We start from the raw sequence: 477,079 nt of genomic DNA, 5'->3' as shown, positions 1-477,079 counted from the left end.
CAATTAACACGATATTTCGTAAAACACATAAGGCAACTTAATGACCCTGACATAAACCGTATGTTTCGAATTACGGATTACTCGATGCTCAACGATAATTAATTAACGACAAGGACTATGATATTGCTTATATCATGGTTCAATCAATCCATTTGTAAGCAATAAATGATCTCTGGAAAATGTGTTATATATTTACCTTGAACTGCAATGTGCTAAAACGTGTGTGATTTTTAATAGTTTTTTTGTTGTTGTTGTTTTGTTTGTTTTTGTTTTTTTCTGAATTAAACATTTAGTTTTCTTTAAATGTACGTTGGTGTATATTCAGCACGAGTATAATCCTAGAATCATTATTGGGGCGAATATCATACTACTATAAGCAGCGGATCCTGGCCTGGTTAAGGGACGCAACTTTGCACACCGATTTAAGACGCTAGAAACAAATGTGCCCAAAATTGTCAACAACAACAAAACTGTGATAATGAAACAGTATTGATAAGTTTTATTCCACAAAAAACATGCTGACAATAGGTGCAACAGGTTTCAAATAAATACAGGAAAATCAACATAACAGATAAAACGGACACTGCGCGTCTAAATTTGAACGCATTGTGTAAACATATTTTTAATACTAATAATAATTATTAATAATATTGAGTGAAGGAATAATATAATGACAGTGAATTTGGTATAACGCCATTTTTAACAGCATTCCAGTGTCAGCTTAATGTGGGAGGAAAGCCCAGTGTTGCAGGTCTCAGACGTTTACCACTTCGGTGAAACCCACGCGCACGGGTATGATGCTGACAAACCTAGGAACATAATCGGGGCGAACCGGGATTCGAACACACAATCAAAGGTTTCTGGTTTGTCAAGGGAACACTACTCAGGAAAGCGAAAAAAGATGAAATAAATAAATAGACAATTAGGTATTATAATGGCGCATATGTGGTATGCTATGTTCGCTTCTTGATGAAATTGTCCTAGATCATGTGTTCTTGAATTGAAATGGTCTTGATTTGTGAATTAAAAGCTGACATTGATGGTGAGGAATATTCATTCAACTATGAAAACAAAACAACATAACTAAAACAGTCATAGCAAAAATAAATAACCAAATATACACACGAGATGTTGTTAAACCACACAATTAAGTATATAACATCTTTAGCACAATCATGGCAAATCGTTCACCACTTGCATCAAGTTTTGAACCCACGATATCTCGACTTGACACGTGTTACTGTCTGTTAGATTTCGACACAGTAGGTCTAGTTGGTTGTTTGCGCGCTGGCTTCTCAGCGTTGAATTATTTATGTCAAAGAAAGACAAAAAAAAGCTGTTATTCGTGAAAAATAATACACTCGGGTGTTCCTTGTCCTCGTGCATTAATTATAGATGATTAAATGGTAGTTTTCATAACATACCCCATATCAGCCTGAGACCCCCATGTCAACCTGAGACCCCCAGGTCAACCTGATACCCCCATGTCAACCTGAGACCCCATGTCAACATGAGACCCCCATATCAACCTGAGACCTCCATGTCAACCTGAGACCCCCATATCAGCCTGAGATCCCCATATCAACCTAAGGCCCCATATCAACCTGAGACCCCCATATCAACCTGAGACCCCCATATCAACCTGAGACCCCCATATCAACCTGAGACTTCATGTCAACCTGAGACACCCATGTCAACCTGAGACACCCATATCAACCTGAGACCCCAAAGTCAACCTGAGACCTCATGTCAACCTGAGACCCCATGTCAACCTGAAACTCCCATGTCAACCTGAGACCCCCATGTCAACCTGAGACCCCCATATCAACCTGAGACCCCCATATCAACCTGAGACCCCCATATCAACCTGAGACCCCCATATCAACCTGAGACTCCATGTCAACCTGAGACACCCATGTCAACCTGAGACCCCCATATCAACCTGAGACCCCAAAGTCAACCTGAGACCTCATGTCAACCTCAGACCCCATGTCAACCTGAGACCCCATATCAATCTGAGACCCCCATGTCAGCCTGAGACCCCCATGTCAACCTGAGACCCCCATGTCAACCTGAGACCCCATGTCAACCTGAGACCCCATATCAATCTGAGACCCCATATCAACCTGAGACCCCATGTCAGCCTGAGACCCCCATGTCAACCTGAGACCCCCATGTCAACCTGAGACCCCCATGTCAACATGAGACCCAATGTCAACCTGAGACCCCGTTATCAACCTGAGACCCCCATGTCAACCTGAGACCCCCATAACAACCTGAGACCCCATGTCAACCTGAGACCCCCATATCAACCTGAAACCCCCATTTCAGCCCCAGACCCCCATGTCAGCCCGAGGGTCGAACCTTTTAACCATATACCATAAAATCATTGGGTTGTTTCTATTTGCAAGTAAATGCAATACCTTTTCATCTTGTTTGGTAGACATTGTCACGGGACAGTTAGGCGAGCAGGCGACGCACTACAGGACGTAACTCTAATTTCTTACCACCGGGGCTGATATGATAGCCCTGTGAAAATGCATTGACAAGCCATATCAGACCTACAGGGGGTGTAATAAGGGTCTGGTTACACCCTCTGTGTGATATGGCCGTCTCCATGTTGAATAGGCGATCGATACTACCCCGGTGGTAAGAAATTGGAGTTATGACCATTTCTACTCATTTGTTGGTAATAATTGACTATCTTCAACTGTGAAACCTCATCTATTCGAATTTCTTTTAATAAAAGATAATGGTAATATACGATCCCGGTCAATTCGTTTTTCGTAACTGCGGTCTGTGAGTACTCTTTCTGTCTCGGACCGCCTCCGCGGTTTAGTGAGTAGAGCGCCTGACCGGAAAGTTGAAGGTCGGCGGTTCGATCCCAGGCCGCGTCATACCAAACAACGATAAAAGGACGCAAATGTTGTTTCCCTGATGGCGCTCGGCCTCAAGGGGATAAAATAAGATCTGGTCGATTTGGAGTTATACTGTGTACTGTGTGTATAGGGTATTAATTTTAAACTGCGGCATGGTGTATGAATGGGTTAGCACTATAAAAACAGGCATTAGTCCGGACTAGTACAAGCACACACACACACACACACACACACACACACACACACACACACACAAACACACCACACACACACCACACACACACACCACACACCACACCACACACACACCACACACGTCGCTATACATAGCAATAACCCTTTTTCATCTCACCTCACCTCCTCCTGTCTCATTACACGACATATTTTCAATAGTTCTCAGGGTATGTCATCGAGCTTCCACTGTTGATTTGTCTCTCCGGTATTACCTTGTATGTCAGCATCTGGATAAACCTTGACGACACACCTCAACATTTTCATTACTGCTTGCCTATAGTCTGTCATTCTATAGGTGTAGATTAACAAATTGAAGCAGGTTCCTACAAAAGGGGACAAAAATGTTGCCTGTCGCCAGTAACGGGAGTCAATAATAAAAATATCTATAAATCGAACCCCTATGACTGGCACCCAAGACAGAGCATTCACTATTGCAATATAGACAACTGTCTTTGATTTACTTTCCTGTTTTATTCCGAAATTTCTATCTTTCATTAAGTGGCGTCTACTGACAACATATACATACGAGTATACGACGACAGTAAATGTGAGCAAGACGGCTATAATAACCATCTCTGTGGCCACTGCTGGTGTCAGGTTCACGAAATAAGTCCCGGCTAAGAACATCGCCCTGGCTGCCGCAAACACCCAACTACAGACCGCGATGAGGTAACACCTGTTGACGGTCATATTTGCTCCGTAGAAGAATGGATACCGAATACCAAGAAATCTCTCCAGTGCAATCAGTGCAATATTGTTAATTGACACCATAATCACGATGGCAAGAACAAAGATCCTGAAGTAATAAAATGCAGGATTGCACCACCAGTCGTGTACAAAGTCCGTGATGAAGTACACCGGGAAACCGATCAGGGCGTACAAACAGTCACCTAATGCAAGGTTTGTCAGAAAGACATTGCAAGGCTTTCTCAAAGACTTTGTTTTCAGGAAGGCTAAAATTATAATGCCGTTACCGACAACGCCGATAAAACTAACAACGCTTCCAACACTGACGACGACTACAAGCCAGACCCCGGATATACGATCTGGATAGACACAACTTACGGTAGCGTTATTCATGCTTGTAAACACCAACAGCTGTCGGGAATTTGTGTTGGGTGATTATTGCATTAAATCACTGCAGGAACGTACATATGTCAAATTAACTAATTCTTTACATGTTACATATGTTCTTTTGAATATTGGACATCATTAATATGTCTGTATACACGTGATGCCAGCTCTGGTTGATGAATATTCAAAGAACCACTGTTATGTACCCGTGTGTGCAACCAATTAATGCTAAATACAATCTTTTGTACATACTAATATAGTCTTGTGTTGCCTTGAGCCAATTACTGTATGTCATCATAGTCGCGCAGTGTTTGTCATGGCGTTTAGGCTGGATACTTATGTTTAAATCTCTATATTTAATGTCGTTCGTTGATTTTGCTCAACAATTTCAAATGGGCAGTGTCATGTTGGTTTTCAACTTGTAGGGGAGGACTATAAGTAATACTGTTAAGTGTTCACATCTATTCCAAGTAAAAGACGTCAATCTCTCGTACAAATAAAACACGTCTAATCCCGTACAATTAAAAAACGTCTATCTCTCGTACAAATAAAAAACGTCTATCTCTCGTACAAATAAAACACGTCTATCTCTCGCGCAAATGGAACACGTCTACCTCTGGCGCAAGTAGGAAAAGTCTATCTCTGGTGCAAATAGAACACATCTATCTCTGGTGCAAATAGAACACGTCTACCTCTGGCGCAAGTAGGAAAAGTCTATCTCTGGTGCAAATGAAACAAGTCCATCATCTATTTCTTCTTTTCCAGTCTGAAAATACACACTCTTATATTCTATTGTGTAAACATTTGGATGGATGGTCGTTCCTTGCCATCAACGTCGCCGTCGTCGACTTCATATGCCCCAGACACGTCTTCTGTTTCAAATATTACGAATTCACTTCCAGTGAACGTAGTATGACTTGAGTTTAGAAACAAATTCAAAGCAACGTTGCCATGTATAACTTTATATGTTTCATGTTCTCACACCTCAAGATGTAGCCTCCTTGCATGTTCTTGTGCTGAACACTAGATTGATATTCCCTTGAAAAAAGAGTAAAATCTGATTAAGTAGAAAATCAAGGTTTCATAATTTTTGCTGGCCACTTAGCTCTGCTTTCGTTATCTTTTGAGGGAGATGAAATGGGGTTTAACGTCGCGTCCTTGCACTTATATAGCGACGTGCATGTGCGTGTGGCTGCTTGTACTAGTCCCGACTGATGCCGATTTTATAGTACTAGCCCACTGAGATACCATGCCGCAATTTAACATGAATACCCCCCTCAGACACAGTATACTGACCCCTTGTTTTATCCCCTTAATACCGAGCGCCAGGCAGGGTAACAACAAGTAACCTGTTTTAACATCGTTGGTATGACGCGGTCGGGGATCAAGCTCCGTACCTTCCGCTCTTTGTTCGGACGCTCTCCCACTAGACCACGGTGGCCCGTTTTCCATGCTATTTCATTTGGTAGCACTCAGGGCCCACTTGCACAAAGCGATCTTAGCGCTAAGATGGATATAACCCCCATACTTTAACATAGGCTTAAGATAATCTAAACGCTAAGATGGTTTTGTGCAAGTGGGCCCAGGTACAGATAAGCAAATTTACATAAAAATAGCAAAATAATACGCTTTTTTTGCTGTGTAACAAAATGTATGCAAAGTACATAATTATTAAATTCCACAGCAACATACAGGCTCGGGCTGTTATATAACAGGTCAAATATAATTATGGAAAACAAAAAAATATTTTTCAACATCATCAAAGTCAAGGAAACTATCATTACAACAGAATAATCTTATTGATCTTGGACCCCTTATATTAATTATTTTGATTATTTTAAATTTCAGGGACCAGTAATGCAAAACCATCTGCATCATAGAGTGCAAATATGCAAGATACATAAAAACAAAATTATGATAAAGCCAAATGTGTATTTTAGGATAAATAAATAACTAAATAAATACTCACTTTACATTGTCACGTTTCCACAATGACAAAACGTGTTAGTTGGTTCAATACACACATATGTTTCTGGAATCAGTTGCCAAGTACTTCCGCCTGTTTGGTGCTGCAGACACGATCTGATGCTCTCATCACTGGCAAACCAGCCCATGGGGACACACGGAGCATCTGCTAAGGATGAAATCCCACCTTTATGAAATATAAAAGGAAACCACATGACGTCATGAATTAGGCACGCGTGGGCAGAATGAGAAAATTATCACTTCATGATCACATCCTGATTTCAATTGTGTTGATGGATAAAGACAAGCTGAGAGCAATATATGTCGTTGACGTACATTAGACCGGCCATTGACCGGTCATTGTTTCTGTGTGTGCGTGCGTTTGTGTGTACTTCATGTGTATGTATTAAATGTATTATATAGTCATGTTATTCCAAAATAAAACCTATAAATGACTCGCTTCTGGCTTACTAGTGTAAGATATCGTTTTCAATCTATGCGTACATTGCCTGACAACAAGGAGATGAACATACTCTGTTTTGAGTGAGTGAACGCCGCTTTGAACAGCATTCCAGTTATGTCGCTACCTATCACGATTAAACATGAACTCTTTGGTTTGTTTGTTTGTTTGTTTGTTGTTTAACGCCACACTCAGCAATATTCCAGATATATGACGACGGTCTGTGACTATTCGAGTCTGGACCAGACAATCCAGTGATTGATATCATGAGCATTGTTCCACGCAATTGGGATCGATGACATGCATCCACCAAGTCAGCGGGGCTGACCACCCGATCCCGTTAGTCGCCTCTTACGACAAGCATAGTCGCCTATTACGGCAAGCATGGGTTGCTGAACACCTATTCTACCCCCCGATCTATATGATATCATGAGCATCGATCCACGTAAATGGGATCGATGACATGCATCCACCAAGGCAGCGAGCCTGACCACCCGATCCCTTTAGTCACCTCTTACGACAAGCATCTACCTATTCTACCTTTGACCTATTCTACCCCGGATCTTCATGGTTCCGAACTCTTTGGTGTTACCGAAGAAAGTCAGTGAAACTGCATGGTTTGGGTGCAATGTTTTGTGTGGGTTTACGATCAGAATTAAGGAGACATCAATAATAGCCTTTGAACACATTATGGCGCTATCTATGCTCAAACATGGTTTTCTCACATCATTATTCTTTTCTTGCATACATGTCTATGACAGGCAATGAAAACTGCATCAAAAGCCAACATGAAATTGGCACCCCTGAAGAAAATGAAGCAAGCCTCACAAGTTTAGTTCTGCAATACAGAATAGCACCAATTCTTAAAAGTTTTGTACCTAAAACTTGACAAACACTCCCTTAGTCTATTTCTATCATTTTTACCATTGGTAAAGAAAGCGATTTTTAATGTCTATTTTATAAGAAAATAAATACATGTAATAATTTATGTTTTTTCAAGTTGTATATGTGACGTGTTCATAATTCGTCTAAATATAAAATTAATGTTATTGGACCAGGTAGATTCATTTTACTATTTCTAGAGATCTAATGAGAACTGAGGAAGGTCCACAGTGGCCTATGGGAAAGTGTGTGACGGGAACAACAGCAAGGAAACGAAACTAGAAGTAGTTCCTAGTAGACTCAGTAACTTAGGGCTCAGTCACACATTTAGGATTTTTACTGTCGTCCTTGATAGGACCATTCCCGAGTAAAATTTGTCAAAAGTCTGATCAAGATCCTGTGATTCGTGGCGGGAAATTCACAAACATTCATTCATTCACCAGTTTCCAGCCGAATTCGTCCTGATTCTTCCGTTCTCAATCCGAATCTGATCCCATTTGTATCTTCCGCATGGTAAAAAACGACCGAATCTGTCCCGACAGAGTCTCGAATCTCCCGAATGCGATCCGAGAGAGATCCGAGAGTGACCGGACAGTGAACCGACAAAGACGGTTCGCATTCGGCGAGATCTGTACGCAATCTGGACTAAATCGACAACAAACGGCAATGAACAATTCATCTCAGTTCATCACGACAGCGTCCCGATCCACAGGACACCGTCCAGACAACACAGGTCATTGTTACGGTACAGCAGAATCTGTCACGGCATAGTCACGATTGACTAGACAAAATCGGCTGAGTTTCCCGAATGTTACGGGACGCACCTAACTGTCGGCAGTTCTTGACCGACCTCTCTGGACCATTCCCGATCCGTAGATCTCTGTTACGAAAGTACACGACTGCGTTCAGACAATGATAGGACATTCCAGATCATTGAGTATAGTAATCCGACTGTTACACTTTTCGTGTCTAGCGCTGTCTGATCTCAAACGGGAGCTATAATCGGCATGGTGAACCTAGCCTTACAGGCGACGAAATGAATCGGGTGGTCAGGCTTAGTTTGACGGACTGTGTGACTTGGGCCTTGCGTTCAGTCACGGGGGTGTCTGTGTCAGACTCCACCATATACAAGCCCTTGTAATAAATCTTGTGTCTCTCATGAGTTATTATAGTTTATAGAGAAGGTTTGTAGTCCAGCCTATCTACTGGACTTTGAGGATGAACTACAACCCTGTCAGGAATCTCCGATCCATGCATAATCCGTATTGGCGTGGTTGGAAGGCCAATCTGCGGACTTCTATAAAAGTAGTATTAAAAGCCTGAAGGACAAACGCAATAAGTGTATTGAGGTGAATGGAGATTATATTGAAAAATAAAAGTGCAAAAGATATTCTGCGACTTGGACTTATATTGAAGTTGCAAAACTTATTGATAGCCCCTCGTCCCAACCTTCATGCACGTACGTGTGTGGCTGCTGGCTTATAGTAGTCTGGAGTGATGCCGATTTATCGTTCCAACCCACTGAGATGCCATGCTGCAGTTGAACATGAATGCCCCACTCAGACACAGTGAACGGACTACGAGCCGACCAGTCCTTGTTTTTAATACCTTAATGCCGCCAGATAGGGTAACAACAAGTGCCATGTTTTAACGTATTTTGGTGTGACGCGACCGGGGATCGAACTCCGTACCTCCCGTTCTCCGGGCGGACGCTGTACCACTAGACTACGGAGGAATGGAATTTCTGAGTTATATTTTGTTTGGCTGGACTAACGAGTGTGTGCATAGTCCAATCAATAACGCATAACGAAGTCGACATCCTATTCGTAAACAACATGGCGACTGCCGTACACATTTCGGTCGACTGCAGGATTTGCAAAGCGTGTGTACCCTCCACAGAGCAAAAACCAGATATTTTCCAAATCTTTCCTGTTCTTGATAAATGTGCTCAAGTGCGTGTCTGAGACAATCTTCCCAAGGCAGAGGCGATTACTGACTATAAAAGTCCAGTTTCCACCCTTGCCGAACTAAACTGGAATTTCCAGGCTTGATGGAAGGGCCTACGATGGCTATTATGAGTTATGTCCCTTCTATGTCCATCCTATTGACCAGTCAGATTCCACCATTCATATCACTTTGCACTTGCTTCAAACCAGTGAAGACGATCTGGTGGAACTGGACTTTTATAGTCAGATATATTAGTGAAATATTAACTAGAACTCAATTAACACGATGTTTTGTAAAACACATTAGGCAACTTTATGACCCTGACATAAACCGTATGTTTTGAAGTTTGGATTCCTCGATGCAAATATATATTACAATACTTTAAAAGCTAGATGCTCAACGACAATTGATTTAAGACAAAGACTATTGTATTGCTTATATCATGGTTCAGTCAATCCATTTGTAAGCAAGTAATGATCTCTGGAAAATGTGTTAAACATGTATATTTACATTTACCATATTCGACATAATAAGCCCCCAGTGAGCTCTCAAAATTAGAAATAGGGGGCTCTTATTAGAATATATATTTTTGAGTTCAAAGAGGGTAAATTTCGCTGTTTATGCTGAAATGTTTATAAACGACAGATATATTTTTCCAAAATTTAATTGCCCATAATTAAGTGTGCATATGACAAACGTATTATAAATATCCTTGTGTACATTTATCAATCAGAAGGGGTGCTAATTGGGATTGTTCACAAGCCTTCGCAAGGTTCGCAAATCCTTGAATCAAACATTTAGTTTTCTTTAAATTTACATTCAGCACGAGTATAAACCTAGAATCATTATTGGGGCGAATATCATACTACTATGAGCAGCGGATCCTGACCTGGTTAAGGGACGCAACTTTGCACAGCGATTTGAGACGCTAGAAACAAATGTGCCCAAAATTGTCAACAACAACAAAACTGTGATAATGAAACAGTATTGATAAGTTTTATTCCACAAAAAACATGCTGACAATAGGTGCAATAGATTTCAAATAAAAACAGGAAAATCAACATAACATCAGATGAAACAGACACTGCGCGTCTAAATTTGAACGCATTGTGTCAACATATTTTTAATAATAATAATAATAATAATAATAATAATAATAATGAGTGAGGGAATAATAATAATGCCAGGGAGTTCGGTATATCGCAATTTTTAACAGCATTTCAGTGTCAGCTTAATGTGGGAGGAAAGCCCAAAGTGATGCAGATCTCAGACGTTTACCACTTCGGTGAAACCCACGAGCACGGGTATGGTGCTGACAAACCTAGAAACGTAATCGTGGCGAACCGGGATTCGAACCCACGATCATAGGATTCTGGTTTGTCTAGGGAACACTACTCAGGAAAGCGAAAGAAGAAGAAATAAATAAATAGACAATTAGGTATTATTATAGCGCATTAGACCCCATATCAACCCGAGACCCCCACATCAATCTGAAACTCCCATGTCAACCCGAGACCCCCACATCAATCTGAAACTCCCATGTCAACCCGAGACCCCCACATCAATCTGAAACTCCCATGTCAACCTGAGACTCCCATATCAACCTGAGACCCTATGCCAACCTGAAACGCCCAAGTCAACCTGAGACCACCATATCAACCTGAGACCCCCTGTCAACCTGAGACCCCCATATCAACCTGAGATCCCATGTCAACCTGAGACCCCCACATCAATCTGAAACTCCCATGTCAACCTGAGACTCCCATATCAACCTGAGACCCTATGCCAACCTGACACGCCCAAGTCAACCTGAGACCACCATATCAACCTGAGACCCCATGTCAACCTGAGACCCCCATATCAACCTGAGATTCCTTGTCAACCTGAGACCCCCACATCAATCTGAAACTCCCATGTCAACCTGAGACTCCCATATCAACCTGAGACCCTATGCCAACCTGACACGCTCAAGTCAACCTGAGACCCCCATATCAACCTGAGACCCCATGTCAACCTGAGACCCCCATATCAACCTGAGATCCCATGTCAACCTGAGACCCCCACATCAATCTGAAACTCCCATGTCAACCTGAGACTCCCATATCAACCTGAGACCCTATGCCAACCTGACACGCCCAAGTCAACCTGAGACCACCATATCAACCTGAGATCCCATGTCAACCTGAGACCCCCATATCAACCTGAGACCCCCATATCAACCTGAGACCCCCATGTCAGCCCGAGGGTCGAACCTCTTAATCGTATACCATAACATCATTAGGTTGTTTCTATTTGCAAGTGAATGCAATACATATTCACCTTGTTTGGTAGACATTTCACGGGTCATTTCGACGAGCAAGCGGCGCACCACAGGACGTAACTCTATTTTTCTACCACCGGGGCTGTTATGATAGCCTTGTGAAAATGCATTGACAAGCCATATCAGACCTACAGGGGGTGTAATAAGGGTCTGGTTACACCCTCTGTGTGATAGGGCCGTCTCCGTGTTGAATAGGCGATCGATACTACTCCGGTGGTAAGAAATTGGAGTTATGACCATTTCTATGTTTCTACTCATTTGTTGGTAATAATTGACTATCTTCAACTGTGAAACCTCATCTATTCGAATTTCTTTTATTAAAAGTTTTAGATAATGGTAATGTACGATCCCGGTCAAATCGTTTTCGTAACTGCGGTCTGTGAGTACTCTTTCTGTCTCGGACCGCCTCCGCGGTCTAGTGGGAAGAGCTCCTGACCGGAAAGTTGAAGGTCAGCAGTTCGATCCCAGGCCGCGTCATACCAAACGATAAAAGGACGAAAATGTTGTTTCCCTGATGGCGCTCTGCCTCAAGGGTATAAAATAAGATCTGATCGATTTGGAGTTAGTATACTGTGTGTATAGGGTATTAATGCATCATGGTGTATGAATGGGTTAGCACTGTAAAAACAGGAATTAGTCCGGACTAGTACAAGCACCCACACACACACACACACACACACACACACACACACACACACACACACACACACACACACACACACACACACACACACACACACACACACACACACACACGCACGCACGCACGCGCGCACGCGCGCACGCGCGCACGCACACGTCGCTATACACAACAATAACCCTTTTTTTTATTTTTCATCTCTCCTCCTCCTGTCTCGAACAAAAATTTACACGACATATTTTCAATAGGTCTCAGGGTATGTCATTGAGCTTCCACTGTTGATTTGTCTTTCGGGTATTACTTTGTGTGTCAGCATCTGGATAAACCTTGACGACACACCTCAACATTTTCATTACTGCTTGCCTATAGTCTTTCATTCTATAGGTGTAGATTAACAAATTGAAGCAGGTTCCTACAAAAGGGGTCAAAAATGTTGCCTGTAGCCAGGAACGGGTGTCAATAATAACCGTATCAATAAATCGAACCCCTATGACTGGCACCCAAGACAGAGCATTCACTATTGCAATATACACAACTGTCTTTGATTTACTTTCCTGTATTATTCCGAAATTTCTATCTTTCATTAAGTGGCGTCTACTGACAACATATACATACGAGTATATGACGACAGTAAATGTGAGCAAGACGGCTATAATAACCATCTCTGTGGCCACTGCTGGTGTCAGGTTCACGAAATAAGTCCCGGCTAAGAACATCGCCCTGGCTGCCGCAAACACCCAACTACAGACCGCGATGAGGTAACACCTGTTGACGGTCATATTTGCTCCGTAGAAGAATGGAAACCGAATACCAAGAAATCTCTCCAGTGCAATCAATGCAATATTGTTAATTGACACCATAATCACGATGGCAAGAACAAAGATCCTGAAGTAATAAAATGCAGGATTGCACCACCAGTCGTGTACAAAGTCCGTGATGAAGTACACCGGGAAACCGATCATGGCGTACAGACAGTCACCTAATGCAAGGTTTGTCAGAAAGACATTGCAAGGCTTTCTCAAAGACTTTGTTTTCAGGAAGGCTAAAAGTATGATGCCGTTACCGACAACGCCGATAAAACAAACAACGCTTCCAACACTGACGACGACCACAAGCCAGACCCCGGATATACGTTCTGGATAGACACAACTTACAGTAGAGTTATTCATGCTTGTAAGCACCAACAGCTGTCGGGAATTTGTGTTGGGTGATTATTGCATTAAATCACTGCAGGAACGTACATATGTCAAATTAACTAATTCTTTACATGTTACATACGTTCTTTTGAATATTGGACATCATTAATATGTCTGTATACACGTGATGCCAGCTCTGGTTGATGAATATTCAAAGAACCACTGTTATGTACCCGTGTGTGCAACCAATTAATGCCAAATACAATCTTTTGTACATGCTAACGAGTCTTGTGTTGCCTTGAGCCAATTACTGTATGTCTTCATTGTCGTGCAGTGTTGTCATGGCGTTTAGGCTGGATACTTATGTTTAAATCTCTATATTTCATGTCGTTCGTTGATTTTGCTCAACAATTTCAAATGGGCAGTGTCACGTTGGTTTTCAATTAATAGGAGATGACGAGAAGTAAAACTGTTAAGTGTTCACGTCTGTTGCAAACAAAAGACGTCAATCTCTCGTACAAATAAAACACGTCTATCTCTCGTACAATAAAAGACGTCTTTCTCTCATACAAATAAAACACGTCTCTCTCTCGTACAAATAAAACACGTCTATCTCTCGCGCAAATGGAACACGTCTACCTCTGGCGCAAGTAGGAAAAGTCTATCTCTGGTGCAAATAGAACACATCTATCTCTGGTGCAAATAGAACACGTCTACCTCTGGCGCAAGTAGGAAAAGTCTATCTCTGGTGCAAATAGAACACATCTATCTCTGGTGCAAATGGAACACGTCTACCTCTGGCGCAAGTAGGAAAAGTCTATCTCTGGTGCAAATAGAACACATCTATCTCTGGTGCAAATTGAACACGTCTACCTCTGGCGCAAGTAGGAAAAGTCTATCTCTGGTGCAAATAGAACACATCTATCTCTGGTGCAAATGGAACACGTCTACCTCTGGCGCAAGTAGGAAAAGTCTATCTCTGGTGCAAATAGAACACATCTATCTCTGGTGCAAATTGAACACGTCTACCTCTGGCGCAAGTAGGAAAAGTCTATCTCTGGTGCAAATGAAACAAGTCCATCATCTATTTCTTCTTTTCCAGTCTGAAAGTACACACTCTTATATTCTATTGTGTAAACATTTGGATGGATGGTCGTTCCTTGCAATCAACGTCGCCGTCTTCGACTTCATATGCCCCAGACACGTCTTCTGTTTCAAATATTACGAATTCACTTCCAGTGAACGTAGTATGACTTGAGTTTAGAAACAAATTCAACGTAACGTCGCCATGTATAACTTTAAATGTTTCATGTTCTCACACCTCAAGATGTAGCCTCCTTGCATGTTCTTGTGCTGAACACTAGATTGATATTGCCTTGAAAAAAAAAGTAAAATCTGATTAAGTAGAAAATCAAGGTTACATATTTTTTTAACATGAGTATTGTTTTAAGGTTGTTTAGTGTTTGTTTGTTGTTTGACGCCGCACTCAACAATGTCCCGCCTAAATGACGTCGGTCTATAAGTGATCAAGAGATGACTGAAATCATGGGCATCGATCCACGCAATTGGGACCGATGACATGCCGCTTTCCTTTAACCGCAAGGCTACCCCACCGCCAGTAGAGTGAGGGTATGTTGTTTTACGACGCTGGTTTGGGTTCGTATTTGTTTCTCAGCAATGTTGCAGCTATATGACGGCGGTTTGTAAGTAATCTAGTCTGGACCAGACAATCCAGTGATTAATATCATGAGAATCGATCCACGCAATTGGGTTTAACGTAGCGTCCAAGATGATTGCAATTAAATAGCGACGTGCATGCACGTGTATGTGTGTGTGTGGCTGCTTGTACTAGTCCGGACTGATGCCGATTTATAGTGCTAGCTCACTGAGATACCATGCCGCAGTTTAACATGAATACCCCACTCAGACACAGTATACTGACTCCGAGCCGACCAGTCCTTGTTTTAGCCCCTTAATGCCGAGCGCCAGACAGGGTAACAACAAGTACAATCTTTTAACGTCTTTTTGTATGACGCGGCCCGGGATCGAACCCTGGACCTTCCGCTCTCCGGGCGGACGCTCTACCACTAGACCACGGAGGCGGTCCCACGCAATTGGGATCGATGACATGCATCAACCAAGTCAGGGAGCCTGACCACCCGATCCAGCTAGTCGCCTCTTAGGACAACCTTAGCACAAGCTAGGGACAATAACATCTTACCCGGAATCTCCACGGGTCAGAGGCTGTTAAGGAAAAGGTGGGATGGGAGGGTGGGGGATTTGCTGGCCACTTAGCTAAGATGGTTTTGATGGTTTTGTGTAAGTGGGCCCAGGTACAGATTAGCAAATTTTGTATTAAAAAAATAGCAAAATAATACGCATTTTTTTATCTGTAACAAAATGTACGCAAAGTACATATTTATTAAATTCCACAGCGACATACCGGCTCGGGCTGTTATATAACAGGTCAAATATAATTATGGAAAACAAAAAATATTTTTCAACATCATCAAAGTTAAGAAAATTATCATTACAACAGAATAATCATGTTTATCTTGGACCCCTTTATATTAATTATTTTGATTATTTTAAATTTCAGGGACCAGTAATGCAAAACCATCTGCATCATAGAGTGCAAATATGCAAGATACATAAAAACAACATTGTGATAAAGCAAAGGGTGTAAATAACTAAATAACTAAATAATTAACTAAATAAATAAATAAATGAATACTCACTTTACATTGTCACATTTCGTCAATGACGACAAAACGTGTTAGTATGTTCAATCCACACATTATTCTGGAATCAGCTGCCAAGTACTTCCGCCTGTTTGGTGCTGCAAAGACGATCTGATGCTCTCATCACAGGCAAACCAGCCCATGGGGACACACGGAGCATCTGCTAAGGATGAAATCCCACCTTAATGAAATATAAAAGGAAACCACGTGACGTCATGAATTAGGCACGCGTGGGCAGAATGAGAAAATTATCACTTCATGATCACATCCTGATTTCAATTGTGTTGATGGATAAAGACAAGCTGAGAGCAATGTATGTCGTGGACGTACATTAGACCGGCCATTGACCGGTCATTGTCTCTGTGTGTGCGTGCGTGTGTGTGTACTTTATGTGTATGTATTAAATGTGTTATATAGTCATGTTATTCCAAAATAAAACCTATGAATGACTCGCTTCTGGCTTACTAGTGTAAGATATTTTTTTCAATCTATGCGTACATTGCCTAACAACAAGGAGATGAACATACTCTGTTTTGAGTGAGTGAACGCCGCTTTGAACAGTATTCCAGTTATGTCACTACCTATCATGATTAAACATGAACTCTTTGGTTTGTTTGTTTGTTTGTGTGTTTGTTTGTTGTTTAACGCCACACTCAGCAATATTCCAGATATATGACGACGGTCTGTGACTAATCGAGTCTGGACCAGACAATCCAGTGATTGATATCATGAGCATCGATCAACGCAATTGGGATCGATGACATGCATCAACCAAGTCAGGGAGCCTGACAACACGATCCATTTCGTCGCCTCCTAGGACAACCTTAGCACAAGCTAGGGACAATAACATCTTACCCGGAATCTCCACGGGTCTGAGGCTGTTAAGGAAAAGGTGGGATGGGAGGGAGGGGGATTTGCTGGCCACTTAGCTCTGCTTTCGTTATTTTTTAACGTCAGACACAGTATACTGACTCCTTGTTTTAGCCCCTTAATACCGAGCGCCAGGCAGGGTAACAACAAGTAACCTGTTTTAACGTCTTTTCGTATGACGCGGCCGGGGATCGAACTCCGGGCCTTCCGCTCCGGACCACGTTGGCGCGTCTCCCCTGCTATTTCATTTGGTAGCACTCAGGGCCCATACTTTAACATAGGCTTAAGATAATCTAAATGCTAAGATGGTTTTGTGTAAGTGGGCCCAGGTACAGATAAGCAAATTTTGTATTAAAAAAATAGCAAAATAATACGCATTTTTTTATCTGTAACAAAATGTACGCAAAGTACATATTTATTAAATTCCACAGCGACATACCGGCTCGGGCTGTTATATAACAGGTCAAATATAATTATGGAAAACAAAAAATATTTTTCAACATCATCAAAGTTAAGAAAATTATCATTACAACAGAATAATCATGTTTATCTTGGACCCCTTTATATTAATTATTTTGATTATTTTAAATTTCAGGGACCAGTAATGCAAAACCATCTGCATCATAGAGCGCAAATATGCAAGACACATGAAAACAACATTGTGATAAAGCAAAGGGTGTGTTTCAGGATAAATAAATAAATAAATAAATAAATAAATAAATAAATAAATAAATAAATAAATAAATAAATAAATAAATAAATAAATAAATAAATAAATAAATAAATAAATAAATAAATAAATAAATAAATAAATAAATAAATAAATAAATAAATAAATAAATAAATAAATCACTTTACATTGTCACATTTCCACAATGACGACAAAGCGTGTCAGTATGTTCAATCCACACATTATTCTGGAATCAGTTGCCAAGTTCTTCTGCCTGCTGTGTGCTGCAAACACGATCTGATGCTCTCATCACTGGCAAACCAGCCCATGGGGACACACGGAGCACCTGCTAATGATGAAAACACACCTTTATGAAATATAGAAGGAAACCACATGACGTCATGAATGAGGCACGCGTGGACAGATAGAGAAAATTATCACTTCATGATCACATCCTGATTTCAATTGTGTTGATGGATAAAGACAAGCTGAGAGCAATATATGTCGTGGACGTACATAAGACCGGCCATGTGTATGTATTAAATTTATTATATAGTCATGTTATTCCAAAATAAAACATGACTCGCTTGTGGCTTACTATATTTCTTTCAATCTATTGGGGGCGGTCGGGTAGCCTAGTGATTAAAGCGTCACGCCGAAGACCCGGGTTCGATTCATGATATGGGTACAATGTGTGAAGCCCATTTCTGGTGTCCCCCGCCGTAATATTGCTGGAATATTGCTAAAAGCGGCGTAAAACCATACTCACTCACTCACTCACTTCAATCTATGCGTACATTGCCTGACAACTATAGGAGATGAACATACTCTGTTTTGACTGAGTGAACGCCTCTTTGAACAATATTCCAGTTATGCCACTACGTACCACGATTAAACATGAACTCTTTGGTTTGTTTGTTTGTTTGTTTGTTTGTTTGTTGTTTAGCGCCACACTCAGCAATATTCCAGATATATGACGGCGGTCTGTAAATCATCCAGTCTGGACCAGACAATCCAGTGATTGATATCATGAGCATCGGTCCACCCAATTGGGATCGATGACATGCACCCACCAAGTCAGCGAGCCTGACCACCCGATCCCGTCAGTCGCCTCTTACAACAAACATTGTCGCCTTTAACAGCAAGCTTAGGTTGCTGAAGACCTATTCTACCCTGGATCTCCATGGGTCCGAACTCTTTGGTGTTACCGAAGATAGTCAGTACAACTGCATGGGTTGGGTGCAATGTTTTGTGTCGGTTTAATGTCAGAATTAAGGAGACATCAATAATAGCCTTTGAACACATTATGGCGCTATCTATGCTCAAACATGGTTTTTTCGCATCATTATTCTTTTCTAGCATACATGTCTATGACAGGAATGAAAACTGCATCAAAAGCCAACATGAAGTTGGCACCCCTGAAGAAAATGAAGCAAGCCTCACAAGTTCTTCAATACTGAATAGCACCAATTCTTAAAAGTTTCGTACCTAAAACTTGACAAACACTCCCCTAGTCTATTTCTATCATTTTTCTCATTGGTACAGGAAGCTATTTTTAATGTCTATTTTATAAGAAAATAAATACATGTAATAATTTATGCTTTTTCAAATTGTATTTGTGACGTGTTCATAATTGGTCTAAATATAAAATTAATGTTATTGGACCAGGTAGATTCATTTTACTATTTCTAGAGATCTCATGAGAACTGAGAAAGGTCCACAGTGGCTTATGGGAAAGTGTGTGAAGGGAACAACTGCAAGGAAACGAAACTAGAAGTAGTTCCTAGTAGACTCAGCAACTTAGGGCTCGGTCACACATTTAGGATTTTTACTGTCGTCCTTCATAGGACCATTCCCGATTTAAATTTGTCAAAAGTCTGATCAAGATCCTGTGATTCGTGGCGGGAAATTCACAAACATTCAGATATTGTTCAGGAAGCGATTCATCCGTTTCCAGCCGAATTCGTCCTGATTCTTCCGTTCTCAATCCGAATCTGATCCCATTTGTATCTTCCGCATGGTCAAAAACGACCGAATCTGTCCCGACAGAGTCTCGAATCCCCCGAATTCGATCCGACAGAGATCAGAGAGTGACCGGACAGTGAACCGACAAAGACGGTTCGCATTCGGCGAGATCTGTACGCAATCTGGACTAAATCGACAACAAACGGCAATGAACAATTCATCTCAGTTCATCACGACAGCGTCCCGATCAACAAGACACCGTCCAGACAACACAGGACATTGTTACGATACAGCAGAATCTGTCACGGCATAGTCACGATTGACTAGACAAAATCGGCTGAGTTTCCCGAATGTTACGGGACGCACCATACTGTCGGGAGTGCTTGGCCGACCTCTGTGGACCTTTCCCGATCCGTAGATCTCTGTAACGAAAGTATACGACTGCGTTCAGACAATGATAGACATTCCAGATCATTGAGCATAGTGATCAGACTGTTACACGTTTCGTGTCTAGCGCTGTCTGATCTCAAACGGGAGGCATAATCGGCGCTGTGTGAACCTGGCCTTACAGGTTCTACTACACCCAATCAGAACCAATTGGGACAGTGCGGTTTTCGTAGGAGCCTTCGGTGCAGATCGAGAGATATCTGCAGGCTGTGATTGGAGGATATTGTGTAAGATTTTTATGTCTATAATATGTACATCCATCCAGTTATTAAAACTGACCATGTTTTTCTATAGTTAGTACTGTCTTTTTCAACATGATGACTTATGCTGAATGTGACCACAGCTATTTTCAAGTAGGTGACATTTGGTGCGAAACTGGGGGTGGTGTGTTTAGCTTCCTGTACTCGGAAAAGGAGCTGGCTAAGCTAGTCACGTTTTTATTGCTGCTCTAGGTGCGGTCGGGTAGCCTAGTGGTTAAAGCATTTGCTCGTCACGCCGAAGACCCGGGTTCGATTCCCGACATGGGTACAATGTGTGAAGCCCATTTCTGGTGTCCCCCGCCATACTATTGCTGGAATATTGCTAAAAGCGGCGTAAAACCAAACTCACTCACTCACTATTGCTGTTCCATGGCCTAACTGTGCACACACGTACAGGTAATAGCTGTTGAATGCTATAATAATACTTAAATAAAATATATATAACGTTACTATAGAAGTCTATGGGAATACATTTGGTTGTGTGTAACCTACAGGCGACGAAATGACTCCGGTAGTCAGGCTTAGTTTGACGGACTGTGTGACTTGGGCCTTGTCAGTCACGGGGGTGTCTGTGTCAGACTCCATTATGTACAAGCCGTTGTAATAGAGCTTGTGTCTCTCATCAGTTATTATAGTTTATAGGGGAGGTTTGTAGTCCAGGCTATTTACTGGACTTTGGGGAGGAAGTACAACCCTGTCTGGAATCTCCGAGCCATATATAACCCGTATTGGTTTTCTGTGTTTACCATCTCCCGCCCGCACTGGAATAGCAAAGGATCTCAATTTTCCCCGCCCTGATGCGAGAAAAGAAAATACAGTAACCTACGTTTATAACGAACACGCTTATAACGAACTTACCGATATAGGGAACTTATTTTAGCCCAGATTTGTTGCATGTATGTTGTATATATGCTTATAACGAACTACGGTTATTACGAACTAAAATTAGTGCTCCTTTTGAGTTCGTTATCACTGTATTCCAACTATTGCACATTCACAACTTCACAACAGGTCAGCTTAATCTTTCTTCAGCTATTATTTATTAACAGTTCGATTCTAAAGAAAAGAGACTCAATATATTTCATAAATTAAGTAAAAAGACAAATTCTCTAACATTCAAATGTCATAATATAAGTTACATTATTAGTGAAAAATATTGTTTGTTTAATTTATTTAAAGTTGGAAATGAAATCCACATAAACAATGAGAATGCCTAAACTTGAGCTCTCTGTTCCAATTGTCAGAGACAAAGAACTTTCACATAATGTGTCCCTTCACTATGGATATCTCTCCCATCTCAAGAATTCACTTTCTATTAATTCTCTGGGGGGGTCGGGTAGCCTAATGGTTAAAGCGTTCGTTCGTCACGCCGAAGACCCGGGTTCGATTCCCGACATGGGTACAATGTGTGAAGCCCATTTCTGGTGTCCCCCGCCGTGATATTTCTGGAATATTGCTAAAAGCGGCGTAAAACCATACTCACTCACTCACTCTATTAATTCTCTGTGTTCAAATCTTAGCTTCAAACTCATCGCTTTCACAAATATTACTCCTGACTTTATAACAGCCAAACTGTGCGGTTTGAGATGCCTAACACAATACACTTATTAATATCAATATTTACAGATCAAAATATTTTTTTAAATGCAGCAGCGGGGATTCGGGTGCCCCTGGCACAGACAGGCTAGTTAGTCGCACTATCAGCGCTGGGGGGCCCTTGCCCCTTTTGACAGGTCGTACACGATCAACCAAGTCTGACCAAACGACCCTCATAACTCGACTGTACCTCAAGTGTGGGGGGCATGGGTGATCCAGTCGTCTAAGGCGCCGCGATTTGCTGTGCAGAGTTTCGTCCCTTGGGCACGACAGAAACCTATGATTTTGGGTTCGAATCCCGGTTCGCCCCGATTATGTTTCTAGGTTTGTCAGCACCATACCCGTGCTCGTGGGTTTCACCGAAGTGGTAAACGTCTGTGACCTGCATCACTTCGGGCTTTCCTCCCACATTAAGCTGACCCGCCGGGATATACTGGAATACTGTTAAAAGCGGCGTTAATCCCAACTCACTCACTACCTCAAGTGTAATATACTGAAAACCGAATCTGCCCAGCTATCCGCAGAAATAACGTATGCGGCAAATTAGGAGATAAACATACTGTGTTTTTAACGTAGAGCTAAGTTACCGCGCTAAACGAACTTGGAACCGAATGCGCAGCGTGAGGTTTCAAATGTTAAATTTATTTAAATTAATTTATTTTATTATGATTAAAAAAAACCGCGAACTCTTTGGTGTCAGCAAATATATTGAGTGAAGCGGCATGTGTTGAGTCCAGCGTTTATACTTCACTTGAACATAAGGCAGGCATTGAAAGCATATAAGCACGACAACTTGGCAAACTAACATGGGGTAGGCTCCCCTAAAGAAAACTAAGCAAGCTTTGCCAAGCTGTCGTTACACACCGCGAGTAACCATTATGACGTCATATCGCTTATTGTGACGCAAAAGATATGACATAGTCGTATGTAGAAAAGCGCCAAATTCCAAGCTCTCTGTTGTCCCTAAAACTTAAAATACCTACTGTTTGTAGATTTCTATCGTGTTTTCTGCACGAAATGTATTGCCACACATCCTTTGAATATTGTAGTAACCACAACTTTGCATTTTGTAACCTGTAATTGAAGACATAATTATATAAATATGCCTACCGACAATGACTAAAACAGTACTATTCTAAGAATATATGTTTCCGCGGTGATGCGGCCGTCAAATCGGCTGTTTCAATCAGAGGGGTGTATTGTGGTTTGACAACCTCTGATTGACCAATCAGAATCGAGTAATTTCCAAATTCATGGTATAAAGAATATTCACATAATCGCAAAACCCATCGTTTTGATGCAGTTAACAGCTAAGAAACACTTAAACTTTCGTTATAGTGCTACTTTCGTAAACAATTTTAAAAAGTAACCTACTCAGTTTCCCGAACCAGTAAACAACGCAGGGTACTAAACATTCATCAACATTCTGGATTCATGGCTCCTGATGTAGACAGCAATTAGATGCAGACAAAGAGGCTAATCATGCATTGATCTCGACGTGAAACATGATGACGTCACTTCCGAAGCAACACTAAGCCAGTGAATGGGTCAATTTACCGATATATATTGAAAAGTAACAGATCGTCAGTGAGTACCTTTTATACATCACACATGTTTAGCAAATACGTGTGTGTGACTTTGTGGCCTCGTTACCACCACTTATTACCCGCCAATAGCGTTAATGATATGAAACCACCTGTAAATACAGCGACACTTCGTCCATTAGACATACTGTTATAACTGTGAACACACCTTCGCGTTCATTAACAAGGGATATTACTTCGTACTGATTATTCGTTACTGTAGACGTTGCTTGACCTGTATGATTTACAAGGAGCTATCGTTCGGATTAACGGGTGCCTCTGTACAGTAAACTACGGATATAACGAACTCAAAGGCACCACTAATTTTAATTCGTTATAACCGTACTTAGTTATAAGCATATATACAGCAAACGGAGAGGACCCCAAAACAGTTCGTTATATCCGTCCGTCCGTTATAAGGGCGTTCGTTATCAACGTAGTTTACGGTATATTCTCCATCGAGCACAGATGTTATGGAGTTTTACGTATGCAAACGAACTCAAATATGAAACATTAACTTGCCGCTTTTATTCACTTATACTGTCAATCCGTTTTGTTGCAATATGTTTTTACACATTTATTGATAATAATTTACTAGCTCCATGTTGAATAATTTCGAAAATGCGGCCTATCTTGGCTATTATTGACTTAGCTAAGTTGGCCTGACTTTAATTATAAACAACACATATTCTACGATTAGAAACGGGATGGTTCCAAATTCATGTTGAACTTGTGTAACCTCTCGGTGTGTGTGTGTGTGTGTGGGGGGGGGGGGGGGGACAATAATTTTACAGTACCTTAAACCACTTCGAATATACAGCCACTAACAATCGCCTCGAATCTCGAACCCCGGACCTTCCCCTCCGGGCGGACGCTCTACCACAAGACAAGACCACGGAGGCGGTCTGTAACTGGATTTGAGGAAGAAGGAGTTCGGGCGACAGATGAAACTATTTTTGGCTTCTAGGTATATTATTTGTATGTTTTATTTTCAAGATGTTTTACTCCAATTCAAAAGTTGGTCAGGATTTGGAGGAAGCTCTCCGCGGCCGCTGCACAGGGAACACTTCGCGTCACTCGTAGACTCTGAACTGTCATGATCTCCACTGCAACGGCAGCACACGACCGCCTTACCACGACAGAACTTGGCTCCATCACCGAACGTTTGACATTTGAAACATCGTAATGGATGCGGTACAAAACCTCAACTGCGATGTTGAAGTGACCAGCTTTTATCGAATTTGGATTCTTGGTAGACAGAAAGTGAAAAGGCATGTTTGAGTATGAACAATATTGCCTCCTTGTGTTTTCCTTGAAAACCTTTTCACATTTGTTGACCCCTTGGTTTTTTGTTCAACAGCAATTCGTCCTCACGCATGAGTGAGTGACATTCGTCACCACTCGCCCCTTTCCGTAACCCGCAAGAAGACTCGTCCCCCTATCGATGAATGTTATGTGCGAAAATACGACAAACCAATCAGAATGCGCGTATGATTTCAAGTTCTTCGTCAAAGAATCCCTCAGAAATAATTATTGATTTTACATATGTCTTGCCTCTAAAATATACCAAAGACACAATTAAATGTGTTTAATCATACTGACTGTATAATTCCGCACGTCCTGGTGTGCTTTAAATTGCATCTGACATATGTATATAATATATGGGGAAAATGTGTGAACCATAACACAACGAGTTGACAATTGTTTTAGGTATGCCCGTTTGCGCTAAGACGGAACCCGGTCGAAAAATGGCCAAATCGTGAAATCCTCACTCATGTCGGACAAGCAACGAGTTTTGTCTCTGACGATGCCTCTGCTCGAGTTTAGTGTCTTGTGCAGGGAGACAATAACCTGAGTATTAACAAACTGATGTAAACCCAGCAGACTGATTGCTGTCTCCGAGCACACTCCACTTGGATGGAACCAGTCCGAAGGCGCGTTACAAACGGGTTGTCAATTTTGTCACCTTTTACGACAAGCAATGGGGTGCTGGGGATACATTCTTCCCTGGGTCCCCACGGGGGCCTGTGCAAATATAACACGTCCGTCTTTAGTGCATCTACCATGTCAGCGACCCTGACCGCCCGATCGATTTAATCGATTTTTAGGATAAGCATAGTCGCCTTTTACGGCAAGCACGGGTTGCTGAAGATCTTTTTCTAACCCGGATCTTCACGGGTCTAACATATGTGAATTAAGTGATTGTACGGCAACTGTAATAAGGTTAGTTATGTTTATATATCTTTCCATGAAACTAATAAAGTGTATGAATTTGAAACTTCTCAGACTGCATGTTATATTGTTTTTCGGCAAAATATGTTAATGAGTAAATCTAAACCCCAACGGGAATATCAAAACTCAATCCCCCTCAACACGGGGGTGCTCAATGATTCCAATTGCCATATTCAAAATATGCATATTCATATTCCATTGCACGATTCCGACTATATCAGGAGCATGTGTTTATGAGTTACTATCAAACCAAGATGATACCAGGTGTCCATAATACGTTTGATAGAGTTCATACATAAAACGACCCGAGAGGCACGAAACCTTTCAGGATATCTGTTTAGTTGATTACAGTAAAACTATTCACTCATTGTATATTCCGAGCAGATGTGACACGTGTGTTTTTTTATGTAGTTGAAAATTGAAAATCTTGTTAAGTCTGATTTGTCAATTTAACCAACATACATTTCTGAAGCAGTTTGTTAACAAGGGTCACCAGAAAGATGACATATCTCCCCGGCAGTTGTCTGTAAAGTAACCACAAGTAAATGTGCAATTCTGTATGTAATGAGTCAAGAGTTGAATGTTCTTGAAGACGCATACATTGTTTACCCACAAAAGATCCACCATGGTCGCATCCATATGAAACGGAAAGTAAACCAAGTGTGTTTCTGTGTTTTATTATGCAAACAAAGGACAATTTCAAGAAACAATAACTAAACAAGCGTATAGTCAACGAAGTCATCTATATCCACTGCCCATTTTAACACATTATGGTCCAAAAACAGATAACTGACCCAACATTTCTCTTAGCCCATGTCAGAATAGCTGCAATGGAAATGCTAAAATAAACATTTCTAAAACTCCTTAATATCAAATGTGCTTTATATATAGACATGCAATATTTAACAGTTTATTTGTTATACTCCATAGGTGAACCCACCCTATATTAAAACTTAAATCCAACTTGTTGTCATGGAAATGTAAAAAAAATAAACATGTCTAAAATTCCTAAATAACAAAATGCACCAGTTCAGTATGTGCCAGGTAGACATGCAACGTTTTGTAAGAAAGTATTTAACAGTTTTTGAGTTATACTCCGGAAACGAACACCACCTTTATAGAACCAAAGTCCAACTTGTTGCAATGGAAACGTAAAAAATAAAAAGTTCTAAAATTCGTTAATAGCAAAAGGCATCAGTTGAGCATGAATCTGTCGTCGCCTTCGTCGTCGTCGTCGTCGTCGTCGTAGTAGTAGTAGTAGTAGTAGTAGTAGTAGTAGTAGTAGTAGTAGTAGAAGGTGTAGTCGTAGTCAAAGTCGTAGTCAAAGTCGTAGTCGTCGTAGTAGAAGTAGTTGTTCAGATAGATGGTACACCATCATCCAAGGCACTGTATGGTATTAGTAAAAACCGAGATCGCCTCCGTGGTCTAGAGGTAGAGTGTCCACACTCTCTAACAATCTCCAAATCTTCCTATTGGATGTGATCGCCTCCGTTGTCTAGTGGGAGAGCGGAAGGCCGCGTCATACCAAAAGACGTTAAAAGATGGTACTTGTTGTCACCCTGTCTTGCGGTCGGCATTCAGGGACTTAAACAAGGACTGGTCGGCTTGGAGTCAGTATACTGTGGCTGTGTGGGTTATTAATGTTAAACTGCGACAAGGTATCTCAGTGTGCTAGCACTATAAATCGGCATCAGTCCGGACTAGTATACACGTGCATGCAAGTCGCTATATAAGTGCAATAATCTTGGACGCGACGTTAAAACCCCGTTTCACCTCATCACCCAAAAACCCATTCTGCCAAGCTATCTGAAATACTGAAATATAGTATGCAGCAAATAAATATTCGCATAATCACAAAACCCATCGTTTTCATTCTGTTGACACATAATCTTTCGTATATGTGCTAATTTCGTAAACAAGTTTTTAAATGTGCAATCTGCTGACGTTCCTATCTCAATGATCAACGCACGGCACAAAGACTATTCGGTAACATAGTGAATCCTTGACGCCTGTACTATGCAACAATTAGATGCAGATAAAAAGGCGGGGGGAACCATACTTCTCGATGAAAGACATGTTTAAATACACAGCAACACAAACGATACCGCCTCCACCCCAACCACCACCAGGTGAGGTGACATCACTTCCGGAACAAACCTATGGCGGTGAATAGATCAAGATATTTGATAGGTAAATGATAGAATGTGAATATGAAATATTTGGGGATGGGCCAATTACCAGTGCAGATCAACACGTTGTGATCAACGGATTGTGTGAAACGGATTCATTATCGAGTTGATAATGCTATTTACACCGTGATGCAGCTAGCATGACGCCGGTCTTCATATATGTGTACGTCGTATTGATTTGCGGCTTTCTGAAACATGGTTACGCCTACGATCTCGGACAATTTCGGGGTTTTTTTCTCGCATCTCAAGTTGACACGCCATTTGATACCGATGGCGTTTACCAGAGGTTTCAAATGCTAAAAGTTACGGACATCGAATACTCAAATATTTATGAACCATACTTCTCGATGAAAGATGATGTTTAAATACACAGTTACACAGTTCAAGGTCCAGCGATTCGCTGTGCAGAGTTGCGTCCCTTGGACACACCAGAAACCTATGATTGTGGGTTCGAATCCCTGATCGCGACGATTATGTTTCTAGGTTTGTCAGCACCATACCCGTGCTCGTGGGTTTCACCGAAGTGGTAAACGTCTGTGACCTGCATCACTTCGGGCTTTCCTCACACATCAAGCTTACATAGTCCGGACAAATGCCGATTTAATAGTGCTAGCTATTTTTTCATGAATACCCAACTCAACAACAAGTACCAACTTTTAACGGTTTTTTTGTATGACGAGGTCTGGGATCGAACCCCGGTCTTGCCGCTCTCCGGGCTGCCGCTCTACCACTGGACCACGGTGACGTTCTCAGTCAACCAGATTGCGACACACACGCCCAATCGTTAAACAATGTTACATACGGATGCACAAACGTTGTGTGATGGTCATATACTATTAAAACGTTTGTTAACACACACCAAACACATGGACCGTGTGGATTCCGGGTAGGAAAATAGGTCCCCAGCAACCTATGAATGTCGTTAAAGGCGACCAGATGGCTCGGTGACGTGTTTCATTACATGTCACCATAATCCGTTTGCCTGGTCCGATGCTCATGATGTCAATCACTGGTTTGCATGGTCCAAACTCGATTATTTTCAGACCGAAGTCAGAATAATGTGATGTGCAGATTGACAAGAAATATATTTTACGTGCGCTTAAGACATAGGTTCCATAGTATGGGATAGTGAGTGAGTGAGTATGGTTTTACGCCGCTTTTAGCAATATTCCAGCAATATCACGACAGGGGACACCAGAAATGGGTTCACACATTGTACCCATGTCGGGAATCGAACCCGGGGCTTCGACGTTACGAGCCAACGCTTTAACCACTAGGCTACCCGACCGCCCCTATTATGGGATAATACAATCATTCATGTTGTCAACGTTTACCAGAAGAAACATCACCCTTTACACATCCTATGATGCTCAGATGAACAAATGAATATTTTAATATTACCAAGGCGTATTTTACTTTTTTCTTTCTTCAAACAGTTTTGACTAGTGTAATACAAAACCCCACTTTTTTTGTTCATATCATATTACAACCGAAGAGTTGTATTCTCCCTGTACAAATGCAAGTGTTTTGCAATTGTATTTAGACTTTTCATTATATACTTCTTTTTAGAAGAAATAATTCTAAAACAGTCACTAAATCATTTTAATATCGGGGGCACGGGTGTCCCAGGAGTCGAAGGCGCCGCAATTCCCTGTGCAGAGTTGCGTCCCTTTGGCACACCCGAATTCTATGATTGCTGGTTCGAAACGCGGTTCGCCCCAGTTATGTTTCTAGGTTTGTCACACCATACCCGTGTTGTGGGTTTCACCAAAGTAGTAAACATCAGAGACCCGCATCACTTCGGGCTTTCTTCCCACATAAAGCTGACACGCCGTGATATAACTGGAATACTGTTCAAAATAGCGCCATCCCAACTCACCCACTCAGTTAAACCCTCATCCCAATCCCGCGTACACCAATATACGCTCCGTCATGTACTGGTATATAATGAACAAAAAACGTTTTGCCATGTTGAGTATTGTTTGAGATATTTTTTAAATGAGTGTGAGTGAGTGAGTTTGATTTTACGCCGCTTTTAGCAATATTCAAGCAATATCAAGGCGGGGGACACCAGAAATGGGCTTCACAAATTGAACCCATGTCGGGAATCGAACCCGGGTCTTCGGCGTGACGAGCGAACGCTTTAACCACTGGGCTACCCGACCGCCCTTTTTTTAAATGAAGACTGCACGCACAAGTTTATGAAAAATATCCCCAAAAATATTCACTATCCCTAACTTTTTGTGTTCAGTATACAACTGAAATATCGTTCAACTCACATTCCCCCAGACTGAAGATAATTAGTATTATGAAATAGGTAACGTACCCAGCAATTATCATATTACAATCCTAAGTGAAAACAAAATAAGGGTAATATATATGCATCTACGGTAACAATATATTTTTTTAAACAAACATTGCTCTATGTCGTTCCACACCTGCTTACGGAGTAATACATATGACCCTAGCATAACGACGGCATGTGTGATAAGCCATGTGACAGCGTCCTCCCCCGAAGTCAAATATGTTGAAGACATGACTCAGTCCCTCCCAGAGCGTCCCGAGTCTCCAACAAGTCCTGATGTTCGCGGCTGTAACGTTCCTCCTCCTTGTGGGCCAAGCCTGGAGCCAGGTTCCAGACCAAGTCCTGGTACCAGGCGGAACTGGTGCTAATGCCGTGGAGTTTGTATCTAACCTCATCCGAGACTCATGCCTCTTCAAGGATGACCTGTTGTTCCTCAGACGCCTGGCCTATGTGGCGTCCCATGATGGGACAGACGCCAATACCTACAGAGCTGGCTACGATGGCGGAATCTGGCAGGTGGGTACTTATATCGGCTCCAGACACACGAACTCGACGATAGCGTGTATAGCATAATATATTCGTATAGAAGAAATTCACAACCCGCTGTGTACATATAGTCTACAGTAAACTACGGTTATAACGAACACGCTTATAACGAACTTACAGATATAACGAACTTACTGTTTTGGCCCCGACTAGTTGCTGTAGTTATGCTGTATATATGCTTATAACGAACTTCGGTTATAACGAACTAAAATTAGTAGTCCCTTTGAGTTCGTTATACCCGTACTTTACTGTATATGTATATAGAGGGGTGTGATTGTTTTTCTATACGAATATATTATGCTATAAACGCTATCATCGAGTTCCTGTGGCTCCTGACTAAGGCTCCATGGTTCTTGAGCACTTTCAAGAATAGGTCTAGACTTTATAAGAGGACGTATTTAATAGGAACAATTGGACTATTTGAATAGTGTAACGGACGAATAGGAGAGTTTATGTATCGCCCGAGTATTGCGACAGTTAAAAGAGACTGAGCTTGCTGTTTTAGTGCCTGTTAACAGTTTAATTTTAGTTAAAGTTAAAATTAACGCACTGGGTTTAACAAAGACGTCTCTGTGTATGGTCATCTTACTGCTAATGGATATAAATCCTAAAAAGAGTCGGTCGATTGCAAACGATTTCATTTACAGACTTGAACAACGCTTGCTTGTACTGTAAAATGGGCCTTGGTCAAGTTTCCATGTAACACCACTATACCACTGACTGATTAATAGCTGTGCTTTTTTCAGTATTCTCTTAGTATGCATGCAAGTTTCATGGCCTCACACGGCGACGTGTGTGTGTGTGTGTGTGTGTGTGTGTGTGTGTGTGTGTGTGCGTGTGTGTGCGTGTGTGTGCGTGTGTGTGTGTGTGTGTGTGTGTGTGTGTGTGTGTGTGTGTGTGTGTGTGTGTGTGTGTGTCTGTGTGTCTGTGTGTGTGTGTGTCTGTGTGTGTCTGTGTGTCTGTGTGTGTGTGTGTGTGTGGCTGCTTGTACTAGCCCGGACTGATGCCGATTTATAGTGCTAGCTCACTGAGATACCATGCTGCAGTTTAACATGAATAACCCACTCAGCCCTTTAATGCCGAGCGACACACATCTTTTAACGTCTTTTGTATGATTCCCGGACCCCGGACCTTCCGCTCTCCGGGCGGACGCTCTACTACTGGACCACGCAGGCGGTCTCATTCAATAGGAAGATTGTGAGGATGTTAGAGAGTTAAACATTGCAGCTCTCCTAGCTCATAAATATGTAACTATATATGTAAAGTTATCAATATTGTTTGTAGAAAACCGAATAGTGAAGTATTCATAGTGGTGTCAACCTGTTCGTTTTTATTTCATCAAGTTTATGGAAACTATCGATAATCCAGTGTGGGATTGATAGCAACTATCCATACTGAACCAAAAAAGGATCACGAAACAAGTGTATATACTGTATATACTCAAAGAAACAACTCTTCACAACAACAACAAAAATATATATATATAATATTCATTTCCCCTAACCGTTTTTGTTCAGTATGCAATTTACTACGGTTATAACGAACTCAAAGGGACTGGTTATTCTAGTTCGTTATAACCGAAGTTCGTTATAAGCATATATACAGCATATATACATAGCAAATGGCAGGGACACACCAAAAAGGTTCGATAAAAGCGTGTTCGTTATAAACATAGTTTTACTGTATATTACGTTGTCATTGATGCAGGGCCATTGCTGGATAGTTGTGATATGTCGATCGTTCGATCTTGCGTCCAAAGTTATGATGGTAATTGACAGATCAATAGAAATTAGATAATACCGAACTGGTAGCCAGGTAAGTAAACTACGGTTATAACGAACTCGAAGGGACCACTAATTTTAGTTAGTAATAACCGTTGTTCGTTATAAGCATATATACAACATTTATACAACAAACGGTCGGGACTAAAAGATAAGTTCGTTATAAGCGTGTTCGTTATAAACGTAGTTTACTGTACATAACTGGAATTGAATTCCTCCTTAACATTTGTTGACATTTAAATCTGAATTCGAATTTTTGTATCACTTATGTCAAAATGACATGTTATCGTACCTTGTATAATAGTGTTTGGTTTTTTTTGCTTAATAAATAAAAAACATGTTTATCTTAAAACTACGTTTTGAAATCATAAAAACGTTGTGCATATAGTGATATGGCTCCATCTTGGGGTCGTGAGGTCACGTTGGCAATGAGGTACGGTTCTCATGTACACAGAAACAGTAGCATTCGTTGTAGTGATAATTGGGTAAAAGTATGCGTTGTCAGGAAGGGCACTTGAGAGAGGCGTCTCGTGATCGCTGCGCCCTAAATGGGGCTCATCAGGACATGGTGACCTAGTCGTCTAAGGAGTTGCATCCCTTTGCTGTGCCAGAAGCCTATGATCATGGGGTCGATTCCGCCCTCATGTTTCTAGGTTTGTCTGCACCATACCCGTGCTCGTTGGTTTCACGGAAAACATTTTGAAACCTAAATCACTTCACGATTCCCTCACACATGAGGTGAGGTGAAATGGGGTTTAACATCGCGTCCAAGATTATTGCACTATAGCGACGTGCATGTACGTGTGTGTTTGTGTGGCTTCTTGTACTAGTCCGGACTGATGCCGATTTTTAGTGCTAGCTCACTGAGATACCATGCTGCAGTTTAACATGAATGCCTCACTCAGACACAGTATACTGACTCCGAGTCGACCAGTCCTTGCTTTAGCCCCTTAATGCCGAGCGTCAGACAGGGTAACAACCAGTACCATCTTTTAACGTCTTTTGGTATGACGCGGTCGGGGATCGAACCCCGGACATTCCGGTCTCCGGGCGAACGCTGTACCACTAGACCACGGAGGCGGTCCTCACACATGAAGTGGCACGACGCGATATGTCTGTACAATACTAACAAACCAAACTCACTGACTCACCTTGTCATCTTAATGGACGAGAGTACGTTCAGGAATATAAGATTTGTTTCTTAAATGTTATCAATTTCATGAATATGTTATATAGCACAAAAGAATACAATATCGTCCTTTCAGAAAGTGAGTGAGTTGTGTTTAACACCGCGTGACAGTTTAATGTGGTAAAACGCGGATCCTGCAGGCTGACTGGCAACCTTCGTGTCACAGGTGAGTGACTGAGTGAGTATGGTTTTACGCCGCTTTTAGAAATATTCCAGCGGGGTACACCAGACATGGGCTTCACACATTGTACCCATTATAAAGACCAACTCAGATGACATTTGCACCTGCGAGAATGCACGGGCCGGTGTGAGGTCATCACAGAGGGTCAGGGGTTAGGTAATTACCTAATTACCACATTTGCATGACAACCGACGAATATAATCACAGTGTCAGTTAGGATACGTCAGATTAGGTAGATTTTCATATCTGCTATTTTCATAACCCTATAATTTGTATTTATTAAATGAAGCCGGAAGCGCATTTTTCTAGCATTTCCGATAGTATATTTCCTGCCTATAGCCTCATCAATATCAATGACGGAGTAAAATGACCCTGTATATGTCCCTCAGATTGACCAGGACAAATTCAACCAGATCAAGAGCTCGGCCTCAAGCACTGACCTGATCGGTAAAGTCCGGTCTCTGTTCAACATCGACTGGAGCACGGTTCAGTGGTCAGATCTCAGAAAGCCTCTGTACTCCGGGCTCGCTGCTGCTCTCTACCTGTCTACCATTACCGAGTCCCTCCCTCAGGGTGTGGAGAATCAAGGCTCTTTCTACAAGAAATACTTCCGCGATGACCCCCATTCTCCACACAATTTCTACACCGCTTCTAAACAACTTGATTCCAGTAAGTAAAAGAAGCAATGTTATTCAAATAAGCCCTGTTACTCCGCGAAGATCCGGGGTAGAACAGTAGAACAGCCGTAAAAGGCGACTGTGCTTGTCGTAAGAGGCGACTAACGGGATTGGGTGGTCAGGCTCGCTGACTTGGTTGATGCATGTCATCGATCCCAATTGTGATGATCGATGTTCATGATGTCAATCACTCGATTGTCTGGCCCAGACTCGATTATGTACAGACCGCCGTCATATAGCTGGAATATTGCTGAGTGCGGGGTTAAGCAACAAACAAACAAACAACAAAACTCCGATACCATACTCCTCTGCATGACGATACGATGACACCTCCAAAGAAGGTTGCCTCAGGTCATTCTTCTAATCAGCCAGTTACTTTCGAGGCGTCGACATTATAGGCACGAATGAACGGAACATTCAGACCTGAATACCTTATTTCTGTATCTTGAAAACGAAGTCAATAGGCGTGTTCCGAATGTAAACAATAAAAGCAGCGCCATTATACTGTCGTTTCTGAGCGCCATGGCTTATACAAAGGGAGTGCCATCGAAGGAATATTTGTGTTCTGTGCCAGCTGTTTTTGTTAAAACAACATTTCCGAAGCCAGGTGGCAACGAAATGAGTCGGTTTAAAAGCTTTTTGTAGATAGGCCTCCCCAGTATTAGCAGTATTAGCCTATCAATGTGAATTTCCGGTCTAGCGAAGTCCTGATTAACGGAGGCATCCACAACATGAAAGTACGACAATTGGTAGTCTAGATCACGTACTTTGTGTACCCCTCTGACAAGTGTAAAATGGCACGGCTCCAAAAGGCGAAAAAACCCACTCAACCACTACCAGTGGACTTTCATTTTTTGTGGAAACCTCGGTGGCTGAGTGTGTTAGATCGCTGACTTTGTGTGCTGGCGAGTAGATGCCTCACTCTGGCAGTGTGTGTTCGAATCCGGGACGGGACTCAACCCAAAAAAGTACGAGATTCTTTACTTTACTAGGAAAGTGTTATCCCAAATATAACATTTGTTACATTTGACCACTTTCTAAATGACATTGAGTGTTTAAGTCTAACTCACATTATGCTCATCGTTGTTTCTTTCAAGGAACCCGGTCTGCGAGCAGTGCAGCCCCAGTGTCATGTCTCGACGCCCTGTCGGGGAGAACGGCGTACTTAGTGTTAAATCCATGTAAGTACTTTAACATAGCTCACATTGCCTGTGGCTTTCTTTGTACTCAAAACTGATCAATTGACAGGAGTAATGATGTTAAAGATTGGTGTATCGAATCTAACGAAATATAAAACCAAATTATTATCAATATACGATTTGTGCCAAAATATAGGACAGGATAAAATGTCCCAAAAATATTAGCTCCAATTTATGGCACAATACATCGTCGTTTTACAGACACCCTGACGGTCAGCTGCCCAGCCGGTTCCGTCGCATACATGCCAGACACCACCGACCAGACAAAATTTGTGTTGTGCAGAGCCAGTCTCCCAACGCTCTTCTTCCAGTGTCTCCCCCATTACATCTACAGCCGCGACCCCAACGTCAACTCCTGCGTCCGCGGGGAAGTAATCCCACCCACAACTGCACGGCCCCTGGTCACCGAAAAGCCTGTCCCCCACCCGACCATGCCCGACCATTCTTTTAACCCCTGCGGGAATTCTGACCGTGATAGAATTTTCTACCGTGCCCATCCCACAGATGTGCATAAGTATTACCATTGTGATGAGGTCGGCAATGCTTTCTTGAAGGTATGCCCCGATGGTAAGCTGTGGCATCAGGAGTACCTGCAGTGCCTTCCCCAGGGACTGTTGATTGGTTGATTGTTCACACAGTGACTGAGCCAGGGACTGTTGATTTGTTGATTGTTCACACAGTGCCTGAGTCAGGGACTGTTGATTGGTTGATTGTTCACACAGTGCCTGAGCCAGGGACTGTTGATTGGTTGATTGTTCACACAGTGCCTGAGTCAGGGACTGTTGATTGGTTGATTGTTCACACAGTGCCTGAGTCAGGGACTGTTGATGTGTTGATTGTTCACACAGTGCTTGACTCAGGCAGTGTCTGATTAATCAGTGCCTGATTCAGGGACTGTTGGTTGGTTGATTGTTAACACAGTGCTTGAGTCAGGGATTGCTGATTTTTTTTATTGTTCACACAGTGCCTGATTCAGGCAGTGTCTGATTGTTCACACATTGCCTGATCATTTAGGGACTGTTGATTTGTTGATTGTTCACACAGTGCCTGACTCAGGGACTGTCAATTGGTTGATTGTTCACACAGTGCCTGATCGGTTAGGGACTGTTGATTTGTTGATTGTTCAAACAGTGCCTGATCAGTCAGGGACTGTTGATTGGTTGATTGTTCACACAGTGCCCGAGTCAGGGACTGTTGATTGGGTGATTGTTTGCACAGTGCCAGACTCAGGCAGTGTACATGTCTGATTGTTCACGCAGTGCCTGACTAAGGGACTGTTGATTGTTCACACAGTGCCTGCCTCACTGACTGACTGGGTGATTGTTCACGATGAGCTTCTCCCTGGGGGGTTATATCTGCAAGTTTCCTGGTAGGAATTTTTTTATAAATTAAATTGAAAACAAATGGAAAATATGGTTTTTACTGAAATACAATTAAATTCGATATCTCTATAAGCTATGGACCTGACAAACCCTTGTCACGTGTACCAAATTGGAACTTGACCACCAAATCAAACAGATTGTGTGGTGTTTTGGGCCAATCAGTGGCGTTTATTTCTTAAATGATTAGGCAGTATTGTCAATATGGACGCCTTAGCCAGCCCAGTTTTATCTATGCTTGGTGTATGAGAAATTATTACTCATTGATTGAAGACCCGACTGAGATGACAATGTCTAATACAGCTTTAAAAAACAATCGCTCAATTATTCTTCAACATTTGGATCTGCCTGGTTTTACTTTTCGTTTTCGAGATATTGAAGTCAGTAATTATGTTCCGAATGTGACGCGCGCTGTTCCGAGATCTTAGAACTCACCACTCTGAAGGCTCACCTGGCTTGAACTATAAGAGAGAGATATCTTATCAGAATCAAACGGCCTTTCAAAAAGTAGTTAGCTTATGGATGTTTCCCTACACAATAAGGTCACCTTTTAAAATATATTTAATTATACATTTATTTTTAAAGTAATAGTCAGGTCATAATAAAAAAACAAAAGCAAAGACATGTGTTGTTGTTGTCTTTAGGTCCCAGTGTGAAATGTCTGATGGTATGTGTACGTTCATTTGCCTGACACAAATATTGGCTTCAAATTCTAACATGGTTGCAGGTCGCCTTTTCAGTGGCCTAGTGGATAGAGCGTCTTCCAGGAGAGCAGGAGGTAAGTGGTTCTATCCCCTGGCCGCGTCATACCGATGTACTTGTTATTACCCTGCCTGGCGCTCGTCATTAAGGGGATAAAACAAGGACATGTCGGCTCGGAGTAAGTGGGCTAGCACTATATTAGTCAGGGCAAGTACAAGCAGCCACACAAACATGCATGCACGTGGCTATATAACTGCAATAATCTTGAATCCGATGTTAAACCTCATTTCACCTCACCACCTCTTCCGGGTCTAATTTCTTTACCTTGGACCAGACTCATTGTGAAAGAAGAAATATTGTTCTCTAGATATTCTTTCTATTCCACCATTTTTGATGTGAATCAAATAATATTTTAAAAGAAAACACGATTACTTATTGTTAGAAGCTGAGGTGAAATGGGGTTTAACGCCACGTTCAAGATTATTGCACTTACATAGCGATGTGTGTGTGTGTGTGTTTGTGTGTGTGTGTGTGTGTGCGCGCGGCTGCTTGTACTAGTCCGGACTGATGCCGATTTAAAGTGCTAGGCCACTGAGATACCTTATCGCAGTTTAACATGAATACCCCACTCAGACACAGTATACTGACTCCCAGCTGACTTGTTTAAGCCCCATAATGCCGAGCGCCAGACAGGGTAACAACAAGTACCATCTTTTAATGTCTTTTTGTATGACGCGGCCGGGGATCGAACCCCGAACCTTCCGCTCTCCGGGCGGACGCTCTACCACTAGACCACGGAGACGGTCACTTACGGTTACAACTATTTAAACATGAAATCATGACAAGTATTTATAAAATGTACACACAAAATTCTAATACACAGTAAAGTCGGTAGAGATTGATTGTTCTAGATGCTTGGTTCTAGAGACCTGATGGCCAACAAAACAGCCTACACCAACCCCAAAGAAACAACAAAAACGCAAACACACTTAAAAACAATATAAAAAAAGGTATAATGAAAGTTATATTTGACAGTAAAAGACGACATACGAGGGCCCTTTTTGCCCAGTCTCAGGACATGACAGTAAAAGACGAGATACGAGGGCCCTTTTTGCCCAGTCTCAGGACATGATTAAAACTTTCGTAAAGACATTCGTTTTAATGTAAACATTTATTTTTGCCTAGTGTGCCAGTCAAAAGGATTTTGTTTTCCTTTTTTGAGAAGGGTTGGTATATTTAGGGTGGACGGCACGTAACAGAGCCTGGAATTAGAGCCTGAGCAAGTCTTGCACCGAAGCTGGTCGCCTCCAAAGATGTAGACAGACAGACAGACATATATTTTATTAAAGTCTCACCTAATGTACAAAAAATTAGTTATCCACTTTGAAACACAGATAAAAGTATACAAGCCGTTCCCAGTGGAACTAAGCGGGACAAATATTTACATGAATAGGCATTAGGAATATAACAATGTAGTTAGAAACAGTATAAACACTTGGATAAATATTCATGATGTCAAGGACGTGATATCGGCGCTTTAACACATCTTAGCAGTGTTTCCCTATATGATCATACCAGCAGTTGCACTGATAGATGACAATATGCATGCTGAAAGTCATCTGTAACAATATGTCCAGAAAACAATCATGACAATCATAGAGGATATTATATGAGTGTACGCCTCATACTAAGTTTACGACAATGAATTTGGGCACGAGTGTCGTAAACATAGTATGACATGAAGACGAATATAATGTTCTATTTATTACCGAAGAAGATATCTACACACCGAAACGAATTTTAGTGTGTATCTATAAGGACAGAAAGTCGCAACAGCAGCGGGACCACAATTTATCATCTTCAAATATGACGTCGTTTCTAGTGTGGCGTCTTTCAGATCTCACGTCACAAAAAGAATCGAATGACGTCAACAATGCCTTCCGGATGACGGAAACAATACACTGTTGTCTCGTGACGTGATATGATCATAGGGCACATATGATTTTTATGAACCCCTATATGTTTGCCCTCGTACATGTAGGTAATAATTTTTCATTTTTAATCTTTAAATTTAAATTTTCCATCAAAGATGACTGTTCAGTTTCCAAAAGAAGCTGAAAGAATCTATCAGATAATGTTGGTGCTAGAATTATCTCCAAAAACAGTAAATTCGATTCGTCTCTTGGGCGCAAAAGCAACATAGTGATAAAAAGATATGAATAGATTACTGAAAACTAGCGGAAAAGGAAAGCATGACCTGCTACACAGGTAGCACCCGCCACTCACACAATTTGCATTAAAAAGGAAGTATTTGGATATGGTCTAATGCAGGTCTGTCATAGCACACACAAGCGTAAAAGATTGAAGGAAAGCACTGAAGCCAACTATCTACAGGTCTGTCATGATACACACAAACATAAAAGATTCAAGGAAAGCACTGAAGCCAACTATCTACAGGTCTGTCATGGCACAAACAAACATAAAAGATTGAAGGAAAGCACTGAAGCCAACTATCTACAGGTCTGTCATGATACACACAAACATAAAAGATTGAAGGAAAGCACTGAAGCCAACTATCTACAGGTCTGTCATGATACACACAAACATAAAAGATTGAAGGAAAGCACTGAAGCCAACTATCTACAAGTCCGTCATGATACACACAAACATAAATGATTGAAGGAATGAACTGAAGCCAACTATCTACAGGTCTGTCATGATACACACAAACATAAAAGATTGAAGGAAAGCATTGAAGCCAACTTTCTACAGTTCTGTCATGGCACAAACAAACATAAACGATTGAAGGAACGCACTGAAGCCAACTATCAACAGTTCTGTCATGGTACACACAAACATCAAAGATTGAAAGAAAGCAGTGAAGCCAACTATCTACAGGTCTGTCATGGTACACACACACATGAAAGATTGAAGGAAAACATTGAAGCCGACTATCTACAGGTCTGTCATGGTACACACAAACATAAAAGATTGAAGGAAAGCAGTGAAGCCAACTATCTACAGTTCTGTCATGGTACACACAAACATGAAAAATTGAAGGAACACATTGAAGCCAACTATCTACAGGTCTGTCATGGTACACACAAACATAAAAGATTGAAGGAAAGCAGTGAAGCCAACTATCTACAGTTCTGTCATGGTACACACAAACATAAAAGATTGAAGGAACACATTGAAGCCAACTACCTGCAGTTCTGTCACGGCACAAACAAACATCAAAGATTGAAGGAACGCATTGAAGCCAACTATCTACAGTTCTGTCACGGCACAAACAAACATCAAAGATTGAAGGAACGCACTGAAGCCAACTATCTACAGTTCTGTCACGGCACAAACAAACATCAAAGATTGAAGGAACGCACTGAAGCCAACTATCTACAGTTCTGTCATGGCATATTCAAACATAAAAGATTGAAGGAACACATTGAAGCCAACTATTTACAGGTCTGTCATGGCACACACAAACATAAAAGATTGAAGGAACACATTGAAGCCAACTATCTACAGTTCTGTCACGGCACAAACAAACATTAAAGATTGAAGGAACGCATTGAAGCCAACTATCTACAGGTCTGTCATGGTACACACAAACATAAAAGATTGAAGGAACACATTGAAGCCAACTATCTGCAGTTCTGTCACGGCACAAACAAACATCAAAGATTGAAGGAACGCACTGAAGCCAACTATCTACAGGTCTGTCACGGCACAAACAAACATCAAAGATTGAAGGAACGCACTGAAGCCAACTATCTACAGTTCTGTCATGGCATATACAAACATAAAAGATTGAAGGAACACATTGAAGCCAACTATTTACAGGTCTGTCATGGCACACACAAACATAAAAGATTGAAGGAACACATTGAAGGCAACTGTCTACAGTTCTGTCACGGCACAAACAAACATCAAAGATTGAAGGAACGCACTGAAGCCAACTATCTACAGGTCTGTCATGGTACACACAAACATCAAGGATTGAAGGAAAGCAGTGAAGCCAACTATCTACAGTTCTGTCATGGTACACACAAACATAAAAGATTGAAGGAACACATTGAAGCCAACTATCTACAGTTCTGTCACGGCACAAACAAGCATTAAAGATTGAAGGAAAGCATTGAAGCCAACTATCTACAGTTCTGTCATGGCACACAATAACATTTAAGATTATAGGAACACATTGAAGCCAACTATCTACAGTTCTGTCACGGCACAAACAAACATCAAAGATTGAAGGAACGCATTGAAGCCAACTATCTACATTTCTGTCATGGCATATACAAACATAAAAGATTGAAGAAACACATTGAAGCCAGCTATCTACAGGTCTGTCACGGCATATACAAACATAAAAGATTGAAGGAACACATTGAAGCCAACTATCTACAGTTCTGTCACGGCACAAACAAACGTCAAAGATTGAAGGAAAGCAGTGAAGCCAACTATCTAGAGGTCTGTCATGGCACACAATAACATTAAAGATTGAAGGAACACATTGAAGCCAACTATCTACAGTTCTGTCACCCTATCTCACCCTCAGAGTACTTCTCCTCAATGTAAAGACAATCACACAACATCCAGTAGGTGTATCCCACCGTCAGAGTACTTCTCCTCAATGTACAGACAATCAAACAACCTCCAGTGGGGGTATCCCTCCCTCAGAGTACTTCTCCGCAATGTACTGGCAGAGACAGGCAGCATTACGAACGTGTCTGGGTCCATGCACCTTCAACTTGCCTTCCTGGTAGGCGGTGGTGTAGCCCACGCTATGGTGGTGAATCAGCTGCGATGCATACGCCTGTGTACAGAAAACACGGAATTCATTAGGTTGAACAAAGAAAATGTTCCTCGGGGACTCTCGTATCAGTTTAAATCTAGAGCATCATTTATTATTGTTGCCAACAACAAAAACATTTTGCAAATTTCCCGCGTCAAATGAAGCAGACGCTGTTTTTCCATGCATTACAACTGACATTGTATTACAGAGTTCAGTGTGTGCCCATTTGTGTGTGTTGTTATGCTTGGTGGGCGAAATGGTTTCTCAATCTTCACTTTTGAGACACACTCAGGATGTCCTATGGTCTGTATTTAGAGTATTGAACGTTTTCTAAGATATGTTTTTTTCTAAACCCTTCATTTAATTATGTACATGCATGTACAAGCATGTAGGACAATCTACGTTTTTTTGCTCGTGCAACAATCCACTGATCAGTTCATACAGTGATTGCACTGACGTCACGAAACAATGACACAGTGCACTACTCCCAGTCTCCTTTTCCGTAAGCGACAAGTCGTAAATTGTGAACTCATTCAGTTCTGTTTTATTTTGCTCGACTCGACTTATAGTCTATGATACTCGGCTTCATGTTATAAATTAACTTACATTGTGTCTTTAAAGAACAAACAAACAGGTCGAGTAGCACCTGATCAGGAGACGTCTCGCGAATCAAAGCAAACATTGGAGCAGTGATCATTACAGGGCCTTGATCACTGAAAGCATATCAGGTGAAGAACTGACCTGTGAGGCGTCTGCATTAATTCCGTCGTGTTTGCCTTGGAGAAACTCTGCCAAGAAATTCTGAAAACACACCCGCTCTACGTTAAAATTTACTTAATAAGGTATATTTGAGTATATGAGATAGTTTTCAAGCTGAGATTGCATATCATCAACTGAGTCAACACGTCTTCGAGGATTCAAGCTCTTTACAGTGAAATAGCCTCGCGTAATGTATATTAACATGTACGTAATGCACAGAGCCTTAACATTGACAAATTGCCTCCAGGGTTTCCTTTGGCAATATGACAATAAACAAACGCATCGCATCACTGGGTTTCTAAAATGTGGTCAATGATAAACATGACGGTGAGATAACATTGAAGGCTTGATGTAACCTCTGTTGCCGTGTCGACTCTGGGTTCACGGACACACAGAGGGTACATCAAGCCATATTCCTCTCGTGATAAGCTACAACTGTAAAATAGGACTTAAAGCAATACCATAGAGAGGTAGTCATCGAGCGCACATTCAAAGCGCTGCTTATTTCCAAACAAGACTGGCCTTGTTGTGCTATTTTTGCATCACATGTGTTTTCCACACATGAGTGGACGTTGTTCTCTGGTGTACAAAGGGAATTACATTGTTACATGTCAGACTACGTGTTATTTTGGGTCCTCCAGCCTTTGAATATCGCTCGGTGGCTTCCTTTAAGTGAACGGCGGTTTGTACCTACTTTGCATTCCGTGGGGTTGAAGAACCAGAACTCGAGCTGTAAAAGCACATCATTGATCATCAGACAAGGATAAATCACAATGGATGCTAAGTGTAGTTCAGTAGAAAAATTCTCAAAGGCAATCTGAAATACCCAAATCTGTGTACACTACACTACACCTCTCTCTCTCTCTCTCTCTCTCTCTCTCTCTCTCTCTCTCTCTCTCTCTCTCTCTCTTGCTCTCTCTCTCGCTTTCGCTCTCTCTCTCAATCTCTCACTCTCTCTCTCGTCTCCATCTCTCTCTTTCGCTTTCGCTCTCTCTCAATCTCTCTCTCTCGCTCTCTCTCTCTCACTCTCGTCTCTCTATCTCTCTCGCTTTCGCTTGCTCTCTCTCCATCTCTCTCTCTCTCTTGCTCTCTCTCTCTCTCGCTTTCGCTCTCTCTCAATCTCTCACTCTCTCTCTCGTCTCTATCTCTCTCTTTCGCTTTCGCTCTCTCTCAATCTCTCGTCTCTCTATCTCTCTCGCTTTCGCTTTCTCTCTCTCCATCTCTCTCTCTCTTTTGCTCTCTCTCTCGCTTTCGCTCTCTCTCAATCTCTCTCACACTCTCTCTCTCTCTCTCTCGTCTCTCTCTCTCTTTCGCTTTCGCTCTCTCTCTCTCTCTGTTTCTCTCTCTCTCTTTCTCTCTCTCTCTCTCTCTCTTTGACATGCATGGTTTACTCACAAACGTCCTTGATGTCACACATCCAGACATCGTCATACTGCATCCCACGATGAGGTTGTATTTCAGAAATATTTTGTTAGCTTCAGTGACAGCTTTTCGAAGTCTTCTTTTCCTCTGTGGTCAGTTTAAAACAAACAAACGAACATCTTTATATCTATGTCGTTATAAGCATGTCCACAAACGTATCTTCAAGGGAACCATCTAACGACAGCAAATATGTCATAGTGAAATTTCCAGAAATCCCCAAGATACATGTATTGCATTGTATTACATTGTATTGTTTTGTATTTGAATTTATTGCATCAAATGTTGTGTTGTATTTATTGTATTATATTACAATATATTATATTGTAATTATTGTTTGATATTGTATTATATGTTTTTTCAAGGTATTTATTGTATTGTAACTTATTGCATTAAATTGCATTATATTCCAATTTATTGCATTGGATTGTATTGAATTATTTTGCCTTGCATTATATTGTAATTTAATGCATTGTATGATATTTATTGCATGAATTATTTCATTGCATGGTATTTTTTGTATCGTAATCTATAGCATTATAATTTATTTTATTGCATTGTATTCTATTCCATTCCATTGCATTGTAATGCATTGCATTGTATTGTCTTGTATTGTATTTGATTTATAGTATTGAGCAAGGACCATAACAAGGCCAAAAAATGTGATTAGGGGCCGTACGGCGTATGCGAAACAGTCCGAATAAACGGCTCACACCTAACAGCGAGTCATGTTTTCCTGGCGGGTTTTAGCTGTTACACGTCTACCAGATTTGGCAGTGTCAGATTTTCACCTCTTCCCAAACTTAATACAAACTACTCTGGCAAGCATTAAGCAAATTATGGTGACGTCATTTCTGCTGTGGAGACGCCATCAGGAGGACGCCTTCTACACCAATGGGATCAAGCACAGGAGTCCGTATCTAAAAATAGACACCCTCATGCATATTCATGACCATCTCCACACATATTCACGTGAAAGTGTAAATGTGTCATTTGTGCCAAATTCATTTGTTTTTACGCAATAGAATGTATTAAACGTAAATTCTACTCACCATCGATCGCTGAAGGAAAAAGACCAAAACAAACACCAACCAGGGAAGCGTCATAGTGATAATAAAGATAACACGTAGATGATTATTAAAATCAGAATAACGTGCAGTTGCAATTATGGCTGTAAGAGTTGGCATGCCAACGAAGCCTACACAGAGCAGCACTACAAGAATTGGTACACAACAAGGTCCGTAGTCATAGAGATGTTTGCAGAAGCAGGTTGCAGAGCGGATGATGTCCACTGACTTGTCAAACTCTTCCGGGGGTATCTGATAGAAAGTTTGACAATTTGACAGATACATATGTCCATAGATGGAAACACATTGAAGACATAAAAATGAGGTTACGTCTAGAGAAAGTTGTTGGTGGCGGTGATCCTAAACGCCGCAGACATAATTGATATTATAAGAAACGATTGACGCCGTCGGGGTACGATGACACACAAGTCAACCAGCCTAACTGCCCGAGCCATTTTGTCGCCTTTTAGGACCAGCATAGGTTGCAGGGGACCAATTACAACTCGGATATGCCACGGGTTCCTGGAGATGTTTAAGAATTAGACTTAAAATCATATGGGTTGTCGTGCACCCCATTTCATTTTTAGGGTCAAGTGATATATACACTCTTCTTCCTTATATATAAATACCTGTATGCCTGGTCTGAGCAACACCTCGGGAACATAAGGTATTCTTATAGCTTCTCCCGATGGACACTTATAGTTGGACTGTATTTCAGTCAGTTTTTCCATATTACCTGAAAAGGGACATAATGTAAATGGGTTTTCGTGAGCTAGGGTGTATCCGGTCTCACGTTTAGCTATTTGCGCCAGCGCCCTTTGTTGACAGGTTGGGGTCTTCTAATTAGATTGCAACCCATTATTTCAAGACATCGTTATGTGAGATGAACACCTCTTGGTTCCTTTTGTAAAACCAAGAGCAAATATATTTCATAAAATTGGTTTCGGTCCCTATTGACTGTACAGTAAAGTACGGTTATAACGAACTCAAAGGGACTACTAATTTTAGTTCGTTATAACCGTAGTTCGTTATAAGCATATATACAACATAATACAGCTAATTATCGGGACCAAAAAAGGAGTTCGTTATATCCGTCAGTTCGTTATAAGCGTGTTCGTTATAACCGCAGTTTACTGTATATGATTTCCTAATGACTGGTGATGAGTGATATCATAGCAGCGACACAACGGATGTCGTCTCACCAAATCGAGGCCGGACTGTCACGTCTCTTGTGCCACTGTAGTTGCTGAGGAGGTCGTCTAGAAAAATAATAAATTACAATATCTCATGATCAATAATACCTTTTTCATAACGGTGTATTTCTATCAAAACGGAATGTTTTTCCTAAGTTATATTATATGTGTTTCTATTACACTTTGGCCTGTTTCATTATATAGATGTACACAGAAGTACAAACCATATGCACATGACTTATTGGGCAATTCACGCTCACAATGTCTGTGACAAGCCAGCACTAGGTTAATACCTACATGCCTAAATAGGTTTAACATATGTATAGCAATTGTTCCTCTAGTTCCAGTAAAACATAATGCTATTATAGGAATCCAGGCGTTTTATTATATTTTAGAAATTGGTTTACGGATCCAGCCACAATTCAAGAATGAGAAAAAATATAATTTCAGTTTAAAGCTCCAGCTCTCTTATTATCACCAAGCCCACTGGGCTTACTTCCAAACACGAATTCTAAATGTTTACCCAACCTACACGCTCATTGTGGTACACGGTAAATGACCCGAACTGTAGGCTCAAAGCAAAAGATGAAGCCACGACGAGTACTGCTCACAGCATCACAGGTACAAGCTCACGAAATCATTAGGTGAGGTGAAATGGGGTTTAACGTCGCGTCCAAGATTATTGCACTTATATAGCGACGTGCATGTACGTGTGTGTTTGTGTGGCTGCTTGTACTAGTCCGGACTGATGCCGATTTATAGTGCTAGCTCACTGAGATACCATGCCGCAGTTTAACATGAATACCCCACTCAGACACAGTATACTGACTCCGAGCAGACCAGTTCTTGTTTTAGCCCCTTAATGCCGAGCGCCAGACAGGGTAACAACAAGTACCATCTTTTTAAGTCTTTTGGTATGACGCGGTCGGGGATCGAACCACTAGACCATGGAGGCAGTCCTACGAAATCATTAACATGCGAACTGAAAATCTCATCGCACAGACCCTATGGTTTAGCCAAATAATGACAAAAATTAAAAGGGTTTACTTTGATTTTGATTTTGTTTTCGACCGACTAAAGATTTTATAGGAAATCAATCTGTAAGCCAACTCAAAAAAAGGTGTTAGTACCTATTCTAAACATTATGCCAACCGGGTCGATGGCCTAGTGGAAGAGCGTCCGCCCGAAGAGCGGATGGCCCGGGTTCGATACCCGGCCGCGTTAAAATGGTACTTGTTGTTACCCTGCCTCGTGTTGGGGCTAAAACAAGGACTTGTCGGCTAGGAGTCAGTATACTGTGTCTATCTGGCATATTCATCTTAAACTGCTGCATGGTATCTCAGGTGGCTAGCACTATAAAATCGGCATTAGTCCGGGCTAGCACAAGCAGCCACACACAAGTCGCCATGGATTTAGAATACCTCTAGAAACTATGGCATCAATGAACCGCGGCCACCAGTCATCGCCGGAAGTTGCGTCGATGTAGGTGAGGGTCTTGATGGTGTCAGGAACACGGCACTGCTTCACCATAACTGGCACCACTAGCAGCTGGCTCTCCTCCATGCTCAGGATCATCCCCATCTGTGTCTCAAACATGCACCAGTGGCTCTGGATGAAGTCTGGAGACAGCACTAACACCGTCTTCTCCGACAGCTGGATGTGCTCAGTGATATTTTCAATGATACGCTTGCCTCCATGAAAGTCTCTCTCGTGGACGCTGCATTTGAAGCCAAGATTTGGAGACTCCAGTTTGCGGGTAATCTGTTCCACCCATTGTCGATCAGTAGACTCATAAGAAAAGAAGGCGTGGTATTTCTTTCCTTCTGGGAGGGGAGGAGCGACACCCATACGGCTCTTGCATTGTAGTGGAAGAGGTTCTACCTTCATCGCAGCAGAGTGTATCGATGCGCCTGAATCGCCCGATGCTTCATTGCTTGAAACTGGCCCAGGATCCCCGTGCACGGCTCTTATGGGCGTTGAAACGGATTCTGTTTCGGAATCCTGGGACAGTTCATCCCCCGAAAGCGGCTGCAACATCTTTGATGCTGGAATGTGATATTTATAAACTAGATCACAGGGCGACCATTTAATATTTAGAGAAATTTGTTAAAATTACAGTTCGCCAGCTGTATCTTTATCACAGAACTCTGTCCTGGTTATATTCAGTGTGTCAATGAAATTTGTACGTTTGTCTCTTTGACTATTGTATGATTCGAGGAGTATCATTAACAATCGAAAACGACATACAATCCATGACAGTTATGCAACACAAACGACACACAATATAGGTAATGCAACACAAACGACATACGATCCATGACAGTAATGCAAAACTAACGACATACAATCCATTATTGTAATGCAACACAAACGACACACAATCTAGTAAATGCAACACAAACGACATACGATCCATGACAGTAATGCAACACAAACGACATACAACCCATGACAGTAATGCAACACAAACGACATACAATCCATGACAGTAATGGAACACAAACGACATACAATCTAAGTAATGCAACACAAACGACATACAATCCATGACAGTAATGCAACACAAACGACATACAATCCATGACAGTAATGCAACACAAACGACACACATTCCATTACAGTAATGCAACACAACGACATACAATCCATGGCAGTAATGCAACACAAACGACACACAATCCATGACAGTAATGCAACACAAATGACATACAATCCATTATTGTAATGCAACAAAAACCACACACAATCCATTTTTGTAATGCAACAAAAACGACATACAATCTAAGTAATGCAAAACAAACGACACACAATCTAGGTAATGGAACACAAACGACATACAATCCATGACAGTAATGCAACAGAAACGACATACAATCCATGACAGTAATGCAACACAAACGACACACAATCTAAGTAATGCAACACAAACGACATACATGGATTGTATGTCGTTTGTGATGCATAACTGGCATGGATTGTATGCCGTTTGTGTTGCATTACTTAGATTGTATGTCGTTCGTGTTGCATTACTGTCATGGATTGTATGTCGTTTGTGTTGCATTACTGTGATGGATTGTATGTCGCTTATTCTGCATTAATGTCATGGATTGTATGTCGTTTGTTTTGCATTACTTAGATTGTATGTCGTTTTTGTTGCATTACAATAATGGATTGTATGTCGTTTGTGTTGCAATACTTAGATTGTGTGTCGTTTGTGTTGCATTACTGTCATGGATTGTATGTCGTTTGTTTTACATTACTTAGATTGTATATCGTTTTTGTTGCATTACAATAATGGATTGTATGTCGTTTGTGTTGCATTGCTGTCATTGATTGTATGTCGTTTGTGTTGCATTACAATAATGGATTGTATGTCGTTTGTGTTGCATTACTGTCATGGATTATATGTCGTTTGTGTTCCATTACCTAGATTGTGTGTCGTTTGTTTTGCATTACTTTCATGGATTGTACGTCGTTACTTTTGCATTTCTTAGATTGTATATCGTTTTTGTTCCATTACAATAATAATGGATTGTATGTCGTTTGTGTTGCAATACTTAGATTGTTTGTCGTTTGTGTTGCAAAACTGTCATGGATTGAGTGTCGTTTCTGTTGCATTACTGTCATGGATTGTATGTCGTTTGTTTTGCATTACTTAGATTGTATGTCGTTTTTGATGCATTACAATAATGGATTGTATGTCGTTTGTGTTGCAATACTGTCATGGACTGTATGTCGTTTGTGTTCCATTACCTAGATTGTGTGTCGTTTGTTTTGCATAACTTTCATGGATTGTATGTCGTTTGTGTTGCATTACTGTCATGGATTCTATGGGGTTTGTGTTGCATTACTGTTATGGATTGTGTGTCCTTTGTGTTCCATTACCTAGATTGTGTGTCGTTTGTTTTGCAAAACTGTCATGGATTGAATGTCGTTTCTGTTGCATTACTGTCATGGATTGTATGTCGTTTGTTTTGCATTACTAAAAATTGTATGTCGTTTTTGATGCATTACAATAATGGATTGTATATCGTTTGTGTTGCAATACTGTCATGGACTGTATGTCGTTTGTGTTCCATTACCTAGATTGTGTGTCGTTTGTGTTGCATTACTGTCATGGATTGTATGTCGTTTGTGTTGCATTACTGTCATGGATTGTATGTCGTTTGTGTTGCATTACTGTCATGGATTGTATGTGGTTTGTGTTGCATTACTGTCATGGACTGTATGTCGTTTGTGTTGCATTACTGTCATGGATTGTATGTCGTTTGTTTTGCATAACTTAGATTGTATGTCGTTTTTGTTGCATTTCAATAATGGATTTTATGTCGTTTCTGTTGCAATACTTAGATTGTGTGTCGTTTGTGTTGCATTACTGTCATGGATTGTGTGTCATTTGTTTTGCAGTACTTAGATTGTATATCGTTTTTGTTGCATTACAATAATGGATTGTGTGTCGTTTGTGTTGCATTGCTGTCATAGATTGTATGTCGTTTCCGTTGCATTACTGTCATGGATTGTATGTCGTTTGTTTTGCATTACTTAGATTGTGTGTCGTTTGTGTTGCATTACTGTCATGGATTGTATGTCGTTTGTGTTCCATTACTGTCATGGATTATATGTCGTTTGTGTTCCATTACCTAGATTGTGTGTCGTTTGTTTTGCATTACTCTCATGGATTGTACGTCGTTACTTTTCCATTTCTTAGATTGTATATCGTTTTTGTTGCATTACAATAATAATGGATTGTATGTCGTTTGTGTTGCAATACTTAGATTGTTTGTCGTTTGTGTTGCATAACTGTCATGGATTGAATGTCGTTTGTGTTGCATTAGTGTCATGGATTGTATGTCGTTTGTGTTGCATTAATGTCATGGATTGTATGTCGTTTGTGTTGCATTACTGTCATGGATTGTATGTCGTTTGTTTTGCATTACTTAGATTGTATGTCGTTTTTGTTGCATTACTGTCATGGATTGTATGTCGTTTGTGTTGCATTACTGTTATGGATTGTGTGTCCTTTGTGTTCCATTACCTAGATTGTGTGTCGTTTGTTTTGCATTACTGTCATGGATTGTATGTCGTTTGTTTTGCATTACTGTCATGGATTGTATGTCGTTTGTTTTGCATTACTTAGATTGTATGTCGTTTTTATTGCATTGCAATAATGGATTGTATGTCGTTTGTGTTTCAATACTTAGATTGTGTGTCGTTTGTGTTGCATTTCTGTCAAGGATTGTATGTCATTTGTTTTACATTACTGTCATGGATTGTATGTCGTTTCTGTTGCATTACTATCATGAATTGTATGTCATTTGTGTTGCATTACTTAGATTGTATGTCGTTTGTGTTGCATTACTGTCATGGATTGTATGTCGTTTGTGTTGCATTACTGTCATGGATTGTATGTCTTTTGTGTTGCATTACTGTCATGGATTGTATGTCGTTTGTGTTGCATTACTGTCATGGATTGTATGTCGTTTCTTTTCCATTACTTAGATTGTATGTCGTTTGTGTTGCATTACTGTCATGGATTGTATGTCGTTTGTGTTGCATTACCTAGATTGTGTGTCGTTTGTTTTGCATTACTGTCACGCATTGTATGTCGTTTCTGTTGCATTCCTGTCATGAATTGTATGTCGTTTGTGTTTCATTACTGGCACGGATTGTATGCCGTTTGTGTTTCATTACTTAGATTGTATGTCGTTCGTGTTGCATTACTGTCATGGATTGTATGTCGTTTGTGTTGCATTACTGTGATGGATTGTATGTCGCTTATTCTGCATTAATGTCATGGATCGTATGTCGTTTGTTTTGCATTGCTTAGATTGTATGTCGTTTTTGTTGCATTACAATAATGGATTGTATGTCGTTTGTGTTGCAATACTTAGATTGTGTGTCGTTTGTGTTGCATTACTGTCATGGATTGTATGTCGTTTGTGTGGCATTACTGTCATGGATTGTATGTCGTTTGTTTTGCATTACTTAGATTGTATATCGTTTTTGTTGCATTACAATAATGGATTGTATGTCGTTTGTGTTGCATTGCTGTCATTGATTGTATGTCGTTTGTGTTGCATTACAATAATGGATTGTATGTCGTTTGTGTTGCATTACTGTCATGGATTAGATGTCGTTTGTGTTCCATTACCTAGATTGTGTGTCGTTTGTTTTGCATTACTTTCATGGATTGTACGTCGTTACTTTTGCATTTCTTAGATTGTATATCGTTTTTGTTGCATTACAATAATAATGGATTGTATGTCGTTTGTGTTGCAGCACTTAGATTGTTTGTCGTTTGTGTTGCAAAACTTTCATTGATTGAATGTCGTTTCTGTTGCATTACTGTCATGGATTGTATGTCGTTTGTTTTGCATTACTGTCATGGATTGTATGTCGTTTGTTTTGCATTACTTAGATTGTATGTCGTTTTTTTGATGCATTACAATAATGGATTGTATGTCGTTTGTGTTGCAATACTGTCATGGACTGTATGTCGTTTGTGTTCCATTACCTAGATTGTGTGTCGTTTGTTTTGCATAACTTTCATGGATTGTATGTCGTTTGTGTTGCATTACTGTCATGGATTGTATGTCGTTTGTGTTGCATTACTGTTATGGATTGTGTGTCCTTTGTGTTCCATTACCTAGATTGTGTGTCGTTTGTTTTGCAATACTGTCATGGATTGTATGTGGTTTGTGTTCCATTACTGTCATGGATTGTATGTCGTTTGTTTTACATTACTGTCATGGATTGTATGTCGTTTGTTTTGCATTACTTAGATTGTATGTCGTTTTTGTTGCATTTCAATAATGGATTGTATGTCGTTTCTGTTGCAATACTTAGATTGTGTGTCGTTTGTGTTGCATTACTGTCATGGATTGTGTGTCATTTGTTTTGCATTACTTAGATTGTATATCGTTTTTGTTGCATTACAATAATGGATTGTATGTCGTTTGTGTTCCATTACTGTCATGGATTGTATGTCGTTTGTGATGCATTACTGTCATGGATTGTATGTCGTTTGTTTTGCATTACTTAGATTGTGTGTCGTTTGTGTTGCATTACTGTCATGGATTGTATGTCGTTTGTGTTCCATTACTGTCATGGATTATATGCCGTTTGTGTTCCATTGCCTAGATTGTGTGTCGTTTGTTTTGCATTACTTTCATGTATTGTATCTCGTTACTTTTCCATTTCTTAGATTGTATATCGTTTTTGTTGCATTACAATAATAATGGATTGTATGTCGTTTGTGTTGCAATACTTAGATTGTTTGTCGTTTGTGTTGCATTACTGTCATGGATTGTATGTCGTTTGTGTTGCATTAATGTCATGGATTGTATGTCGTTTGTGTTGCATTACTGTCATGGATTGTATGTCGTTTGTGTTGCATTGCCTAGATTGTGTGTCCTTTGTTTTGCATTACTGTCATGGATTGCGTGTCGTTTTTTTTGCATTACAATAATGGATTGTATGTCGTTTGTGTTCCAGCACTTAGATTGTGTGTCGTTTATGTTCCATTACCGTCATGGATTGTATGTCGTTTGTTTTGCATTTCTTAGATTGTATGTCGTTTTTGTTGCATTAATGTCATGGATTGTATGTCGTTTGTGTTGCATTACTGTTATGGATTGTGTGTCCTTTGTGTTCCATTACCTAGATTGTGTGTCGTTTGTTTTGCATTACTGTCATGGATTGTATGTCGTTTGTGTTGCATTATTGTCATGGATTGTATGTCGTTTGTTTTGCATTACTGTCATGGATTGTATGTCGTTTGTTTTGCATTACTTAGATTGTATGTCGTTTTTATTGCATTACAATAATGGATTGTATTTCGTTTGTGTTTCAATATTTAGATTGTGTGTCGTTTGTGTTGCATAACTGTCATGGATTCTAATGCAACAAAAAGACATACAATCTAAGTAATGCAAAACAAACGACATACAATCCATGACAGTAATGCAACACAAACGACAGACAATCCATGACAGTAATGCAACACAAACGACACACAATCTAAGTGTTGCAACACAAACGACATACAATCAATTATTTTAATGCAACAAAAACGACATACAATCTAAGTAATGCAACACAAACGACATACAATCCATGACAGTAATGCAACACAAACGACAATACAATCTAAATAATGCAACACAAACGACATGCATTCCATGACAGTAATGCAACACAAACGACATACAAACCATTATTGTAATGCAACACAAACGACATACAATCTAAGTAATGCAACACAAACGACATACAATCTAAGTAATGCAACACAAACGACACACAATCCATTAGTGTAATGCATCACAAACGACATACAATCTAAGTAATGCAACACAAACGACATATAATACATGACAGTAATGGAACACAAATGGCATACAATCCATTATTGTAATGCAACAATAAACGACATACAATCTAAGTAAGGAAACACAAACGACACACAATCCATTATTGTAATGCATCACAAACGACATACAATCTAAGTAATGCATCAGAAACGACATACAATCCATGACAGTAATGCAACACAAACGACATACAATCCATGACAGTAATGCAACACAAACGACACACAATCCATTATTGTAATGCAACACAAACCACATACAACCCATGACAGTAACGGAACACAAACGGCATACAATCCATTATTTTAATGCAACACAAATGACATACAATCTAAGTAATGCAACAAAAACGACACACAATCCATTATTGTAATGCATCACAAACGACATACATTCCATGACAGTAATGCAACACAAATGACATAAAATCTAAGTAATGCAACACAAATGACATACAATCTAAGTAATGCAACACAAACGACACACAATCCATTATTGTAATGCATCACAAACGACATACAATCTAAGTAATGCAACACAAACGACATACAATCCATGACAGTAATGGAACACAAACGGCATACAATCCATTATTGTAATGCAACAAAAACGACATACAATCTAAGCAATGCAACACAAATGACACACAATCTAGGTAATGGAACACAAACGACATACAATCCATGACAGTAATGCAACACAAACGACAAACAATCTAAGTAATGCAACACAAACGACATACAATCCATTATTGTAAAGGAACACAAGCGACATACAATCTAGGCAATGCAACACAAACGACATACAATCCATTATTGTAATGCAACACAGACGACATACAATCCATGACAGTAATGGAACACAAACGACATACAATCCATTATTGTAATGCAACACAAACGATATACAATCTAAGTAATGCAACACAAACGACACACAATCCATTATTGTAATGCAACACAAACGACAAACAATCCATGGCAGTAATGCGACACAAACGACACACAATCTATGTAATGCAACACAAACGACATACAATCCATGACAGTAATGCAACATAAATGACATACGATCCATGGAAATAATGCAACACAAAATACATACAATCGATTATTGTAATGCAACACAAACGACAAACAATCCATTATTGTAATTCAACCCAAACGAGAAACAATCCATGACAGTAATGCAACACAAACGAGAAACAATCCATTATTGAAATGCAACACAAACGACAAACAATCCATTATTGTAATTCAACCCAAACGACAAACAATCCATGACAGTAATGCAACACAAACGACAAACAATCCATTATTGTAATGCAACACAAACGACATACAATCCATTATTGTAATGCAACACAAACGACATACAATCTAAGTTATGCAACACAAACGACATACAATCTAAGTAATGGAAAAGAAACGACATACAATCCATGACAGTAATGCAACACAAACGACATACAATCCATGACAGTAATGCAACACAAAAGACATACAATCCATGACAGTAATGCAACACAAACGACATACAATCCATTATTGTAAGGGAACACAAACGACATACAATCTAAGTAATGCAACACAAACGACATACAATCTAAGTAATGCCACACAAACGAGAAACAATCCATTACAGTAATGCAACACAAACGACATACAATCCATGACAGTCATGCAACACAAACTACATACAATCCATGAAAGTAATGCAACACAAACGACATACAATCCATGAGAGTAATGCAACACAAACGACACACAATCCATTATTGTAATGGAACACAAACGATATACAATCTATGTCATGCAACACAAACGACATACAATCCATGACAGTAATACAACACAAACGACATACAATCCATTATTGTAAAGGAACACAAACGACATACAATCTAAGTAATGCAACACAAACGACACACAATCCATTATTGTAATGCAACACAAACGACATACAATCCATGAGAGTAATGGAACACAAACGACATACAATCCATTATTGTAATGCAACACAAACGACATTCAATCTAAGTAATGCAACACAATTGACACACAATCCATTATTGTAATGCAACACAAACGACATACAATCCATGACAGTAATGGAACACAAACGGCATACAATCCATTATTGTAATGCAACAAAAACGACATACAATCTAAGTAATGAAACACAAACGACACACAATCTATTATTGTAATGCATCACAAACGACATACAATCCATGACAGTCATGCAACACAAACTACATACAATCCATGAAAGTAATGCAACACAAACGACATACAATCCATGAGAGTAATGCAACACAAACGACACACAATCCATTATTGTAATGGAACACAAACGATATACAATCTATGTCATGCAACACAAACGACATACAATCCATGACAGTAATACAACACAAACGACATACAATCCATTATTGTAAAGGAACACAAACGACATACAATCTAAGTAATGCAACACAAACGACACACAATCCATTATTGTAATGGAACACAAACGACATACAATCCATTATTGTAATGCAACACAAACGACATTCAATCTCAGTAATGCAACACAATTGACACACAATCCATTATTGTAATGCAACACAAACGACATACAATCCATAACAGTAATGGAACACAAACGGCATACAATCCATTATTGTAATGCAACACAAACGACATACAATCTAAGTAATGCAACACAAACGACACACAATCCATTATTGTAATGCATCACAAACGACATACAATCTAAGTAATGAAACACAAACGACATACAATCCATGACAGTAATGCAACACAAACGACATAGAATCTAAGTAATGCAACACAAACGACATACAATCCATTATTGTAAAGGAACACAAACGACAAACAATCCATTAGAGTGATGCAACACAAACGACATACAATCTATATAATGCAACACAAACGACATACAATCCATGACAGTAATACAACACAAATGACATACAATCCATGACAATAATGCAACACAAACGACATACAATCCATGACAGTAATGCAACATAAATGACATACAATCCATAGAAATAATGCAACACAAACTACATACAATCCATTATTGTAATGCAACACAAACGACAAACAATGAATTATTGTAATTCAACCCAAACGACAAACAATCCATTAGAGTAATGCAACACAAACGACATACAATCCATTATTGTAATGCAACACAAACGACATTCAATCTAAGTAATGCAACACAATTGACACACAATCCATTATTGTAAAGGAACACATACGACATACAATCTAAGTAATGCAACACAAACGACACACAATCCATTATTGTAATGCAACACAAACGACATACAATCCATGAGAGTAATGGAACACAAACGACATACAATCCATTATTGTAATGCAACACAAACGACATTCAATCTAAGTAATGCAACACAATTGACACACAATCCATTATTGTAATGCAACACAAACGACATACAATCCATGACAGTAATGGAACACAAACGGCATACAATCCATTATTGTAATGCAACACAAACGACATACAATCTAAGTAATGAAACACAAACGACACACAATCCATTATTGTAATGCATCACAAACGACATACAATCTAAGTAATGCAACACAAACGACATACAATCCATGACAGTAATGCAACACAAACGACATAGAATCTAAGTAATGCAACACAAACGACATACAATCCATTATTGTAAAGGAACACAAACGACAAACAATCCATTAGAGTGATGCAACACAAACGACATACAATCTATATAATGCAACACAAACGACATACAATCCATGACAGTAATGCAACACAAATGACATACAATCCATGACAATAATGCAACACAAACGACATACAATCCATGACAGTAATGCAACATAAATGACATACAATCCATAGAAATAATGCAACACAAACTACATACAATCGATTATTGTAATGCAACACAAACGACAAACAATCAATTATTGTAATTCAACCCAAACGACAAACAATCCATTAGAGTAATGCAACACAAACGACATACAATCTATGTAATGCAACACAAACGACATACAATCCATGACAGTAATGCAACACAAATGACATACAATCCATGACAATAATGCAACACAAACGACATACAATCCATGACAGTAATGCAACATAAATGACAAACAATCCATGGAAATAATACAGCACAAACTACATACAATCGATTATTGTAATGCAACACAAATGATAAAAAATCCATTACTGTAATTCAACCCAAACGACAAACAATCCATGACAGTAATGCAACACAAACGACAAACAATCAATTATTGTAATGCAACACAAACGACAAACAATCCATTATTGTAATGCAACACAAACGACATACAATCCATTATTGTAATGCAACACAAACGACATACAATCTAAGTAATGCAACACAAACGACATACAATCTAAGTAATGCAACAGAAACGACAAACAAGCCATGACAGTAATGCAACATAAACGACATACAATCCCTGACATTAATGCAACACAAACGACATACAATCCATGACAATAATGCAACACAAACGACATACAATCCATGACAGTAATGCAACATAAATGACATACAATCCATGGAAATGATGCAACATAAATGAGATACAATCCATGGAAATGATGCAACACAAACTACATACAATCCATTATTGTAATGCAACACAAACGACAAAAAATCCATTATTGTAATTCAACCCAAACGACAAACAATCCATGACAGTAATGCAACACAAACGACAAACAATCCATTATTGTAATGCAACACAAACGACAAACAATCCATTATTGTAATTCAACCCAAACGACAAACAATCCATTATTGTAATGCAACACAAACGACATACAATCCATGACAGTCATGCAACACAAACTACATACAATCTAAGTAATGCAACACAAACGACATACAATCTATGTAATGCAACAGAAACGACAAACAAGCCATGACAGTAATGCAACATAAACGACATACAATCCATGACATTAATGCAACACAAACGACATACAATCCATTATTGTAATGCAACACAAACGACATACAATTCATGACAGTAATGCAAGAAAAACGACATACAATCTAAGTAATGCAACACAAACGACAAACAATCCATGACAGTAATGCAACACAAACGACATACAATCCCTGACATTAATGCAACACAAACGACATACAATCTAAGTAATGCAACACAAACGACATACAATTCATGACAGTAATGCAACACAAACGACATACAATCCATTATTGTAATGCAACACAAACGACATACAATCCATTATTGTAAAGGAACACAAACGACATACAATCTAAGTAATGCAACACACACGACATACAATCTAAGTAATGAAACACAAACGACATACAATCCATGACAGTAATCATTATGCAACACAAACGACATACAATCTAAGTAATGCAACACAAACGACATACAATCTAAGTAATGCAACACAAACGACATACAATCTAAGTAATGCAACACAAACGACATACAATCCATGACAGTAATCATTATGCAACACAAAAGACATAAAATCGTTGTGTGTCGGGGCAGTCTAACCCCCCAGTATCCTATGCTTGTTGTATTACAATCACTAAATTGTCTGGTCCAGTCTTGATTATTTACAGACGGCCGTCAAAACCTGTAATAAGGCTGCCTGTGGCATCAAACAACAAACCTGAAAACAAATTAACTGTTTACAGAAAAGAACAACAGTTTTAAAACGAAGGATAACATTTAAATTGTAACTTATACTTACTGATAAACTGGCGTCAACACAAGAGTCGAGGGGTGTTTCAACGATGACTTCCGGACTTCCGGACGCTGGATGAGGCATAGCACGACCGAGGTTGCAAGACTGTGTCACGGGCCACATTCAACTATTGTAAAGGCCGAGTTACTTCAAGATACAATACAGCATTGCCTGTTGTTTCAGATTTCAGATTGGTTTGGTTTGGTTTGGTTTGGTTTGGTTTGGTTTGGTTGTTGTTTTACGCCGCACTCAGCAATATTCCAGATATATGACGTGGGTCTGTAAATAATCGAGTCTGGCCCAGACAATCCAGTGATTTACATCATGAACATCGATCCACACAATTGGGATCGATGGCATGCTTCAACCAAGTCAGCGAGCCTGACCACCGATCCCGTTAGTCGCCTTTTACGACAAGCATAGTCGCCTTTTACGGCAAGCATGGGTTGCTGAAGACCTATTCTAGCCCGGATCTTCACGGGACTTCAGATTTCAGAATACTCACACATATTAGCATCACTCGAACCATTTGATATTTTGGCCGGAGATTGTATCAAGAAAATTGTCACAGAAACTGTTTGAAAAAAAATAATTATGCAGAATGTTGAAATAGAATTGCCGACCACCCCTATCCCCAAAGAATATCAAACTGAACCAACGGGTGTTTTTTAAATGCACGCAGAATCGTCAAAACGTAAATTATATGTTTTGTTTGTTGTTGAACGCGGCACTCAGCAATATTCCAGCTATATGACGTCGGTTCGTAATTAAGCGAGTCAGGACTAGACAATCCACTGATTGACATCATGAGCAGCGATCCACGCAGTTGGGATACGATGACATGCGTCAACTAAGTCAGCGAGCCTGTCTTCCCGATCCTGTTAGTCGCCTCTTCCGACAGGCATAGTCGCTTTTGCTCTCCAATCCTCGTTTTCCATCCAAGATGGCGAAAGTTCGAAAAAGGTCAATAGGCCTACTGTATATATAACGTATGCATCGCCTACTGACCACTGACAGTTATCGCCATTTCTTTCGTGTTATTTCTGAAATCATTGCTATTTAAAGTTTACTGTACATGAACTAATCTACTGACTTTGATTTTTGTGAAACAATTTCGCTCATTTCAGTCCGTAAGAATGGTTGTGTAGATTTCTGTTATACAGCCAAGACAGGAAAGCGAAACAAAGGAAGTATTTTCAGGTCGACGAACTGTAGGCTGCTAGTTATCGCCCTAGTCTTATCGCGCTTACAATGTATAATTCTAATATTTCCCATAAAGAATCAATTCATCATTTTCCGATAAATATGTCAGACTTCCTTCTTATGAAAACGAGCAACAGTAAAACGAGTCTCTCGTCGCGCTATAACGGGGTGTTTGCGGTAGTTGGTCCTCGGTGGTGTGGTGATAAGCTTGTCGATTATCAAAAGTTATTACAATATGCATGCATTGTCAGTGAGTTGGTCATCGTTTGTTGATTATTAGGGTGAGATAGGTGTACCCAATGTGCACCAATGAAAAATACAATGAAATTGATAGCCACCATATTCGTTCGGTTTTCGATCTCCATAGTTTGCCATGTACTATACAGAATTATATTTAACGATGTTGAACTATATTGTTCAATAAATGTAGTACCAAATAAATTTCATGTGATCCTTGCTTCTCTGAAGTCCCCTGCCGTGATATTGCTGGAATATTGCGCAAAATCATACTCACTCACTGGTTCTCTGAAACTTTTTCACAATGAGAGAAAGAAAGTTGCGATCGAAATCTGAACGAGTCTGATGACAATGCTTGCTACGAAATCGTACTGTAGTTATTAACTGCGCAGCGATGAAGATGTGAGTCGTAATTAGTTACAAAGCCTGTTTAATATACAGTAAACTACGGTTATAACGAACTCAAAGGGACTACTAATTTTAGTTCGTTATAACCGTAATTCGTTATAAGCATATATACAGCTTAACTACAGCATATAGTCGGGCCTTTAAAAGTTAGTTCGTTATATCCGTTAGTTCGTTATAAGCGTGTTCGTTATAACCGTAGTTTACTGTAATATCTATTCCCGTTTGAATTCCGGTTTAGAATAGGTCCCCAATAAACCATGTTTGTACTAACAGCTGCCTAAGGGGAACAACATTAAGGTTGTGCCATTGTACTCAGACCGAGGTTGTGGGATGTTGCTCATAGTATCAATCACTGGACTGTCTGACCAAGAATCCAATCAGTTATTTTCAGAACGGAGTATGATATTGAAACCAAATTACGTTTGGTGTTTCTTATTATGGTACTCACTTAATAATTTTGTTACTTGATATCTGGAGGCTGAGATATTTCCGATCCGACGTTATACTGGATAGAATAGGTCTTCAGCAACCCATGCTTGTCGTAAAAGGCGACTATGCTTGTCGTAAGAGGCGACTAACTTGATCGGGTGGTCAGTCTTGCTGACTTGGTTCATGCATGTCATCGATCCCAATTGCGTGGATCGATGCTCATGATGTCAATCACTGGATTGTCTGGTCCAGACTCGATTATTTACAGACCCACGTCATATTGCCCGAATATTGCTGAGTGCGGCGTTAAACAACAAACAAACATGATGATATTAAATTTACAGTTTTTCCTAAATTTTAGGCAATTATACAATATATGTTATCTTTTTGGATAAACTATAATTATATGCTTATTGAATATAGTTCTAGTTTTGACTTTGTTATAATGTGGAACATTGTTGCTTTCGCTGCAGCAAGGATGAACATGAGAATTCCAGGAGATAATAACAGGAATGTTGGATCATTGAGAAATGCAGCAAATGAACCAGGGGCTGTGAAATATGTTAACGTAGGTACAGTTGTTTAATTCCATGGTCTATATACATGTTGGTGGTTTTGTGACTTTAAATGAATGCTAAGAATGTATTTGTATAAATGTATGGGGTTCTATGCTCGTGCCACGATTTGTATTCAACATGATTCTTGAAAATTTAGTTACCACATCAAGTATTCAGTTATGTCTCAGAATGAATGTTAAGATATGTTTCCATCAAACACCTGCATATTATACATTATTGTTTGAAAATTGATAAAACTGTGTCGAGATTTATCAAGGGTTTTTTGTTTTGTATTTCAGGGAAGTGGATAAAGACAAAACCAAGGAAAGAAGATTCTGGCAAACAATAATCTCGAAAAGAGTATAGGTTTTTAATTATCTAAAAATATTAAAATGTTAACACAACTGTGTTTTGAAGTTCTTTGTTGAATGGTGACGTCGCATGAATGAAAGTGAAGTTGAAGATAGACAATATAGAGTTGATTAGGGGTTGACCATTGAATGTTGCTAAAAGCGGCGTAAAACCACACTCACTTTAAGTCAGAAAGGAAATAAAATGTCCCCAAAATATTAGCTCCAAATTATGGCACAATACATCGTCGTTTTGCAGACACCCTGACAGTCAGCTGCCCATCGCATACGAGGGGATATCAAAAAGTTTTGAGCCTCACGCAGTATTCCTGGTCGAATGGTACAATGCGCTACACCTGATGTACATGAATGTCTTAGCTACTGATGCTATGTAGAAACATATTGCTGGCTGCAATTATTTTGTCACAACACTTCGTGGAAGAGATCTACCCTAGTGAATTGGCTAAATGGACAAATCTGAGTACAGAGCGGTGATAAAGTTCCTTGTCCTGGAGGGTCAATCTGCCAAACAGGTGGGAGAGCGATTGACTGCAGTTTATGGAGAGTCTTCCCCATCGTCTGCAACTATCAAACGGTGGGTGATGGAATTTCAGCGTGGCAGAGAGAGCTTAGAAGATGATGCCCGGTCCGGACGGCCATCAACCAGTACCAGCCCTGAAAACATTGACACTGTACACAAACTAGTGATGGAAAACCGCCGTATTACTCTCCATGAGCTAGAAGAAACAACAGGCCTATCATATGGATGGATCCATACATAATATAATTCATGGCAAACTCCACATGTCCAAAGTGTGTGCCAGATGGGTCCCGAGAATGCTTACAGATGACATGAAGCTATCAAGGGTCACCATCAGTGGAGCCTTGCTAACTCGGTACAACGCCAACCCAGATGATTTTCATTTTAGGATTGTAACCAGTGATGAAACCTGGGTTTATCATTATGATCCGGAGAGCAAACAGGAGTCGATGGAATGGAAACACGCCACTTCTCCAAAGACAAAGAAGTTCAAAGCCACCAGATCCACCAAGAAGGTTATGATGACCATCTTCTGGGACAGCAAAGGTGTGATTCACATCGACTACCTGCCCCATGGCACCACAATGAATGGGGAGTATTACGCCAAGTTATTGAATCCATCAAGGTGAAACGCCGTGGAAAAATCCGTCGTGGGATTCCACACGAGCCGTGTTGCAATGACAGCTGTGCAAGAATGTGGCTACGAACTCCTCCCTCACCCACCCTATTCTCCAGACCTAGCCCCCAGTGACTTCCACCTCTTTCCCAGGCTGAAAAAAACACCTCCGGGGTCGGATATTTGAAGATGACGATGAGCTAACTGCTGCTGTGGAGGGTTGGTTAGGGGACCAGAATGTTGACTTCTACCGATCGGGCATCAGTGACTGGCAAACTAGGGGGAACAAGTGTGTGGAGTTGGGAGGGGACTATGATGAAAAATAAAGTAGTAACAATCCAATTCTTTTACTTTTTCTGTGTGAGACTCAAAACTTGTTGATATCCCCTCGTACATGCCGGACACCACCGACCAGACAAAATTCGTGAGTCAGTGACTGATGATTGAGCGATTGTTCAGTGCCTGACTCGTTGACTGATCGGATGACTGGTCACACAGTGCCTGCCTCACTGACTGACTTGGTGATTGTTCACGCAGAGCTTCTCCCTGGGTGATTATACCTGCAAGTTCCCCCCTTATGGCACTGAATATGTGATGAGCGACCGGCCATGTCTCACACTGGGAATTTTTTTAAAAATTGAAAAGAAAATGAAAAATATCGTTTTTACCAAAATCAAATTAGTTTTGATATCTCTATAAGCTATGTCCACCAGGACCTGACAAACCCTTGTCACGTGTGTCAGGATCGACCCTCGTCATGTTTTAGAACAATCAGTTGTGTTTATTTCTTACATGATTAGGCAGTATTGTCAAAATGGACGCCTTCGCCATCCTAATTTTATCTATGCTTGGTGTAGGAGAAATTATTACTCATTGATTGAAGACCCGACTGAGAAGACAATGTCTAATACAGCTTTAAAAAAACAAGCGCTCAATTATTATTCAACATTCTGATCTGCCTGGTTTTATTTTTCGTTTTCGAGATATTGAAGTCAGTAATTATGTTCCGAATGTGACGCGCGCTGTTCCGAGATAGATCATAGAACTCACCAATCTGAGGGCTCACCTGGCTTGAACTATGAGAGAGAGATATCTTATCAGAATCAAACGGCCTTTTAAAAAGTAGCTTGTGGATGTTTCCCTACACAATAAGGTCAACTGTTAAAATATAATTAATAATAATAAAAAAATCAAAGAATTGTATTGTTGTTGTTGTGGTTGTTATTGTTGTTGTCGTCTTTAGGTCCCAGTGTGAAATGTCTGATGGTATGTGAACGTTCATTTGCCTGACACAAATATTGGCTTCAAATTCTAACATGGTTGTAGGCCGCCTTCTCAGTGGTCTAGTGGATAGAGCGTCTTCCTGGATAGCAGTAGGTTGGTTGTTCGATCCCCTAGCCCCGTCACATCGATGTATATGTCGTTACCCTTCCTGGCGCTCTTCCTTAAGGGGATAAAACAAGGACATGTCGGCTCGGAGTAAGTGGGCTAGCGCTATATTAGTCAGGGCAAGTACAAGCAGCCACACAAACGCGGCTATATCACTGCAATAATCTTGAATCCGATGTTAAACCTAATTTCACCTCGCCACCTCTTCCAGGTCTAATTGCTTTACCTTGGACTCATTGAGAAAGAAGAAATGCTGTTTTATATATTTTAAAAGAAAACACGATTACTTATTGATACAAGCTGAGGTGAAATAGGGTTTAACGTCGCGTTTAAGATTATTGCACTTACATAGCGACGTGTATGCACGTGTGTGTGTGGCTGCTTGTACCAGTCCGGGCTGATGCAGAATTATAGTGCTAGCTCACTGAGATACCATGCCGCAGTTTAACATGAATACCCAACTCAGACACAGTATACAGACTCCGAGCCGACCAGTCCTTGCTTTAGCCCTTTAATGCCGAGCGCCAGACAGGGTAAGAAAAAGTACTATCTTTTAACGTCTTTTGGTATGACGCGGCCGTTGATCGAACCCCGAACCTTCCGCTCTCCGGGCGGACGCTCTACCACTAGACCACGGAGGCGGTCACTTACGGTTACAACTAGTTAAACATGAAATCATGACAAGTATTTATAAAATGTACACAAAAAATTCCAATACACAGTAAAGTCAGTAGAGATTGATTGTTCTAGATGCTTGGTTCTAGAGACCTGATGGCCAACAAAATAGCCTACACCAACCCCAAAGAAACAATAAAAACACAAACACACTTAAAACAATAAAAAAGGTATTATGAGAGTTATATTTGACCGTAAAAGACGAGACACAAGGGCCCATTTTGCCCCTTTTTAGGACATGATTCAACTTTTTTTCAAGAGAATAGACATACGTTTTCTTGTAAACCTTTTTTTTTTTTTTAGAATGGTTGGAACGGCACGTAATAGAGTCAGGTTTGGACCCAATTTTATTGCCTGCAAAGTTGTTTGTTTCTTTCTTTCTTTCTTTCTTTGTTGTTTAACGCCACACTCAGCAATATTCCAGCTATATGACAGCGGTCTGTAAAATATTCGAGTATGGACAAGACAATTCAGTGATTGGCACCATGAGCATCGATCCACGCAATTGGGATACGATGACATGCATCAACCAAGTCAGAGCGCCTGACCACCCGTTAGTCGTCTCTACGCCTCTACGCATTGGTTTGCTGAAGACCAATTATAACCCCGATGTCTATCCGTATTGACCACAATTAAAAGCATAACAACCACAACAAAATTAACAACTAAATACAGTCTCAGTTTCCTCTACCATCCCAATATCTGCGTCCTGCTTCCAGTTAACCCTGTGACAACGACTTCAATACATGTACATGTATGAGCTGATAGGGGCGGTCGGGTAGCCTAGTGGTTAAAGCGTTTGCTCGTCACGCCAAAGACCCGGGTTCCAATCCCGACATGGGTACAATGTGTGAAGCCCATCTCTGGTGTCCCCCGCCTTGCTATCGCTGGAATATTGCTCACTCACTCACTCACTCACTATGAGCTGATATGATAAACGAACGATGTCAGTGTCAACAGTAACATCATGCAGGACCTGCGGGTAAATACCATGTAGTAACTGGTGACGCCATTGATATCGTGATTCGTGTCATCCGCTTATTTGTGGTGCTGTCTACACATTTCACACACACACACACACACACACACACACACACACACACACACACACTGTAGAGCAAAGGCATCTGTGGGTTTTTTTTCAATGTTTATTGCGTGCACGGAGGCACGATCATTAATAAATATTGAAGTCAATCATAATTGAAAACATGTTGGTCAACAATAAGAACATCAGATACTGTATATTTAATTATTAATACACAAATACAGTTGACAACAACACGAAAGCAGGGACATCGTGCAGCTCAATAATGCAACACAAGCTCCGCCCATCCAACTATGAGCCAATCAGGAAAAAATAAGTCCGTTAGTGTGCCTACAATTGTGCCTTTATAAGGCAAACACAGGAAATGTTTCTTGGGAATCGGCGCCTCACTTTAAATCCTGCCCTTTGTACTGGCAATAAATACTACCGTAATCGACGTAATTAGCGCCCCGCTCTGATAAGCGCCCACAGCGATATTTGCTAATATATTGGCTAGTGAACAATCCCAATCAGCACCCTTTCCGATTGATCCATCTACACAAGACTTATTTATTCGTGAATAATACACACTCGTGTGTTATATCACCCTTAATTATGGGCAATTAAATTCTTGAAAAATATATCTGTCGTATGTTAACATTTCAGGCTGTTAGCATAAACCACGAAATTTACGATCTTTCAACTCAAAATAATATTCTAATAAGCGCCCCCTATTTCTAATTTTGAGAGCGCCCTGGGCGCTTATTACGTTGAATACGGTATGTTTTAAATGTCCTGCATCATATGAAGCAGACCCATGCTTGACAACTGACTTTGTCTTGAAATTCGAGTCTTGTTTGTGGTATTCTTTGTGGGGAAAAATATTATATATTCCTCCCTCATCATTTTTTAAATAAAAACAAGGTTTACCTCCATCCTCGCTTTTGAGAAACGTTATTTATTTATGCAGCTTACAACAATTTGAAATACTGGGAAATTGTAAACGGGGTCATAAAACAATATCATCTTTTAGATGGAACAACAACGTTATGTCACATCCAAGAATTCCTTTGTCCGCATCTTCTAAATGAGGGTTTGACTGCTCCGTTTTCATTAAAGATAGTCCTCTGGTAGTCCGAGTACAGCTGCATGTTCTTCCAGGAATAAAAGTTCATATCAACGTACCCCAAATTGGGATAAAGTTTCACAGTTTTACGTTTCGTCGAGATTGTCGGACGCCGGAGTCTGTTGACAATGTCTGCAACCTCCCCTTCATACACAACAGACGTCAGCAGGTCGGGCTTTCTTCTGTCGGCAGGCGTCAGCAAATTGGGAGATGCGCCATCGATGGAGAACTTGAAGGCCGATTTTGATCGGAGGAATCGAGGTGGCGAGCTGAAACAAGGGAGGTAAACGCTGCCTGCTCCTCCGACACTGATGTCAACCACTCGGTCGGGAGCTCCCGTACTCTGTCGCACATACACCTGGGACTGACTGGCGCTTCTGGACGTCATGGCCTTAATCCGAGGACTGGCGCTTCTGGACGTCATGGTCTTTATCCGAGGACTGGCGCTTCTGGACGTCATGGTCTTTATCCAAGGACTGGCGCTTCTGGACGTCATGGCTTTAATCCGGGGACTAGCGCTTCTGGACGTCATGGCCTTAATCCGAGGACTCTCAGTTGGCCTCGGTCCTTTTTATTAGTTCTCGGTGATTTGAAAGGGGTAGACCAAAAAATAAAAGCTTGGCGACGGATTTACTTTATTTCCATAAACAGTTAAACTGTATATATACCGTTTACGATTGATTTGTCCGTTCGTCTTCGCCAATGGCCTCCTCCGGTAAGACTTGCAGATTTTCACTTCAGATTTAATTGCTAATTCCTCTGACAGGTGTTTCCTTCCTCAATATAATACACACCAAAGTCTAGACCTCTATTAGATATAGACACTCGACGATGGAGAAGGAACGAAGACGACCTCAAGTGACATAAGACTATACGCTTAATGTGCTGTACTTGTATCTCCTTCAATCTACATGTCTTGATACAAACAGGTCTCCAACGCTTCTACGCTCACCCTCTACTCTCTAGTCTTCCGGGAGAATGAATCACGTCTCCTCGGCAAACGCTGTCTTGTCGTCCTGGGGAGTGGTTTACGCCTGTTATACCAAAACTCTCCTGTCTGCCTTCAGCGTAAATCACGTATTCTCGAGAAACACTGTCTAGTCTTCTGAATCGCGTCTTTTCAACACTATCTACCCTTCCTTGAGAGTGAATTACTCCTTTACAACGAAGGTCTACACTTCCTTGAGAGTGAATCACGTCTACTAAAGCAACACTGTTTGGTCCTCACGTAGAAAACCTAGCGCACATTCCAGAATAATGTCTCGTCTTCATTGACCGTGAATCACGACTTAACTACCAACACTGTCACTTCTTTCTTGAGAGTGAATCACGTCTACTAAAGCAACACTGTCTTGTCCTGACGGAGAATACCTAGCGCACTTTCAACAATAATGTCTCGTCTTCATTGAGCGTGAATCACACCTTAACGACCAACACTGTCACGTCTTCCTTGAGAGTGAATCACGTGCACCAATAATGTCTCGTCTTCATTGAGCGTGAATCACGCCTTAACGACCAACACTGTCACGTCTTCCTTGAGAGTGAATCACGTCTACTAAAGCTACACTGTCTAGTCCTCACGGAGAATACCTAGCGCACTTTCAGCAATAATGTCTCGTCTTCATTGAGCGTGAATCACGCCTTAACTACCAACACTGTCTCGTCTTCTAAACCAACACGTCTAGTATTCCAGGAAACCGAATCACCGAATCACTTCTCTCAACAAACGCTGTCTGTGGTTCCTGGGGTTATTTCGATGTACCGTTTCCCGTATCAATGTCCCAGACGCTGAATCACGTCTTCCCCGCTCACACAACACTGGCTATGGTTCCTTGAGGCGGACGCACTGTCCCCCGTGTATTGAGAGCATGGAGAAACTACACATCCATGCTGGCCAATCTTGCAGTGCACTTACACGAAATAGTGAAGTCCCGTGAAACCGCGCACCAACAAGATAGTTTCACCGCTGGATCATGTCACAACTGTCAACACCATGTTTAAATCGATAAGAAATAAATTCTCAAAAAAATCGATAATCAAGTTAGTCAACTTAAGTCTCGTTTCTTAGGTCCTCCCTCAACACCCGGCAATGTGAACGGCTCACTGGGTAGATTACGTGTACCTGGGGTAGAAGCGTCCTTAAAGTCCTATAACAACCTACCATGACTACAAAGCCCTCTTTCCTCGGCACTACACACGGATTGGGATTAGCCGTGTCTTTGTTGAGGCACTGGGATTAAGTAACAAGGCTTCGTTTCAGGGTCTAAGCCGTTAATGTCATTAGCGGAGTGACAGATTTTCGATACATGCATAATAGGGCATATAAATGGCAGTTGAAGATATAATGACTGACTGCTTGGTAGGAATATGCTGTGCGCCTCGGCATAACATAATACCATGGATGACTTATATAGTTATATCGCGGGAAGAACAATTAGCAACGGCCCTCTACGTAGGAATCAGCTTTGAATTCACTCGATATGTTTTATTCTTCAGTGAGTGAGTTTAACGCCGCTTTTAACAGTATTCCAGTTATATCACGGCGTGTCGGCTTAATGTGGGAGGAAAGCCCGAAGTGATGCAGGCCTCAGACGTTTACCTCTTCGGTGAGACCCACGAGCACGGATATGGTAGCCCAGTCGTCAAAGGCGCCGCGATTCGCTGTGCAGAGTTGCGTCCCTTGGGCACGCCAGAAACCTATGATTGTGGGTTCGAATCCCGGTTCGCCCCGATTATGTTTCTAGGTTTGTCAGCACCATACCCGTGCGCGTGGGTTTCACCGAAGTGGTAAACGTCTGAGACCTGCATCACTTCGGGCTTTCCTCCCACATTAAACTGACACGCCGCGATATAACTGGAATATTGTTAAAAGCGGCGTAAAACCCAACTCACTCACTCACTCATAGGATTTCTTGCCCACACAATAACTGTTACTTTCCCTGGCTGACCAATCAACGCTCTACTTTACAGTGGGTCCTGGCACGGAAAATTGGCAGTCCCTGCAAACTGACTGAAATGCTATGATATAAATCAGTAAATGATTACCATTTATGGTTACAAGAAAACAATGTCTCAGTTTAACAAAGAGTAGTGTGTGAGTGAGTATGGGTTTACGCCGTTTTTAGCAACATAGTCTAGTTTTTTCTTCACGACGGGGAACACCAGAAATGGGCTTCACACACTGAACCCATTTGGGGAATCGAACTCGGTCCTTCTGCGTGACAAGTCAACGCTTTAACCACTAGGTTACCCCACAGCCCCACAAAGGGTAGTAGCTATATCCACTTGACCTAAACTGAAAACGATAAGCAGACAGTGGTCCAGTCGTCTACGGCGCCGCGATTCGCTGTGCAGAGTTGCGTCCCTTAGCACGCCAGATACCTATGACTGTGGGTTGGAATCCCGGTTCGCCCCGATTATGTTTCTAGGTTTGTCAGCACCATATCCGTGTCCGTGCTCTTTTACAAAAAAATCCCTCGCCCCTCCAAATACAAATCAAATCCATGCTCCCTTATGAGTTCACAACGCTTAATGGTGTTGATGCCGATTATCGTGTTGCTGATTATCTTGATGCCAATCAACTTGATGCCGATTATCTTGATGCAATTTTATTTATGCCAATTATCCCCATGCCGATTATCTTCATGACGATGATCTTGATGCAAATTTTCTTGATGCCGATTACCTTGAAGCTGATTATCTTGATACCGATTATCTCCATGCCGAATTATCCCCATGCCAATAATCTTGATGCCGATGATCTTGATGCCAATAATCTTGATGCCGATGATCTTGATGACGATGATCTTGATGCCAATAATCTTGATGCCGATGATCTTGATGCCAATGATCTTGATGCCGATGATCTTGATGCCAATAATCTTGATGCCAATAATCTTGATGCCGATGATCTTGATGCCAATAATCTTGATGCCGATAATCTTGATGCCGATGATCTTGATGCCGATTGTCTTGATGCCGAATATATTGGAGCTGATTATCTTTATGCCGATTATCTCCATGCGGATTATCTCCATGCTGATTGGATGCTGATTATCGATTATCTCCATGCCAATAATCTTGATGCCGATTATCTTGATGCGAACTTTTTTTATGCTGATTATCTTGAAGCTGATTATCCCCATGCCGATTATCTTCATGCTGATTATCGATTATCTCCATGCCAATAATCTTGATGCTGATTGTCTTGATGCCGATTATCTTGAAGCTGATTATCTTTATGCCGATTATATTGATGCTGATTATCAATTATCTCCATGCCAATAATCTTGATGCCGATTATCTTGATGCCGATGATCTTGCTGCCGATTATCTTGACGCCGATTATCTTGATGCCGATGATCTTGATGCCGATTATCTTGATGCCGATTATCTTTATGCCGATTATCTCCATGCCGATTATATTGATGCTGATTATCAATTATCTCCATGCCAATAATCTTGATGCCGATTATCTTGATGCCGATGATCTTGCTGCCGATTATCTTGACGCCGATTATCTTGATGCCGATGATCTTGATGCCGATTATCTTGATGCCGATTATCTTGATGCCGATGATCTTAATCCCGATTGTCTTGATGCCGATTATCTTGATGCCGATGATCTTAATGCCGATTGTCTTGATGCCGATGATCTTTATGCCGATTATCTCCATGCCGATTATATTGATGCTGATTATCGATTATCTCCATGCCAATAATCTTGATGCCGATTATCTTGATGCCAATTTTCTTGATGCTGATTATCTTGATGCTTATTATCTCCATGCCGATTATCTCCATGCTGATTATCGATTATCTCCATGCTAATAATCTTGATCCCCATGATCTTGATGCGATGATCTAGATGCCGATTGTCTTGATGCTGATTATCTTGATGCCGATGATCTAGATACCGATTGTCTTGGTGCTGATTATCTCCATGCCGATTATCCCCATGCCAATAATCTTGATGCCGATGATCTTGATGCCAATGATCTTGATGCCGATTGTCTTGATGCTGATTATCTTGATGCTAATTATGTGGATGCTGATTATCTTGATGCTGGTTATTTACTGGCAGTTGTGATACAACTCTTGCTGACTGTCACGTAATGACCGAGTCATCACAGCAACACACGTGTTCAAGCTCTTGGGGAAGTTAGAGGGGGATAGAGTTGGGACTTTATCGAAAAAAATAAAATGTCACAGAAAATTCTTGAAAACAATAATCATCTACACTCTGTTTAAAAATACAAAACATGGCTGCTTGCCGTAGACCTAATAATAAATTATTTTCATGAATGCTGTGCAATTCCCATGGGTATTGCAATCATAACTCATTTATTCCCTTTGTTTAATAATCAAATCCATCTTGTTGTTTGCACACAAACATGTTTTGAAACTTTTAAAACAAAATAATTTCTTTTGTGCAAGCAAATGCCATGTAATGTATTATTGCCATTACATAGAGGATTTATCACGAGTGTTTTTAATATGGGAAATATCAACCGAGTCTTAGTTAATAGGTATTTGCCGAGCCTTTTTCACTGGTGGTGAATTCTATTTATCATTTTCACATTTTGCTTCCCTTTTAAGGAATAATTGAAATAACATTAACATCAGCAACTTGTCGAAATCTTACGTATAGATCGTGCGTTGTGATACATGTTTTCCATTGCCATGTGAAGTTACTGTCATGGTTAAATGCTTAAGTTAAATGATAAAATGTATTAATCATATTAATTTATATATTAGATGATAGTTGTGCTTACTGTATTAGTGTGTAATAATTATATTGTTATGATGTAATATTTTGCTATTATTAACAATCTTCAGAACTTTAGTTTAACTTAATCAAGTCAAATGGTGTGATAGTTTTGATAATTTTGATAATTCAATCGAGACGAGAAATATATAAAAAATTATAAATACAAAGAGGAAATGTGTTTTCCTTGTCAAATAATGATGATAGCAAAGTTAATGTTTTCATGAGTGGCACAGACAGAAGTCAAAATATCAAGTTTATTAAACCACAAGATGAAATAAACATTTCATTTGGCCAAATAAATACAAGTCTTATTCATATTATATTTTCTTGGTGATCTTAATGACCTTACAGCTAGACCCGTGAGATCGGGGGTAGAATAGGTCTTCAGCAAACCACGCTTGCCGTAAAAGGCGACTATGCTTGTTGAAAGAGGCGACTAACGGGATCGGGTGGTCAGGCTCGCTGACTTGGTTGATGCATGTCATCGAACCCGATTGTGTGGATCGATGCTCATGATATTATTCGTAAGATGCGACTAACGGGATCGGGTGGTCAGGCTCGCTGACTTAGTTGATGCATGTTGTCGATCCCATTTGTGTGGATCGATGCACATGATATCAATTACTGAATTGTCTGGTCCAGACCCGATTATTTACAGAGCGCCATCAAATAGCTGGAATATTGCTGAGTGTGGCATTAAACAACAAACAAACAAACAAACAAACAAACAAACATATTAATAAAATATCAAGTTTAGCAGCTGTAGCTGAAAAGAATATCTTGTCTTAAAAAAAATCCCAGCCTCCATGTCGAAGTCAAAAAGATTATAAGAAAAGAAAATGTGTAGTACTAACCGTGTCCGATGTCACTTGGAGCTGGAATAACCTTCCCTGTCGTGTATGCTTGTATTTAAAAACACATATGTGACGTCATTCTATTGTTTCAACGCGCCATTATTTTTCAGGAATGGAGAGTTTTCTTATTGCCTTTAAACTTCCTTAATGCAAGTCAACACAGTAAACATATAAACTGTGTGTTGTTTTTAGGAAAACAGAAGTGCTTTACCATCATCATCATCATCCTCATTATTTATTTCTAAAAAGAGAAGCACCCACGCCGGTACAGGAGAAAAAGTTTCTTAACACGATAATAATTAATATTTAACAAGATGTCGGTTATACTGTACAAATACATACATAAACAAACACACATATACACAACTACACTCAAAGGTACTTATCTATTATGCATATGAATTTTGCAAGATTCTTGATTTATTTTACATTGCACTCAGTGCTAATACGCGGTGCTATTTGCGTTTGATTGGTTTGAGGTAAGGATATGTATCATTCCATTGGGGAGGGGGTGGGGTTAGGGGGGGGGGGGGGGGGAGTCGCATTGATATTGAGTCGCATTTTTGGCTGGGGGTCAGCAGTCGTATTAATTTGGAGGCTCATTAATTTCCAGATTTACAGTATGTGTCGTGACAGAATTCGGCCGTTAAAGCTTTCTACTGGGTGGTAATATGGTATGTAGAAGATATCGGTAATGATATATGTGCAATATTCCATATATGATACGTGTAAGTGTCATGCTGAAGCCGGAGATCCTCCACGGTGATATGGATGTTACTATACAGTTACTGCATTTTAGCTTAACCCTTATCAATCTCCCTATCTATTCGCCCACCAATACATCCATCAAACATCAATCCACTCATCTATCCAAGCATCGAACATGCGTCCACCAATTCATAGGAACAGGGGAGCACATTGTGACATACACACGTGCAGTATGCTCACAGTGTGAGTGAGTGTGTTGGGTTTAACGTCGCTTTTAACAGTATTACAGTTATATCGCGGCGTGTCAGCTTAATGTGGGAGGAAAGCCCGAAGTGATGCAGGTTTCAGACGTTTACCACTTCGGTGAAACCCACGAGCACGGGTATGGTGCTGACAAACCTAGAAACATAATCGGGGCGAACTGGGATTCGAACCCACAATCATAGGTTTCTGGCGTGCCCAAGGGACGCAACTCTGCACAGCGAATCGCGGCGCCTTAGACGACTGGGCCACCCGTGCCCCCCAGCATGCTCACAGAAGGGTACGGGAGAGCGTGTTCTGACATTGAAGATTCAAGGGAAGGGTGCAGGGGAGCGTATTGTGTCATAGTTTGGTTCAAGGAAAAGGTATTCTGACATTGTAGTCACAAGGGAAGGGTATTGACCTTTTTCACACTTTCGCCATCTTGGATCGAAAACGAGGCTTGGAGAGCATAGCTCCATGCAGTGAGAGTCGCATCAGCGCATAGGGAATAGACAGCATGTTGTGCATTTCACTGATGGACATTTCAAACAAACAGAAAATGGTATCCTCTGTATATAATAATAATAATTTCACATTAAATCATGAGGTCCAACTAAAATATGCTTGTTATACACTGGAATTAGCATTTTGCTGTCAGGATCCCGGAAGTGAATCGAAAGGTGCATTTCGAGATGCGTATTTCAGAAATAGATTGTTTTATCATAACCTCGTCGGCATATAGGTACAATGTGACAGTACATTCAATGACAGAAGTTTTCTATCGTAAATAAACCGCATAACATGAAACACGTCAGTGTACTTTTGCAAAATTGCTCAGTCAATGCGTGGCTTGGCGAACTCTAGATCAAGATTGAGATCATGTTTATTTCACGTTTCATAGTGGTGTTTGCTGCACAACGCACTATCGTTTTGCCATGAGTCCAGTTGACAAAAGACACTTTTTCTGCTATGATTTTCATTTTAACATATTACAATGTTAATTATGAAAATAATTCGTGTGTCAAAATAAATATTCAGAAGGGCGATAACCCTATTCAGTGTGTACAATGACAGATGATACTTTACTTATTCTTCAAACATCACTTACTTAACTGATTATTGCCGATTGAGATTGCACCGTGCACTACAAAAGTAATAATGTGTGAACTGTTTAAAATAAGTTAAAAGGAAACTAAAAATTGATAAATATAAATAATGCATGAAATTGAAGAAATATAAGAATTGAGACAACTACCAACTTCTTGAACACCCTCACCTAATCCTGTATGATGATAGGTAATTGTATATCAAAAGGAAGCTACTAATACATTTATCCTGAATAGTTTGAAAATGTCTTGATCAGATATGAGTACAGATAAAATAACAAAAGATAAAAAGGAATCAACTTCAATTGGTAATCAAGCCAAGATAAAATATATGTATCGGTACAAATTATGTTGATGGAACAATCTGGACTTCTCATATTTGACAAAGAAAAACAAACCAAAATTTTCATATCTTTATTTCTCACAATATAAGTTTTCAAAACTTAACATGGACTGGGTGTCTTTGTCAGTCAAAAGCACCTAATTAAATTCCAGGAGAAAATAATTTTCTTGCTTGTAAACAAATGGTACAATGTGCTTTTTCAGTGTCCGATAAATATTGGCCATGTTGATTTGTGAGTGAATAAGGCTTTTCAGTTCCTCGTCCTATTTAAGAGAAATGTGACAGGAACCACATTTGTTGATTGAATGAATATGGCTTTTCACTTCCTCGTCCTTTGACAGGATGCACATTGTAACCATTGTGTTACTGTCAGCAGAAAGCTCCTCCAGACATCCGTCACGGGATACTAGTACTTCATTGTGTTGACTCGCTGGCCTGAAATGAATAATTCTATTATATTGTAATAATATTCCTACTTCAATGACATTTTTTATAAACAATGCATATTCACCTTCTCTCAAAATATTGCTTATTTAGAAAACAACATTCTTCTGAAATAGAGAAGTTTAAGGAAAATTAATCACAGTGTGTAACATTACATGCTACATGTACTATAGAACAATCTTGAAGGCATCAATTCATCTGATATGTCGAAAACTCAAACAGTATATTCAGAGTAAAGGGTAAACTCAACAGATGCATCAATTTAATGACAGTGTACTACAGCTCTTTATATCAATGTCACACAGAAATTCACTCTTGTTTTAATGAAACACGTTTTGATATTTGTATTACCGATATGTATTTAATCATGACCATGCTGAAAACATACTTTCGCTAGAGTGAAAAAAATAAGATTTTTATTAAAATCAGGTGAAATATCACGTTTTGTCACACCTACAGTCAGTCTGCCTCATTGACACTATGGTTTTCTGAGTAAGGTCATGAAGATCACAAAGAAAATATAAGACTTGAATTTATTTTGTCAAATGCAATATTTATCTCTTCATGTGGTTTACTAAAGTTGATATTTTGACTTAAAAATATTAACTTTGTCAGATCACAAGATGAAATATTATTAAACATATTTTATTGTCCAAAAAGACAAAGGGCAGCACTTATTACCGCCTTCTCCCTATATACAGTTATACATAATATTGCATAATGAAAATGAACAATTTACAGGTGAAGCTTCACATTGTGGAAACATAGTGCGCAATATATATACAGTGCTCATATGAAGGATATGTACAATGTGCTGGAAAGTGAAGACAGTGTGCATCTCATACATATCCTAATATTATACATTTTAGTGTTGAATATAGATTTAATAATATTAATTATTAACAGTTTGGAAACAATAATATGCTAGCTACTGAATCTGTTAGTCGTTTCTATAAATTTGTGTACAGACAAGAATATTTTTGTATTCAGGAAAACATCTAAGTTTGAATCACCAAAAAGAATACTATGTAGAGTATTTTGTCCTCCAAGATTATCGATAGCTGTCAGTAATGTCTCCCTAAAATCATCATATAAGGTACATTCGAAGAAGAAATGGAATGAATTTTCACAAGGAGCATGCTATACAAGGAGCATGAGATAAATTCATGCTATCATCGTAATTTGACAAGGAAAACAAATTTCTTCTATGTATTTATATTTTTTTATTTTTCTCGTTTTGATTGAATTATAAAAAAATATCAAAATGATCACACCACTTGACGTGATTGAAATAAACTAAAGTTCTAAAGATTGTTAACAATAGTAAAATATTACATCATAACAATATAATTATTGCAAAATGACACAGTAAGCACAACTATATTCTTATATATAAATTGATATGATTAACAATCAATAATACATGGCAATTGCTTGCACCCAAAAATATCTTTTTGTTTTAAAAGTTTCAAAACATGTTTGTGGACATAAAACCAGATGGGTTTCACAATTAAACCAAGGGAATAAATGAGTTATGATTGCAATACGCATGGGAATTAAAAATAATTCTTTTTATACTTTAAGTTTTTAGTAATGTCAATATCATTTTATGCATTTGAAATATTTGAATACAAACTGTTAAAGAGTTATCTGTTTCTGTAAATTATATAAAGATCACATGTAGATTGAACATTTACTGGACATTATTAGTTGGGTTTTTGTTCATTTCATGACATGATTAAATTGGTACAGTAAAGTAAATATCATTTTGGTAGAAATATTAATTGTTACCAAAATTGCAGATCAAACTGTACTTTGATATTTACACACCCTTTATGTAATAATTCAGTTGAAATATTACACCTCACGCTATCTAATCTGTCAACATTGACAATCAAAATAACAACTGTTCACAATCCCAACAGCACAAGTAGATCTAGAGGTCTAATATTTTATTGGAATGCATTTGAGTCCATTACAATTTACATCAAATACACAACTGATGCAAACTTCTGATTTGTTACGATTGTAAATTCTCAGTAGGTTACAATTTGATACATTATATCAACATATCAATTTAGTTAGTTTCTGACATATATCTAGATATGGTCAAAAGGTCAATAGTTCGACTTCAAATACAACCCGCAAAGTTATTTAAACTCACAATAAATAGTTTGGCTTAATGGTGTGTAAACAATGAATTATGTTTTACAAGATTTCAGTAGAATTTGTATTAAGTCTGTTCAGCTACCATAAACTGCACTGGGAGTTACCAGGTGGTCATGGATATTTTAAATTGAAATCACAACAGAACGGCCAGACTCAAATTTATATCGGTAAGGAGACCAGATAACAGTAGAATAGTTTGTCAATAAGAATAATGTTCAATACTTACGATAAATGTACCGGGATGGTTAAATTGTCACAGTTTGTCCCGATTGCATGCCTTGTTGACATCTCCATGTGTTTCATGTGCTATCCAGCCTTCACCTTCTGCTCTCCAAGCCTCGCTTTCAAACCAGAAGTAGCGAAGTGTGAAAAAGGTCAATACAGGTGGTATAGCAATATTCCAGCAATATCACGGCGGGGGACACCAGAAATGGACTTCACACATTGTACCCATGTCGGGAATCGAACCCGGGTCTTCGGCGTGACGAGCGAACGCTTTAACCACTAGGCTACCCGACCGCCCCATAGAAGGGTACAAAGGAGCGTTTTGTGACATTGTAGATTTATAGTATAGGTACATGGTAGCGTATTGTGACAAAGTTGGTTCAACCTTGTTGATTCAAGGGATTGGTACAGGGGAGCGTATTGTGTCATTGTAACTTGTTTGATAGGCATTACTTAGAAGTTGGCGGATGACAAGATAGACACAATTTTATGGATAACAACTTCTTTAATACTGTATTAAAGAAGTTGTTATCCATAAAATTGTGTCTATCTTGTGTCATTGTAGATTCAAGGGACGGGTACAGGGGAGCGTATTGTGTCATTGTAGATTCAAGGGACGGGTACAGGGGAGCGTATTGTGACCTTGTTGATTCAAGGGAGGGTACAGGAGTGCGTATTGTGACATTGTTGATTCAAGGGACGAGTACAGGGGAGCGTATTGTGTGATTGTAGATTCAAGGGACGGGTACAGGGAGCGTATTGTGTGATTGTAGATTCAAGAGACGGGTACAGGGGGCGTATTGTGTTATTGTAGATTCAAGGGACGGGTACAGTGGAGCGTATTGTGTCATTGTAAATTCAAGGGAATGGTACAGGGGAACGTATTGTGTGATTGTAGATTCAGGGGAGTTTGATGGTGATGTTGTGGGGACGAGTATCATACCTCAGACTGTGTTATTAACCTGAAGTTTGCAGTGTTTCCGCGACTGTTTTCATCCTGGTACGTTTTAATAAAATTCGTAATTTTTGGGTCGAATCTAATTTTCTGGAACATACACAAAACACACCAAGTGCAGAACTCATCTAATTTTCATCACGATACGACGAACGGGATAGGATGGCTAGGCTCGCTGACTTAGTTGATGCATGTCATCGTATCGTGGATCGATGCTCATGATGTCAATCACTGGACGGGTTACAATAGGTCTTCATCAACCCATGCTTGCCGTTAAAAGCGACTATGCTTGTCGTAAGAGGCGAGTGACTTAAAAAATTGGTTGATGAATGTCATCGTGTCCTATTTTTTGCGTGGATCGATGCTCATGATTGTGTGGTCCAGACTATTATTACAGACCGCCGTCATATAGCTGGAATATTGCTGAGTGTGGCGTTAAACAACAAACTCATACCAAACTGGCAAACATTAGCGAGCCGAATCAAGTCTAGTTCGTAGAAACCGAAACATACCGGAACATCCCGAATGTTAAAATATAATTCAAGGGAGATAACTCTCCGAATTCCGGTAGCAGAAAGAAAGCGAAATGGCGACCAGCCCAGGACAAGGGCTTTCGTTGGCAATAAAGCCACTTTTGTCGGCTTCATACTCATCATTCAACAAAAATGACCTCCCAGATTTGACTAAAGGCATACTTAAAAGGTACACCAAGAAATACGTTTAGTTACAACTTAGCTTTTAGTCATGATCAATTGCGGCAGATGATGAGGCAGATTTGGTGTCAACTTGTTTACACCAACACTTTCAATACACAAGGAAATCAGATGCATTGTCGTTATGCTTCGTTCAATATGTACGCAGTAGGCCTACTAAATTGTAGGACAGCCAATGCTTGCATGTCCAGATTGGAGGCTTATCTGTCTTGTTTAGTCTGTTCGCCGTGTGACGTTGTAAAGTACAAAACGCAGTAGACCAAGTTGCTGTGGAAATAGAGTTATCGGACTAGTTCCAACAGGTAGACGGAATTAATGCTTATGGCGTGCCTAATGACACTGATAAGTATCACGTAGACTGATGTGAACAGCAGGTGAATATTTATTGGAAAATTGAACCATAAAGCATGTGCAAGGAAAGAAATTAGCACTTGTCTGAAGCAATCTGCTCTTGTTCGTGGTGTAAACATGTTCCTGAACATGCTGAAGGTACTGGTCGGGGAATTACTTTTTTTTAGCAGTTTGCTTACCTCCACTATGCACACATGTTATCATTATTGCTACATTATTGTGCTTGTAGAGAACATTTGTTGTTTTCCCTGCTATGTATTGGAAACTAGAGCCTAAGACATTGAACATGTTGAAAGGAATTTAAATGTCAACGTTTTGGAGTATGTGCTTTTATGGATGTCAACTTCTTTATTATGAGGAACACAATGTTTCAGAATTTATGCGTACTGCTTCATCTGGTGAATGAGTAAGGAGTGATGGAGTAAGCATAATAAAGAAGTTGACATCCATAAAAGCATATACTCCGAAACGTTGTGTTCCTCATAATAAAGAAGTTAACATCCATAAAAGCACATTCTCTGAAACGTTGTGTTCCTCGTAATAAAGAAGTTGACATCATAAATTCTCTTCCTTAGAGGCAAAGGCTGAGAAAAAGAATGCCAGTTTGGTAATTTCTCAGTGTCCATAACCCAGGTTCTTTTTGTTGACCGAAGTTCAATTCCATGAATATTCCGATTGTGAGTGCAGTATTCAAAATTAAGTGGGGTCATTGAGGTTTGCTCCTATAATATTTGATTCCTAAATCTTTAACTATTTATAAGATCATAAGCTATGGGTAGCCATTTGTTAAAAAAATATATCAGTTTAAATAAATAAAGGACAAAAATTGCCCTTTAAGTCAATTGTTATTGGCAAAATATTAAATGTTACCAATAAAGATGAAAAAACCCAATATGTACTGAACAACAAAAGCGCGCACAAAGGACACCTAGTACACTAAAGGACAACATTGATAATAAAGATCATTAAACGCTTTAAACACAAACTATATGAACGAAAGTCAATTCTCAAATAAACAAAAAAAAAATATCAAAATGTCCTTCTTTTCCCAGTGACGATGACTAAACACTTGATAGAATTGCAACATGTATATGACGTCACACATTGGGTGCACAAGAAAAGACAAAATACAAATGTGTTGTGCACGTCGCTGTCGTGTTGCTCATTGCCAACATTTATCATATACACAGAGGACCAGGCCGATTAAAATCGGAATGTGGTATAAATTGCAGCACCATCTTGCGTTCTATATTATTAACATTGTCCTTTAACATACTTGGCGTCCTTTGTGCGCCCTGACGTTCTTTAGTATACATTGTTCTTTCTTATGACCTTTATTAGTAACATTTAATGATTTATTAATACCATTTGACTGTGATTGCGTACATTTGTCCTTTATTTCACCTGATATTTTTTTTACCAAGTAGACGCCCTTAATAAACATGATGAGGGCGATAACAAGCTCACACCCCAGACTTTCATTCTGATTTTCGAACATTTCTGTTTTTATTTTATTATATTTTTCATTTATATTCAGTTTTATTATATATTTTCCAAAAGATCATGGTTATCAATATGTGTTTTTGTTTTCAGTGAAAAGGATATCCTGGAACATGATGATGAGTTCGAGCCATTCTACTCCTCCTTTGTGGCCCTGTCCTCTCATTTCATCAGTGCAAGTTCCAGTAACTGTACGTTGACCTCTCTCTCTTCACCCTGCAGGAGACCGCCTCCGTGGTCTAGTGGTAGAGCGTCCGCCCGGAGAGCGGAAGGTCCAGGGTTCGATCCCGGCCGCGTCATACAAAAAGACGTTAAAAGATTGTACTTGTTGTTACCCTGTCTGGCGCTCGGCATTAAGGGGCTAAAACAAGGACTGGTTGGCTCGGAGTCAGTATACTGTGTCTGAGTGGGGTATTCATGTTAAACTGCGGCATGGTATCTCAGTGAGCTAGCACTATAAATCGGCATCAGTCCTGACTAGTACAAGCAGCCACACACACACATACACGTGCATGTACGTCGCTATATAAGTGCAATAATCTTGGACGCGACTTTAAACCTCATTTCACCTCACCTCACCCTGCAGGATGACAGGCCACAGTAGACCTTGTAACATGGCAGTTAAAATAGGGGATTGGTTTCTTACAATGTAATAGGGGTTTGGCTGGTTACAATGCAATGGGGGATTGGTTGGTTACAATGCAATAGGGGATTGGTTGGTTACAATGTAATAGGGAATCAGTTCATTACAATATAATAGGTTGGTTGGTTTGTTGTTTTACGCCACACTCAGCAATATTTCAGCTATATGACGGAGGTCTGTAAATAGTCGAGTCTGGCCCAGACAATCCAGTGATTGATATCATGAGCTTTGATCCACGCAATTAGGATCTATGACATGCATCATGGGTTGCTGAAGATCTATTCTACCCCGAATCTTCACGGGTCCAATATAATAGGGGATTGGTTAGTTACAATATAACAGGGAATTGGTTTGTTACAATAAAATAAGTGAGTTAAAATTTAATAGGGAATCAGTTGGTTAAAGTGTGATATTGGATGGGGTCGTTACAATGTGATAGGGGATTGGTTGGTAAGGGAATTGGTTGGTTACAATATCATAGGGGATTGGTTGGTCACAATACAAAAACTAATAGGTTACAATAAATACTAGTGTTATGCTGACACATTTATGAGTTTGTCCATTAATTCTGTTAGCATTTTTCATTTTATCATGTTATGAGTACAATAATTGAATGAATAGGAAACTAAAGTGCCAACTTTATAAATCTGCATAGTCAGCATAATTGTATAACTGTCATATCTAATGCATTAGCATGATTAGCAACATTAATGTGACGTGTGCAAGGGAAATTATCGTACCTCCGTGTCAGAATGATGAGATCTGATTGGTCCATGTGATCTTGATAAAATACTAAGTATGCTGCCTTGGAGGGAAATAAATTGGGGAATCAATATCTTATACCCACCACGAGCAATTCAGGCTGCCCATGGATTTCTGAGAAGCAGAATAAGTCCCCTATAGCCCGCTTCAAAGCACTCTCCCCCCCCCCCCCCCCCCCGAGTCAATGGAAGTTACGTGACATAGCACAAGTTAACCTCAGCTCAATCGCAAAGCTGTTTTCTATCAATTCTAAATTTGCCGGATGAGTGGGAAAACTGGTGTGCAAGCATGTTGAGTAGAGGAATATTTGTTTAGGTATTGTAGGGATATATCTAGACCTGCTGAGGCCGATATTTGGTCCTAAATCTGCCGGAAATGACAGAAAAGTCCCTTTTTAAAAAATATAAATTTCCCAATTTAGCAGAATAGATAAAAATATGAACATTAAAACAAATCAAATCTTGAACAAAAACATGATTTTCCCCCAATTTTGCATTCGGTGTTTAATCCATGCTATTGGCATGCCGTGAAGTTCCGGGTTAGCATTGGTCTTCAGCACCACCCGTGCTTGTCGTAAGAAGTGACCATCGGGATCCGGTGGTCAGGCTCACTGACTTGGTTGATGAATGTCATCGGATTCCAGTTGCATGGATTGATGTTCATGATGTCAATCACTGGATTGTAAGATCAGCGGATCCTAGACCATAAACTAAGGGTAACTGTACTGAAAATAATGGCACAATACAAGTCTGGCTTTGTAAACTCCAATTATTTTGGCACTGTGACTTCCTCACTTGTGACACAGTTAAGTTTTTCTGGCATTGATAAGAGTTACACTAAGAGTTACACTGAGGTATTCTAGTCTTTGGTGGCAAGTAAATCACTGGAAGTTGGAAGTGTTGGGAGACAAGTATTCATGACTGGGAGGATATATATGTATTGGAAGCATTCTCGCGATTATACTGGGGCGGTCAGGTAGCCTAGTGGTTAAAGCGTTCGCTTGTCAAGCCGAAGACCCGGGTTCAAATCCCGACATGGGTACAATGTGTGAAGCCCATTTCTGTTGTCCCCCGCTGTGATATTGCTGGAATATTGCTAAAAGTGGCGTAAAACCAAACTCACTCACAATTATACTACTCAACTTTTGATAGGGATCATCAGATATTTGAGATTTAAATATACACTTGACAAATGAGAATCATGTTTGTGTATCATGGAAAGATAATGTCCCTTTAAAAGGTGGAGTAGTATAGTCATTTTTAAATCTACACATGGTAAACACATCACTTCACTTATATTTCAGTGACAAAGTCGACCCTTATCCAAATAAAAAAATAACGTATATGACATCATCAACATGATCAAGTTACGAGCGCATTTTCAAATCTCCAGAAATGCTGTCATGATAGAACAATGTTTTATTGTGAAATAAACCACTTCACTTTAATTTCAGTGACCAAGTCGACACTAATCCAGGCCAGCAATGCATGTCGAGTGCTGCTGCGCTTCATGCTGCTGCGTCTACAGAACCACAATGAGAGCTGCACGATATCACAGGTGGGTCTGACTCTCACACTGGATGAGACACAGAAGAGGCAATCAGTCTTGCACCATGACCTGACATTAAAAACTGAGTTTGCGTTTACGGCGTCCCACATACAAAGATACGCACTGAAACCTACATGCATCCCCTTACATGTTTCATTTTGTAAAAAGTTTAATTCACACATAACTTATTGTTATGTTTCGAGGTTCTCTCGCCTCCCAAAATCCATGTGATACACACATAAAAACAGACACTGAAAGATTTCAACCAGACACTCTATTTATGCTCAGAATGGCTTACAATATACCTTTTCAGGCCCACATTTGAACATTTTTCTTGATGGCCAAGCGCCAGGGATGCTTGCAGCTAACTCTTCAAAGGGGACCCCCCTTATTGTGAAGACCAATGCAAACACTTAAAATACATACACAGATCTGACTAAAACAATGACATTTGGACAAAATATTATCTTTTTAATTCTGCCCAACCTTCATGTTCACCAAAACATTTGTGAATACAATATGTTAAAAGCTAAGACTAATCAGACCAACTTGACCGTTATGAATTCAGACTATATTTGAGACCCGTTGAGACGCTGTAAAATGCGACTATGCTTGTCGTAAGGCGACAATTTTTTTATTTCTTGGTTTACGGATGCGCCGCTCTTTCAAAGTCCAAATGTTAAAAAAATATAAAAATGAAAATTACCATTTTTTTTATTACCGCCGATCTTTTCGACAAAAAGTTCAAACAAAAAAAAAGATTTCATTTCCTCTTCGAGCGTAAAGCAAAGGGAAGTCACTCTGATATTTCTTGCTGGGATCCTTCTCTAATACCATCAAAGCTTGTCAACGCAAAGCGCAGTGGTGACCAGTTTAACTAATTCAACACTGTTGGCCGTTCAAAGCCACAAGTCACACCGCACGGTAGACCGTCCAAGCCACGTCAAAATAGTTTATAATTTTATTAACCTACTTGTCATATCATTCATTTATTAAATCTATCACATTTCACAATGTCTGAAATACGTATTCCATTTGATTTTATCATTTTTTTTATCTATAGATTAAAAATATATTCACTTGACACTATTTCCCGCAATGTTATTGAAAATAAAATTCTCGGACACACTTCGACAACGGGTCCTCATCGAACATGTCAAATATCAAAATAAAGACGTTTCACGCGCTGAAACGTCTTTATTTAGAAAGTAATAAAATCATCAAAAATATATCTATAAAAGTTGCCAAACTGACATCTTAGTTATTATTTCCAACTTTTCATGCGATCGCATATCGTAAGTCAAATGACATCTCGGCTTTCGTCGCCTCGATTTCTCGGCTCGGACACGATCTTAATGCCAAAATATATGCATAAGAAATCTTTGTCACAGCTCGAAACCTAGTTCTATGCATCCATAAAGTTCCATATTTTTAATATAGATCGCGATTTCATGCTAAAACGTTCAGAATAACATGATTTAACCCAAACCTTTCGCCAAAATCTGAAAATTATCGTTGCTGTAATTTGATTAGCTGCCTTAGGTCACGTGCTTAAATTTGACCAATCACGGACCTTGTAGCAGATTTTGTCGGTGAAACAATATAAGTTTTTTTAATGTACATACTGACATGGCAGGACGTATGTGTTATTCATACAAAGCTTTGAAAACCGAGGTATTTCCTCATGTTAGTGAGCGGACAGCCACTATCATCGGGAAATGGGTGATGACAGATATTATTTGTAATTCTTTTTAAAATAATGTTCCAACAACGTAAACAAATGAAAATTAAAAAGAAATGGGTAAGTGGATTTTATGAATTCTTATATTTGCCGAAAAAATCGTTAGATTTGCGCTTAATTTGGACGTTATGAATGTTTTAGCTTACATTATTATTTATTTAAAACGAACTTTATTTAGTTGTTCATGAATTATTTGTATAATGAAATACACATAACTTTCATATTTATAAACAATAGGATTAATTAGACCTTTCAAATAGTGTATGGCCAAACATGTAGTAGCAAAGATGTTAATTTCAGCAGATAATTCCTTGATAAATGTTGGTTTCATCTATCACACAACAGTCTCTGGGAACTTGGTGTCACAGCAGTAATCTTCTGGTTGGCTGGTGTTAGAAGAGTTAAACGTTGCCCATGCTGCCAAAATAGCAGTGTCTTTCATGCATTTCCACCCATGACATGAATATCTTTATGTTGCCATTTTTGCACAAGCTGAGTGCCAGGGATATAATAAAATGTTCTTGAAAAATTGAGTTATTTTACTTTTATTACGCCAGGATATTTTTTTTCATACCTACCTAACTTTTTAGGACAAAATTCAGGTAAAAAAAATGTGAGAGGCTTTTTTTTTCTTTTTTTTTTAATTGGCCTGCCTCACTTTTGAAATGAGTTTGAAATCCGTAAACCAAGAAATAAAAAAAGTGTCGCCTAAGAGGCGACTAACAGGATCAGGTGTTGATGTATGTCATCGTATTCCAATTGCGTGGATCGATGTTCATGATATCAATCACTGGATTGTCTAGTCCAGACTCGATTGTTTCTAGACCGCCATCATATAGCTGGAATATTGCTGAATGCAGCGTTAAACAACAAAACAAAACAAAAAATATATTTTATGACCTGACAAAACACACTTCATTGTATATGCTTGAGAAAAGTTTTATTACTTCCATCATATCATCCATTTGCAGAAGTACTTGATGATCTTGATCAAGGGGCTGTGCAATGGAGGAGGATGTCTACCTAAGGCTGATGTGGTGACGTTTGCTTCAATGTTGAAGTCGGCCACTCGACCTCCCCACATCACAGATGGGGAGGACACAGGTTCGTAATGACGAGGGGGTGTAATGAGGGACAGTGAAGTCTGAATGTGAAGCGTCTCTTGACATGACTCACTCGATATATGTTAAAAGATTAATCCCAAGTTTCAAATACTGTAGGAGCAAAGCTCAAGGACACTGAAACTGCCCTTGACATTGAACACTAATGGCTGAAACCACTGATACATCACTATTGTCCGTAAACCCAAAGACCTGTGAAGATTCCGGGGTAGAATAGGTCTTCAGCAACCCACACTTGCCGTAAAAGGCGACCCTGCTTGTCATAAAAGGCGACTGACGGGATCAGGTGGTCAGGCTCGCTGACTTGGTTGATACATGTCATCGATCCCAATTGCGTAGATCGATGCTCATGATGTCAATAACTGGATTGTCTGGTCCAGACTCGATTATTTTACAGACCGCCGACATATAGCTGGAATATTGCTGAGTGCGGCGTTAAACAACAAACCACCCAACCAACCGTAACCCCAAAAGTCTGCTATTCCAAGACTAGTAAGATTCAGGAAGGGCTGGCATCGCTGTAGCAGAATATTTTTGCTGACAGTTACAAATACTTTTTATTTATTCCTAGATTTATTGGATCATGTTAGAGAGGAGATTGCTTAACGTGATTATTGTCCTTTTTATGATTATGTACAATAACTGAATGGATACCTTCCTATGTCTAAAAGAAAAGTGAAATTAGGATTAAAATATACAGCAAAGTTAATGATAAACAGTTTTTGTCCCTGTATCACTGTGTATGACATCAATACTATCAATAGTGCTATATGGTATCAATGTGTGACTATTGATATATAATTTGATATATCTTGAAATGTTTTCCAGAACAAGAAGAGATAAAACCAAAAGAAGTGAAAAGACCACGCCTGGACACGGGAAACAACTTGTTTGACCAGTTGACCTCGGTCTTTGACGAAATGGGCGCCGGCGGTGTACCGAAGACTGGCACCCCAACAGAAACTATGAGCAATGATGGCAACAGCACTGTGATCCATGTTGCCGATTCCACAGAGGAGATGACAGTCCTGTTTGCCAAGAAGAACACAGCTCACTTGCTTCAGCTGAATGGCGCCAATGTCCTGGTGGACTGTTGCTTCCAACTGACCTTTCTTGGAAAATACATCCAGCGATACAAGGATGCTGTTGCCGGGAAAACATTCCTGATGCCGGGGACTTTGTCGGAGGCTCTCACAACAAGAAATAGGTAGGTTGTAGCATCTTTGCTGTCCATATCAACAAGGTTATCGTGTGTTCCTCATAATAAAGAAGTTGACATCCATAAATTCTCTTCCTTATGTGTATCCTAAATGCCTTTCAAAGACCTGTGATCATAATGGTGAATAAATGCTCCCTTCAGCGATAGTTACTGAATGCTCACACGTGGCAAGGTGTGTTTAGATTGGTGCAAATTGATGCACATGTGGTCCCGTAAATTTAGTAAATAAAACCGCCTGTTATTCAAATTTGAAATGATTTTGTACTTGTTGATCAGTATATGACAGGAGCAGATGCTTGTCTCCCAGTGGGGTACCGTATTTTCTTGAGTATAGTGCACACTTTTTTTTCCCAAAAACACAGCTGTATAGAAGGGAGTGCGCATTATACACAAATTATGAGTTTGGAAGTTTTTTCCCCCATGTACATGATGGAAAGACATTACCATGAGCACGAAACACCGGAAATACCATGTCAACAAATCCATACTGAAGTACACAAATTAATCATGTCATTACACTGTCTGGCTATAAAAAGTGTTCTTTGTATATCTGGACTTATGTTTGTAATTTATTTCATTAATTTTATTCAAAATTCCTTTGAATATTGTTTTTATTAATTTCGGCGAAATCGTGTGTGAAGCAATCGGAAGATCGCACAACTCACAGTTATTAACAGCAACCACGGTCGGATTACCGCTATTGACGCCTGAACTTTAGTTGACAGAGAATGGATACATTTATCATAAATGCCATACTTTGACTCTTTTAAAGTCATATTTGTTTTTGTTTGACGATTCTACGTCAACATGTAATTCTCGCAAACACGGTGCATGAGCCTTGACGGTGACTGGTCAGACTGGTTCCATGTAAAAAAAAATATACCCGGCAATAGCGATCAGCTGCTTCGCTTAGGGTTATTATTATTTTAAATATGTTTAGTAAAAGCTGCATCTCAATTAACAATATATTGGAATATATTATTCCTGATAAAAAAAATAGTTTCAGATACAATTTTTGCCGATCCTTGCATAAAAAATTCTGTAAAGTTATATCATTGGGTGTGTCTTGACCGAATCACCGGTCTATTCCAAGAAAACGTGTGTACAGCTGATTGCTTAGTGTACGAGAAAATACACAAGGTAATCTTAATCCCTGGATATAAAACAATGCCCAGCAGAACAATAAATACTATTTCAACGGTAAATAAACATGTCTGGTGATTTTTTTTATCTCAAATTCAGCCGTTTGTTTGCCGGACTTCGCTGAAGGGGTACGGTTAATTTTTTTCTGCGCTTGGAATTTGAATGGGTTTTTTCCAAAATACTAAACCCGCTAGAGGGTACGCACTATACTCAAGAAAATACCGTATTTTGGGACAGAATAGGTCCCTTGTACACCATGCTTGTCTCCCAGTGGGGTATTTTGGGAGAGAATAGGTCCCCTGTACTCCATGCTTGTCTCCCAGTGGGATATTTTGGGACAGAATAGGTCCTAGGACACCATGCTTGTCTCCAAGTGGAGTATTTTGAAACAGAATAGATCCCTTGTACTCCATGCTTGTCTCCCAGTGGGGTATTTTGGGACAGAATAGATCCCCTGTACACCATGCTTGTCTCCCAGTGGGGTATTTTGGGACAGAATAGATCCCCTGTACTCCATGCTTGTCTCCCAGTGGGGTATTTTGGGACTGAATAGATCCCCTGTACTCCATGCTTGTCTCCCAGTGGGGTATTTTGGGACAGAATAGATCTCCTGTACTCCATGCTTGTCTCCCAGTAGGGTATTTTGGGACAGAATAGATCTCCTGTACTCCATGCTTGTCTCCCAGTGGGGTATTTTGGGACAGAATAGATCTCCTGTACTCCATGCTTGTCTTCCAGTAGGGTATTTTGGGACAGAATAGATCTCCTGTACTCCATGCTTGTCTCCCAGTGGAGTATTTTGGGACAGAATAGGTCCCCTGTACTCCATGCTTGTCTTCCAGTGGGGTATTTTGGGACAGAATAGATCTCCTGTACTCCATGCTTGTCTCCCAGTGGAGTATTTTGGGACAGAATAGGTCCCCTGTACTCCATGCTTGTCTTCCAGTGGGGTATTTTGGGACAGAATAGGTCCCTTGTACACAATGCTTGTCTCCCAGTGGGAAGTTCTGGTCTGAAAATGCCCGATACATACTCAGGATATTCACGCAAAGTAGGTCCCAGTAATACATTATTGACCTGGGCTCTACTTGGAAGAATGCATAATCCAAAGTACCACCTGATTGTCTCCCCTTGGCAGAATGGTTAAGATGGTCAATAGTCTTTGAACTTAAGAAGGGCATTCAAGATGTCCTTATCGTCCTCGTGTTATAAAATGAAATATTTAAGGTGACATTTATCAATATTAACCTACCATTACAACTCCTGATTATTTGCTGGTTAAGAGATCACCCCAAAATTCTTTTCTAATTTTTGCAGCTATCAGGCGCTGCTGAGTGATATTTCCATCGTGTGGCGTGCCTTCTCCCTCCCAGCCCTGGAGCCTCTGACCCCAAAACGGCTGGAGAAAATTGTCACAGCAACCCTGAGCTGCCTGTATGCATCAGTGACGGTTGCCATGGCGAACACTATAGTGAACATGGTGAAGCCGACTGCTGCAAACCAGCCATCAGCATCCAAGGATGAGGAAATCGAAGGATATGGAACAAGTATTGTACAGAAAACAGTGAGTCAGGCTTTATTAACAAAGTGCGTCCTTGTCAGAATGGGGTGGGCTAGTGGTTAAAGCATTCGCTTGTCATGCTGAAGACCCGGGTTCGATTCCCGACATGGGTACAATAAGTGAAGCCCATTTCTGGTGTCCCCCGCCGTGAAATTGCTGGAATATCCATACTCACTCCCTTGTCAGAATATCGAGGCAGAGTAGGGCTTCTGGCTCTTGTTAAATCATAAGAACTTTGTAATGAGGATACTATGGTTACACCTTGTAACCATGGCAACCTGACTAAATGATTCTCAGAGTATTCCAATCACTATGTAACCATGGCAACCTGACTGGATGTTTGTCAGTGTATCCCAATGGGGTGAACTGTTGCTTAGGTTTATTTACATTGGGCGAGTGAGTCACAATTTCAGCATCCCATGTTTGCCATAAAAGGCGACTATGCTTGTAAGAGGCGACTAATGGGATCGGGGGGTCAGGCTCGGTGACATGGTTGATGCATGTCATCGAATCCCAATCACTGTATTGTCTGTTCCAGACTCGATTATTTTCAGACCGCCGTCATATAGTCTGAATATTGCTGAGTGTAGCGTTAAACAACAAACCAAACCAAACCAAAATTTCCAGTCACATCTTGACTATCTTACTTACCATCCTTTGAGGCAGCTGTGATATTGCTGACTGCGGCAGTAACAACTTTCACTCAGACTGGATGAAGGTGCTTGTTTTTATGTGCACAGTTGCCTCCCTTGACAGCCAGGATCTGCTGATTCTGATGCTTGGTTTGTCAGCACCATATCCATGCTGATCTGCATCACTTCAGGGTTTCTTCCCACATTGACCACTTCTGTGATCTAGTGGATGGAGCACACATTAAGGTCACACAATCACCTGATCTTATTTGTCAGCTCTTACGACAAGCATTGGGTTTAAGGACCTATTGATCACCTCCGTGGCATCATGGATAGAGCATCTGCCCGGAGCAAAATGTCTGTGGCCTGATCCCAAGGCCACATCATGCCACGACGACATTAAAAGATTGTACTTATTGTTACCCTGCCTGGTGCTTGGCATTAAGGGGAGAAAACAAGGGCTCTTTGGTTCGTGGTCAGTGTGCTGTGTCTCAGTGGGATATCAGTGTGGACTAGTACTGGCATGATGAAATCGGCATATGTCTGGACTAGTACAAACTGCCTCATACAAGCATGCATATGTGTCGCTAGATAAGTGCAATAATCTTGAATGCGACGTTAAACCCCATTTACTCTCACTTGACTTTCTTCCCACATTAATATACCGTATTCGACGTAATAAGTGCCTCGCTCTAATAAGCGCCCACAGTGATATTTTCTAATATATTGGCTAGTGAACAATCCCAATTAGCAACCCTTCTGATTGATCAATGTACACAAGACTTATTTATTCGTGTATAATACACACTTGTGTGTTATATGCACCCTTAATTATGGTCAATTAAATTCTGGAAAAATATATCTGTGGTATATTAACATTTCAGGCTGTCAGCATAAACCACGAAATTTACGATTTTTCCACCAAAATAATTTCTAATTTTGAGAGCGCCCCGGGTACTTATTATGTAGAATGCGGTAACAGGTAAATGGACTAAATGGACAAGGTGGTGATTCTCAGTGACTTGGTAGGGGCCTTGTGGTTACCATGGTTACAGCGTTCGCTCGTAACGCTTAATTCACGGGTTCAATTCCTGACATGGGTACAATGTGTGAAGCCCATTTCTTGTGTCCCCCACCATGATATTGCTGGAATATTGCTAAAAGCAGCATAAAACCAAACTCACTCACTCACTCAGTGACTTGGTAGATTGTGTGTCAGTGTGTCCCATTGTTTGGGACATTGCTCACAATATGGATCGCAGGTTTCTTTGATCCACTCCTGATGACTCACAGATGTAGATTGTAGATTGAATATTCCTGACTCTCTGTTTCTTGTGTGCCACCATACATATGTTTAATGTTTTGAATTTGTTATTTCAGCTTGAAATATTCAACACAGTGTCCACAGCTGTGAGGAACTCGACCAGAGCAGGCGGAAGTGTATGTATATTGTCACTGATCTTTTCTTCAACAGGATCATTAAGAAGATCTTTATAAGAATCTTTTCTTGATTGAGTAGTCAAAACAATTTACCAAATTGCACTTGGATGCCGAGGCAAAACTCTTTATTAATTTGCTTAGAGATTCTGTTAAATGTAACATAATAAAAAGTGGGAATAAAATTAAATTTGATTCAAATTTCAATTGAAATACCTAGGTTTTACAATTGACGTTTTATAAACTGGCCTCTTGATATGAACACAATATGCATTTTTGATTGGTTAAAGGTCACAATTTTTTGGCATGAAAATGCCATGATCTGAATCGAACCTGCAACCTCACATATCGTGTTAAGTTTTGTAACCCACTGTTTTCCCAATGAGCCACCAGGAAAGGTGATGAAAACTTATTCAGTTTTCCATGTCATGACTCCAGCTGGTCCATGCTGCATGTGTTTTTTCTCTCGCACACTTTGATTGAATTCCTTTTATACCACGACACGCTGTATTATTTCACTATAAGGTATCTTGATGTTTTCTTATTTTTTCTGGTATTTCTTGCATTTAGACGGTACATAAGTTGGATAAGACAAGCATCTGAAGTTTTGGTTGAAAATGTAAAACTGCGAGCGAGAGAATTGCCCGAGTGCCATAGACCAGAGGGATTTTACGGAGGCGTGTTTTTTCTATGCATATAGCTGGAATATTAAACAACAAGCAAAATAAAGTGTTAAACTCACTTATTCACTCCAGGTTGCCCAGAATCTGAACCTGCTGGCTGCCTGGGTGCTGCTGAAGGGCCTTCAGGGCATCCTGGGGCTGACTCCTGCCATGATCCTGGAGAGGAAGGATGCAGGGAAGAACAAGTCCGGGGAGACAGGACAGAAGGGAAAGGAATCGAGCTCTCCCTCAAGCAGGCCCAGCTCTGGGAGAAGGTATGTCTTGACTGTGAGGCCTTATTGTAATGAGGACAGATTGGGTCCACAGAACCCCTTGCTCTACTATTGAGAATTGTAACCTCAGTGTGTAACCTTGTAACATCAGTTTGTAACCTGAATGATTGTAACATCAGTTTGTAACCTGAATGATTGTCATTTCGCCTGTAGAACAGGGGGTGCAATGGGGTAGCCTAGTGGTTAAAGTGTTCGCTCTTCACACCAAAGGCCCAGGTTTGATTCCCAACATGGGTACGATATGTAGCCAATTTCTGGTGTCCCCCGCCATGACATCTCTGGAATATTGCTAAATGCAGCATGAAACCCCTCTTCCCGAGGCAAGAGAGTTAACTAGTCCAGGTTCTTGTCTCGGGAAGATGCATGAAACCATTCTCATGGTACAACTAGGTAGATGCATGCCACTGTTGGAAACTATACACAACACTCATCATGCTCATGAGGCCTTGTCATAACCCTGATGTTTAATGTGTAGGATGTAAGGATTCTTACATTCAAATGCCAATGCATTGATCATAAAGATTCCAATGAGGCTCCTGAATGTAATAAGACTTGCTCATGCAATCCAACATTGCCGTGATTGTTCAGACGCATTGTCGACTGCCTCCGTGGTCTAGTGGTAGAGTGTCCGCTCGTTCGATCCCCGGCCGCGTCATACCAAAAGGCGTTAAAAGATGGTACTTGTTGTTACCCTGTCTGGCGCTCGGCATTAATGGGCTAAAACAAGGACTGGTCGGCTAGGAGTCAGTATACTGTGTCTGAGTGGGGTATTCATGTTAAAATGTGGCATGGTATCTCAGTGGGCTAGCACTATACATCAGCATCTGTCCTCACTAGTACAAGCAGCCACACACACACGTGCATGCACGTCGCTATAGAAGTGCAATAATCTTGGACGCGACGTTAAACCCCATTTCACCTCACCTTTCACCTCACCTCACAAAAATTATCAAACTTTGCTCACTGATTCAGTGTTACAGCCCTTGTTTCAGCTCTTTCCAAGGATTTGGAGCACTGTCGGTGGCTCTGGGCTCTAATGCTGTCCAGCTGCTTACAACTCTGTTTGAAGACCTGCAGATAGAAGGATCTCTTGGTGACCTGAAGGTAGGTTCAGTGTAATCTTAACAATTGACTTCAATATTTTTTTAGGTATAAATATAAAATTAATTTAAAACACAAATATAATATTGTCAAATTCTTATAAATATATGAGTTCACAATAATAACTTCACAGATCGGTTGTTTACATTAACAGAAAGAACTAAAGACAATAAGTGATATCACAATAATGCAGTGAACACAAGGGCTGCCTAATATATTATCATCAAAGGCCGGTCGGGTAGCCTAGTGGTTAAAGCGTTCGCTCGAGTTTAAAATCCTTTTTTTTCAAAATGGCTGCCAAAATGGATTTGGTACATGTGTATATAGTAGTAGGGTTTAAGACAAGTGTACTGTCTTTTGTGATAATTAATATTTTGACCTTTCCACTTTGACCATGCTACTAAATTCTTTCAAAATGGCTTTCCTCAACATAAAAACTGTCAGCATCATCATCTCAGAAACCAAGGAACTGATGAAGCAGAAATACGATCTCATGATAAACCTTATATATGATGAGACTTTTGTCATTTCAGTTTAGGCATTTTTGCTAATATTTAATGTAAGTTTTGAGTCGAAATATCAGATACCTATGTGAATCCCTGGCAATGCACCGAGCCACTCATGACTGTCTCTCTGTCCCCAGACTGTTCCTTCTGAAGTGAAGCCTGGTATGGATGTGACCATCCTGACATCAGCGTCCGCCTGGAAGAGGGTCAAGAAACTGGTTGCCCGGGTCAACCTGACCGACCTCCTGCTTAGCCTCGTCCTTGTCACTTTCAAGAAGGTAAAACTGAAAGGTCTTCCCACTCCTGACTGTCAGGTTGGTCCACCAAACTCCCTCCCTCCCAACCCATGGGTGTGACAATGCACCCTCAAACCCCCTCCCAGGTCAGTCATCTGGGATGCTGGTCTTTAAAGGGGACTCTCCCCTTCCCATGGATGTGACAATGAACCCTCAAACTCCCTCCCAGGTCAGTCATCTGGGATGTTGGTCTTTAAAGGGGACTCTCCCCTTCCCATGGATGTGACAATGAACCCTCAAACTCCCTCCCAGGTCAGTCATCTGGGATGTTGGTCTTTAAAGGGGACTCTCCCCTTCCCATGGATGTGACAATGAACCCTCAAACTCCCTCCCAGGTCAGTCAGCTGGGGCGCTGGTCTTTAAAGGGGACTCTCCCCTCCCCATGGGTGTGTCAATGAACTCTCAACCCCTTTCCGAAGCAAGTCGGTCAGCTTGGATGCTGGTCTGTAAGGAGGACTCTTCCCTTCCCATGGGTGTGACAATGCACCCTCAAACCCCATCCCAGGTCAGTCAGCTGGGGCGCTGGTCTGTAATGGGGACTCTCCCCTTCCCATGGGTGTGACAATGAACCCTCAAACTCCCTCCCAGGTCAGTCATCTGGGATGCTGGTCTTTAAAGGGGACTCTCCGCTTCCCATGGATGTGACAATGCACCCTCAAACTCCCTCCCAGGTCAGTCATCTGGGATGTTGGTCTTTAAAGGGGACTCTCCCCTTCCCATGGATGTGACAATGAACCCTCAAACTCCCTCCCAGGTCAGTCAGCTGGGGCGCTGGTCTTTAAAGGGGACTCTCCCCTCCCCATGGGTGTGACAATGAACTCTCAACCCCTTTCCGAAGCAAGTCGGTCAGCTTGGATGCTGGTCTGTAAGGAGGACTCTTCCCTTCCCATGGGTGTGACAATGCACCCTCAAACCCCATCCCAGGTCAGTCAGCTGGGGCGCTGGTCTGTAATGGGGACTCTCCCCTTCCCATGGGTGTGACAATGAACCCTCAAACTCCCTCCCAGGTCAGTCATCTGGGATGCTGGTCTTTAAAGGGGACTCTCCGCTTCCCATGGATGTGACAATGCACCCTCAAACTCCCTCCCAGGTCAGTCATCTGGGATGCTGGTCTGTGAGGGGGACTCTCCCCTTCCCATGGGTGTGGCAATAAACCCTCAAACCCCCTCCCAGATCAGTCAGGTGGGGTGCTGGTCTGTCAGGGGGACTCTCCCCTCCCCATGGGTGTGTCAATGAATTCTCAACCCCCTTCCGAAGCAAGTCGGTCAGCTTGGATGCTGGTCTGTAAGGAGGACTCTTCCCTTCCCATGGGTGTGACAATGCACCCTCAAACCCCCTCCCATGTCAGTCAGCTGGGGCGCTGGTCTGTAATGGGGACTCTCCCCTTCCCATGAATGTGACAATGAACCCTCAAACTCCCTCCCAGGTCAGTCATCTGGGATGCTGGTCTTTAAAGGGGACTCTCCGCTTCCCATGGATGTGACAATGCACCCTCAAACCCCCTCCCAGGTCAGTCAGCTGGGGCGCTGGTCTGTAATGGGGACTCTCCCCTTCCCATGGATGTGACAATGCACCCTCAAACTCCCTCCCAGGTCAGTCATCTGGGATGCTGGTGTGTAAGGGGGACTCTCCCCTTCCCATGGGTGTGGCAATAAACCCTCAAACCCCCTCCCAGATCAGTCAGGTGGGGTGCTGGTCTGTCAGGGGGACTCTCCCCTTCCCTCAAACCCCTCCCCTACATGTCATCTAGGGTGCCGTCTTTCTCTTAGGTGTTACCTGTCTTTGATTGCAGCCACCCCATGAAGCTGGTGAATTTCACCACTTGATACACTTGCATGGAGCTTCAGTGTAAGAATTGGCTCCCAGCAACCCATGCTTATTCTATGGGGTCAAGCGTTCAGGCGCCATTGAATCCATGTCCTTGTGTTGATTGGTTGGCATGGTTAGAGTTTGCTCATAATAACAATCACTAACTGGATTATTTACTTTCAAGGATTGGTTATTTGCAGAATGCAACATGGATGATTGTCATTTTACCTTTACAACCGAATAATTGCCAAATGTCCAAACTTATGCTTGGAAGTCCATGGTCTTGTCATAACCCCAATGTTTAATGTTTCAAATTAGGCATTCCTTCTAAATACTATGGTAGCAAACATAAGGAATCTGATGAGGCCTTATAATTAAATAACACTTGTGGCACATGTGTGACATTAAATAACAGACAAACAACTCCCATGTGTCCTGTAACTGCTTGCTGTAGGCTGCCATGCTGAAGAGACTCAAGCAGGGATCGGAGAGCTCGGAGACCAGCAGCAGCAGCACCTCCGACTCCAACACCTTCTACGAGGACGACTTCAGCAGCTCCGAGGACAGCAGCGAGGAGGAAGGTAGGCTGTGACAACTCAAACCATTTGTCTGCATCCCGCTTCATGGAGTGGTTTTTAAGGCGCCGCGATTCGCTGTGCAGAGTTGCGTCCCTTGGGCATGCCAGAAACCTATGATTGTGGGTTCGAAGCAACGTTAAACCCAACTCACTCACACTCAGATTTCTTTATAGCACACAATCTAACAAGTATTGAATGAACAAGAATATTTATCTAGGATTTTAAACTAACTTGACATGGCAGGCAAATTAAAAAAGAATATGTGGATTTTTTTGCAAAGTTCATGGATATTTTAACATTGGAATCAGTTCAACGTTGTAAGCATTACAATCTAAGCATTAAAGCCCCTTCCTCTTATTGGTCAGAGAAATACTAATCATGTCCACCATGTCTCAAAAGCCATAATATTAAAACTATATAACATGAATTTTTTGAATTTTTTGAATTTGAGAATATTTACTGACATTTGAAAATTAGACTCTGAGCAGGTCTAGATAGAACCATGTATAACCATTCCTGATAGATTTGATGTTTGCTACTGTTATCAGAATACCTGTATAACGAGATAGAAATGTCACTCACTACTTTTGTTTGTCTGATCCGTTATTTAGGGGCCACCATATTAAGTTTGCTGACCTCAGCCTTACACAACGCAACTGACTTTATCAAATTCTTGACAATATTGATTGGAATCAATTTTCAGATGAGGATTCGGAGCCCATTCTTGGCCACTGGTTTGAAGAGACCCTGTCCCCAGAGGAGCCCTCTGATGCCACGCCCCCTCCACCCCTCCCACCACGAGTTGACGGTGGGGGTGAAAACAAGAGGAGCAGGCATCCCAGCAATGGCGACAAACCGAACTTTGTACCAGACAAACGAGAACCAGATGGGGTGGGTACATCCGACTTTGAAGAAAATTAATGTTGTCAATGTAATTAACGCTAGATATGCGTTCACCCTCCTACAATCTTATTCTTGCCTCCATGCTTATCTGGATAACTTTGAGTCCAGTGCTGAATCCTACATTTAACTTGTACTTGAGAGATATCAGTCCTCACAAACTTGTTAAAGGGATATTGTGAAATACTTAATAACCAGTCTGATGTTCAATGATGAAGGAGACCCGTGAAGATCCGGGGTAGAATAGGTCTTCAGCAACCCATACTTGTAGTAAAAGTCGACTATGCTTGTCATAAGAGGCGACTAACGGGATAGGGTGGTCAGGCTCGCTGACTTGGTTGAAACATGTCATCAATACCATTTGCGTGGATCGATACTCATGATATCAATCACTGGACTGTCTGGTTCAGACTCGATTATTTACAGACCGCCACCATATATCTTGAATATTGCTGACTGCATCTTAAAACAACAAACCAACCAACCAACCCTATGAAGGATGTTCTTATTAATATTAACTCATGTATTATTAGTGTTCCATTAACAGATCCCTTTAGCTTTTGATACTTCTTTGGTCCCCAGCAAACTGTGCTTGTTATAAGAGGTGACCAGATAGATCAGGTAGTCAGGTTCAGCGACTTGGTTACGTATCTTTGTACCCAGATGGCATGGATCGTTGCTCATTATATCTATTGGTAGATTGTCTGGTCGAACAGTACGAACTCATGGTGTATTTATATTACCATTTCTTTGCAGTTTGTGTCCATGGCAACAAGTGTCCTGAGCTTTCTGAATGTGTTCATGGTGAACTCTCCTGATGCTGAGATCAAGAAGCTCATCAGGTAGGCAGCCTGTGCACGGGACCAACTCTTTTCGCCATAACCATAAGTGTCAGATTCTTCATAGATAGATAAGGAAATGAACATGCATGATTAATACCTGTGAGAAACAACCTCTGTGGTGTAGGGGTTAGACCGTCAATGGTTCAATCCCCTGGCTGTTTCATACCAAAATAGGAGGGCACGGGTGGCCCAGTCATCTAAGGGTCCCGTTTCACAAAGTGATCGGGGGCATGGGTCACTGTGCAGAGTTGTGTCCCTGAGGCACGCCAGAAACCTATGATTGTGAGTTCGAATACCGATTCGCCCCGATTATGTTTCTATGTTTGTCAGCACCATACCCATGCTCGTGGTTCGAGCTTTCCTTCCACATTAAGCTGACACACCGCGATATAACTGGAATACTGTTAAAAGCGGCCTTAATCCCAACTCACTCACTCACTCACTCATACCAAACTATGTTAAAATATAGTTACCTGCCTGATTTTCAGCATAAAAGGGTTAAAACAAGGACTGATGGGAGTCAATAGACTGCATCTGAGTGAGGTGTCCATGTTAAGCCTGAAACACTGGTCAAATAAACTCACTAGCTTAATCACTGGTGATGTTGACATCAGCATTGATTATTTCATTCAATCATTGGTAGAGAACATACAACTGATTGGCAATGAGCATAACCGATGTAAAGTTAACATTTGATCAGACTCAGTATCAGAAACTTTCATGCTAGACACATACACTTGAAGACAATATATGAGGAATAAGTGACACCAGGTAGCACATATATGTAAAGGATATTCTTTCTTGCTCAAAGAGGGGCACTGGGTAGCCTAGTGGTTAAAGCGTTCGCTCATCATGCTGAAGACCCGGGTTCGATTCCCGACATGGGTACAATGTGTGAAGCCCATTTCTGGCGACCCCTGCCATGATATTGCTGGAATATTGTTAAAAGTGGCGTAAAACCATTCACACTCACTCACTCACTCACTCAATCACTCAATCACTCACTCACTCACTCACTCGATCATTCACTCACTCGATCACTCACTCACTCGATCACTCACTCACTCGATCACTCACTGGATCACTCACTCTTGCTAAAAGATTTCAAAAACTGTAAAGAAAATGAACAATGCCTAGAAGGCATTTAACTCCTGCTACATTCAGTATGTAAATGTTATGTATTGTGTTGTACACCAGAACGTCCCTGAATGAGGAGCATGTGAGCAACCTGGCTACTCTCATCAGGGAGATGGACAAGGAATGCTACAAGGTTGGCAATGGTAAGTTCATTCTGGGCTTTAATCACATCTAGATTTTCCCAATAGTAACCTAAACTTGTAAAATGCACCTTTTGTTTGTGTGTTTGTCCATTGTTAATCGCCATACGAAACATTAATCTAACAACTAACGAAACAAAACGATAGTGGCCGTGATTGACATGATTTTATTTCTCTTCTTGTTTCAGATAAGGTGTATGAAGATATATCTGTCGCCCTGGCCAAACTAAATCACAGCCTCATTGCAACTGGCTGTCTGTCTGACAACTTGCAGGTATGTTGTGCATCTGGTATTTCTACCATGCTTATAAATACATCCCTGTGCTACTTTATAACTGACCTCGCCCATGGTTTAGAGGTAGAGCGACCGCCCGGAGAGCGGAAGGTCTGGGGTTCCATCCCCATCCTCGTCATACCCAAAGACATTAAAAGATGGTACTTGTTGTTACCCTGTTTTGCGCTTGGCATTTATGGGCTAAAACAAGGACTGGTCGGCTCAGAGTCAGTATGCTGTGTCTCAGTGGGGTATTTATGTTCAACTGTGGTAGGTATCACAGTGGGCTAGCACTTTGAAATCGGCAATAGTTCGGACTAGTACAAGCAGCCACACGCGAGGACGCGATGTTAAACCCCATTTCACCTCACCTACTTTATGTACCCCACCAACCTATGTTGGTCATAATAGGTGATAGCACAACAGTTAGAACCAAAGGAGACCTTGCATGCTGGAATAAGGAATATCAAATATGCGAAATACAAACAGTGTGTTTCAATGTGTCTAGTATGTATCGTGTCATGTGAATCATGACGGGCTAGAACAGGAAGAGTTCTCGCAGAGAGGGATAAGGACTATAAGCATGATAAGATATGCAAAATACAATAATAGTGTGACGACCTTGTAGGAGTGAAACAATACAAGGTCACGATACGATACGTATCATGATACAAATTCAATATTATGATAAGATACGATATGGTCGTGATACACATATTTACGTCAAATCATGTGGAAACTTCTTGACTATAAACACTTCAAAGCAAGATCACATGGAAAAGCTGGCTGTAGATGCATGTTCATAGTGGCTGTTTGTAGTAGTGAACTTGGAATGCTAACTGCAACATATTTTGCAATATTTGACTAAAATTGCAGGGGGTGGAGGGTGTCATTAAACAAGTAAGTAATATGATGACGGAAGTGTCTTGTATAGATTCAGAAGAAAATGTATCATGTATCATCGTAGCTTGGCAGACCTGTGAAGATTCGGGGTAGAATAGGTCTTCAGCAACCCATGCTTGCCGTAAAAGGCGACTATGCTTGTTGTATGAGGCGACTAACGGGATCTGGTGGTCTTCAGCAACCCATGCATTCCGTAAAAGGCAACTATGCTTGTCATATGAGGCGACTAACGGGATCTGGTGGTCAGGCTCCCTGACTTGGTTGAAGCATGTAAAGTGTGGATCGATGCTCATGATATCAATCGCTGGATTATCTGTTCCAGACCTGATTATTTACAGACCGTCGTCATATAGCTGGAATATTGCTGAGTGCGGCGTAAAACAACAAACAAACCAAGCAATCGTATCTTCGTATGCAAACTTACGCTGCACTGGTGTAACGATGTATTGTTCCACTGTTACCTTCTTGTGTCAGGACGTGCTACTGGTCCAGCTGGGAGTGTCACCCAACTCCGTGGACCCCTGGCCACTGACCGTGTACCCTCGGACGCTGGCTGTGCTGGCCGAGGTGCTGCTGCTGAAACAGCAGAAGGAGAGAGAGGCCAAGACCATCAAGAGTCACAGTGACAACGCTGTCATAAACATCTGGGTCAGGTTCATCGTCACTCTCAAGACAGCCATCCTCAACTTTGACAACAAGACAGAACAGTTTGAAGGTAGTAACATTTCGTTACCTTGTCTACAGTGAAACCTTTTTGATCCATATTGTATTGTCATTTATTTGTGTTAACAAATATCCAGATAAATGAGTCATTGGGGCAGAGTAGGCAAGTGGTCTTAAGCGCCAGGTGCTGAGATCATATCCTTCTAGTGTAACGTCTTCAGTACTCCTAGCCCAACATGACCTCATTGACCTCCATGACATCTGTGTCGGAGGACACGCCCCTATATGTCATCATTCTCTTCTTCTCTACCAACGAAGGACGTGACTGACGATCACTTACCTATTTTCCACAGAATCTATCCTTTGATGCCCGTGTTTCAAACTGTTTTGTGTTCGTATTGTGTTTTAACCGTCCTTTTTATCACAGCAGACTAGAGTACATAAAATAGACATAATACTCTGATGAGCGGCAGTCGAGTACCTAGTGGTTAAAGCGTTCGCTCGTCACGCCGAAGCCCGGGTTCGATTCCCGACATGGGTCCAATGTGTGAAGCCCATTCCTGGTGTCCCCCGCCGTGATATTGCTGGAATATTGCTCAAAGCGGCGTAAAGCCACACTCACTCACTCACTCACTCACTCTGGGGGCACGGGTGGCCCAGTCGTCTAAGGCGCCGCGATTCGCTGTGCAGAGTTGCGTCCCTTGGGCACGCCAGAAACCTATGATTGTGGGTTCAAATCCCGGTTCGCCCCGACTATGTTTCTAGGTTTGTCAGCACCATACCCGTGCTCGTGGGTTTCATCGAAGTGGTAAACGTCTGAGACCTGCATCACTTCGGGCTTTCCTCCCACATTAAGCTGACACGCCGCGATATAACTGGAATATTGTTAAAAGCGGCGTTAAACCCAACTCACTCACTCACTCACTCACTCACTCACTCACAAATACTCTGATGATGTAATGTTTCTGTGTGCAGACATCAACGTGGAGCACATGCAGCTGTTGCTGTTCCTGTTCCACAGTCTGCAGCTGATGCAGAAGAAGTCACTGCTGCTGCGCATAGCTGAATGCATCATCACACTGGCTAACATGGAGCCTGAGTAAGTGTGAGCTCACTCCACCTAGCCACCGAAGTCGAGATTTAACAGTGTATTTCCATAGTGAGAGAAACATAACATGGCATAAAGTCATCTATTTTCGTGATGTCTCTTTTTTTGGCATTTTCTGACAGTGATGTGCCACTTGTTATTATTTTCTATGATGCTTTATATATGTGGATTGCATGAGAAACTAAAATAATTTAAAACATACAGGAATTATTGCCTTTGCCAGTAGTATTTATTGGCATGAAATTCAATTTCAGAGCAATCCCATTAAAATGAGATCTTTGTTCTTACTACCACTAAACTAAGATCTGAGGACAGCCCAATACAGGTCATGAACGATCTTTCATCCGAACCAATTAGTGCATCGCTCACCAGATCATGAAAGTGACAGTCGGAATGTTTTATTCTAATCATGCAACCTTTATTACTAAAACACTACTGAACGACAGTTACAAGCTTCACCTACCGGTAATCAATACAAGCTAAACCACCTATTAGCCATTCCAGAAAGTTCTGACTTGTGAAGATTCCGGGGTAGAATAGGTCTTCAGCAACCCATGCTTGCCGTAAAAGGTGACTAAGCTTGTCGTAAAAGGCGACTAACGGGATCGGGTGGTCAGGCTCGCTGACTTGGTTGATACATGTCATTGATTCCAATTGCGTGGATCGATGCTGATGATATTAATCACTGGATTGTCTGGCCCAGACTCGATTATTTACAGACCGCCATCATATATCTTGAACATTGCTGAGTGCGGCGTTAAACCACAAACCAACAAACCAAAATCCAGAAAGTTCTTTTGTTCAGTTTTCAAATTTTTAGTCGAGAATTTGTCAAAATATGTTTGAAAACGTAGTCGCCAGTTTGCTGTACAGCATGAGAAAGCTGCCTTCTGTTTGGCTAATGTCGACTTCTTGCCAATCATTTCATGGGTCGGTCAAAGTTCAGCAGTATTTAGATCTGATTTTAATGATATTGATTTCAGAGCTCTATTCCACATAGTGTTCACAGCACTAGGATCAGACCCAGGGCATTTAGATTTATTTAGCATGTCTGAAGTATTCTGTAAAGCCCAATTAAAAATTCATTGGTAAGTCAGGTGCACTAAATGCAGATGTAGAGATTGTTAAACGTATGCTGTATGTATTTTAGTCGCTGGTCACACCGAAGACCAGGGTTTGATTCTCCACATGGGGACAATTTGTGAAGCCCATTTCTGGTGTCCCCCGTCGTGATATTGCTGGAATATTGCTAAAAGTGGCGTAAACGCTCACTCACTCCTATATTTTACATGTCCCAAGTACTGCCAATACTGCAGCATCACACTACAAAAAAGGGTCCTACCGGGTCCTACATGTAACCTAACCTGAAGTACATACACAGAGGCAGTTGTTGTTGTGTTGTGTAGGAAGCTGGAGACAACGGTGCCACTGCCGCTGAGCCGAGTGATGTTAGTGCTGGACTACCTGCTTCACTACTTCTATGACCCTCCGGCAACCTTCATTGATCAGGTAGGAACATCCACAGGTATCTGTTGTTGAATTCTGTCCCTTGGCCATACCTGGATCTGCAGATCCTATTCTGAATTCCAGGTTATTATCCTTGGACTGTCTGTACCATCCCTGTTCTTACACTCCAGGACCATGAATTTAATTGATCTCGAAAAAAATTTTTATGATGATCATCTCTTTTTGTGATACCCTTGATTTTGTATAAGCGTATACCCTTCCCTATCACTGAAATTATCTGTTTACAGTGTAGAGTGAATTCAAGGCAAAAAAGTTTCCAAGGGTCCCGTTTCACAAAGTGATCGGGGGCATGGGTCACTGTGCAGAGTTGCGTCCCTTGGGCACGCCAGAAACCTATGATTGTGGGTTCAAATCCCGGTTCATCCCGAATATGTTTCTAGGTTTGTCAGCACCATACCTGTGCTCGTTGGTTTCACCGAAGTGGTAAACGTCTTGAGACCTGCATCACTTCGGGCTTTCCTCCCACATTAAGCTGACACGCTGTGATATAACTGGAATAATGTTAAAAGCGGCGTTAAACCCAACTCACTCACAAAGAGATCACAGGGCTCCGACTACCGTAACTCATATCGTAACAGCAATTAAACATACTCTCAAAATAGTTGTAGCACTGCAATCACTTAGTGAAAGTGTCACCCGGCTGAAAGTGTGTCTTATTTGATTGTATCCCAATGGTACGGCTCAGAGGCGTCGTCGTTGCGTGTCAGTGTACCCTGACAGCATGGATCATTGCCCATTATACAAATCACTGGATTATCTGGTCCAATCTGAATTATGTATAGGCCATTGACATGTAGCTGGAATTTTGATGAATGTGGTGTTAAACAACAGACAACACAAATCATTGCCTGTGAAAAGTTATTGTCACTCTTGTCAGCGGTATGATTATTATGATGATTATGATGATTGTTCCCCTGCAGGTCCAGTGGAATCTGTTCACTGTCCACACACTGACCCAGACGGGGGATCGCGAGACAGGGGTCATCACTAAAGCAAGTCAGTTCTTTGTGTGTCGGGAGGTGGAAGAGAACTTTCGCAAAAATCTCACAACGCAGGAATTGTCTGAAGGTATTAATATTGCAGGGAAAATGATACTTATTTCATGGCTTATGTTTCTTACAGTTTATATCAAAACGTAAATTAATTTCATGTCATCAACTTTACTGTATAGCGTTACCATGGTTACATAGATCTCTTGTTATTTTTTTTCAGTTACCATCATCAATAAAACTGCTTGACACCAGAGATTCATACCTTAAAGTGAACTTAAGCAGAATTTAGTGTTATTATATGGACTGAGCTTACTGAAAAAAACTGAAGTTTACTAGACTTGGACTTGGGACTGGCGTCTAAAGTCGGAGACTAACAGATTGTGCAATTCTTCTTATTTATGTTTGTAATATTTTTCATGGGTACAATGGTGTTTGTTACATTGTTGCCATGGTAATACTACATTTTCACCTCTATAGTGGGACACATGAAGCCGAGATTCTACAGCCTTGGACCAGGGGAGATAAACAATCAAGATTCCCCGAAGATAGATGGACTGGTGGGTATTACTTATAACTGCATCTGGCATTTCATTAGCATCATTTCCTTTAGCAACCCAGGCTTGCCGTCACAGGCGACTATGCTTGTCGTAAGAGGTGCCATTACATCTCAATTGCGTAGGGGAGCTGACCCGTGAAGATCCGGGGTAGACTAGGTCTTCAGCAACCCATGCTTACCGTTAAAGGTGACTATGCTTGTCTTAAGAGGCGACTAATGGGATCGGGTGGTCAGGCTCGCTCACTTGTTTGATGCATGTCATCGATCCCGTGGATTGATGCGCATGACGTCAGTCACTGGATTGTCTTGTCCAGAGTCGATTATTTACAGACCGTCGTCATATATCTGGAATAATGCTGAGTGCAGCGTTAAACAACAAACAAACCAAACTAAATCTTATTTTCAATGTTACAGGCATCCAACTTCCTACTGTCCAATGCAGAGACATTGAACTACAACCAGCTGTATGATGCATGCATCAGTCTGCTCATGGCCGGATCACGATGTGACAAAACCAAGGACAAACTCACTCTATTGGTAAGACTTGCTAGATGTCCTCATCTCTCTACACTCTCTCTACTCTCTGTCTACACTCTCTCTACACTCTTTCTACACTCTCTCTACGCTCTCTCTACACTCTCTCTACACTCTGTCTACACTTTGTCTACCCTCTCTCTACACTCTGTCTACTCTCTCTCTACACTGTCTACACTCTGTCTACACTCTGTCTACGCTCTCTCTACACTGTCTACACTCTGTCTACACTCTGTCTACGCATGCATCAGTCTGCTCATGGCCGGATCACGATGTGACAAGACCAAGGACAAACTCACTCTATTGGTAAGACTTGCTAGATGTCCTTCACTCTCTCTACACTCTGTCTACGCTCTCTTTACACTCTCTCTACACTCTATCTACACTATCTTCGGGATGAACAACAGGTCCTTATTTTTTAACAGTGTTCTAATTTAGAGGGAGTTCCGGTGTCAGGGATGTTTTCCTCTGTTTGTTTTTTTAATCTAGAGACCTCCTAACTTATTTATCTTTTAGTATTTTGGGTATAACAAAGACCCATGCTGTTTGTGCATAACACTGCTTCTTGCTCATTGTAAGACCTGACTAAAATGAGGATTGAATGGTGACCGACTTGGTTTTCCCTGAGAAAAAGTGCCACCAATGCAAAATACTCTAGCTGTTAACCCTTAATTTCAGGGAATTGAAATTTAGTATTGATAATTTAACATGTGTAATATTATTCAAACAAGGTATTGGAAAATAAATGACTTTCAATGCATTTTTTATTTTCCCAGGATGCCTCAGCCATGCACTACCACTTCCTGATCGTGTGGCGCCTGCTGGCGTGTCTGCCCCCGTCCATCCAGTACATCAAGCTTCTGGAGGGCAGCCAGCTGTCTATGGGGAAGGGGCACATCCTTCACACCCTCCGCTGGGCACCCAGACTTGGCCACAAGGCATTTGTCAGCTGGGTGAAGGTGGGCACACTGTCTATTGCATTTATGACTTATTCTCACAGTCGTTTAGAATGAGCACCCAACGCTGTATTGCTTGTTGAAAGAGGCGACTAAATGGGTCGGGTGGTCAGGCTCGGATGCTTGGTGACTTGGTTGATTGTGAATAGAGGGATTGGTGCTTATGCGGTTACTGTTGTGCCTTTCCAGACTCAACTATATTGTTGACTGAGGTGACTAAACTGGTCCGGGTTGTCAGACTCTGTGACGTGACTTGGTTGATTGTGTATCATCCTTTAATAGAGGGACTGGTGCTTTATAGTCAGTGTTGTGCCTTGTCCAGACTCAACTATATTGTTGACTGAAGTGACTAAACTAGTCCAGGTGGTCAGAGTCACTTGGTTGATTGTGTATCATCCTTTACTAGAGGGATTGGTGCTTTATAGTCAGTGCTGTGCCTATATTGTTGTACTATACTGTTGACTAAGGTGTTAACCATTGTCCACAGCCTAGTTTGTTGATCCTTCAACTCAGAGGTTCCATTCCATCTGCTAGTTGTGAACTTTCTATTCCTAATCATGTTTTGGGGGCACAGGTGGCCCAGTCGTCTAAGGCGCCATGATTCACTGTGCAGAGTTGCATCCCTTGGGCACGCCAGAAACCTATGATTGTGGGTTCGAATCTAGGTTTGTCAGCACCATAACAATGCTCGTGGGTTTCACTGAAGTGGTAAACGTCTGAGACTTCGGGCTTTCCTCCCACATTAAGCTGACACACGGTGATATAACTGGAATAATGTTAAAGCGGCGTTAAAACCCAACTCACTCACTAATCATGTTCATGTCTCATCATCATCATCATCATCATCATCATCATCAAGGAGTTGCTTCATGTGTTACAGGACTGGCTTGTGAAGCAAGGTTCCACCACACAACAGGCAGAGACACTGGTTTCTTCAGCCAACTCAACAGCAAACAGCATCAACTATGATGTCCGACTCTCTATGAAATTCATACAGGACCAGGTTAGAATATTTGTTCAAAAGAGAAATGCATAACAAAGACAACCAGTTCCAGTTTTCGTATGACAATATCATGTGACATTTACTGAACTAATATTCCACAGAACCTAGTTGATGGGTAAGTCTCTGAGTCAATACTCAGGGTTTCCCAGGTGTCACTGTACGCATGTGTATTTCAGATTAAGAACCTGCCAATAGTGGACCAGAAGGAGATCCTCCAGATGAAGGACCTGCCCGGTCTGTCTGCCATCTTGATGCTGGACGCTGTAGTGGCCAAAGTGGAGGTGGGACTGGACGACGCTTTCTCCAAGCCCGTTGTAAGTAGAGATGTATACTGTTTGGCAGTAGATGACTTCATTGTACCAAAAGGTGTTAAATGATGCTACTTGCTGTTACCCTGTCTGGGATCCGGCATTGAGAGGATAAAATAAGGCTGGGTCAGCTCAAAGTCAGTGTACGGTGTCTGAATGGGGTGTCAATGTTAAACTGCAGCATGGTATCTCAGTGGGCCAGCTTTATAAAACTGGTGCTTGTCTGGACTAGTGCAAGCACACACACGTGCATACACATTGCTATGCAAAAGCAATAATCTTGAACACGCCATTAAGCCCCATTACACTTAGCCTACTCCATTGCATTATATCCGAATGTGGATTCTGGGATGCCGTATTACCATATGCTTGTTGTAAGTGCTGGTTGATGGTGGTCTAGTGGTTAAAATCCTTGATGTGGATGATGGTGTGTCCAGGATTTGATAGTCAAGATCAACCCCTGGTTGACCTGGCTTACACTCAGTTATTGACATATTTAAATGTCCAGGCACCAAATATTCAATAACAGCTGCAACTCTGAAAACACCCCAGAATCCTATGATTGTAGGTTTGAATCCCGGTTCGCCCCATTATGTTTCCAGGTTTGTCAGCACCATACGCGTGCTCATTGGTTTCACCGAAGTGGTAAACGTCTGAGACCTGCATCACTTCGGGCTTTCCTCCCACATTAAGCTGACATGCCGTGATATAACTGGAATACAGTACTGTTAAAAGCGGCGTTTAACCCAACTCACTCAGTCACTCATGGTAATGGGTCAAACGTTAAACAACAAACAAACTGAAAACTTAAATGGCAGACTGCTCATGGTCATCCGAGAAATGTCTCATGGCCTCACTATGTTTGAAAATCTGTACTAACAAGTTAAGGTTATGCTATCTGATTTCGAACTGGGCCCCGTTCCACAAAGTGATCGTAACTACAATCAATCTTAGAGACTTACGTCGATTCTAAAATTGTCTTAGCTAAAGTTTACAACCGTTCCACAAAGCGATCTTAGGGCGGTTGTAACTTTACAAGTTCTTAAGTAGCCTATCTTAACAAAGATCGGAATCTTCAGCCATAAAGATACGAAATTTTCCCTTGGAGTGGCCTCCCTTGGTCATGTTTAGCAGACGACGCATTTCCTTGCACACCATAATCAAAGTCGCCATCTTTGTTGTTATGGTACAATATTTAAGATCGATTTTAGCAATCCTAAGTTGGTCCGGGGCAACTTAGCATTTTGATCTTAACTTACAACTCTCTTAGTTAAGATTGCTTTGTGGAACGGGCGGCTGATCGTAACAAAAATTTAAGATCACATACTTAGTGAGTTACAATCAACTTAGCCCTAAGATCGCTTTGTGGAACGGGGCCTTGGTCCCCACCAGCCTATGCTGGTTGTAAGACAGCTGTAGAAACTAACATTTATAGTCCACTAGTCCTTATAATGATAACATGTAGCAAAACCCTTAAAAATGGCAAATTTCTACTTGTCCTTATGACACCTTAACTATTGGGCAGTTTGGCAAGGACTGCAGGACTTGTGTCAATTTCTAACCCTGTAAGGGGGGACTAATTGGATAGGGGGTCCCCATCACAGTGGATCGTTGCTCACAATACCAATCACAGGATTGTCTGATACAGACTAGATTATAATTTTAGGCTGCCGTCATAGAGACGGAAAATGGTTGAGTGTGGTGTCGAACAACAAACAAACATACAAAACCAAAGTCTGTCCTAACATGTATTTTTATTCCAGGCTGATCCCCATCAGACGATGGACATTGCCCTAGATTTGATACCTGCCATTCTTATTCTTGTTGAAGCTTACAGTGTATATGTCAGGTGAGTTCAAGTTTACCTATCTTTCAGGGGTGTGCATGTGAATAGTATTTCAGTTACTGTAATTTATTATGTTAATGTAAGCATGACATTAGTGTGACAACTGTGAGTGTACCTTGCTCGGAAACAGTGACGTACATGACAAAGCTCCTAATAAGCAATGTAATTGAGCACTAGATTTGGTGCCATTTATCGTGTCAAGCATAGTCAGTTTGTTTACACAAGTTGTGACTCATGAAGATCCGGGGTAGAATAGGTCTTCAGCAACCCATGCTTGCTGTAAAAGACGACTACCTTTGTCGTAAGAGGCGACTAACGGGATCGGGTGGTCAGACTCGCTGACTTGGTTGATACATGTCATTGTATCCCAATTGCAAGGATCTATGCTGGATTGTCTGCTCCAGACTTTATTATCTACAGACCGCAGTCATATAGCTGGAATATTGCTGAGTGTGGCATTGGGTCACATATAACATTATGATCAAGTTATCTGTAGTTGAAAAGAGGGTTGTGATTTGAACATGTGGAAACAAGGATCGTGGTAGGACCAGAGTTACATCATCTTAGGCTGGGTTTCGCAATAATTTAAATAATATGTCATCTCCCACATGGTATGAAACATTCCGAATACTTTCTTTTCCAGATCATGTGTCCTTGGCGAGGTAGCTGACACGGACGACTCTACTTTGACCCCTCACAGACTACAGGCATTTGGCATGGTGATGAGCATCGGGTCAAGCCGCGCCTCCAAGGTGTCCGTGTTGGGGTCCGAGGTGATGGCGATACTTCCGAGCCCAGTGAGGAATGCTGTGGAAAAGTGGAACGGCAGCAGCGGAAACGAGTTCCCCAGTATTGGAGCATGGGTAGGCATGGTTACAGACCAGAACACTCCCTTTAACAAACAGGGAACAAGTTCCCCAGTATTGGAGCATGAGTAGGCATGGTTACGTTACCAGAACAGTCCTTTAATCCAACACAACAGGGAACGAGTTCCCAAGTACTGGAGCATGAGTAGGCATGGTTACGTTACCAGAACAGTCCTTTAATCCAACACAACAGGGAACGAGTTCCCAAGTATTGGAGCATGAGTAGGCATGGTTACGTTACCAGAACAGTCCTTTAATCCAACACAACAGGGAACGAGTTCCCAGTATTGGAGCATGGGTAGGCATGGTTACATTCCAGAACAATCCTTTAATCTAGCACAACAGGGAATGAGTTCCCCAGTATTGGAGCATAGGTAGGCATGGTTGCATTCCAGAACAGTCCCTTTAACAAACAAGGATCAACTTCCCCAGTATTGGAGCATGGGTAGGCATGGTTACATACCAGAACAGTCCCTTTAACAAACAAGGAACAAGTTCCCCAGTATTGGAGCATGGGTAGGCATGGTTACATACCAGAACAGTCCCTTTAACAAACAAGGAACAAGTTCCCCAGTATTGGAGCATGGGTAGGCATGGTTATGTTACCAGAAAGTCCTTTGCTCCAGCAATCTGTTTGTGGTTCAGAATCACAACATGCAAAAGATTTATATCATGTGTGATTGCAGTATTTATCAAGACATGTATTGAAAAAATGCATACTGTACTGAAGATCATACATTAATTTTGGTCAGTGTGATAGCAAATCGAATAAATTATCCGAGACCTAAGCATTTTCACATTGTTTTCTCATGTTTACATCATGTTGTTCTATATGCACATGCGACTTGCCTTCAAATTCATTCACCAAAAATAAAGTGTGATGAGCATTTGACAGAATTATCTCTACGTTTCTGCCCATGTGGAACAACTCAGTCCCTCACTCACTGTATGTGAGGGTAACACTGAAGCACATGTAGCACATGTGATTTTTCCTTTAATCAAGTGAATTGATTCAAATCAGTTTGCCTCTGTTCACTCAGCAGTGAATGGGTACCCGGTAGGTTTAGATGGCAATGTGTCTGTTAACCCTGTGGTATCACCCTGGGCAAGTGACTTAGTTCAAATGTGCCTATGTTTCCCCAGCAGTGAATGGGTACCCGGTAGGTTTAGATGGCAATGTGTCTGTTAACTGTGTTGTTTCATGCTGGGCAAGTGACTTAGTTCAAATGTGCCGCTGTTCACCCAGCAGTGAATGGGTACCCGGTAGGTTTAGATGGCAATGTGTCTGTTAACCCTGTGGTATCACCCTGGGCAAGTGACTTAGTTCAAATGTGCCTATGTTTCCCTAACAGTGACTGGGTACCCGGTAGGATTAGAGGGTAATGTGTCTGTTAACCCTGTGGTATCACCCTGGGCAAGTGACTTAGTTCAAATGTGCCTATGTTTCCCCAGCAGTGACTGGGTACCCGGTAGGATTAGAGGGTAATGTGTCTGTTAGCTGTGTGGTGTCACCCTGGGCAAGTGACTTAGTTCAAATGTGCCTCTGTTCACCCAGCAGTGAATGGGTACCCGGTAGGATTAGAGGGTAATGTGTCTGTTATTAGTGTTAACCGTGTGGTGTCATCCTTCAAATTTGCCTATGTTCACCCAGCTGGGATTGGGTACCCTACATGTGAGGTGGATGTGGAAAAACCTTCAAGCACCAAACGGGCAGCTTGGGTTGTATGCTCCCTGAGAAATTGAAGGTGCACACTGATCCATTGACTGAGATGATAATGTGTAGCATGCCTGTGTGTAGTGCGGAATTGAAGTGCAACATAAATGGCCCCTTATTATTGTTTACAGAGAAATGCCTTCGCCAATGACATCCTGCCCTGTGAGAGCTACATGGACACTGTCCACAGCGCCCACATGGTCACCCTGTCTGGTCAGCCCAGCTTCTGTATCAACGCCTCCATGAGACATGTTCTCAACTCACTCGTCCGCTTCGCCAGTGACCTGGTGGTGTAAGTATTACCTCTGTTGTAGACAGCATCGGGATGTGAAATTAAGATACGGTTGAACCTTGATTTGTCCAACTTGGATGGGTCCAATTCCCAGTTGTTGCTATCTGACATTTTGGTCCCTGTGATTTATTCATACTCGGATCTGTCGAACTAGATATGTTGAATTCCTGTTTGTCTCAAAAACAGAGATGCAAAATACAAAATGGCTCTATTCAGCTTGCCTGAGTTTTATTTACAGACCATATATCACTCATGCTTCAGCAACCCATGCTTGCCGTAAAAAAACGGGATCGGGTGGTCAGGCTCACTGACTTGGTTGATGCATGTCATTGTGTCCCAATTGCGTGGATCGATGCTCATGATATCAATCACTGGGTTGTCTTGTCCAGACTCAATTATTTACAGACCGCCGTCATATAGCTGGAATATAGCCAAACAACAAACAAACCAATCCTACATCACACCTATATCACTGTTTCAGGTGGTGTCCTGATGCAGAAAGCAGCAAGGAGTTTGTACGGGTGATGTTCCCCCTGATGTACGACATCACCACAGAATACCTAGCTGACTCCGTGAGTTCTCAGTCACAGACATTGCATTACCTTGTGACCAACATTTATTCATGTGATCCTCAACCCTTATGTCTTGGCTAATGAGGGAATAATATTGGATGAATTAATCATTTTCAGACTTTAAACAAATAAATGGATATCTTGCAGGGTCACATTCAGGATCTACAGTCTGTTCGAACAGATTTTAAACCTACTTGGCAAAGGGTTACGTTTTCCCTAAGCATCATTATCGGTCGATTTTAGTTTTGTAATATGGACTAAGCTTTGAATAGGTCTTGACTAGACTGCTTGCCGTAAAGGCAACTATGCTTGTCATAAGAGGCGACTAACGGGATCGGGTGGTCAGGCCTGCTGACTTCGCATGTCATCGTATTCCAATTGCGTGGATCGATGCGCATGATGTCAATCACTAGACTGTCTTGTCCAGACATGATTATTTACAGACAGCTGTCATATAGCTGGAATATTGCTGAGTGCAGCATTAAACAACAAACCAAACCAAACCAAACCAAAGACTAGACTCAGCTCCTGACTGGAGGCTGAAGCTGCCTACTGTACAAATGGGATATAAAATTCAGGGCATGTTAGGAGACTGGAGCACCATTGTTACAGGTTTTTTCTATCATGTCTGCTGTTACCAGACTTTGGGGTTACTAGCCTTGAAAACAGTGCTAGGGTTCCCCCAGGAAAGTCCTTACAAAGCTGTTAATTCATGTTAATTCTGTCACAGGTGTCCAGCTCGCTGGAAAAGTTCCTGGGTCAGGCTGATGGAGAAGAGTTTGCTCTCAAGATGTATGGCCATGTGATCTCCGTCTGTCATGAACTCATTATCGACTATTCTGATGCTGAGAGGTGAGATGCAACAAGATCAGTGAACACAGGAACAACACTGTCTCTCTGCTGAATGTCACATATAATGTCATACTATGTTTACCACATGAGTGGGGGGGCGCGGGTGGCCCAGTCGTCTGAGGCGGTGGATTCGTTGTGCAGAGTTGCGTCCCTTGGGCATTCCAGAAACCTATGATTGTGGGTTCGAATTCCTGTTCACCCCGATTATGTTTCCAGGTTTGTCAGCACCATACCTGTGCTCGTGGGTTTCACCAAAGTGGTAAACGTCTGAGACCTGCATCTTTTCGGACTTTCCTCCAACATTAAGCTGACACGCCGCGATATAGCTGGAATACTGTTAAAAGCGGCGTTAAACCCAACTCACTCACTCACTCACTATGACATGAGTGTCTATATTCCAGTCTTTCCCGATCGAGAGCATTTCATGAACACGAATGTAATGTTCTATTTATTACCAAAGAAGATGTCTTCATACAAAGACAAATTTTAGTGTTTACCTATAAGGACAGCAAGTCGCAACAGCAGCGGAACCACAATTTGTCGAATGACGTCAACAATCTTCAGCTATGATGTTGTTTCTAGTGTGACGTCATTGCAACCTCACTTCACATTAAAATTCGAATGACGTCAACAATGACATCCGTATGACAGAGACAATACACTGTTGTCTTGTGACGTGATATGACCCAAGAGCACATTTGATTTTTATGAACCCCGATATGTTGCCCTCGTAGGTAATAAAGTTGGAATATTGCTGAGAACAGCATAAAGCATCTACTGATTGGTCAGATGTTGCTTAGTAGTATTGCCTAAGTTGAAATTCTGTAAAATACTGTGAATGGTCTCATAATCCCATGCTTGATGTAAGAACTGACTGTAATGATCCTATATGGCAGTTCTCAACAGTTTAACAGGGGTGCGGGGTTCTTCATTTGATGCCATGGTATGGTATTTGAATTTTGGACCCTGAAGCCTTGAACTTTAGCATTAAGACAAGGGCCCTTTGACATTCATTCTTAGTTTCGAACAATGTTTGTAATATGATAAATATCCCAGAGCCCATAAGATGGCACCGTGTTATGTTGTAGTGGCCTGGATGAGAAGATCCTGCAGGACTGTCTCAAGTTCATGGAGAACCACCTGGAGAAGACTGCTGGGAAGAAAGCCTTTGAACAGTTCTACACTGAGCGCGCTGGTAACTACAGGCATATATACCATATTAAAAATAATAAGCACCCCACTCTGATAAGCGCCCATGGCGATATTTGCTAATATATTGGCTAGTGAACAATCCCAATTATCCCTTCCGATTGATCACACAAGATGTACACAAGACTTATTTATTCGTGTATAATACGCACTCGTGTGTTATATGCACCCCTAATTATGGACAATTAAATTCTGGAAAAAATATGTCTGTCGTATATAAATATTTCAGGCTGTCAGCATAAACCACTCTGTTTCTTTCACCAAAATAATATTCTAATAAGAGCTCCCTATTTCTAATTTTGAGAGTGCCATGGGCACTTATTACGTTGAATACGGTAATCCCCTTTCAGGACAGTCGGCAGTTTCAGGGTGTGAGTTGTAGCCTAGTGGTTTATGTGTTGGCTCATGAATTATGATGAAAAGCCAGGTTTGATTCACGATGTGTCATGTCCATTTCTGGTGCCTCCAGCTGTAATATTGATAAAAGCAAGAAACTAATATACTATTGATAGGCTGTTTATATTCCTCGTATTTCCACACCACTCACTGGCATGCTCAAAGCGCTATAATTACCCCGGTCACTGGATCAGTGTACACTCAAGAATCATTCTCAGCTCCCTGGGGAGTATACAACCCAAGCTGCCTTTTAGGTGCTAGAAGGTTAACAACCATCTCATCCTACTGGGTATCCACTACTGGGTGAACAGAGGCACATGTCAAACAAAGTCACTTGCCGATGGAGACGCCAGTAAGGAGTAGGACCGAAGCCCTAGAAACTCTCTGGAGCCATGCTGTCGAAACACCGTCAGCCATGCACGGACTCTCTGCGACCAGTGTTTCTTAACTTCACCTGATTTGTGACCTGTGCACTTTTCACAGGACCACGTGCCACCACACCTCAGTCAGTCAAATATCATTCACTGAATTGCCTGTTCGGATTATTTAAAGACTGACATCGTATAGCTTGCCTATTGCTGAGTGGAACATTATACAAAGAAACATTCCAACAGACCACATGATGTGAAGGAGGACGTTTTGGGTTTAAGAGGTCGAAATATTATTTTCGGATGTTGTTTTCAGATCTGACCAGCCTGTTGCTGTCAGTGGTCCGTGACAACCTGTCTCCTCAGTTTGCAACCAAAGTCCTCAAGTTCTTCAACAAGCTGTTCCACCTGGCGGAGAAGTGTCCAGGAGACAAGAGCTACGAGGCTCTCTGTGCCACCCTGTCCAAACTGGCCACTGTGGACAAAGTCATCCTACAGAGCCTGCTGTCTAAGATTGTGACCAAGCCAGAGGAGGTGGGTACAGCTGGGGTGACCAGATGCGGGGTCATAGTTAGAGTTGAGGGTTGGTGGTCAGACAGGGGTGTTGGTCAGAGTTGAGGGTTGGCCGGCTTAGGGGCTGTGGTGCAGAGTTGAGGGTTGATGGGCAGAGACAGGGGTGTTGGTCAGAGTTTAGGGTTGGCCGGCTTGAGGGGCTGTGGTGCAGAGTTGAGGGTTGGTGGGCAGAGTTAGGGTCTTGGTCAGAGTTGAGGGTTGGTGGGCAGAGTTAGGGTCTTGGTCAGAGTTGAGGGTTGGTGGGCAGAGATAGGGTCTTGGTCAGAGTTGAGGGTTGGTAGGCAGAGGCAGGGGTCTTGGTCAGAGTTGAGGGTTGGTAGGCAGAGTTAGGGTCTTGGTCAGAGTTGAGGGTTGGTAGGCAGAGGCAGGGGTCTTGGTCAGAGTTGAGGGTTGGTAGGCAGAGGCAGGGGTCTTGGTCAGAGTTGAGGGTTGGTAGGCAGAGACAGGGTCTTGGTCAGAGTTGAGGGTTGGTAGGCAGAGGCAGTCCCCAGTGCTCCATGCCTGTTGTGTGGAAGGATAAGGATCAGTATATTTACTGCTGATGTTACCTGTGGTTACCATGATTAAATATTACTTCTACACGAAAATATGTCTTTATTGTTTAGTTAATGAGGTAGCACATCTAGTGCTGTGAAGAGTTGTGTCCCTCATACACACCAGGGTCCTGTGATAGATATGTGTTTATGTACCAGATTTGCCCTGATAATGACCCTTGTTTGGTCAATAACATTCCTGTGTTCGTAGGCTTCAACAAAGTTGTAAAAATCTGCTAGCTTTCTTCCTAGACTAAAGTTGACACTGTGATCAAACTGAAACACTGTACAAATCAGTATAAACCCACAAACAACACCAGTGTTAGTTTCTACTAGCTGTCGGCTCTCATGGGAATTCCGGGTTAGTCAATTGGTTCTCAAACACCTAGGCTTGTTGTGAGATAAGACCAAAACAGATCACTGTATCGTGACTGAGGTCGAATCTTTGTATCCTCAACAGTGTGGATGTTGGTTATGTTTTTAGTCTATGGTTTGTCTTGTCCAAACTCAATTGTTTAAGGGTGCCATGATATTGCTTGAATATTGAGACTGCAGCATTAGACAACATGCACCTGCATTACTTGTGGACCCCTGAAGATCCAGGTTAGAATATATGTTCAGCAACCCATGCTTGCCGTTAAAGGCGACTTGCTTTTCGTCAGAGGCCACTAGCGGGATAAGGTGGTCAGGCTCGCTGACTTGGTTGATGCATGTCATCGTATCCCAATTGCATGGATCGATGGTCATGATGTCAATCACTGGATTGTCTTGTCCAGACTCGATTATTTACAGACCACAACTATATAGCTGAAATATTGCTGAGTGCGGCATTAAACAACACACAAACAAACAAGAAAAAGCATTACTTGTGGAGGAAACGATGTAAGTTATGGATGTGATTTCAGGGAGAGGAGAACGAGAGCAATGTTCGAGAGAATCGGGTTCTGCTACAGAATCTTACCATGTTTATTGTCAAGGAAAAAAGGTAAGTAGTTTTCTTTTAAACTATCCAATGTTGAGTGTTCACATTTGTATGTGGGGGTCACAAACATCTAAGTGAGTATTACAGCTTAATGTGTCAGGGTCTCTACCTGTGTGTGGTAACAGCTAGCATGTGTTTCAGCCCTGTGTGTCAGGGGTTGTATCTGTGTGTGGTAACAGCTAGCATGTGTTTCAGCCCTGTGTGTCAGGGGTTGTATCTGTGTGTGGTAACAGTAAGCATATGTTTCAGCCCTGTGTGTCTAGGGTTGTATCTGTGTGTGGTAACAGCCAGCATATGTTTCAGCCCTGTGTGTCAAGGTTTATATCTGTGTGTGGTAACAGCTAGCATATGTTTCAGCCCTGTGTGTCAGGGGTTGTATCTGTGTATGGTAACAGCCAGCATGTGTTTCAGCCCTGTGTCAGGGGTTGTATCTGTGTGTGGTAACAGCCAGCATATGTTTCAGCCCTGTGTGTCAGGGGTTGTATCTGTGTGTGGTAACAGCTAGCATATGTTTCAGCCCTGTGTGTCAAGGGTTGTATCTGTGTATGGTAACAGCCAGCATGTGTTTCAGCCATGTGTATCAGGGGTTGTATCTGTGTGTGGTAACAGCCAGCATATGTTTCAACCCTGTGTATCAGGGGTTGTATCTGTGTGTGGTAACAGCTAGCATGTGTTTCAACCCTGTGTATCAGGGGTTGTATCTGTGTGTGGTAACAGCCAGCATGTGTTTCAACCCGTGTGTAAAGGGTTGTATCTGTGTGTGGTAACAGCCAGCATATGTTTCAGCCCTGTGGGTCAAGAGGTGGCCCAGGCTGTTCTGGCGGCCCTCATCCCCATGGGAAGTCCGCTGCTGACGGAGCAGGATGGGGACATGTCTGGCTTCCCTGAACTGATGGTCATCATGAACATGCTGGCAGGGGCAGGGCAGGGGGCAGGCCATGTCACCCTCTTCCAGGCAGCCACAGGATGGCTCAATCTCTGGTAACAAATTTCAATTTATTAGAGACACTGATTAGCATGATTAGTGCACCTCCTATCATACACCTCGTCAGATATTGCCATGGATTCTGTCCACCCATCACTATGATTCCTGTCATGCTAGAAAGGCTTCATTTTGCATATATATATTCAGACTAAGAAGAAAAGAAGTAAAGGCAATGCATTTTGATTTGTTCAAATCCTTGTACTTGAAACAGCATGAACATAAATTGTTTGATAGGTATTTTTTAGAAGTTGACGGATGACGAAGTAGGCACAATTTATGGATAACAGCTTCTTTATTTTATGACTCGTGAAGATGCAGAGTAGAATATGTCTTAAGCAACCCATGTTTGCCGTAAAAGGCGACTGATTTTCGTAAGAGCTGATGAACGGGATCGGGTGGTCAGGCTTACTGACTTGGTTGATGCATGTCATCGTATCCCAATTGCGTGGATTGATGGTCATGTCAGTCACAGGATTGTCTGGCCCAGATTTGATTATTTACAGACTGCCTTCATATAGCTGGAATATTGCTGAGTGCTACGTTAAGCAACAAACAAACGGTCTTTATTTTACTGTAATAGTGACATTTTGATATAGATCCTCATGCTGTTGCCAAGCAACATGACACTGCACAATCATCTTCTCTGCCTCAACCATATATGATGGTTAATGTTAGTATGGTACCACAGCATAAGAAACTGATGCCCCATGTATTTCATAATCAGGATTTTTCTCCACAACAAGGTTAGAGTTCAGTGTCTTTTTTTTCATTCTATGAAATATTTTCAAAATTAATTTTAAAGTCTCATTTGAGAGGATGCACATTTGATGTCATCTCTTGCAGCAAATCCTACTTGGAGCAGAAGGATGTTCTAGAGAAGATTCTTAAGAATGGATCTGCTGGAAAGGTAAGGTTTTGAGAATAATTTACAATCATGTATAAGCTTTAAGAAACAATTCAGTTTGTGGAAAAGCTTGCCTAGAGCAGCTCTTTGCAAACAGCTTAAGGTGAAGAAGAAATGATTGATTGAGCGACATTTCTTTGATTGTTTTAACCAAGAGTTTAGAAGCTTACATTCGTATCTGCTGATGTTATAATTCACTGGTTGTGACATCCTATTCTAGGTTTGTCTGATCTTGAGTGAGAGTGGTGTTGAATCGATGTAGCAGAGCTGATTTTGTAGATGGTGTAGATGATGACAAAACCCAACTGTTTGTAGTATACCAATAGCGTTCCATTTTTCTGTTTTAGGGGGTGCTCCAGACAATGTGCTGTCTTCTCACCTATGTTGGCGACATCCTCTGTGCTCTGAAGAGGACCTCAGAAAGGTAGGATGGCGTGTAATCTATTTGGCACAGACTGTTATGATGACACAAAAAAATCATGACAATGATGCTCAGTAGCTTGTAGGCTGAAAGGTTTTTGGAACAGACTCCTAAAATGACAAAAAGATCTGACAATAATGCTCAAACCAAAGTTAGAGCTTGTAAGCTGAAAGGTTTTTGGAACAGACTCTTATAATGACACAAATATCTCATGACAATGATGCTCAGACCCAAGTTGGAGCTTGTAGGCTGAAAGGTTTTTGGCACAGACTCTTATAATGACACAAAGATCTCATGATAATCATGCTAGGAGTAAAGTTCGGCTTGTAGGCTCAACAGTTTGACCAGACTGTAACAGCACAGGGAGTCACAGCATCATGTGTTTCTGTTGTCAACTGTAAAACAGAATCGACAGCCTCCTCATACAAGTTATAATCAAGTTATTTCCAAATTTAGAATATGGTTTGTTTCCTCTGCTAGGGAAATAATGTTGACAGGACCTGCCTTATACTGAACCCATTGTTTGCTTTCGACACAATAGATTCCAGGCACCTGTGCCTGTGTAAGTGCCTACTAAAGTAATGATTCGGTTGTTTCAGTATTTGACATGGCCAAGAGTGTGCCATTCTACAAAGATGCTCATGCTATCAACCCCTGGTCTAAACTCAATTGCTGATAGTAGCATAAACCAATTATGACTCAGTCACTGTACTCAATGACCTACATGAAGCTCCCATTTATGGAACTAGTACAGAAAATACCTTGTTACGTAACTACTCCTTGTCACTCCACTGGTATCATCGGGAATACCTGGAACACAAAGAGTATATAAGGAGCTTCCCTACCCACTTACCAACAGTCTGATGAGAGCCCCTTTGCTCAAAACTCCTACTTGAGATTACTCTTGGGTCTCAGCCCAAAACCTGTACTTATCAAGACCGCCTCCGTGGTCTAGAGGTAGAGCGTCCGCCCGGAGAGCGGAAGGTCCGGGGTTTCATCCCCGACCGTGTCATACCAAAAGACGTTAAAAGATGGTACTTGTTGTTACCCTGTCTGGCGCTCGGCATTAAGGGGCTAAAACAAGGACTGGTCGGCTCGGAGTCAGTGTACTTTGTCTGAGTGGGGTGTTAAATGGCAGCATGGTATCTCAGTGGGCTAGCACTATAAATCGGCATCAGTCCGGACTAGTACAAGCAGACACACACACACACACACACACATACACGTGCATGCACGTCGCTATATAAGTGCAATAATCTTGGACGCGACGTTAAACCCCATTTCATCTCACCTCACCTGTACTTATCTACTCCACCTGATTGTTTATCAGGTGTGGGACAGCCACTCCTCCCCTGGACACAGAGGTGGTGACCATGCAGGATGCCGACAGTGACTGGACAGAGGAACTCACCCAGGATGATGAGGACTCCGGAGCTGAAGACTCGGTAAGACTTGGCTATACCACACAGATGCAAGCTTGTGTAATACCGAAACGTGTGGTAATGTACATTCGGAACAAGTTTCACGAACAAATATTGAAAGCTCTCAACATCCCTCGGCTTATTCAGCAACGTTGCGTAGGGAGCACACTCCATGACCCCAGCAACCTTGTTGTTAGGCTGACCTCACATGGCATTGTTTCGCCAATGGATCTTGAAACAAAATTCCACAAATTACATCATCGGGTATTGTGACATGATAGTTAACTTTGCAGGGCCCTGTTCCACAAGGCGATCGTACTGTAGTGTAACAACAGCTTGTTTATTATTCTATATACAGCTACCTATACTTGTCATAAGAGGGGAGAGAACACTACCAGGTGATGAGGCTTGCGGGCTCGTTATTGTAGATCAATGCTCATGATGTCAATCAGTGGATTGTGTGGTTCACACTCAACTATTTACAGACCTCTGTCATATAGCTGGATTATTGCTGAGTGCAGTGTTAAATGACAAACAAAATACAAAAATCATCCTGATTGCATAATTTCTTTCCATGGGGTGGAGCTACTATGATCCCGAGTAGCCAATGATCGCCTTAATAGGTAACTAAACTGGATCGGTTTTCGATGTCCATATATGTAGATTGTGTGTCATCATACTCTGATGCATAGGGCATTCGTCATTATATAAACCACTGGTTTGTCTTGTCCAGGCGGTGCGGTCGGGTAGCCTAGTGGTTAAAGCGTTCGCTCGTCACGCCGAAGACCCGGGTTCGATTCCCGACATGGGTACAATGTGTGAAGCCCATTTTCCGGTGTCCCCCGGCGTGATATTGCTGGAATATTGCTTAAAGTGAAGTAAAACCTCACTCACTTACTCACTCTGGTCCAGGCTTATGTCATGATCATGATGACATAATTTAAGAATTTTTTGGGAGAGAAAAGTCGCTGGTACGTTTATGTTTGCCCTTAGAGTTGGCAGGTGAGAACTGAGAGGACATGCATGGATGATTTGTCATTTTATAAGCCATTGTTTGCTGGCCTATGCTCATTTTTTGTGTTTGTATAGGCTGCCATGATAATACTAGAATATCACTGCGGCATAAAAAAAACCCATTTTCTTCATTCTTCTTTTTTTAAGCTACCAAGCAGAATTTGATTATTTATTGCAGCAGAACAGTGATTCATGAATTGCATTGTTTTGTCAGTTACATAGGAATGATTGCTGTCCGTCAGTCCATCTCGCTGTCCAGCCGTTGCGTTGTTTCCGGAGCAGCACTAAAAACAATGAGTACCAAATTTGGCGCAAAGATAGGCCTAGTGGTGAACTGGTGGCTATTGATAGTTTGGGATTTTTAAAAACATTTTCAGGGCAACGACTTTGAGTTAGATTGAAAATGGCTGTAGTGATCCTTTCCACGGCAAATCTTGAAAAACGGACAAAATTTCTTGCATTGCACACAACCGGACATGTCACTGGCAGGGGATATGAGTATATCATGCTTGTTAAAGGTAGTACTACGCTGACTAGTTGATCGTCTGTTTTTCAGGATGAGGAGTCGCTGAACAACAAGCTGTGTACCTTCACCATCACCCAGAAGGAGTTCATGAACCAACACTGGTCAGTGGGATGCAGTATGATAGTGCTGATGCAGCATTAAAAACAATTGCGCATGTAGTGGATATATTATTGCTCATCCAGTATTAAATAACATTGATGCAATATTAAACAAGTGTTGCAGCATTAAATAACATTGCTGATGTGACATTAAAACAATGCTGCTGATGTGGCATTAAAACAACATTGGTGATGCTGCATTAAAACAACGTTCCTCATGCAGCATGAAACATTGCTGATGTGGCATTAAATGCCCTTGGTGATGCAGTATTAAAAAAACATTGCACATGCAGCATTAAAGAACTGCTCATGCAGCATTAAATAACATTGCTGGTGCAGCATTGACATGATTATACAACACTGACATGTTGCCATTAAGCAACGTTTACTGATGCAGCATTTTACAACATTGCCATTGCAGCTTTAAGAAATATTTCGGATGCAGCAAAAAAATATATTACTGATTACATTAAACAACCTTGATGATAACGTTAAAAAACCTTTCACAGTAGCATTAAACAACGCTGATGATAGAATTAAACAATTTGAAAAGCAGCTTCCACAAACCACTAACTTGTTTTCTCTATGACCTGATAAGCTGTAGGACACTATTTTCAGTAAGATAGACACACAAAAAAAATTTAAATTATTTTTTTTATGGATAACAACTTCTTTAATACTGTGAAAAGCGACGTTTCGGTATAGATCCTTATACCGTTGTCAAGCAAGACTGAATGAGGGACAAAGTGCAGAATATATATAGTAGGTGGAGGATTAACAGTAGAGGATTAACAGTAACAACAAAAGCATACATGAGTTTTGTTATCCATAAAAAAAAAAAAAAATGAAAAAAAAAATGGTGTCTATCTTGTCATTCGTCAACTTCTAAGTAATGCCTTTCAAACAAGTTATTTTCAGTAATGTTGTGTTGGGTTACAGGTACCACTGTCACACTTGTAAGATGGTCGATGGAGTTGGCGTGTGCACGATCTGTGCCAAGGTCTGCCACAAAGACCATGATCTGACATATGCCAAGTTTGGGTCTTTCTTCTGTGACTGTGGCGCCAAGGAGGATGGTAGCTGCAAGGTAGGTTTCCGCAACCGTAACTTTCAAATGATTTGAGTTCTTTATTCGGGTTAACATTGATCATGGTGGATTTGTAATATACTGCTCAAAAGAAGTTGAAGAACACCCGATTATTCCATATTCCTATAGACCTGTGAAGATCTGGGGAAGAATAGGTCTTCAGCAACCCATGCTTGCCGTAAAAGGCGACTATGCTTGTCGTAAGAGGCGACTAACGGGATCGGGGGGTCAGACTTGCTGAGTTGGTTGATGCATGGCATCGTATCCCAATTGCATTGATCGATGCTCATGATGTCAATCACTGGATTGTCTGGTCCAGACTTGATTACCGTATTCGACGTAATAAGCGCCCAGGGTGCTCTCAAAATTAGAAATAGGGGCCTCTTATTAGAATAATATTTTGGTGGAAAAAAACAGAGTTAAAAGATCAATTTCGTGGTTTATGCTGACAGCCTGAAATGTTTATATACGACAGATATATTTTTCCAGAATTTATTTGCCCATTATTAAGGGTGCATATAACACACGAGTGCGTATTATACGCGAATAAATAAGTCTTGTGTACATTGATCAACCGGAAGGGGTGCTAATTGGGTTTGTTCACTAGCCAATATATTAGCAAATATCGCTGTGGGCGGTTATTAGAGCGGGGCGCTTATTACACCGAATACAGTATTTACAGACTGTCGTCATATAGCTGGAATATTACTGAGTGCGGTGTTAAACAAACAAACAAACAAACAAGATGGTAAAAGATGGTACTTTACCTGGCACTCGGCATTAAGTGGCTAAAACAAGGACTGTGTCTGAGTGGGATATAGTCTGGACTAGGACATATGTGATGTTTAATATTCAACTCCTATCTGTATGCTGTGGTAATATGAGTGTTGGTTGTTCTAAGGGGAGAAAACTTGGAGCTGCAGATTATCAAAGTACTATGTACTTTTGTGACTCAGTACTTCATATGTATTCATGGCAGATTTGAGTTTTGGAAATGCAATGATTATTGTTCTTCTTCCTGCCAGGCATTGGTCAAGAGGACAGCTCAGAGTGGGCTGGACTCTAGTGGCAGTGGACAGGCCCAGTCACCATTCTCAATGGACACTGTCCAGCCTAGCTCCCTACGGCGCCGACTATCTTCCCCATCAATAGACGACAAGGCCAGCGAGATGATGAAGACCACCGAGATGAGCAACAAGGCTCGCGAGGCACTGTGTAGACAGATTGAGAGCTGCAGAGACAGTCTCCTAGCACAGATGGTGAGGGAGGAGAGGATCTTGTTAGCTGGCTACTTACAAGTTCACTACTGTGGAGATCAGGGGTAGAATAGGTCTTCAGTAACATATGCTTGCCCTAAAAGGTGACTAACAGGATCAGATGGTCAAGCTCGCTGACTTGTTTGATGCATGTCATCGTATCTCAATAGCATGGATCCATTCTTTTAATATCAATCACTGGATTGTCTGGTCCAGACTCGATTATTTACAGACTGTCGTCATATAGCTGGAATATTGCTGAGTGCGGCGTTAAACAACAAACAAGCAGCTAACTTCACTGATGGTCAAGTGGGTTTAGAGAGCCTTGGGGTATCCTAGTGTGTTTGGCTTGTCATACGAAAGGGTTTTGATTCCCACCTGGTTGCTGTGTACTGAGCCCATTTTGTGGTGTCCCTCTGCTGTGATCTGACTGGATTTCTGATAAAAATGGCATAAAAACCTACCAGTTCATTTACTCTAGTGTCATTTGGCCTGCTAATTTGCTGTTGGATTTGTCAGTGACTGTTTAACGCCCTCAGAAACAAGTGGCCAATGAAGCCAAAACATTTCAAGTGGTTTCCTGTTAATGATGAGGTTATTCAACATTCCCTATTGATAAAGAGGCTCCCGGGTGACTCCATTGTTATTATGTTAAGAAACCAACCATTGGTCGCTGTTGGGAAGCCAGACTTGTTGATTTGGTATCTTTCTTTTTTTTCTTACTGAAGCTTTGAGACTTTACTTAAATCATTTTGGTTAATAGTGTCAGAGGCATGACTTTTCATTCTGCCTATCAATTTTCTTTTACATTTTTTTATTTAATATTGACTTTGTTTATTTTTGTTATTATTAAGGCGTTAGATTGGGGTGTTTCTACTTCAGAATAATTAAAAACAATCCATTTGTCCTAAACAAATTTGTGGGGCGGTTGGGTAGCCTAGTGGTTAAAGCGTTCGCACGTCACGCCGAAGACCTGGGTTCAATTCCCGACATGGGTACAATGTGTGAAGCCCATTTCTGGTGTTCCCCGCCGTGATATTGCTGGAATATTGCTGTAATATTGCTGAAAGCGGCGTAAAACCATACTCACTCATTACGCACTCACTAAACAAATTTGTAAAGAATACAATTTCATTTCTAGAACTCTGTTCTGTACTGCAAGCACCTTTTGTATGTTTCAGGAGAGTGCCAACACAGTGACCACGGTGCTGGAGATGTTGGAGAAGATCCTGCCGCCCCTGATAGAGAACTACCAGGACATGTCCCCCATGGGGTCTACTGCACGCGCTCAGAGGGCCCTGCAGGAACTACACTCCCTTTCGAAGAAAATAGAACCTGCTTCTGAACAGCTCATGGTGGGTTATTCTGACATGGCCATTGATGATAATATATGAAGGGTTGGTTGGTTGGTTTGTTGTTTAACGCCGCATTCAACAATATCCCAGCTAAATGACGGTGGTCTGTATATCATCCAGTCTGGACCAGACAACCCAGTGATTAATATCATGAGTATAGATCCACACAATTGGGATCGATGACATGCATCAACCAAGTCAGCAAGCCTGACCACCCGATCCCATTAGTCGCCTCTTACGACAAGCATAGTCGCCTTTTACAGCAAGCCTGGATTGCTGAAGACCTATTCTTCCCCGAATCTTCACATGAAAGGCGGCATAACATGTGACAGTTCCTTTATCCAGGTATCCATGGGGATTCCGGGTTAGAATTGGTCCCTAGCAACCTACTCTGGTCGTGGGTTTCACCAAAGTGGTAAATCTAGACCTGCATCACTTCGGGCTTTCTTCCCCCATAAATTGTATCACTGACTACTGTTTAAAGCGGCATTCAAACAGAACTCACTCACTAATTATTTGTGGGGCGGCCGGGTAGTCTAGTGGTTAAAGCGTTCGCTCGTCACGCCGAAGACCCAGGTTTGATTCCCGACATGTGTACAATGCGTGAAGCCCATTTCTGGTGTCCCCTGCCGTGATATTGCTGGAATATTGCTAAAAGCGACGTAAAACCATACTCACTCACTCACTTATTATTTGCAAGCAACCATGATTCAGATGGAATATTACTGATTGTGGTGTAAAATATCATTGAGTCTCATGAGTAATTAAATTGATCTGCATGACCCCTTTTCCAGACTGTGACGTTGGGATCGCAGGAAGGAGCATTTGAAAACGTAAGGATGAATTACAGTGGGGAACAAGGGCAGACAATCCGCCAGCTGATCACCGCCCACATGCTGCGCCGTGTGGCCATGTGTGTGTTGTCCTCTCCCCATGGTAAGAGACAGCACCTGGCCATCAGCCATGAGAAGGGCAAGATCACCATCCTCCAGCTATCCGCCCTCCTCAAACAGGCCGACTCAAGCAAGAAGAAACTCACTCTCACTGTAAGTACTAAAGAAAATACTGTAGGCAACAGTACAATCTCATTAAAACCAGATCATAGTTCTCGTTACCTCTAAACAAAGATCTGAGTTCACCCCACCACAGGTCACGTCATACCCACCTTGTGCAAACTTTGACCGACCAATGGAATGACTGACAAGAAATTGACACTGGCCAATCAGAAGGCAGCTTTCTCGTGCTTTAAATTGGCGACTACACTCCGAAACATATTTTGACAAATTCTCGATTAAAAATTTGAAACCTGAACAAAAGAAAATTCTGGAATGGCTAATAGATGGTCTAGATTGTATGGATTCAGTCGTTAAGCCTGTAACTATCATTTGGAATACCCCGTGTTAACATTTTGAGGTTGCATGATTAGAAATCACATTCCGACTGTCACTTTCATGATCTGGTAGGCGACGCTCTGATTGGTCGGATGAAAGGTGGTTCCTTCATGACCCGTAATGGGATGTATTCAGATCTTTTTTTAGCGGTAGCGAGAACTAAGATCTGATTTTAATGAGATTGCCTACAGTACGAAATCAGTGACATTCAGCCCAGTAATGATGGTAATGCAACTCAAGCTCTGCCAAATCTCTTATCAGCCAAGCCATGAAACAATAGTCTGTTAGTGGGTGTGGTCTAAATTGTTTTTGATTTTGGACTCATAAACGCAAGAACAACTGCTTGGTTAGTCAATCAAATGCCACAGAATAACTTGCAATATTTTAATATGATTTAAGATGTAAGACTATTCTTGGTAGAATAGGTCCTCAGAAACAATGCTTGTCATTTTGTTTGTTTCCTGTTTAACACATCACACAGCAATATTCAAGCTATGTGACAGAAACCTGTAAATAATTTAGTCCACTACGACACGCAATCAACCAAGTCACCAAGTCTGAGCACCTGATCCATTTTGTCACCTTTTACGCCGCGATTCGCTGTGCAGAGTTGCGTCCCTTGGGCACGCCAGAAACCTATGATTGTGGGTTCGAATCCCGGTTCGCCCCAATTATGTTTCTAGGTTTGTCAGCACCATACCCGTGCTCGTGGGTTTCACCGAAGTGGTAAACGTCTGAGACCTGCATCACTTCGGGCTTTCCTCCCACATTAAGCTGACACGCCGTGATATAACTGGAATAATGTTAAAAGCGGCGTTAAACCCAACTCACTCACTCACTCACTCACTCTCGTCACCTCTTACGACCAACATAGGTTGGTATGGATATATTCTAACCAGGAATCTCAGGCCATAAGAGATGACAAAATGGATCATGTGGTCATGCTTGCTGACTTAGTTGATTGCATGTCATATCCCAATTGCGGGGATCGATGCCATGAAGTCAATCACTGGATTGTCTGGTACACACCATTATCAAACAGCTTGAATGTTGCAGCATCAAACAAGAGCAGGGTATGAAAGTAAGATGGGCATTAATGTTGTGAACACCCCCGAAGATCAGGAGTAGAATAGGTCTTCAGCAACCCATGCATTCCGTAAAAGGCGACTATGCTTGTTGTAAGAGGCGACTAACAGGATCGGGTGGTCAGGCTCGCTGACTTGGTTGATGCATGTCATCGAATCCCAATTGTGTGGATCGATGCTCATGATGCCAATCACTTGATTGTCTGGTCCAGACTCGATTATTTACAGACTGTCGTCATATAGCTGGAATATTGCTGAGTGCGGCACAAATATGTTGTGAACAAAGTGTGCACATACAACAGGTGCCTTGTAGCGACTGAGGGCTGCTGTGTCCAGACTGATGTGCTGATGACTGGGTTTCATATTTTTTCAGGGGGCACGGGTGGCCCAGTCGTATAAGGTGCCGCAATTCGCTGTGCAGAGTTGCGTCCCTTGGGCACGCCAGAAACCTTTGTTTGTGGGTTCGAATCCCGGTTCACTCCGATTATGTTTCTAGGTTTGTCAGCACCATACCCATGCTCATGGGTTTCACCAAAGTGGTAAACGTCTGAGACCTGCATCACTTCGGGCTTTCCTCCCACATTCAGCTGACACAGCGCGATATAACTGGAATACTGTTAAAAGCGGCGTTAGACCCAACTCACTCACTCACTCACTCACTCACTCACTCACTCACTCACTCACTCACTCACTCACTCACTCACTCACTCACTCACTCACTCACTCACTCATATTTTTTCAGAGACTCTCCTCAGCGCCCATCCCCTTCACAGTTTTGTCCATCACAGGCAACCCATGTAATGAAGACTTCCTTGCTGTGTGTGGACTCAAGGTGAGATGAAGCTGCATGTCAAATATGACTTTTAGCTAGTCATGGTACGGCGTTTATGATATGTGTATCCATTCTCTTGCAACCAAAGTTTGTTTTAAGGCATCAGTGGCAGTAATCTGACCGTGGTTGCCTTGTGTAACGGTGAGTTGTGCAAGCTACCAATCACTTTGCATATGATTTCGCCGAAATTATTGTAAACATTATTATAATTATTGATTGAAATTTTTAATATAATTTATAAAATATTTTGCAAACATTAGTCCAGATAAACAATAAACAATATATTATAACCAGATATTACAATAATAGGATTAAATTGCGTACTTCAGTTAGGATTTGTTAACTGGTATTTTCAGTGTTACCATGGTTACGTGATCACGATGAGATGGGGGAAAACATGGTGTCATTGGAAAACTTGAGTTTATTAAAAATGTTAGTCAATTTTTGGAGCCATGCTTTCCTGTGCACTATAACCGAGTTAGCGCCATATTGAAGAGTGCAATAGCGATGGAACACTGTAGCTTTGTAGACTGACTGTACAAGCAACAATGCATGCATGTTGCTACGTAAGTAAAATAATTTAAAAATGACGTTAAACCCCATTTAACATTACTTCAGCCAAGGGCGGATCCAGCATTTTTTAAAACGGAGGGGTCCAAAATATCAGAATCCTTTCTGCCTGCAGCATACTTCTGCCTACAACATAAATTTGGTTTTCATCAGGGATGGGGGGAATGGTCTGGATCCCCCTCTGGATCCCCCTCTGGACCCTCCTATGTCTTAACTCCCACATGAAGAGGATATGACAGAAATACTTTTCTAACATCCTCCTCTCTGTGTTGATGAAAATTTTTGGTTTTTATGGTTTGTTTTTATTTCCAAGGACTGCCATGTTCTGACCTTCACCAGCTCAGGCTCCGTGGCTGACCATCTTGTTCTTCACCCATCTCTGGCTACAGGAAACTTCATCATCAAGGTAATGGATGTTCAAAGCTAAGAAGATAACACATCACTGTGGTCTTCCTTCATGTGATGCGGGGGGCACGGGTGGCCCAGTCGTCTAAGGCGCTGCGATTCGCTGTGCAGAGTTGCATCCCTTGGGCATGCCAGAAACCTATGATTGTGGGTTCGAATCCCGTTTCGCCCCAATTATATTTCTAGGTTTGTCAGCACCATACCCGTGCTCGTGGGTTTCACCGAAGTGGTAAACGTCTGAGACCTGCATCACTTCGGGCTTTCCTCCCACATTAAGCTGACATGCCGCGATATAACTGGAATAATGTTAAAAGCGGCGTTAAACCCAACTCACTCACTCACCTTTTACGCCCAGTGGAATTTGTTTCGGCAGATAATCGAGACTGATTATTCTCCGGTGTTAACCTTTTATATTATGTTATTACAGATAATATACATTACATCACTGCCCAAAAAGGAAATACAGGATATATTTGATTGTGTTTTCCAGGCAATATGGCTGCCAGGCTCCCAGACTGAACTTGCTGTGGTCACTGCTGACTTTGTTAAGGTAGGATCCTGAATGTACAAACACTTTAATGACTATTTGAAAGTAAGTGTTGCACCACTTTGAACATTCATGTTTGCCTTTTGGGCAAGTAAAGATGTTGTTGAGTAAAGATGAGGAAGATACCAACAAAGTGTCATTCCATTATATTTTATATGTTATCTATTATTTTATATTTGTCATGTTGTGGCCGGTCGGGTAGCCTTGTGGTTAAAGCATTTGCTCGTCACGCTGACACAGTAACATTGAGACAACGTATAAAACTTAATGCAACACTTGCAGATCTACGACCTTGGCCTTGACGCTATCAGCCCTCAATACTACTTCCTGCTACCGAGTGGTAAGATCCGTGACGCCACATTCGTGTATACCGAAGACGGATGCTACATAGTGCTGATGGCATCCACCGGCTACATCTACACCCAGCTGATGGAGGACTGTAGCAGTGCAGTACATGGCCCCTTCTACATCACCAACGTCCTCGAGGTCAAACATGCAGATCTCAAGGTAAGTCCTACATAGGAATGCATGTCTGCATATATAAGATAGCTACGCAATATATCGCTAAGAAAAATGAAGAACAAAGCATGGTATTTTTCACGATAAAATACTGTTCTATTGTGACATCATTTCTGGAGATTCAAATATGCGCTCGCAACTTGATGACGTCAAATATTGGACAACAGTATTTTTGAGAGGTAGTGTCTAGTAAGTTGTTCCCCATAGATGTAGCTGGGCTAAATGTAGTGGCCGAACGAAAGCATTCAAAACTTGACGAGATATGACAATGGGTATTGGGAGAAAAGGTACAGATAAATCAACGTGAGGATTGTGAGAATATGCGAGAAATACCAAACATAACTTACCTGTTCGAAAAATGGACTTGTTCAACTTTTCCAAGGTCATATTCTATTCAGGGAGTCATCGTTATTAAAATTTGGGTAAATATATTTAAAGCATGTACATTTTATCATCATCCTTAAAGAGGCTAGAGATAAGGTTGATATCTCATATAAGAAATAAACGATGTGTGGTTGTTGTTTATAGTACAATAGAACAATGGAGGGAGAATAAACCACTGGTGGCTGCGATAAACAACTCCCAGTCATCGTTTGTTTCTTAATTACACCCAGGTGATGGAATACTTTAGTGGTACTCTATTTGGCCCTTGCCACATTAGTGATAACCAACATCTTGTAGCAAAGGAGGGCACGGATGGCCCAGTCATCTAAGGCGCCGTGATTCGCTGTGCAGAGTTGCGTCCCTTTGGCTCGCCAGAAACCTATGATTGTGGGTTCGAGTCCCGGTTCGCCCCGATTATGTTTCTAGGTTTGTCAGCATCATACCCGTGCTCATGGGTTTCACTGAAGTGGTAAACGTCTGAGACCTGCATCACTTCGGGCTTTCCTCCCACATTAAGCTGACACGCCGCGATATAACTGGAATACTGTAAAAAGCGGCGTTAAACCAAACTCATTCACTCACTCTTGTAGCAAAGATGGGACATACTTAGTTTATCTCTGTAACAGATACACAAGCATGCAAAATGTCTTTCAGAATATTAGAAATGCTCCTCCAAAGTCTGTTGGAATTGGAGAGTAAATTGTGGATATCTCCGTGTTTCAGGACAACAATGGCCAGGTGGCAGGTGGAGGCGTGTCTGTGTTCTACTCCCATGCCCTGCAGCTGTTGTTCTTCAGCTACACACAAGGTACAGGCATCAGCTCATCATTGTTCTCCTCATCTCCCCAGACAAGGATCACTGTCTGTACTTCATGGTTAACAGGGGGACATGCTATAATCCTGCAGCAGTATTGCAGAATGTGTAGTATACTGCCCAGGGAGCTGACCCGTGAAGATCCAGGGTAGACTAGGTCTTAAGCAACCCATGCTTGCCGTAGAAGCCGACTATGCTTGATGTAAGAGGCGACTAACGGGCTCGGGAGGTCAGGCTCGCTGATTTGGTTGATGCATGTCATCGTATCCCAATTGCGTTCATCGATGCTCATGATATCAATCACTGGATTGTCTGATCCAGACTCGATTATTTACTGACCGCCGTCATATAGCTGGAATATTGCTGAGTGCGGCGTTAAACAACAAACCAAACAACCAACCCCAGGGAGCTGAGAATGATTCTTGAGTGCACACTAATATTTATTGTTGTAAATGTATTTACTTCTGATAAGGGTTTGGTATCTTTATAATAAGATATAATAGGTTTGCAAGTAGCTGAATATTTGTTTGATCTGAAAACCGACTGTAATTGATATTTGCAGGCAAGAGCTTTGTTGCCCCAGTGTCCAAAGACTTGACACAAGTGACGAACCTGTTCCCCATCAGCTTCAAGAGGTGAGCGTTATGTCCTTTTCCTGTTGGCGTAAAACAACACTCACTCATTGGGATACTGGTGCATGATGCTGCCAGGAGTGATATACACCCTGGTTCAGTCCTCAGTAGAACCGACCGCCTCCGCGGTCTAGTGGTAGAGCGTCCGCCCGGAGAGCGCAAGGTCCGTGGTTCGATCCCCGGCCACGTCATACCAAAAGACGTTAAAAGATGGTACTTGTTGTTACCCTGTCTGGCACTCGGCGTTAAGGGGCTAAAACAAGGACTGGTCGGCTCGGAGCCAGTATACTGTGTCTGAGTGGGGTATTCATGTTAAACTGCGGCATGGTATCTCAGTGAGCTAGCACTTTAAATCGGCATCAGTCCGGACTAGTACAAGCAGCCACACAAAAACACACACACACACACACACACACACACACACACACATGCATGCACGTCGCTATATAAGTGCAATAATCTTGGACGCGACGTTAAACCCCATTTCACCTCAGCTCACCTCAGCTCACCTCAGTAGAACCCTAGAGCAATACAGCTGTCTGGTGGTCACTCCTTGATGAGAACATGTGTGGTTGTTTCAGTTCCAATGGTGGCGGCAAGGGAGGTAACAACTACCAGCCCCTGGTGCAGTGGTCTGAGGTCGCAGGTCACACTGGCCTCCTTTACTGCATGGCGCAGACCTCCAACAACCCCGTAGTTCTCATGGTCAAGCCCGACGGCATCCAAATGCAGGAGATCAAAGTTGTACCTGCTAAAACAAAGGTTGGTGATGCTCTTGTACACTGTGCCTTTTGTCTTGCAGTTTCATGTTTCAAATTCTCGCTATTCTTGATTTACCAAATTCTAGATATTCTCGATGTAGTTCAAATTCTCGATATTCTCGATTTAGTCCAAATTCTCAATAGTCTCAATTTAGTTCAAATACTTGATATTCTCGATTTAGTTCCAACTCTCCATATTCTCAATTTAATTCAAATTCACAATATTCCCGATTTAGTTCGTTTTCTCAATAGTCTCAATTTAGTTCAAATCTTCGATATAGTTTTAGTTCCTGGCCCAAGGAAATGAGTTTCGCGCTTCGACTGTCATAAGCGTTAGGGAGTTATGGTCATCTTAGCAGTGCGATTGATTTGTGGAACGTTGCCCTGGGTGCTGTTGAACAAAACAACCTATTCCTTAGGATACTTTAACTATTGGGCAGTTTGGCAAGGACTACAGGACTGGTGCCAATTTATAACGCTGCTGTTGTCACTTACATGTCTAGGCATGAAGCACCCAAATAATTGATATATGTATCCTTTATAACATTTCTGATAGTCATAATAATGTAACACCCATACTTTGACATCCACTCAAGATAGCTGGATCTGTCACATAACTCAGAGATGTTGATATAATACTCATAGTTGAAGAGCTACAAATGTATATGTATTGTTTCAGATACAAGATGTAGTGGCCATGAGACACGTTGCTTCCAACACAGACCAGGTGAGACATGAGATTCCTGATCTGCTGAGTAGGGTGGCCTAGTGGTCTATGGCACGGAGTTGTCTCCCTTAGACATGCAAGGATATGCTATTTGTAGGTTCCGACCCAGATTTGTGTTCAAAAGTCTCCATGGTCTGTCACCAGAAATTCTGACCTGGATCACTTTGGGTTTTCCACGGACATTAACGTGTGATTAAACTGAAATGCTGTTACTTATGAAAAGCAAGTGACAAGTGACTCACAGAGGAGTTGGAGGTTGATATTGATTAGTACAGTATTCGACGTAATAAGCGCCCCACTCTAATGAGCGCCCACGGCGATATTTGCTAAAATATATTGACAAGTGAACAATCCCAATTAGCACCCCTTCCGATTGATCAATGTACACAAGACTTATTTATTCGTGTATAATACGTGTGTTATATGCATTCTTAATTATGGGAAAATATATTGACAAGTGAACAATCCCAATTAGCACCCCTTCCGATTGATCAATGTACACAAGACTTATTTATTCGTGTATAATACGTGTGTTATATGCATTCTTAATTATGGGAAATTATATATTCTAGAAAAAATATATCTGTCATATATAAACATTTCAGGCTGTCAGCACAACCCACGAAATTTACGATCTTTCAATTCTGTTGCTTTTCATCAAAATAATATTCTAATAAGAGCCCCCTATTTCTAACTTTGAGAGTGCCCTGGGCGCTTATTATGTCGAATACGGTATTATTGATATGGAATGGCTATGCTTGATATGCCTTATTTAACTTGTGTTCCATCCAGGTATTACGTTTCACATGTTCATAATCTGCTGGAATACTTAAAGAAAAACAATTATGAAGTAACTTGCAACATTTTCTGTAGTGGAAATATCTTAATGTCTCTCGATAGGAAGGTGATAAGTTCTTTTCATGGGGTATTTGGGATGACATGTATCCTTCAATGATCAAGTACATGAAGACTTTAGCATGATTTGGGATATGTGTATCACATAAAAATGTATTGGTGAATCTGCCCCACCCCACCTCACAAGCTTCTGCCCTGCCCTGCCCTGCCCTGCCCTGCCCTGTAAGAGTAAAGGTAATTTCAAGGTCAATCAAGTAAACATTATGAGGTTGTGACTAATATTATATCAGGTGTGTTACACAATATCAAAGGCACTACACAATCCTACATATGCAGATGTAAGTATATGAGCGTTGCGCATGTTCCAGCAACGCACGACCATGATCCTCCTGTGCGAGGACGGCAGCCTCCGCATCTACATGGCCCACGTGGACAACACCAACTACTGGCTGTCCCCCTACCTCCAGCCTCAGAGTCCCATTGCAGTGCTCAAACCAGCCAAGAAGAAGAAGTCCAGCAAATCAGGTCATTTTCTGTGATTAAAGCCTTTGCTCTCTGTCCATCCACTGTTTGGACGACTTTACATTTTCAACATCATCTCTGAAACATCAAGGCTGAAATTTTGCATGGAATATTTTAGAATTATCACTGAAAAGTTTAGCTGGCTGCGGCCATTTTTTTAACAAAGAGTGTGCACTTCTACCTCCTGGCTGGTGATATTTATTGCCATGTTCAAATAGAGCTGTTATGTTCGATCTCTTAAATGATTGGGGGCGGTCAGGTAGCCTAGTGGTTAAAGCATCGCTCGTCACGCCGAAGACCCGGGTTCGATTCCCGACATGGGTACAATGAAGCCCATTTCTGGTGTCCCCCGCCGTGATATTGCTGGAATATTGCTAAAAGCAGCGTAAAACCATACTCACTCACTCACTCTTAAATGATTGTTAGGTTATGTATTGTTTTAGATCTCTTTGTCTGATATGTCATTTCATGTATACAATCTGCTAGATCTTTCATATGTACAAAGAATTCCTTTACAGGTCATAAAATATTGTCATTGTTATTTGACCACAGAATTCAGATATGATTTCATTTTTACCCCTACTTTATGAAATTATTCTTTGGGGCATGTTATATGTATAGTGTCACATGTTAGATATTCTAACATTACTTTTGATGTTCATGTTCATGAAAGAACAACTCGAATACTTTGAGGGTTTCTTATAATACATTCATTGATTGGTTCCAGGGCGTCCAGCGGGAGTGGTGACGTTCCCTATTGACTTCTTTGAACACTGCCAGCAAACCAATGACATCGAAGTAAGTGTACACTTTTCCCAGTTTGTCTAACCTCACCCCGGGGAGATGTTCCACAAATCAATCTCCGCACTACGGCTGTCATACGTCTATGTTAAAGTGTGTGAGTTAAGACCTTTTAAGCACTATGATTACCTTGTGTTGTGGAACATGGCCTGGATGGTAGTGCTACAAGTCTCTTACTCTCTTACTCTCTTACTCTCTTACTCTCTTACTCCAAAGAATCTTTACCGAAATGTCGCCTTTACAGTATAAATAGAATTTGCTCTCTAAAATAAACTTTTCAGGTAGTGGCCATCTTGATCTGTTATTATGTTAATTATCCCATGCCATGGAGTGGAAGGGCGATGTAGGAAAGGGTGCTCTCCATCCCTCCTTCTGTCACGTTTCGTTTCCAGTTAGAACTAAAAACCCACGAGAGATATCTGAACTAAACTTGGAACATAGATAGGTCTAGTGATGAACTGGTGCCTTTTGATAGTTTGGGATTTAAAAAAAAAAAGAATTTTCGAGTTTTGACTTAGACTGAAAATGGTGGTAGTACTCGCTTCCGGAGCAGTTCTAGAAAGCCACACAATGTTTCTTCACCAATCTTGGAACATACGTAGGTCTTGTGGTGAACTGGTGCCTTTTGATAGTTTGGTATTTTTTTAGAATTTATTTATCGAGTTTCCATACCAACAACATTGACTTCGACTGAAAATGGTGGTAGTGCTTGTTTCCAGAGCAGATCTTGTTCCAGAGCAAACTGTACAATATTTCTTGTCTTGCACACAACTGTACATGTCATATTGGGGGGGGATACGAGTAGTTCATGCTTGTTGGATTGGTTTTGTACATCGATAACACTATTGGTTTCATGATAAATAACAGTAACACTTGTTTCCAGTTCGGCGGCAATGATGTGCTGCAGGTGTACAATGTCCAGCAGGTGAAACACAGACTCAACACCACGGGGATGTACATCGCCAGCACCAAGGTAACACAACACTAGGGGGACACTGCCATTGGGCAGGGATTTTGAAAGTGTTTGCAGTGGCGTGATTCACACTTATTTATTTAATTTTTTTTTTTTTTTTTTTTTTTAAAAAGAGGTACCTGTTATATAAAATGTGCTTACGCCCAGGGTAGCAGAAAGTCCTTGACATATAGCACAACTTATCAATACATCTTTTACAGAAAATAACATACTTCTAACTCACGCATTCACTCTAGTAATACAAACATACTGCATATATATCAAGTATGCATTAAGTATTAAAGTTATATATATCATATTGCAGTGCAGGAAAGTACATGGGCTCAAACATTAAAGTCTTAAGTACAAAACTAAAATTAAAATGAAAGCTGCGAAAAGTTGATGATACAGCATCCAAGCACCATAGAATTTCTGTTGATAACCTGTCTTGAAAGCAATATCTTTTTCAATGTTGTATCGTCAAAAGCTTCTTTTTTATAAACAGATTCACACTTATTTAATTATCATCACACATTTTTAAATGAGTTGTGAGTGAAAAATCACTCAGAAAAACAATTTAAGTAACATTTGAAATTTCACAGTGGGTGAAAAAATTTTTTAATGGAACCATAATTACTTGTAAATAAATCACAAAGTAGTGTGTCATTAGTAAAGAAATTTGCAAGGTCAATCTTGATATAAACGAAGTGTCATACTTATGACTATTATGCTTACAATGAAAACAAATTTGAATGAATTCCAGGAAATCTCTGTGATATATTTAGAAACATCGATCTGCGCATGACTGGAATCAGTGTCTTTCAATTTGAGATTTCATGCAGACACTGTATTTAAAAACACAGCTTTGATCTTAGCTGTGACTTTCAAACACTCCCTTTGTTTAAATTAAAATTGAGCTGAGCTATACCAACAATATCAGTGTGATAGTGCGTGTGCTATGTAGGAACTAAAATGACCCCCCCCCCCCCCTTAATGAGCAATACCAACAATACCATTGTGATAGTGCGTGTGCTATGTAGAAACTAAAATGACCACCCCCCAATTGTGTTTGTCTTCAGCCTGCCGGTTTCACAGTTGAACTGAGCAGTACCAACAATATCAGTGTGATAGTGCGTGTGCTATGTAGGAACTAAAATGACACACACACACACCCCCAACCCCCCCACCTCCCCAACCCCCCAACCCCCCCACCTCCCCAACCCCCCAACCCCCACCCCCAACCCCTTAATGAGCAATACCAACAATACCATTGTGATAGTGGGTGTGCTATGTAGGAACTAAAATGACACACACCCCAACCCCACCCCCACACCCAACCCCCCCACCCCCACCACCCCCCTTAATGAGCAATACCAACAATACCATTGTGATAGTGGGTGTGCTATGTAGAAAGTAAATTGACCACCCCCCCAATCATGTTTGTCTTCAGCCTGCCGGTTTCACAGTTGAGCTGAGCAATACCAACAATACCACTGTGATAGTGGGTGTGCTATGTAGAAAGTAAATTAATCACCCCCAATCATGTTTGTCTTCAGCCTGCCGGTTTCACAGTTGAGCTGAGCAATACCAACAATACCACTGTGATGGTGGGTGTGCGGGTGATGGTGGGGAGCCAGAGCTTAGAGAGAGCTCCCTCCTATCTGGAAGTGTTCGGCCGCACCACCCAGGTCAACGTCAACCGGGCCCGATGGATCGACATGGCCTTCACACGCGAAGAGTCTCTCACTGCTGACAAGAAGTTCAGCCTGTTTGGTGAGTGGTTTGATGTTTGGTTGTGTGATTATTTGGAATTGTGAGCAGGTCAGTACATTGAGACCCTATAGGGAAGAATAGGCAACTAGCAACCACTGTTGACTTTTTTGTAAGAGGGGACTAAAATGTTGATTGGGTGGTCACAATGTGTGACCTGGGTGATTGGATGTCATCATGCCTTACAAGGTGGAACTTTGCTCATGTTATGTACCATTGCTTTGCCTTGTTCGGAGCCGAGTATTAACAGGATGGCAACAGTGTTAGTAATTGGCACTAGTCCTGTACTCCTTGCCAAATTGACCAATAGTTAAGGCCTTAATTTGCCATATTTAAGGGTATTGCTATATGTTTTGGACTAAAAGTGTTAATTTCTGTCGCTGTGGCAATATTGGCTAATCTTTGGGTTTCATTGATGTTTAAATTGCATCCACAAGTTGTTGAATCAAAATACTTGTCAACCAAGTAAGTGAAGAAAGACAAGTTCTATGGATGAACATCTACAAAGTTGGCGGGGGATATAGAAACGGGCTCTGTCCGTCCGTACGTCCGTCTGTCACGTTACGTTCCGGAGCATAACTCATAAACCGTTCAATATTTTTTCATGAAACTTTGCAGGTCTGTCAGGTACAGGCTGAACTGGTGCCTTTTGCTGTTAAGAAATTTTAGAAATTTTTATTTTTTACGTTTTCATGGAAACAAGATGGACTTAGGTTCTGTGAGGGTAGGGTTCGTTTCCAGAGCATAACTCATAAACCGTTCAATATTTTTTCATGAAACTTCGCAGGTTTGTCATGTACATGCTGAACTGGTGCCTTTTGCTATTAAGAAATTTGAGAGAAATTTTTTTTTTACGTTTCCATGGCAACAAGATGGACTTAGGTTCTGTGAGGGTAGGGTTTGTTTCCGGAGCATAACTCATAAACTGTTCAATATTTTTTCATCAAACTTGGGAGACAAGGTGATATTTGGTCAGCTGACAGCATGATAACTAAACAGCTACGATCAATGCTCTTGGTTGACGTGGTTCATTTCTTATAGTGGACACTGGTCCGTCAGTTTCTAAACCACTTAGAAAACAGCAATATTATTGCTGTGATATTACTGGGGTAAAGACTTCACTCTCTTGCGTCCTTCTCTTCAGTTGGTGCCAGTGTGGACCCTGCAGGGGTGACCATGGTGGACTCCATCAAGGTCTATGTCAAAACCAAGGAGGCATTTGGGTGGCCGGAGGAAACAGACGAGTTCCCTGAATCCACTGCTCCGAAGGTCATGGCCGCTGTGGCAGCTGCAGCTTCATCGACTGAGACTGACACAGTGCAGAGTGCACCTCTGCCTATGACTACAGCAGACAAGTAAGTGGATATCTGTCTGACGCAACATTTTGGTTTCAGCGATTATTCTTGTGGCACCCAGATGACATCAGCACAAAAAGTAACTGGCAGCAACTTTCATTTACTGGTCCCACATGCACAAAGCAATTTTAGTGCTAAGACTATTGTAAGTTTATGTTAATGTATGGAAGTTGCAATCGTCTTAGCGCTATGACTGTTGTGAGTCGATGTTAAAATATACGAGTTACGATTGGCTTAGGGCTACGACTGTCATAAGCCTATGTTATAGTGTGGGAGTTGTGATGGTGTTAGTGCTAAGGATGGCCCAGTCATCTGAGACGCCGCAATGCACTGTGCAGAGTTGTGTTCCCTGGGCACGCCAGGAACCTATGTTCATGTGACATATTACAAAACTTGCAGGCTAAGACTGAGTGCCTATATGCATGATCATTACCACCATTTGAGTGAGTGAGTGAGTGATTTGGATTTAACGCTGCTTTTAACAGTATTCCAGTTATATCGCGGCTTGTTAGCTTAATGTGGGAGGAAAGCCCAAAGTGATGCAGGTCTCAGATATTTACCACTTCGGTGAAACCCACGAGCACGGGTATGGTGCTGACAAACCTAGAAACATAATCGGGGCGAACCGGGATTCGAACCCACAATCATAGGTTTCTGGTGTGCCCAAGGGACGCAACTCTGCACAGGGAATCATGGCGCTTTAGACGACTGGGCCACCCGTGTCCCCACCACCATTTGAATACTTAATAGTGTGAAATGTCCTACAGTGAATATTGTGAGCTATTCTTGCTTTGATTATCTTTTGGTACCGGTATTTATTCAGTATGTCATTTTTTACCGTGTTGGTACATCAAGCTGACACACCATCATGAACATGAAATAGAGGCATTAAACAAACTCTCTCAATATGTAATTGCTGTTATTTCAGGCTTCTGAGCAGTGCACTGGAAGTGTTGGAGGGAGCATTTGCCGCTGGCAAACTTGAAGAAAAGGTGAGAAACTTGTCATATTTATTTTGACAATGTTTTACGTCATTCTTACATATAAAATAACTAGTACACAATAACATATGCTTCAGCATTATATTTTCAACATTGTTGCTAGTTTATATAAACAATTTTGGTGTGGAATTACTCAACAGGTTTTCATTATGACATTCAAAACTAGCAGCATTTTGTGAATGTATATACACTCAGACATCAAACCCAGACATCAGGGAAACAACACCTTCAGAGGATTTTTGTACATGTGGAATCGGACACATGATCATGATCAGCAGATCCTGTGATGATCAAAGGGATGTAACTCTTACCACTGGCTCACTTTGATTAATGAAGTGATCAGGATACAAATGCACAACATGAAGTTGATGAATTTAAAATGTGTTCAAGAGTATTTGTATTTAAATTTCATTGAATCTATTAGATAAATTACGGAGAAGAAAACATAATACTTAGTTTAACATTTAGGTGTTGTCCCCAAAAAAGTAGCTGTTTTGAGGATGAAACTATGTACATCATAACAATTAAGTTTACAGACAACAATGTATGTTTTGAATGACTTGACTCAAACTTGCTGGCACTGCCAATTGACCTGAACTAGTCCCCTTGCAATATGCACTGAGTGTCTGTGTTTGTGTTCAGGATCCATTGCGAGACAAAGCCCTGGATCTGTCCACCAGCCTGCTGACCCTCCCCACCCCACCCACAGTACAGCAGCACACCAAGTCCCTCCTGGCCTCGCTGTTTGCTAACAAGGCCACCTACCACAACCACAAGGTAAGGCATCCCTCCTGGCCTCGCTGTTTGCTAACAAGGCCACCTACCACAACCACAAGGTAAGGCATCCCTCCTGGCCTCGCTGTTTGCTAACAAGGCCACCTACCACAACCACAAGGTAAGGCATCCCTCCTGGTCTCGCTGTTTGCTAACAAGGCCACCTACCACAACCACAAGGTAAGGCATCCCTCGTGGCCTCGCTGTTTGCTAACAAGGCCACCTACCACAACCACAAGGTAAGGTCCCTCCTGGCCTCGCTGTTTGCTAACAAGGCCACCTACCACAACCACAAGGTAAGGCATCCCTCCTGGCCTCGCTGTTTGCTAACAAGGCCACCTACCACAACCACAAGGTAAGGCATCCCTCGTGGCCTCGCTGTTTGCTAACAAGGCTACCTATCACAACCACAAGGTAAGGTCCCTCCTGGCCTCGCTGTTTGCTAACAAGGCCACCTACCACAACCACAAGGTAAGGCATCCCTCCTGGCCTCGCTGTTTGCTAACAAGGCTACCTATCACAACCACAAGGTAAGGTGTCCCTCCTGGCCTCGCTGTTTGCTAACAAGGCCACCTACCACAACCACAACCACAAGGTAAGATGTCCCTCCTGGCCTCGCTGTTTGCTAACAAGGCCACCTACCACAACCACAACCACAAGGTAAGGTGTCCCTCCTGGCCTCGCTGTTTGCTAACAAGACCACCTACAACAACCACAAGGTAAGGTGTCCCTCCTGGCCTCGCTGTTTGCTAACAAGGCCACCTACCACAACCACAACCACAAGGTAAGGTGTCCCTCCTGGCCTCGCTGTTTGCTAACATGGCCACCTACCACAACCACAACCACAAGGTAAGATGTCCCTCCTGGCCTCGCTGTTTGCTAACAAGACCACCTACAACAACCACAAGGTAAGGTGTCCCTCCTGGCCTCGCTGTTTGCTAACAAGGCCACCTGCCACAACCACAAGGTAAGGTCCCTCCTGTCCCCGCTGTTTGCTAACAAGGCCACCTACCACAACCACAAGGTAAGATGTCCCTCCTGGCCACACTGTTTGCTAACAAGGCCACCTACAACAACCACAAGGTAAGGTGTCCTTGGTAGGTAGGTTGCATTAAACCTGATCCACTCACTCCATTATTGTGTTCCAGGACCAAGCGCAGCTGGTCCACGTGATGAAGAGTCTGTCGAAGGAGAGCTCTGAAATGGATGTGGAGGCCTTCCAGAGACTGGTGGTGACGGCACGCTCAGTCGCCGTCTCACGGCCCGCCAACCTGCTCAAGTTCGCGGAGAAGGGAGGAGACATAAAGGAAGAGAGTGAGACATTCACTGATGATCTAACATTCCACGTTGGGCACCTCGTTGTGTTCCTTAATAGATATCTTTCATTAATATTTACTTGCTTCAGAGACCCGTGAAGATTCCGGGGTAGAATAGCTCTTCAGCAACCCATGCTTGCCGTAAAAGGCGACTATGCTTGTTGTAAAAGGTGACTAACGGGATCGGGTGGTCAGGCTCGCTGACTTGGTTGATGCATGTCATCGATCCCAATTGCGTGATCTATGCTCATGATATCAATCACTGGATTGTCTTGTCCAGACTCGATTATTTACAGACCGCCGTCATATAGCTGGAATATTGCTGAGTGCGGCGTAAAACAACAAACCAACCAACCAAGTCAAGACATTATCTTGATAAGCTACAAGGATTTAGGGGCTTGAGGGTAGCTGAGTGGTTCAAATTTCAGTGCTTACAACACAGCTGGGTTCTATTCCACAATTGCCCATTTTTGGTGTTTGACATGGCTAAGATTTTGTTATAAGTATCTGAAATCTGAAATCACAGGGGTCTAATTTAGGTCAGGTGACTTTCGAGTACCCTGGAAGTAAATTTTGATTGTGCAATAATGAAATGAATAAAAATCCATTGGCATAGATGTTTCTAAGTAGTTTCATTACCTCCTATTGCTTAAGGGAAGTTAGAAGTGTCGTGCTCATCCTCTGCCTAATTCTACTTCTATATTTTGTAATAAATACCTAGCTGAATCTGTTTTTGGGGGTGTAACGTCATACTCAGCACTGTGATGGCGCCCTGTGAAGAAGTGGGTTTGGACCAGACAATCCAATGATTGCAGTGGTAGAAACATTTTTGTCCACTTCTCCTTATAATGATAACATTAGCAAAACCCTTAAAATGGCAAATTTCTACTATTCCTCATGATACCTTAACTGTTGGTCAGTTTGGCAAGAACTACAGGACGAGTGCCAATTTCTAATGCAGGATTGACAAAAAGAGCATAGATCTACATAAGTGGGATACATAGTTTGTGTGTTATTTCGGTAATCTTGAGTTACTAAGTTGATATGCACATTAAAAATGAACTAGCATACCCACACCGTTGACTTGGTTGATGGCATCAACATACCCCAATGAAGTGGATTTTTGTTCACAATATCAATCCCAGGATTGTCTGGTCCGGACTCGAATATTTACAGGCCGCCATCATATAGCTGGAATATTGCTGAATGTAGTGTTAAACAACAAGCAAACAAAGATTAATGACAACCCCATCAGGACTCCAATAATAGTCAGGGCAGTAATGTTGCAATGTCTGGTGCAGCTATGGAGGTGCAGGACTTGGAGGAGGAGAAGGAGGAGGAGAAGACTGAGCCCAGTCCCCCCACATCCCTCAAATGCCACGAGCTGGAGCCAAAGGACTACTGCCACTTCACTACACAGCTGGTGGAGACGTTCTGGAAGCTGCACACGGCCAAACCCACAAACTCCATGCTGGCTCCAGTCTGTTTGCCAGGTGACTCACTGTTGATACAGTTCACATTATGCTGTGAAAGTTAAAAAAGGAACAGCATCATCACTTATCACAAAAGGGTTTATTTATTACATGCCAATTTTGTTTCAGGGGGATGTGGTTTTGAAATAAGGCCTTTGAATGTCAAGATTGTCCAGATTTCATAAGAACTAGCTGACTTTGTCGATGTGAAATTAAATTAGTTTTTTGCTTATTTTGGAATTAAGCTTCTGATGTTTTTATTGAAAGGTCTTAATCTATCATTATGTATAGCCAAAAAATTAAATGGGATTGTATTGATCATGTGACCATTTTTAGATTAAATATTTGGGTAAGTGATGCTTCTCATTAGAAGGTGGGAATAGAATCGCTCCTTGCTTAGTCAATCTGGGGCGGTCGGGTAGCCTAGTGGTTAAAGCGTTCGCTCGTCATTCCCGACATGGGTACAATGTGTGAAGCCCATTTCTGGTGTCCCCCGCCGTGATATTGCTGGAATATTGCTAAAAGCGGCGTAAAACCAAACTCACTCACTCACTCACTTAGTCAATCTTGCATAATCATCTTAACAAAAAAACTGTCTAGTGTTGACTAACAATATTGTGTGTGTGTATCAGGATTGGCCCATGTCGACACGACTGTGGGTGCCGTAGTGGAGATCATCCATGCCTTCACTGTCTGTGACCAGGAGGCTGTGAACCTCGCCACCAAACACTACGTCCGACTGCTGCTGTCCGCTGTAAGTACTCATGGAGGGCCTTGAGGGCAGAATGTTGGTTGTTCAATCCCAGGATTCATCAAACCAAAAGAATTGAAAAATGGTACTTGTTGTTTCCATGCCTGGCACTTGGCATTAAGGGGCTAAAACAAGGACTTGCCAGTTCAGAGTGAGTTTCCTGTGTCTGAGAGGGCTAGTGCTATAAAGCCGGCTTTAGTGTGGACTGGTACCAACAGCCCCATACACGTGTATGCACTTCAGTATGCAGTTGAAATAAGGATTGACGGTGTATTTTTTTCAGTTCATTGAGGTATGAATCGAAATAAATACAAAGTCAATGCTTATGATTAAATTCAACAATGAAAATATGTTTTATCTACAGTAGTTTAACCAAAAACAGTTGTATATATCAAAGCAGAGAAAAATGACAAGATTGATAAACGTTCCGGGTGTGGGAATACATACTGTGGCTTGACATGAATCAGGTGATTGTTTAATTTATGCACATAACTTGACACGCCTACAAAGTCAGTAGCCAATCAATGGAGAGAATGATAAAAAATATCTTCAGGAGAAGGCGGCTGTTTCAAATGACATTGTCAGTTACCGCCAGATTCCAACATTAGTTTCCTGAGAACGGGAAGACACAATTGGAAAAATGCTTGTTAGAAATGAAACCCGAAGACATGAAAGTTGTGGAACCGAGACGAGCTGTTTCATTCCTTCTCGGCCTTCGGTCTCAAAGAGTTGATTGGACAATGAATATGCATAAATTTTGCTTAATATCCTGTGCATGACGATACATGTGAGCAGAAAGAGAATTCCCTCGACTGTAATATGGGGATTTCCCGACATTCCATAGTAAGAAAAGTAGTTCGCCACAGTGGGAAATGAATGCAATAACATGTGATCAATTCAGCTAATCGGAATGCAGGAATTTCAATGAACACAACGAAAATTTAATTATGTAATATTGAACGAGATATTAAAGCCCATTCACCTCACTCACTCCCTCTAATGAGATATAAGTTATGTAGTCAATGTTTCTGAAGAGTTTTCAATGTGACGGCCATTGGAACCAACAGCACCAGAAAATACAAAACATGAATAAATTCAGTTTGTGTTCCTGTCTTCCCCCTTCAGGACCCCGTGGTGAGCTTCGCATGTCGCCAGGCCCTAATCCGAGCTCTGAGGCCGCCACACAGGAGGAGACGGGTGTTCATCCCGTCACCACCACGCTGCAGCTCCCCGGGTGAGTACACACAGCCACAGCACTCACTTAGGACATCTAGTGTCACAGAAGGAAATTTTGTAGTTTCAATTGGTATCTTTGTCTGCAGGTATGGTCTAGAGCTTATGCATTAAAAATAGACCTTGCCATTGTCTGACATGGGGTGATAGGCACTCACTGCTGTTGCTAGTCAGTTACCAGCTTGTGTTGTTGCCAATCAGCTGGTTGATTTGTTTTTCACCCCTATATTTCACCAATAAATGTCTACAAATATATAAGCACAACATCCGTATTTATTGGACAAGAAATCTGCTAGAAACATTAAGGTGGCTAGAATCAATCTTTACTGGCTTTTGTCTCGGTAAGTTCAGTGGTTCCTTAGTAAACAGAAAAGAAAATTGTGCAACATTATGTTTGTTTTTTGTTTAACGCCACACTATTTGATGGCAGTCTGTAAATAATCGAGTCTGAAAGTGACAGTCCAGTGATTGACATCATGAGCATCGATCCACGCAATTAGGATACGCTGATATGCATCAACAAAGTCAGCAAGCCTCTTAGTCGCCTCTTACGACAAGCATAGTTGCCTCTTACAGCAAGCATGGGTTACTGGAGACCAATTCTGACCCGGATCTTCACGGGTAGTGTGACATAATGCCTGAGATGTGATGTACGAATGATACATATATGTGTGAATAGAGTCCCAACACATTGTTGAAATGTTGAATTAGAGTGATGTGTTTTGGATGATGTCGCAGGTGGCCCTGGTGGTGATGATGACGATGATGATGACCCCAAGCCGGACAAGCCAGACACCCCTCCCCCGTCGGGCCCCCAGATCTCCAACCATGTGGAACACCAAGACCAGGACCCCGAGGGAGATGACCAGTTCGATGTTGTGGTCAGTGATTACATGATACTGTTTGATTAGGGTCACACCCCCACCCAAAAGCTCCCAGATCTCAAACCATTGGTGACTGCCTCTATGGTCTAGAGGTAGAGGGTCCGCCCGGAGAGCAGAATGTCCAGGGTTCGATCACTGGCTGCATCATGCCCAAAGACGTTAAAAGATGGTACTTGTTGTTACCCTGTCTGGCGCTCGACATTAAGGGGCTAAACATGGACTGGTCAGCTCGGAGTCAGTGTAGGGTGTCTGAGTAGGGTATTCATGTTAAACTGCGACATGGTATCTCAATGGGATAGCACTATGAATCGGCATCAGTCCGCACTAGTACAAGCAGCCACACACACACACTCACGTACATACACGTTTCTATAATTGCAATAATCTTGGACTTAAAACCCCATTACACCTCACCTCCAACCATTGGTTGTAGAAACTTCATCAAACTAATAAAGATGTGTTATTTACAGGAAAACAACGAGCCGATGGTGTTGGAGCCAGGTGAGGGCAACGCCCAGGGCAATCATCTCTCAGGTCTGGAGGCCCTGTACGGGTTTGACCGAAACTTTGAGCTGCCCGCTGATGCTGATGATGAGGCAATGGTGGAATTGGCAATAGCCCTCAGTCTGCAAGAACAGGTGACATAATTACTTCTGTTACGTTTTGTTTGGGCCATAATGAATTGAAATTGTTTGACTTTCTCTTGCCTCACTAACAAAGACCCCTCATTGTCATAGTACCTATGCAGATGAGAAAACTCTGTTCCCTTCTTTCTTCAATGGATGATTTTTCGTATATGTTGTATAGAGTTCTTCAAAACACTCTGGATGCACGGGTGGCCCAGTCGTCTAAGGCGCCGCGATTCGCTGTGCAGAGTTACACCAGAAACCTATGATTGTGGGTTCGATATAACTGGAATACCGTTAAAAGCGGCGTTAAACCCAACTCACTCGCTCACTCGAAACATTCATGTCGACAGTTGATGTGAACACTTGTCTTGAAACAGTTTAAAAATTAAATTAGAACAAATATTAAAAATATAATGCCTACTGCTTCACATTTCTTTTAAATTTGGATAAAAATCTAATAATTAATGTGTTTGACCTTATCATCCTATTGTTATGGTAAGGTTCAAGGAGTGAGTGAGTTGGGTTTAACGCCGCTTTTAACAGTATTCCAGTTATATCGCGCCGTGTCAGCTTAATGTGGGAGGAAGGCCCGAAGTGATGCAGGTCTCAGACGTTTACCACTTCGGTGAAACCCACGAGCACGGGAATGGTGCTGACAAACCTAGAAACATAATCGGGGCGAACCGGGATTCAAACCCACAATCACAGGTTTCTTGCGTGCCCAAGGGATGCAACTCTGCACAGCGAATCGCGACGCATTCAACAACTGGGCCACATGTGCCCCAAAGATTCAAGGATGGTACATTATGCCTCTTTAGACATGAATGGACAAAAAAATTGGTTTGTTAACTATAGCAGCAAACTTGAAAGAACCCTGGAACAGCCAATAGTCATCGAGTCATCTCAAACGGCTTGCAGACCTAAAGTAACACTGACACATGAAAGCGGAATTCCCTTTCTACGATTATCGCGGGTAGAACATCTTGATTGGATGAACCTCACAAAACAACCAATTTAATCGAGTTCTGTCATGAAAGCCTCAATGTCTTCAGGTAGTGTAGTTTGAGTGTTGTTCTGTTTCCAGGAAGGGGGAGCTGGTGGCCTGAGTCTACAGAGTCTTGGTCTGGCCAGGCAGGGACAGGTAAGAAGCAGAACTAGTTGGTTATCTCCCCTGTCACAAAGTCGACGGGAGATGTAGGAATGGGTGCTGTCCGTCCGTCCGTAGGTCCATCCATCACGTTTAGTTTCCTGAGCAGAAGTAAAAAACATGAGACATATCTTTACCAAACTTGGCTTTACCATGGCAACAACTTTGATTTAGACCGGACATGTCATATTGGCGGGGATATGAGTATTTCATGCTTGTTTCCTTGATGTCACCTTAAGACTTAGTGAACAGAACCTTGGGGGAAACATTTTCTTTTGGAACGAGTCCTTTGTAATTGTTATTTATTCAGTGTTTTAGTTTTAGTTAGTCATTGTGAAAGTGATGAATTCTCACATAGTCATGTCCAATGCATAATAATATGCTGAGTTGCATACCTTGTTTGAGCCAGGATCTGATTCCAAATTTGCCACGATCCCCTAATATATCCGTGTGAAGCCCATGCTTATGGGTTTCACCAACATGTGGTAATATTGTTCACTGCAACTTAAAGTTGTACTCACTAATGAAGAAAAAGTGTTTCAGAAGAGACCTGGATGTTTCAAGTTTACCCATTTATTGGTCATTTCCTGTCCCCAGAGTGCTTCATCAATCGAGGAAGGTCCACTGTCGGACACAACAGCCTCAGCTCCTGGAAGTGATGACGAGGTCGGGAGTAACGCAGCCACAGAGGGGTCGACTCTTCGCACATCACCAGCAGAACAGCCTGGCAGTGCAGGGTCAGAGAGTGGCGGGAGTGCCGTGGACTCGATATCAGGTTAGAAGTTAATCTTGCAGTAGTGAGAGGTCAAAATTTTGCCTATCAGTAGCAGTTCTTGGTCAGAGTATTGAAAGCATTGCAGACTTGCTTGTGATTGTTGCAATAATGAGGTCCAAAAAAGGGTCAAAACACTTTATCAGGTTAGGCATGAATGTTGCAATATTGAGGGGGCTTGGTTGGGAAAAGTGCAGTCACAGAGGGGTCGACAGTTTCTGCTAGGGCAGCTGGTATTAATGTTGTTCCTCCAATGTTGCAGTGAGTGGGCGGAGCAGTGCGTATGGCTACTAGTATTAATGTTGTTCCTCCAATGTTGCAGTGAGTGGGCGGAGCAGTGCGTATGGCTACTAGTATTAATGTTGTTCTTCTGTTGTTGCAGTGAGTGGGCGGCGCAGTGCGTGTGGCTACTAGTATTAATGTTGTCCTTCCGTTGTTGCAGTGAGTGGGCGGAGCAGTGCGTATGGCTACTAGTATTAATGTTGTTCCTCCGTTGTTGCAGTGAGTGGGTGGAGCAGTGCGTATGGCTACTAGTATCAATGTTGTTCCTCCGTTGTTGCAGTGAATGGGCGGAGCAGTGCGTATGGCTACTAGTATTAATGTTGTTCCTCCGTTGTTGCAGTGAGTGGGCGGAGCAGTGCGTATGGCTACTAGTATTAATGTTGTTCCTCCGTTGTTGCAGTGAGTGGGCGGAGCAGTGCGTATGGCTACTAGTATTAATGTTGTTCCTCCGTTGTTGCAGTGAGTGGGCGAAGCAGTGCGTATGGCTACTAGTATTAATGTTGTTCCTCCGTTGTTGCAGTGAGTGGGCGGAGCACTGCGTATGGCTACTAGTATTAATGTTGTTCTTCTGTTGTTGCAGTGAGTGGGCGGCGCAGTGCGTGTGGCTACTAGTATTAATGTTGTTCTTCCGTTGTTGCAGTGAGTGGGCGGAGCAGTGCGTATGGCTACTAGTATTAATGTTGTTCTTCCGTTGTTGCAGTGAGTGGGTGGAGCAGTGCGTATGGCTACTAGTATCAATGTTGTTCCTCCGTTGTTGCAGTGAATGGGCGAAGCAGTGCGTATGGCTACTAGTATTAATGTTGTTCCTCAGTTGTTGCAGTGAGTGGGCGGAGCAGTGCGTATGGCTACTAGTATTAATGTTGTTCCTCCGTTGTTGCAGTGAGTGGGCGGAGCAGTGCGTATGGCTACTAGTATTAATGTTGTTCCTCCGTTGTTGCAGTGAGTGGGCGGAGCAGTGCGTATGGCTACTAGTATTAATGTTGTTCCTCCGTTGTTGCAGTGAGTGGGCGGAGCAGTGCGTATGGCTACTAGTATTAATGTTGTTCCTCCGTTGTTGCAGTGAGTGGGCGGAGCAGTGTATATGGCTGCTAGTATTAATGTTGTTCCTCCGTTGTTGCAGTGAGTGGGCGGAGCAGTGCGTATGGCTACTCAGTTCCTGAAGGAGGGGCCACAGCCCGCAGTGAGACCAGCAGTGTTGGAGGAGGGCCCTCAGGATCCATGCACCACGAAGTGGACGTCATGGAGACGGATGCGGAATATGATGCAAGCTGCAGGTCAGCAGGAGTGCTCGCTGTGCTGCACGTTTTTTCACACTCGCTTGTAGACTGTGTTTTTCAAAAACAAGCCATTGATTAATAGCTGCAGTACATATGGGGAATATGTGCTTTAACAAACAAATTCCAAACTGTGACATCTTTTGTTCTTCACTGTGCAGACACTGTGCAGACACTGTGCAGACACTGTGCAGACACAGGCCACTTTGTCACTCTCATAGTGTGTCCCTAGACTGTAGAGAGTCCTATAGGAGAAACTCCTACAGTATCTCTTATTACCTAGGACCCGTGAAGATCCGGGGTAGAATAGGTCTTCAGCAACCCATGACCGACTATGCTTCTTGTAAGAGGCGACTAACAGGATCGGGTGGTCAGGCTCGCTGACTTGCTTGATGCGTATCCTCGTATCCCAATGCGTGGATCAACGTTCATGATGTCTATCACTGGATTGTCTGGTCCTGAGTCAGTTATTAACAGGCAGCCGTCTCATCGCTGGAATATTGCTGAGTGAGGCATTAAACAACAAACAAACAAACAAACAAAATCTTGTTACCTAGGGGGTGAGACAGGTGGTGAGATACTAAATCCGTAAGATAGATGTCCACTTTTTTAAAAAAACATTGTATCTAGTTGGAATGAGTAGTCACCTTCTATGTATCTCCTCCATTTGTTTGTGTGTGTGTGACCCGTGAAGATCCGGGGTAGAATAGGTCTTCAGCAACCCATGCTTGCCGTAAAAGGCGACTATGCTTGTCGTAAAAGGCGACTAATGGGATCGGGTGGTCAGGCTCGTGGATCGATGTTCATGATGTAAATCACTGGATTGTCTGGTCCAGACTCGATTATTTACAGACTGCTGTCATATATCTGGAATATTGCTGAGTGGGGCGTAAAACAACAAACCAAAAAAAATGTTTGTGTGTGTTGTCAGGCTCCACAGCCTGAGACTGCAGTTGTTGGAGAGACTCCTGCAGTATTTGCCCGAGATCAGAGACGTGGGAGGAGTTCGGGCCATCCCTTTCATGCAGGTACGTAAAGCCTTGGAATGAAAGTCATGCTTGGTAATGTGAACACATGTGAATATTTTTTTTCAGCCAAGTCTGTAAATAAATAGATCAAGAAGCATTAATACGATTGCACAAAATCAAGCATGTTTGATAGTCTAAATTACAACCACTTCCGCTGATGATAATCCGTTAGAAGTACGGATTAGAATTAGTCCCAAGCAAACAAGGTAGATTCGATGTTCAGACTTGGTGACTTGTCATAATTCACCGAGGATGTTGATCATAATATAGTCACCTATTTGTCTTGTCTAGACACATTTAGTTAGTTTTTTAGTTTTTAGTTAAAGACTATTGCCATAGGGCTTGAATATTGGAGAATGAGGAGTTCAACAACAAACTGAAAAAGCCTAACCGTGACTCGTCGGTATACAATGTGACATATTGTGTTGTCAGGTTTTGCTGATGCTGACCTCTGACTTGGACAATGAGGAGGATAAGGACAGAGCAGCCCTGGACAACCTGCTGACCATCATCCTGAAGGAACTGGACCTCTCTGGACAGGCAAGTCAAAATGGACTGTGATTCTGTTTACTGTCTGTCATTTGCATGGCACTGTTTGAAGTTAAAGCTTGTGGTCTTGGGCATTACAATTCAGTGCTGGGGCAGGGGTGGCCCAGTCGTCTAAGGCGCCGCGATTCGCTGTGCAGAGTTGCGTCCCTTGGGCCGCCAGAACCCTATGATTGTGGGTTCGAATCCCGGTTCGCCCCAATTATGTTTCTAGGTTTGTCAGCACCATACCCGTGCTCGTGGGTTTCACCGAAGTGGTAAACGTCTGAGACCTGCATCACTTCGGGCTTTACTCCCACATTAAGCTGACACGCCGTGATATAACTGGAATAATGTTAAAAGCGGCGTTAAACCCAACTCACTCACTCACTCACTACAATTCAGTGCAGAGTTGCATCCCTTGAGCAGTTCCAGGATTTGCTGATCATTGATTTGAATCCAAGATTCGCACTGATGATGATCCTTGCTCATGCAGTGACTGAAATATTATTCAAAGCAACATTAAGCCTAACTCAGTCAGTCATATACTGATCACACCTGTTAAATCTACACATGGAGACATCATTCTTTATACTTTATGACTTCAGGGCCTGGAGAACATCGAGACACGGACTCGGCAGTTTGAGGTGAAGCTGATTCTGCTGAGGCTACTCAGTGTCCTGCTGTCTAGAACCAGAGCAGGCACTAAACCATCCAGCGAGGTGAGTCAGGTGTTAGACATCGGGTGAGTCAGGTGTTAGACATCGGGTGAGTTCAGTGCACAGCATCTTGCTGTCTAGAACCAGAGCAGGCACTAAACCATCCAGCGAGGTGAGTCAGGTGTTAGACATTAGATGAGTCAGGTGTGAGACATCAGGGTGCCGTTGTAAAAAGCAGTCTTAGCACAAGGTTATCATAACACTTAACGTAGACTTACAACATTTGTAGCGCTAAAGTTATTTTGTACAATGACACCCTGGTGAGTTTAGGTGAAGTGAAGTTTAGGCTGCTCAGCGTCCTGCTGTCTAGAACCAGAGCAGGCACTAAACCATCCAGCGAGGTGAGTCAGGTGTTAGACATCGGGTACATCCGGTGTTAGACATCGGGTGAGTTCAGTGCACAGCGTCCTGCTGTCTCGAACCAGAAGAGGCCTTCAACCATCCAGCGTTGAGAGTCAGGTGTCAGACATCGGGCATAATGTAATGACATTTGATTTAGCTAGTTTTGTTTGATTTGTTTTTTACCATTATCTTAAGTTATCTGAAAATTGTCACATCACATTTTGTTTAGTTATTTTGATCTCAGTGTTAGTTTTTCTAGTATTTAAGCACAAAATATTTTATTATCAGTGCCGACAATAAGTTTTGTTCAATGGCTGTCAGTGTTTTAAACTGTTGGCTACATATCCAAGTGGGGTTGAATAGGTCTTCAGCAATCTATGCTTGCTGTAAACGGCAACTATGCTTGTCGTAAGAGGCGATGATCAGGCTCGCTGACTTGGTAGATGCATGTCATCGTATTCCAATAGTGTGGATTGATGCTCATGATGTCAATCACTGGATTGTCTTGTCCAGACTCCATTATTTTCCAACCACCGTCATATAGCTGGAATATGTCTGAGTGTGGTGTTAAGCAAAAAACAAACAACAAATCCTGGTGAGTGTTGTGGCACTATTTTAATATCATTTGATAGCTACTCTGTACTTGTCTACAGCTTCTATAGTGTTGACACCTTTCTGTGACAGTGCCTGTCCTTTGTGAGCAACAGCACAGCGACGTCCCTGCTGTCCAGTGATGCCATAGAGTACTGTATGCAGGTTCTGCGCAACCTCCTGCCCTACTGGAAGAACTACTCCACGCCAGAGGTACACTGACACACCCTGTAGGGATTCTTGGGTAGAGTGTAGGTCCCCAAACCCAATTCATGTAATTGACTGGGGCAATGCAATGTCCGACCCTGGCTAGTTGTGACATTATACCCAAATGATTGTTCATACTATCGACCACTAGTTCGTGTGTCCAGGATGTAATTATTTAGCTGTAATATTGATGACTACAGCCTCAAACAAAATTATTCACTCAGTCACTGTTTTTCATACCTTAACTGCCCCAAACCTTTGTGAAATACCTGTCTGGTAAATGATTTCAGGAGAGTAGCATTCTATTCCCGAGTGTTTATTTTAAAAAAAAGGCTGCTAGAAAGTAGTGACAATGAAACTTAGCTGCATGGACCATCTTCTGGTTCGACCATCATGTTATGATCTGACCTTCACCTTATTATCCGACCTTCACCTTATTATCCGACCTTCTCCTTATTATCTGACCTTCACCTTATGATCCGACCTTCACCTTATGATCATATGTTACTGTTTGTTGCAGGAGGAGGGTAACTCTACCCCCGGTCAGCTGTTGAAGCCACACCCCAACTGCCCACCCCCCGACATGTCCCCCTTCTTTCTCCGCCAGTATGTTAAGGGTCATGCTAATGACGTGTTTGAGGACTACCCCCAGTTGCTGACAGAGATGGTGCTCCGGCTGCCCTACCAGGTGAGAGAAGACACAGTCACAATCTTCATCTTCCTTCAATCACAACTTCCATACATTAACACACTTACAACAATTGTGGTGCTAAGATCGTTTTGTGGAGCAGAGCTCTCATGTTTTTTAACTCTTTATTGACAGGCAGATAAACTGGTTGTGATATTGCTCCGTAAAACAATATTCACTCACTCACTTCAAATTTGCCGACATAATGTTTTTGCTAATGTTTATGTGCATGTTCTTACTTTTACAAGCTCATCTTGAAGCTGCAGTAAACTAACTACTTGAGCTGCAATCTCAAGTTCTCTTTCCTCATGTAAGACCAATGACATCTGACGTTACATTCATGCTGATGTATACACCCCTCCTACTTGCAGCTGAAGAAAGTTGCAGATGCTGTACATAATGTGCCCAGTGCCTCCTTCGAGCCCCACTGGCACTCAGTGCTGTCAGAGGTGAGTACAACGTCACCTAGGTCTTAGATCTTCAGATGTCATTAGTCCTATGTTAAGCAGGTACAAACAGGTTTGGGAAAATTTTGAATTCTTTCTTGAAGAGTCTTTGCATTTAGATTCTGCCCTGAAAAGCCATGAAAATTGATAAAGGGCCTTGAAAAGAGCATGAATTGTCCAAACCTATTAATATCTGAATTAAATTACATGAAAATAGATAAACTGCATGAAGAAAAACTGTTGAGATCAAACACTTTCATTATAAAACTCATATCAAAAGCTTTTTGTTTCTTTTCTCCTTGTTTTTCTTATTTTAAACTGAAAGTTTTTAAACAAATAGCCATGACATACAAAACAAATTTAGTCGAATCAAAATTTGATGTATCAGTGAATCGTCAAACGTCTGATTATAAGTCTGATAGCATTATGCCATGGACTGTTTCAGTATCTGATGACACAACAGACGCCATTTGTGAAGAGACAAGTGAGGAAGGTAAGCTGACATATTAATAACATGCAGAGGTATTTGTAGCATAAAGGTTTTGTATTTATTTAGAATATAGATCATCTAGGGCCCCTACTTTTCCAGACAAGGGAAACAGGAGGCTTTGGGTACTGACAATGTCAGGTCATACTTTGTGTTCATTTCTTAGTTTACAAGGGTTTTTTTCTAGGTAGGAACAAAAATTATTTTGAAAGTCCTCAAAAAGTTATCTGAACATGCAGCTTTAGAAATTGGCACTAGTCCTGTAGTCCTTATCAAACTGCCCAATAGTAAAGGTATCCTAAGGACTAGTAGAAATTGGCCCATTTTAAGGGTTTTGCTATATGTTATCATTATAAGGACTAGTGGACAAAAACTGTTAGTTTCTAACCCTGACATGTTGCCATGTTTGTTCAGGCTGTTCATCAGCCTTGCATTTTATCATACTACAGTAAACTACATTGATACCGAACACGCTTATAATGAACTGATGGATATAATGTACTGTTGTTTTTTGTCGTGGACATTTGCTGTTTATATCCTGTGTATATGCTTATAATGAACTATGGTGGTCCCTTTGAGTTTGTTATAACCATAGTTTTCTGTATATGTACAGGTGAAGCATAACTTAGTCTAAGGCCCTGGTCAAATTAATATATTTCTGTGTGCTAGCTAAGCTTAAAAAAAAGTGACTTATATCTGAGAAACAGGCCGTTCAGACTCATAGACTGAAACAATTTGGAAATTGGAGACTGAAGTGACTGAACAAGACAGGTGGATATGTATATCTAGGTATATTTGCACATTTCCTCAATGGAGGAATTGTGGCCAGTCATCTACAGTGCAACGATGTTCTTGATAATATTCTTTGTTATGACTTGTAGGCTCAGTTATGCTCTATGAAACAGACTTGCAGTGAGTCCTGATGGCCCCCTGTTCTTGTATGCTCGGTGGAAACCTGACTGAATCTCCCTCTTTCTAGCTGCTGCTGTTCATTTGTGGATCAAAGGAGAAATACCGACAGCTGCGTGACATGCACGCCATCGAGAGCAACCTCCAGTCTGTGGTCGACATCTGTGAGAAGGGTGGACTGGACGTCGGAGCCGACATCATCCCCCATGGCGTCATCCTCCCCTACGATACACTGCTTACCATGGTAGAGTCTCCCCTACATAACACTGCTTACCATGGTAGAGTCTCCCCTACGATACACTGCTTACCATGGTAGAGTCTCCCCTACATAACACTGCTTACCATGGTAGAGTCTACCCTACATAACACTGCTTACCATGGTAGAATCTCCCCTACATAACACTGCTTACCATGGTAGAGTCTCCCCTACATAACACTGCTTACCATGGTAGAGTCTACCCTACATAACACTGCTTACCATGGTAGAATCTCCCCTACATAACACTGCTTACCATGGTAGAGTCTCCCCTACATAACACTGCTTACCATGGTAGAGTCTCCCCTACATAACACTGCTTACCATGGTAGAGTCTCCTCTACATAACACTGCTTACCATGGTAGAGTCTCCCCCGACATAACACTGCTTACCATGGTAGAGTCTCCCCTACATAACACTTCTTACCATGGTAGAGTCTACCCTACATAACACTGCTTACCATGGTAGAGTTCCCCCTACATTACACTGCTTACCATGGTAGAGTCTCCCCAACATTACGCTGCTTAGCATGGGTTTGAATCATTTTTTGCCATGCGACATACACTTCCATTTGTTCAATATCACTCAATAACTTGTTTTATTTCAGATTGAACATCTGAAAGTGGTGTACGAAATCGCCTCATCTCGTCCCTGCAACTGGCAGACTTATTGTGAGCAGGCACAAGGTGAGGGCATGCATGAAGGTCTCTGTGCTGTGAAACTGTAGGGACATAGGCTAGAGGTGACTCTGATAATGTATTGGTCCGGCTCAGTGACTGGGTTGATTCAAAGCATTGTCTTGTTGTAAGAGGTGACTCAGATAATCTATTGGTCCGGCTCAGTGACTGGGTTTATTCAAAGCATTGTCTTGTTGTAAGAGGTGACTCAGATAATCTATTGGTCCGGCTCAGTGACTGAGTTGATTCAAAGCATTGTCTTGTTGTAAGAGGTGACTCAGATAATCTATTGGTCCGGCTCAGTGACTGAGTTGATTCAAAGCATTGTCTTGTTGTAAGAGGTGACTCTGATAATGTATTGGTCCGGCTCAGTGACTGGGTTGATTCAAAGCATTGTCTTGTTGTAAGAGGTGACTCAGATAATCTATTGGTCCGGCTCAGTGACTGGGTTTATTCAAAGCATTGTCTTGTTGTAAGAGGTGACTCAGATAATCTATTGGTCCGGCTCAGTGACTGAGTTGATTCAAAGCATTGTCTTGTTGTAAGAGGTGACTCAGATAATCTATTGGTCCGGCTCAGTGACTGAGTTGATTCAAAGCATTGTCTTGTTGTAAGAGGTGACTTAGATAATCTATTGGTCCGGCTCAGTGACTGGGTTGATTCAAAGCATTGTCTTGTTGTAAGAGGTGACTCAGATAATCTATTGGTCCGGCTCAGTGACTGAGTTGATTCAAAGCATTGTCTTGTTGTAAGAGGTGACTCAGATAATCTATTGGTCCGGCTCAGTGACTGGGTTGATTCAAAGCATTGTCTTGTTGTAAGAGGTGACTCAGATAATCTATTGGTCCGGCTCAGTGACTGGGTTGATTCAAAGCATTGTCTTGTTGTAAGAGGTGACTCAGATAATCTATTGGTCCGGCTCAGTGACTGAGTTGATTCAAAGCATTGTCTTGTTGTAAGAGGTGACTCAGATAATCTATTGGTCCGGCTCAGTGACTGAGTTGATTCAAAGCATTGTCTTGTTGTAAGAGGTGACTCAGATAATCTATTGGTCCGGCTCAGTGACTGGGTTTATTCAAAGCATTGTCTTGTTGTAAGAGGTGACTCAGATAATCTATTGGTCCGGCTCAGTGACTGGGTTGATTCAAAGCATTGTCTTGTTGTAAGAGGTGACTCAGATAATCTATTGGTCCGGCTCAGTGACTGGGTTGATTCAAAGCATTGTCTTGTTGTAAGAGGTGACTCAGATAATCTATTGGTCCGGCTCAGTGACTGAGTTGATTCAAAGCATTGTCTTGTTGTAAGAGGTGACTCAGATAATCTATTGGTCCGGCTCAGTGACTGGGTTTATTCAAAGCATTGTCTTGTTGTAAGAGGTGACTCAGATAATCTATTGGTCCGGCTCAGTGACTGGGTTGATTCAAAGCATTGTCTTGTTGTAAGAGGTGACTCAAATAATCTATTGGTCCGGCTCAGTGACTTGGTTGATTCAAAGCATTGTCTTGTTGTAAGAGGTGACTCAGATAATCTATTGGTCTGGCTCAGTGACTTGGTTGATTCAAAGCATTGTCTTGTTGTAAGAGGTGACTCAGATAATCTATTGGTCCGGCTCAGTGACTGGGTTGATTCAAAGCATTGTCTTGTTGTAAGAGGTGACTCAGATAATCTATTGGTCCGGCTCAGTGACTGGGTTGATTCAAAGCATTGTCTTGTTGTAAGAGGTGACTCAGATAATCTAAGAGGTGACTTAGATAAATCTATTGGTCAGGCTCAGGGACTGGGTTGATTCAAAGCATTGTCTTGTTGTAAGAGGTGACTTAGATAAATCTATTGGTCTGGCTCAGTGACTGGGTTGATTCAAAGCATTGTCTTGTTGTAAGAGGTGACTTAGATAATCTATTGGTCCGGCTCAGGGACTGGGTTGATTCAAAGCATTGTCTTGTTGTAAGAGGTGACTTAGATAATCTATTGGTCCGGCTCAGTGACTGGATTAATTCAAAGCATTGTCTTGTTGTAAGAGGTGACTTAGATAATCTATTGGTCCGGCTCAGTGACTGGGTTGATTCAAAGCATTGTCTTGTTGTAAGAGGTGACTCAGATAATCTATTGGTCCGGCTCAGTGACTGGGTTGATTCAAAGCATTGTCTTGTAAGAGGTGACTCAGATAATCTATTGGTCCGGCTCAGTGACTGGGTTGATTCAAAGCATTGTCTTGTTGTAAGAGGTGACTCAGATAATCTATTGGTCCGGCTCAGTGACTGGGTTGCTTGCTTGTCGTTGCACCCTGATCTGATGTTGCTCATAGTATCCACCACTGGTTTTTTTGGTCTGATGATATTCAGGCGACATGATACAACTAGTCTGCTTTGATATATAACGAGACCTGTGAAGATTCGGGTAGAATAGGTCTTCAGCAACCCATGCTTGTCGTAAAAGGCTACTATCCTTGTCGTAAGAGGCGACTCACCGGATCGGGTGGTCTGCCGTCATATAGCTGGAATATTGCTGAGTGCGGTGTTAAACAACAACAACAACAACAACTAGTCTGCAGCATTTAACAACATTCTCTCGCTGTTAATCTGAACATAGTAATAAACTACTTTGATGACATATTATCATGGGAACTTTGCATCATAAGAAATTAAATCAACTTAACGGCTTACATTGGAACCTGTGAAAAGCCGGGTTTGAATAGGTCTTCAGCAATAGGTCTTTGCTGGGTTCTCCGGTAACCTATGCTTGTCATAAAATGCAACTATGTGGAATAGAGGCTTATTGCATTGGTAGATTGTGTTCACTCAATCACTCCCGTGAAGATCTGGGGAGAATAGATCTCCAGCTACCCATGCTTGCCGTAAAAGGCAACCATGCTTGTCGTAAGAGGTGACTAACAGGATCAGGTGGTCAGACTCGCTGACTTGGTTGATGCATGTCATCGTATCCCAATAGTGTAGATCGATGCTCATGATGTCAATCACTGGATTGTCAGGCCTAATTATTTACATACCGCCGTCATATAGCTGGAATATTGCTGAGTGAGATGTTAAACAACAAACAAACAAAGAGCATATATAGGTCTCCAGCTACAAAAAAGAAAAAAGTATAAAGCATATTTTTTGTAGTGGAGACACACACTTTCATAAAAATGCCCCCCAAAATATGCATGATCCTGAACATTTTTTGTTCTGTATAGTTCCTAATGACCATCTCTGAGAATATGTTTGACACTTGTATTGTTCTTCAGACACCCTCCCCTTCTTGGTAAAGGCAAGCATCTCCCTGGATGAGGGTGTGGCTCCCACCTTGCTGCAGCTGCTGCAGTCTGCGCTGTGTGGTGTGAAGCCCTCCCCGGCCCAGAACGCCGCCAGCTCCTCCAGTAGTTCCACAACGTCACCCGTCAAACAGAAGAAGGACAAGAACAAAAACAAGACTGAAGAAGGTGACAGTAATGTGACATTTCTTTAACCCTTAGAAAGTTTTGGAATTTCCGGGCACATAGGTCGCCAGTATCCCATATTGGGAATGAGAGCAAAATGAGGATGGGGTATTTGCCATGGTTGATAATGTCAATGACCCAGATGAAATGAGTTCAGATTGACCCTATAATTGATGAGCTGTTGTCATATGGCAGGAATATAAACATTCACTTACGAGACACATTTGTGTCATTCTCTTTCAATATTTCAATTAGATACATAAGTTACAGAAGCTATGTATATACAGATACTTACAACCTGTGTCACTTTAGGCTTCCCACATGAAGCTTAAATATTTAGTGAAACTCTACCCACTTGCTCACTCGCTCGCTCGCTCACTCAAACACTCTCACTCACTCACTCACTTACTCACTCACTCACTCACTCACTCACTCACTCACCCACCCTCTCACTCACTCACTCACTCACTCACTCACTCACTCACTCACCCACCCTCTCACTCACTCACCCACCCACCCTCTCACTCACTCACTCACTCACTCACTCACTCACTCACTCACTCACTCACTCACCCACTCACTCACTCTGACACTGTTTTTGCTCTCCCTGCAGACTGTGAGGAGAGTCAGAAGTTTGATGAGACTCTGTGCATCACCCTTGTGAAGCTGCTGAACCGGGTGCTTGACAAAGGGCTCTTCATCAAATTCATCAGGACATTCCTCCTGGAGTCGAACTCCAGTGGCAACAGATGGTTGGCCCACAGTCTCGTGCTACAGATTTACAGGTAATTAAAGAAATACTTACAGGTAACAATAAATTATAGGTTATCAGTTCCGAGGGAATTAATGTTGTAAGTTCCGAGCATGGTCTGTGATCTGCGTGTCATCCTACCTTGACGGCGTGGATTCTTGCATGAAAACAAAATTGACAGAAGGTAGTGTCCATGTCATATCCATCTTGTGGGGATTCTGGGTTCTCCAGTAACCTATGCTTGTCATAAAATGCAACTATGTGGAATAGAGGTTTATTGCATTGGTAGATTGTGTTCACTCATTCACTCCCGTGAAGATCCGGGTAGAATAGATCTCCAGCAACTCATGCTTGCCGTGAGAGGCGGCTATGCTTGTCGTAAGAGGCAACTAACGGGATCGGGTGGTCAGGCTCTCTGACTTGGTTGATGCATGTCATCATATCCCAATTGCGTGGATCGATGCTCATGATGTAAATCACTGGATTGTCTGGTCCAGACTCAATTATTTACAGACCACCGTCATTTAGCTGGAATATTGCTGAGTGCAGCGTTAAACAGCAAATAAACAAAAAATACAAACAAACAAACACTCATTCACTCACTCACTCACTTTTCAGGAATACGACGTCCGAGGAACAGGAGACGATCCTGAACATCATGTGGGAACTGTGGACAAAGCTGCCCATCTACGGCAGGAAGGCTGCTCAGTTTGTCGACCTCCTCGGCTACTTTGTGCTCAAGACGCCGGACATCCCCGACAAGAGGGTAAGAAGACTGCAGTACTTCATCTATGTGATTTTCAGGCTTTCCCTAAATGAATTTGGTTGGAGGTTGGAGGTCTTGTGGTCTAAGTGCCACATTTGCTCTGCAGAGTTGTGTTCCTTAGCTGTGCTTGATCAGGGGTGGGTTTTAAAATCCCAGATTTGTCCGAATTAAACACTGTCACTACCATATCTGTGCTTTTTGGTCTCTTAGACGTGCGTCATATTTGGCTTTCCACTCAAGCTGACATCATATAGCTAAAGACCCATGAAGATCCGGGGTAGAATATGTCTTCAGCAACCCATGCCTGCCGTAAAAGGTGACTATGCTTGTCGTAAGAGGTGACGAACTTGATCGGGTGGTCAGGCTTGCTGACTTGGTTGATGCATGTCATCATATCCCAACTGCGTAGATCGATGCTCATGATTTCAATAACTGGATTGTCTGGTCCAGACTTGATTAATTACGGACAGCCGTCATACATCTGGAATATTGCTGAGTGCGGCATTAAACAACAAACAAACAAATATAACTAGAACAATCCTGGATATAATTCCAAGTTAGACTAGGTCCATGGTAGTCTGCACGTGAGAGATCACTTATGCATGAGGATATGTCACTTGATTCATTGCATATCATTGTAATCCGAGAGCAGGGGCATTGCTCATTACATCAATCACTGGCTTGTCTGGTCAAGACACAATTATTTACAGGCCATCATAGTTTAGCTCGAATATTACTGTCTGCAGCATTGCCATCAAACATCTACTGCTGACAGTTGTTTTAGCCCAACTCACTCAATCATTCCTGATGTATGTGAGGTGTAACAGGATGACTGTGTTCCAGGTTGGGGAGTACCTGGAGAAGGCTGTGTCCGTGCTTCGGGAACAGAACCAGGTGTTGGCCAACCACCCCAACGCAACCATCTACAAGTAAGTTCAGGGCTGTCAGACAAGTCCAGCAGTAGCAGTGTGTCTGTTAATGCACTTTCAAATACTCACTTAGGAAGATGAATGATATTTACCATTTTGCATGATTTGGTGAAGTGGACAAACATAGCCTTAACTTCAATGTTACTAAATTTTATGATAGATTTTTATTATAATTACTACCCTGTACATCTTTTTCTTTTTTCAAAATGGTTAGAAAGTGACTGGTTGATCTGTAGAGCCCAGGGATCCGGAAATATATTTCGGCCAATCGGACATTTGCATTTGGCAACGCCCACCTCATGTCTGAGGTGCTGGATGTTCATGCATGAATAAAAGAATAAACTCAAGTGTCATTTTCATAACATATATACATGATATATAGATATATATATACAATTTATCAGCAATTCAACGACACATTGATCTACTGGTAATACAATTTCAACCTATCGGGATGTTGGTTTTACTAACTTGGCTATTTAACAGTTTCCACTGTAAAGCTGTCAGTTGAGTCTAGCCTACCATCATCGCATCGTCAGTGTTTGGTCGAAATCCGTCAATTTTGGTCCACAAAGCGATATACGCATAAGTCAGAAATTAAACTGGTCACTTGACATTATTTGCTATTATGTGTGTCTCTAAGGCTTGTAAACAGCTTGTTGTTGTGTGTGCAGCATGCTGCAGGGGCTGGTGGACTTCGATGGCTACTACCTGGAGAGTGACCCGTGCCTAGTCTGCAACAACCCAGAGGTCCCCTATGCTGTGAGTAGCTGCCTGTAGAAGTGGAGGAAATAGTCTTCCTCACTGTGTTATTATAGAACCAGATGGGTGCTGTTAGTATGGAAGAATTCTATATCATAACCGGAATGGATGTGTGTGCTGCAGTCTGACTGGTTCACAACACATTATCACGTGGAATTCGGATGTGTAGTCTATACTGCCCAATAATTTTGTTGTCAATACGTTGTATTTCTTGTCCCAAATTTGAATGTCCCCAGTATCCCATGCTTGTCGCCCTGTGGGGATGCCAAGGTAGAATAGGTCCTCAGTATCCCATGCTTGTCACCCTGCGGGGATGCCAGGGTAGAATAGGTCCTCAGTATCCCATGCTTGTCACCCTCTGGGGATGCCAGGGTAGAATAGGTCCTCAGTATCCCATGCTTGTCACCCTGCGGGGATGCCAGGGTAGAATAGGTCCTCTGTATCCCATGCTTTTCACCCTTCGGGGATACCAGGGCAGAATAGGTCCTCAGTATCCCTTGCTTGTCGCCCTGTGGGGATGCCAGGGTAGAATAGGTCCTCTGTATCCCATGCTTGTCACCCTGCGGGGATACCAGGGTAGAATAGGTCCTCTGTATCCCATGCTTGTCGCCCTTTGGGGATACCAGGGCAGAATAGGTCCCCAGGGTATGTGGGCATGCCATGGCATAATAGGTAATAATCTCATGATTGTCACTCAAATACCAAAGTTATACTTTAATCAAAGTCAAATTGGTCTTGCAGAGTCTGAAGCTGTCTGCTATCAAAGTGGATTCCAAGTTCACGACAACCACGCAGATTGTGAAACTGGTTGGCAGTCACAACATCTCCAAGATATCGCTCCGCATCAGTGACCTGAAGCGGACGAAGATGGTGAGTGGTGTTTGTGTTGCTGGTGTTACTGGGACTTCTGGATAACTTCAACATATATTGACCGAATTTCCCATGTACTGAACCAAATTTGATAGTTTCATCGTCACTCATAAACATTTGGAACTAATTGATCAATATTTCAACTCCACCAAATATGGATAAATTTAGAATAGTTTCCACTCGTCTATTTGGTTTTGTGCAGGTTAGAAGTCTGAACATCTACTACAACAACCGCTCAGTCCAGGCTGTGGTGGAGCTCAAGAACAGGTAATATACTATAGCTTCCCCAGGGATTTATCTGGACCCGTGAAGATTCCGGGGTAGAATAGGTCTTCAGCAACCCATGCTTGCCGTAAAAGGTGACTATGCTTGTCGTAAAAGGCGACTAACGGGATCGGGTGGTCAGGCTCGCTGACTTGGTTGATGCATGTCATCGATCCCAATTGCGTGGATCGATGCTCATGATATTAATCACTGGATTGTCTGGTCCAGACTCGATTATTTACAGACCGCTGTCATGTAGCTGGAATATTGCTGAGTGCGGCGTTAAACAACAAAACCAACCAACCAAAACCAGTTTCCGACTACTTACGGGGACTGGGGCGGTCGGGTAGCCTAGTGGTAAAAGTGTTCGCTAATCATGCCAAAGACCCGGGTTCGGTTCCCGACATGGGTTAATGTGTGAAGCCCATTTCTGGTGTTCCCCGAATATTGCTAAAAGCGGCATAAAAACCATGCTCTCTCACTGACGGGGACCAAAGGCTTGCATAAGACATTTTTGCTCCTTATACAATTAAGATCTGAAAACACAAATATGGCTGATAATACTGTGTGTTTAATATTTTCGGGAAGTTTGAGAGTGGTCAGTTTTCTGGAGGTCAGTACTTTGTCCCCTACATTTGTTGTTGGACAACATGTTCTTGTATCACACTTTGACTGATGCTACGTTTCAGACCTGGTCTGTGGCACAAGGCGAGGAAGGTGACCTTGACAGCTGGACAGACTGATGTCAAGGTGAGGGTCACAGCTAGTGTTGGCTGGAAAGAACAATCCAAGTTTGCCGTAACAGACTTTGTCTATACCTTCTGAGTCTGCTTGCCAATACGTTTTTATACCCTGACCGAATAGGGTGGGGTTATATAGTTACACCAAGGAATACTGTTCATCCATCATTCCAAGGATATTTTATTTGTTCAATCTCTAACTTTGTTTCAAAATTGGTGAACACTTTTTATACCTATCAGAGACATTTGTGCCACCTTTAATGTCAGAACTTCTTCATTTATTCTTATTGGGCGTATAATTGATTTCGATAAGTGGATTTTCTGAGAAAATATTTCTTTTTTTCCTGTTTTGAACTTAGAAATATGTTGGAGTCAAAGTTGAAGGTGTTAGTGAGCCCTGCTCACTATTTGTCTAGTTTATTACATTAAGTAATACGTTACCACTGTTATACCGAGGCTGTTGTCTCCCACAACTGCTGCTATAGCGAAATCTACCACAGAGATCTCAATTACCTCATGCAGCACGTGCGTAGCCACCTAGCTGCCATGTGACACCCTTCACTCTTGTCTCCTTCGTCTGCTTAGCAAGACGTGTTTTCTCCTGCTGAAGCGTTCCTTGAAGATTTGGTGATATTTATTATAGTTTATTCTCTAATAAACTGTGCTTTTATGGGTCGTTGTGGTAGCTACGCTTGGTTATAATTTTCCTGCCAAACGGAAAATTTTTCCCGCCCTTTTTTCTATATACTTGCGGGGTTCGCGTATGCACGTTGTGTTTTACGTTTTCCCTGTTCTTGTATGTTTTGGGGGTTAACATAACTTATTTCTTTAATAAAAGTTATATGTGTATGTTATATGTTCACATTGCTCGTTTATTTTCTTGTGAAAATGTTCGTTTGTGAATCATTGTGGTGCGTGCGTTGAAACCATGTTTTGTTCTTTGTTTATAGCAAACAATCAATGTCTGACATGGATATGTCCCCAGTATCCACCCCCTCTACCCCTGCTCCTCGGAGTTGTGGGGTGTGCAGAAAGTTTTTGTCGTCCCGGGATCCCCACGATCGTTGCCCGCGGTGCAGGGTTCCTTGCGGGGACACCCGGTGCATCCTGTGCGAAGGTCTGGGGCCTGCGGAGTTTGAGCGGTACCGGCTGTACGTACAGTCCGTCTCCACCCCTGTGGTGGCCGGTTCGTCCGGTCGGGGTCCCCGTGCGGGTACCACCTCCTCGGCTGCGGCGGATCCCCTTGCGGCCCTCGGGCTGTCTGGGGATTCCGTCGCCGCATTGTTGTCGAAACTTGTGGACTCCAAGCTGGCGGCCTTATCGCAAGATAGGCCGCTGGCTGTTCCGTCCCCGGCCTCTTCGGTGGCCGCGGGGTCGGACACGGGGTCCACCGGTAAAGCGGCGGATCTCTTGGCGGCCCGTGTGCTGTCCGGGGATTCCGTCGCTGCATTACTTGCATAACTTGTGGACTCCAAGCTGGCGGCCTTATCTCAGGATAGGCCGCTGGCTGTTCCGTCCCCGGCCACTTCGGTGGCCGCGGGGTCGGACGCGGGGTCCACCGGTACGGCGGCGGCTCCCGTGGTCACCGGTCCTTCCCCCGAACCGTTGCTCCCGCTATCGGTTTAGGACCGCGTGGCCATGGTTTATGACTTCTTTGAGGACATGCCCCGGCCGGTACCGCGGGGAATCCACGACTGTGGGTTCCGCCGAGGTACACGATGAGTCTTCCGACACGGCTTTCCCCGCATCGACCCTGCTGCGCGGTTTCAAGCCTTCCTTGGAGAACGCCTTCGCGGCGGCCTCCGGTCGGGGTCTCCCGTTGCCTCCGACGTCGTGGAGAAAGGGTTTATTCCCGGTACATGACCTTGCCTTTCCCGAGGCTGGTCCTACCGCGGAGGCCCATGTTGAGCGGTTGGGTGTCCGTGCCCCACCGGCTGCTACGGTAACGCAAGCTACTTTGCACCAGCTGGACGCCCTCGCTCGGCATTCCATGTCTCACGGAGACACTTACTTGGCTGCAGCGGCCCGTCTGGTCGAAGGTTCTCCCACGGACCGTGACCAGCGCATTTACAACTGCCTGCTCAGTTTAAATGCTTCCCTGGAGTACGTTGCCGAGGACTCTCGGCACACATTTGCTCTTGTTGGGTCCCTGCATAGGCGCCTGGGTGCCGCTCCTAACCGGAGCGCGCCCCAGGCTGCTGCGGCATGTAGGTCTAAGGGGTCGGGTTCTTCTTCCTCTGGGAAGTAGCCCCGCCCTGAGGGCTCCGGTATGGGCAATCAGCTGCCCTTTCGCGGGAAGACGGGGAACTGGGGAAGCCCAAGTCGTCGACAGACGGCAAGGGCCCCTCCAGGTGACTCTCATTGGAGGGGTTCGTATGCCGACAGCGCCAACTTCGGTTGGCCCTTAGGCGAACCCGAGTCACTTGGCCCTGGACAGTTGCGCCTGCCGCAACCTGTCAGGGCCCCCTCTCCTTCCCCAGTGGGAGCCAGACTCCAGACTTACTGGGAGAATTGGGAACAAGTGTTCGACGACCCGTGGGTGGTCAACACGATTCGGTACGGCTATCGGCTTGATCTCAAAGCGAATCCGCCGCTCACCGTTGCCCCGTTGGCAGGTTTCGATTCGGAAACCGATCTTCCCATCCTCGCCGATGCCATCGGCAGGTTGGTGGAGAAGGGGCAGTACGGGAGTTAGCTCTACCAGAAATAACACCGGGGTTTTACTCCAGGATATTTCTCGTTCCCAAGTAGGACAGTGCCGAACTCAGAATGATTCACACGTCCGCTCCCTGGCTGTTCACCCGGTTAACCACCCCCATAGTGGGGTTCCTCCACAGGAGGGGTGTCCGGTACTTCGCGTACCTGGACGACTCGCTAGTAGCAAATCGAATGACGGACACCCTGTCACGCCATCTCGATTTCGCACGTCGGCTCTTGGAGCAATTTGGGTGGATTATCAATCTCCCCAAGAGCGAGTTAACCCCTTCTCAGAACTTGCTGTTCATCGGAGGTCGGTTCAACACGGTGTCCCATCGCCTCTTTGTCCCCCCAGACCGGTGGCACAAAATTCAGGCGATGATTGCCAAAGTCTTAGCGGTGCAACAGACTGTTCACTTTTGGTCACAGCTGTTAGGGCTACTTGTATCAGCCCAGGACTGCACCGCACGGGGTCGTCTCCAACTCCGCCCGCTGCAACGGTTTTTAATCCAGTTGTTAGCAACGGAGGTGAACAGTGCGACCGTCGCCCTCCCGGATCGGCTCCGACCGCATCTGGAGTGGTGGACGGTCCCTTACATTGTCTTATCAGGAGTCTCTATGCGGCCCTACCGGGCCACGTTGACCCTGTATACAGACGCCTCCCTAGTGGGCTGGGGCGCCCATCTAAAGGGGGAGGTGAGCTCGGGGCTGTGGTGCGTAGACGAACTAGGTCTTCACATCACTTGTCTCGAGTTCAAGGCAGTGATCAACGCAGTCAATCACTGGAAGCATCGTCTCGTCGACGCCCGGCTCATGCTGGCGACCGACAACACGACGGTAGTGTCCTATGTGAACAAACTGGGGGGAACCCACAGTCACTCGCTACTCGATCTCACGTTCGAGTTTTACGCTCTGGTGGACAGTGTCCCGTGCCAGATACGCGCCCGTCACATCCCAGGTGTGCGGAACGTACTGGCCGATGCTCTATCGAGGCCTCAGGATCCGAGCCCCACAGAGTGGATGCTGAACCCAGTAGTGTTTCAGTGGCTGTGCGAACGTTTGGGTCGTCCGATGGTCGACCTGTTCGCAACGCGGTTCAACAATCAACTCCCGTTGTTTGTATCACCAGTCCCGGACCCGAGGGCCATCGATCACGATGCTCTCGCGTTAGACTGGACGGGCTTGGTCGCTTATGCTTACCCGCCGACAGCGTTGATACCACACATTCTAAGCCGGCTCCGAGGAGTTCGCTGTCGAATGTTACTGATCGCGCCCATGTGGCCGAACAGATCGTGGTACCCCGACTTGCTGACCCAGGTCACGCAGTCGCCACTTCCACTGCCTGTGAGACCGGATCTCTTGATCCACCCTCACACCCGTCAGCTTCATCCAAACGCAGGGCAGTTCAATCTGCACGCGTGGATGTTGTCACCGAGCGTCTGAGGAGTAAAGTTTTTTCTCGCCGGGCGTCTCGGGCATACGTTAGTATGCATCGTGATTCTACCCAGAAGGTGTATAATGCACGTTGGGTTATTTTCACGAAGTGGTGTTGTAAACATCACATTCATTCGCCAGATAAGGTATCTGTGCAGGATATTGCTCGTTTCATGTCTCACTTGCGAGAGACCCGGAAACTCTCCGGGGGTTCCATTGCCAACTATGTCTCGTCCGTTGCTACGGTACGGGACGTTGCTATGGGTACCAGTCTCTCCAAAGAGCCGGTGATACGGGGTATTATCAAGGGTTTCAAACAGCACGATCTTAAGAAGGGCCGCCTTCGGGCACCGGCCTGGGATCTTTCCCTAGTGTTGCAATCACTTACGGAAGCTCCGTATGAACCCTTGCATAGTGCTTCGTTCCGGCATGTGACTTGGAAAACAGCATTTCTCCTCTCCTTTGCCACGGCGGCACGTGTATCCGAAATTCATGCACTCGATGTCGCCAAGGTACGATTCGATAGGGGTGACGAAGGAGCGGTCCGCCTGGGCCTGCTCATGGGCTTCGTCGCCAAGAATCAGAGAGTCGGGCAAACGGAGAGAGATTTCACTGTAAGATCACTCAAAGAAATCTTACATCCTGCTGATACTGAGGACAGAGCGCTGTGTCCGGTTAGGGCCCTTAAGTATTATCTTAAGGCTTCGAATGAACGTAGACAAGGGCGTGACCGTCTGTTCATATCGTGTAACCCTAATCGCACGGTTGACATAACTCGCAACTAGATTGCGTTGTGGCTTCGTTCTGTCATCAATCTGGCGTACCGGTCTCGGGGGTTACCGGTAGCGGGGTCAAACCCGCACGAGATCAGGGCGCTAGCGGCAACATTTGCCCTACACTCGAATATCTCTGTTCACAGAATATTACGAGGTTGTTACTGGCGTTCTGACTCGGTTTTTGCCAATCATTACCTCAAACAGGTCGCTGATGCCGTCGTGGAGAGTGTGCACCGTCTTGGCCCGCGGATCGCGGCGCAAGCAGGCACCTAAGGGGTGTGCCCAGCGCAATTCCGAACTCCTCAGGCGTCTGACCTTGCACGGTGGTCAATCTGGGTCGACTCAAATGTTCCCACTGCCGTGGGTACAGGAGTTGGGGTCCCGCAAACCAGCGCACTCACACCACAGGTGAGGGCGGCTTTTTGTGTGCTTTGTCCTTATTTGTATTTTGACAATTATGTCTTTAATTGTCTGTCGTGTATCCCAACCTTGTGATGCATGCTTACAAATACTGGAATTAGGTCACGCGCCTAATGCATACTTTAAGTAGGCTTGCTCTGGGGTATACGGTCTGAATGAAATTAATTTCCCTCTTTTCGACTGTTTAACCTGATCTAAGATTTAGCTCACACGGATACTGTGTTCTCATCCGCTGCGGCGATGAAATACCTATCCAGTGGGGCCGTTTGGAGTCACCAATCGTTTTGGCAATGACGATTGAGCCTTACGGTATGCGCTTGACAGTGCTTTGGTATTCCTATAGGGTAACGCCTAGCTAGGTGCATGCGCATCGAGTGCTTCCGCCTTGGTGTTTACTTCCGCTGGTCGGAAGGAACGCTAGCAGTCAGGATTCGGGTTGTAGGTGCTCCCCACCGCCTACTGTGGTAGTCAGCCTCGGTATAACAGTGGTAACGTATTACTTAATGTAATTTGTAGAATTTTCCTATTCGGAATATTCTATAAGTAATACGTTACCACTGGGCTGCTGCCCGCCCGTCCGTCCCCCGAGCACTTGCTCTCGCAAGAGACAAGAGTGAAGGGTGTCACATGGCAGCTAGGTGGCTACGCACGTGCTGCATGAGGTAATTGAGATCTCTGTGGTAGATTTCGCTATAGCAGCAGTTGTGGGAGACAACAGCCTCGGTATAACAGTGGTAACGTATTACTTATAGAATATTCCGAATAGGAAAATTCTACAAGTTTTTTATTTTTTATCTACTTTTTGGACTAGGACCATGACATGGACAACACATAGCATGCATTGTCCAAGTAGCTACAGCGTGCTGGAATTGTAGCTTCATTAGTGATGGCATGTATTTTACTCAGCTGTCAGCCTAAGCTGGACCTTCAGCATCCATCCAGCATAGTAGATTTACTCTTGACATTTGGGTTGTCATAAGCTATGAAAACTAGACCGAAACAATTTTACTTGTGGCTACTGTTGCTGACTAGTATAGCCATTATAGTCCTAAAGGTTGGGGAGAACAGAACTGTCAAGCTCTGGTTGTTTTTGTTGGACTGTACACAATGTTTTCTTGTTCAGGTGGAGTTCCCAATTCCTATCGTGGCCTGCAACCTGATGATTGAGTATGCTGACTTCTTTGACAACCTACAAGCAACAGCAGAGACTCTTCAGTGCCCTCGCTGTAGCGCGTCTGTCCCAGCGAACCCCGGGGTGTGCGGGAACTGTGGGGAGAATGTGTTTCAGTGTCACAAGTGCAGGTACGTCTCGTGAGGAGTCCGTTCAATACGACCATCTGTCCCAGGCAACCCCGGGAGTGTGTATATATCTAGAAGTATCCTCTTTCGTAGGGGGCCGCGATTCGCCGTGGGGAGTTGTGTCAGCACCATGCCTGTGCTTGTGGGTTTCACCGATGTGGTAAACGTCTGAGACCTGCATCACTTCGGGCTTTCCTCCCACATTAAGCTGACACGCCCAATATAACTGGAATACTGTTAAAAGCGGTGTTAAACCCAACTCACTGTGTTCGTAGATGTGAATCCCACATTCACCCTAGTTATCATCCTTGATTTGTCAGCACCAGAATCGTTGCTTTCACTCAAGTAGTTGACCACTCTCCTACCCAGAGTTCCCAGGGGCCAGCCTAGTGCTTCTGCCACAGGCCAGGGCCATGTGACAACGTCTTGTCTTGTCCAGATTCAATTATTTATAGGCCGCTGTCTGGAATATTGCGGCGTTAAACAACAAACAAACAAAACCAATCTTTCCCCTGACTGCCTGTAGGGTGGGAGTGAGGGTTCTTGCCCAGAGAGCGGAAGGTATCTGGTTTGATGCCCCGACCACTTCAAACAAGAAGATGTTAAAAGACAGGACTTGTTGTTTCCTTGCCTGGCACTCGCCATTAAGGGGACAATACAAAGGACTGGTCACCTTAGAGTCCAAGTGGGGTATCCATGTTAAACCGGCATGGTATCTCACTGATCTCACAATAAAGCCAGGAGAAGTTCATAATAGTAAAAGCAGCCCCACACACCTGCATGCACATCATTACATAAGGGGGGCAAGGGTGGCCCAGTCGCCTAAGGCGCCGCGATTCGCTGTGCAGAGTTGCCTCCCCTGGGCACGCCAGAAACCTATGATTGTGGGTTCGAATCCCGGTTTGCCCCAATTATGTTTTTAGGTTTGTCAGCACTATACCCGTGCTCGTGGGTTTCACCGAAGTGGTAAACGTCTGAGACCTGCATCACTTCCAGCTTTCCTCCCACATTAAACTGACACGCCGTGATATGACTTGAATACTGTTAAAAGCGGCGTTAAACCCAACTCACTCATTACATAAGTTGAACCTGGTATCTTGATACCTCCTTTCACCTCGCCTTACCTCGCCTCGCCTCACCTCGCCCTCTCTTTCTGTTCAGAGCTATTAACTATGATGAAAAGGATCCCTTCCTGTGCAATGCCTGTGGTTTCTGCAAGTATGCAAAGTTCGAGTTTACTCTCACTGCCAAACCTTGCTGTGCGGTGGACCCCATCGAGAGTGAAGACGACCGCAAGAAGGTGAGTTTGTTTGTGTACACAATTGAATAAAGACACCATCCTTCTATGTAAGGACAAATAACCATGCGTTTATTCCAGTTTGACAGATCATTTGAAGATAGATAATGGGTTTCAATAATCTCTATCCTCGGGGCATGGGAGTATTTACCTGGATTTATCTATTTTAAGTCCAAGGGAATATAACCAACCACTGACACTCTGAACTTTTGAGTGTATTACTTCATAAGTTTTCAAAGTTTTTTGAGTCTTCAGGTAGCCTAGTGGTTAAAGCGTTCGCTCGTCACGCCGTAGACCCGGGTTCGATTCCCGACATAGGTACAATGTGTGAAGCCCATTTCTGGTGTCCCCCGCCGTGATATTGCTTGAATATTGCTAAAAGCGGCGTAAAACCATACTCACTCACTCAAAGTTCAAGACCTTGGCATGAGTTGTTGCTCATGCTATCAACCACTGGTTTGCCTGGCCATAACTCAATTATTTACGAAATTTGGTGAACTACATCTTACACTCATTATTATGTGATGATGGTTAAATTGAAAGCTATAAAGATGCATATAGAATACATATATGGAGTTACTAGGTCAAAACATCTGACACGAAGATAGATGTAAATTGTTGTGAACTCTGTAGACATCAGTCTTTCTTATTTGTTCCCAGGCTATCAGCACCATCAACAGCTTGTTGGAGAAAGCTGACAAGATCTACAAGAACCTACAGTCTCATCGGCCTCTGCTGGAGAACCTCCTCATCCAGGTGACGGAACACAACACTGACAGGATCGGGGTAAGGCCACAACACCATGTCCAGTATTATCTGTCAGGGTAGAAAGACCCAAGTGTAATAACTTTCCTATGTTTGCAGTTTGACTTTAGTGCATTAGTGATTCTCAGTTGATATTGTTTAGATGAAGCTATAGGATCTTATTGCTTCATTGTTGAGAACAAAACAATATGCTGTCATCCATTGTTCACATATTGTTCCCATATTGTTCACAAATTGATAGCAACTATGTCGTAAGAGGTGACTAACAGGATCGAGTGGTCAGGCTCGCTGACTTGGTTGATGCATGTTATCGTATCTCTATTGCGTAGATCGATGCTCATGATGTCAATCACTGGATTGTCTGGTCCAGACTCAATTATTTACAGATCTCAGTCATAAAGCTGGAATATTGATGAGTCTGGCGTGAAACAACAAACTTACAAACAAAGAAACAAACAAATTGATACGTTATGTCATCTGAACAATGGGATGACTTTATTGAAGTTTCTCTGTATGGTTGACTTTTCAAACATTATTCTTCAAATCAGATATCAGTAATAAGTAGAATAAAGTAGTAGAAAGTTAAAATTGGGGAGTACCCTCACGAATAAATGTTGTAAGTGTCCTTGTTTGTTATTCTCCAATTGATGCACAGGTTCATTGTAATAGACTTTGCCCAGTTCATATTCTTGCTGGGGCGGTCGGGTAGCCTAGTGGTTAAAGCGTTCGCTCGTCACGCCGAAGACCCGGGTTCGATTCCCGACATGGGTACAATGTGTGAAGCCCATTTCTGGTGTCCCCCGCCATGATATTGCTGCAATATTGCTAAAAGTGGCGTAAAACCATACTCGCTCACTCACTCACTCATATTTTGTATCCATGTTACCAATGATGCTGTTCAAGTTGAAGACATATTTCTGATTGTGATGGGCCTGGTTTAGCCTCATGGTTAGACCATTGGCTCATCACACTGAAGACACAGGTACCATTTCCCATGTGGGCCACCCGAGTGTTCCCCCACCTTGATACTGATGAAATATTGCTGCAGGCTGCGTAAAATATCACTCACTCTGATTGTGACAGGAGGTTCCCACCGCGGGCAGTGGAGGTGGAGTTCCGGCCAGCAGTGTCAACAAGGCCATCCAGATGCTGGCTCAGAAGTACTGTGTGGAGTGCAAGACCTCCTTTGATGAACTAAGCAAGATAATTCAGGTGACAGTTGTTAATTGGTGTTTAGTATTACAAAGCTTCAATGCCAGATAACATCGTAATTCCTTAAGTTTTCCATGTGACCAAATCTACTTTTCAGGTGTTTATAGTTTAAATAAAGAAATAACAGTTCTATTTGTCATACTTTTACTCTGCAAGACATGGACTTTTTTTAATGAGGTGTGGATGGTAAAGCATTGTCTGACCCTGACCTATGAATTCAGCTTTGAGTACACTGTTGTTGTATTACCCTGACCCCTGAGTACAGTTGTATGACACTGACCCCTGAGTACACTGTTGTTTGACCCTGACCCCTGAGTACAGTTGTTGTATGACCCTGAACCCTGAGTACACTGTTGTTGTATGACCCTGACCCCTGAGTACACTGTTGTTGTATGACCCTGACCCCTGAGTACACTGTTGTTGTATGACCCTGACCCCTGAGTACACTGTTGTTGTATGACCCTGACCCCTGAGTACACTGATGTTGTATGACCCTGACCACGAATACAGTTGTTGTATGACCCTGACCCCTGAATACACTGTTGTTGTATGACCCTGACCCCTGAGTACAGTAGTTGTATGACCCTGACCCCTGAGTTCACTGTTGTTTGACCCTGACCCCTGAGTACAGTTGTATGACCCTGACCCCTGAGTACACTGTTGTTGTATGACCCTGACCCCTGAGTACAGTAGTTGTATGACCCTGACCCCTGAGTACACTGTTGTTGTATGACCCTGACCCCTGAGTACAGTTGTATGACCCTGACCCCTGAGTTCACTGTTGTTGTATGACCCTGACCCCTGAGTACACTGTTGTTGTATGACCCTGACCCCTGAGTACACTGTTGTTGTATGACCCTGACCCCTGAGTACACTGTTGTTGTATGACACTGACCCCTGAGTACACTGTTGTTGTATGACCCTGACCCCGAGTACAGTTGTATGACCCTGACCCCTGAGTACACTGTTGTTGTATGACCCTGACCCCTGAGTACACTGTTGTTGTATGACCCTGACCCCGAGTACAGTTGTATGACCCTGACCCCTGAGTTCACTGTTGTTGTATGACCCTGACCCCTGAGTACACTGTTGTATGACCCTGACCCCTGATTACACTGTTGTTGTATGACCTGACCCCTGAGTACACTGTTGTTGTATGACCCTGACCCCTGAGTACACTGTTGTTGTATGACCCTGACCCCTGAGTACACTGTTGTTGTATGACCCTGACCCCTGAGTACAGTAGTTGTATGACCCTGACCCCTGAGTACAGTTGTTGTATGACCCTGACCCCTGAGTACACTGTTGTTGTATGTCCATGACAGAAAGTACTGGCATGTCGGCGGGAGCTGGTGGAGTACGACAGACAGCAGAGAGAGGCTGTGGCCGTCAAGGGGCAGGAGATGTTCTTCGGGAGACAGGACTCCAAGGCCAAGGAAGTGGAATCGTGTGCCGCTGCCACGCCCCGCAGGGAGAAGGAGAGGTGAGATACATTACTATATGAGAGTTCCCATCGATACTGTTTTTAATACAACAACAATTCAAAAGCTGTCATTAGTCAATAATAATGCGACTAAGAATGCTGAAAGTTTAGTGAGCTTATGTCATGGACCATCTTGGAACAGTGACATATTCTTAGAGACAAACGTTTCAGATAGCATTGTCTTATTTTCTAATGTATGATTTGTCTCTCTCAGCCTGCGTCCAACCAATTGCTACGGCTGTGCCAGCTCGGCAGTAGAGCACTGCATCACTTTGTTGAGAGCCCTTGTCACCAACAGCAATATGCGCCAGATCCTCTGTAGCCAGGTAAGTCAGATGATGTGATAGTGGCCCAGTGCTTAGTTTTCGCAAGTTGAGGATTCGGCGTTGATCCCCAGTATGAGAATGTCCCAGGTTTGATTCACCAAACAAGTGCAATGTATGAAGATAATCTTGGAGTCTCCTGATATTGTATGGCTGGAATATTGCTAAATGCTCACTCAAATAATTTTGAGTCTACCAGCTCGAACCAACCATTGTACATCCTTTTTAGTAGATTTTAATCCTTACATGTGAGCTGTCATCAGCTAAGCTTAATGCCAAACTTAAAGACATTTTACAAGACAAAGTATTCAAATTACCGTATTTGATGTAATAAGCGCCCAGGCCGCTCTCAAAATTAGAAATAAGGGGCTCTTATTAGAATATTATTTTTGTGGAAAAAACAGAGTTGAAAGATAGATTTCGTGGTTTGTGCTGACAGCCTGAAATGTTTATATATGACAGATATATGTTTCCAGAATTAAATTGCCCATAATTAAGGGTGCATATAACACACGAGTGCATATTTTACGCGAGTAAATAAGTCTTGTGTACATTGATCAATCGGAAGGGGTGCTAATTGAGATTGTTCACTAGCCAATATATTAGCAAATATCGCCGTGGGCGCTTATTACCTCGAATACGGTAAATATAAAAGGCCTGGAAAATCCATACACTCGCTCTCATTCCATCTCTGAATGTATATGATGAGACTTTTAATGTTGTCTCCCCAGGGCATGATCCAGCAACTGATTGACTACAACCTGCGCCATGGCACCCTGCCTGTACGCAACGAGGTGCGCTCACTGCTGTGTCTACTGACCAAGGACAACCGCCGCGGCACGGAGGAGATGAACAACCTCATCATGACCAGGATCACTGCTGCCATCAAGGGACATCAGTCCAACCCTGATCTGGTAGGTCTCATACTTACTCAGTGTTAGACATTAACTGGTGTCCTGGACCGACCTGGGGGATTGCTCCTGTAGTATTTGACAAGCATCCTATGTACTTGCCTTCAAACACTGCTTACACATATAACAGTCAGCGTAGCTGCCATCAAGGAGTATCAGTCGAACCCTCCCATCTAGTTTGTCTCAAACTTAGACTGATGTGGGCTCAAGGTAGAACAACTCTTATTGCTGTTTATCACATTGGTTCCATTTTCTTTTTACAGTCATAAAATATATTGAATGATAAAAGCAGCGATAGAAACTAACAGTTTTAGCCCACTAGTCCTTCTAAGAGAACATATAGCAAAACCCTAAAAGGGGCAATTTTCTACTAGTCCTTAGGATACCTTCACTATTGGGCAATTTGGCAAGTGCCAATTTCTAACACTGTAAAAGACTTCTATAACCACCATCCCCTAACCCTGAAAGTAACGATCCCAAGGATATGAGTGTGTTCATATAGCACAGGGGGAAGCAATAACTAAACACAAAAATATTACAGGCAGTTTCCCTTGATAACACTGAATCACCTGACACCATTGTGAGAAAGAATGACATCCTGTGTATGACATCATGTGTATGTGATGACATCCAGGGTATGTCATGTGGGCAGGTCCTTGGGGTAGCCTAGTGGTTAAAACATTCGCTCTTGACACCAAAGACCTGGGTTTCATTCCCCACATTGGTACAATGTGTTAATCCCATTTCTGGTGTCCCCCCGCTGTGATATTGCTGGAATATTGGAGTGGAGTAAAACCGGAACATTCACTCACTCATCCTGTGGCAATCTCTGCCACGAAGTAGACAATCAACTTCAGGTTGGATATAGGCCTCAGATCTGAGTCTAACCTAGTCTGTAAATATATGACACTACAGATGCTTGACAGGATGTTTGTGTTGTTGCAGGGTTCGTCAGTGCGGCATGAGATCCTGCTACTTGCCAGCTCCCTCAACCAGGACGACACCTGCTGGGAACAGAGAGTGCGATGTGGTCAGTCTCCAGTCAGAGTAACCTGGGTTCATTATATCAATCTCTGGTCCAGACAAGCCAGGGATTGATAGTATGAACATCCCATGTTGTCAGGGTACACTGAAACACAATCAACGACGTGTGCACAACGTTATGGTTTAAACAACAACCATTGAACCAATCTGACCGTACAGGTTTCCGTTGTACAAAACAATCTTAGCGCTACGACTGTCGTAAATCTATGTTTAGTTACCATCAACTTAGCGCTAAGATTGCTTTGTGCAACAATGCCCTGGAAAGTTTAACTTTAGAACTGAATTGTAGTAACCTACATCTCTAAACAAAATTAGCATGGGTTGAGTGATTACACATTCATATGGCTGAATATTCCTTACTGAAGCTTAAAACAATATTCACTCACTCACTTGGATGGTATTGCTCCATCTTAAACCTGTCAGTGAATGTTGTTAAGAAAGCACTATGGTGAATTGTGTATGTCTACTATTACTGTCTGGTCCAGACTCGATTATTTACAGACCGCCATCATATAGCTGGAATATTGCTGAGTGCGGCGTTAAACAACAAACCAACCAACCAACTACTATTACTTAGCATAATCGTGTGGTCAGGTTCACCGACTTGGTTGATGCATGTCATCGTATCCCAATTGCGTAGATCGATGCTTATGATATCAATCACTGGATTGTCTGGTCCAGATGCAATTATTTAAGGACCGCCATCATAAAGCTGGAATATTGCTGAGTGTGGTGTTAAACAACAAACAAACAAATAAACAAACAAGCTTGATTCATAAGCACCATACCCTGCTTGTTAGTTTGACTAAAATGGTAAACATTCAAATCCAGCATCACTTTGTGCTTCCCTCCCACATAAGGCATCCATGCTGTGATGTGGCATTAAGCACAACTCACTAACTCCCTCCCTCCCTCCCTCCCTCACTCACTCACTCACCCACCATCCAACACACTCACTCACTCACTCACTCACTCATTCTCTGACTCTTCATGCAGTGATGCGACTGTTCCTAATGGGGATGCACATCAAGAGCCCGGTCATCATGGAGAGCATCACACTGCCCTGTCTCCGCATCCTGCAGAGTCTCGTCAGAAATGATGGCGTCATCTTCAAGAAAAGGGTGAGTGTTTGGTTTCAGTGGTCATGGTCTTTTTACCAACATGCTCAAGGCAAGACTTATAAAACTGGTGTACAGATTCCCCTGCCCAATAGGTTGTGAAAGAAATAATCTAAAAAGCACCAGCTGTTATTTTTCTTCTGCCGAGTGCAAAGTTAGAAATAAAGATTGTGCGTGCAATAGATTAATCTACAAGACGGCTTAATTTTGACCCTGTAGGGAGCTTAAGATGAGTGGCAGGTGAGTTCCTATTTGAGGAAGCTCATTAGAAATCGGGGCGGTCGGGTAGCCCAGTGGTTAAAGCATTCGCTGGTCACGCCGAAGACCGATGATCGATCCCGATACGGGTACAATGTGTAGAGCCCATTTCTGGTGACCCCGCCAAGATATTGCTGGAATATTTCTAAAATCCGTGTAAAACCATGCTCACTCATTAAAAACCTCTAGAAATCACAGGGGGTGAAAAGCTGTCCTTCAAACTACAAAATACCAATATATTTGCTCACAAAAAGAAGCATTACCATTTGAGTCTGCTCAATTGAGTACATAACAGACAACTTTTAAGAAATTTCTCTACTCACTGGTTTGAAAGTTTCCATGATGCAGCTTGACTAAAAATATAATGAAAGCCAAAAACATTTGAAATACCTAATGAGGATGATTACATGCAAGCAAAAATGCAGTGTTGGGAAAGTCCTTAATGTTGATGCATTACAGGAGGGCTGTGAGGCTGGGATGAGTGAGTACCTGTTGCCGGCCAAGTTCCACATGGATGTGAAGCAGTGGCTGGCTGGAGACCCACGCTACTCCTACTGTCAGTGGAGGAAGAGACTGCCCAGGAGAGGTGAGTGCCACTCACGAGAACCCAGTTTTACCAGTTTGAATCCCGGTTCGCCTCGATTATGTTTCTAGGGTTGTCAGCACCATACCCGTGCTTGTGGGTTTCACCGAAGTGGTAAACATCTGAGACCTGCATCACTTTTGGCTTTCCTCCCACATTAAGCTGACATGCAGCGATATAAGTGGAATACTGTTAAAAGCGTCGTTAAACCCAACTCACTCACTCACCTTATTGGCTGTAACTTTGCATGATAGAGTTGGTGGTGATAGAGTGACTTCAAATATGGCTTCAAAGAACTCCCAATGTACAAACGTTATTGTTGTGCAGTGAACACAAAACCTTGTCAGCAGACAGCCTTAATAGGATTGCAGAGTGAGACCCATGAAGGTCCGGGTAGAGAATAGGCCTTCAGCAACCCATGATTGCCATAAGAGGCAACTATGCTTGTCGTAAAAGGCGACTAACGGGATCAAGTGGTCAGCCTCGCTGACTTGGTTGATTCATGTCATCGTATCCCAATTGCCTAGATCGATGCTCATGATGTCAATCACTGGATTGACCAAGATGGCAGGGTTCCAGACCCCCCCTTTTGAAAATCAAATGTAGTGTGTTGTAGGCAGTATAATTGACTGAGAGAGGATTTTGATATTTTGGACCCCTCCCTTTTAAAAATGCTGGATCCTCTCTTATTGTAGCTACTACACTTTCAAACAGTTATTAAACATATATCTTAATTATTGCTGTGTGAAATGTTTCTTTGTGGCTCTTCCGGAATCTTTTGGGAGGGGGGGGGGGAGAGAGAGACAGATGGCAAGTCGTCTAACTTTTTATCATCCTGGTAATGCTGGGGGATATAGTCACCTGGTCTGTCTGTCTGTCCGTATTTCATTGCCAGAGCATAACTTGAAATCTGTGAAAGATATTTTATCCAAACTTGATACATGAATTAACCAGGGGCTGAAGTGGTGCCTTTTGCTCTTGTGGTGGGGGAGGAATTGTCATCGTTTGATCATTCGGAGATCGGATGGTCTGACTTGATGACTTGGTTGATGCATGCCATCGCGTTGAAATTGTGTAGTTCGATGCTCATGTCAGTCACTGGTTTGTCCAGTCCAGATTCAGTTATTTTAGACCACTTTCATACAGCTGGAATATTGGTGACAGTAACTATAACAAGCAGACAGTAACTATAACAATTACTGTTTAGCGGTTACCGAGGAGTCAGAGACAAAGAAAGAGGAGGAGAAGAAAGAGGTCCGGGCCCGCTACCTGATGGAGAAGTACGGGATGAGGTGGCAGCAGAAGATGTGGAAAACCCCGGCCATCACACTGAAGCTGACTCAGAACACCTGGTTGCAGCAGGCCATGTTCTCCCCATCTTCCCGCTCCGCCCGACAGACTGCCTGCAGCATCATCGAGGCCATCGCTCAGGTGCCCAGCCGGAGGAAGGAGGTCATGGACATGATCACAGGGTGAGGACCATTAACTGACCGATGTAGGGGGGTAGGGTAGTGGAGTGGAGTGGAGTGGTGCTGTCCACAGGGTGAGGACCACTAGCTGACCAGTGTGGGGGGTAGGGTAGTGTAGTGGGGTGGAGTGGTGCTGTTCACAGGGTGAGGACCATTCACTGACCAGTGTGGGGGGGTAGGGTAGTGGAGTGGTGCTGTTCACAGGGTGAGGACCATTCACTAACCAGTGTGGGGGGTAGGGTAGTGGAGTGGTGCTGTTCACAGGGTGAGGACCATTCACTGACTAGTGTGGGGGGTAGGGTAGTGGAGTGGTGCTGTTCACAGGGTGAGGACCATTCACTGACCAGTGTGGGGGGGTAGGGTAGTGGAGTGGTGCTGTTCACAGGGTGAGGACCATTCACTAACCAGTGTGGGGGGTAGTGTAGTGGAGTGGTGCCTTTCACAGGGTGAGGACCATTCACTAACCAGTGTGGGGGGGTAGGGTAGTGGAGTGGTGCTGTCCACAGGGTGAGGACCATTCACTGACTAGTGTGGGGGGGTAGGGTAGTGGAGTGGTGCCTTTCACAGGGTGAGGACCATTCACTAACCAGTGTGGGGGGGTAGGGTAGTGGAGTGGTGCTGTCCACAGGGTGAGGACCATTCACTGACTAGTGTGGGGGGGTAGGGTAGTGGAGTGGTGCTGTCCACAGGGTGAGGACCATTCACTAACCAGTGTGGGGGGTAGGGTAGTGGAGTGGTGCCTTTCACAGGGTGAGGACCATTCACTAACCAGTGTGGGGGGGTAGGGTAGTGGAGTGGTGCCTTTCACAGGGTGAGGACCATTCACTGACCAGTGTGGGGGGTAGGGTAGTGGAGTGGTGCTGTCCACAGGGTGAGGACCATTCACTGACCAGTGTGGGGGGTAGGGTAGTGGAGTGGTGCTGTCCACAGGGTGAGGACCATTCACTGACCAGGGTGGGTGGGTGGGTGGGTGGAGTGGTGCCTTTCACAGGGTGAGGACCATTTACCCATTAGCTGAATGGTGAAGGAGGGTAGGGTAGTGGAGTGGTGCTGTTCACAGGGTGAGGACCACTAGCTGACCAGTGAGGGGGGTAGGGTAGTGTAGTGGAGTGGAGTGGTGGTGTTCACAGGGTGAGGACCATTAACTGACCAGTGTCTGGAGAAGCATAGTGCTTGATTGCAGGTTAAGGATGCTCCACAATTTACTGACCAATGTCGGGGGTGGAATGTCAAGTGGGTAGTGCATGAACACAGGTTGAGGAAGCTTGACCATTTCCTGACCAATGTAGAGGGGTAGCCTGTTACAGGGTCAGGTCACTTGACAATCTAATATATGTGTGTAAAGGAACATGATTTTATGCCCCTGAAAGCATCTGTCTCCAGCATCCTCAGGATCAGAATTAAGCACACACATCATGATATGACTGACCATCTACAACAGCATGAATCCAATCCCACTTGCTGTTGTGTTCAGGTGCCTGGACGAGGTGGGCAGGAGCGGGGAGTGTGCTAGTGACTTCCTGTGCATGTACAAGAGACTCATCATCCCTGATTACTGGAAGTTCTACCTGGCCATTAAGGGGGTGCTGCTGCACCTGGGAGACCTCATCACAAAGGTAGGCATGATAATGGGGGAGGATTTTGTGTGGGTGTGGTTGTGTGTGCGGTTATGACAATTTGGTTTCTGGAAGTATATATACTACCCATCAAAAGTTTAGACTCACTGAAACCACTCACTATATCTCGTAAGAAAATCGTATTTGTGAAAGCTACCGATAAAAAATAACAAAATCATTCATTTAGGTCTTCATATCCTTGTTCACAAGGACGTGTGCATTGATGATTAGTGAACCAGAATGCCGTATTGGCTAGTACCATACAAAAGTGAAATTGCAAAATTTAATAACGGGTATGACCACCCCTGGCTCTAACACAGACATTGCATCGACGTTGCATACCACGAAAGAACAGTTCAATCTGCCGCTGGGGAATGTTTGCCCCTCCTCAAACAATGCATTGCGAAGTTGGCGAAGGTTAGCAGGGGGAGGAACTCTGGCATAAACACGCCGTCCCAGCAGATCCCAAACATGCTCAGTGGGGTTCATATTGGGCGATAATGCTCGCTAATCCATTCGATCCACCCCATTTTGTTGTAAACAAGCTGACACGATGCGAGCTCAGTGAGGCCTGGCATTATCATCTTTGAAAACCGCGTGACCTGGCATGGCCCTTAAGAATGGAAGCACAATAGGAATGATGATCTTTTCCCTGTATCTCTGGCCAGTCAGATTTCCATCCTGTACCAGTAAATCAGTTCTTCCAGTCAGGGTGATACCTCCCCAGACGATAACGGATCCACCTCCAAATCGATCATGCTCCACAACAGCAACGTCAGCATACCGCTCTCCCTGACGTCTGTAGACTGGGATCCGACCATCGTTGAAATGCAGATGGAACCTTGATTCGTCGGAGAAGAGTACCCTTGCCCATCTGCGGGGACCCCAGCGTAAATGTCCATTTGCCCAATTCAGCCTGTTCTGACGGTGGCGTGGTGTAAGAGGGGGTCTTACAGCTGGACGACGTGCCCGCAGTCCGTAGTGACGTAATCGGCGGCGTATTGTTGATACAGATACACGTCGTCCTGTAGCTTGTTGGAAAGCATTATTGGCTGCTGTGGCTGTAATGTGTCTGCCCCTGAGAAACAGCAAAAAGACGCATCGGTCATCTTGCTGTGATGTTACCCTTGACCTACCCGACCTGGGTCGATCCTGGACGGAGTTGGTCTGTTGAAAGCGTACCCAGAGGTTGGAAACTGCCTATTGGGATACGCCAAGACGTCTGGCAACAAACCGTTGTGATCTGCCATCTTGTAGCAGTGCCAAGGCTTGATGTCGTTGCTCAATACGGAGACTTCTCCCTCTACCCATGCTTGCATCAAAGAAGAATTTCTCCACTAACTCAGAAGAGCCAACTGCAATCCTTATAAAGATGAATTGCATGAGTATCCCGCGTCAAATTGCTGCTAAAACACGTGCATTATCGTGCATGTGAACACCTGCGTTTTGGTGCGAATTTTGTTTAAAAATGTGCGACATTTCACAGAGTTTTATCAATTAATGAACGAAAAACTCTCATCTTTTCACCGATACAGATTTGGTTTTACGCCACAACAGTTCATGTGCTAACAGTACCTGTAAAAAGTTTAGAATATTTGGCATTATCTGATTTGAAACAGTTGAGTATAGTGAGTGGCTACATTTACACTGGTGAGTCTAAACTTTTGATGGGTAGTATATTAATAAAAATGTTTCGGAAGAGAACATTTTGCAGAGTATACGCTTACTCATTCATCATGTGAATGAAGGAGTAAACATATCCTCCAAAACATTGTGTTCATCCATAAATTTTCTTCAGTATGTGTATCACATCTAAATGCTTTGCAAACATATAACGATGTTGTTTCAGGAAGTAGAGCATCTGGAATACCTTGAGGAGACAACTCTCAGTTCGGACCTGGCACAAGGCTTTGCTCTCAAGTCCCTTACAGGTAGGTTCACAACCATTGAGCTTCTTTAATTCTTCCAAAATAGTCATCAAATGTAGTCAAGGAGTTGAGAGGTATCAACCCAAAATAAGGTTCAAGGTACCTAAGTTTGGGACCCGTGAAGATTCCGGAGTAGAATAGGTCTTCAGCAACCCATACTTGCCGTAAAAGGCGACTATGCTTGTTGTAAAAGGCGACTAACGGGATCGGATGGTCAGGCTTGCTGACTTGGTTGATACATGTCATCAATCGCAATTGCGTTTATTGATGCTCATGATATCAATCACTGGATTGTCTGGTCCAGACTCGATTATTTTTCAGACCGCCATCATATAGCTAGAATATTGCTGAGTGCGGCGTTTAACGACAAACCAACCAACAACCATCCTAAGTTTGGTAGAGAGTTGTAAATGCCTAATATTAAAGAAATCACAAATGAGATCTCTCAATATGAACTCTGTTTGAATGTATATCATCCAGTATACTTGTCCTTTGGAGACTTGACATCCATGTAAGTGCTGAACCCTTCTGGTTGACTCGAATTGAAAAGCTTGGTCCATATGTATTCTTCTTTGTTCATTTTTGGTTGTCGATTCTCAGATTACTCAAAGTATTTATACCTGTCCCTTCAACAATGACACAGCGGTGTTGGACTGTATCTCTAACACCTGAGTCAAGTGATGTGATAAGACGAGATAGGTTTGTGTTTGTGTGTATGGTGCACTGTTGGGTTCACATGCAGTAAGACAGCCATCATTCGTATGTGGCAGATGGAAGATATTTTAAGTGTGTTCTCCTCCCCCAGAGCTGCTGTCCATGTTTGTGGAGCAGGAGATGCTGAAGCAGCACTACAAGAACCGTCTGGTGGGCTACATCCTCAACGGCTACCTGTCGCTGCGGAAGCTGGTCGTGCAGCGCACCAAGCTCATTGACGAGACCCAGGAGAAGCTGCTGGAGCTGTTGGAGGAACTCACGACAGGTAAAATAGAGCCCTGGCTTACCTCTCACACGCATGACACTGACTCACCTCACGCACAACACAGGCTCACCTCACACACACAACACTGGCTCACCACACACACAACACTTGCTCACCTCATACACAACACTGGCTCACCTCACACACACAACACTGGCTCACCACACACACAACACTGGCTCACCTCACACACACAACACTGGCTCACCTCACACACACAACACTTGCTCACCTCACACACACAACACTTGCTCACCTCACACACAACACTGGCTCACCTCACACAACACTTGCTCACCTCACACACAACACTGGCTCACCTCACACACACAACACTTGCTCACCTCACACACAACACTGGCTCACCACACACACAACACTTGCTCACCTCACACACAACACTGGCTCACCTCACACACACAACACTGGCTCACCACACACACAACACTGGCTCACCTCACACTCAACACTGGCTCACCACACACACAATACTGGCTCACCACACACACAACACTTGCTCACCTCACACACAACACTGGCTCACCTCACACATACAACACTGGCTCACCTCACACACAACACTGGCTCACCACACACACAATACTGGCTCACCTCACACACACAACACTGGCTCACCTCACACACACAACACTGACTCACCTCACACACACAACACTGGCTCACCTCACACACACAACACTGGCTTACCTCTCACATACACGACACTGACTCACCTCACGCACAACACTGACTCACCTCACACACAAAACTGGCTCACCTCTCACACACAATACTTGCTTACCTCACACAACACAGCCTCAGCTCACACACAACACTGCCATAGCTCACACACAACACTGCCTCAGCTCACACAACACTGCCTCAGCTCACAAAACACAGCCTCAGCTCACACACAACACTGCCACACAACACTGCCTCAGGTCACACAACAAAGCCTCAGCTCACACAACACAGCCTCAGCTCACACAACACTGCCTCAGCTCACACAACACTGCCTCAGCCCACACAACACTGCCTCAGCTCACACACAACACTGCCATAGCTCACACAACACTGCCTCAGCTCACACAACACTGCCACACAGCACTGCCTCAGCTCACACAACACTTCCTCAGCTCACACAACACTGCCTCAGCTCACACAACACTGCCTCAGCTCACACACACCACTGCCTCAGCTCACACAACACAGCCTCAGCTCACACGCAACACTGCCTTAGCTCACACACAACATTGCCTCAGCTCACACGCAACACTGCCTCAGCTCAAACACAACACTGCCATAGCTCACACAACACTGCCTCAGCTCACACAACACTGCCACACAACACTGCCTCAGCTCACACAACACTGCCTCAGGTCACACAACACAGCCTCAGCTCACACGCAACACTGCCTCAGCTTTCACACAACACTGCCTCAGCTCACACAACACAGCCTCAGCTCACACAACACTGCCTCAGCTCACACGCAACACTGCCTCAGCTCACACAACACAGCCTCAGCTCACACAACACTGCCTCAGCTCACAGGCAACACTGCCTCAGCTCACACAACACTGCCTCAGCTCACACAACACTACCTCAGCTCACACAACACTGCCACACAATACTTCCTCAGCTCACACACCACTGCCTCAGCTCACACAACACAGCCTCAGCTCACAAAACACAGCCTCAGCTCATACACAACACAGCCTCAGCTCACGCAACACTGCCTCAGCTCACACACAACCCTGCCTCAGCTCACACAACACTGCCTCAGCTCACACGCAACACTGCCTCAGCACACACGCAACACTGCCTCAGCTCACACAACACTGCCTCAGCTCACACAACACAGCCTCAGCTCACACACCACTGCCTCAGCTCACACAACACTGCCTCAGCTCACACGCAACACTGCCTCAGCTCACACGCAACACTGCCTCAGCTCACACGCAACACTGCCTCAGCTCACACAACACTGCCTCAGCTCACACACAACACTGCCTCAGCTCACACGCAACACTGCCTCAGCTCACACACAACACTGCCTCAGCTCACACAACACTGCCTCAGCTCACACAACACAGCCTCAGCTCACACACCACTGCCTCAGCTCACACAACACTGACTCAGCTCACACAACACTGCCTCAGCTCACACACATCACTGCCTCACTACAAGTACCCCAGAAGACTCACTCACTACTGAAAATAATGTTTCCTTTAGTGAGATCTTTATCCTCAACTCACAGGGACTAGATAGATCCACATATACACACAACTAGGACTCTTTCCTCCTTCTTGTTATTCATGCAATCTTGGGGGGCTGAGTGTTCCAGTTGCCACCATACTGCAACACACAGGGAATAGATAGATCCATATATACACACAACTAGGACTCTTTCCTCCTTCTTGTTATTCATGCAATCTTGGGGGGCTGAGTGTTCCAGTTGCCACCATATTATTATGATATTTATTCCCAATCTGTTGCAGGCACTGACAGTGAGACTAAAGAGTTTATGGCTGTGTGTGTGCAGACAGTGAAGAAGTACCCTCTCAAAGACAACCGATCACCTGTCTTCATCTTTGAGAGACTCTGTAGCATCATCTACCCGGTAGGTTCACAGACAGACAGGCAAGGAAGTGGGGACAATCCTATGAATCAAACACCTGCCCGTGGCCCTGTTCCACAGTCATCTTAGTGCTAAGACAATGGAGTATTTGGGTACCTGGGTGTTATAGCTACTCATCTTCCCAAGGCAAGGGAGTTACCCGACTATATAAGTCCAGTTTCCACCCTTGCCTAACTAGGCTGAGTTATGTTTTGGCTCAATAACAAGTCTTTGCATAGTCCAATCAAAATCACGTAATGAAATCAACATCCTGTTGGTAAACTGCTCTACAGATTTTGGTCACTTGCAGGATTTGCAAAGCATGTGTGACCGTCAACTGGTTGTCGATAGATATTTTCCAAATCGTTAGTCAAGGTGCTCAAGTAATTTGATGCCCTTCGCAAGGTAAGACCCATTTTTTAACATTATAGATCTTGATTATCGATCAGATTGTCTTGACTGGGCGCTACCATCTTGTTTGAAGCAAATGCAAGTAATATGATAGGAGGAATATCATTGGTCAATAAGAGGGACATATTACTCGTAATACCCACTGATGGGGCTATGATCGAGCCTCAAAATTCCGACCTAGTTCGGCAAGGATGGAAACTGGACTTTTCCCTTTCCGTGGGAAGATGATGACTACTATCTGTAGTTTCTATTAAGGTACTGGAGACATTCTGGGACATTGTGTTTCATTTTTTCACTCTTTTGAACTATATAAGTATTTCACTTCATGTGTCATGTAAAATATCGTGACCTTCCATATCATTGCACCCCTAATCTGTCCATCATAAATCGGGGAGGTCGGGTAGCCTAGTGGTTAAAGCATTCACTCGTCACGCCGAAGCCCCGGGTTCGATTCCAAACATGGGTACAATGTGTGAAGCCCATTTCTGGTGTCCCCTGCCGTGATATTGCTGGAATATTGCTAAAAGCGGCGTAAAACCATACTCACTCACCCACTCACTCTATCATAAATCTTTTTTAAGGTACAGGTGTCTTGGAAGTTCAATTATCATATCTTTATGTTAATGTTTTGGGGTTACAACAGTCCTAGTGTATGAAAATGTGTGAGGTCGCATTGTAGAAATGGGTCCCTTGACCTCAGACTTCTGACTCTCCAGGGGTAGTATACGGAGTAAAAGAAATAAAGGAACAGATGTGAAAGGAATCATTTGTCTGAAACAGCATTCTGTATGTGTTTGCTCATACAGTGATCCCTCGCTACAACGCTACCTTCGGGGTCCAGATAATTGATGAGCGTTATAGATGATCAGCAGTTTAACGAAGGTCAAGTCGTAGGTGGTAGATGACCAACAAAACAGTATACATGCTCTGCCTACCTAACACGATCTACGTTGCACGTTTCAGAGTTTCAAAAAAAGATTAGAATAGAAGTTATTTATGATTCATAGTGTAAAAGAATATTTATCGAGTATTAATATGCGCTTTAAAAAAAAACACATCATACTTTAATTATGATGACCAGGAGGAGAATGATGTTGCGGAGTTCTTCATGATTCTGGAGAAAGACCCTCAACAAGAGGACTTCCTGCAGGGGAGGATGCTGGGTAACCCATACAGTTCCAACGAGCCAGGAATGGGGCCACTCATGAGAGACATCAAGAACAAAATCTGCCAAGGTGAGATACAGGGGACAGGGTACTAGAGAATAGCTCATGGGTGTGATTGGTATTGTAAATATGGAACCTTGCACAGAAATGAGTGCAGTGTTTGAAAATATGGAGGTCCTGGGTTTCATTGAGGTTGGGGACGGTCGGGTAGCCTAGTGGTTAAAGCGTTCGCTCGTCACGCCGAAGACCCAGGTTCGAATCCCGACATGGGTACAATGTGTGAAGCCCATTTCTGGTGTCCCCCGCCGTGATATTGCTGGAATATTGCTAAAAGTGGCGTATATACATATTATTATATACATTATTCATTGAGGTTGTTTTTATCGTATTTGAATCTAGGGACCCCCTGGATCTTGAATTTGTAACGTTAGGACAATGTCAATGAGCCATGACTTTTGTGCTAAATTTTGAACATTGGATTGAATTTCGATTCTTCAGTGTAGTTTAGATAAGAGAACTTATTTGCAGTTTGGTCATGGCATTACTATGGTTTTTTATTAGATTTATCAATGTTTGGATTATGATGGAGAATCTTTTATTTATGTGAATTGTTTGGGTTGTTGCAGACTGTGAGCTGGTTGCTCTGTTAGAGGATGACACAGGGATGGAGGTGAGTGCTGATGACGACTACTATATCTGGGGCGGTCGGGTAGCCTAGTGGTTAAAGCGTTCGCTTGTCACGCCGAAGACCAGGGCTTGATTCTGCACATGGGTACAATGTGTGAAGCCCATTTCTAGAGTTCCCCGCCGTGATATTGCTGGAATATTGCTAAAAGTGATGTAAAACCCCACTCACTCACTCACTCACTACTATATCTACAACATGTGTGTCTCCATTCCTGTATGCTGTTAACATTCTTGGTCATATAAAGTGATTTGGTTGATTTTATTGCATGAGTAGTTGCTCATGCTATCAACCACTGGTTTACTGATACCAGTTGTGTGGGTTTCACCAAAGTGGTAAACAGCTAAGAGCTGCATCACCTTGGGTTTTTGTCACATTACTCAATACCCAAACTCACTCACTCACCCACCTAACCCCACTCACTCACTCACTCACCCAACCCCACACACGCACTCACTCATTCACCCAACCCCACTCACTCATTCACTCACTCACGCAACCCCACTCACACACTCACTCACTCACTCACTCACTCTCTCTCTCTCTCCCTGGCTGATCATGTTCACAGGTTATGGGTTACTGGACCCACAAATATTCACTTCAGTCTCATCTCAAGACCACATCTCTGTATTCCATGTAAATGTTGATTGGGTGGTCACAATATTGGTGTTCATCTAATACCCAATGTTGTGTTGCAGCTGCTGGTGAACAAGAAGATCATCAGCCTGGATCTGCCTGTGAAGGAGGTGTACAAGAAGATCTGGCTGCCTGAACATGGGGAGGTGGGTACCTGTCAGAGACATCACAACGGAGAAACAAGATAAGCTTGACTAGAATAGCCTTGGTTTGGACTATATCAACCAACCAACCTGTGTGAACACTTGTTTTCTCGACCTGTGAAGGTCCGGGGTAAAATAGGTCTTCAGCAACCCATGCTTGTCGTATGAGGCAACTAACGGGATCGGGTGGTCAGGCTCGCTGACTTGGTTGATGCATGTCATCGTATCCCAATTACGTGGATCGATGCTCATGATGTCAATCACTGGATTGTCTGGTCCAGACTTGATTATTTACAGACCGTCATATAGCTGTAATATTGCTGAGTGTGGCTTTAAACAACAACAAACAAACTTATTTTCTGTTTATTGGTGTGTTTTGGTTATACAGCATGGATGATAAATTCACATAGACTGCAAGGGGTTCTACGATCAAGGATGTTTACTGTCTATATCTATGCCTTTGACTTAGTAAGGATGTATGTCCAGGCTGTGGTCTGTGTCTGACCATCTGATTGTCTGTGTGCAGGGGGAGCCGATGCCAATCATCTACAGAATGAGGGGGCTTCTCGGCGACGCCACTGAGGACATGGTCAACTCCTTCGACAACAGCTCAGGTGGGTACAACTAGGGTCACTTGTATATCCTCAGTCAGGGCTTGTCATTTGTATATCCACTGTCAGGGCTTGTAACTTGTATAATAACAGTCAGTGCTTGTCACTTGTATATCACTAGTCAGGGATTGTCACTTGTATATCACTAGTCAGGGCTTGTCACTTGTATATAAATAGTCAAGTCAAGGCTTGTTACTTGTATATAAATAGTCAGGGCTTGTAACTTGTATAACAGTCAGGGCTTGTCACTTGTATATCAATAGTCAGGGCTTGTCACTTGTGTATCAATAGTCAAGGATTGTAACTTGTATATAAATAGTCAGGGCTCGTCACTTGTATATCAATAGTCAGGGCTGTCACTTGTATATCAATAGTCAGGGCTGTCACTTGTATATCAATAGTCAGAGCTTGTCACTTGTGTATCAATAGTCAGGGCTTGTCACTTGTGTATCAATAGTCACGGCTTGTAACTTGTATAATAACAGTCAGTGCTTGTCACTTGTATATCAATGGTCAGGGCTTGTCACTTTATCACTTGTCAGGGATTGTCACTTGTATATCCATAGTCGGGGCCTGTCACGTGTACATCCACAGTCAAGGTCGTGCTAGAATCTGCTGGTCATTAATTCCAAACTGTGCTCCAACTACTGCTTGTTGGTTTCCCCGGTATGAGTTGCTACACGATGTTGCTTTTCTCCCACATTAAGCAGTGATATTCAAAGCCCTTCCATCCTATCTCACTCACTCACTCACTCACTCACTCACTCTTTATCTCCCTTGTTTACAGAGGAGGACATTGACAAGGAAGAGGTGTTCAAGATGGCTGCCATTTTGGCCGAGAACGGTGGACTCGAGGTCATGTTAGAGAGGTGAGTGAATAACATGATTTCAGGTTAATATGGTACCCAAGCTTGTTTCCGATCAAGGATACCACGTCAGACAATGTCCCTGGTACCCAGCTTGTTTCCCCACCAGAATTCAATGTCTGAATCGGTCCCTGGTACCCAACTTGTTTCCCCACCAGAATTCAATGTCTGAATCGGTCCCTGGTACCCAACTTGTTTCCTACAGGGATTCCGGATGAGAACGGTCCCTGGTACCCCCGGCTTGTTTCTTATTGGGGATCCCAGGTCAGATTAGGTCCCTGATACTTATGGCTCTGCTATGACGCTGTAGATCATTTGTAATTCTGTCAGCTTGGATTGGTTTGGTTGGTTGGTTTGTTGTTTAACGCCGCACTCAGCAATATTCCAGCTATATGACGGCGGTCTCTAAATAATCGAGTCTGGACCAGACAATCGAGTGTTTAATATCATGAGCATCAATCCACGCAATTGGGATCTATGACATGCATCAACCAAGTCAGCGAGCCTGACCACCCGATCCCGTTAGTCGCCTTTTACGACAAGCATAGTCGCCTTTTACGGCAAGCAAAGGTTGCTGAAGATCTATTCTACCCCGGATCTTCACGGGTCCTGTCAGCTTGGACCAGACTCGAATACTTATAGGCCACTTTGATATATCTGGAATAGCTGGCTGCAACTAGAACAGCATTCTATTCACAAGAACTAGAAAATCTTCTCAAGGTGAAACAAATATGACACTTTGCAAGACATTAGAAGCTACCTGTGTTGTGGACTCACATGTGTGGTTATGTTTCAGACTGTCGTCGGTGAAGGACCTGGTTCTGGGCAAACAGCTCATGGTGGTGCTCCTCAAGCTGTTTGGCTTCGCTGTCAATGTCAAGGCCAACAGACAGGAGCTGATCAAACCGGAACTCAACACTATCAACATCATGCTGGGCGCTCTCAATCTGGTCAGTCCACACTCACATGCTTCACACAAGTGGCTAAGTTGTGTTAGGCGCTGCAATTCACTGTGCAGATCAAGTTGTGTTCTTCAGACCTACCAGTATACTAGATTCGCCCTGATTTTAATTTTGGGTTTGTCAGTACCATACCCATACTTTTTGGGTTAACGTTTCAGATCTAGAATGCAAATGAAAATAATTACCAGTCCGAAAAGAGATAAAATATAAGGAAATTCCACAAAACCTTAGGATACCTATAACTCGGGTTAGCAGTTAAGTGTGGAGATGCACCCCTGAAGACCTGCTCCAGTTCTTGCTTCCCTCCCACATTAAACTGACTTGACATGATATTGCTGTGAAAAAGCGGTGTTACACCCCACTCACTTATCTGCTGACTTGTTTGGTGAAGTGTAGTGTTTATTGTATATTTAAAGCATTAGCTAAAATAAAAGGCCTAACTACGTAGAAATACTTTAACATGTGTGGTCAGCTTTTGCATCCTCTGATTCTGGGGCAGATTAGGTATATACCCTACTTATGGAAAAACTGATTAGGATTGGGGGTGTGACCTGGGATGTGCAACCTGGGGTGTGTGACCTGGGATGTGTGACCTTGTGTTTGTGACCTGGGATGTGTGACCTTGTGTTTGTGACCTGGGATGTGCGACCTTGGATGTGTGACCTCGGATGTGTGACCTGGGGTGTGTGACCCTGGATGTGTGACCTCGGATGTGTGACCTTGGATGTGTGACCTTGTGTTTGTGACCTGGGATGTGCGACCTTGGATGTGTGACCTCGGATGTGTGACCTGGGGTGTGTGACCCTGGATGTGTGACCTGGGATGTGTGACCTGGTGTGTGTGACCTTGGATGTGTGACCTGGGATGTGCGACCTTGGATGTGTGACCTCGGATGTGTGACCTGGGGTGTGTGACCTGGGATGTGTGACCCTGGATGTGTGACCTGGGATGTGTGACCTGGTGTGTGTGACCTTGGATGTGTGACCTTGGATGTGTGACCTGGAGTGTGTGACCTGGGATGTGTGACCTGGGATGTGTGACCTTGGGTCTGAGGATTGCAGGGTGTGACCTGGTTGTGTTTGAGTCATTGTGGCTATTGTGTGAGACTTTGGCTCATTGATCCAGTCTGGTGTGTCTGGTTTGCCTGGTTAGAGCTTGTACAAGGGCTGCAGGCTGTGAGGTCACTGGAATATTGCTGTCTGTGACGTACAGTAACATTGACTCCTGTGTGCTCGTGTGTGCAGGCCCTGTGGAGTGAGCAGGAGGGAGGGGCCAGTGCCACAAAGGGGCAGACCATCACGGAGCAGATCCTGCAGATCTTGGAGGTCATCCTACTGGAGGCCAGTCAGCAGACCCCGGAGCAGTATACTGTGAGTAGTTGTAGGAGACACTGCTGGTTGTCACTGTATCTATAGATTTGGATCTTTATAACCTGACATTGTATTGTACAAGGGGACACTGTATGATCTGACACTGTACAAGGGGACACCGTATGACCTGTCACCATACAAGGAGACACTGTATGACCTGACACTGTATTAGGGGACACTGTATGACCTGACACTGTACAAGGGGACACTGTATGACCTGACACTGTACAAGGGGACACTGTATGACCTGACACTGTACAAGGGGACACTGTATGACCTGACACTGTATTAGGGGACACTGTATGACCTGACACTGTACAAGGGGACACTGTACGGTCTGACACTGTACAAGGGGACACTGTATGACCTGACACTGTATTAGGGGACACTGTATGACCTGACACTGTACAAGGGGACACTGTACAAGGGGACACTGTATGACCTGACACTGTACAAGGGGACACTGTATGACCTAACACTGTACAAGGGGACACTGTATGACCTGACACTGTATTAGGGGACACTGTATGACCTGACACTGTACAAGGGGACACTGTATGACCTGACACTGTACAAGGGGACACTGTATGACCTGACACTGTATTAGGGGACACTGTATGACCTGACACTGTACAAGGGGACACTGTACGGTCTGACATTGTACAAGGGGACACTGTATGACCTGACACTGTACAAGGGGACACTGTATGACCTGACACTGTACAAGGGGACACTGTATGACCTGACACTGTATTAGGGGACACTGTATGACCTGACACTGTACAAGGGAACACTGTACGGTCTGACACTGTACAAGGGGACACTGTATGATCTGACAATGTACAAGGTGACACTGAATGACCTGACACTGAACAAGGGGACACTGTACGATCTGACACTATACAAGGAGACACTGTACGATCTGACACTGTACACTGTAATCCCCCAGGAATTCTCCAAGCTGTGTGGCGACAAGGAGCAGCTGATGATGTTGCTTGGCCGCATCAACTCCCCCTTCGTCCGCGCCAACAACAACGTCCTGCAGGCTCTCATGAGGCTCATCCCTTTCCTGGCCTTCGGGGAGGACGACAAGATGATGGCGCTACTCAACCACTTCAAGCAGTACCTCGACTTCAACAAGTAAGTACAATCTCTTGATGATACAATCCATGCTTAACACAAACTGCAAGGACTACTTTCTCAAATAGAGATTCATTTTTCGGATTAGAATTTGTACCAGATGCCATGGAATGTATTGTTAAGCAACAGCTACCTCTGGAAGTTCAAATAGAACTTTGTCCTGTGTGGCTTCAAGTGGTGAGGTGACGTGAAATGGGGTTAACGTCGCGTCCAAGATTATTGCAATTATACAGCGACATGCATGCACGTGTGTGTGTGTGGCTGCTTGTACTAGTCCGGACTGATGCCGATTTACAGTGCTAGCCCACTGAGATACCATGCGGCAGTTTAACATGAATATCCAACTTAGTATGCTGACTTTAAGCCAACCAGTCCTAGTTATACCCTGTTAATGCGCCAGACAGGGTAAGAACAAGAACCGTCTTTTAATGTCTTTTGGTATATATATCGCTACCTTCCGCTCTCCGGGCGGACACTCTATCACTTGTGGAAACAGATGCTGAGACTTCATGACGCTGACAAACTCAGGTCTTTCCAGCCTTGCTGTGGATCTGTGCCAAGCATAACAGATCTTCACCTTGCCAGGACCTGCTGTGGTGGGTTTGAATCCCAGAATAGCCCTGATTATGATCCTTGGTCTGCCTGCACCAATACTCCCATTGGTTTGACCATGGTGCTAGACAGCTACAACCTGCATGGTGTTTCCTCCCACATGTTGATATAACTGGACAACTGGACACTGTGGATGAGCAGGACTTAGGATGCGCAGGCTTTCGCCATGACCACATGCTGTTTCTGGGTCGGATTAGGCCCCCAGCAACCCATGCTTGAATCCACAAGTGAGATTGGGTGGTCACAATATGGGAAGTAGGCAGCTAACAGAAGGGATGGTCAAACTCTCTGGCTTGGTTGATGTTCTTTCTTGGAAGTAATACCAAACACAGTGAAAGTTATTAAGCAACTAATACAAGCACTGAAAGTTATTATTAAGTTCAATATGTCTTTATCCTCTATTGACCACCTCCGTGGTCTAGTGGTACAGCGTCCGCCCGGAGAGCGGAAGGTCCGGGGTTTGATCCCCGGCCGCGTCATACCAAAAGACGTTAAAAGATGGTACTTGTTGTTACCCTGTCTGGCGTTCGGCATTAAGGGGCTAAAACAAGTACTGATCAGCTCGGAGTCAGTATACTGTGTCTGAGTGGGGTATTCATGTTAAACTGTGGCATGGTATCTCAGTGAGCTAGCACTATAAATCGGCATCAGTCCGGACTAGTACAAGCAGCCACACAAACACACACATGTACATGCACGTCGCTATATAAGTGCAATAATCTTGGACACAACGTTAAACCCCATTTCACCTCACCTTTATCCTCTATTAGTGTGTAATCAGACAGGTGCTAAGGCCTGATGACACCAGACAGACGATGTAGGTCTGTTAAGCATTGCAGTGCCTAGAGTTGCATACCTTTGCCTTGCCAGGATCTGACATGCCCTGGTATAACTGAAACAAGGTTAAAAGTGTATTTATACAGGTGTTAATCTGCCTTTCTTCTGCCAGGTTTGACTTTGAGCACAGCCAGGATGAGCAGGTGCACCTCGACTGTTTCTGTGTCATCGCAAGTGGTATTGAGGTAAGAGGAAGCCATCACGATACATATCTTGTGTCTCTCACGACTGTCACATTTACTGTGTTGGCTTGGGATCACATGAGGAGCCAAGTAGCCGAGTGGTTAAAGCATTTGCTTCACACTGAAGGCTATGGTTCCATTCCCTACATGGGTACAATGTGTGAAGCACTTTTCCGGTGTCCCCTGCTGTGATATTGTTAAAAGCATCATAAAACATACAGGTTGATGTCATGATTCATCAATACATCGCTGCATCAATAATATTCTTGGACAATATGATACGAGATACACACTTACCTGCATCAGTTTAGACCCGTGAAGATTCCGGGGAAGAATAGGTCTTAAGCAACCCATGCTTGCCGTAAAAGGCGACCATGCTTGTCGTAAAAGGCGACTAACGGGATCGGGTGGTGAGGCTCGCTAACTTGGTTGATGCATGTCATCGATCCCAATTGCGTGGATCGATGATCACGATATTAATCACTGGATTGTCTGGTACAGACTCGATTATTTACAGACTGCCGTCATATAGCTGTAATATTGCTGAGTGCAGCGTTAAACAACAAACCAACCAACCATGATTCATCAATACATCGGTGCATCAATAATATTCTCGGACAATATGATACGAGATACACACTTACCTGTATCAGTTTATATTTTAATTCTGCATCAATTAATATTTGAATCTTATTACTGTAGATACAGCTGAAATAATGCCAAGTGCTGTATAAAGCACCATTAACTCACTCACTGACTGATTTATACATTTTGAACAGAGCAATGCCAATGGAATCCGACTGAAGAATCTGATCTTACAAGACGGCGTTGTTCAAAGTTCGGTGGACTATATTCTCATGCATGCCCCGGCCATCAAAACACTCCTGGCGTAAGTGTCTGTTTACCTTAACCTGCAATACTAGGGGCCCAGGGAACCCCAATTACTAATTTCAATGGCAAATCTGAGGGTCCTGTAAAGTAATGAATTGGTGTAGTGTTAATAATTACTTAAATTACAGCAAGTATATTTCTTGTCTAGAATTTGGTTTAGTGAACATTATTGTGTTTCCCATGGTGACACCATGTATAATTTTTTTTATGTCCATTCTATACATTTGTGCGTTTTTGACGAACATTTGTGAGTACTGGATGCACATTTCTGCGTCCTGTACTCATCACTCTTGCATGTTCAATAAGTGGCCTTTGGAACTTGCTGTTATAAACTGTGCTTTTATGGGGCGCTGCGGTAGCTACGCTTGGTTATAATTTTCCCGCCAAACGGAAATTTTTTCCCGCCCTTTTTTCTATATACTTGCGGGGTTCGCGTATGCACGTTGTGTTTTACGTTTCCCCTGTTCTTGTATGTTTTGGGGGTTAACATAACTTATTTCTTTAATAAAAGTTATATGTGTATGTTATATGTTCACATTGCTCGTTTATTTTCTTGTGAAAATGTTCGTTTGTGAATCATTGTGGTGCGTGCGTTGTAACCATGTTTTGTTCTTTGTTTATAGCAAACAATCAATGTCTGACATGGATATGTCCCCAGTATCCACCCCCTCTACCCCTGCTCCTCGGAGTTATGGGGTGTGCAGAAAGTTTTTGTCGTCCCGGGATCCCCACGATCGTTGCCCGCGGTGCAGGGTTCCTTGCGGGGACACCCGGTGCATCCTGTGCGAAGGTCTGGGGCCTGCGGATTTTGAGCGGTACCGGCTGTACGTACAGTCCGTCTCCACCCCTGTGGTGGCCGGTTCGTCCGGTCGGGGTCCCCGTGCGGGTACCACCTCCTCGGCTGCGGCGGATCCCCTTGCGGCCCTCGGGCTGTCTGGGGATTCCGTCGCCGCATTGTTGTCGAAACTTGTGGATTCCAAGCTGGCGGCCTTATCGCAAGATAGGCCGCTGGCTGTTCCGTCCCCGGCCTCTTCGGTGGCGGACGCGGGGTCCACCGGTAAAGCGGCGGATCTCTTGGCGGCCCGTGTGCTGTCCGGGGATTCCGTCGCTGCATTACTTGCATAACTTGTGGACTCCAAGCTGGCGGCCTTATCTCAGGATAGGCCGCTGGCTGTTCCGTCCCCGGCCACTTCGGTGGCCGCGGGGTCGGACGCGGGGTCCACCGGTACGGCGGCGGCTCCCGTGGTCACCGGTCCTTCCCCCGAACCGTTGCTCCCGCTATCGGTTTAGGACCGCGTGGCCATGGTTTATGACCTCTTTGAGGACATGCCCCGGCCGGTACCGCGGGGAATCCACGACTGTGGGTTCCTCCGAGGTATACGATGAGTCTTCCGACACGGCTTTCCCCGCATCAACCTTGCTGCGCGGTTTCAAGCCTTCCTTGGAGAACGCCTTCGCGGCGGCCTCCGGTCGGGGTCTCCCGTTGCCTCCGACGTCGTGGAGAAAGGGTTTATTCCCGGTACATGACCTTGCCTTTCCCGAGGCTGGTCCTACCGCGGAGGCCCATGTTGAGCGGTTGGGTGTCCGTGCCCCACCGGCTGCTACGATAACGCAAGCTACCTTGCACCAGCTGGACGCCCTCGCTCGGCACTCCATGTCTCACGGAGACACTTACTTGGCTGCAGCGGCCCATCTGGTCGAAGGTTCTCCCACGGACCGTGACCAGCGCATTTACAACTGCCTGCTCAGTTTAAATGCTTCCCTGGAGTACGTTGCCGAGGACTCTCGGCACACACTTGCTCTTGTTGGGTCCCTGCATAGGCGCCTGGGTGCCGCTCCTAACCGGAGCGCGCCCCAGGCTGCTGCGGCCGGTAGGTCTAAGGGGTCGGGTTCTTCTTCCTCTGGGAAGTAGCCCCGCCCTGAGGGCTCCGGTATGGGCAATCAGCTGCCCTTTCGCGGGAAGACGGGGAACTGGGGGAAGCCCAAGTCGTCGACGGACGGCAAGGGCCCCTCCAGGTGACTCTCATTGGAGGGGTTCGTATGCCGACAGCGCCAACTTCGGTTGGCCCTTAGGCGAACCCGAGTCACTTGGCCCTGGACAGTTGCGCCTGTCGCAACCTGTCAGGGCCCCCTCTCCTTCCCCAGTGGGAGCCAGACTCCAGACTTACTGGGAGAATTGGGAACAAGTGTTCGACGACCCGTGGGTGGTCAACACGATTCGGTACGGCTATCGGCTTGATCTCAAAGCGAATCCGCCGCTCACCGTTGCCCCGTTGGCAGGTTTCGATTCGGAAACCGATCTTCCCATCCTCGCCGATGCCATCGGCAGGTTGGTGGAGAAGGGGCAGTACGGGAGTTAGCTCTACCAGAAATAACACCGGGGTTTTACTCCAGGATATTTCTCGTTCCCAAGTAGGACAGTGCCGAACTCAGAATGATTCACACGTCCGCTCCCTGGCTGTTCACCTGGTTAACCACCCCCATAGTGGGGTTCCTCCACAGGAGGGGTGTCCGGTACTTCGCATACCTGGACGACTCGCTAGTAGCAAATCGAATGACGGACACCCTGTCACGCCATCTCGATTTCGCACGTCGGCTCTTGGAGCAATTTGGGTGGATTATCAATCTCCCCAAGAGCGAGTTAACCCCTTCTCAGAACTTGCTGTTCATCGGAGGTCGGTTCAACACGGTGTCCCATCGCCTCTTTGTCCCCCCAGACCGGTGGCACAAAATTCAGGCGATGATTGCCAAAGTCTTAGCGGTGCAACAGACTGTTCACTTTTGGGAACAGCTGTTAGGGCTACTTGTATCAGCCCAGGACTGCACCGCACGGGGTCGTCTCCAACTCCGCCCGCTGCAACGGTTTTTAATCCAGTTGTTAGCAACGGAGGTGAACAGTGCGACCGTCGCCCTCCCGGATCGGCTCCGACCGCATCTGGAGTGGTGGACGGTCCCTTACATTGTCTTATCAGGAGTCTCTATGCGGCCCTACCGGGCCACGTTGACCCTGTATACAGACGCCTCTCTAGTGGGCTGGGGCGCCCATCTAAAGGGGGAGGTGAGCTCGGGGCTGTGGTGCGTAGACGAACTAGGTCTTCACATCACTTGTCTTGAGTTCAAGGCAGTGATCAACGCAGTCAATCACTGGAAGCATCGTCTCGTCGACGCCCGGCTCATGCTGGCGACCGACAACACGACGGTAGTGTCCTATGTGAACAAACTGGGGGGAACCCACAGTCACTCGCTACTCGATCTCACGTTCGAGTTTTACGCTCTGGTGGACAGTGTCCCGTGCCAGATACGCGCCCGTCACATCCCAGGTGTGCGGAACGTACTGGCCGATGCTCTATCGAGGCCTCAGGATCCGAGCCCCACAGAGTGGATGCTGAACCCAGTAGTGTTTCAGTGGCTGTGCGAACGTTTGGGTCGTCCGATGGTCGACCTGTTCGCAACGCAGTTCAACAATCAAATCCCGTTGTTTGTATCACCAGTCCCGGTCCCGAGGGCCATCGATCACGATGCTCTCGCGTTAGACTGGACGGGCTTGGTCGCTTATGCTTACCCGCCGACAGCATTGATACCACACATTCTAAGCCGGCTCCGAGGAGTTCGCTGTCGAATGTTACTGATCGCGCCCATGTGGCCGAACAGATCGTGGTACCCCGACTTGCTGACCCAGGTCACGCAGTCGCCACTTCCACTGCCTCTTAAGAAGGGCCGCCTTCGGGCACCGGCCTGGGATCTTTCCCTAGTGTTGCAATCACTTACGGAAGCTCCGTATGAACCCTTGCATAGTGCTTCGTTCCGGCATGTGACTTGGAAAACAGCATTTCTCCTCTCCTTTTACCACGGCGGCACGTGTATCCGAAATTCATGCACTCGATGTCGCCAAGGTACGATTCGATAGGGGTGACGAAGGAGCGGTCCGCCTGGGCCTGCTCATGGGCTTCGTCGCCAAGAATCAGAGAGTCGGGCAAACGGAGAGAGAATTCACTGTAAGATCACTCAAAGAAATCTTACATCCTGCTGATACTGAGGACAGAGCGCTGTGTCCGGTTAGGGCCCTTAAGTATTATCTTAAGGCTTCGAATGAACGTAGACAAGGGCGTGACCGTCTGTTCATATCGTGTAACCCTAATCGCACGGTTGACATACCTCGCAACTCGATTGCGTTGTGGCTTCGTTCTGTCATCAATCTGGCGTACCGGTCTCGGGGGTTACCGGTAGCGGGGTCAAACCCGCACGAGATCAGGGCGCTAGCGGCAACATTTGCCCTACACTCGAATATCTCTGTTCGCAGAATATTACGAGGTTGTTACTGGCGTTCTGACTCGGTTTTTGCCAATCATTACCTCAAACAGGTCGCTGATGCCGTCGTGGAGAGTGTGCACCGTCTTGGCCCGCGGATCGCGGCGCAAGCGGGCACCTAAGGGGTGTGCCCAGCGCAATTCCGAACTCCTCAGGCGTCTGACCTTGCACGGTGGTCAATCTGGGTCTACTCCAATGTTCCCACTGCCGTGGGTACAGGAGTTGGGGTCCCGCAAACCAGCGCACTCACACCACAGGTGAGGGCGGCTTTTTGTGTGCTTTGTCCTTATTTGTATTTTGACAATTATGTCTTTAATTGTCTGTCGTGTATCCCAACCTTGTGATGCATGCTTACAAATACTGGAATTAGGTCACGCGCCTAATGCATACTTTAAGTAGGCTTGCGAGGTATACGATGAGTCTTCCGACACGGCTTTCCCCGCATCAACCTTGCTGCGCGGTTTCAAGCCTTCCTTGGAGAACGCCTTCGCGGCGGCCTCCGGTCAGGGTCTCCCGTTGCCTCCGACGTCGTGGAGAAAGGGTTTATTCCCGGTACATGACCTTGCCTTTCCCGAGGCTGGTCCTACCGCGGAGGCCCATGTTGAGCAGTTGGGTGTCCGTGCCCCACCGGCTGCTACGATAACGCAAGCTACCTTGCACCAGCTGGACGCCCTCGCTCGGCACTCCATGTCTCACGGAGACACTTACTTGGCTGCAGCGGCCCGTCTGGTCGAAGGTTCTCCCACGGACCGTGACCAGCGCATTTACAACTGCCTGCTCAGTTTAAATGCTTCCCTGGAGTACGTTGCCGAGGACTCTCGGCACACACTTGCTCTTGTTGGGTCCCTGCATAGGCGCCTGGGTGCCGCTCCTAACCGGAGCGCGCCCCAGGCTGCTGCGGCCGGTAGGTCTAAGGGGTCGGGTTCTTCTTCCTCTGGGAAGTAGCCCCGCCCTGAGGGCTCCGGTATGGGCAATCAGCTGCCCTTTCGCGGGAAGACGGGGAACTGGGGGAAGCCCAAGTCGTCGACGGACGGCAAGGGCCCCTCCAGGTGACTCTCATTGGAGGGGTTCGTATGCCGACATGTAATCGTGTAACCCTAATCGCACGGTTGACATACCTCGCAACTCGATTGCGTTGTGGCTTCGTTCTGTCATCAATCTGGCGTACCGGTCTCGGGGGTTACCGGTAGCGGGGTCAAACCCGCACGAGATCAGGGCGCTAGCGGCAACATTTGCCCTACACTCGAATATCTCTGTTCGCAGAATATTACGAGGTTGTTACTGGCGTTCTGACTCGGTTTTTGCCAATCATTACCTCAAACAGGTCGCTGATGCCGTCGTGGAGAGTGTGCACCGTCTTGGCCCGCGGATCGCGGCGCAAGCGGGCACCTAAGGGGTGTGCCCAGCGCAATTCCGAACTCCTCAGGCGTCTGACCTTGCACGGTGGTCAATCTGGGTCTACTCCAATGTTCCCACTGCCGTGGGTACAGGAGTTGGGGTCCCGCAAACCAGCGCACTCACACCACAGGTGAGGGCGGCTTTTTGTGTGCTTTGTCCTTATTTGTATTTTGACAATTATGTCTTTAATTGTCTGTCGTGTATCCCAACCTTGTGATGCATGCTTACAAATACTGGAATTAGGTCACGCGCCTAATGCATACTTTAAGTAGGCTTGCGAGGTATACGATGAGTCTTCCGACACGGCTTTCCCCGCATCAACCTTGCTGCGCGGTTTCAAGCCTTCCTTGGAGAACGCCTTCGCGGCGGCCTCCGGTCAGGGTCTCCCGTTGCCTCCGACGTCGTGGAGAAAGGGTTTATTCCCGGTACATGACCTTGCCTTTCCCGAGGCTGGTCCTACCGCGGAGGCCCATGTTGAGCGGTTGGGTGTCCGTGCCCCACCGGCTGCTACGATAACGCAAGCTACCTTGCACCAGCTGGACGCCCTCGCTCGGCACTCCATGTCTCACGGAGACACTTACTTGGCTGCAGCGGCCCGTCTGGTCGAAGGTTCTCCCACGGACCGTGACCAGCGCATTTACAACTGCCTGCTCAGTTTAAATGCTTCCCTGGAGTACGTTGCCGAGGACTCTCGGCACACACTTGCTCTTGTTGGGTCCCTGCATAGGCGCCTGGGTGCCGCTCCTAACCGGAGCGCGCCCCAGGCTGCTGCGGCCGGTAGGTCTAAGGGGTCGGGTTCTTCTTCCTCTGGGAAGTAGCCCCGCCCTGAGGGCTCCGGTATGGGCAATCAGCTGCCCTTTCGCGGGAAGACGGGGAACTGGGGGAAGCCCAAGTCGTCGACGGACGGCAAGGGCCCCTCCAGGTGACTCTCATTGGAGGGGTTCGTATGCCGACATGTAATCGTGTAACCCTAATCGCACGGTTGACATACCTCGCAACTCGATTGCGTTGTGGCTTCGTTCTGTCATCAATCTGGCGTACCGGTCTCGGGGGTTACCGGTAGCGGGGTCAAACCCGCACGAGATCAGGGCGCTAGCGGCAACATTTGCCCTACACTCGAATATCTCTGTTCGCAGAATATTACGAGGTTGTTACTGGCGTTCTGACTCGGTTTTTGCCAATCATTACCTCAAACAGGTCGCTGATGCCGTCGTGGAGAGTGTGCACCGTCTTGGCCCGCGGATCGCGGCGCAAGCGGGCACCTAAGGGGTGTGCCCAGCGCAATTCCGAACTCCTCAGGCGTCTGACCTTGCACGGTGGTCAATCTGGGTCTACTCCAATGTTCCCACTGCCGTGGGTACAGGAGTTGGGGTCCCGCAAACCAGCGCACTCACACCACAGGTGAGGGCGGCTTTTTGTGTGCTTTGTCCTTATTTGTATTTTGACAATTATGTCTTTAATTGTCTGTCGTGTATCCCAACCTTGTGATGCATGCTTACAAATACTGGAATTAGGTCACGCGCCTAATGCATACTTTAAGTAGGCTTGCTCTGGGATATACGGTCTGAATGAAATTAATTTCCCTCTTTTCGACTGTTTAACCTGATCTAAGATTAAGCTCACGCGGATACAGTGTTCTCATCCGCTGCGGCGATGAAATACCTATCCAGTGGGGCCGTTTGGAGTCACCAATCGTTTTGGCAATGACGATTGAGCCTTACGGTATGCGCTTGACAGTGCTTTGGTATTCCTATAGGGTAACGCCTAGCTAGGTGCATGCGCATCGAATGCTTCCGCCTTGGTGTTTACTTCCGCTGGTCGGAAGGAACGCTAGCAGTCAGGATTCGGGTTGTAGGTGCTCCCCACCGTCTACTGTGGTAGTCAGCCTCGGTATAACAGTGGTAACGTATTACTTAATGTAATTTGTAGAATTTTCCTATTCGGAATATTCTATAAGTAATACGTTACCACTGGGCTGCTGCCCGCCCGTCCGTCCCCCGAGCACTTGCTCTCGCAGGAGACAAGAGTGAAGGGTGTCACATGGCAGCTAGGTGGCTACGCACGTGCTGCATGAGGTAATTGAGATCTCTGTGGTAGATTTCGCTATAGCAGCAGTTGTGGGAGACAACAGCCTCGGTATAACAGTGGTAACGTATTACTTATAGAATATTCCGAATAGGAAAATTCTACAAAATTTCAACAAAATTTCAACAAAATGTCTAATTATTTTATTTTAATCAAGGACCACATTTTGTTGCAGGACTGACTCGGAGGTGTGGAAAGAGTTCATCAGCAAGCAGTCCCTTGGATACGCTCTCCGTCTTCTCACCGGGCTCTGTACCAAGCACAAACTGACCCAGGTGAGTAGTTAGCTCACCTTCACATATGCAATCAATTGTTAACTTGTTTTATTGTGTGTCGGAAGGTTACAAATTTGTGGGTGATAAAATGAAATAGAAAGATCAAAATTATACAGTCAATCAAGCTTATGGTGATTGATAACCTTGTGTTTTAATTCCTCATTTAGTCCCAAAATTATCCAGTATGTTCCTAGTTGCTTCATTTTATGCAGTGTTCAGCAACAAACAAACAAACAAACAATGCAGAGTCAAAACGTAGTGGGACCAAGAAACAAGTCAACCTTTGATCACTTGTCATTTTCAGACTTTTTTCTTTAGACTTCTTTCTTTTAGTTGATCAGTATTTCATCAGCATTTGAAGAATCTTTTGTTTGTCATGTTGATCCCCGACCGCGTCATACCAAAAGACGTTAAAAGATGGTACTTGTTCTTACCCTGTCTGGCGCTCGGCATTAAGGGGCTAAAACAAGGACTGGTCGGCTCGGAGTCAGTATACTGTGTCTGAGTGAGGTATTCATGTTAAACTGCGGCATGGTATCTCAGTGGGCTAGCACTATTAATCGGCATCAGTCTGGACTAGTACAAGCAGCCACACACACACGAGCATGCATGTCGCTATATAAGTGCAATAATCTTGGACGCGACGTTAAACCCAATTTCACCTCACCTCACCTATTGGCTAGAATATCACTACAGCTAAGCTAAACCAGATTGTGTGTTCAACATACTGTATTTCCCCTAATAAGCGCCTTGGATGCTTCATAAAATTATGTTCTCCTTCTACACTGCTTCTATATGTGTAACAAACCCAAGAAAATTCATACTGACAGGAATGGTTTCGTTCTTAGTAGGGTGTGCTTATAAAGATTGCTTACCAATTGGTCTTGAATTTGCTTCAGGGATGCTTATTGTAGCAGGTTGCTTAACGTGGTGAATACGGTACTGATGAATTTGAATATGTGCTGTGTATTACCGGAGCTTTCCTCTGTTTCCAGGACCTGATAGCAGAGAGTTGTATACCCATCCTCCACAAGCTGGAGCAAGTCTCATCTGACAAGCACATCGGGACGCTGGCCGAGAATCTCCTGGATGCCCTCAAGAGCAACGAGTCTGCTGCCAGAAAGGTGAAACATTGCTGCAGAAACACAATACAACAGGGTTCATACGGGTCATTTTGTCATGGAAAGTAAATCACTAAGTCACAAAGCAGCCCTATGATTATATATTTGCCTGATTATGCTTCTTGTTTTGACATGACATGTACTTTGGTTTCACCGAAGTGGGAAGACCTGCACCACTTTCCTGGGTTTTCCTCCCACACCAAGACCGCTTCTGTGGTCTGGTGGTAGAGCGTACGCCCAGAGAGCGGAACGTTCAGGGGGTTCGATCCCCAGCCATGCCATACCAAAAGACGTTAAAAGATGGTACTTGTTACCCTGTCTGGCCCTTGGAATTAAGGGGCTAAAACAAGGACTGGTCGGCTCGGAGTCAGTATACTGTGTCTGAGTAGGGAATTCATGTTAAACTTCGGCATGGTATCTCAGTGAGCTAGCAAAGTGGGAAAGTAAATCACTGAGTCACAAAGCAGGGTTAGATGTGACTGCCAGTCTGCTAGCTGTTTAATTGGCATTCTAGACCTAAATAAGAAAACATGCAACTTTATGCATAGCAGCTTCTGGTTCATGCATTGGACAATGTTTCCCTGTAGATTCCTACACTGTTATCAAGCTGAACTGATCATGACTATTGATGATGTTTAGATTGAGGAGATTCGGCAACAAACTAAGGCGGAGAAGAAGAGGTTAGCCATGGCCGTCAGGAAGAAGCACCTCGGAGCTCTGGGGATGACGGTGAGCTGAAGGCCTTCAATGTTACTGTCCTGAGCCAACGAAGTGGTCTTAGCTCTAAGGCAGTCATGATTCACATACTTTAACTTAGACTTACAATTGTTTCAGTACTAAGATCACGTTGGGGAGTGGGATGTGGGCTTTGTTCACTAAGTGGTCTTAGCACTAAGGCAGTCATGATTCACATACTTTAACTTAGACTTACAATTGTTTCAGTACTAAGATCACGTTGGGGAGTGAGATGTGGGCTTTGTTCACTAAGTGGTCTTAGCACTAAGGCAGTCATGACTCACATACTTTAACTTAGACTTACAATTGTTTTAATACTAAGATCACTTTGGGGAGTGAGATGTGAGCTTCGTTCACTAAGTGGTCTTAGCACTAAGGCGGTCATGACTCACATACTTTAACTTAGACTTACAATTGTTTCAGTACTAAGATCACGTTAGGGAGCGAGATGTGGGCTTCGTTCACTGAGTGGTCTTAGCACTAAGGCAGTCATGACTCACATACTATAACTTAGACTTACAATTGTTTTAATACTAAGATCACGTTGGGAAGTGAGATGTGAGCTTCATTCACATACTGGTCTTCACAGTATCACTGTCATTAGTCGTGTTACAATCATCTTAGTGCAATGATCACTTTATGGAATACTTGGCTGAGACTGTACACAATGGTTCTGATGTATCCTATCCTCTTTGATCATTCAGGGGCATGAATGCCCCAGTCCTCTAAGGCGAAGCAGTTGTCTGTGCTGAGTTACATCCCTTAGGCGTGCAAGGAACCTATGATTATATATTTGCCTGATTATGCTTCTTGGTTTGACATGACATGTACTTTGGTTTCACCAAAGTGGGAAGACCTGCACCACTTTCCTAGGCTTTCCTCCCACATCAAGACCGCCTCTGTGGTCTGGTGGTAGAGCGTACGCCTGGAGAGCAGAAGGTCCGGGGTTCAATCCCCAGCCATGCCATACCAAAAGATGTTAAAAGATGGTACTTGTTACCCTGTGTGGCACTCCGTATTAAGTGGCTAAATCAAGGACTGGTCGGCTCGGAGTCTGTATACTGTGTCTGAGTGGGGTATTCATGTTAAACTGTGGCATGGTATCTCAGTGGATTAGCACTATAAAATCGGCATTACTCCAGACTAGTACAAGCAGCCACACACAAACATGCATGCATGTCGCTATATCAGTGCAATAATCTTGGATGTGACGTTAAACCCCTATGACTGTGCTCCAAGGAAGGGGGATCGTGGGGTCCTCCTGTAGTATTTTAGTTTGGGGACCATTTCAACTCTATACTTTAACATTGGGGTTTATGACAAGGACCCCATGACTTTCATGCTTAATTTTGAACACTGTGTAACTGTATCACTGTTCAAAGTATCATAAACCAACACAGTCACTCCTTTATCAATCTGTGGGGAATCCAGTTAGAACTGGTCCCAGCAACCTGTGCTTGTCGTAAGAGGGGACCAAATGGATCACATGATCAGGCTTGGTGGCATGGTTGATATCGTGTCCTTGTACCCAACTGCATGGATTGTTGCCCACTATCAATGTCCAGGCTGACGTCATATAGCTGGAGACCCGTGAAGATCCGGGGTAGAATAGGTCTTCAGCAACCCATGCTCGCTGACTTGGTTGATGCATGTCATCGATCCCAATTGCATGGATCAATGCATGCTCATGATATTAAACACTGGATTGTCTGGTCCAGACTCAATTATTTACAGACCACCGTCATATAGCTGGAATATTGCTGAGTGCGGCATTAAACAACAAACCAACCAACCAACCAATCATATAGTTGGAATATTGCTGAGTGAGGCGTTAGACAACAAACCAACCAACCAATCATATAGTTGGAATATTGCTGAGTGGGGCGTTAAACAACAAACCAACCAACCAATCATATAGTTGGAATATTGCTGAGTGGGGCGTTAAACAACAAACAAACCAACCAATCATATAGTTGGAATATTGCTGAGTGCCGCTTTAAACAACAAACTAACCAACCAATCATATAGTTGGAATATTGCTGAGTGGGGTGTTAAACAACAAACCAACCAACCAATCATATAGTTGGAATATTGCTGAGTGGGGCGTTAAACAACAAACCAACCAACCAATCATATAGTTTGAATATTGCTGAGTGGGGCCTTAAACAACAAACCAACCAACCAATCATATAGTTTGAATATTGCTGAGTGCGGTGTTAAACAACAAACCAACCAACCAATCATATAGTTTGAATATTGCTGAGTGGGGCGTTAAACAACAAACCAACCAACCAATCATATAGTTTGAATATTGCTGAGTGGGGCGTTAAACACCAAACCAACCAACCATTCATATAGTTGGAATATTGCTGAGTGGGGCGTTAAACAGCAAACAAAAAACCCAAACACTCCTGTATGTTCCCTGTTGTTACTCCCACCACTGACTGTTGTAGACGAACGAGAAGGGGCAGGTGACGGTGAAGAGCACGGTGCTGAAGCAGATGGAGGACTTGAAGGAGGAGACGGGCCTCACCTGCTGCATCTGTAGAGAGGGCTACAGGTACCAGCCTCAGAAGGTAAACTCACACACCTTGACCTGACTTCAGGTAGGCCAGGTGACTCCCATCAATAATTTACGGAGGTCCCATGCAGGAATATGGGAGTCTGGGTTGACTGCTGACCTGAACATGACATATGCAGGCTGGCAACAGTAAATAAGTGGTTACTAAGGATGCCCTTAGTGCCCATTTTAGTCATAAAAGGCTTAAAAAATAAATAGTTCAACAAAATAAGGGTTTGAATACAAGGTTCAAAGTCTCAAAGTCTGAGATGGAAGTTATACATGAATAACGATTCCTGTTGGAAAAGACCGCCTTCGTGGTCTAGTGGTAGAGCGTCTGCCTGGAGAACGGAAGGTCCGGGGTTTGATCCCCGGCCGCGTCATACCAAAACACGTTAAAAGATGGTACTTGTTGTTACCCTGTCTGGCACTCGGCATTAAGGGGCCAAAACAAGGGCTGGTCGGCTCGGAGTCAGTATACTGTGTCTGAGTGGGGTATTCATGTTAAACTGCGGCATGGTATCTCAGTGAGCTAGCACTATAAATCGGCATCAGTCCGGACTAGTACAAGCAACCACACCACACACACACACGTACATGCACGTCGTTATATAAGTGCAATAATCTTGGACGCGACGTTTCACCCCACCTCACCTGTTGGAAAACTGAAGCAGAGTATCATTCAGCTTATGGAGTTGTTACACGAGGGCCAGAAGCTGAAAAGCAGATGCCATTGCAGTTGGTTTGAAGACATGTTAAGCTTGTTAAGCATGAACAGATAGCTTAAATGTGACTGACTTCATGGAGTTTAAACCGTTTTACACAGCACATGCTGTCCGCTTGTTCAAAACGAGGCCAATCGGACTCACAAAAGTTAAGGTCTGATTCGGGAGATAGCTCTATTCCTATATTCCTATAATTCAGCATATATAATCAGTGCTAAAAAAACCCATTGCTATGTGTTATCTGCCATCTGCAATTCTTTCATAAAGTATATGCACATATATGTCATAAAACATGATTAAGAAGATTGAGCGTGTTGTACCTGCAGGTGCTTGCCATCTACACCTTCACCAAGAGAACAAACCTGGACGAGTTTGAGAACAAGACCAGGAAGTCCGTGGGTTACACCACCGTGTCCCACTTCAACGTCATACACGTCGAGTGTCATGCTGCTGCTGTAAGGTAAGTGACAGGAGGGTGAAGAGTACGGTAACCTTGGTAACTCGAGATGTCAAGTTTCAGCCGTGAATAATACTGACATTAGGTCATGGTTGCATCGTCTTTCATTTAAAACATCGTCCTTGATACACTTGATCTTTCAACACTCATGGGCAGTGTATCTATCTATCTATCTATCTATCTATCTATCTATCTATCTATCTATCTATCTATCTATCTATCTATCTATCCTTGCGTACTGTGTTTTTGTGTCCCAAAGAAGTATTTCTCATTACGTGTCAAATAACAATACTAAAATTAAGTCTTACCTTTGAGAACATTTATTTCTGTTTACAATTGGATAGTCAAATTACAAGTCAAGTTTACAAACAGCAGCCGATACGTCATTGGTGCATACAATTGTTCTGATGCAAAATTATCATCAGATCAAGTTTGATTAAAATGTGCTTTAGTGAAAAAGTAAATTTTGAGGTATGTGTGATGTTGAGAAGTCAGCTATGAGTGTCCTGTTTCAGACATGCGCGGGGTAGAGAGGAGTGGGAGAGTGCGGCACTCCAGAATGCTAACACCAAGTGTAACGGACTCCTCCCTATGTGGGGTCCGCAGGTCCAGGAGTCTGTCTTCGCCACTTGTCTCGCCAGGTAGGTTCAACGTGACCATCTTGTCAACTTGAGTCCTGTAACTTCCACTCAACGTTGAGTTCAATTTTGTCCTTTTCAAATCCGTTATGGATGGAAACTTAGTTGCTTACTTTGTGTTGATGTAGACCCTCAGTACTTGTCATAAGAGTTGGTGCCTCGTAGCTGTAGCTATATGACGGCGGTCCGTAGGTAACTGAGTCTGGACCAGACAATCTAGTGATTGACAAGAGTATTGATCTACGCAAATGGGATACAATGACATGCATCAACCAAGTCAACGAGCCTGGCCACCGCATCCTGCTAGACAATTCTTACGACAAGCATGGGTTGCTGTGGACCAATTCTAACCCGGCATCTTCACGGGACTAACCATTAAGCAGGGGTCGATTTAACTGCTGGGCAGTTAAAATTTCAAAAGGCTTGCTAAAACGTAAAGTAGATAGCCCATCTGGCTAGTCAAAATTTCATCCCTTCTTGTATGTTGAATTGTTTTTTGGGGATCTTCTCGGTAGAATGACTAGCCGCCATTTTGTAATGTTGTGTACAACAACTTCTATATTTGCTCAAATATCGAAATGAAATGTGTCAAATGGAAGACAAAATTTAATCTTAAGAGTTTAGGAAAAATCGTTTTAGGGGTGAGTTCTAAAGTTTTTAGAACCCTGCTAGCTGGCTACGTGACCTCAGGTACAGACTCTTCGCGGCCTCCGCCATTTAGTTGTAGGCCAGTTTGGAGAAGGGCCAGTATCTTTTAGGAGCAAGCCCTGTTGGCTACATACAAATTAGTTGTAAAATCTGCCCGTTAAGCATTACCATTCCGTGTTGAGGTGTGGTCAAAGCAGTGTTAACCCAAGCTGCTCTGTGTTTGCAGACACAACAACTATCTACAGGAGTGTACGGGGGTGCGGGACCCCAGCCATCTCTACACTGTGCATGATATCAAGCTGCTGCTCATGAGGTTCGCCCAGGAGAAGTCCTTCAGCGACGAGAGTGGTGGCGGCGGCCGACAGAGCAACATGCATCTCGTACCCTACATGGTTCACATGGCTCTCTACGTTGTCAATACGTAAGTTACTTATACTCGATGTTATACTGCTTTTAACGTGTTGATATATGGCTCTCTACGTTGTCAACATGTACGTCTACTTATACTCGATGTTATGATGCTGTCAACGTGTTGATATATGGCTCTCTACGTTGTCAACACGTAAGTCTACTTATACTCGATGTTATGCTGCTGTTAACATGTTGATATTGGTCTCTCTACGTTGTCAACACGTAAGTTACTTATACTCGATGTTAGGCTGCTGTCAACGTGTTGATATATGGCTCTCTACGTTGTCAACACGTAAGTCTACTTATACTCGATGCTATGCTGCTGTTAACGTGTGGATATTGGTCTCTCTACATTGTCAACATGTAAGTTTATTTCTACATGATGTTACGCTGCTGTCAATGTGTTGATATATTTGTCCAAAAGCATGTAACACCCAACATTATGACATGATATCCGTACAAGACTGCATGCTGCCTTGAGTGTTTACAAGACAGGGTCTGGCCCATCAGGTCTCTGTATTCGTTAAGAAGGAAGATCATCTCTGTTATGAATGGACAGCCTCCGTGGTCTAGTGGTAGAGCATCCGCCTGGAGAGCGGAAGGTCCGGGGTTCAATCTCCAGCAACGTCATACCAAAAGACGTTAAAAGATGGTACTTGTTACCCTGTCTGGCGCTCGGCATTAAGGGGCTGAAACAAGGACTGGTCCGCTCGGAGTCAGTATACTGTGTCTGAGTAGGGTATTCATGTTAAACTGCAGCATGGTATCTCAGTGTGCTAGCACTATAAATCGGCATCAGTCCGGACTAGTACAAGCAGCCACACATACACACATACACGTGCATGCACATGGCTATATAAGTGCTATAATCTTGGATGCGACATTAAACCCGATTTCACCTCACCTCACCTGTTATGAATGAGTGTCTCTCTCTTCCAGAACACGCTCTATGACAAGGGATGAGAAGAATGTGCAAACCTTCCTTGACATGCCGAAAGAAAAATGGATAGAAAACTGTTTTGAGGTAAGGGTGTGCCACTGAAGGATTCTTCTCTTGCTGCTGAAACTGTGTGTTTGTGTTCATTACATGGATGTCTGTTGCCTGATTCCTATTACCTACATCACTTTGAAGTATTACTCTCTCACTGTTGAAACCCATCTCACTCGCTGTTGTCGCAGTGTTAAACCCCACCCACTCACTCATTGTTGAAGCAGTTTTAAACCCCCACCCACTCACTTACTGTTGAAGCAGGATTAAACCCCATTCACTCACTGTTGAAGCAGTGTTAAACCCCACCCACTCACTCACTGTTGAAGCAGTGTTAAACCCCACCCACTCACTCACTGTTGAAGCAGTGTTAAACCCCACCCACTCACTGTTGAAGCAGGATTAAACCCCATTCACTCACTGTTGAAGCAGTGTTAAACCCCACCCACTCACTCATTGTTGAAGCAGAGTTAAACCCCACCCACTCACTCACTGTTGAAGCAGTGTTAAACCCCACCCACTCACTCACTGTTGAAGCAGTGTTAAACCCCACCCACTCACTCACTGTTGAAGCAGTGTTAAACCCCACCCACTCACTTACTGTTGAAGCAGTGTTAAACCCCACCCACTCACTCACTGTTGAAGCAGAGTTAAACCCCACCCACTCACTCACTGTTGAAGCAGTGTTAAACCCCACCCACTCACTGTTGAAGCATGATTAAACCCCATCCACTCACTGTTGAAGCAGTGTTAAACCCCACCCACTCACTTACTGTTAAAGCAGTGTTAAACCCCACCCACTCACTGACTGTTGAAGCAGTGTTAACCCCACCCACTCACTTACTGTTAAAGCAGTGTTAAACCCCACCCACTCACTCACTGTTGAAGCAGTGTTAAACCCCACCCACTCACTTACTGTTGAAGCAGGATTAAACCCCACCCACTCACTGTTGAAGCATGATTAAACCCCACCCACTCACTCACTGTTGAAGCAGTGTTAAACCCCACCCACTCACTGTTGAAGCATGATTAAACCCCACCCACTCACTCACTGTTGAAGCAGTGTTAAACCCCACCCACTCACTTACTGTTGAAGCAGTGTTAAACCCCACCCACTCACTCACTGTTGAAGCAGTGTTAAACCCCACCCACTCACTTACTGTTGAAGCAGTGTTAAAGCCCACCCACTCACTCACTGTTGAAGCAGTGTTAAACCCCACCCACTCACTGTTGTCGCAGTGTTAAACCCCACCCACTCACTCACTGTTGAAGCAGTGTTAAACCCCACCCACTCACTCACTGTTGAAGCAGTGTTAAACCCCACCCACTCACTGTTGAAGCAGGATTAAACCCCACCCACTCACTTACTGTTGAAGCAGTGTTAAACCCCACCCACTCACTGACTCCTTGACTGACTGGCATCTACTGTGTGCAGGCCGAGGGTCCACTGTACTACCCTGTCCTGTCCATCCTGGTGCACTCCCCGGAGAAGTGGCAGCAGCACCGTGTCAAGTACCTCAAGAGGCTGCTGGTGCTAGCCCATGTCAGGAGTGTCTGTCAGGTCGGCGCCAAGACGTAAGTACCAACATCTGTCAGCTCAGATACTAAAACAGTTGATTTGATTAGATACAGATCAGATAGTCTCTTTTCTGTCGGGAAATCCCATCTTTGGTGTGATTAGGTTAAGAACTTTGTAGTCTGGATTCTGTTTGTCTGGAAATTTGTCTTCGGTGTGATTAGATGAAGAACTTTGTAGTCTGGATTCTGTTTGTCTGGAAATTCGTCTTCGGTGTGATTAGATGAAGAACTTAGTCTGGATTCTGTTTGTCTGGAAATTCATCTTCGGTGTGATTAGATGAAGAACTTAGTCTGGATTCTGTTTGTCTGGAAATTCCATCTTCGGTGTGATTAGATGAAGAACTTAGTCTGGATTCTGTTTGTATGGATATTCCATCTTCGGTGTGATTAGATTAAGACTTCCTTAGTCTAGATTCTGTTTGTCTGGAAATTCAATCTTTGGTGTGATTAGATTAAGAATTTCTTAGACTGGATTCTCTTTCTCTGGAAATTTCATCTTCGACAGGATTAGGAGCTTCTTAGTCTGGAAACCTCATCTTCAGAGTGATTGAATTAAGAACTTACTCATATCAAGTATTCTGGGTTAGAATAGGACCCCAGTAACCTATGTCTATCATTGCAATGTCACAAAATGGATCTGGTGGTTAAACAAACTGATTTCAGGGTCATATTCCAAATGGATGGAACATTGCTCATAATATCACTCACTAAAGTGTCTCCTGTTGTGATATTGCTGAAATACTGCTGACCTTGGTTTAAAACCACATTCATCATTCGTGTTTTGATTTCCGGAACTGGGGTAACCCTGTGTTCAATGTTCCAGTGTGCCAGTCAATGACAAGACTCCCAAGGAATACTCGGTGTATAAGAATGTCCTCATCTTCTTCGGCTTCCTCTGCAGTTTCTATGACAAGATCCTTAAGGTAAGACTTGACCTCCATCAGGCATTCATTGTTTTATTACTTTGTATACCCATCTGCCAACCCCATAATTCTCCAGAGTGAAGTAAAATGTGAACATCCTTGCCACAGAATCTGTTAACAAATTTCAGTAATGAAAAAAAATATTTGAGAAGAAAATTATTTCAAAGATTCGTTATTGTTGGTCCAGGGTGTTTATCATAATGGAAGAGCTTACTAATACACTGGTTTTGAACAAAGACTGGTCAGCTCGGAGTTGGTTTAATGTGTCTGAGTTGGGTATTCATGTTAAGATGTGGCATGGTATATCAGTGGGCTAGCACTATAAAACTGGCATTCGTCCGGACTAGTACAAGTAAACCCCCCTTCCACATACATGCACACACACACACACACACAGGTGCATCACTATATATGTGCAATAATCTTAAACACAGCGACATGAGACCCAGTTGAGACTTACCTCACAAATGCATTACCTATGAAGTTGATGTTTACTTGTGCAAGGGGCAATGGTGGCCCAATGGCCTAAGGCCTCACAGCTTATACAGGATCCACTGTAGTGGTTCAAGTCCTAGCTTAACCTAGATTATGTCTCTTGTTTTGTTTGCACCATACCCATGCTCATTCCCACCAAAATGAGAAATGTCTACAACATGAAGCTTTCAGGATTTCCTCCCACACTTAGGTGAGGCCATAAACCTCTCTCTCACTCGCTCCCTCGCTCGCTACTGTTGAAGCAGTATTAAACCCCACCCACTCAGTCACTGTTGAAGCAGGGTTAAACTCCACTCACTCACTGTTGAAGCAGGGTTAAACCCCACTCACTCACTGTTGAAGCAGGGTTAAACCCCACTCACTCACTGTTGAAGCAGGATTAAACCCCACTCACTCACTGTTGAAGCAGGGTTAAAGCCCACTCACTCACTGTTGAAGCAGGATTAAACCCCACTCACTGTTGAAGCAGGGTTAAACCCCACTCCTCACTGTTGAAGCAGGGTTTAACCCCCTCTCACTCACTCACTCACTGTGTCTACAACATGCAGCACTTCAGGATTTCCTCCCACAGTTAGTTGAGGCCATAAGCCTCTCTCTCACTCACTCACTCACTCACTCACTCACCCAAACACCCACCAGCCCACCCACCCACTCACTCACTCACCCACCCACCCATGTATGTACCTGGTATAGGTTTACCACCATGGGGGTTCTGGGTAAGAATTTTATCCCAGCAACCTTTACTTGTAAGACGCGACTACAAATATCTAATGGTCTGGTTGACATGGTTGATTGTGAGTCACCATACCCCAATGCTGTGAAATGTTGCTCAGGATATCAATCACTGGTTTATCTGGCTCCGACTCCATTATGTACAGGATGTCGTCACAACGCTGGAATTTCAGACTGTCGTCAAACAAATATTGTTACCAATTCCATGGTACTCATTTTCCATTTTCATAAGTGAGTTAAATTCTTGTGCAATATTATGTGAAGTGCCAGTAATATCACTTTCCGTATTCGACTTAATAAGTGCCCCTCTCTAATAAGCGCCCACAGCGATATTTGCTAATATATTGGCTAGTGAACAATCCCAATTAGCGCCCCTTCCGATTGTTCAATGTACACAAGACTTTTTTATTCCTGTATATAATTGTGTTATATGCATCCTTAATTATGGGAAATTAAATTCTGGAAAAATAAATCTGTCGTATTGAACATTTCAGGCTGTCAGCATAAACCACGAAATTTACGATCTTTCAACTCTGTTGTTTTTCACCAAAATAATATTCTAATAAGAGTCCCCTATTTCTACTTTAGAGAGCGCCCTGGGCGATTATTATGTTGAATACAGTATATCTCAAGGCTACAAACTAACAGAAGTACATGTATAAAACCACAGTACCTGCTCTTCATTGGCCTAAATACTTCAATTTATTCATGTGTAACAGTGTACCTACTGGACAGAAAAAGCTATTTATGAAAAAAAACATTGAAAAAATCAATAACTGCACAGTGAGTTAAAAGTCAAAGAGCTCTGTATGATCTAAGCAACGTTCATGGATACAGTATTTAAACTTCATTCCAAGCTTGACAGGCTATGTAGTATTTTCATGTACACCTTTGTCTCTATTGACATGACTAGTCAGTGAATAGCCTGAGAAATACTTCTGTCTTAATATTAAAAATGTTGATTTGATTTATCTGAGACCTTTGTTTTTTCAATGAGTAAAGAATGAGTAATATTGTACACAGAGTTATCTGAAAATCTCCTCCCATGTTTTAGGGACGTCGTGTTCACCATGGCAGGTCCTGTGTAATCATGGGCTGTATTCTGAGTCATACATGCTTCATATCATCACCATATTAAGCTGTCACCTGAGTTAGTGAGTTGGGATTATGGCCGCTTTGAACAATATTTTATGATATGGCATGACAGCTTAATGTTGAAGGAAATACAAAGTTATGATACGTGTTAGATATCATCTCTTTGCTGATGATGACAAGCATCGGTTAGGTGCTGAAAGGCAAAAGATCATAACTAAAGATTTGAACCCTTGATGAGCAGATCCTGACCCAGCTAAGGGACACAACTCAGCTTGTTGTGATAACTTAGACCTGTGGAAAATCGATGGTCCTACTTCTCACCTGATTAATATTATATGAAGTTCAAGGTTTGAGACAAACTGATTTTCGATATCAGACTTTTAGAAATATCAGGTGTTCATGAAAAGGTGAGCGTGTCCTGTCCCATTGGTGGCACCCATCACACACACATGCAAAGGCATGTCAATTGTTCACCTGAAAAAAAACAGGAACATATGGTACAAGTCAAAATGGGAAATTGCATCAGACATCATTTTTGTCACTGTTGCGTCAAATTAGGAAATGTCCTGCACATGTCTACCATGAAATGTTTTGAAAGCTTTACTGAGGCACCTGCATCACTTTGGGGTATCCTCCCACATCAAGCTGGCATGAGTTGCTATAGCTGGAATACTGTTTAAAGCGGACCAGATCACTAACACACTCCTTTTGGAGTGTCAATGTATGTGTTATTTGATTGAAAATGACATAAGCAAATTGTTTAGCCCTGTAAAAAATACATCAGATTGTATATACTTTAATCTGTTTTGTTGCTTGCATAAAGAGAAATTGTTTTAAAACTAGTTTTTTTAATCCTATGTAAGTAACAGGGTTAAAAATGTAACGCGCATCAAAGACTTTAAGAGTCTATGTAATCGGTAGTTCTTCATGGCTACAAAGTTACAAAATCGTTAAGTCTTGAGAAGCTCTGTTCTAAACGTGTACACTGAAGGTTGAAAGAGTTGATCTCTGATAGGGGCTAACACACCAGAGCCCGGGCTGTGTATGAAGTGAAATGCTAAGGCTGCTACAAATGATATCTAATCACTGTGTACTTTGGTGATCCGTGTTTACACATTCTGGGGTAAACATCGCACTTGCTTAAGCTACAAGTTTACTGGGACAAATATCATCTACATGGAAACTTTGGACAGTGAGAGGCTCGCCAGGTATCCCCAGCCTTGACCACTCGGCTATCTGATAGGGCCACGACATCCGGAGATGGGATTGGAATGAACTCGGACATCCTGCTCATGTAGTCTTGCCGGCTTTTGGTGCTGCGTCAGTAAAGCTTGATTTCTTGCCAAGATAAATTTGAGATCATAGTCAGGGAGGTTTAATGCTGTGTTCAGTAGAGCTGAGCCCTCGCCAGGATAAATCTAAGATGCTTGTCTGGAAGGTTTGTTTCTGGGATAAATCTAAGATGTTAGTCTTGGGGGCTTGATGCTGTGTTCAGTAGAGCTGAGTCCTTGCTAGGATAAATCTAAGATGCTTGTCTGGAAGGTTTGTTTCTGGGATAAATCTAAGATGTTAGTCTTGGGGGCTTGATGCTGTGTTCAGTAGAGCTGAGTCCTTGCTAGGATAAATCTAAGATGCTTGTCTGGAAGGTTTGTTTCTGGGATAAATCTAAGATGTTAGTCTTGGGGGCTTGATGCTGTGTTCAGTAGAGCTGAGTCCTTGCTAGGATAAATCTAAGATGTTAGTCTTGGGGGTTTGATGCTGTGTTCAGTAGAGATTATTGCTACTAATGGCATAAAGCCATACTCACTCTTCTAAAAATCATTTTTGCTCACAGGAATTTAAAATGATTTGAAAAAAGTTACAAATCTAAACTTGAAAACAATCAATGGAATTTTTGTCATTTGAATAAACATAGGCATGTTTTCTTTGCAGGGTCAAAAATGTGACCCACGACAATATTAAATCATGTTTGGGAATTTCACAGTCTGGTTAAAACAAATATCTCCTCATGTCTATCAGGGCTGATGTCTTACCACTACTCCTATGTCTTCTCAATGTTTATATAAGGTGCTTTGTGTTGATCAAAGCTGATGTATGTTGTCATTGTGAGCTGAATGATGGCATTTTGGGGGATCACTCGGACTGAGACAGAAACAATGCAGTACCAGTGTATTTAAAAAAATGTACAGCCTTGATTGATATCCCTGAAATTGTTTGGCATTTACAATTGATAACATTAAAATGAATACATCCAAAACAATGTACAACCTCTTTTTGATTGATAATGCTGACTGTCATTGTTTGGCATTTAGAATTGATAATATTAATTATATTTTCAGTATTGTATTCCAGGAAGCCTTTTCTCCTCTTCTGTAACAAGACCACACCAATATTGTTTATTGTTTTTCTGTAGTTTTTAGGTTAATATCTCAAGAAGCAGGAGGAGGGGGGAACAAAATTAAACGATGGAGTCATAGTTTATTTGAGGTTACTTTCCCCAATAACAAAATAACTTGAAATAAAAATAGATCCTTGACACATTGTTTTGCAAAATGCAAACAAAAAGGTGTTTAAAAATCATATTTTCTATATTATTCCATCTATTTTCATTATTCAATTTATGTTCCGGCTCTTTCACAAAACAAGAAAGAATAGGTCTGGACTAATTTATTATTTCACATTGCATACCTAAATCAATGATAAGATGTGAACGTGAAAACGTTTTGTTATGTATACTTTAAGATCTTTATATGAATGAACTTTTGAAGTTGTACAAACACTGGAAGAGTTATGGTGTTCTTGTCACACCCAAGATAAACTGTGGGAAGCCCATTGGTGGTAGAGGGTCTGGGGGAGGAGGGTCAGGATGTGGTAAGATGCATCGGGCCCTCAGTCAGTCGGCAGTAAGAATTCTACTTCATCCAATCAGCCGTATCATTTCCTCTAATGCTGGGGGGCACGGGCGGCCCAGTCGTCTAAGGCCCCGCGATTCACTGTGCAGTGTTGCGTCCCTTGGGCACGCCAGAAACCTATGATTGTGGGTTCGAATTCCGGTTCGCCCCGATTATGTTTTTAGGTTTGTCAGCACCATACCCGTGGTCGGGGGTTTCACCAAAGTGGTAAATGTCCGAGACCTGCATTACTTCGGGCTTTCCTACATTAAGCTGACATGCCGCGATATAACTGGAATACTGTTAAAAGCGGCGTTAAACCCAACTCACTCACTCACTCACTCACTCACTCACTCACTCACTCACTCACTCTAATGCTGCTATCATTTTAGTGCATAGACTGTTTTACAAATCAGCTTCCATCATCAACCGCTTTCTTAAATTCTTCAATCAACTTCCATCAACCACTGTCTTAACTTATTAATAACAATATATTGGAAAACATTTTTTAGACTAAGAACAAGTCTATTTTGGGTAGGTTGTTTTTCACCTTAAGTATTTTTTTATTTTGTGTTCAACTTGACTATGAAATTTCGATTACCGTATTTGACCGCAGATAAGCCTACCCCCTAGATAAGCCGAGGTATTAACTTGACCATTGAAAAATGAAAGAACATGATATGAAAGTAGATAAGCTGAACCAGGAAGTGAAAGGCAACGACACACCGCGAAGTCGGACTGCAAGACTGTGCCGGTACTTGCAGATATTCAATAATATAAGATGAAAAACGTTGTAATTATATTGAAAAAGTCATTATAATTTCTAATAAAGATTTAACAAACCAATCATCCACTCCTCTAATGTGGGAAGCTGTTTCTGTTGTCATTTTTTAACTTCATAATGATCGTTATGTTGCCATCAACAAAGAAGAGCCATTTTGTGAATAGGTGTATATAGAATTATGAACCCGTGAGAAAATGTCTCAGCTAGAACGACGACTCGCAGTTTGAATGCAGCATCGGAAAATGGCATTTTCGTTCCAAACTCATGATGAGAATGTCAGTCAGTAAAATATACCAGATGTTAATTTTGAATCTGATTATTCCCTGGTAGGGGTGCTGTTATGCCCGTCTGTGAAACCCACTAGGGCCTCATGTTTTGATGAAAGCCGTCACAGACAGGTAGATAGCAGAGACGACCGTCAGGCAATATACCATCAGGAAAGTAATCAGTTGATAAAATTGCTGCAACTGGCTTTGTGGGATTATAGGAAACAACTGAGCAGGGGACAGTAATGTATGTTTACTGCCTATAAATCGGCGGAGTGACTGGTTCAGCGCGAGTCTACATGGGTTTGTACTGGATGTCACTGGGCAAGGATCCTTTTGTCTTTGGGGTCCGACTGTGTGATTTTAGTTGGGGTGGCCTGGGATTGTGTTTGGAGATTGGAGATTGGAGATTGTTTCAGCTACATCGACCAACCCAGATATTTTTGTAATTAAAATTAGAGCCTTTTTTTTCAATAATGTATTATTTGTGGCAGACAATGTCTTTGTTTTCCAACAGTCGTAATTATTTATTTCATGCCTTTTCTTGGACGATGTATTTTTTTTTCAAATATCAAATGGTTGGTCCGTTATATGGGCAACATACATCGGTTGGTCTGTAATCTGTGTGGGATTCATAAATGTGTCAGGAGTTCTGTAAAGTGGACTGGGTGGGTAGGCCTCTTGGTGGAGTGGACCCTCTTGGGAATTCTGGGTTAGAATAATAGCCCAGTGACATGTCCTGGTAAGACCGCCTCCGTGGTCTAGTGGTAGAGCGTCCGCCCGGAGAGCTGAAGGTCCGGGGTTCGATCCCCGGTCGCGTCATACCCAAAGACGTTAAAAGATGGTACTTGTTGTTACCTTGTCTGGCACTCGGCATTAAGGGGCTAAAATAAGGACTGGTCGGCTGGGTGGGGTATTCATGTTAAACTGTGGCATGGTTTCTCAGTGAACTAGCACTATAAATCGGCATCAGTCCGGACTAGTACAAGCAGCCACACAAACACACACACGTACATGCACGTCGCTATATAAGTGCAATAATCTTGGACACAACGTTAAACCCCATTTAACCTCACCTCACCTCACCTCACCTCACCTCACCTTCTGGTAAGATCTGACTGACTACATTGAATTGTTTCTGCTTGGTTCTGATTAGGTCTGATTGTTGATTGGGTGTCTTCCTGCCCAAGAGGTGTACATCAATGCTCAAGTTTTCAGTCACTGGTTTGGTTCATACAAGCTGCTGTGATAGGCTGGGTTATTGCTGACTGTCGTGTTAAACAATATTCACTCCTTCGCTCTGTGGGGATTTCATGGAAGAATATGTGTGAAGTTATTTCCCATGTTTATCATAAGATGATATTGAATTGGGATGGGTGGACATTTCAGCTGCTGAAGAGAGATAGTACTTCATGAATTGTTGCCTGCCAGGGAAGGCCATGTCACAGCTATATTAGTGTGGTTTGGTCTTCACACTGTCAATCACTTGTTTGCCTGACCTTCACCTAGCCCCTAGTGACCTTCAGTGGGATTTGTCCAGTACACTCACTCTCTAACAACCATGTGGATTTACTCACAAATTGACTCACGCCTCACCCACTCACCCACTCACCAACCACACCAACTCACCAACTCACCTACTCACCCAATCACCCACTCACCCCTGCACACATCCTCTTCATCAATCCAAACATACATCCATCCATTCACTCGCTCACCCTTCTACCCACTCACCCACCCACTCACCAACTCACCCAATCACCAACTCACCAACTCACCCAATCACCCACTCACCCCTGCACACATCCTCTTCATCAATCCAAACATGCATCCATCCATTCACTCGCTCACCCTTCTACCCACTCACTCACCAACTCACCCACTCACCCAATCACCCACTCACCCCTGCACGCATCCTCTTCATCAATCCAAACATGCATCTATCCATTCACACACTCACCCTTCTACCCACTCACCTACTCACTAACTCACTCACCCACTCACCAACTCCCCACTCATCCACTCACCCACTCACCCCTGCACACATCCTCTTCATCAATCCAAACATGCATCCATCCATTCACTCGCCCACCCTTCTACCCACTCACCCACTCACCCACTCATCCATCCACCCATCACCTCATCACTCATAGACCTACTCACCTGACTACTCAACCACTCACCTACTCACCCATCCAACCATTCACCCACCCACTCATCCACCTACCAACTTATGAATAAATCAATTTGCAAAATATTTCAGGTAAAATCTTTATGAAATTTGAAGTTGAACAAAGCCTGTCAGTATTATATTCATTCTCCCAAACTGGGGTATGTGCAATTAATCCTAAGTCAGAAAAATCCTGAAAGTTGAAACCAAATCCAACAGTCTCATTTGTTCTGCTTTCAACTTACCGTATTCGACGTAATAAGCGCATCGCTCTTATAAGCACCCACAGTGATATTTGCAAATATATTGGCTAGTGAACAATCCCAATTAGCACCTCTTCTGATTGATCAATGTACAAAAGACATTTATTCATGTATAATATATGCACCCTTAATTATGGGCAATTAACTTCTGGAAAAATATATCTGTCGTGTATAATACGCACTTTTCTTTTGTATCATATCAGGTACATAAACCTAGAAATTAACGATCTTTCTGGGTTTTTTCACCAAAATTAAATTCTAATAAGAGCCCCCTATTTCTAATTTTGAGAGCGTCGAAATACAGTAATAATCTGTCAAAATATTTTTAAATAACATTATGACAAGATGAGATTTCGAACACTTCTTTATCACAATGTTTCCTGTTCATATTTCACCAACACCCAACTCTTCAGTTCGTTTTCTCTCCAGTGATGAAGAGAACCTTAATGCTTCTGTCAATCCGTTAAGCCTACATCAGATAAAAACATGTGGTAAGACCAGTGACCTCTCATTAATCTCCAGCAGAAGACACACATTTCCTGCCCTGGCTCTCGGTCAGTGGATTTAGATGACCGATCGGGGGGGATACCTTTCACCTGAGTTCACTGCTCAACCCCCCCAAATATCTGTCCGTGAAGCGCTCCAGGGGACAGGGGACAGATTATCCGAACACTAATCAGGTAATACTTCTATAATCACGCTCGGTGTTAGCGTACAGACCAACCCAGGCAGTTCATTCTGTCTGTACACACCTGCCGGTCATTAGCAAGGCTGGGTTGTGGATTTGTACTTACAATTGTCGTGGAGGGATTTTCTGGGCTTCTGGTGTATTCGACACTGTGTAGATTGATAGGCCAAGTCCAGTGTGTCATATTTGTGTCGTATGACAACTGAGTTATGATGAACACTTGGTGGAGTACGGCCGTCATTGTCACACCTACGCATTCACTACCGTGTTGGGTTAATCTCATGCAGTCAGACCTCTGTCGGAGATGGGATATGTTCTGCAATGAGAGAAACAGAAAGAAGTTTGTCATTAACGTCATGATTGATAGTCTCCAATAAGCTTTACTTTATCTGTAATGAAACTCTTTCTGTTTTCTGCAACAATATTCGCAAAATTATTTGTCTATTTTTTTTAATGTGATTTAAAGATAAGCAACTTTTCTAATACCCGAACTAATTTGTTCTTGTTATGGAAGTAACCTTAGCTTTAGCACAGTTTAGTTTTATATGTATGTTATAAAGTTCCCTAAAAATATAGATGTGACCCGTGAAAATCCGGGCTAGAATAGGTCTTCAGTAACCCATGCTTGATGTGAAAGGCGACTATGCTTGTAAGAGGCGACTAACAGGATCGGGTGGTCAGGCTCGCTGACTTGGTTGATGCATGTCAAATTGGGAAAAATCATTATTTTGTTCAAAATTGGAATTATAAAAGTTCATATTTTCTTAAATTCAGAGATATTTTGACATGGCATTTAATGCAATAGTATAATACAAAGCATTAAAACCTGTTCGTATTTATTGGTCTTGCTATAAGTGCATGCGGGTTACTTGTACAAAGCTATAAAATTAGTTATTAGTTATTTGTACAAATACATTGTATCATTAATTTTAGTTCCTAACTAAGAACTTTGTTTTGACATTTGGGGCCAAGTATGGGCCCCTGAGCAGGTCTAGGTAAACCACTACATCATGACATCAGTATGGAATTAAGGCAAAGTGTAAAGCTTTCTATAGTTAAAAAGATAAATTTGGAAATTGTTTCAATTGATTTAAGGTTTGTATGTATTTCTCTCAAGGTTTAATTAACCAAACAATCAGCCATAGCATTTATTTGCTACTTAGCTTCCTTGTTAGTTGTTTTCATATTCTTAGGACGCAGGTGGCGCAGTCACCTAAGGCGTCACCATTTATGTGTAGATTTCTGTCCCTTAGTCGTGATAGAAACTATAGATCATGGATTTGAATCCTGGTTCGCCCCGATTATGTTTCTAGGCTTGTCAGCACCATACCTGTGCTGGTGGGTTTCATCGAAGTGGTAAACGTCTGAGACCTGCAGGGGGGCATGGGTGGCCCAGGTGGCCCAGGCATCTAAGGCGCCGCGATTCGCTGTGCAGTGTTGCGTCCCTTAGGCACACCAGAAACCTATGATCGTGGGTTCGAATCCCGGTTCGATTATGTTTCTAGGTTTGTCAGCACCATACCCGTGCTCGTGGGTTTCACCGAAGTGGTAAACATCAGAGACCTGCATCACTTTGGGCTTTCCTCCCACCTCAAGCTGACACACTGTGATATAACTGGAATATTGTTCAAAGCGGCGTGAAACTCAGTTACAAATTATTTCAGCAAGTGCATGCAGACTGTGGAACATTGATTCTTGTTTTCATGTTGAATTCTAGGGGGTTGGAAGACATAATGAAATCATAGCTAGGTAGAACAGCTGCTTGAAATTCAATATACAGCTATTTAATGTGGCATGGGTTTTGGGAAACACTTGTGTTGCTTCCTTTGTGCAAGATGAATGTATGACACACATGGTATTAATATCATTGAATTATTTGCATCATTGTTGGAAGGTCTGTTGTGGTATTTGTCATACATTGTATAAAAAAGAAACGTACAATATCCATTGTATAAAAATCAGTTCCCTTGTATCCATTGTAAGAAGGGAACATCTATGGCGTCAGTTATATAAACATCAGAACTCAGTCATGCTGTAAATGAACCTCCGTGGTTCTGCATCCGTGATGTGAACATGAGTTCAATGACTCTCATTAAATGAAGATCGGTTTCATTGCACTGATTGCAATGAAAATCATTTCTGCATCATCCATTAATTTATTATTTTCTTTTTGAATCCAATATGTGAAGATCAGTTCTGTGGCATCCACTCAAATGAAGATATAGACCTTATTTTACGAGGATTCTTGTATTTTCTGAGCAAGAGCGAGTGTAATACATGGAATCTTACAAGAGTTTCCTAAAATCAGTATGACACACATGCAAGTGTGATAATTTCATTATTACCTATTATTATCCCCTCGGCATACAATGCGGGGGATATAGTCAACGCCTCGTCTGTCCATCCGTCCGTAATCATTTCATTTCCTGAGCAAAACTCAAAAACTGTTCAGTATGATTTTACAAAAAAAGTGGCAGATATATCAAACAGATCCTGAAGTGATGCCCTTTGCTATTTTTGACATTTTTTATCTCGGTATACATTGTATTTAATTTGGACTTAGTCTCAAAAGGGGTTGGATTTCATTTCTGGAGCAAAACTAAAAAAACGTTGACTATTTCTGGATGAAACTTGCTCTGCATATCAGTCTAGTGGTCAACTGGTGCCTTTTGATGATTGGGATTTTGAAAAATTATTTCTTTCTTCACTGAACTGAAGGTACCCAATTGAAGTGGACCAAAAGTGGGTAAAGTAGCCAAACTCCATTTCCAAATTGCACCAGGCCTAGGGGTTATGTCATTTCCTGATGTCTCTTGTTTCTTAATCATCTTGAACTCCCTGTTGTGTTTTCAAATCCTTGTTCCCCTAATTACCGTATTACCAGAAAAAAAATTCAGATAAAATTTTTGCCGATCCTTGCATTAAAATCCTGTAAAGTTATATCATTCGGTGTGTCTTGACCGAAACACCGGTAGATTCAAAGAAAACATGTGTACAGCTGATTGCTGTGTCCAGCTTAGTTTACGAGAACATACACAAGGTAATCTGAATCCCTGGATGTAAAACAATGCCTAGCAGAACAAAAAATACAATTTAAACGGTAAATCAACATGTCTGTTGATTTTTTATCTCAAATTTCGAATGTGTACTGACCAAGTTTCTCATCACCCGTTCATTTACCGGAATTCACTGAAGGGGTAGATCTACAGTGTAAATTTTTTCTGCGCTTGATATTCGATTTATTTTTTTCCAAAATACGGTATGTTTCTAGGTTTGTCTGCTCCATACCAGTACTTGCAGCTTTCACCAAAGTGTTAAATGTATGAGAACTGCATCACTTCATTGTTTACTCCCAAATGGAGCTGACTCGCCGTGATATGACTGGTATACTGTTCAAAGTGGCGCTGAACCCAACTTACTCACCCACTCAAGATCACAAGCCGTGATATGACTGAATTACTGTTGAACCCACTCCCGGGGCGGTTGGGTAGCCTTGTGGTTAAGCGTTCGCTCGTCATGTCGAAGACCCGAGTTCAATTCTCAACATGGGTACCCCAGGGTACACTCTGTGAAGTCCATTTCTAGTGTCCCCCCCGTCTTGATATTGCTGGAATTTTGCTAAAAGCGGCGCAAGACAAAACTCACTGACGAAATCACATCCTCTATTTCAGAAGGTGACCATCAACCCCGACAACTCCTGGAGCAACTCCCTGGCGGAGTACATCCGCAACAATGACAAGCCAGTGCTGGAGGGTTGCGACAAGATCATTCGTCTCTACGAAGGGGAGATGCTACCATGTGAATCCCTGGCCGAGTTCTGTGATGTCATCGGTAAGTGCAACATCAGGGACTGTCTGGTGTAGGATCGTGTGTGGAGTATTTCAGGTTTGTCAGGAGTAATATTAGTGATAGAGATCATTCCTGGATAGCAACACCATACAGAATATAGCACTTTTTGTAATCCTTACCTTACAGTCTTAATGCTTGGATCAGCTAAAACAGAACTCTCTATTCCATCAATGTCTTGAGAATCAACCATATCCCAAGTCTGATGGTGAAAGTTGATAGTTGACAGGGTTTGAAATTCCTTAATATTTGGTTGCCAATGTCACAGTTAAAATCGAAATGGCATGGTTCAAATATATTATCAGTACCTGAAGGGCACTCTTCAGATAAATTTATTTCAGTAAAAATACCTTGCAATATTCCTTATATTAACCATATTTGAACATGACCAACACAGACAATTATGAACATGTGAAATCACTTGATGCATGGTATGATTCACAGAATAGACAGGGGGCGGTCAGGTAGCCTGACGGTAAAGCGTTCGCTCGTCACGCCGAAGACCCGGGTTCGATTCCCGACATGGGTACAATCTGTGAAGCCCATTTCTGGTGTCCCCCGCCGTGATATTGCTGGAATATTGCTAAAAGCGGCGTAAAACCATACTCACTCACTCAGTCACAGAATAGATAGGGGTGTTCAGAAATGAAAAAGGGTATTATCAGTCTCATGGAAAAGGAAAAGGGCAGACTTTCAAAATTACCCGGTACAACTGCTTATTGGCAAGGCTTAGTGACAATCACCAAGTTTGATGATGAAGCATGTATAAATTCCACCTAGCACACTTAAATTCCAAGAAGCACACCTGAACATCTCTTTGCTAAATCTCTGTCCCTGGTGGAGTAGTATTTGGGAGGATGACTAGCTTGCAATCCAAGCTCATCTAGTGTGTTTCCATGAATGAATACCTTCGATTGTAGTCTTGTGCCATGACTTGGGAATGACTGCATTTAATCCTATCAACACCAGTCTAGATGATAATATTCTATAATAGCTAGTCTAGGTTGTCTTTTCCATATTGTTTCAATCATCATTTGATTTGATTTGATTTGTTTTTAAAGAAAGTTTTGTGTAATAAAATATTTTTCATAGACTATATGTTGGTCTACCTGTACTCATTCACCACAAAATTAATGCTGTTGTCGTTGATATTATTATTATTGATTTAATTTTTTTGTTATATTTTGAATTTTTATTTTTATTTTTAACTGTTAATCATATCTGTCCCCAATTTGGACTCTACAATGTAGGCATGTTCCACCTAGACCACGTTCGTGGTCTAGTAGATCGAGTGGCTGCCTGGAGAGCGAAAGGACAGTAGCTTGATCCACGGCCACATCTTACCAATAAATAGTACTGGTAAAAGATTTCCCTGCCTGATTCTCGGCATTAAAGGGGCCAAAACAAGGAGTGCTTGGCTCGGAGTCAGTATACTTTGTCTGAATGGGGGTATCCATGTTAATGTTATAAGTGCAATAATCTTGAACAAGATGTTAAACCCCATTTCACTTCACTACATGTTCGGGGCGGTCGGGTAGCCTAGTGGTTAAAGCGTTCGCTCATCACGCCGAAGACCAGGGTTTGATTCCCGACATGGGTACAATGTGTGAAGCCCATTTCTGGTGTCCCCCGCTGTGATATTGCTGGAATATTGCTAAAAGCGGCGTAAAACCATACTCTCTCTCACTCACTCACTCACTCACTCACTCACTCACTCACTCACTTCACTGCATGTTCCATCTACTCACTGATGCTGTTTTTGTGCAGGGATGCTTGAAGAGGTCCCTAACCCAGAGGAATTTCAGAAGGAGCTCCTGGCTGCCCTACCTTGAACCCAGTCGCTGAAGTTGTCACCGATGCAGCCTGTGGCGCTGTTGTAGCTCCTGCTGCTGCTGCTGCTGCGTGTCATTCACTGTGATGTCAGCAAGCTTTTTTCTCTATTGTCACCTTCAGAGATGTTTCCTCCAAGTTAATGCTTCTGGTCCACTTTGCCAGCAATACATGTTTGAGTGCACCTGTGTTCTACTTCATATTCCAGACTCAACACTGTTTTAGTCTTCATGATAAGTAAGTTTGAGGTGATATACTTTGAGTGATTTGTTGATCTAAATTAAATGATAAAATGTTTTCCAATATTTATCATGCTTTCTGTGGAAGTTTGGGACAATTATTCACTTTTCAACATTTTGAATGTTTTCACACTTCATGGATGGATTTTTACTGAAGTGAATTTGCTTGACACATGTTTAAATTTGATGTTTCATAAATTTTCATAAGAATTTAATGGACAAAATTGGAGTTACTGAGCAAATTACTTAGGGAACTGTCATGATCTAGTGGTATGTGAGAAATCTTGTCAAGCATTCTCTGAAGGGCATTGTTGGTCCGTCTTCATAATCCCACTGCACAATGGTGATAGTTCTTCCCAGGCCACAATTTTTTGTATGTTACGTTTACGAATTTGAGTAAATCATTAAGCTTGAGTAGATCGAAAATTAAAAAATTGGTGACTGTTAAACAGGAAAAAATAAATGCTCATCCGTTAAAGTGCAAGATTTTCAGTGTATTTACAGTAGGTTAAACATATATGACATGCGTCACAGAAGATTTGTTACAGTGACCTGAGACTAAGACTGCTCTATATTATCAGAAAATAGTGCAATGCACTTTTCAAACAATACGTATTGCTATATCTTTACTGTGTCCTGGTATATTGGGTAAAAAAAGAAATGTTACAAATTTGGTTATTGTTGGACCCTAAAATCTACACAGAAATTTATTCAAAAATTATGTTTCCCTTCGAAACTGACTGACATAACGGCGGAAATGCAAAGTGATTTTTTCCCCACTTTGTTATCTCCCCTCATCCATGACTACAAAATGGCGGCGACTGACAATGCTGACTTTGGCATTGTGATATTTACTTTAGCTTGAAGAAAATAGGATCTGTAGGTACCATCAGTGTCATTCACTATCAAACACTCTAGCTCTCAATATATCACAATACGAATACTGATACATGTATCGCAATATAAATGTTTTGCCAGTACGCCCTACCTGAGACTATAAACAAAGCATTTGATAAGTATTGGTTGAAAAGTAACTTTTGGTTACATTTTTGTAGTTGCATCATTTTATTTTTATAGTACTAATTGATAGAGCAGTCTATAAAACCAATTAAAACTATTTTATTCTTTTTTTTTGAATGTCGCTTTCGGCTTTCATCAGTCTATTCCGTAACCGAATAATAAAAAAATGTGGCCTTGTATCAATGTGAATGATCTACTCCATCATATGACCGTGCTTACAGTACCACAACAGTCACCTGTATTGCTCCTTGTGCTTAATCGTCTGTCGTTTTTTGCCGTTGTTTTTATTAAGGATAGATCAGTTTAAATCCCTTTATTCACATTTTCTTGGCCATAAATTCGAGATTAATTTTCTAAAACAAAAACATGGAAATGCAACTTTTAAACAAGACCCAATCAACAGCATTTTTGTATTTGGTAATTTTGTGAAAGATATACATGGTTTGTCTGTCAATCTAGAAAACAAACTGATCTATTTTTAAATTAACTTTTAAAATAAAAACAAAATGAGAACACTTTGAAAACTCTCCAAAGTCCCAAATTAATTTTTTTTTTTTAAAGAAATATTTTGATAAGTTATGTCATTGCATAAGAATATTAGTAGTTAACGACAAACACTTAATTATTTATGTGAACTCAGACTTGATGTGATACAATGTTGCTACGTAATAAATGCTTATGAAGAAATATTTCACTTGTTTTGTGCTTTTTGAGCTTCCATGGCTGTCTGTTCGTTTAAGGGGCGGTCGGGTAGCCTAGTGGTTAAAGCGTTCGCTCGTCAAGCCGAAGACCCGGGTTTGATTCCCGACATGGGTACAATGTGTGAAGCCAAATTCTGGTGTACCCGCCGTGCTATTGTTTGAATATTGCTAAAAGCATCATAAAACCATACTCACTCACTCACTGTTCGATTAATTCCCTGGACTACTGAGGAATCACAACATCACTGCTTCTGACCAGTCAATGCAGGACATCAAGATACGTTGATATTCCATTAAACAATTCACTGAGTCTCCCCGATACATTAAGTCGCCTCTCACATCACAATCAACCCTGTTGACTTCAAGCTACTGTGGGGGGCACGGGTGGCCCAGTTGTCTAAGGCGCCGCGATTCTCTGTGCAGTGTTGCGTCCCTTGGATACGCCAGAAACCTATGATTGTGGTTTCTAATCCCTGTTCACCTCAATTATGTTTCTAGGTTTGTCAGCACCGTACCCGTGTTGTGGGTTTCACCAAAGTGGTAAACGTCTAAGACCTGCATCACTTGGGGCTTTCCTCCCACATTAAGCTGACACGCTGTGATATAACTGGAATACTGTTAAAAGCGGCGTTAAACCCAACTCACTCACTCAAGTTACTGTACTCAGAGACTGGTGGTGGTCACAAGTTAGATCTAACTTTTAGACACAAATATTTCACCAAAATAATAATTTGTAATGTGTGAACTCCCAGTGATAAATTTGTTACATGTGTCAACAGCAGGATATACAGAATTTTATGCACTTAGGGGTAACTTTTTTTAACACCCTTCAACCATCATTCTAGTGTACAAGCCAAGTCAGATTCTGTACATCCCTCTCCATGGTCGAGTGGATTGAGTGTCTGTCCGAAGTGCAGGTCGGTGGTCAAATGTTCCCCGAAATAATTTGTAATGTATGAACTCTCAATGACAAATTTGTTACACGTGTCAATAGCGGGATATTGATGTGAAGGAGTCCCTGTGCTTAACCGTCACTCTTGTCAAATCCTGTACAGGAGTCAATCACTGCGGACAAGTGGACTGAGTGTTTGTGCCCAGCCACATCTAAGTCAAAGACGTTAAAAGATGGTATTTGCTGTTACCCTGCCTGGCGGTCACCTCAGAATCAGTATACTTCGTCTGAGTGTGAGTGAGTTTGATTTTATGCCGCTTTTAGCAATATTCCAGCAGTATCACGGATGGGGACACCAGAAATGGGCTTCTCACATTGTACCCATGTCGGGAATCGAAACCGGGTTTTCTTCGTGACGCGAGAACGCTTTAACCACTAGGCTACCCCACCTCCCAATACTGTGTCTGAGTTGGGTATGCATTATAAACTGTGGCGTGGCGTCTCCTTGGGCTAGGACTATAAAACCGTCATTCTTCCTGACTAGTACAAGCAGCAACACACACACGTGAATGCACATCAGTGCAATAAGGCTGCCTCCGTAGCCTAGTGGTAGAGGGTCTGCCCTGAGAGCGGAAGGTCCAGGGTTCGATCCCCAGCCGCGTCATACCGAAAACTTTGAAGGATGGTACTTGTTGTTACCCTGTCTGGTGCTCAGCATTAAGGGGCTAAAACAAGGACTGTTCGGCTCAGTCAGTATACTGTGTCTGAGTGGGGTATTCATTTTAAACTGCGGCATGGTATCTCAGTGGGCTAGCACTATAAATCGGCATCAGTCCAGACTAGTACATGCATGCACGCAAGCACGTCTCTATATAAGTGCAATAATCTTGGAGGTGACGTTAAACCCAATGTCACCTCACCTCAGTTCAATAATCTTGAACGCACAATTATACCCCACACATAACACACACTCCCGACTGCAGCACTAAACAAACACATAGTTACTGTTATCACAGCTTCCATATTTCTCTGTAATTACATAAAAAAGACAAGAATTAACTGAAATGAGGTTTTATTCATTCATTTATAACCAAGATGACATTTAGGAACTGATGAGTACGACAGATCATCACAACAGATTAAACAATGTCAGGTATCTCGGTAGTTAGCAGGAAGTGCCATTCCCGGACAACTACATACACGGTGGAGTGGAATGAAATCTTCAAACAGATCATCACAACAGCTTAAACATCATACCTCCGTAACAGGTTGTTAAAATTGAATGACAAGTTACAGAATCATCAAAGGATCTTTGTGCAACACTACTTTTAAAGTCCGTGTTAAGAATATTCTGTTTTTCAAACTGATGATTAATAAATCGACATTTGTCAATCCACTTTTTTATCAACAAAATGTCTGTTGTAGCCTCCATCAGATTTCATTGACAGTAGCCCAGAAGAATCGAGATCGAACCAATGCAGGGGTAAAAATTACATACAACTGTCAGTGAAAATTCCCCTCAGAAAAATTTATACACCACAAAATTTTATATTACGCACCCTAACAACTTCTCCCTCCCAAAGAACCTAGGGATCTGTTCATTAAAATAAAAATCCATACGTCAAAAGTGAAGTGAATTGTTTATGCCACAACATTAACGTTCAGTAATATTGGGCATGAAGGATGCATATGTAAAGCCTGGTTGGCGTAACAGGATGTACAATAGAATTTGAAACCCTTCATGTCTAGTAATGTTTTATCGCAAAATACACACTTTCCTTGACCAAGTTTGTTATCTGAAGTACTTGATTGTTGTTTAATGCCGCCCTCAGCAATATTCCAGCTATATGACAGCGGTCTGCAAATAATCGAGTCTGGACCAGACAATCCAGTGATTAACATGAACATCGATCCACGCAATTGGGATATGATGACATGCATCAACCAAGTTAGCAGGCCTGACCACCCGATCCCATTAGTCGCCTCATTCCTGAAGTACTGGCATATGATACAGTTTTTGAAAACTCATTAATAGCAATTGTTCCCACAACTTGTACCCCAAAATTGGGGGTGCGCATTATTTTCAAGTGTGCATTCTACACATTCTATGAAATACTTTTAGACATTTAAGATAACGTCACTTTTAACAGACATCTTTGGACAATGAATACAGATTAACATCAGTCATAATGACAGACCTGTGTATTCCTGGCCACATCCTTCAGGCTTCATCCAATGAGTTACTGAAGGTTTACTGAACTTGAATACAACGAAACCTTGTTAAACTGGACAGTAACGTTCCAATTGTCCAAATTAATGGTTTCCGAATCACAGATGCAGGTAATGCTGCATTAAATATACATTGACATTCTGAAAAGATTATTTGTAACTTCAGGTGTCCGGATTAACAAGGTTTCACAGTATTCAGTTGACAGACCTGTAGCTGCAAAGACGTGAATCTTCACTGATCAAATTGACATTATCCATCATACCCATTTCCTGATCTATCCAATATTTGCCAAAGAAATAAATAAAACACTATGTATACAAACAGTAACAAATAAACAAGATCATAGACCTGTAACAATACAATAAATATATGTTCTGGAAGGATCTCCAGAGAATGTGGTGTCGGAGAAAATGTACAATCTTGAACCCTCTTTGCAACTTAACTTAAGCAGCAGCTGGTAGATGGGTTTAATTGATGAGATTTCTTCGTGGGTTTATTGTGAAATCACAACCATTTTTTTCACAACCTACTGAAACATTCGACGAGATATCAATGCTGACAGAGGTTCCAACTTGGGAACGACATAAGAAAATGTAGTTCAATACTTTACAGGATATTTACAACAAACATGTGGACAAGATGCTGTATGATGCATTTATGATAAAACTAGAACCAATGCTGGCGTGAAGTATGGACACAATTCTGTATGTAGTTTATGATGTTCTTCTCATCTACTCAATACTGATCTCTGCATCTAGTGATCTGGAATGTTCTCATTTGAGATAAGGAGTGGTGGGGTAGCCTAGTGGTTAAAGCATTCGCTAGTCACGCAGAAGGCCCACACTAGCATTGATTGACTTCTCTATTTCAACTGAAGTGACATGTCACTAAAGATTTAAACACTACTTTTCAAATCGACACATAACATTACAACAATTGTAATAAAGAAGCCCATCTTCCATAAAAATTTGGCATCAATTACTATCAAATCTTGTTTATCATATCCAGGGGTATCAAAAATCAATGCCCAACCTACCCTTTTCAATTTGGCATCAATTACAATCAAATCTTGTTTATTATATCCGGGGGTATAAAAAATCAATGCCCAACTTACCCTTTTCATTAAACAAAATTTAACCAGTCTCCAAATAAAATCAGCTTCAGTTGGTCGTGGATGACCTTAAAATATAGGAGACCTTTAATTGAAGTCAAATTAAAAAATTTGAGTAAGAGACCGGTTTTTGTGATATAAAACAGTGGGTCAATAATCTGGACAAGCATGTTTGTCTCTGGACAAGTTCGCAGTTTTGATATTTCAACACCTGTTATCTGCTGAATCACGTGAGTTTGGTATAATGCTGCTGAAACAGTATTTCTGCCACAACTGGAAGTTTTGTTTGTTTGTTTGTTTTTTAACGCCGCACTCAGCATTATTCCAGCTATATGACGGCGGTCTGTAAATAATCGAGTCTGGACCAGACAATCCAGTGATTGATAACATGAGCATCAATCCACGCAATTGGGATCGATGACATGTATCAACCAAGTCAGCGAGCCTGACCACCCGATCCCGTTAGTCGCCTTTTACGACAAGCATGGGTTGCTGAAGACCTATTCTACCCCGGATCTTCACAGGTCCACAACTGGAAGTGAGGCAGCTCGTGGACCTTTAAGACAATGGTGAACACAAACAGCAAGGCATGGTTCTCACATACCAAAGATCATAATAAACACAAATTTAGTATTCAAACCACAATCAGTGGATTCTGGCAGAGCTGAAGGACATAACTCTCAAATTGTGTTGTTCTTGAGCACTGTTATGGGTCAACACAACCTGAGACATGCTAGAGTATCTTCTAAAAAAGGAAAGAATTAAGGCGAAGTACAGAGAATTGAAAACAGCTTAATGTAATGATGGAGAAATTGTGCCCGTACTTTCCAACCAGCATGGTAAAGTTTACTACTGAAATCCTCCTACCAGGAACCCAAGACAAACAGGAAGAAACATGCACACACTACAACACGAACTATGTACATTCTTCTCTGCCATATATTGCACTATTAACATACAAACATATCAACAAATTCACAACCTACTGGTAAAATGCAAAGCACAAGGGTTTGTAATCAGAATCATAGCACTATCTGTAAAAGGGAATAATTGGTAAAGATTTGGAATGTCATGTCAATGCTATATTCAATCTCTCAGGCACTACGAGAGCACAAAGCTGGTGTGAGATGCCTCAGTCTCATTGATGCCTTGGTTCAGCTCACATCGAGGTAAAGTTATCAGTAAAATGTTTCTTCTTAGTCAGAGTTATTATTCACTGATATATACTACTCAAAAAGGTTAAGGACCACACGATTCTTTCCATCATCCCGAGGCAAGTGAGTTAACTGACTATAAAAGTCCAGTTTCCACCCTTTCCGAACTAGGCTGGTATTATGGAGTTACATTTTGACTGGACCAACGAGTCTATGCATAGTCCAATCAAAATCGCGCACCGAAATCGAAATCCAGTTCGTAAACTGTCGTGCAGAGTTCGGTCAATTGCAGGATTTGCAAAGCATGTCCACCGCCAACTTGTCAGCAGATATTTTCCAAATCTTTTTATGTTTTTAATCAAGGTGCTCACGTGATTTGATGCATTTCGCAATGTAAGACCTGTTATATCACAATATAGATCTTGACTATCGATCAGATCGTCCTGACCGGGCGCCACCATTTTGTGCGAAGCAAACGCAAGTGATACGAGAGTTGGAATCTGATTGGTCCATAAAAGAGGCTTAGAAGGGACATAACTGGTAATAGCCACTGGTGGCGCTACGATCGAGCCCAGTAATTCCAGCCTAGTTCGGCAAGGGTGGAAACTGGACTTTTTAAGTCAGTTAACTCTCTTTCCTCGGGAAGATGGATTTTTTCATACTACAATTAATCTGTCATGATTCTTTCATATTATTGTTGGATCATAGGTTTTCTGACATCATACTTTTTTGCACATCCATGTTTATCACGATTACTCACACTATAACTGGGGGTGAAGCATCACACAGACATTGTAAATATTTAGGTGATGGCTTGTTTTTAAGAGAAAGTTGTCTTTTAAAAGAGAATGAGATGTTTTACCGTTATTCATGTGCTGTGAGAGAAAACTATGAATGTTTCTTAAGCGTTCGAAAACCCATGAAACAGGGATACTATAGGTAATCTGTCATGACAGATTAGCTATAGTAATATGAAAGAATCGGTTGGTCCTTAACTTTTTTTAATGGTATACATCATAAAACTGAGATATTTAAATCAAATATGTTAGGACAGCCAGTTGCAAAAGCCTGTTCATCAAGCGCTCATTTCAGGTTCTGCTTAATCCCAGATTGAGGCTTATAACATTGTGCTAGTTTCAATGTCACCCATGTCTTTCCCGACATAAGGCCTACTGGTAGTTATACCACTGGTGTATTGTGCAGAAAGTAAATTCCATGTAGTATTAATCTCACTTAAAAAAATATTACCACTAAACAAAGATCTGAGGACATCCCATTACGGGTCATGGAGGAATCACCTTTCACCAACTTTGACCAACCAATGACTAACAAGAAGTCAACATAAGCCAATCAGACAGCAGCTTTCTCGAGCTCTATCGCACGTTTCAAACTGGCAACTATGCTTGGAAAAAGAAATTTAACAAAGTTCTCGAAATCAAAATTTGAAAACTGAACAAAAGAACATACTGGAATGTCTAAAAGAGTGCCGAGATTGTAGGGCAGTACTTCCAAGGGCTATGCAAAGTCTCTTCCGTTCAGATAAATGAAGTTTTTTACGGATTCAATCGTAAAACCTTTAAATATCCTTCGGAATACCCCGTGTTGAACGTTTAAAGGTTGCAAGATTCGGATTGTCACTTTCCTGATTTGTAAGTGACGCTCTGACTGGTCCGATGAAATGTTTTTGACGTGACCCATAATGGGATGTCCTCAGATCTTTGTTTGGCGGTAACGAGAACTAAGATCAAATTTGAATGAGATTGATGTAGTATTTAAGTCACATGTTACTATGGGTGTCGGTCAACGGTTTCCTTTTAGTGTTCTTCATCCATATAGATAAGTTAAAACCATATGTTGACTACTCTACATAAGGAGATGACTGCCTAGTGATTATAGAAACGTAATAAGAACCCACATTCCAAACTGCTGACAAAACATTAAGAGATGCAAAAGATACCAACGTCACTTTCTTCTTCAAAACAATATGGCTGCTTGATTTGCCTAACAAGATTAACCAGTCCACCAGTCAGTGTCTGTTAAACTTAAAAGAAGAAAAACAGTACCCAGTCTTTTAACAGTGCTATGATGGGAAAAAAGGTCATTTTCACTGACAATTAGGTTGAATGCATTATTTTCACCTTATGGAATGAAAATCCTCTTTTGTCAAGGAAGGTGTATTCAGCAAATGTGTTGGAACTAAAATTGCTAAACTCCACCAGTGACAATCTAACCCATCTTATTATTTTCGAAATTTTGGCACAGACATTTCATAAAACATAAACAGAATAAGACTGGGCTGTTTCTACTTTCAAATTCTATAGCAATGTATATAAAAAACACATTGGCTGGTTGCAATTATTGTTTCTTCTGTTCAACAAAACTTTTTTCTGAAATGCAATAACAAGCACATACAAGTTATTTTGAAGAAGACGTGTTCAGAAGAATATTTTCAGAGAACGGTGAAGATTCTTTTCAGTAATGAAATTCAGGTGGGCGTACATATTTTGGAACAGGTGCTCAAGCGGGGCTATCTCATATAGTTGTTTATGACTGTATCGTCCATGAACCGCTTGTCAAAACATTAACTTAAGACCATAATAAATTACTTGATTTTCACACCAGCCTCACTACCAAACACTACCCACCTCACATAATTTTATTGTCCTTGGTACCCCCATCAAAAAAACGTTGCTGTGTGTATATTCAAAAATATGTGGCTGTGTGTACATGTGTTCACGTCTTTCTTTAATCGAGGAATAACATCGTATACATAGTCATACGGAACTTTCATATTTTAATGTGAATCAAAAGCCTTAAATAGTTTGCTTAAATAACTAAAATTCTAAAATATTGAAATATCTCCCCTTCACATGTTTGAAAAGCTTGGATGAAAATCGAATATTCATTTATTGCAGCCCAACGTAATTTAATTCATCATTCGCCAAATTGTGTTTTGAATGTGTATCTATTACATTAATCAGCAACAGAACTCTACTTGAAGATCTAGCATACATAAATTTCATTGCTGACAGACTAAATGACTAGGTGTTAATGATATTAACAAGATCCAGTTGAATCGTTGATCTCTTTAACATCTTGGTATTATTATCATCAACTGGAATCTAATATTTTCACAAATATAGTTCAAACATGTCTATATGTTTTAACTTCATTGTTAAAAATGTATATTGGCAAAGACCATTAATTTTTAGACATCCTTGAATTAGCATTTACCATAATGGAGAACTAAATAGATTCCTCCGCCCGCACTATGATATTTTACAGTCTTACTACCATGTTCGGTTCCGTATTTTGATAAAATGCACATGGAATGTCATAGATCTTTGGTAATCCAATAATATTATATTCACAATAATAAATAAATTATATATTTATACAGCAATGTCATGTAGACATTGAAATCTGTACAGTGATTATAACATGAAGCCATGCTCGACCCATCCCACGGCTTCTCCGTGCAATTCCATGAAGTTTTTGACACAATCTAGTTTTGACACAAGCCCTGTGCCGAACAAGCCGAAGTCTTTGACACATTCCCCAGCACAACACACACACACTCGGATGGTTCCTCTACTCAGCACTGAAGTATGAGCTCTGCATGGAGTACAGTTTGTCTATAGGGTTGATAAGGGGTCCTGATGCTGAGATATGGGGATGGCCTGTGCTGTCGTTCATCAGCATTTGATCAATAGCTTCGACACCATCCTCCAATGGCATTGGTGTTTCTGGGTACATGCTCTCGGGCAGACCTTGCACTGTGAACATGCTGCCTGAAACCAACACAAGAAATATATACTCAACAGCAAAAATAAGTGATCAGTTAAATTATTTAAGAATTGACTTCAATTTTGTTTGCGTTTATGGCAATATAAACGTAAAAAACATGGTCACACTGCATAAATCCTGGTAACTAGGAAGCTCTTGTACAAGGCAATCTTAGCGCTAAGGTGATCATGACTCCCATACTTAACATAGGCTTACTACAGTCGTAGCGCTAAATTTGTTTTGTATAATAGCATCCTCGTTCCCCAAATGGCGAGGACATGTTCCTAGTTGTATTTGTTTGCATTATTTAGAGATTGTACAGCAATGGATTTTTTTCATATTCAATTCTGATAAATCTATTCTTAGCCAAACCAATGTTGGGAGTGCCCTTTGATTGACAGTTTTGGTGAATAAATGTGATATTTTGTAACTTATCAACCCATACATATAAACCAATTTTCTGTTGAAATCTGCTCTTAAAATTGAAGATCTATACATGGCTATAATCACTTACTGCAGATCATACCTTGATGGGGTTGGTGGTCATAGGGGTGACTCTGACCGGGAAACTGCTGACTCTCAGACAACGGCGGTAAATCTGAAACAAGACAATATATGTTCAACGCTCGTCAAAACAAGCACAATACTGGGGAACTACTTTCCCTTGGTATGCCCATAGGCGTCAAAACAAGCACAGTATGACATCACAATGAAATGACATCACTAATCTCTCTGCCACTGAAGCTGGTTAGCTGTATTTCTACACTCAAAACACTGGTTATTACTGTTTATCATCCAAAACTGGCTCCCACAGGAGATATCGCTTGGATGAGTTCAAGCGATATCTACACTGTAGATATCGCTGCAATGAAATTACATCACAATGCTTTGCAGACCATTGTGATGTCACTGGTTACCATGACGTCACAATCAAATGACATCACTAATGGCTCTGCTACTGAAGCTGTTTGCAGTACTTTTTACACTGAAGACACTGCTAATTACTGTCTACAAATTAAAAAAGTTGAAAGAATGATGTTGGATGATAAATAAAATCTCACCCTCGTGTCTTTTGATATCAAATATATCAACACTCGTTGATAAAAGTGGCAAAAATCCTCGGCAAGCCTCGGAATTTTTCCCTTTTTATCAACTCGTGTTGATATATTTGATATCAAAAGACACTCGGGTGAGATTCTCTATTTATAAACTGAAAAAGTTGTAAGCATCACTTTGGATGATAAATAGAATGTCCCCCTTGTGTCTTTTTATATCGAATTCACGTATATCAACATGACTCGATAAAAGTTTAAAATGCGTTGGCAAACCACACAAGCCTCAGAGTTTTAAACTTTATCAACTCATGTTGATATACAGTAAACTACGGTTATAACGAACACGCTTATAACGAACTGACAGATATAACGAACTTACATTTTTGGTCCCAACTATTTACTGTAGTTATGCTGTATATATGCTTATAACGAACTACGGTTATAACGAACTAACATTAGTAGTCCCTTTGAGTTCGTTATAACCATAGTTCACTGTATTTGATATCAAAAGACACTTGGGTGAGATTCTCTATGTGTTATGTACGTATATTGATGTAGCAACATGATTCTAAGGTTCTGTTTAAAAAATGGCATTTTGATGTTCGACCTGTAGAGTTTATGTCCAAAAATGTTTTGCTACAATCAGAATTATGGATTCTGGAATGTCATGGTACTATTCTAAATAGTTTTATTTATAGGTCCATATATCATGAGTCGAGTTCCATTTTCTCCATGTGAATGGTCATGGTGCAACATTATTACCACCCTGGTCAACGAATCAGTGTGAACTCGAATTTCATTCTCAGCTCCCTGGGGAATATACAACTTATGGACAGACCATTATTAGTCCCTAAGATGGTATATATACTCACTTGTTAAGACACTCTCATCACTGTCCGGGTTCAGTCCTCCATCTACGGAGATAAAAACCAATATTAGATCCTTCATTCATAGATCATCCAGAATTCAAAACAGAATCTGTGATATTTTTTTACAATTACAAATCAACTACAAAAAGTTGGTCCAGATTTAGAAACTTAAATCAATAGTTGAATAAATAATATTGTTTGTAAACATCTCCAGGTTTTGTATATATTGAGAGTAAGGGTAGCCTAGTGGTTAAAGTGTTCTCTCATCATGCTGAAGATCGTTCACTCCCCACATGGTACAGATCAGGAAAAGACACTAGTACAAGTCTGCTAATCCAATAAATCAGCAAGGTATACAGGTTGTCCCACTAACCAACTGACCAGTGAAGATCCAGGTTGGAATAGGTCTTCAGCAACCCATGCTTGCCGTAACACTGATGCCTATGCTTGTTGTAAAAGGCGACTAACGGGATCGAGTGGTCAGGCTCGCTGACTTGGTTGATGCTTAAATTGATGCTCATGATATCAATCACTGGAATGTCTGGTCCAGACTTGATTATTTACAGACCGCCGTCATATAGCTGGAACACTGCTGAGTGCGGCATTAAACAACAAACAAACAAACACTAACCTAGTTACGATACAGAATCTACAAGTCAAAAATAAGCTGTCGACTATTTGGATACATGCTGAATCTATGCTAGGGTGTCTAATCCTAGCATAATGCGTGAAGCACCTTTATATTGTCCCACTCTCTGATATGGCAGGACCCTTGCTAAAAGTGATATACATGTATATATATAGTTATATATCTATACATTAAGTAAGAAGGAATAACGTGTAAATTGTGTGTACCGGAATAATCACCTGAGGAATCACTATCATCATCCGATTTTTTCCTTTTTTGTGATTTTTGTGATTTTTTCCCATCCCCAGTGTTGTTATTATTCTCCATATTCTGTTTTCTTGCAATTTTCTTGACCTGAAAAGAAACATAATCTCATTAACCATGGACTGTATTTAGCATTCACAGTGTATAAAAAAAAAATTTAAATGTTTTTTTATAACAAGAACCTAGAAAAATTCCCAGTTCTCTTCAATGGTTTGACACTAAATTATAGCTTCCTTGTTGCAGCAATTACACTTCCTTGATGCTGCCATTCGCTGTGCTGTATGTTACAGCTCTTAGGCATAACAGAAACCTAGGATCCTGGGTTCCAATCCCAGTTCGGATGCTCAGACTCGGAGATTTGGTGACAATATCCATCACTGGATTGTCTGGTCCAGACTCGAATATTTACAGGCCGTTGTCATAAAGCTGAAATATTGCTGTTAAACAACATAACAACAAACAGACACAAAAGTTGTAAACATCAAGCTGCAATACTGTTCAAAGCAGCATTAAACCCAACTCACTCACTCACTCACTCAGTGTCTTGCTCGAGTGTGCCTACCTTCGCTCGCTGGTTCTGGAACCACACCTGTACAACTCGGACACTCAGCCCTGTCTCTGCAGCTAAAGACTCCCTCACCTGGAAAACAAAGTGTTCGAAATTATTTCTATACAGTCAAATCCCTTTAGTAATGAAGAGATGAGAATGGCAAATATCAAAACATTTTGTCAAAAGCATCTTTAGCGAGAGTAAGAACTGAGATATACACATACACACATGCACACACTGATAAAACATATATGATTGTTTTAAATACTCCCCTTCACTCAACCAGGATCAATACTGTTATTTACAACAAAATAAACCCCACAACAAAAACCATCACTCTCATCCCTTAACTTGTTTCCCCTAAAGTCTAAGGTATAAATAAACCACTTTGTCTTCAAACAAACTAAACCCCACATCAAAAACCATCACTCTCATCCCTTAACTTGTTTCCCCTAAAGTCTAAAGTCTAAATAAACCACTTTGTCTTCAAACAAAATAAACCCCACAACAAAAACCACCACAAAAAAAACAGATTAGTAATTTCGAAAAATCAATTCATAACTGTTACCATGATATAATCTTACCAGGCAGTGAAAAAAAGTGGCAACACCTTGACATGCAAAACAGCAAGTTACATTTCCTAGTGCAAAAGCGTCAACCATTGTGTGTGTATGTTGGGGTGAAAAGAATTTTACATGCTCAGTAGGGGTTGCATTGAGGCAACAGTGCACTCGGCCAAGCTGTCACAACCAATGTAAAGGTGGTTACAATATGTGCAAGTTGTGTGCATGCACGTTCACCTGTACCTAAAGTGTCACGGGTACGGATCGATATCTTTGCGAAAGTTGTTCATGTACTATCTCTTTTCATGTAAACAAGCGACGGAATTTTTATCAGGTACTTCACCAACAATACCTCATAAATCAATGGTCTTCAGCTGATGGGACGTTGTTATGAAAGCTTATGCATGTAGGTTTTTTTCTTTGAGGTCACACTGAATTTATGAATATTAAACAGCAATTTGGACCAATAAATTGAACACTGAAGATGAAAGAGTGTGCGGTATTCAGGCCGTCAGACATTTTCCCCCATTGTTGTTGTGAAGGTAAAATGCGGATATCAACAACTGTTACATCATCATAGAATCGAAACGTAGCCACACAAAAAGACTTAATGCCTGAGGCAGAATTATTTATAAAATTCAACTAAAGCTCTTTGTGATTTTTACGATAAATTAGATTTTTCATTTCAGTGATCATTTTATTTGTTGGGGAATAAATATCAGTGGGTACGGTTTTATACCGCATTAATCAATATTCCAGCAAATTCATGGAGGGGGGACATCAGAAATGAGCTTGACACATTGCAACCAAGTGGGGAAATGAACCTGATTTTTCAGCATTATGAGCTTTAACAACTAGGCTACCCCACCACCCCAGAATAAGTTAATGCTTTGTGGAATCAGGCTCTGGTTAGTTCTGGAGTTGCAATTTGTCGCAGACTGTTGAAAAAATATGTCATAAATGCTGCAGTGTAAATTTTGAATCTACACTACTGTTGCCTGATATCACAGCAATGTGTGGTGTAGTTCATCACAAGGCTGAAACTAATTGGTCAGATCACTCGCTAGTTTCTCTCAGAGCTCCAGATAACTTTTTGAGCAATTGAGTTTTTACTCGATGGTTTCTATTTTAATTGGGTTATTACATTTTCCTTTGGGTTACCAATGTTTTTTCACTTATCTATTCATCACTCTGTTGGGTTTTCCCAGAATGAGTAAGCATTTTGAGATCGAAAAAAATGAAATAATGTTTTAGATGTATATGATGGTTCTAAATATAGGCTTGACTCGGAAAGTAAATTAGCTCATAATTGCATCTCGGAAATTAGCTTCGTTGTATGCATGCTGAAAAAGCTTCATTGGGTATTTATGTGTGCTGTTTTCAAACAATTGAGTTTTCCATTTAATGCATGCATTTCTGTACGCAAGTTAATTGAAAGTAAATGGGTTTTGAATAAATAATGGGGGTATTTTACGCAAATACGCAGCTGATCTGCAGCTCTGTTCTCTCTCAATGGAACCAGGACATGGCTTCATTCGTTGATTACAACCAGTGACTACACCGTATGTAAACATGAGTGATAGAGGAATGTATTGAATACAAAACTGATAAGAACTGACAACGCAACATCTACGATACTCCTTGCACCTTTGGGATCGTTATTAGGATATCTAATTTCTCACTTAAAAAATCGTTTCTATCAGATTAGACTAATATTTCTGCAATAATTCTGCAGACACGGTGTATCCTGCTCATTGCTTAAGCCTAGGTAAGAGCCAATCATCTGATGGTTCTACTTACTTTCCGACATGGCTTTGGATTAATTTCAAATGACTGTTTAAATTTCCGTCTCTGACTGGTCGTAAGAATTGTACGGGGCCGCTTTGGTCCTTTGTTGGGAGTGTCATGGCCGTCGTCATCAAAACCACAGTCACTTGTGTCACCTGGTGAAAAAAAATATCAAAATCATTTTTCCATTATCATGATTATCTCAAAGAAGTCTGTGATGTTTATTAAAGACAAAACATTACAGCTAACTCTTGATAAAATCAATATATCTTCTGTAAATTTAGGAAATGACCATCCCATAATTAGTTCATTATGGCTTACAAAGTTCAGTGGAGGTAGCAAAGGTTCTTGTAAAATATTTTTAACTAACAATTTTGTATTCACAGGGTAAAACAGGCTCCCTTCACAGGGTAAAACAGGCTCCATTCATGTTTGTTCAGCCTCAGAAGTTTGGGGCTTTTTTTCAACTAGTCCTGTTTGAAGCTTGTCCTGCTTCAACCTGACAAATGTGTTTACTATGTTGACATTTTCTGCTACATTTTGTTCAGTTCCAATTTGTAGAAAAATTGAAGCATACATTAAAATGGGGCTACCATCATTAGCTTTTCACTTGTCCTCAGCACAATTAATAGTCGCGGGCTAGCAGACTAGCATGAATTCCAAAGGCTGTTTGTTATAAAATTATACATTAATAGGTTATCTGTAGTTGTGTTGTATGATCAGTCTAGTCATGTTCGATAGGACACACATAAACACCAATTCAATATTTTGTCAGTCAATAAAAATGAAAATTTTCAAAAAGAGAAAATATAAGAATCAACTCACACTCACTTTTGGGGCTCATCGGCATCATACTGAACTCCTTCTCGAAGTCCAGCCTACAAAACAACTGTCCATCCTTGACCACAAACTGGTCACCCTTCTGTAACTGGTGCCCACAGGCCACACACACAAAGCAGGGCAGGTGATAAACGTATCCTAGCGCTCGCATCACTAACTCATTGGCTGGTATTGTCTGCAGACAACCATTGCACTTGGCACCAAACATTCTGAAAAATATAGGCACATGGTTACATTTTACCTATCTTAATTTCAGCTTTCAACTCACTCATATATTATGTTCATGATGTCAATCACTGGATTGTCTGGTCCAGACTTGAGATTTTTTACAGACCGCCGTCATATAGCTGGAATATTGCTGAGTGTGGCGTTCAACAACAAATAAACAAAAAACATCATTTAATGTTCCTAATGGTCTCATTTCTAATTACTAGGCTTACAGATCACAAAAGTTTCACAAATGGAGAAAATATCCAAATATTGAGAACTTTTCTTCTTTGCATCAAACAAGGAACCAATTCTAGTAATGAAAACAGTGTATGTCTGAGGAATCAGAATTCCTTGTTTGAAAGTGCTATGGCACAGTAACATTCATAATGGCATGGTTCACCCAAGACCCCAGTGTCTTAGGGTACACTAAGAACGTTATTTATAAACTGCCGGGGAAAGAAAGTATACACCCATGTATGATGGGTTTTAAACTTCATTTAAATTAGATTTAAACCACAAACAACACATCATAAGTTCATAATAGGACATTTTGTGCAGATGATACTTTTTTTAGTTGAAACAAACATAAAAACAGATTAAGTGTTCGATTTACTTTTACTTATTGCAAAATTCTATATTTATAGATGCAAAATACAAAACCTTATTTTTATGTTAATAAAAAGGAAGCTTTTTTCATGATGCAACATTAAAAAAGATATTACTTTCAAGACAGGTAGTCAGCAGAAATTCTATGGTGTTGGATGCTGTATCATCAACTTTTGGAAAATGAAGAGCAGCTTTCATTTTCATTTTAGTTTTGTACTTAAGACGTTAATATTTGAGACCATGTACTTTCCTGCACTGCAATATGATATACATAAACTTTAATGGTTTATACATGCTTGATATATGCACTTTGTTTGTATTATTAGAGTGAATGCGTGAGTGAGAAGAATGTTATTTTCTGTACAAAAAACTAAGATGTACTGATAAGTTGTGCTATATGTCATAGGCTTTCTGCTACCTGGGCAGAAGCACATTTTATGTAACAGGTACATCTTTTTAAAAACAATAGAAGAAAAACAAACAAAAACATAATACACATCATATCACCCGAGGTATAAATAAGTGGTCTGCGTGATTGCACAACGAAACGATGCTGTATCACATGGCATCCAAGTTACAAGTAATCGAAAATATGTTTGATGAATTGATTTCCTGTCGATGAAAACGTTTCAACGATTTTGACTGAACGTATGTGAACTCTTGAGTGATAGTATGTCAGTTTAATCTTGTTAATTAGTAAGAGGTGAGGTTAAATGGGGTTTAACTTCGCGTCCAAGATTATGGTACTTATATAGCGACGTGCATGCACGTGTGTGTGTGTGTGTGCTTGTACTAGTCCCGACTGATGCCGATTTATAGTGCTAGCACACCGAGATACCATGCCGCAGTTTAACATGAATACCTCACTCAGACACAGTATACTGACTCCAAGCCGACCAGTCCTTGTTTTAGCCCCTTAATGCCGAGTGCAAGACAGAGTAACAACAAGTACCATCTTTTAACGTTTTTTGGTATGACGCAGCCGAGGATCGAACCCCAGACCTTCCGCTCTCCGGGCGGACGCTCTACCACTAGACCATGGGGTCGGTCTAATTAGTATGAAATGATAATTATGTCCAATAATGAGCGATGTCATTGTAAGGATTGTTTGGGCTGTTCAACCATCTTTCACATTTTGACCTTTGCAAATGTCCAATGTCAATTACCCCAAAGTTGTTTTTTATCACGAGGGCCACATTTGGGTGCTTCAAAATTACAATCAATGTAAAAAAGTACCAGACTTAGTACACCAGCACCTTCACCGATGGCTTGGCAAGTGCACGTACCTATAGGATTTGCTTAATTTAGATACTGTTGGAGAGACGATCAACTCTAGTTGAATGTTCCCGGTATACAATTTGGTTACACTGTGTGCAGAAATAAGAACATTGTACCACTTTTTATACAACAAATACGTTTTTTAAACCGTGACGTCATCACAGTGGGGCACTGAATGGTATGAAAAGCCAGCTGACGGCCAGGCATCATATACGTTTTTTAAACCGCGACGCCATCACAGTTGGGCACTGAATGGTATGAAAAGCCAGCTGACGGCCAGGCACCATGAGGGTTAAAAATAAAACAACAAGAGTTTGCCACTGACAGGGCTATATCCCCAGCCCCTGTTGCAGAATTTATGACATAATTAAATCTAAACAAACCCTAACCTTTTTTAACCGAGGTGAAACTTGTCATGGAAATTGTGAAAAAAAGAAGGGCTTGGAACAAAGTTGGCGGGGGATATAGAAACGGGCATCGTCCGTCCATCTGTCCGTCATGTTTCATTTCTGGAGCATAACTCAGAAACCGTTCAATATCTTTTCATGAAACTTTGCAGGTCTGTCAAGTACATGCTGAACTGGTTCCCTTTGCTATTTAGAAATTGTAGAAATCTTTATTTTTTACGTTTCCATGGCAACAAGATGGACTTAGTTTCCAAACTCTTTTTTTTATACAATTTCCATGACAAGTTACACCTCGGTTAAAAAAGGTTAGGGTTTGTTTAGATTTAATTATGTCATAAATTCTGCAACAGGGGCGGGGAATATAGCCATTTTAGTGGCAAACTGTTGTTATATTAATTATAAGTCTTATATTTCACAGGTCTCTGTATTTCATCCAAACCAACAATACTATAAAAAACTCAACAACATATGAATAAATACACTGTTATATTTAATTTGACCACCAATTGCCCTGGTAAAAAAATCCACAAACAATGCAACTAAAAACTCCATAACATTCATCTCTATTCACACAAGGTTTTATGAATATTTCAGTGTAAAAAGATGTTGCAGTTCTCATGCTAAATGAAACACTTTTTTGATCAGCAAAAATATAATCACTAATTTCCATTTATGCAGAGAGCATGAACTTTTCAATTATTCACAGATATAAGGCAATGAATCCAGGTAACAAGCAACGAAGGTGTTAATTCAACTTGGAATAAACAGACAATCACACGCACATGAAAGCAATATAGATACATCCGCAGTCAGGTTCACCGTATGCGTAAATTGTCCCCAACAAAACAAATCCAATATATTCAGGGCTGCGAACTGAGTTACCTTTTCGGCTTTATCTCCCAACATTACAAGAATCCACACCTGCAGATAATCAATGCTGGGCTCAATAGTGAATAGACCCAGTAGCCTATTCATAACAGAGTTATCTCCCCTTATTGTGTTTCTCATCAATTCACAGAAGAAACAAATTATGCTGTTCGTCCCAAATGATAATGTAAAATCGGCCTCACTGTGTCGTCTGATCATGACTAATTCATACATGAGAGAGATCTGATAGATATTGTTCTGAACAAATTATTATATAGTTTGTCTTTCACAAACAAATGTTTGTAAATATTAGGTCCTTGTTGTTGATAATGCGCATATTTAAAGAAATTTTATATACAAAAATATGTTAATTATTCTGGTAATTGTAAATTTTTCTATCAATATGTAACAAATATTCATTTTATACTGACAATGTACTTGAATAAATGTTAGACACAATTTGTTAATTAATCATTATAATTCTTAAGTTTTCATTAATATGGGACAAGTATTCACTTCATACTGACAATGTTCTTATTTGAAGAAATAATGTACACAACTTGGCAATTAATTCTAAATGTTTCTATCGATATGGGACAAATAATCCCTTTGAAATATAATGTGTTTACTTGAAAAAATTGTATATGCAACTTGTTAACTGCCCTCATCATGATAACTCTTAAATATGCACTCAACAGATGACAATTAGTTGTTTCATATTGTCAAAGTGTTCATATGAAAAGAAATTCCTTATTTGCTACTAATAGTCAACAAATAATTCCTTTATAGATGAATTTAATTATGTTTAGTTATTTTAACAAACCTCAAATTACAGTTTTCATTATTTGAACAAACCTCAACCTAAATTATTTTTAATTAGTTTAATAAAACCTCAACTACCCGACAGTTATTTTAATGTTACATTTTCATAGAACAAGCACCTGTTTATTCAAGGTGGATTGTGAAGGTTTGGTGCTGACTTGAACAGGGATGCTTATTAGGGGGAGTCAGGTATTCCAACAGCAGATCTTAGCATGGCAGTGTCCAAAATAACTGCCTGCCCCCCTGCCCGTGGCTGGTAACTTTTCTGTCGGGATGCATGAAATTTTCCTCCACCTGCCCGACTGTCTGGCAGATAATATTAAGACTACTTACATATTCAGTTTTATAATAGCTACTCGTAGATTCTAAAGAGATTGTTCGGCATTATTTCAACTGAATCAAGATGCGATTTGTCTCTTATTGTTCGCGATTTTTCAATATTCATAATGTCGGAATGAGGGCAGGTAACTTTGAAAATGAGCAAAAAACATTTGTGGGTCACCTGCCCGGGTTTTAAATTATTTCAAAAAGTGCAGTGAGGCATCATTATGACTTAAAGATCTAAACACTTTTATATTTAAAATGAGTTCAGAATTATCCACTGGTGACACAGAGAAGCTTGATACCAGTACAAATTTAGGTTTTGGGGGTCAATGAACATTAGGATGTGTAATATAAATGCGGCCACATGTTTGCCCATTCAATACAATCTACTACCATATCCTCTTGTTCAGATCTTTATTTCATCTTTGGATTTTTCTAGTTTAGTTATTGTTATGAGCCTAACCATCAATATATTCAGTAAACTTCAATGCAAGTGCATCTCCATCAAATTTCAATTCATCAATATTTTCCTTAACACGCCACCACTAACAAAAACCACTGTCATAATGCAAAAAGCAGAAGTGTCAAAATCAAATCTATTTATCTCAAATGACAAACCAGACCTGACGTTATGACAACTTTTGTCCTCACAGGTGAAATTTAAGCAAGGTCAGCTTAGAGAGTACTGGTGGACAGCTTCAGGCTCACAACCCAGACAATGCAAGCAGCCATTTATCACACAGGCAACGAGAACTACTGAAATATTCGTCGACGTCCTATTCAACTAAGCCCGATATGATATGATATGGCAATGACAAATTGGTAATCTTCCCCAGAAATTCCTTCAAGTTGGAGCAGGACATGTGGTTGCTGATCTCATCGTGGCTCAGAAGGCATGGCAACTTGGCCACAATGGGAGAAGTCACCTGGTCTGTTTACACGAGACATGACAATCGAAAACACCAAGATATTCACATACCATACCTGGCCTAAACCGAAGGTGTCTTGTGAATGATGAATCAAGCATTATCAATTGTCACTTTGTTGTACACAGTTGCTTACTGAGGATTAGGTAAGGTGGCTGAGATCATCAGTCCTCCACTACTACTAGACTAACATCTAGTCTCTGAAACGAACATATTTTACAGAAAAATAGTTACCGTACATAATATAATTATAAAATATCATAAAAAGGAGCCCAGGGACTTTCTTCCTTATACTGCTGTAATCTAGACTTGCCAAATGTTACAGACTTGCATGGGCTGTATTGAGTATATTTTTTTCAGGGTCTGTAAGACAGACTACACTACTACCACAAGTCCTACACAGCAATACTACTCCTACCTACCTCCTTATTGATGCTTGTCTGAAGCCTGAGTCTAATAACATTCTGTTCAGTCTAGTGAGCTCAGTTAATAACTGCCCTTAATAAGTTAAAAATATATTGAAAATGTGGTAAGAGACAAATACAGGCCAGTAAACTAGCTAGAAGAAAAGATGTCAGAGACTGCTACCCCCACGACAACTTCACTACTACACTACTACTGTTATCCCCACGACTACTATTACTCCTAGCACTAAAACATAAATATACATTTTTTTTATTAATTATTTTTATTTCTGAGTCCAGTTAAAAATGTGCAGCACTAAAATTCATATCTAGCCAAATTGAGAAGAGATACAATGACATTTTTGAAAAATAGAAACATTATTCAATGATTTTGTGCAATTGAGGTTAAGGCTTCGAAACAGCGTTGTTATGTTACTGGTTATGATAGTATAAGTATTTGTGTGATTTCAAAAGAAACACTTCATCATAGCTCCAGATAACTTTTTGAGCAATTGAGTTTTACTTGAAGGTTTCTATTTTTTTTTTTTTTCCTTTTATTGTTTTTAGAAAGACACACCTGTTACATAAATGGGCTTCCGCCCAGGGTAGCAGAAAGCCCATGACATAAAGCACAACTTATCAGTACATCTTACTTTGTTGTTTTTTTTATACAGAAAATAACATACTTCTCACTCACACATTCACTCTTGTTTATATATCATATTGCAGTTTAGGAAAGTACATGGTCTCAAACATTAAAATCTTAAGTACAAAACTAAAATTAAATTGAAAGCTGCTCCTCATTTTCGAAAAGTTGATGATACAGCATCCAAGCACCATAGAATTTCTGTTGATTACCTGTCTTGAAAGCAATATCTTTTTCAATGTTGGAAGGTTTCTATTTTAATTGGGTTATTACATTTTTCATTGGGTAACCAATATTTTGTTACTCGTCTATTCATTACTCTATTGGGTTTTCCTAAAATGAGTAAGCATTTTGAGATTTCAAATAAAAAATGAAGTAATGTTTTAGATGTATATAACGGTTCTAAATATAGGCCCGCTTGACTCGAAAAGTAAATAAGCTCGAAACTGTGTTTCGGAAATTTGCTCCGTTGTATGCATGCTGAAAAAGCTTCATTGGGTATTTACTAGTGCTGTTTTCAAACAATTGCATTTTTCATGTTCGCAAGTTAATTTGGATAGTTTTGGATAGTTTTGGGAGGGTATATATTTTACGCAAACACGAAGCTTATCTGTAGCTCTGCTTCATGAAAATTATGCTTCCTATATATGAGATAATAATGAGGAGAATTTAACAAACTTGAATTGGGGAGGGGCAAAAAATTATACCCATTTCTTTCACTCTCCCCCTCAATAATAAATGACGTCTCTTAAGTCTTGTAAATTTTCAACTAACTATATCTGTAACAATATGCACATACAACGTAGGCGCTTCTGATAAGACACACTCTTAGGATAGAGTCTTGATACAGCATTATTTTCCAATGAGTCACAATTGTGAGCGCACAGCTTAAATATGACAAGAGGGGATAACCCAACTGAATATATGTTGCATGACATGCCTAGATCCAACTGTATGTTGTAACCTCGTACGATGATCATCAATCAAAACCTGTCACTCAGTCAGAAATCCAGTCACATGTTACGCCACTGCATACAATGGGTACATATTTATATCCTATATAATCAATACCCTGATCAGAATTACAATGGCAACTGGCATCTGTCAGCAGTGTACATAGAAAAAGGCCAGACATTATTTCATTTAATGTTTTCTGAATGATGAATACAATTTCGTATCTCATGTTTCCTAAAAGAAAAAATCCCGCTGGAACAAACAACTATTCAACTATGTATTTTTTTAGATTTGAGAGTTAATATTGATTTTTGATGACCATAAACTAATAAAATATCCTTTGTTAGTACATGTTTCACTAAATCATATTCTCATGTCTGGATAAATTTGTGCTTAACAGTCCATATTTGTAAACCTTACATCTTAAATGACACACATTGTCAACAAAAGTAAATTCCAATCAGATATTTGTTCAGATTCAAGTTGGTGGTAGGATAGTAGTCTCAATGAAACTTTTTTCCGTTTATGTTTTCAAACTGTAAATTATAAAAACCGAAAATTATTGCATCATATAGCCATGGAAACAAATAAATATCTACATAAACAAAAATATAGTCACAAACAACGAAGATTTGATAAATCTACAAGTTGGAAATCCTTGTGGCCAATTCTGTGCACATTTGCCATTTTCTGTATTGATTTAGAGTTTTAATTCAATTAAATCCGTAGGAAAACAATACTATCTCTCAAGCCCTCACATCTGGGACTTATTAGTTTGTGTAACGTCGAGCCCGTATCAAGAATCGGCCAATATTGCATCGGAGCGTTTTTGCGCGAAATAAAATTTTCACAGATGGTCAGGAATGTCAAGTTTGGCGACGAGGCATCAGCGAAGCATATTGATACTCCTCCAAGTTATTAATTCGCGATCGCTAACGGTGACCTGTCACGCCGAATCATACCCAGTAACCACGGTAAAACCATACGGTGTGTGGATAATAAATGACGAAGGCGCAACGGCGGTGTATTTTAAACCAATACTGCCATGAGGGGTCCTGCAAGTTTTATGTGAGTTCGGCTTCCAACAGTTATGAGAAATCTAGCAAATCAAGCATAGCAGTCAGCTGTTTTCACTGTGCAAATTATTAAATCACTTTCTGAAGCATCTCTCTATGTTCCCTCACGTTCTTTATTAAACTTTCTGTTCTTCGTATGAACTATTGGTGCCTTTACAGCCAGCAGTATGCAATATCCTCACTCATTAATATTTGTTCTCAAGCTATTTGAAAAAATCTGCTCCAATTTCAAAGATGAACATCAGTCTGAGTGCTGTTTTACGACTTGCTATGCAATGCTGAACACTTTAAGCTTCTGTTTGACTAATAAGGAAATTCCTTCATTGGGTTTATTATGACCACTAATCTAATAAAACAAATTTGTCAATTTAGAATTAATTTCTGTGTTTTTTCTGACAAAAAATATGATTGATGGCCATAAATACCCACAGAGACTTTTCTGAATAAATCACACGAAATGAACTCCTTCTCTCAAATCAAACTAATTTCAACAACACATATCATATCTGCCTCACTTGAATAAATCCAAAAAAGAATTCAAATGGCGTATCATTTTTAAATTCACTTAAAAATTCATTTCTCATCCATCAAATAGTAATTGTACTAAAACAACATCTAAAAAAAAACCATGCACATGTACAGTTAAATGATGCATCTCATCAATAATTTATCAGATTTGTTTTCGTTGAATTTTTTCTACCAGGCAATGATCTTGGGGTGTAGAAACATAGAGGTTGTGTCGTGCACTGATGCCATCCATTGTAGCCCCTCCTCCCTTCCTTTCAGGCGGCACAGGTGCCCCAGTCGTCTAAGGCGCCGCGATTCACTGTGCAGATTTGCGTCGCTTGGGCACGCCAGAAACCTATGATTGTGGGTTCGAATCCCGGTTCACCCCGACTATGTTTCTAGGTTTGTCAGCACCATACCCGTGCTCGTAGGATAACCGAAGTGGTAAACGTCTGAGACCTGCATCACTTCCGGTTTTCCTCCCACATTAAGCTGACACGCCGCGATATAACTGGAACACTGTTAAAAGCAGCGTTAAACCAAACTCACTCACTCACTCCTTCCTTCCATCCGTCACTTACTCGGTCTGCCCTGCCACTAACTCCCTAACTCACTCCATCCATCACTCTCTTGTATTCCCCCATGTCTGTTCCACAAGGGTATCATTCATAATCATATTTGGGTGTAATAAGGAAAGTTTTACACACTCTCATTGGTCAATCCCCTGAGATTAAAATTATGAAAATGTTCTTGGCCAATTGCCTCACAAAACCTTCAATATGTCCATTGAGGTACCTGATATTAGGAATTATCAGTAGAGCCATAAAAAAATAAATAAATTTATATATATTTCATTGCTAAATACCCACCTTGAATATGAATATGTGGGCGTATACAAGAGGAAGTACGGTATGATAGCTAGGACTTATCCAGGATTCTAAAGTAAGTGCCCTGACAGGCAAATTGGGGGAAAATTGTTATTTTGTCCAAAATTGGAACTTATTAAAAAGTCCTTGTGTTCTTAAATTGATAGGTATTTTAACTCTGTATTTAAAGATCGCAATCAATGCATAAATATATTACATAAGCAACAAAACCTCTTCCTATTTATTAGTCATTCCATCTGTGAAATACAGGTTATCTCTACAAAGCCATAAAATAAGTTATTAGTTAATATATATTAAGATGATATGGAAATTCTTTAATTCGATTTGGGAATTTAATAACATTTTCTAAAAACTTGGGGCCGAATATCAGCCTGAGCAGGTCTAGATAAAGCCCTAGATAGTATTAGTCAATAACTGGAGAATAACAAAGGAATTAAACTTTTAATTCTTGGCAAAATATCATGAACACCTCGACCAAGTCAACACAGGCTTTCACAAGAGGTACTATGCTATACCTATCCCTTTGTACGAAACCAAAGCATTTATCACCCGTTTCCATGAAAGATTTATCAGTGTACTAGAAGTTGGAATCCCTTTCATTGTCACTTAGTATGAGGGAGATTCGATTATGGCCGATTTGACGCACAACTTCAAATGGTGATTAAGAGTAGCCAGTAAGCCGCGACACTTAACACAGCCCTCTTCCCACATTTCTGAGCCCCGCCATTACACCTGAACCATCTATATTCACTTCATTGTGATCAAACCTTGCTTTTTACCCAGAGTTATCTGCTAACCTACCCCTGTGAAACACTATCAGAATGGCCGCAAACATTGTAGCTTGGCGAATCTTGAGTCTCTCATCGTTAAATCATATGCACGGCTCTGCGTGGACATTTGTATATCATAAATATCTAGGGAGCTACTCCCTCGATTGTGAGGGAGACAGACTGAGCTGCTGCCTGTCACATACACTTCCCGTTAAGATACAACTTCAGAGAATCGCCAACACATCAAAGGTTTCCGAGCCCCAGTGTGAGGTTCTCACACACATAAACAGATTTTATACACTTTTCAAGCAAGGGTAGGACAGGTTTTATTATATAATACTGGTGTAGAGACTATGAGCCATATAACGGTTTAACGAGAAATGGTCAATACATGGAATACACTGAAGTGATGACACTATGTGTCCATCCAGATAAAAATCAGGAATAAACAGAAGTTTCAAACGTTTTTCTTTTTTTAAATAATTTTATCTCTTACGAGTACACAAACAGTATGTTTTCAGAATAGAGTTCACATACAACCACATACAGTCTTAAACTTTATGAATCTAGTTATATTCAGGGATGATAATGTTTTTTATTAAGAAACACTGAAAGTTAGCTGGGGACATGGGGGACTATATGACTTATGCATATATCGTGATGGTATGTATCACAAAACTGACCCTTGATGGAACGGAATCTGTGGAATTCCAGGAATAATTCTCAAACTTGTATATTTCAAAAGCCACCAGTCTGAAATTAGCTGTGGATTATAGTGAAGAACTGATTGAATACTGTTTGTTTGCTTGTTTGTTGTTAGCAATATTCTATATTGATGGCGGTTTGTAAATAATCGGGTATGGATCAGACAATCCAGTGATTGACATCATGAGCATCAATCTACACAATTGAGATACAATGACATGCATCAACCAAGTCAGCGAGCCTGACCACCCCATCCTTTTAGTCACCTCTTACGACAAGAACGGGTTGCTGAAGGTCAATTCTAATCTTCTTCACGGTTATCTTCAAGTGTGTATTGGATATTGAATGGCAGGTATTTTGTCAAACACTAAACATCAACTATATCGGAATAGTTCATTTATAAGATATAAAAAAAAAATGTTAATAAGATATAAAAAATAAAATGTTTTCATAAATGAAAATACATACAGAAGTCATTTCATACAACTAATGTGTCAACAATAATAACTTCACTGTTTACTTAATTATTAACAGTGATCCATTTAGTTATAAAAAACATGCACCAGTACAAACAAATATTGAAAAATGCAACCTTTTATTTATGTCAACATGATTTTTTTTTAATTTGAGTCCAACCCTTACTTGTCCACACAACTATGATCTTTGAACACACTCAATACCTCAATTCTTTAAAATACCCCCAACCTAAAAGGTGTGTGGGGGGTATATTGTTATGCCGAGGAACTCTGTCCCTCCGTCTGTCCTTCCTTCTGAGGACATTTTTGTGTGAGACCTCTAACTTGAAAACTACTTCATAGATTCTTTTCAAACTTGGTGAACACTTTCTATACCAATAGGAGGAGTGTAGTGCAACGTTTGATTTTAACATGTGTATTTTCAGAGAAAATATGAATTTTTACACATTTTGAACGAGAATGTGTTTTTTTTCTTCAACATTGTGCAATCTATAACTTATAAACTACTTCATGGATACTTTTCCAATTGGGGGTACAGTTTCTATACCAACAGGAGAGGTGCAGTACAAAGTTTGATAAGTGGATTTTCTGAGAAAATATTGCTTTTTTCACGTTTTGAACTTAGAATGAACTATGTTGGTGTCGAAGTCGAGGGTATGCTCACTTTTTGCCTTGTTTACCATGACTCATGACACAGTCATCAGAGATCTGGGATTGCACTTATTTAGACTAATTTCTGCATTTATGTTTTACCTTGTATCAATTTATAGAACCATGGTGCAACCTGGTTTTGTCTGGTGCGACTATTGACTTAAATCAAGTTCCTTAAATGGATCCCTGATTATCACACAAAAAAATGGTAAAAACAGTATCAGTGACATCATTCGGCCCAATAATCCAACACAAGCCCCACCGTTCTACCATCAGCCAACCAGGAAACGGTAGTCCTAATTATTTTTCTGGTTTACGGAAACATAAATGAAATAACAACATGCTTGGTTAGCCAATCAAATGCCAGAGAAATCACTTGCAATTGGTTGAGAAAACAAAATACCAAAATATAGGAAGTTGAAGACAGTACAGCAGACAATAGACCAGTGTTAGCAATTACAGAGATCGTGGGCCCTTTAAGGTTTTCTTCTAAAGCTTTCTAATCCAGGGACCACCTGAAACTTTAGTTTCTAACAGAGTAATACCATGGATACCTTTATTTTCAGGCTTAATTTGAACACTGGAGAGGCGATAATGTCAGGACCACATAGTAGCATCGTCTTCAACAATATCATTTTTCATGTCGTTAATGAGGTTTGACTATAATGAACTATTGTACCACTATTGGCCCAATTCACTTTAATTTAAAGGGGTGATATTTTAATATAAACTATTGTACCACTATTGGCCCAATTCACTTCAATTTAAAGGGGTGACATTTTAATATAAACTATTGTATTACTTTTGGCCCAATTCACTTCAATTTAAAGGGGTGACATTTTAATATAAACTATTGTATCACTATTGGCCCAATTCACTTTAATTTAAAGGGGTGACATTTTGATATAAACTGTTGTATCACTATTGTCCCACTTCATTTCAATTTAAAGGGGTGAAAGCCTGTTTCTATATATATATATCCCCCGCCAACTTTGTTGGGCAGGGGATAATAAATTCTGTATAAATAACACTGAAATTAGATAAACAGATATATATATCTTAATAGTAACTTTTTGACTTTTTAAACTACTATTTAATATAGGGTCTGCTGTTAAAAAGACCTTGTGGCCTTGTGTGATATTTAAGCGTGAATAGACAATCCTCGTGTCAGAGGCTTGTGTTGGTCTCTTGCAAGCTCACAACGTTTAGCGTCTCAAGGGCCTGTTGTATATCTCAGAAAGACATTAGGCATAAGAATTCCTGATAAGTGAACACCAAACAACTTAAGATTTCTCAGTTAATTCAAACTCAAAACACTTGTTTAGTGTCCTGTAACATTTTCAGTTATCAATCTGGCCACTTATACCCAGCACTCAAACCACTCCAGATACATAGAAACTTTGTACTTGACGAACCCATTTCTGTGTTGCCATTTTTGCAACACAAAGCCAACCAGGAGGAAGACCTAATGTTCGACACTGCACATTCTGCTGCATAGTGGGAACGGATTATTTCATCCATTCCACAAAACACATTGTTTCAGTGGCAGTCAAGCGAGGCCGATCCCTACTGTTTGTCCTGGAGGAGAAGCAACAAACTTGGCCAGTTAATGGCTCCCACAATGGCGAGATTACAGGCCACATGAGTTTTGCATTTAAGGAAGTCAGTGTAAACCATGTACTTTCTTAGAAAGATGTAACACAAATTGTCAAACTGAATAACTGTCGATTCAGAGACAACATTGACTGGGAGATCCGTTTCTAATCCTTTCCGCCTGTTTTCAGTCACAACAGCAACTCGACAAAAGTTCGATAACGGCTCCCATACAATTATGCAAATACTAAGTGTACAATAAAGACACAATTATGCCTCTTCCACAGATGTGTCCTGGCTACGATGACAATCAATAGAACAAGGAGTCAGGCTTTTGTATTTCAATAGCACTACTAGAGACAGTCTCAGGAGCAGCGCATCCCAACTATCCAAACCACAGCACAAGGACCATTTATTCCATCTTAGCTTTCCCCATCTCACCCCCTCTCAATGTTTATTTGCAGTGGACGTGAACATCAATTGAAGCCATTCATTTGGCAAACTCCCTAATCAACGATCAGTTATACTTGGTTTCCCGTGTAAAGGGAGTGCCTTAACTCCGTCCAACTTCACGTCGGACAAGCATAGCATCCGTGGCTCTTCTTCATCGTAAAAACACTATCTTTTATCACCCTTCCCGGCCCTTTTGTTAACAGCGATGGATAATTATCTTCATGTGCAAATTTGGTCCTGGAGCCGAATAGATGCACATGCACCAATTTGCATAAGAATACTGAATTTATCATTCCGTCAATTGCGTGCATTCCGCAAACGTGGCATCTCTTTTGTTTTGGAACACCTGCAGTTAGACTGTGGAGCATGGGCTATTAATCTCCTACAATTCACAAGCCTGGAAGTGCTTGGTAAGATGGAAATCTGCATTTGTAAGGCCATTCATGACACAACTAGAAGACAAAACGTTTTGGCTATACAATCATCTCATTCAACGGGACTAAATTGTACAGTTAAGACTGAAACAGTTTTCTAGCTGTGGGAGCTTTGTGCAAAATCTATTCCAGTTTTACAACCATCATCACTTTATCTTCTTTATCTTCTTGGGTTAGTTTGCTTTTTGCAAATAGCCATTTATCATCCAAAACTTGCTTCCACACGAGATATTGCTCGTGTGTGATCAAGTGATATCTCCTTGGTGATATCCTTGTAATGAAATTGCAATATAAAAAAATAAGAATTTCATGTATTTTTTTTTCAAAATATTTTGAACATTGGTGTATTTCTGAACTTTTGGGGGCTTTTTAATATTTTGAAGAAAGTAACGAACAGATGATCTTTTGTCCTTGCTCGTCCAATAACATATTTATGATTTATCTCTTTGAGTGACTTGACCTTACTGATATTTTCATGAGCAATGCAGTGAAAATGTCAACTTTCTCAGGTCACAAGACAAATATTCTATTTAGTTATGTACTTCATATTGTCTTGAGTGCGGCCTTGAACAACAAACAAACAACTTCTTAATAATCTTCCTGATCCCGGTCTGAATACCATTTCACTGAGGCAGGCTGAGCGCAGTTCTACCATAAAGTAATATTTCATTTGAATGAAACAACATGTAATTTACCTCAATACCAATTTCATATTTTCAGATAAATATAATGATATAATAGGTGTTATACATTACGTATGCGATGTTCTTCTTCTAATCTCAAATTATCCAAAACAAGCCATGTGTACACCCCTCAACTTTATGATAATGTTCATCTCATTTACAAAACCAATCATTGGTCGTTTCACAGGATGAATTTCACTACAAACTTAAAAATTAACCCTTTCATCAGCAATAAAAATAATTTCATTAAGCTGGTGGATATTTAAATTACTACAAAACTCAAAAACCTATCACAGGAAAAAATTTACTACAAACATATAAATTAACACTTTCATCAGCAATAGAAATAATTTCATTTAGCTGGATATTTGAATTACTACGAAAACTCCAACTAAGTTTTAAGTAATGATTTATAATCACTTACTGGCCTCTGTCTAATCAAATTAATTCCAGTTCTGAAGCAGTCTCTAAAAGGCCACGTTTGTCTCCAGCCATAACAAGCTATCGAGAGTCTTGAGATCAGTCAGAAATACTTTTAATAAATCTTCCAGCTTGACGGCCTCATCTTGCACCTCATGTTACTGTGCGGATCCTGTTTCCCTGACAACTCAAGATCCATGATGACAGTTTGACGGCCATCAGATGAACTTAATAATACAATGCCAGATTTCAGATAAACATTCAGAACCACTCTGAGTATGGGACAAGTAATATCACAAACTTATCATCATATTCATAAGCATACTAATATCCAATTTGCTTCCAATTCAAACTTACATGAAATTCAATAAAACTAAAATCAGGTACTATGGTGCACCAGTTAAATTTTGTTCGGACTGTTTGCTGTGATATTTAATTTCAAAATAATATTTTTTTCATCACAGATAACCTCTTTGTATATTTTCCAACACTAATTAATAGTCATTTAATTTGCTACACCAATTTTTGACAGAGTTTCATTTAAACATCATAAAGGTTCTTACCTCTACCCTCCAATGCCAAAGGATTTACATTCCTTGAACACAGTAAACTTCTTTTTGTTAATTTTGCCACGTGAAGAATTATAATGATAATATTATTTCAAGCTGGAACCCTGTACATGCAGACACATATTCAAATCTTGAAATCATGTTAAAAAGCCAGTTGAAACCTTTTTTCCCTTTAACCAAAAGCTTTTAATCTTAAATTAGACTTCCCCTTGAAGAGAGTTTGCAAGTGACTAAATATTGACACGGCTTCAGAATGCCAATAAAAATCATTTCACTTTGAATTTTCATTTAACAAAGTTTAATCCAATATTTTCAATTACAATAAAATCAGCGAAGAATATAATACACCAATAGCAGATTTTCAAAATAACATAAACATAATTCTTGAAAAGCCTTCTTCCTACGATGTAAAGCAAGGAAATTATGAAAATTTATAGTGATCTGCATATTTCTACCTAGTGTATAACTTTCTCAAAGCAAAGGGCTGGGTAAATATTTTCAATACCCATTGACAAATTTTCTATGAAACTTTTATGATCAGAACTCTTTGAACTTTTATGTGGTAATATTTTCCTTAGGGTCCTGAATGTTAGAGTCAATATTGTGTCTGCCTGTTAAGGCCCTTACTGGTACTACGTCAAACTTTACACCAAGTCTTTACAGTGCTGTCGGGAAAGTAGGATACCGTTTCATAGGGCAAAGTGATTTTAATGTATGTTTAGTAAGCTCGAAATATGTAAACCCTTTTTGTACCAGGGTCCTTTCTCCGACTATAAAAGTTGAAAAGATTGTTCATGAAGGACCTCTCACGACTGTGATCAGGTACATAGAGAAGTACAGAGCAAATAAATCACTGCATAAGCTTTGTGACGGGAAATAAATCTTCAATCGACGGTCGCTGCAAGGCACTGCTCACTGATATCCCCTTTTCAGCTTGCTCTTAAAGGGTAGGGAGAATAGATAGGGGTAGACACATCACTGAGCCTCTATTTGAATACCCTCCCTCTGTGGCTTTATACAATGTTGCTAATTCCCAGCCCTAAACAACCATGGTCTGGGTGTGTTGGAGCAAGCAATCCAAACACCAGACCGTGGCAAGACTCACTCACACATTCACTTCCATTGTGAACAGAGGCCACAGCTTTCCATTGAATAAAATACACTATTATCATGATTATCGATACATTCAATTGTGTCTTTGAAATATTTCTTTTGACGTCAATTCAAACCTTGCGCACGTTTTCACGACTTGTACCTTTCTTCGCACTGTGCCTGACTTCATCGTAGAGCCATATCGTTTTCACACTGAGTATTTCTTTCTGTCTCTGAGTGGGTCGTGCCCCCGTCTACCCTCCGTACTTTACACACTACCTCTAATCTGGCTTTTGAGAAAATCGGGGACGAATGAGCCACCCCTTACGTTTGTCCGAACACCTGCAAATAAAAACATTCTCGCCCCAACACAAAACAGGATTTTAGACCGCAAACCCCTACACTACACCCTTTCTCTATTCAAACCCAGCTTCAATACAATTTTTCACGCATATTTCACGGCGAATTCATGACAACTCTTTTATCCCATGAAGGCAAAATAGACTGATGTCCTAAGTTCATTTCTCTCAGTGAAATTCTTCATGCAAATATAATTCCACAGTGATACTTTTATGTGAAATGGAATTAATGCAGAATAAAAAGACAAAAAACACAAAAGCTGCCCTTTTCTTTGAAATGCATATTTCCTGCCCTTAGAACAGTTTCGAGGACACCCGTATTCCAATTTATGCAAATTAATACACTCTCTTTCTATTTTCTTTTAATGTCTTATTGTAATGTCTTCGATGGTGTTTCAGCAATTGATTTTACTAGGACAAATATTTATTACCTACAAATTAATGTAGACTATGTATACAATTACTGTTGCCAGAATACAATTGCCAAAATAATGTTCCATGTCTAGAAATGATTGTCATTTCTAAATTTTATTATAACCACAATACCGTATTCGATGTAAAAAGCGCCCAAGGCGCTCTCAAAATTAGAAATAGGGGGCTCTTATTAGAATATTATTTTGGTGAAAAAAACAGAGTTGAAGGATAAATTTCGTGGTTTATGCTGACAGCCTGAAATGTTTATATACGACAGATATATGTTTCCAGAATTTAATTGCCCCTAATTGAGGGTGCATATTACACACAAGTGCGTATTATACACGAATAAATAGGTATTGTGTACATTGATCAATCGGTAGGGGTGCTAATTGGGATTGTTCACTAGCCAATATATTAGCAAATATCGCCATGGGCGCTTATTAGAGCGGGGCGCTTATTACGTCAAATACGATAACATATATAGTAACGTCATTGTACACATTTCTCAAGGAGTTATTTTGTCATCTGTCAACCTATACATTGTTGAATTCTGTAATACAAACTCTGGTCAATCAAAAATTTCTGTTATTGCCCATCCCGCAGTCACCAAATAGAAAGAGAAGCTTCAACCCGCTATGTTGAAGTTAGATTTACACTGGCAAACAACCTATCATAAATACTGCACAACTTGATGACTGCATCCACACATATAATAAGGGTATAATTGTTTTATTGAGATGCAGACAAGACCCATATACCCTAAAACACGAAAAGTGGAAAACAATTTTTTTCACACTGCCAAATGCAAACTTACACACCCAAACCATTATGGCAAAATATTAGCTAACCATGGTAACAGGAAAAACATCTTAAATGCAGTTTTTATTTCAGCAGTTCTCATTACCATTTGACCCCTACTATCAAGAAAAGGAATTGGAGACAACTCGATTCAAAATTCTTAAAAATAACACTAAATAATGTAAGAACTCGCAAAAACAATATTTTCTTAACCAAGCCAATGTATCTGAAATTTGGAACAAACATCTTATTTAGGCAAGGGATCAGAGGCCCCCACTTCAACAGGACTTCAGCTCATGAATAGGGCATCTCAGTGGAGCAGAGACATGTCAGAATGTTTCATTCATGCACAAGATTAATCATGGGAACCCTGCCAGGCTCTGCAGTCCAAACTCCACATCAGGCGTAGCCTTCACCTTAAAGACAATAAGGTGTGGGGGTCATTGGAATTTTATTGAGAACCGTTACAAACTATTCTGAACGCTCTCAAGGGCTTTGAAATACTATGTCATTTATAGTTGGCTTTGTCATTGTGATGTCATTAGGGATATTAGGGATCTTCCCTTATTGGTTCTCGAATGGTCTCGAGAGCTGGCGATATTGTGTCGATTCACGACAATGCTTCAGCCGTGCAGCCATTTAGCTTGTTAGTTTTACGAACATATTAGCTATTCACGTCCCAGTCATTTCCGTCAAATCGTTTGATTTCTTACATAGAACTGTCAATGCTATGATGACAAATGAGATCTCTTTTGCAAATATTTGCATCAAATTCACCTTGGAACTTCAATGAACTGTTATTTCCTTATCAGTCTCTTGATTGAAGCATCTATATCAGAGAAATCTAATTTTTTACACCTTTCCTAACCTTTAGCCATAATCTGATCACCATTCTCATAATGTGTTGAAGCAAATGTAAGAATCAATAGTCCTTTTATTGCTTTAGCAATAACACTGTACTAGAAAATGACACCGCCAATGATGGGGGTTGCAATAATTTATATAGTGGGAAGTGGGGCATGAAAAAATTACACTATTCTACATTTTAAAATGAAAATGTCATCAATTTGAAGGTTGTTTTAAAAAAAGCAATGCTTGAAAAATGTTAAAATGGGTGTGTGGGGGGTGTGTGGGGTTGGGGGGTGGGGGGTCAGCAAGATATGAATATGATACAGTCCTAGAACAATCCCCACCATAAAATGACCAGTCCATATAATCAGTCCCTTTTGATATTTCAAGCCATTGTAACAGACCACTATCCGAAAAAAATAATTGAACCCCTAAAACTGGCGAGAAATATAAAGTAATGCACTAATAAATTTTAACAAATCGAAATGCATAGAAAACGCCGCGTGGCTGCCAAAAGTAATAGATCATGACGCAGCCTCGTCTCGTGAAACCCCATCACTGGAACCTAAATGTCATTTGGCAGCAATGGCGATTCCGGGCAGACGTCAGTAAAATGACGTTAACTTACGAGCATCAGTGTAAGTCTTGACCCTTGAGTGATAACTCAAATTTACCTGGCGATATGGAACCGGACAGGTGACAGATGACATTCTGACCATTGTCACAGGTGCCCTTAACCTGATGTGGCTGTCGCCAGCTGATACCGATGGCCGGGATTGTGGTCTAATAATAGACATACTCAGTGTCATTGCGCACGTGCTGACCCTTACGGACATGCGCCGATGGTTGTTAACCTATGACCTCTATGAAACGCTATACATCATGGCGGATCTGTCATGTGTCGATGGGTTTGATGGTGTCATTTGGAAATTCAATTTTGAAATAATATAATAATAACAGTTGCGGAGTCCATATTCTAGGCAAAACGGAAATGTTGGAATCTTCATTTTATATGATTTGGGTTTGTTTAGTATACGACTTGCCAGGTTCAACCGGCTTGGCCAAATAAAACACAAAACAAGCAACGTTTGTCCTCGCCATCCGATCCCGAAATTGTTTATTTATTGCATATTATTTTGCACGCAAGTTGATTATGTAATGAGTTTGAAAACTGAGGTTATATATCTCCAATAAGCTCAATGCAAGACGGGTTAAAACGTTTGCTTGTTATGCCGTTTATGTGAAACCAGTATCAGACAAAGGTGGACCCAGGATGGGGTTCCACTTGGGCCATTTGTAACCTTAATGGTGTGTTTATTATTAATTTCACTTTAAGGCCCTGTCAACATGTTATCATGGTACAAAATGCGAATACAAAATGTCATCAGATGTAAAAAATTAAAAAAAGGGGGGGGGGGGGGTCCAACTCCCATACTTTAACATAGACTTCCGACAATCGTAGCGCTAAGACAATCTAACTCCCATACCTTAACATAGACTTCAGACAATCGTAGCGCTAAGACAATCTAACTCCCATACCTTAACATAGACTTCAGACAATCGTAGCGCTAAGACGATCTAACTCCCATACCTTAACATAGACTTCAGACAATCGTAGGGCGGTCGGGTAGACTAGTGGTTAAAGCGTTCGCTCGTCATGCCGAAGACCCGGGTTCGATTCCCGACATGGGTACAATGTGTGAAGCCCATTTCTGGTGTCCCCCGCCGTGATATTGCTGGAATACTGCTAAAAGCGGCGTAAAACCCCACTCACTCACTCACTCCGACAATCGTAGCGCTGAGATCGCTTTGTAGTACGTACGGGACCAAGGCTCCAGGAACCAAAATAGTTATCAAAGTAAATAGGAAGCCAAACAAAAACATAAAGCCAATAAAAACAGTCCACCCAACCCCATTGTTTTGTTTTTTTAAAAAGACGAAGACCAGGAAATTTATTTCATGTGGCCTATTTTATGTTTGAATCAAACAGACCTTTTACCTGGCATATTTGGACTGACCCTTAAAATTTACTGTCGCGACCCCTACGCCTGTTTGCTGAACGCACAGGGCCAGCCATTAACTGCAAGATTTGTCTCTTAATCAACAACATGAGAAAAATGGGATTAATTCACAGTGAATCATACGTTTCTGTGAAATAGTTCTGGTCCATAAATCATAGAATCTTTGTCCCTGTCTCGAGATCACACGAAATGGTATGAAGTGGGCTGCTAAAACCGCGCCGATGATACTGTCGACGGAGTGCGCCAAGCACACTATCAAAGTAAGACGCCATGACGTTGGGCGGGTAATAAAACTCGCGGACTTGGACCAAACTATAAAGACGGAGGTCTGGAGAGCAGCGCTGAACTTCAAAGCATTTTGCACCGAAAGTTCTCCCTTTGTTGTCAATCGGCCTTACGAAAGGCGTATCGGCCCAATACGGGTGGGAAGGCATAGGGGTAGGAATATGAACCCGGAGGTGGGGGAGGGGTTGGAACGGTATATGAGGGTGATGGAATTGATGGTTGGGTTGTGGGGAATAATGGACGGTTATGTTCAGCAACATTGGGACGATGGTAGTGGTTGTAGTTGTGGTAGCTGACGCCATCGCGGAGATCCGGGGAGGATTAGGTTACCCTATGGTTTTCGTAAGATTGTGTTAGCACTCAGTAATATTCACGCTATGTGACGGCAGTTTGTATATAATAGAGTTTGGACCAGACAACCCAGTGATTGATATCATGAGCATCGATCCACACAATTGGGATAAGGTGATATGCATCAACCAAGTCAGCGAGCCTGACCACAGATCCTGTTAGTCGCCCCTTGCGAGAGGCATAGTCGCCTTTTACGACAAAGATGGGTTAATGAAGGCCTATTCTAAACCGGATCTTCACGGGTGGCTTGTCTGAGAACTTAGTAAGGGTTGGGAGGCTCTTGCATGGCATTGACCCTGATGACGTGGGTCGTTGTTCATGCTGTCGGCGGTTGCCGTCACTAGACCCGTGAAGTTTCGGGTTGAGAATAGTTCTTCAGCAACCCTGCTTGAACACCCGATCCCGTTAGTCGCCTTTTACGACAAGCATCGTCGCCTTTTACGGCAAGTATGGGTTGCTGAAGACCTATTCTACCCCGGATCTTCAGGGATAATAAAAGACAGCAGTTGAAGCACTCGTAGCAGGATGTCATGGCAATTCGTGGCAGCAGTAGTAAGGGTAATGGTGGCTGTAGAAGCAGTAGTAGTCGTATGCGTAGTTGTAGTGGGGGTTGTAGCAGTGGTAGTATTGTGGAACCAGTGGTGGTGAAAGTGTCAGAAGTAGTAGTGAGTGAGTATGGTTTTACGCCGCTTTTAGCAATATTCCAGCAATATCACGGCGGGGGACACCAGAAATGGGCTGCACACATTTTACCCATGTCGGGAATTGAACCCGAGCGAACGCTTTAACCACTAGGCTGCCCGACCGCCCCGTCAGAGGTAGTAGTAGTAGTAGTAGTAGTAGTAGTAGTAGTAGTAGTAGTAGTGGTCGTGTGGTACAGTAGCATTAATGAAATTAGTAACAGGGTTGGTGGTGGTAGTAGTAGTTATAGACGAAGTGGCAGTAGTAGTGGTAGTAGTAGTAATCGTTGATGTAGTGGCAGTAGTATCAGTAGCAACATCAGTAGTGGTAGTAGTAGTAATCTTTGATGTAGTGGCAGTAGTATCAGTAGCAACATCAGTAGTGGTAGTAGTACAAGATAGTAGCATTAGTGAAAGTAGCAGCAGTGTTGGTAGTAGTAGTAGTAGTAGGAGGAGGAGGAGGAGGAGTAGCAGGAGTAGTGTTGTAGTTTCGACAATAGATGTACTGTTGTAGGATACGCATGAGATTGCAGTTCAAGTGGTTCTCTTAAAGGTAGTGCTACAGACGAGGTAGGGACACTAGACGGGCGTTTAGGCAGGAGACCGTCACAGTATCACATCACGAAGTATGAGGGTAGTAGTAGCAGAGACGAGTGACGCTGCTCCACGTAAAACCTGCGATAAATCTATCACCACGCTCCAAGGTAGACGGGTAGGTACCCAAGTATCCACGCACGTTTGTTTCACGGACACTGGTGAGGGCTGATACTTGGACTAGGCGCTAAGTGTGATCTATTCCATTTTACTTTCAATTAGACGTGTTTTCCACTCGAGCTCCCGGGTAATACAGTCCCCCTAGGCGGCAGTTGGCGTTCGAGTAGGGTAGGGGGATTACAGGGGTCCCCGCGCGGAGACAGACAGGGGGACGGGGAGGGGTGAAACACGACCTTCTGAAGACACACACTTCTTATGAAGGTGCAATCAACGTGGTCGTAAATCTGCCGGTCTGGTCTTCACAGAGGGGTGCTCCAATCAAAGCAGCGTGTTTGAAAAACCTCAGCTCGTAGGTACAAACCTGAGCAGGACTCACGTAACACTCGGCACTTGTCTGTCTTGGAGAGAGTTGTAGATCACACTAATTGAATACTACGTTTAAGGTTTAAGTGGCAATTTGAACCTATCTCGACAAGACAATCGTACAAGGCACTCGAGTTAGACAAAAAAACATGTTTGTATAACGCACATAAATATTTGGATTTCAACCCAACGCTTGGGGAAGAAGAATAAAGGGACTTTTTTAAGGCTTAAAATTGAATTTGCTAAGTCTGAATAAGATACATCATGATAATGCGTGCCGATTCGGCTTTGTCTGTACGGGGAGAATATGTAACAATGAACCATTACTTTTGATGTTGGATTACAGCGGGGAGACGTTTTACGTCCTTGTGTTTTCTTGATCTTGGACGATAAATTGGCAAAGCGTATTTACATTTACCTTCTGAGCAGAGTAAAGGTCGCTGGCGACGAAACCGAAATGGAAACAAAATATCGATTTGGCGGTTTTGTCGGATAATGATGGCTACGAATAAAAACATGAATTGTTTTACAGGAAATATGTCAATGCACATAATATGTGATATATGATCGAGTGTTATGCTGTACACAATATCAGCGGTCAAGTTGTATGACCACAGATTATCGATTGAAGACATATCCGACTGACAATTTCAACAAAACACATACTTAGTATGTTTATCATATCACAGTTATATAATGTTTTACCAATGAAATCAATAAAAAAAGTTGTAATTGCTTGCGGTCCCACATTGAGTCAGTTTGCTAACGTGTAACCATGATATGACAGGTTCATGTTTCAGACAGCTAGGTCATTGTCGTAAATGATAGTTCTCGCCAAGACTAACAAAGCATAATGACTTTCTTTCAAGTTGTTATTTTCTTGGACACGTGAGGTGAGATTTTCGCGGTAAAAAGTCCAGAGGAATAGGAGACCCTCTGACATTAAAACAATGGCCACATTTTCATTTATTTAACAAGAACCCTGATATCTAACACTATCCAAATCCTTTCTCAAATGTTATTGCTATTTAGAGTACCCTCTTTTGCCTTCAAATTAATATCAACGGGATTTTCATCTTTTTCAGAAATTAATTCCAACGCCTTCTCACATTACAACTCCAATCTCGTCTCCAGTTGAAATGTATCTCTCAGCGCCTAATATCACTCTACGTTCTGTAAAAGCGTTGTCCGGGAAATTCAATAAAATCAAAGTGTAACTTTAGAATCCCCCGATAACGGAGTCTGTTTGCCTGATAACAAAGTCTTTATTAAATTTCTACAAAAGCGAGGTAAATCCTTACATAAATGATAATCAATAAGCAATAATGGAAATGTGTACAAAGAAATGAGAGTGTCAGAATACGTTGAGGGGAGAAGAAGGGTGGTCGGCGATGTCGTGTCTGAGTATGAAGAAGTTGAAGTAGTCACTGATGGTTCTAATCGAGGTCTAAAGCATACAGGGACGTATCCATACTCCTAACTGGGATCCTGCCCTCATAGGCCTCGTATTGTGAATTTTAGAAGCACATACGCTTAAATTAAAACTGCTCCCTTTTCTCTAATTGCCGTGAATACAATACAATTGCAATACACACTCACCGTTTCTCACAAGATGTAAAATGCTGTGGTGTTTTATTTGGGGGACTGAACATTACCCTGATCGGATTTCTACAGATTTAAGTTCTTAAAACTAATTCAAATTTCAAATTGAAATTCTGCCAAGCTGTTTTTGCAGGTTATGGTGAAGTGTCTGCTTATTTCAACTTGCCATCAGAGATGCACGTCAGTTCGAAAGGGAAGAAACTTGAGATGTAACTTTCTTCCATTTTAGAATTTCCAAACGCATTACGGTAAAACGAAATCGATGACAAGTATTATTTTAGAAGATTGATTAAGACGCAGCGTAATATCGTCCATATGATTATAGCTCATTAATTATTTTAAGTTTGCGCTTATCAGTAACTTTCTACGGGGATTACGGAACTATTTTTCAAGGTGTATACGCGTGTATCCATCATCCATGTGCTATCAGACGCACTATTTTTGGACTGTTTTTCCAGGTACGGATCTGTAAAGTTGAAAACAATTACCACCTCCCTTGCTTTTTAACCCAGTGACTCATGGTGCTTGTTGTGATGTAGAGCCGTGTCCAGGCCAAGTATGACAGAAGTAACTCAATTGTTATGAATAATAAATTCCCGACTTCAAATGAAAGTTCTCAAATCTGCTCAGCAATGGTGTATACATAACCTTTGACGTCATAAACTGAGATCTTTACTTTCAGAGAATGCTCATTTTACGACGAATAATGCAGACAAAATGCCGCGCGCCAAAGTCGCGAGGAAGAATTCATTCCCTTGGAAGAAGGCTCGACAGTCGTAAAACCAGAGATTAATAGTTTAACTGGCACACAATAGCAACTGCAGATAGGGGACAGATACGAACTTAATTGAGCATAAACACACACAAAGCGCTGAGTCGCTTGGCAATATGATCTCGTCAATGACTGCTCCCTTGGGGGCTTGAGGATGTAGTGTAACAAGAGAGCCGAGTAAGATGCGGTGTTACAAGCGAGTCCCTCCCTATCAATGCTATTTACCCTACGGCTACTAAGGAGTAACCCAGTTATATCGTATTGGACATTGAATATCCCATTACTTTTCAGGACTCCAAGGGCGGATCCAGCATTTAAAAAAAGAGAGGGGTCCAAAAGTCCTCTCTCAGTCAATTTTACCGCCTACAACACAACATACTACATTTATTTGGGGGGGGGGGGGGGGGGGGGGCGTATTGTGCGCCTATGGGCTCTCTTATCTTCATGTATAGTTGAACCTAATTAAACTACTAATAGTAGTATAATTTACGTGTTCTTTGAAGTCACATGATTAGATTCCAGGTGTACAAAGTGTTCTATCCAGCAGGCTCGAAAATGGTAAGCCATTCTACCTGCAGTCATATTGTTTTGATGTTATAAACTTTTAGAGTATATTAGTTGGAATATACAGACAGTGATGACCAAACCAGAACACGATTGACGACGTTAGTTTAAACATGGTATCTATTAGTCATTGCTTATAGAGATGCATTGACGAAGCCGGGGCTTCGGCGTGAGGAGCTAACGCTTTAACCACTAGGCTACCCGACCGCATCCATCAGATGAACCCTCCTTTGACGACATTGACCCATATATTATACTGCTGAAATGTGACACTAGTATGAAAGAATCGAGTGATCCTTAACTTGTTTCAGTAATATATGATATGGGTCAATGTTAGCAACGAAAAGTAGTAGTAGTAGTAGTAGTAGTAGTAGTGAGTGAGTGAGTATGGTTTAACGCCGTTTTTAGCAATATTCCAGCAATATCACAGTGTGTGGTAGAGACACAAAGGTCAGGAAGAGCACGTTTTTTTGTCATCAGTTACTGGTGTGCTAATGTGTACAATGTTAATAAAGATACTACTACTACTGGGCGGTCGGGTAGCCTAGTGGTTAAAGCGTTCGCTCGTCACGCCGAAGACCCGGGTTCGATTCCCGACATGGGTACAATGTGTGAAGCCCATTTCTGGTGTCCCCCGCCGTGATATTGCTGGAATACTGCTAAAAGCGGCGTAAAACCAAACTCACTCACTCAACATGGAACCAGTTCCATCCAGAACAAATATTGCCAGTGTAAATGTATCGTGGAAAACAAATTCTTGTAAAAACTGTCCAAGGGATTATTTCCCAAAGAGAAAATGAATACAAAGGACAAATACAGGAACAGATACTGCTCAGCATGACTACTATATACCATCCACCCAATAGACCACCTTTCCCTGAACTACTTGCCAAGTCATCTCCATCGGACCCCCTTCCCCCTCCTCACCCCCTCCAAACCACACGCGCGCACTTCACTCCCTCGCAATTTCCTCCCAAATAATGACACCCACCCTCCCTGGGCCTTCAAGCTTGGGGTTTCGTCTTACACCTCTTCTCACCCCCAGGCTAAGCATCTAGCCCTCCCTGACCCTTGCTCCACCCCAAAGACTCTTAATTCCCCGACCCTCCAGCTTAGCTCACATTACCCTCTTAACCCTCCACCCCAAGTCCAAACCAAGCACCCAGATCTCCCCAGCCCTCTTGTCCGCTCCGGTGAATTTATGCGTTACCCCTTACCCTCAAGTGAGGCTAAGCCCTATTGCCCCATGCCTGCTCGCTCCCTCGCGCTCACACTGCCTACAGTCTAGCCACTGGGCTTGTATCTGTGTGCAAACTCTGTGGTCTACTTCAGTGAGCGTGGATTTCTCTCCACCGGTACAAGATTAATGACAGGATCAAGCCGGATTACTCATCAGCCCCCGCAGTGACGCGCACGTGCTGCACGAGAAAAGAGACAGAGGGCCCACCGTTCGTTGCTGAAAGATTCCGTCATGTTGTCATTGCCCGTGTGATGAACAATCTTTGTATTGCAAGGTCCACCATCACAAAATGATTGCAGCTCTGCAACTGTCATAACTCCCATAGTTTAACACACAATTAAAACAACAGTTGTAACGCTAAGGTCGCTTTGGGGTCCTAGATGTTTGGGAATGTATTTTTAAACCTATTATTTTAATTTTATTTTATTTATTTTCGGAGTGTGTGGGGGATGGGGGTGGGGTGGAAGTCCTTTTAATGTCAGAATTATTATTAACACTTCTCCCTTTAAAGTGAGTGAGCTGGGTTTTACGCCGCATTTAACAATATTCCAGTTATAACACGGCGTGTCACCTTAATGTGGGAGGAAAGCCCGAAGTGATGCAGGTCTCAGACGTTTACCACTTCGGTGAAACCACGAGCACGGGTATGGTGCTGAGAAACCTAGAAACATAATCGGGGCGAACCGGGATTCGAACCCACAATCATAGATGTCTAGGGTGCCCAAGGGACGCAACTCTGCACAGCGAATCGCGGCGCCTTAGACGACTGGGCCAGCCATGCCTCCTCTCCGTTTAAAGAAGGAAATAGCTCCCTGTCAATGCGTCATAAGTGAGACTACTAATGTGGAATGAGGGTGATGAGGGATGATATAAATCACAACCATTTTTCCCTTGTAGAGTTGCGTCCCTTGGCCACGTCAGACACCTATGCCCGTGTGTCTGAATCCCGGTTCGCTCCGATTATTTTTCAAGGTTTGTCAGCACCCTGCCTTTGCTCATGGAATTTGGTAAACGTCTAAGACCTGCACCACTTCGGGCTTTCCTCCTACAAGAAACTGACACGCTGTGATAAACAACATAATTCACAGCGGCGTTAAACCCAACTCACTCACTCACTCACTCACTCGTGCAGCGACAGGTGTCACCGGGGTTAATTATGTTGCAATAAAACCACATGCAACATGTGTAAAGAGCTCGTATAGTACAATATTGCGTAGATTTATTACCCATAGCCGAACAAGTGGTAATAAACGGGGGTGGGTGGGGGTTGGGGGTGCGTGGGGACCATTTAAATTGTCCTCTGCATCTACATCAGATAATGCTCCTGGTTTTACCCATACCGTCCAGGCAACAAATACCACACAGCTGTATTCATTGTCTGGCTCTGCTGGATATATTTTAGTACCGAACCATCTAATCCGCTCTCAGCGATTGGGAGGGATAAGCTAATACCGAGAAAGGCCGGACCATGTCCGTAGCGGCTGCGCTACCTGTAAAACTTGGGTGCGCGACGTACTGCGAATCAAATGCGGCCGTAATTCGATCTACGACGGGGCAATGGCGTGGGACGTCCGACTAGGAATCAAGTGTGCCCAGTCGGTGGTTAACAGACCACGGGTGGGATGAGGGGTATCATTACCTGCTAACTACCGTTCGGTGCGCGTGTGGCACGTGAGGGGATACATTATCCGGCATTTTAACGCCCCGTGCTTGTCGTTGAGCAGCATGCTGACACTTCTGAGTAATGATGACAGGTGACAGAGTGAACTGTATAAATAACCGCCCCCAAAAGGTTATCAACTCACGACAAATGTACAACATTTTTGAGAGCAACCGCTGATAAAACACCGCTTTAAATCCCAAATAAGTCGTAAACATCCCCCATCCATCCTTTGACTAATGACTGCTCCCTAACAAGGGTAGACAACTGCGATTAAGTCGCCACCTTTAAGCCGTTAATCCTTAGTTGATGTTAAGAAGCTGTCTGACATAAGCTGGGCGCCCTAAGGTGAATGTTGGGATATTTTGTTTCCAGTGTCAGTCAGTCAACACAGGTCTATGATGACGCGCTTATTTTGTTGTAACACTTTAGAAATGAACTCGCATCGCTAGATTCAATTTCAATCAGAAATGAGCGTTCATATATCATATCATTTTATCAAAATACAATTACCACGCAGCGCATTCTATTATGGTCTATGTTCATTATTTATTGAATTTCAGCTTTGTCTGGATTATATTAATTCTTCTCTTTCTCACAGCATTTCCCATTTTTTAATGAAAAAATGTGTCCAAGTTCTTAGTGAGAATTTTGCATTTTCCACATCCATCAAATCGTCAAATTTAAAGGCAAATTCAAAAATCTCAAATGCGATGCGCATTTTCATACAAATAATCCTTTTAAGCAAAACATAAATCAACAAAATGTGTGAAAAAACACTCAAAAACATTTTCTCGGAACCAAACGGTTCGCATTTGCAATGGAGAGCAAGTGCGTCGGTATTGATCGGAAAGGGTGTTGTATAAAATAATGATAAATTTTCATTCACCTGTCAGCTCCGTCCTAACAGTAGTAATGACAGCCATAAAGGTGTGCTCATTTACAGCGGAGGGGGGTCGGGCCGAGTATTGGGGGGGGGGGGGGGGGGGGGGGGGGGTGCTGTTGGAATAGGAATACGTTTAACCACGAGAGAGAGAGAGAGAGAGAGAGAGAGAGAGAGAGAGAGAGAGAGAGGTTAAGATGTGCGTTCAATTAGGGCACTGTTAGGGACGATAAGTAGGGAGTCGTGTGGGTACGGGAGAGAGAGAGAGAGAAAGAGAGAGAGCGCAGTCTATACAAAAGGTTGTGAGTCAGGTTTTACGCCGCATTTCAGCAATGTCGCGGGTCAACCACGCACTGTACCCACGACGAGCGAGCGCTGTAACCACTAGGCTACCCTATGGGGCCTTAAGAAAGGATAGGATAACGATGGAATTCGTGTGTAAGAGTGGGAGGGTGGTACAAGCAGCTGGAATGCTACAGAAACAGTCCATCCGTACAGACACATGGTTGTCAGTGGGACGATACAACATATAGGGGGGTGTTTCATCATCTATACATGGGTATATGGCTAAAGAGACGCGGAAGGGGATCACGTAAAATAGATTCGTAACGGACCCGTGTAGATCCCGGGTAGAATAGGTCTTCAGCAACCCATGCTTGCTGTAAAAGGCGACTATGATTGTCGTTAGAAGCGACAAACGGGATCGGGTGGTCAGGCTCGCTGACTTGGTTGATGCTTGATGCAATTGCTTGGATCGATGCTCATTATGTCAATCACTGGAATGTCTGGTCCAGACTAGATTATCTACCTGGAATATTGCTGAGTGGGGCATTAAACGAGAAATAATATCAGCAGAAATTCTGCGAGGTTTCAACCGATCCCCGTATGTAGTGGTATATATCTTTATATTCGCTCCCTATCCGTATTCTATATAAATACGAAACAACCTATCAAAATAGTTAGATTTCATATTATTCTGGCAAAACCTGTGCCTGGATACTCTAAGATGGACACCGTCACTGGTTAGTTTGTGATTTTGTTCTTAAACGCCGTATTCAGCAATATTCGAGCTATATGACGGCGGTCTGTAAATAATCGAGTCTGGACTAGGCAGACCAGTGATCGATATTGTAAGCAACGATCCACATCGTCGGGGTATGACCACACACCATGAACCAAGTTACCGAGCCTGACCATCCGATCCGTTTGGTCACCAACAGGTCGAACCCAGAATACCCACTAGCGTCGTCCCTAAAAGCTCCCACGGCAATTGTTTTAGAGTTGCGCTTTAGAAAAACATTGCATCTATTAGAGAGCGTTATTTACTTTAAGATGAAACGGAGCACCTAAATAACACACCTATGCATGGAATGGATTAAATAATGTTGATATCAGTTAAACTTATTGGAAGACATCAGGTCTTTGAATTGGGGTCTAAGGCGGATATATTTGGCATTATATTTTCATATGCAGCAAAGGTTATTTTCTTCATTTTTTGTGTGAGTGTGTGATAGAGTTAAGATTTATAATCACTCATTTTTGTTTAATTTAATTTTAATTTGTTTTTTGACTGTAAATGATATTCCTCACATTTTGGTATTGTTTGGTAATACATTAGGCTTTGCATTAAAGGTTATTTTCATTAATTTGAACATTGGTAATATATTTGCTTTGCAGTTGAGGTTATTATTTAATATTATGTATTTGTATAATACATTTTATTTGCAGTAAGTTTTTTTGGTCACATTTTGGGAATATTTTTTAAATTTAATTTCTTTTCAGTTACTTTATCATTGCTTTTTCATTTTCGGGAGTATATCCATCGCTAATGAACAAGCGGCTTCATTGTTTGGTCAAATGTGCAGCTGCTTCTAGATCTACTAGATGGAAATTATGTATATTGAATTTACTCTGCAGGGAAAATATTTACTTTCATCTGAAAATATTTGTCATTTAAAAACTTCCATTATCAGAATAGTTCTTTTAGTCAATTCTCAATATCTTTATAACCAATATTCAAAGTATTTCCTGATGGAACCACAGTGGCCAATATAAGTCATATATGGATTCTGGAAGAAGATACGAAGTGTGTGTTATCAATGTATCTGTGAAGAATTTTGTCGAAATTGACATTGGCAAGCATTGCTGTTATCAGAGCTGTGATTCTCCTGCCTTTGTTTCAACATAGGCCGGTTTTAAGTAATTTGTTATCGTCCCTTCAACAAAAGAGAGGAAGACTGTCCAAACACCAGACAAAGACCTCGTGGCATCTAACAAGATATGTAAATATCCACGCTTTTATTGGTAGCGAATCCTTGCCCTGACTAGCCCGTGTGTTCTTCCCCAACAAGACAGGATACGGCCATCTTTTGTCATCGAATTTGCTCACGCTTTGAAGCAGACTGCACGTGGGACAATTAATGACGCTTCTTGCCAAGGCTTGCGGGCAGCTCCCGAACGTTATTTGTTTTTCTGGTGTCCAAATTAATCTCACGGGTACCTTCTATTCACCATTACATCACACTCGCTACTGTCGTCTGCTCGCAAGGTTCGCGCCACATTGAAACTGTCAGCCCTATAAATCAACGCTCAAGAGGAGCGATGCCGCGCCACACAGTATTAAATGAGGGTGTCGGCTCCCTTGGGAGAGGAGATTGACTAAACGATGTCATTAAAGCAATTAAGTCATTGACATGGCTTACAATATTACTAGCCCTTCGCTACAGATACTACGAAATACCAAGAAAGACTCGCCATTACCCTTCGGCACCCCGACCTAGCATCTGTAATTAAGAATCAAATGACGACCAACACGGGAGTTTCGGTTGCATTTATTACTTGGCTCTGTACTCATTTAACATAAGATATAATCGCCATCGAGGTGTTAGGGAGAGCCGAGTAGAGTCACACTTATCAATTAGTAGTCTTACGGAAAGTACTTTTACAACAGTTAATACGTAGTCGTTAGGTAACACGCCTGTTAGACGGATGTTTGATTGCAGGTGTATAATGAGGCGTGAAGAAATCGTTAAATTTAACCAAATACAGCAGTTATTTAAATATTATTGATAAAGGCCTGGGTGATTAAATAACAGACTGATAAGCTGTTGGTTAAGGCACTAAACCATATCCCGATGGAGTTATGGTGTATAACACTTTGGAAGATGAACACTCCATTTAACAAATATTTTCTTAAGGATACCACACAAAGGTAGATTCTATTCATAAATATTTTAAAACTCTAATATGTTTTTAAATTGTACAAAACCTATTTTGTTATATACAGAGTATTCCCAGGCCATGATATAACTGAAATACTGTTCAAAGCGGCGTTAAACTGAAATACTGTTCAAAGCGGCGTTAAACAAAACTCACTCACTGTGTATCATATTACGCATAAAATAACATTTCAAATTTAATTTCGTTACATATATGTAGTATGTAATAAATAAAGTAATATTTCAAACGACCATAGCAAACTCGGGAACCTACAACATTTGGTTTGCATTTGCTTCAAATGTAGTGGCGCTTATTAAAATTCTACTAATATTTGTGGAAGTAAAGCATATCATACAGACAAATCAATTAAAAAACTTATATTGCTACCCCGACGAAGCATATCAACAACGCATTGGAACAGTAACCATATTAATTACGCCTTCATTAATATACAGCGTTTCGATGCATCTGTTTGATGGGGGTATCAAACAATCTATTCATTTTCTCACCTTTGGGTGTTTTAAAAAACCCAATATATTCACACTTTCAACAATGCCAACAATATTTTTATTTTGGTATATTTTTCAACAAACAAAGCATTTGACCCAACCCCCATCCTATTAAATGAAAGAATGCTCCATAACTTAAATCAAAATGAACCTAGTAAAAAGATGATTTAAATGACTACCACAACAAACAAGTAAATAATCCAGGCGCATCTTTATATATTACAAGTTTTATAAATACGAATAAATTATAGCTATAATAATATCCTGCAGCAATTATACATAGAAGAATATTTAAATCGCCACTAAAAAACAATAGCATACGTAAGGTACATAAACTATTCATGTTTGTGGTTGAACTGTTCATATGGTAGCTTTCGCGATTTTTATTAACGATACCATTACAGTATTTGTCCCGCTCTCATGTGCAACATACTGGTTGAAGGCACATTTTCATAAATCTAGACTATCAATCTCCCAGCAAATATTATTAAATTTCACCTGAGATTTTCCTGGTGTGTTTGTGTTAAAAATGTTTTATCAACAATAGGTAGCGTTTTAATTAATACAATATATCCAGCATGCAAAACAGCCGAAACCACATACACCACGCATTGTGTGTCAAGTCATGATATTGTCTAAACACATGCGTGTACATCACGATATATATTGAATTATTATTATTTTTATGGCTTGAATGTGTGTCAGTTTCTATTGAAATATACAATCAGATCTATCGTTTGTATCATCATGGCCTACTGTGAGCCTGTTGCATGGTGACAGATGGCCAAATTTAATTTGAGTTATATGACATATAGCATTGCATACCGAGTTCATGTAATTACAGTTTAGGAGAACTGCAAAACACGAAATGTGAGACATTAACGCAATTTAGAATTGAAAATAATTGCTGATAAATTGCCAAAAAATAACCAGTACCAATTAATAAAACGAAATTGAAAGAATTGATGAAAGTCATACAAATATCATTTCATATTTTCTTTAACACTATGAATATTCACGGTTTTTTAATTTATTAAACGAAAAAGATGTATCTTGTTTACGAATAATATTATTTTTAAATTTTTATTGGAGAAAAGCATTTTTATTTGAATACAAATATATTAAATGTGGATATGAAACTGAAATATTCGAATAATTCATGCGAAGAATATATAATGTGAAAGGCTTTATGGTCAAAATATCAGTTTTATGTTGATCTACGCTTAAGCATAAATCATAAATATACAAACTCACACAGAAGCTGGTAACATTCCTGAAGATGTATTCCATAGCTAAGACTTTTAATGCACGTACAACAAAATGTTTTTCTTTTATGAGGATAAAATACTAAAAATATTTTTAGAGGAAAATATATATTTTATTAATCAATAATTTTCAAAAATATTTTGAAATTATTTCTTGCTGTTAATTTCACGTCACTCCACAGAAACATTTGACACATTGCTGACATATGTCAGTTGATATTAACAAGTGTTATCGACACCTCGCATTTCTGTACTATTGACGGAAGTCATTGAGAAGCCGAAAAACTCCACACAGATACAGCAGAGCCTTGAACTATACACGCGGGATTATGGATATTCACATAAATAGGAGCTTCCCCAACACAGCAACAATCCAAATTAAAATTTGAGAGAAATCCAAATCTCGATTTGGTGCCATGAAACTTAATTTGAAATCCGAATAGTTCATTAAGATTTCAACACAATTGATCGCCATATATGATACATCAGCTTACGCGGAACCATCTTGCCAGGGCGATAATGACAAGGATTATACCTTATGTACAATGTTGACCCACTACATGTTACCCACTACATGTTACCCACTACATGTTACCCACTACACGTTGACTAGCTTTGACCAAACAGGTTGCACGCATGGCTGGAAGTAATTGCATATAATACAGTGTGTAAATGAATAGGTCTTTTAGATGACACAAAAATAAAAAAATATCTTTTATTTTATCTTTTATCTTATCTTTATCCAGGAAACAGAGGATAGGTAGTTTCCATGCAAAAATTATTCTATTGGGATATACTTTTAAAAATGATTGTTTAACTGAATTACATAGGACGTTAAGTCACATTGTGATAAACGTGTATATATGTGTATTCACTTTTAACTACCCGCTTCAACAAATCTTGAATGTATGTACATAATAATGATCCTCGATCAATATCTGCTATTTTGAAAATGCTTATATAAACAGAACAATATCTGATACGATTTAAAAATTCTATTTAGATTTAATATTTTCTAATCATGTTCTAAACACCGTCCATCAATAAATATATACATGAATATGTAGATAATTTTAAACATCACTCTCACATGTGGACGGGGTGAAACCAGTGATTTTAACCACAACTACAGAGAAAGTCATACTATAAGCAACAGTAAATGCACATTCGACAGATTGGACATTTTTGATCTTCCACCATTATAATGTATTACAGACGAAATTGTGCATGGATGTTATGTACTGACCAACAAAAAATGTAAAATATGTACAGTTGTGAAATATTGAAACAATAAACCCAAAATGTGAACTGAGTCGACTGGAGGTAACCAGACCTTTGGTACGATGTATGTGAGCAAGTGATGCGTTTGTAGGAGCATACAATTCTCTGGTGAAGAACTTTTCATTTAATGAGTTTAAAGCTGAATAAAATTCGGCGTGGTTTCTCTTTTCTAACTCACCTGTGCATGTACATAGTACTATATACCCACGTGTGTAGACGTACATACATTCACGTTCGTATTTGCAGTACAAACTAAAGTACCGCGCAAAAGAAAGGATACAGTATGTTCGATGGTGGCTAAAAACGAAAAAACAATAAATGGTAATTCGATGGTGATGTTTTTAATGCGGGTATCATAGTTTTGTTTGGACCTTAAATTTGCAGTGTTCGGCGACTGTTTTCAGCCTGGTATTATTAACGTATTGTTGTTTTGTAATTATTTTAGTCAAATTCAATGTTTAAGTGGATACTTGTGTTTGCTCGGCAGTTTATTTAATGACCAGATTTCCCTCCTGTCGTATTCACAGGTGTATATATTTACATAAGTATGCACATGTGTGTGTGATATTGTGAATACTGTCTTTGATGACCCATGCATACCGAGGAGCGCTGGTGTCTTTTTCAAGATAAAAAAAAAAAAAAAAACACACCTGGTGTTAATATTAAAACACAATGTGTTCAGGTGCCCGTGGACGGTTACAGTATGTGTTGTACATAACACTGACTCACCGGTGCAGCTTAATCAGCAACATCAGCAATGATTTTCAAAGTTGCTGAACCGTGTCAAATATTTTTATTTTTTATTAACAGAATGTTTGTTAAACGGTAAAACGTTTTATAATATCTATTTTATCATTATCATGTATTAAGATACCCTCATAACCTATGAAATATTACATAAAACATAATATCTTCAAGAATATAATACTATTTGGCAGGTTTTGCACCATGGCTTGAGCGCAAGTGAAATTCAAAGTGAAATTGCACAGTTCTACTCCATCGGCTATTATGTCTCTTCATAATAGTAGTCATGGCAACAATGAGTCCAAGACAGTATATAAGTTTTATAAATAAAGATAAAAAATGTATCAACCTTTTGCAATAAATAGTTCACTAAAAAAAATTAAAAATAATTTCCTGTCCGATTTTTTATCCCTCGATAGTTTTTTGTATGAGGACAGTGCCTGACTATCGAGGGATTTGGAAAATTATAATAATTATCTGACATTTATTTTATTTATTTATTTTATTTAGAGAAGATCTACTTTACGGCATTGGTATAAAGAACTCTTCCCAGAAGGGGCGGTCGGGTAGCCTAGTGGTTAAAGCGTTCGCTCGTCACGCCGAAGACCCGGGTCGATTCCCGACATGGGTACAATGTGTGAAGCCCAATTCTGGTATCCCCCGTCGTGATATTGCTGGAATATTGCTAAAAGCGACGTAAAACCATACTCACTCACTCGCTCCCAGAAGAAAGGGACGCCGATGGTTCCACGACCTTTATGAACTCAAATTAAACAACGCTACACGTATGTTTGTTGCTGAGGTTAAATTACAGATGTTAAGAGATGTGTTCCAAATTTTGACAATCTTGTGGAACTTTCTGCTGTATCTTCATGTCTCCATTTTTCTACATCATTCATCTTTCAGTTTTTTTCTGGAACCACCAGATAGCTATGCGTGAGTGAGTGACTGCGTTCAAACCTGACGAAGATCGCTATGACGTCCATGCTTTAGGACTTATATTTTCAGGGATTAATGCATTCGACAGTACAATTGTTGTAGACACTACAGTATCTAAACAATATTGAATAATAAGTCACCGCTATACACACTAACATGTATGAACATTCTATCTTCTCACACTTTACACATTAACTTGTGTAATCGTATCTTCTCACACAAAATACATTAAGCAGTTTAATTATTCTATCTGCTGGCACTATATACATTAACATATAGAACCATCTCCTGACACTACCAACAAGTATATATACTAGTATATGTCATCTTCTGACTGTGCAGGTTACCATACTATCCAATTCGCCTTGTCATGACTAGCATTGTATACGAATACTTGTATGATAATAACATTCTGATGCTCTCTGTGTTATCCTCAGTGTCCCGTGGCACAGGGTTGTCATTTGTTCCTGAACCACATGACATCCCTCCCTTCTTCGCTTCTCGCTTCTCTCAATACCCCCCTCCCTCCCTGTCTCCCATCTATCTTTCCCTCCCCATTCCTCTCCGCATCCCTCGTCCTCTCTTCATCCCTCCCTCCTGTCTCTCCATCCATCTTTCCCTCCCCATTTCTCTCCGCATCCCCCCTCTCTTCATCCCTCCCTCCTGTCTCTCCATCTATCTTTCCCTCCCAATTCCTCTCCGCATCCCTCGTCCTCTCTTCATCCCTCCCTCCTGTCTCTCCATCTATCTTTCCCTCCCCATTCCTCTCCGCATCCCTCGTCCTCTCTTCATCCCTCCCTCCTGTCTCTCCATCTATCTTTCCCTCCCAATTCCTCTCCGCATCCCTCGTCCTCTCTTCATCCCTCCCTCCTGTCTCTCCATCCATCTTTCCCCCCCATTCCTCTTCGCATCCCTCCTCTCTTCATCCCTCCCTCCTGTCTCTCCATCTATCTTTCCCTCCCAATTCATCTCCGCATCCCTCGTCCTCTCTTCATCCCTCCCTCCTGTCTCTCCATCCATCTTTCCCTCCCAATTCCTCTCCGCATCCCTCGTCCTCTCTTCATCCCTCCCTCCTGTCTCTCCATCTATCTTTCCCTCCCCATTCCTCTCCGCATCCCTCGTCCTCTCTTCATCCCTCCCTCCTGTCTCTCCATCTATCTTTCCCTCCCAATTCCTCTCCGCATCCCTCGTCCTCTCTTCATCCCTCCCTCCTGTCTCTCCATCCATCTTTCCCCCCCATTCCTCTTCGCATCCCTCCTCTCTTCATCCCTCCCTCCTGTCTCTCCATCTATCTTTCCCTCCCAATTCATCTCCGCATCCCTCGTCCTCTCTTCATCCCTCCCTCCTGTCTCTCCATCCATCTTTCCCTCCCCATTCCTCTTCACATCCCTCCTTCTCTCTTCATCCCTTCCTTCCCCGCTTCTCTCAATTCTACCCTGTCTCTCCATTCATCCATCCCTCATCCCCCCCCCCCCCCCCCCCCCCCCCCCCCAGACTCTCTCCTCCATCCCTCCACTTCCGATCGCCTGCCTCACTTGGTTTTGCTTACAAGGGGCGCCATTAACGGCGGTCACATGTCAAAGTAGCCGACAGGCCAACCCTCCTGGAATGACTTAATTAAAACATTTTACAAATATACGACACCCGTCTCAACTTTGAACAAAAGTGTGGATAGATATCATGTTTGATATAAAAATGCCTTAGACTACGGTTTTCAAAAAGATAAAATTTTCAAAGAAGACGACAGGTGGGTTTTGTGTAATAAATGTAAATTTGTGATTTGCAACAACAGACTCGTCTGCCTCGTCCTATATGCACGGGTAGGTTAATGTAATGTAACATGCGACCCTGTTTATCCAGTGAAATAGTCCGGATCAACGAATCCTCGTCTGAACCAATCATGTGTGGTCCTTTCACTTGACTAAAGGCGTTCCAAAGTGAAAATTCCGGAATGAGGAGGGTCCGGATAATCGCGGCCCGAATTATAAGTTTAAAAGGTCAACAACAACAGGAAGCATTATCTTGTACTGCGCATGTCCCACACAACCGGAAGTCAGAAGCACAGAACAGAGTCGTCTTCAGCACGCAAGTGGAACGTTCGTTAAATATTTCATATTTTTGACATAACCATAATACAAAATGGAATAACATATTTAGTACTCACTTTTCGTAGTCTGTTTTACAGTAGAGCTTTCTGTCCCGGGCGAAGCAGGATCCGGTGAGAGGTATTTGGCATATTGCGCACTGGAGACAATGTTCGTGCCATGAGTTTTCCATGACTTTCAACAGGAAGCGGTCTTCGATGGGGCACTGACACCCAGAACACACCTCCTTGTGAACCACTGTCTGGGAAGGCATGGCGTCTGAAGAAGTCAAAAACTGGTAGTTCAGGCGGTGTTCATGTAAATGATTCTAAAAATGATAGTGTATATTAAAAGATGTGCATGGCGTCAGGGTAGCCTAGTGGTTACGCCGAAGACCCGGGTTCAATTCCCGACATGGGTACAATGTGTGAAGCCCCTTTTATTGTGTCCCCCGCCGTGATATTGTTGGAAAATTGCTAAAGCGGCGGAAAACCAGTCTACCCCACCGCCTAGTAGTAGTAGTAGTAGTAGTAGTAGTAGTAGTCTGACATCACACAACTTTACGCAAGTCTACCTCTTTCTCGTGTTGATATAGATCAAGGTAACCGACAAATAACATCTACATTAGCTCTGTTACGAATTATTGAGACTACATACACCAACCCGTTCCTGCTTAGAAATAATTGTCACAACGTTCAATTAATTTTTCACACACCAGATTATCTGTGTAAAGATCGACTTCACACATACATGTATAATGGATGTTGTTACTCATTGCGGAAAGATTTCCATCTGTTTGACAATATATTTGATAAATCTATTTGATAAATATAATCATCTATTTGACAATATTATCATGTCCATTATCACGATCCGGTATATGTTTGTTTGGTCTAATAATATAAATTTTCAAACTAAACTAAAAAAGTAGTTTATAGATTTATGATAGTATTTTCCAGTACAAATCAAAGTATTTACGTGTGATATGTTTTTTTAGAGCCTAGGTATCAATGTTTGTAAAAGAAATATCAACATGTCAAACTCCAGGTAAGGTATTCCCAGTGCACTAACGCAGAGGTTAAACTATCAGGCGATCGTGTTGCCGCACTGACACCTTGCTCCATAAACCCCACAAACATATTGACGACCATGTTTGTGTTAGAAATTATACTTTTTAGAAAACCATCATTGTATTATAACTAAACATCTCCAAAAGTGTTGCAGTCTCTTTGAAGACCGAGTAACACACACGATGCTAAACACAAGGCAAATAGTCCCCCTCTCGACCGCTTTGATAGCCTTGCATCTCGGCATGGTCGGCGCACAGACCTCGGGTAGTGGGAGCGCTGGGCAGAGAGGCTATGGACGGGGGAGATATGTAAACTTGGGGAGCAAACAGAAATATTGAATACAGTGTTTGGAAAATCCTCCAAAAGCCGGCCAAGTGTCAAGAACTGAGAAGGATAGTGAAAGACTATCGGAAATCTATTCTTGTTTTGAGTACAGGTGGTGCGAGGTTGGCCAGTAATCTGAAAATGATATACAACGACATGACAGTGGGACCTCTTTGATTCCGAAGCTCCAAGAAAACCGTTGTGAAAAACAATGGCGGGGAGCTTGGCTGGTATTGAGAGACGGGCAATAGATTTGGCAAACCAAACAAAGCCCTTTGTGGTCAACGATTGAAAAGCCATTTTTCACAGGGTGGTCAAGTCGCCCCCGTGTTTGACTGGCAGCTGAGGGGTAAGGGGGCATGCGGGTTGAGGAGGGACCTTTGGGGAAGGGGTTAGAGAGGACAGCTTTAGAGACGGGTGGGAGGTTTGAGGACATGGGAAGGGGTGGGCGGGGTGCACAGAGGTTGGGGTGGTGGGTAACAAAGGTCATAATAGTTGTCGTGGTTCAGATTAGAGAAGATGGTTTACGGTTGAAGGAAGACACTAGTTGAAGGTTATTGTTGGCTTCGATAAGATATAAAAATCGGAAATAAAATGCCTGGCAAAAGAAAGCATACATTTAAAAATTAGATTTGATAAAAAAAAAAATCCAAACGTCTTCAAACATTACTAGGCTGAAGTAACAATTGAAACTTAACGTCCAAACACAACCATGTAACCCGCATGAAATACATTACCACCGATTAACCATTTCCAGTTTGCTTCATTTTAGCCCGGCAGTTTAGATGCTGGTTTTGGCGAAGACCAAGAAGGAAGGTGTGTTTTTTTGTGTTAATACTTACTGTATAAAGAAGGTGGATATATTCCTATCCTGTCGAGCATGTGTCTTGCTTCTCGTGACATTGACGTGTGACAATAAACTGCAGTGGTCCAGACAAAATGGATAGGTACACTTGTGACATACTGAGATTAAAATTCGAACGTAAATGACACTATTGTCCACCTACGTTGTCAACGCGACAAGTTTTGTGTGAGACAACATTCGTATTAGGTGTGATGGCAATTGTCAAACATGACCACACGGTCTTTTTCTTCGGAAATACAAACTTATTCGAGAACGCTCGGAAAGCATCGGGTAGGACCAATTGATAACAACTGTTCCGATGTCCGACACACAGTTTACGCCTACCAGACGCGCGGGTTAAACAAATAACATTTACTCGGATTTAACAGAGAGCATATGCTCGGGTTTAAGAGATAACAGATGCTCGGATTTAACAAATAACATTTACTCGGATTTAACAGACAGCATATGCTCGAGTTTAAGAGATAACAGATGCTCGGATTTAACAAATAACATTTACTCGGATTTAACAGACAGCATATGCTCGAGTTTAAGAGATAACAGATGCTCGGGTTTAACAGATAACATTCACTCGGGTTTAACAGATAACATACACACGGGTTTAACAGATAACAGACGTTCGGGTTTAACAGATATCATTCACTCGGGTTTAACAGGTAACATACGCTCAGGTTTAACAGATAACAGGCACACTGGTTTAACAGATACCATTCACTTGGGTTTAAGAGATAACATTCACTCGGGTTTAACAGATAACAGACGTTCGGGTTTAACAGATAACAGGCACACTGGTTTAACAGATACCATTCATTTGGGTTTAACAGACACACGGGTATAACAGACACAGGGGGTTTAACAGATAACAGATGCTCGGGTTTAACAGATAATATTCACTTGGATCATACAGACAACAGGCACACGGGTTTAACGGTTAATGTGCACTCGGGTTTAACAGATAACAGATGCTTCCTGGTAGTACTGTAAGGCTGATTTTTACATTAGAATCAACTTTGAAATATTTATACTTATAGTGCATTTATCATACCCACATAACAGTCACAATATAAAACAAAACAAGTTTCATGAATGTTCGTGTTTCACGTATTGTGAATACGAAATAAGTTAAATTACTGTTAAAAAATACTTAATCTGTTTATCATACTCACGTCAGGTTTGATTGGAGACGTATACGACTCAGTTTGGTTCATATTTTGCCGATTCCGTTTCAAACATAACCAATTTATGCGTTTCGTTTTGAAAAAAAAACTATTTTTCGCAATGATACTAAAACTAATTAACCATAAACATCACATTGATAAACGTCCCTGGCATGTTTCCTCTCCACATACCACGATAATCATAAAAGCACACACAATGTTTCGAGTCGGGTGACACTTAAAGGCGCATGCCACTGCGAAGGTTGGACTGTTCAATTCACTCCCGCTGCGCACATAAACCTGCGCCGCAGAGGTGTACGCTATCACGCTTGAGCGCACAAAACTACTTGGTCTTCAGTGAGGTTTCAAGAGATTTGATGAGTTAGTCCTGGTCGGTTTATCAGTGCAAATAGACTTGGGAAGCATATAGCTTGATCAGCAGCGACGGCACGCCGTTTTTGGTTTGACACTCCGATGATGTACGGATTACGGACACAGAGATATCAATGACCCTCCCTTTCAACATTCGGTCGAGGGTGAAGCCAACACACGGCAGATTGTGAGGCCACCACACGGTAGATGGTGAGGCCACCACACGGTAGATGGCGAGGCCATCACACGGTAGATGGTGAGGCCAACACACGGTAGATGGTGAGGCCAACACACGGTAGATGGTGAGGCCAACACACGGTAGACGGTGAGGCCAACACACGGGAGATGGTGAGGCCAACACACGGTAGATGGCGAGGCCAACACACGGTAGATGGTGAGGCCATCACACGGTAGACGGTGAGGCCAACACACGGGAGATGGTGAGGCCAACACACGGTAGATGGTGAGTCCAACACACGGTAGATGGTGAGGCCAACACACGGGAGATGGCGAGGCCAACACACGGTAGATGGTGAGGCCAACACACGGTAGATGGTGAGGCCAACACACGGTAGATGGTGAGGCCAACACACGGTAGACGGTGAGGCCAACACACGGGAGATGGTGAGGCCAACACACGGGAGATGGTGAGGCCAACACACGGTAGATGGCGAGGCCAACACACGGTAGATGGTGAGGCCATCACACGGTAGATGGTGAGGCCAACACACGGTAGATGGCGAGGCCAACACACGGTAGATGGTGAGGCCAACACACGGTAGATGGTGAGGCCAACACACGGTAGATGGTGAGGCCAACACACGGTAGACGGTGAGGCCAACACACGGGAGATGGTGAGGCCAACACACGGTAGATGGTGAGTCCAACACACGGTAGATGGTGAGGCCAACACACGGTAGATGGCGAGGCCAACACACGGTAGATGGTGAGGCCAACACACGGTAGATGGTGAGGCCAACACACGGTAGACGGTGAGGCCAACACACGGGAGATGGTGAGGCCAACACACGGTAGACGGTGAGGCCAACACACGGGAGATGGTGAGGCCAACACACGGTAGATGGCGAGGCCAACACACGGTAGATGGTGAGGCCAACACACGGGAGATGGTGAGGCCAACACACGGCAGATGGTGAGGCCAACACACGGGAGATGGTGAGGCCAACACACGGTAGATGGCGAGGCCAACACACGGTAGATGGTGAGGCCATCACACGGTAGATGGTGAGGCCAACACACTGTAGATGGTGAAGCCAACACACGGTAGATGGTGAGGCCACCCTACGGTAGATGGTGAGGCCAACACTCGGGAGAGGGTGAAGCCGTGGTTCTGGAACATCATAGTTTTGTTTAACGCCGCACTAAGCAATAGTCCAGCTACCTGAGGTCGGTCTGTAAATAATTGAGTCTGGACCAGATAATCCAGTGATTGACAGAATGAGCATCGAGCCACGCCATTGGGATACGATGACATGCATCAACCAAGTCAGCAAGTCTGACAAACCGACCCTATTAGTCGCCTCTAATGACAAGCATGGACCAATGAACATCATAGATACTGTGAGGTCCACAATGAATGCTACGTTTAAATAAAAGTTTATAACCGATTGGAAGCTTTGTTAAAATGAACGCTATGATTAGTTAGAACGTTAGGATACAATGGACGCTATCCTCAGAGGGCTTGGATAAAATTAACTCTATGCTTAATAAAAACGTTTAGATTTAATTAACACTATACTTGGAGCGTTTGAATAACGCTATACTGAGTTAGAGAGCTTGAATATAATGAACATATGCTTAAATAAAGCGCATGGATGAAATGAACGCTATCCTTTGTTGGAATACTAAATTCAAATAAACGATATACGACGCTAGACGGCTGGGATAAAATGAACAATATACGTTGTTAGAAGGCAGCGTTAGGACGACCACGCTGCTCGGTTAGTAAGCAATGTTAAAATGGACGTTAGAAGTTGAAATACAGTGAAAAGCTTTCAGTTTTCCGTGACGATGCCATATAACTTATATCGGAACCATTTTGTAAAGACGATGGTTTACATTCCCAAATGTCAAGTAACGCTCGTGTCTAATTAGAGTTTCAATATAGATTTTACTACGATTTGCAGAGGTTTAAAACTTCTTTGAAATACAGTTCTCGAGTAGATACTGTATATACCAAACGTTCAATTAACACCTTCCCCATACTACTTCAATTATTTGGATGAAACTAATTTGGTATAATGTTGCAAATTCAGCCTGTTTTATAAATGTTCAAGGTTTTGATGCCCACAGTATAAAGTGAGCTACTTAACGGTTACTGGGTGTACGATGTGGTTATAGGATGTTTAAGGCTGACCCTGGTAATTAAATATGTAGTATGTAAATATCACATCAGCAAACACATTTCAGACGCTGGGTTCTATCAGATTAGTACAAGAGATTATAGGTGGAGCTATCGCCGGTCGCAGGAAGACAAATCGCTTTTCTTGCGCTTATGACGGTAGTCACTTCGATGTATAATGGTCTTACTTGTAGGACAACTAGTTTCAATCACCATATTCAAGGCAAAAAATGTTAAATGTTATTTCGATTACATAACATCTCATAAACTCACATTTTTATTGAGATAATCTTATTTAATATTCAGGCGAGGGGTAGTGGTATATCATCACGGTATCGACAGTCTATTCAAAACATATTTTCCGCTTTTTGAATATGTCAACCGGAGAATAGCACGTAACCATTCATCGAAAGATATAACTTAGCAATTCCAAGTCAAGGCTTTGAAAGGAGGCCTCAGATATGGTAAAATAATGAGTTTGTTTGTGTCTGCTCCACATGTTTCTCTCACTGCAAAGCAAACTCCAACTCACGGAGCATAGCAACGTCGTGAACTCCATCGTTAAACGTAGCCAGGACGCCGGCACGATGACTGCGGGAGCTTTCGATTGAACATGGAACCGCGGCCAGTAAGCGTGACTGAATGATTTCAAAGCGAGAGGGAGGCCGGGGAATACATTCTCTTGCGAGTTGCTGTGGCCGCCAAGAAGCGTTTTTAGCAAACCCCCGGGGAGAACGCGTGTGGGTTACGTCTCGCGACAACAAGGCTCGTGTCGTGCCACACGCGCGCACGGATCTCAGACGTACCTGGTTCCTCGGTGGTCTCCGTATCGGCGGAATTTCCACGGCAGATGGAATCGAGATATGGTGGTGAAGTGGCGAGTTTGCGAAGTCGTAACTCCTGATACTGTAATTGTCGGGACTGTAAATCTTGACGATACTTGTAGCAATAACGCCGCATCCCCAGTCGATATGAACCACTCCACAATCTCGCTGGACGAAACGCGTGCAGCTCTTTTCACACACGCAAGAATGTAGATCCCTTTCTTTGATATTTTGACATGCATATGACGCTGTTAGATTAGTCTTAACTCGTGAAAGCGCAGGTGAAATATAATTTACGAAGTAGCATGTTTTATGCACGACAGCTAGCATATTTATATGAGGACCTCGTTAATATATCACATTCTGAGTCCGGTTGGGATTATGAGACCAAAAACTCGTAGTAATTCCGGATAAGAATAGTTTGCCCCCATCAACCTCTGCTGATCGTAAGAGGCGACTAAATGGATGGGGTGGTCACGCTCGTTGAATGTATGTCAGGTATCCAAGTTGCGTAGATCGATGCTCATGATATCAGTCACTTGATTTTCAGGCCCAGACTCGATTACCTACAGGCCGCTATCATATAGCTGGAATATTGCCGAGTGCGGTGTTAAACTGAGGCAGGATAACAGCAAATCATGATTTCGAAATAATCGTCAAAAATGTGGATGGATATGTCATTAAGCGTGGCAATACGTGGATCGGGAGGTCAGCATGTGCGGCAATACGTGGACCGTGGGATAGTGGGGGAGGGGAAAGAAGATAATGTTTTGCTTCCCCCCTCCCCCCACCTAAATGTACATACATGCAGAGTATTTGCTGCAAAGCTGAATCTAGAAGTAATCTGATGTTATATACATATGTTAATATTTAATAGTCCAGTAAACTACGTTTATAACGAACACGCTTATAACGAACTGACGGATATAATGAAATGTAGATTGATCCCCTCCATTTGCTGTATTTATGCTGTATATATGCTTATAACGAACTACGGTTATAACGAACTAAAAATAGTGGTCCCTCTGAGTTCGTTATAACCGTAGTTTACTGTATACTTGGTAGTTTTGTACTATTCTGAATCGGTGCCATAGTGACTTGAAACATCAGCTAGGAAGCGGATCGAGTTCTAGTTCATATGTTGTCATTTTACTGCAAAAATCACGTTATAACAGAGGCTTAAAAAGAAAGTGATTATGACGTAACTGAACTACACGACATTTTATTGTCAGATAATTTGTATTTTGATTATGTATTTTATCTTGCCTCGTGAAAGTTATATCTTTAAAGCGAAACTTTTTGGGGTTAAAACTTGCCTAACACCACAAACGTTTCTTCCCGTTGACATATCGGAACTTTGCTTGAACCCATCACTGCTATGTTTCATACGAGGCAGGTATTTCCCCTTTTGCCCATCATTGGTTGACGATTTGTATTCGGGGCAGACTTGGTCCCCTATCTGCCGCCATTGACTGACTGTGTATTCGGTGTTGAATTGACACTAAATAACCCTTCACTGTCTTCCTGAGATACCAGACCGCCTCCGTGGTCCATTTGTAGAGCTTCTGCCCGGAGAGCGGAAGGTCTGGGGTTCGATCCCCGGCCGCGTCATACCAAAAGACTTTTAAAAGATGGTACTTGTTGTTACCCTGTCGGCATTAAGGGGCGAAAACAAGGTCTGGTCGGCTCGGTATACTGTGTCTGAGAGGGTATTCATGTTGAACTGCGGCATGGTATCTCAGTGAGCTAGCACTATAAATCGGCATCAGTCCGTACTAGTACAAGCAGCCACACACATACACACACGTGCATGCACGTCGCTATATTAGTGCAATAATCCTGAACGCGACGTTGAACCCCATTTCACCTCACCGGAGATACCTTGATACACACATCCCTGGGATGCTTGTCTATCTGGGGGAAACGTAGACACGTGTTCCAGCATCCTTAACGTATCTGTCTGATCACGTGTCCAATCGTCGATACCCGTAGGCAGAAACAATTTAGCGTACCACGTACAAGAAACAAAATCCTAATACGTCAATGTGAACGCCTATTTAGAATCTAACGTTGACCTTCACCTTAACGAAATGTTGCCTGAACTGATGAAGATGTCATACGGGCCTTTGGGTGCAATACACGAAGTCACGTGCCAACTTACCAGGAAGTGGGCAGTGGTTGTCGGTGAGGACTTGAGTGACGTCACACCCAGCATCCATCCAATCACAAACCTTCATACGAGGGCCGAAGATGCACGCAAGTCTAGGAGGAAAAAATCACTATGTAACATTTGTAACAGAACAGGTTCCCAGAAGGAACACTCAATATCAAAATGTTTAAAAATAATAACAAACACAAGCATATATTTACACACGCCCCATACTCCTGGTTTCGACAATATATTGACATGGATTATATTTTTCAAACGTTTATGGGTCAACATTTTTCACAACTCTTTTCATTCTAGAGCTGACCTTTAATATATATTAAATTTCAACTTACCTATATAAACACGGGTACCCTTCTCTCTATTCTTATCTGAAGACGTGGCAATGGCCTTTAGAATATCTTTTAACATTTTTACCACAGTATCAGAGAAGTAAAGTTTAAAGTTGATTTAAGTACTCACATGGTACAGTACATAGTATCAATATTGGTTCGTTATTAGCAATATTCCAGCTATATGACGGCGGTCTGTAAATAATCGAGTCTGGACCAGACAATCCAGTGATTAATATGATCATCGATCCACGCAATTGGGATCGATGACATGCATCAACCAAGTCAGCGAGCCTGACCACCCGATCCCGTAAGTCGCCTCTTACGACAAGATTAGTCACCTTTTACGGCAAGCATGGGTTGCTGAAGACCTATTCTATCCCGGAATCTTCACGGGTCTTAAAGTACATGTATGACTATTGGAGCGGTTGGGAATGCTCGGGTTCGACTCCCGCATGGATAGAATGTGTGAATGCCATTTCTGCCCCCTGCTTATTGCTTAAATATTTTTAAAAGCGGCTGAAAGCTCAAACACACTGGAATAATATTGGAATATCTCCCACGAGGGAGACTACATTTAAGGAAAGGTATTGGTTCTCGTGTTCGTGCGATGGGTGCTGATTGACGTCCAAGTGTTCTTCATTATTATTCAGCCACCCATGCTTGCCGTAAAAGGCGACTATGCTTGCCGTAAGAGGCGACTAACGGGATCGGGTGTCAGGCTCGCTGACTTGGTTGATGCATGTCATCGATCCCAATTGCGTGGATCGATGCTCATGATACTGGATGCACTGGATTGTTTGGTCTAGACTCGATTATTTACAGATCGCCGTCATATAGCTGGAATATTGCTGAGTGCGGCGTTAAACAACAAACCAACCAACCAACCATTATTATTCACAAATCTGATGCAACATTTCGTCTGCGTCATTGTGTGAGTTGCTATATCCAAGACCGACAAGACGGTCAATGGACAAAGAGATATCGACCACTGATGTCTTTTTAACAACTGATGGCCATTTCAATGTATTTTCACGACGAGATTACGCATTTTTCAAATCTTATGAAAAGCGATACGTTTTCAAATCTTAAATCATGGCAATCGATTATGAATATATAAAATTGGGTATCATTTCTATGGTGTATGTACTTATTTATGTAATAAATTAAATGCCTGTTACAGTAAATGTTCTTAGTAGTATAGACTTTTGGAAAAAAACATAAACTGACGTGCAAAAGAAAGTATACACTAAAATATTGCAAACGTTATCAAAACATAACTAGACTGAAATAGTCGCAGAAACACTGCAAACTTAAGGTCCAAAACCAACTATTATTCTCATATTAAATGCATCACCATCGCATAACCATTTCTTGTTTGTTTGATTTTTAGCCACAATCGAACATTGGTGTATACTTTCTTTTGCCCGACAGTGTACAGATGTAGATGAGTTTATCATGTCTTAAGCAACGCGTAGTTCTTTCCACATCAATTTGCCCGATTGCTGTCCAAATGATACATAGATATGTTTTATTGATATTAATATGTATATTTCATACGCGAATTTCTTATAGATGTAAATATGTTCTACATGTAATACATAGTCATTTGTTATTGATGTTAGTAAACGTCGTCACGCCGAAGACCCGGGTTCGATTCCCGACATGGGTACAATGTGTGAAGCCACTTTCTGGTGTCCCCCGCCGTGATATTGTTGGAATATTGCTAAAGGCGGCGTAAAACCATACTCACTCACTCACTCACTGTTAGTAAACCCGACAAAACCTTTTCCATGGTCATGAGAAGTATCTGCTGAAATCATGTGTACAAAGTGAGTGAGTGAGTATGGTTTTACGCCGCTTTTAGTAATATTCCAGCAATATCACGGCAGGGGACACAAGAAACGGGCTTCACACATTGCACATGTGTCGGGAATCGAACCCGGGTCTTCGGCGTGACGAGCAAACGCTTTAACCACTAGACTACTCGAACGCCCCTCATGTGTACAAAGCGTCCATTGGACATTTACGACTATATGCCGTATAACATGTTATACTTAAATATATTTCTGACAGGTGTTATACATGCGGTTAACTTATTGATGCTAACATACGCTACATTTCATATATGGGTATTTCTTATAATTATTGATAACTACATAATATGCATACGTATTAATATAGATATAACGTTGTATTAATACAATATATTGCTACATTTTCCCGCCCGTCAAAATTCAGGTTCTTTAAGCTATAAACGAAGGAATAAATAAATAAAAAATTATACATGTGCCAATGTAAATATATAACGTCAACGTCAGAAAATAACCAGTCTCGATTATCCGCCGAAACAGATTCCATTGGGCGTAAACGGCAAAATAGCGGTGAAAATTATATAAATGGATCACTGAAAATCAGTGATGACACCAGGTGTTCGCGAGAATGGTAAACATGTCCTTCCCTACCGGTAGCACCTGCCACTGATACAATTAACATCTACCAAAGTTATTAGACAGACCTTCCTAATTACTTAATATATTATAGTAATTATATTAAATGAATTCCTTCATTTCAGATTGTGTCATTGATTTGTTGGTCATCAGCTAAATAGCTACCGAACACGTTATCTAGTTCAGTGTTACGATGTGTTTCATCAGAGAATATCTTAGCATTGTCTACTACCTAGATGGCTGTTAATCATTGTCTTGTCCATTTGTCGTTAAAATATGCTGAATTTAACCGAGTAACCCCAAGACTGTAGACGCAGTACCTATATGTATTACAATGTACAATGCCGGGCAAAATAATGTATACCCCAGTGTTTGATGGTGGGGGGAAATGAAACAAACAAAAAATGGACGATTTTTTCTATGAGTATCATAGTTTACCTTAAATTTGTAATGTTTCGGCGACTGTTACAGTCTAGCAATGTTTTGATAAAGTTCGTAATTTTATTGTCTAATCCAATTTTCAAGTGAAAACTTTCTTTTGCTCGACAGTTTAGTTTCTGCAGTATCACCAACACACCCAGGCGCCCATGTTACGAAAGTCATAAACTACCATTTAATAGTTTTTTTTATAAAGTACAATATTTAGTCTGTAAGCAGCTGACATAATGTGTACATAATAACAATATATGTCGATAATGATCATTATTTATTTTCTAAATATTATTATGAGTTTAAAAATCACATTATACCAAAAGGATTGATTATGGAAACAAATTAATATAATGATAACATTCAATAATAACCTCCGTGATAGTAACTATGTAAATATACGCCAGAATGTTTCGTTCTATAAACATTAATATAAAATTGAATTTACCTAATGTAATACTAATAATAAGAAGAACAACAAGAAGAAGAAAACATAATATATTGTTTAGTTGATTCTGGATAAGTAAAAATGATAATGGTATGTCCAAAACGAAATTGAGCTTCATGGTCAAGGCCCAGTTCCACAAACCGATCTTAGCTCAACGAATGGCGCAAGTCAATGTTAAAGAATGGTAATTATGATCGTCTTAGGGCTAAGATCGCTTTGAGGAACGGGACCCAGGATTGAAAATACCGTATATCCGTATGTGTTCAATACTGGGTGCTTATTAAAGATCAACTATTTCAGTTGGTTAAACTTCTGAATGCTTCCAAATTTGACGCTTCAGTGACAAAATAACGCCGATTCAATTCCTTACTTTGACTTGTACTGTTGACTATGTTCCCGCGTTTTTTTTCAGGTGAATAATTGACTTGCCTTTGCATGCGTTTGTGAAGGGTGCCACGGGTGGGGCAGGATACGCTCACCTTTTCGCGAACACCTGGTGTCATCACTACCAGATAGTGATTCATAAACACATGCTTATGAAATAGTCGGAATCGTACAATGGTCTCTGCTTTAAGTAGCAAGTTCTTATGATTATGAAAATGTATTTTTTCGTTTTCATTTATTCGGATATGACAGTTATTAAAACTACAGATTGGAAGTACACGCTATGATCAAGAACATACTGCAAGATAGATTAATACCCATTTACCACTGGAAACTTCACGGTATATAGGGACACTTATAAAATATTTCGAGTGTGTTGATATATGAAAACTAACGTTAACAAAGATATTGACATTTTTATAAAACATGTAAGTATGTCGATATGTATATTTACAGTTTGGTATTAGAGAACCCGATGATCATATTCACGTAGATTAGTATATTTTTATCACTAATACACGTCGGGAAGTAGCATAATGTTTCTGAGTAAAGATGCTTTACAGGATATATATGAGCTCATTCCTCAATATTAACTACTGTTTCATGAGCTACTGAAATCCATGTTTTCGTATACAGTGTTTACTGTTTAGGTATTAAGTGACATGGTTTGTTTTAAATATGTAACGATCAGTCACAATGTGTATATGTGTAGCGATATTTTGTTCACAATATGTATGGCGATGTTTTGTTCACAATATGTATATATGGCGATGTTTTGTTCACAATGTGTATATGTATGGTGATGTTTTGTTCACAATATGTATATTTGGCTATGTTTTGTTCACAATATATATATATATATATATATATATATATATATATATATATATATATATATATATATATATATTACCACACATTAATTTTACAATAAAAGAATGACGCCCTGACCTTTCTGATCTTGAAATAAAAGAGAAAATAAACTGATATCTTTTAAAAATCAATGTTGATGTCACGTCTTCACGTTCTTCTAAAACAAATACCATATTAAATTAAACGGAATAATAGTCTTGCTCCGATAAACAATTACGAAACTACACGGGTCGGTGCAGAATGACGGGATCGCGTGTCGTCTCGCGGTGATTGATATCGCATCGTTTCAGTCTTAACAGAGTGAGTGAGTTGGGTTTCACGCCACTTTGAACAGTATTCCAGTTATGTCACGGCGTGTCAGCTTAATGTGGGAGGAAGCCCGAAATGGTATTGGTCATAGGTATTCACTACTTTGGTGAAACCCACGTGAACGGGTATGGTGTTAACAAGACAAGGAATTTAATCAAGGCGATATTGGGATTCGAACCCCGATCGCAATGTAAGTTTCTCGCACGCCAACGGGACTCAACTTTGTTCCATATAGCCTTAATAGGTATACCGGATGGTTATAATTTGTGTAAATATATAAATAGTAGGTAATTCTCCTGTAAGATGTTATCCCTTTGTAACTGTCACAATGAAATGTAAAATGTTTGTTTGTTTGTTGTTTAACGCCGCAATGAAATGTGAAATGATAAAAAAAATACTATGATACTTTGGAAAGTTATTGATAATGATAATTATATTAATAATATACCAGATTGCAAAACGTCTATTCTGTTAATAAAGTAAACTGTTTTTTAATCTCCCAAAACTAATTTAGAAAAATGATGATTAGACCACAAATCCAATAATAGCAATAAATACAAAGCTTGTCTTGTCTGCTATAAGGGGTAGCCTATGTATCGGTTTAATGGTACGATATGTGTTTCAAGATTTACGATACACATGTGGAAGATCCCTCCAGAGATTAGCGTACTTCGCATGATTGTCTCACACCAAATAAAGACAAACAATAATTCACTCTTAAAACAATTACATTTTGATAAAAATAATGAAATTTGGTGCTCATCTCAATGTTATGTCAATGAATATCCATGTTGTCATTCGATCATGCTGCAAAGTGATTTCTTTGAAAATAACAACCAGAAACATCAAATATTAAAATATTAATTTAATGTAAGACCTTCCTGGCCAACTAGGTGAAAATATGATTCGAATTAATAAACGATTAAATAATCATATGTTGTTAAATGAAATCAGTCCAATTCTCTCAATATCATAAAATGTAATTATATCTCTAATGTCGGCAAACCCTCAAATAAATTACACTAAACGATACATATCAATTCCCTTACTATAAAATGTCACCCACAACAGCTTGCGGGAGCATTACGATAAGAAAGGCTTGGTTACGACAAGCCAATGATGACACTTGAATCAAATTCTTTTCCAAAGATCACAATATTGTTAAATTGTCCATGTAGCTTCTAGGTTTATGGTTTTATTGCGCAGGACAATTGTACCTTGCATACTGCAACATTGATTATAGATTAGTGTGGCGACAGACCACTGAAGTCAGTTTAGGCACAGAGCAGAAGAATTCATGCGAAGCGATTTAACCTACATACGAGTCGATATTTGTATCGGAAATTCTTTGCCCTTTTGGTTTGTTATAGTTGACAAATTCTTTTGGTCGATATTGGCTATGTGTTTGTGTAGTTTTAGCTTGGAAAATCATTTTCTGAACGACCAATTAAGAAATAATAAGAGGAAAGGAGGGAGGTGGTATTTGGTGGGATGCATATATAGCTCCTGGTGTGTGTAACAATACACTACATGTAGAGCACATTCCTATTGCGATACATCAATGACAAACAGATGCTACCTTAATATACCATCACTATGACTATCATGTCAAATATCTATACAACCAACTCACATTGTCAAAAAGAAAAATCAATTTGTTTCGAGGCATGACATTTTAAAATGTGAATGACGAGTATTTTTGCTTGAACATCTAACCTTTTATTCAGTACTTTTTACGTCGAACAAAATCAGTAAACGAGAAGTTAAGTGAATGCATAGTTTTATGACTGCATAAAGTGCCTCACAATGTCTGCAAAAGACAAAAGCTGTGACATCCGAAAATAAATACATCACATTCTAAATTTTAAAAATATTTAATTATGCTACTTCTAAGTGATCTTGAGGCTGCATGAAAGCTCTTTTATGCGTATTACGACCAAATATTCCATAAATGCATCTCTATTCTTCGACGGTTCCATCAACGAAAACGATGAACCAGAAACCTATATGCCGTGTTTAACTGAACGTGAAACACTAAGTTTAAACTAAACGACTTCGGACATCTAAATGTTATCCATTGTTACTGAAAGTTTATCAATGTTAAGCCACGATACGCTCTTTGGTGACCCTCTTTACGCAGCTATTCACATCAATACGCACCCTAAAGGGAACATGTACGAATATAAAGAGGGTATACACATCTTCGGGGACAAATACGTACCTCGATAGACACATTGTCCGTACCGTGAGAGACATAAATACGCTACCCGAGACACATTAACGTGGTTTTATAGGGACCAAATGCGTATTTTAAAAAACTGGCGGAATTTACAATGATTTTAGGTAAAAGAAATTTACAAGTTTTGTGAACTTTTTATATTTTTCAATCATTTTAGCAATAAATGTTAAATTTATCCATTTTTGTGAGAAATAATTAAGGGATATCGTTTCAAGTCGTGAGTGTGTGAGTTGTGTTTAATGCCATGTTAGGATTATTCTATCCATGTGACGACAGGAGACACTTGCATGTATACTAGTCGTCCTCATGAAGGGATTCGAACCCAAGCCTTCGGCGTGACGACCGGGTAACACCACCGCCTCGTCGTAAAACTTTGGAAACATATAGCTTAATATATGTCTATTTTATCAAGAAGATGGATGCGAGTTCAGATTTTAATCATCTCCGATTAAAACACCGAAAAAAACTACCAAGAAAATGTGGCTATAAGTTACAAATAACATGATAACCCTATTACATCTGAAAACGGAATTCACATGGGAATAGCACAACTGTTTCCAGTGACAAGCTGACGTTATCCTTTTCGGATGATGTATTCTCCGCAACACGAAATATGAACCATATATGTTCACAAAATCGTACCCCAGTAATTATATATACATCTACATTGTGTATGGTCACGCAATCAAGAAATAGACGTGCATTGTTATATAGATTATAGTATACACATTTATAGTTTGTAATATTTCTAGATAACGGTAATAAGTAGAAAACATGTCCTTATTAAAATACTTCAAAGATATGGTTATCTTTAGAATCTTTATCAAGGTATGATATACCACATCAACCGAGTCCGAAAACGTCGATAAGTACCTCGACAAACACCTTCACATACCGTTTTCCATTAAACAACCTGACGCTATACCCATCGCCGAACATGGATAACGTTAAACAGTTTGAGAATGAATAAATAATTATGTGAACTACAGCTGTAAAGAATAGAGACTGATCTCAGATTTGAATAATATGTCCGCTCACGACAGTAGAAGGGTCATAGAATTTTATCACCATCACGACAGATGGCGAGCATTATCAGCAACTGTTTAGGAATTAGCGAACTGGTTGTCCTTCATAGAAGATATGATGCGGTATGAACGCTGCCGCATTTCCCCATCGATATATTTAAGTATGATATGTGTGTCACAGTTTTGTTACATTCTGTCTCCCTAACCAAACCAAAACTTAAATTCATATTAGTACTTTTTTAAATAACGTTTATGACGAAATCATTACCGTATTTTAATCAATGTGTACGTTTTTTATAGGCTTATATGTATAAGATTTGTATGATCCAAGACTTGGGTTCGGTTTGCAACTGGTTTACAATATGTGAAGACCATTTTGAGTTCAAACATGTTTTTATTGTCCATTAGGAAATGGGATTGGCCCAAGTGCAACACTTTTTGTTGTATTCTACCATTTACTGTTAAACGTAATGTAACAAAATGGAAATGAATAATTTATAATTGAAGATTGCTTTGTGGAAACAGTGCACACTTTCACACAGTACTGGTTTAAAGGGATATCTACATGAAAATGAAATTAGTTTACATTTCACACATTTACAAATATTATACAGTTAAAAAATTAAACATAGATGTGACAATTTTAATTAGTTACGATTTGGGACAATAATATGATTGCTATTAAATCTGTTAGTTTTTTTCTACATGTGTACAGATAAAATATATTTGTATTCAGTAAAACGTTTGTTGGTATATCCTGTCGTAATTACTCATACATTGTATGTGAAAACAGTAGAGGTATCCGATTGGTCCTGGTTGTGTGTATCTAGTCAGAGCCACACATTTAAACCACTACAACCAGATAATGAAACATTGAATATTTGCAGCAAAACACAGTAGTTAAAACCATCTTGTTACACGAATCATCTCCTTAAGACTGTGAAACATTGCATCTCATAGAACTAGGTTTCTTGACCTAAACGTCCCTTATACCTTAACGCTGTCCGTAGGTGTGGTGTGGTGGGGTGGTGTTGGGTGGGGTGGGGTGGGGGACGTAGCCATCCGACCATCTACTTTACCCTTATCTCCTTACAACCAATTGCAACGTTGTATACATCTCAGCCTTTCTTCCTAATATTAGATTATCTAGCTTCCTATCTATTCCCAAGCCATGACCTCTCGATGAACAGGGTATTGATGATTAATGATGGCGACTTTCAATATTAATAGATAACTGTACGTTATTAGCAGTACCATGTGTACTGTAAGGTTAACTAGTTACCAGCTGAGTCTGTTAACAGGATAACGATACACTAACTAATGAACAAGACCCTGCATATATTGGGGGTGGGGGGTCTAGAATGTGGTTTGTCGTACCTACATGACCCTGACACAAATATGAAATATTATTTTTTTTAATTGAAATTCTGTACCGCATGCACTGCGGTTCATCCGTGTTCCTACTTTTGCAAGAACAGACAACATTTAAAGAATAGGTTTTGATTTGATCGCCATTCGACGTGGTTTGAAATTTCTTTCAACTTTGAACACACAAACCTATCCTATCTATTTTGATTAGCTCATTCTTGGGTAATGCACCTGATGTCGTCACGACACCAGGTCACAGTATAATAGATACATTTAAACTATGATTATAAATAAATAAACATTTGTTTAAAAGTAAACAGTGTTTCACGGACGGCGAAACCAAGCTTATCTTGAGAAGGCCATGTTTGTGAATATGAGTGTCAATATCGCCAGATAAGAATGGACCCGTTCTCTTACCTAAAACATCAAAGAAATATGTGAAACCACACATTGAGAAATGCTTCAAAGGCCTAACTTTTGTGTTAAAAAATCTTTTTAAATCACCAGTAAATACAGTCTTATTTATTTTGAAACCTAGTTCCGGTAAAGGCATTGAAAGCGACAAAACTTTAGGTCGAGTCGTTATGAAAACGTCCTATGTTAAACTTTACAAGGAGAGGATTACATTTAAAACGTTCTTCCATTTTATACATATGTGTAAACTGCTGGTCAAAAGAGAGCATTCACTTGAGAATTGGTTTTAACAAAAAATATAATCAAAACGACACTAGGCTGACCTGATATGATACATGTAATATCGTCTATGATACCCGTATCAAATACATCAACATCGAATAACCATCTCTTGTTTGTTTTATTAAAGCCACCATCAAACATAGGTGTATCGATTCTTTTGCTCAGTTTAGTTACATTTATTTTATTTTATATTATTACATATTCCGACTCAGCAAGTATGTTGTCCATGTGATGGATTACGTTTACAGTAAAACAAGCCTTTAACATAAACCGGTCTATGAATAAAAAGACTTCAAACATTATGCTTCTTATACACTTTCTAAAAGTATTCGTTGTTTTAGTTATCTTAAAATTTGGCTCCAAATGTCTTACTGTATCATAGTGATGTATCAATTGGAATTGAGGAATTTTGAGTATTCCGCAACAGCAGCGCAGACGGTCAGTCGCAAAATGGTTCTTTTAACGATTTCCAATTGAGTTATTTTCGTTTCTAGGCAATGAATTTTGTCCGCACTACAGTTGAATTGCAACTGGCATAAGGCTCTGGGAAATCTATGGAAACAAAATGCTTCTAAATGAAGGTTTGGTAGACGTTCATCCTCGCCGCGAGAGACAGCATGCATTACGCCTAGTGATTTTTAACTGGAATAAAATTAAATTAAATGTAAACATTTCCATTTGTTCGTTATCCCGTTCAGACACTTTCTTTCTTTGACATCATCTTTGAAGATGTTCAATGAACGACCACAATATGCTGCTAACGATGATAGCAAGATGTCGGTATAATCACAATAGCCAGTAATTGATTTCTCTTAGCCATATTATTTAGCAAAATATTTAACATACAAAACTTCTGCTTCCAAAGAGGTCCGATTATGACATGTGTGAATTCAATTTAGATAATATCAATATTATCTAATCAGGACATACTGATATATATTTCATATAGCAAAAAGTAAATATTGTAACATAAAACATGTTATTTGAAATGCATTGTCATATTGATTAGATGCATGAGCTGTGCTGACGATCATTATATTATCCCTTATCTCCGATTTATATCTCCATTTTATGTTGCAGACCTCTAAACGTTAAAACAATTATGAAATGAATTTTAACGTGTTTGCATTGTCTGTTATCAGTGTTGATTTCAGCAGCTGTCAATCTCTTGGTGAGAATATATATCTCACAGAAACAGTTTTATGTTCGGCTGTACCTGATCCACCTGGGGACCAATTCTTCAAATATGCATGTTTGATAAAATTTAATCATATATTGATTAACACAATAGCTCCTTGTTATTTTTATAATCACAAATAAAAGTCAGATTCCTTTAATGCTAATGTGTACATTTTAATCTTAAGAAAAAACGTTTTTGAGTTGAATATGTTGTTTACGTAGAAACATCAAAATATGAAATGTTTAAATCGTTAAAATAATTCAATTTTGTCAATAACAATACAATCATTTGAAAACATTATTGACATACAGGTGAGCGGGACGTTGGTTGCAATAAAGATGTGTTTTCGAAATGTCGACACAGATTTATCACAACAAAATCACATGTATTTGTTTACGAAACTACGGGAAACACTCAGTGAACAGGATATGCTATAGAAAACACGGGTGCACGTTTATAACGGAAATGTGTTGTCAAACTATAGCCAGGTGTTGAGGCCACTGTCCTCCTTTACCCATAACGAAACTCTTACCTGTCGAGTCCTCGGATAGTCCAGTCAACGTGTATACAGATAATCCTAGCAGTGGTCAGCCGTTAAGACCAGTGCTGACCGTAGTGGTGATCGTATCTCGGACACCCGGCAAAACCGTGATCTACTCGCTCACCCGATTGATAAGTGTAGTGGGGTTGATCGCGATCAGTACAATGATTACTCCCGGAGGACCGATAAACTGTCACTCTCCCTTACGGAACGCCCCCTAAATCGATAGGACCAATCAGAAACGAGTATTTGACTTTCCTTTCTGGCCTTTCAGTTAATGTACCCGCCCCCTTTGTCATTCCCATTGAAACCCGTTGCTGTGTTCGCAAAGGCGTTTCTTATTCGACGGGTGCGACGTTAATAGTTTTAACACCCGATTCAAAGTACAAACAAGACAGGGGTTCCATAAAAAAACCTCGGGGTAACCTGATAGTGCATTTACTCGTCAACGCTGTGAGCTGGGTGGATATCACAAACAAGTTGTCGGACAAATCCGCGAATACTCTGCATCCAATAAGCAAGAATGCCGCACTGATTTAATTACGTAGTGTTTTAAATACAAATGTAAACAAAAATCATTAAATTAATCTGTTTACATTCGTTGTTCGAGTTACGTTGAACACATAAAGTGTTTTTTCTGACGAAAAGTACGGAAGGGGTGGTAGTTCTTCCACCGTAAACAAACGTAAAGGCAGAAGCTTAAGTAAGTACATTATAGTATTAGTATTGATGTCAGTACTTTGAACAATGCCGCAGAAACAATGTTCGATACAGTTTGTGAACATTGTCAACGGATTGCAAATATTGACTTAAATTATATTATTATCTTTCCGGAATGTGAACAGGAATTGATTCCATTGATTCACATGAGCCGTTTGACATTGTAATTATTCATTTATCTGTTTAACATCTATATATTTTTATGTTACACGTTTTCCTATAAGCTGTGACCCACTTCGATAAAATTTATATACATACAAAATTATACTCTAAAACTCAGAAGCTGATGGTGATTTTCCACAATGATCTCCTGCATATAGAGCAAGATTATTGAGTGAGTAAGTGAGTATGGTTTTAAGCCGCTTTTAGCAATATTCCAGCAATATCACGGCTTCACACATTATACCCATGTCGGGAATCGAACCCGGGTCTCCGGCGTTAGGAGCGAACGCTTTAACCACTAGGCTACCCGACCGCCCTACATTATTATTGATACGTATTACAACCATACCTACTTATATTATACATCAGGGGGCACGGGTGGCCCAGTCGACTAAGGCGCCGCGATTCGCTGTGCAGAGGGCGTCCCTTGGGCACGCAAGAAACCTATGATTGTGGGTTCGAATCCCGGTTCGCCCCGATTATGTTTCTAGGTTTGTCAGCCCCATACCCGTGCTCGTGGGTTTCACCGAACTGGTAAACGTCTGAGACCTGCATCACTTCGGGCTTTCCTCCCACATTAAGCTGAAACGCCGCGATATAACTGGAATACTGTTAAAAGCGGCTTTAAACATAACTCACTCACACTCACTGTTATCATACAATCAGACACTGACGAGTTGAGCGGTAATTGTGAAATGCAATGTTTTATGAGATGAGTCTAGTTAATTATAAACATAATGTGATATTTATAATGCGGCAAATCCACTTAAAGCATGCCCAAAGGGCTACATATTTACCCTGGTCAATGGGTCAGTGTGTACCAGATTTTCATTCTCAACTCCCTGGGGCGTATACTCAAGTATGACCATTTGCGTGAGTTCGATATCGTATTGAAAGTAGAATTCAATCAAAATACACGGAATATGTATTATATTTATTGGTATCTTCATTTGTTTAATTCCAAAAGAGTACATAGAGGTACATTCCGTTGTATTACATTTAACCACAGTTTGTAGATAACTTGAGAATCTTTCATACTTACAAGTTACACACAACCAAATGTTTTCCCATAGACTTCTATAGTAACGTTATATTTAAAAACAATTTAACTAAGCATTCAACAGCTATTACCTGTACGTGTGTGCACAGATTGGGCCTAGAGCAGCAATAAAAACAAAAAAATTACTAGCTTAGCCAGCTCCTTTTCCGAGTACAGGAAGCTAAACACACCATCCCCAGTTTCGCACCAAATGTCACCTACTTGAAAATAGCTGTGGTCACATTCAGCATAAGTCATCATGTTGAAAAAGACAGCACTAAATGTAGAAAAACATGGTCAGTTTTAATAACTGGATGGATGTACATTTAAAAGACATAAAAATCTTACACAATATCCTCCAATCACAGCCTGGAGATATCCCTCGATCTGCACTGAAGGCTGGTTCTTATTTCGTGTAGTAGAGCCTTAAAGGGATGCTCCGCTCCAATATCTGGCGTCCCTCTTCTTCTACTGAGCGTGGTTCCCCCTTTAATGATCTTATCAATAACAGATGTCTTTGCTTCCTGTACAGTTAGTGAAGCCTAACCTACTCTGTCAGCGTCAATCGAGGTCGTACGATAAAATCACTGCGTGGGTACCTTAGATTAGCGCTCCCAATCCGCCGAACACGGCATGAATGTCGATGCTCCACGTACAAGACGCTGTCGTAATAATATAGTGTTAACGTCGTATCCCAATGTACATGGCGTCGTCGTAGACATATAGCTTTAACGTTGTATTCCCATGAACAGGACGTCGTCGGAGACAAAAAGCGTTATAGTCGTATCCCCATGTACAGGACGTCGTCGTAGACAGATAGCGTTAACGTCGTATCTCCCCGTACAGGTCGCGATTGTAGACAGGTAGCGTTAACGTCGTATCTCCACGTACAAGGCGCCCTTGTAGACAGATAGCGTTAACGTCGCGTCTTCACGTTTGGACGCCGTTGTAGACAGATAGCGTTGACGTCGTATCCCCATGTACAAGAAGTCGTCGTAGGCAGATAGCGTCAACGTCCCCCCCCCCCCCCCCCCCCGACGTTTGAGGTGACTAAATGACTCGGGGGGGGGGGGGGTGGTCAGCTTGTGTGTCATCGTAACCCGATGGCGTCGTACGTCGCTCGTAATATGAATCACCGACTTGTCTGATCCAGTTGTTTGTTGTTTAACGCCGGACTTGGCAATATTCCAGCTTTATGACGGCGGTCTGTAAATAATCGCGTCTGGACCAGACAATCCAGTGACTGACATCAGAAACATCGATCCACGCAATTGGGATATGATGACATGCATCAACCAAGTCAGTGAGTCTGACCACCCGATCCCGTTAATCGCTTGTTACGACAAGTACAGTCGCCTTTTACGACAAGCATGGGTTGCTGAAGACCTATTTTACCCTGGATCTTCACGGGTCTGCCTGATCCAGGTTCGACTGTTTACAGCCCGTCGTGAACAGCTTGAGTATTACTGACCCAAGTCGTACCAAGTAAACAAACAAACACACCTTAAAAATTAGCCAAAATACAGACGTTTAATCAGTTGGCAGTGGTAAGATGCCGTTGACGAGTTATCTGACTGGAGGTATCCGAGCGTTGGTTAAATGAGGGTGATTTGCCATCGATATTAGATAAATCAATCAATCTAGAGTGGAATCATTTCAACTGTACTGACAATAACGAAAAGAAACGTTTTGGAAGAATTTGTTTTCATAATTTTTGTGACTTTCCTTTGAATACCACCAGAATGCAAATGACAGTAGTCGGCAGCTCACGCAACAACGACGGACGTCGTGTTATTGTTACCGCGTTGTCGCACACTCTCATGCAAAGTTGCCCAGTGCGCTCAAACCCCCATCCCCAGGCATGCAAACAAAGGGGAGGGGGGTGGGGAAGTGAAGGTGTGTGTCACGTGACACACAGCGTTGATTTATCGCCCCGACGATGAGGGACGTTGCCACTGTGTTCTGCCTACAGCACGTGGCGCGTGACAAAGACATCAGAATAATAACACTTCTCCGAACCTCCCTGGCATGTGCGTTCGGCGTCTATTGTCCGCCCTCCCCCTCTTACTAGGCGGCTTGGGGTCTCGGAGCTTCGACTAGGAACTCCGAAACACTCGAGCTACACGGTAGTAGAAAGAAGTTAGTTCTCAAGCTAACGATAGCATTTGGCTCTCGTTGAAAGCTAGGCTGGAGTAGGTGAGAGACAATCGAATGGATTTATTCAGAGGTACGCTGAAGAGGCCTACTTTGAGACGGAGAGGCGAGTTTAAAACTAGAATAGAAATAGGAAGTATTCGGTGATACCTTTTGCAGTTTCTGGCAAACGTCAGCTCGGGGCTGAATGGAAAACAGTTGAATGGTCGGATTATTCAGACAGACGAAGAGGGGGGCTTTGAAATTGTTACGCTGGAGGTGGGAGGTTCGACGTTTGACCGGGGGTGATGCTGGATTAGTCAGCCACGAAGATTCAGCATCTGACTTAGGGAGAAGACAATGACATCATATCCCTTGTGCTTAGATGTGTATAGCTGATTGCTAGTGAGAATATTTAGCTGCCATTGTGTCTACCAGAGACGCCTGAGCCGAAACTGTAAGCGACGCTTGCGACACATTTTGTGTTGTGTTATTGGTTAATGGTTAAATGACGTGGTTTTAGGATTAAACTCTGTCAATGAGGCCAGGTTTTTGTTGTTGTTGTTTAACTCCGCACTCAGCAATATTTCAGCTATATGACGGCGGTCTGTAAATAATAGAGTCTAGACCAGACAATCCAGTGAGTGATATCATGAGCATCGATCCACTCAATTGGGATACGATGATATACATCAACCAAGTCAGCGAGCCTGACCACCCGATCCCTTAAGTCGCTTCTTACGACAAGCATAGTCGCCTTTTACATCAAGTATGGATCGCTGAAGACCTATTCTACCCCGGATCTTCACGGGTCAGTGAGGCCAATGACAACGAAACAAGTTTAGTGTGGGTGTAAGTTGATTTCTACTCTCCTTTGGCAATATCCCACCCATATCTAAGGGGGAGGGATCGAACCCGGACCTGGCGTTCCAACATTTTACCACTAGGCTACCGAATTGTCCAGCAAAATGTGTTTGTTTGTTTGTTTGTTCGCTCTTTAACGCCACACTCAGCAATAACACAGCTTAAGACGGCGGTCTGTCAATAATCGAGTCCCGACAATCCAGTGATTGATATCATGAGCATCGACCTACGAAATTGGGATATGATAAAATTCATCAACCAAGTCAGCGAGATCGACCACCCAATCCTGCTGGTCGCCGCTCACTACAAGCATGGATTTCTGAAGACCCATTCTAATCCGGAGTCTTCATAGGTCGTTACAGCAACGACTACTGTACATGTCGTACACACAAAAAACAGCCGGCAGAAGTCACGATGGACAAATTGAAAATATTCTTATCATGCAGAAGCTTGAAGAAGTTAAAAACTTTCGATAAATTGTTACGACACGTGAAAAAGTTGGCAATTCTCCACCAATCTCTCACCTTGATAGGTGAATTCAGTTCCTGCATGTATAATATACCGCACAATATTATTTCGAGAAAGAAAGTTAATTTACCGATACATAACGATGACCTATTGTGAGCTGATGAAAGTGCGCTCACCGTCTGAAACCGACTGTGGTTTGACATATTTGTTGACATCGGTTGGCTGATCGTGTACCCGGCGAGAGTGAAGAAGAAGAAGAAGAAGAAGAAGAAGAAGTTTATTTAAAATGAAGTAATTAACCTTTGCCAGAACCCTACAGAATATATTCGCCCGTGGGGACATGACTTAGAATATCAGCACGTTATTGTAGACCCTTGAAGATCCGCATATGGATATGTCTTCACAACCCATGCTTGCCGTAAAGGCGACTATGCTTGTCGTAAGAGCGACTAGCGTGGTCAGGCTTGTTGACCTGGTTGACGCATGTCATCGATCCCAATTGCGTGGATCGATGCTCATGATGTCAATCGCTGGATTGCGTGGTCCAGACTCGATTATTGACAGACCGCCGTCATATATCTGGAATATTGCTGAGTGCGGCGTTAAACAACAATCACTCACTCACTTACTCACCCAATCACTTACACACTCACTCATCCACCCACCCACTCACTCCGATTGACGAGATGCTTTTGTTATTGAATTACAATTACTTCATTTAACCGCAAAATCCGACATTGTCGTTGTATCAACGATTTCCATAATAACATCACAAACAAGCCATCTCGCAATGCCCTCAAATCAATATCATTTCTTTTAAAAAGGTTATAAATGTAAAACCATCCATCCTTCACACAAACAACTCTAATGCCACTGTTCCTGCAGCATGTAAACAAACTATAAATGACGTGTGTTCACACCAAACATACTGATTCCACCAGAACAACAGACGGACCACCGTGGCTGCTTTCTCTCTGTGTCATATCGTGGGTGTTTTCTCTCGAACAAAGAAACATTTTCATTAACTTACAAGAGCTATTTAAAGTGTAACTCCGAAAGAAAATATCTAATGTATTTGCAGTTGATATTAAACCCTTTAAAGAGCAAACCACGTTTTGCTTCTTCTAATAAAAATAACTTTTACACGAGTACAGTTAGAAACAAACACTAAACTCAAACGTCTTGTATGGAACAGGCGAGGGTCCTGTAAACATTCACTACTAAACACAAATACAGCGATTGCTGATGTTAAGAATTAATTTTGGCAGACATTAATTCGGTTTTAATGTTGTTTTGCTACTGTATTCGCTAATGTAGCGTTACTTGAATAGTATGTTTATTTTCGTGTCAATTTTATCGTATATTTTGAGAGAATTCCTCGCTAGTGTCGTTTATTATCGGGAGTTTTATACAATCGTTTTTTGCCAACCGTTGGGATTCCGGGTAAGAATATACGTCCCCAGCAACCCATGCTTATCGTAAGAGGCGACCATGCTTGTCGTAAGAGGCGACTAACGGGATCGGGTGGTCAGGCTCGGTGCCTTGGTTGATGCATGTCATCGTATCCCAGTTGCGTGGATCGATGCTCATTGTCTCAATCACTGGATTGTCTGGTCCACACTTTGTTTACAGACCGCCGTCATATAGTTGGAATATTGCTGAGTGCGGCGTTAAAAAACATACTTTTTGTGTGGAGATTTAAAGAAGTGCTATGTTCCACGGTCAAGTACCAAAAGAAAGGTTTGAATATTGTAATGAGTTCTTTGTTTTTATTTGTTTGTTTGTTTGTTTGTTTGTTTAACGCGGCACTCAGCAATATTCCAGCTGTATGACGGCAGTCTGTAAATATTCGACCGTTAGAACAGTTTAAGTTACAGTGCAACGAACGAGCCTGCAGTCTTTGAGTTCACTTTAACGCTATTGTTTCTGCATTGTGTGAAAAACGATATGGCAAATATCTAACTATTTCTATGTTGGCAACAGAAGTTAGTCTTTTATACGTCGGGACGGAGTATCAGTCCTACTGTTAATATCGACGGGCAGAAACTCGCGCAGGAAACGCGCTTCGGAAACTCTTTTAAACACTTTGCTTATGTTTTCTACAATTGTCAGTATATTTTTTCTCACTTTGGTGCAGGGGGCAGCCGGGTCGTCTAAGGCGCCGCGATTCGCTGTGCAGAGTTGCGTCCCTTGGGCACGCCAGAAACCTATGATTGTGGGTTCGAATCCCGGTTCGCTCCGATTATGTTTCTAGGTTTGTCAGCACCATACCCGTGCTCGTGGGTTTCACCGAAGTAGTAAACGTCTGAGACCTGCATCACTTCGGGCTTTCCTCCCACATTAAGGTGACACGCCGTGATATAACTGGAATAATGTTTAAAGCGGTGTTAAACCCAACTCACTCACTTTGGCGCAGACACTATCCTGGGTGCCTGGTCTTATCTGTAACGAAGACTCATAGTTTTGTGTGAATAAATTATTTATTATTATTATTATTAATTATTTATCTTATCTATATTATATTATGTTTAGCCAAACTGGCTGACCCTCGACGATACGTATTTACTGTAACATATTTCTTGTAAGGCGCCACATAGAAAGTCATTTTAAACAGAGATAAATGTTCTAGAATCGCCTGTTATACTTGAAGAAATATTGTTGAGATTGTCGATTGGACAGAGCCTTATTTCTCTTAATGGATTTTGTAAAAATAATTTAACAACCCATCCCGAATGAGACAAGCTTATCTGCTTAAAACATAGAATCACACATCTTAATTTGTTCATACAGAAATCGCAGATCTATTAAAGCATTTTCGCTAAACGGCGATGGGACACCGATATAATTTGTCAGCACGAAGGTATATGAAACTCTATTTATGCAGTTATCTCTAACTTTAAGTTCATGATTTGAAACCACCAAGGTTGTAGGAGTACTTATCATCACACATAGCATGCGTGAGCAACTCGTGTTATTCCGGGACAAGCCGAATAGCCTTCTTGCAGGTTACGGAAAGGGGCGAGTGGTGACGAATGCACACATAGCGCCGATAGTCATGTTGTCATGGAAACAGTGACACGTTAAATAGACAACGGTTGACGTAATGTGATGTCCTTGTTCGATTTTTAATCTTATATGTTTTTATTTATGATCCGTACATAATGAAGAATCCTTTGCGATGTATGTTTAGTTTTCATGAGCTTCCCTCCCTTTTATTCAAGATGCCCGTGAAGATCCGGGGTAGAATAGGTCTTCAGCAACCCATGCTTGCCGTAAAAGGCGACTGTGCTTGTCGTAAGAGGCGACTAACGGGATCGGGTGGTCAGGCTCCCTGACTTGATTGATGCATGTCATCGTATCCCAATCGATGATTTTGATGTCACCCAGTTATCTGGTCCAGACTTGATTATTTACAGACCGCCGTCATATAGCTGGAATAAAGGTGAGTGCGGCGTTAAACATCAATCAAACAAACAAACAAACTAAACATGTATGCAAGAGTGAGTGACTATGGTTTTACGCCGCTTTTAGCAGTATCCAATAAATATCTTGGCGATGAACACCAGTAATGGGATTGGCATATTGAAACCACGTGGGGATACGAACCCGGGCCTTTTGCGTGTCGAGCGAACGCTTTAACTACTAGGCTTCCAACCATCCCTTTCATCCAATAGTGGACAAAGCGCCTTAATTAAATGTGCAAAGTTAAGCTTAGTTACGTGGGTTCGACCCCTGGTCATTCTGTCACCACCATACAGGTGATCGTGGGTTTGGACAACTGAGTGAGTGAGTGAGTATGGTTTTACGCCGCTTTTAGCAATATTCCAGCAATATCACGGCGGGGGACACCATGATGTCAAACACTGTATTGTCTGGTCCAGACACGGTTATTTACAGACCGCCGTCACATATCTGGAATATTGCTGAGTGCAGCGTTAAGCAACAAACAAACAAATGTAAGCAGAACGCTGAAAGGCTATCTCTGAAGTCTGGGGCCAGCAAGCACTGGTCTCACTGGCCTTGGTCCCAGTATGCCGGAGACCCGTGGACATAGTAGAGAATAGGTCTTCAGCAGCCTATGCTTGTCCTAAGAGGCGACAATCATTGTCCAAAGAGTGAGTGAGTGAGTGAGTGTGTGAGTGAGTGAGTATGGTTTTACGCCGCTTTTAGCAATAATCCAGCAATATCACGGCGGGGGGCACAAGAAATGGGCTTCACACATTGTACCCATGTCGGGAATCGAACCCGGGTCTTCGGCGTGACGAGCGAACGCTTTAACCACTAGGCTACCCGACCGCCCCGTTTGGAAAACTGAGACCTACGACATTTTTGTCTTTCTTCTGATTATAATACTGTTCAAAGCAGTATGTAGGTTCATACTCCAATGAGCTCACACAAAGTGAAAGTAAATGACAATATTTTTTATTCACTATTTCGTACGTCTCGTGTATACAGTCTCGTGAAAAATGTATGAACGTCAAAATGTGTCGTTCATACACTTCATGAACTTCAGTTTCGCGGTCATGTGACCGACCTCTCGTCCATTGGAAAAGCCGTATATCGTGTAAACTTCGCATTAACTATATATATATATATATAAACATATCTGACATTCAAGCCGTTTCAGTAGTAGGCCTATATTTGTATATGTCAGTGAGTGTTAGCTAATGTTAGAGGTGATGATGGGGAATGGAGTTTATCGTGTAGACTTCACATTATATATATATATAAGCCGTATATCGCGTAACCTTCACATTAAGTAAATAAATATATGATGCGGTCTGACGTTCGTGAAGCCTGTGAACGCTGGTCATTGTGTCACCGCCACGTGCTTGTGGGTTTGGACAGCAGAGACCTGCAACATCTGGATCTTTCTTCTGATTAAAATACTGTTCAAAACGGCGTTTAATTTAGCTGAATTAGATGAAATTGTTTGGACGTATGTCCTGAAAACGTTATCACAACATCCCGCCGGTCAAAATAGACCGGCCCGTGCGGGTCGAGAGGTATGATAATTTCAGTTAAGACCGCATCATCCGCTTGTAATACCTATACATTGTTCGGAGCCCTTATGGAAGAGTCGTTTATCATCAATGGCACATATCCTTAAACACATACTCTTCATATACGTATACGTACACAAACTTAACTTCCCACAGCTGTACATTGCCACGGTTTTTTCAGGAGAACATGTGTTTCCTGAAAGCTCAAATGAATTTGTAGAACCTGATACCTGCTAGTATTATCGTACATGTTAATCAAAGGGATATTTCAAACATTAACCCAATGTAATCCCCAACATATTGGTTTTATCCCTACACGAGTTTCGTGTGGTGGGTTGACAGGTAGTGTGTCTCGTTAACTGAACCTACAGAAGCAGCCAGGCACGACAGTTTATCTATCAGACCGTAACCACAATACTTTCCTTCATCCTCCGAGCACAGATGCGAGGTCCGCTCGCCGGGCTTCGGAAACAAAGCCTTGCACTTTAAACATATGCTTGTATTAAATTCGGTAGGTTTAAAAAGAGTTTTTGACATCTGTGCATTAAACGATTAAAACTGAATTTAATATAATGAAAGATATGAGTAAATGGCAAGAAGATTATTGGATCGCACATTGTTATAATTACCGATGGTGATTGTTGCCTCAACTGTGTTAATCAGTAAGATATGTTATATTTGGGGTTAAACTTTCAAAGTAAAGTTCAAATTTTAGAACTATTTGGGGTTGACTTCCCATCAGAACTAGAACCCGATTGGTTCAAAAATGATGTTAAAAGGGGGTTCGAAGACCGGGAATCGTTTAGACTTTTAACTTCGTATGAATACTTGTAATTCCTTGATGCGTAGTATTTCCCCCAATCCGTACTCATAAAAAACCCGTTTCATTCGGCTGGCAAATGGATACATTGATCACTCGTGACAACCTGAGGAGAACGCACCATGGGTTATGCTGAACGTTTGTGTGATGTCTTACGCCGCACTACTTTGCAATATTCCAGGTACATGACTGCGGTCTGTAAATAATCGAGTCTGGAGCAGACAATCCAGTGATTGACATCATAGGCATCCATCTACGCAATTTTAATACGATAACATGCATCAACGGAGTCAGCGTGCCTGACCACCCGATCCTGTTAGCCGCCTCTTTCGACAATGGGGTCGGTCGGGTAGCCTAGTGGTTAAAGCATTCGCCCGTCATGCCGGAGACACGGGTTCGATTCCCGACATGGGTACATTGTGTGAAGCCCGTGATATTGCTGGATTATTGCTAAAAGCGGCGTAAAACCATACTCACCCACTCACTCACTCGACAATGATTGTCGCCTCTTAGGACAAGCATAGGCTGATGAAGACCTAGTCTCTACTATGTCCACGGGTCTCCGGCATACTGGGACCAAGGACAGGGAGACCAGTGCTTGCTGGCCCCAGACTTCAGAGATAGCCTTTCAGCTTTCCGTTACATTTGTTTGTTTGTTTGTTTGTTGCTTAACGCTGCACTCAGCAATATTCCAGATATGTGACGGCGGTCTGTAAATAATCGTGTCTGGACCAGACAATACAGTGATTGACTTCATGAGCATCGATCCACGCAATTGGGATCGATGACATGCATTAACCAAGTCACCCGATCCCGTTAGACGCCTCCTTTGAATAAAGAAACAGATCAGCCAGGCGCGCGGGGAGCTCAAATGGTAACCATGGCGATGCCTACTTTTTGCCTGAATGTCTTACTCCCAAATTCACACAGATATTATCTATGTGTATGTCCAGCATATCACTAAAAAATGTATTGTTTTCATTCTTGATAAATTGACCTGAACCTCTGAAGATCGGGATGCGACTGTATCGCGGGTCACCGCGTTTAGTAAATAAATGCACCATGTATCAAGGAATGGAGTGCCTCCTAACTTTGTTGTGCGGGGCAGTTGCGTTCAAAGTTGAAAAATCAAATGTTTTGACAGACTATGACTTGTTTCTTTTCTGAGTTTGCAAAACATCAAGCAAAGCCTTTGAGATTTTGAGAAGTTACACAGTGTTAATTCCACTTGTCTTCCTTGATTAGATTAAGGGTAATGGTTAACTTTTGAGACTGGGATTTGGTACATTTGCTGGACCCTTCAATATGTGTCTCTCTTTGGTTGCGCACCCCCCCCCCCCCCCCTTTTTATTTCGAAAAAAAATCTTTTTCTGTATAAATTAACACCAAAGACAATAAATAGATCTTAATTGTGCACCCCCCCCCCCCCCCCCTTTTCAAAAAAGCTGTATCCGCCCATGCATATCACTCTCTGCGTGTCTCGAATTCCTAGATTACTCGAATTATTCCCGATAGACCCAAACAGTTTCACTGTAAAATAAAAGATAGGTAGATTGGTTGGTGTTGATAAATGGAAAGAGAGACAGTGAGTTAACGGTAGATACAGTAAAGTACGGTTATAACGAACTCAAAGGTTCCACTCTTCGTTATAAACGTAGTGTACTGTGTATAGAGATGAAGGAATGGGTAGACAGGTATATATAATCGCAAAAAACAATGGAGAACGGAGCGTGGTTTATTTCATGATACATCATTGTTCTATCATGACTGTCATTTCTGGAGATTCGATTATGCACTCGCAACTTGATGACGTCATATATTGGAAGACTTTATTTTTTGAGAGGGAAGTGTGAAGTAAGTTGTTCCCTGTAGATGTAGATAAGCAACGCAGATAAACGCAGTGACTGAGCGATCGCAGCTAATACTAAAGGTGGTGACTGGGAACGGGAGTTTCGTTTAAAAATTAGTTCTTTACGTAGCGATTTAATCTTTGCGTTTCAAATTGTAAAAAAATCACCTCGTAACAATATGGTTTCCACCACGTGGACCATCCTGGTACCTTAATGTAGTTGTGACCCGGATGTTGTTGCTTTTATATCAAATGCAGCCATTCAGCTGGTGGGTATGAATACCTGTGATACAACATACCCGCATCCTCTGATAAGAATGAATAACCGCTACACTGCGGATGTCCTGTACACTGGGTTATTTGCCTACAGTCAAGCACTCAACCGCTGACTGTTTCTGTTTGATGTGATTCGCTGAGGCGTGTATTATGGCGCATCGCACTGGTTTTTTGTTTGTTTATTGTTAGTTGTTTAACGCCGCACTCACAATATCCCAGGTATATGACGGCGTTCTGTAAATAATCGAGTCTGGACCAGACAATCCAGTGATTGACATCATGAGCATCGATCCACGCAATTGGGATACGATGACATGCATCAACCAAGTCAGCGAGCCTGACCACCCGGTCCCGTTAGTCGCCTCTTACGACAGGCATAGTCGCCATCTACGGCAAGCATGGGTTGCTGAAGACCTATTCTACCCTGGATCTTCACGGGTCTCATCGCACTGGTACACACGCTGAAGTCCTTCAATGACGCCATTGCTTGGTCACGGCTGGGGACATCAGAAATTGAAAAATAAACATAAAACAAAGTTAAAACATAATTTCAACTACACACAGGTATAAACATGTTTACTATAATGACTAATGAATACCCACGTTGCTTTTTTCTAAATACGCTATCCACGTTCGTCAATCGTGTACAGAATAAATTTAACTTATCTATGACTTGATACATTGTGAAGTTGAAACGTTACTATGACAATGCGTGCCAAAACATAGAAAACAAAAAACTGGAATCAGCTACCGAATAAAAGAAAGTTGACACTACCGTTCGCACATCACTGCGAAATACGTGGTCGAGTATTTGTTATAAATTACGCGCTTTGAAATGTACAATCTAGTATCAGTTGTTTGACGCCTGCACAGGCTGAAACTGACAAGTTCAATGCACGCGCGCCACGTGCTGGGAGAAACAATCACGTGACCGATGCGTTTCACGTATCAGGTGACATATCTATCACTATCACTTGTCAATCACAGGTGACGATGTGACGAAGATACCTGTAGCGACAGCCCTGTTTATTATATGGAAATACACCAACACGTATTGCTGTTGATACGACACTGATTTAATATACTTTGTTTACTTTTTTTTATAAAGATTCATGGTCTGCAGAGATGTTTTGTTCTGAGATATTAATTTCATATCTGAATATATAGAGCTGTTGTGTCGGTGTGATGTCCTACGTCGTCCATAGTCGCTCACGGTAATTGCTCTCGTCGATGAAATGATATTGGAAAGGTTATAGAGAAAGACTGTCACGTCGATTGTAATATCTTCATTAAACAAACCCTACATTTGCATCATAACAGTAACTGTTATAAAATGTCACTGACAGGTTTCACGTATTCCGTACATATTAATGTAATTAAAAAATATTCTGAAAAAATGACTGAAAGCAGTCTAGCGAGACTTATGGTTTTGCAGAAGTTGCGATATATGAATTGATTAGAATAATTAATAAAATAATAAAATAGGGTAAAAATATACATATTTATTTTTATTGCCTTTATTCACAAATCATAATATAGAAATGTTTTTTTACATACAAATATGTTGTTTTCTTTTTGTAAAACTGCAAGATTACTGAATGCTTACACATCTAACCTTAGACATGCGATCGTGACGTTGCAATCAGTGTCATGTACGGCAATTTAACGGTAATTCTTACTGGTTAGTGTGTCACACGACGGGTTGACGGTCAATGTACTGGTCAGTGTCTCACACGACGGGTTGACGGTCAATGTACTGGTCAGTGTCTTGTACGGCAGGTTGACGGTCAATGTACTGGTCAGTGTCTCACACGACGGGTTGACGGTCAATGTACTGGTCAGTGTCTTGTACGGCAGGATGACGGTCAATGTACTGGTCAGTGTCTTGTACGGCAGGTTGACGGTCAATGTACCGGTCAGTGTCTTGTACAGCAGGTTGACGGTCAATGTACTGGTCAGTGTCTTGTACGGCAGGATGACGGTCAATGTACTGGTCAGTGTCTTGTACGGCAGGATGACAGTTGCGTGGATCGATGCTCATGATGTCAATCACTGGATTGTCTGGTCCAGACTCGATTATTTACAGAACGCCGTCATATACCTGGGATATTGTGAGTGCGGCGTTAAACAACTAGCAACAAACAAACAAAAAACCAGTGCGATGCGCCATAAAACACGCTTCAGCGAATCCCATCAAACAGAAACAGTCAGCGGTTGAGTGCTTGACTGTAGGCAAATAACCCAGTGTACAGGACATCCGCAGTGTAGCGGTTATTCATTCTTATCAGAGGATGCGGGTATGTTGTATCACAGGTATTCATACCCACCAGCTGAATGGCTGCATTTGATTTAAAAGCAACAACATCCGGGTCACAACTACATTAAGGTACCAGGATGGTCCACGTGGTGGAAACCATATTGTTACGAGGTGATTTTTTTACAATTTGAAACGCAAAGATTAAATCGCTACGTAAAGAACTAATTTTTAAACGAAACTCCCATTCCCAGTCACCACCTTTAGTATTAGCTGCGATCGCTCAGTCACTGCGTTTATCTGCGTTGCTTATCTACATCTACAGGGAAAAACTTACTTGACACTAGCAAACATATATGAGATAACATATATCAAATCAATACATGCAAAAGTATGCGCTTATACAGCTAGGGAATTTACTTTACGGGTCACAAATTCTCTAATATTGAACGGAAAGACACCGGAGTGTGACGACTGCCGGACTTTGCCGAATGGTAACGGAAGTCGGACAATTATGAGAGAGGGAGGCCTTGCGGCCACTAGACCGTGACCAGACTGGTATACCACCCGGTGAAAATGCTCACAGATTTCCAAAAGGTGGAGATCTAAACAACACGAGAACGCAAGATTGTCCTGGACAGTATTCCAAAGAATAACTTCTCTTTCTGATTAGGAGGCACAGGTGGCCCAGTCGTCTAAGGCGCCGCGATTCGCTGTGCAGAGTTGCGTCCCCTGGACACGCCAGAAACCTATCATTGTGGGTTCGAATCCCGGTTCGCCCCGATTATGTTTCTAGGTTTGTCAGCACCATACCCGTGCTCGTGGGTTTCACCGAAGTGGTAAACGTCCGAGACCTGCATCACTTCGGGCTTTCCTCCCACATTAAGCTGACACGCCGTGATATAACTGGAATACTGTTACAAGCGGCGTTAAACCCAACTCACTCACTCACTCACTCTTTCTGATTAATAGGATCCAGAACAGAAGTTTATGGGGGACGATGACCTCACATACTAACTCACAGGCTAGAGTGAGTGAGTTAGTTCCAGTTATATCACGGCGTGTCAGCTTAATGTGGGAGGAAAGCCCGAATGATGCAGGTCTTAGACGTTTACCACTTTGGTGAATCCCACGAGCATAATCAGGGCGAACCGGGATTCGAACCCACAACCATAGGTTTCTGGCATGCCCAAGGGACGCAACTCTGAACAGCGAATTGCGGCGCCTTAGACGACTGGGCCACCCGTGCCCCCACAGGCTTGATATCAACCTGCGTGGTGAAACCCTGAGTGTTCGATGCTAACATTGACCTAACTCACTAGCTAGGCCAATGACGAATACATACGGAATACAAGACGGCACAATTCGTACTTCGGTGTACAGTGTTACTTCCCTTAGAAGGGTAAGGATCCGCTAATCATCGGTTCGAATCCCAGATATTCAGTGGATTCCGTGCTCATTTGTTTTTCATTAAAGGTCTACGCTTACCGTCCATTTTACTTCGGGATTGCCTCCACGTTTAGGTTTCCTTGTTTGTTGTTTAACGCAGCACCCTGCAAAATTTGAGCTATACGATGACGGCCTGTAAATAATCGAGTTCAGACAAAATCCAGTGGTTGATATTATGAGCAACGATCTACGTCGTCAGGTGGTCCAAGCCAACGAGTCTGACCACCGATCCATTCAGCCACCTTTTACGACAAGCGTAGGTCAGTTGGGACCAATTGGAACCCGGATGCCGCCATGTTCCAATATTGCCTGATACTGTTAAATGCGGTGGCGTTAAAAAAGTCTCACTCGTGCCCAAGAAATGACAGGCGGCGCTACGGGTAGGTGGAGAGGGTGCGTAACATCTAAACCCACCGACCTCTCACACTCACAGGTCATTCTTTTGCACTAAGCAGGCATCACGTTTGTTTACAAGTTTTTTTTAAGCTCATATTAAAACAAATACGATAAAACGTTAAAGTCACATATTTATGCAGGAAGTATCTGTTTAGTATTGGTGTTAAAAATATAGACATGTTCGTTGAGTCCTCACATGAGTTTTTAATTGAAGCTGGACGATGTACTGTTACTCTCCGGGCGGACGATCTACCACTAGACCACGGAGGCGGTCTATTGTACTCCACTTAATACGGAAATGGAATAACATGTTTATGAAATGTTATATTAAACGGTCCATTGTACTCCACTTAATACGGAAATGGAACAACATGTTTATGGAATGTTATATTAAACCAAATCACCCCTAAATTCAAAATTATGCATTCGACCTTCTAAACACTTCAAATTTACAAAGAAAGTCTGTGAGTATGCGAGTATCTCCCAGCGTGCCATCTACTTCACTTGCGTTGACAGAGCTGTATACTATCTGGTGGACAGCTAGGTCCATGTCGCCACGCGGCATGTCTAGATGAGCATATCAGATAGCTCTCGAATCTAGAGATACCCCTACCGTTCCCCACTCCCAGGCCCTTGTGTTTAGGGGCTGGAGGCAGAGGTTAACAGCTAATGTAAACACTTCACCAGCGGTAGCGATATACGAGTCTGTTTGAGAGGAAGCATTGTGCTTGAAAACTGATTGTTGAATTGATAGATGTGTGAAAGAGTAATGCGGACATTTATCGTTGGGGTAATTAGGGCCAATTACCCTTAAGGAAGAATTTATGCTACTTTTTGGGGAGTCACTGGTCATGTAGCATTATGTGTACCACTAAACTGATAGCAGTACCCGTTTTTCATAGAAAATGATATCAAACTTCATATATGCATTTTTTCTCGTTTCTTGTGTTCCGAACGCATGGCCATACTCTGGAAACAGAGTGTTTAAGAACAATGTATAAGCTATTATTTTTGTATTGCATTGTATATATTTAAGGTAACGAAAGACGTTATTTTTGTTTTATTATGATAAAATAGAGACTATGTACCACAAGAGATGTGAAATTGGTGAAAAGCTACACTCTTCGTGGCATTGTCTTCTTTATAACACCACACGGGCAATGTCCTCGTGTACAAGGGGGTGGGGAAGACAGGTAGTTACAGCGACTTGTCACAACAGACACCAAGACTTGGCTGGACACTTTTACTCTGTTGCCAGACTACTACTAATGCTACTACTACTACTACTACTACTGTTACAACTACTACCGCTACCGCTACTACTACTACTACTCCTTCTACTAATGCTACTAGTACTGTTACTACTACTAATGCTACTACTACTGCTCCTACTACTGTTTCTACTACTGCTATTACTACTGCTGCTACTACTGCTAGTACTACTACTACTCCTGCTACTACTGCTGCTAGTACTTCTACTAGTACTGTTACTACTACTGCTGCTACTCCTGCTACTACTACTGCTGCTACTACTACTGCTACTACTACTGCTGCTACTACTGCAGCTGCTACTACTACTACTGCTGCTGTAACTACTACTGCTGCTTCTTCTGCTGCTCATACTACTGCTGCCACATCTGCTGCTACTACTACTGCTGCTACTACTACTGCTGTTACTACTGCTACTACTACTATTACTGCTTCTGCTACGGCTGCTACTACTAATATTACTACTTCCACTACTGCTACTACTATGCTACTACTACTACCGCTGCTACTACTGATACTACTACTGCTGCTGCTACTACTACTACTACTACCGATACAACTTCTGCCACTACTACTACTACTACTGCTACTGCTTTTGCTACTGCTACTGCTACTGTCACAATTCCCACCACTACAACTACTACAACTACTATTACTACTTCTACTACTGCTGCTACTACTACTACATCATCATCACTTTACTTACTGCTACTACTGCTGCTGCTACTACTACTACTGCTGCTACTACTGCTACTACTACTGTTGCTGCTACTACTACTGCTGCTACTACTGCTATTACTACTTCCACTACTGCTACTACTATGCTACTACTACTACCGCTGCTACTACTGATACTACTACTGCTTCTACTACTGCTACTACTACTGTTGCTGCTACTACTACTGCTGTTACTACTGCTACTACTACCATTACTACTACTGCTGCTGCTACTACTACTATTACTGCTACTACTACTGCTGCTACTACTACTATTACTACTGCTACTACTATGCTACTACTACTACCGCTGCTACTACTGCTGCTACTACTGCTACTACTACTACTGTTGCTGCTACTACTACTGCTGTTACTACTGCTACTACTACTACTGTTGCTGCTACTACTACTGCTGTTACTACTGCTACTACTACCATTACTACTACTGTTGCTGCTACTACTGCTACTACTACTATTACTGCTACTACTACTGCTGCTGTTACTACTACTACTACCGATACAACTTCTGCCACTACTACTACTACTACTGCTACTGCTACTGCTACTGCTACTGTCACAACTCCCACCACTACAACTACTACAACTACTGTTACTACTTCTACTACTGCTGCTACTACTACTACATCATCATCACTTTACTTACTGCTACTACTGCTGCTGCTACTACTACTACTGCTGCTACTACTGCTACTACTACTGCTGCTACTACTATTACTACTACTACTACTACTAAGCTACTACTACTACTAATGCTACTACTACTACTACTGATACTACTACTGCTGCTACTACTGCTACTACTACTGATACAACTACTACCACTACTACTGCTACTGTCACAACTACCACCACTACAACTACAACCACTACAACTAATACTACTACTATTACTACTTCTACTACTGCTGCCACTACTACATCATCATCACTATACTAACTGCAACTAACTAATGCTGCTACTACTACTGCTGCTGCCGCTACTACTTCTACTACTGCTACTACCACTACTGATACTGATGCCACTACTGATACTATTACTACTACTGTTGCAACTACTACTACTATTACTACTATTACTACTACTACTACTACTACTACTGCTGCTGCTGCTGCTTTTGCTACTGCTACGTCCACTGTGTGGGGAACATTCTTGGTATCCCCCGTCGTTAAATGGCTTGAATATTGTCAATAGCGTGTTTAGAACATATTCGTGCACACGTCATCAGGCCATCGTTACCGTAAATAGTCTAATAAAGACCAGTATTTTACAGAAATTAAATCCGGCTAAAGAGCTCAAATTAAACTAATTGCTGACGCTCCATAAATTTCCCTACAAGCTCAACACACCAAGGATACGATGAGAATATAGTCATCAGAGTTAAACTGGGTTCCGACCCTTATTTGAACAGTTGCGCATATATGATCCGATTCCATACTGTTTTTGTGCTCGCAACGCCATAAAACTGTAACCTCAACACCGCTTCATCGTTGTACATGAATATGAAACAGGCTAGTCCTCATTCCACCTTTCATCAGTGGACAGTCTTCTGGAGCAATCTTGTATCGTTAAGCCGACCCGATAATTTACTCTAACCCACCTCACCGTGGGACTCTTAGGCGTAAGGGAGCAGTCATTGTGTTAAACCGCCACAGGCCGCTCGTAAGCGATTTCTAACGAGATTTTAACGGTTCTAGGATCACGGCGCACGTGCCGTTACGTCACTCGAGCAGGTGCAAGTTGACGGCTGGGGCGGGTTTGGGGAGCCTGGATGCAACACTGGGTAAGAAGAAAGGGTGATTGTCAAAAGAAAAATGTGAAATAGGCCATAGTCACATGTTGGATGTTTAAGCAAAGGAGGGCTTGAAGTTTGGAAAATCCGAAGGGTGGCCATTTTAGGATTTGAAATGCAAATTTTGTGTTTGATGTTAAACGAAGTAATTCTGCGGTTAAACACAATTCGACCTCATGAAATTGATAGGGGATTTTTTAAGGTGTTAGATGTTAACAGCTGTGTTGAAAAACAGTTGCTAAATATTGTTGTTTTCTAAAGGAAATTATTGGAGACATTTGGACGGCTCCACATAGAAGTAGCTCCCTGCTTCGGAAATAAGATACATGTTACCTAATACTTGATTTGATAAAGACATGTCTTCACTGGCTGGTCCGTTATAATAGATGAAAGCCATGGCTGCCTGGTATAAGGGAAGCATTAATTTGCGCCCATTAGTCGAGCCGATGTGCTATTGTCGTGGGTTCGAATCCCGGTTCGATCTGATCATGGTTCCTGGTTTCAACAATACCCGTGCTCGGGTAAATAACTAATTCAGCCAGATTTTCATGATGAAATACATACAAACATTGACATTAAGTGAGATTTGATAAATTCAATATTATCATGTCGCAATTATATCTATATTTTGTTTACATTGCATATTAAAATAACTAAACTTTGCGTTATTTTCTAGGGACGTCTTTTCTGGGGACGTCAGGTGTTGAAGGTTGTCAGACAGGTTGATGAAACCTGATGGACGACACGTATTAAGCCAGTCAAACAGGTAAATGAGGCAGACAGGACGTCACGTGCTGAAGGTAGTCAGACAGGTAGATGAGGCACTGGGGACGTCAAGTGTTGAAGGTAGTCAGACAAGTAGATGAGGTACTGGGGACGTCAAGTGTTGAAAGTCGTCAGACAGGTAGATGCGTCACTGGGGACGTCAAGTGTTGAGAGTAGTCAGACAGGTAGATGAGGCACTGGGAATGTCAAGTGTTGAAGGTAGTCAGACAGGTAAATGAGGCACAAGGGACGTCACGTATTGAAGGTAGTCAGACAGGTAGATGAGGCAGGAAGGACGTCAAGTTTTGAAGGTAGTCATACAGGTAGATGAGGCAGGAAGGACGTCAAGTTTTGAAGGTTGTCAGACAGGTTGATGAGGTACTGGGGACGTCAAGTGTTGAAGTCAGTCAGACAGGTAGATGATGTACTGGGAATATCAAGTGTTGAAGGTAGTCAGACAGGTAGATGAGGCATGAAGGACGTCAAGTTTTGAAGGTAGTCATACAGGTAGATGATGCACAAGGGACGTCAAGTTTTGAAGGTTGTCAGACAGGTTGATGAGGTACTGGGGACGTCACGTGTTGAAGTCAGTAAGACAGGTAGATGATGCACAAGGGACGTCAAGTGTTGAAGGTAGTCAGACAGGTAGACGCGTCATTGGGGACGTCAAGTGTTGAAGGTTGTCAGACAGGTAGATGAGGCAGGAAGGACGTCAAGTTTTGAAGGTTGTCAGACAGGTTGATGAGGTACTGGGGACGTCAAGTGTTGAAGTCAGTCAGACAGATAGATGATGCACAAGGGACGTCAAGTGTTGAAGGTTGTCAGACAGGTAGATGAGGCACTGGGGACGTCAAGTGTTGAAGTCAGTCAGACAGGCAGTTGATGCACAAGGGACGTCAAGTGTTGAAGGTAGTCAGACAGGTAGATGCGTCACTTGTGACGTCACGTGTTGAAGTCAGTCAGACAGGTAGATGAGGCACTGGGGACGTCACGTGTTGAAGGTCGTCAGACAGGTAGATGATGCACAAGGGACGTCAAGTGTTGAAGGTAGTCAGACAGGTAGATGAGGTACTGGTGACGTCAAGTGTTGAAGGTTGTCAGACAGGTAGATGAGGCACTGGGGACGTCACGTGTTGAAGGTTGTCAGACAGGTAGATGATGCACAAGGGACGTCAAGTGTTGAAGGTTGTCAGACAGGTAGATGAGGCACTGGGAATGTCAAATGTTGAAGGTAGTCAAACAGGTAAATGAGGCAGACAGGATGTCACGTGTTGAAGGTTGTCAGACAGGTAGATGAGGCAGGAAGGACGTCACGTGTTAGGGTAGTCAGGCAGGTAGACGAGGTACTTGGAATGTCAAGTGTTGAAGGTAGTCAGACAGGTAGATGAGGTACTGGGGACGTAAAGTGTTGAAGGTAGTCAGACAGGTAGATGATGCACAAGGGACGACGTCAAGTGTTGAAGGTAGTCAGACAGGTAGATGAGGCAGGAAGGACGTCAAGTGTTGAAGGTCGTCAGACAGGTAGATGATGCACAAGGGACGTCAAGTGTTGAAGGTCGTCAGACAGGTAGATGATGCACAAGGGACGTCAAGTGTTGAAGGTAGTCAGACAGGTAGATGAGGTACTGGGGACGTCAAGTGTTGAAGGTAGTCAGACAGGTAGATGATGCACAAGGGACGTCAAGTGTTGAAGGTAGTCAGACAGGTAGATGAGGCAGGAAGGACGTCAAGTTTTGAAGGTCGTCAGACAGGTAGATGATGCACAAGGGACGTCAAGTGTTGAAGGTAGTCATACAGGTAGATGAGGTACTGGGGACGTCAAGTGTTGAAGGTTGTCAGACAGGTAGATGAGGCACAAGGGACGTCAAGTGTTGAAGGTTGTCAGACAGGTAGATGAGGCACTGGGGACGTCAAGTGTTGAAGGTAGTCAGACAGGTAGATGAGGCACAAGGGACGTCAAGTGTTGAAGGTAGTCAGACAGGTAGATGAGGTACTGGGGACGTCAAGTGTTGAAGGTTGTCAGACAGGTAGATGATGCACAAGGGACGTCAAGTGTTGAAGGTCGTCAGACAGGTAGATGATGCACAAGGGACGTCAAGTGTTGAAGGTAGTCAGACAGGTAGATGAGGTACTGGGGACGTCAAGTGTTGAAGGTAGTCAGACAGGTAGATGATGCACAAGGGACGTCAAGTGTTGAAGGTAGTCAGACAGGTAGATGAGGCAGGAAGGACGTCAAGTGTTGAAGGTTGTCAGACAGGTAGATGATGCACAAGGGACGTCAAGTGTTGAAGGTAGTCAGACAGGTAGATGAGGTACTGGGGACGTCAAGTGTTGAAGGTTGTCAGACAGATTCATGAGGCGGGAAGGACCTACAGCATATATTCAAAATCACCACTGGTTTAAATACGAAAGCTCTTTCCAGCAAAATACAAAATATCTGATAAGCTGGCAGGAACTTTAATGGAAATATAATGTTCATACTGGTACAAGCAAACCCCGTACGTATAGGAGTTTTAAAGATTGCTTTTGCTGTGAAAACTATGCCCCGGAGTTACAGCTCTGCCTTTACAAAATTTAGATGTGGTATTGCGCCTTTAAGAATCGTAACAGGCAGATATATTAATTTAAAGGTTGAAGAGGACAGAGTGTGTTTTAACTGTAATGATCATCTTGAAGATGAAAAACATGTTTTATTCCTATGTCCACTATCCGATGATCTAAGATGTCTAAACCTGTGTCCTTTTTAAACATGAGATATATGTTACTGCCCAAACCTCTTTTTTAATATTACAACGCAAAAGGCTATTGCTAAATGGGTCAAACATTCGTATCTGTATATATCATCCAGTTTTGTGTATCGTCTCTCATGACTTTATATGAATGGCGCTATATTATAATTTATATGTATAAATGTATTTAAATGCAATATTTTTTTTTTATGATGTACACCGGTAAGTATAATATGTGTCTGTCTATTTGTTAAGAATAGGTATTGACGTCAAGCATGCAGATTGATTCATTTGTTTGTTTGTTGTTTAACGCCGCGCTCAGCAATATTCCAGCTATATGACGGCGGTCTGTAAATAATCGAGTCGGGACCAGACAATCCAGTGATTGACATCATGAGCATCGATCCACGCAATTGGAAACGATGACATGCATCAATCAAGTCAGCAAGCCTGACCACCCGATCCCGTTAGTCACCTCTTACGACAAGCATAGTCGCCATTTACGGCAAGCATGGGTTCCTGAAGACCTATTCTACCCTGGATCTTCACGGGTCTATGCAAATTGAGAGAACAATAGCAGATAGGTCGGGATAAACGGGAATCTAAGTTTATATTAGCTTCACACTTCTACGGAACTGTCATATTGTATATAACTGCTATCACAAATAATGGAAATTCACATGATCATGGATTCTCAATACAGTATTCCTACTTCTGCGAGTGAGTGAGTGAGTGAGTGAGTGAGTGAGTGAGTGAGTGAGTTGGGTTTAACCTCGATTCGAACAGTATTCCAGGTATATCATGGCGTTTCAGGTAAATGTCGGACAAAAGCCTGAAGTCTCAGGCAGATGAAGGTCTAAGACGTTTACCACTTTGATGATACCCACGAGTACGGTGCTTGTAAACCTAGAAACGTAATCGGGACAAATCGGGATTCGAACCCACAATCTTAGTTTCCTGACGTGCCCAAGGTACGCAACTCTGCACAGGGAATTGCGGCGCCTTTGACGACTGGTCATCCCGTGGTGCCTAAGTGAGGACAAACCAACCAAGATGAATCGTTTTATAGGTTTATAGACGTCCCTCATGGTTAGGGACATTGCTTCCAGTCCACGTCGCAAACCTTGGTTCAAACATTTAAAGCGAATTACATTTAACTCAATCATGAATTAGGTCAATCAGAGGTATAAAATCACAATAAACCCCTTCTGATTGGAACAGCCGATTTAGCGGTCCCATCACCGCTTAAGCTAAAATTCACAGAATAGTATTTGCTACAATTGCAAAGCTGTGGTAACTACAGTATTCAAAGGATGTGTGGCAATACATTTCGTTCAGAAGACACGATAGAAGTCTACAAAGAGATTGTACTTTAAGTTTTTGGGGATCACAGAGTGCTTGGAATATGGCGCTTTTCTATATACAACTGTGACGTCATATATTTTGCGTCACAATGAGCGATATGATGTCATAATGGTGACGTGCGTTTGAGAACGAAAGCTTTGTAAAGCTTGCTAAGTTTTCTTTAGGGGTACCCACCTCAGCAAGCTGCCGTGCTTATATGCTTTCAATGGCTGTCATATGTTCGAGTGCAGTATCACAGTGTAAACAAACTGCTTGAGCATAAACATCCCCTATTTTGTTTGAAGGCTGTTGCCAGTTATTCCGTAATTCAGATCGACAACCCACTCAAAAAACTTGATTTCATTCAATATATTTCTGACACAAAAGAGTTTCCGTTTTATTTAGTCATGGTAGAATGGAGATATAAAAGATATAAAGATATAACATATAAAGTTACCTTTAGATTTATCCGCGCTAAATTGAATGTGGGACCGAACGCGCTCTTCGTTGAAAACACAGTATATGTTTATCTCCTAATTAGCATTTATCAGTATAAAATCATTGATGTCTGTTAGCTTTGAATAGCCTTTTTGCAAAACAAATGACAAAGATTTTTTTTATATGGAAATTTATGTTAAAGATGTTGCAATATTCCGACCACATCGTAACCGATTTATTAGGGATAATTATATTCGCCTGCACAAATACAAATATACGCTCTGCATATATTATGTGTGCATTGCCGATGTGTGTTATCATGCTAATAGTGTGTCACGATTCGTTGAACTAGTGTTGGTTTCGCGTGTGTAGTATCCATACTATTAACTTCATCTAAGTGTGTGTAAATAAATTATTTGTTTTATGTAAACAATTGTAATTATATTTAATCACTACACATGTCAGTCAATGCATGGGTGATCATTACGGCCCGTTCTTTGTGCTTAATCAGAAGGAAAACGCAACTGTGCTTATGTAGATTTAAAATAATTGAAAATGAATATTAATTTGGACGGTAGTGTGATTTCGCAGTATAAGCGTGTGTTTTGCGTAAAAGGGATTCAGCGTTACATGTGAACCAAATTCCAAAATTGTGTTGCGGCGGAATGTAAATTTAAAATCTTATTGAACTGAATATTATCGCCAAGGCACTTATTGTTATGGTAACGGATTCTGAGATGTAAAATGCTTACTTGCGCAACATCATCAACAAGGACCACATTTAAAGGCAGATGATGATGCCTTGTTGAAACCTATAATAATAATTATCTTTTACACAAAGCGTCAGCTCGATCATTGGAATTTAGCTATGGGGCTTATTTTATACCAAATTGCCATTATTAAATTTGAGCTCCATTGTATTGCAGCATGTGTTACCAAAATATCAGGGTTCTGAGAATAATCAAATTCCACAATTGACGAATATTTTCTGAAAAAATAACTATTGTATTTAACAGCTTCGTAAAGGTTCCGCTCTCTGAGCCGCGTAGTTTCTGAAATCCGAATTTTTACCATGTCCACAATTGAAAGATGTCAATAGATGGCTATATACATGAATATAGCATCCATTATGCGTTTGATTAATATTTATCATGACAAGCTTTTATTTTTGCGAGCACTCTGCTAATTGGCCAGGTTCGGCTGTCGGTGAATCGTTTGAAGTCATTTTAATTTATCTGTTTGTGTACGCGTTTGGAAAGTCTTCTTATGCATATTCTACAATGAATTTTGGAATTCGATTCTGAATGGTCATTCAGAGATATCAAATAATAATAACAACCCCTGACTGAAACAGCTAATTTGACGACCGCATCACCGCGGATGTATGGCAAGCCGTTTTCACATTTCTTACAGAATTACAGATATCTTCAATTGTTTTAATGATATCTTGAATTGAATTGAAGATATCTTGAATGGAATTGAAGATATCTAAAATACAGATAATTGTAGATATCTGCAATAAAATTTAAGATATCACAACATGAATTAAGGATATGATGAAGCGTATTACTGATATCTTGAAAAGAATTGCTGATATCTTAAATTCGATTATTGATATCAAATAAGGTTTAAAGATATCAAAATGTCATGTTTTGTTATGATGTCAATAATTCAATTCCTGATATCTTAAAACAAAATACAGATATCAATAATTGATTATCGATATCTTCATTTGTTGACATTATTAAAGATGTTACATTAATAATGTTACTTAAATTAGATAACTGATATCAATAACTGATATAAAGATATCATCAAAATTATTAATGATATCTTTAATTGGAATTTTGATATCAGTAATGGTCAGAATTAATGATATCTTGAATTGAATTAAAGATATCTCAAATTGAATTAAAGATATCTGTAATGCATTTGTGGATATGTATAACTTATTTCAAGATATCTTGAATTTATTTATCGCTAAGGCGCCGTGATTCGCGTCCCTTGGGCACACCAGAAACCTATGATTGTGGGTTCGAATCCCGGTTCGCCACGATTATGTTTCTAGGTTTGTCAGCACCATACCCGTGCTCGTGGGTTTCACCGAAGTGGTAAACGTCTGAGACCTGCATCACTTCGGGCTTTCCTCCCACATTAAGGTGACACGCCGTGATATAACTGGAATATTGCTAAACGCGGCCTTAACTCCATCTCACTCACTCACTCACTCACTCACTCAAATTGTATCGGCCATGTAGTGCACTTGAGACAACATTGCACTTGGTGAGCACATGTGATTTTAACATTGCACTAGGTTAACACATTTGATGTTAACTTTGCACTCGGGGAACGACCCGTGAAGATCCGGGGTAGAATAGGTCTTCAGCAACCGATGCTTGACGTAAGAGGCGACTATGCTTGTCATAAGAGGCGACTAACGGGATCCGGTGGTTAGGCACGGCGTTAAACAAACAAACAAACAAACACTCGGGGAACACATTTGAAGTACATATTGCACTCGGTGAACACATTTGATATTAACATTGCTCTCGGTGAACACATTTGGTGTAATCATCGCACATTTTCCTGGCCGAAACTGTTCAGCTGCGATATCTTGCTCGACAAACTGAAGCACAGTGGAACAACGTCGTCGGGTGATAACAAGTAGGAGAAGATCGGTGGGCAGTGTATTCAAAGTGCCCCAGAGCACAATCTCTAAACCAACAACACGGTAAGTCACGTGACCATCGCAGGGAACGCCGGTCGACATATTTGGCGACGGCAGCGAACAGATATAGGCGGTAATCTCCCACAGTGGTAGAAGAAACCTACTACAAGTGTAAGGCAACGTTATGGATAAAAGCTATGGGTCCTATAGCCACACATTGTTCCCATTATGTACCATGATGACGGACCCGTGAAGATCCGGGATAGAATATGTCTTCAGCAACCCATGCTTGTCGTAAGAGGCGACTAACGGGATCGGGTGGTCAGGCTCGCTGACTTGGTTGATCCATGTCATCGATCCCAATTGTGTGGATCGATGTTCATGATATTAGTCACTGGATTGTCTGGTCCAGACTCTATTATTTACAGACCGCCGTCATATAGCTGAAATATTGCTGAGTGCGGCGTTAAACAACAACCCAACTAACCAAACATGCTGACGTCATATTGTGCCAGGCAATCCTTCACGCTAATGACAGACACACGACATATTGAGTTCGAATGACCTTGACCTTCAGTTCTCAGTAATGTCTTCATCTTTAATATATAGTCCACTGTTTACAATATGTCATCAATCATCACATGTTCATCTGTACAGTAAACGTGTGTTAATGCCCACACAAAAATAGAGATGTGCGCTTCTTTTTTTTCAGAAGAATATATGTGCCCTTTTTAACTGCCATCAGTATACATTTCATCGAGTTTCCCTAACACATGCACCATTACAATATCTGAATCCAGGTATATTTGAGATTGATTCTGATTCATTATGTTTAATTAAGATGACAAAAATAGAACAACAGCTTTACCGTACACTGTATTGCAGTTGTTCACTCGTGTGGCTGGGTGGGATTAATAACGACACGCTAGGAGCTCTTTTAACAAGGCAGTAAAAGCAACCAGTATATTGTGCTCGTAGCATATGGTGATGATTCACACCTAGAGACAGTCAGGGCCATATCTAATTTGCACTTTATTAATGCAATGTGTACATTTGCGGTTTTTATATCATTTGTCTCGCTACAAATATTATCTTTCATAATAAAACACAATGCAACAGAAGAAAATAACACGAGGCATTTAAAAAATAGAGTTGTTTTAATTGATTAGGACCAGGCGAATGGCATGGAAATAACTGTACAGTAAACTACGTTTATAACGAAAACGCTTATAACGAACTGACGGATATAACGAAAAGTGTTTTGATCCCGTCCATTTGCTGTATAAATGCATGCTGTATATATGCTTATACCGAACTACGGTTATAAGAAACTAAAATTTGTGGTCCCTTTGAGTTCGTTATAACCGTAGTTAACTGTACTTCGATATTTAATATGATGTTTGAAATCATTTGAAACCGAGATCAATTCCGGTCAAGGGACATTAGGCACTGTCAGCAAATAATGCATCTGTGTGAGAATCGAACCTGGTCATCTCTGTGTCGAACGAACACACTTCCTACAGGGTCATCCGGTCACCAAAGTATTCAATCGAACCACCAAGAATGAGTGATTTAAACGTTAACGCGCTGGTGTTTAGCCATATAACTATCGAAATTCGAATGTTTCACATTATATGATTCTCTAAGCAATCTGAATATTATTGTCCACCGATGTAGGATTAAAGGGACTTGACTGTATATGTGTCATTATGACTTTAAGACGTTACGAGACAGCGCGCGGAAAAGAAGAAAGCTCCCGCGCCTTACTTAAAACCAATATGTAGTTACTCACACCTGTACCAATAACACAGGTGTTCGCTTGAAATAAACATCCCACGTGATATATATAAACACCACCCACATACTACTTGAATATTATTGTTAGGGCGATGTTAAAAAACAGTCTAAATACAGGTCGCCAAGGCTTCAAAGTTTAGATTCTGGCTTAATTAATCAGATGCATGAGGCAATGCAATGCACAATGCATCCGAAAAACACAGGGGCATTCACTGCCCCAGTACGTTGAACTTACATTAAAAGAAAAACGAATTGGTTTAAAATGAACACGCCCGATTATCACAGAAACTTACCCACTTTCAATATGGATGATGGAGTGAGATGTTGGGATTTTATCTGATTGTCCCAGAAAATGCTTGAAAAAATATTGTTTCAGACTGTAAAAAAAATGAAATTGTCTGTCATAAAAATGATGTTGTTGCAGGGTGTTTTTAGAAAAAAATATTTAGGCTCATTGTTTTGATTAAAAATATATCAGGTTTCGCAGCTGTAGCTGAAATTATCTAGTCTCCAAAATACCCCCCCCCCCCCCCCCCCCCCCCCCCCCCCCCAGTGTATCAAATGGTCGGTCTCTTACAAAGGTTTTATTTTGAGAAACTTGATTAAATTGCTTTTATGAATAGTTTTGTAGTGCTCCTGGTTGTATGCAGCATTTTATTTACATGCTTATTAAAAATGTAATATTTTTAGCACGTGTTTATAAATCCGATACTTAACGTTAACCGTGCCATGAGCTGATCAATTGTGTTATAAAAGTAGTAATATGTATGTCCCGTATACATGTGTAATATAATACTGGAAACACATGTCAAATATCTAATTGGAGTTTCAGGGACAGATTTATTATTTTGATGTTTCGAGTGAGTGAGTGAGTGATTGAGTGAGTGAGTGAGTGGGCGGGTGGGTGGGTGAGTGAGTGAGTGAGTGAGTGAGTGAGTGAGTGAGTGAGTGGGTGGGTGGGTGGGTGAGTGAGTGAGTGAGTGAGTGAGTGGGTGGGTGGGTGGATGTGTGGGTGCTGGGTGAGTGAGTGAGTGGGTGGGTGGGTGGATGTGTGGGTGGGTGGGTGCTGGGTGAGTGAGTGAGTGAGTGGGTGGGTGGTTGGATTTGTGGGTATGTGTGTGCTGGGTGAGTGAGTGAGTGAGTGAGTGAGTGAGTGGTCGGGTGGATGGGTGTGTGTGTGTGGGGGTGTGTTGGTGGGTGAGTGAGTGAGTGAGTGAGTGAGTGGGTGGGTGGATGGGTGGGTGTGTGTGTGTGTGGGTGTGTTGGTGGGTGAGTGAGTATCAGGAGAAAAGAGGCAGTTAGGCGGGAAGGTCTCCTGTCGAGATTAAAAGAGGTTTCGCTATATTTTATCCAATAAATCTGACTATAAGGAAACAATACTACAATCTCTTATCGCGTGCAATGAATAGTGAAATGTACATACTAAGCTTCCTAGATAGGTTGTTAGATCGAGACAGATGATGGATAATTCCCCTTGTGTTGACAGAATCATGACGTCAATTCTTTTGTTTCTTTTAAGCTTTGGATACAACACGTGACGCATTTTAAGGTTGTTTAACAACAAATGGTTCCCAACAATGACCCTTGAGAGCATTCCAACACCAAACCTGTAATAATGGTTATAGATTTAAAATACAATTGTTACAACCAAACACTCTTGTTCCCAAAAAGCATCCCTGCCTATAAACATAAAATCTGCCAAATTAATTCAGAAAGCCTCAAGATGTTTCACTAACGGCATTGCGCGAGTCACAACTCATTACGTTGTAATAAAACGTGAATAGCGAACACGTTTTATAGCCCTACTGTTCACTATGTAAAATAGTGACAAGATTGAAATCAACAACTCTGCATAACAAGAGAATTGACAGGCACAGTACTCGTTACGTGATGAAAATTAAGCCACACCTGAACTGTCTGTAGCAACAGGTAACACGTTTTCCGTGAACCATTGATGCGTGCCTTATGAAGCGATCAGCTGGTGCCAACATCGTATTCTGTTGATGGTCTAGATTTGATTGCGGTTCAAGTTTGCGTGAATTATTACCCGTATTGAATAGATATGACTTTCATAATAATTCATTGTCAGTGTGAATGTGGTCACGGAAAGCCACACCGAATTGCCATTCAACCATGACAACGGTTTCAATACTTGATGTATGCTGCATAAATCTTAAATAACGAGTAATATTGAGTAGCACCATACCTCAGGAGTTCATTATTCAACATTCATTTTATTGATGTGAGAATTTAAATTGTTGGATAGACATTCCTTAGAAGCTGACGGATGACAAAGTAGACAAAATTTATGGTCAACAATTTCTTTATTTTACTGTAATGACGACGTTTTGGTTAAAACTTAAAACAATAATATGATTCCAGCCTTTTATCAACGCAATAATATTTTCGATATAAACCGCAACTTGTTGCCCTCACCGACCAGGCAAGTGATGCATGCTTAATGTTCGACCAGAGTGAGTGAGTGGGTATGGTTTTACGCCGCTTTTTGCAATATTCCAGCAATACCACGGCGGGGGACACCAGAAATAGGCTTCACACATTGTACCCATGTCGGGAATTGAACCCGGGTCTTCGGCGTGACGAGCGAACGCTTTAACTACTAGGCTACCCGAACGCCCCTGTTCGACCAGAGCTTGAGATGAGGCCCTGACGACTACTGTCCAGAGTTTCTCTGGTACAAGCAGTGTATGGTTGGTTGGTTGGTTGGTTGGTTGGTTGGTTGGTTGGTTGGTTAGTTTGTTGTTTAACGCCGCACTCAGCAATATCCCAGCTATATGACGGCGGTCCGTAGTTAATCAAGTCTGGACCAGACAATCCAGTGATTGATATCATGAGCATCGATCCACGCAATTGGGATCGATGACATGCATCAACCAAGTCAGCGATCTTGACCACCCGACCCCGTTAGTCGCCTCTCACGACAAGCATAGTCGCCTTTTACGGCAAGCATGGGTTGCTGAAGACCTATTCTACCCCGGATCTTCACGGGTCAGCAGTGTGTGTCTTTGTTCCTCTGTAAACACAAAATCACTGCCAATGATAACTGGGGACATGAAAAAGTTATTCTTACTCCTCCTACAGACCCTATTCTTTTACAGTTTAATTTTTTTTATAAAACTGAACATTCTAAATTTAAACTTCCTGGCAAAAGAAAGTACACATTGGAAAATTGGATTTGACCAAAAAATGTCCACCTTTATTAAAACGTACTAGACTAAAAACAGTCAACGGAACATTGTATACTATGTTACCCGTATAAAATACATCACCATTGATTTCTCGATTTAAAGGGGCACTGATCTAACGGACTGGTTGTTGCCTTTGTTATTGTTTTTTTTCCCCGCGAGTACCCGGATGATACGAAACGCAACTGAGCGTGACCAGAGACTGGGCTACCGTCTGCAAGGACAGCTAAATAAACTTGGAGGCTGGAGGCAATATTTGTTTTACGCATTTTTGCATAAACACTGATTGGTTAACTGTGATCTATAAAGATTTCGACACAGGGCGGATGCTAATTAATTTCTTCAGCCTAAACAAACAGAAAAAAAGAACGGCGGAGCTCATCGGATGTCGTCATTTGGAAATACCCCTGATGGTTATGGTATAACAATTTCTGTTTTTTTCACTTGTAGTCATCATAAAACAATCTGAATACTTTTCCTTATTTTAATAATATGAAGATATTAATCTTTGTTTATGTCATAGCATATGTGTTTTTTAAAAGGGAGATATGTATGAATACAAGCCAAATAAATAAGATTCTGTTTTGTGTTCTGTGCAATCCAATAAAACAATAAAAACTACCTTCTTTTTAAATGTCTCAACTTCTGAAACGGTAGCAACCTTGTTCGGTGATATGAAAAATATCAATGACGCTGTTTATGTACACGGCTATAAAACAGCAATCCTATTAGGTAATAGATGTCATTAAACGTTACAACTGCCATTTAATTCTTGTCCTGCGGGAAACATGTCGAGAAAACGCTTTTCAACTGAACAATTAGTGGACGAGTTCTTTTAGGAGCATCCTATTTGCCACCAGCATCAAAACCTACCCTAACCCACCAGAGTACTGAAGCATGGCACCATTAACATTTGGCTGCCAGACAAGCTTGAAATTGACAACCATACCTGCAATCGACATCTTTTCTGTCCTTTGACAAGATATGATACGCGACACACGGCAACAGGTTGCACTGAACAATGTCAATCGCATGAGTGGTATCAGCTGTCAATTACTGACATCTACACCTGTTTAAGTGTCCGCGCCGCAGTACACCATCCGACATGTCGCACCCGACAAAATCTCACCCGATTCCAGGAGTAAATAAACAGCCAAGTTATCACCACTTGTAATCGACACTGATACAGACACTTAAAGTATGTTTATTTATTATTTCTAATTATGCACGTGTAGGGTACTCTTATTGTAGTTTTCAAACATGCAAAATTGTAGAGGCGTGAACCAAATGAAAAAAGGAATGCTAGGATACAGCTATCTTTTTTTATACAGATGAATGTACTTACATAACCTAGTGTTTTGACCCTAGCCATGCCGAGATCTGCATTTTCATGGATTCGAACCCGAGACTGGATCTGATTATGATCCTTGATCTGTCTCCATACGATTGATCGTATTTTCATGTAATGATTGAAGTATACCATCAAAGTAAAGGCACGCAAATTGAAAACGCATGACAATAATTTATTCATTGTAATCAAAGCAGCAGAACTCGTATCTGCCGTGTTCTGTTTTTCTATTTATGTGAAAAAATACATTACAGTTTGGGTAATAATATAAATCATCAAACAATATTACATAGCAGTTAAAAGATAAATTTGGGTCGGATATAACTGAATAAATAAAGGCATTACGAAGGTATCGTTACATAAATCATCAACAATATTACCCATGGTTTGACTTTAATTTCTTCATTAAAGGTCATGAACTTAAATTTCATTAAAACTTAAAACCGAAAGTAATTGTTTAATTTAAAATACTAATGTAAGTACACAGATACCATACATATTAAAAGAAAGTCAGCATACTTCTCGATCAGACTGTCGCAACCGACAGTTGATGCGGTGTCAATAGGCCTTCACCACATATCCTCGCCCATGGCAGGTTTATTAGCCCAGTGGCCACTGGGCGCTGGACTGATACCGTTGTAACGTGTAACCTCATATCGATGATTACATTGTTTATTGCCTACAAGGGATAAAGTCGCTAACAAGATATAAAGTTGCGCGACAATTCAATTTCATAAATAACTTCATCATTATACACAACAAAGAAACAATTGCTCTGAAAATCAGTATTACTGCAGGAAATAAACTAATAATGTGTTTATTTTAATGTTTTAACATGTTCTTAGTTTTTACTTCCGTAAGTACATTCATATCGATAATAAGATCAACGCTACAGCAGAATAATGAAAACGGATGATGGCAGATCTATTGTAAACGTTAAATGATATGTTGCTTAGGCTGAAACCGTTGTCACCAACAAATTTGATAACTGAGTATTTATAATTAAATCTTTATTGTGATGATAATGATGCTCGTCATGCGTGGGAAATATGTCGATTTGACCAACAACTTTTGGTTTAAACATTTCCCTCCTCTTGTATAGAGTTGGGTTTGAATTCAGTTCTTGTGTCCTTCATTTTGTATTCACATGTTACACTGTCATATTGTATTCGCATGTTTCAACCTTTCACTCATCATATGTTGTATACACTTGTATTATCCACACATTACATTGTCATATTGTATTCACATGTTTCAACCTTTCACTAATCATATGTTGTATACACTTGTATTATTCACAAATTACATTGTCATATTGTATTCACATGTTCCAACCTTTCACTAATCATATGTTGTATACACTTGTATTATCCACACATTACATTGTCATATTGTATTCACATGTTTCAACCTTTCACTAATCATATGTTGTATACACTTGTATTATTCACAAATTACATTGTCATATTGTATTTACATGTTCCAACCTTTCACTTATCATATGTTGTATACACTTGTATTATTCACAAATTACATTGTCATATTGTATTTACATGTTTCAACCTTTCACTAATCATATGTTGTATACACTTGTATTATTCACAAATTGCATTGTCATATTGTATTTACATGTTTCAACCTTTCACTAATCATATGTTGTATACACTTGTATTATTCACACATTGCATTGTCATATTATATTTACATGTTCCAACCTTTCACTAATCATATGTTGCATACACTTGTTATATTCACACATTACATTGTCATATTGTATTTACATGTTTCAACCTTTCACTAATCATATGTTGTATACACTTGTTATATTCACGTGTCACATTGTCATATTGTATTTACATGTTTCAACCTTTCACTTATCATATGTTGTATACACTTGTATTATCCACACATTGCATTGTCATATTATATTTACATGTTCCAACCTTTCACTTATCATATGTTGTATACACTTGTATTATCCACACATTACATTGTCATATTGTATTTACATGTTCCAACCTTTCACTAATCATATGTTGTATACACTTGTTATATTCACGTGTCACATTGTCATATTGTATTTACATGTTCCAACCTTTCACTTATCATATGTTGTATACACTTGTATTATCCACACATTACATTGTCATATTGTATTTACATGTTTCAACCTTTCATTAATCATATTTTGTGTACATCTATATATTCACACATTGCATTGTCATATTATATTTACATGTTCCAACCTTTCACTAATCATATGTTGTATACACTTGTATTATCCACACATTACATTGTCATATTGTATTTACATGTTTCAACCTTTCACTAATCATATGTTGTATACACTTGTTATATTCACACATTGCATTGTCATATTGTATTTACATGTCTCAACCTTTCACTAATCATATGTTGCATACACTTGTTATATTCACATATTACATTGTCATATTGTATTTACATGTTTCAACCTCTCACTAATCATATGTTCTATACATCTGTATATTAACATGTTACATTGTCATATTGTATTTACATGTTTCAACCTCTCACTAATCATATGTTGTATACACTTGTTATATTCACACATTGCATTGTCATATTGTATTTACATGTCTCAACCTTTCACTAATCATATGTTGCATACACTTGTTATATTCACATATTACATTGTCATATTGTATTTACATGTTTGAACCTCTCACTAATCATATGTTCTATACATCTGTATATTAACATGTTACATTGTCATATTGTATTTACATGTTTCAACCTCTCACTAATCATATGTTGTATACACTTGTTATATTCACACATTGCATTGTCATATTGTATTTACATGTTCCAACCTTTCACTTATCATATGTTGTATACACTTGTTATATTCACGTGTCACATTGTCATATTGTATTTACATGTTTCAACCTTTCACTAATCATATGTTGTGTACACTTGCGATATTCATATGTTTGCATTGTCATGTTGTATAATGAATAAAACCTCTTTTTTCCCCCACGATCACGGGTATGGTGCCGACAAACCTAGTGACATAATCGGGGCGAACCGGGATTCGAACCAACGACCATATGTACAGGTTTCTGGCGTGCCCAAGGGACGCAACTCTGCATAGCGAATTGCGGCTTCTTAAACGACTGGGCCCCTTATAGCCATTAAAACCATCGATTAAGGGCGTCACTACCCGTCATGGAGCCGTTCTCTCTCACCTACAAGTACAAGGATTTCGAAGTTGTTCGAATCCCAAATTCTGATCAATTTGTATTGATGTGTAAGTTGAATACGAGTGAGACTGTGACCATGGTGTTATACATGTTTAACAAGATTTCAACTAAATCCATCAAGAATACATGGGCTTAATACATTCAACAACGAAGGTGGCAAAACCCAGATGCTACGCGCGAAAAGGGAGCTCATCACTTACAACCTCTTTATGATACACGTGTGGAGAAATGGAAATAAATTTAAACCATCTCCAGGTGCGTTTTTCAATCTGTACTAAAAGACCTGGGCCTACTTGCACAAAGCGATCTTAGCGCTAAGATGATCGTAACTCCCATACCTTAGCATAGGCTTACAATAGTCTTAGCGCTAAGATCGTTTTGTGCAAGAGGGCCCTGGGCCGTAACCTTCGACGGATTCCAATGGTAGAAAAGGGCATGCCTTATTTGCAATCACTTGGTGCGATACTCAAGATAATGCATACTTCGTTAGTATTATATAATTATTCCTTATGTCGACTAAACAAGCAACGAAGGCAAAAAATGAATGAATACAAGTATAAGGCGTAATAGTTCCGTCAGTTTATGAAAGATAAATACGACCAACCTTGAATAAACTGCAAAAGAAATATTTTTTGCTTTTATTACTCATAAATGTTTGTAATGTGACATTTGGGAAATGTAGGAAGAAAGGTCAAAATTGAAATAAGTGTATTCCTGCATATTGCTTTCATACACTAGGGGCACCCGATATTGAGGCAAAGTGCGATACACAAAGTTGTTGTATTGAATGATTGTTTAGAATTCTCTGAGTATCATAGTATTGAATGTAAGTAATTACCATTCCAATACATTACATCCTGTTGGGTTCCATGCAGGAAGCCGAGGTACTGTAAGTCCCCATGGTACCTAGTATGGGGATCTAACTTCAGTTGCTGGTGATCTACAGCCCGTTTTTATACCGTGATGTTATATTTAGTGCTATCAATTTTATGATTCCATACTAGTTTTAAAATATATTTCTGTGATATGTCTAGTTATTTTACTGTCCTTCGTTGGCAGGTTTTTATATAAATTTCAATATATGTATTATGTTTAACTATTGCTAGTCACGATATGGCTGAAATATTGCCAATGTGACTTAAAATTTTAACTCACTCACTCACTCACCCAATACATTACATTACAACTTAGCACCAGAGAAATAACAACGGTCAGCCAACGAAACAGATTGCATTGTATTGTCTGGTCCAAACCTTTTTTTACTAACAGACCGCCGTCAAATAGCAGGAATGTTGCTAAGTGTGGAGTTAAACAAAAACAAACAAATCCCATTGGGGCGTAAAAGTCAAGAGCTATCTACACTAACATATGTAATCCTAGCTTTCCCAAGCGTATGAAACAAGACAAAACTGGACAAACGTGCTATCGACATATTATCACGACACAGACTTCAGTTGTCACATAATGTATTGATTACATTTCATTCTCTGCTTCCAATAACGTCAGACTGTTAACTGCTATTATCGTTGCCTGACCATGTGACTAAATAAAAGCGACAAAAACAATTTCCATAATCATAAAAATTCGCAACTAAAAGCATTGTTTTTTTATGATTAGTGAAATGTTTCTGTTGCTTTTGTTTACTAATGATATTGTTACCCCTTATTGACAAACTTTTTTTGGTGTTAATAAGTAATCCATATTTATATTCGGACACCAAGTAACTTAACAAATAGGTCTTCAGCAACCCATGCTTGCCGTAAAAGGCGACTAATCTTGTCGACAAACAGGATCGGTTGTCAGGCTCGCTGACTTGGTTGATGCATGTCATCGTATCCCAATTGCGTGGATCGATGCTCATGATGCCAATCACTGGATTGTCTGGTCCAGATTCGATTATTTACTGACCGCCGTCATACAGCTCGAATATTGTTGAGTGGAGTGCGGCGTTAAACAATTTGATTTGTTTAGCTCAGAATTGTGAATCTCAACATTTCTTTATAGTCCTTTATCATTTTGATTTGGGTTTTTTAGAATTGTGAATTTCCATACTCCTTCATCAAATATTTCTATTTTGTTTAGAATTATTAATATCTATATCACCTTATTCCCCTGTTATTTAATCTATTTCTTCTGTTTGGAATTGTGAATCTACATATTACTTTATTGTCATGTGTCAATTTGATTAGTTTAGAAGGGTGAATTTCCATATCACCATCAAATACATTTCTTTTGTTTAGAATTATGAATCTACATATTACCTTGTAGTCATGTATCAATGTGATTTGGTGTTGTTTAAAATTCTGAATTTCCATATCCCTTTTCCCTATATAATCAAATTCATTTGTATCCTTTGGAGATAAGAATATCGAAATCACCTTGCACAAATTTGTTTGTTTTGCTTAGAATTATGAATCTCAAGATAATATCATACTCCTCAATCACCAAGCATGGTTTCATTAAATATACTTTTTGGTTACAATCATAAATTATAATTAATATCAAATTAATCTCTTTCATCACATATATTTGTTGTGTTTAGAATTATGAATTCATATATCTCGTTATACCCTTTCATGAAATATATATATGAGAGATAATGAGATATATATATATATATTTATTTATTTATTTATTAGTTATTTGTTTATTTGTTTTTTTGTTTATTTATTTATTTATTTAATTATTTATTTATTTATTTATTCATTCATTCATTCATTCATTCATTCATTCATTCATTCATTTATTCATTCATTCATTCATTTATTTATTTATTTATTTATTTATTTATTAAGATTTGTAAATCTCCGAAACATCTTGAACCTTGCCATCAAATTCCTTAGTGTATATATTGGTGCGCATCTTACCTCCTTAAACTCCATAATCATATCATTTAATCATTTTTTTGTTTCGAGTGATGACCCGACAAACGGTTACTACAAATTACACTTTTAGCTCCGTACATAAATCTGTCTAGTGAAAAATATCTCATTATCTCTCATTCCTCTCGCTAATATATATCATATCAGGCAACACAACACGACAACCGTCTCCCAGTTAATCGTCGATTCCAGTAATTTGCGTAATGCAGGCTTACGATCAAATGCTAAGAATCAGTAAAATTATAGTCTCAACTGTTTGGCTATGTTTTTTATCACCTCAGCCACGGCGCCTTTAACTGATTCACCTGACAGGTAAGCACAGGTGCAAAATAGCGCGGTGTCTTTGATCTTTCTTTTGAATCAATCAGATACCTTTGCCCCCACCCACAATGTTTAGTCAGTGTTGTTCTTCTCCATTGATTTATGCAGCGTCTGGCGCAGCATGGCATAAAGAGATTTGACGTAGCTTGTGTCGTTTCAGATGTCTATTATTCAGCAAATGAAGATGTACCCTTGCTATGTAATTTTATATTTCTTGACTTATTTTATTACAAACTTGTAAATGATAAACATCAAAGTTGAATATGATGCCACACATCATACGCGAATGCATATTTTTAATGCAAATTTATTATTAATATTATTATCGAAAGATTAAAATAAAAATGCAGCAAAGAGGGTTTGGGTGATCCTGGCACAGTCAGACTGGTTATTCTCGTCATCAGCTCAGGGCCCTTATATTACCCCCTCTGCACACAGCCCAGACAGCGAATGGGACTTCTCACAGGAAGCGCTGCCTAGTCAAACCCACCCAGAACTTTTCGGAGAATGTGGAGACTCCCTAACACCGCAGCCTTCTGCATTACCAAGATTGTCAGCAGGGCTGTATTCCTGGTAGCAAATCCGGGTACTCTCCCAATGTCAGTGAACAGATTGGGAGGTACCAAATCTAGGCACCGAGAACATTCGGGAGTCGGACAACTTGGTAAAGAATGTGAGCGTGACATTTCGAAAGCAAGTTCCGCATATTTGCAATGCTTTTCCTGCATCTTGTCAATCACATTAGTGTCAAAAGGGACAGAAAATTCAATGATATAAATGATTTCATTGGATTTATCAAAAAGGACAAGATCAGGTTTGTTGGCCTGCATAGGTCTCATACTGAATACGGGTCTGTTCAAAAGAATTTTGTATTTGTCATTTTCTATGACGCCCTCTCCATATCATATTCTGGGTCGTACCATGATGGGGCTCTGTGTCAAATCCACAAGCGTGGCGAAGACGGTAATAAAAGGATCGAGCCACTCCATCAAGTCTCTTAAGATACTGTGTTTGTGCATGTCCTTATACTTGTCGAGAACAGGTCCCCAGTACCCGCACTTTCCCAGTACCCCATACTTGTCGGAAGAATAGTTTCCCAGTACCCCATACTTGTTGGGAGAATAGTTTCCAAGTACCCCATACTTGTCGGGAGAATAGTTTCCCAGTACCCCATACTTGTCGGAAGAATAGTTTCCCAGTACCCCATACTTGTCGGAAGAATTGTTTCCCATTACCCCATACTTGTCGGAAGAATAGTTTCCCAGTACCCCATACTTGTTGGGAGAATAGTTTTCCATTACCCCATACTTGTCGGAAGAATAGTTTCCCTGTACCCCATACGTGTCGGGAGAATAGTTTCCCAGTACCCCATACTTGTCGGAAGAATAGTTTCCCAGTACCCAATACTTGTCGGAACAATAGTTTCCCAGTACCCCATACTTGTCGGAAGAATAGTTTCCCAGTACCCCATACTTGTTGGGAGAATAGTTTCCCATTACCCCATACTTGTCGGGAGAATAGTTTCCCAGTACCCCATACTTGTCGGGAGAATAGTTTCCCAGTATCCCATACTTGTCGGAAGAATAGTTTCCCAGTACCCCATACTTGTTGGGAGAATAGTTTCCCAGTACCCCATACATGTCAGAAGAATAGTTTCCCAGTACCCCATACTTGTCGGAAGAATAGTTTCCCATTACCCCATACTTGTCGGTAGAATAGTTTCCCAGTATCCCATACTTGTCGGAAGAATAGTTTCCCAGTACCCCATACTTGTCGGGAGAATAGTTTCCCATTACCCCATACATGTCAGAAGAATAGTTTCCCAGTACCCCATACTTGTCGGAAGAATAGTTTCCCTGTACCCCATACGTGTCAGAAGAATAGTTTCCAAGTACCCCATACTTGTCGGAAGAATAGTTTCCCAGTACCCAATACTTGTCGGAAGAATAGTTTCCCATTACCCCATACTTGTCGGAAGAATAGTTTCCCAGTACCCCATACTGGTTGGGAGAATAGTTTCCCAGTACCCCATACTTGTCGGAAGAATAGTTTCCAATTACCCCATACTTGTCGGAAGAATAGTTTCCCAGTATCCCATACTTGTCGAGAGAATAGTTTTCCAGTACCCCATACTTGTCGGAAGAATAGTTTCCCAGTACCCCATACTTGTCGGAAGAATAGTGTTACAGTATCCCATACTTGTCGGAAGAATAGTTTCCCAGTACCCCATACTTGTCGGAAGAATAGTTTCCGTTTACCCCATACTTGTCGGGAGAATAGTTTCCCAGTACCCCATACTTGTCGGAAGAATAGTTTCCCATTACCCCATACTTGTCGGAAGAATAGTTTCCCATTACCCCATACTTGTCGGAACAATAGTTTCCCATTACCCCATACTTGTCGGAAGAATAGTTTCCAAGTACCCCATACTTGTCGGAAGAATAGTTTCCCTGTACCCCATACGTGTCAGAAGAATAGTTTCCCAGTACCCCATACTTGTCGGAAGAATAGTTTCCCAGTACCCAATACTTGTCGGAACAATAGTTTCCCATTACCCCATACTTGTCGGAAGAATAGTTTCCCAGTACCCCATACTGGTTGGGAGAATAGTTTCCCAGTACCCCATACTTGTCGGAAGAATAGTTTCCAATTACCCCATACTTGTCGGAAGAATAGTTTCCCAGTATCCCATACTTGTCGAGAGAATAGTTTTCCAGTACCCCATACTTGTCGGAAGAATAGTTTCCCATTACCCCATACTTGTCGGAAGAATAGTTTTCCAATACCCAATACTTGTCGGAAGAATAGTTTCCCAGTACCCCATACTTGTCGGAAGAATAGTGTCACAGTATCCCATACTTGTCGGAAGAATAGTTTCCCAGTACCCCATACTTGTCAGAAGAATAGTTTCCCAGTACCCCATACTTGTCGGAAGAATAGTGTCACAGTATCCCATACTTGTCGGAAGAATAGTTTCCCAGTACCCCATACTTGTCAGAAGAATAGTTTCCCAGTACCCCATACTTGTCGGAAAAATAGTGTTCCAGTACCCCATACTTGTCAGAAGAATAGTTTCCCATTGCCCCATACTTGTCGGAAGAATAGTTTCCCAGTACCCCATACTTGTTGGGAGAATAGTTTCCCATTACCCAATACTTGTCGGGAGAATAGTTTCCCAGTATCCAATACTTGTCGGGAGAATAGTTTCCCAGTATCCCATACTTGTCGGAAGAATAGTTTCCCAGTACCCCATACTTGTCGGGAGAATAGTTTCCCAGTACCCCATACTTGTCGGAAGAATAGTTTCCCAGTACCCCATACTTGTCGGAAGAATAGTTTCCCATTACCCTATACTTGTCGGAACAATAGTTTCCCAGTACCCCATACTTGTCGGAAGAATAGTTTCCAAGTACCCCATACTTGTCGGAAGAATAGTTTCCCTGTACCACATACGTGTCAGAAGAATAGTTTCCCAGTACCCCATACTTGTCGGAAGAATAGTTTCCAATTACCCAATACTTGTCGGAACAATAGTTTCCCATTACCCCATACTTGTCGGAAGAATAGTTTCCCAGTACCCCATACTTGTCGGGAGAACAGTTTCCCAGTACCCCATACTTGTCGGAAGAATAGTTTCCAATTACCCCATACTTGTCGGAAGAATAGTTTCCCAGTACCCCATACTTGTCGAGAGAATAGTTTTCCAGTACCCCATACTTGGGAAGAATAGTTTCCCATTACCCCATACTTGTCGGAAGAATAGTGTTACAGTATCCCATACTTGTCGGAAGAATAGTTTCCCAGTACCCCATACTTGTCGGAAGAATAGTTTCCCATTACCCCATACTTGTCGGGAGAATAGTTTCCCAGTACCCCATACTTGTCGGAAGAATAGTTTCCCATTACCCCATACTTGTCGGAAGAATAGTTTCCCATTACCCCATACTTGTCGGAAGAATAGTTTCCCATTACCCCATACTTGTCGGAAGAATAGTTTCCCATTACCCCATACTTGTCGGAAGAATAGTTTCCCTGTACCCCATACGTGTCAGAAGAATAGTTTCCCAGTACCCCATACTTGTCGGAAGAATAGTTTCCCAGTACCCAATACTTGTCGGAACAATAGTTTCCCATTACCCCATACTTGTCGGAAGAATAGTTTCCCAGTACCCCATACTGGTTGGGAGTATAGTTTCCCAGTACCCCATACTTGTCGGAAGAATAGTTTCCAATTACCCCATACTTGTCGGAAGAATAGTTTCCCAGTATCCAATACTTGTCGAGAGAATAGTTTTCCAGTACCCCATACTTGTCGGAAGAATAGTTTCCCATTACCCCATACTTGTCGGAAGAATAGTTTTCCAGTACCCCATACTTGTCGGAAGAATAGTTTCCCATTACCCCATACTTGTCGGAAGAATAGTTTCCCAGTACCCCATACTTGTTGGGAGAACAGTTTCCCAGTACCCCATACTTGTCGGAAGAATAGTTTCCAATTACCCCATACTTGTCGGAAGAATAGTTTCCCAGTACCCCATACTTGTCGAGAGAATAGTTTTCCAGTACCCCATACTTGGGAAGAATAGTTTCCCATTACCCCATACTTGTCGGAAGAATAGTGTTACAGTATCCCATACTTGTCGGAAGAATAGTTTCCCAGTACCCCATACTTGTCGGAAGAATAGTTTCCAAGTACCCCATACTTGTCGGGAGAATAGTTTCCCAGTACCCCATACTTGTCGGAAGAATAGTTTCCCATTACCCCATACTTGTCGGAAGAATAGTTTCCCATTACCCCATACTTGTCGGAAGAATAGTTTCCCATTACCCCATACTTGTCGGAAGAATAGTTTCCCATTACCCCATACTTGTCGGAAGAATAGTTTCCAAGTACCCCATACTTGTCGGAAGAATAGTTTCCCTGTACCCCATACGTGTCAGAAGAATAGTTTCCCAGTACCCCATACTTGTCGGAAGAATAGTTTCCCAGTACCCAATACTTGTCGGAACAATAGTTTCCCATTACCCCATACTTGTCGGAAGAATAGTTTCCCAGTACCCCATACTGGTTGGGAGAATAGTTTCCCAGTACCCCATACTTGTCGGAAGAATAGTTTCCAATTACCCCATACTTGTCGGAAGAATAGTTTCCCAGTATCCCATACTTGTCGAGAGAATAGTTTTCCAGTACCCCATACTTGTCGGAAGAATAGTTTCCCATTACCCCATACTTGTCGGAAGAATAGTTCTCCAGTACCCAATACTTGTCGGAAGAATAGTTTCCCAGTACCCCATACTTGTCGGAAGAATAGTGTCACAGTATCCCATACTTGTCGGAAGAATAGTTTCCCAGTACCCCATACTTGTCAGAAGAATAGTTTCCCAGTACCCCATACTTGTCGGAAAAATAGTGTTCCAGTACCCCATACTTGTCGGAAGAATAGTTTCCCATTGCCCCATACTTGTCGGGAGAATAGTTTCCCAGTATCCAATACTTGTCGGGAGAATAGTTTCCCAGTATCCCATACTTGTCGGAAGAATAGTTTCCCAGTACCCAATACTTGTTGGGAGAATAGTTTCCCATTACCCCATACTTGTCGGAAGAATAGTTTCCCAGTACCCCATACTTGTCGGAAGAATAGTTTCCCATTACCCCATACTTGTCGGAACAATAGTTTCCCATTACCCCATACTTGTCGGAAGAATAGTTTCCAAGTACCCCATACTTGTCGGAAGAATAGTTTCCCTGTACCCCATACGTGTCAGAAGAATAGTTTCCCAGTACCCCATACTTGTCGGAAGAATAGTTTCCCAGTACCCAATACTTGTCGGAACAATAGTTTCCCATTACCCCATACTTGTCGGAAGAATAGTTTCCCAGTACCCCATACTTGTTGGGAGAACAGTTTCCCAGTACCCCATACTTGTCGGAAGAATAGTTTCCAATTACCCCATACTTGTCGGAAGAATAGTTTCCCAGTACCCCATACTTGTTGGGAGAATAGTTTTCCAGTACCCCATACTTGGGAAGAATAGTTTCCCATTACCCAATACTTGTCGGAAGAATAGTTTTCCAGTACCCCATACTTGTCGGAAGAATAGTTGCCCTGTACCCCATACGTGTCAGAAGACCAGGTGTCGTGTACCCTACACTTGTCGGTAGAACCTTTGATCATTTTGAGCACGTGACAGAAAGTATAGCACAATTCATTTATTCAATCGTGGATAATGAATAAATGTTTAATCGTTTCAAATTCTACTTTTTAAGCAACCCACAAGCTGTCCGAATAATTTGCAACTACGTCGTCCGACATGATTTGATCACGAACCATAACGACTAGTCAACAAGCGCATGGCAGTGCAAAAGTACTTCCCTAACAAAATCCCTTTTTTCAGATAATGTTCTCGTCATTCTGCGACCCATGGTGACACGTTTGAATTATAATATGCAATTATAAAACAACATGTAGTTTCAAAACATATGTCGTAATGGCACGTTTTACTAACCGTTTGATTTTTTTTATTGCTTCAGTATGGGGACGTTGGTTTCGCTGACTGGTGTCAAACTGTGGTTTTCTTTCAGGATTAACCGCCGTTATACGACCCAGGTGGTGATAAAAGCGGGGTTATGCCCGGTCAACTCACTTCCTACAGAAACAAAGACGGGCAATAAGCTCAACACTCAAATTATGTCTCCCCAACATATATAATTAATATAAATATACGCTCAAATACAGTAAAATCTTGTTAATTCCCTTGGGCCACCGAAATCATATCGACATATCTGTACTTCGAGAGAAACCGAAGGTGAATATCATCAATGAAGATTTTACTGGGACCAAAATATTACACCTTCTTGAACAAGTGTGGTTTTACGCCGCTTTTAGCAATATTCCAGCAATATCACGGCGGGGGACACCAGAAATGGGCTTCACACATGGTACCCATGTCGGAAATCGAACCCGGATTTTCTGCATGACGAGCGACTGCTTTAACCACTAGGCTACCCGACCGCCCCGAATGAAATATCAAGGTAATGGACTTCGAGTTTTCATCGTTAAAAAGTTATTGGAAAGAAATGATTTTTCATAAAGAAACGTTTTGAAACATTCACTCCAGTCAGTTAAATAAGATCATCCATTCCTATAATTGTAATCACTATTTGCCTTTTACTTCTTCGGGAATCTGTTTCGGCATATATTCGAGACTAATTACTTTCTGGCGTTGGCGTTTTGGATTCTCTAGTTCACAACGGGCACGTCAGTACTGGCAACGGAGTGAGCGTTACCATATATGGCAGGCTGCATCTCTCCGGGTCGAATACAGATCAAGACAAAATGGCCAGAGGTCTGAAGCATGGCCACAGCAAACTATAAGATCACTTAATAAACTTGACGCAAATACCCTGAGGAAGAATCCGTCAGAAAACAAGAGGCTGGAGTCACAAGATATTAAAATCTTTAGGTCTTTAGGGTGCGTTACCAGTTTCCGGTACGAAGCCCAGACCGGATATTGCCCTCGGTAAATAGTTTGTGTAGTGTCTTTCAATATGTTACTGCGCATGCGTGATATGACGTCATTTCCGTTTCACCTTTCTTAAATCTTCAATTCAGAATCGTTTTTGCATGCCATGAGTACCGTGCGTTTTTTTAATTATTTGTATGAAGTAATTTATATCCGCGAAAGAGGCATAAATACGAGATATTGAGGAAGATTTGTAGCATGGCATGTGGAAGTAGGAATTCGGGAATACTGCCAAGTTCTACAGTTTGCAGAGCCAGCATTTCAAGAGAGCGACTGAATTTGGTTCAACGCCGCTCCGAGCAGTATTTAGTTATATCGCGGCTTGCCAGCTTAATGAGGAAGAAATCAAAGATCCACAGTTCCGATGCATAAATCTATGATCCTGACATCTTCAAGGTGTATACTCCTTATATGAGGTTATAATAATAGGTGACAACTATACATGTCCAAATGCTATTATTACATATTCAACAATGACGCATTGTAACAGAAAATTAAACGTGCTCACAAAAACATTCAAACAACTATGCATGTTCCTGTCAAGGGTCCTTTACAAAGGGGGAAGGTTTGGGAACGTTATTGCCAATTAATTCATTCTTGAGCGCGTCTAGGTTCGTCTCGCTTTCACGTAAGATTTCCTTCCCATTCTGATGTTAGTCATATAGTCATTGAAGTTCTAACTGCACGTGCCCTTTGCACAAGGTTCAAGAGCAGACAGTTTCCGAAAACTGCAGAAGTCCGTCTTAACGGGTGGCAATATCCTGTGTCGCAAATAGAACTGTCCTAAGTACGTAGATTCAATGACCCTCCAGAAAATTCATCTACATAAAACTTGACGTGTTTTGCCAAATTACCAGTCACTTTTCGATTTAACCATTTGCTCTTTCCAGTTCGCTAAACACAACGTCTTTATGCGTCAATTGACTTCAGGTTTTTCATCTTTCCCTATGTAAATAACAACCAAAGGCCAAAGTGAAAACGCCATCGTTGTCATTTTCCAATTATCGTAGATGAGTAGCTTGTGAAGAAAGATGGCGGTACGCCTGATTACAATGATCGACGCCTCGCCCTGAGCACGACATCACATGCTTTTGGAAGAATCGCTGGTTATTAGAATGACAAAAAGTCTAACCCATGGTTCGTGACCATTTTTTGTTCAGGTAATATGTGAACAGAAAGCTAGGAATATGCCAGTCACATATGCATAATCTTTGTGTTCTGGTAATATGTGAACAGTAAGCTAGGAATATGCCAGTCACATATGCATAATCTTTGTGTTCTGGTAATATGTGAACAGTAAGCTAGGAATATGCCAGTCACATATGCATAATCTTTGTGTTCAGTTAATATGTGAACAGTAAGCTAGGAATATGCCAGTCACATATGCATATTCTTTGTGTTCGGGTAATACGTGAAAGTAAGCTTGGGGTATATCTGTCATACAAGCATATCCTTTGTTTTGGGGTAATATGTGAACAGAAAGCTAGGGATATACCTGTCATACAAGCATATCCTTTGTTTTGGGGTAATATGTGAACAGTAAGCTAAGGATATACCTTTCATACAAGCATATTCTTTGTGTTCGGGTAATATGTAAACAGTAAGCTAGGCATATACCTTTTATACAAGCATATCCTTTTTGTTCGGGTAATATGTGAACAGTAAGCTAAGGATATACCTGTCATACAAGCATATCCTTTGTGTTCGGGTAATATGTGAACAGTAAGCTAAGGATATACCTGTCATACAAGCATATTCTTTGTTTTGGGGTAATATGTGAACAGTAAGCTAGGAATATGCCAGTCACATATGCATATTCTTTGTGTTCGGGTAATATGTGAACAGTAAGCTAGGAGTATATCTGTCACTCATGCATATTCTTTGTGTTCGGGTAATACGTGAAAGTAAGCTTGGGGTATATCTGTCATACAAGCATATCCTTTGTTTTGGGGGTAATATGTGAACAGAAAGCTAGGGATATACCTGTCATACAAGCATATCCTTTGTTTTGGGGTAATATGTGAACAGTGAGCTAAGGATATACCTGTCATACAAGCATATTCTTTGTTTTGGGGTAATATGTGAACAGTAAGCTAGGGATATAGCTGTCATACAAGCATATTCTTTGTTTTGGGGTAATATGTGAACAGTAGGCTAGGGATATACCTTTCATACAAGCATATCCTTTGTGTTCGGGTAATATGTGAACAGTAAGCTAGGGATATACCTCTCATAGAAGCATATTCTTTGTGTTCGGGTAATATGTAAACAGTAAGCTAGGGATATACCTTTCATACAAGCATATCCTTTGTGTTCGGGTAATATGTGAACAGTAAGCTAAGGATATACCTGTCATACAAGCATATCCTTTGTGTTCGAGTAATATGTAAACAGTAAGCTAGGGATATGGCTGTCATACAAGCATATTCTTTGTTTTTGGTAATATGTGAACAGTAAGCTAGGGATATAGCTGTCATACAAGCATACTCTTTGTTTTTGGGTAATATGTGAACAGTAAGCAAGGGATATATACCTTTCATACAAGTATATGTCCTACAAGCATATTCTTTGTGTTCAGATAAAATGTGAACAGTTAGATATACCTGTCGTACAGATGCGAACAGAAAGCTAAAATTGAAATATGTTTCATTTGTAATCATACTATTGGGATACAATGTCACAAGTCATTCAAAAACATAAGATGAAAAATGATCCAAATGATAAAACTACCTTTTCACTATTATAACTTTGGGCACATATTGCAACATCATCGACACACTAAAACCGAGCACACCAACCCCGTGTTATCTTGATGACACGTTCGGTGTTGTATTGAGAGCAAACCTTATTCAATATGTACCATACACATTATATTTAATCTTTCAAATTTTATTTTTAAAATTGGGCGAGAAGCGTTCCGATGAAAAATACGCGTGCGCACCGGATATTATCGCATAGATATCATTAGTATCTGTGCTGCGCATCGCCTCGCACATTCTCGCGATACAAGCAACTGTAATCTCGTGCACGTGACCAGACAGCGGGTGGCGGCACCAGACGGCTAAAAGATACACTGTACCAGTTGTGTTGCTCTTAATTGTCCAAATGTCGACCGTCAGAAGCACAGGCTTAATAATCAGATAAGATTAAATATGTGGGTATTGATTGAAACTTATTGTTTTCTGTTCAATGTGGAAGCAGAGAAAAATGGTGAATAAAATAAAAGAATATAGAATACATTCTCAATCAGTAGAAATCATACAGGTGTGATTGATACTCGTTTTTAATGTTGCTATGTTAAGCATGCAATGTCATGCATGGCTAAAGTTACTACATTTAAACATTTAATATAAACAGAATTATTTTAGTTTTCATCAAGTTTAACATGAAATTTTACCTGTCCACGTGTACGTGCAACACGTGTGAAATAATATTGTAAATGTTTCTCAACAGGATGTCATTAAGATAGAAATACAACTTTAAATGGTTAAAGCCTGGTCTAATATTGTACAAATTAAAAATAAGAACATCTTTTGAATAGTGTTTATCCCTTCGCTATTGAAAGAAAAGTATTGCATAGTAGATGGTGTTTGTTTGTTTGTTTGTTGCTTAACGCCGCACTCAGCAATATTCCAGCTATATAACGGCGGTCTGTAAATAATCGAGTTTGGACCAGACAATACAGTGATTAATATCATGAGCATCGATCCACGCAATTGGGATCGATGACATGCATCAACCACGTCAGCGAGCCTGACCACCCGATCCCGTTAGCCGCCTCTTACGACAAGCAGTCGCCTTTTGCGGCAAGCACGGGTTGCTGAAGACTTATTCTAACCCGCTGTAGATTGTTTAAACAGTGAACAGAAACGAAAGAATAATTATATACGTCTGTGTTCCTCGCGATTCCAGATAATCGAGTTATCCGGACTTCCAGACAAACGATTCAGCGTCTCTGACCACGAAACCAAGGAGCATTGGTCACTGTTACTCAGTCAGCGACCAGACTGCTTTCATGCGAGTATTTAAGAATGAAGGCAGGGAGAAACAATCAAGGTTTATTTTATTTTTTTATATAGCCTTATGGAAAAAACACACAAATATATGTACTCAGGCGAAAAACACAATTCTTTATAAACTGCCGGGCAAAAGAAAATATAAACTTGAAAAATGGATTTGACCAAAACATTACCAACGTTATCAAAACGTTACTTGGCTGAAGGGGCGGTCGGGTAGCCTAGTGGTTAAAGCGTTCGCTCGTTACGCCGAAGACCCGGGTTCGATTCCCGACATGGGTACAATGTGTGAAGCCCATTTCTGGTGTCCCCCGCCGTGATATTGCTGGAATATTGCTAAAAGCGGCGTAAAACCATACTCACTCACTCACTCACTCACTACTTGGCTGAAAACAGTCGCCGAAACACTGTTAACTTTAGGTCCAAAACTTTAACACCCGAATATACATTCTTTTGCCCGGCTGTTTGTGTCCTACTTTGTTTATAGTACAAAGAAGTAAATTGATATTCCATTTAGCTTGTACTCAAATTGTTAAACTGAAATAGAAGATGCACATATATATGTACGTCTTTGTTCCGATTGAAGGGTCACATAAACAGGGTAATTCTGGGATTCGAACCGACGATCGTGAAAACCTGACACGCCTTATAGACAGTATAATTTTAAAAGGTGAGGTGAGGTGAGGTGAGGTGAGGTGAGGTGAGGTGAGGTGAAATGGGGTTTAACGTCGCGACCAAATTTATTGCACTTAAGATTACTAGCCCCTTAATGCCGAGCACCAGGCAGGGTAACAATAGGTACCATCTTTTAACGTCTTTACCACTAGACCACGGAGGCAGTCTACAAGGGGAGGTATCTTTAATACTTATGTTGTACCCGTCCTTTCGTATTCTTTGGGTGTTGTTGATTGGAATCAGGGTATTGACACCCCTCACACGAAGAATCATGGCAGACAATTGTTCCCCCTATCCTCGCTCTTCCCTCATATCACTTATAATGGGAGGGCGCGGTTTGATTAACGTGGGTCTTTTCACGATAGAATTGTAGTGTGCACTTTTGCACAAATATATTTGTCTGATGAGCTTCTTGTGAAGCATGTCAAGGCTCATGATGAAAACAAGGCATTCCACGGTTTTCATAAACGAGCCAAAGATCTGCTGGACGGTACCGAAATAAGTGTCAACCAAGCGAAGCGACACATCAAATCAAATCTGAACGACCACTGCATCGAGTTTATGTGCCGTGTGTTGAGAAGATAAACAACCCTGCAGAGTCCTTTGCTTGGATGAGGTCGTCTGGCCTGAAAAGTGAAAAGATATCTGTTTGCTGCTCGGGACCAGTCACTTCCCACTCGAAACCGTCAATGTGTGATTTTGCATCAAAATGTAAATATGAAATGTAGATTATGTGATGAATTTAATAAGACTGTCCAGCACATTGTCAGTGGATGCCCCGCTTTGGCACAAACACAGTATCCTAAGCGACATGATGGTGTCGCTTGATCATTTTATTATTATCTTGTCCATGCTTGTGGTTTTGACACAGAGGTCCACCCATGGTACGACCCAGAATATGTAGAGGGCGTCATGGAAAATGATAAATACAAAATTCTTTAGAATATACCCGTTTACAGCATCAGGCGTATCCAGGCCAACAAACCTGATCTTGTCCTTTTTGATAAATCCAATGAAATCATTGAATTTCATGTCCCTTTAGATACTAATGTTATTGACAAGATTGAGGAAAGATATGGCAAAAATGCGGACCTCGCTTTCGAAATGTAACGGTTGCATCCGGAGTACCAAGCTGTCCGACTCCCCATTGTTCTCGGTGTATTGGGTTTGGTACCTCCCAATCTGTTGACTGACATCGGGAGAGTACCCGGCTTTCTACCAGGAATAATGTAATGCAGAAGGACGCAGTGTTGGGGAGTCTTCACATTCTCCGAAAAGTTCCGGGTGGGTTCGACTAGGCAGCGCTTCCTGGGAGAAGTTCCATTCGCAGTCTGGGCTGCGTGTAGAGGGGGCAAGGGCCCCGAGCTGATGATGAGCCTAACCAGCCTAACTGTGCCAAAGACTTCGGACGAAAGCCAAACAGTAGAAACACCATTGAGTTAGAAGGTTTGTTGCCACTCCTTCAGTAAGCCTGGGACTGCACAAAGAAAGAACACGACTTCACACTGTGTCGCTGAATGATAGATTTACAAACAGTAAAAGCCCATAGTGTAGACTAGAGTGTATAGTCCGAAAAAGTCCACATGTTCCCGAATTTAAAATTTGCAAACAAGGAAATTGATGCTTTAAACTTAAGTAACATTCTCAGACAAAAATAAGTAACCCACAATATTTGAAATTTCAGGACTCAATACACCATATTTTCCAACACGAACACCATTTTATCCAAGTTGTTCATTTATCGGACCATGTTTCAGAACGTGAAGTTCATGATGTAAGCGGGGGCACGGGTGGCCCAGTCGTCTAAGGCGCCGCGATTCGCTGTGCAGAGTTGCGTCCCTTGGGCACGCCAGAAACCTATGATTGTAGGTTCGAATCCCGGTTCGCCCCGATTATGTTTGTAGGTTTGTCAGCACCATACCCGTGCTCGTGGGTTTCACCAAAGTGGTAAACGTCTAAGACCTGCGTCACTTCGGGCTTTCCTCCCACATTAAGCTGACACGCCGCGATATAACTGGAATACTGTTAAAAGCGGCGTTAAACCCAACTCACTCACTCACTCATGATGTAAGCTCCGCTCCTTTTGGCTGCCAAGACTCATCATATTGCAACCAACCTGTAGGTAATGTAATCACGGGGGACTTCTCCATTGTTGACAATAACAACATTCCTCAGTTATTCAAGTATGGACCAAACTATCGTGGGAAACGTCCTACCAATTGGGATCACAAATCATTATAGATGCTGTAGAAACAACTGCCAAGAAATGGGTTGAAGGAGATTGTCCCATTGAATGTCCATCAGAGTGGGGTAAGTATGATGCCATTGGTCGAATGCATAAACTGAAAAAGAAGATAAAGAAATTGGAATACACTAAAGTACGGTTATAACGAACTCAAAGGGACTACTAATTTTAGTTCGTTATAACCGTAGTTCGTTATAAGCATATACACAGCATAACTACAGCAAGTAGTCGGGACCAAAAAGGAAGTTCGTTATATCCGTCAGTTCGTTATAAGCGTGTTCGTTATAACCGTAGTTTACTGTAGTTATAAATCTAAGACGAATATGCCAAAAATGGGCAAAAAGAGAAGATGAACCTGTTTGTAAATGTCTTTTAGAGTGGGTTATGTCAGTGCGTGATGTTGGTAGAATGCAAAAACTTAAAAATAGGAAACGGAATTGGAATAAACCCATTCTATCCCAGTCAGCTGTCATCCAAAGTCTGACTGCCCAACATGAGCAGAGAAGAGGAACCTGTTTGTAAATGTTTTTTAGAGTGGGTTATGTCAGACCGTGATGTTGGTAGAATGCAAAAACTTAAAAATAGGAAACGGAATTGGAATAAACCCATTCTGTCCCAGCCAGCTGTCATCCAAAGTCTGACTGCCCAACATGAGCAGAGAAGAGGAACCGGTTTGTAAATGTCTTTTAGAGTGGGTTATGTCAGTGCGTGATGTTGGTAGAATACAAAAAAAACTTAAAAATAGGAAACGGAATTGGAATAAACCCATTCTGTCCCAGCCAGCTGTCATCCAAAGTCTGACTGCCCAACATGAGCAGAGAAGAGGAACTGGTTTGTAAATGTCTTTTAGAGTGGGTTATGTCAGTGCGTGATGTTGGTAGAATACAAAAAAAAATTAAAAATAGGAAACGGAATTGGAATAAACCCCCCAGCCAGCTGTCATCCAAAGTCTGACTGCCCAACATGAGGAGCTTGTTGTTCCCACTGTCGTGGACTCAAAATAGCATAACCATTATATGAAAGCATCATTACATTAAGTGTTTGAGTTATATAATGCAATATACAAGACCAGTATGATTCCTGGAAGAATGATGCCCAAACCATCAGTACTATAAACGTTTGACTTGACAAGAAACCTGAAGACATGCCCCCCCCCCCCCACTTTTTTTTTTTTTAATTGGATTCCAAAGCTCCATAAAATCTGTACAAAGATAATGTACTACGTAATCCCAGTCTCAAAGATTAATCATGATCCTTAATGCAGCAAAAGAATGGCTTCTCTTATTCTCTTGCATTGGCAGTTTATGTTTATATTTACAGAATATAGTTGATACGAGAGAAATATATACCACGTGGATTCTCAAAGGATTTTCTTGAATTTTGCCGTCACAGAAACAAACCACGTTCAACTATGTCAAAACATTTGATTTTTCAACTTTGTACACCTCTACCCCACACGAAAAACTTGACCCTGCTACGATTGGAATTATCAAAACAAGAGAATTTGGCCAAGACGTTTTGCTTAAGCTTCAGGTCTTACGATGATCTGATATCGTTCAATAGTGGCCAAATAGCCCAAACCCTTCCTATGATTTACTAGAAATATATGAAATATCTGCATAAAGATCCCGAGGGAGAAAAGAATTGCAGCAAGACTGTATGACAAGAGGGGTACATTAAACCTTCCTATAGTCAACTTCCCCTTTATGCCGAGCAATACTCCAGCAGCTCCAGCCTATTATGTCTACAGTATACACTTTATACAATTGCAACAATCAATTAAAGACGTTAGTAAAGCTTTCGAAAGATTTTGTGGAAGACATGGGGTCATTCCCAATGGGTTTTTTTCGTGACAAAAATGATTTCCGATGCAAATACCTATTTTGACTTGATCATATGTTCCCTTGTTTTTTCAGGTGACCAATTGAGTTGCCTTTGCGTGTGTTTGTGACGGCTGGCATTGATGGGGCAAGTTACGCTCGCCTTTTCGCGAACGCCTGGTATCACACACCTGCTTGTGATATGATATTGTCCAAATATTTCAATAGATTCTTTATAAGCAGCAGAATATCTGCCCTATACACAGCAGAAAAAAATTAAAAATTAACATATCGTTTTAATTAGTTTCAACAAAATCAGTGAATGCGCTATCGTGTCACTGGACGTTCTGGTCTGTCGATCACTTGTTTGTTTACGGGCCGCCGTCGCATGACAGGAGTGCTACTGTGTGGCGTGCGGCAATAAACATCCCTTTTATGCAAATTATGGGGTGGCGATTGACAGGACATGTTCCCTCTTTTCGCGAACACCTGGTGTCATCACTGATTTCCAGAGGTTCATTCACGTATTTTCACAGGTGTTTGGCGTTTGCGCTAGGTCGGGTCAGTTTCGGCGTGTAGTCAAGACTGGTTACTCTCTTGCATTTATGCATTTCACTTTCTTTCAATACTTTTAAATCTTGTTCTATAAGCAATAAACACAAGCTGTCAAGCGTTTATATTTAGTAAAAATTCCTTATGATTATGATTTGTGTGTGCGTGTAGGTAGATAGTTTCACAAGTAATAAGAATGAGAGCATGGTGTGTGTGTGTGTGTGTGTGTGTGTGTGTGTGTGTGTGTGTGTGTGTGTGTGCGTCTGCTTGCGCGCGAATGTGTATTGTTTCACAAATATGTTTTATTTCACTTTCTTTCAATACTTTTCAATCCTATTCTATAAGCAATAAACACAAGCTGACAAGCAATTATGTTAAGTAAAGATTCCTAATGATTATGATTTGTGTGTGCGTGTAGGTAGATAGTTTCACAAGTACTAAGAATAAGAGCATGGTGTGTGTGTGTGTGTAGGTGTGTGTGTGTGTGTGTGCGTCTGCTTGCGCGCGTATGTGTATTGTTTCACAAATATGTTTTATTTCACTTTCTTTCAATACTTTTCAATCTTGTTCTAAAAGCAATAAACACAAGCTGACAAGCGTTTATATTTAGTAAGAATTCCTTATGATTATGATTTGTGTGTGCGTGTAGGTAGATAGTGTCACAAGTACTATTTGTTCTCGTTTTTTGGTCAATACTTTTCAATCTCGTTCTAAAATTAATAAACCCAAGCTGACATAGCTATTACTAAGTTAACATGTCCGTGTTATAATACCTGAGTAACATACCTTTATAAAATACCAATAAAATACTAAATTCCAACTCCTCACAGGTGTGTGGGATAGAAAGCATGGTAGTGTTGTTTCATTGATTAAGTGGTGACGCTCCCAAGTCCATCACTATGACTGGATAGCTGTTGTTACAATGCATCGTTTAACTAAAGCACTGGGTTGTAACATGTTTTGTTATTTCAAAATCGACGAAAAACACGTGACCCTGCTTATTCGACACCAAAATGTTGCAACAAGAAAATGACTGGACTGGTGGCAGGACGAGTTTTATGATTTTATCAATATCGTATGTGCTTCATAAAACGGCAGATGTTTTACGGTATTATAGCCAGACGATCTGCCGTGTAACACAGTAAGAGAGGGCGTTGGTGCTAATGTTGATGGTGATGGTTTTTTTAATTCACAGTAGTCACATGGGATGTCTGCGATATATTGTATGTTTTAGTCGTTACCATACCCATGAAGATCAGGGTTAGTATAGGGTCTTCATCAACCAATGCTTGCCTTAAAAGGCGACTATGCTTGTCGTAAGAGGCGACTAACGGGATCGGGTCGTCAGGCTCGCTGACTTGGTTGATGCATGTCGTCGTATCCCAATTGCGTGGATCGATAGCTCATAATATCAATCACTGTATTGTCTGGTTCAGACTCAATTTATTTACAAACTGCCGTCATATAGCTGGAATATTTTTGAGTGCGGCGTAAAACAACCAACAAACGTACAAGCTGGTACCTAGTTACTGCATATTTCAGATTCCGGGTAAGAATATAGGCCTACGGAAAACTATGCCCTCCGTAAGGCTTAAGGGATCGATGCATGACACCGCTGTCGTGTAACTGGAAAAAAATTCCCATCATTTTATAAACTCTTGCTAGGAAAGGAAATATAGCAATATTTTAATTTCAAACAGCAAAAAAACCCTTTGAAGTCTTGCAAGGCCGAAGTTAACTTAAAGAAGTATTTTTTTCCAACTCAATTTAAAGCACGTGCACGTGTGTGATTAACCAAAAAAAATTAAAACGCATCGTATTTTTAAAATTATCGCCACTCTCTCCTCACGGGAAAACACTAGTACTGTAGAAGTCATGACGGTTAACTGATTCCTTTTGTTGCGGGCAATACTTGCAGACACAGAACATAATTATACGTTAGGTGTTTCAGGGGCTAAGCCGACCCGTGGCGTGAACCCCTCTAATGGATTGTTGTGATTTAGCGGCGGATAGCTGCCCCGTCCTTATTTCTCAGGTGTGCCTTGGTGTCTGTCTAATGCTTCAGTAACACTTAAAGACAGTTGCCACCACACTGGATATTAACGTAAGGGGCGAGTTCGAGTAGGATACCCGAGATGCTCTGCAGTCGTCATTTTAAGGACATCCAGTGAGTGAGTGAGTGAGTGAGTGAGTGAGTTGGGTTTAACGCCGTTTTTAACAGTATTTCAGTTATATCACGGCGTGTCAGCTTAATGTAGGAGGAAAGCCCGAAGTGATGCAGGTCTCAGACGTTTGCCACTTCGGTGAAACCCACGAGCACGTGTATGGTGCTGACAAACCTACAAACATAATCGGGGCGAACGGGGATTCGAACCCACAATCAAAAGTTTTTTGCGTGCCCAAGGAACGCAACTCTGCACAGCGAATCGCGGCGCCTTTGACGACTTGCGCCACCCGTGCCCCAAAAGAACATCCAACATGAATGACTGTTTCTGTATTTCTAAAAGAAGTACCACAATCTTTTTTGGCCAACTGATGTTTTAAATTTGGGAAATTTCTGAATTTAGTAATCATATATATTGCAAATAGTCATTATATTTCACCAGCTTGTGGCAATGCTAAAATTTTAAAATCGTTTACACAAATGTCACCGTAAAAGCTCGGGATCTACATACTTACCATCATATGGTGGTTATTAGTCTTTATTAGATACTGGAAATATTATTTGAATTATGTAATGAAAAACATGTATGTCGAAGTTTCGTTATACTTCTCAAAAATCGAGAATTTGAGAAGAGGAACATTCCTACATCATATACGTACGGAACTATTGCAAAATTTCAAGAGCTAATCATCATCAAATCAAAACACATGTTAAGAGTTTGGAATTGCTTCTTGAAGCAAATCTATCTGCACATATGAACTGTACATGATGTAGCAAATGTTATATTTGGGATAACATTTTCTAACATTTGTTACATGTGACCACTTTCTTAATGGCATTGTGTATTCGTACATGATGTAATTTTAATCATGCGGACTGACATACAGAACAAACTAATTAAATCATAAAATATATAGAATATAGCAACCGTCAAGTATTCTAATCAATGAAGTTATTTATTTATTTAAATATGTATGTATGAAATGCCGACTATTTGATCAACTATGAGCCGAAGTGTGACCAAAGATGGCATTTTGACTGAATGAAGGCAATAATGTTATCTTCATGTGAAAAATGACAAAATAGAATTCTTATAAAATTTAAAAGTGAAAATCAACTATGAGCCGAAGTGTGACCAAAAATGGCATTTTGACTGAATGAAGGCACTAATGTTATCTTCATGTGAAAAATGACGAAATAGAATTCTTATAAAATTTAAAAGTGAAGATCAACTATGAGCCGAAGTGTGACCCAAGATGGCATTTTGACTGAATGAAGGCAACAATGTTATCTTCATGTGACAAATGACAAAATAGAATTCTTATAAAATTTAAAAGTGAAGATCAACTATGAGCCGAAGTGTGACCCAAGATGGCATTTTGACTGAATGAAGGCACTAATAATATCTTTTCATGTGACAAATGACAAAATAGAATTCTTATAAAATTTCTTACACAGGCTTGTTTCAGAACTGCTGTCATATCACTGGAGTTCTAAACTTAAAAGTGTTTAAAAGAAAACCCTACCGTCTCACAGTCGAGTGAACCCTTCCAATGGTTTCAAAGTTTGATAACTTTTCTTTAAAATAAAATATGGCAGTTCTTGTGGTCCAAGATGTGACAAATCAAATCTTGTCCTTAAAATCACTTACAATCTTATTCTCCCACATGGACAGATTCCATCAGTCAAGTTAGAATATAAAATGTCGACGCCAGAGAATATTCAGTCTCGATTCCGAAACAGATTCTTTGGGGCGTAAAGACAAAATAGCCGTGAAAATTATATGTGTAGATCAGTAAAATCAGTGATGACACCAGGTGTTCGCCAAACGTGTAAGCGTGTCCTGCCCTACCGGTAGCAGCCGCCTCTCACACAATTTGCACAAAAATAGTAAGTGTTTGTTTATTGTCTGACGCCGCACAGTAGTAAATCTGCCATACGACGGCGGTCTTTCAACAATCGTGTCAAGCCGCATATATTGATAATCAAAATGTGTAAAACAGATATATTGATAATCAAAATGTGTCGTTACACAGATATCAATAATCAGGATTTATCCAACTTCAACCACATATATTCATAATCAAAATGTACCAAACCACATATATTCATAATCAAAATGTACCAAACCACATATATTCATAATCAAAATGTACCAAGCCACATATATTTATAATCAAAATGTACCAAGCCTCATATATTACTAATCAAAATGTACCAAACCACATATATTCATAATCTAAATGTACCAAACCACATATATTCATAATCAAAATGTACCAAGACACATATATTCATAATCAAAATGTACCAAACCACATATATTCATAATCAAAATGTACCAAGCCACATATATTTATAATCAAAATGTACCAAGCCTCATATATTACTAATCAAAATGTACCAAACCACATATATTCATAATCTAAATGTACCAAACCACATATATTCATAATCAAAATGTACCAAGACACATATATTCATAATCAAAATGTACCAAGCCACATATATTCATAATCAAAATGTACCAAGCCACATATATTCATAATCAAAATGTACCAAGCCACATATATTTATAATCAAAATGTATCAAGCCTCATATATTACTAATCAAAATGTACCAAACCACATATATTCATAATCAAAATGTATCAAGCCACATATATTCATAATCAAAATGTACCAAGCCACATATATTCATAATCAAAATGTACCAAGCCACATATATTCATAATCAAAATGTACCAAGACACATATATTCATAATCAAAATGTACCAAGCCACATATATTCATAATCGAAATGTACCAAGACACATATATTCATAATCAAAATGTACCAAGCCACATATATTCATAATCAAAATGTACCAAGCCACATATATTCATAATCAAAATGTACCAAACCACATATATTCATAATCAAAATGTACCAAGCCAATATATTCATAATCGAAATGTACCAAACCACATATATTCATAATCAAAATGTACAAAACCACATATATTCATAATCAAAATGTACCAAACCACATATTTTTATAATCAAAATGTACCAAGCCTCATATATTACTAATCAAAATGTACCAAACCACATATATTCATAATCTAAATGTACCGAGCCACATATATTTATAATCAAAATGTACCAAGCCTCATATATTCATAATCAAAATGTACCCAACCTCATATAGTCATAATCAAAATGTACCAAACCACATATATTCATAATCAAAATGTACCAAACCACATATATTCATAATCAAAATGTACCAAGCCACATATATTCATAATCAAAATGTACCAAGACACATATATTCATAATCAAAATGTACCAAGCCACATATATTCATAATCAAAATGTACCAAGCCACATATATTTATAATCAAAATGTATCAAGCCTCATATATTACTAATCAAAATGTACCAAACCACATATATTCATAATCAAAATGTATCAAGCCACATATATTCATAATCAAAATGTACCAAGCCACATATATTCATAATCAAAATGTACCAAGCCACATATATTCATAATCAAAATGTACCAAGCCACATATATTCATAATCAAAATGTACCAAGCCACATATATTCATAATCGAAATGTACCAAGACACATATATTACTAATCAAAATGTACCAAGCCACATATATTCATAATCAAAATGTACCAAGCCACATATATTCATAATCAAAATGTACCAAACCACATATATTCATAATCAAAATGTACCAAGCCAATATATTCATAATCGAAATGTACCAAACCACATATATTCATAATCAAAATGTACCAAACCACATATATTCATAATCAAAATGTACAAAACCACATATATTCATAATCAAAATGTACCAAACCACATATTTTTATAATCAAAATGTACCAAGCCTCATATATTACTAATCAAAATGTACCAAACCACATATATTCATAATCTAAATGTACCGAGCCACATATATTTATAATCAAAATGTACCAAGCCTCATATATTCATAATCAAAATGTACCCAACCTCATATAGTCATAATCAAAATGTACCAAACCACATATATTCATAATCAAAATGTACCAAACCACATATATTCATAATCAAAATGAACCCAACCACATATATTACTAATCAAAATGTGCCAAACCTCATATATTCATAATCCAAATGTACCAAACCACATATATTCATAATCAAAATGTAATGATATTATATTCATAATCAAAGTGTGTCAAACCTCAGATATTCATAATCAAGATCAATTTATTATTTACTCGCCGATAGCAGGGCAAATCCTACATGGAATTACAGACGGAACAACTAGACTCTCGAGTATGCGAATCAAATGCGCCCAGAAGGTAAGCAGATACATATAGGGGATGAGGCGGGTTCGCCAAGCTCTTTCACTTTAATAGGAACCTATCGAATTCAGCTAGGGTGGGCGACGCAAGAGGGCCATAACCAGGTATTATGCTGATGTGATACCGTGACATTCTACCCGCCGGGTCAGCACGAGGCAATAGATTTGCCTGAACATTGGCAACGCTTACTCGACGTTGCTCTTCCGCCGGTGACAAGAACAGACAAAGAATTGAAACTGCGTGGCTATTTTTTATTCTACTTTGGGAAGTAATTAAAAACATGTTGCTTTAGTTTAAGTAGTATGGTAGGAAGTGATTTTGTTTAATTTGTTTTAGCTGATAAACATAAAAAGGATATCCTTTTTTAACATAGAATTGACATCATGATAAAGTTTGTTACAACATTAATTGGATAGACAGACAGATCTCGAGACTGGTAGACATATTGACACATAGACCGATATAAATATATACAGAATGCGCGAACATCCAAAATTTGGTAAATCGGGTTTGACAAAGACGATGAAACTGCAAGTATATTTCACAAGCGCAAAAAACTTCCACAAAGGCAAACAAAAAATAACATTTCTAAGATTTATTTCTGTAAAATATTATCCGCAAATAGTAGTATCCAAACTAAACAAACTTTGCTCAAATTAGGGTTACTGATTAGATCTAGGAACAGACTCGACCACAGTGTACAAACAATGTGAGACTTAAACATAGGTTGATCTGGGTCCCATGTGGGGATCCGATCAGGGCCACGCCCCTGTCCACAGCTCCTTGCGACATGCAATTAACCCACAACTGATACCAGGATATGAAGGGTCACATGTGTTTTAAAACTTCACACACCGTGGGAGGGAGCTTTACACAGGTGTGGTTGAAGGCAAATAGAGAGCAGAAACAAATTAAATTACTAATTAAGTACAGCGGGATAGAAAATAATGATATTATATTTGTAAATAAGAAACAGGTTTTATGGACACAATATAGCTGAAATACACCCGATGCATGGAAATATTTATTCATACATCCGCCGAACCTGATTAGAGAACTCTATACATTTTTGCAGAATGCGTTTTTCGAACACACACCACAAATTCTAACATGACATTGAAAATGAATATAGACTGCCATGCTTTCTGACTGTAGATCGAATGTCGCCATGTAGACAGGATTTCATTTGTTTTTGTGATGTTTTACGATTCCCCAATGACCACACTGAGTATTTGTGCTAGGGGGTACCAAAGTTACCAGTTTATTATTAGAGGCAATTGGCAGCGAATACCAGTGAACATCATTTAGATAGGAAGTCTTTAGGACTTTTAATCCTTTCTTCCTCCGTGGGAAGTCACTCAACCAGTTCATGCATGCTATTTCAAAGACGACCAGGCTTGGCTAGAATCCGTGTTTAACTGTGACAAGTTCCAGCTGATGAGGGCGGTCGGGTAGCCTAGTGGTTAAAGCGTTCGCTCGTCACGCCGAAGACCCGGGTTCGATTCTCGACATTGGTACAATGTGTGAAGCCCATTTGTGGTGTCCCCCGCCGTGATATTGCTGGAATATTGCTAAAAGCGGCGTAAAACCATGCTCACTCACTCACTCCAGCTGATGACATTTAAGTGAACTTCATAAGACTTTAATATTCATATTTAATAAATTATTTATATATTCAATGTGGGGAAAAGGCCATGTGAGGAAATGTATTATGAAGAATGTGTTTATGTTGGTGGTTAAATCCTAACTTTTAATTAATTTCACATGTTTGTCCTCTTTGAACGGGATGATGAACAGGTTGATACATTCATATTCAGTTTTCTGTTTCCTTTTGTTTGTTTGTTTGTTGTTTAACGCCGCACTCAGCAATATTCGAGCTTTATGACGGCAGTCTGTAAATAATCGAGTCTGGACCAGAAAATCCAGTGATTGACACCATGAGCATCGATCAAGCACTTTGGATCGATGACATGCATCAACCAAGTCAGCGAGCCTGACCACCCGATCCCGTTAGTCGCCTCTTACGACAAGCATAGTCGCCTTAACGGCAAGCATGGGTTTCTGAAGACCTATTCTACCCCGGATCTTCACGGGTCTGTTTCCTTTTGTGATGAGAGGTGCTTGCAAACTGCACAAATAACAACAAACGTTAACTTCTTTGTCAAAAGGTAACACAACAGTACTGTTTACACTCGTGACACACCGAAAGAGTATTTTGCAGCACTGATCTGCAACATGAACAGCCCAAGGGAAGGGATAAGAAGAGAAGTGGTGGAAACTTACATATTTAATAACAGTTACATGTGATTAGACAGGTTTATGTCTTTGATAGGCATTTAGAAGATGGAACAATAATGTGTATATGTACATCTAGTAAAAACAAATATGTTAAGATGAGAAAAATACACAAAAACATCATTTATTGAGTAGAGGTGGCATGAGATGTGTGCTGGGCCATTTGGTTGTTTTAAGCTGTGACTGTGGCAGACAAACAGACAGATAGTATATCTAAGTCTAACCTTAGGAACAGCTATTATATAAACATGTTAAAACCTATACAAATGTGTAGTCAGAGACTAGTATATACTGTATGAAACAATACCTTTCTTTACATGAAAGTTACAAATATCTGTTTAACATATGAACGTATAATATTCACCAAATCTATAAAGCACTAGATATACATTTCCATCAATAATACATTAATGCGCGACAGTTTGGGCAACGTTGAGAGTGAAACACGTTTCATTTTACATTGTAAATCCGTATTTCTGTACATTATTTAAAAGACAGTATTTCTAAAACAAGCTAGAAGATGGCATGTTGCAAGCGACTGGAGCGAGTACGCGCCGGAAGTTGTAATCGCCTACAAATCTGCCGCTTAGCGCATGCGAATCAAGGGCAGATAAGTATGTTTCTAATAGACCCTATGGTACAGTCATCATCTTATAGGGGCGGTCGGGTAGATTAGTGGTTAAAGCGTTCGCTCGTCACGAGGAATACCCGGGTTCGATTCCCGACATGGGTACAAAGTGTGAAGCCCATTTCTGGTGTCCCCCGCCGTGATATTGCTGGAATATTGCTAAAAGCGGCGTAAAACCATACTCACTCACTATAATCATCTATAGTGTGTATAGTAATAATTATATATGATGTATAGTACAGTGATAGTCATCTATGGATAATGTCATGTGATCACAAAATCTTCAGCAACACATGCTTGTAAGAGGGGACTAACGAGACAGGGTGGTCAGGATCGCGGAATTGGATTCGCCCGTAGATTGATGGTCATGATGTCAATCGATGGATTGATTGTGTGGTCTGCAGACCGCCGTCATATAACTGGAATGTTACTGAGTAAGGCGTTAAACAACAAACCTGTTCACTTCTTCTCAGAGTCAGACAGAACTCCTTTAACGTCAACACAAAATAATAAAACCATCTGTAAGGAAGAGAATTTATGGATGTCAACTTCTTTATTATGACGAAACACAACGTTTCGGAGTATATGCTTACTCCTTCATCAGGTGAATCAGTGTATCACTTCTAAATGCCATTCAAAGACTTGAAAACCAACCATCTGTGTTAGCTAATATACAGAATCGCCACGGCAATGGACTCCCCATATGATGGAAACACCCCCGGTGCAATTGTAAAACTTAAAATGTACTGATTCTTTTTATATAAAACCCAAATCGTTATCCATAGCAGGTTTCCTTTCATCTCAAATACCGCTGCATGAAATGTCACGTGACGCATTGTGTTGTCGCACTAGGGAGAACGCGATGGTTTCTCGAAATCAACTTAAATGAGTTATTGAGACAGATGTGTGTTGACAATCAATTCCTAAATTGAAATAATTGAAAGTTGTCGATTTTCTCAAAAGTATTGTCCCTATATTTGTTCTAAAGCTTTGTCTACAAGTTTCAGGCAAGGTTCTCAGTTAGACGACCTGTAAATAACGACTGTTGAAAGACTGGTGAAACACGACAGTATTCGTGTAGGGACCGGTCATTTATTACAAGGTGTGGGGGTGAGAGGTTTTTGATGCACTATTGTACTGAAAATAATGACTCTCCCCTATTGTTTGTCATATATTTGATGACCCTCCCCACACCTTGTAGATTTTTGTATGACCCTCCCTGAAAAGACAAAATACAATTGCACTTTATATTTTGTTAGAAAGTGTTCATTTTTTCATGACCCTCCCCAAATAAGTGTATTATTTCTTATGACCCTCCCCTAGAAATTGTCATAATTTGTGGTGACCACCCACCCCTATCATAAAAGACCGGTCCCTTAGGCCATTGCAAATTAACCATTTCATCTGCGCCTAACTTAAACTCATGGTTTGACCATACGTGCGGCTACTTGCCCCTGTGTATCGTATCCCAATTGCGTGGATCGATGCTCATGATATCAAACACTGGATTGTCTGGTCCAGGCTCGATTGTTTACAGGCCTGCGTCATATAGCTGGAATATTGCTGAGTGCGGCGTTAAACAACAAACAAACAAACAAACTACTACTGCTATTTTAACAACTACCACTACTACTGCTGCTACTACTGCTACTACTACTACTACTACTACTACTACCACCACCACCACCACACCACCACCACTACTGTATGTATGTATGTATGTATGTATGTATGTATGTATGTATGTATGCATGTATGTATGTGTGTGTGTGCGTTTCCGTTTGTGTGTGTGCGCGTGCGTATGCGCGTGTGTGTGCGTATGTGCGTGTGTTCATGTACATGACTCTCATTTAACCATAACCATCGAGTGAGTGAATGAGTGAGTATGGTTTTAAGCCGCTTTTAGCAATTTTCCAGCAATATCACGGCGGGGGACACCAGAAATGGGCTTCACACATTGTACCCATGTCGGGAATCGAACCCGGGTCTTCGGCGTGACGAGCGAACGCTTTAACCACTAGGCTACCCGACCGCCCCCCATAACCATCGAACAATCCGCAATAAGTACAACAAATGGCATTGCCTCGAAAATATGAGGACGTTTAGGACATTGATGTAGTTCTCTTGAAAATTGACAGAGTGAGTGAGTGAGATTCACACCCTGTGTCACTCAGCTTGAACATGATCAGCGACGAGAACCCGAGAGGACGCATGCCACAACACTACCGGGGTCAAGGCACATGAATATCAATATAATTATATTGGTAATACTATGTTTTTCCTTCTCATTTTAGTTTTAGTACATTTTTATCAGATGTACTTCATCGATATACACATACACAGTTATGATATACACTTGTGGGTCAACTTTTGACTGCCCATGAAAGTGTTGTACAATGAAAGCACCCAGGCACCATAACTTGAATAAAGAAAACCCAGAAAATGTTCGAATTTAATAGTTTGAATTCATAAAAATTGAAAAAAGAATTTTTAGAAAGCGACTTAGCGACTTAACTTCATATCTTCAAACAAAGAGGGGAGTGTTATGACGATATGACCACACAGAATACCATGACGACTGTTGAGTTTAAATATAGATCAGGAAAGACACAATTTATCAATACGGAGATACCTTTATTGTACTATTCGGTTGAAAAGGTTTAGTGTAATAATGTGTTCGTTCGTTTGCAAATTTTACATTAAGGACTTAAAAATAAATTTCTGGAAAAACTATTTCTTAAAAGAATTTATCTCGCGACATCGAAATAGCGGAATGACAATAATATATTGATTTGTTTTCAATTTTGGGACCTGGAAATTTATGTGTTAAAACAACTCTTGTTTTATGGCGAATACTAGAATACGAGGGTAACGGACTCTGGAAATATATGAATTTATCTGAGCATATAGAATCGATATTTCACTCAAGTGAAATAATAACTATATAGTTTATGCCAATCTACTTTCATAAATGACAAAGTGGTTGAGACTAATATCAGTAAGAAAAAACATAATGATTAAAACGCTGTTTAACTCATTTTGTTATCAGCAGCTGAGAAAAGCTGCTTTCATGACGAAAATGGCAACTTTCGATGAAAAAAATATTTTATATTTGAGAAGAATAACCATATATCCTCTATACGTTTTACTGGGTCTGTGCTATCACCTTCTCAAAAGAGAGAAGAATGGTTTGTGCATAGATAAAAATGCAGTAAATTGGTTATGGCAGTGTGAGATGCGGCTTAACACAACATTTATTTTCTTTTCTCCACATAAAATGTTCCCGTGATTGAATATCTAAGTTTGACACTGATAAAGTATAAAGTGACATACACAATGATTTAGCTATAAACAACAACAGGAAATACACATTGGTGTTGAATGGTTCAATCTTGCCGTAGCATTTTCCATTTCAATTGATGTTTACGACAGTTTATCACACTTTCGGCCTGAGAACATGAATGTACACGTCTCTCGTGAGATACACAGATACTGATTACGTAATACGCAAACCTCATCGCAAACATGGCGCACTGGGAGCCTCGTTCTCATTCCCCGATTGCCACGTAACGGCGGAGGGCGTGAAGAGCTCGTGATACACGTGCAAACAGGTTGTCGGTGGGAAGTGTGGATGTCAATCATCAAAAACGCCGATTTCTGTACATCCTCGCCAATTGGCGGAACTTTGATTATTGAGCAAGAGGGAGAAGTCTTTGATTAAGGAAATATTATATCATATTGGCCGGTAAATGACGGAAGCATTTTGAAGAATTATCACTTCAAACGTTGAATTGTTTCCGCGCGTATTTGCGCAGATTCCTGTTTAATCTAAAGAGAGGGGTGATGATTGAATGATGTAATGGCAAGCTTCCGAGATTTATATTAATTTTTGCACGTGCGACTCTTCAGAGGGCAAAGGTCGTAACTGTCTCAAATTCAAATTTGAAAATTTGGTACGGCCATCAAATACATGTATTCTATCTATCTGTAAATATATATACATTAAAGACCGAGCGGGAAATATCGAATGTTTCTACAACATAAATCTCCATCATTATAGTAGAACATTTTTGTTTGGGAAAAAAATACAGAAGACGCGATATGTGCATGATAATGCGAAAAAAAGGCAAATCGGTTTATGTACAATGACCTTCAATTCACGTTCAAGTTGGTTCTATTTATATACTACCGTACTTGTGTATGATAAAATATATCATAAACAAACAACTCGCACAACAAACACAACACAAGAAAGAAATATAGTCTTTGTTTAAACTAACACGATAAAGCTTTTGATCAAATCACTATGTACAGTCAGTTCATGACGTAGGGCACGGAATTGATTTATTCAAATGAGTTATATATAATTCAGTCATTAATTAACTCATTATGTTCGAATATTATTCATTTATACACAATAGCTAAATAACTATTTATTTATCGAAATAATACGTGTGGATATCATGTATTTACACGAGAGATACGTACATAATTAATTTAGGATTTATTTGAACTGTGTGTGCTATTCATTTTCTATGTACACAAAGTTCGCAAATAATTTTGTTATTGTTTACTTAAACAATAAGTACGCGGACTGTTCATTCATTCATTCATTCATTCATGAGTACAATATGATGTGCATATTCGACGTTTATTAAAATATACTTGCATTTATTGTTTTGTGTGCTTGTTTGTTTATTTGGTGTGTTTTATACCTGAAAGTGTCAATAAATATGCCTGTTTCAGTAATTGATCAAATACACGTGCAGCAAACCCTTTGAGGACATGACATCGACACCTACAGTGTTTCTTTATTTCTTTTTGGTAAATATCTCAATATTCAGACATTCAGCCTTTCACTTGAAACATCAGGACAAATAACAAGGAGGTTATTGTGTATATATGTTGTTCTCCAGAAAAAAGGTTTTATTTCTAAAACAAATATATGTTTACAATATACGTACAATACCTATCCAGATACATAATATACAGATTGAACAAATGTAGTAGCACCTATTTGTCGGGGTGGTTAACAAACTACAAACGGCTACAGGGTGTGAGCTGATGGCTGTTTATTCTCTCAGAAGATAAAGGTGAATAAATACGGCCTGCAACAATGTATAAATAATAAGACATACTGCATACATAGAACATTGAAATTATTATAATATACATAATGGCCTTAAATCTAATGGACATTCAATTAGCAAGAAACCTATGTTACTCATGTAGGAAGTAACCTGCACAGTGATATATATATTATATCTGCTTATGACTCTATAATCAGTTTAAACTAAACATAAACCATGTCTACTGTCATAACACTAGACAAGTACAATATTACTCTGCCACACAAATTCTCATATATATAACCGATCGGTAAATTTTTGGCAAAATAATCATTAATTTATTGATCAATCAGATCCTGGCTATCTTATTTTATTCGCATTTGCTACAAACAAAATGGCGGCGCCCAATCAAGACAATGTGAATGATAATCAAGATCAAAATATTAAAAACGGGTCTTCCCTCGCGAAGTGCATCAAATTACTGAGCACCTTAATTAAAAACATGAAAGATTTGGCAAAATATCTGTCGATGCCCAGTTGACGGTACCCATGTTTTGCATGTTCGATTTCATTACGCGATTTTCATTGGGCTATGCATAGACTAGTCAGTCCAGCCTAAATGTAACTCCGGAATTCTAACCTAGTTCGGCAAGGGTGGAAACTGGACTATTATAGTCAGTTAACGCCCTTTGATGATGGTGGGGTAAGGTGAGGTGAAACTGTGTTTAACGTCGCGTCCAAGATTATTGCACTTATACAGCGAAATGCATGCGCGTTGGTGTGTGGCTGTTTGTACTAGTCCTGACTGGCTTATAGTTGTATAAAGTTCATAGTGTTCGAGAACACGTTATTAAATGGTATGTATCTGAGCATCTAAAACCATAACTATATGGCTAACTTGTGCTTAGTTTAACAGGGCGGTGGGGTAGGCTAAGTGGTTAAAGCGTTCGCTCGTCAAGCCGAAGATCTGGGCTCGATTCCCCACATGGGTATAATGTGTGAAGCCCATTTCTGGTGTTCCACGCTGTGATATTGCTGGAATATTGCTAAAAGCGGCATTAAACTGTACTCACTCTGAGCTAAATAAATATTCTGATGACTGATAGGGCAGATATCTGGAATTATAGGGCAGATAACTGGAATTATTTTAGCGAGAATTCAAATTGGTAAAAAAATGACTGGCATTAAGCGTATGGCTGCTGTTCATAATGATTTTATCCAATTGACGTGATCACCGATGTCTTCTAGCTTCGTGAGTGTCAGAAAATACCTGCATATCGTAACTACAGCGTGTCGTCAACTGTACGACATTTGTCAAACAAGACACTCGCCCCTTCTCATAATCCGTATAAACTGCCGTCGTTGACACCGGCGTGTTGTTTTGGGGGGTACACTAATTCCCCGGCCCCCGTGGAAGTGTCGGGGATCAAGCTGTCAGTGTCGATGTCGCACGGAGGGAGGGGTCTCTGCCTGTATTTATTTAACTGTGATTAGCAGGAGATATCGGGAGTGACTGTGTATTGTTTTACGCCGCTTTTAGCAGTATTCCAGCAGGTGACACCAGAAATGAGCTTCACACATTTTGCCCGTGTGGGATTCGAAGCCGGGTCTTCAAGATTAATCCGAGAAATCTCAAGCTCAAATCTAATGTTTACAGAAATGGTATTTTTACTTCGTCCATAATACTCGTCAGTTATAATATATTTTATTGTTTATTTGTTTAATGTTTTTTTGTTGTTCAACGCCACACTGTGATATATTCCCTCAATATGTCGACGGCTTGTAGTAACATAATCGACTATGGACCAGACAAACCAGTGATTAATATCAGAGTTACGATCTACACCGTCGGGTACGATGTTGCACGACCGAGTCCATCCCGTCGCCTCTTGAGTGAGTGAGTGAGTGAGTGAGTGAGTGAGTGAGTGAGTGAGTGAGTGAGTGAGTGAGTGAGTGAGTGAGTGAGTGAGTGAGTGAGTGAGTGAGTGAGTGAGTGAGTGAGTGAGTGAGTGAGTGAGTGAGTGAGTGAGTGAGTGAGTGAGTGAGTGAGTGAGTGAGTGAGTGAGTGAGTGAGTGAGTGAGTGAGTGAGTGAGTGAGTGAGTGAGTGAGTGAGTGAGTGAGTGAGTGAGTGAGTGAGTGAGTGAGTGAGTGAGTGAGTGAGTGAGTGAGTGAGTGAGTGAGTGAGTGAGTGAGTGAGTGAGTGAGTGAGTGAGTGAGTGAGTGAGTGAGTGAGTGAGTGAGTGAGTGAGTGAGTGAGTGAGTGAGTGAGTGAGTGAGTGAGTGAGTGAGTGAGTGAGTGAGTGAGTGAGTGAGTGAGTGAGTGAGTGAGTGAGTGAGTGAGTGAGTGAGTGAGTGAGTGAGTGAGTGAGTGAGTGAGTGAGTGAGGGAGGTTTTACGAAGCTTTAAGCAATATTCCAGGAATTTCACGGCGGGGTACACCAGAAATGAGCTTCACACATTGTACCCATGTAGGGAATCGAACCCGGGCCTTCGGCATGACGAGCGACTGCTTTAACCACGAGTCTTCCCCACCGCCCCCGCCTCTTACGACAAGCTTGGGTTGCTGAGCATCAAATTTAACCAAGATTCCTATGGGGATCACTGAGTAATGATAAACGGCATATAGGATTCAATGTTACCTTTAATGGGAATTAAACATTAAAACCAGTCAAGCTGAATTTTGAGTATGGCGTCCAGTCTTGTGACCATTATCATTCTTAAGAAAAAGGTAAACGGTACAAACTGTTAACCTCTTTTCATCCAATATTTCATCAATTATTGTTTGTTCATTAATGGAAATTAATATACCTAATGCCCCAGTGGAAAGACTCGGAACATGACAGCCTGTTTGTTATTGAGTACGGCAATGACGTCATCGACGTTGCACGGAACAAAAGGCCTTTGTGGGGCATGAGGGATTTTCTCCAAGGAATAATTGTCTAGAATTCACTTGGTGCCCACAAATAGTGAAACTGAAGGGGGCACGGGTGCCCATCGTTTAAGATGTCGCAAATAGCTGTTCAGAATTAGCCAGGAACCTTTAATCGTGGTTTCGAAGCCCGGTTCGCTCCGATTGTGTTTTTAGGCTCATCAGAACCATACCCGTGCTCGTGGGGTTCTCCAAAGTGGTAAACGTCTAAGACCTGCATCACTTCGGGCTTTCCTCGAACATTAAGCCGACACTCCGTGATATATCTGGTCTTCTGTTCAGAGCGAGGTTAAACCCAACTCACTCACTTCTACCAAAATAAGCTACTAAACCAAAAGAATGACGTTCAGACACGAGACTAGCAAAAAAATCGACAAAAAAAAGAAAATATATTTGCCTCAGCTTTTACCAGAATCAATTGTTCAATGTTTGTCCTGAAACTTGCTATGTCTGCAATAGGAGCCTGCGTACATTTCTGTAAGAAAAAAAACTGACAACATTATATACCAGAATATATTAGGCAAGATCGGCTAATTGCAAGTTACCGTTTAATACGAGACACAATTATGTATTCGATTTTGTTTGCTTCTTGTTAACGCCGCACTCACAACAATCCAATTAAACTGAGGTTCAAAACAAAATATACCAAGTTTGTTTTTTATGTAATTGAAAATTGAAAGAACTGTTAAATTTGACAGTGTAAAAAGTACTCAGTGGCTGGATAATTTTGTGTAAAGATAAATAATCGAATCTAGACCAGACAGTCGAGTGATTGATATCATGAGCATCAATGGCAATTGGAATACTATGACCAAGTCATGAGTCTGACTACCTGATCCCGTTAGTCGCCTCTAACGACAAGCATGAGATCAGTTGTAACCCGAATCGTCACGGGTAGTTTATTAAGCTGAAATGTGAGACACTTCGGGTTTACTAAGGTGGTGAAATTGGGTTTAATGTCGCGTCCAAGATTATTGCACTTATATAGCAACGTGCATGTGTGTGTGTGTGTGGCTGCTTGTACTAGTCCGGACTGATGCCGATTTAAAGTGCTAGCTCACTGAGATACCATGCCACAGTTTAACATGAATACCCCACTCAGACACAGTATAATGACTCCGAGCCGACCAGTCCTTGTTTTAGCCCTTTAATGCCGAGCGCCAGACAGGGTAACAACAAGTACCATCTTTTAACGTCTTTTGGTATGACGCGGCCGGGGATCAAACCCTGGACCTTCCGCTCTCCGGGCGGACGCTCTACCACTAGACCACGGAGCGTGGGTTTACTCCGATTTGGACCTATAAATCTCTTTCGTATTTAATGACAACTTAAGTCAACAGCAGTATACCCGCCCGGTTCCCCTACCCGGAACGAACCGAGCGGTTACGGATGCGTCCCTGGTGGTGCACGGACTGCACGTGTATTAACTCGTTGGTGCAAGCTGGGGGCGGGTCAGGGGTTACTACCCGTGCTAGAAATTAAATTACCCGGACACTATGTGAACATCGTATTGGCATAGTTGTCACGCAGACCTAGCGGAGGGGTGGGGGTGGGTGGGTTGTTGAGTGGCTGATGGGGGTGAGTTGTTTTGGGGGCGTTATACCCTGCACAGTTATTGCAGATATTTTAAACAAAAGGTTTTCAAACTACTACTACTGATACTACTACTACTACTACTACTACTACTACTACTACTACTACTACTACTACTACTACTACTGATAATGATAATAATGATGATGACAATATTTTTGCGGAAGAGCATATGATTTCCGTCATAAGCGTACTATAGAACACATGCATTCATTATATTCTGTTTATTAATCATAGCAAAATTAAAAACGCTCACTATATGCAGATGCAATGAAAGCGTTTGACAGAGTAAGCAGGTATTTTCTATCATGGTATAAGCTGTTTAATCTTGGTCTGCAGTGAAGTCGTTATTGAAAATCTCCTAATCATGTGTGTTAACGGTTACTTAACAGAATGTGTTCCTGTCAATAGAGGAGTTAAGCAGGGAAGTGTGTTATCACCGACGTTATTGTCCGTGTTAATAAACGACTTGGTTGAAGAAATTAGCGATTTACAGTGCGATATCAATATTAAGTGTGATTCCGTACTTTGTATATTTTTATACGATTACATTGCTCTTACAGCTGCCTCTGAACACTCATTACAGTTAACGTTGAATTGTGTGCATGTATGGTGCAGAAGATGGCGACTTCATATTAATCCTAAAAATTCTAAAATTGTCCATCATTGACCACTGTCGATTACACGTTCTGGTGTTAGTTTTGGTTGCGGGCAGAAAATATGGACATTTCTAATGCTTATAAATATCTAGGACTATTGCTCCAGTAGCATCTAGATCTGCATTTTACTGTGAAAGAAGTGGTTAATACCCCGTTCACATGCACCCCTATACATATGTGTGTATATTTGCATATGTGTGTAAATATACATACGTGAGTATACTTGTCATGTGAACGCGTTTACTCATGTGCGTATATTTACACAAGAAGCAAAATTGCATCATGTAAATGTAAATTTGCACTGTATGTATATGTTGTAATGTGAACGTTTATGCCAACGTCAGAGGATGATCTAATTAATATATCTGTTGATTTGCTAACACCAAACGAATTGTCAACAGCAATACCAACTTTTTGCTCATCCAGAGCATGGCGGACGGTGTTTACTTTGGGTTTCAAGGCGTACAAGATTTGTGTACATATTAAATCAAACACTTGCTGCTTCATGCGAAGATTCCTGTAAGGTAACTTTCTTCTCATTCGACTTTGATGCGAAAACAACCTTTCCGACGTTGAAGGTCGTGAACAGAATGATGAATTTGTGTACGTTACGCCATTTACATACATTATTTACATACCTTAGTTAATTTCCATGTGAACGCAAAGTAAACATACATACACTCACGTATGTATAGTTACGCATGTGCAAAATTACTTACGTGAGTATATAATGTACATGTGAACGTGGTATAAGTCGGTGTGAAGAGCCATCACTGTGGTAAAAGTAAGTTGCTGAATGCCCTATGATGTTTCTTCATGATAATCTTGTACAACCCATCTTAACGTATGGATCTGCAATTTGGGGTAATACGGAATACATAAATGCCATCCAAAATAAAGCCTATCGGTTTTTTGGAGGATGTTGGGAGAACTACCCCTAATTTGGCCGTAAGAGGTGACAAGAGCTGGCGGTTCAATATTACGAAACTAAAAATAGAAGTTGTACGTTTCTTGAAGAAGCTGAATACAGCCCCTCGATATATATTGACTGCTTGTGTTACAAACTGGCCTTTGTCATTTCGAAAGACCCGGGGAGGAAGAGTGGTATGGCTACCTGGCTCTTTGGAGTTGCCTGTTCTGGATTTTAAAATCCTTTCAAATATTGATTTCCAAATTATTAAATTAAAATTAACCGACATTGATCGGGAAAACTTGTCTCGTGGATTTTTGAACTATACCGGCAACATTAACGGTAATAAATGAAAAACATTTCGATTATTCAAAAGTACTTTCAATGTTTCATTTTATGCACGGTGTATTTTGGATAGATCGCGACGAAGTACATCAACTAAACTTTGCGGTGGTACCTTGCCTTTAGAACTAGAAAAGGCTGTTACACACGTCCGAAAAGTCCTGTTTCTGAAGGTATTTGCAAATTATGTAATATTTATGTCATGATGTTGAGGAAGAGTCATTCTTAGTGACGTGTAATTCGTATTCCCACCAAAGACTACATCTGTTGTAGACAGCATCCTTTATTAATCCTCTGTTTATTAATATGTCTTCAAATGAAGAAAGTATATATTTACTAAATGCAGCGTGATGAATTACTTCAACCTCTTGCTTCAAATACTCAAGTACATGTATTAGGTGAAATAAATTATTTATTTTTATTTATTTCTAAAAAAAGCAATTAGTTGTACATACACGATTCCTCCTATCGCTATTTCATTTGCAGTTTGTACACCACTGAAAGAATGTATACTATAGTTGCAGAGTTGCAGCATAGATATGTTAGGTTCTATTGTGTTGTATTGTAGTGATATATGCTTTAGGTGCATGTTTGTGTTGTATGGGTGTGTTATTGGGGTCTTGGGGTCTCCTCACTTTGCCACCACCTGTTGTTTGGAATAGGTGATGCAGTCTTGGAAGAACAATAAGGGTAGCAAGGGCTCATCTCAACACTTTATTGCACATTAGTAGATAACTACACATGTTATACTGCATGTTATACCGATTATTTTAAGAATTTATACATTTTGCAATGAGGAAGAGACGTTAGGACCATATTTATATGCTCCCATTATGTCAGTGATTTCTGATCACTCACTTAACTTACCACTATGCCAATTATTTTATCACTCCAAATTAAAAAAAAAAATCTAAATGATTTAATATTTTCATAGAGTGAAAGTTTCTTATCTACCATCAACCTGCTGGCTCATGGGGTAACCGTTCACTGTTATTATTTGTTTGTTTTAACATCATGAGCATCGACCCACGCAATTGGGATGCGATGACAGGCATCAACCAAGTCAGCGAGCCTGACCACCCGACCCCGTTAGTCGCCTCAAAAGACAAGCACAGTCGCCTTTTACGGCAAGCATGGGTATTGAAGACCCGGATTTCCACGGGTCGTATGGATGTATTAACAATGGGAAGTATGGTTTCGCGGTTGTATTTGATGCCTGTGTTGTGTGATTGTGTTTTGTGTGTAGTTGGTTGTGTTTAAGTTTGTGTTATTTGAATGTGGTGTATACATGTACATGCGTATGGTTTCGGTGTGAGCTTGTGTGGATGTTCGTGTGAATGGTAATACGTGCACATACAAACATCAATTTGCGTTGGGTGGTATGTGTGTGTGTGTGGAGTGGATATATATGGGCATTTTCTTTCATTATTTAACTATAGTGCAAGTTGTATGTTGCAAGTTTTTTTTTTACTTGCTGTAACTTTACTCAGATAAGACTTAATATGCACTTTTACACTACCGGTTATAACCTGGATACTATTATGAACGGAAACAATGAACTTGCTCACTCTGAAAACCAGAAATTAGTTGAATCCGTCCACGATTTCATCATCAAGACAAAACGTTTCAGCTCTTCACAAATTAATAATTCAATTAACCGGACAATAACCTCATGATTGACTATTAATTTTGTCACAAACGACTTGTTAGACACACACAAGCTGTAACTTTCTATTTATGTTAATTTTGTATTTGTATTTGATGTAATATGTACAAACATTTCATTTAAATAATGTCTATATCGATGACGTCACATCCTTCATTTCAATATGTAATATATGTTGTATGTGAGCGGTGTTAACATAAGCTGTAAAGCTTGTTCACCAATCCCCACTCATTTCAATGAATAAAAATATGTTTAAACCAAGTTTTATGGCTTACATGTCCATTTCATAATTCATGTGAAATTGATTTATAAGACGTCGGTGTCTCGTAGACTAATGTCGGCCGACCACTGCGCACTTTACACCCTCATTTTATGTACGTAAACTTTATATGATAATATATAGGAGATGAATCGGGGATTTTGTAACAGTTCGTTATATCCGTTTGTTCGCTCTATCCGTGTTCTGCTGTATTTTTATTCTGCATAGCGGTTGGCACCATAACAACATATTCTTATTCTCCTCGCTTATTTTGTGCATTGAGATTGACATTTCGATGGAAGTTTATTAGTGCCACAATCTAAGGAAAAAGTGTCATCTACGTAGATGAAAGTATTATCTACGCAAGTGATAAATATTTAGACTGTGGCGCTAATACGCTTTCATACATTTCCGCAAAATCCTTTTTGACAAATCTCACACCCAGAGTTGAACTAAACTGATTCACTATTTACAACAAATATCAGTTGCACATAAAAAAAAATCAATATTTATCATATCCCAATGTTATGTTCTTTCATTTCACAAAATACGCAACATGTTCGGCCTTTTTGCATAAGATTTCCAGGAAAATGAATTTTCTGAAGAACTGACACAGGTTTAACGTCTTGGAATATGTGGACGTGCTTAACCAGTGTTCAGAGTGACATGTTTGTTGTTTGTTGTTTAACGCCACACTCAGCAACATTCCAGCAAATTGACGATGCTCTGTAAATTATCGAGTCTGTAGAATGACATAAAGTATACGGTGAATGAGTGAGACATTGTTAACGCCGCATTTAGCAATGTTGCAGCACTATACTATCACAGTGTGGAATACTTAGAATGATTTAACAGAAGTCCCCTTGTCAATTTATTCATTCATTCATTCATTCATTCATTCATCCATCCACCACGGATCGGAATTAAGCTCCAGAACATACAATTCTCAAGTTAGTATATCAGTGAATGTCTAGTAATATCTGAAAATATCACAGCATGTCGGATAAATGTGAACAAGCCCTATTTAATGTCTTGAACAGCAGATCCTTGCACGGACAAAAGCAGTGACATCATAGAGCATTGTCAGACATCGTAGCCCCTTATATAATATCACATATTTTACATTTAAAGCATAACGTAAAATGGTCATGTTTTACGTTTACTCAATTCAAGGAAAAAATAGATTCAAAATTGTTTTTCAAATGATCGTAATTTCCTTTTTTTTATAAATCAGGTGTACGGGGAAAAGATTAATGCAACGCTTCGATGGAATTCGTTTTTCTTGGAGACCCATCTCGAACATCAAACAACGTGATGAAAATATGCACATTATATCAAATATGATAAAGTTAATCGCACAGCTTATCTGCAAACCATCACGTTCATTTATAAATGTCAAGCTTAACTTTTCCAGTTAGTCAAGCTACGTCCCCCCTCTCCAGTCCATACAAGCCTTTACAATATACAAACCCTGCGTTCTCGCCCAACCACGAGGATACCTGTAATTAAACACTGCGTTTCTTACCTGCTTGAGATAAGCTAATCCTGGTTTATCTAGTCTTTTGTTACGCAGCGTTAACGGATAGGCAAGAGAGCAATATTCCGGAAAAATCAACATCCTCGATTGAGGTCATCATTTAATTAAGGTGCCGTTATCGGAAACGACTTCTCCTGGATTTAAAGTTTAATTACAGTCAGATTTGAAAGTTCTGTACCTAAAAACCCATTTGCCGAGGTTAACACAGTAAACGCACCCTATCACACTTTCAAAATAAAAAAAATGGAAAAGGTTTTTAAAGTTTTGACAAAATTCGCTTGTTTAACAATCATCGGCTCTTGTGTATATTAATAGATTAATTTCTCTTTGAACTTTTGAAAAGGTAAATGCTCTAATCACTGTCTGATAAATGCATATCATTGTATTGATGAATGTATGTATGGCGTTATGGTACGTGTGAACAAATGTTTTTTAGTTGGAATTGGCAGCAAGGGTTATCAAGATATTTTACGATACTTCGATTAATTATGAAGGAAGCGATTTAGTGCTTAACAAACTCAATAAGGTGAAATGGGGTTTAACGTCGCGTCCAAGATTATTGCACTTTTATAGCGACGTGCATGTACGTGTGTGTGTTTGTGTGGCTGCTTGTACTAGTCCGGACTGATGCCGATTTAAAGTGCTAGCTCACTGAGATACCATGCCGCAGTTTGACATGAATGCCCCACTCAGACACAGTATACTGACTCCGAGCCGACCAGTCCTTATTTTAGCCCCTTAAAGCCGAGCGCCAGACAGGGTAACAACAAATACCATCTTTTCACGTCTTTTGGTATGACGCGGTCGGGGATCGAACCCCGGACCTTCCGCTCTCCGGGCGGACGCTCTACCACTAGACCACAGGCGGTCACAAACTCAAGAAACATAGCATGACCACTGCGTTTTGTGATAGTTGGCTTTCCACATGCAATGGTAGAGTCTATTTCCTTTGAAAAGGGGAAGGCCGTTGAGTGTGAGTTACCAGTTGCCGATAGTGAGTGAGTGAGTGAGTTGGGTTTAACGCCGCTTTTAATAGTATTCCAGTTATATCACGGCGTGTCAGCTTAATGTGGGAGGAAAGCCCGAAGTGATGCAGGTCTCAAACGTTTACCACTTCGGTGCAATCCACGGGCACGGGTATGGTGCTGACAAACCTAGAAACATAATCGGGGCTAACCGGGATTCGAACACAGAATCATAGGTTTCTGGCATGCCCTAGGGACGCAACTCTGCACAGCGAATCGCGGCGCCTTAAACGACTGGGCCACCCGAAGATGAGGTGAGGTGATGTGAGGTGAGATGGAGTTTGACTTCGCGTTCAAGATTATTAGGGGGCACGGGTGGCCCAGTCGTCTAAGGCGCCGCGATTCGCTGTGCAGAGTTGCGTCCCTTGGCACGCCAGAAACCTATGATTGTGGGTTCGAATCCCGGTTCGCCCGATTATGTTTCTAGGTTTGTCAGCACCATACCCGTGCTCGTGGGTTTCATCGAAGTGGTAAACGTCTGATACCTGCATCACTTCGGGCTTTCCTCCCACATTAAGCTGACACGCCGCGATATGACTGGAATACTGTTAAAAGCGGCGTAAAACCCAACTCACTCACTCACTCAAGATTATTGACCTATATATATATTGGACGTTTGTGTCTGCCTGTGCGTGTGTGTCTGCCTGTGCGTGTGTGTCTTTCTGTGCGTGTGTGTTTCTGTCTGCCTCTGTGTGTCTGTGTCTGTGTATCCATGCAAGTGTTTGTCTGTGTGTGTGTCTGTGTGCGTGGGATTGTACTAATCCGAGCTAACGCCGAATTTATATAGCTAGGTTATTGAGATACCATGCCGCATTAAACATGGATATCCAACTCAGACACATTATTCTGACTCCGAGCCGACCAGTCCTTGTTTCATCTACTTAACGCCGAGTGCCAGACAGTTTTACGACAAGTAGCATCTTTTAACTTCTTTGCGTGTTAAGCGGCCGGGGATCATATCACCGATCAGGCAGACACTGTCCACAAAACCACGGGGAGGGAAAGGGCGAAATGTTGGTTTCGGCTGAGTCTCAACCTGTAAAACAATCTAGGTGTGTCAATCTTGCGGGTACCAGAGTTAAAACAGGTCCCTAACACCAAATTGCTGGTCTTAAGCTGTGGCCATGTTTGGATCTGTTGTAAGTCCGGACAAGTACAAGCAGCCATACACACGTACATGCATGTCTCTTTATTAGTGCAATAATCTTGAACGCGACTTTAAACCCAATTTCCACCACACCTTGTTGATTTGAAAAATCGAAACCAAACACGACACAGTCTTTTTGACAATACAACTACAGTAAACTACGGTTATAACGAACACGCTTATAACGAACTGACGGATATAACGAACTTACTTTTTTGGTCCAGACTATTTGCTGTAGTTAGGCTGTATATATGCTTATAACGAACTACGGTTATAACGAACTAAAATTAGTAGTCCCTTTGCGTTCGTTATAACCGTACTTTACTGTATGTGCTACGTTTGATAAAAAAAATATTAGTTGTCCACAATTTAATTTTATATAGTTAATTTCATTTTCCCCCGACAGTGAAACACCAGCGTGGTCATGACCATTGGTTTAGGCGCCAGTACATTTTAAAGAAGTCACATGTTCGATACCCCTTTTCCACAAAAGAAAACCTCATAGGATTGATCTCCCGGACTTGTTAGGGCAGCAGAATATCTTTACTACCATACAACCACGAATTGTCGAATAGAAGTGTACATAAAATCAACATAATATTCTAATATTACTTATGGACAAAGGGAGGCAACTCTGTCTAGACTTTGCAGGGGAGGGGCAATTAAAATGTGGTTTAACATCGTGTTCAAGATGGTTTAATTGTATGCAAATATTTCAGATATTCAATGTTTTGTTCAGTTCTTGCAACGAAAAATGTTTCCATGCTAACTGCATAAATACTTGGAATAGGGTTTCGTGGGCTGGGAAGAAACGTATCACTTTGCCTGACCTGCTTAGCACATATTTTGCATCAATTCTTTCGCGAGTTATTTGGGACACCCTAACTTAATCATGGTTTATTGATTTATTTACAAACAATTGGGACACCCAAGTTTGTTCATGGTTAATTAATGTATTTACTAACAGTTGGGACACCCAAATGTATTCATAGTTAATATATAAATTTCCTAGTAATTGGAACATGTTAGCTGACAATTTGAACACCCTATAGCTAGTATATTCATGGTTAATCGATTTATTTACTAACACTTGGGACACTTTAGTTTGTTCGTGGCTAATGGATTCCTAACAATTGAAAAAGCAAGTTTCTTATGGATAATTAATGTGTTTGCTGACAAGTTGAACACCCTAGTATATTCATGGTTAATCGATTTATGTACTAACAATTGGGACACCCAAGTTTGTTCGTGGTTAATTGATTCCTAACAATTGGAAAATCAAGTTTGTTTATGGCTTATTAATGTGTTTGCTGACAATTTGAACACCTCAAATTTATTCATAATTAATCGATTTATGTACTTACAATTGGGACACCCTAGTTATTCGTGGTCACTTGATGTATTTACTAATAACTTGGACACCTCAAATATATTCATGATTAACTGATCTATTTACCAACAGTTGGGACCCCACAGTTATTCATGATAAATTAAAGAGTCTACTGACAAGTTGGACGCCCCAGTATAATCATGGTTAGTCAAAGAGTCTACTGACAAGTTGGACACCCAAGTATAATCATGGTTAGTCAAAGAGTCTACTGACAAGTTGGACGCCCCAGTATAATCATGGTTAGTCAAAGAGTCTACTGACAAGTTGGACACCCCAGTATAATCATGGTTAGTCAAAGAGTCTACTGACAAGTTGGACACCCCAGTATAATCATGGTTAGTCAAAGAGTCTACTGACAAGTTGGGCACCCCAGTATAATCATGGTTAGTCAAAGAGTCTACTGACAAGTTGGACACCCCAGTATAATCATGGTTAGTCAAAGAGTCTACCGACGAGTTGGACACCCCAGTATAATCATGGTTAGTCAAAGAGTCTACTGACAAGTTGGACACCCCAGTATAATCATGGTTAGTCAAAGAGTCTACTGACGAGTTGGACACCCCAGTATAATCATGGTTAGTCAAAGAGTCTACTGACAAGTTGGACACCCAAGTATAATCATGGTTAGTCAAAGAGTCTACTGACAAGTTGGACACCCCAGTATAATCATGGTTAGTCAAAGAGTCTACCGACGAGTTGGACACCCCAGTATAATCATGGTTAGTCAAAGAGTCTACTGACAAGTTGGACACCCCAGTATAATCATGGTTAGTCAAAGAGTCTACTGACGAGTTGGACACCCCAGTATAATCATGGTTAGTCAAAGAGTCTACTGACAAGTTGGACACCCAAGTATAATCATGGTTAGTCAAAGAGTCTACTGACAAGTTGGACACCCAAGTATAATCATGGTTAGTCAAAGAGTCTACTGACAAGTTGGACACCCCAGTATAATCATGGTTAGTCAAAGAGTCTACTGACAAGTTGGGCACCCAAGTATAATCATGGTTAATTGATTTACATGCGAACAACAATAATAACATTACGCCCAGCAGCCATTCATATAATACTAAAGAAAGCCATAATGTTTCTTTATAAGTTGTTTTGCGCCGCAGTAAGCGATATTATAACAGACCCGTGAAGATCCGGGGTAGAACAGGTCTTCAGCAATCCATGCTTGCCGTAAAAGGCGACTATGCTTGTCGTAAGAGGCGACTAACGGAATCGGGTGGTCAGGCTCGCTGACTTGGTTGAAACATGTCAATTTATTTAAATTGCGTAGATCGATGCTCATGACATCAATCACTGGATCGTCTGGTCCAAACTCGATTATTTACAGACCGCCGTCATTTAGCTGGAATATTGCTGAGGGCGCAATTAAACAACAAACAAACAAACAAAGATAAGAGAGCCTTGACTGGACACACCAGTGGTTGATATTATGAACAACGACCCACGCCGCCGTACAATGAACCGCAATTTATAAAGTCCTTGAGCCAGGCCACCCATTAATAAAAGATCCTTTAGTCACAATAGTATTAGAGAGACATCGTTCGAGTTTCTGCAAGCTCAGCAGAAAGAAATGTCATGGCAATGTAGATACATCTATTTGTGTGGACGTCCGGTCTAAATAGATAGTGAGCCAAGCCTCGTCTAGACTGTTTACGGCTGTATATCAGCTCTGTAAAGGTCGCTATACGTGGTGTCCTGATCACAAGCCAACACGAGGCTTGGTGGGTTTCACGGGGCACTGTGCAGGCGTGTGGTTGCAATTTGAAACAGGCAACTGCACTCTGTTTGCTATCACAATGCATGGTTACCAGATTAGCAGGTACGGCGTCAAATTAAACACGTGGGACACGCTGACATGGGTTGGAATGTCATGACCATCATTACACCGTGGCAGAGGACCGCTTAGTCGTTTGTCATGCAGCATATTTGTTTCAGTTCGGTGTGTGTTTGTTTGTTTGTTGTTTAACACCGCACTCAACATTATTCCAGCTATATGACGGCGGTCTGTAAATAATCGAGTCTGGACCAGACAAGCCAGTGATTGACATCATGAGCATCGATCTACCCACATTGGGATACGATGACATGCATCAGTCAAGTCAGCGAGCCTGACCACCCGATCCCGTTTGTCGCCTCTTACGACAAGCATAGTCGCCTCTTACGACAAGCATTGTCGCCCCTTACGACAGGCATAGTCGCCTCTTACGACAGGCATAGTCGCCTCTTACGACAGGCATAGTCGCCTCTTTCGAAAAGCATAGTCGCCTCTTACGACAAGCATAGTCGCCCCTTACGGCAGGCATAGTCGCCTCTTACGACAAGCATAGTCGCCCCTTACGACAGGCATAGTCGCCTATTACGACAAGCATAGTCGCCTCTTACGACATGCATAGTCGCCTCTTACGACAGACATAGTCGCCTCTTACGACAGGCATAGTCGCCTCTTACGACAACCATAGTCGCCCCTTACGACAAGCATAGTCGCCTCTTACGACAAGCATAGTCGCCCCTTACGACAACCATAGTCGCCCCTTACGACAAGCATGGGTTGCCTATTCTAACCCGGGTCTGTGAGTGTACTTTACGACGTGTTTGCGCCATTCTGGCATTATTACGACTGTTGAAACTAAAAATTGTCTCCTCACAGTGTACCTATGTGGGGAATTGAAAAGAAATAGTAACTAAGGCACGGTCATTCACCGTTCATTCAGAGTTTCGTCCCTTAGTTGAGCCAGGATCAGCTATTCGCAGCGTGAGGCTCTGAGCATGGATTTTAGTATTCTGCCAGTTGTACGATCCCTTTCGGAACCAAGATATGAGTGAGTCACTGACTGAGTATAGTTTTACGCGGTGTTAGCCACACTCCGGCGCAGTGGTGACTTCACATAAGGCCACTGCCACAGGTTAATTTGCATATCACGTGACCGGACTTTTCCCTTGTTTGTAAACAAACGTCCTTTTTCAGAAATCAGAATAGAACGGACTAATGCAAGTATTTGGGGGCACTTTACATATTGTTTTGCACAATTATATTGATATGCTGCTACAACTGTGAGTTGCATGGCAATACATATTTGGCCAAATACAGTAAACTACGGTTATAACGAAGTCAAAGGGACATCTAATTTTAGTTCGTTATAACCGCAGTTTGTTATAAGCATATATACAGCACATATACAGCACATATACAGCAAATGGCCGGGACCAAAAGATATCTTCGTTATATCCGTTAGTTCGATATAAACGTGTTCGTATTAAACGTAGTTTACTGAATTACACATCAAAGTGACCGTATCGCTAGTTCTCCGTAGGGTTTCAATGACAGCACATGGAGCCGTTCAACCAATGTAACTACGCAAATGGGAATAGATTTACACGTTTTAGGGTATATTCTCAAGGGAAGTTAACCATTCGAAGACATATGTATATCTAGATATACATATGCAATATCTTGAATGGACTGTGTAAGATGTGACGAATCGTCACATGGCGCTGGCCTGTGGCAGATGCACTATGCTGGTCGCATGGAACTCTGGGTAGGAGTGGGTGTCCAAAATACCAAAATGCAAACGAAACGAGCGCCTTCATATTTGGCCCCATGTTTAAGGATATACAATATATTGCTTACAAAACTACGCTACTCATCCCCTCAGTTAAATTATGACTTATTTAGTAAGGTTTAATAGACAGCCCTAGCTGCCACTGTAGTTCTCCGTGTGACAACGTTTATCACTACATTATAGACTGTCCACTGCAAGAAATATAATGTTTCATAGCATAAATGAAATGTGTAAGAACAAGCTAGTCCCTGATATGCCATTATTGTAACACGGGAGCTCCAATCTCAGCAGCATCGAAAATGCACAGTTGCTTTTCTCTGTCCATAAGTATATCAACTGCACAAAAAGATTTAAATAAATGTAAATCTCAGTCCCCTGCTGCTCCTCTCTGTATAGACTCTGTCTTTTGTTTGTTTGTTTGTTTGTTGTTTAACACCACACTCAACAATATTCCAGCTATATGACGGCGGTCTGTAACTAATCGAGTTTGGACCAGACAATCCAGTGATTGATATCATTAGCATCGATCCACGCAATTGGGATCGATGACATGCATCAAATAAGTCAGCAAGCCTGACCACCCGATCCCGTTAGTCGCCTCTTACGACAAGCATAGTCTTTTGTACATATTGAACGTGTTATGTTGTGCTAATCATGTAAATATTTTGGTAGGGGGCTACCGAAGCTGTGTAAACTTGTGCCTTATCCTTTTCCTTGTGAATAAAATATGTCTAAATCTTAATATACCGCGCTTTATGAAAGATCATACGATATTGATAAATCATCAATCTCGTCATGCCATCGGTCTAGTCATTTTCTCCTTACAACATTTTGGTATCATATATGGCCACGTGTTTTACTTGAATTCTTAAATAACAAAACATGTTACAACCACGTGACTTAGCTAAACGATACATTGTAACAACATCTATCCAGTCATAGTGATGGTCCGCAGAGAGAGAGAGAGAGAGAGAGAGAGAGAGAGAGAGAGAGAGAGAGAGAGAGAGACACACGCACGCACTACTAATCTAAATCGGAACATATAAATAAAAGTGACAAAAATCATAATTTTAGGAATCTGTACTAAACATAAATGCTTGTCAGCTTGTGCTTATCATTTTCAGAACGAGACTGAAAAGAATTGAAATAAAGTGAAATAAAACATATTTGTGAAACAATACACACACGCTCTGGGTGAGTGAGTTGGGTTTACTGCCGTCTGGAACAGTGTTCAGTTATATCACTGCGTGTCAGCTTGATGTGAGAGGAAAGCCGAGATGATGCAGGTCTCAGACATTTACCACCCACAAGCACGGGTATGGTGCTGACAAACCTAGAAACATAATCGGGGCGAACCGGGATTCAAACCCACGATCATAGGTTTCTGACGGCCAAAGGGACGAAAATCTGCCAAGGGAATTGCGCGCCTTAGACGACGGGCCTACCTGTGCCACCCTATAATAACTAAATTGCAAGGACCGTCTGGTTTTAAAAAAGAGACATAGCGTTGATCCAGATTTTTAAAAACTGCTCTGTCCACCAGAAACGGCACCTCCAAATAAACTGGGTTTGGCTGTAGTATCAGATGTGGAGCTGTGGTTGGTATCAGTTGGCGATGTTGCTGGTGTATAAAGTATACACAGTAGATATCAACCGATGTCATTCAGCCAGCCACGCAGCCCGCCACCTCCCTGCCCTTCTGGCATTTCCCTTGTAGCTCGAGAATGTCAGGAAATAGTCGGGTTCAGTATGGAAGTCCGTTTCTGTATAAATACCACATACACACTACATTGGGGGCGGTGGGGTAGCCTAGCGGTTAAAGCGTTCGCTCGTCACGCCGGAGACCTGGGTTCGATTCCAAACATGGGCAAAATATGTAATGCCTATTTCTGGTGTCCTTCGCCGTGATATTGCTGGAATATTGATAAAAGCGGCGTAGAACCATACTCACTCACCACTTCATTGAATGTGAGTGAGTATGGTTTTACGCCGCTTTTAGAACTATTCCAGCGATATCACGACGGTGGACACCAGAGATTAGCTTCACACAGTGTACCATAAGGGAATCGAACCCCGGGTTTTCGGCGTGACGAGCGAACGCTTTAACCACTTGGCGAAATTGAATGTACGCGATTAAATGGAACTCGTTGCTATTGTACTGCTCTTCTGTTAATATGATGCGGCATTTACTACATATGTAGGGACCAGTTGGACACTTACGACGAACTAAGAGTGCAGAGTTAACGTTCTTGAAATATCGTATTAATGTAACCACTTCCTTCAATTTTCGTGAACACGTCTACAGCAATACATTTGTTTCAGTATAAACATCTGTGATTTTATTGTAATACTTTTTAGCGTTGACATATGTTGTGTTAATGTGTACCGTAAGTCTTAGTCCCCAGTGAGGACCCAGGTTAGAACAGGTCTTCAGCAACCCTGCTTGCATTTTGCCGTATAAAGAGGCGACTAACGGGATCGGGTGGTCAGGCTCGCTGATATGGTTGATGCACGGCATCGTATCCCAATTGCGTAGGTCGATGCTCAATCACTGGATTGTCTGGTCCAGACTCGATTATTTACAGACCGCCGTCGCTATAGTTTAATTACTGCTGGTTGCGGCGTTAATCAACAAACAAACAAACAAACATAAATCTAGTCGTATAGGATGGCCATCAACTTGAACAATGCGAACACATTGTGAATGTTGTTATGATTTACAACGTATTGTGATCTCACTCTTTACTGGTCGCTAATAAATAGCTACAAATCACTCTTATGGTGACATTATGTCAATGCAGATGCTGATCTTTTACCAGCCTCTACAAGCGCCGTTCAAGTTCTTTGATGGTATCAAAGAATATCGCGTTAATATTTTCACCCAATCCATTATCTTTATGTTTTGTTTGTGTGTTTGTTTAACGCCACACTCAGCAATATTCCAGCTATATGACGGCGGTCTCTAAATAATCAAGTCTGGACCAGACAATTCAGTGATTGATATCATGAGCATCGATCGACGCAATTGGAAGACGATGACATGCATCAACCAAGTCAGCGAGCCTGACCACCCGATCCCGTTAGACGCCTATCTGTATGTACTTACACATATTACTAAAATTAAACTTGAAGATAATTAAACAAGTCGCCATTGTTATTTTAGAATGTGAAAATAACCGGAAAGATGATGTGAAATGGAGATTAATGCACTTATATAGCGAAGTGCAAGCACGTGTGCACTCCACGATTGAACTAAAGTAAATATTTACTTAATTGCCACAGCTAATATTACTTCATCATTTGATATAACATCAGTGAATATTTTTTTTCGCGATGTTCTTATTCCACAGAAAGACCCTGAATTCTTTGCCAAATTTTAAGAAAATCTGGAGACTTTTAGGCAAACGTAAAAAAAGATTTTCTGGATTAAAATTAGAATTTTAGAATTATTAGAAGCGCTCATAAAATGTGTGCTATTGTTCTTTCTCCGCTTGCCCCGCATTACACCATGTATGCACATATGCATCTCAGAGTATATATGCCACGCCAGCAAACTCCCTAGCCCTCTACTGATCCGTAGCCCCCACAACACAAGTCGCGGTTATAACCCCTGCGTGTATCCGTACTTGATGCCGTTTACCATTTCCGCTCCTTCCGCAAGCCTTATTTCTCATTAAAAGGGAGGCAACTGTTGTCGCTGAACGATATGTCAGTTTCGGAACTTGTTGGCTGGAAGATTCAAGAAGTACCTCTAATTCGGCAGTATGGCCGCGAATGGTTCGACGTGTCGGCACACTTGCCAGGAACTTATTGTATGGATGTTTATAACATCAACTTTGTTGATGTGCATTTTAAATATCGCTGATATATGTGTGGCGGAAGACACTTACAGTGAGAAACATGAACGATCTCCACCGACAGTGTCAATTGCAGTGCTCGTCCGCAACAAAGCTCACACTCTTCCGTGGTTTCTGGGGCAATTAGAAAAACTGGATTATCCGAAACATCGGATTAATCTGTGGTAAGTACACATTTGAGTTAGACGACCTCAGTACGACATGGCGAATGCCCTGTTAACGATGGCAGTGTATTTGCATGTAGGAATCTTGAGTATGTACATTTTTTTTAACTAGGCACCCTCCCCCCCCCCCCCCCCCCCCCCTCTCCACGTCCTAACATCACCAGTCCGGATCGACTAGTTCCATCATTTTTGATACTTTTTGTATCATGTGTTTTCAAATAGCTACTGTCTGATTGACCATCATGATGATGATGATGATGAATCTTCTTAAGATTGAGACTTTGTCAATAATTAAATCATAAGTAATATTACTTCTGTTTCTCGAGTGACTATCCTTTCATTATTTCATTGAAATCAGGGTGCACTTAAATAAGACCCGTGAAGATCCGGGGTAGAATAGGTCTTCAGCAACCCATGCTTGCTGTAAAAAACGACTATGCTTGTTGTAAGAGGCGACTGACAGGATTGAGTGGTCAGGCTCGCTGTGTGGATCGATGCTCATGATGTCAATCACTGGATTGTCTGGTCAAGACTTTATTATGTACACACTGCCATCATAGAGCTGGAATATTGCTGAGTGTGGCGTTAATCAACAAACAAACAAACAAAAAGCACTTAAATAAAATATAAAAAATGTGCATTATTCGCTACACAATTTGTATTTTTAGCCCCCAAATCAAGTAGGGTTTTACCTTGACCTACAAATCTAGGGATTCAGGGGAAACCCAATAATTAATTTCAAGTGTCCTCACAGGAAATATTAGGGTCTTCAAAATAATGAAATGGTGTAGAGTACTGAACTGCATGATTTTGATTATTGCTTTAATTACAGAACCTTATATTTCTTGTCAAGAATTGGATACAGTGAGTTTTTGTGTGCGTCATTCGGGATGCAATATATTTTTTTTTCTGCATCCATTCCATATATTTCTGCACACTGGATGCACATTTCTGTCCACTTGAAATACATGATGCTAGAAACGGCAATCCAATAAACAAACACTTACGAGCAATCCAATCTAATCTGGTGATATGAGAGCTTGAGAAACGCCCTTCCAAAATGAAGCTTTAGTTGTTTAATTGGTCCAGGATATTCATCACAATAGAATTGACGTAAGTATAACACCCTAGGTAATGAGACATGCTGACTGCCATGCAATAATGGCTATCATGATTGGTTAATCATTCTATAAAACAATTAATCTGTTCTCATAATCCTGGAACAAAACTCAGAGCTCCAGACAACTTTTTGAGCAACTGAGTTTTAACTCTAGGGTTTCTATCTTAATTGGGTTATTACATTTTTCATTGGGTAACCAGTATTTGTTCACTCATCTATTCATCACTCTGTTGGGTTTTTCCGCAAAATTAGTGAACATTTTAAGATTTAAAAAAAAATGAACTAATGTTTTAGATGTATATAACTGTTCTAAATATATAGACTTAACTCGGACTTCAGAAATTAGCTGCTGAAAAAATTTCTTGGGTATTTACACGTGCTGTTTTTATACATTTAAGTTTTTAATTTAATGCATGCGTTTCTGTAAGCAAGTTCATTGAAAGTAATTGGGTTTTGAATATTTTTTGGGGGTATTTTATGCAAATACGCTTCTTAGCTGTAGCTCTGTAAACTAATTTTACCACTGGCTTTACAGAAAAAAACACAAAGTTGTATGTTTTGAAGCAGTGACCCCCTAAATTTCAACCCCCAACCCCAAACCCCCAAAATATTGAGCATTTCTGTCCCTAATGCTCTTCAAACCACCACACAATCATACAAGATTTTCTGTAACAAAATATAGCTAGAAATATATATATATTTTTTACACTGTATGAACTTTTATCACAATGTGTTATTGTGTCCCTTATCACTGCTTATGGTAAGCATGGATGATCATGATGATTGATACTATGATAGTCACATTGTTCCACATCATGATCATGTTTGTAACAATACAATCTTAGAGTGCTGATAAATTAGTTATTGCTTTACAGAGCTCCAATAACCTGCATATTTGTTTAAAATACTCAAAATAAATCACCATTGCTCATTAATTTGGAGTTGCTTGCTTATAAATACACATGCATTATTTCAAAACCCCAATAGCTTGGCACCACTGCGCATTATTACCCAATGTAGCCTTTTCATCCTCCTCACCTGAATAAACTTAGTTAATGCAGTCATGAACTACTGCTGGGAATAATGCACAAATGTTATGTCTGATACGTTTTTTGCTGTTTAGAGCTTATAAAATATACATGTTAGGGGCAGCACATGAACAGAAGGTCCGGTGAAGATCCGGGGTAGAATAGGTCTTCAGCAACCCGCGCTTGCCGTAAAAGGCAACTATGCTTATCATAAGAGGCGACAAACGGGATCGGCTGGTAAGGTTCGCTGACTTGGTTGATGGATGTCATCGATCTCAATTGCTCATGATATCAATCACTTGATTGTCTGGTCCAGACTAGACTATTTACAGACCACCGTCATATCACTGGAATATTGCTGATTGCGGCGTCAAACAACGAACCAACAAACCAACATGAACAGAATAAAATTAGAAGTTACTGAAACAGCATTTTAAGCAGAATTATTAAAAAGAATGTCTATTCATTTGTATATAAATATCCAATGGAGTGAATATTTTGACTACCCAAAGTTTGTATGTTGTTTAACTCTGCACTCAGCATTATTTCAGCTATATGATGGCGGTTTGTAAATATTGGTGTTCCAGCTATATGATGGCGGTTTGTAAATATTGGTGTTCCAGCTATATGATGGCGGTTTGTAAATATTGGCGTTCCCTGCCTTGATATTGCTGGAATATTGCTAAAAGCGGCATAAAACTATACTCACTCACTCATTTGGGGAAATGCTGAAGGGCAGACATAAATGAATAATTTGAAGTTAGACAGAACTCTATGGTTACACTACAAGTCACTAATGTTCACATTTCTTTCTGACTATGCACCCATTCCTTCTGATTTTCATATGGTTGAATAAAGGTATAACTTAATTCAACTTCAATGTATGAATGACCAGATTGTTTACTACGTGTATCTAAATACGTTTTGCCAGGGCTATGCTAAAAATGTTCCCAATCGGACATTTTGAGACATCTCCTGAGACCTACAGTGGGTACCCGGGTAGGGTCGAGTAATAGGGGTGTGGGTACCCGGGTAGTAAATTTGAACTCGTCCCAGCCCTAAATCTAGCTATAAGATGGCGGCCTGTAAATAATCGAGTCTTGACCAGACAATCCAGATTGACATAAATACTGATCCACGTAAACAGGATATGATGACATACAATCAACCAAGTAAACTCGCAGGATCCCCTGAACAATTTTAGCTTGTTAAGTCACCTTACCGTATATATCAATGTAGGAGTAGACCATATATATTTATACCTACATATATTTCAGGTTCCGAAGTGATCACAACATTGACAATTCATCTGCCATGCTACAGGAATGGATAACTGCAGTTCAGCCCTTGTATCATCGAATTGACGTTAAGATTGATAACACTACTGCTAGTAAGTAGCAATATGTCTGGAATAAGATCAACAACTAGAATTTCATTGAGTTTCACACTTGTGGCCAAGCAAAAGCTCTTCTTTAAGTTCATAATCTGATACTCTTGCAATGCTGTCTTCATCACATGATTCTTCTTAGTGAAGCAAATCATCAAATTATGAAATCTATTTGTACAGTCAAGATGATAAAGCACTTGAACTACACCCTAATTTCTTACCTGGCATCCAAAATAGAATTAAATTGCAATTTGGGATTTGAATGACTCTGATTTTATTTATCAGGTATGCATAGAAACAAGGACAAAACTAATAAAAAGTAATGAATTAGGCTTAACGAATGTAACGAAATAAACAGTTGTGTGACCAAATAAACAGTTGTGTACAATGAACCTGGGAAAGCATGTCTCTACATAAATGTATTCCTTGATGAGTAAAATACTGGAATACAGTATTTGACTACCTTTGGACTTGGAATATTTTAGGATTTTTTCGTTGTTTTAAAAAAATAAAAAAATAAAAACGAAACATGAAAAACTTTATGATGATGAGGCCGATGCCTGAGAAACACATTTATTATTTTTTTAGCCTTGAGTAACCATAGAAACAAGGGCAACACATTAAAAATATTTTAAGAAGTTTAATCTATTTTCTTTTTATCAGGATACCCAAATGAAAAGTCCAACTGTGACTGGACTGAAGAGAGGTTTGACAATGTCATTCAGTTGAGACAAGAAGCCCTTGACGATGCTCGGAATGTGTGGGCCGACTATCTGTTTGTGAGTACTATATGACAAGGGCAGCATTCACAAGGTCACCGTTAGTGGAGTTCCGATAACTTGAAATTATCGAACGATTTCGCCCCTCTCTTATCCCTGAGAAAATATTTTTATCTGAGTTTTTTTCACTAATTGTCGTACTTGGAGAAAAAGCTCAGTATCTTTTCTTCAAAAAGAAAGGTTACAACTAAGTATATATTTTTTAATTTGTTAGGTGTGATCTAGTTTTACTGAACATGCTGAAGTTAAAATTGAAAAACAATAGTGCTAAACGATTAATTGTTATTATAGATTGGTTGGGAAATTGTGATGATAGATTGGTTGGGATGAGCCAATCATTAATTATGATTGTACAACCACTTGCTCTTTGGTACAAACAAACAAACAAACAAACAAACAAACAAACAAACTGTGGTGGTTGTTGACAGATGCTGGATGCGGATGTGATGCTGGAGCACAACCAGACCCTCCAGCTGCTGATGGCCCAGGACAGGTAGGTTCTACACTAATTATGCTGACCCATTGTATGTATGGAAATACAGCACAGTTAACCTGTGAATAATGGTTAAAATTCTTGTTTACTCTTTCATGCATATGTTTAGTAATATTGTATAGTGAAAAAATTAGATTGAGCTAATTAATTTAAAAAAGCCCAGTTTTTTTCATGTTTGTATCTCCATTCTATCATAATATATACCTGGATCCATTTACATAATTCTAAAAATACCTGTCCAATCAAATTACAAATTGAAACCAGCTGTCAAGAAACAGTTAATGGCATTAGAACTCTTTTGTCTTAGTAATCACAAAAAACATCTTTTCTATGAGGAACATAATTTATGTTAGTCTCCTGATGCAATTAATGGTATCCTACAGTTCCTCCATCTTGTACCTTCAGAACAGTGATCGGCCCGATGCTGAACACCAGCGTTGACGGCATCTACTCCAACTTCTGGGCAGGGATGAGCAAAGATGTGAGTCACGAAGCTTCTCTACTAAAAACCGCCTCGGTGGACTAGTAGAGCGTCCCCCCGGAGAGCGGAAAGTCTGGGGTTCAATCCCCGGCCGCGTCATACCAAAAGATGTTAAAAGTTGGTACTTGTTGTTACCCTGTCTGGCACTTGGCATTTAGGGCCTAAAGCAAGGACTGGTTGGCTCGGAGGCAAAATATGTTAAAAGTTGGTACTTGTTGTTACCCTGCCTGGTGCTCGGCATTAAGGGGCTAAAGCAAGAACTCGTCTGCTCGGAATCAGTATACTGTGTCTTAGTGGGGATATTCATGTTAAACTGCGGCATGGTACATCAGCGGGCTAGCACTATATAATCGGCACTAGTCCAGACTAGTACAAGCAGCCTCACAAACATGTGCATGCACATCGCTATATAAGTGCAATAATCTTGGACGCGACGTTAAACCCCATTTCACCTCACCTCTCTAGTGAAAACGTACATATTGCGGGACATGTACTGCATGCCTGTGTGTTGAAACTAGTGATGCAACAAGGATACCTGATATATCGCTCACTCACTCACTCACTCACTCACTCACTCACTCACTCCCACATCAAACAGACACACTGTGATATATCGGAAATACTGTTCAAAGCAGTGTTAAACCCAACTCACTCACTCACTCACTCACTCACTCCCACATCAAACAGACACACTGTGATATATCGGAAATACTGTTCAAAGCAATGTTAAACACAACTCACTCACTCACTCACTCACTCACTCACTCACTCACTCACTCACTCACTCACTCATCAAACAGAAATCACTTACAAATAAAGTGGTAATGTCTGTGTCTTGCATCACCTGCATCACGTCACTTTCCTCCTACATTAAGCAACCGCCTCCATGGTAGAGCGTCCACCCCGAAAGCAGGTCTTGGGTTCGACCCCCGGCCGCATCATACCAAAAGACGTTAAAAGTTGGTACTTGTTGTTACCCTGCCTGTCGCTTGGCATTTAGGGCCTAAAACAAGGACTGGTCGGCTCAGACTGTGTCTGAGTTGGGTATTCATGTTAAACTGCAGCATGGTTTCTCGGGCTAGCACTATATAATCGGCACTTGTCCGACTAGTACAAGCAGCTGCACACACACACATGCATGCACGTTGCTGTATATAACTGGAATACTGTTCAAACCGGCGTTAAACCCAACTCACTCACTCACTCACTCACTCAATGTTTTGTCTTTCAGGGGTTTTATAAAAGAACACCGGAGTACATTCCGATAGTTGACCGAGAGAAGCTTGGAGTGTTTCCTGTACCCATGGTGCACTCTGCCGTGTTGGTCGACCTCCGGCACAAGGTCACAGAACAGTTCTCGTACTCTGCACCTCCCAAAGATTATAACGGCCCCACTGATGACATCATTATCTTCGCACATACTGTCAGACACGCAGGTAGGAGGATGAAGGCAGTTTGTTTGTTTGTTTGTTTGTTTGTTTGTTTGTTGTTTAATGCCGCTATATGATCCACGCAATTGGGATACGATGGCATGCATTAACCAAGTCATCAAGCCTGACCTACCGATCCTGTTAGTCTCCTTTTACGACAAGCATAGTCGCCTTTTACGGCAAGCATGGGTTGCTGAAGACCTATTCTACCCCGGATCTTTATGAGGACAGTAAACCCTTCGAAGGCTTATAGCTGCTTGATGATCAACCTACATAAGATAGCTATTCTATACATTGCAAAGAACATGTAGAATAAAGCATGGTTTATTTTAGCATAAAACATTGTTCTATAATTTCTGCTCGCAACTTGATATCGTAAAATGGGAGATGTTGTTATTGAGAACCTTGCTTGTCCCACACATAGTTTTCTCAAATATTTTCTGATTAATAAATTTCCGGAGGTCTGTATTCTGGATAAGCTGATTTCGACTGTACATGTTTTGATGAAAAAAGGATCTTTTGCATCATATTTTAACACCAAACCCTAAAAATCTGTAAACCTTGCTATGACAAGCTATTACTTGCTATAATTAGACATGCTAATAGTGGCTATTTAGTGATTATTTTAAGTTACTGATTTTTGGTCTCAATTATGCTGGTTATTTCTTATCTCTCTTAATCCAGTGTATCCTAACATCTGTCATCGACTCTTGTTTGTTTGGCCAGGTATAAGCTTCCATGTGATGAACTCGGAATACTTCGGGACAGTGCAGGTGCCCATGGATGAGTCGTACTCCTTGGAGTTTGAGAAGGACCAGTTTACTCACACAAAGCTGGAGGCTATGGGTGAGTGTTCCCTGTATCATGTCAAACCCCCATAACCCAGACACCTTTATTCTGGATGTTCAGTGAGACCCCTGTAAGCCAGACACTTTTAGTCTGAATGAATAGTAAAAACCTCTGTATTCCAGACACCTTTACCCCGGAGGTGCAGTAAAACCCCCATAATCCAGACAACTGAATTGTGATTGTACAATGAAACCCCAATAAACCAGACCATTTTAGTCTAGATGTGTATGGAAACCCTCGTAATCGAGACACTTTTATTGTGGATGTACAGTGAACCCCTTGTTATCCAGACACCTTTATTGTGGATGTACAATGAAACCCCAATAAACCAGACCATTTTAGTCTAGATGTGTATGGAAACCCTCGTAATCGAGACACTTTTATTGTGGATGTACAGTGAACCCCTTGTTATCCAGACACTTTTATTGTGGATGTTCAGTGAACCCCTTGTTATCCAGACACCTTTATTGTGGATGTACAGTGAACCCCTTGTTATCCAGACACCTTTATTGTGGATATACAGTGAACCCCTTGTTATCCAGACACCTTTATTGTGGATGTACAGTGAACCCCTTGAAATCCAGAACCTTTATTCTAGATGTACAGTGAACCCCTTGTAATCCAGACATGTTTATCGTGGATGTACAGTGAACCCCTTGTAATCCAGACATGTTTATCGTGGATGTACAGTGAAACTCCCATAACCCAAACACCTTTAGTCTGGATATACAATGACACCCCATATTCCAGAACCTTTATTATGGATGTACAGTGAACCCCTTGTAATTCAGACACCTTTATTATGGATGTACAGTGAACCCCTTGTAATTCAGACACCTTTATTATGGATGTACAGTGAAACCCTTCTCATCCAGACTTCAGTCTGGATAGTGAGTGAGTGAGGGAGTGAGTTGGGTTTAACGCCGCTTTTAACATTATTCCAGTTATATCACTGCATGTCAGCTTAATGTCGTAGGAAAGCCCGAAGTGATGCAGGTCTCAGACATTTACCACTTCGGTGAAACCCACGAGCACGGGTATGGTGCTGACAAACCTAGAAACATAATTGAAGCGAACTGGGGTTCGAACCCACAATCATAGGTTTCTGGCATGCCCAAGGGACGCAACTCTGCACAGCGAATTGTGGCACCTTGGATGACTGGGCCACCCGTGCCCCCCAGTTTGGATAGCTATTATATGTGCTAGTTACTGCACAGTGTGGAAGCTCACTACTTACTATTTATGAACTGAACTCCATTTATAACCATTATACTTACTGGTGTACTACTGGCTGTTATTTTGAGACCATTAAAAAATAATTAGAACACTGTTAACATGACAACATATACCCCACTTTTGATAGGGATATTTTCTTCAGCCTTCCATGATACAGAGCTCCAGATAATTTTTTTACCAATAGTTTTTACTTGAAGGTTTCTACTTTAATCGGGTTATTACATTTTTCATTGGGGAACCAATATTTTTCCACTCATTTATTCATCACTCTATTTGTTTTTTCCCAAAATGAGTAAGCATTTTGAGATTATTAAAAAAAATGAAAAAATCTTTCAAAAACGGTTCCAAATATAGGCTTGATTCAGAAAGTAAATTAATTCGTAATTGGGTTTCGGCGATTAGTTCCATTGTACACATGCTGTAAAAGCTTCATTGGCTTTTTACGTGTGTTGTTTTTATACATTTGAGTTTTCCATCAAAAGTGAAAGTAGTTGCGTTTTGAATAGTTTTTTTTGGGGGGGGGGGTATTTTTCGCTAACACGCTTCTTATCTGCAGCTCCGATGATACACAAAACTGACGGTTATAGCGAATTTAAAGGGACCACTTATTGTAGTTTATTATAACCATAGTTCGTTGTACATATTATGGGCATATGTGCAGCATATATAAGCAAATGTCCGCGACCAAACAAAAGTTTGTTATGTCCGTCAATTTGATATAAGTATGTTTGTTATAAATGTTGTTTAATGTATATTCATATAGAATGACATATCTTATCATCCCTATCAAAAGTTGAGTAACATAAAATGCTACCGGACGGAAAACTGATGTTCTTGATTCTTGGCAATATAATCGCTATGTGAGATGCTCAGTGAGATGCTCTCGTGTATATTGTTTCAGTGGAGGGTCCCGAGCTGTATCACTCTCCCCACGTCTCCCTGCCTAACATCCCTGCAGATATGCTGGGATTCGACCAGGTAACACACACTCTACTCACAGGGAAACACTATCTGAATGGACCCGTGAAGCTCCGGGGTAGAATAGGTCTTCAGCAACCCATGCTTGCTGTAAAAGCCGACTATGCTTGTCGTATAAGGCGACTAATGGGATCGGGTGGTCAGGCTCGCTAACTTGGTTGAATCATGTCATCGATCCCAATTGTGTGGATCGATGCTCATGATGTTAATCACTGGATTGTCTGGACCAGACTCGATTTTTTTCAGAACGCCGTCATATAGCTGGAATATTGCTGAGTGCGGCGTTAAACAACAAACAAACAAACTATCTGAATGTCTCCTGGAAGTAAGATGTACGACTTTATTAAAAGTATTTTGGGCATGATACTTCCCATTTTCTTCCCATCATTTATAAACGTAAAATTAATTAACGTCAACAAACCGTCAACTGTAATTACAGCATGTTGATCAGACCTCATCTTGGACGTACGACTGTGGAATTGTACATTTCTCGACCTGATAACACACACTTAATGTCTTTTGCAAATAGGCTTAACGCCTTTATTAAAAGTATGTTGGGAGTGATGCTTCTATTCAAATCAACCGTATAACTCACATCACCATGACCCCACAACAGGAATCTACATCATGTAGATTGGGCCTCGTCTTGGTGATTTGCCTTGAAATGTTGTAATTGATGTGTTTAGTATTAAGTCTGTCAACTTTGCTTTGTCAGCTGTCGTTATTGATGTTTACATCGTTGACAGGTGTATGTGATCAATCTACTCCGCCGTCCTGAACGGAGGCAAAGAATGATAGCGACGATGTACGACCTCGGGATCCAAGTCAAGTTTGTGGATGCTGTCGATGGAAAGTGTGTATGATTTACGTGTAGGAGAAACCATGTCTCCGAGGGATAACTAGAGATTGTAAACCCTCACATGAGGGTACGGCCCCCTCGGGACGTTCCTAAATGTGAGGGTTTACAATCTCTAGTAATCCCTCGGAGACATGGTTTGTCCAACTTATAAACCGACAACGTTTTTAATGAAATAACTGTAATAAAAACTCTCAAATGTATAACCTGTATCGGAGATGAAATATCGCCTGCAGTCGTGAACTCGGTTCAATGAAACTGGTGACCTCAGCACGTGGGTTTCGCAACAGGTGGTCAGGTTTGCTGATTTGGTTGATGCATGTAATCATATCCCAGTTGCATGGATCGATGCTCATGATGTCAATCACTGGATTGTCTGATCCAGACTCGTTAATTTACAGACCGCTGTCTTATAGCTGGAATATTGCTGAGTGCGGCTTTAAACAACAAACAAACAAAACATGTTGAAAGGCTGGAGTGATTCCCTGATTCCCTTCTCCATTGTATGCTGGGGCGGTCGGGTAGCCTAGTGGTTAAATCTTTTGCTTGTCATGCCTAAGACCCGGGTTCGATTCCCGACATGGGTACAGTGTGTGAAGCCTGGTGTCCCCTGCCGTGATATTGAGCAATATTGCTAAAAGCGGCGTAGTGTATTCCAGACACAATATGGCTTGATAGGGTAAATTAAATGGCTGTTGGCACCTGTCTGTTCATTCTCTACATCTCCAGGGCTCACTACTGGGTAAACCTACACTAACCCTGTATCCATGTACATGGTTCGTTCCATCTCAAATTATGTTCCCTTGATTTCCTTTAGCTATTTTTTCATGTCCATTACGGGGGCACGGGTGGCCCAGTCGTCTAAAGTGCTGCGATTCGCTGTGCCTAGTTGCGTCTCTTGGGCACGCCAGAAACCTATGATTGTGGGTTCGAATCCCGGTTCGCCCCGATTATGTTTCTCGGTTTGTCAGCACCATACCCGTGCTCGTGAGTTTCACCGAAGTGGTAAACGTCTGAGACCTGCATCACTTCGGGCTTTCCTCCCACATTAAGCTGACACGCCGTGATATAACTGGAATACTGTTAAAAGCGGCCTTAAACCCAGCAACGTTTCAATGGTCAGTAAAATGTTAATGAAAATCAAGGGTGGGTAATTTGAGATCGCGAGAACCACGGGAATGGGTCCAAGAATTAGTATAGGTTTACAGAAATGTGAGCCTTGAAAATGTAGAGGAGGCTGTCAGTTAGAAATACAGCAATCGTCTTGACTTGTTGTGTGAACAGGTGCCTAGTCATCTAATGTGCCACAATTTGCAAGAAACCTGTGTGGGTTCAAATCTTAATTCACCCCGATTATTATCCCCCGCCGCGCGAAAGCGCGAAGCGGGGGATATAGTATTCACGACTTTCCGTACGTCCGTCCGTCCGTCCCACCTGTTTGTTGCCGCGATATCTCAAGAACTAAACACTGGATTGTCTTCATATTTGGAACTATGGTGTATATACAGACTCCGCAGACACCAGTCGGTTTTGGTGACCTTGATCCCATTTTCAAGGTCACAGCAGACAAATCTGCTTTTAGAGTTGGAAAACGGTGTTGCCGCGATATCTCAAGAACTAAACACTGGATTGTCTTCATATTTGGAACTATGGTGTATATACAGACTCCGCAGACACCAGTCGGTTTTGGTGACCTTGATCCCATTTTCAAGGTCACAGCAGACAAATCTGCTTTTAGAGTTGGAAAACGGTGTTGCCGCGATATCTCAAGAACTAAACACTGGATTGTCTTCATATTTGGAACTATGGTGTATATACAGACACCGCAGACACCAGTCGGTTTTGGTGACCTTGACCCCATTTTCAAGGTCACAGCAGGCAAATCTGCTTTTGGAGTTGGAAAACGGTGTTGCCGCGATATCTCAAGAACTAAACACTGGATTGTCTTCATATTTGGAACTATAGTGTATATACAGACTCCGCAGACACCAGTCGGTTTTGGTGACCTTGACCCCATTTTCAAGGTCACAGCAGGCAAATCTGCTTTTAGAGTTGGAAAACGGTGTTGCCGCGATATCTCAAGAACTAAACCTCTCGATTGTCTTCATATTTGGAACTATGGTGTATATACAGACACCGCAGACACCAGTCGGTTTTGGTGACCTTGACCCCATTTTCAAGGTCACAGCAGGCAAATCTGCTTTTGGAGTTAGAAAATGGTGTTGCCGCGATATCTCAAGAACTAATCGCTGGATTGTCTTCATATTTGGAACTATAGTGTATATACAGACACCGCATACACCTGTCAGATTTGGTGACCTTGACCCCATTTTCAAGGTCACAGCAGGCAAATCTGTTTTTGGAGTTGGAAAACGGCGTTGCCACAATATCTCAAGAACTAATCGCTAGATTGTCTTCATATTTGGTACTATGGTGTATATGGCAGGGGATATTTCGTCACTCTGTGACAAATACTTGTATTTCTAGGTTTGTCAGCACCATACCACTGGTGGGTTTCACCGAAGTGGTAAACGTCTGAGACCTGCATCACATCAGGCTTTCCTCCCACATTAAGCTGACACGCCGCGAAATAACTGGAATACTGTTCCAGCAGCGTTAAAGCCCAACCCTACAGCACATGTTCTGTCATTCAGTTGTAATGTTGGATCACAAGAAGTCAACACATGAAAGCGAAAAACATTGATTTCCATACAAAAAATAAACATCATTCATTGCCATGATTGCTTTGCTTTCTTTGGGGAAGTTTTACTAAGCTTTGTTACCGTTACCATGGTTACCTTATCTCTTCACATAGGCCTAATACAATGTTATATTCATATGACAGTGTTATCTGATGTGGGACATAATTGAAGACCATGGCTTCACTGATCGAAGATCTGGGTTAGAATTGGTCTTCAGCAGCCCATGCTTTCCATAAGAGACAACCAATAATCGCGTGGTTTGACTTGCTAACTTGGTTGATGCATTAATCCCAATTGCATGCTCATGATGTCGATCAGTGGATTGTCGGGTCCAAACTTGATTATTTACAGACCGCCGTCATATAGCTGTATTATTGCTGAGTGTGGCTTTAAACAAACAAACAACATAATTCTTTGCACACTGTGATGTGTTTCAGGCAGCTCAACGACACCTACATGGACAGTCTGGGTATAGATATGTTGCCAGGATACGCGGACCCATACTCACACAGGTAAGCAATGTTGTACTTTTTTCATGACCTGCATGATTTCCTTATAGGACATGCAAGTTCTGCAGTTACTTCCCCTAGCTATGACAGGATACACTGCCCATACTCACACAGGTCAGCAATTTTGTACATTCTTCATAACCTACATGATTTGCTTATATGATATGCAAGCTCTGCAGTTACTTCCCCTAGCTATGACAGGATACACTGCTCATGGGTTTGAATTCCTCATTCCCTGCTCTGGTTGTGCTTGTGGTTTTCACTAAGGTGCTGACAACATGTGGATCGTCTTCTCGCACTAAGCTGAAGTGCTGTTTTTAAACATAAATACTACAAAGTTGCTAAGTAAGTAGAAAGAAAGTACCTAAGCGTAGTACCTTCAGTTGATAATAAGTAATTTAGAAATTTGTTTCATTTTTATGAATTCAGTGAATTCAGTGATGCCATATTGAAACTTGATTCTTTAATTGCTGTTTATGTTTCAATCATATGCTCACTGCCAAAAGAAATGCTTACCATAGAAACATATATAAAGAAGTATGTACGTTAAGAAGAGATGTTTCCAATGTGTACCACTTAATGACAAAACAATCAGTCAAGTGTCACCACAGAGTGTCTTCATTCTTATCACGAATATGCTGCACGTGATTTCCAAACTTTACATGCTAATCCTGCACGAGACAAATGGTGCATCTTGAGTCATGGATCTATGACGTCACATGTGATGCGTTCATTAGCGTCGGTTCACACAACATAACAGTATGTTCGTTTGTGCATCAAACGAATCTAAGGTCTTATGAATATGAGTAATTCTTCATTTAATAACCATCATGTACGATATTTGTGTCTCTGTTGTCGATGAGTATAGTTTACAGTGTGGCAATGTCCAGATCAGTCCCAACTCAGAGCCTTGAGTGAAGGATTATCAACTCAACTTGTGGTGCGATGTTACTTGGATGTTTAAGGTGGCCATGTGCAAACATGTTTCTTCATTTTCCAGAGCGCTGACACTGGGAGAGATTGGGTGTTTTCTGAGTCACTATTTTATCTGGGTTGAGGTAGGATACAGTGTCTACCTGTCTGTCTGTCTGTCTGTCTGTCTGTCTTTGTCTGTCTGTCTGTCTCTGTCTATCTGTCTGTCTGTAATTTGTCTGTCTGTCTGTAATTTGTCTGTCTGTCTGTCTGTCTGTAATTTGTCTGTCTGTAATTACAGACATGATGGCTTTTGTCTTAATAATCACAGAAGATGGCAGTGTATCCAATGTTTCAGTAATCACAGACTAAAATGTCCATTGTTTCAGTAATCACAGACAGAAATATCAAATGTTGCAGTAATCAGACTAATGTATACACAATGTCATTATAATTTGATCTTTTCCTCCAATATGAAACCTTTCTGCATGAGGTGTAATTTAATGAGATTGAACATATTCAATGTTTCAGATGATGGAAAAGGGATATGAGCGTGTTCTAGTCTTCGAGGATGATGTCAGATTTGAAGCCTATTTCCGAAAGAAGTTTGCGTACATGCTGAAAGAAGCACAGGACTACGTGCCCAGCTGGGAACTCATGTACGTAGGCAATCTGCTTGATTGAAATGGATAAGCCTTCCATTTTATTATCCCCAACCACAAAGTGGAAGGGGGATGGATATAAGAATGGGTGCTGTCTGTCCTTCCTTCGTCTGTCACATTTCGTTTCCGGAGCAGAACTCAAAAACCATGAGAGATATCTTAATCAAATGTTGCACATTGAAAGGTCTAGTGGAGAACTGGTGCCTTTTGATAGTTTTTTTTTTTTTTTAAATTTGTTTTTCTTGTTTCCATAACAATGATTTTGACTTGGACTGAAAATGGTGGTTGTGCTCTTTCCCAAAGAAGATCTTGAAAACCGTACAATATTTCTTCACCAAACTTGGTACAAAGATAGGTCTAGTGGTACACTGGTGCCTTTTGATAGTTTGGGATTTATGAAAATATTTTTTGTGTTTCCATAATAACAACTTGGACTTGGACTGAAAATGGTGGTAGTGCTCGGTTCCGGGGGGCTTATGCCTTGCACACAACCAAACATGTCATGTTGGCAGGGGATATGAGTATTTCATGCTTATTTGATTATGTTTAGGTACATTTTATACTTTTTGTTCCTCTGCTCTGCCGTATGCAAGGGCAGAAAGAATCTGTGGTCTTACAAATAAAAATATAAAGGCCTGATGTGTGTTGCCCTGTTCCACACAGCGATCTTAGTGCGAAGTTGTTTGTAAGCCTGTGATAAAGTATGGGAGTTATGACCAACTTAGCACTAAGATCACTTTGTGGAACAGGTTCCTGATGTGTGTTGCCCTGTTCCACAAAGCGATCTTAGTGCTACGTTGATCGTAAGCCTGTGATAAAGTATGAGAGTTACGACCAACTTAGCACTAAGATCACTTTGTGGAACAGGTTCCTGATGTGTGTTGTAGCTACCTTGGCCGGAAGATTCTACAGAGTCGGCAGGAGTACCTAGTGAAGGGCACAGAGAACCTGGTGTGGCCCAGCTACTCCTACTGGACACTCAGCTACATGCTGCAGCGGTCCGGCGCCAAGAAGCTGCTGGACCAGAAGCCCCTCGGCAAGATGATCCCCGTGGATGAGTTCCTGCCCATCATGTTCGACAAGCATCCAGAGTACGTGGTCCTCTACTTCAGGCAGGACTCTGATGTGTCGCTGGTTTCTCATCAATGATGGGTTGTTTTTGTTTGTTTGTTGTTTAAGGCACACTCAGCATTATTTCAGCTCTTGGTTAAGGTGACGGTTGTCATATATGAATATGTTGTATAATGGATTCAGGAAATGTAGAACAAGGGTTTTAATTCACACAGAGCACATACATACATGCTTGCAGACATATTGGAACTCCCCCCCCCCCCCCCCTTTCTTACTCCCTAACTGAAGAGTACATTTTATAACATAAGCTGTCCGGAGTTATCTCCCCTAGACCATACCATCAACACATTAAGCCGCCCGGAGTTATCTCCCATAGACCACTACATTAGGTGTACATAAAGACATAACAGAATAATAGAGTCTAGACCAGAGAATTCAGTGATTGATGTCATGAGCATTGATCTACGTAGCTGGTATACGATGAAGTGCATCATAGTTTTCCAGTTATAAATTTACTGGTCCCCTGGACCGGCAGCAAGTAAAAATGCTTGTATATTCTATATTTTGGACTGATAGGGTTAAATTTTACCGTTAAATTCCTGGCAATTACTGGTAAACGGAAACACAGCATCAACCTTGTCATTGAATCTGACTGCCCGATCCTGTTAGTCTCCCCTTTCAACAAACATGGGTTGCTGAAGATCCTTTCTAACCCTGATCTTCATGGTGCAGGGATCAGGGTTCTGATCAATGGTGGGTTGTCCGATACGTGGATTTATTGTACATTCCCTTTGTCATGTGTTGTTCACAAACTGTTCTATCAATTTGAGGTCATTACTGCCGGGGTACGAGGTAACACAGTCACTGAAGGTGCTGCGGAGTGACTGTGGAGAGTTGTGTCCCTTTAGGAATGCCAGAATCTTATGAACCTTTGATTAATCATTATGATTCTTGGTGTGTCATCATACATACAGGGGCGGTTAAAGCGTTCACTTGTCACGCCAAAGACCCGGGTTCGATTTCCCACATGGGTACAATGTGTGAAGCCGATTTCTGGTGTCCCCCGCCGTGAAATTGCCGGAATAAAGCAGCGTAAAACCAAACTCACTCACTCATCATACATACATGCTATGCTATGTAAATTAGCTTAGAGTTATTCCCCCTTAGCTCTTTATTACTTCCCCTGTTCCACAAAGGATGTAAGAGCTGTGACTGTTGTAGCTCCCATCTATATATTACATAGACTTACATACCCGTGAAGATCCGAGCTAAAATAGGTCTTTTTTAACCTATGCTTGCTGTAAAAGGCGTATGTTTGTCCTATGAGGCGACTAACAGGATCGGGTTGTCAGGCTCTCTGACTTGGCTGATGCATGATCCAATTGCATGGATCAATGTTCATGATATTAATCACTGGATTGTCCTGTCCAGACTTGATTATTTACAGACCGCCATCACATAGCTGGAATATCGCTGAGTGCGGCGTTAAACAACAAACAAACAAACAAACATCAAATAAAAGAGGGTGGTGCCCAGTCAAGACGATCAGAGCAAGATATGTATTGTACTAAAACGGGTCTTACTTCGTGAAGTACATCTATTCACGTGAGCAGCTCCATTAAGAAAATGAAAAGATTTGCAAATCCTGCAATCGACTATGCATGGACTCATTAGTCCAGCCAAAATATAACTCCATAATTCCAGTCTAGTTCGGTAAGGGTGGAAACTGGGCTTTATAGTCAGTTATCTCCCTTGCCTAGGGAAGATGGGTAAAACCCCATTTCTCCTCACCTCACATAGTCTTACAGTAGTCATAAGAGTTCGAAATTAACATGAAAGTCAAGGGGTCAGTGGCATAACCCGGATGTTCAAATTAAAGGTTAACCGTAGGCAAAGACCTCAAGGACCACAGGATCCCCTTACTTTTCACAAGACCCGTAAGGATTCTGGGGTAGAATAGGTCTTCAGCAACCCATGCTTGCCATAACAGGCAACTATGCTTGTCGTAAAAGGCGACTAACGGGATCGGGTGGTCAGGCTCGCTGACTTGGTTGATGCATGCCATCGATCCCAATTGCGTAGATCGATGGTCATGATATCAATCACTCGATTGTCTGGTCCAGACTCGATTCTTTAATTGACCGCCATCATATAGCTGGGATATTGCTGAGTGCGGCGTTAAACAACAAACCAACCAACCAACCATCCAACTTTTCACAACTGGTCGTACTAAGATCTCTCAGTGGAAGTGGTCCCTGGAAAATGAGAAATTCAGCTCCCTAAAAAACCTATTCTGCTTGCAGGCATGACTGGCGCCTACAGTTTGAGCCTAGGAACCTGGTAGGGCTGTCTGCTGACCCGCTTCTCGTCTTCCCCACCCACTACACCGGTGAGGAGAACTACATCAGCGACACTGAGGTGTCCAACATCATCCCCACAGAAGACATAGAGGATAAACCTGGCGTGGACACTATCCCTACTATTGAGGACACGGCCAAGTGTAAACCCCCTGAATGTATCCACGATGAGTTTTGAGGAAAACAGTTTAGGAAATCACTTCATTTAGGTAATGATGAATCTCCATCCAGCGGATCCAGAACCATACAAACTATGTATTACAAAACATGTCACTAAGTCATCTGATGATTTCAAGAAAGATACCAATTAATTGACTTATTTTTGGCTAACAAACACAAATTGTATCCTGTCTTTGAAGGCATTTAGAAGTGATACACATAAGGAAGAGAATTTATGGATTTCTTTATTATGAGGAACACTACGTTTCTGTGTATATGCTTACTCCTTCATCACCGTAACATCACCTGATGAAGGAGTAAGCATATACTCCGAAATGTTGTGTTCCTCATAATAAACATAAAGAAGTTGACATCCATTAATTCTCTTCTGTCAATTGTATCCTGATATTATTCCATTCTTTTTCGTATTTTGTGTGCACTTGACTGGCGGGGGGGGGGGGGGGGGGGGGGGGAATGGATGCAGTAAATATATCACTGTCCAGTATTATTTGTACGTCCATTTGACCAGTGGACATCCAAAAGTTATTCAGCACAAATTTAAGACCAGAATGAATTTATATTTTTAACAAACTGTTCAAGGCATCTGTAGAATAATTGTTGAAAGTGTTATTCGCCGGATGCATAACATTACTGGTAAGCCAGGTTAGGTTGAACCAACTCACAAAACTTGTTTGAGACAAGTATGCAGTGAACAGAATATGGGCAAACCTATTCAGTGTGTTACAGGTAGAGTGGATGTACGCTTGTTGTGGTAGGTACATGAATGTCATGACGATGAAATTGACTACGCTCCGGTAGACACACGTGTTGCTCATAAGACTAATAAGAGGTCGGTGTGACATGTCGATATCATCATTCTTAGCCGAGAAATGCACATACACATCGTACCACTTGTCGAGGCCCAGCCGCCCCCCCCTGTCTTCATAATGGTACGAGCCAGTGGGTGGACCTCAAACATAGTTATTCTGGGTCAGGTCACAACTCAACTAGGGGCAGTCGGGTAGCCTAGTGGTTAAAGCGTTCGCTCGTCATGCCGAAGACCCGGGTTCGATTCCCGACATGGGTACAATGTGTGAAGCCCATTTCAGGTGTCCCCCCGCATTGATATTGCTGGAATATTGCTAAAAGCGGCGTAAAACCAAACTCACTCACTCACTCACTCACTCACAACTCAAATTATCTTGGCTTCCCAGTAGGTATTTCATATGTAGTCCAACAACCAATTTCACTTTTTCAGAGTCACCACTCACCAGTATATATAAAAGGGAAAAGAATCTCTTTTCAACTCTAAATATTTTGTATTTAGAACATGTAGAATATATATTGACTAGTGTAGATCTATAGCTAGTTAGTCTCTCATTTGTTTTAAGCTGTTCATCCGTCCATATTGACACTGTAGGATGAATATGTGATTTGTTAACATTTTAACCCAATTTGCTTTCAACAGCTACAATTAATAACATGATATATTACAGTAAATAGCATATGTATTACCAATCTGCCAAAATAGCTATTTAATAACATATACATGGTTGTCACTTTCTATATATAGTTTAGGAGGAGCAATCTGCGATGAATGTTATGTATTGTGATTTTGTGTCCGTGAATATTGATGTCCGAGGTTGATAGTTTGTTCTCTCACTGCCAACATGTTTTTTAACCAAGATGTCAAAAAAGATTCATTGTAGTCAAAATACTGTGTATGACATATTAAGCCTGTAGGGTACATGAAACGACCTCGATAGGATGAATGCTCATTAAATACTTTATAAACTTCCCAAGACAAAATCGTCACGCCGAAGACCCGGGTTCGATTCCCGACATGGGTACAATGTGTGAAGCCCATTTCTGGCGTCTCCCGCCGTGATATTGCTGGAATATTGCTAAAAGCGGCGTAAACTCAAACTCACTCACTCACTCCCAAGACAAAATAAAGTATACAATTGAAAATTGGATTTGACAAAGACTTTACAAACAATATCAAAATGTTCCTAGGCTGAAAATAGTCGCTGAAACTTTGCAAGCTCAAGGTCCAAAACACCACTATGGTATCAAATACATCACCAGCATTGTTTTAAAGTATTAGGATTTTTAATTTTTAAGAAAAATGGAAATAAAAACGAAATGTGCGGCACTTTCTGATGATGCCCGCGGTACCTGAGAACCAAGACTTTTATTTTTTTTAGCCCATAGGACAGCATTTATCAGAGCAGGACCCTTAATATGTTTACACAGGTATGTAGTTTAGCTTAGCTTGCTCAATCAGAGAAATGTGTTCATATATATACATGCATCAGTGTTCTATGGTAGAATTTATTCATTTGTGTTCATTTTATTTGACATTATGCATCTGTTCAGTGGTTATTGTCACCCTGTATTATTCTAGACTTCTCAGCACCATAATACCCGCGCTGTGGTATAACTGAAATATTGTTCAACACAGTGTTAAGCCCAACTCATTCAATCACTATGTAGTATTTTGTAGTTTCATTTACCAGGAATGGTGGGAATGCAAGCGTTGCACAAAGTAAGTCGCTGTACAGAGTTGCCTCCCTTAGCCATACCAGTAACTACTGTGCTTTTGAATCCAAGTTCATTAGTCTGCAAGCACCATTTCTGTTGCCATGGGTCTCCGAACTGTGTTACCTGGGACTTTCGGCCAACAAGCGGAGTCTATGATGTAACTGCTATACTGTTATAAATGGCCAGTCAATATAAACATCCCATTTTATATGTTTTTGGTATGTATTTCTTTGTTCATGGGGCAGTTGGGTAGCCCAGGGGTTAAAGTGTTCATTCATGCCACCGAGAGTTGTGCAGTTGCCCACATAGGTACAATGCAGCCTTAGAGATTCATCTTGTTTATCCTTGTCCTGCAATCTCATTAAAATCAGATCTTAGTTTTCGCTACCGCTAAACAAAGATCTGAGGACATCCCATTAAGGGTCACGTCAGAACGACCTTTCATCCGACCAATAAGAGCGTCGCTTACCAGATCATGAAAGTGACAGTCGGAATGTGATTTCTAATCATGCACCCTAGAAAACTTAAACACAGGGTATTCCGAACGATAGTTACTCGCCAATTTGAAATTAGTGCAGTAAAGCATGAGAAAGCTGCCTTCTGACTGGCTAATGTCGACATCTTCTCAGTCATTCCATTGGTCGGTCAAAGTTCGCGAAAGGTCGTTCTGACGTGACCCGTAATGGGATGTCCTCAGATCTTTATTTAGCGGTAGCGAGAACTAAAATCTGATTTTAATGAGATTGCCTTGTCCTGCTTCAGTGTGACAAAAATGTTTTCTGGGTTTACTTTTTCTGTCAGTTTTATTCATCTCCAATTGGTGGCAAGATTGAAGCTTTGAGAACTGGTTCAAATTTACAGCCCTCAAATGGTACCAGTCAGTGAGGACTACCAGCATTGAATTAAACTGATCCTCAGCACATTTGGTGGTCATTTACTAGCGAACAAATGTGAACTTTGAAGGCTGCAATGTGTGAATATTGTTACTAGTGTTGTAGAACCGTGAGACCTACTCGTTAAACCGCCTCTACATGTTCTGTGAGCAAAGTAATATTTCTTTGTTTGTTTGTTTGATAATGCACTGAGCAATATTGCACTGTATGGAGACGGCCTGTGAATATTCAAGTCTAGACCAGACAATCCTGTGACTGATATTAGGAGTAAGGATCCACGTTGTCAGGGTACATGCAATCAACCAACTCACCCAGTCGGACCACCAGATCCATATAGTCATCTCTTATGACCAATCTCATTAAAATCAGATCTAAGTTCTCACTTCCACCAAACAAAGATCTGAGGACATCCCATTACGGGTCACGTCAGAACGACCTTTCGCGAACTTTGACCGACCACTGAAACGACTTAAAAGAAGTCGACATCATCCAATTAGAAAGCAGCTTTCTCGCACTTGTTTCAATGTTGCGACTTCCATTTCAGACTACGCTTGAAAAATATGTTGACACAGTTCTTGATTAAAATTTTTAAAACTGAACTATTGAACATTCCGGAATGTCACTTTCATAATTTGGTAAGCGACGCTTTGATTGGTCGGATGAAAGGTCGTTCTGACGTGGCCCGTAATTGGATGTCCTCAGATCTTTGTTTAGTGATAGCGAGAACTAATTTTGAGAATCTGATTTTAATGAGATTGCACTTATGACCAGCATTGATTTTGAGGATCAATTATCACCTGGTTCCTATGGGGGTCACAAAGGCTTAATTGTATTTGTTGGCTTTAGTTTGAAATCAAAAGTAATGTTCTGATATTGATTTAAACGGTTGTACAGTAACGAGTGTTTCATTGTGGCATTACTCTGAGTGAATGAGACGATAAAACAGAGTGTCATGTGGAAACTTTTGAATTTTATTGTTTTTGGAGTCAGTAATCTTTCTGTGACTATTAAAATATCTTTAGCTTATTTTAAAAAATATAATATTTCACTATTCTTTCTAGTTTTGAATCATCTGATGTAATATGAATTCAGTAAAAATTCCGAAAATATTTCTCAGAATAATTGATCAGAAATGGTTCATGAAATGGATTAGGTGAACCATGTTGGGCTATGTTTTAATGTTACCGTAATCGATGTAATAAGCGCCCAGGGTGCTCTCAAAATAAGAAATAGGGGGCTCTTAGCAGTGTTCGAAATACCTGCCTGCCCGACCGTCCGAGACGGGTTGATTTCAACTCGGGCTGCCAGATTTTCAAATCCCCCTGCCCGACGGTCGGGTTATATTTCATATGTGAAAATATTCAAAATATTTCCCGATGATAAGCATTAATTCACATGTAAAGATGAATGAGAAAATGTAACCAAAAAGAAACCCCGTTAGCTTATCCTGAGAAACATATGATTATAGTGGGCAGGCAGGTTTTGGTCAGGGCTGGCAAGTATTTCAGCTAGCCAGTCCTGTGGTCTGGCTGAAATTTTTGGGAGTTTCATACCCTGCTCTTAGTAAAATATAATTTAGGTGAAAGTTGAAAGATCGTAAATTTCGTGGTTTATGCTGACAGCCTGAAATGATACAAAAGAAAAGTCTGTGCATATCATACACGACACATGTTTTTTTCCAGAATTTAATTGCCCGTAATTAAGGGTGCATATAACACACGAGTGCATATAATACACAATCAAATAAGTCTTGTGTACATTGATCAATCGGAAGGGTGCTAATAGGGATTGTTCACTAGCCAATATATTAGCAAATATCGTCGTGGGCGCTTATTAGAGCGGGGCGCATTTATAATGCACCAGATTCCATTCACCAAGTGGATGCTCACAGCACTACACTATTATTACCCAGGTCAATAGATCAGTGAGCACTCGATTTTCATTCTCAGCTCCCTGGGGAGTACACAACCCAAGCTGCCTGTGAGGCTGTGTGCTGGTAGTAGTGATAATAAACCAGGTTAGGGACTGGTAGTACCGGTTTATGATGGGAATAAGCCGGTGAGATTAGGTAAGGTATGTGTTTGTGATGTGTGTTTGTACTCTATGGGGGGTAGGGGGTAGGTGACAGCATTCAGAATTGATACAGTTCTATTTTTGCAAGTCTTCAGGAAGTACATCCACATATATATATACGACAGTCCAGACCAATCCCACTGTCTCAAAGTCTCATAAATTACCAGTCCCTAAGAAAAGGACCATTTAGGCAAGCAACAAAAAAGGAAAATTTAATTTCAAGAATTTTATAAAAGTTATAAGAAGTGTCCATTTGACTGTGAATTAGAATTATTTATAAACAAAATGTAGAACTTAGTCTTACATGAAAATTCATAATTTTATACAAATTTAAAAAAAAAAGAGCAATTTTTTTACTCAGTTATGCAGATTTTCTAAGAGATCTCTGGTCACATACTCAATCATGGTTTGATTTTGTCTAGAAAATCAAAGGTTTTCGGTCTTAGCCACCTTTGATCGTGTCATATCTTAAAAACAAATACCTACGGGTGATACTGATAGGAAGAAATACTTTTGTTCTCAGTGATATGAAACATGTACAATTACTTGCATATTAATTTAAAGGTAAACTCATTATGTTTTATTGTTACCTGAGCTGTCCTTTTGCCAAAGTGTTCTTCATTATTCTTAGTTAGTTGTTCTAGTAGCAGTTAGTGTTTGTAGTTTTTTAGCTAATTCTCTTGCATGCAATTATTGGTGCTTGCTTGCTTGCTTCCCTGCAACATGGCTATGAAATATCAATTAACAGCACTGTTCCGTTGTATTTGTTTTGAAATGGAGACACACATTTAGTTTGGTTTTGTGTTCATGTATGATTATTGAGAATCTGTGGTGCTATTTTAACCAGTTATCGTATGTGAAACAAGGCACATGGCAATAAATTATTTTTACAATTTTGATTGTTATTTTTTATTGATTAGAAATGAAATACACAGGATTGGGATTTTATTACTAATATAAGTATTAAACATATTTAACATCCTTTTTAGAAAAACATTGTTTGCACCTCGCAGAGATACATAAATTCCCAATGTCAATGAAGGGTGCAGCGCGTTGGGAAAGAGCGTGGTGAGAAGGGAGACAACTCTCTGAACTCTCTACATCGGAGGTAATAATTTCAATGACAACAAGGAGTTGCCAATGTAAACATATTCACGTGCACAGTTCAATTTGAAGTCTGAAACAGTAGAATGGCAGGGGCAGAGCCGTTTGTTGATGCCAAATTAGCACAAAGAAAGGTGCTACTGTTTTCAAAGACATACTGCCCCGATTCTAAGACGGTGAAAGCGGTTTTAGAAGGATACAAAATGCCACCTCAAACATACGAAGTTGTGGAGATTGAAAAACGTCAAGACTGCAACCAGATAGAAAACTACTTCCAGATACTATGTCTGACTGACAGCAGAGCGGTAAGCATATCCCTTATTAAATATGCTATATCATAAAACATTTTTAAATGCAGTTTCCTAAAAAGTCGCTGAAACTGGAGAGTGGCGTGAACACGGACAGTATGTTACAGTACGTACGTACCCGTTGTTGTACGTCATTGATACGCTAATCGTCTAATCAACCATCGATTGATGAGGTTGCCTAAGCCCACATCTGGCTCTCCACCTAATTTGTCTTGGCATCCAATTTAAGAACGCTTAAATTATATCAGTGTACACAGCTTGTACCAGTAAATTCAACTGGAATCGATTTTCACATTACCATATACATCCACCAAAATTTATTCCTAAATATTTTATTGATTTGTCCCTCTTAGCAAGAAAAAACACGAAAAATAATTTCAACATTGAAATATTGACATCCTCATACCAGATAAACATTTCCAACATTTCTAGCATACTGCAATGTGGCACCGAAATGCCACGTAACTGGGCTCTCATTGGTGTTGCATGTTCATTATATTGGGTACCAAGGCTGCATAAGAGATAGTAAGTGTTTCTCAGGCACATTTTGTCTCAAATGTGAGGGGCAAGGAAGAAATTATTAATTTTTTATTTTGAAAACAAAAGTGACGCTCAAGAAACACTTATTTTTATTTATCACACGGTGAATACCAACTAACACAACAATCTTTTTAAACTTCAATCCTATTGCCAAATGGCTTGGTATTAAAAATTGAGTTCAAAATGTGTCCAGGGCCCACTTGCACAAAGCGATCTTAGCGCTAAGATGATCGTAACTCCCATACTTTAACATAGGCTTACATAGTCTTAGCGCTAAGATCGCTTTGTGCAAGTGGGCCCTGGACACATTTTGAACTCAATTTTTAATACCAAGCCATTTGGCAATAGGATTGAAGTTTAAAAAGATTGTTTTGTTATGATTGATGTATATGTCAATATAAGGCTTAAAGTTGTATTTGACATCCATCAGCTGATAACGACAGTGCCTCGTGTCAAGTGTATCGCATCTTCATTCTATGTATCATATAATCTATTATCATGATTATGACACACACCCTGCACCCATTTACCACTGTAACTCAGTGTCCAGTTTCAATGCAAGGATGGTAGAGACAGTTGTCCCATTAAATTGCACTGTTATTTCAGGGTTGAAACAAGACTTAGTGTCACCAGTATCAAACTGTCTTTTGCATAAGATCACACAAACAACTAGGAGAATAGTAGTAGCAGGATTCCCAACCCCCATCTTAGTACTCAGAAAAACATATTTTTTTTTTAGGCAAGGGAGTTAACCGACTCCTAAAGTCTAGTTCCCACCCTTGCCAAACTCGGCTGGAATTTTGGGCTTGATCATAGCGCCACCAGTGGATATCACGTTCAGAAGATGCATTCATGTTCATTTAAAACTCAACGATTAAATTTCTGTTTTAACCTGTTTAACCTAGAGATATGGAGATGACACGGTCACACCAAATCGAACCAAAGCTATGGTGGCTAATCGATTCAGGGTATCTAATCACAGTAGTATATATATTACCCTGGATGATTGAAGTTGAGCTGAAAAACATGAAGGAATGGAATAAAAGCGGAATTTGGCGGCATCTTTGTCTTAGTGTCTAGGCATCCTTGTCTTGGTGTCTTGGCATCCTTGTCTTGGTGTCTTGGCATCCTTGTCTTGGTGTCTCGACATCCTTGTCTTGGTGTCTGCATCCTTGTCTTGGTGTCTCGGCATCCTTGTCTTGGTGTCTCGGCATCCTTGTCTTGGTGTCTAGGTATCCTTGTCTTGGTGTCTCGATATCCTTGTCTTGGTGTCTCGATATCCTTGTCTTGGTGTCTCGGCATCCTTGTCTTGGTGTCTTGGCATCCTTGTCTTGGTGTCTTGGCATCCTTGTCTTGGTGTCTCGGCATCCTTATCTTGGTGTCTCGGCATCCTTGTCTTGGTGTCATGGCATCCTTGTCTTGGTGTCTAGGCATCCTTGTCTTGGTGTCTAGGCATCCTTGTCTTGGTGTCTCGGCATCCTTGTCTTGGTGTCTTGGCATCCTTGTCTTGGTGTCTTGGCATCCTTGTCTTGGTGTCTAGGCATCCTTGTCTTGGTGTCTAGGCATCCTTATCTTGGTGTCATGGCATCCTTGTCTTGGTGTCTAGGCATCCTTGTCTTGGTGTCTAGGCATCCTTGTCTTGGTGTCATGGCATCCTTGTCTTGGTGTCTAGGCATCCTTGTCTTGGTGTCTCGGCATCCTTGTCTTGGTGTCTCGGCATCCTTGTCTTGGTGTCTCGACATCCTTGTCTTGGTGTCTAGGCATCCTTGTCTTGGTGTCTCGACATCCTTGTCTTGGTGTCTCGGCATCCTACTACAGTCGTGCCCCGCTTATACTTCAGATATCCGGAAACCTCGGTTCCCGGACGATTTTCATTCAAAACGAAATAATTACTATATAAATTTACCCGTATATACGGAAATTCAGTTTCGGGAACCGGACGGTCATTTTCATACACAAAACACTGAAATGCACACAAAATTGTCTCACTTATCCGGACAATACACTTCTGCTGGTGGTGATCCTTTGATTCATGAGAAGTCAATTAACCAAGTGACACATTATTGTTTAAAATTCAAACCTCAAAATGTGGTAAAGTTCAAACTTCCATGACAGACTTTTTGAAACGTGTATGAATAAAGATTGAGTGGATGTATCTGTTTGTTCTGTCATCTGTCATGAGTTGCATTATTGAAGGGAAGTAACTCTTCCAGTAAGAAGCTGGTTTCAGTTATACGGAAATTCGTTTATACGGACGAATTGTGAAATGACGCAAGTGTCCATATAAGCGAGGCACGACTGTATTGGCATCTATTGTAAATGTTGATGACATTTTTTTGTTACCTTTCAGGTCCCCCAACTATTTGTGAATGGAAAATATGTTGGTGGCTTCAAAGAAATCACACGCTTTCATGAATCTGGGAGGTTGAAAAATCTACTGAAGGAGGCTGGTGCGGTGTGATGTGTAACAACAATACATCATAACTAAGCCAAAATGACTTCCACAGGCAAATAATTTCCTTCATATCTGCATTTGAAAAAGGATCTTGTACATATTAAATCATTTTAGTAGCATTGTTTCACATGTAATAAATATTACCGAAACCTTTGTAATGCATCTGTAGTAACTTAGAGTCACCAACGACTCACCATAATGGGTTTAATGCATTATCAACTGTATTCCTGTTATTTCAAGGTGTGTCTGTTTAATGTGGGAGGAAAGCCTGAAGTGACACAGGTTGTCATGTTACCACTTTGGTGAAACCCATGAGCACGGGCATGGTGTGGGCAGTCTAAAAATAATAATCAGGTCCGCAGCGGTTGCGGTTGACAAAGCGGTTGACAAAGGGACATACCGGTAACTCTGGACAGTGAAATCACCTGGGTTAACGAAGTTCCTGATGAATGTTACTTTGTTTGTTGTTTAATGCTGAACGCAGGAATATTCCAGGAATATGTCGCTGGCCTGTAAATATCCTAGTAAAAATAAACCAGACAATCCCGTGATTTATATTGTGAGCAACGGTCAACGCCAATGTGGTGGGTACAATGCTACACCATCAACCAACTCACTGAACCTGACTTGCTGATCTATTATGTTGCATCTGACAACCAGCATCAATCAATTTCTACCTGGACTAACTACAGGAGTGTTACCATGGTTACTGAGTAATGTCTTTGGGATGTTACTGACTAGACAAGGGACACCTTTCCAGCCATTGCATGGTGTGGACACCAAAGATTTGTTTAAAAAAATAATGAAATGACAACACACAATTTACAGTAAATAATGCTTTTATATACATCTAAATTATGTATCTTGATCATCTGACTTTGATACACAAAACATGATACAACACGAGATATCAATCATCTCACAACAATTTGTCTACCTTTCATAGTAAGGCTTCAAATTAGCATGTAGCCCAAGTAAACAGTTGTGTACAATCAACCTGGGAAAGGGCCTCCCTACATAAATGTATTCCTTGATAAGTAAAATACTGGAATACAGTATACAGTATTTAACTACCGTTGGACTTGAGGGATTCTTTTGGTTTTCTTAAAATGAAAATAAAAACAAAACGTGAGGCAGACTTTATGATCATGTGGGTGGTGCCTGAGAACCAAGATATATTATTTTTTTCAGCCTAATAGTTCCACATACTTTAAACATAATAATCACTTCTTCACAGGTGTGTATTCTGTGAACACATACAAGCCTGCTGTCCGACCAATGATTTTGGTTGGTTGGTTGGTTTGTTGTTTTACGCCACACTCAGCAATATTCCAGCTATATGACGGCGGTCTGTAAATAATCAAGTCTGGACCAGACAATCCAGTGATTAATATCATGAGCATCGATCCGCGCAATTGGGATCGATGACATGCATTAACCAAGTCAGCGAGCCTGACCACCTGATCCCGTTAGTCGCCTTTTACGACAAGCATAGTCGCCTTCTACTGCAAGCATGGGTTGCTGAAGACCTATTCTACCCCGGAATCTTCACGGGTCTAAACAGTTGTGTACAATCAACCTGGGAAAGGGCCTCCCTACATTAATGTATACCTTGATGAGTAAAATAATGGAATACAGCCATACAGTATACAGTATTTAACTACCGTTGGACTTGAGGGATTCTTTTGGTTTTCTTAAAATGAAAATAAAAACAAAACGTGAGGCAGACTTTATGATCATGTGGGTGGTGCCTGAGAACCAAGATATATTATTTTTTTCAGCCTAATAGTTCCACATACTTTAAACATAATAATCAATACTTCACAGGTGTGTATTCTGTGAACACACACAAGCCTGCTGTCCGACCAATGAGCGCTCAGATTACATCGGCAATATGTCTCATGCAACCTGCCCCGTGTCCTTGTGACCTCCACTCTGCACATTGCTTCAGTATCAGGCAATGGTAGGTTTTGCACAAAGTTCATCATGGAGTTACACACAGACACTTGGCCTTGTAGCGGATAGTCTGGGTCTTGAAGGATTCTTGCTTCGTTTCAGTCTCATTAAAATCAAATCTTGCTTGCTACTGCTACACAAAAAATCTGATTCTTGGTTCCAAATTTGAAAACTGAACAAAAATTTCTGGAATGTCTAATAGATGGCTGAGAATCTCAATGGGCTATGGAAAGTCTCTTCATTTTCAAATGTTTATCCCACTGAAACAACCGATACATGATGTCTAGCATCAGGAATCAGTCGTTCAGTCTGTAACAATCGTTTGGAATACCCTATGTGAACCTTTGAGGTTGCACGATTAGAAAACACATTCAGACTTTCACTTTCGTGAGCTTGTAAGCGACACTCTGATTGGTCGGATGAAAGGTCGTTCTATTGTGACCTGTAATGTGATGTCCTCAGATCTTTGTGTCGCCCTAGCAAGCACCAAGATATGCCTTTAATGAGATTTGCCTCGTTTGTATTTGCTTCTATCCACCAGGAAGGAACATCTAGGTCCCTTCCATTTCCAGCCTCTGACGAACCAGGTCGATTAATTCTGCCGTTACTTCTGGCTTCAACATTTCGCTTATCTGAAACAAACAACCACTATCTCAGAACAATCTGAAACAAACAACCACTATCTCAGAACAATCTGAAACAAACACCCACTATCTCAGAACAATCTGAAACAAACAACCACTATCTCAGAACAATCTGAAACAAACACCCACTATCTCAGAACAATCTGAAACAAACACCCACTATCTCAGAACAATCTGAAACAAACACCCACTATCTCAGAACAATCTGAAACAAACACCCACTATCTCAGAACAATCTGAAACAAACAACCACTATCTCAGAACAATCTGAAACAAACACCCACTATCTCAGAACAATCTGAAACAAACACCCACTATCTCAGAACAATCTGAAACAAACAACCACTATCTCAGAACAATGTGAAACAAACAACCACTATCTCAGAACAATCTGAAACAAACAACCACTATCTCAGAACAATCTGAAACAAACACCCACTATCTCAGAACAATCTGAAACAAACAACCACTATCTCAGAACAATCTGAAACAAACACCCACTATCTCAGAACAATCTGAAACAAACACCCACTATCTCAGAACAATCTGAAACAAACACCCACTATCTCAGAACAATCTGAAACAAACACCCACTATCTCAGAACAATCTGAAACAAACAACCACTATCTCAGAACAATCTGAAACAAACACCCACTATCTCAGAACAATCTGAAACAAACACCCACTATCTTAGAACAATCTGAAACAAACAACCACTATCTCAGAACAATGTGAAACAAACAACCACTATCTCAGAACAATGTGAAACAAACACCCACTATCTCAGAACAATCTGAAACAAACAACCACTATCTCAGAACATCTGAAACAAACAACCACTATCTCAGAACAATCTGAAACAAACAACCACTATCTCAGAACAATCTGAAACAAACAACCACTATCTCAGAACATCTGAAACAAACAACCACTATCTCAGAACAATCTGAAACAAACACCCACTATCTCAGAACATCTGAAACAAACAACCACTATCTCAGAACAATGTGAAACAAACACCCACTATCTCAGAACATCTGAAACAAACAACCACTATCTCAGAACAATGTGAAACAAACAACCACTATCTCGGAACAATCTGAAACAAACAACCACTATCTCGGAACAATCTGAAACAAACAACCACTATCTCAGAACAATCTGAAACAAACAACCACTTTCTCAGAACAATCTGAAACAAACACCCACTATCTCAGAACAATCTGAAACAAACAACCACTATCTCAGAACAATCTGAAACAAACAACCACTATCTCAGAACAATCTGAAACAAACAACCACTACCTCAGAACAATCTGAAACAAACAACCACTATCTCAGAACAATGTGAAACAAACAACCACTATCTCAGAACAATCTGAAACAAACAACCACTATCTCAGAACAATCTGAAACAAACAACCACTATCTCAGAACAATGCGAAACGAACAACCACTATCTCAGAACAATGTGAAACAAACAACCACTATCTCAGAACAATCTGAAACAAACAACCACTATCTCAGAACAATCTGAAACAAACAACCACTATCTCAGAACAATCTGAAACAAACAACCACTATCTCAGAACAATGCGAAACAAACAACCACTATCTCAGGACAATGTGAAACCAACAACCACTATCTCAGAACAATCTGAAACAAACACCCACTATCTCAGAACAATCTGAAACAAACAACCACTATCTCAGAACAATGTGAAACAAACAACCACTATCTCAGAACAATCTGAAACAAACAACCACTATCTCAGAACAATCTGAAACAAACAACCACTATCTCAGAACAATCTGAAACAAACAACCACTATCTCAGAACAATCTGAAACAAACAACCACTATCTCAGAACAATGCGAAACAAACAACCACTATCTCAGAACAATGTGAAACAAACAACCACTATCTCAGAACAATCTGAAACAAACAACCACTATCTCAGAACAATCTGAAACAAACAACCACTATCTCAGAACAATCTGAAACAAACAACCACTATCTCAGAACAATGCGAAACAAACAACCACTATCTCAGGACAATGTGAAACCAACAACCACTATCTCAGAACAATCTGAAACAAACAACCACTATCTCAGAACAATCTGAAACAAACAACCACTATCTCAGAACAATGTGAAACAAACAACCACTATCTCAGAACAATCTGAAACAAACAACCACTATCTCAGAACAATCTGAATCTTGATGGATTTAGAAATAATATAAAAGACAAATATTAAAAAAACATAAAAGTCACAAGTAGACCACTAAATTGATAAATGTGAAAATACAAATAGTTCATGAGTTATGTTCTGGAAACGAACCTTTCATCATGTTCATTGATAGGACCTTTTAGGTCCAACTTGTCATGGAAACCATGAAAAGTAACAATTTCCAAAATTCTAATAGAAAAAGAGTATCTAATAAATCTTAGCTGAGTATTAATCATGATACTAACACGCACAAACTCAAGCATGCTCAAAGCGCTAAATGGATCAGGGTGCACCTGATTTTCATTCTCAGCTCCCTGGGGATCATGCAACCCAAGCTGTCCATGAGGCAGTAGAAGGTTTACAGTCACAGTCTGTGAAAGTTTACAGCCTGATGTGTATGGTTCATTTGAATCAGTGAGTGAGAGAGTATGGTTTTAAGCCGCTTTTAGCAATATTCCAGCAATATCACGGCGGGGGACACCAGAAATGGGCTTCACACATTGTACCCATGTCGGGAATCGAACCCAGGTCTTCTGCATGACAAGCAAATGCTTTAACCACTAGGCTACCCGACCGCCCCAGCATACAATGGAGAAGGGAAACAGGGAATCACTCCAGCCTTTCAACATGTTTTGTTTGTTTGTTGTTTAAAGCCGCACTCAGCAATATTCCAGCCATAAGACAGCGGTCTGTAAATAAACGAGTCTAGACCAGACAATCCAGTGATTGACCACATGAGCATCGAACCATGCATTTGGGATACGATGACATGCAGAAAATGGGCTTCACACATTGTACCCATGTCGGGAATCGAACCCGGGTCTTCGGCGTGACGAGTGAACGCTTAAACCACTAAGCTACCCGACCACCCCCAATTGAATCAGCTTCAATGATCAAAAATACCTATTGTTTTAGCAAGGGAGATAGATCTATGGATATACGACTTCTCTATTACAATGAATTTGACATTTCGGTGTAGATACTAACACCGTTAACAAGCAAGTGATATGACGCATTCATTGTAATAAAGAAGTTGTATATCCATAGAGTTATCTCCCTTGTTCATCATCCCAGCTTCTAAACCCCACTTGAAGAGTGAGTGAGAGAGAGGTTTTAAGCCGCTTTTAGCAATATTACAGCAATATCACGGCGGGGGACACCAGAAATGGGCTTCACACATTGTACCCATGTCGGGAATCGAACCCGAGTCTTCAGTGTGACAAGCGAACGCTTTAACCACTAATCTACCCAACCACCCACCCCCACTTAAAGAAGTTACCCTTTTCTTATGCCCCCATGGTTATGTTTAGCATCCATTCTATGTGTCTATGCCGATAGGATGATATTGAGAATCTGTAACAACCTGGTAACAGACCCCAACAGTGTGGAACCCACCAAATCCATCTGTTAATCCAGGCTTTTCTCAACTTACTGCATGGTTCTCGGAGGCCTCGTACACGTACAGAATGCTGGTGTCGTACAGCATCATCTGGTGGTCGGCAAGCGCCAGGACACAATTCCGGAGTCGGGCTATCACCTCGCGATCTGCTCTTGGAACTGGCTGCAAACAGGTTGAACATTCTCAACAATGCCATTGAAATATGGTGCAGATTATAAGCCAAGTGTTTCTGTCTTGCTGAGTCTTAAGCCACACTCAGCAATAGTCCAGCCATGTGAGGGAGGCCTGAATCTAACCAATTCTGGGCTGGATAATACAGTGACAAATTGTGAGCAACGGAAAAACAAAAACAAAACAGAAACACTGAGCCTTGAATAACGCTAAAAGTGGCAAAAATACACACCCAAGAAAGAGACACACAAATACAGGGATGTGAGCAGGTTTTCCCATAAAAAAAAGGGGAAAAGTCTAGGGAAATTTTTTAAACATTTGATAGCATTTTAAGCAATTCTGTGCAGTTTGGACAACATTCACAGCAAGAAATGTAATAAGTCAATGGCAAAAGTCCAAACCTATGATGCTGACAGTTCTGATCGAAAACAGGACAATCTGCGACGGTTGTCCAGTTTTAGATAATATTTTTCAGATAGTTTTTTTTAATATATATATTTTTATGCGGAAGATGATTTTTTTCCGAGGACTACTGTTTAAAAAACCGCAATTTTCCGCATTTCCGCGGAGATTTCACAACTCTGAAATACACCACTGCTCTTGAACAACTCAATAACATGTCTCATGGTGAATTTAATGGTAATGAACTTTTTTAAGATTGGTATACGAATCCAGTGACTCAAAAATATTGAAATGTGAAAAAAATGAAAAGCTATGTTTATTATTTTACCGTCTGGAAATAGGTAAATATTCAAAAAGCGCATTTACTGGAGCTATCAAAATTAAATTGGTTGAAATACCGTACTCTTATTAAAATGTGTTGAAAATTTATATTGAAAACTTCAAAACACAACAAGTTATGAACATGATGAAGAATCATGGGAGGATGTGATACATTATTTTTTTTTCAACCTACCGACCTGGATATTTTGTGAAATATCCGTAAACCAAAACGATAAATGAAAGTATCGCTTAAACAATATATTGTGAAGGGATTTATTCACCTCTAGGTTCTGTTCGTATCCGCCTGTGTCGTCGCTGTCCTCATTGGCAGTGGGGGAGATCCAGATGAAGCCATTGTTGCCGAGGATGATGGAAGCTCCGCATGGCAGGTTGTGGAAGTGGGTTTTCCTCCTCTTCACAAGTGAGGGGGAGACTTGGAGCAGCGTACCCTGGCTTAACTGTCACCAAACGCCACAATGTCAACCACTTTGTGAACTGATTACTCGTTCATTAGATTCAAATGTTCCCAGCTCAAATGATTAATGTGTACAGTGACACCCTGGTAATATGGATGGTAGTGTTCCAACTGGAATCATTTGGATTAATTTTTTTTTTGATTAACACATTAAGGCCCAATAATGGTGGAGTAATGCTATTTTGATAGCAGCATTCAAGTCTGTAATTGCCAGGTCTTCAGATTAACAGAGTTCTGACTAACAGAGTTCAGTGTAAATAGTATTAGTGACAGTACCAGTATCCTGAAGATTTAACATTGCAGCGATAGAAATTGGCACTAGTCCGGTAGTCCTTGCCAAACTGCCCAATAGTTAAGGTATCATAAGGACTAGTAGAAATTTGCCATTTTTGATGGTTTTTCATAAGGACTATTGGACTGAAACTATTAGTTTCTAACACTGCACAGGTTTCTTTTTGGTACCTGGTATAAGGGCGGATCCAGCACTTCTAAAAGGGAGGGGCGTAAAATATCAAAATCCTCTCTCTGTCCGTTTTACTGTCTACAACAAACTACATTTGGTTTTCAAAAGGTCTGCCCCAGCCCCCCCCCCCCCCAACCCCAAAACCAAACAATACATGGAAACATAATATAATTCCATCTAACATAATTTCTGACTCAACTTTCTCAACCTCACAAGAGAAAACAAAATAAAGAAATGTTTCCAATACCCATTATACAACTGACCAACGCAAAATCATCTATCTGAAATAATGTACGATATAATGATGGGTACAAGTTATAACCAGGTTTCTGAAGGTAAACCTGTGGAAAGATTACTGTATTCAACGTAATAAGCGCCCACAGCGATATTTGCTAATATATGGCTAGTGAACAATCCCAATTAGCACCCCTTCTGATTGATAAATGTACACAAGACTTATTTATTCGTGTATAATACGCACTCGTGTGTTATATGTGCCCTTAATTATGGGCAATTGAATTCTGGAAAATATATCTTAATAAGTTAATACTTTTTTTTTAATCATTTCAGGCTGTCAGCATAAACCACGAAATTTACTAATTTTTTTTTCTTACAAAAATTATATTCTAATAAGAGGCCCCCTATTTCTAATTTTGAGAGCGACTGGGCGCTTATTACCTCGAATACGGTAATAATGGCTCCGAGGTTATTGTGTGTGCTGTGACGATGACATCGACTTCCCCACGACCCAACTTACCTTCCCATACTTGAGACTTCTTGTGTGTAGAGATAGGCAGCCATCCCCCATCACGTTCTGCACCTCTGCCTGACTCAGTCATGGAGAAATAACACACTACGCCATCAACTGACTACTTCCATTGAACTTTGTGCTAGCTTAATGTGGAAAGACTGAATGAGTTTGGGTTAACTCTGCTTTCAACAGCATTTCAGTAAATGACTGCTTCTAGGAAAACCGCGGTGATGCAGGTCTTAGATGTTTACTACTTTGGTGAAACCCACGAACATGGATGTCATGCTTACAAACCTAGAAACGTAATCAGCGCAAACCAGAATTAAGACTGGACCTGACAATGCAAAGATTGACAACATGAGCACCGATATATATGCCATAGGGATATGATGACATGCATCAACCAAGTCAGTGAGTCTGACCAACAGATCCTGTTGGTCGCCCCTTACGACAAGCATGGGTTGCCAAGTCTAACTTGGATCTTCACAGGGGGACAAGCATGGGTTGCTGAAGACCAAGTTTAACCTGGATGTTCATGGCGGACAAGCATGGGTTGCTGAAGACCACGTCTAACCTGGATGTTCACGGGGGACAAGCATGGGTTGCTGAAGACCATGTCTAACCCGGATGTTCACGGGGGACAAGCATGGGTTGCTGAAGACCATGTCTAACCCGGATGTTCACGGCGGACAAGCATGGGTTGCTGAAGACCACGTCTAACCTGGATGTTCACGGGGGACAAGCATGGGTTGCTGAAGACCATGTCTAACCCGGATGTTCACGGCGGACAAGCATGGGTTGCTGAAGACCAAGTCTAACCCGGATGTTCACGGGGGACAAGCATGGGTTGCTGAAGACCATGTCTAACCCGGATGTTCACGGGGGACAAGCATGGGTTGCTGAAGGCCAAGTTTAACCTAGATCTTCATTGAGGACAAGCATGGGTTGCTGAAGACCACGTCTAACCTGGATGTTCACGAGGGACAAGCATGGGTTGCTGAAGGCCAAGTTTAACCTAGATCTTCATTGAGGACAAGCATGGGTTGCTGAAGACCATGTCTAACCCGGATGTTCACGGGGGACAAGCATGGGTTGCTGAAGACCATGTCTAACCCGGATGTTCACGGGGGACAAGCATGGGTTGCTGAAGGCCAAGTTTAACCTAGATCTTCATTGAGGACAAGCATGGGTTGCTGAAGACCACGTCTAACCTGGATGTTCACGAGGGACAAGCATGGGTTGCTGAAGGCCAAGTTTAACCTAGATCTTCATTGAGGACAAGCATGGGTTGCTGAAGACCATGTCTAACCCGGATGTTCACGGCGGACAAGCATGGGTTGCTGAAGACCAAGTTTAACCCGGATGTTCACGGGGGACAAGCATGGATTGCTGAAGGCCAAGTTTAACCTAGATCTTCATGGGGGACAAGCATGGGTTGCTGAAGACCATGTCTAACCCGGATGTTCACGGGGGACAAGCATGGGTTGCTGAAGACCAAGTCTAACCCGGATGTTTACAGGTAAATAAGGAATGTAGGTATGTCCAAAGGATACACTGATGAGGTCCCCTTCCTTCAGGTAATGTCTCATCAACTTCTCGTCCTCCTCCGACCTCCGCCGCTGTCAACAAACAGGCAGTGAAAATGCAATCACTTGAACTTTGAAATTTGAAACAAGAAACTACAAGTTTTCAACCCAGAGCAGCCTTAGAAATTCAGTTTTAAAGACTAGTCCAGAGGACTACCGTAAACATTATTTCACTAGTCCTCATTGTTTGTACCTAGTCCTGCTTGAGTGAGTGAGTGAGTGAGTATAGTTTTACGCCGCTTTTAGCAATATTCCAGCAATATCACGGCGGGGGACACCAGAAATGGGCTTCACACATTGTACCAATGTCGGGAATGGAACCCAGGTCTTCAGCGTGACGAGCAAACGCTTTAACCACTAGGCTACCGACCGCCCCTTGTTCTGCTTGTACAAAACTGTTCACTATGTTTACATTTTCTGTCAGTTATATTCAGTTCCAATTTAAGCATTGTTTGTTTGTTGTCTAACGCTGCATTTAGCAATATTTCAGCTATGTGATGGCGATCTGTAAATAAACATCTGGACCAGACAATCCATTGATTTACATCATCAGCATCGATCTACACAATTGGGATATGATGACATGCATCAACCAAGTCAGCGAGCCTGACCACCTGATCCCATTAGTCGCCTCTTAAGACAAACATAGTTACAAAGTCAAGATCTATTCTCTATCCAGATCTTCATGGGTCAAATTGAAGCATTGAGAAGTGGTTCAGAATTATAGCCCTCAAATGCTTCTAGTCAATAAGGACGACCAGTATTAGATTTTTACTTGTCTTCACAAGAATTTAGTAGTGTTGTCGGGCCATGGAACCTATCCATTCAACCTCCATTACACAGACACCTCACTGCCTCCAACTGTTTGAATATTGATCTAAAACTTGTCAGAGTTATCAGTGCTGTGCTGAATCAAGTTGAGGACAAGTGATACTTGTACAAATATCCCCCCCCCCCCGTCAAAAAAAGTTAACTATGGCCCTTGGTTATTGATCTTTATATGTATATTATCCTTTATCTGGGATGTTTTTATGAATATTTTACTGTTATTTCCTGTTATGAATCCTATGACCTACTGAAATCCTATGAAGGCTGCACTTACATGTACACTTTCTTCGTAGTTTAACCTGCACTTCTAAACTACTATGTGCATACATTTTGTGGTGAATAAGTTTTCATTCAAACACAGATAAGTAGTACTTTCTAGATTTGATTTGTGACCCACTTTTAATTTTTTTAGGGTACAAAGAATCTATAAACAATTGAAAAAAATATTTTTTTTTGCGAAATGAATGTGTTAATATCTGTACCAGTTCTCCGCCCGGCAGGTTGACCGAGGACAGCATGAGGACAGAGTCCAGCTTCGAGTGAGTTTCCACCTTCCAGCGGCGCTGACAGACTTCCAGGATCCGACCAATCACCACATCCCCCACCTCACCATTGTACCTGACGGAAACACGTTGATTGTACATGACATGATGCAACCATGGTAACCCAACGCTCATCATACAAGACATGAGATAACATTGAGTGAGTGAGTGAGTTTCCACCTTCCAGCGGCGCTGACAGACTTCCAGGATCCGACCAATCACCACATCCCCCACCTCACCATTGTACCTGACGGAAACACGTTGATCGTACATGACATGATGTAACCATGGTAACCCAACCCTCATCATACAAGACATGATTTAACATTGAGTGAGTGAGTTTCCACTCTTGCCAAACTAGGCAGGAATTCCGGAGTTACATTTTGGCTGGACTAACAAGTCTATGCATAGTCCAATCTAAATTGCATAATGAACTAGACATTCAGTTTGTAAACAACATGGAATTCTGGTTTCAGTCGACTGCAGAATTTGCAAAGCATGTGTACTGCCAACTGGTCGTCGACAGATATTTTGCAGATCTTTTCATGTTTTCAATCAAGGTGCTCAAGTGATTTGATGTATTTCGTGTGGTAAGACACGTTTTATTACAATAGAGAATTTGATTATCGATCAGAATGTCTTAACTGGGCCATTTTGTTTGAAACAAATGCAAGCGATATGAGAGGTGGAATCTGACTGGTCAATAGGAGGAACGTAGGAGGGATATAACTTGTAATAGCCAATGGCGGGGCTACGATCGAACCTGGAAATTCCAGCCTAGTTCGGCAAGGGCGGAAACGGAACTTTTACAGTCAGTTATTGCCTTTGCCTCGGGAAGATGGACCACTCGATCCATTTAGTCACCTCTAATGACAAGCATACCTGTAAGGATAGATCTTTCAGTATCTCACAGCACTTCTCATGCAGAACTAGACTGAAGTTAGACTTAGTGCCTGATAGCTAAATACTCAAGTCATTTGTATGAAACCATGGTAACTGATAAAAGTTGAAAACTAGAGAAACAGAAGACAAAGATGCATTGTGTTTGTGTCAGAGTTTGTTTGTTGCTTAACACCTCACTCAAAAATATTCCAGCAATATGAAGAGAGGTTGTAAATAATTGAGTCTGAACCAGACAAGCCAATGATTGACATCCTGTGCATCAATCCACATAAATGGGTTATGAAGACATGATTCATCCAAGTCAGCAAGCCTGACAGGCCGATCCATCTCGTCACCTCTTACAACAAGCATAGGCTGCCTACCAATTCTAAGCCTGATCTTCACGGTGTTAGTGAGTGAGTGAGTTGGGTTTAACACCACTTTTAACAGTATTCCAGTTATATCACGGCGTGTCAGCTTAATGTGGGAGGAAAGCCTGAAGTGATGCAGGTTTCAGACGTTTACCATGTTTACCACTTCGGTGAAACCCACGAGCACGGGTATGGTGCTGACAAACCTAGAAACATAATCAGGGCGAACCGGGATTCGAACACACAATCATAGGTTTTTGGCGTGTCCAAGGGATGCAAATCGCGGTGCCTTAGACGACCCTCACGGTGTTTAAACTAACAGCCAGGAAGTAACAGCTTGCAAGGAAAAAGTCATTATGGCTCAGACATCATGGGAAGGTGTACTGTTGGTGCCTACCTTGTTTTGAGAGGCTTCACACAGATGAGCTTGTTGACACGCTCCACGACCCCTGCCACCGAGGAGTGCAGTTTCTCATCTTCCATATAAGTCCCATGACCACTGAAAAAAAATAAAAAACGACATATTTCAAGTCTTCTTTCATCACAAAAATAACATTTCAAAGCCAGGGGTCGATTTAACTGCTGGCCCATGGGTCTGTGGCCAGTTAAAATTACATACGGCTTGCTGAAACGTAAAGTAGATGGCTTGTCAAAATGTCACCCCTTCTCCATGTTTTAGGGGTGAGGAATTTTCAGAACCCTGCTAGGTGGCTATGCAACCTCAGGTTCAGCCACTTTGTGACCTCCACCATTTAGATGTAGGCAAGTTAGTTTGGAAAAGGGCCAGTAACTTTTAAAAGGAGCAAGCCCTGCTGGCTACATACAAATTTGTTGTTAAATCTACCCCTGAAAGCACATGTTTGGCTAAAACACTAAGTGCTAGATTTGACATAGCTGCTAGCCTGAGATTGGGGTTATGTGTAAAACACTTTCTCCAAGTATATCATGTATATGGTAACGTTACGACCAACCACTGGTCACAAAGGAATTACATGAGTTTTAGACTGAGCATGTCAAAATAGTTAAAAATAACCTACTAATACATTGCAAATAGCTTTTCTTTGTCAATAGTACTGATGTCACACCCGCATAAATTTCGTAATTAATACCAAGACAAAGTTTATTATTAATTATTATTCATGTTTCCCTACAGCTTTGCTAATGTTCTTGTTTGAAAAGCATCATGTGAAAACCTTACATGTGTAATTTCCCTGACATCTTGTTTAATAAAAGCTCAATACAAATGCAACAAATATGAAAATAAATGGGTACGGATCCTACAGATTTGTGTAGGAGTCAGGTAAATAAAGTATAAATGTTCTTAATCAGGTACGAATCGGAAGGGAATTTAGGTACGAGTTAGATGTTTTCGGTGGGCACGAATCCCTATGGGTATGGATCGTCTACATCCTGAACATACTTTTTCAACTTTGTCTCTCAATAGAATAATTCTAGTAAAAAAACACACACAATTTTGAACGTAATCTGATTCACAGTAAATTGAATTATTCAAATTTCAAATGCTATCTGACTTCACATACTCCCTCCAGGTTGGGGTCATTTCGTACCCCAAATGAATTGATACCTCTAGAAATTCTGTATTCCTGGAAAATTTGTAACCCTAAAAATAAGAAAATTTGTACCCTATGAAATATATCTAAGTATACCTTTATAGGGTAATATAAGGTCCTATTACAATTTTTACATTCGTTTTAAAACATCTTACATTTTCAAACAGACATGTTCATTGTGATTTCTCATGAATTGTGTGACGTTCATATTTATCTCAAAGTCTTAAGTATTGAAATATGGATCGGCCTTTCCTTCGACGAGCCAAAATATTCTGAAATCTATAGGTCAACATCATATTATGAACAATAAAAAACTTCATGTCATCCCTTCAGAGAATTCAGGTAAACTAACTGGTGATAGACAGAAATTATATATTCCAATATTGAGTTAATTTAGTTGCAGCTTTTAGTGTACTGTATATATTTAAAATAATAATAACCATAAGCGAAGCACTTTGGACCAACCGATTGCTATAGCCAGATATTTGGCATCTGGTGATTAGGCTGGCTACTTGAAACGGCCCGGCTCGATGACTGAACGTGGAGTATTGTTTCCATTTAAAGCTTAGCATCGGTCTATGGACGAACCCTACATATTTATCTTGTTGAAATAACATACAGCCCCATCAATTTATTATCACTTGACAAGTTGTTCTAGTTAAATACACATCTCCATCTCAGCGTTTTTTTAAACATTATCATCGGTCAACCGATTGATCAGATATCCTATCGCCCTATGCGGTTACGTTGATGGTCTCTTAAATTTGGTGCAGGATTCAGGTCAGGTCTTTCTGTTATAAAGATCTAAGTCTAGATTTATATTTAATATAGCGAAATTTATTGCTTATTGCATAGAGTTTTTTTATGTAACGTAATTTATTGCTTTTTGCATAGGGGTACGAAATTACATACCCCCTCCCTCCAAGTCCGCTAGGCTACTAGCCTTGCGCTCTCCATCAATCTGCACACTAAAACCAGTCCGTCGTAACTCTCTGCGACAATCACAGGGCTAAGATCACTTTATGGAACGGTGCCCAGAAGTGGATTCTGTGCAATAACTTAGCAGATACAGATCACATTCCCGTTGATCGAAAACTGGACAATCATAACTGTACCGGTATTAAATTTCATGTTTCCCATGTTTACGAATTAATTTAAATAAATGACATCTACCGCATGAATCCGGTATCGGTTGTGATGACATCTCCAGGCGTGACAAGATTGTTGATCTCCTCGATGTCACCCGTCTTCTGTCGAACACGTGCACTTGCCAGTCGAATATCAACAGTCGCCATTTTGAAAACTTATTATCTCCCTTGATAAGAGATACTATATTCGTCATAATGTGATAATCATGATAAGCGTGACGTAAAAGGCGTCTGTTGGTATGTCAAGAAAGTACTCTCCGAGATGTAATATATTCAAAATATTTCTCAGGTTACATTTAATCTAATAAGTGACTGCTGAAGTTGTATCCTTCGGTCAGCAAGTGTGTAACTGGAATCAGGGAGTCTGTATATTTATTTAGAGTACCGACTCTCACCCAATTAAATTTAATGGTTGTTCGTCATTTGGGTAGTGTGGCAGTAAGTAGGGCTGGGACGGGTAACTCGGGTACTCGGGTACTCGGGTACTCGGGTCGGGTGGGTACTGAGTAGGACCCGGGTACCCACAGGACTACCCGGATCCATGGTTAGTCAGGTGATTATATTGTTTAATGGCAAAAAATATCTAGAACTCTATGGTTACACTATAAGTGACAAATATTCACATTTCTTGCCGACTATACACACATTCCTTCTGGTTTTGTATGTTTGCATAAAGATAAAACTTCGGTCAAAGAAAGTGTATGCATGACGGAATCATTTTATACCTGTATTTAAATACATTTTGACAGGAGTACGGTCAAACGTTTCCCAATCGGACATTTTGTACCTATCTCTTGAGACCTACAGCGGGTACCCGGGTAGGGTCGGGTAATAGAGGGATGGGTACCCGGGTAGTAAATTTAGAGTCTTCCCAGCCCTAGCAGTAAGTAAAATAATATCCCGACAAGTACTCAACAATGCCACTCGACCTGCTTGTCTCTGGTTCTCAAGTCATGCCGAAAACACTCTGCGTCAAAACACTGCTGGATATTTGCAAAAATCTAATACTAATCAAGTGTATAGTTTTGAAAAAAAACGTGCCATATGCAAACTCAGTCAAGTTCGATAGATAAATGACTAACACAGGATCTAACATCGTCCCGCACCATGTGTGTGGAATATATGTATCATATGAAGCCAAAATTATGACAAAGGCAAGTTCAGCCACCTCTGTTCCACACTGAAATCAGCATCCGGATAATAATTTTGTTTAGAGGAGAGAATGTATTGTGTGATAAAAAAAACACATAGACTTCTATCCTGGCGGAAAATAAGCTTCAGAAAAAGTGGAGTAAATCAGCTGATATCCATGCCAGGCTCAACTCATTATGTGATATTTCTCATACAGAACAAAACACAAGATAATAGATGAATATACTTGGTTTGAACAACTCTGGAACGAAACATCGAATCCTCAGCATGGAAATAAGTTACGCAACTACCGTCTTTTAAAAAAAGATCTTATTCCGGAAAGCTACTTGCAAACCACTATATCCAGGAATATCAGAAAATATCTCTCTAGACTACGTTGTGAAAGCCTCTCCCTTCATGTGGAGACAGGGCGGCACATTAGACCCCCCAACCCTTTAGAGCACAGAACCTGTTATTTGTGGGTACCCACAGGACTACCCGGACCCGTGGTTAGTCACGTGATATATTGTTTAATTACAAAACATATCTAAAACTCTAAGGTTACAAGTCACTAATGTTCGCATTTCTTTCTGACTATGCACCCATTCCTTCTGACCTTTATGGGTTTGAATAAAGATAAAACTTCAGTCATCTCCAGTGTATGCATGGCCAGATCGTTTTATACGTGTATCTAAGTACATTTTACCAGGGCTGCGGTCCAACTGTTCCCAATCGGACATTTTACACCCAAGTCTTGAGACACATAGCGGATATCCGGGTTGGGTCGGGAAATAGCGTGGTGGGTACCCGGGTAGTAAATTTGGACTCGTCCCAGCCCTACACGGGTCCACTATCTGCCTTAGATCACAGCCAACTACTCGGGGTTTAACGTTCCGTTCAATAATAACGTGCATTCACGTGTGTGTGTGTGTGTGTGTGTGTGTGTGTGTGTGCGTGCGTGTGTGCGTGTGTGTGCGTGTGTGTGCTAGTCCGAACTAATGTCGTTATAATAGTGCGAGCCAACAAACATACCATATACCGCATGGACACCGCATTCTGAAATAATATACTAAGAATGAGCTGACTACTCCTTGTTTTAACCTTTTAATGCCGAGCGCCAGGCAGGGTAACAACAAGTACCATCTTCTAACTTCTTTTGGTATGACGCGGCCCGGGACTCGAACAAGCGACCTTCCGTTCTCCCTGGCAGACGCTCTATCCGCTAGACCACGGAGGCGGTCAACAATACTAGTACAATATGTGACCTTTAGGTCTCAACAAAAGTCTCACCGTGGACACCCGAGTTTGAATTGGTCTTCACACACATGCTTGTCGCAAAATGCTAACGGGATACTGTGATCGTTGACTTGGTTGATGCATGTCATCGTATACCAACTGCGAAGATCAATGCTCATAATGTCAAACACTGGGTTGTCTGGTCCAAACTGCATTATTTAAAGACCACCGTACGTCATATATTGGAATATTGCTGATGCCATATTAAACAACAAACAAACTTAACAAAAGTCATTGAACCAACCAGAGCTCGGTCATAACGCCTTCCAGTACACATGCATTAAGTTTTCCCATTTCATCGCCATTTCTTTGCATTCGCGCCTAGATTTCACCACAGGCACCGGGAGCCGATACATATAGGAAGAGACCAATATGTATATGGGTCTAAAATAATTAAATCATCTGGTTGAGGTGCCTGTCGTTTTAACCTATTTCATAATGTACATGGTTAAAATGCCAGTTTGTCAGAATCAATATAAGTGTCACACTATATGAAATTGTTTCTGTTTAGACCTTATAATAATTCGAAATATTAGATACTTTTGGTTTAGGAAAGTAGTATCGTGAAATTATTTAGAGTTACCTCCCTTTGAGTAAAACATGGGCAATGTCGGTCGGCAATGTCAGGCATTGAAAGCGATCGTAAAAGCCTAGCTACTGCTTGATCTGTACACATTGAACACACCTGCAAGCAAATATGAACAGAAAAGTGCCAGAGGAATTGAAAGAAAAATATCCAGTTGGTTGTCATCTTTTTAAATATATCGCAGACAATGATTATGATAAAATTGGAGAATGGTCTTTCATTAATGCAGAATGTCTATATATATCCATGTCGGGACTAATTTCTAATAACCGCTGGTATAATAGCGTTATACGCGTATCGAGGTATATACCAGTCATACCTACAACAGACCAACACACCAAGAACCAGTTTTCATTTGGGAAACATCCGTTTTTTGGCGATAAGTGCAGTTTATCATAAATCAAATATTTTCATCGTGTTACCTTGTCATACGTGAATAAGATCCACTAGCATTCATTCAGCAGAGACCATATACGGATATGGGATGTGGTACGATGTTCCCGTTCGTTAATTCGCAAGAATGTCAACATACACATATAGTTAATCATATGTAATGAATGTCCTTTCCCAAATCAAGAAAACTAACGTAACTCAACGTTTATAAATATATATGTAAAGGATTGGACAGCTTTTGAGTAAATTCTCGAAAACCTCGCATGCAAATCTTTGATTCTAGCACAGTTACGCGTAAAAGTACAGCTTGGTCTTGCGCAGCAGTGACTAGTCTCCAACTAGCCTCAAGGCCTGACCCAGGGTATGTGGTCTTTGCATTAAAGCACAAGGACAAGGGACAAAAAGTTCACCGACAATACAATTGGAAAAAAAATGGACGAACCAACAACCAACACAGAAACACTCAAATGAAATCACTAATTCTACCACCAAACATGATAATGATAATGTAGCCGAGAGCCGCGATGGGGTCTTGACCGTCGGACCACATCGCAGCTTTCGGTTTATGATAATGTTGTTTCATTTCAGCACTATGAGACTTACGCCAAGTGTCAGTCGTCCGCATTCATGGCAGGAACATTCACCTTTGCAACAGGTAAGACGATGTCTGTTCAAGCAAAGCTGGGTAGCCTAGTGGTCAATGAAGTTTCTCCTCCTGTTGGGATGTTGGGGTAGTCTAGTGGTTAAAGGGTTTGATCGTCACACCGAAGGCCTGGGTTCGATTCCACATGTGGGTACAATGTGTGAAGCCCATTTCTCATGTCCCCCCGCCATGATTTTGCTGGAATAGTCCTAAAAGTGGTGCTCAACCTGCTAACTCACTTCTCTTGCTGGTTTGATTCCCCGGTTGAGATGCCATCTCTGGTGTCACATGACATGATATTCTGGAACATGGCATGGTTTATCTAGACCTGCTCAGAAGCTGTGATTAAGCCCCAAGTCTTCAGCCAATGTTTGTACATATTCCCTTGCCTGTGAAGACCCGGGGAAGGATAGGTCTTCAACAACCCATGCTTGCCGTAAATGGCGACTATGCTTGTCGTAAGAGGCAACTAAAGGGATCCGGTGGTCAAGCTCGCGACTATACCATGTGTCATCGTATCCCAATTGAGTGGATGCTCATGATATCAATCACTGGATTGACAAACAAACAAACCAGCGCTAGAACGTAACACTTTTAGCCACTAGTCCTAATAATTATGACATATAGCAAAACCCTTAAAAATGGTAAATTTCTACTAGTCCTTATGAACTATTGGGCAGTTAAGGACTATAGGACTAGTGGCATTTTCTACCGCTGCAAACAAACAAACAAACAAACAAAAAACACATTGTACCACAACAATGTGGATTATTGTTAAAAACTTCCAATTGCTGGATTTGCTTATTTACAGGCTGCTGTCATACAGATGGAATATTCCTGTGCATGGTATTAAACAATAAATAAACAAGCCAACTTCATGGAATAATCCAGAATTATAATGATTTGCTACCCATGTGGACAAAATAACTATTTCACTCATTATCTGGAGACAAAATTGTGGCATGAGGTTCAGTTTTCTAAAAGAATGAAAATACATGCATTTGTGTTCTTAAAAACATGCTGTTTCTTTCAGCAACTGCTGGTTTGTATGTCGTTCAGGAGCTGCTGAAGACACGCCTCCCATATGCCTGGTCATCATTCCTGCTGACTTCGGTGCTGGGCGGGAGCGTGGTCTCGTACGTCGTTACTCGCAAGCAGACCAAGGGTTGTCAAGACATGTGGATGGCAATGGAAGACCGACACACTGCACTGACATCTATTGATGGTGGGTTTAGTTGCCAAGGAAAAACATCAAACCAGGACATTAAGATCTTCATCATACACTGGTGACACTACTGACCTAAAAATTTGTTATAACTCATTTTATGACTAACCAGGCCCAAACCTCATCACCTAACTGACTAGCTCCAAACCTCATTCTCTGACTATCTAGGCCCAAACATCATTCTCTGACTATCTAGGCCCAAACATCATTCTCTGACTATCGAGGCCCAAACCTCATTCACTGACTATCGAGGTCCAAACCTCATTCACTGACTATCGAGGCCCAAACCTCATTCCCTGACTATCGAGGTCCAAACCTCATTCACTGACTATCGAGGCCCAAACCTCATTCTCTGACTATTGAGGCCCAAACCTCATTCACTGACTATCGAGGCCCAAACCTCATTCACTGACTATCGAGGCCCAAACCTCATTCCTAATTAACCAGGCCCAAACCTCATTCACTGACTATCGAGGCCCAAACCTCATTCACTGACTATCGAGGCCCAAACCTCATTCCTAACTAACCAGGCCCAAACCTCATTCACTGACTATCGAGGCCCAAACCTCATTCACTGACTATCAAGGCCCAAACCTCATTCACTGACTATCTAGGCTTAAACATCATTCACTGACTATCGAGGCCCAAACCTCATTCCTAACTAACCAGGCCCAAACCTCATTCACTGACTATCAAGGCCCAAACCTCATTCACTGACTATCGAGGCCCAAACCTCATTCCTAACTAACCAGGCCCAAACCTCATTCACTGACTATCGAGGCCCAAACCTCATTCACTGACTATCGAGGCCCAAACCTCATTCCTAACTAACCAGGCCCAAACCTCATTCACTGACTATCAAGGCCCAAACCTCATTCACTGACTATCAAGGCCCAAACCTCATTCCCTGACTATCAAGGCTTAAACCTCATTCACTGACTATCGAGGCCCAAACCTCATTCCTAACTAACCAGGCCCAAACCTCATTCACTGACTATCAAGGCCCAAACCTCATTCACTGACTATCGAGGCCCAAACCTCATTCCTAACTAACCAGGCCCAAACCTCATTCACTGACTATCAAGGCCCAAACCTCATTCCCTGACTATCTAGGCCCAAACCTCATTCCTAACTAACCAGGCCCAAACCTCATTCACTGACTATCAAGGCCCAAACCTCATTCACTGACTATCAAGGCCCAAACCTCATTCCCTGACTATCAAGGCCCAAACCTCATTCCCTGACTATCAAGGCCCAAACCTCATTCACTGACTATCTAGGCCCAAACCTCATACACTCACTACAGAGGTCAAAGCCCTCATACACAGACTTCCTTGCAGCAGTAAAAATTATCCTAAAGCATTCAGCAGCCTGAATATAAGGACACCCCCTAAAAGTTCTCTTTGACCTTGTTATACCTTTAACAATAAACAAACTGACTAAAGCAGGCTAGTGACAATTTCTGTCTGTCATGGTGTCAGATCGATATATTCTTCCTTCACACTCTATCTAGTTTCTTAAGATTTTGGCAAAAAGAGTTAACACCGAAAAAGATAACAAAAAATGATAAACAGTTAAAAGCTATTTTCGATCAATTGTTTCATTTTGTTTCAGAAAGGAAAAAGATGGAAAAAACATCACCAAACACATTGCCATCAACTCCGTCATAGCTGTGCTGCGTCATCAGTATTTGACCTTTATGACAGAAACACATTGTCCTGAAGCAACATCTCTGTGTAATACCCTACAATAGCATATAGCAGTTACACACAGTCCGCACTCAGGGAGCACTGTTTGAGTGGGCTGGGCCAGGCACTGGTACCAAATGTCCTTTTATCCCATCTTCCCAAGGCAGGGGAGTTACCTATAAAAGTCCATTTTCCACCCTTGCCGAACAAGGCTGGAACTTCTGGGCTAGATTGGGCTATTACAAATTATGTCCCTTCAATATCCCTGCTGTTGACCTATCAAATTCCACCTCTCATATCACTTGCATTTGCTTAAAACAGAATGGCGGCGCCCAGTCAAGACGATCTGATCCATTATCAAAATCTATATTGTGATAAAACTGTCTTACCTCAGCAAGTGCATGGAAAAAACATGAAAAGATTTAGGAGATATCTGTTAGCGCCCAGTTGGTGAGACACATTCTTTGCAAATCCTACAATAAACCGAAATCTGCATGGCAGTAAACAAACCGGATGTCGATTTGGTTACGCGAATTTGATTGAACTATGCATAGACTCGTTAGTCCAGCCAAAATATAACTCCATAATTCCAGCCTAGTTTAGCAAGGGTGGAAACTGGACTTTTATAGTCGGTTAACTCCCTTGCCTCGGGAAGACCATACCTTGAATTGAGAATCTCAACCCAGTGCCTTTTGATATCATATATCAAAACAAGTAAATAAATGCTGTATGTTTTTCACTCAATTACTACTACTACTCTTTACTAACTGAGTGAGTGAGTGAGTTGGGTTTAACGCCGCTTTTAACAGTATTCCAGTTATATCGCGGCGTGCCAGCTTAATGGGAGAGGTAAGCACGAAGTGATGCAGGTCTCAAACTTTTACCACTTCGGTGAAACCCACGAGCAAGCACGGGTATGGTGCTGACAAACCTCGAAACAAACCATCGAACCGGGATTCGAACCCACAATCATAGGTTTCTGGCGTGCCCAAGAGACGCAACTCTGCACAGCAAATCGCTTTACTAACTGAAAAAGTTGTAAGAATGAATTTGCATGTTATATTGATATTGATATACCCTAATGTATTTTGTATCAAATATATAAACACTACTCGATAAAAGTTTGAACACATTAACATATAATGACATATGGAAATAAGAGGTCTATATATAGATTGTTATGAGCCAATGTATGTTATTTATTCAATATACTCCACATTCAGACTACTCAAATTTTGAAACCAAGTAGGCTTATTTTCTAAATAACATTAGGCAGCATTTGGCTCATGATTGGCTCAGATCTGTTTCCGCTGGCTAGGCCAGGGCACTGGTACCAAATGTCCTGATAACTATGCCTTGGTTTGTATAGTCATGACTGAGATGAACCTCTTGTTTGTCATGTGACTGGCTGTAGAGTTATCTCCCTTGTCTGTTGGGTGGCCACAGAGTTATCTCCCTTGTCAGTTTAGTTTTCTCACCTGTAGATATCATCTTGATAAGCTAAGCAATGACAATCGGTCCCTGGCCCTCAAATCTAGTCAAAAGTCATCCTTGTTCCAAGGTCAGAAGTGAAAGTGTGTCAAGGACATGGGTTGGAGGCTAATTCTGGTTATTAGACCTGTTCAGACACACGTGGCTCTGTGGCTTAAGTTGTCTCCCCTAGTCGCCTGGACTCACTGATCATGGGTATAAATTGCTTATTCATTACGTTATCGTACCATTTTTAGGTACATAGGTAAATTACAACATGCCTCACTTTGGGCATTCCTCGAAGATCAAGCAGATATGTGGGAATAGCCTAAGTACTATATGAATTACTAAACCCAACTCACTCTATCCCTCTACCCCTGAAGACCTGGGGTAGAATAGGTCTTCAGCAACCCACGCTTGCTGTTAAAGGCGACTATGCTTGTCGTAAGAGGCGACTAACGAGATCGGGTGGCCAGGCTCGCTGACTTGGCTGATGCATGTCATCATATCCCAATTGCGTGGATCGATGCGCATGATGTCAGTCACTGGATTGTCTGGTCCAGATCGCTGGCATATTGCTTTGTATAGCGTTAAACAACTAACAAACAACATTCACTCACTCTTGGACTTCTCGAGGCCTGGGCTTGACTGGGAATGCTGTAGACTCAGACAAATATGTACTTGATACTTGCCAAAATTGTGGGCCTTGTGATGCAGATGTTGATTTAGTGAAAGTCATACTTGAAAAATAAAGGCAGAATATATGAAATTGTTGTGTGTTGTTTTTTTAATACATGCGGGGCGGTCGGATAGCCTATTGGTTAAAGCGTTCGCTTGTCACGCCGACGCCCCCGGTTCGATTCCCGACATGGGTATAATGTGTGAAGCCCATTTCTGGTGTTCCCCGCCGTGATATTGCTGGAATATTGCTAAAAGCGGAGTAAAACCATACTCACTCACTCATTTAATACATGCGAGGATTGCTATATAACTTGTTTCTTCTGTATGTATTTACACTGTACTCATTTTAGACATAAACTAGTTTCATCGATTATGTTAATACGTGTTGATACGTTTTGACGTTTGTTGGAGAGATTACCACCAAGTCTGTCATGTTTGTAAACAACCAGGTTACTCAAATTTTCACTGGCTTGATGCCGGCTCAACAGTATACTAGCGCTTCAATAATCAGCTGCCACTGACAGTCATTACAAACAAACTTATAACAATCTCTTACTGCCACTAACAACAACTCCTTGAAGATCCGGGTCTTCAGCAATCCATGCTTGTCGTTAGTGTCGTCTAACGGGATCGGGTGTCAGACTCGCTGACTTTGTAGATGCATGTCATCGTATCCCAAATGCGTGGATCGATGCTCATGATGTTGATCACTGGATTGTCTTGTCCAGACTCGATTATTTACAGACCGCCGCCATATAGCTGGAATATTGCTGAGTGCGGCGTTTGAAAACAAACAGGATAGATCCTCATGCTTTAAATCGTTGGATTGTCCGGTCCAGACTCGATTATTTACAGGCCGCCGTCATATAGCGGGAATATTGCGGCGTTAAACAACAAACAATCACATACTGAACATAGCATGTTACAAAGCAACACATTTTCACCATTCTCTGACATTACACGCGATGTATTGTGACATATGCTAGCATGTTGTCAGCACTTATTTTTCGCGAAACATTCAAATGTTGAAATATTGATTTTTTTTCGCAGGCTGGTAGGGTGGGAAACAAGACAGGTCACAGCTGTCTGTTTGTTGACCAATGAATTGCAATACAGTTTAAAGCTAGCTGCGGTAAGTGTGTTATTGTGCTTGGTCCTCATCAACGATTTTGATGTTGAGTGTATCGACGAGTCGATTGGTTGGCTCGGAGTCAGTATACTGTGTCTGAGTGGGGTATTCATGTTACAACTGTGGCATGGTACCTCAGTGGGCTAGCACTATACATCGGCATCAGTCCGGACAAGTACAAGCACAAGTAGCCACACACACACACACACACGTGCATGCACGTCCCTATATAAGCGCAGTAAACCCAATTTCACCTCATCTCACGGCAGCCATGTTGTATTATATCTAAGGTTGCATTTAATTCGTTTTATTTCATGTAATGCCCTGAGTTATCCATGATTAACACTGGTTAACTCAGGCTGAATTTAGACAATCCTGGTTGCCAGAAATGTGGTTGACCGAGATCACTCAAAATCTAATAATCGAATGCGCGTACTATCATTGCATTCCTCTTCCCGAGGCAAGGGTGTTAACTGACCTCAAAAGTGGACTTTTACAGTCAGGTAACTCCTTTGCCTCGGGAAGATGCATTGTAATGGGCCAATAGGACCTCGGTCTGTACTGGCAGGACTCCACTAGTTTCGTGCACGTGACTGTCACATGACTGGCGACAGCCGTGAGTCAAATACAGTTACGGTTCAAATGGTAGTACTGCACCATGACCGTGGAAAAAATATTTATTTTAAGAAAAATAAATAAATCTAGAAACGCATACAAAAGCAAGTCTAGCAAGCTCAAGCTAGCTCTATTCCACATAGGGAAATGTTTTTTTAATTTTTAGAGTCAAGAAGGATATTGTGTAATATAAGATTTCAGAGACTTAATGTTAGTCTATTCAAATTGGTCCCGTAGCCTTTTTCTTGACGTAAATGTATTACAGCTGACTGTCACTGTGGCTGACGCACTGAAGTATAGTTCTTTACAGACATATACTATTTAAATCTATTTGGTGTGAACAAAGTAGACACAATTTATGGATAACAATTTCTTTATTATAACGTTGTTATCCATAAATTGTGCCTACTTTGCCATCCACCAACTTCTGAGAAATGCCTCTCAAACAATTGTAGCCAAACTACAAACATTTCACTGGAGAGCAATTTGAGCATACATACGCTCATGTCATCTCTCGTTTTGTGCTATATTTTTTCCGCGATAAAGATGGTTGACTGTTTGTGTGGAGACGAAGTCACACGTACTGATTGCAAGTGTGCAAACACCCTTCGATGTACAAGATATGGGGATATATAGAGAATCTCACCCTCGTGTCTTTTGATATCAAATATATCAACACGAGTTGATAAAAGTGGAAAAATTCCGAGGCTTGCGGAGGATTTTTGCTACTTTTATCAACGAGTGTTGATATATTTGATATCAAAAGACACGAGGGTGAGATTTTATTTATCATCCAACATCATTCTTCCAACTTCATCAATTTGTGGACAGTAATTAGCAGTGTCTTCAGTGTAAAAAGTACTGCTAACAGCTTCAGTAGCAGAGCCATTAGTGATGTCATTTGATTGTGACATCATGGTAACCAGTGACGTCACAATGGTCTGCAAAGCATTGTGATGTAATTTCATTGCAGCGATATATAGAGTGTAGATATCGCTTGATCTAATCCAAGCGATATCTCCTGTAGGAGCCAGTTTTGGATGATAAATAGAGAATCTCACCCGAGGGTCTTTTGATATCAAATATATCAACACAAGTAAATGATAAAAGTGTTTTTTTCCAACTTTTATCAACGATTGTTGATATATTTGACATCAAAAGACACGAGGGTGAGATTTTATTTATCATCCAACATCATTCTTCCAAACCTTAATCAGTTTGTAGACAGTAGTTAGCAGTGTCTTAAGTGTAAAAAGTACTGCTAACAGCTTCAGTGATGTCGCTTGATTGTGACGTCATGGTAACAATGACGTCACAATGGTCTGCAATGGTGAGCTTGATCTAACCCAAGCGATATCTCCTGTGGGAGACAGTTTTGGATGATAGATAGAGGTTATCACGCGAGTGTGTGTTGGGATGGTGAATATCTTGTATTAGAAATACAGACGCTATTGATGACGTCATACAACCACTATTGGTGACGTAATACAACCACTTGACGTAATACAGACACTATTGTTGACGTAATATATACTATTGTTGATGTAGTGCAGACGTAATGCAGAAACTATTGTTGACGTAATGCAGACGCTATTGTTAACTTAAAAAGACTCCATTGTTGACTTGGCTTGTAAAGACGCCTTAGGGTGTTAATTTCAGTTATTTTCACTTTGGCGTTGTCTCGGCTATTCCCTATTCACTTTATTCATCCAAAAGGTCGTTAACAAGAAGTATATATTATTACATTCGTGTGTATTTCTCCTTAAGTTGACAAAACTCTGTATTAGTTGAAACTTAGATGCGCCCTGTATGTAAGCATTTGTTTGTCATGATTATATCTGTGCTCGTGGGTTTAACTTCCGGCTCTCCTCCCAAATTAAGCATATACGGCGTGACATAACTGACATACTGTTCAACTCAATCAATTAATCAATATAAGATTGCCATGATATTGCTGGAAAATTTCTAAAAGGGACGTAAAACCATACTCACTCACTCACAGTGAAGCTCTGGTTTTGAAACAAAATCATGACAATGACAAAAAACCCATTATCAGATGAATTCGCATTTAATACAATATATTACAAATATGTGTTGCTCAATATAATACAATTCAGATGTTTTGATTCACGGAAGTTTGTGGTCATGGTCTAACGTTTAGTGTTTATCAACTATGTATGAGGGACCGCCCTATAGAGAAATGATTGTTGACGTCAGTGAAGCCTTTTCCTGTGAAAAGAAATTTAAAAAATACCATTTCCGTATTCATTATTTAGTTAACGGCGTCACAATCACCTACATCATCATCATCATCATCATCATCATCATCATCATCATCACTACCACCACCACCACCACTTCCGCCATTATCATCTATAAAAAATAAGCATTAAGGTGATCCAAAAGCGCATCTTCCCGAGGCAAGGGAGTTCACTGACAATAAAAGTCCACTTTCCGCCTTTGCCGACCTAGGCTGAAATTTTGGAGATATATTTTGGCTGGACAAACGAGTCTATGCATAGTCCAGTTAAAATCACGTAACGAAATCGACATTCGGTTCATAAACAACATGGCAACTGCCGTACAGATTTCGATCGATTGCACGATTTGCAGAGCATGTATACAGATGTTTTCCAAATCTTTTAATGCTTTTAATCAAGGAGCTCATGTG

General features: G+C 41.3%; 10 protein-coding genes and 1 long non-coding RNA gene across 17 annotated transcripts in view; 5 read left to right on the top strand and 6 right to left on the bottom strand.

The window, feature by feature from the left end:
- The first annotated feature begins 30,595 nt into the window (after positions 1-30,595).
- On the top strand, positions 30,596-36,683 carry LOC124143443. Its single transcript, XM_046512417.2, has 4 exons — positions 30,596-30,911; positions 34,482-34,761; positions 35,867-35,950; positions 36,170-36,683. Exons 1-4 carry the CDS (start codon positions 30,672-30,674, stop codon positions 36,592-36,594), a joined length of 1,029 nt encoding a protein of 342 aa, XP_046368373.1. The 5' UTR covers positions 30,596-30,671; the 3' UTR covers positions 36,595-36,683.
- Positions 36,684-39,375: 2,692 nt separating this feature from the next.
- LOC125376995 lies at positions 39,376-42,647 on the bottom strand. The gene is made up of 3 exons (XM_048389754.1): positions 42,641-42,647; positions 42,552-42,579; positions 39,376-42,362 (listed from the first exon to the last, which is right to left on the bottom strand). Exons 1-3 carry the CDS (start codon positions 42,645-42,647, stop codon positions 41,468-41,470), a joined length of 930 nt encoding a protein of 309 aa, XP_048245711.1. The 3' UTR covers positions 39,376-41,467.
- Positions 40,766-61,660, bottom strand: LOC124128259. Of its 2 annotated transcripts, none has more exons than XM_046491635.2 (9): positions 61,454-61,660; positions 48,707-49,330; positions 47,295-47,351; positions 46,722-46,828; positions 46,078-46,344; positions 45,002-45,115; positions 44,301-44,336; positions 43,589-43,648; positions 40,766-42,868 (listed from the first exon to the last, which is right to left on the bottom strand). In XM_046491635.2, the coding sequence occupies exons 2-9, from the start codon at positions 49,320-49,322 to the stop codon at positions 42,698-42,700; spliced, it is 1,428 nt and encodes a 475-aa protein (XP_046347591.2). In that variant the 5' UTR covers positions 49,323-49,330; positions 61,454-61,660; the 3' UTR covers positions 40,766-42,697. The 2 variants fall into 2 exon arrangements, with proteins under 2 accessions (XP_046347591.2, XP_046347592.2); XM_046491636.2 differs by lacking the exon at positions 61,454-61,660 and adding an exon at positions 61,284-61,302.
- A 7,878-nt stretch (positions 61,661-69,538) lies between these two features.
- LOC124128265 lies at positions 69,539-72,505 on the bottom strand. The gene has a single exon (XM_046491643.2). The coding sequence runs from the start codon at positions 70,532-70,534 to the stop codon at positions 69,929-69,931; it is 606 nt and encodes a 201-aa protein (XP_046347599.2). The 5' UTR covers positions 70,535-72,505; the 3' UTR covers positions 69,539-69,928.
- A 10,878-nt stretch (positions 72,506-83,383) lies between these two features.
- On the top strand, positions 83,384-245,999 carry LOC124118239 (E3 ubiquitin-protein ligase UBR4-like). Of its 2 annotated transcripts, XM_048389192.1 has the most exons (119): positions 83,384-83,521; positions 85,477-85,574; positions 88,242-88,345; positions 91,049-91,181; positions 92,027-92,405; positions 94,878-95,124; positions 97,134-97,193; positions 97,946-98,127; positions 99,138-99,249; positions 99,890-100,030; positions 102,312-102,438; positions 103,139-103,326; positions 104,092-104,177; positions 105,375-105,457; positions 105,643-105,728; positions 107,106-107,346; positions 108,270-108,393; positions 109,809-109,911; positions 110,850-110,997; positions 111,399-111,478; positions 111,892-112,014; positions 112,788-112,970; positions 113,848-113,970; positions 114,147-114,284; positions 116,042-116,127; positions 116,768-116,987; positions 118,836-118,996; positions 119,478-119,568; positions 120,299-120,420; positions 121,509-121,615; positions 122,710-122,927; positions 124,405-124,484; positions 125,268-125,462; positions 126,310-126,373; positions 126,718-126,794; positions 128,122-128,236; positions 129,783-129,853; positions 130,790-130,937; positions 131,963-132,196; positions 133,375-133,548; positions 134,343-134,594; positions 136,767-136,856; positions 137,740-137,832; positions 138,322-138,381; positions 138,661-138,885; positions 140,005-140,089; positions 140,658-140,730; positions 141,309-141,489; positions 142,168-142,215; positions 143,439-143,595; positions 144,320-144,390; positions 145,277-145,366; positions 146,902-147,118; positions 148,260-148,470; positions 149,399-149,462; positions 150,114-150,248; positions 151,394-151,559; positions 152,863-153,054; positions 153,666-153,787; positions 154,910-155,018; positions 155,756-155,898; positions 156,372-156,539; positions 157,615-157,671; positions 158,275-158,452; positions 159,852-160,005; positions 160,937-161,033; positions 161,466-161,573; positions 162,167-162,280; positions 163,304-163,423; positions 163,938-164,105; positions 164,477-164,554; positions 164,997-165,044; positions 166,018-166,191; positions 166,812-166,890; positions 170,126-170,320; positions 170,931-171,102; positions 171,687-171,834; positions 172,678-172,763; positions 173,438-173,525; positions 174,267-174,395; positions 174,598-174,662; positions 175,349-175,409; positions 181,850-182,028; positions 183,187-183,325; positions 183,983-184,108; positions 185,171-185,299; positions 186,625-186,782; positions 186,997-187,108; positions 187,837-188,019; positions 188,962-189,046; positions 190,057-190,181; positions 190,896-191,022; positions 192,227-192,491; positions 193,963-194,104; positions 195,954-196,035; positions 196,838-197,011; positions 199,511-199,632; positions 201,122-201,275; positions 201,833-201,876; positions 202,590-202,673; positions 203,197-203,284; positions 204,069-204,150; positions 204,944-205,097; positions 206,354-206,479; positions 207,429-207,619; positions 209,181-209,253; positions 210,030-210,139; positions 218,108-218,207; positions 219,203-219,331; positions 219,968-220,057; positions 222,517-222,639; positions 223,675-223,808; positions 224,321-224,446; positions 225,318-225,512; positions 226,442-226,526; positions 227,926-228,065; positions 228,892-228,991; positions 242,047-242,206; positions 243,989-245,999. In XM_048389192.1, exons 1-119 carry the CDS (start codon positions 83,406-83,408, stop codon positions 244,051-244,053), a joined length of 15,540 nt encoding a protein of 5,179 aa, XP_048245149.1. In that variant the 5' UTR covers positions 83,384-83,405; the 3' UTR covers positions 244,054-245,999. The 2 variants fall into 2 exon arrangements, with proteins under 2 accessions (XP_048245149.1, XP_048245150.1); XM_048389193.1 differs by lacking the exons at positions 83,384-83,521; positions 85,477-85,574; positions 88,242-88,345; ... (16 more) ...; positions 111,399-111,478; positions 111,892-112,014 and adding an exon at positions 112,260-112,317.
- Positions 246,000-251,969: 5,970 nt separating this feature from the next.
- LOC124118241 (LIM homeobox transcription factor 1-alpha-like) lies at positions 251,970-324,660 on the bottom strand. 5 transcript variants are annotated; one of them, XM_046480349.2, is made up of 10 exons: positions 324,507-324,660; positions 312,236-312,336; positions 303,181-303,379; positions 261,727-261,950; positions 260,914-261,056; positions 258,563-258,640; positions 257,964-258,090; positions 257,112-257,153; positions 255,699-255,782; positions 251,970-255,189 (listed from the first exon to the last, which is right to left on the bottom strand). In XM_046480349.2, the coding sequence occupies exons 2-10, from the start codon at positions 312,309-312,311 to the stop codon at positions 254,990-254,992; spliced, it is 1,173 nt and encodes a 390-aa protein (XP_046336305.1). In that variant the 5' UTR covers positions 312,312-312,336; positions 324,507-324,660; the 3' UTR covers positions 251,970-254,989. The 5 variants fall into 5 exon arrangements, with proteins under 5 accessions (XP_046336305.1, XP_046336308.1, XP_046336307.1 ...); XM_046480352.2 differs by having other exon boundaries at positions 255,711-255,782; XM_046480351.2 differs by having other exon boundaries at positions 257,976-258,090.
- Positions 324,661-418,545: 93,885 nt separating this feature from the next.
- LOC124118236 (inactive glycosyltransferase 25 family member 3-like) lies at positions 418,546-438,346 on the top strand. The gene is made up of 14 exons (XM_046480346.2): positions 418,546-418,881; positions 422,307-422,419; positions 423,080-423,195; positions 423,624-423,688; positions 424,094-424,169; positions 425,401-425,605; positions 426,326-426,445; positions 428,586-428,662; positions 429,409-429,515; positions 432,658-432,732; positions 433,730-433,787; positions 434,173-434,300; positions 435,191-435,394; positions 437,678-438,346. The coding sequence occupies exons 1-14, from the start codon at positions 418,625-418,627 to the stop codon at positions 437,907-437,909; spliced, it is 1,833 nt and encodes a 610-aa protein (XP_046336302.1). The 5' UTR covers positions 418,546-418,624; the 3' UTR covers positions 437,910-438,346.
- A 6,157-nt stretch (positions 438,347-444,503) lies between these two features.
- LOC124118243 (uncharacterized monothiol glutaredoxin F10D7.3-like) lies at positions 444,504-447,960 on the top strand. Its single transcript, XM_046480356.2, has 2 exons — positions 444,504-444,809; positions 447,703-447,960. The coding sequence occupies exons 1-2, from the start codon at positions 444,591-444,593 to the stop codon at positions 447,811-447,813; spliced, it is 330 nt and encodes a 109-aa protein (XP_046336312.2). The 5' UTR covers positions 444,504-444,590; the 3' UTR covers positions 447,814-447,960.
- Positions 447,961-449,341: 1,381 nt separating this feature from the next.
- On the bottom strand, positions 449,342-463,710 carry LOC124118245 (exosome complex component RRP4-like). The gene is made up of 9 exons (XM_048389589.1): positions 463,577-463,710; positions 461,230-461,331; positions 459,760-459,826; positions 459,520-459,588; positions 458,177-458,242; positions 456,630-456,698; positions 455,216-455,392; positions 454,074-454,202; positions 449,342-450,395 (listed from the first exon to the last, which is right to left on the bottom strand). The coding sequence occupies exons 1-9, from the start codon at positions 463,696-463,698 to the stop codon at positions 450,315-450,317; spliced, it is 882 nt and encodes a 293-aa protein (XP_048245546.1). The 5' UTR covers positions 463,699-463,710; the 3' UTR covers positions 449,342-450,314.
- Positions 463,711-466,567: 2,857 nt separating this feature from the next.
- On the top strand, positions 466,568-472,752 carry LOC124118238 (transmembrane protein 141-like). The gene is made up of 4 exons (XM_046480347.2): positions 466,568-466,717; positions 467,546-467,612; positions 468,634-468,825; positions 470,440-472,752. Exons 1-4 carry the CDS (start codon positions 466,676-466,678, stop codon positions 470,493-470,495), a joined length of 357 nt encoding a protein of 118 aa, XP_046336303.1. The 5' UTR covers positions 466,568-466,675; the 3' UTR covers positions 470,496-472,752.
- Positions 472,753-476,460: 3,708 nt separating this feature from the next.
- Positions 476,461-477,079, bottom strand: part of LOC124118234 — a 10,109-nt gene continuing 9,490 nt past the window's right edge. Inside the window, exon 6 of the long non-coding RNA XR_006858444.2 lies at positions 476,461-476,637. This is a non-coding gene — a long non-coding RNA (uncharacterized LOC124118234). The remainder of the gene's footprint in view (positions 476,638-477,079) is intronic.

Source organism: Haliotis rufescens, unplaced genomic scaffold (assembly GCF_023055435.1).
Source record: "Haliotis rufescens isolate VD_foot unplaced genomic scaffold, xgHalRufe1.0.p SCAF_8, whole genome shotgun sequence".
Taxonomy (NCBI): domain Eukaryota; kingdom Metazoa; phylum Mollusca; class Gastropoda; order Lepetellida; family Haliotidae; genus Haliotis; species Haliotis rufescens.
Note: the sequence above shows the minus strand (reverse complement) of the source record. Positions and strands in the feature narration are given on the sequence as shown.

What these genes read in the sequence shown, in the direction of transcription:
- LOC124128259 (XM_046491635.2), bottom strand. Translation starts at nt 49,322, where the DNA reads ATGTTGCAGCCGCTTTCGGGGGATGAACTGTCCCAGGATTCCGAAACA. An exon ending in TGATGCCATAGTTTCTAGAG is followed by an intron (nt 47,352 to 48,706) that starts GTATTCTAAATC and finishes TTATTTTTCTAG; the next exon opens with ACGACCTCCTCAGCAACTAC. An exon ending in TTTTCCTTCAGCGATCGATG is followed by an intron (nt 45,116 to 46,077) that starts GTGAGTAGAATT and finishes AACTGACCACAG; the next exon opens with AGGAAAAGAAGACTTCGAAA.
- LOC124118238 (XM_046480347.2), top strand. Translation starts at nt 466,676, where the DNA reads ATGAACAGAAAAGTGCCAGAGGAATTGAAAGAAAAATATCCA. An exon ending in AATTGAAAGAAAAATATCCA is followed by an intron (nt 466,718 to 467,545) that starts GTTGGTTGTCAT and finishes GTTTCATTTCAG; the next exon opens with CACTATGAGACTTACGCCAA. An exon ending in TGCACTGACATCTATTGATG is followed by an intron (nt 468,826 to 470,439) that starts GTGGGTTTAGTT and finishes ATTTTGTTTCAG; the next exon opens with AAAGGAAAAAGATGGAAAAA.
- LOC125376995 (XM_048389754.1), bottom strand. An exon ending in CTTCAATGTGTTCCTTCAAT is followed by an intron (nt 42,363 to 42,551) that starts CTTTAATGTTAT and finishes TGTTTCTTCAAT; the next exon opens with CTTTTATGTTTGTATATGCC.
- LOC124118241 (XM_046480349.2), bottom strand. Translation starts at nt 312,311, where the DNA reads ATGAAGGTTTGTGATTGGATGGATGCTGGGTGTGACGTCACTCAAGTC. An exon ending in CAACCACTGCCCACTTCCTG is followed by an intron (nt 303,380 to 312,235) that starts GTAAGTTGGCAC and finishes TGACTTCTTCAG; the next exon opens with ACGCCATGCCTTCCCAGACA. An exon ending in TGTAAAACAGACTACGAAAA is followed by an intron (nt 261,951 to 303,180) that starts GTGAGTACTAAA and finishes TATATTTTTCAG; the next exon opens with AATGTTTGGTGCCAAGTGCA.
- LOC124118236 (XM_046480346.2), top strand. Translation starts at nt 418,625, where the DNA reads ATGGCCGCGAATGGTTCGACGTGTCGGCACACTTGCCAGGAACTTATT. An exon ending in AAACATCGGATTAATCTGTG is followed by an intron (nt 418,882 to 422,306) that starts GTAAGTACACAT and finishes CATATATTTCAG; the next exon opens with GTTCCGAAGTGATCACAACA. An exon ending in TGTGGGCCGACTATCTGTTT is followed by an intron (nt 423,196 to 423,623) that starts GTGAGTACTATA and finishes GGTTGTTGACAG; the next exon opens with ATGCTGGATGCGGATGTGAT.
- LOC124143443 (XM_046512417.2), top strand. Translation starts at nt 30,672, where the DNA reads ATGTTCGCGGCTGTAACGTTCCTCCTCCTTGTGGGCCAAGCCTGGAGC. An exon ending in ACGATGGCGGAATCTGGCAG is followed by an intron (nt 30,912 to 34,481) that starts GTGGGTACTTAT and finishes TATGTCCCTCAG; the next exon opens with ATTGACCAGGACAAATTCAA. An exon ending in TTCTAAACAACTTGATTCCA is followed by an intron (nt 34,762 to 35,866) that starts GTAAGTAAAAGA and finishes GTTTCTTTCAAG; the next exon opens with GAACCCGGTCTGCGAGCAGT.
- LOC124118243 (XM_046480356.2), top strand. Translation starts at nt 444,591, where the DNA reads ATGGCAGGGGCAGAGCCGTTTGTTGATGCCAAATTAGCACAAAGAAAG. An exon ending in GTCTGACTGACAGCAGAGCG is followed by an intron (nt 444,810 to 447,702) that starts GTAAGCATATCC and finishes GTTACCTTTCAG; the next exon opens with GTCCCCCAACTATTTGTGAA.
- LOC124118239 (XM_048389192.1), top strand. Translation starts at nt 83,406, where the DNA reads ATGGCGACCAGCCCAGGACAAGGGCTTTCGTTGGCAATAAAGCCACTT. An exon ending in TCCCCAGTATTGGAGCATGG is followed by an intron (nt 116,988 to 118,835) that starts GTAGGCATGGTT and finishes TATTGTTTACAG; the next exon opens with AGAAATGCCTTCGCCAATGA. An exon ending in TTGTGACCAAGCCAGAGGAG is followed by an intron (nt 122,928 to 124,404) that starts GTGGGTACAGCT and finishes ATGTGATTTCAG; the next exon opens with GGAGAGGAGAACGAGAGCAA.
- LOC124128265 (XM_046491643.2), bottom strand. Translation starts at nt 70,534, where the DNA reads ATGACGTCCAGAAGCGCTAGTCCCCGGATTAAAGCCATGACGTCCAGA.
- LOC124118245 (XM_048389589.1), bottom strand. Translation starts at nt 463,698, where the DNA reads ATGGCGACTGTTGATATTCGACTGGCAAGTGCACGTGTTCGACAGAAG. An exon ending in GTGAAGCCTCTCAAAACAAG is followed by an intron (nt 459,827 to 461,229) that starts GTAGGCACCAAC and finishes TGTTTCCGTCAG; the next exon opens with GTACAATGGTGAGGTGGGGG. An exon ending in AGGCCTCCGAGAACCATGCA is followed by an intron (nt 450,396 to 454,073) that starts GTAAGTTGAGAA and finishes TGTTTGTTTCAG; the next exon opens with ATAAGCGAAATGTTGAAGCC.